General features: G+C 45.4%; 1 protein-coding gene across 5 annotated transcripts; it reads right to left on the bottom strand.

Annotated features, from left to right (window-relative positions):
• Positions 1-103,869: 103,869 nt before the first annotated feature.
• PPP1R12A (protein phosphatase 1 regulatory subunit 12A) lies at positions 103,870-446,016 on the bottom strand. 5 transcript variants are annotated; one of them, XM_063927384.1, is made up of 26 exons: positions 445,460-446,002; positions 382,458-382,588; positions 374,920-375,038; positions 323,048-323,207; positions 320,723-320,867; positions 291,271-291,345; positions 289,800-289,882; positions 283,595-283,752; positions 262,103-262,218; positions 256,925-257,041; positions 256,232-256,447; positions 255,210-255,304; positions 240,088-240,204; positions 224,415-224,576; positions 217,218-217,394; positions 203,937-204,027; positions 203,291-203,473; positions 201,552-201,726; positions 200,733-200,851; positions 167,466-167,531; positions 159,131-159,147; positions 146,830-146,962; positions 145,757-145,861; positions 145,085-145,132; positions 116,576-116,626; positions 103,870-106,071 (listed from the first exon to the last, which is right to left on the bottom strand). In XM_063927384.1, exons 1-26 carry the CDS (start codon positions 445,694-445,696, stop codon positions 105,985-105,987), a joined length of 3,183 nt encoding a protein of 1,060 aa, XP_063783454.1. In that variant the 5' UTR covers positions 445,697-446,002; the 3' UTR covers positions 103,870-105,984. The 5 variants fall into 5 exon arrangements, with proteins under 5 accessions (XP_063783454.1, XP_063783457.1, XP_063783456.1 ...); XM_063927383.1 differs by lacking the exon at positions 103,870-106,071 and adding an exon at positions 114,794-114,998 and having other exon boundaries at positions 445,460-446,009; XM_063927387.1 differs by lacking the exon at positions 256,925-257,041 and having other exon boundaries at positions 445,460-445,991.
• Between the last annotated feature and the right edge of the window lie 130,700 nt (positions 446,017-576,716).

The following is a 576,716-nucleotide window of genomic DNA, read 5'->3' as shown; positions in this document are numbered from 1 at the left end:
CAAGTTAAAGATTGCCATCCCAAGAATCATTCCTTCTGCATGTTCTCCATGACTTCTCCTCCTGACTGACTTCCTTCCTTCTCCTTCTTCTTCTCCCTCTCCCTCTTCCTTCTAACTCCTAACTACAAGTCTGGTCCTTTTATCTCATATTTTACCAATTCAAACTATCATATTCTCATAGTTTCCAATGGAATAGGTAATTATAGGTTTGTCAGATTCCAAGGTGTAATAAAACAAACATTGAACTGGGCTGTCGTGTCCTGTTCACGGAGGCATGGTGTCATAAAAGTGTGGTGTCCACACTGCCTTAAGCAAGTATAGTATTGTAAAATCTGGAATGTCTTTTCATCCAAAGTTCTGTTGTATTGACAAGTTTTCCTGGGGTCGGTTACACAATGTTTTATCAATGGATGTGATCTCTTTTCATAGTAGTTAATTTATACTCCCTAGCTTTTAACCTTCACTGGACAATAGACAAACCAGTAGATTCTGATCTACTGTAAGCACACCTGTGAATTCCAATGACCAACAGAGCTCTGTCACATACCTATTATCATTTATGGCCTAATACCTTTTCTCTACAATGACTCTTGATCTTACTGTAACCTCTCTGGCCTTATTTATGACTAGAGCAGAATAAACCTGTTCCCTACACTATTTTTTACCATCTTGCTGTAAAACACAAATATACAGTATATCTATATAAACACATACACAAACCTAATCTCTTAAATCAGCTAAACATTACCTCATACATTCAAACTTATTTCATATCTATTCCTTACTATATATATCCAGTATACTGTCCACTATGGTAACATCGCCTATTTATAATGAATTATATTTTGATTCAGACAATATCCATTGCCCTAATATTATACTAAGTGCAGACAATTACCTATAAGGCAACATGAGTAGTCTGATTGTTCTAAAAAAATAATTAAGAGCCTCTATCCCCTTATCCTCCTGCATAATTGTATACAGTGAGGACACGTCTGCGCTTACTAAGACGTAGTCTTGATTCCAGATGGTATCTTTAATAAAGTCAGCACATCTCCTGTGTCTTTAAGAAAAGCTCTCATATTTCTTACTAAGGGTTGTAAATAATAATCAACTACCGAGGATAGATTTGCTGTAATACTATTTACATCCGATACTATGGATTGACCAGGCGGGTGGAGGGGGTCCTTATGGACTTTTGGCAGTGTATAAATCATCGGAATAGAGGGATATTCCACAATTATATATTCATATTCCGATTTTGTAATGACCCCTTTAAGTAATGCATTATCCATAAATTCTCGTAGTGCTTTCATCATCCTAGGGGTCGGATCTCCCTTTAATTTGCTATAAGTGATGCCATCATTCAATTGGCGATCAATTTCCACTACATAATCTGCCTTGTCCATAAGGACCACCCCCCCCACCTTTATCGGCTGGTTTAATAATCAGTTGTTCATCGGCCCTTAGATTCTTCAACGCCTCCCATTCTTTCCTCATCAAATTGCAGTTTCTACGTTTCCTTTTTAATATTTGTTCTATATCATCCAAAATAAGTTTGTTAAAACAATCAACAAAACTCCCTCTCGCATGTGTTGGATAAAATGACGATTTGGGTTTAAAATGGGAACCCGAAAGATCTCCAGTGTCCCACCCTCCATCTCATTCTTATTAGAAAAAAATCTTTTAACGGTTAATTTCCGTATATACTTTTGCAAATCGACATAGAAGTCGAATGAATCAATTTGGCTAGTGGGGGCAAACTTTAAGCCTCTTTTGAGGACTTTTTCTTCATCACTAGTCAAAATCCTACTACTTAAATTAAAACTCTTTACAGAATTATCCTGTGGTTCCTGATCCTTCAATGCCTGTTTCGTGGGTTTTGAAATTTTCTCCTTATTTTTATTTTTATTACCTGCTCTTTTACCCCTTATTACCTTTCTTTTCTTGGGCTTTTCCTTATCATGACCTATATTCTCCTCCTTGTCCTTGGGTTCCACTCCTGAAAAGAGGAATTATTCCTCTCACTCCTCCCCCAATCATTTTCTTGATTCTCATTATACTCATCAAACCTCCTTGAATGATTGTCATTATAGTAATCACGTCTCTTATTAAAAGCTCCCCTTTCATTATAATTCTCATTCCTCCAATTAGTACGAGGCCTATTGAAATTATTTGGTCTCTTTTTATGATGGACATGCCAAATATCATCCTGATCCTCATCTCTATTCCCCCACCGTGATGGTTTAACATATTTATTAACCTTTGGTGTTTTTTTGAGGGCAGCATCTCTCTGATTTTCTACTTTTTCCGTATAGGATTGTTGTTTATTACCTAGTTTAACATCCTCAATATCTCTTAAATATTTTTTCTTCTTTTTCTCTCTTAGATCCCTAGTCTCTTTATTCATTTTCCTCACTATCTCTATTTCTGCTTTCCTAAACTCATCATGATCTTTAAATGGTGCAACCATCGTTTGTAGATTTGTTATTTCTTCATTTAACTGGTTTAAATTTCTTTTTCGTTCTTTAATAATCAAATCTATCAAACAATGTGAGCATTGGTCACATATAAGATCCCATTCTTTCTTGAACTCTTCATTTCCAAACCCGAAAGATGGAGCCTTTGATACCCTTAACCCTCTAGGTATTAGGTTTTCAATCTGATAACGCTCAAGTGTACATATTTCCCACCACATACGATTCTCCTTTAATACTGCCCCATCCAATTTATGGAGAAGAGAAGATAAATCCTCATCTCCTATAGTAATATCCATAGTTTCCCTTGAAAAGAGACTGTCTAGGAGCTCCTTTCTACCTTCTCTGAAGGACAGCATTGCAGCAGCAGTGAGAATAAAAGGTGAAAAAGGAAAATACAATAGATACAAATATTCTCAAATGCGCTTGCAGAAAAAACAGTGGCAGCCCGTGCAGACACAAAGACAGAGCTTTCACCAAAACCCCTAAGTGCAACAGTGGAATAGATAGAATGGCCACACGTGGCGCTACCGTTTAGAAAGATGCAGTAAATTGCTTACACAATGGTAACTGACAGTAAATATCACTATCAAATCAAATCAGAAATCTTTCCTCGGTAGTTGATCATTATTTACAACCCTTAGTAAGAAATACGAGAGCTTTTCTTAAAGACACAGGAGATGTGCTGACTTTATTAAAGAATACCATCTGGAATCAAGACTACGTCTTAGTAAGCGCAGACGTGTCCTCACTGTATACAATTATACAGGAGTATAAGGGGATAGAGGCTGTTAATTATTTTTTAGAACAATCAGACTACTCAACAGATTTGAAATGGCTCCTGATAGAAAGCATCAGATTTATCCTTAGAAATAATTATTTTGTCTTTAACGGGATCTATTATTTGCAGAAGGTGGGTACGGCGATGGGCACCAGGTTCGCCCCGAGTTACGCCAACTTCTTCATGGCCTACTAGGAAGATCTTACAGTATGGCAGGATGGTGTGCTCGGGGCGGGCCTGGTGCTCTGGGGTCGTTATATAGATGACCTCCTTTTTGTTTGGGATAGGAGTCTTGATGAACTTGACTCTTTTTGTGAGCTCCTTAATTCCAATGACTTTAATATTAATCTTGTCATAACCAAAAGTACTAAAGAAATAATTTTTTTAGATCTGTGCATCTATGTGAATGAACAGGGCTTGCAGACTTGCCTGTACCGTAAACCCACGGATTCAAATAGCCTTATTCAAAAAACTAGTCAACATCATGCAAATTGGCTAGATGGTATTCCATATAGCCAATTTATACGTTCAAAACGTAACTGCACAGAAGTGGAGATATATGATAAGGAGACAAATGAGATGATGGATCATTTCCTATAAATGAATACAGGTTTGGCAGGTAAATCGTTCCCCAAAATGGGGTCTTTTTTCAGGATTTTCCAATGTCTCCTGAAGACATTCTCAATTTCCCTGAATTGAGAATTATATTCAGATACAAAAGCCCACTTTACATTATCCCCTTTACTTTTCTGTTTACTCTCTCTATTCACGATTAAATCTGCTCTGTCTAAGAGATCAACCCTTTCACGTATCTCTATAAGAAATTTTTTATCATAACCTTTCTCTAGGAAACGATCCATCATCTCATTTGTCTCCTTATCATATATCTCCACTTCTGTGCAGTTACGTTTTGAACGTATAAATTGGCTATATGGAATACCATCTAGCCAATTTGCATGATGTTGACTAGTTTTTTTAATAAGGCTATTTGAATCCGTGGGTTTACGGTACAGTCGAGTCTGCAAGCCCTGTTCGTTCACATAGATGCACAGATCTAAAAAAAATATTTCTTTAGTACTTTTGGTTATGACAAGAGTAATATTAAAGTCATTGGAATTAAGGAGCTCACAAAAAGAGTCAAGTTCATCAAGACTCCTATCCCAAACAAAAAGGAGGTCATCTATATAACTACGCCAGAGCACCAGGCCCGCCCCGAGCATACCATCCTGCCATACTGTAAGATCTTCCCAGTAGGCCATGAAGAGGTTGGCGTAACTCGGGGCGAACCTGGTGCCCATCGCCGTACCCACCTTCTGCAAATAATAGATCCCGTTAAAGACAAAATAATTATTTCTAAGGATAAATCTGATGCTTTCTATCAGGAACCATTTCAAATCTGTTGAGTAGTCTGATTGTTCTAAAAAATAATTAACAGCCTCTATCCCCTTATCTTCCTGTATAATTGTATACAGTGAGGACACGTCTGCGCTTACTAAGATGTAGTCTTGATTCCAGATGGTATTCTTTAATAAAGTCAGCACATCTCCTGTGTCTTTAAGAAAAGCTCTCATATTTCTTACTAAGGGTTGTAAATAATGATCAACTACCGAGGAAAGATTTGCTGTAATACTATTTACACCCGATACTATGGGTCGACCAGGCGGGTGGAGGGGGTCCTTACGGACTTTTGGCAGTGTATAAATCGTCAGAATAGAGGGATATTCCACAATTATATATTCATATTCCGATTTTGTAATAACCCCTTTAAGTAATGCATTATCCATAAATTCTCGTAGTGCTTTCATCATCCTAGGGGTCGGATCTCCCTTTAATTTGCTATAAGTGATGCCATCATTCAATTGGCGATCAATTTCCACTACATAATCTGCCTTGTCCATAAGAACCACCCCCCCCACCTTTATCGGCTGGTTTAATAATCAGTTGTTCATCGGCCCTTAGATTCTTCAACGCCTCCCATTCTTTCCTCGTCAAATTGCAGTTTCTACGTTTCCTTTTTAATATTTGTTCTACATCATCCAAAATAAGTTTGTTAAAACAATCAACAAAACTCCCTCTCGCATGTGTTGGATAAAATGACGATTTGGGTTTAAAATGGGAACCCGAAAGATCTCCAGTGTCCCCACCCTCCATCTCATTCTTATTAGAAAAAAATCTTTTAACGGTTAATTTCCGTACATACTTTTGCAAATCGACATAGAAGTCGAATGAATCAATTTGGCTAGTGGGGGCAAACTTTAAGCCTCTTTTGAGGACTTTTTCTTCATCACTAGTCAAAATCCTACTACTTAAATTAAAAATCTTTACAGAATTATCCTGTGGTTCCTGATCCTTCAATACCTGTTTCGTGGGTTTTGAAATTTTCTCCTTATTTTTATTTTTATTACCTGCTCTTTTACCCCTTATTACCTTTCTTTTCTTGGGCTTTTCCTTATCATGACCTATATTCTCCTCTTTGTCCTTGGGTTCCACTCCTGAAAAGGGGAATTATTCATCTCACTCCTCCCCCAATCATTTTCTCGATTCTCATTATACTCATCAAACCTCCTTGAATGATTGTCATTATAGTAATCACGTCTCTTATTAAAAGCTCCCCTTTCATTATAATTCTCATTCCTCCAATTACTACGAGGCCTATTGAAATTATTTGGTCTCTTTTTATGATGGACAAGCCAAATATCATCCTGATCCTCATCTCTATTCCCCCATCGTGATGGTTTAACCTTTGGTGTGGCCATTCTATCTATTCCACTGTTGCACGTAGAGGTTTTGGTGAAAGCTCTGTCTTTGTGTCCGCACGGGCTGCCACTGTTTTTTCTGCAAGCGCATTTGAGAATATTTGTATCTATTGTACATGAAAAAGCAGCTGGTATTTACCCTGCATGGGAAAAAAATAAATGTACAGGGTGTCTTATAATGGGACACATTTTAAATGCAAGTATCTAGGACTGGAACAGTCACGTTTATTAAGGACTATGGGTGGGATGTACTAAATGGAAAATGCGGTAAACCGCCGTTTACCGCATTTTCCAAATGTACAAAGACCCAGTCACCGTGGCAGCACCACGAAGGGGTTTGCCAGCTTTTGCTAGCAATACCCCATAGAAGCCTATGGGCTTCTTTCTGAAGCGCTGGGTGAGGGATTCGATCGGATCCCTTCCAGCATGCCCCGTGGCCGCCCCCATCATTCTGCACATGCTCAGAATGACACAGGGGGCCGGAAGTCTTATCCAAAGAGATGTCCTTCGCAATGCTAAGCGCAGACGTAAGTACATATGCGCTTTGCAGTGTGACGATGGGCGATGATGTCACATAGTACATCCCACCCTATGTGTAATACATAACCAAGGACCAGGACTAAATAGCATTGTTCAAGTGTTGAATATCACATTCCTTAGATGGTAAACACCTCAGAGATGTCTTTGTAACCTGATTTACAAGCATCACCTCATAATTTCTTACTATTTATGCCAGCAGTGTCATGTTCTCATCATATGAGAACCTCACATTTCTCCTTGACTTGGATTGGCCAGCTGTTATACTTATTATATATCTTACTAAGAGCACTTATGGACTTTTTATTTGATTGAATTATTCTGTGTTATAATAACAGGTTCTGTTTGTTATCTAAAGCTAGGTACACACTATACAATCGTCTGGCAGATAATCTGCCAGATCTAGCTGGTTGGAATGAAAACTCTGGTAATGGATGAGAGCAAATGACAATCAACCATTTGCTCCCAAACACTGAAAAACTAGCAACATCTGTCATTCATACAAAGTGGTTAAACACAAATTTAACTAGCTTGGATGAATGACTGTTTTTGCCCATTTTGCAGTTATTGGGAGCAAATGGTTGATTGCCATTTGCTCTCATCCATTACCAAATTTTAATTCCAACCAGCAAAATCTGGCAGATTATCTGACAGATAATTGTATAGTGTGTACCTAGGTTAAGTCACATGAAGTACATGTATAATCAGAAGTTCCCAAACGCGGTCTTTAAGGCACCCCAACAGGCCAGGATTTAGGTATATCCATGGCTCAGCACAGATGGTTAAATCAAATTGACTGAGGTGCTAATTAAGTCACCTGTGGCCAAGCATGGATACATTTAAAACCTGGACCATTGGGGTGCCTTGAGGACCGCATTTGGGAACCTCTGTGTATAATGCTTTAAATATAACAAGTCCATTTGGTGCACCGATCTTTCGCTTAACTGTTTTGTAAATGTTTTATTTTACTATAACCGGAATCCATACACATATTTTTATTAGAACATACAGTAGCGCCAGGGTTCACTTAATTATTTTATAAAAAAAATAAACCTAACCAACTCCATGATCACATAAGACTTTAAATAAAATACACAACAGACTAAATTAGTGTAGGCCTCAAAATGTGACAAGACAATTACAGACAAGACAGCTTACAGTGCTAAGCACCAGTTGAAGAAAAGACAGGTGTTACGGACATTTGCTTGGTCGACCTTCATTATAGCAACATGAGAATGTCAACTTCATTGTAAGATCAACATTAATCATGTTACCAATGTTGACATAAACCATGTGGACATTCAATGGAGTAAATTTACTAAGGTGATGTTGCCCACAGCAACCAATGAGATTCTATCTGTTTTCTTCTAGAAGCAGCTAGATAAATGTTAAGTAAACTCTGATTGGTTGCTATGAGCAATATCACCAGTTGTAAAAAAAAACTCCCACCTTATTAAATTTACCCCAATATGTGAACACTGACCATATATTGGCATTGACATATTGAATGTCCACATGTTTTAGGTCAACATTGTAAAAATGTTTAATATTGCATATCTCCCAACATGACCCTCTCCAGGAGGGACAGAATGCTCTGCTCCTGGACTTGGCTCTTAATTTATGATTTCCCTCACCTGTGGTGAAACACCTTTCTTATCCATTAACCTATTCAACACAGGTGATGGCAATCATAAATTAAGAGGAAAGTGCAGGAGCAGAGCATTTTGTCCCTCCTGGAGAGGGTCATGTTGGGAGGTATGATATTGACCTAACAATGAAGTTGATATTCTCATGTATAGATGTCACAAGCCTGTCCTATTTCATCCATGTACTAAGTGTTCCTTGTGCCTTACCTCCTGTCCTGCGGTGTTTTCTGGATTTCTCTCAGTCTTGCTAAAGCTCCATGCAGACTTCAGCTTCCAAACTACAGCATGTGGTTGTGCTCCAAGCTGCTGACTGATTGAGCACCTGAGTATTCTCTAAATGTGGAGCTTGCAGACTCCTGATTATTGCAGAGTTAGTGCCCAGCTCGGAGTACTAGACCTGAACTGCATAGACCACAGGTTCTCAAACTCGGTCCTCAGGACCCCACACGGTGCATGTTTTGCAGGTCTCCTCACAAAATCACAAGTGAAATAATTAGCTGCACCTGTGGACCTTTTAAAATGTGTCAGTGAGTAATTAATACACCTGTGCACTTGCTTGGTTACCTGCAAAACATGCACTGTGTGGGGTCTTGAGGACCGAGTTTGAGAACCACTGGCATAGACTTTATGGTGGTATTGTCTCTGCAGGTTTTTAGTAGATTCCACGCCAGAGTTTTCTTCAGTATTGGGGATGGATGTAGTCATGACAGCTTGGATCAGGTGATCGGTCAAACATTAACTGGAAGCCAGTCTGTGATCACATGATATTCCTAGCCAATCCGCAGTTACCCAGGGGTATAAACTTTTTGCAAAAGCACTTCCTGATGTCAGTGCTTTGTTGTCATTCACAGATCTGCATGGGTTCTCTGTGTTACCTGCCTGCCCATGGACTCCGTGCTGTTTCATCCTAGCTGACTCAGTACTGATTGCTATTAGATATCTACAATGACTCTTCAGCATTGAATAACATCAATTGCCTTCAAGTGTTTACCAGTAACAATTGCTATCCGTTATTTCCAGTGATCTTAAGCATCAAATACCATTGATTGCCTCCAAGTGTTTACCAGTACTGACTGCTATCTGTTATCTCCAACATCGATTGTCTTCAAGTATTCTCCAGTACTGATTGCCATTGGTTGTCTCCAGTACTCTACAGCATTTCCTGGTTCCAGTCCAGCCTCAGCGTTCTCTGGGTTCCAATCTGGTTTCAGTACCTTCTGGTTCTAGCCCAGCTATAACATAAATGGGTTCCAACTGGACCCTGCTTATTCTGGTCCCAGACCTACTCAAACTGTACTACTCAGTGCTAATAGTGTTTATTTGACTCTGTACAAATACCCAAGTAATCCAGAAACTTGGCCACAGTATCCAGGCCTTCCTCAGTTCCTGTTTCCAAGCTGCAGTATTCTTCATCCAGGTTTCCTGCAGTCCATGTTTTCAAGTCACAGTTAATCAATCTATTCGCTACAAACATTACACTGTGTTCAGTCCATCCACTCTCCTTTGGAAGCTTAGTTCTCATAAGAAGGAACTGTATTCATCCTTCTCGCTCCTTCCCTCCTTTGGTCTCTACCTTCTCTGCTCTGGTCCGCTCGTCAGATCCCTCCTACAAGCCAGATCTGACGGTAGACATGTCAACAGTGTGCCTTTCATCTATTTCTATCTGTAATCAGAACTCTATTGGTAACCCTAATAATTACTCTAACTTGAACGGAAATGTCAATATTATGACAATTTCGACACTTACGATTTCAACATTCTGTCAATCTTGACATTAACTATGTTTACATCATCAATGTTGATCTGTTGCCAACACTGCAAACAACCTGGCGATCGAAAATATTTTTAGATACCAAAAAGACATTATACAAACTTCACAAATGCCAAACACTACTCTTCAACTACCACAAGCCACCTCACTACACTCTGGTGCTAACTGAGATGTGGTTGGAGTGGCTATCACTGTTGCTTACTTGGGAGCAGAAGTGAGAGCTCTGTATGGGGATGCAGCAGGAGGCATCTAATACAAGTAGAGGCCTCCTGCTGCAGTAGTGATCCAACCTGTGTCCTAGGACGCAGCCATTGGATCACTTACTCACCAACAGGCAGCTTGAGACACCCATGGGGATGAGCAGAGGCCAGGAAATCTCTGTGAAACCATGGAGATCCCTGGCTGCTTCCCTCCCCCAACGGCAGTTTCACACTTCCATTTTAACAAATGAAGGCTGTCGCCTGTCACGTCTGAGGGTTTGGAGTGAGAAACTGGACCTGAAGCAGCTGAGGTGTGTAGGAGGTGTGGAGGCTTTATTCAACTTTTAGTCATGGAGTAATATGCACAGTAGTGATAGTAGGTTAGTGGATTATAGAAGAATTGCTGGTACTCTAGCAGTAGCTGGCCTGAGGGTGTGAAAGAGAAAGAAGATAACTTTTTTTAACAGCTAAGTCTTTTTGGCTTCAATTCCTGACTAGATGTAGGCAGCAGCGACTGGATACAGGAACAAGCTGGAATGCTGAACTGGACTAGAGCAATGATAACTGGAAATAAAAACTGGACTGGAAGCTGGATAATCTGGATCTGGTGAGGAGACTGGACTAAAACTTGGTTATAACTGGACTGAAACCAGATTGGAGACTGGACTGGAACCAGATAGTTACTGGACTGGAGCCATATTAGAGACATGACTAGAACCAGATAGTAACCGGACTGGAACTGGAGTGTAGGCTGGACTAGAACCAGATAGTGACCGACCTGACACCTTAGTATCAGGGAGCTCAGCAAAGACCTGCATACACTAGAGAAGCAACATTGTACTGGCCATTTGGGAATGGCCAAGCTGCACCCATGATAGGTATCAGTCTCATGTAATTGGCTGCTGTGATCAGCTGATTGAGAACAGCAACTGGAATGGCAGAGATAGCTCGGGTGACTTCATCCAATATGGCTGCACCCATGTCAGTGTTTTAGAGGGAAATTTGGCTTGGAGGAAGTAGGGCTGAACTCTGGAGGAATGAAGGGAGAGTGTCACAACTGAGGGCCTGAGCTGACGGGAGGCAGCCTCAGTTGTAGGGGCTGAGATGTACCGGAACCTGGGAGGTTGTATCAGACCCCTGGACATGTAAGTAACATGAACAATAACTGCCCGAAGGCGTGACCACGACAACTTAGATAAAAGTCAATGATGTTTATTATGACAACTCCGCATCACAGCAGCAATAAAAGAAAACGCAAAAGTCAGCAAAGAATAAATACAGTTCCTGAGTACTACAGCATGGCAGGAGCCACAGGGCACTGGTAGTGTGAGATAGTTCTTATGATCTTCTAGATGGAAAGTCCTTACCAGGCCCGGCTGTAGCAATGGAGATAACCCAGGATTGTACCAGCTGGTGTTCCAGGAAGAGCTGGGTTGCTGAAGGTAAAACAGCTGCTGTGGATACTGGCTGGAACCAGACTGTTGTTAGCACGGAGTGGATACTGGCTGGAACCAGTTAAATAATAAATGAACTTTGGGAGCGATGAAATGTGAACTGAAATGTAGAACTTGAGAGCGGAGAAATAATAATTCCGGTGGAGAGTGGTAAAGTGTAGAAAGGACACCGGCCCTTTAAGGGAAGCTGTACTCTGCTGGAAGCTGAGGCTGGAAGCAGGTAGTGTTGTAGCTGGAAACAGATGAATCCACAATGGATTGGAGAGTCAGGCTACACCGCAGGTGGAATGCTGGTGCGGGTCTCTATGGTGGAAGTCTTGAGACAGGAGCTGGAACCTGGAAGACAATCATAGAAGAGAGACAAACAGGAACTAGGTTTGACAACCAAAGCACTGACGTCTTCCTTGCTCAGGTACAGCTTACTTATACCTGCAGCAAGGAAGGGGTTGGCTAGGCAATTATGCAAATCAACAACACAGACAGCAGATTGGTGGAAATGATCAGATGACAGAATCCAAGATGGCTGCGCCCATGCAGACACTTGGAGGGAAGTTTGGTTTGTAATCCATGTGGTCTGGGAAACAGTAATGGCGGCGCCGGCCACCGGAGACAGGAGACGCCAGGCTGATAGATGCACATTTAACCACGCGGGCACAGCGGAGGCCGCGGCTGATGAAAAGACCACTCTGCATGTGGAAACTCAGGAACAGCGGAATCCGGTCCTGGAACGCTGAGCCCGCCTTAGGAGGCATCTGAAGGGTAAGTAATGGCGTCCAGATACCCGGATCGTGACAGCACCCCCCCCTTTAGGAGTGGCCCCAGGACACTTCTTAGGCTTTAAAGGAAACTTTGCGTGGAAATTTCGGACCAAGGCAGGAGCATGGACATCAGAGGCATTGGTCCAAGAGCGTTCTTCAGGACCATAGCCCTTCCAGTCAATGAGATACTGAAGTTGACCGTAACGGTGACGTGAGTCCAGGATCTTGGCCACTTCATACTCAACGCCTCGTTGAGTTTGGACTTTCGGAGTTGGTGGAAGTGAGGAATGAAACCGATTCAAGATTAGCGGTTTCAACAGGGAAACATGGAATGTCCTGGGTATTTTTAAGAAGGGAGGTAACTGGAGTCTGTAAGCAACAGGATTGATGACTTGATCAATTTTAAAAGGACCGATGTAGCGAGGTGCAAACTTCATACTGGGAACTCTTAACCTCAAATTCTTCGTGGATAACCATACCCGATCACCCACCTTGAGAGCAGGAACTGCTCGACGCTTCTTATCCGCAAACTTCTTGTACCTGAACGATGCCTTGAGCAGAGCTGATCGTACGCTCTTCCAGATATTGGCAAACTGATGCAAGGTGATATCCACTGCGGGAACAGAAGTTGCTGGAAGCGGTTGGAACTCAGGGACTTTAGGGTGGAATCCAAAGTTGGTGAAGAATGGTGTTGAGGAAGATGAAGAATGATACTGGTTGTTATGACAGAACTCGGCCCAGGGAAGTAATTGAACCCAGTCATCTTGAGAGGAGGACACATAGATGCGGAGGAAGGCCTCCAAGTCCTGATTCACCCTCTCAGTTTGACCATTGGTCTGAGGATGGTAAGCCGTGGAAAACTTTAACTTGACTTGGAGGACTTGACATAAACTTCGCCAGAATTTGGCTGTGAATTGAACTCCTCGATCTGAGATAATTTCTTCTGGAAGACCGTGGAGTCGGAAGATCTCTTGTATGAATACTTGAGCCAACTTGGAAGCTGACGGAAGACCGGTGAGAGGAATGAAGTGTGCCATCTTGGTGAACCGGTCAACTACCACCCAGATGGTATTGAACTTGTTGCACATGGGCAAATCTGTAATAAAATCCATCGACAAATGGGTCCATGGTCGACGGGGAACAGATAGTGGAACCAGTTGCCCCGCAGGCGACTGGCGGGATACTTTATGTTGAGCACACTTTGGGCAAGATGCAATAAACTCCAAAACGTCCTTTTTCAGAGTTGGCCACCAATAGGACCTAGAGATAAACTCCAGGGTTTTTTGGATACCTGTATGTCCGGCAAAACGGGAAGCATGGGCCCAATGCATGAGCTTCTTCCTTAGTGTCGGCTTCACAAAACTTTTCCCTGATGGGGGCGTAGAGTCCATCCCTACCGTGGAGAATGCCAACGGATTTATAATAGGATGCTTGTCTGAAGACTCTGACTCATTTTCTTGCTCCCATGAGCGGGAAAGGGCATCGGCCTTGCGATTCTGAGAGCCCGGACAGAACTGGAGTTTAAAGTCGAACCTGGAAAAGAAAAGTGCCCATCTGGCCTGACGAGGGTTGAGACATTGTGCGCCTTTTAGATATAGAAGGTTCTTGTGGTCTGTAAGGATGGTGATTGAATGAGAAGCTCCCTCCAACAGATATCTCCACTCCTCTAGAGCGAGCTTGATGGCTAGCAACTCCTGGTCGCCAATGGCATAGTTGCGCTCCGCTGGGGAGAACTTCCGTGAGAAGAAACTGCAAGGATGTAAATGACCATCTTTAGCCCTCTGAGATAACACCGCTCCTACTCCAACGGAGGAGGCATCCACCTCTAAGATGAAAGGAGAGTCGATGTCAGGCTGTTTCAGGACAGGTGCAGAGATGAACCTCCGTTTTAAAAGATGAAAAGCTTGCATGGCTTCTTCAGACCACTTGGACGGGTTAGCACCCTTCTTGGTGAAAGCAGTAATAGGCGCCACAATGGTGGAAAAGTCTCGTATAAACTTTCGGTAATAATTGGCGAACCCTAAGAACCTCTGGACCCCTTTGAGGGTTAAGGGTACCGGCCAATTCTGGATTGCTTGTAGTTTCTCAGGATCCATCTCTAGTCCGGAACCGGACACAATGTACCCTAGAAACGGAATGGACTTGACTTCAAAGACGCATTTCTCTAATTTGCAGTAGAGATGATTGACACGGAGACGGGACAGAACCTCCTTTACCCAGAAACGATGTTCCTCTAAATCGTTGGCAAAAATGAGGATATCATCTAGATAGACCACGACATGACGGTATAGAATGTCTCTGAAGATCTCATTGACGAAATGCTGGAAGACAGCTGGAGCATTGCTCAATCCGAAGGGCATGACGAGGTACTCATAATGTCCGTCACGGGTGTTAAATGCGGTCTTCCACTCGTCACCCTCACGGATCCGGATGAGATTGTATGCACCTCTCAGGTCCAGCTTTGTAAAGATGGTAGCTCCGCTAACTCTGTCAAAGAGCTCAGTAATCAGGGGTAAAGGATAGCGGTTCTTGATGGTAATGTCGTTCAAACCTCTGTAGTCGATGCACGGCCGCAGACCACCATCTTTCTTCTTTACAAAAAAGAAGCCTGCGCCGGCTGGAGAAGAAGAAGGTCGAATGAACCCCTTTGCTAGGTTCTCTTTAATGTATTCCTCCATAGAATGTGTCTCGGGGAGAGACAACGGATAAGTTCGGCCTCGAGGTGGAACCTTCCCTGGAACGAGATCAATCGGGCAGTCCCATTCTCTATGAGGAGGAAGGATATCAGCAGAAGCTTTACTGAACACATCCGTGAAATCTTGATATGGAGGAGGTGGAACATCAGACGACCTGGGGGAGGAAGAACAGACAGGCAACACTTTAAACAAACATGTCTTAGTACAGGAGGAACCCCATGCCAGGATTTGCGTAGTCGTCCAATCAATTGTAGGATTGTGAAGACGGAGCCATGGAAGGCCCAGGACCACAGGATGTGTGGCTCTTGGAATCACTAAAAATGAAATAAGTTCGGAATGAAGAACTCCCACTCTCAGACGAACTGGTAGAGTCCTTAGAGAAATAACTGTATCAAAAATTTTACTGCCATCCACAGCAGTTAAGGAAAAGGACGAAGGAAGTCTCTCGGTGGGTAGGGACCACCGTTTAACATAGGCTTCAGTAATAAAGTTCCCAGCTGCTCCGGAATCCAGGAGGGCAATGACGTTCTGATAACGTTGAGCAACTTGAAGCGAGACTGGGAGGTTACAATCTTGAGGAGATGGAGAGGAGATCATTACTCCTAGCCGGCCCTCTCCTTGGCGAGCTAGGATTTGGAGTTTCCCGGACGTTTGGGACAGGCATTAATGGTGTGAGACGGAGCTGCACAATACAGACAGAGAAACTCGGAGAGACGTCTTCGGCGCTCAGCAGGAGTTAAACGGGAACGGCCAATTTGCATGGGTTCATCTGTAGTTGGTGACAGTTGGCGAGGAGGAGGAGTAGAAGATTTTGGAGCAGATGATCTTCCACGCTCAGTTGCTCTCTCTCTGAAACGTAAGTCAACTTTCGTACAAAGTGAGATTAGCTCATCTAACTTGGAGGGTAAGTCTCTGGTAGCTAACTCATCTTTAATATGCTCGGATAAACCATGCCAGAATGCAGCATACAGGGCCTCGTCGTTCCATGCCAGTTCGGATGCCAGGATCTGGAACTGTATAAGATATTGTCCTACAGTACGTGATTCCTGGCGTAAACGGAGAATCTCAGACGAAGCTGAAGTTACCCGGCCTGGCTCGTCGAAGATGCGCCTGAATGTTGACACAAATGCAGTGTAAGAAGATAGCAGGGTGTCGGACCTCTCCCATAACGGTGATGCCCAATCAAGGGCTGAGCCACTGAGAAGAGAAATAATGTAGGCAATTTTTGTACGGTCACTGGGAAAATTGCCAGGTTGTAGCTCAAACTGAATCTCACACTGGTTGAGAAATCCCCTGCAGAATCTTGGAGATCCGTCAAATTTTGCTGGCGTTGGAAGATGAAGACGTGGAGCAGAAATGGGTAAGGTGGGTGGGGTTATAGCTGGAGTCACTGTGGTTGACGCACCAGACGCGCCTGATCCACGGAGAGTTGTCTGAATCCCATCCAGCCGAGTAGAGAGATCCTGGAGACAGCGGATGATGTGGCCCTGTGCAGCCTCCTGATGTTCTAGTCGGGCTGCCAGTTCTTGCATCGGCCTGGCCGCTTGATCCTGGTCTCCGGCTGGATTCATTAGGTCAGTGCTTACTGTCACAACTGAGGGCCTGAGCTGACGGGAGGCAGCCTCAGTTGTAGGGGCTGAGATGTACCGGAACCTGGGAGGTTGTATCAGACCCCTGGACATGTAAGTAACATGAACAATAACTGCCCGAAGGCGTGACCACGACAACTTAGATAAAAGTCAATGATGTTTATTATGACAACTCCGCATCACAGCAGCAATAAAAGAAAACGCAAAAGTCAGCAAAGAATAAATACAGTTCCTGAGTACTACAGCATGGCAGGAGCCACAGGGCACTGGTAGTGTGAGATAGTTCTTATGATCTTCTAGATGGAAAGTCCTTACCAGGCCCGGCTGTAGCAATGGAGATAACCCAGGATTGTACCAGCTGGTGTTCCAGGAAGAGCTGGGTTGCTGAAGGTAAAACAGCTGCTGTGGATACTGGCTGGAACCAGACTGTTGTTAGCACGGAGTGGATACTGGCTGGAACCAGTTAAATAATAAATGAACTTTGGGAGCGATGAAATGTGAACTGAAATGTAGAACTTGAGAGCGGAGAAATAATAATTCCGGTGGAGAGTGGTAAAGTGTAGAAAGGACACCGGCCCTTTAAGGGAAGCTGTACTCTGCTGGAAGCTGAGGCTGGAAGCAGGTAGTGTTGTAGCTGGAAACAGATGAATCCACAATGGATTGGAGAGTCAGGCTACACCGCAGGTGGAATGCTGGTGCGGGTCTCTATGGTGGAAGTCTTGAGACAGGAGCTGGAACCTGGAAGACAATCATAGAAGAGAGACAAACAGGAACTAGGTTTGACAACCAAAGCACTGACGTCTTCCTTGCTCAGGTACAGCTTACTTATACCTGCAGCAAGGAAGGGGTTGGCTAGGCAATTATGCAAATCAACAACACAGACAGCAGATTGGTGGAAATGATCAGATGACAGAATCCAAGATGGCTGCGCCCATGCAGACACTTGGAGGGAAGTTTGGTTTGTAATCCATGTGGTCTGGGAAACAGTAATGGCGGCGCCGGCCACCGGAGACAGGAGACGCCAGGCTGATAGATGCACATTTAACCACGCGGGCACAGCGGAGGCCGCGGCTGATGAAAAGACCACTCTGCATGTGGAAACTCAGGAACAGCGGAATCCGGTCCTGGAACGCTGAGCCCGCCTTAGGAGGCATCTGAAGGGTAAGTAATGGCGTCCAGATACCCGGATCGTGACAGAGAGCAGTGTGCTATGGAAAGCAATGCAAAGAGACAGCAGGATGCTGAGGGGAATGCTAAGCAGTGGCAGTGTGGACAGACCTTAGGGTCCGCTGGGAGCAGCGCCTCTATACTGAACCCGACGCTACCCGCGAACATGAGGGCATGGTGAGAGCGGACCACAGCACCAGCCTGGAGAGACATCGCAAAGGTAAATAGGATGTACTAGAACTCTGGATCAAGACATCACCTCCCTCTCCCCATCGCCAAATGGCATCAAACTGTAAATTACTGACAGCCAGATTGCCAGGAAGTATCTGGTGGTTTTCCATGGGTTAATGGCAACTTCTATTGTGAAGAAGTAAACTAATGGGGATTTTAGACTTCATAAACTAATGAGCCACTATGCTCAAAACCGATGTTTAGTAAATATTGTATTTTTAAACACTAAATAACCGGCGATGCCCATTCATTTGTAATTGAAGCCATAATCTCTGCTTTGTAAATTTTAACCTATACACTTTGATATGGTGTTGGGTTAACCAGAGGACTGACAGGGCCACCAAGGGGGGGGGGGGGGGGGAGCAAGTACTAATTACGCAGGCACGGTTGTGTTCATAGTTTGTTACCACAACTATTTCTTTGATCTTTGGACAAAATGTTCTTTCCTGCTCTAATTTGAATACTATACCTTTTTCTACATCGTAAATCAGGCCTGTAACTAGGTGTGGGCGGATGGTGCTTATCACACAGCGCATTTGTGCTGTGGGCGCACCATCCACCTTGATAGGCCGCCCCTAGATGCAGTGTTCTCTGCTATAATAAATATTAGTAGCTTTGTGCCCGGCTCCTTGTATGCCGGACGCATCGCTGCTGATTTACATTATAGCCATCAGCGCTGGGCACTGCATTTATCTCTGTCTCTCTGTATGCTCTCTGCCCTGCTCTCCCCCCTCATCGACTCAGCAGCACAAGTGTGGTGTCTCCTCTCGACACCATACAGCACAGGCCGGGCAAGGAGCTGTGCAAGACATGCCAAGAGCTGGGAGGACAGTTTTTTTTAATAGACTGGTGGCAGCTCCAGTCATTCCCCGCCGTCGCCATGGCTGCCCACACTCACAAGAAGAGAAATCAGTACAGCTGATCACACAGGTACGTATATGTCTCTCCCCTGTGTGCTCTGCTCTCCTCCTGCATGGGGACATCCAGGTACTGGAGCTGCCTGCTGCCGCTCAAGTTAATCCACAGCATCTCTATCTTCCCTCTCCATCCCCATCCCCCTCCCCTCGATAATGTGAAAAAAGGTGGACTCTGCCTGCCTAATGTGTAAAAAGGGGGATTCTGCTGCCTAATGTGTAAAAAGGGGAACTCTCTTGCCATAATGTGTAAAAGGGGGGCTCTGCCGCCATAATGTGTAAAAGAGGACTCTACCTGGCATAATGTGTAAAATGGGGCTCTACCTAGTGTAATGTGTGTAAGTGGCGCTACTGTGCGGCATAATTTGAATAATGAAGACTTCTGTACAACGTAATATGAATTGGTATTATTTTGTGGCCATGCCCCTTCCCCATGAAGCCACACCCCTATATTTTTGCTGTGTGCCTTGGCCATGTTTTGTATATTGTGGGAGGGGGCGCCGATGCTGTTTCTTGCACACAGCGTTTAAAATGTCTAGTTACGTCACTATCGCAAATTTGTGACTCTCATGTACAGATGTGCGTATATATGGTTAATTTGAAGTAATTGTTCTTTTGTGCCACTCTCCCATATAATAAAATTTTATACAGCGCTCTTGACTAGAACACCTGTAGTCCTTTCTCGGTTACTGAACTCTATAGTTTTGTGATTATGGTATCTGTGGCTTCTGGTATAAGCAGTGTTGCAAGTAGAGAAAAATAGTTTTAGTGGCAATCTAAAACATGAGGGTGTGTCAGCATAACACGCTCATTTCTCATCACTCTTGGAGCATTCCTCTCTATTCTATTCCAAATACACCTTACCTATATGGTGGTTTCACTATAAAGGGGAACCTCTGAATAAAAGTATCCTCCCTGGGTACACAGTGTCTTTAGTATTCACTATTCATGTAGGAGATCACTTAGTCATTAAAATGTCTGTTTGTGTAATAATATAATGTCATCATACAACAGAGATGCAACCAGACCCATGCTGCATGCCTCACGTCCTGCATCCTGTATGCCCCCAACCTCCTGTTCCTTGGGGCACTCCAAAATCCCCTCACTGTTTTTCAGCCTCTCTCACTCTGTATCCCTCTGCCGTCCCCTCACTCTGTGTCCTTTAGTCTCCCCCTGTGTCTCTCAGTGTCCCCCTCTGTGTATCTTGGCACCCTCACTTTAGTCTCTCTCAGCCCCCCTGTGATGTCCCACTGTAAAATTGCCCCAGGACAGCCCCATATACTGCGGTGCTCCACTGTCAAATTGCCCTGAGACAGCTCTGGTCTGTGAACAGAGTACGGCTGTATTGGGAGACATTTGCTGCTGCCTGTTGCTTGTAGCTTGCACTGCTGCCCTATAATGAGACATTGGTGGTAGTGTGAGCACAGCTAGCACGTGGGATGATTCAGGACACTCTCCCATGTGCCTGCTTTGGGCTAGCTCATGGGCCCATCAGGAAGCATCCGGGGACCTCGAAGGGACTTATAATTAGGTGTGGGTGTGGACCATTAGAGAGTCGGCTGAGGAGACTTGTGTGAGGACAGAGCTGCGCTGTGATGGAGAGAAGCACTGACAGGCTTCGTTAATATGACAGGTACCCCCTTTATCCCACCGCTTACCTGTTCTCCGGGAGCCGCTGGTGTGAAAGAGACAGGGAAGTGGTAGCTGCGGGCTGAAACTTCGGAGTGGTTTTCGGCTAAATAAATCGTCAGTTAAGTGGTTAAACTCCTTAAAGGTGCTTGAGCCAGAGATATACATGTTTCCAGCATATGTAGGTAACCACGGGGCCCCAAAATAATATGGCATGGTTATAGGTGATGCTGTCGTGGTAGTAGAACTTTTTCCCTTCTGGGAGAAGCGGGCAGAAGTCTCCAGCCTGATGTTGACGTGGAGTCTGTAGATCCAAAGTCTTGTACATATCCTGTTTGTGGACACCATAACTAATGTAATACTCAGGTAAGTACATTAGTACTGCACGGTGGTAAGTACTTGGCTATGGTTTCCGTTACCTGACTATAGTATTTCCTGTGATTTCTGGTTCTCTAGTTCCTCACAGGGAGACAAGGACGGTCACATCATGCAGGGCAATTGCAATCTTTATTTAACAGGATGTTCGTCTCCCAAAGTGACACCTTATACCAGAACTATAGTTTATCAAACAGTATACAATCTCCAAGAGAAATAATAACTTGGTACCAGAAAATAGTAAGCGTATTCTTATATAAGTACCACAGTTATGCTGAACACATTTACCACACTGGTATCTTATTAATGTTCCCAAATTGAGTGGTTACAAATTACCAGAAATACAAGACTTTTGTAACAATGTAATGTGGACTGTTAACATTACTAGCCAACCAGGCTTTCCTGTTCAGGATATGCATGCAAGTACTAAAACAATTTCCCTTAATCACCTTCCCTACCTTTTACCTTAAATGTTCCCCAATGAGCTCAATTTAACACTGTTCAGCTGAGTAGGATACCATTGGCGCACATTAGAGGTTATTTTGGTTCAGTCTCCACTAGTGAAACTACATATAGCTGTGTTTAAGTAATTTCCCTTGTCTGTTGCTAACTACAAAGTTATTTGCAAAAAGGCATGGGGTCTTTATTTGTGCAGCTAGTCCTTCCTTGCAGTAAATCCACTGGCGGAACAATGAATGAAGGGACTAATTCCACCTAATATATCCCAGATTAATGTAATTCCCTGCGGGAGTGTAGACTTTTGTAGTATTTAAATGTCTGCTAAATCGCACAGAATACTGTCTGCTAGTTTGAGCGGAAGAGGGTATATTTTCGCACAGCACTGGTTATTCCTATTTTACTGGTTACACAGCTCCTCACGCTATCCTCTGACCATCCTTCGGAAAGACTCGAAGATGAGAGTTCCCATGAAGTCAAATTATGCACAAAGCTTGAAACCTTGGTACAGAAGGGAGCAGTTTTCCAACAGGCCCAATCTCCATCAGGAATGGATCCTATAAGCACCCATAATAGTAAGCTTATGGAACTCACTCTAAATTTGGCTTGAATGGATCGAAGACTGGAAGAGTTGGGTAGAGAACAAGGTGAAAATCGACGCGGGGAATGGTGCTAAGGGTGCAGTGGAAGGAGTGGTCCTCGCTGGGACATACCAAGAGAATCGGACCGACGGCCCACAGACCAAGTTGACACCCAGGGGAGACTGATCTGCAGAGGATGTCACCAGAGTGGACATGTTGAGTGAAACTGTCCTAATGTTAATTTAAACAGAGAGACCCCGAGGCAAGGGACCAACCCTCAGGAGGAGACTCATTAACCGGTCCATTGTCACAGGAGCGGTGGCCCAGGTATGTTGGCGAGTGTCCGTATTTGAAGATCTGGATCAATGGGGTTGAAGTAACAGCACTTTTGGACACAACACAGGCTCCCAAGTGTTGACCATTCTGCTCACAGTATTTCTTCAGCATTGGGATGAAACTGTCATTGTGACTCCTCTAATTACCTGGCTCCATCTACTGGCCAGCAACAGACAGCAAATCACACATCAAGGTTTTTGGGAACCAGATATGAAGATAGGAAAAGCCAAATTATACAGACAAGGGTGCCAAGTTACTAATGCACCTAGTGCACATTCACCTCCGGTTATTTTGGGCATGAACGTCTTAAAAAACTGCCCCGATAAGTTGGTAGAAGCTCTTCTATGTGAAATAACTGTGGCTCCTAGGGAGCGTAGGGCCTTACAGCAGACAGTACGAATGCTTGAGAAGCAGAGGAGATTTGCCAACATCCAGGGGGAGGTCTGAAAGGCCAGTATTACCGATCAGCAGCCTGTCTTGTTAAAGCCCAAGTCCAAACATGTGGTGTGGTGTAAGACCAAGATTGGTTCCCTTGGTCGAGACTATGAGGCCTTGACAGAATCCTGCTACTATGATGGACAGCAGCCTTTTGCTGTGGCAAGAATGTTGGCTACAGTGAAACATGGAAGAATACCTGTGCGGGTGTTGAATCCGCATAACTACCCTTTCCGACTTTACAAGCACTATCCAGTGGCAATGGTAAGCCAAGTAGACTTCCAGGACATTGAGGGTCAAGGTATGACTATGGCTCAAAAGGGGGAAGCAGCATAGCAGTTGTTAGAGAATAGCGGTGAGACTTTGTGGTGGGCCGAGATACAGATCGGCGATGCTGACACCTCAGACGACAAGAGAGAAGGGGTGCTCTAGGTGGTACGACGAAATTCCGCTCCTTTCAGCCAATACCCTTCTGACTTTGGAAATGCAGAGAAAGTGTATCATCATATCCCCATGGGAACGAGCCCTCCAATCAAGCAACAACACTGACCTTTACCTCCAGCCATGTACCAGCCTGTGAGAAACATGATTGCAGAAATGAAGGAGGCTGGAGTCATTCAGGAGAGCCACAGTCTGTGGGCGGCCCCGATTGTGATTGTGAAAAAGAAAGATGGTGGCCTTTGTTTTTGCATAGACTATCACAAACTAAATGCCATAACTCACAAAGACGCCTACCCACTCCCTCAAATTGAGGAGTCCTTAACAGCATTGAAAACAGCAGCATATTTCTCAATGCTAGACCTTACCAGTGGCTACTGGCAGATTCAAATGGCCCCTGAAGACAGGGAGAAAACAACCTCCACCACCCTAATGGTATTATTTGAATTCGAGAGGATGCCCTTTGGGCTCTGCAATGCACCTGCCACATTCCAACAGGTTATGGAACGCTGCCTAAGGTATCACAATTTCAAAATAGTCTTACTGTACCTCGATGATGTAATTATTTTCTCAAAAAATTATGAAGAACATCTGAAACACTTGGAGAAAGTGTTTAAACTACTGACTAAATCCGGACTAAAACTCAAGCCGTCAAAATGCCACTTGCTTAAACCAAGAGTATGGTATCTTGGTCATGTTGTAAGCACTGAAGGGGTGATGCCTGATCTAGAAAAAAAATCAAAGTTGTTGAAGATTGGCCGGTACCTCGAACAGTTTGTGACGTACAAAGCTTTCTGAGGTTTGTTGGTTACTACCGACGCTTTGTGGAACATTTTCATAACGTGGCTTCACCCTTACATGAAATCCTAAGAGGTAGATCCGGCCTTGAAAGAAGAGGCTCATCTTTCGTTGAATGGGGAGAAAGACAGCAACAGGCCTTTGACCAGCTGAAAACCCTGGTGACCGGAGCTCCTTTACTCGCCTATCCAGATTATGACAAACCATTTCAGGTGAATACTGATGCCAGTCACTGTGGGCTGGGGGCTGTGCTGTCCCAGAGACAGGCAGGGCTTGAGAGAGATATTGCATACGCCAGCAGGGGCCTTCACAGAACTGAGCGAAAAAGTGAAAATTACAGCACCTTTAAGATAGAGTTGCTTGCTCTCGTCTGGGCCATCACAGAAAAATGTAAAGATTATCTAGTGCCCCACACGATTTTATCATCATGAAAGATAATAACCCTCTGGCTCACCTAGATACTGCTTGACTGGGAGCCCTGGAACAGAGATGGGTATCCTGTCTGGCTAACTTCAGCTACACAGTGTCTTATAGAAGTGAAAAGTCGAACGGTAATGCTGACGCTCTGTCCCGGCTACCAACTACAAATGTTGCAGAGGAAAATAAAGACGGAAATTAAGACGTGGAAACGCCAATGTTTAAAACCTTCAGAATAGGGAGAGCCATCACTTCAGACCCTTTTTCTGCTTCAACCAATCTGCAATCTGAGGATCTCCAGTGTGGTGCATCCACCATTGATTGGGACAAAATTCAACAGTAAAGCATAGTGCTAAGGGACTCATGATATTATTACGACAGCAATGCCAGTTGAACAAAGTCCAACGAGCTGAAGCAGACCCAGAGCTAGTAAAATTGTTGAGACACCATGACCGTATCCAACTGAAACAAGGCCTTCTGGTACATGTTAGTATTGACCCCGGCACTCATCAGGCTATATCTCAAGTTGTCATTCCAAGGGATCGGTCTGCCCTCTTGCTTGAAGCTTATCATGACAGATCGGGGCACTTTGGCACCAAAAAGACGGAAGCTGTATTAAGAAGAAGGTATTTCTGGATAGGCATGAGGGAGGACATCGAGAGATGGTGCCGTTGTGTACCGTGCAACCTTAAGAGGCATCCTGATGTTAATCAGAAGGACACTTTACATCCTATCAAGAGTGAATATCCCTTGCAGATTGTTGCTCTGGACCATGTAAAACTTGAATCCAGTACCAGTGGATATCAATACGCTCTTACGATGACTGATCACTACAGTAAGTTCCTTGTGGTGGTACCAGCTAAAGACCTCACTGGGAAGACCACTGCAGAGCTTTTTCTTTAACACTTCGCCAGACCCTATGGATATCCAGACTGTATTCTTTCTGATCAGGGCCCTGCCTTTGAGTCACAACTGTTCCATGAACTGTGCTCTTATTATGGCTGCCAAAAACACTAGAACCACAACTTACCATCCACAGGGGAACGGTTTGTATGAGCGGGCTAATCAAACCATTATTGGTATGATAAGAAGTTTGTCAATGGAAGATCGGGCCAAGTGGCCGACTCTACTATCCGAGCTCACCTACCTGTATAATAATACGGAACACTGCTCCATGGGATTTACGCTTTATTACCTCATGTTCAGCTGACAGTGCAAACTACCCCAAAACTTGGAGCTGAATCCCATAGCGACTCATCCTGACAAGCTCCAAACTGACTGGGTCCATGAGCATCAACAGAGGATTAGCGCAGCTCAAGCCATCGTAGAAAAGAGCGTGGAGATTGTCCGCCAGTGTCAAGAGAGGGACTATAATGCACATATCCGGTCTATGCCACTAAAAGTAGGAGATTGGTCTGGAGAAAGCAAAACCATCATTATAGAAAATTGGATGCCATGTGGGAAACTATCCCTTACATCATGACTAGTGTTCCCGAAGCCAAGTCATATATAGCTGTCCTAGGGATCAGAACTAATTCCAGGAAGATCCAAGAGAGTATAATAAAACACTGCTCCGAAACTTTCAGCAGATAGTCCTACTTACTGATTAAGGAACTTGTGAAATCAACTTTATTTCAGTCAGCACAGTACCTGGGGAGTTCCTCACTCATCCTGATACTCCCAGTCGATACCTGACAAAGGAACTTACCGGAGAGGTAAAACATTACACACCTGCACCCTACACCATAATGAAGAGCTCACTCAGTACCCCAGTCTTTGACTAGTAAGAGTGACACGCCAGTTCCTGCGATATAGTATACCCTAAATTACCCAGTTCACCACATTATATATAGTACAGCGGCAGGGGTGGCTGCATCTACATAGAGTTAAGCTGAAGTACTTACAGCTATTAGTAGTCGGAGCACTACCAGCAAATCCTTATAGTAATGTCCCCATGTAGCCTGACAGGGCTAAGAGATGTAGTAATACGCAGCACGCAGCAGTACAGCAGCAAAGGTAGCTCAGGGAAGCTGGTTGGACAATAGGTTTCTTGCAGGCCCTACTCCCTTGAAGGATGGTCAGAGGATAGCATGAGGAGCTGTGTAACCAGTAAAATAGGAGTAACCAGTGCTGTGCAAAAATATACCATCTTCCACTCAAACTAGCATACAGTATTCTGTGATATATTAGGTGGAATTAGTCCCTTCATTCATTGTTCCACTAGTGGAATTACTGCAAGGAAGGACTAGTTGCACAAGTAAAGACCCCATGCCTTTTGCGCAAATAACTTTGTAGTTAACGACAGACAGGGAAAATTAGTTAAACACAGCTATATGTAGTTTCACTAGTGGAGACTGAACCAGAATAACCTCTAATGCGCGCCAACAGTATCCTACTCAGCTGAACAGTGTTAAATTGAGCTCATTGGGGAACATTTAAGGTGAAAGGTAGGGAAGGTGATTAAGGGAAATTGTTTTAGTACTTGCATGCATATCCTGAACAGGAAAGCCTGGTTGGCTACTAATGTTAACAATCCACATTACATTGGGGGTGATTCCGAGTTATTCGCTCGCTAGCTGCTTTTAGCAGCATTGCACACGCTAAGCCGCCGCCTACTGGGAGTGTATCTTAGCATAGCAGAATTGCTAACGAAAGATTCACTAATTTTATCGTAACGATTACCCCGCAGTTTCTGAGTAGCTCCAGACTTACTCAGCCATTGCGACCAGCTCAGTCCTTTTCGTTCCTGGTTTGACGTCACAAACACACCCAGCGTTCGCCCAGCCACTCCCCTGTTTATCCAGCCACTCCTGCGTTTTGCAACTCAAATGCCTGCGTTTTTCCGCACACTCCCATAAAACGTCCAGTTTCCTCCCAGAAACACCCACTTCCTGTCAATCACACTACGATCAGCACAGCGATGAAAAAGCTTCATTATGCCGTGAGTAAAATACCTAACTTTTGTGTAAAATAACTAAGCGCATGCGCTCTGCGAACCTTGCGCATGCACAGTAAGCGACTAATCGCAGTATAGCGAAAACCAGCAACGAGCGAACAACTCGGAATGACCCCCATTTTTACAAAAGTCTTGTATTTCTGGTAATTTGTAACCACTCAATTTAGGAACTTCAATAAGATACCAGTGTGGTAAATGTGTTCAGCATAACTGTGGTACTTATATAAGAATAAGCTTACTATTTTCTGGTACCAAGTTATTATTTCTCTTGGAGATTGTATACTGTTTGATAAACTATAGTTCTGGTATAAGGTGTCACTTTGGGAGACGAACATCCTGTTAAATAAAGATTGCAATTGTTCTGCATGATGTGACTGTCCTTGTCTCCCCGTGCGGAACTAGGTAACCAGAAAACACAGGAAATACTATAGTCAGGTAACGGAAACCCTAGCCAGGTACTTACCACCGTGCAGTACTAATGTACTTACCTGAGTATTACACACCCCTGCTTCTCAGCCAGTCAGACATGAAAACGGAACAAGTTGTGTCTCGCCCTTCCATCTCCTCAGCCCTTTTCTCTCTTACCCTGTTCCCAAATGCCCCCATCCACCATCTGAGTCCCACCACCCCACCGTACAGCCTTCTGTGCTGTGGGAGAGACACTGGGAGACTCTGAGCTGCCTGCACCCCAACTATTACAGCCCGTGCTCTATCCTCTACTTGTCACAGCCCGCTCTCTTCCCACTAGCTGTCACAACCTGTTCTTTATCCCCCATGTGTTACAGCCTGCCCACTGTCCCCTTCCTGTGACAGTCCACCCTCTGCCCACAAATCATCACAGCATGTGCTTTATCTCCATCCTCTCACAGTCCATCCTCTCCCTTAGCTGTCACAGCCCGCACTTTATCCCCCTACCTGTTACAGTCCACCCACTAGCTGCCACAGTTCACTCTCTATTTCCTACCTGTCACAGCCTACTTTCTGCTAACTTGTTGTCACAGCCCATGCTCTATAACCATCACAGCCTGCTCTCTGCCTTCTACCTGTCACAGTCCATACTCTCTCCACTGTCAAAGCCCACCACCTGTCCCCTAGCTGTCACAGCCTGTCCTCTGTCCCCTAGCTGTCACAGTCCACCCACTGCACACTAGCTGTCACAGTCCATGCTCTGTCTCCTTCCTGACAGTCCGCCCTCTGTCCCCTAGCTGCCACAGCCCACACTCCATCCCCTTCCTGTCACAGTTTACCCTCTGCCCCCGTCACATCTTGCCCTCTGCCCCCTACCTGACATATACATCTTCTATCATATTTTGTATATACCTATGGTGAGAGCCACTTGTATCTGACTGGAATTGACACACATCATCTGGGCGAGGGTCATCAGGGGAATCCATCTGATACAGGAATGTATAACCTCTCAAAAACTGTCTATTGTATCTGAACAAAGAAACACATAGTTACAATACTCTAGGGGTTGCCAATAGAACTTAGTGGCAATTTTTTAAATTGGAATTACATTGCAGGGTGCGGGAATTGCCCTTTATTGGCACCTAGTTCAAAGGCAGCAACCGGTGTGTGCTGAGTTTTTGCTTATCTTTGTCTACATCCCACTATAAAAATATCTGTGAGATAATCTGCCAGATCTGACTGGTTGGAATGAAAATCTGGTAATGGATGAGAACAAATAACAATGGACCATTTACTCACAAATACTGGAAAATGGACAAAACCTATTCGTGACTTAACCAATGAGTGTGAACAACAGTTTTTGTCCATTTTCCAGTGTTTGGGAGAAAATGGTCAATTGTCATTTGTTCTCATCCATTACCAGATTTTTATTCCAACCAGCCAGATCTGACAGATTAGTCAGACATTAGTAAAGTGTATACCCAGTTTAAGAACAGTAACAGTTAATAGTAAATAGATACAATGTGATAATCCAGCTGCCTTTAGTTACTGATTTAGAGAATCCTTTACTATCTAGTCGGCAGATATTATATTAGGGAGATATGTCCTCCATAAGCCACATTAAAATGTATATAGAAAATATTTATGCTATGTTGTGAGAGCCTATGCCAGATAGGCCTTATTCTTGCATACGCAGGAGATTTAGGGGTGTATTTACTAAGCATTAGAGAGAGATAAAGTGGAGAGATAAACTACCAACCAACCAACCAACTCATAACTGTAATTTTTCAAACAAAGCCTGTAACATGGCAGATAGGAGCTGATTGGCTGGTACTATATCTTCCAAGGTTTGTCTCTCTCTCCAAGGCTTAGTAAATAGACCTTTTCGAGCAGTAGTTGCCAGTGGTGACCACTACTGACGGCTGGAAGTTGCCAATATCCAGTCAAAATAGAAATCCATTTGCTTCAAGTGCATTGTATAATCCCACTTGCTGGTGGATTGGAGACCCTGGTGTTGAGGAAAAGTAGCCTGGCGGCTGTGTGCAGGTCAATGTGAGAGATGGTAGTAGGACAGGAGACTTAAGCACTTGTGACCAGGAAGCACTGCTAGGAACAGTTGATAGCAGCTCATAACGGGTACATGCAGAAATCAGTCTGGAGATGTAAAGCTGTAGGGTCCATACTACTCTTGTGGCAATAGTGAGGATCCTGAGCACATATGCTTGGCTGTAAAAAGCTAGCCATTTCCTCAGAGGGAGTGAGCCTCACTAGTAAAAGTGACCAATAAATACCTCTCCCAGTAATCAGGCTGATATAGTAAAGATGTTTCAAACAGAAAAATATATCTACTGCGCTGAATTGCAAGGGGTGCAGCTGCTCAACGGGTTACCACAAACCTAAGTGCATACATGAAACAAAAAAATTTGAATAGCGCTCCCCAATTAGGATATATATCACCCAAGCGTATTGTCCATCAGATTCTTGCAAGGAGTATTGATATCAATGTTTCACGTTCTTATGTCTTCTCACATCACCATTCAAGATACCTCAAATGAGATTAGGAAAAACTCTTCTCATAGCGTAAAACAATTTTTGCATTTATTCTAAAACTTTAAAATTCATAAGATAACAATCAATGAGTTATCCACCACCATACAGAGTAACTGCGTACCAGAGTGGGCCTATACAAGGCATGTGTTGCACATGAAAGGGTTAGTCCCGGGTGTAACTCCTCCACGGTCCAGCTGTTCTGCCCTTCAAGGTTCCACGCTGTATCAGTCTCTGCCTTGATCCACCAACGCGTTTCAACATAAAGTCTTTTTCAAGGTGTAGTGGTGGTTGCCATGCCTTCTATATTTATACTACTACTAGCCAATCACAAGCAAGTGGGCGGTGTTACATTCATTAGTGCATTTAAAATCCTCAATTTAACTCAGTTATGAACCTTTATCACATTATATGATTCCCCCAACCCATATATTTCTTTATCCACCAAAAAATCTCTCTTGATGTGCATTTATAAGGGTTTTATTTATTTTAGTTCCGTTTTCCCGGAAGTAGTAATTAGTACTTCCGGTCCTGTCAGGTTACTGCTCTCCTCTTTATATAACTAGTTCCCTCATAGTGTGGTTCCCCCCCCCACTTAAAACTAGAATAGTGGCTCCCCGATCCTCTGTGTTCCGCTGTTCTTGTGGAACGCATTTGCGTTCCACCGGCCACTTCCGGTTGACGCGATAATGCTCCGTCGTCCTTGTGGAACGCATTTGCGTTCCACCGGTCACTTCCGGCTGACGCGATCGCGTCTTTTTCCTTCTTATCCTCTGGAACGCAAATGCGTTCCATCTGCACTTGCCATTTACTTCCTGGTCGTGCTATATTAATAATCACTGTTTCCCCCAATTTCGGAATACATATTATTCGAGTTTCCTATTTTTACAGTGGTTTCTCCCACATTCTATAGGGCAACTGCTGATAAATGGATACTAACATATGGGAACTATATGTTTGTTGATTCCTTATATACCCCATAGGATTGCACTACCAGAGAGATTCTTTTTTATGATGAATACATAGTTATGCCTTGTCAAAAATCAAATAGCTTGAAATATACATATTCATCAGAGAATCACATTTTCTAGAGGAAATAACATTATTATACTACACATTTTATTGCATCTAATAATATCTTAGTGCATTTTCTAACTTATTTCAAAAACCACTTGAGTTCAAACTCACTATTTAACCCTCTCGGTTCAAGGGTTTGCATGTCATATATTAACTTCATTTCTGCTCTTGCTAAAGCCGATTCTGTTCCTTTAACTCTCCAATTACCTTCGATCTTTCTAATTCCTACCATTTTTTTAATCCCCTTTGTGTTGCATTCGTGTGTGTCTTTAAAGTGTTTTGAGACTGTATGGTTCTCAAAACCTTTTTTAATGTTTCTAAGATGTTCCCCCCATCTTTCTTTTAACATCCTCGAAGTCCGCCCAATGTATTCCAATCCACATTCACATTGTATCAAATAGATGCAGTTTTTGCTTGTGCACGTAATGAAACTTGTTATTTTATAATCCTTTTTTTGTTTAAAATCTATGGTTACCATTTTGCTGTCTTGTTTTGTATGTGTTCTACAAACTATACATGTACCACATCTATAAAAACCAACTGTTTTTATTCTACCTGTGCGTTTTTCGGGTACAGCACTTCTTACAATTTTATTTTTTATATTGGCGGCTCTTCTGTATGTGAATTGTGGTTTTAGCGGAATTATAGTCTTTAATATTGGGTCCTGAAGCAATAGGGGCCAATGTTTGGAAAAAATCTTTTCGACTTGTTTATATTCATTATTAAACGTGGTAATAAAAGGTAACACAGGATTTTTCTCGCTTTTATTTTCCTTATATACTATAAGATCTTCCTGTGTGGATGCACCTATTTCTGCAATATCGTGGTCTATCTGGGATTCTGCATAACCTTTATTAATGAATTTATTTTTTAATTCTCCAACCTGCAGTTTAAAAACACCATCATCCGTACAGTTTCGTCTTATACGTTGTATTTGGCCTTTTGGGACATTATGTAACCATCTTGGATGGTGATGGCTGCTGGTGTGTATATAGGAGTTACTATCTGTCGGTTTAAAATAATTTTTAGTGTGCAGACTCGTCCCATTTTTATATATAACCAAATCTAAAAAATCGACTTCTTGTATGTCAATTTTAAAAACTAATTTAATATTTAATTGATTCTCATTGAGTTTATTGCAAAAATTGTCTAGTCCTAAACAATCCCCTTTCCATACAAAAAATATATTGTCTATGAATCTAATCCAACTTTTGATATTATCATTGTGGACTTTATCAACTCCCCATATTTCAGTCTCCTCCCACCATCCCATAAAGAGGTTCGCGTATGAGGGGGCGAAACGTGTTCCCATGGCAGTCCCCCGTTTTTGATTATAAAATTTCCCATTAAACAAAAAAAAATTGTTATTTAATATGAATGAAATACCTTCTTTTATAAAATGTATCTTATTGTTTTCCATGTCGTTTTTCCGAAGGAAGAATTCCACTGCTTCTAATCCTTTTTCGTGTTGTATGATAGTATATAATGAGCTGACATCTGCTGTTACCAGCAGACAGTCTTTATCAATCCTTAATGATTTAATTTTCTGGATCACCTCCATCGTGTCTTTGACATGGGATTTTAACTTTTTGACTTCTGGCTGTAGAAAGTGATCCAGAAAATGCGACAGATTAGAGGTTAAGGAATCTGTACCTGATATGATTGGACGGCCAGGGGGATTGTTTATATCTTTATGAACTTTCAGTAAAATGTACATTACTGGTAATACTGGTAATACCAATTAAGGATTGATAAAGACTGTCTGCTGGTAACAGCAGATGTCAGCTCATTATATACTATCATACAACACGAAAAAGGATTAGAAGCAGTGGAATTCTTCCTTCGGAAAAACGACATGGAAAACAATAAGATAAATTTTATAAAAGAAGGTATTTCATTCATATTAAATAACAATTTTTTTTGGTTTAATGGGAAATTTTATAATCAAAAACGGGGGACTGCCATGGGGACACGTTTCGCCCCCTCATACGCGAACCTCTTTATGGGATGGTGGGAGGAGACTGAAATATGGGGAGTTGATAAAGTCCACAATGATAATATCAAAAGTTGGATTAGATTCATAGACGATATATTTTTTGTATGGAAAGGGGATCGTTTAGGACTAGACAATTTTTTCAATAAACTCAATGAGAATCAATTAAATATTAAATTAGTTTTTAAAATTGACATACAAGAAGTCGATTTTTTAGATTTGGTTATATATAAAAATGGGACGAGTCTGCACACTAAAAATTATTTTAAACCGACAGATAGTAACTCCTATATACACACCAGCAGCCATCACCATCCAAGATGGTTACATAATGTCCCAAAAGGCCAAATACAACGTATAAGACGAAACTGTACGGATGATGGTGTTTTTAAACTGCAGGTTGGAGAATTAAAAAATAAATTCATTAATAAAGGTTATGCAGAATTCCAGATAGACCACGATAATGCAGAAATAGGTGCATCCACACAGGAAGATCTTATAGTATATAAGGAAAATAAAAGCGGGAAAAATCCTGTGTTACCTTTTATTACCACGTTTAATAATGAATATAAACAAGTCGAAAATATTTTTTCCAAACATTGGCCCCTATTGCTTCAGGACCCAATATTAAAGACTATAATTCCGCTAAAACCACAATTCACATACAGAAGAGCCGCCAATATAAAAAATAAAATTGTAAGAAGTGCTGTACCCGAAAAACGCACAGGTAGAATAAAAACAGTTGGTTTTCATAGATGTGGTACATGTATAGTTTGTAGAACACATACAAAACAAGACAGCAAAATGGTAACCATAGATTTTAAACAAAAAAAGGATTATAAAATAACAAATTTCATTACGTGCACAAGCAAAAACTGCATCTATTTGATACAATGTGAATGTGGATTGGAATACATTGGGCGGACTTCGAGGATGTTAAAAGAAAGATGGGGGGAACATCTTAGAAACATTAAAAAAGGTTTTGAGAACCATACAGTCTCAAAACACTTTAAAGACACACACGAATGCAACACAAAGGGGATTAAAAAAATGGTAGGAATTAGAAAGATCGAAGGTAATTGGAGAGTTAAAGGAACAGAATCGGCTTTAGCAAGAGCAGAAATGAAGTTAATATATGACATGCAAACCCTTGAACCGAGAGGGTTAAATAGTGAGTTTGAACTCAAGTGGTTTTTGAAATAAGTTAGAAAATGCACTAAGATATTATTAGATGCAATAAAATGTGTAGTATAATAATGTTATTTCCTCTAGAAAATGTGATTCTCTGATGAATATGTATATTTCAAGCTATTTGATTTTTGACAAGGCATAACTATGTATTCATCATAAAAAAGAATCTCTCTGGTAGTGCAATCCTATGGGGTATATAAGGAATCAACAAACATATAGTTCCCATATGTTAGTATCCATTTATCAGCAGTTGCCCTATAGAATGTGGGAGAAACCACTGTAAAAATAGGAAACTCGAATAATATGTATTCCGAAATTGGGGGAAACAGTGATTATTAATATAGCATGACCAGGAAGTAAATGGCAAGTGCAGATGGAACGCATTTGCGTTCCAGAGGATTAGAAGGAAAAAGACGCGATCGCGTCAGCCGGAAGTGACCGGTGGAACGCAAATGCGTTCCACAAGGACGACGGAGCATTATCGCGTCAACCGGAAGTGGCCGGTGGAACGCAAATGCGTTCCACAAGAACAGCGGAACACAGAGGATCGGGGAGCCACTATTCTAGTTTTAAGTGGGGGGGAACCACACTATGAGGGAACTAGTTATATAAAGAGGAGAGCAGTAACCTGACAGGACCGGAAGTACTAATTACTACTTCCGGGAAAACGGAACTAAAATAAATAAAACCCTTATAAATGCACATCAAGAGAGATTTTTTGGTGGATAAAGAAATATATGGGTTGGGGGAATCATATAATGTGATAAAGGTTCATAACTGAGTTAAATTGAGGATTTTAAATGCACTAATGAATGTAACACCGCCCACTTTCTTGTGATTGGCTAGTAGTAGTATAAATATAGAAGGCATGGCAACCACCACTACACCTTGAAAAAGACTTTATGTTGAAACGCGTTGGTGGATCAAGGCAGAGACTGATACAGCGTGGAACCTTGAAGGGCAGAACAGCTGGACCGTGGAGGAGCTACACCCGGGACTAACCCTTTCATGTGCAACACATGCCTTGTATAGGCCCACTCTGGTACGCAGTTACTCTGTATGGTGGTGGATAACTCATTGATTGTTATCTTATGAATTTTAAAGTTTTAGAATAAATGCAAAAATTGTTTTACGCTATGAGAAGCGTTTTTCCTAATCTCATTTGAGGTATCTTGAATGGTGATGTGAGAAGACATCAGAACGTGAAACATTGATATCAATACTCCTTGCAAGAATCTGATGGACAATACGCTTGGGTGATATATATCCTAATTGGGGAGCGCTATTCACATTTTTTTGTTTCATAGTAAAGATGTGTTTAAACACCTGATCAAATTAGTAAGACCGGAGAGTTAAACAACCTGACAATAACAAGATGTATAAATAGAAGTACAGTATATATTCTAAACCAGGGATGGGGAACCTTCGGCCCTCCAACTGCTGTTGAACTACACATACCAGCATTCCTTGCTACAGTTTTGCTATTTGGCCATGTTAAAACGGTTGCAGGGCATGGTGGGATGTGTACTTCAACAACAGCTGGAGGGCTGAAGGTTCCCCATCCCTGTTCTAAACAAAACTCATAAGTACGAAATCAAGTAGATATATATTGAAAACATATTAAAACACATAAGCAATGTATAAATAGCCTTAATAGTATCAGGACACACATACTATGTAAAATAGGACAAAAAATATACAAAATATGTATCACCAAATAAAATGACTTCAGACCTAGTTATTACATCTATAATGCACCCTAAATTAGGAAAAAAATATATTTAAAAAATACAAATGATTCTCAAGGTCAAGCGAGAAGAGGATATGTAACTGGGTGTGCCAGTGACATGACTTCGCTGATGAGACATACTGTATTTAAACTTAAAGATAACAGGAATGGCAGTGGCACACCAGACACACATGGGTCTTCAATGAACTCAAGGCATAATGACCATGTCTTGGTTAAAAATACCTACAACTGAAAAAGCATTGAGATAACAGATACAAAGGGGATATGATGGATAACTGAACAAATACCAAAAAAAAATTGTCGGATTGAATATAGGGCCTAATTCAGACCTGATCGCAGCAGCAACATTTTTCTCTAATGGACAAAACCATGCTGCACTGCAGGTGGGGCAGATATAACCATGAGCAGAAAAGGAGAGTTATGGTAGACTTACCATTGTTAACTTTCTTTCGGCGAGGTACAGAGTGGATCTTGATCCAGAGGCCCCAATAGGCTAAAGCTTTAAGGCTGTCCCAGGATGCATTGGGGCCTCCTCTATAAACCCCGCCTCCAGGCACTGGAGCGCAATTTCGTTAACCAGTCAAATGCAGGAGCAGGCAAGAGAGAAGGCAGATGTTAGTCACATAGAACCACATTCTCATGACAGGAGAAGGTACCAGCGCCTAATGCCATACAAACCCATAGAAGCTAGGTGTGTCAGGGTGGGCGCCCTGTGGAACCCAGTGTACCTCACAGAAAGAGAGTCAACAATGGTAAGTCTACCATAACTCTCCTTTTCTGCAGCAGGATACATTGGTTTCCACAGGAAAACATCGGGATGTCCTTAAGCAGTTCCTCAAGGGAGGGGATGCGCCTTAGCGGGTATAAGAACCTGGCATCCAAAGGAAGCATCCTGGGAGGCGGAAGTATCAAAGGCATAGACCTGTTAAATATGTTCACTGAGTACCACGTAGCCATCTTGCACAATTATTTTGCAGATGCAGCACAGCTGGCCGCCCAAGAAGGTCCAATCGTCTGAGTAGAATCGGCTTTAATAAAAGCAGGAGCTGAGAGATCAGCCTGCACATAAACTTGTGCAATCACCATTGTAATCCATCTGGCCAAGGTTTGCTTATTTGCAGGCCAGCCACGTTTGTGGAAACAAAACAGGACAAAAAGCGTGTCTGACCTCCTGATAGTGGCAGTCCTTTCCACATAAATACGGAGAGCCCTTACCACATCCAAAGAACACTCTTTGGAAGACAAGTCTGAAGAGATAATGGCCGGAACCACAATCTCTTGGTTAAGGTGAAAATATGACACCACCTTAGGCAAATAACCCGGTCGAGTTCGTAGAACTGCCTGGATATGGTGAAAAATCAAATAGGGTGGACGACAGGACAAATTCCGTCTTGCAGAGACAATAGCCAACAAGAACAGGACCTTGGCCGTGAGCCATTTAAGGTCTGCCGACTGAAGAGGTTCATTGGAGACTCTTGCAGGGCTTTCGGTACAACAGTCAAATCCCATGGAGCCACAGGAGGGAAATAGAGAGGCTGAATCCTAAGTATGCCCTGAGTGAAAGTATGAACATCAGGTATAGATGCAATTTTTCTCTGAAACCATACCGACAAGGCAATTATATGAACCTTGAGGGAGGCTAGACGGAGACTCAATTCAGGGCCCCGTTGCAGATAATCCAGATTGCTGGCAGTTCTGATGTGGAGACATTATAATTCTTATCAGCACATAGGGTGAAGTGACCCTGTAATAAATCCAAGCAGAGGCCGGTATGTGGGTTTTCAATATAGTCTGGATACCTGCCTCAGAGAAACCCTTGGCCCTCAGGAGTGATGCTTCAAGAGCCATGCTGTCAAAGCCAGTCTGACCAGGTCTGGGTAGACACACGGGCCCTGTACGAGGAGGTCCGGGCACTGAGGAAGTAGAAGGGGATTCTCTGTTGATAGACCCTACAGGTCTGAGAACCAATGCCTTTAAGGCCACTCTGGAGCGAATGGAAATAGTATTTCTCCTTCTTATCTGAACTTCCGTAGTATTCTGGGGAGGTGACACTGAAGGGAACACATAGGCCAGCCCAAAGTTCCATGAAACCGCCAGTGTGTCCATGAACACTGCCTGAGGATCCCTGGTCCTTGATCCAAAGACCGGAAGTTTGTGATTGTGTCAAGATGCCATAAGGCAGTGGTGGCCAACGCGTGGCTCTTGAGCCACATGCGGCTCTTTCTTTATTCAAATGTGGCTCCCAACACTCAAAGTCACGTGATCACAAGAGATCTGTAAACCGCTACACTCCAGCCAGACATGCAGCAGCACTACGTAGAACTGAGGGAGCCAAATACACATGGGGGAGCTGGCTGGAGTGACACAGGTGGGTGCTGGCTGGAGTGACACATGGGGGAACTGAAGTGTATTATGTGAATCTGGCTTTTCAATATATTTTATGTGGATCTGGCTTTTTCAATTATTTGATGTAGACGTGGCTTTTTCATTGTATTTTATGTTGGATCTGGCTTTTTCAATGTATTTTATACCATGGGCGTGGCCTAGCAGGCACAAGGTCAAACCCCATTTTTGCAAGTGCGCCTTCGGCTTGAAGTCGGTTCTTTGATGTACCTAACAAGATTTCTTGGCTCTTTGTTTCTGACTGGTTGGCCACCCCTGCCATAAGGTATACGTCCACTAGCCCCACCTGTCCACAAAGAGTTGAAATACTTCTGGATGAATACTGCACTCTCCGGCGTGCACGTCCTGGTGACTAATTAAGTCTGCTTCCCAGTTCAGGACACCCAGAATGAGCACTGCAAATATGGCTGGCAGATGGCATTCCACCCGAAAAAGGATTTTTGACTCTTCCATCCTTATCATGCGGCTTTGAGAGCCACTTTGATGGTTTATGTATGCCACTTTGGTGGCGTTGTCTGACCGTACTTGAACAGGCCTGTTCTGTACTAGAGGCAGGATGAGAATTAAACACTGCCCTCAGCTCCAGAATATTTAGTAGAAGGAGTTAATTTCTCCTTGGTCCAATGACCTTGAAAAGAGTGTTGCTCCAACACCGCTTCCCATCCCCTCAGACTGGCATCCGTTGTCAGCAGGACCCAGTCGGGGACCCAGAAGGGATAGCCTCTGATCAATTGCTGGTCCTGGAACCACCAAGACAGAGACAGGTAAACCACCAAAGTCAAACAGATCATAAGAAATCTGATCCAAGGAGGCAGGCCATCCCATTTGAAAAGGATTAACCTCGGTAGTAGGCAGGAATGAAATTGAGCACACTCTATCATGTTGAAGGTTAACACCATTAGGCCAAGTACTTGCATCGCCGAGAGTATTGACACTCTGAGGCGACAATGAAGTGTCTTATACTGTCCTGAATCTTCAGGACTTTTTCTGTATACAGAAACAGTCTGAGTTGGGACCAGTGAGGACTTCTTCCATTATTACGCTTGCAGGAAGCTTACCTGTCAGTTGTAGATGACATAGGAGGACTTTGTGAGAAATTTCCAGAATCATCAGGTCGTCTATGTACCGCAGGATTCTGACTCCCTGGCAATGGAGATGAGCCGTCATAACAGCCATTAATCTTGTGAAGATCCAAGGATCTGTAGCCAGTCCAATTGGCAGAGCCTGGAATTGGAATGGAGGTTGCCATTCGCAAACCGCAGAAAATGCCGATGCAATATGGCAATAAGCATATGCAGGTTTGCATCCTGTATATCCAGGAATACCATATAGGCTCCAGGTTCCATAGCCAGCACAATTGAGTGCAGTATTTCAGACAAAACCTGCACACTCTCACAAACTTGTTCAGAGATTTGAGGTTGAGCATAAGTCGGAAAGACCCATTGCTAGAAACAGGGTCGAAAATAACTTCTGCCTCTTAGGGACTGAGGTACCAGCACAAACATTCCTGTACTCAGGAGAGAACTCACCACAGTTTGTAGAGCTTGCACCTTCAATGGATCCGAAGGGTGAGCCATAGTGTAAAACTGGCAAGAAGGAAGTCTCTGGAAAGAGACAGCGTACCCGTGAGACAGCTTCCAGTATCCATGCGTCTGAAGTGGTCTTAAACCAGATCTGGGTGAACTGCCCTGTCACGCAGCAGGCTTGTCATGTTTTGAAGCAGGCTGACGGGCTGCCCATGATTATTTGGCCTTGGACTTTGTGGTTTAGGGAGCACGAGATTGTATCGGGTATGCCTGACCTTTTGCATTCCCTTGAGGCCTAAAGGAACGAAAAGTGGAACCTATGCCTTCTGTGCAGAAGGATTTTTAGCAGCTGTGACTTCAGTCACAGTATGCGGCGAACCAGGACATACGTGGTCGACGTCTTGGCAGCCAATACACCCGCCTCAGAGTACACCTCCTGAACGTAATAGGCGGCAGTGGTAATGTGAGACAGGTATTGTCTGGCATTGTCTGATATATCATCAGACATCTCTTCCTGTAATGCCTGAACCCACGCCTTATTGCAGCCCAAGAGGAAGCTATAGTAGGTCAATGAATGGCTCCAGTAAGGAAGTATATTGATTTTAGGCATCCCTCCACACTCTTATCTGTCGATTTTTACAGTGAGGTGACAGTGGTGACAGGCAGAGTGGATGACATCACGAGGCGGGTGACATGAGAATCCATCGTGGTGGAGTTTTCAATTTGTTACATAACTCAGCAGGGAGAGGACAGCGAGCCAAGACCCATTTTGGCAGACGGAATTTCTTCCCTGGATTAGACCAGGGTTCCCATCTGATGTCCACAAGTTAATCAGAATGGGGTAATAAAGTTTTAACCACCTTTCTGCTGTTTAAATTTTACCACAGTAGTGAAATCCTGATCATCAGTGATTTGAAGGATATACTTATTAGCCTACACTAAAGCATGGACATCAATCTGCAAGGGAGAATCCTCATCAGTAGCACAATATTGTGTCTGACAGGACTGTATGCTCCCCCTCACCTTCATATGAGAAATCAGAGTGGAATTAGGATTGCAAGGAGGAAGCAGCCCGCTTAGAGGATCCAGAGACACAAAGTGACTTGGTGTACGTTTCTGTCTAACCAGAGACTGACTCTGCAGTTTGGTTAGACAATCTTCCGCCCATTGCGGATTATCATAGGGACATATGAGATGCAATGGCACCGGTGGTCCTATTGCGGGCGCTATGCTTTCCACCAGAGCACCCAGTAGGTTTGGTGAATGCAGTCCAGTGGCTTCATAGCAGGTGCAGGAGCTGTGGACTGACTGACAGGCATATGACAATTAGTACACACTCAGACTGTCATATAACACTTCCCCCTCAGGTAAATCCCTGAAGCATGCTTTGCATAACGCAGGAGCTTCCATTGATTTACTGCCCTTTCTGTTAGACATTATATGAAAATGCAACAATAGAACGACTTAGTACGATATTGCCAGACAAAGTACAATATCTGTGATTAAAAACGGTATTATGTGACTGAGTACACAGTAAAATATACGTAGTGGATAAATATTGTGAGGCAGGGGCGTAAGTTCATACCAAATGCCCAGAGGCGAACAGACGATGGTATCCCCCCTCACCCACACTTTCACTCCCTCTGTCCAGTCCACCAATGACCACTTCTTCACCACCCCCTGATAACCTCTTCCCACTCCCAACCTCTAGAAAGCTCTCCCAGCCTCCTATACTTTAAAAGTGCCCTTAAAACTCTTATTTTCATTCAAGATTCCCACCCCTGAACCATACTGTATATCCAGGCTCTACTTACCCCATCTCCATTACTATCTGTGTGTCCACCCATATGCCCTGAAGTATCTTATCTCTCTGCCCTATTATCTTTTATCTTAATAGGTAATTTGTGTATTTCTGTTACAGGTACATTAGGGGGTAATGTACCTGTAACAGAAATACACAAATTACCTATTAAGATAAAAGATAATAGGGCAGAGAGATTAGATACTTCAGGGCATATGGGTGGACACACAGATAGTAATGGAGATGGGGTAAGTAGAGCCTGTGTGTGTGTGTGTGCCCCCCCCCCACACACACACACAACAACATATACAGTATACACATACACACAGCCATATATATATATATGTATACATACACACACAACCACATATATACATATACACACACGTAGCCATGTATAAAACACACAAACACCTACGTATATACATATACAATACACACACACACATATACACAGCCACATATATACTCTCTCTCTCTGTCCCTGCCCTGGCACTCTCTCTCCCCTGTAAGTCCCCTCTCCTCACCTCACCAGTTGCTCCTCATCACTTCCCCTGCTGGATCTGCCTCTTCATGCAGTAGCTGACCAGCCAGGGTGTTGGGGGTGGAATCTGTGCAGTCTGGGGGTCAGGAGGTGGGAGCCAGACAGCCGGGAATCGGGCAGTCGGGGATCAGGAGGCAGCGGCAGGAGCTGGCTGATTAGGAGGCAGCGGCAGGACCCGTCCAATTAGGAAGCTGTGGCAGAAGCCAGGCAGCCGGGGGATCAGGAGGCAGCGGCTGGAGCTGAGCAGCCAGGGGGTTAGGAGGCATGGGCGGGAGCTGGGAGATCAGGAGGCAGTGGAGGGAGGTGGGTAGCAGGGGGATCAGGAATCGGGGGCAGGAGCCGGGCATCAGGGGGCGGGAGCCAGGCATCCGAGGGTTGAGGAGGTGGGAGCCGGAGACTCAGAGTGCGGGGGTGGAGCCAGAAAGCCTGGATGTCACAAGGCAGGAGCTGGAGACTCGGAGTGCGAGGATGGGAGCCGGGCAGCCAGAATGTCAGGGAATGGGCACACAGTAACTGAAGTGCACCAAAGGCAATGGAGAAGGTGCCCTCTTCACTACTGGAGCCCGGCGACAACCGACTCCATTGCCTCCGGGACTTCTGTCACTGCTGTGATGCACTATATTAGCGTTCCCAGACACACCTAGTCTCTTAGGGTACAAAATATAGTGACAGTTATATCTGGGAAACACTGAAAATGAAACCACACAGCAGATACAGGCACACACAGTCATAGGCAATGCAGAAATTATTATCACAATAAAGCTGCACTGTTTTATTATATATACACTGCTCAAAAAAATAAAGGGAACACTTAAACAACACAATGTAACTCCAAGTCAATCACACTTCTGTGAAATCAAACTGTCTACTTAGGAAGCAACACTGATTGACAATCAATTTCACATGCTGTTGTGCAAATGGAATAGAAAACAGGTGGAAATTATAGGCAATTAGCAAGACACCCCCAATAAAGGAGTTTGTTCTGCAGGTGGTGACCACAGACCACTTCTCAGCTCCTATGCTTTCTGGCTGGTGTTTTGGTCACTTTTGAAAGGTGGCGGTGCTTTCACTCTAGTGGTAGCATGAGAGGGAGTCTACAACCCACACAAGTGGCTCAGGTAGTGCAGCTCATCCAGGATGGCACATCAATGCGAGCTGTGGCAAGAAGGTTTGCTGTGTCTGTCAGCGTAGTGTCTAGAGCATGGAGGCGCTACCAGGAGACAGGCCAGTACATCAGAAGACGTGGAGGAGGCCATAGGAGGACAACAACCCAGCAGCAGGACCGCTACCTCCGCCTTTGTGCAAGGAGGAACAGGAGGAGCACTGCCAGAGCCCTGCAAAATGACCTCCAGCAAGCCACAAATGTGCATGTGTCTACTCAAACGATCCGAAACAGACTCCATGAGGGTGGTATGAGGGCCCGACGTCCACAGGTGGGGGTTGTGCTTACAGCCCAACACCGTGCAGGACGTTTGGCATTTGCCATAGAACACCAAGATTGGCAAATTCGCCACTGGCGCCCTGTGCTCTTCACAAATGAAAGCAGGTTCTCACTGAGCACATGTGACAGACGTGACAGAGTCTGAAGACGCCAAGGAGAACGTTCTGCTGCCTGCAACATCCTCCAGCATGACCGGTTTGGCAGTGGGTCAGTAATGGTGTGGGGTGGCATTTCTTTGGGGGGCCACACAGCCCTCCATGTGCTTGCCAGAGGTAGCCTGACTGCCATTAGGTACCGAGATGAGATCCTCAGACCCCTTGTGAGACCATATGCTGGTGCGGTTGGCCCTGGGTTCCTCCTAATGCAAGACAATGCTAGACCTCATGTGGCTGGAGTGTGTCAGCAGTTCCTGCAAGATGAAGGCATTGATGCTATGGACTGACCCGCCCGTTCCGCAGACCTGAATCCAATTGAGCACATCTGGGACATCATGTCTCGCTCCATCCACCAACGCCACGTTGCACCACAGACTGTCCAGGAGTTGGCGGATGCTTTAGTCCAGGTCTGGGAGGAGATCCCTCAGGAGACCATCCGCCACCTCATCAGGAGCATGCCCAGGCGTTGTAGGGAGGTCATACAGGCACGTGGAGGCCACACACACTACTGAGCCTCATTTTGACTTGTTTTAAGGACATTACATCAAAGTTTGATCAGCCTGTAGTGTGTTTTTCCACTTTAATTTTGAGGGTGACTCCAAATCCAGACCTCCATGGGTTAATAAATTTGCTTTCCATTGATAATTTTTGTGTGATTTTGTTGTCAGCACATTCAACTATGTAAAGAACAAAGTATTTAATAAGAATATTTCATTCATTCAGATCTAGGATGTGTTATTTTAGTGTTCCCTTTATTTTTTTGAGCAGTGTATATATATATATATATATATGCAGTAAGGTCGCACTCACATCATCAGACAAAGGTCAGCAACTGGAGTGTCCACTCAATACCAAAGAATTATGTCATAGATATTGTTCCATAGGGGCACTCTCCAAATTTACATAAAAAACTTTTTATTCAATATAAATTCAGCATATTATACTCAGCTTCCAAGTTTCTCAAACGTTTTCAGTCCACAAGGAGCCTTCATCATCAGGAGGCACATCATAGCAGCTCAGCAATAACAGGAATATTTTCCTCTCAATGATCCATTCTGAGTTACATGTTACAGGTTGGGCTAATGTATACATTTTTCCAGTGTCGAGCTGTCAACAAAATTTTGATTTGTCTAAAAATTTGCATCAAATGCATCTGTTGCATGGTAGGCATCCTGGTTTCTTGGACATCAAGAACTTTTGATGATCGGAATCTTCAGTTTTACCAGGTTGTATTCTGCTAGATGCAGCCCTGTACCTAGCATCATTAATAAGTTCATGATCATACACTCTAAAAGGAAATTTTGAATTTGAAAAACAATTTATCAGGTTACCTTGTCTCACTGGAATCCTTGTTAGGAAGAACTCAAGAAGTGGAAAACATACAACAGTAATGAGACTGGCGCCTCAGGGTTCTATCAACGTCCTACCAATTGTCACACGTATTACAGATGTTATATATATACCCGGATGAAATAAGTTATTGTACAAGGAATAGTGTTAAACAGTGTATTTCTCTGATACAATTTATTATAAAAATTCATAAAATATAAAATCAGTCCATAATCACATAGACATTTCAAATAGGAAATACTTCCTGGTATTAACATCAATTTAAAAATCAACACGGATGTCGATGTACAGATGTTCTTTTACAGTCTCCTCCTTGTGTAAAAGGATACGGTAAATGTATCAGAAACCCAATGCGAGACTTTTAACAGGGGTACATCTTAATTTGTGAGTAATTACCATCTTTACAATAACTAAACCGCAAATGGTACAATTCATGGACACTTGCATCTATCAGACGGGCCATTTAACATTTAAATTTGTGGTCCACAAGGTCTTAAATATAAAGAAATGATGTGTGTCACTTGTATATCAAAGTTGTTTTGTTGGACACTCTCAACAGTATTCAACCTTTATATAAAAGACAAGACTGAGGTCAATTAACTCCTCAACCCTGGCACACCAAATGCACCAGATATATGCAAAAATGCTCACGTACTGCTGAGCGACACTGGAGGAAATCAGTCTCTAAGGCAGACTTCCTCCATTTCAAACTTATGCTCTCATCCTTCAGTGCTGCCCTTTCCCTAGCTAAACAGTCATACTTCAAGAACCTCATCTCCTCCCAGTCTTCCTACCCCCAGCGCCTCTTTGTTCCTCTCCCCTTAACACCTCCCCTATTGACCCTATATCCTCCCACCTCCTCCGCTACCTCTCTCCTTCTGCCTGTTCCCATCTTCCCCACCTTCTCAATCTCTCCATCTCATCAGGCACTGTCCCCTCTGCCTTCAAGCATGCATTCATCTCACCTATTCTTAAAAAACCTACCCTTGATCCAAACACTCTCTCCAACTACTGACCCATCTCTCTTTTCCCTTTTGCCTCCAAACTCCTTGAGCGTATTATTTACCACTGCCTTACTTCCTTTCTTTCCTCACACTCACTGCTTGACCCATTTCAGTCTGGCTTCCGACCTCTCCACTCCACTGAAACTACCCTTACAAAAGTCTGCAATGACCTCCATGCTGCTAAATCTAAGGAACACTACTCTCTACTTATTCTTCTTGATCTATCTGCTGCTTTTGACACTGTGGACCACCCTCTCCTACGGCAAATCCTTCACTCCTTTGGTCTGCATGATACTGCCCTCTCTTGGCTGTCTTCCTACCTCTCTGACTGTTCATTCTCTGTCTCCTCTCATGACTCCACCTCCCCCTCACTTCCACTAACTGTAGGTGTACCCCAAGGCTCTGTCCTTGGTCCTCTTCCTTTCTCTCTCTATATATCCTCACTAGGTAAGCTCATTAGCTCTTTTGATTTCCAATATCATCTCTATGCTGATGACACTCAAATCTATCTTTCCTCTCCGGACCTCTCCCCTGCTCTCCTCACTCGAATCTCCAACTGTCTCTCTGCTATCTGTTTGGATGTCCCAGCACTTTCTTAAATTTCAACATGTCTAAGACTGAGCTGATCATCTTCCGTCCCTCCCGCATAACCTCACCTCCTACAATCTCATTATCTATTGATGGCACTACGATCTCTTCTAGCCCCCAAGTGCACTGTCTTGGAGTAATCCTCGACTCCTCCTTCTCCTTCAAACCACACATTCAGCACCTCTCACGAACCTGCCATTTTCATCTAAGAAATATTTCCAGGATCAGAATCTTTCTGGCCCAGGACGCTACTAAGACCCTCATCCACTCACTGGTCAGCTCCAGACTGGACTACTGTAATCTCCTCCTGACTGGCATTCCTGACAAATACCTCTCTCCACTATACTCTATCCTCAATGCTGCTGCCCAGTTAATTTTCCTTACCAAACGCACTACGTCCACCTCTCCTCTCCTACAAGACCTTCACTGGCTTCCCTTCCCTTTCAGAATCCATTTCAAGCTTCTCACACTCACTTACAAAGCCCTCACCCACTCCTCACCCATCCTTTTTGCTCTGCTAATGCACGCTGACTCTCCTGCCTACTGATTACTTCTTCCCACTCCTACCTTCAAGATTTTTCACATGCTGCTCCAATTTTCTGGAATTCCGTACCTCTCCACCTCAGACTCTCCACCTTTCTACAAAACTTCAAACGGGCTCTCAGGACACACTTCTTCACCAAGCCCAGCCAAATCTCATCCTAACCCTCTGTTGCATGCTCTCTATGTACCCTGTCTGTGTCACCCCTGTCTGTCTACCCCTCACCTTTAGAATGTAAGCTCTCACGAGTAGGGCCCTCTTCCTTCATGTGCTTATCCTTTCTCTTTCTTTAACAATCTTCAACTGCATCAACTCCAGCAGTCCTCTGCCACCTGATACTTATTTCAGTGTTATCTGCTGATGTAGCTATGGTTATTTACCCTATATTTGTCCTATATTGTCTTTAACTGTAAGTTGCTGTTTTCCTGTTTTGATTATTTGTTTATGTGGGCGGTCTTCTGTATGCCGGCGGTCGGGCTCCCGGCGCTCAGTATACCGGCGCCGGGAGCCCGACGGCCGGCATACCGACACTTATTTTCCCTCGTGGGGGTCCACGACCCCCATAGAGGGAGAATAAAATAGTGTGGCGCGCGTAGTGTGCCACCGTGCCCGTAGCGTGGCGAGCGCAGCGAGCCCGCAAGGGGCTCATTTGCACTCGCCACACTGTCGGTAAGCCGGCGGTCGGCCTCCCGGCGCATGTATGCTGGTCGCCGGGAGCCCGACCGCCGGCCAGCCGTAGTGAACCCGTTTATGTACTCTGTAATTGGGCGCTGCGGAACCCTTGTGGCAACATATAAATAAAGGATAATAATAATACCTCCCAACATGACCCTCTCCAGGAACTCCTTTGCGAGTTCAGGCATTTTTTTAAATCAGATTTTAAAACTCTGACCCTATTAGTTTGGCCAAATTGTATGTATAAAAGGGAAAAACATCTATATGCAAGCTTAAATTGTATGAGTTGTGAGTCAGAGAAACATGCAAGTTTGCATGTTCTCAGGCCCTTTTACATTGGTTGAGGTTTCAGAATGTGCGAGTTTAGAGCTGATGTTGTGTATTTAGAAAACTCGGAATCTATTACAGTAGCCCCATGCATGTCCAGGTCCCGCCCCCAATTACTGTGTATTATTTTAAATAAAGTGTTTTACAATTACCATAGTTGACTGAGTTCCTGAACAAAGGAATAAAGTACATTTCTCCATAGCTTCTGTTCCCACACAAACTCATGAATGCAACCTATCCAGTTCTTCAGCCTTGATAATCTTTAGATTTCCAATTTAATCACCAGTTATTTCAGCGCATTTTCCTTTGGTCACAATAGAATGTCTGCATTGTTCACCTGTTTATATGTTGTGCTTCCCTTTACAAAGAACTAGCTTTTTCATAGATCTATACATACGTACACGTGCTGTACCTACCAAATCATCAGGCGAGCAATATGTCAGTCTAAGCAAATACCTGAAAGTACTGTGTATACTATGCCATTCATAATCCTTAAATATACATTTTCATTAAACAAATTCTTGGAAGTAGCGAGTGTTATTGCGACCAGTGTTTATATGTACTTGTAAATCTGTTTTAATTATGCATTTTCAAAATACAATGATACACTTTAATTGGTATATGAATATAGACTATTTTTCAACACAAGTGTTGTATCAGTATATTAAGTAGTGGTAATATACACAAGGCAAATTAAGCTGAGAAAGTAAGAAGATATTCAATGTTCTCTGGCAGGGTCCACAGGTTATCCACAGGATAACATTGGGATATGATGAAGCGACAGCGGATTTGCACCACTCGGTCAAAGCTTTTCGGCCTCCCAGCATGCAACGGGCCTGTCCATATATCCCCGCCTCCTGGCTCAGGCAAATCAGTTTTTTGTTTGGTGCGTCAGGAGCTGGACCATGGTCGGAGGGCTGCTGGTGTTTAGCAGCCCTAAGCTTTCTTATTTTATTTTTATAGTCTTACTATTTTTTCTTGAGTGATCTTTCTAAAAAAGCATTTTATACGTACCTTAGAAAGAGGAGCTCCAACAACTCTCTGCCGGGTCGCGACAACATTTACCCATGAGTACAGTGCTGTTCGACGGACGTAGGTGTCGGATATACTAGCAGGTCCAGCAGACATTACCAAGCTGTGGCTGGAGCACGGGAAGAAGGTAAGGCATCAGTTCCATTTAGAAGGGGAATACGGACACACCTCGGGTGCACCAGCGCTAGGCCTTAGGGATCATAGGCTCCAGGAATAGTATGAGGTCGCGATCCCTGGGGTTGATGTCAGCAGTGGGGAGTCAGACGCTCTCCTGGTCACCCTTCCCCCCCAGTTCATGACCAGTTTCCTCCGAGTCTCCCACCATGAACTGTTTTCCCGCTTCTGTCTGAGACGCTATAACGAAGGGGACCCAGTCACAGCATAGGCGGCTGTGTGACTGGTGCGTCTGTATTCACTGAGCGTCTGTTTTCACTATAGGTTCATGGAGCAGCAGTGTACACTAGTAGCATCAGGATCCACTCAGCGTTCGCAAATGTATGATCGGTCCAGGAAGCGGGGTTAGTCTTAATCTATCCTTTTGAGTACGACTAGTTAGATAAGTGCCTATTGCATATGATTCTGTATACTATAACTGTGGTTTCTTTCACTATGCTTCAAAATATGGTAGATCTGTTTAAACATGATTCAGTAATATGTTCTCCTACATACTTGAAATGTATTTGTAGTTGATGATGTGCCCATATTGCTTATTATACTAATGTATAACATGTGACTGACTGCTAGTGTGATTGCTGACTTTTCTATATATCCTGTCAGTTTTTTTTCTATTCCAATCCTCAGTGCTGGTGCATAGCAGGGTAGAGTCGGTTTGTATGTCACTTTAAAAAGCTTAAAGTGATTACAGTCACAAATTGTGTAGTACACTGTGGAAGTGTTAATTATTTATCATGTCTAAGAGCGCAAAAGGTGAGGAACATACACTCACAGACACAAACACTCATGTCATGTTTGTCTTGCAAAGCTGGGTTAACCTCTCAGGATCTGGTTCAGGATGTTTTGTGTGCAAATTGTTTTAGCTTTTACCAGGGTCTCTTGAAAAATTCCAGGCAGATTAAGGTGCAGGTTGATCCACCTTGGGCTATGATTGCACAGACATTATCCAGTATAGCGGAAAGAATAATTCCTCCAACTCCCGTACCAGGGATAGGTTACACGATTAACCCTTACATGCAGGTTCCCACCTGCGATTTATCACTTCCAGCAGTAGCCTCTCAAAAGAAACAGGCTGATAAGCCAGTGGTAAGTAACTCTTCATCCTCACAGGTTACACATGTTTCAGATAAGGATTCGCTTGAGGATGAAAGCTCAATAAACTCTGCTTTAGCATACGAAGAGGAGGAAGGTCTCAGCTCAGTGGATATAGCTGAGTTAATTAAAGCAATGAAAGCCAATCTATCCTTATAGGATTCAGCAGAGCCTGTGTTGAAAACCAAGGCACCTGTGTTTAAACATCCCAAAACAGTTAAGACTGAGTTTCCGGGGTCAGATCAGCTGACAGAAATCATGGAAGAGGCTTGGGCTATGCCCAATAAGAAGTTTAGAATTCCTAGGTAATGGAATTCCAATTATCCTCTTCCAGCTGGGGATTGTTTAAAAAGGGAGGTGGCTCCCAAGGTAGATACGCATGTCATTCGATTAGTGCGAAAATCTACATTACCTCTGCCTTCAACATCATTAAATGATGTCACGGATAGGAGAGTGGATGGTTTTTTAAAAACCATTTTTTCCCTGTCTGGGGCAGTCATAAGGCCAGCCATGGCTTCAGCTTGGATGGCAAAAACAGGGCAGGATTAAGAGCCATATGGGCCTGGAGCTGAAAATATTCAAGGGCCTATTGTGAGAAACAGGGGAGGTGTGATCAGTGCGGTGTTGGTGTGGTAAGAGCCATGTGGGCGTGTACATCCCCTACACTATCAGCTCCAATGTCTCCCTAAATATGTAAAAAAAAATTTAAAAAAAATGCATCATTTTGAAGAAAAATAAAAATGCAATCTTAATAGTCATTATTTATAGCTGACCATGTGGCCAGCTGGTGGCTATTGACCATACTGTAATGATGATGGGCCTATTTTTATGTGGAGGCCTGGAGCTGGAACTCCAATCGCCCCATTATTAATATGGCCCTGGGCAGAGACAGTGGTTGCCTGGCTGATGCATTGGAGGGGGATTTTTCAATGGCATCTAGAGAGCAAAAATCCCATATAGCACATATAAAACAGGCTGCAATGTTCTTGGAAGAAGCAGCATTGGATATGGGTACTATTCCCTCCAGGGCATCAGCTTCAACAGTAGCTGCTCGTAGAGCAGTCTGGCTACGTACATGGAAAGCTGATTCAGAATCTAAGAAGGTTTTAGAATCTTGCCTTTTTCTGGAGATATTCTTTTTGGTAAAGAATTGACAGATAATTTGGAGTCAGAAGCAGACTCCAAGAAGGCAAAGTTTCCTTCCACATACAAATTCCAGCTTTTCGGCCCTTTCGGTCTCAGGGAAAAGCAAAAGGAAAAAGTAATGGCAGGCAGCGCCAATACAACAAGCATTGGGCTACCAGAGGACCGGTTGGTAAAACAGAAAATAAGGCATCAGCCTGATGGTGCAGGCCTCCACCTGGGGGATCCCAGGGTGGGGGGGCAACTTCAGTTTGCACAGATCTGGCAGCACTCTACAACAGATGCCTGTGTGCAGGAAGCAGTATCTCTAGGTTATGCTTTTGCCTTCAAGAAGCACCCTCCTCAAAAAAAAAATTACGTACCAGCCCATCTTGGGTAGAGATGAAGGCCAGGGCTTTGCAAGAGGCCGTTCCGAAATTGATTCAGTCAAGAGTAGTCATTCCAGTTCCTTCTGCACAATGAGGACAGGGTTTTTACTCCAACCTGTTTCTAGTTCAGAAACCAAATGGGTCATTCTGGCCCATTCTCAATCTTAAAGTACTGAACAAATACATTTGAGTACCTCGGTTTCATATGGAGACTTTACGTTCCATCATTTTGGCCATGGAGTCAAAGGATTATATAGTATCCCTGGATATACAGGATGCTTACCTACATGTTCCTATAGCACTGTCCCATCAGTGTTATCTCCAGTTCGCTATCCACCAACAGCATTTTCAGTTCCAGGCCCTACCGTTTGGGTTAGCCACAGCACCCAGAGTATTTACCAAAATTATGGTGGTAATGGCAGCTTATCTCCGCCATCAGGAGTTAAGAATTTTTCAATACCTCGACGATCTGTTAATACTGGCACAGTCACAGGAATTGCTCCTATATCAGCTGCAACAGACAAAAATGTGTTTGCACAGGCACGGGTGGCTCATAAATTGGGCAAAATCGTCTCTGGTTCCGTCATAGCGGTTTACTCACTTGGTGGCTGTACTGGATTCAAGCCTTCAGAGATTTTACCTCTGAACAAGATATTCAAAGATCAGTCAAGGATTCAGGAGTTGCTACACTGTCAAAAGGAATCCATTCACGCAGCAATGCATGTGATGGGATTGATGGTGTCAACATTCGACATGGTGGAGTATGCTTAGTTCCACTCGAGGCCTCTGCAGCATCTGATCCTTGCCAAATGGAATGGGTTGCATCAGATGATAAAAAAACAGACTATGGTCCTTTACGATGGAAGTAAGAAGGTCATTAGCTTGGTGGCTACAGACATCCCATCTGGACAAGGGGAAACCCTTTTGGATATCAGATTGGGAAATTCTGACAATGGATGCCAGTCTCCAGGGCTGGGGAGCAGTGTCAGGAAGGTTTTGTTTCCAGGGGAAATGGACCAAAGAAGAAGGTTGCCTGCCAATAAATATACTGGAACTTCAGGTCATATACATGACACTGATTAAGGCAAAGGACATTCTTCAGGGAAAACCAGTTCAGATCCGCTCGAACAATGCGACGGCAGTAGCGTACCTCAACCATCAGGGAGGAACTCGCAGCCAAAAAACTATGAAGGAGGTAAGTCACACACTAAAGTGGGCAGAACTTTATCATCCAGCCTTGTCTGCAGTGTTCGTTCCAGGAGTCCTAAACGGGGAAGCGGATTTTCTCAGTCGACACGCCATTCAAGCGAATAGGCTCTACACCCGGAGGTCTTCCACACTCTAGTAGACAAGTGGGAGTTGCCAGAGATAGATCTCTTGGCGTCACATTAGAACAACAAGCGTTGAGATGGGACTTTCATCTGGACTATGTGTTCCTCCAATCATCTTATTACCCAGGGTGGTGAGAAAGATAAAGCAAGGAAAGGGTGCTGTGATACTAATAGCTCCGGCTTAGCCCAGAAGACATTGGTACACAGATCTGCAGAGAATGTCAATGGATGCTCCACTCCTGCTCCCTCAACGTCCAGATCTACTGATGCAGGGTCCTTGTTATCACAGACATCTGGATCGACAGTCTTTGATGGCATGGCTCTTGAAACCTCTATCCTGAAGTCAAGAGGATTCTCACAACAGGTAATTCAAACAATGCTCAGAGGAAGGAAACCTTCTTCAGCTCGCATTTATCACCAAATATGGCAAGCCTTATTCATTGGTGCAGTGAATGGAAATGGACCCTAGGTCTTTCAAAGTGTCTAGGGTCTTAGCATTCCTTCAGGCAGGAATGGATAAAGGTTTGAAGGTGGCTTACTTGAGAGTGCAAGTGTCAGCATTGACTGTATGGTTCCAAAAGAAAATTGGTAACTTACAGAATTTGCGAACTGTTTTCCAGGGAATGCTGCACGTTCATCCTCCTTTTGTTCCTCCTACAGTGCCTTGGTGCTTAAATTTTGTCCTAGAGGCCCTTCATGTTGCCCCATTTGAACCACTTAATAAAGTGGATCATAAATGGCTGACAGCTAAGATTCTCTTTCTACTTGCCATGGCATGAGCAAGAAAAGTATCAGATTTAGGGGCATTGTTAGGTCGTCCTCCATTTCTGATCTTTATCCAGATAGAGCGGTTCTCAGAACTAAATCTGGGTATCTTCCCAAGGTGGTGTCTAAATTTCACCTTAACAAAGAAATTGTAGTCCCGGCTTTCCAGGAACCGGGCCTTTCTGCGGGTGATGCATTGCTGGACGTGATACATGCCTAAAGGATCTACGTGGATCATACCAGTGCCATCAGAAAGACAGATTCTCTCTTCATTCTCTACGGATTTTACAAGAGAGGATGGCCTGCTGATAAGCAGACACTGGCAAGGTGGCTTTGGATGATGATTTCAGAAGCATATTATCAAGCAGATCTCCCTGTTCCGGATAATGTCTCTGCTCACTCTACTCGGAAGGTAGGTCCATCATGGGAAAAAAACGACGTGGTGCTTCAGCAGAACAGATATGTAAGGCAGCCACATAGTCTTCCATTAACACATTCATTAGATATTATGCCATGGATACCTTTCCCTCTCATGACGCTGAATTCGGGCGAAGGATTCTCCTATCCAATCAGGAGCATCCCCACCACTATAATGCTTTGGGAAGACCCAATGTTATCCTGTGGATAACCTGTGGACCCTGCCAGAGGAAATAGGATTTTAGTTACCTACCCGTAAAGCCTTTTCTCGTAGTCCATAAGGGATATTGGGGAATCTAGTATGATGGGTATAGACGGGGTCAAAAGGAGCCAGTGCACTTTAAATTTCTTCAACTGGATGTACTGGCTCCTCCCCTCTATGCCCCCTCCCACAGGCAGTTATAGGTAAAAACGTGCCCGAAGGAGAGAGGACATATATGAGAGAAGGAAATATGATAACAATGAGTATGAGTGGTTAAATTAACATACCAGCAAACCACTAACATATAACAACCAGCAATGGCTGGTAACAACAACAGCAACAGCTGAACATGTAACCACATAACAAGAATCTGCAGAAAAGTCAATGCACTGAGGCGGGCGCCCAATATCCCTTATGGACTACGAGAAAAGGATTTACCGGTAGGTAATTAAAATCCTATTTTCGCTAGCATCCATAAGTGATATTGGGGAATCTAGTAAGATGTGGACGTCCCAAAGCTTCCAGAATGGGCAGGAAAAAGTGGAGATTGCTGCAGCACCCCCTGCCCAAACTGGGTATCCTCTTTGGCCAGGGTATCAAATTTGTAGAACTTAACAAAAGTGTTCTTCCCCGACCAGGTAGCAGCTCGGCATAGTTGTAAGGGCGAGACTTCACGGGCAGCTGCCCAGGAAGAACCCACTGATCTTGTAGAGTGGGCCTTCAGAGACTTAAGAACAGATAAGGCTGCCGACAAATAGGCCTGTTGAATAATAAGCTTAATCCAACGAGCAATGGAATGCTTTGAAGCAGGACAACCTATTTTTTTGTGCATCATAGAGCACGAACAAAGAATTCATCTTCCTGATCCAAGCCATTCTCTTGACATAGATCTTCAAGGCTTGCACAGCATCCAATGCCTCCGGAGGAGCAGAAGCGTCAGAACTGGACGGAATCACAATAGGCTGTTTCAAGTGAAATACAGAGACAACCTTCGGCAGGAACTGCTGCTGAGTCCGGAGTTCCGCTCTGTCCCCGTAAAAGACCAAGTATAGACTTTTACACGACAAGGCCCCCAATTCTGAGACATATAAAGCAGAAGCCAGGGCCAGTAACATCACTGTTTTCCACATGAGGTACTTGTCTTCTACCGTCATCAGAGGTTCAAACCAGGAGAACTGTAGAAATTACAACACTACTTTCAGATCCCAGGGTGCCGTAGGCGGCACAAAAGGAGGTTGGATGTGGAGTACCCCTTGCAAGAAGGTCTAAATTTCTGCCAACACTGCCAATTTCTTCTGGAAGAAAATGGAGAGAGCTGAAATCTGGACCTTAATGGAACCCCCAAAACGTAAGCCCTTATCCACACCAGCCTGCAGGAAACGTAAGAAACTCAGCAGGCGAATACGTGCATTACTCGCACCAAGAGACATATCTCATCCAGATATGATGATAGTGTTTTGACGTCACAGGTTTCCTGGCCTGAACCAGATATTCCGCTGAACCTCCATGCCATCAAATGAAGTCGCCATAAGTCCGGGTAGATGAACGGTCCTTGCTGAAGAAGATCTCTTCTTAGTGGTAGAGGCCAAGGGTCTTCGACGGACATGGCCAGAAGATCCGCGTACCACGCCCTCGGAGGCCAATCCGGGGCAATTAGAATTGCCTGGACTCCCAGATTTCTGATGCGCTTGAGCACCCTGAGGAGTAACGGATTCGGAGGAAACAGGTAGACCAGCCGATAAGGCCAAGGCGACGCCAGTGCATCCACTGCCCACGCCTGAGGGTCCCTGGTTTGTGAGCAATATCAGAGAAGTTTCTTGTTGAGACGAGAAGCCATCATGTCCACCCCATGTGGAAGACTGCTCTGGCGTTGTCCAACTGTACCTGGATCGCGTGATCATTGAGCAAAGGAGAGGCCTGAAGCAGGGCATTGTAGATCGCCCAAAGTTCCAGAATGTTGATCGGAAGGAGGCTTTTGTGGGCTGACCACCTGCCCTGGAACTGTGCCCCTTGGGTGACAGCTCCCCATCCTCTCAGACTCGCATCTGTTGCGAGGAGGGTCCAATCTTGAATTCCGAAACTCCGGCCCTCCAGTAGGTTGGAGGACTGCAGCCACCACAGGAGGGAAATCCTGGCCTGAGGCGACAGCTGTATCATCCGGTGCATCTGAAGATGTGAACTGGACCATTTGCTCAGGAGATCCAGCTGAAAAGTTCTGGCATGGAACCTGCCATATTGGATTGTCTCGTAGGAGGCTACCATCTTCCCCAACAATCTTATGCGAAGATGGATGGACACTCGAGCAGGTCGGAGTACCATGCGGACCATCTCCTGAAGTGTTCTCGCCTTGTTCTCTGGTAGGAACACCTTCTGGGCCACATTATCCATCAATATCCCCAGGAACAGAAGCCGCTGAGTCGGCTTCAGGTGGAACTTATGTAAGTTGAGGATACACCCATGGCATGACAGAAGTTGGATAGTGCGGTCGATATGGAGCAACAAAAGCTCCCTGAATCTTGCTTTGATAAGAAAGTTGTCCAGGTAAGGAACAATGTTGACTCCCTTGACCCGGAGCTGGAACATCATCTCCGCCATCACCTTTGTGAACACCCTCGGAGCTGTGGACAGGCTGAAGGGCAGTGTCTCGAATTGGAAGTGATTGTCCAGCAGTGCAAACCGCAGGTACACTTGAAGAGGTGGCCAAATCGATATATGGAGGTAGGCATCCTTGATATCCAAGGAGACCATGAATTCCTGTTCTTCCAGGTCCATAATCGCTGCACGCAGGGACTCCATTTTGAACTTGAACACCTTCAAGTAAGGATTCAACGATTTTAGATTCAAAATGGGTATTACCGAACCATCCGGTTTTGGCACCACAAACAGGTTTGAGTAAAACCCTTTGCCGCCTTGCAGTATTGGTACTGGAACAATGACGTGGGACTGGACCAACTTTAGGATGGCCTGTTGCAATGTAACTTGCATTTCCTCCAAAGCCTGATTTGAAAAATCATTGGGGAGGAGTACTGTCGAACTCCAGCTTGTAGCCCTGAGAAACGAGATCTCTGACCCAGGTATCCTGGCAGGAAGCCTCCCAGACGCGGCTGAAGTCACGCAGTCAATCTCCTACCTTGAGATCCCCTCGGGGTGGGTGGGCACTGTCATGCCCAGGATAGGAGCGTCTCGCCAGCGGGGCCCCAGAGAGGAGAAACGTGGATTTCACAGCAGTAACTTTGGAAATACAGGTATCCAATTCATCCCCATAAAGCCATTCCCCAGAAAAGGGGAGGGATTTCACACTACGTTTGGATTCTGCGTCCACAATCCAATGACGCATTAATGTTCCCCATCTCCTTGAGCAAATCACAGAGGACACGTATAGTGTCCTGAATGTGTTTTAGGAGGGTCACCATAGTGACCAAGGGCATATCCCCCGAGAGGCCCCCCTGAATTTGAGTGGCCCAGGAATGAATGACACGGGTCTTCCAGCAACCTGCAATGACCAGCCTTTGCGATACACCTGCTGCCATGTAAATAGATTTGGGTGTAGTGTCTATTTTCCTATCCCCAGGATCCTTTATGGTAAAGGAGCCTGGGGCAGGCAGCACCGCCATTTTGGACAGTCGAGAAACTGATACATCAACCCCTGGGGGTTCCTCCCAAAATGTCCTACCTTCAGGAGCAAATGGGAAAGTGTGCAAACATTTTTTTTGGACACTTGGTATTTTTTGTCTGGATTTTTACAGGCCAGCTTGAATAGGTCATCTAACTCTACAGAATCAGGGAAAGTGACATTAGGCTTGTTTTGTATAAAGAAAAATGACTGCTGTGATGCAGCATCCTCTAGAGGGAGCTTTAACACATCCCGTATAGCCAGAATTAGGGGTTCAATACCCTGAGCAGAATCGGGATCTTCACTAATGGGGTCTAAGTCCTCCCCATCCTCCTGTATATCCTCATCTGTATCAGAGAGTAGTGCAGGTAAATCACACTTTTGTGGTCCTGCATGAGAGGAGGGGGGCTGTGCCGCATCTGCCCTAGCAGCTAAATATGCAATAGCTAGTAGCTGAGTATTCTGTACATTAGCAGTGAGCTGGGATGACATATCCGACATCATAGTTTTAAGAGACCCTAGCCAGATTTTGAAGATTGGCTGCATTGTTCACATGAAACAAAATCAGATGATACTGGAGAGAATCTGGTGTGGCATATACTGCACAGCTTGTATTTACCCATGTTTCACAATAAGCACAATAACACAGTGCCGTAACTGTGTGTGCCGGCGGTGCCTTGCACACAGTGCAAATGTGCTGTGGGTGCAGGACCGACCGGTAACACCCACAGGGCCTCACTAAGATATTTGTTTAATGCGCTGTTTGGGCCTGCCAGCTAAAGCGCTGCCTGCTGTCAGGTATGTAGCTGTGCACTAAGTTCCATCTCTGCTGGGCACCACTACATACATTACCACAGACAGCGCTGCCCGTATTCTCTTCCTACTCCCGACTCACTCTTCCACCTCCGGCTGCAGCTTGAGCTCTGCAGTACTCCCTCCCTCCTCTCCAGGCAGCTCGACACCGCCACTACAGACAGTGCTGTAGCGTGATTGCACTGGGCTGACTAAAAACTTAATCGCCGGCTAGCTGTCAGTTCAGTGATTTGACAGCTTCCGGCAGGTATCTGGTATAAGAAGATGATGCTGCTGTGACGGCGGGTGTAGAGGGGGATGGGAAGAGGGGTGTGTGTGTGCAGATGGCAGCTGCTGGTGGCTCCTCGTCGCTGTGAGAGGAGCATAGATTACTTTTGTCTGAGGAGCTAACAGTCTAAGGGGCGTGAGGAGAGTGAGGGAGAGAGGAGGAGATGGACTGTTGTACCCAGGGCCGTTTCTATGGGTGCACCATCCGCATCCTCCTGCGAAGTTCCGGAAGACAGAAGACAGACATGCATTTACTGCGATGCTGTGCGTTGCCACCTCCTCAACCATCAAGCATGCCTGGCTCCTCAACACAGCAGCCGGGACATGTTGCCACCTCCTGAACCGTCAAGCACATCATTGGCACCCAGTTACTAGCAGTGCAGTTCCTGAACACAGTGGCTGGAATGTGGAAGTGGTGAGACAACCTACAACACGCTACATGCACTCTTTCCCTACCTCCTCTCTCCCATAGCTCTGCTTTTGAGAGATATGTGTAAAAGGGGGCTTTACCTGCTGTACTGTGTAAAAGGGGGCTCTACCTGTCGTATTTGTGTAAAAGGAGGACTCTGTCTTCCGTAATGTGTGATAGGGGCTTTACCTGCCGTACTGTGTAAAAGGGGGCTCTACCTGTCGTATTTGTGTAAAAGGGGGACTCTGTCTGCCGTAATGTGTGATAGGGGCTCTACCTTCTGTAATGTGTAAAAGGGGGCTCTACCTGTCGTATTTGTGTAAAACAGGTACTCTACCTGCTGTAATGTGTGACAGGGGCTCGACCTGTTGTAATAAGTAAAAGGGGGCTTTACCTTTCGTAATGGGTAAAACAGGGACTCTACCTGCCATAATGTGTAAAAGGCGACTCTACATGCCATAATGTGTAAAAGGGGGCTCTACCTGGCGTTATGTGTGATAGGGGCTCTACCTGGCCTAATGTATGTTAGGGGCTCTACAGTACCTGACATAATGTGTGACAGGGCTCTACCTGGCATAATGTGTAAAAGGGCCTCTACCTGGTGTAATGTGTGTAAGTGGCACTACTGTGCAGCGTAATTAGAATAATGGAGACTGAATTGGTATTTTGTGGACATGCCCCTTCCCCATGAAGCCACACCCCTACAGCACACTGACCCTATATTAAATATGGGTGGAGGGGTGCCGATGCTGTTTCTTGCACATAGCACTAAAATGTCTAGTTACGGCACTGCAATAACATACACCCAGTTATATTGCAAGCCTGCCCTACTGTAGGTGAGAGGAGACACACAGAGGACAACAGCACACCCTTACCTGTACAGCCCCAGTTAGGCTGTTAGCTAACTATGGGGGTCATTCCGAGTTGATCACTAGCTGTCGTTGTTCGCTGCATAGCGATCAGTGAAAAAAAATGGCTAATCTGCGCATTCATATGCACCGCAATGCGCACGCGCGTCGTACGGGTACAAAGTCCTTTGTGGTTTTGCACTGGTTCTAGCAACGATTCCAATCGCACAACCGAACGCAATGAGATTGACAGGAAGTGGGAGTTTCTGGGTGGCAAATAACCGTTTTCTGGGAGTGTTTGGAAAAATGCAGGCGTGGCCGGGCGTTTGCTGGGCGGGTATCTGATGTCATTACCGTGTCACTCATCGCAGCAATCATCGCACAGAATAAGTAACTACAGGACTGGTCTTGTTCTGCACAAAATGTGTTTGCTGCTGCGCGGCTGCACAGGCGTTCGCACTTCTGCAAAGTGAAAATACCCTCCCCCATGGGCGGCAACTATGCATTTGCACAGCTGCTAAAAGTAGCTAGCGAGCGATCAACTCGGGAATGAGGGCCCATATCACAGTAAGTGTACAATAGCGGCTCTCCCCCTTTGCTACACCCTGTACCAGATATCCTGTGTGGCTGAGGAGTCAGGAGGCACTGTGTGTGCTGTGGATTACTGCAGTAAGCAGAGGAAGGTGCCAAAATGCCTCTGATCCCGCTCTGAGGAAGCTCCGCCCCCTCCAATGGCGCCGGAGCTATAGTGATATATTATACTGGCAAAGTCTCCTTTCAGCTTAAAAACATCACAAGTGCTAGTTTAAGCAGTTTTGTGCCAGTCTACATGGGGGATCTTAGCGGGACCCCCCCAGGAGGGTCCCGTGCACCGCTCCCGCGTACAGCTACAGAGTGTACAGAGGGACCGCCTTAGCAGGGCCCCCATTTAGTACTCACCACAGATGTCACCTTCAGGCAGTGTTAGGGGGGTGCGGCATGCTGCGACAGCCAAGGTGCAGTGCCCCACTGAACAACCCCTCAGGATGGTGGACCTGCAGCGGGGAAGCAGCTTTGCACCTCGTAATGCCAGTGAACGCCCTGCTGTGGCAGGACACGCTGGGATGTGCAGTTCCACATGGAGATTGTGTCTGCTGAGGAAGTTTGCTTCCCAGTTGTCCACTCCCGGAATGAAAATTGCCAACAGAGCTTTTGCATATCTTTCTGCCCAGATGAGTATCTTTGTCACCTCTGCCATTGCCGCTCTGCTTTTTTTTCTGCCCTGGCGGTTTATGTAAGCTACTGCCGTTACATTGTCTGACTGGATCTGTATGGGACGACCTTGAAGAAGCTGTGCCGCTTGATGAAGACTGTTGTACACAGCTCTCAATTCCAGAATGTTTATGTGAAGGAGTACTTCTTGACTTCACCATCATCCTTGGAAGCTTTCCCCTTGCGTGACTGCTCCCCAACCTCGGAGGCTTGCATCTGTGGTCACAAGGATCCAAGTCTGAATCCCGAACTTGCGTCCCTCCAGGAGGTGAGAACTTTGAAGCCACCACAAGAGTGAAATACTGGCTTTTGTTGACAGGATTATCCTCCGGTGCATGTGTAGGTGCGATCCGGACCACTTGTTTAGTAGGTTCCATTGGAACACCCTGGTGTGGAATCGGCCAAATTGTAGAGCCTCGTAGGCCGCTACCATCTTCCCCAGCAGGCGGATGCACTGATGAATCGATACGCGTGCTGGTTTTAAAACTTGTTTGACCATCCTCTGGATCTCCAGAGCCTTTTCCACTGGTAGGAATACTTTCTGTGCTTACGTGTTCAATATCATTCCCAGAAATGATAACCACATTGTGGGTTCCAATTGTGATTTTGGAAGGTTTATGATCCAACCGTGCTGTTGAAGCACCATCAGGGAAAGTGCAATGTTCTGCACTAGTTTCTCCCTGGATCTCGCTTTTATGAGGAGATCGTCCAAGTATGGGATGACTTTGACTCCTTTCTTGTGAAAGAAGAGCCATCCTCTCTGCCATCACCTTGGTGAATATTCTCGGAGCCGTGGAGAGCCCAAAAGGCAATGTTTGGAACTGGTAGTGGCAGTCCTGCACCGCAAACCTCAGGTATGCCTGATGCGGCGGATAGATGGGAACATGTAAATAATCATCTTTGATGTCCATCGATACCAGAAATTCCTTTTCCTCCAAGCTGGAGATCACCGCTCTCAGGAATTCCATCTTGAATTTGAACCTTTTCAAATAATGGTTCAGAGTCTTTTTAAGATCGGTCTGACCGAGCCATCCGGTTTCGGCACTACAAACAGGCTTGAATAAAACACTACAAAAAAAAAAAACAGCGCTTCCATAGATTTGTGTATAATTTATTTACGCATACATATTATAAAATCAAGCTAAAAATCACAATACCTGCCAGTATTAATTTAAACTACACATATGTCTATACAGAAAGACAATAAACTTGCATGACCACATAAATATAATTGGTGCATCAGTATGGCAACTTTTCAGTGAACAAATGTATCCAAATTCGTAAGTGCATTAGTCCCGATGTTAATAAGGCTCATGAGGAAGCCGCCGATGCACTGTAGGCAGAGAAACGCGTAAGCCGTCACTTTGGTCCGGTACCGGCTATCTTTATACAGCACGTGTAATCTACATTAACAACCCCTGAATTGGACACTCCAGATATGGCACCGTGTAAGGTTTAAAAGCACCAGGAGCCAGGAGAAAGTCTTCAGCTGTCTAATCAAAGGACTTGCTAATCAGGTGATAACAAAGCCGTTTATGACAAGCCGTGTAGCACTGCTGTTTTCTGCAAAGCAAACGCAACAAAATTGCTAAATAACATACTAACACAGCTTGACTAATCCTTGCTTTAATATCAGTGCACTGATCTTTGCTATTTGCAACAATTCTAGCAATCCATGAGCCTTATTAACATCGGGACTAATGCACTTACAAATTTGGATACATTTGTTCACTGAAAAGTTGCCATACTGACGCACTAATTATATTTATGTGGTCATGCAAGTTTATTGTCTTTCTGTATAGACTTATGTGTAGTTTAAATTAATACTGTCCGGTATTGTGATTTTTAGCTTGATTTTATAATATATATGCGTAAATAAATTATACACAAATCTATGGAAGCGCTGTTTTTGTTTTTGTAGTGTGTCGTAAATTGGAGGTTGAATAGCCCCTATATTGCAGCAGCTGAAAGAATTGTTTATCATTTGAATATTATAAATTATACCATTGCTATAAATTATTTTTTTTTTCTTTAGCTTTGCCAAGATCATTAAGCGCCAAATTCTTTTTTCTTTGTGTGTAGGCTTGAATAAAACCCTATTTCCTGTTGTGACACAGGAACTAAGGAAATTGCGTTGTCTTGACATAATTTCTGTATTGCGTTCAGCACTTTTGCTCTGTCCTGAACAGAAGCTGGTAAGGCTGATTTGAAAAATCGGCATGGGGAAGGTCCTGAAATTCCAATTTGTACCCTTGGGATACTATCTGCAATACCCATGGATCCAGATCTGAGTGAACCCAGACCTGGCTGAAAGACAGTAGACGTGCCCCTACCTGATCGTACTCCCGCAGGGGAGCCCCAGCGTCATGCTGAGGTTTTAGCAGAAGTAGCTGTTCACTTCTGCTCCTGCAAGCCTGATGGTGTTGTAGATTTTTTTACCTCTTCCTCGACCTCTTCCAACGAAGAAGGGGGTACCCTTTTCCTTTTTGGACTTGTTGGGTCGAAAGTATTGAATCGTATCAGAATGAAATCCTTTCCTAGGTGGAGCAGCTGCGGAAGGCAAAAATGCTGACTTGCCTGATGTAGTTGTTGAAATCATGGCATCCAGCTTGTCTCCCAAGTGGGCTTCTCCATTGTAAGGAAGCGCCTCAATATTCTTTTTTGCATCCGCATCAGCATTCCATTGGCGGATTCACAGCGCCCTGTGGGCTGAAATCGTAGGAAAATATTACAGTACACACATCACGTACAAACTCCACACAGATGGCATCCGTGCGCGTACTTGTTCTGCTGTGCGTGCGCATATTCACAAGTTGCGTGTGACCGCTCATGCGGTCCTGCGTATTAGCGCATGGTATGAGTAATTACGGTAGCATTTGTGTTCGCATGGAAAAGCCTCAAAGACATATCTCATATTTAATCCACAAAGTGCACAATATACACATAGCCCACACGCACCACACCAGCAAGTTATACTTGTTTAAAAGGTACAACAACAAAGGGATTCACCTTTGCAGGATATGAGGGGACAGCATTAGGTTATGAGGTGGTGTTTGGTATCCAACTGTAGGGTATTTTAAGGGCAACATTCCAGTAGCAGTTTGCAGAAGATAGCACGCTCCTGCGCATAATTATGCGCAGGAACAGGAAATTAATATTATACCGTGTTTACTGTACTCTGATATTCGGCGGGAACCCAGTGGAGACCAACTGCAAGCACACCTGGACCAGACATCGCCCACCTATTCAAACCAACCTATGACCCCTCCTGTACTGTAAATGACCAGCCCTTTGTCCTATAGATGAAGAGGTTACAGTTTCTATTGTATTGTCTTTTGACCAACTGTATAAAAGCCAAGCTGCCTAGCCGGTCATTCATCTCTCTCTGAAGGTCATCTTGCTTGATTGACTGAGCACTGGAACGTGTGGTGCTGGTGAAACCAAACGTATGTACCATTGATTGTAGCCTCTTTTCTGTTATTGTGTAATAAGGTATTGCTTTTAGTCCTGTAAGTAAATTAGCATTTACAATTGGGGGCTCGATCCGGTTTTTCACACACTTGCGGGCTTGCAGATCATAGCAGACTTTAATCTATCAGCAAAGTGTGGCGATACATCTTTAAGTAAAACCTTTTCCTGGTTGCTTGGATGTTTTAAAACCCTATTTTGTGCTGTTAGATTGAGTCTGCTCTGTCTAGTCTGTAGAGGTGCTGATAGAATCTGGAGGTAAACAGGAAAAAAAGCTATTTAAAAAATGTGTAATTTTTTGGGCGCCAAAAGCGTACACAAAGCGTAACCGATATTTTGCATACTCTCCCACATATTGTTGCCATAGGTTATTAGTAATTTTAGACCTGTGTGAAATCGATACATTTGTTTGCTATATAGATAAATTTGAAATAAGTGTATTAAGGGTGTAATCATAAAACATAAAACGCAGTTCTGGCCTAGTCGTTAAAGGTTTATACAGAACAAGTGTGGGTTGTGTTAGTGAGTGATAATAGTTTGTATTGTTCACATTTATAGAGATTGCGTGATTTGTTGAATTGCGGACATACGTTTGTACATGTGGGATGGACAAAGTACAGGAGCGTGCACGTGGCGCAGGGTCGCACACGTGGCGTAAAAGACACACACGGTCACGTGTTTATGCAAGGTTTCATAGGATTACGGACACTAAGTACAAATCACACGATAGTTTGTTCAATTAAAGGCGGGATAGTATACATTTAATACAATAGCACATAACTATCCGATTTCAAAATCAGGTTACCTTAAATATTTTGTTTAAAACTGTAAGTACCTCTGGGGTAAAGTAACCAACCTAAGGAGTGGTATTTTCTGTACAGAAAAGAAAAATACTGTGTATTTGAGTGAGTGAAAGCAGGAGTGAGTGGAGTTGAACCCCGGAAATTCGGGTCCTGTGGCACACCAAGTAAGTGGAGGCTTGGTGGCGTGAGGCGGCTGACTTACGTTAATACAACTAGAAATATACGCAAATCGTGAGGTGATTTGCAGAGGAGCGTGATATAGAATTATGCAGAAGTCTGAAAATTGTGAATTGAAGTTTAAAGGTTTTGTGTTACGCTCCTGCTGAGGAGCGCAGCTTGTGTATTCGACTCTAGTGGTCGTAGGGCGGATAGGTAACAAGTACCTATACGCTGTGTGATTGGACCACACGTTTCTGTGTGTGATATGTGACGCAACTTGACACCCCTTTGCGAGCTTTTGCGTAAACCACGGTATCATTAGCGCCGTGTAGAGCATAAACAAGTGTGATTTGTGTATAACAAAAAGGGAAGTTTTCGCTGGTCTCTCTCAGGAAAATCTTCAACGGTAAATATTCACTGGAAAAGGTAAGTTACTCCTAAAACTTCCAGTGAATAGAAGCCAGGTAGGGTCCTCACTGGGTACATGGTGGTCACTATTGGAGTGAGTTGTGATACGTCAGCGGAGGAGTGGGTGGAAGCGCTCAGAGAACTTCACCGTCTGTTGTGTCTTGCATTTAGGGATTGCGTTAAAGCAAAAAGTCCGCGATGGGATCCAATTGCACAAGCAGTGGGCGTTTGGTAGCCAGGGTTCAGGCTGGAGAATTGCGGCCCAGGGGGTCAACAAGGTTTATTATGTGTGAGAAATATGGTTCACACACGGAGGCTTTTTGCAATGAATGGGTACGTATGACTGCTGAAGATAGGGCATCATTCCCCAGGATGGGCAGCTTTGAATCAGAGGTGTTACATAACATAAGGATTAGAATATGTCTGATTAAATCTAGAAAACAAAGGATCAGACATACCGATTGTTTAAATCTATGACAACAAGAGGGGGAGGTGCAAAAGGAACTGGCTCGCACAGCAGGTTCCAAACCTAGCGGGAAAGCGATTGCGAGCGCACCACCACCACTTTATGTTGATGGGGAGAAATTGGCTACAAGCAATGGTGCATTGGTAAAGGATAGGAAAGTGATTGATCAATGTGTTAACCCTAACCCTTGCCAGCTGTATCCCATTTTAAATTTTTGCCAGGATTGTGAGCAGGAAGATGAGCCCAGCACGATATCGGCACTCTCTCTAGCAGCCACCATACAGGACACCCAGGTGGGCACGGCCCAACCACCAAGAGTAGTAGCGATCCCCCCCAGCGGAGGGGTGAGTGAGGTTGTGTCCACTGGTTGCCTCATAGACCGGTGGGAAGGACCGTATCAAGTCTTGTTAACCAGCATGTAAGCACTAAAGGTCGCCGAAAGAGAAACTTGGGTCCACTCGTCCCACTGCAAGAAGGTCCCTGACCCGGAGAAAACTCGTGACAAAGAGCAAGGTGAAGAGAACCTCGTATCACTAGAGTGTTTGTTCCTTGAAAGCTGAGAAGCAGGACTGTTGAAACGGCACCTGAGCACGGAGAACAAGATCAGAGACGGTTGTCGTACCAGTTTTCTTTTTTCACCTCCCACTGCCCTTTTCTCTCTCTCCCCCTTCTCATTTTCCTTCTCTTTCCCTAACGAAATGGATCTACCTCAAGAGACTGCGTTTCGGGTTTTTCTGGTAATTCTGTTCTTACTCAGGACAATCTGTTTTGGTGAGGGTCCCAGAGATGTCGAGCAAGGATCTGGAATGGGTTCTGATGGCGAGTATGGATTTGTAGGATCTCAGGAGCAGCACATCACTCTAGTAAAGGCTGGTATCAGTAAGCGCTCTGGTAGTCACGGAGCTCGGAGGCAATTTGAGGGGTTATTGTCTGATGAATATTGTATTTGTAGGAATTGCGAGAACATAGTCGAAGATGGGTGCATCCAGAGATGTCAGTGCAATATTAATATCGACATGGACCGACATCCGTTGAGTGATTACTACTCATTAGTGGGTAAGGTCTTAAACCACGGATAGCAGGATTGACTAGTCCTGCTTGTGTAGCAGCTGCTCAAAATTAGCACAACAGCCCTTCTTGCGCCTGATTTAACCTCGGTTAAATCCCTCTTTAAGGTCTTAAACCAGACAGAATGTTGGGTGTGCTCACAGGTACCTCAAGGACAGAGTATGTCAGGATTAGTACCATACCCTTTAGCAATAGATGAGGTACTCGAATTACGGGGTGGGAGACCGGTGGACAAGAAATTTAATATATCTAGGCCCCCTAGTTTGAAGCTCCACCAGTATCATGTAGATAGGTCACTGTTGTGTTTTAATATTTCCAATTTCCGAAAACCAGGAAATTGGGAAGTGACGTGGAATAACCAATGATCTTTTCACACAGAGCTGATAGGATTCCTATTGACTCTGAACTTGTACGCACGATAGCCAACAGTGGAAAGTATTTTCGGTACCGGTATACACGTGGAAGCAAAACCATGTGGGTTGGAAAGGTATCGCAGGGCTATTGTGCCCACATCATCCAGCCCGATACTTGTACTGAGCAAATGGGACAACTAGGGACTGGATTCTTTACATGGAAGATTTGCAATATGGTGTTGTTACATTTAGTCCCCTATGTTCTCCCAGATGATGACAATTTCATATGTGGGAGGAAAGCGTACAAGTGGCTTACTCCGAGCTCTGAGGGATTGTGTTATATTGGGAGAGTACTACCAGAGGTCATGACCATAACCCACGACAAAATGAAAGACGTTCACCGCAGCACTCAGACTGCTTATACTCATACCCATTATGAACACATCATCAAGAGACACCTCATAGATATGACAGAGCACGAATCCACCGGGATTCAGGTCCTACTCGCATTAGATATCACCCGTACTGCCAGAGGAACTATAAATTATAGGTACATCCATGCGCTGGCGAACTTGATAGATAATATCACTGAGATGTATGATGACACCTTCAGGTATACAGGAAGGGAGTTACAAGCCTACAAGAAAGAATTGATCCAGCACAGGATGGTCCTGAATTACATTACAGCTGTGACAGGTGGGTACTGTTTCCCTGGCAACTCAATATGAGGTGAAGTGCTGTACGTATATTACGAATAGCACTGACGACCCCACGGAGATCATCGATCAAAAGATGGATGAGATCTTACAGTTGAAGTGGGAGTTCAGGAGGAAGTACAACCTTACCTTGACGGCTGTGGGTAATGAACTGACCGGCTGGGTCTCATGGTTGAACCCACGCAAATGGTTCTCAGGGTTAGGAGAGTGGGCACAGAATGTTATTATGAGTGTGGGAAAGTTTCTCCTTTGGATCCTGGGTGTTGTCATAATTATTGGCTTGATATTCAGGTGTGTTCGAATCTTAACGCGGCGCAAGCACGGCACAAATTTGATGAGTCTAAGAAGCGAGGGCGTTGTCACAGCAGCAGATTTGGGTTATGACCCATCAATAGAAACAGTGTTATGATAAGGATTGCAAATGAATTTCATGACCTGTTTCTTTCACCATTTTTCTCTGTCTCCCACTTTTTTACCCAGAAACATCCAACCGGAAAAGACGTCAACCCTACCCAATGTTTATGTGAATGTATTTTTATATATGTGTCTTATCTTCATCTCTGCAAGCCTCAGTTAAAGGCACACAGTCGACAGGTGTTATACACATATAGTAGCATTCACATATGTTCCCCCTCCATGTATCATCAACTAAATGTGCTCCCCATTTGTTGGTATTTGAAGCCGAAGAGGCGAGGGTCAAAAGCCCTTGCCCGAAAGGAGCTCGGTAGTGTTTGCTTGCCCAAGTACAGACCCTTAATATGGGATAAGAAGGATTTAATGTATACTTCGCAATACCTTGAAGCTTACTTAGAACATATACGGCACGATGATACATGCCCCTCAGACATTGATTCAATCATACATGCTTTTACTATCCCACTAGGCTATACATTTCCCACCTACAACTCTCCCCCGATCATCCAAGCTTTGTATATATTGTATAGGTAATATTTTTAGTTTATTAGTTAAGAGTGGCAGTTATTGATGACTGCCAAAGGGTGGACTGTCGAAGTCGGAATAAATTACAGTACACACATCACGTACAAACTCCACACAGATGGCCTCTGTGTGCGTACTTGTTCTGCTGTGCGTGTGCATATTCGCAAGTTGCGTATGACCGCTCACGCGGTCCTGCATATTAGCACGTGGTATGAATAATTACGGTAGCATTTGTATTCGCATGGAAAAGCCTCAAAGACATATCTCATATTTAATCCACATAGTGCACAATATACACATAGCCCCCACACCAGCAAGTTATACTTGTTTAAAAGGTACAACAAAGGGATTCACCTTTGCAGGATATAAGGGGACAGCATTAGGTTATGAGGTGGTGTTTGGTATCCAACTGTAGGGTATTTTAAGGGCAACATTCCAGTAGCAGTTTGCAGAAGATAGCATGCTCCTGCGCATAATTTTACGCAGGAACAGGAAATTAATATTTTACTGTTTACTGTACTCTGATATTCGGCGGGAACCCAGTGGAGACCAACTGCAAGCACACCTGGACCAGACATCGCCCACCTATTCAAACCAACCTATGACCCCTCCTGTACTGTAAATGACCAGCCCTTTGTCCTATAGATGAAGAGGTTACAGTTTCTATTGTATTGTGTATTGACCAACTGTATAAAAGCCAAGCTGCCTAGCTGGTCATTCATCTCTCTCTGAAGGTCATCTTGCTTGATTGACTGAGCACCGGACCATGTGGCACTGGCCAAACCAAACGTATGTACCATTGATTGTAGCCTCTTTTCTGTTATTGTGATTGTATATCTGTAGTAACCCCCTTTCAGAGGAAAAAAGTAGTAATCCTGCACTGCCCTAGTAAATATTGTTGTAATTAATTTTTAATATCAACCAACTATAAAGAAAATATTAAAATAGGAAAAATTCCTCAATTCTAAATAACAGTGTTGGCGGTGCTCCCCAGAGGAAAGATGACAGTTAAATCACAAATGGGTTGTCCCAAGAAAAGAAACTTAGGACAAAAGAAGCTAGCCTCTTTGTGGGGGCACTCGTTTGATTAATATAGATTTAAAATGTAACTTTTATTAAATTCATTAAAATTGTATATATGAATTCTTTATAATTCCCTTGAGAAGGATTGGCATGTGATGAAAGGAGTAGTATAGTAGTTTAATATTGGATGAAATTCTTCCTCAGTGGTACTCCCTAGGGTGAAAATATCAATATATATATATATCCACATATATATCTATATATATATATATATATATACATATAAAGACATACACACATGTAAAGTTGTGTGTATGTCAAAAGATGCGTGTAGGCGGTGGTGACAATATAATTTTTCAAGCACCACCATCAGATATGTTCAACAACAGAGCACAATGCTACCGTGTGTGAAAAAATTAGTTAATCATCTTGTTGAAAAATTAATTAATGAATGGTGATAGGTTCTGGGCAATGATTTACCTCCAACCCCTGAAATTAGAAAGGTTGGAAGGAAAGGTATGGGCAGGATAAGGTAATCTGTAAGATCCCGTCTCACTATTCTTCCAGATATAATAAATCAATAACCATCCATTATAGCCATCAATGTTCCAACCCACCTCTTAAATCAATTAACACCTCATTAGAATCAATGCAGCATAGAGTAGGCACAGATAGCAATCAAATTATATGGTAACTCTCACCGTTTGAACAGAAGGAAGGGGGGTGGGGTATATGCACAGTCTCCTTTCAGTCCTTTAATCAAACGTAGATCTATTAGTTATTTAATTGCTTGAGGTCAGTCAAGACACTGTGTGTTGAATCTCTCAGAGCGAAACACTGAAATCCCGTGACTTTATATCTGAATGTGCTATTAATGGGTTGTCATACCGCACATGATCACCAAATAAGTAATCTTAGAGATTCTGAACATTAATCATATCAAAATGTCACAGCTTGTCTTGAAATCACATATACTTGTTAAATCATATGCCCAATCTAAACAAAATTTGTAACATTTGGTGGGTATTTGTTTCTCAGCTGTAATGATATGTTAATGCAAACAGTAAACAGTGTTTAAGTTTCTGACATATAAATATAACATTAATTAATATATAGGACAGAGAGACCCCGTTCCGTTGCCCATAGCAACATCTACTGCCTTCCCATGTGTGCACTGGGGCACAGTGAATGGGAGGTGAGAGTATTAACCATGGGTGGTAGCAGGTGGAAGAAAGAAAGAGTGTTTCTGCTTTCAAACGTTCATGTATCCTGGGACCCTGATGATATATATATCATTGCAGGGCTGCAGGTACAGTACTGGTTTGATGAGAGAACACTGAGTACCTTAAATTTCTCTATGCTGCTCCAGCATGCAGATATTCAGTTAGCTGGAGGTGATTTGACAGGTAGCAGTGCTCTGTGCGACAAATATGCCCAGCTCCGGCTGAGCACGTATATACAGCAGGAATCCCGCACTGGCTGTTATAGAGAAACAGCGTTTTGCCGGGTCTGTGGCTCCTATTGTCTGCTCGTGTGAGTCTTACGGCCGGTAGCTAAGTCTGGTAGCGTAGTAAGTTGGCTGGTCTCCCTGTATAACGGGTTTCAACAGCTACGGCCAGGCACATATACGGAACTTGGGTTCAGCGCTAATGGCTGCGGCGCCGGATCTCCGGCTTGTATTCCCCGCTCGTATGTGACCGGCAACCGGTAATTACGTCAAGTGACGATATGAACAGGCTGAACGTACGTTTCACCCTCTCTGGGGCTTGATCAGACCCACACTAAAGTCTGTCAGAGAGACACAGAGGGATTTGCCAGTCCACACACTGCACCTTATTGTGAATTGTGGAAATATTACCCACTTACATTGTATATACCAATAATAGGCCCACAGACCTAATTATAACCTGGGTTGTTGCCAGATGTCCCAATATACCCAGGAATACTTAAGACTGTGATCATAGAACAAACAGGCCTAATCACTTATTTCATTTTGATACGTGTGCACTTGCCACTTTATAAATATTCCTTATTGGATCTTAAAAAAAACTATGCAATTGGAAGCTTGTCCTTTTGCATCTTTTACAGCCACGGCAAACATCTAATTTGGTATTTTTCTTTTTTTCTATTAAGATTGGGCTCATCCAATTCCTTTTCTACTTTTAGGAATGCTCAGGCATGAGCCAGTTAGAAATCCTTATTTCTTTTCAGTCCAATTAGATACAGTAACTTGAGAAGGCAGATTCTGCTCACATCCAGAGCCGGATTAAGCCTTGGGGGGGGGGGGGGGGTAAGGGGGCTTCACTTAGGACAGGGGGGCCCTGGTGGAAGGTGAGCCTGTATATTAGATTGTGCATACCTCTCAACATGACCAATTCCAGGAGGAACAAGATGCTCTCTGCCTGGACTTCCCTTTTAATATATGATTGGCATCACATGTGCCCAGGTAGAGAGCATTTTGTCCCTCCAGGAATGGGTCATGTTGGGAGGTATGGATTGTGTATATTAAATATTAACCAATGGTGTATGTTAGATTTAAACAAATAGTTGAATAGTTTAATAATACCTGAGTACTGTTTATATATCCACCTAATAGAGAAACAACTATTTTATAATGTTTTCCTGTAGTGGAACAAAGACAATTTAAGCTTAAAATACACATAGAAAAATAAAATCTGTACTTTATCTTGCAATAGAACCAGCCTCTGTACTAATAACACACTGGGACAAGACTCAGGAGGATGCTCTGTGTCTCTCGCTAGACATGAACGCTCTCATTAGATAACAGGTTACATAGGACCCAGATAGGAGCAGAAGCTGGAATCCCTGGGTCACTTACAGCTCTATCCTCTCTGCTATCTTTCCTCTGGCCAGAAAGCTCCGTCGGTGTCTCTTGAAACCTGACAGTCCTGTGTCTATGCCTGTAATGTATCTTGCTCACATTGTGGCCACCTGGTTCTGCTGCTGCACAGGAGGGAGAGCTAGTGATATCAGTGTGCTCTGGCTGGGGAGCACCTTTACAGAGGGGGGCTAGTATGCCCTGCATCACCCCCTTAATCTGGCTATGCTCACATCCCATGTAGGTCCAAATAGAATCTGCCTACTATAATATGTCAAAAAATGCATAACGCCAGCTGTAATCAGCTAATTGAATCTGAGTATATAGATCTCTCTTCCCCTGTTGCCTCTGGAACTTAAATTAACATACGGTAAGTCAGGACGGAGTGACCTGCCATGTGCATATTATTAGGCCTAGGTCTATTGTCCTGGACATCATTTTATTCTAGGGAAGGCTCAATAGGCTGAAGATTCTGCTTGGATTCCCAGGGCTTTTTCCCCCCACTCTACTGCACTGCCACTTACAGGTTAGTAAGCAAAGGCACTCATGCTGCTATCGGGTTTTGTTGGAATCCTGTGGTGGCCACAGTGAAGCTTTAAGCTTAAGTGGCCATTGCCATGCCCGCCGGGACCTGACGTCCTATTTTCATTTCTAAACCTTTTTGTAAAAATAAAGCTTTACATTAATTACAGGCTGCATCTATATCTGAAATCACAGTACAGATCTGTGTAGCAGGTCAGGATCTCAATTGTGGTCCTAGAATCTGTATTTCAAGCTCCTTGATTTCTATATGTGCAGTGCAATCCATTGGGGACCATCAATGTTGCTTTATAGAAATTAAAATAAAAAAAAACATTGCTGTAATTTACAATTATTTGAATGCCAAAATCTCTGCAAATAAAAGTATTCAGACCTGTAATTAAGCTTAATATACTAAACAATAATGAGCTTTCAGGGGTTTCAGATAGATTTGGAGCTTGACACAGAGCGATAAGTAACATAATGGTGTTCATAAAATCATCATTCCAACTCCTGAGCTGTTTGCAGCACTAAAAATAGAACAATAATTTCCTTTATTTTTTCAATTAAATATGGTAGGGAAAATAAAACATAGGAGAAAACATCTGGTAATCTTTACACCAATATTATTACACAAATGATCATCAATAGTTCATATGTATATTGTATTCATACAGTATATTATTCTGAATTCCTGTTTATAACAAAAGAATTTAGGAATTTACAGAAACCAGTTAGTATGCTTTATGGAGTTCCCGCAGTTCCTGTATGCACATCAGCAATTTCATGTAAAGTTAATTGAGTTAGACCTAGCATTGTGTGGTTTATATAATGATGATAAAAGGATTAGAAAGATTTAAAAACCTAATGTGTGAGTCATAGTTTTGGCATTGCAAGACAAAAAAAATAATAATAATCCTGCTTTAAGCCTATAGCCACGAGGATATTTTCTAGACAGCTGTATTTCAATGCCATATAACCAGACTGCTAGGACAGAAGAGGCATACTATACCCTTGCCATTCACAGGGAAAGTTGGTCTTTCCTAGTTTTATAGTCTTTTACCAGAATGGTAAGCAGAAGCATAACTAGATGCAGCTGTGCGCTTTCAGATAGTCTAATTTTAGCTGCTTTTGTTTACTTATATTGTATCTTTCTATCCCCAAAGCAGAAAGTATTTACTGTGTACTTGGCTTTCCAAACTTGTATTGACCTTTAGAAGCATTTGTTTAAAGAAAATAGTGTACATCATGAAAACAATGTTCCAAAGTTCAATTGTGCATCACTTAAATTAAGTTCTTTTTTTTTTTAGAAGTTAGCAGGGCAAGTATATATATTTTTTCTTATTTTACAAACCCCATCAGAATATGTAAAACCAACTGCAAAAATATCCAACAAAGGCTTTCTTTAGGCGTGTGATACCATCCATAATGGAACAGGACAGAAATGTCCTTTGCTCTTCCCTCTTTTTCAACTTACATTAAAAAACTGCCAGCAACATAAAATTGCTAATTGAATAAAGCAGGAAAAACTGCAAGGCTGTTTTTATTTTTGTCAGTTAACACCTTTTTTTTTTTTTTTAAATACTTTTGCCCATTTTACCCATTTCTCCCAAATTTGCATTAATTGGTCTTAAAGTATGATATTGTGCATGAAATCTGATGGGTTTACTTATGAGTTGTCAATGCATCTTATCACATTTGTGCCAGATATTTAAAAGGGAAATGATTTTACTAGCAAGACACAGCTAGTAAAAGCATTACCCTTTTAAATATCAAGCACGATCACACGCTTCATAAATAAACTCCTGAGATTATTGCATTCAACTTCCTTACTTCCCAAGTCACACACCTACACAGTGTTGTCAGTTAAAAGTTAATATCACTCATGGGTCAAATTCTGGGCGAATGTTTATATTACTATCTTTTTAGAGCTCTATCTATCTATCATGATCCAGAAAAAGCTACGGAAAGGCTTTTTTAAGCAAACTAATTAAATTCAGTTACTACACATTTGGGATGTTCTTACATTTGGAAAAGATGATGTGCAAATATGTTTAAAAATGGTTTCTTTCCAACTGTCGTTGCTAAGTATTTTTGATGTTTATGCAGTATTTTAGGAGGTAGCAAGTTTACATTACATTGTCTATGCAAGTTTATTGTACAATGACAATTTAATTAAATCAAATCTTAACATTCCCCCAGTCCTACACACACACACACACACACACACACACACACACACACACAAAGTAGAACCAGAATTCATGGTGACCTCTTACATCAGAGGTGGCCAAAAATAGGATTTTGGTTACCTACCGGTAAATCCTTTTCTCATAGACCGTAGAGGATGCTGGGGTCCATATTAGTACCATGGGGTATAGAGGGGTCCACCAGGAGCCATTGGCACTTTAAGAGTTGAATAGTGTGGGCTGGCTCCTCCCTCTATGCCCCTCCTAGCAGACTCAGTATAGAAACTGTGCCCGAGGAGACGACATACTTCGAGAGAAGGAATTACAGATAGTGGCGAGATTCATACCAGCTCACACAACAGGTAAATCCGGCTAACATGCCGGAACAACTCAGAAACAGCAGAACTTACCTAGGAACCAGGTAACACTGAACTATAAAACCAATGCAGGAAAACAAAGCGCTGGGCGGGCGTCCAGCATCCTCTACGGACTACGAGAAAAGATTTACTGGTAGGTAACCAAAATCCTATTTTCTCTTACGTTCTAAAGGATGCTGGGCTCCATATTAGTACCATGGGGATGTACCAAAGCTCCCAGAACAGGAGGGATAGCACGGAGGCTCCTGCAACACTGCTTGACCAAACTTGAGGTCATCAGAGGCCAGACTATCGAACTTGTAAAACTTGGCAAACGTGTTCGACCCAGACCAAGAAGCTGCTCGACAGAGCTGTACTGCTGAAACACCCCGGGCAGCCGCCCAGGAAGAGCCCACTTTACGAGTAGAGTGGGCCTTTACAGATTTCGGACACGGCAATCCTGCCATGGAATAAGCATGCTGGATAGTGAACCTGACCCAGCGTGAAATTGACTGCTTAGAAGCAGGACATCCAATCTTCTTTGGATCATAGAGGACAAACATGGAGTCGCTTTTCCTGTGACGAGCCGTCCTCTTCACGTAAATCTTCAAAGTCCTCACTACATCCAAGGCCTTTGAAGAAATTGAGGCGTCAGTAGCCACTGGCACCACAATAGGTTGGTTGATGTGGAAAGCCGACACAACCTTAGGCAGAAACTGTGGACGAGTCCTAAGTTCCGCCCTATCTTCATGGAAGATCAGATAGGGACTTTTACAAGATAAAGCCCCCAATTCAGACACGCGTCGTGCAGAAGCCAAGCCAACAAGGTGACCGCCTTCCACGTGACAAAACTTGAGATCAGCCTCCTGTAGAGGCTCAAACCAAGCAGACTGCAGGAACTGCAACACCACATCCAGATCCCATGGAGCCGTAGGCACCACAAAGGGAGGCTGGATGTGTAGAACCCCCTTCAAAAAGGTCTGAACCTAAGGAAGAGCAGCCAAATGTTTTTGGAAGAAGATGGACAAAGCCGAGATCTGGACCTTGATGGAACCCAGTCTCAGTCCCATATCCACCCCTGCTTGCAGGAAAAGGAGAAAACGTCCAAGTTGAAACTCCACCGCCGGAAACTTCTTGGCCTCACACCAAGAAACATATTTCTTCCAAATGCAATGGTAATGTTTAGACGTTACCCCCTTCCTGGCCTGTATCAGGGTAGGAATAACCTCACTCGGGATACCTCCGAGGTAAGATCTGGCGTTCAACCGCCATGCCGTCAAATGTAGCCGCGGTAAGTCTTGATAAGCGAACGGCCCCTGCAGAAGCAGATCCTCCCGAAGAGTTAAAGGCCGTGGATCTTCTACCAGAAGATCCAGCAGATCCGCGTACCAAGGCCTCCTTGGCCAGTCCGGAGCAATGAGGATTGCCATGACATTTGTTCTTCTCACGAGCTGAAGAAACTTTGGAATCAGAGGATGTGGAGGGAACACATACTCTGACTTGAACACCCACGGTGTTACCAGTGCATCCACCGTCACTGCCTGTGGGTCGCTTGACCTGGAACAGTACCTCCGTAGTTTCTTGTTGAGGCGTGAGGCCATCATGTCTATGTGGGGAACTCCCCACCAACAGGTTACCTCCTCGAACACCTCTGGATGGAGGCCCCACTTCCCTGGATGGAGATCGTGTCTGCTGAGGAAGTCCGCTTCCCAGTTGTCTACGCCAGGAATGAAGATTGCCGACATCACCACCGCGTGTCTTTCTGCCCCGCTGAGAAATTTTTGACACCTCTGCCATGGCAGCCCTGCTCTTCGTTCCGCCTTGTCGGTTTATGTAGGCCACTGTGGTCACATTGTTCGACCTGCACTGCCCGATGCTGTAGAAGGTGTGCTGCTTGTAGAAGGGCGTTGTACACAGCCCTGAGTTCCAAGATGTTTATCGGGAGAAGTGACTCTTGATTCGACCATCGTCCCTGAAAGGTTTCCCCCAGAGCGACTGCTCCCCAACCTCTTAGACTTGCATCTGTGGTTAAAAGGATCCAGTCTTGAATTCCGAACCTCCGCCCCTCCAGAAGGTGTGGAAGTTGCAGCCACCAGAGGAGTGAAATCCTGGCTTTCAGAGACAGGGGTATCCTCTTGTTTATGTGTAGGTGACCACTGGTCCAAGAGGTCTAGTTGAAAAGGTCGAGCATGAAACCTGCCGTACTGTAGAGACTCGTAGGCGGCCACCATCTTTCCCAGAAGGCGTATGCACTGATGAACTGATACTCGGGTAGGCCTTAGGACATCCCGGACCATTGTTTGAATCACCAACGCTTTCTCCACTGGGAGAAATACCCTCTGCACTTCCGTGTCGAGGATCATTCCCAGGAAAGACTGCCGCCTTGTCGGCTCCAGATGAGATTTCGGAAGGTTCAGTATCTAACCATGCTTCCTGAGCAGCTGTGTCGTGAGCGCGATAGACCGCAACAACCTCTCCCTGGACGATGCCTTGATCAGGAGATCGTCCAGATATGGAATTATGTTCACCCCCTGTATGCGGAGAACCATCATCTCCGCAATCACTTTGGTGAAGATCCTTGGTGTTGTTGAGAGGCCAAACGGCAGCACCTGCAACTGATAGGGATCCTCCATCAGCGCAAACCTGAGATAAGCTTGATGTGGCACCCAAATTGGGATGTGGAGGTAAGCATCCTTGATGTCCAGGGACACCAGGAACTCCCCCTCCGACAGTTCTGAGATTCCATCTTGAATTTGAACTCCCTGAGATCAGGGTACAAAGACAATAAATTTAGAATAGGCCGTACCGAACCATCCGGTTTCGGTACCACAAAAAGGTTCGAATAATAACCCTTGTTAAGTTGCTGAAGAACAACCTGAACAAATACCTCTGACACAACCAATTTCCTGATGGCTTCCAAAGAACTGTCCTGTCCGCCAGCAGAGCTGGTAAGCCTGACTTGAACAAACGGTGAGGCAGGGGTTATTGAAACTCGTCTGTACTCCCTGGACACTATATCTAGAACCCAGGAGTCCAGACCCGACGACATCGAGATGTGGCTGAACTGCCGGAGTCTCGCCCCCACCTGACCTTCCTCCAGGCCTACCTGTCCACCGTCATGCGGAGGACTTAGGGGTATCAGAAGCGGGCTCCTGGGTCTGGGAACCTGCGGGAGCGGGTTTCTTTCTTTTGGCACGACCACCTCTGAAGGTGTTCGAAGGCTTATTCTTTCTAGGCCTCGCGGCCCGAAAGGACTGTGACGTGTTAGATGAAAAGGGCTTCTTCGTAGCCGGTGCAGCTGAGGGGAGAAAAGGAGACTTACCCGCAGTAGCCGTGGCAATCCATGCATCCAGCGCCTCCCCAAATAGAGCCTGACCTTTGTACGGAAGGCCTTCCACACACTTCCTGGATTCCCTGTCCGCAGACCAGTTGCGCAGCCAGAGACCTCTGCGAGCCGAGACTGACATGGAGGAGATCCCCGCAGCCATGGAACCCAGGTCCTTCATGGAATCCACCAGGAACCCTGCAGAATCCTGAATATTACGCAAAAACAAATCAACGTCACCTCTGTCCAGCGTAGACGATTCTTCCTGCAGAGTGATCGACCACCTGGCAATAGCTTTAGCAATCCAAGCACAGGCTATAGTAGGCCGCAATATAGCCCCCGAAGCCGTGTAAATGGATTTCAGCGTAGCATCCACCTTGCGATCTGCCGGGTCCTTTTAACGCGGTAGATCTTAGGACCGGTAAAACTACCTGTTTGGACAGCCTGGATAACGAGGCGTTGACTCCGATCTTGTGAAAAAAGAGAAAAAATTACTCTTTACTAAGAGAACTCTGTGGAGCTCCCCTAGCTGTGACCGGCTCCTCCGAGCACATTTTCTAAACTGAGTCTGGTAGGAGGGGCATAGAGGAAGGAGCCAGCCAACACTATTAAACTCTTAAAGTGCCAATGGCTCCTGGTGGACCAGTCTATACCCCATGGTACTAATATGGACCCCATCATCCTCTAGGACGTAAGAGAAAGGTAGATCGCAATCAACCGGTAGCTCATAGAGCATCCGCCTGTAGCTCGCAACAGACTTAACAAAAAAATAACTGTAAGGAGCCTGTTGCCGCTGCTTCTCTTCACAGTTCCTAGGGATGCAGTGTGCGTGTGCGCAGGTGACATAATGATGTCACCCGCGATGTGAGGAGCCTGGGTGCTAGTTGGATCCAGATGGCAGTGGCGATGACAGGAGAAGCAGCCAGTGGGAGGCCATGCAGCGTGAAAGCGAGTGCCGTGACTGCGGGGAGAGGGAGGACTGTAGCTAGGCAGCGTGACAACTTGTCAGGTCAGTTATGCAAAAGGGGGTTTCTTCACAAGGGGAGGAGCGATCTGCAAAGGGGGGAATCTGCAGAGAGTGTGGTATCTTCACAAAGGATTTTTTCATTTTTTTTTTTTTACACAAGAGGGGATCTGCAAAGGGTCGAGGATCTGTAAAGAGAGGATTATTGTACAGGGGGCTATTATGCAGGGGACTGGAAGGGGGTATCTGCACAGTGGGTGATTTGCATGGAGAAGGGCATTGTACAGGGGGCTATTATGCAGGAGAGTGGAAGGAGGATCTGCAAAGGAAGGGGGGGGGGGTTATTTGATGTTGTCATTCTTAATGCTATTTTTAAATGTGTGCAATATTATTGGTGCTGTTATTTGATGGCATTATTAATGTTATTTTTAAATGTGAGCGTTATTGTTGGTGTTATTTGATGCCGGTAGATCACTGGTAAGTAAGTGAACAAAAAGAAGATCCCAGGTCCCAAAAGTCCAGCAACCCCTGTCTTGCATGACTCTGTAGTACTTTTATGGTTGCATTAGATAGCTTGCTGTAAAACTTAGGTCTAACTGACGGCAATCTATTCTGCCACTTCAACAAATGGAAATTCAACGTTTGTATAAATGTGCAAATACAAGCTGTGCCTTGTCTCTAAAATGTACACTTTAGATCTTTAATTGAATTGGCAAACCATTTGGGAAATGCGGATAGGCGCACCATTGGATGAGCAGTGGTCCTCCACATTTGATAAAATGGCTTGATCCTAGATGCTCACTCAACAAAACACCCTGTATGATCTATCCATTATGAGGTTCATGAAATTCAGGGTCACATGATACTAGTCCTTGAACACTCGACAAAATATATTATCATGGCTTAAGTCTACCGTAACACTCCTTTTCTACAGCAGGATACATTGGTTTCCACAGGAAAACATCGGGGATGTCCTAAAGCAGTTGCTCAAGGGAGGGGACGCACCTTAGCAGGTATAAGTACCCAGCTTCCAAAGGAAGCATCCTAGGAGGCGGAAGTATCAGAGGCATAGAACCTAATAAACGTGTTCACTGAGGACCACGTAGCCGCCTTGCCCAACTGTTCTGCAAACGAGCCACAGCAGGCTGCCCAAGAAGGTCCGACAGACAGAGTAGAATGGCCTTTAATAGCAGCAGGAGCTGAGAGACCAGCCTGCGCATAGGCTTGTTCAATCACCATTGTAATCCATCTGGACAAGGTTTGTTTATTTGCAGGCCAGCCACATTTGTGGAAACCAAACATGACAAAATGGATATCTGACCTCCTGATAAAGGCAGTCCTCTCCACATATATACGGAGAGCCCTTACCATATCCAAAGAACGCTCTTTGGAGGACAAATCAGAAGAGATAAAGGCCGGAACCACAATCTCTTGGTTAAGGTGAAAAGATGCCACCAGCTCAAGTAAATAACCCGGTCGAGTTCTAAGAACTGCCAGGTCACTGTGAAATATCAGAAAGGGTGGACAACAGGACAAAGCACCAGAGTCAGACACCCTTCTTCCAGAGGCAATAGCCAGCAAGAATAGGACCTTGGCCGTGAGCCATTTGAGGTTCAGAGTCTCAAGAGGATCAAATGGAGACTCTTGGAGGGCGTTCAGCACAACAGATAGATCCCATGGAGCCACAGGTAGGATATAGGGAGGCTGAATCCAAAGAACACCCTGAGTGAAAGTATGATCATCAGGTTTAGATGCAATTCCTCTCTGAAACCATACTGAAAAGGCAGAAATGTGACTCTTGAGGTAGGCCAGACAAAAACCTGGGTCAAGGACTTGTTGCAGAAAAGCCAGGATTCTGGACGTTCTGAATCAATATGTACCATTATTCTTACCAGCACATCAGGTTAAGTAAAAATTCCAGACCCTGTAATAAAGCCGGGCAGATGCCGGTTTGCGGGATTTCAACATAATCTGAATAACCGCATCGGAAAAACCTTTTGCCCTCAGGAGTGATGCTTCAAGAGCCACACCGTCAAAGCCAGTCCGGCCAAGTCTGGGTAGAGACAAGAACCCTGTACAAGAAGGTCCGGGCGCTGAGGAAGTAGAAGGGGATTCTCTGTCGATAGACCCTGCAGGTCTGAGAACCAATGCCTTCAAGGCCATGATGGAGCGACTAGAAGCAGTATTCCTCCTTGTTTGAACTTCCATAGTACCCCTGGGCAGGAGTGACACCGGAGGGAGCATATAGGGCAGCCGAAAGTTCCATGGTACCACCAGTGCGTCCACGAATGCTGCTTGAGGATCCCTGGTCCTTGATCAGAAGACCGGAACCTTGTGATTGTATCGAGACACCATGAGGTCTACGTCCAGTAGGCCCCATCTGTCCACTAGGAGTTGAAAGACTTCGTGATAAAGACTCCACTCTCCGGCGTGCACGCCCTGACAACTGAGGAAGTCCGCTTCCCAGTTTAGGACTCCCGGAATTAACACTGCCGATATGGCTGGCAGATGGCATTCTGCCCAGCAAAAGCTTTTTGACACTTCCATCATTGCCACACGACTTAGAGTGCCGTCTTAATGGTTTATGTATGCCACCGTGGTGGCGTTGTCTGACCGTACTTGAACAGGCCTGTTCTGTACCAGAGAGGGGGCGAGAGATAATGCATTGAATACCGCCCTCAACTCCAGAATGTTTATTGGGAGGAGTGATTCCTCCTTGATCCAGCGACTCTAAAACGAGTGTTACTCCAATACCGCACCCCATCCCCTCAGACTGGCGTCTGTTGTCAGCAGGACCCAGGCGGGGATTGAAAAGGGACGGTCCTTGCTTAAATCACTGGACCTGTAGCCACAAGGTCAGCGACAGACTAACCTCCAGAGTTAAAGTGATCAGCTCAGATCTGATCCAATGAGGTTGGCCACCCCATTTAGAAAGGATTAACCTCTGTAACGAATGAAATTGAGCATACTCTAACATGTCGCATGCAGACACTATCAGGTCAAATACTTGCATCGCCGAGTGTATCGACACTCTGTGGCAACAAAGGAAGCATCTTATCCTGTCCCTTATCCTGTCCTGAAGCTTCAGGATCTTTTCTGGAGACAGAAACAGCCGTTGACCAAGTGTCCAGAAGTGCCCCCAGGTGCACTATGCTCTGAGCTGGGACTAGTGACTACTTCTTCCAATCGATAAGCCACCCTTGGGCTTGCAGGAAGGTTACCATCAGTTGCAGATGACTGAGGAGAACATTACGGGAATTTGGCAGAATCAGAAGGTTGTCCAGATACGGCAGGATTCTGATCCACTGGTGACGGAGATGGGCAGCCATCACGGCCATGACCTTGGTGAAGATCCGAGGAGCCATGGCCAGTCCAAATGATGGAGCCTGGAATTGATAATATAAGTTACCAATAGCAACTGCAGAAACTGCTGGTGCGACATGGCAATAGGTATATGCTGGTATGCATTCTGTATCCAGGGATACGATATAGTCTCTGAGTTCCATAGCCAGTACAATTGAGGGTAGTGTTTCCATACGAAATCTAGACACTCAAAAACTTGCTCATGGTTTGATGTTGAGTATAGGCCGGAATGACCCATTTGGTTTCGGAACTAGAAACAGGGTCGAATAATAACCACTGCTCTCTGGGACTGAGGTACCGTCACAACCACTTCAGTACTCAGGAGAGAACTGACTATTGTTTGCAAAGCTTACGCCTTTTACAGTAGAAACGCGGCGCAAAACTGGCGAGGGGGACGTCTCTTGAAAGAGACCGCGAACCCGTGAGAGAACTTTCAGCACCAATGCGTCTGAAGTGGTCTTTAACCAGACCTGAGCAAACTGTAGAAGTCGGCCTCCCACTTGTGGGGTCCCTCAGGATTAGGCCCGCCCCATAATGCAGCAGGATTGTCCGGTTTAGAAGCAGGCTGCCGAGCTGCCCAGGATTGTTTGGCCTTGGGCTTTGCGGTTTTGGGAGCACGAGATTGTCTTGGGTATGCCTGACCTTTTGCTTTCCCTTGAGGCCAAAAGTTGTAACTTTTGCCTTCTGTGCCGAAGGATTATTATTTGGGAGAAAAGAAGTCTTAGCAGCTGCTAACTCCAACACAATTTTATTTAGGTCTTCCCCAAACAAAATGTCCCAAATGAAGGGTTGTACCTCCAAGGTCTTTTTGGAGTCCAGGTCCACTTTCCATGACCTCAACCACAGAATACGGCGAGCTAGAACAGACGCAGTCGACGCTTTGGCTGCCAAACCACCCGCCTCAGAGGACGCCTCCTGAATGTAATAGGTGGCAGTGGTAATGCGAGACAGGTATTGTCTGACAATGTCAGAAATATCCTCAGGCAGCTCCTCCTCCAATGCCTGAACCCATGCTTCAATACCTTTAGCAGCTCAAGAGGCAATAGTGGGCCTATGCACAGCTCCTGTAAGGGAGTAAATAGATTTCAGGCATCCCTCCACACGCTTATCTGTCAGTTTCTTCAGTGTGGTGACAGGCAGAGTGGATAACACCACGAGTCGGGTGACGTGAGAATCCACTGGCGGTTTTTCCCCACTTGCTACATAGCTCTGCACGGAGAGGATAGCGAGCCAAGGCCCGTTTAGGCAGAGGGAATTTCTTCAATGGAGTAGACCAGGGTTCCAGTCTGATGTCCACTATACGGTCAGAATGGGGTAACAGATTTTTAACCACCTTCTGCCATTTAAACATATCAGGGATTTGCAGGATTTGTTTAATAGCAACCACTAAGGCAGGGACAATAATCTGCAAGGGAGCATACTCATCCGTAACACTAGATTCAGTGTCTGACAGGACCGTATGCTCCCCCTCCTGTCAGATGAAATATCAGAGAGGTATGTGGACTGTGAGGAGGAAGTAGCCCACTTAGATGACCCAGAGACACGGGAGTGACCTGGAGTGGATTTCTGTCTAACCAAGAACGGATTTAACTGTTGCAGCTGGTTAAACTTTCCGCCCAAGGCGGATTAACCATAGGGACAACATATGGCTGTAGGGTCACAGGTGGTCCCATAAGGGACATAAGGCATTCTACCAAAGTACACAGTAGGTTTATGAACGCAGCCCAGAGTGGCTCCTGAATAGAACCAGGAGCTGCGGACTGACTAGGAGGTGTATGACCCATAGTACACAGACCATCATACAAAACTTCCCCCTCTGGTAAATCCTTGGAGCATGCTCTGCATGATGCAGGAGCGTCCACTGATTTACTGCCATTTCTGTTAGACATTATGTAATAATGCAACAACAGAGCGACGATAAAGCCAAAGTACAATAACTGCAAATAAATCCGGTATTATGTGAGAGTACACAGCAGAATATATATATTGGATAAATACTGTGACGCACCTAGCCTCTTAGGGTACAGAATAAAGCAACAGTTATATCTGGGAAACACAGAGTGAAACCACACAGTAGATACAGGCACATAGTCACAGGCAATGCAGAAATGATTATAACAATAAGGCTGCACTGGATAATATATATATATATATATATATATATATATATATATATATATATATACACATATATATATATATATATACATACACACATATACATATATACACATATACATATATATACACATATACATATATACACACACACACACACACACACACACACACACACACACACACACCTCCTCCCCATAGCAGGCATGCGTACCAGGAGAGTGTCTGCGACCGCGTGCCTAAGCCACAGTGTCTCCGCCCCAAGTTCCCAGGAACTGAGCAGTGGGAGTTTACGATGCCGCTTGGGAGGTTATGGAGCTGCGGCACTGAAGCGTCACCCTGACATATAGCGCTAACAGCCCAGAGAAGAAATCTTCTTAGAAGCTTTTTCAGGGCTGCCCAGTGCAGCCCTCCTGTTAATTGACCTGCTGCTAAAGGCACCAACTCGAAACTGAGCTCTCAGTGCCTGGAGGTGGTTATAGAGGAGGCCCCATTACATCCTGGGACAGCCTAAAGCTTTAGCCTGTTCGTGCCTCTGGATCAAGATCCACTCTACACAATGTACCTTGCAGAAAATAGGATTATAATACCTACCGGTAAATACTTTTCTCCTAGTCCATAGAGGATGCTGGGGACTCCCAAAGTACCATGGGGTATAGACGGGATCCGCAGGAGACATGGGCACACTAAAAGACTTTGACTGGGTGTGAATTGGCTCCTCCCTCTTTGCCCCTCCTCCAAACCTCAGTTATAGGAACTGTGCCCAGGGGAAACGGACATTTCGAGGAATGGATTTTTGTTAAACTAAGGCGAGAACATACCAGCCCACACCACAAACACACCGTACAACTGGATTAGCAGGAATACCAGATAACAGTATGAACTAACAACAGCAACAAGCTGAACACAATTGATACACAACCTTTGTGCAACCGAAAACAACAAGTATCAATACAAACTGCAAGAAACAGTCCGCGCTGGGATGGGCGCCCAGCATCCTCTATGGACTAGGAGAAAAGGATTTACCGGAGGGAATTAAAATCCTATTCTCTCTTACGTCCTAGAGGATGCTGGGGACTCCAAAAGGACCATGGGGTCTATACCAAAGCTCCAGACCGGGCGGGAGAGTGCGGACGACTCTGCAGCACCGATTGAGCAAACATGAGGTCCTCATCAGCCAGGGTATCAAACTTGCAGAACTTAGCAAAAGTGTTTGAACCCGACCACGTAGCTGCTCGACAAAGTTGAAGTGCCGAGACCCCTCGGGCAGCCGCCCAAGATGAGCCCACCTTCCTGGTAGAATGGGCCTTTACTGACTTCGGCAACGGCAACCCAGCCGAAGAATGAGCGTACTGAATCGTATTACAAATCCAGCGGGCAATGGTCTGCTTGAAAGCAGGATTTCCTATCTTGTTGGAGGCATACAGGACAAACAGTGTTTCCATTTTCCTAACAAGAGCCATCCTGACGACATAAATGTTCAAAGCTCTTACAACATCAAGAGATTTTGGGACTGCCACAGCCTCCGTAGCCACAGGTACCACAATAGGTTGATTTATGTGAAACGAAGAAACCACCTTCGGCAGAAATTGCTGACGAGTCCTCAATTCTGCTCTATCTACATGAAAAATAAAATACGGGCTCTTGTGAGACAAAGCCGCCAATTCTGACACTCGTCTGGCAGAGGCCAAAGCCAAAAGCATGACCACTTTCCAAGTAAGAAACTTTAACTCAACCTCTTAAAGGTTCAAACCAGTGAGACATAAGAAACTGTAACACCACTTCAAGATCCCACGGTGCCACGGGTGGCACAAACGGAGGATGGATATGCAACACTCCCTTCACGAAAGTCTGAACCTCAGGAAGGATGGCCAATTCTTTTTGAAAGAAAATAGATAAAGCCGAAATTTGCACTTTGATGGAACCCAATTTCAGGCCTGCATCCACGCCAGCCTGCAAAAAATGGAGGAAACGACCCAAATGAAACTCCTCCGCAGGAGCCGCTTTGGTTTCACACCACTACACATATTTTCTCCAAATATGGTGATAATGTTTCGCAGTGACCTCCTTTCTAGCCTTAAGGAGAGTGGGGATGACCTCCCCGGGAATACCTTTCCGAGCTAGGATCTGGCGTTCAACCTCCACGCCGTCAAACGCAGCCGCGGTAAGTCCGGAAACACGCAGGGCCTCTGCAGTAACAGGTCCTCTCGAAGAGGAAGGGGCCAAGGATCTTCTACTAGTAACTCCTGAAGATACGGATACCAGGCCCTCCGTGGCCAATCGGGAACGACGAGTATTGCCTGAACCCTTGTTTGTCTTCTACTCTTCAACACTCTTGGAATGAGAGGAAGAGGAGGGAACACATATACCGACTGAAACACCCACGGAGAGTTACCAGGGCGTCCACTGCACTGGCTTGGGGGTCCCTTGACCTGGAACAATACTTCGGAAGCTTCTTGTTGAGGCGAGACGCCATCATGTCTATTTGAGGAATTCCCCAATTCCTTGTTACTTCTGCAAATACCTCTTGATGCAGAGCCCACTCTCCTGGATCGAGATCATGTCTGCTGCGGAAGTCTGCTTCCCAGTTGTCCACGCCCGGAAGGAAGACTGCTGACAGAGCGCTCACGTACTGTTCCGCCCAGCAGAGAACTCTTGTGGCCTCTGCCATTGCTGCCCTGCTCCTCGTGTCTCCTTGGTGGTTTACGTACGCCACCGCTGTTATATTGTCCGACTGGATCATGACAGGGAGACCCTGAAGGTTCTTCGCCTGCAGGAGGCCATTGTAAATGGCTCTCAACTCGAGAACATTTATGTGGAGACAAGATTCCTGACTTAACCATTTTCCCTGGAAACTTCTTCCTTGTGTGACTGCACCCCAGCCTCGGAGACTTGCATCTGTGGTCAGCAGGACCCAGTCCTGGATTCCGAAACGGCGTCCCTCTAGAAGGTGAGAAGCGTGCAGCCACCACAGGAGAGAAATCCTGGTCCTAGAAGATAGACTTATTTTCCGGTGCATGTGTAGGTGAGACCTGGACCATTTGCTCAGCAGAATGCACTGAAACACCCGGGCATGAAACCTGCCAAATGGAACGGCTTCGTAAGCCGCAACCATCTTCCCTAGCACTCGAGTGCATTGATGAATCGACACTCTTGCCGGTCTCAGAAGTTCCTTGACCATGGTCTGGATTTCCAGAGCTTTGTCCACCGGAAGAAACACTAGTTCCGTGTCTAGGATCATGCCCAAGAAGGGCAGCCGAGTTGTCGGGATCAACTGAGACTTCGGCAAATTTAGAATCCAACCGTGATGTCGCAGAACTGACAGGGAGAGTTCCACATTTCTTAGCAACTTTTCCTTTGATCTCGCCTTTATCAGGAGATCGTCTAAGTACGGGATAATTGTGACCCCTTGCTTGCGAAGGAGTACCATCATTTCCACCATAACCTTGGTGAAAACTCTTGGGGCCGTGGAAAGCCCAAACGGCAACGTCTGAAATTGGTAATGACAATCCTGCACCGCAAATCTTAGGAAGGCCTGATGAGAATATATTGGGACGTGTAAGTAGGCATACTTTATGGTCGACTGACGCCATAAAATCCCCCCTTCTGGAGATCACAGCTCGAAGAGATTCCATCTTGAACTTGAAAGTTTTCAAGTATGGATTGAGGGATTTTAGGTTCAGAATCGGTCTGACCGAGCCGTCCGGCTTCGGCACTACAAAGAGGCTCGAATAGAACCCTTCCCCTGTTGGGACGGGGGAACCAGTACAATGACCCTCTGTTGACACAGCTTTTGTATTGCAGCATTCACCACTTCCCTTTCTGGAAGAGAAACTGGCAAGGCCAACTTGAAAAAGCGGCGGGGAGTATCTCCTGAAACTTCAATTTGTACCCTTGGGAGACTGTCTAAGACCTAAGGATCCAGGGCCTATTGAACCCAAAGCTGACTGAAGAATCGGAGACGGCCCCCCACGGCAGACTCCCGCAGGGGAGCCCCAGCGTCACGCGGTGGACTTGGTAGAGGCGGGGGAAGGACTTTTGGTCCTGGATGCCAGGCACGGCAGGTGACCTCTTTCCCCTTCCTCTACCCTTTTAAGCGAGGAAGGACGAGCCCTTTCCTTTTTTGTATTAGGCCGAAAGGACTGCATCTGATAATGGGGCGCCTTTTTCTGTTATGTGGGAACATAAGGAAGAAAAGAGGACTTACCAGCAGTAGCGGTAGACACCAGGTCAGCAAAGCCATCCCCAAACAAAACACTACCTTTAAAAGGAAGAGCTTCCATAGCTTTCTTGGAGTCCGCATCAGCATTCCATTGATGAATCCACAGCGCCCTCCTGGCCGAGACCGCCATGGCATTCGCTCTTGATCCCAAGAGGCCAATATCCCTCGCCGTATCCTTTAGTTAATATGCAGCGTCCTTGATATAACCAAGAGTAAAAAGAATGTTATCCTTATCAAGGGTATCCATATCAGAAGCTAAATTATCAGCCCACTTAGCAATAGCACTACTCACCCACGCCGACGCCACAGCAGGTCTGAGTAATGCACCAGTAGTAACGACAATGGCCTTCAATGTCGTCTCCTGCTTGCGATCCGCCAGATCCTTGAGGGCAGCCGTGTCAGGAGACGGAAGCGCCACCTTTTTGGACAATCGGGATAGAGCCTTGTCCACGTTGGGTGACGACTCCCATTTCTCCCTGTCGTCAGAGGGGAAAGGATATGCCATAAAAATTCTCTTGGGAATCTGCCACCTTCTGTCAGGTGACTCCCAAGCCTTTTCACAAAGAGCGTTCAGTTCATGAGAGGGGGGAAACGTCACCTCAGGCTTTTTTCCCTTATACAAACAAACCCTCTTATCTGGAACAGGGGGTTCTTCAGAAATATGCAAAACATCTTTAATAGCCACTATCATGTACTGAATACTCTTAACCTTTGGATGTAAAGTAACCTAATTGAAATCGACACTGGAATCGGAATCTGTGTCGGTATCAGTATCTGCCAACTGGGCAAATGAACGTTTATGTGACCCTGAGGGGGTCTGTACCTGAGACAAAGCGTCCTCCATGTTTGTGTCTGAAAATCAGATTTATCCAGCCTTAGACAATAAAGCCACATTTGCATTCAGTGTACTCAACATATTCACCCAATCAGCAGTGCCGACAGTCATTCCCAAATCTTTTTCTGCTCCCCCAGCAACTTCCTCCGGGGAGGAACACTCAGCCTCAGACATGTCGAGACGTAGTACCAACACACCCACACCGGCCAAATAAAGGGGACAGACCCACAGGGAAGCCTGTAGAGAGAACACAGAGGGAGTATGCCAGCTCACACCCTAGCGCCCATATACTACAACAAATAATATATGGTGTTTGCCCTGTAATATATATATAGAAAGCACCAAATTGCATCCCAACTTTTAGAATGCTGACAGGGTAATAATTTACCCTTCCCTAACACCACCTGGGGTGGCGGCTACAGCTAATCACAGGGCGTGGCGGGTAGGGCTAAGACTCCGTTACATAGTTGGTGAGGTTGAAAAAAAGACGATATGTCCATCGAGTTCAACCTGTATTTTAAATTATAAAACACTTAGATGTTGTAGCCCTGGATATTTCTATCAGTTAGGAATTTATCTAATCTATTTTTGAACTTAGTAAGTCCACCATTACTACCCCCTCTGGTAGGGAATTCCAGATCTTTATTGTTCTTACTGTGAAGAACCCTTTCCTCCGTTGTGTATGAAATTTTTTTTCTTCTAACCTCAGGGGGTGTCCTCGGGTCCTATGAAGCATTTTTTGCTAAACAGATAGTCTGATAAGTCCTTGTATTGTCCCTTAATGTATCAATGTTAATTGAAAACAAAAGAAAGAAAAGTACATCTGCACACTTGAATGGTCTACATTAACGGTTTAGTTCATTAATAAATGAATCAATGAAACCCCAATATACATGTGTCTGGATTAGACTTTAGGCCTCTCTGGGGGTGCGACCCTATTACAACCAAAATATCGAAACAAATATAGAGAACTAGAAAGACGGTTGTGGAGTTGGGTGCACAGTATCAATTAATTGGATTGATTGTCAAATATAAAACATAACTTTTATTATTTATATTAATATTCAGAAGGTCCTCGTCTTAGGACACATACAGCAAAATATAGAGGTTAAAAAACATGACATATACAAACACATAAGTGATATAGAAGAAAACAGAATGTGAGACAGATTCTTAAAAAGTGGGATCACCACAATGACTCCTGCAACAAGTATGATTGTTTATATGTGGGACGTTATCCACTCAGGATACAGCTTGAATCACATTTATCAGTTCTAGATATATTTAATATCGTGTGGAGCGATTGGGTATAGCCACAGATGGTGGGGTATTTCCAATGGGACACTACCTCTGGTGCGTAGATGCAATATAATCATACCCTCCAACATGACCCGCCCCACTAGGTACAAAATGCTCTGTTTCTGGACTTCCCTCCTAATTTATTATTGCTATCACCTGTGAAGAAACAGCTTTCCTATCATGTAACTAGTTCAACACAGGTGCTGGCAATCATAAGTTAAGAGGGAAGTCCAGGAACAGAGCATTTTGTACCTAGTGGGGCGGGTCATGTTGGAGGGTCTGTATAATGTGTGATACTGCTAGAACCTCTTGCCAATCTATTAATAATAAGAATTTACTTACCGATAATTCTATTTCTCATAGTCCGTAGTGGATGCTGGGGACTCCGTAAGGACCATGGGGAATAGCGGCTCCGCAGGAGACTGGGCACATCTAAAGAAAGCTTTAGGACTATCTGGTGTGCACTGGCTCCTCCCCCTATGACCCTCCTCCAAGCCTCAGTTAGGATACTGTGCCCGGACGAGCGTACACAATAAGGAAGGATTTTGAATCCCGGGTAAGACTCATACCAGCCACACCAATCACACCGTATAACCTGTGATCTGAACCCAGTTAACAGCATGATAACAGAGGAGCCTCTGAAAGATGGCTCACAACAATAATAACCCGATTTTTGTAACAATAACTATGTACAAGTATTGCAGACAATCCGCACTTGGGATGGGCGCCCAGCATCCACTACGGACTATGAGAAATAGAATTATCGGTAAGTAAATTCTTATTTTCTCTAACGTCCTAAGTGGATGCTGGGGACTCCGTAAGGACCATGGGGATTATACCAAAGCTCCCAAACGGGCGGGAGAGTGCGGATGACTCTGCAGCACCAAATGAGAGAACTCCAGGTCCTCCTCAGCCAGGATATCAATTTTGTATAATTTTACAAACGCATTTGCTCCTGACCAAGTAGCTGCTCGGCAAAGTTGTAAAGCCGAGACCCCTCGGGCAGCCGCCCAAGATGAGCCCACCTTCCTTGTGGAGTGGGCATTTACAGATTTTTGGCTGTGGCAGGCCTGCCACAGAATGTGCAAGCTGAATTGTACTACAAATCCAACGAGCAATAGTCTGCTTAGAAGCAGGAGCACCCAGCTTGTTGGGTGCATACAGGATAAACAGCGAGTCAGATTTCCTGACTCCAGCCCTCCTGGAAACATATATTTTCAGGGCCCTGACAACGTCTAGCAACTTGGAGTCCTCCAAGTCCCTAGTAGCCGCAGGCACCACAAATAGGTTGGTTCAGGTGAAACGCTGAAACCACCTTAGGGAGAAACTGAGGACGAGTCCTCAATTCCGCCCTGTCCGAATGGAACATCAGATAAGGGCTTTTTCAGGATAAAGCCGCCAATTCTGACACGCGCCTGGCCCAGGCCAGGGCCAACAGCATGACCACTTTCCATGTGAGATATTTTAACTCCACAGATTTAAGTGGTTCAAACCAATGTGACTTTTGGAACCCAAAACTACATTGAGATCCCAAAGTGCCACTGGAGGCACAAAAGGAGGCTGTATATGCAGTACCCCTTTTACAAACGTCTGAACTTCAGGGACTGAAGCTAGTTCTTTTTGGAAGAAAATTGACAGGGCCGAAATTTGAACCTTAATGGACCCCAATTTCAGGCCCATAGACACTCCTGTTTGCAGGAAATGTAGGAATCGACCCAGTTGAATTTCCACCGTCGGGCCTTACTGGCCTCGCACCACGCAACATATTTTCGCCAATTGCGGTGATAATGTTTTTGCAGTTACATCCTTCCTGGCTTTGAACAGGATAGGGATGACTTCATCCGGAATGCCTTTTTTCCTTCAGGATCCGGCGTTCAACCGCCATGCCGTCAAACGCAGCCGCGGTAAGTCTTGGAACAGACAGGGTCCTTGCTGGAGCAGGTCCCTTCTTAGAGGTAGAGGCCACGGATCCTCCGTGAGCATCTCTTGAAGTTCCGGTTACCAAATCCTTCTTGGCCAATCCGGAGCCACGAATATAGTGCTTACACCTCTCCATCTTATCAATCTCAGTACCTTGGGTATGAGAGGCAGAGGAGGGAACACATACCCTGACTGGTACACCCACGGTGTTACCAGAGCGTCTACAGCTATTGCCTGAAGGTCCCTGGACCTGGCGCAATACCTGTCGAGTTTTTCCCAACGGTTTATAATCATGTGGAAGACTTCTGGGTGAAGTCCCCACTCTCCCGGGTGGAGGTCGTGCTGAGGAAGTCTGCTTCCCAGTTGTCCACTCCCGGAATGAATACTGCTGACAGTGCTATCACATGATTTTCCGCCCAGCGAAGAATCCTTGCAGCTTTTGCCATTGCCCTCCTGCTTCTTGTGCCACCCTGTCTGTTTACGTGGGTGACTGCCGTGATGTTGTCCGACTGGATCAACACTGGCTGACCTTGAAGCAGAGGTCTTGCTAAGCTTAGAGCATTGTAAATGTCCCTTAGCTTCAGGATATTTATGTGAAGTGATGTCTCCAGGCTTGACCTTAAGTCCTGGATATTCCTTCCCTGTGTGACTGCTCCCCAGCCTCGCAGGCTGGCATCCGTGGTTACCAGGACCCAGTCCTGAATGCCGAATCTGCGGCCCTCTAGAAGATGAGCACTCTGCAACCACCACAGGAGGGACACCCTTGTCCTTGGTGACAGGGTTATCCGCTGATGCATCTGAAGATGCGACCCGGACCATTTGTCCAGCAGGTCCCACTGGAAAGTTCTTGCGTGGAATCTGCCGAATGGGATTGCTTCGTAGGAAGCCACCATTTTACCCAGAACCCTTGTGCATTGATGCACTGAGACTTGGCTCGGTTTTAGGAGGTTCCTGACTAGCTCGGATAACTCCCTGGCTTTCTCCTCCGGGAGAAACACCTTTTTCTTGACTGTGTCCAGGATCATCCCTAGGAACAGAAGACAAGTCGTCGGAACCAGCTGCGATTTTGGAATATTGAGAATCCAACCGTGCTGCAGCAACACTACCTGAGATAGTGCTACACCGACCTCCAACTGTTCCCTGGATCTTACCCTTATCAGGGAATCGTCCAAGTAAGGGATAACTAAAATTCCCTTCCTTTGAAGGAATATCATCATTTTGGCCATTACCTTGGTAAAGACCCGGGGTGCCGTGGACCATCCATACGGCAGCGTCTGAACTGATAGTGACAGTTCTGTACCATAAACCTGAGGTACCCTTGGTGAGAAGGGTAAATTTTGACATGAAGGTAAGCATCCTTGATGTCCCGAGACATCATGTAGTCCCCTTCTTCCAGGTTCGCAATCACTGCTCTGAGTGACTCAATCTTGAATTTGAACCTCTGTATGTAAGTGTTCAAAGATTTTAGATTTAGAATCGGTCTCACCGAGCCGTCCGGCTTCGGTACCACAACAGTGTGGAATAATACCCCGTTCCCTGTTGCAGGAGGGGTATCTTGATTATCACCTGCTGGGAATACAGCTTGTGAATGGCTTCCAAAACTGTCTCCCTGTCAGGAGGAGACATCGGTAAAGCCGACTTTAGGAAACGGCGAGGGGGAGACGTCTCGAATTCTAATTTGTACCCCTGAGATATCACCTGAAGGATCCAGGGGTCTACTTGCGAGTGAGCCCACTGCGCGCTGAAATTTATTGAGACGGGCCCCCCACCGTGCCTGATTCTGCTTGTAAAGCCCCAGCGTATACTGAGGGCTTGGCAGAGGCGGGAGAGGGTTTCTGTTCCTGGGAACTGGCTGATTTCTGCTGCCTTTTTCCTCTCCCTCTGTCACGGGGCAGAAATGAGGAACCTTTTGCCCGCTTATCCACGAAAAGACTGCGCCTGATAATACGGCGTCTTCTCATGTTGAGAGGCGACCTGGGGTACAAACGTGGATTTCCCAGCTGTTGCCGTGGCCACCAGGTCTGAAAGACCGACCCCAAATAACTCCTCCCCTTAATAAGGCAATACTTCCAAATGCCGTTTGGAATACGCATCACCTGACCACTGACGTGTCCATAACCCTCTACTGGTAGAAATGGACAACGCACTTAGACTTGATGCCAGTCGGCAAATATTCCGCTGTGCATCACGCATATATAGAAATGCATCTTTCAAATGCTCTATAGGCAAAAATATACTGTCCCTATCTAGGGTATCAATATTTTCAGTCAGGGAATCCGACCACGCCAACCCAGCACTGCACATCCAGGCTGAGGCGATTGCTGGTCGCAGTATAACACCAGTATGTGTGTAAATACATTTTAGGATACCCTCCTGCTTTCTATCAGCAGGATCCTTAAGGGCGGCCATCTCAGGAGAGGATAGAGCCCTTACAAGCGTGTGAGCGCTTTATCCACCCTAGGGGGTGTTTCCCAACGCACCCTAACCTCTGGCGGGAAAGGATATAATGCCAATAACATTTTAGAAATTATCAGTTGTCATCGGGGGAAACCCACGCATCATCACACACCTCATTTAATTTCTCAGATTCAGGAAAACTACAGGTAGTTTTTCCTCACCGAACATAATACCCCTTTTTGGTGGTACTCGTATTATCAGAAATGTGTAAAACATTTTTCATTGCCTCAATCATGTAACGTGTGGCCCTACTGGAAGTCACATTTGTCTCTTCACCGTCGACACTGGAGTCAGTATCCGTGTCGGTGTCTATATCTGCCATCTGAGGTAACGGGCGCTTTAGAGCCCCTGACGGCCTATGAGACGTCTGGACAGGCACAAGCTGAGTAGCCGGCTGTCTCATGTCAACCACTGTCTTTTATACAGAGCTGACACTGTCACGTAATTTCTTCCAACAGTTCATCCACTCAGGTGTCGACCCCCTAGGGGGTGACATCACTATTACAGGCAATCTGCTCCGTCTCCACATAATTTTTCTCCTCATACATGTCGACACAAAAGTACCGACATACAGCACACACACAGGGAATGCTCTGATAGAGGACAGGACCCCACTAGCCCTTTGGGGAGACAGAGGGAGAGTTTGCCAGCACACACCAGAGCGCTATATATATACAGGGATAACCTTATATAAGTGTTTTTCCCCTTATAGCTGCTGTGTAGTTAATACTGCGCCTAATTTGTGCCCCCTCTCTTTTTTAACCCTTTCTGTAGTGTAGTGACTGCAGGGGAGAGCCAGGGAGCTTCCCTCCAACGGAGCTGTGAGGGAAAATGGCGCCAGTGTGCTGAGGAGATAAGGCCGCCGATAAGGGGGCGGAGCCTATCACCCGTTTTTTTATGTATTTTGGCAGGGGTTAAATGCATCCATATAGCCCAGGAGCTATATGTGATGCATTTTTTTGCCATCCAAGGTGTTTATTATTGCGTCTCAGGGCGCCCCCCCCCCCAGCGCCCTGCACCCTCAGTGACCGGAGTGTGAAGTGTGCTGAGAGCAATGGCGCACAGCTGCAGTGCTGTGCGCTACCTTGTTGAAGACAGGACGTCTTCTGCCGCCGATTTTCCGGACCTCTTCTGCCTTCTGGCTCTGTAAGGGGGCCGGCGGCGCGGCTCTGGGACCCATCCAAGCTGGGCCTGTGATCGTCCCTCTGGAGCTAATGTCCAGTAGCCTAAGAAGCCCAATCCACTCTGCACGCAGGTGAGTTCGCTTCTTCTCCCCTTAGTCCCTCGATGCAGTGAGCCTGTTGCCAGCAGGTCTCACTGGAAATAAAAAACCTAAACTAAAACTTTCACTAAGAAGCTCAGGAGAGCCCCTAGTGTGCACCCTTCTCGTTCGGGCACAGAGATCTAACTGAGGCTTGGAGGAGGGTCATAGGGGGAGGAGCCAGTGCACACCAGATAGTCCTAAAGCTTTCTTTAGATGTGCCCAGTCTCCTGCGAAGCCGCTATTCCCCATGGTCCTTACGGAGTCCCCAGCATCCACTTAGGACGTTCGAGAAAATGGATTACTCTTAGGTAAAAATCATTAACTGAATTGATGCTGAGAATGACATCATAAAGAAAATTGTGCCACTGGTGCCCTATATTAAGTGTGTGATGTATCCCCTTATAGATAACTAGTAGGCGAATCCATAATGCTAGAGGTGTATATGTTTGTCAGGAATTGACACTAGCAGGTTCTGAGATACTCACACTCTATTCCTATTTGGAACGTTCACACAGATATACACTAATGTGTCATAGAAATAGAATATATGAATCAATCAATGAAAATCTGTATGAATATTGGACATCCCCCCTTACAGTAACTCCCGGGTGATCTGGGTTGTGCCCCTTATACTAATGGAGTCAAAGGGATGTGCTAGAACATTGCAGAAATGATTGTGTATAAATAGGAGCACAGAGTAAGTATGTTTCAGTCCACACTTGTTTAGAGGTGAAGGGAAAAAAATGTTACAAAGTGTCCTAGGACTGATCTGGCACAAGAGCAACAATTGTTGAAATATCAATTCTTAAGTGGAAGGAGGATTCATAGTGTATATCATCTGTGTGAACGTTCCAAATAGGAATAGAGTGTGAGTATCTCAGAACCTGCTAGTGTCAATTCCTGACAAACATATACACCTCTAGCATTATGGATTCGCCTACTAGTTATCTATAAGGGGATACATCACACACTTAATATAGGGCACCAGTGGCACAATTTTCTTTATGATGTCATTCTCAGCATCAATTCAGTTAATGATTTTTACCTAAGAGTAATCCATTATTAATAGATTGGCAAGAGGTTCTAGCAGTATCACACATTATATTGCATCTACGCACCAGAGGTAGTGTCCCATTAGAAATACCCCACCATCTGTGGCTATACCCAAATCGCTCCACACGATATTAAATATATCTAGAACTGATAAATGTGATTCAAGCTGTATCCTGAGTGGATAACGTCCCACATATAAACAATCATACTTGTTGCAGGAGTCATTGTGGTGATCCCACTTTTTAAGAATCTGTCTCACATTCTTTTTTCTTCTATATCACTTATGTGTTTGTATAGGTCATGTTTTTTAACCTCTATATTTTGCTGTATGTGTCCTAAGACAAGGACCTTCTGAATATTAATATAAATAAGTTATGTTTTATATTTGACAATCAATCCAATTAATTGATACTGTGCACCCAACTCCACAACCGTCTTTCTAGTTCTCTATATTTGTATCAATGTTAATAATGTCCCCTCTCAACCTCCTCATTTCCAGTGTAAACAAATCTAACCTTGTTACTCTTTCCTCATAATTCAATCACCTGACTGCTGGTGTCCACAGTGCCGGGATGCTAACTGCATCCCTTTCATTCCATCTTAAGCCATAATATATTTTGTTGAATGTTCAATGTTCATGTGAACCTGAAATTCATGAAACTCATAATGGAATGGTCATACAGGGTGTTTTGTTGAGTGAGCATCTAGCATCAAGCCATTTTTATCAAATGTGGAGGACCACTGCTCATCTAATGGTGCGCCTATCCGCATTTCCCAAATGGTTTGCCAATTCAAAATTGTAAATTTTAGTGACAAGGCACAGCTTGTATTTGCACATTTATACAAACGTTGAATTTCCATTTGTTGAAGTGGCAGAATAGATTGCAATAAGTTAGACCTAGGGTTTACAGCAAGCTATCTAATGTATCCATAAAAGTACCACAAAGTCATGTAAGAGGTCACCGAAAATTCTGGTTCTACTCAGTGTGTGTGTGTGAAGGACTGGGGGAATGTTAAGATTCGATTCAACTGTATCAATGTATCCTGCTGCAGAGATAAAAAAATTTCAAGTCTTTAGGTAAAAATGTAAAATATTGTTTGGGAAATAAATGGTAACTGGTAATAATTTGAAATGAAAGCATAGAACAAAAACAATTAGATGCAAAAAAAGAAAAGAAAAAAAAGAAAAAGAAATGACAATCATTAAACTAATCTAAAAGTAGCCATCTATTGCAGATATAATGGACGAACACTTGTGGCATTCCTTGTGCAATGGAAATTAAATATTGTTTGGTAAGTAAATTCCAATACTGTTGCAGAAATTCCGACAAATGTGGTACACTTGAATGTTGCTTTGTTTTTACCCTTCCCTCCAGTTAATCCCAAACCAGATTGATTGTGTATAGGTCTGCAGACTGTACTGGCCACTCCATGATTTGCTTTTTCTTCCTCAAAGGTAGTTCTGACATAGCCTGCAGGTATGTTTTGGGTCAATATCTTGCTGTAGGATGAACCCATCCTTGCTGTAGGATAGACCAGGAGGGATAGGAAGATACTGCAAAATGCTGTGGTAGACCCTTTGGTTCAGGGTGCCAGTCATTCTGTGCAAGCCTACAAGATCCAGCAGAAACAGCCCCAGGAAGTCCTCCTTCCTTCCTCCATGTTTGAGAGTTGGTGTCATAAGGTTTTATTTACGAAGCAGATGCCACTCCCACTGTGTTTAAGCTAAAAATGTAAAAGGGCAAATGCTAATAACAAAACATAGGGTGTTTTGCTATTAAAAGCATAACCCTTTTAACTTTTGAACAGAAAGCAGTGGGGTTATTTTTTTTTTCTGCTTAGAAAATAAAACTTTACACATTGAGGAACCAACCTTTTGTCAACTCTACAGCATACAAAAACCCTGGATTATGAACCAAAGATTTAAAATTTTAACATTACCTGTTCACTAAGAAGGGCTTTTTTTAACCTTTTTTGCAAGTTAAACTTTTGACCATGTTTGTGTAGCCAAATTAAACAGAACATTTTTACTTTGCGATACTGTTCTTTATATATTATACCAATTTCACTCACACTGCCAATGCCGGATCCCACCCGGGAATTGGAAGCGTGTCCTTCCCGGGTGGGATCCGGCATTGGCAGCTGCTGCAGGCTTCCCCGACCCTGCAATTAGCTGGGCGGGTTGCCATAGCAGCGAGGGGGAGGGTGGGGGGGGGGGGGCGAGGTGGCGCTGGGAGATGAGATCATCTCTGCGCCGCCTCTCCCTATCTAGTAAACGGGTCCCGGGACGCATCGACCCGGGAGCCCGTTTTTACGAAGCCACTGACCCGGTATTCAACCCGGGTATAACACTGCTTTATTCCCGGGTTCAATTGTCGGGTCAGGCGACCCGCGATTTCGGCAATGCCCCTTCCACACCGCACGCTGACCCGGCAATATGCCGGGTCGATACCGGGTTATTTGTGCGGTGTGAAAGGGGTATTAGTGACTGTGTGTAATTTAATAAAAATGTACATTAGAAAAAAGCAAGGCAATCATAATTATTCTTTTAGGTTATATATCATTTTAATGTGAAAAAAAAAAATGGAAAGAGATCCCATAGCTGACAAAATTATTACTTTACTGGCATTGCGATAATTGTGTGAACAAGAAAATAGTGGCAGACCTTATTTGACATATTTGTTCCATTAATCATTTACAGCACCTTTTGGAGTGGAATTCTGTATTTTGTTTTAACCTTACTAAGCAGAAACAAATTTAAAATGTGTAACACTAATATTCCATGTTAATCTGTGATGACATTTATTCATCACACTAACGCACACCACCATATGTTGCAATACGAACATGGAAAGTGTAAGTGTTATCAGTGGTTAATGGGTTAATGAACGACTGAAGATCTATAAAAAAAAAAAATAGGAATGCAATTCTTTAACCTGAATATAGCGACAATTTTTTTTTTCTACATTTCCATCTTAAAATACTATGTTTAAGTCTGCAGCATGCCTACTGAAAGTTTTTTTTTTTCCATGTCACTTTATGAAACAGACTATAGGAGAACGCAAGCTCACACCTAGAGCATATTAGAATTGCCATGTTTTTTTATTTCACAAGCAGTGTAAAAATGTTGATGTTTCCTCCAAACTAGTTAGTAAAACATTTGAAACATACGGGGAAGCAATGTGCAGATATTTGATCCAGAAAGGTTTTATATACACCCATGACATTTAATGCCCAATGATACATACATTATAAAGGTTTCAATTCAATAAATCTAACATGTTGATGCACACAGTAAAAATAGTTTAATTCATTTTTATTTGTATATGTCAAAATACATTTTTCTCCAAAAGATAAGGATTGTTACTAGTTTCATGCAGATACAGAGCCTGCTCAGGACCACCAATAAAATCAATGTAGCACAGTAGCCAATCTGTTTCGATAAAGAATAAATAAACTAAATATAAAATACTAAATTAGAAATATTTCCTCATTCTTCACAGACACCCAAGCTTTACCAAGTATAAACCATAATAAGTAATCTTGCAACTCCAGAAACGTGCAGCTTCATTTGCTGTACAGACTTTTACACTTTTATACTTGCATCTTCAAGATGCAAATCCGTTACACCCCACATACATAATAAATGAATATAACAAAATCCCCAAACTATCTCTGTACCTTTTAAAAAGAATCCTGAGCTTGGCAGTAAGAGCAAGGCAATGTATTTTCATAAAACCTGGAAACCGAACATGAGGGCATTAAGTTTGGATAACCAAAAACCCACAAAATATAGGCAGTAGATCACAATGACCTGTTTGTAAATTAAAGGGGTACAAATTCACATTTAATATAGTATACATTATAGTCAACAACACAATAGCTGCTGTAAGCTTTTCAATTTACAACTTTTGTTTTAATGACGGAGCTTTTTCAGTGAATTAGATTCATGTGCCAGTATCACGTTGTTTGTATCGGTCAGTGGAAATATAAAAGCGGTCTACCCAAAAAAAAGCAGCAACTCTCACTGAGCTGAATGCACATACGTATTTAAAATATTGGTTACTTTCTGCAAAAAGGCCACTGAAATGTAGAAAATTGATAGATATGAAGTGGTATTAAATTACATGCCTTCTGGCATGGCAACAGTGCATTTACACAACAGAGTGCATGTTAGGAGTATAAGCATAGTGACTTCACTCTGGCTAGCACAAATGATATTAATGGTACTCAAAGAAACATGAAATGTAGTGAAATAATAATAAACTTTTAATAGTTGTGACTTCAAAAGAAAATAACAAAATCAAAATATTTTACAGTTATAACTAAAGTCACGCCTCCATAAAATAGACATTTATACTATAAAATGACTGAACTTTATTAAGATAACTATTTAGGAAATATCTAACCTTGAGTAACAGACACTGCAGAGAGAACGATTTGAGCATGCCACACAGTGGTTTGGAAACATAATACAGGTTCTCCATATATATGTATATATAGATATAGACTAGCAAATCTATATATATTTATATATACAAGCACACAAATATATACACATTCACTCACTCTGTACCTACTAAAATGAGTGTGAAAGCTATAGTACTGAACAAACATCTCATTGAAGCCTTCTTAAAAAAACCAATAATAATAAGCGACAGCTAGGGGGGTAACAGCCATTACTAGGATCCAGAAATGTAATGCATTTTACACAAATGATAAATGCAACTGCCCCAACTAACGTCTGAGTAGTCAAATGTAAGCAATGGGAAAACGGATATCCAGAAGCTGCAGTAATGGTAACAGTTGTAGCCACTGTAAACCAATACATAAGCATGTGCAGCATGTGACTGTTGCCAAAATACAAGTACCAGCAAGAACGGCCAGAAAGCCTACTTCTACAATAAGTGGTCAATAAGCAGTGCATAAAGAAAGCGGCAGACACGAATGCAGTTAAAAAAAAAATAATATATATATATATATATATATATATATATATATAAAAGTAATAAAGCGAAGAGAAGGATTTGATGTGTGGCACAACAAACTATGTCAAAGTCTTTTGTGGTAGCAGAAAGCTTTTTGATTGCAAAAGGCTTATGTACAACTAAGGCTTACTGGTTACATATAGGAGGCGTCTGGCCTTGAACACTTTCCTTGCACGTTGTAACTGTAAACAAGAATTCATAGTCATTTTGTCTCCTCAGCAGCCGCGCTTTAATACAAAACAAACTTTTTGTACAAAAACAAAACAAAAAAAAAACGAAATACAGGTGAGAGGGAGTTTGGCAGGATTTTTTAAAGTTACAGTCGCCAAGGAATATTCCCCCATGTATCCAGTGATTGCCAACATTATGGTCCACTGGAGTAACTTATGTGCAATGCCATTAAATCTTTACTGTGGTAAAACCTCTTTATTTGGAAAGTTTGCTTATAACTCTTATTAAGGCTCCGTTTTCATCTTTTAGCCTCTGGTTGTCTGCTTTTAGGTCCGGTAACATCTGTTTAGGAGAAGAAAAAAAAAAGAAGTGCTTAACCACCAACTTAAATCAATGCTCAAATGTAAAACTTAACTCAAGCTACTGAAGACTACTGAATAATATGGCCTTCAAGGGTTCCTAGAGTTCTATTCATGAAGCAATGAAAAGAGTGCAGAAGTGAACCAGTGGACAAGGTGCCCATGTCAACCAATCAACTGCTACGTATAATTTTATAGAATGCACTTGATAAATGTTATTTCAAAGTTGATTGGTTGCCAGGGGCAACTTCTCCACTCTATTCACTGCTTCATGAATAGACCCACTAGTGTCAGCACTGATTATCATTCTAACAATTCTTATAAATTATGTTTTAAGCCATCAGTTGGGAAGAAGTTAGGACTTACTTCAGCAGTGGTATGATTAAGCCAACCCACCAGACCTTTAGACAACTAAAAAATGCGACATTGTAGCAGATAACGGAACTGAAGGAGCACCATGAATACCATAAACTAAAGCATGTCATGAATGGCTTGAACCAGGCCCAAAACTGGTATTATTTTGCTTACTCGTGTGAAAACAGTTTACAGTAAAACTTTATATCTGACTGATTATTAAACAGACATGTTAATGCACAGGAAACACATCTGCCAGAGTTACTCAAGCTGCATTTGAATAAAGCCATAACACCCATAATTTAAGCCTTATATAATGCTTTTATGAAAACATACTAATGTAGTTAATTCTAGAAAAAGGATTTAATGATTTCTGGTATATGTGGAGGTAAAATATAAAAAACATTTACCTAATTTTGGGGAATATAACATTGTGTGTCACGCAGTCAGATAACAACCTGTACTATTAACATACCATCTTCCCAATACAACCTAAAATATATATACTGTACAATTAGAAACCATTAATGTAAAAGTGTACCAAAACGTAATCTCAGTACACAGCTTAACAAATACAGAGTCCCTTACATATTAAATTTGCGCATGTGAATCAGTAAGTAGTCACATAATGTGAAAGTTGCAGACTAAAGAGCATGGCTGTATATTTTCGGGTAAATGCAAGAAGAAAACTATGGTACAGTCAAATGTTTTAACGGTTAATGCCACCCCACTTCCCTGAAAATAGAAGCATTACCTACTGGAACCAAATCAACACCCTTATAACCTTGATGATCTACACCTCTATACCTTTATCAATGCCAACAGCCAGAAGTTTTAGCTAATAATTAAAAACAAATTGTGAATGAAAAGAGAAATGTAATTATATTTTGTCGAATATAGGTTACTTTTATCACTGTTTTATCAAGCCATGCTCCGATATTGTAGCCTAGCTACTTCACTCACTGATGTTCCATACTAAAATGTGCCAATTTAAACAAATTGTAAATTAGAGAGCAGAATCTTTATAACATGCAGTTAGCAGTCTGTACCTGAATGATCAGCAAATGCACAGAATGTACAAAATTTACAAAATTAATTTCTCTAATATATATTTGAGCTCATCAGCTTAGGACCTATGTACAGCTTGCTCTATAAATAGTTCATAAAAGCTTGTTTTCTATACTACTAGTCAGGGCCGTAACTAGCGGTGGGTAAACGGTGCTTTGCACACAGTGCATTACTGTTGTGGGTGCACTGTCTGCATCCACCCAGATCGGCTGGCTTTCCATGTGCTTAGAGCAACCACGCTGCCCACTGTAGACATTACAGCAGGAAGCGCTGGGGAGCCAGAATACATTCCCCATGTCCGTGTGTTCGGCCCTCCCTCCTGGTGTGCCAGTGTTGTGCAAGGGGGAGAGCCGTGTCCTGTGTGTGTTTGACTCCCCGTGCCAGCGATGCGGCGTGATAGCAGCGAGAGCGTATCCTGGTTGTGGCAGTGTTGTGGGCTGTAGAAGTTCTAATCACGCAGAGGAACGAGAACTGAATTTAGTTAACTGTTGGGCGAATAGGGACACACACACACTCTCTTTTCTCTCTCTTCCCCGATGTGTGGACTCCAACAGAGGTGCAGTAAGCAGGGTGGGGGTGCATCAGAAAGGTATCTGGTCTCTAGGTTGACCACACTTAGGTCGTCAGTCATTAGGTCGACCACTATTGGTTGACATGTACTAGGTCGACATGAGTTTTTCACATTTTTGAATTAAAAAAAAAAAAACTTTTTCATACTTTACGATCCACGTGGACTACGATTGGGAATAGTAACCTGATCGAAGCGCGAGCCATGCGAGGGGACATGGTGCACTATTTGGGGTTCCCGGTCACTTTACAAAGAAAACACCAAAAAATGAAAAAATAAGAATTTACTTACCGATAATTCTATTTCTCGGAGTCCGTAGTGGATGCTGGGGTTCCTGAAAGGACCATGGGGGAATAGCGGCTCCGCAGGAGACAGGGCACAAAAAGTAAAGCTTTAGGATCAGGTGGTGTGCACTGGCTCCTCCCCCCATGACCCTCCTCCAAGCCTCAGTTAGGATACTGTGCCCGGACGAGCGTACACAATAAGGAAGGATTTATGAATCCCGGGTAAGACTCATACCAGCCACACCAATCACACTGTACAACCTGTGATCTGAACCCAGTTAACAGTATGATAACAGCGGAGCCTCTGAAAGATGGCTCAACAATAATAACCCGATTTTTGTAACTATGTACAAGTATTGCAGATAATCCGCACTTGGGATGGGCGCCCAGCATCCACTACGGACTCCGAGAAATAGAATTATCGGTAAGTAAATTCTTATTTTCTCTATCGTCCTAGTGGATGCTGGGGTTCCTGAAAGGACCATGGGGATTATACCAAAGCTCCCAAACGGGCGGGAGAGTGCGGATGACTCTGCAGCACCGAATGAGAGAACTCCAGGTCCTCCTTAGCCAGGTTATCAAATTTGTAGGAGTTTACAAACGTGTTTGCCCCTGACTAAATAGCCGCTCGGCAAAGTTGTAAAGCCGAGACCCCTCGGGCAGCCGCCCAAGATGAGCCCACCTTCCTTGTGGAATGGGCATTTACATATTTTGGCTGTGGCAGGCCTGCCACAGAATGTGCAAGCTGAATTGTATTACACATCCAACTAGCAAAAGTCTGCTTAGAAGCAAGAGCACCCAGTTTGTTGGGTGCATACAGGATAACAGCAAGTCAGTTTTCCTGACTCCAGCCGTCCTGGAACCTATATTTTCAGGGCCCTGACCACATCTAGCAACTTGGAGTCCTCCAAGTCCCTAGTAGGCGCAAGACACCACAATAAGCTGGTTCAGGTGAAACACTGACACCACCTTAGGGAGAGAACTGGGGACGAGTCCGCAGCTCTGCCCTGTCCGAATGGACAAACAGATATGGGCTTTTTTGAGAAAAAAACCACCAATTTTACACTCGCCTGGTCCAGGCCAGGTCCAAGAGCATGTTCACTTTTCATGTGAGATGCTTCAAATCCACAGATTTGACTGGTTTTAAACCAATGTGTTTTGAGGAATCCCAGAACTACGTTGAGATCCCACAGTGCCACTGGAGGCACAAAAGGGGGTTGTATATGCAATACTCCCTTGACAAACTTCTGGACTTCAGGAACTGAAGCCAATTCTTTCTGGAAGAAAAATCGACAGGGTCGAAATTTGAACCTTAATGGACCCCAATTTGAGGCCCATAGACACCCCTGTTTGCAGGAAATGCAGGAATCGACCGAGTTGAAATTTCTTCGTGGGGCCTTCCTGGCCTCACACCACGCAACATATTTTCGCCACATGTGGTGATAATGTTGTGCGGTCACCTCCTTTCTGGCTTTGACCAGGGTAGGAATGACCTCTTCCTGAATGCCTTTTCCCTTAGGATCCGGCGTTCCACCGCCATGCCGTCAAACGCAGCTGCGGTAAGTCTTGGAACAGACATGGTACTTGCTGAAACAAGTCCCTTCTTAGCGGCAGAGGCCATAAGTCCTCTGTGAGCATCTCTTGAAGTTCCGGGTACCAAGTCCTTCTTGGCCAATCCGGAGCCATGAGTATAGTTCTTACTCCTCTACGTCTTATAATTCTCAGTACCTTAGGTATGAAAAGCAGAGGATGGAACACATACACCGACTGGTACACCCACGGTGTTACCAGAACGTCCACAGCTATTGCCTGAGGGTCTCTTAACCTGGCGCAATACCTGTCCCGTTTTTTGTTCAGACGGGACGCCATCATGTCCACCTTTGGTAATTCCCAACGGTTTACAATCATGTGGAAAACTTCCCCATGAAGTTCCCACTCTGCCGGGTGGAGGTCGTGCCTACTGAGGAAGTCTGCTTCCCAGTTTCCATTCCCGGAATGAAACACTGCTGACAGTGCTATCACATGATTTTCCGCCCAGCGAAAAGTCCTTGCAGTTTTTGCCACTGCCCTCCTGCTTCTTGTGCCGCCCTGTCTATTTACGTGGGCGACTGCCGTGATGTTTTATCCCACTGGATCAATACCGGCTGACCTTGAAGCAGAGGTCTTGCTAAGCGTAGAGCATTATAAATTTACCCTTAGCTATATTTATGTGGAGAAAAGTCTCCAGACTTGATCACACTCCCTGGAAATTTTTTTTTTTTCTTTGTGTGACTGCTCCCCAGCCTCTCGGGCTGGCCTCCGTGGTCACCAACATCCAAAACTGAATGCCGAATCTGCGGCCCTCTAGAAGATGAGCACTCTGTAACCACCACAGGAGAGACACCCTTGTCCTTGGATATAGGGTTATCCGCTGATGCATCTGAAGATGCGATCCGGACCATTTGTCCAGCAGATCCCACTGAAAAGTTCTTGCATGAAATCTGCCGACTGGAATTGCTTCGAAGGAAGTCACCATTTTTTTTTACCATGGCCCTTGTGCAATGATGCACTGATTTTAGGAGGTTCCTGACTAGCTCGGATAACTCCCTGGCTTTCTCTTCCGGGAGAAACACCTTTTTCTGGACTGTGTCCAGAATCATCCCTAAGCACAGGAGACTTGTTGTCGGGATCAGCTGCGAATTTGGAATATTTAGAATCCACCCCTGCTGTTGTAACAGTATCCGAGATAGTGCTACTCCGACCTCCAACTGTTCCCTGGACTTTGCCCTTATCAGGAGATCGTCCAAGTAAGGGATAATTAAGACGCCTTTTCTTCGAAGAAGAACCATCATTTCGGCCATTACCTTGGTAAAGACCCGGGGTGCCGTGGACAATCCAAACGGCAGCGTCTGAAACTGATAGTGACAGTTCTGTACCACGAACCTGAGGTACCCTTAGTGATAAGGGCAAATTTGGGACATGGAGGTAAGCATCCCTGATGTCTCGGGACACCATATAGTCCGCTTCTTCCCGGTTCGTTATCACTGCTCTGAGTGACTCCATCTTGATTTGAACCTTTGTAAGTGTTCAAATTTTTTTAGATTTAGAATAGGTCTCACCTAGCCTTCTGGCTTCAGTACCACAATATAGTGAGGAATAATACCCCTTTTCTTGTTGTAGGAGGGGTAATTTAATTATCACCTGCTGGGAATACAGCTCGTGAATTGTTTCCCATACTGCCTCCTTGTCGGAGGGAGACCTTGGTAAAGCAGACTTCAGGAGCCTGCGCAGGGGAAACGTCTCGACATTCCAATCTGTACCCCTGGGATACTACTTGTAGGATCCAGGGGTCCTGTACGGTCTCAGCGTCCTGCTGAGAGCTTGTCAGAAGCGGTGGAACGCTTCTGTTCCTGGGAATGGGCTGCCTGCTGCAGTCTTCTTCCCTTTCCTCTATCCCTGGGCAGATATGACTCTTATAGGGACGAAAGGACTGAAGCTGAAAAGACGGTGTCTTTTTCTGCAGAGATGTGACTTAGGGTAAAAACGGTGGATTTTCCAGCAGTTGCCGTGGCCACCAGGTCCGATGGACCGACCCCAAATAACTCCTCCCCTTTATACGGCAATACATCTTTGTGCCGTTTGGAATCTGCATCACCTGACCACTGTCGTGTCCATAAACATCTTCTGGCAGATATGGACATCGCACTTACTCTTGATGCCAGAGTGCAAATATCCCTCTGTGCATCTCGCATATATAGAAATGCATCCTTTAAATGCTCTATAGTCAATAAAATACTGTCCCTGTCAAGGGTATCAATATTTTTAGTCAGGGAATCCGACCAAGCCACCCCAGCTCTGCACATCCAGGCTGAGGCGATCGCTGGTCGCAGTATAACACAAGTATGTGTGTATATACTTTTTATGATATTTTCCAGCCTCCTGTCAGCTGGCTCCTTGAGGACGGCCCTATCTATAGACGGTACCGCCACTTGTTCTGATAAGCGTGTGAGCGCCTTATCCACCCTAAGGGGTGTTTCCCAACGCGCCCTAACTTCTGGCGGGAAAGGGTATACCGCCCATATTTTCTATCGGGGGGAACCCACGCATCATCACACACTTCATTTAATTTATCTGATTCAGGAAAAACTACGGTAGTTTTTTCACATCCCACATAATACCCTCTTTTGTGGTACTTGTAGTATCAGAAATATGTAACACCTCCTTCATTGCCCTTAACGTGTGGCCCTAATAAGGAATACGTTTGTTTATTCACCGTCGACACTGGATTCAGTGTCCCTGTCTGTGTCGACCGACTAAAGTAAACGGGCGTTTTAAAACCCCTGACGGTGTTTTTGAGACGTCTGGACCGGTACTAATTGTTTGTCGGCCGTCTCATGTCGTCAACCGACCTTGCCGCGTGTTGACATTATCACGTAATTCCCTAAATAAGCCATCCATTCCGGTGTCGACTCCCTAGAGAGTGACATCACCATTACAGGCAATTTCTCCGCCTCCTCACCAACATCGTCCTCATACATGTCGACACACACGTACCGACACACAGCACACACACAGGGAATGCTCTGATAGAGGACAGGACCTACTAGCCCTTTGGAGAGACAGAGGGAGAGTTTGCCAGCACACACCAAAAACGCTATAATTATATAGGGACAACCTTATATAAGTGTTTTCCCTTATAGCATCTTTTTTATATATTTCTAACGCCAAATTAGTGCCCCCCCTCTCTGTTTTAACCCTGTTTCTGTAGTGCAGTGCAGGGGAGAGCCTGGGAGCCTTCCCTCCAGCCTTTCTGTGAGGGAAAATGGCGCTGTGTGCTGAGGAGATAGGCCCCGCCCCTTTTTCGGCGGCCTCGTCTCCCGCTCTTAACGGATTCTGGCAGGGGTTAAATATCCCCATATAGCCCCCGGAGGCTATATGTGAGGTATTTTTAGCCAAAAATAGGTTTTCATTGCCTCCCAGGGCGCCCCCCTCCCAGCGCCCTGCACCCTCAGTGACTGCCGTGTGAAGTGTGCTGAGAGGAAATGGCGCACAGCTGCAGTGCTGTGCGCTACCTTAAGAAGACTGAGGAGTCTTCATGCCGCCGATTCTGGACCTTCTTCTTGTTTCAGCATCTGCAAGGGGGCCGGCGGCGAGGCTCCGGTGACCATCCAGGCTGTACCTGTGATCGTCCCTCTGGAGCTAATGTCCAGTAGCCAAAGAAGCCAATCCATCCTGCACGCAGGTGAGTTCACTTCTTCTCCCCTAAGTCCCTCGTTGCAGTGATCCTGTTGCCAGCAGGACTCACTGTAAAATAAAAAACCTAAGCTAAACTTTTCTAAGCAGCTCTTTAGGAGAGCCACCTAGATTGCACCCTTCTCGGCCGGGCACAAAAATCTAACTGAGGCTTGGAGGAGGGTCATGGGGGGAGGAGCCAGTGCACACCACCTGATCCTAAAGCTTTACTTTTTGTGCCCTGTCTCCTGCGGAGCCGCTATTCCCCCGTGGTCCTTTCAGGAACCCCAGCATCCACTAGGACGATAGAGAAAAAGCTCATGTCTACATTTTTCCATGTCGACCTAATGACTGGCGACCTATTTCAGGTGTCGATCTAGGCACCGTCGACCAACAGTGGTCGACCCTATAAACCACACCCCATCAGAACGATGGCAAGTTTGGTTTAAATAGCAAGGGGCTCAATCTGGTGTAATGTGTAAAAAGGTGGCTCTGTCTGGCGGAATACGTAAAAAGGTGGCTCTGTCTGGCACAATACGTAAAAAGGTGGCTCTGTCTGGCGCAATGTGTAAAAAAGTAGCTCTGTCTGGCGCAATGTGTAAAAAGGTGGCTCTGTCTGTCGCAATGTGTAAAAAAGTGGCTCTGTCTGGCGCAATGTGTATAAGGAGATCTACCTGGCGCAATGTGTATAAGTGGCACTACTGTGTGGTGTAATCTCAATAATGGAGAATAATGTGCGGTGTAGTATGAACTGGTATTATTTTGTAACCAAGCCCCTTCTCCATAAAGCCACGCCCCTATAGGTTTTGTGCATGCCTTCAACATGCACTCTCTCACTTTTAAATATTTCTCTTTCTGGAATGGGGAACCAAAAAGTCTAGTTACGGCTTTGCTACTAGTGTACAATTTGGTGTAGATTAAGACCTTTTATTTATTAACAGCTGCAGATTACAATGTTGGTAAACCTAGTAATAAATCTATAAAAACAGGAGCGAGCACTAAAAGAAGTGTCAGGTATTGTTTGGACATATGACCCCATGGTTCTAACTTCTGACTGCTTTTCTTCTGCAAAAGAAACAATTTTCTAAAGACGGTGTATATTTTTCTTTAAAGTATGTAAAAGGGCAATAATGATTAAGTGTAAATGTTTGCACTGAGGATCACCATTTCAAACATTAAAACACTGCATGCAAAAATCCACACTAATTAACAAGCAAATCCCCAGGCACACTTATGCACTAATAGCAGTCCATTGCAAGGCACCTGCCTGGCTAGCCAATGGTGAGGTTATTACAAGGCCACAGACTGTAGCTGCCTACAGGACTCTGTGAGCTTGCCAACAACCCTGGTCAATGCTCTATTCTCAGCCACCAGTCGTTCATTTAACTGTCTCAAAGTTTGTATCTGCTTTACTTGATGAAGGTTCTGCAAAGATGAAAGCAGACACGAAAGATGAAATGATATATACTTCTATATGTACGTATGTGCTCAAGATAAAAGTGAAAAAAACAAAAAAAAACCCTGACGGTTTTGTTGCACATTAAAATGGTTTATATTTCAGACAACATTCCCTTCTCCACACATTGTTTGACATTACTAGTATTGTTAGCCCCAACCTGAGCTCATTAGCTGCTGAGTGGGGTAGTTTAGACTTTTCTTCTGCAAAAGGCTCAGCAAAATAATGTAGCACACAAGATGGATCCCTTAGACTAGTGGGCCCTACACACTTGGTCGGAAACATGGGCAAAATCGCCAACGATCTTATCGGCTGATTTTTCTTCAGCGATTTTAAGCATACACACTGGACGATATCTATGGCCAATTTGGACGATATGACATTACATACACTGATATCATCCAAACTGGCTTGCACGTTTTAAACGATGATCAATTGCGGGAACACGCATCGTTCATCGTTTTTGCAAACACACTGAAAGATATGAACGATTTATCATTCATTTTTGAACGATTTCGTTCATATCTTTCAAAGATATCACAAAGTATGTAGGGCCCATAAAAGTAATAAAAATGCTAGTTTCATGTTGGGAGCAATGAGAAAATGTACATGTTCTATGCCCATTCCAGCTGTGTGATAGAATCAGTAGATATTTGAATGTACATGAAATGAAAGCTTTGATAACTCCTGCAAACTATAGTCATTTCCATAATTACTGTACTACAGAATATGCCGCCACATTAGAGACCTTTCACTGTATTTAAATCAGATATACTTCCTACAGTGTAAAACTATAAACAGCTGCAGTGTTGTAACAAAGACTTCATAATACTTCCATAGTGAACCCACATATTTTCTATGCTCCATTTTAACACTGACCCCCACAAAGTTCAAATATGCAGTTGTCCTATTAAAAGCATGTGTACTCCTAAAACTGTAGTGAAAACAATAGCTGAGCGTCTAGGTCTATACCAGGCCTGGCCAACCTGTGGCTCTCCAGCTGTTGTGAAACTAAGTCCCAGCATACCCTCCCACTAATCAGCTGGTAAGGCATGCTGGTATTTACTTTCACACCAGCTGAAGAACCAAAGTCCAAGCATGCATTACCAGCTGATTAGTAGGATGGTATGTTGGGATTTGTAGTTTCACAATAGCTGGAGAGCTACAGGTTGGCTGGGCCTAGTCTTTGCAATCTGGGGATTACTTCAAAAGACGTTCTGTGCGCAGTCACCCTCTTACTGCAATTAGACGTGTACTGGAAGGGATGTGCATGTGACTGAAGCAGACTACTCAAGTCGGTTGGCCTGAGCAACAGGAGCGACCAACTTTGGCAAATAAGTCAGCCCTTCAGGTCACCTCCTAGTAGAAACTTCCCTTTTTAGGCACATACTGTAGGTGATCACATCTTACGGATCATGAAAATTAGTCTAATGAGATGGTGTATATCGAGGGAATGCAGTGGTTATTTGTAACTTCAGACACTATCCTTTTCATCTATACCAGAATACAAATGTTCTTTTGTTAGCTCATTAAATACAATACTTACTTTAAGTTCTTCTTCCATCTCAGATATCCGTCTCTCCAGACCTCTTCTTTCCTAAATGTAAATATTTACAAGTTAATTTAACAGGACCCTTTACTGTAACACTCAAGACATACCCTGCTAAAACCACTTAAGGATACAAAAGCAGTGCAGAAAAGTACTGTGTAGTACTGTGAACATGGCAGCTAATGTTATATTCCTATTGGCTAACTGAGCATCAATATATTGCAAGTAAAAGCTTGAAATATACATCCATAACAAAAATCTATTGTCAATGCAGTTGTGAACTACTAGAGATACTACAAAAACAGACTCTTAATCTTTCATTAAGTTCTTAAAGCTGTCAAAATGGAAAATAAGATTTTAAACCTACCGGTAAATCTATTTCTCCTAGTCCGTAGAGGATGCTGGGGACTCCGTAAGGACCATGGGGTATAGACGGGCTCCGCAGGAGATAGGGCACCTAAAAAGAACTTTGACTATGAGTGTGCACTGGCTCCTCCCTCTATGCCCCTCCTCCAGACCTCAGTTAGAGAACTGTGCCCAGAGGAGATGGACAATACAAGGCAGGATTTAGCAATCCAAGGGCAAGATTCATACCAGCCCACACCAATCATATCATGTAACCTGGAACATACATAACCAGTTAACAGTATGAACAAACGACAGTAACGGTCCAAGACCGATGTCAACTGTAACATAAACCTTATGTAAGCAACAACTATATACAAGTCTTGCAGAGTTTCCGCACTGGGACGGGCGCCCAGCATCCTCTACGGACTAGGAGAAATAGATTTACCAGTAGGTTTAAAATCTTATTTTCTCTTACATCCTAGAGGATGCTGGGGACTCCGTAAGGACCTTGGGGTCTATACCAAAGCATCCAATCGGGCGGGAGAGTGCGTATGACTCTGCAGCACCGACTGAGCAAACGCTAGGTCCTCATCAGCCAGGGTATCAAACTTGTAGAATTTAGCAAAAGTGTTTGACCCCGACCACGTTGCCGCTCAGCAAAGTTGTAAAGCCGAGACGCCTCGGGCAGCCGCCCAAGAAGAGCCCACCTTAATAGTGGAATGGGCCTTACCCGAATTTGGTACCGGCAATCCAGCCGTAGAGTGAGCCTGCTGAATCGTATTACAGATCCAGCGAGCAATAGTCTGCTTTGAAGCAGGAGCGCCAATCTTATTGGCCGCATACAGGACAAACAGAGCCTCTGTTTTCCTAATTTTAGCCGTCCTGGCTACATAAATTTTTAAGGCCCTGACTACGTCCAGGGATCTGGAATCCTCCAGGTCACCAGTAGCCACAGGCACCACAATAGGTTGATTCATATGGAACGACGAAACCACTTTAGGCAAAAATTGCGGACCTGTCCTCAATTCAGCTCGATCCACATGAAAAATCAAGTAGGGGCTCTTGTGTGATAGAGCCGCCAATTCTGACACTCGCCTTGCTGATGCTAAGGCCAACAACATAACCACCTTCCAGGTAAGAAATTTCAATTCAACCTTGTTAAGCGGTTCAAATCAGTGTGATTTTAGGAACTGCAACACCACGTTCAGGTCCCGTGGTGCCACTGGAGGCACAAAAGGGGCTGTATGTGCAGCACTCCCTTTACAAACGTCTGGACTTCTGGAAGAGAAGCCAATTCCTTCTGAAAGAAAATCGAGAGGGCCGAAATCTGTACCATAACCGAGCCTAATTTTAGGCCCATATCCACTCCTGTCTGTAGGAAGTGGAGAAGACGACCCAAATTAAAATCTTCCGTAGGTGCATTCTTGGTCTCACACCAAGACACATACTTTCGCCAGATACGGTGATAATGTTTTATCGTCACCTCCTTCCTAGCCTTTATTAAAGTAGGGATGACCTCTTCCAGAATCCCTTTTACTAGGATTCGGCGTTCAACCGCCATGCCGTCAAACGTAACCGCGGTAAGTCTTGAAATACACAGGGCCCCTGCTGCAACAGGTCTTCCCTCAGGGGAAGAGGCCAGGGGTCTCCTGTGAGCATCTCTTGTAGATCCGAGTACCAAGCCTTTCGAGGCCAGTCTGGGACAACGAGTATCGTCTGTACTCTTCTTCGTCTTATGATCCTCAACACTTTCGTGATGAGAGGAAGAGGAGGGAACACGTAGACAGTCGAACACCCACGGTGTTACCAGTGCGTCTACTGCTACTGCCTGAGGGTCCCGAGACCTGGCGCAATACCCCCGAATTTTTTTGTTGAGGCGTGACGCCATCATGTCTATTTGAGGAGTTCCCCAAAGACGTGTTACGTCTGCAAAGACTTCTTGATGAAGTCCCCATTCTCCTGGATGGAGATCGTGTCTGCTGAGGAAGTCTGCTTCCCAGTTGTCCACTCCCGGAATGAAGACAGCCGACAGAGCCCTTACATGATTTTCCGCCCAGCGAAGGATCCTTGTGGCTTCCGCCATTGCGACTCTGCTTCTTGTCCCGCCTTGGCGGTTCACATGAGCCACTGCTGTGACATTGTCTGATTGAATCAGAACCGGAAGGTTTCGAAGAAAAACTCTCCACTTGTCGAAGGCCGTTGTAAATGGCCCTGAGTTCCAACACATTGATGTGTAGACAGGACTCCTGGTCTGACCAAAGACCTTGAAAAGTCTTTCCCTATGTGACCGATCCCCATCCTCGGAGGCTCGCGTCCGTGGTAACCAGGATCCAGTCCTGAATCCCGAACCGGCGACCCTCCAGCAGGTGAGTACTCTGCAACCACCACAGGAGGGACACTCTGGTTCCTGGGGACAGTTATTTTTCGATGTAAATGCAGATGGGACCCGGACCACTTGTCCAGAAGGTCCCATTGAAAAGTCCTTGCATGGAACCTTCCGAAGGGAATGGCCTCGTAGGCCGCCACCATTTTCCCCAGAACCCGAGTGCATTGGTGAACTGACACCCTTTTCGGTTTTAGCAGGTCTCTGACCATGTTCTGGATGTCTTGGGCTCTCTCTATTGGGAGGAAGACCTTCATTTGTTCTGTATCCAGTATCATACCTAGGAACGGTAGACGAGTTGTCGGAATCAACTGTGACTTCGGTAGATTTAGAATCCAACCGTGTTGCTGGAGCACTCTCAGAGAGAGCGCCACACTGCTCAGTAATTTCTCTCTTGATATCGCTTTTATCAGGAGATCGTCCAAGTATGGGATAATTGTGACTCCATGCTTGCGCAGGACCACCATCATTTCCGCCATTATCTTGGTGAAAATCCTCGGGGCCGTGGAAAGTCCAAACGGCAACGTCTGAAATTGGTAATGACAATCCTGTACAGCGAATCTCAGGTATTCCTGATGGGGGGCATATATGGGGACATGAAGGTACGCATCCTTTATGTCCAGAGACACCATAAACTCCCCCTCCTCCATGTTGGCTATTATCGTTCTGAGTGATTCCATTTTGAATTTGAATCTTTTTATGTACAGGTTTAGGGATTTCAGATTCAAAATCGGTCTGACCGAACCGTCCGGTTTCGGGACCACAAATAGGGTTGAGTAGTAACCTCTTCCCTGCTGGTGCAGGGGAACCTTTATTATCACTTGCTGTATACACAGCGTTTGAATTGCAGCTAACACTACATCTCTTTTCGATGTGGAAGCTGGTAGGGCCGACTTGAAAAATCGGCGCAGGGGCACCTCCTCGAATTCCAATTTGTAACCCTGTGAAACTATTTCCAACACCCAGGGATTCAGGTCCGATCTGACCCAGTGTGAACAAAAAGGGAAAAGACAGGGAGGGAAATCGAAAAGTAGTTGCCTAGTAGGGCGCACTGATATGATTTATATTCTGATATTTTAATTAAAACTTAGCTTTTATTGCTTACGCCTTCTAAAATATCCCTTTTCTCTGGGGATTTACACAGCAAAAATAAGAATTTACTTACCGATAATTCTATTTCTCGGAGTCCGTAGTGGATGCTGGGGTTCCTGAAAGGACCATGGGGAATAGCGGCTCCGCAGGAGACAGGGCACAAAAGTAAAGCTTTCCGATCAGGTGGTGTGCACTGGCTCCTCCCCCTATGACCCTCCTCCAAGCCAGTTAGGTACTGTGCCCGGACGAGCGTACACAATAAGGGAGGAATTTTGAATCCCGGGTAAGACTCATACCAGCCACACCAATCACACCGTACAACTTGTGATCAAAACCAGTTAACAGTATGATAACAGAGGAGCCTCTGAAAGATGGCTTCCTAACAATAACCCGAATTAGTTAACAATAACTATGTACAATTATTGCAGATAATCCGCACTTGGGATGGGCGCCCAGCATCCACTACGGACTCCGAGAAATAGAATTATCGGTAAGTAAATTCTTATTTTCTCTATCGTCCTAGTGGATGCTGGGGTTCCTGAAAGGACCATGGGGATTATACCAAAGCTCCCAAACGGGCGGGAGAGTGCGGATGACTCTGCAGCACCGAATGAGAGAACTCCAGGTCCTCCTTAGCCAGAGTATCAAATTTGTAAAATTTTACAAACGTGTTCTCCCCTGACCACGTAGCTGCTCGGCAAAGTTGTAATGCCGAGACCCCTCGGGCAGCCGCCCAAGATGAGCCCACCTTCCTTGTGGAGTGGGCCTTTACAGATTTAGGCTGTGGCAGGCCTGCCACAGAATGTGCAAGTTGGATTGTGCTACAGATCCAACGAGCAATCGTCTGCTTAGACGCAGGAGCACCCATCTTGTTGGGTGCATACAATATAAACAACGAGTCAGATTTTCTGACTCCAGCTGTCCTTGCAATATATATTTTTAATGCTCTGACAACGTCCAGTAACTTGGAGTCCTCCAAGTCACTTGTAGCCGCAGGCACTACAATAGGCTGGTTCAGATGAAATGCTGACACCACCTTAGGGAGAAAATGCGGACGAGTCCGCAGTTCTGCCCTGTCCGAATGGAAAATCAGATATGGGCTTTTGTAAGATAAAGCTGCCAATTCTGACACTCTCCTGGCAGAAGCCAGGGCTAGAAGCATGGTCACTTTCCATGTGAGATATTTCAAATCCACCTTTTTTAGTGGTTCAAACCAATGAGATTTTAGGAAATCCAAAACCACATTGAGATCCCACGGTGCCACTGGAGGCACCACAGGAGGCTGTATATGCAGCACTCCCTTAACAAAAGTCTGGACTTCAGGAACTGAAGCCAATTCTTTTTGAAAGAAAATCGACAGGGCCGAAATTTGAACCTTAATAGATCCCAATTTGAGACCCATAGACAATCCTGATTGCAGGAAATGTAGGAATCGACCCAGTTGAAATTCCTCCGTCGGAGCACTCCGATCCTCGCACCACGCAACATATCTTCGCCAAATGCGGTGATAGTGTTGCACGGTTACTTCCTTCCTTGCTTTAATCAAAGTAGGAATGACTTCTTCCGGCATGCCTTTTTCCTTTAGGATCCGGCGTTCAACCGCCATGCCGTCAAACGCAGCCGCGGTAAGTCTTGAAACAGACAGGGACCCTGCTGAAGCAAGTCCCTCCTTAGAGGTAGAGGCCACGGATCTTCCGTGATCATCTCTTGAAGTTCCGGGTACCAAGTCCTTCTTGGCCAATCCGGAACCACTAGTATCGTTCTTACGCCTCTTTGCCGTATAATTCTCAATACTTTTGGTATGAGAGGCAGAGGAGGAAACACATACACCGACTGGTACACCCAAGGCGTTACCAGCGCGTCCACAGCTATTGCCTGCGGATCTCTTGACCTGGCGCAATACCTGTCCAGTTTTTTGTTGAGGCGAGACGCCATCATGTCCACCATTGGTCTTTCCCAACGGGTTACCAGCATGTGGAAGACTTCCGGATGAAGTCCCCACTCTCCCGGGTGAAGGTCGTGTCTGCTGAGGAAGTCTGCTTCCCAGTTGTCCACTCCCGGGATGAACACTGCTGACAGTGCTATCACATGATTCTCTGCCCAGCGAAGAATCCTTGCAGCTTCTGCCATTGCACTCCTGCTTCTTGTGCCGCCCTGTCTGTTCACATGGGCGACTGCCGTGATGTTGTCCGACTGGATCAACACCGGTTTTCCTTGAAGCAGAGGTTCTGCCTGGCTTAGAGCATTGTAGATTGCTCTTAGTTCCAGAATGTTTATGTGAAGAGACATTTCCAGGCTCGTCCACACTCCCTGGAAGTTTCTTCCTTGTGTGACTGCTCCCCAGCCTCTCAGGCTGGCGTCCGTGGTCACCAGGATCCAATCCTGTATGCCGAATCTGCGGCCCTCCAATAGATGAGCACTCTGCAACCACCACAGAAGAGATACCCTTGTCCTTGGAGACAGGGTTATCCGCTGGTGCATCTGAAGATGCGACCCTGACCATTTGTCTAACAGATCCCTCTGGAAAATTCGTGCATGGAATCTGCCGAATGGAATTGCTTCGTAAGAAGCCACCATTTTTCCCAGGACTCTTGTGCATTGATGTACAGACACCTTTCCTGGTTTTAGGAGGTTCCTGACAAGCTCGGACAACTCCTTGGCTTTTTCCTCCGGGAGAAAAACCTTTTTCTGAACCGTGTCCAGAATCATCCCTAGGAACAGCAGACGAGTTGTCGGCATTAACTGGGATTTTGGAATATTCAGAATCCAGCCGTGCTGTTTTAGCACTTCTTGAGACAGTGCTAATCCCCTCTCTAGCTGTTCTCTGGACCTTGCCCTTATTAGGAGATCGTCCAAGTATGGGATAATTAATACGCCTTTTCTTCGAAGAAGAATCATCATCTCGGCCATTACCTTTGTAAAGACCCGAGGTGCCGTGGACAATCCGAACGGCAGCGTCTGAAACTGATAGTGACAGTTTTGTACAACGAACCTGAGGTACCCCTGGTGTGAGGGGTAAATTGGAACGTGGAGGTACGCATCCTTGATGTCCAAGGACACCATAAAGTCCCCTTCTTCCAGGTTCGCTATCACTGCTCTGAGTGACTCCATTTTGAACTTGAACTTCTTTATGTACAGGTTCAAGGACTTCAGATTTAGAATAGTTCTTACCGAGCCGTCCGGCTTCGGTACCACAAATAGAGTGGAATAATACCCCTTTCCCTGTTGTAGAAGAGGTACCTTGACTATCACCTGCTGAGAGTACAGCTTGTGAATGGCTTCCAAAACCGTCTCCCTTTCGGAGGGGGACGTTGGTAAAGCAGACTTCAGGAAACGGCGAGGCGGATCTGTCTCTAGTTCCAACCTGTACCCCTGAGATATTATCTGCAGGATCCAGGGATCTACCTGCGAGTGAGCCCACTGCGCGCTGAAATGCTTGAGACGACCGCCCACCGCCCCCGAGTCCGCTTGAGAAGCCCCAGCGTCATGCTGAGGCTTTTGTAGAAGCGGGGGAGGGCTTCTGTTCCTGGGAAGGAGCTGCCTGTTGGTGTCTCTTCCCCCTTCCTCTGTCTCGTGGCAGATATGAATATCCCTTTGCTCTCTTGTTTTTAAAGGAACGAAAGGACTGCGGTTGAAAAGTCGGTGTCTTTTTCTGTTGGGGAGTAGCTTGAGGTAAAAAGGTGGATTTCCCGGCTGTAGCCGTGGCCACCAAATCTGATAGACCGACTCCAAATAACTCCTCCCCTTTATACGGCAAAACTTCCATATGCCGTTTTGAGTCCGCATCGCCTGACCACTGTCGCGTCCATAAACTTCTTCTGGCCGAAATGGACATAGCACTTACCCGTGATGCCAGTGTGCAGATATCCCTCTGTGCATCACGCATATAAAGAAATGCATCCTTTATTTGCTCTAAAGACAGTAAAACATTGTCCCTATCCAGGGTATCAATATTTTAAATCAGGGACTCTGACCAAACTACTCCAGCACTGCACATCCAGGCTGACGCTATAGCTGGTCGTAGTATAACACCTGTATGTGTGTATATACTTTTTTGGATATTTTCCATCCTCCTATCTGTTGGATCTTTAAGTGCGGCCGTCTCAGGAGAGGGTAACGCCACTTGTTTAGATAAGCGTGTGAGCGCCTTATCCACCCTAGGAGGTGTTTCCCAGCGCGCCCTAACCTCTGACGGGAAAGGGTATAAAGCTAATAACTTCTTTGAAATTAGCATCTTTTTATCGGGGGCAACCCACGCTTCATCACATACATCATTTAGTTCTTCTGATTCAGGAAAAACTATAGGTAGTTTTTTCACACCCCACATAATACCCTGTTTAGTGGTACCAGTAGTATCAGCTAAATGTAACGCCTCCTTCATTGCTAAAATCATATAACGTGTGGCCCTACTGGAAAATACGGTTGATTCGTCACCGTCGCCACTGGAATCAGTGCCTGTGTCTGGGTCTGTGTCGACCGACTGAGGCAAAGGGCGTTTTACAGCCCCTGACGGTGTTTGAGGCGCCTGGACAGGCACTAACTGATTGTCCGGCCGTCTCATGTCGACAAACGACTGCTTTAGCGTGTTGACACTATCCCGTAATTCCATAAATAAAGGCATCCATTCTGGTGTCGACCCCCTAGGAGGCGACATCCCCATATTTGGCAATTGCTCCGCCTCCACACCAATATCGTCCTCATACATGTCGACACACACGTACCGACACACAGCAGACACACAGGGAATGCTCTTAACGAAGACAGGACCCCACTAGCCCTTTGGGGAGACAGAGGGAGAGTTTGCCAGCACACACCAAAAGCGCTATATATGACAGGGATAGCCTTATAATAAGTGCTCCCTGTATAGCTGCTTTTATAATATAATTTTTGCCACTATTTTGCCCCCCCTCTCTTGTTTTACCCTGTTTCTGTAGTGCAGTGCAGGGGAGAGACCTGGGAGCCGTCCTGACCAGCGGAGCTGTGTAAGGAAAATGGCGCTGTGTGCCGAGGAGATAGGCCCCGCCCCTTTTCCGGCGGGCTCGTCTCCCGCTCTTTAGTGTATTCTGGCAGGGGTTAAATATCTCCATATAGCCCCGGAGGCTATATGTGAGGTATTTTTTAGCCAAATAGGTTTTCATTTGCCTCCCAGGGCGCTCCCCTCCCAGCGCCCTGCACCCTCAGTGACTGCCGTGTGAAGTGTGCTGAGAGGAAAAGGGCGCACAGCTGCAGTGCTGTGCGCTACCTTTAGAAGACTGAGGAGTCTTCTGCCGCCGATTCTGGACCTCTTCATGTTTCAGCATCTGCAAGGGGGCCGGCGGCGAGGCTCCGGTGACCATCCAGGCTGTACCTGTGATCGTCCCTCTGGAGCTGATGTCCAGTAGCCAAGAAGCCAATCCATCCTGCACGCAGGTGAGTTCACTTCTTCTCCCCTAAGTCCCTCGTTGCAGTGATCCTGTTGCCAGCAGGACTCACTGTAAAATAAAAAACCTAAGCTAAACTTTCTCTAAGCAGCTCTTTAGGAGAGCCACCTAGATTGCACCCTTCTCGGCCGGGCACAAAAATCTAACTGGCTTGGAGGAGGGTCATAGGGGGAGGAGCCAGTGCACACCACCTGATCGGAAAGCTTTACTTTTGTGCCCTGTCTCCTGCGGAGCCGCTATTCCCCATGGTCCTTTCAGGAACCCCAGCATCCACTAGGACGATAGAGAAACATAGAGGTTAAAAATGTTGGACATATACAAACATGTAATGAGTGAGAAGAAATAAAGATAAGTGTGAATAGATTTAAAAAGTGGCACTACCACATATAACTCCTAATGTGGTGTAGAAATAGAATTTATAGTGCCCTTGTGGATCCAGATATAATATCAGATCACTCCGTACTGACTCTTCAATATTGATGCAGCCTATTTTATACTAATGACATATAACAGAATAGAAAGGTGTATGTCTAATTGCAACCTGGTGTTGTGAAATAATGATGTGAAAAATCACTTATCCCAATAAATCTCTTTTGCAGATGTGATGTGTGTTTATTATATGTACGTATATCTACATGTTCTTATTCATTTTATACATTCACACCATCACTGCATATAAATCTTACTGACTTTTGATTGGGAAAAGGTGCCCCACAAATGAATGCCCCTGCAATAAGGGTCAAAATTGCTGGAGAATTATGTCTTTTATTTCTTTATATAATTAGACGAATTCCACTTATTCATTTCACATTTTATAGATTTTTATTGAAAAGATACAGTGGATTAATGTCCCTGTAGTAAACACTAGTCAAGGGATATGTCACAGAATTGTGCTATCGCTCTTAAATTACATAGGTGACAGTTCTATCACTCCTATGCACTTGCCAGCATTTATCTATCCAGTGATACTTGCACTTTAATGTTGTAGCAACCTGTATTTGCAATAGAATGACACAGGAATGATATTGCTACATTACTGTTATTATTCTGGCTGCACCTGTGTTTGTAATTAAACAATGTATCAAGTTGTACTGCACAATACACTTCACTTGTGTGTCACTGGATTCTGCTTGGGGGCTAGAGTGTGTACACACTCTCTAGTTTGATTTTTCACATCATTATTTCACAACACCAGGTTGCAATTAGACATACACCTTTCTATTCTGTTATATGTCATTAGTATATAATAGGCTGCATCAATATTGAATAGTCAGTACTGAGTGATCTGATCGGATATTATATCTGGATCCACAAGGGCACTGTAAATTCTATTTCTACACCACATTAGGAGTTATATGTGGTAGTGCCACTTTTTAAATCTATTCACACTTATCTTTATTTCTTCTCACTCATTACATGTTTGTATATGTCCAACATTTTTAACCTCTATGTTTTGCTGTGTAAATCCCCAGAGAAAAGGGATATTTTAGAAGGCGTAAGCAATAAAAGATAAGTTTTAATTAAAATATCATAATATAAATCATATCAGTGCGCCCTACTAGGCAACTACTTTTCGATTTCCCTCCATGTCTTTTCCCTTTTTGTTCACATTCAGTTTGAGTTGCAATCGGGCTGCACCCCCATATAGTGAGATCTATTAACAGACTTGTATTTTCTTTATTGGGGTTCAAGCATCAGATAAGATCCAATTAATTTACAGATTATCAAGTGTGCAGATACATCTTCTCTTCCTGTACCGATCTGTCCCAGGCCTGACTGAAAAGTCGAAGACGTGCCCCCACCGATGCGGACTCCCTCAGGGGAGCCCCAGCGTCATGCTGTTGGTTTTGGAGCAGCCGGGGAGGACTTTTGTTCCTGGGCACCTGCCGAAGCAGGTGCTCTCTTGCCTCTGCCCTTACCTCCGACCTCTTTTGGACTTGTGCGACCGAAAGGACTGCATCTGATAAGGTGTTGCTTTCTTTTGCTGTTGGGAAAAATATGGTAAAAAATTTGATTTACCTGCTGTAGCTGTGGAAACCAGGTCCGTCAGCCCATCCCCAAACAATACATCACCCTTATAGGGTAGTACTTCCATATGTTTTTTGGAATCTGCATCACCCGTCCATTGGCGAGTCCATAAGGATCTTCTCGCGGAGATAGACATGGCATTGGCCCTAGAAGCTAGCAATCCAATGTCCCTTTGAGCATCCCTCATAAATAAGACTGCGTCTTTTATATGGGCTAGAGTTAGGAATATAGTATCTTTATCCATAGTATCAAATTGATCTTTCAGCTCATCTGTCCAAGCTGCAATTGCGCTACACACCCATGCCGACGCAATCGTCGGTCTTAGCACAGCACCCGTATGAGAATAAATACCCTTTAAGGTAGTTTCTTGCCTGCGATCTGCAGGGTCCTTAAGGGCCGCTGTGTCAGGAGACGGTAGCGCCACTTTCTTGGACAAGCGCGTCAGGGCCTTGCCCACAGTGGGGGGTAATTCCCAAATCTCCCTGTCCTGCTTAGGCAAAGGGTATGCCATAAAAAATCTTTTGGGGATCTGCGGTCTCTTATCCGGAGTCTCCCAAGCTTTTCCAAAGAACTCATTTAATTCATGAGATGTGGGAAAATTAATAATCTGTTTCTTTTCCTTAAACATGTGTACCCTTGTGTCGGGGACCGAGGGTTCATCCACAATATGCAACACATCCCTTATTGCCATAATCATACACTGAATAGTTTTAGTCACCCTAGGGTGCAATTTTACTTCGTCATAGTCGACACTGGAATCAGAATCCGTGTCGGTAGTAGTGTCTTGTGTTAAGGGACGCTTTTGAGACCCTGACGGGCCCTGTGAGTTGGTCCAATCTGAGGATTGACCGCCTGATGTCCCCCCTAAACCAGCCTTATCAAGCCTTTTATGTAAAGATGCCACACTTGCATGCAACGTATGCCACATGTCCATCCAATCTGGAGTCGGCACAACCGACGGGGACACACCACTCATTTGCTCCACCTCCTCCTTGGAGAAGCCTTCCGCCTCAGACATGTCGACACACACGTACCGACACCCCACACACACAGGGAGTTACCTATAAGGGGACAAAACCCCAACCAGGCCCTTAGGAGAGACAGAGAGATAGAGTATGCCAGCACACACCCAGCGCTTAAAAACACTGGAATATATGACCAGATAGCGCTGTTATATGTTTATAATTGTAATCTCCACTCACTGCGTCGCCAAAGTGCCCCCCTCCTCCTTTTTCCAACCTGTGAAGCTCAGCAGGGGAGAGAACAGGGAGCCAGCGTTTTCTCACGCAGCCTCTGTGGAGAAAATGGCGCTGGTTAGTGCTGAGGATCAAGCCCCGCCCACCCGACGGCGGGCTTCGGTCCCATCATCATATACTAATAAAATGGCGGGGGTCCGCGGATTTACTGTCCCACAGCCTAATCCATCGTATTTATGGCCAAATTGAGGTTTATTGCTGCCCAGGGCGCCCCCCCGTGCCCTGCACCCTTTAGTGCCTGCTTGTGTGTGTGTGTGACTGGGAGCAATGACGTGCAGCTTACCGCTGCGCGCTTACCTCATGAAGATCTCATGTCTTCTGCCGCCTGAAGTCTTTTCCTCAATACTCACCCGGCTTCTATCTTCGGCATCTGTGAGGAGGACGGCAGCGCGGCTCCGGGACGAACCCCAGGTGAGACCTGTGTTCCGACTCCCTCTGGAGCTAATGGTGTCCAGTAGCCTAGAAGCAGTGCCCAACTTTACAAGCCAGCTCTGCTTCTCTCTCCTCACTCCCACGATGCAGGGAGCCTGTTGCCAACAGGACTCCCTGAAAATAAAAAACCTAACAAAATTATTTTTCCACAGAAAACTCTGGAGAGCTCTCTGCAGTGCACCCATTCTCCTCTGGGCACAAGATCTAACTGAGGTCTGGAGGAGGGGCATAGAGGGAGGAGCCAGTGCACACCCATAGTCAAAGTTCTTTTTAGGTGCCCTATCTCCTGCGGAGCCCGTCTATACCCCATGGTCCTTACGGAGTCCCCAGCATCTTCTAGGACGTAAGAGAAAAAAGTGTTGAATGCTTTCAGTCTTTTCACTAAAAAAATGTGCATATTGCATACAGACAACATTGTCAGTTCCTGCTGAAATGCTGCTTAGCTACATAAACTACACATGGTATATACCTATCAAAACCATCACAAAGCCAACAGTTGAAAAGGAGATTTATGGTAGATTAACCATTGTTAAATCTTTTTCTGCGATGTACATTGGTTCCACCGGGAAACATCGAGGTGTAGAGATGGATCTTGATCCAGGCACCAACAGGCTAAAGCAGACTGTCCCAGGATGCATTGGGGCCTCCTCTATAACCCCACCTCCAGGCACTGTGAGCTCAGTTTCGTTAACCAGTCCAATGCAGGAGCATGTAAAAGAGAAGGTAGATGTTAGTCACATAGAACCATATTCTCACGACAGGAGAAGGGACTAGCGGCTAATGCCATACATACACATAGAAGCTAGGTGCGCCAGGGTGGGCGACCTGTGGAACCAATGTACATCGCAGAAAGATTTAACAATGGCAAGTCTACCATAAATCTCCTTTTCTGCAGCGGGGTACATTGGTTTCCACAGGGAAACATCGGTGATGTCCTAAAGCAGTTCCTCGTGGGAGGGGACGCACCGTAGCGGGTATGAGAACCCGGTGTCCAAAAGGAAGCATCCTGAGATGCGGAAGTATCGAAAGCATAGAACCTAATGAATGCGTCACTGAGGACCACATAGTCGCCTTGCACAATTGTTCAGCGGATGTGCCTCGGCGGGCCGCCCAAGGAGGTCCAACAGACCCAGTACAATGGGCTTTAATAGCAGCAGAAGCTGGGAGATCAGCCTGCGCATAGGCTTGTGCAAACACCATTCTAATCCATCTGGCCAAGGTTTGCTTATTTGCAGGCAAGCCACGTTTGTGAAAACCAAAAAGTACGAAAAGTGTTTGTGACCTCCTGATAGAGACAGTCCTCTCTACATACATACGGAGAGCCTGTACCACATCCAAAGACCGCTTTTTGGAGGAAAAACCAGAAGAGTTGAAAGCCGAAACCACAATCTCTTGGTTAAAGTGAAAAGTTGACACCACCTTAGGTAAATAACAGGGGAGAGTTCTAAGTACTGCCCGGTCACGGTGAAATATCAGGAAGGGTTTACGACGACAGGATAAAGCGCCTAGGTCTGACACCCTGCTAGCAGAGGCGATAGCCAGTAGGAACAGGACCTTGACCGTAAGCTATTTAAGGTCCACTGACTCAAGAAATTAAAATGGAGACTCTTCCAGGGCTTTCAGGACAACAGACAAATCCCACGGAGCCACTGAAGGGACATAGGGAGGCTGAATCCGTAACACACCCTGAATGAAAGTATGAACGTCAGGAATAGACGCAATTTTTCTCTGAAACCACACCGACAAGGCAGAGATATGTACCTTGAGGGAGGCCAAATGAAGACCTAAGTCCAGGCCTTGTTGTAGGAAAGCCAGAAGTCTGGAAGTACTAAATTTGTATGCATCGTAATTCTTAGCAGCACACCAGGTGAAGTAAGAGTTCCAGACCCTGTAATCAATCCGCGCAGATGCCGGTTTATGGTCCTTCAGCATTGTTTGGATAACCGCCTCGGAGAATCCTTAGGCCCTCAGGAGGGAAGCTTCAAGATCCACCCCGTCAAAGACAGTCTGGCCAGGTCTGGGTAGACACAAGGGCCCTGAACGAGGAGTACTGGGTGTTGAGGAAGTAGAATAGGACACTATCGACCGACCCTGTAGGTCTGAGAACCAATGCCATCTTGGCCACGCTGGAGCGACCAGAATTAGTATTCCTCCTTGTTTGAACTTCCACAGTACCCTGGGCAGGAGTGACACTTGAGGGAACATGTACAGCAGGCGAAAGTTCCACGGAAATGCCAGTGCGTCCACGAACGCTGCTTGAGGATTCCTGGTTCCTTAACTGAACGCCGGAACTTTGTGATTGTATCGAGACGCCATCAGGTCTACATCTGGTAGGCCCCACTTGTCCACTAGGAGTTGAAAGACTTCCCGATAAAGACTCCACTCTCCGGCGTGCACGTCCTGACGACTGAGGAAATCCGCTTCCCAGTTGAGGACTTCCGGAATGAACACTGCCGATATTGCTGACTGATGGCGTTCTGCCCAACAAAGGATTTTTTAACACTTCCATCATTGCCATTCGGCTTCGAGTGCCGCCTTGATGGTTTATGTACGCCACCATGATGGCGTTGTCTGACCGTACTTGAACAGGCCTGTTCTGTATCAGAGGCAGGGCGAGAGACAGCATTGAACACTGCCCGCAAATCCAGAATGTTTATTGGGAGTCATGATTCTTGCATGGTCCACAGACCCTGGAAAGGGTGTTGCTCCAACACCACGCCCCAACCCCTCAGACTGGCATCCGTAGTCATTAGGACCCAGTTGGGGATCCAGAAGGGACAGCCCCTGCTCAACTGCTGGTCCTGTAACCACCAGGTCAGCAACAGACGAACCTCCGGAGTCAAGGGGATTATGTGAGACCTGATCCGATGAGGTAGGCCGTCCCACTTGGAAAGGATTAACCTCTGCAGAAGGCGGGAATGAAATTGTGCGTACTCTACCATGTCGAACTCCTACACCATGAGGCCTAGTACTTGCATCGCCGAGTATATCGACACTCTTGGGCAAGAGAGGAAGTATCTTATCCTGTCCTGAAGTTTCAGGACCTTCTCTGGAGACAGAAACAGCCGTTGACTGTGTGTCCGGCAGTGCCCCCAGGTGCATCATGCTCCGAGCAGGGACCAGCGAGGACTTCTTCCAGTTCATGAGCCACCCGTGGGCTTGTAGGAAGTTTACCGTCAGTTGTAGATGACTGAGGAGGACATCATGGGAGTTCGCCAGAATCAGCAAGTCGTCCAGATATGGCAGGATCCCGACTCCATGGCGACGGAGATGAGCCGTCATCACGGCCATAATCTTGGTGAAGACCCGAGGGGCAGTAGCCAGTCCAAACGGCAGAGCCTGTAATTGATAGTGAAGGTTGCCAATAGCAAACCGCAGATATTGCTGATGCAATATGGCAATAGGTATATGCAGGTAAGTATCTTGTATATTCAGGGATACCATATAGTCTCCGGGTTCCATGGCCAGAACAATTGAGCACAGTGTTTCCATACGAAACTTGGGATACCCTCACAAACTTGTTCAGTGATTTGAGGTTGAGTGTAGTCCGGAAAGACCCATTGGGTTTCTGGACTAGAAATAGGGCCGAGTAGTATCCTCTACCCCTCTGGGACAGAGGTATCAGGCACTACCACTCCTGTATCCAGGAGGGAATGCACAATCAGTTGTAGAGCTTGCGCCTTCAGCGGATCCAAAAGGATAACCGTTGTGCAGAACTGGCGAGGGGGACGTCTCTTGAAAGAGACCGCGTATCCGTGAGAGACAACTTCTCGCACCCATGCGTCTGAAGTGGTCTTTAACCAGACCTGGGTGAATTGCAGAAGTCGACCTCCCACCCTGGGGTAGCCTAGAGGGAGGCCCGTCCCGTCATGCAGCAGGCTTGTCATGTTTAGAAGCAGGCTAACTGGCGGCCCAGGATTGCTTTGCCTTGGGCTTGGTGGTTTTGGGAGCACGAGATTGCGTCGGGAATGCCTGACCTTTTGCTTTCCCTTGAGGCCGAAAGTAGCGAAAAGTGGTACCTTTTGCCTTCTGTGCAGAAGGATTAGTATTCTGGAGAAATGCTGTCTTAGCAGCCGCTAAGTCAGTCACTATCTTATTGAGATCTTCCCCAAATAGGATGTCTCCCTTAAAAGGGAGTACCTCCATGGTCTTTTTGGAGTCCAGGTCCACCTTCCACGACCTCAACCACAGAATACGGCGAGCTAGGATGGACATAGTCGATGCCTTGGCTGCTAACACACCTGCCCAGAGGACGCCTCCTGAATGTAATAGGTGGCGGTGGTAATGTGAGACAGGTACTGTCTGGCAATTTCAGCTATATCCTGAGGCAGCTCTTCCTCTAATGCCTGAACCCATGCTTCAATTACTTTTGCAGCCCAAGAGGCTACTATAGTGGGTCTATGTATAGCATCAGTAAGGGAGTAAATAGACTTCAGGCATCCCTCCACACGCTTATCTGTTGGTTCCTTCAAAGAGGTGACAGTGGTGACAGCCAGAGTAGATGACACCACGAGACGAGTGACATTGGAATCCACCGGCGGTGATTTTTTCCACTTCTTACACAACTCAGAAGGGAGAGGATAACGAGCTACCATCTTTTTAGATAGAGAGAATTTCTTTCCTGGCGAAGACCAGGGTTCTTGACGTAGGTCTACTAAATGGTCAGAATGTGGTAATAATGTTTTAGTTACCTTCTGATGTTTAAACTTATCAGGTTTTTAAGAAACTGTAGTGGAATCCTCATCAGCACCAGTGATCTATAGCAGTGGTTCTCAAACTCGGTCCTCAGGACCCCACACAGTGCATGTTTTGCAGGTAACCCAGCAGGTGCACAGGTGTATTCATTAATCACTGACACATTTTTAAAGGTCCACAGGTGGAGTTAATTATGTCACTTGTGATTCTGTGAGGAGACCTGCAAAACATGCACCGTGTGGGGTCCTGAGGACCGAGTTTGAGAACCTGTGATCTATAGGATCTGCTTAATAGCAACCACTAAACCAGGGACATCAACCTAAATAGTAGATTCCTCATCAGAAGCAGCTGTATCAGTGTCTTAGGGGTCAGTATACTCCCCATCCTCATCAGAAGAATCTTCAGAGAGATAAGTGGATTGTGAGGAGGAGGTAGCCCGTTTAGATGACCCCTTGACACGAGAGTAAGGTTGGGGTAGGTTTATATCTAACCAAAGATTGATTCAATTGCTGCAACTGGGTAGACAAATTATCCGCCCAAGGTGGATTTACCATAGGGACAATATGTGGCTGCAATGGCACAGGAGGTCCCATAGGGAGCGTAAGGCGTGTCACAAGCGTATTGAGCATAGTTGAGAATGCCACCCAAGGTGGCTCCTGATTGGTTACAGGAGCTGCGGACTGACTAGGAGGAGATGTATGGCACACATTACACAGAACTTCATACAAAGCTTCCCTCTCAGGCAAATCCCTGGCGCATGCGCTGCATGATACCGGAGCGTCCGTGGATTTCCCGCCCTGTGTGTTAGACATTTTAGTGAATGTAACCGCAGAGCGCATGAGTACGATACAGCCAGAGTACAATGCCAGCAAATAAATCCCCTAGTATGTGACAGCGTACACAGTACACAACACCAGCGTCTAAATTCGGTACTATGTGACTGCATACACAGTACACACCAGCCAATAAATCCGGTATTATGTGACTGAGCACACAGTAGAATACACTTGACGGTAAATACTGTGAAGCACTATCTAGTCACTTAGGGTACAGTATACAGTGATAGCTAAACCTGGGATACACTGAAAGTGAAATCCACACAGACGATACAGGAACACACAGTCACAGTGACAATTATTTTAGTAAGAGAATAAAACTGCATTGGACTGTGTGTGTATATATATATATATATATATATAATATATATATATATATATATATATATATATATATATATATATATATATATATAACATCCAGGATTGATCAGGGTAGGGATGACTTCATCTGGAATGCCTTTTTCCTTCAGGATCCGGCGTTCAACCGCCATGCCGTCAAACGCAGCCGCGGTAAGTCTTGGAACAGACAAGGTCCCTGCTGGAGCAGGTCCTTCCTTAGAGGTAGAGGCCACGGGTCCTCCGTGAGCATCTCTTGCAGCTCCGGGTACCAAGTTCTTCTTGGCCAATCCGGAGCCACGAGTATCGTTCTTACTCCTCTCCTTCTTATGATTCTCAGTACTTTTGGTATGAGAGGAAGAGGAGGGAACACATATACCGACTGGAACACCCACGGAGTTACCAGAGCGTCCACCGCTATTGCCTGAGGGTCCCTTGACCTGGCGCAATATCTGTCCAGTTTCTTGTTGAGACGGGACGCCATCATGTCCACCTTTGGTTGTTCCCAACGGTTTACAATCACATGGAAGACTTCTGGATGAAGTCCCCACTCCCCCGGGTGGAGGTCGTGTCTGCTGAGGAAGTCTGCTTCCCAGTTGTCCACTCCCGGAATGAACACTGCTGACAGTGCTATCACATGATTTTCCGCCCAGCGGAGAATCCTTGCAGCTTCTGCCATTGCCTCCTGCTTCTAGTGCCGCCCTGTCTGTTTACGTGGGCGACCGCCGTGATGTTGTCCGACTGGATCAATACCGGTTGACCCTGAAGCAGAGGCCTTGCTTGACTTAGGGCATTGTAAATGGCCCTTAGCTCTAGGATATTTATGTGAAGAGACGTTTCCATGCTTGACCACAAGCCCTGGAAATTTCTTCCCTGTGTGACTGCTCCCCAGCCTCTCAGGCTGGCATCCGTGGTTACCAGCATCCAATCCTGAATGCCGAATCTGCGGCCCTCTAGAAGATGAGCCTTCTGTAACCACCACAGGAGAGATACCCTTGTCCTTGGAGATAGGGTTATCCGCTGATGCATCTGAAGATGCGATCCGGACCATTTGTCCAGCAGATCCCACTGAAAAGTTCTTGCATGGAATCTTCCGAATGGAATCGCTTCGTAAGAAGCCACCATTTTTCCCAGGACTCTCGTGCACTGATGCACTGACACTTGTCCTGGTTTTAGGAGGTTCCTGACTAGCTCGGATAACTCCCTGGCCTTCTCCTCCGGGAGAAACACCTTTTTCTGGACGGTGTCCAGAATCATCCCTAGGAACAGTAGACGTGTTGTTGGAATCAGCTGTGATTTTGGGATATTTAGAATCCACCCGTGCTGACGTAGCACTACCTGAGATAGTGCTACTCCGACCTCTAACTGTTCCCTGGACCTTGCCCTTATCAGGAGATCGTCCAAGTAAGGGATAATTAATACGCCTTTTCTTCGAAGAAGAATCATCATTTCGGCCATTACCTTGGTAAAGACCCGTGGTGCCGTGGACAATCCAAACGGCAGCGTCTGAAACTGATAATGACAGTTTTGTATCACAAACCTGAGGTACCCTTGGTGAGAAGGGTAGATTGGGACATGGAGATAAGCATCCTTGATGTCTAGAGATACCATATAGTCCCCTTCTTCCAGGTTCGCTATCACTGCTCTGAGTGACTCCATCTTGAATTTGAACCTTTTTATGCAAGTGTTCAAAGATTTTAGATTTAAAATTGGTCTCACCGAGCCGTCAGGCTTCGGTACCACAAACAGCGTGGAATAATACCCCTTTCCCTGTTGTAGGAGGGGTACCTTGATTATCACCTGCTGGGAATACAGCTTGTGAATAGCTTCCAATACTGCCTCCCTGTCGGAGGGAGACGTTGGTAGAGCAGACTTCAGGAACCGGCGAGGGGGAGACGTCTCGAATTCCAATTTGTACCCCTGTGATACTACCTGCAGGATCCAGGGGTCCACTTGCGAGTGAGCCCACTGCGCGCTGAAATTCTTGAGACGGCCCCCCATGCAGAGCCCCAGCGTCATGCTGAGGACTTGGCAGAAGCGGGGGAGGGCTTCTGCTCTTGGGAAGAGGCTGCATGGTGCAGTCTTTTTCCCCTTCCTCTGCCCCGGGGCAGGAACGAGCGGCCTTTTTCCCTCTTGCCCTTATAGGGACGAAAGGACTGGGTTTGAAAAGACGGTGTCTTTTTCTGCTGAGAGGTGACCTGGGGTAAAAAGGTGGATTTTCCAGCCGTTGCCGTGGCCACCAGGTCCGATAGACCGACCCCAAATAACTCCTCCCCTTTATACGGCAATACTTCCATATGTCGTTTGGAATCCGCATCACCTGACCACTGTCGCGTCCATAACGTTCTTCTGGCAGAAATGGACATCGCACTTACTCTAGATGCCAGGGTGCAAATATCCCTCTGTGCATCTCGCATATATAGTAATGCATCCTTTAAATGCTCTATAGTTAATAATATACTGTCCCTATCCAGGGTATCAATATTTTCAGTCAGGGAATCCGACCAAGCCATTCCAGCGCTGCACATCCAGGCTGAGGCGATCGCTGGTCGCAGTATAACACCGGTATGTGTGTATATACCTTTTAAGATATTTTCCAGCCATCTATCAGCTGGTTCCTTGAGAGCGGCCGTATCAGGAGACGGTAACGCCACTTGTTTTGATAAGCGTGTGAGCGCCTTATCTACCCTAGGGGGTGTTTCCCAACGTGCCCTAACCTCTGGCGGGAAAGGGTATAGTGCCAATAATTTATTAGAAATCAGCAGTTTTTTATCAGGGGAAACCCACGCTTTATCACACACCTCATTTAATTCATCTGACTCAGGAAAAACCACTGGTAGTTTTTTCACACCCCACATAATACCCTTTTTTGTGGTACTTGTAGTGTCAGAAATGTTCAATGCCTCCTTCATTGCCGTGATCATGTAACGTGTGGCCCTACTGGACATTACGTTTGTCTCGTCACCGTCGACACTGGATTCAGTATCCGTGTCAAGGTCTGTGTCGACCATCTGAGGTAACGGGCGTTTTAGCGCCCCTGACGGTGTCTGAGACGCCTGAACAGGCACTAATTGATTTGTCGGCTGTCTCATGTCGTCAACAGTTTTTTGCAAAGTGCTGACATTGTCACGTAATTCTCTAATTACTACCATCCAGTCAGGTGTCGACTCCCTAGGGGGTGACATCACTAACACAGGCAATTGCTCTGCTTCCACATAATTTTCCTCCTCATACATGTCGACACAATCGTACCGACACCCAGCACACACACAGGGAATGCTCTGATAGAGGACTGGACCCAACTAGCCCTTTGGGGAGACAGAGGGAGAGTTTGCCAGCACACACCAGAGCGCTATATATATATATACAGGGATAACCTTATATAAGTGTTACTCCCTGTTATAGCTGCTGTATTTATATATTAGCTGCCAATAGTGCCCCCCTCTCTGTTTTACCCTGTTTCTGTAGTGCAGGACTGCAGGGGAGAGTCAGGGAGCCGTCCTTCCAGCGGAGCTGTGAAAGAAAATGGCGCTTGTGTGCTGAGGAGAAAGGCTCCGCCCCCTTCACGGCGGCCTTTTCTCCCGCTTTTTTCAGGAAACTGGCAGGGGATAAATGCATCCATATAGCCCAGGAGCTATATGTGATGCATTTTTTTTAGCCATATAAGGTTTTTATATCGTTTTTATTGCGTCTCAGGGCGCTCCCCCCCAGCACCCTGCACCCTCAGTGACCGGAGTGTGAAGTGTGCTGAGAGCAATGGCGCACAGCTGCAGTGCTGTGCGCTACCTTATTTGAAGACAGGAACGTCTTCTGCCGCCGCTTTCTCCGAACCTCTTCGCTCTTCTGGCTCTGTAAGGGGGCCGGCGGCGCGGCTCCGGGACCCATCCAGGCTGAACCTGTGATCGTCCCTCTGGAGCTAATGTCCAGTAGCCAAGAAGCCCAATCCACTCTGCAGTCAGGTGAGTTCGCTTCTTCTCCCCTGTTGCCAGCAGGACTCACTGAAAATAAAAAACCTATTTAAACTTTTACTTCTAAGCAGCTCAGGAGAGCCACCTAGCTTGCACCCTTCTCGTTGGGGCACAAAAATCTAACTGAGGCTTGGAGGAGGGTCATAGGGGGAGGAGCCAGTGCACACCAGCTAGTCTAAAGCTTTTACTTTTTGTGCCCAGTCTCCTGCGGAGCCGCTATTCCCCATGGTCCTTACGGAGTTCCCAGCATCCACTAGGACGTCAGAGAAATTATCAATGGAAATCAAATTTATTAACCCATGGAGGTCTGGATTTGGAGTCACCCTCAAAATGAAAGTGGAAAAACACACTACAGGCTGATCCAACTTTGATGTAATGTCCTTAAAACAAGTCAAAATGAGGCTCAGTAGTGTCTGTGGCCTCCTCGTGCCTGTATGACCTCCCTACAACACCTGGGCATGCTCCTGATGAGGTGGCGGATGGTCTCCTGAGGGTTCTCCTCCCAGACCTGGACTAAAGCATTCGCCAACTCCTGGACAGTCTGTGGTGCAACGTGGCATTGGTGGATGGAGCGAGACATGATGTCCCAGATGTGCTCAACTGGATTCAGGTCTGGGGAACGGGCGGGTCAGTCCATAGCATCAATGCCTTCGTCATGCAGGAACTGCTGACACACTTCAGCCACATGAGGTCTAGCATTGTATTGCATTAGGAGGAACCCAGGGACAACCGCACCAGCATATGGTCTCACAAGGGGGCTCGGGATCTCATCTCGGTACCTAATGGCAGTCAGGCTACCTCTGGCGAGTACATGGAGGGCTGTGCGGCTCCCCAAAGAAATACCACCCCACACCATTACTGACCCACTGCCAAACCGGTCATACTGGAGGATGTTGCATGCAGCAGAACGTTCTCCTTGGCGTCTCCAGACTCTGTCACGTCTGTCACATGTGCTCAGTGAGAACCTGCTTTAATCTGTGAAGAGCACAGGGCGCCAGTGGCGAATTTGCCAATCTTTGTGTTCTCTGGCAAATGCTAAACGTCCTGCATGGTGTTGGGCTGTAAGCACAACCCCCACCTGTGGGCGTCGGGCCCTCATACCACCCTCATGGAGTCTGTTTCTGATCATTTGAGTAGACACATGCACATTTGTGGCTTGCTGGAGGTCATTTTGCAGGGCTCTGGCAGTGCTCCTCCTGTTCCTCCTTGCACAAAGGCGGAGGTAACGGTCCTGCTGCTGGGTTGTTGCACTCCTACGGCCTCCTCCATGTCTCCTGATGTACTGGCCTGTCTCCTGGTAGCGCCTCCATGCTCTGGACACTACGCTGACAGAAACAGCAAACCTTCTTGCCACAGCTCGCATTGCTGTGCCATCCTGGATGAGCTGCACTACCTGAGCCACTTGTGTGGGTTGTAGGGAGGTCATACAGGCAAGTGGAGGCCACACACACTACTGAGCCTCATTTTGACTTGTTTTTTTAGGACATTACATCAAAGTTGGATCAGCCTGTAGTGTGTTTTTCCACTTTAATTTTGAGGGTGACTCCAAATCCAGACCTCCATGGGTTAATAAATGTGATTCTCATTGATAATTTTTGTGTGATTTTGTTGTCAGCACATTCAACTATGTAAAGAGCAAAGTATTTAATGAGAATATTTCATTCATTCAGATCTAGGATGTGTTATTTTAGTGTTCCCTTTATGTTTTTGAGCAGTGTGTGTATATATATATATATATATATATATATATACACACACACACATACATACATACATACATACACAATGCGCAGTCCAAGACCGGATGTACTGTATATATCAGAATACTCGTACAATATTTTCGGCACTGATGTACAGGCGGAGTACAGGCGGATTTACAGAGGAGACCTTGCCCTGCAGTCCCGGAGACCAGTCGCAGCTAATCCAAGAAGATGGCACCCAGCATCTCAGTCAGGGAGTGAGGGAGAGTGTGAGGCAGCTCCAGGTTGGGAACACCAGCAGTAGATGGCGCCCGGAACTAGGAAAGGGGCTACAGGTCAAGCGCCTTCTCCCCTATGCCTTTCCTCACCACTTGGTACTACGGAGTCTTAATAAAGTGGCCATTAGTACACCCGACCTGTACTCCTATGCCCTGGTATATATAGTGGGGTCCCTGCTCTGTTATAGTGTCCACATCAGCATCGCAGTCCGTCTCTTTAAACTGTGACCGAAACGCGATGTGCCTAGAGCCGGAGCGTCTCCGCCGCCTGTACCCGGGAACAGAGCCAGTGATGCCGCTGGGGAGGTGACTGAGCCGCAGCACAGAATGTCACCCTGACATGTAAGTGTTGCTGCCCTTGAAGTCTTCTAAAAGCTTTTTCAGGGCTGCCCAGTGCAACCTCCCTGTCAAGTGACCTGCTTCTGCAGGCACCAATTCGAAACTGAGCTCACAGTGCCTGGAGGTGGGGTTATAGAGGAGGCCCCAATGCATCCTGGGACAGTCTAAAGCATAGGTTCTCAAACTCTGTCCTCAGGACCCCACACAGTGCATGTTTTGCAGGTCTCCTCACAGAATCACAAGTTAAATCATTAGTTCCACCTGTGGACATTTTAAAATGTGTCAGTGAGTAAATAATACACCTGTGCACCTGCTGGGTTACCTGCAAAACATGCACTGTGTGGGGTCCTGAGGACCAATTTGAGAACCTGTGGTCTAAAGCACAGGTTCTCAAACTCGGTCCTCAGGACCCCACACAGTGCATGATTTGCAGGTAACCCAGCAGGTGCACAGGTGTATTAATTACTCACTGACACATTTTAAAAGGTCCACAGGTGGAGCTAATTATTTCACTGGTAATTCTGTGAGGAGACCTGCAAAACATGCACTGTGTGGGGACCTGAGGACCGAGTTTGAGAACCACTGGTCTAAAGCATAGGTCTGCAAACTCGGTCCTCATTACCCCACACAGTGCATGTTTTGCAGTTAACCCAGCAGGTGCACAGGTGTATTAATTACTCACAGACATTTTAAAAGGTCAGCAGGTGGAGTTAATTATTTCACTTGTGATTCTGTGAGGAGACCTACAAAACATGCACTGTGTGGGGTAATGAGGACCGAGTTTGCAGACCTATGGTCTAAAGCACAGGTTCTCAAACTCGGTCCTCAGGACCCCACACAGTGCATGTTTTGCAGGTCTCCTCACAGAATCACAAGTGAAATAATTAGCTCCACCTGTGGACCTTTTAAAATGCGTCAGTGAGTAATTAATACACCTGTGCACTTGCTGGGTTACCTGCAAAACATGCACTGTGTGGGGTCCTGAGGACCGAGTTTGAGAACCACTGGTCTAAAGCTTAAGCCTGTTGGTGCCTGGATCAAGATCCATCTCTACACCCCAATGTTTCCCTGTGGAACCAATGTACCCCGCTGCAGAAACATTAATGAATCCTTGAAAAAGCAACATCTTCAATGTGTGCAATACAATGCCTGTTTTGCTTACTACAATGTATAAAAGGTGTTTTCATTACTAAACAAAGAGATAGGAGGGTGCAAAAAAATGCAGCCTACTCCAGTCATAGTGGAATCGCACAACTCCCTACTCCCTTCCGTAAAAAGAATATTTAAAAAAAAAAATGCATTAAAGGGGTTAAGCCACTGCCACAATGATCCTACAGGTTATTGTAGAATGTCTTTCAGATATAAATTATTTTAATCAATTAGGATATCAACTGTGTTACTGTATGGTTTTTGTCAATATTTAATTCTTAAACGGATTGAGAAACCAGGATTCTGTTATATCTGATATGCAGAGAGGTACCAGCGCTATGAGTTGTGTCGCCAATTATACAATAAATCAATTACCACTGGATCAGTTAGAAATTTTAATAAACATAATTATCACATAAATTAAAAATGTGAAAATGAGGTATTTAGGAGTTATTTTTGATTTTATCACATTGCAATCTATATTTTAACTGTATGGTTAACTCCTAAATACCTCATTTTCACGTTTTTAATTTATGTGATAATTATGTTTATTAAAATTTCTAACTGATCCAGTGGTAATTGATTTATTGTATTATTGGCGACACAACTCATAGCGCTGGTACCTCTCTGCATATTGTTTATTTTTTAGCGGGGTCTGACAAACCCCTCCCAGCTGCTGTGGTATTTTTAGTGGGTAATATATTTATTTCTTCTGTTATATCTGGCCAATTTAAAACAAATGTGGACATGCACTCTAATAATGTCAGAAATGTAACCTACTTCAACATGTTTTCCAATTTCTTACTTTTTTATAGTAATAAGTGTCACTATTTCCAAGGTGTTTTTTTTACAATTTTAAATACGGTAATTAAACTGGATTCAAGGGCTACATTTCTAAATTTTAACAAATAGAAGACAGCTAAAGTTCTACAGCTGCTATTTATCATTAAATATTCACTGGGCAGCTGAGCTCCCCGGAAATCCAGGCTGGCAGCAGTAAACAGTGGCTTGCTGTTTCTCTGGTCACTCTGGCTCCCTTCTACCCAGTGCTTCACCCAGGTCCCCCATTGCACACTGTAGTAGCATGTATCAAAATAAACCTAGAAAAAAAATTGTTACATTTTCTACTGATCCCCTGTTAAGCGATCAGTGGATTGCAGAGGTAAGGTTATCAATATACTCTATCATAAGGTGTGTACACATGGTGAGATTTTTGCTTGCGATTTTGACTATATAGTAAAAATCGCAAGGAAAGTTAGTGCAGATCGCAAGGTGAAAGTCCCCTTGCTATCCTGATGCGATACCAATGCGCGGTCCCGCAAGGCCGGTACCGCAAGCCTAGATAGACTGTGCAGGCAAGTCAATTTTGACTATCTAGTATAAAAGTATAGCCAAAATTGACAGTTAGCCAAAATCGCACATAGCCAGCATCACAAGCACAGTCATCTAGGCTTGCGATAAAGACCAGAGTCCCTATCGCATAGTGAGAATCGGGCATAGCCCGAATCTCACTGTGTGTACACACCTTAACCGAGCATTTGCACTGGAATGGGAAGCTGACAGATGAGTCCAGCAATGGCTATTGCAGCAATAACCAGTTTTACAGCTTATTAAATGGGAGAAACTATCTGAACACCCTTTTTTTGCTGAACTTTGGAATTGTCTCCCTATGATAAATACACCCACTAGAAGCTATGTCAAATGAGGAGGAAACGATTTGTGAAATGCATGAAGAAAACTTCTAAATCCCATAATGCAAGCAAATCTAACATAATAGGATATTTCAGCAACATAAAACCGTTAATGATAAATATTTGTACAGAATCCCTTAGGGTGTGTACGCATGGTGAGATTCGGGCTATGCCCGATTCTCACTATGCGACAGGGGCCAGGTCAGCACATAGTCCGTATCGCAAGCACATAATGAGTGTGCTTGCGATACTGGCTATGTGCGATTTTGGCTAAATGTCAATTTTGACTATCTCTTCTAAAGAGATAGTCAAAATTGACTTGCCTGCACAGTTCTATCTTTTCTTTCGATGCCGACCGCGCATCGGCATCGAATCAGGATCGCAAGGTGACTGTCACCTTGCGATCTGCACTAACTTTTCTTCTGATTTTGACTATATAGTCAGAATCGGAAGAAAAAAATCTCACCGTGTGTACACACCCTTACATTAACATCTGTTCACAGACAATCACTGCTTAAGATAGGCAAAACAAAACATACCAGCAAAACTTACCCTTTTTTCAATTTCTAAAAGTGATCGGTCAGTGAAACGTTCTTGCCTCTGAAATACAAAACAGGCAACACGTATGTTACACAATTAAATTGTCTATATGCTCCAATGTAGGTCTATTTGCCCACTATCTAGATTCAAATTTGCCCACTAAACTAAACACAACCCAATACAAATCTGAAGCTGTGCTCCTGTCCACAAACAAAACCCACAACAAACAGCCAACATCCAAAAAATAATAAAAATTGAAATAAAAGAAGTACAACAGTTGAATGTCCATACATTGTACAACTATGTGTACAGTGTCATTTGTGGTGGACATGTCAGATTGTCCAGCATATCCAAAAAATCCAATAATTTGCGAGTTGCTAATCGGCTGCTTCAGGCAGTTACGTGCGAGCGACATTTATTTCCCCTGTTCCTACACAGGGGAGGATCAGAGAAATGTTTTCTCCCCAGGAGAAAAACCCATAGGTTGTGGCCCATATACTGTGAAATAACACTGTGTATGGCCATGACAACTGCTGGTTTCAGGTTGTCAGTTAAAGTCTGTCGGACTGACAGGCATTTTATCTGACATTGTATGGCCAGCATTTGCTAAATTCTGTAGTTGAAATTTCATAACAACATTATGATGCTGTGGATCAAGATAAACTTTTAGGGCTTCACCCAAACCTGTGTAGCTTTTTCAAGTTGTAACTTGAGCTCCGTTAACTCCATGTTGGTGTCATGCAACTGGGCCTTCAGTTTTTCATTTTCTGCTACGATTTGTTCATACAACTGAAAGAAAAACATACTGTAGATTTAGCATGCTATCCACAAATACAACAAGCAGTGTTGTTAGGGAAAGCGGTGAAAATACCGCTAGTCGGGATCCCGGCAGTCACAATGCAGACGCCGGAATCCCGACTAGCGGTGAAATGCTACAGCCGGAATACTGGCGACACAGGCAATTCTCCCTCTGTGGGTGTCCACAACACCCATAGAGGGAGAATATAACCTGTGGCTAGCGCAGCGAGCCGATGAGCCCGCAAAGGGGCTTTCTAGCACTCGACCCACTGCCGGCATACTGGTGGCCAGAATGCCGCTGTCGGTATACTGGCGGTAATTTATACTGAACCCATTATTAGACCATGCACACTGATCTCTGTTCAGTTACAACCTCAACAGCAGCTAAATAGAGGTTGATGAAAAAGTGTGGACTTCATAACGTAAATGATACAGTAAAAAGGGCACTCTCACTCTTTTTCACCACAACTTCAGTAGGACATCCACATTTTTTTTATCCACTTGTAAACTCCAAGTATAAAACCACATCACTGGCTAATGTAGTAACAATCATCACTTTCAGGCAATTCAATGATTGGAATTCAAATGTTTGAAAAGTCAGTTGGGTGTCTGTTTTTTCCTGTCTATTAGATAGGAAAAAACAGACACCCAACTGACTTTTCAAACATTTGAATCTCCCCCAATCAGTGGTGATATGCAACTGCACATATCACCGCTTATTATGGTACATCAACAGCAAAGATTTTCCTGCACACCTCTCTGCAGTGCAAAGAAAAGTCTATGGTGCTGGTGGTAGGAAGAAGCATTGGCACCTCTTACCCATCGTCACTAACTGAACTGCCCGATTAGAACATGGAAATCCACAGCATTTAACAATTCTTAATTAATATTGCTATAAAAAAAAATTCTAACATTATTAAAACGTAACCTATGTTTCCCAAATTGCAAATCCTTATTACCTTTTTAAAGTCTGTGGTGTCATCTTTGTGTAATCTACTGTAACCAAGTTTTCCTCTATCTAAATAACTAGAAGATCCAACATTTGATTCAAGTCTATCGCTGGATAGAACGCCTGTAGATCCTGTGGGATACCTAAGGGGAAAAAAAAAAAAAAGGATAAAGTACAGCGTAGTTTTTCTTAATATACTCAATTTCACAGGTTCTCAAACTCGGTCCTCAGGACCCCACACAGTACATGTTTTGCAGGTCTCCTCACAAAATCACAAGTGAAATAATTAGCTCCACCTGTGGACCTTTTAAAAAGTGTCAGTGAGTAATTAATACACCTGTGCACTTGCTGGGTTACCTGCAAAACATGCACTGTGTGGGGTCCTGAGGACCGAGTTTGAGAACCACTGGTCTAAAGCTTAAGCCTGTTGGTGCCTGGATCAAGACCGAGTTTGAGAACCTCTGCTCTATTTTAATCTTGTGGGAATTGCACTTTAAAAAGACTTTTCAAATATTAACCCCCCCGCTATCCTGCAAAGTATTCACTCCCCCACTACATTACTGAAGCACTTCCCATGTATGAGTAAGAGATGTAAGCGAATACATTCACAGCTGCGAATTTGTACACCGCGGATGTGAGAATATGACTGTTGCCTGGAAATGCTTTGAGACGGCCACCAGCAGCTTCGCAGATCAAAGCACATGCTTACGCATACAGCAATGGTCACAGATCCTTCAATTATCACCATCTGCGTAACCCTATGATCGCAAAGAATGGGCGCAAGATCTGAGAAGCTGGCACCATATTATTTGCATAAGGGATCGCAAATGTAGATTGGGACACAACCCAAAAACAGGAGCGACACTCACTAGTTTTTGCAGCCACTCCCCATTACCTCCCACAAATGGTCCGTCACTCTGTTAAGAAACCCTCACTGTGCGCAACATCACTAAGGTACATGCAGCACGTGCAGTACGACGGTGGCGCATGCTCAGTTACACGTTAATTGCTCAAGGCTGTAAATATCGGCACTGCGTACATCTCTGATTCAGACCCAGGCTCAATGGCACTCCCTTTATCTCAAATATTCAGTCATCACTGCATGACCTGGTGAATTTCACCCAATAAGAACCTCCAAATCTCTGCTTCTCCCAATACAGATATCGCTAATGGGTAACACTCACCCACGTGATCAGCAATGTCTGCAGAGAGCAGTAAGCAGTTCTGTAAAATGCCCAGCTTATAAATAGCCCATCCCTTTACTCTCACTGTTACTTTCCCTAATGAAAAGGCTATCAAAGGACACTTCAATCTGTTGGGCATGAGAGCTTGTGAACCTGAAAACTGGGCACAAGAACCTTATGTAATAATAAATAGAAAATCGACTCTTGTGCAAACCTTTATTCCACATTAACTGGCAAGTAAAAACACACACAAAGGGGTATATGCAATAGCGGGCGAATTTCAAAAAAAGGCGAATTCCGGAACGTTTTCGCCTCAAAAAATCAATTCGCCTATGCAGTGCAGTACTTTTTCGCAAAAAAACGGACCGTCAAAATTCGCCTTTTCTCAATTCGCCTTTTTCCGCATTCGCCTTTTCTGCAATGGTACAGATGCTGCAATTCGCCTCCAGCATATTCAATTCAAGTTTGGAAATTCGCCTGCAGTGCTTTTAGACAGCAAATTCGCGATTTTCAATCCGCCACACTTTGGAGGGTGAAAACAAATAAAAAAATTTTAAACATGTTTTTTTTTGTGGTTTTTTTTTTTGGAATAGCAGATCTATTTATATTAGAAGGGATTAGGTACTTTTTTTTTGGGGTGGGGAGGCACAAATATTATTTATATATTTTTTAAAATATTTTTTTTATTTTTTATTGCTGGAACGGTAAAATCAGGAAAAAAAATGGCGTGGGGTCCCCCCTCCAAAGCATAACCAGCCTCGGGCTCATTGAGCTGGTCCTGGTTCTAAAAATGCGGGGAAAAAATTGACAGGGGATCCCCCGTATTTTTAAAACCAGCACCGGGCTCTGCGCCTGGTGCTGGTGCCAAAAATACGGGGGACAAAAAGAGTAGGGGTCCCCCGTATTTTTAACACCAGCATCGGGCTCCACTAGCTGGACAGATAATGCCACAGCCGGGGGTCACTTTTATGCCGTGCCCTGCGGCCGTGGCATCAAATATCCAACTAGTCACCCCTGGCCGGGGTACCCTGGGGGAGTGGGGACCCCTTCAATCAAGGGGTCCCCCCCCCCCCCCCCCAGCCACCCAAGGGCCAGGGGTGAAGCCCGAGGCTGTCCCCCCCCATCCAATGGGCTGCGGATGGGGGGGCTGATAGCCTTTGTGATAAAAAAAAGATATTGTTTTTTCCATTAGTACTACAAGTCCCAGCAAGCCTCCCCCGCAAGCTGGTACTTGGAGAACCACAAGTACCAGCATGCGGGAGAAAAGCGGGCCCGCTGGTACCTGTAGTACTACTGGGAAAAAAATACCCAAATAAAAACAGGACACACACACCGTCGACAGTAAAACTTTATTTCACACTACCGACACACACATACTTACCTATGTTCACACGCCGACATCGGTCCTCTTCTCCATGTAGAATCCACGGATACCTGAAAAGCAAAGTTCAATATACTCACCTCAGGGTCCAGAGATAAATCCACGTACTTGGCAAAAAAAGAAAACGCAAATACCCGCTCCAGAACGGACTGAAAGGGGTCCCATGCTGACACATGGGACACCTTTCCACGATTGAGACCTGTCAGTGACAGCTGTCACTGACAGGTCTCTAAGCCAATCAGGAAGCGCAACTTCGTTGCGCTCACCTGATTGGCTGATCGCTGTGACAGCGCATCGCACAGCTCCCTCCATTATATTCAATGGTGGGAACTTAGCGGCTAGCGGTGAGGTCACCCGCCGGTCAGCGGCTGACCGGCGGGTGACCCCACCGCTAGCCGCAAAGTTCCCACCATTGAAAGTAATGGAGCGGCTTTGCGAGGCGCTGTCAGAGTACAGACGGCGTCCAGCCAATCAGGTGAGCGCCACGGCAGTAGCGCTTCCTGATTGGCTGAAGGGACATCAGTGACAGGAGTCACGTGATGTCCCGGCATTCGGGGAAAGGAGTCTAATGTGAAAACATTGGACCCCTTTCATTAGTCCGGTGGATCGTGTTCGGTTTGTTTTTTTACAAAGTACGTGGATTTACCTCTGGACCTGGACCTCTGGACGCTGGAAGGTGAGTATAATTTTTTGACAGGTACCCTCGGATCGTCGGAGATCGTTGCAGTCGGCGTGTCAACACAGGTAAGTATGTGTGTGTCGGCGTATGAAATAAAGTTTTACTATCAAGGTGTGTGTGTCCTGTTTTTATTTGGGTATTTTTTCCCCAGTAGTACTACAGGTACCAGCGGGCCCGTTTTTCTCCCGCATGCTGGTACTTGTGGTTCTCCAAGTACCAGCTTGCGGGGGAGGCTTGCTGGGACTTGTAGTACTAATGGAAAAAACAATATCTTTTTTTTTATCACAAAGGCTATCAGCCCCCCCATCCGCAGCCCATTGGATGGGGGGGGACAGCCTCGGGCTTCACCCCTGGCCCTTGGGTGGCTGGGGGGGGGGACCCCTTGATTGAAGGGGTCCCCACTCCCCCAGGGTACCCCGGCCAGGGGTGACTAGTTGGATATTTGATGCCACGGCCGCAGGGCACGGCATAAAAGTGACCCCCGGCTGTGGCATTATCTGTCCAGCTAGTGGAGCCCGATGCTGGTGTTAAAAATACGGGGGACCCCTACTCTTTTTGTCCCCCGTATTTTTGGCACCAGCATCAGGCGCAGAGCCCGGTGCTGGTTTTAAAAATACGGGGGATCCCTGGCCGATTTTTCCCCTGCATTTTTAGAACCAGGACCAGCTCGATGAGCCCGAGGCTGGTTATGCTTTGGAGGGGGGACCCCACGCCATTTTTTTTTCGGGTTTTTCCCCGTTTTTTAAAATCGCGGCAAAATCCGCCAAATCGGCCGATTTTCGCCCGCGACTCTGGCGAATCCGTTTTTCATTGCATATGGTGAATTCCGGAAGCCACCTTCCGGAATTCACCTGGCGAATTTGGTCGAATTGAAAAAACGGCGATAATTGCCGCGAATTCGCCCGCTATTGCATATACCCCATTATCTTAATCTCTTTATAACACAGCACTAATTTTGTTCCTACTCTAATATCTCAAGCTTTATTACATTCCCACAATAGTTTGCTACTGGCAAAGGGAACACCTTAAATAGACAATACTAGGCACCTTGTAACATTATTTATTGTGGTACACACTAACGGTGCGACCCGTGTGGCGGCTGGTACTGACTATATTGATGCCAGAGGCCTCCGGTATAGACAGTATTGGCCCAGCCTACACCCATTATATTTCATTGCGATGCCGATACCGCGGGACAGTGCATCGCAAGGTGCATACACATGGTGCGATATGCACTATATTTACTTCCGATATGGACTATATAGTCCATATTGGAGATAAAAATCTCACTGTGTGTATGCACCTTAAATTTACTCTGTACTGCCAAAGTATCAAGGTGGGGGTGTTGTGTGTGGCTGCACTTCCAATCCGAGACTTAACCAGTCACAGTCCAGGTACGGTTGTGCTAGCTTATCGGTGGATATCTGTGGTTCCTTCAGACTTACAATTATTTTGAGTCCACTCCCTGGTGCCTGATTACCTTAGGTTTCAGGGGAGGCTTATTTCTGGGGGACCAGAGATATCAGACTTCCAGCAGCCTGTGCCTGCTCCAACTCTTTCCCAGATCCTAAATCCACATTTTTGGGGAATGATTTTAAATGTTCAAAGGTGAATTGCTCTGACTACAAGAACCTCATTCCCCAAGACCAAGGTACTCCTTGCAAGCTATTTATTTAAAGCTAAGAAATCCTCCCCAAGGCTCCGGAGATAAGCTCAGTTAAGCAAGCGGACCTCCCAACGAAATATGTAGTAGGGGTGTGTGGTTGCTTGAGTTTGACATGTTTGTGGGCATGTCATGTATGTATGTGTGTATATGAGTGTTACATGAGAGCAGCCTGGCAACCCTGGCTTGTGCCTGAAAGGGGTCGACCTGGGGATTTCTCGGGACTCAGGTGTAGTGTGAAATGGTGCTAGCAAGCAAAAACCCGGGTCTGAGCAGGTCAAGTCCCAAGTCATACAGCTGAATGGGGTATAAGTAGCAATACCTCCTATTAACCCTATCAGTGGTATACCTGGAATACTACTGACTGTTTCCACAGTGACAGCTGTGCAGCGTGCACGGCACCCGGGAATCAGCATACTCCATCATGGATTTTAGCCCACCCCCTGGACTCCTATTGGCCGGGGGGCAGGCTTAGCTGTAAAATGGCTTATGCTGATGCCCGGGCGCTGCAAATCAGTGCTGGGGCTGGCGATCGCCAGGTGATTACCTCCTCGCCTTGCACCATCACTTGCCGCCCCCCCCTCCCATTTCAATTTAACCCCCCCCTCCCGGGTGTGTTTTAAATTGAAAACCCGCCACTGAAGGGGTTAAGGAGAGATCAGAGAGACCGTGCAGTCTAGTTAGAGCTATCAGGAAGAAGTGTTATGTTTGCACACAGTAGGCCCTGAAATACCAACTGGGAACTGGCAACAGCCTACTCGAGTATTGATTCTGGCCACAGTCTACCCAGCTGTTTCCAGTATGAGAACAAGTCATGTCACAAAATACACATCTTAAGATGGTTTCACAAACATGACAGTGTTTCGTTTATTCCAGTGGGCACAATAGTCCACAGATCTCAATCCAATAGAGCAGGCATGTCCAACCTGCGGCCCTCCAGCTGTTGTGAAACTACATATCCCAGCATGCCCTGACACAGTTTTGCTGTTAGAGAATGCTAAAACTGTGTCAGGGCATGCTGGGATGTGTAGTTTCTCAACAGCTGGAGGGCCGCAGGTTGGACAGGCCTGCTATATCAGGATTTTGGTACTTACCGATAAATCCCTTTCTCCGATTCCACAGGGGCCACTGGAGCGTAGTTACAATGGGGAAATAGTAGGCAGTAATTGGGAGCTGGCACTTTAAAAATTCTCACACTGTGGCTAGCTCCTCCCCTACTATCTCCCCTCCAAGCCAGTCTACGTAAAAAACTGTGCCCGAGGAGAGTTGGAATAAACAAACCGTAAGGTAGAGGAGGTTAATGAAGCCCTGTAAACCAGGATAACACAGACCAAACCTGGAACAGAACCCAACAAACAACCGGCTATCCCGAACTCAACAAGCAGTCATATGGTGATCTGCAAACCGTTAAGCAAAAAACAAGGAGGAACAGCGCTGGGCGGGCGTCCAGTGGCCCCTGTGGAATCGGAGAAAGGGATTTATCGGTAAGTACCAAAATCCTGATTTCTCCTTCATCCACTAGGGGCCACTGGAGCGTAGTTACAATGGGGACGTCCCAGAGCTCCCAGAACGGGTGGGAGAGCGCTGAGAGTCCTGTAAAACCGCTCGGCCAACTGTGATGCAGAGGCCGCAAAAGTGTCAAACTTGTAGAATTTGACAAAACGAATGGCGGTCCGCCCGACAAAGTATTCATGGAGACCCCACGGGCAGCTGCCCACGAAGGTCCCACAACGCGCGTAAAGTGCGCTGAAATGGAAAACGGAGGCTCCTAAACAAACCGCCAAGAAGACTGTCTGATGGTCAGATGTATCCAACAGCCAAGCATATGCTGGGACCCCGGCTATTTAGTACGGGAGCATCGTACAGAACAAAGAAGAAAAGCCCTTCGTCGAATAGCCTAAGACCGCTGTAGAGAGAGTCGGCGAGCCCTGACAACAGTCAAAGAGGACCGAAAAACACTAGTGTCAGATTTATATGAAAAACGGACATCCCCTTTGGAAGAAACGACCGCTGAGGCCGAAGCTCAGCCGGGGGAGTTGCCAATAGAGAACTCCCTGAAAGAGAGCCCGAACTTACGGCCGCCAGGCTAATCTCTTTTGGAAGAAAACCGAAAAAGGCAGAGACCTAAAATTCAGGTCACTGTGGTTTGAAGCGCAGCGGAGCAAAAACTCCCAGAGAAACCAAAGATGACGGCTGAATGGTAACTGAAAGAAGGGGAAAACCCCTTTTATCCTTAGTATGTCCCATACAGTTTTCCAAAAGTGGCAAAAGCGAGAAGAGGTAACAGACTTCTGAAATCGGGGCCCAGTAGGCCTAACCGAACTAGGGAACTCGTCCCTTCTGAGGTCTCGTGAACAGTCACACGGTTAAATGAAAACAGTGTAAGATTGAATAAAGAAAAGGGCCCTGTTGAAGTAGACAGTCCAGTCGAGGTAGGAGCCAAGGCACCTCTACTGACAACAGGTGTAGCTGTATCTTCAAGTCATGCGTGGCCCAACCGGAGCCACCGAGAGGACTAGCCTGCATATTTCCCTCCTGTGTTACCGAAAGAGAGGTAGAAATAGAAAAGGAGGCAGGATAGAATAACCAGAAAACTCCCAGGAGCCCTGAGGGCATCCTCGGCTACTGCCGCCAGAGCTCACGTTCGAGAGTAGGAAAGGGTTAAAGAGTCAGTCAGAACGCCCTGAGGTCGATCCGAAATCTCCGCCAACAGCGGACCAGTTGACAAAACTCCGGGGAATGTCCCCTCACCCGGGAGTCTGACCTGGCGGCTTGACCTGGAAAGAAGATTGTTGTCCCCCGCTCAGAGGGGAATGTAGGCGACCACTCATTGCGTCGCAGCTTGACTGAAGAAATAGAGTACCTGGTGCCGAGGTAGGAAAAATCCTCCGACGGACCGTGTTGAGAAATGTCTACGAGGAGCATAATTTTGGATCCGTGTCGAACCAGAAGCTCCTGGATCCTCCGGATATTCAGAAGCCACCTAATGTACAAAGTGGGATAGTAGTAGTAGATTGTCCCATTAGGGGACCAACGTACTTCCTGCCCTTGGGAAAGATTTATTCTGTGATCTTCCTGAACCCTGTGTGAGTAGAAGAGAGACCGAATGGAAGTGGACTGACAGTGAAAATGAGTATCCTGTAATGCGAATCTGAGAAAAGCCCGTTGAGGAAACCCAACGGAAATCAGTCAACAGGCCTACCTGCAGACAAGGGACACGTAAAACTCCCTATCTTGTCCAAAACTAGCAATCACAGACTGAAAGGATTCTAAGGCCAGAATAGGCCTGGCCGAGCCCACAGGCTTCGGAACGTGAAAAGAAAACAAAGGCCTGAGAACTGTCCCGATTCAAAAATGATATCTGAAAAACAGGGATCAACCTCCTTTGCGGTTAGAAGCATATGGAGCGCCGACAGCAGTATGACTTTCTTGACTCCTGAGACGGTTGTACTCCAAAATTTAGTCTGTAACCGCCCAAGCCTTCTCAGTACTCTCCGTAGGACCCCGACATGCGCCTACCCTGGCACCCTCCGGGTGGTAGGAAGGTTTGACCTGTAGTAGGTGTATAGGATGACTTAAAGTCAGACTGGACCGAGGATGCTGAACCTCTGCTTCAGCTTTTTGCCCTGAGATCCCCTGGCGATGGAGAGATCGCCAGTGTGGAGTCGAAAGCTTGAAAGGGCACGGAAAAATCTAAAGGAAAGACCGGTAAAGGTCTGTCTTGGAGCTGGGGCAGTAGTAGGAGAAAGCAAAGTGGACTTACCTCCAATGGTTCAAGAAATCCTGCAGAAAGTTCCTTCCCCTGAACCATCTGCTAGGATTTCATGTTCACCTGTCACTGTCGCAGCCCCAGAGGTCGTCGGGTTAAGACAGCCCAAGCGAAAATGCAGGTTCCGAGTCTGCAGACGTGAAGACCTCCAAAGAACATAAAGCAGAATCGTGATTCTGACCCGTACCAAAGTATCAATTGATCCTGATGCGAAACATCCTGTAACCTAGAGGACAATTGTTCCACAACCTACCTGCTCCGGACAAGGTAGAACCCCGCTGCCGTATATGTGCGTTCGATGGATGCCTGAGCAAGGTTGCCTCAGGAAAAAAACGTCAGCTTGTTGGACCGGCGATACATCGAGGGGTATACCCTGGAGAGGTACTGATACCATTTCCTGCCGTCTGCGGGGAAAGGATAGGAAAACAAACATTGTTTGATACCTGAAATTGTGTATTCGGGTGTCTACCGGAGCCTGCCCAGCTCATTTGATACTGGACCAGTCGCTGTCATTTCGTCATCGGCGTTGTACCCTGATGGACTTGACGTGTCCGCCTCCTTTACCTGCAGTATCAGACGAACTGCTGTATAATGCACCTGGATATTCTGAGACACTGGTTCAGACTCCACAGAAAACAGACATCATCATTATTGTAACATGGAAAATTAGCAAGGTTCCTTTAGAAACCTGGAGAGGTGAAATGACGTATAAGGTCTCTGGTTAAGAGTGACATTACCTGCATAATCTGAGCTGTTCAAACAGGAGTGTTCTGCAGGTGCGTGGAGGGTTAAGCAGATGGCTCCACCGCCTACTTTACACCTAAGAGGGAATTCTTTGACTATCCCAGGTGAGACAAACGAAAGGAGAAAAGGTGGGTTAAATAAACACAGCCCTATGTAAGGTCTGCACTATAATGTGTGACCGACACGATTCAAATAAACTTTCTGGAGCAGCGGAGACCTGAACCAGTAGCGCTGCGCTGTGGGACAGGAGTCTTAGCCCTAGGCTATAGGAGCTCACCTTAAAGTTGTTGTTTTTTTTTTTTTGGATTCAAACCTCTGTTCAGATACCCGCTACTAGCGTACTGAGCTACAGCGCTATTTGTCTGATGCCTTACACATATTCCCAAATTACAAATAGCATTAGTAACTAGTGACACCAAGGAATAATAAAGGGAAGGCAACACCCCGCCCTGCGTTGAGGGCTGAATAGATGGCTGCCCCGCACAATCCCCACCTAACAGGTATTTCTCTGACTTGCGTAGCCCTATGTAATGTCTGCAGTATAACCTGCAGTGACAGAGTAGGAGCTTTAAAGTAGGTTTTTGTTGGGATCACAACCCTGGTCCCTGTGTTCAGATGTCCCCGCTACTATCTGATGCCATACACATTCCCCAAATTACAAGTGACATAAAGGAATAATAAAGGGAAGGAGAACCCGGATGGTCACCCCAAATTGCGGTTAGCCAGTGATAAAAGCTGGGGAGAAATGTTATGTGGCAAGGCGGTGTTAACTCTTATAACTGAACATCCAATATACATGGGACCTTATCTATTTGTCTCTGAGTATGCAAGATTAGCCCACTAGGCTATAGGAGACACTGCAAATATGAAGCCAGGTCTGTACCTGGATGTGGCAGAGGTTTCCCCTGCAGGGAGGAAATGGCCGCCAGAGTGAAACTCCTCTGGGCTATGAGATAAAATCAATATAATGGATAACTGGATTAGTGCTGAGCCACTCTGACTGCATAGTATATATTACACTCTCACCAGCACCACCTGTCTGAGCTGTGCATTAAACTCAGATAAATGGCCACTATACTATAACAGTGGCCGGGGAGCGGAGAGCGCTGAGCCCGCTGTACAGAGCGGGAGTTAGCTCCGCCCCCCGGTTATGGCGCCTTATTGAAAACCTATATCTAACGAAGCGGGAAGCGCCCTGTACCCTCCGCTGGACCTGCGAGTCAGCGCCGGGGAGCGGGGAGCGTTGAGCCCGCTATACAGAGCTGGTAGAGCCCTGTATCTGCGAGCCGCCGCCGGGGAGTGTTGCGCTGTACAGAGCGGGACTTAGCTCCGCCCCCTCCGTACAAGGCGCCAATTTTAAAAATTGCTTTGCGCTCCAGCGGGATCCCTGTGCCGGCTCTGTGAGTCGCGCTGAGCGGGGATCCATGCGGGGGGTGTGGGGAGCTGGGGGAGCGGAGGGGGGGCCGCACCAATTTACAGACAATGCCCCATTATGATCATGATATCAGAATGACACACACTCCGTTGTCAGTCAGGGTTGCAGGGGATCTGTATATCACATACTCAGCCTCCCCCATTCATCATGTCTGTTTCTCCATAAGGAGGAACAGGTAGGATACATGAAGCACTCAGTACATTACAGCCCCAGAGAGCCCTTCTGGAGTGGGTTGTACAACAATAAACAGTGCATTGCTCTAAAAACATAAATCCACCACAAATAAAGTACAGCTCACTCACCACTGCTGCTGCTGTTCTTGGTGGATCGGCCCCGACACGCGCCGCACGCAGCGGTGTCCGACCGCATATACTTACTGTCTGCCCAGCTGCCGGAATCTTCTGCTGGATGGAGTGGTCCCGACACGCGCCGCACGCAGCGGTGTCCGCCAACTCAGGAGAGCTCAGTGTCTCCCTCAGCCGGGGCCCATCCTGAGCCGCACGCAGCTGCGATGGGACCCCGCCGGCAGCTCCCGCTGTGCAGACTGGCAGTGGCAGAGCTGCCAGTCCGTGCGTGTGTGTGTGTGAAGAAAAATAAAATAATAAAGAAAAAAGAAAAAATTTCTTCAGCTAAACCCAAGTGAACCAGCTCACCTCGGGCACTAACTAAGACTGGCTTGGAGGGGAGATAGTAGGGGAGGAGCTAGCCACAGTGTGAGAATTTTTAAAGTGCCAGCTCCCAATTACTGCCTACTATTTCCCCATTGTAACTACGCTCCAGTGGCCCCTAGTGGATGAAGGAGAAAGAGCATATTTGGGATGTGGTGGAATGAGATTCTTAGTATGAACATGCAGACAAAAACATAACAAAACATAGGCAGCAACTGTGTGATGGTATCATCTCAACATGGACTAGAATATCTAGGTAGTGTTTGCAGGACCTCTATTCCACGCAAGGAATAATTCAGTATGTTGCAAATAGGACTCCTATTCAATACTAGAAAGGTGCAGAGTTGCCACTGAGTGTACTGTAATTTAATATAACTCACGAACTTCAGCTGTGCTATGCTATTCATACTCACCCTTACATACTGTAACTAACCATTTGGTCTCTTTCAAGATCAAAATAATACTACATTGTATTAGAAAGTAGCAGGTTTCAATTCATGATTTTTGTTCAATACTACATACACAGAGTTTAGCCCTCCTTAAAGATGTTTATTCTATATATGTAGAGGAAATAGTTTTAATTTACAAACTAAGACCTGGACCTTAATTTTGTCAAAAACCGCCGCTGCTAATTTCTTCATCAGCTAACAACATACTGAATGTAAAACTGGATAATGTAGAACGTTGGATCTACAGTACTAAAGCATTTGCAAACATTCTGCAGAATACACAAGAAACATGATCTGCATAGTAGCTATTCTTCAGTCATTATTAGATCGTAAACCTACCTGGAAAAGTTGTCCGTCTACATGAAAAGAAAAAAGAAAAAGCACATACATAATTACAACAGTATAGAAGACAACAAAGCAATGCAGTTATTTCATTTGCCATACAGTATGAAGCCGTAACCACCGCTGCTCTGCAACAATGGCTGTCATCAGCATCAGTGAAAAACAAAAAACAAAACAAAAAACACTATCTGGGGCTTTGACCGATAGTTCTAAAAACAGCAATATAAATAAATGCTAAACCAGGCTTCTTCAGTGTAGCAGCCTTAATAACCTTATTCCTTAAATAGCATAGATTACTTCTACTACTAATTATTTTCTTGTGCTGCCATTTCATACTACCACAGAAACTATACAGAACAAAATTTAAATGCTGTGAAAATCTTGCTGTGTTTGATCATTTTAACTGTTCAACAATTTCATTTTTGGCAATACAGGTTTTTGTAAAATTTCTATCTTGGATCAATGTGTCCTTTAGTGTAAGCCTTTTTTGTGAGCAGGAGCAAGATTTAGTTTCATGCTATGCTATACACACCATCATGAATGTATTTCAGGGATGTATGAATTTGTGTTAATCCTGTTTACTTAAGAAACTGCAGAAAGAAGAACTATAAAAATTTAAAAAATCTGAAACATTCTGAGTTGTAATCAATTTCCCTGTACGTTTATTCAACCTTCCCTGCAAACATACATATATGGAACGCTCTCTGTGTTTCACCAAACACCAGGAACCCAAATGATGAAAAGGTACAAGTATGTAAAACACTGCCTTAATAAAATTAGGCATCATCAGTCACAAGTGTGAACACCATGCAAAAGCATAAGACACTTTAGGAGACCATTAAAGTAGCTCAACATGAAGGACTTTGAAAGCTAATTCGAAATAAAGACATTGGGCAGTATTCAATACCTGTCGGATTGGTCCGACAAAGTTTGTTGGATTCAGACTGTCGGATTGAATCTAACTATTCAATGCCCCGGTTCCCAACAGCAAGCTTGTCGGAATGGTTCCTTTCCGACAGTCAGGTTTCTGTAATATTACCTAACCGGCTTTCCGATAGAACCCTATTCGATAGAGGATTGTCGGAACCCTTTCAGTGTTTTTTTCTGTGGAATCCGACAATGTGCGTCCGACTTTTTTTTTTAGGTGGAAACTGTCCACGGACTTGATTTTTTCTGTTTTTCTGGCTCATCATGTTTATTTATGTACATCTTACATATATATATATATATATATATAAAAACGGGGGAATAAGGGTGCCGGCGACTGGTGTGATTTAAAATGCAATTGTTAAAAGATTGATTTAAAAGCCAAAAAACTATAAAATGATACAAACAAGTTTTATTAGTCACATAAAAGTAGATTTAAACCATAAAAAACTATTAGTAAAATCCTAAGGTTACAAATATCTCAGTAAAAAAAGGAATTATAACTTAGCTTTTAAAATAGGCACAGGGGGGTCACCACAGGGAGCCCAACGCGTTTCGTCACAGCTGACTTCTTCAAACACCCTTTGAAGAAGTCAGCTGTGACGAAACGCGTTGGGCTCCCTGTGGTGACCCCCCTGTGCCTATTTTAAAAGCTAAGTTATAATTCCTTTTTTTACGGAGATATTTGTAACCTTAGGATTTTACTAATAGTTTTTTATGGTTTAAATCTACTTTTATGTGACTAATAAAACTTGTTTGTATCATTTTATAGTTTTTTGGCTTTTAAATCAATCTTTTAACAATTGCATTTTAAATCACACCAGTCGCCGGCACCCTTATTCCCCCGTTTTTTAAATTTCCCAGCAGTCCTGTACCAGTACTGCGTTCTTAAGGGTTGGCAGACACTTTTAGTAAGGTTGCGTGTTTTTTAATATTTTAGCAATTTTTACTATTTACTATATCTACCTCATACTGAGAACCCACCTCACAAGTGGCGCTGTGTCAATTCCCTTTTCTACATATATATATATATATATAAATGTATATATAGCATGCATAAGACAAGTGGCACCCACTTCAATAGCCAACATTCTGGAGTGCAAAGCCATATAAATGTAAAAAATAAAAAGTAAGAAGGGAGCAGCATCCAATATAAATGTCATAGAGCAAACACAGGATATTCATTCACAAAGTGCATCGTGCAACAGACAAAAGCAGTAGACCAAAGTTGTAAGCAAGGGGCATAACAACATATTGCTATTTATCCGTTAGTAGTGAATACATAGGTCCTCCAGCAGTAAATGCATCTGTCCGGCTCGACAGCCGTTTCGGTGTGCAACCCACACCTTAATGACACACAGTGAGAAAGGTCTATATAAATGCCCGGCAGCAAATTAATAAACGGACTCATCTGATACACAATCAGTGGCCGGCGCTCAGCTGGACCATTGCTAAGCAACATGGTCTGTGGCCAATCAGAACATGAGTAAACCATGTGACCAGAGTCCAATATCCATGGTAACCATTGCTAAGCGGCGCGGTCTATGTCCAATCAGAACATAAAAATAAACCATGTGACCGGGACCAACGTCAGATATCCTAGGTAACCAGAGTACACAAAGAAATTCAAAACGAGTAGAAGTATCTATAGCTCAGCAATAGTAAACAGTGTCTTACACAAAAAGCTACGTTGCCCCTAAGGGAGTAAACGTGTAACCATGGTAACCAGACACATATGCAAGCACTAACCTAACTGTATAATACTGTAGAAACCAAAATAAGAATAAACACCAAAAAAGGAAAACCGGCCACTGTTAAACATAAAGGTGAGTCCGTTTGTAGTAGTCCAGGGCATCTCATCTTTTTAATTATTGTTTTGTCAGTGTATCTGTTTGTTGGTATCTGTTTGGTCATATGAGATGACCAAACAGATACCAACAAACCGATACACTGACAAAACAATAATTAAAAAGATGAGACGAGATTAGTCACTGGCCTAACACATAAATGCATATTAGAGATACAAAATAAATGTAACATGCTTAGGAACACCACCAATCAGGTTCACCACTCTCCTAAATAAAACAATTAAGGGACTGTTCCTCTTTGAGACCATATGGTGTCACCGTATTAAGTTGAGGAATCCAGAAGCACTCCCTTTGTAGTATTAACTTATTGCGGTCACCCCCACATCTTAAGGGTGGTAAATGGTCGATAGGCATACAGTGAAAGTCAGAAAGTTTGTGTTTGCACAGCGCAGTGTCTCGCCACTGGGGGTGTGTTTACATCCAGTTTCAACTTAACTTTTTTAAAAGACGAGCGATGCATCGCAATGCGCTCTTTCAATAATCTAATTGTTTTGCCCACATATAACTTGTGGCATGGGCGAGTGATGATATATACAACAAAGCGACTGTCACAGTCCAAGCGGTAACGGATAGTATGTATTATGACCTTTGCAAAATCTTTGAATTTGTCACCCAAAAGGAGAAATTGACAGTTCACACATCCGTGGCATTTGAAAACACCATTCTTCGCACACAGCCAGGTTTTCTTCGTAATCGGACCTGTGTCAGACTTTGCTATTATATCTTTCACACTTTGGTTGCGTTTATAGCAGAAAAGTGGAACATTCTGGCATAACTGACCAATGGTCTCATCTGATTGCAGTATATGCCAATGTTTCAAAATAGTGCTGCGAATGTGTTTTGAGGCATTAGAATACATAGATGTAAAAACCAATCGATCTGCCTCCGTGTCCCGTTTATTGCCTAGCAAGGCCTCCTAACGGGTAAGATTCATGCAATGGGTAATAGCTTCAGTGATCTCATGCTCAGTATAACCTCTTGCAATAAAACGCTTGCCCATTTCGTTCAATGCAACTGGAAGTTCATCAGTTTCAGAAGTAATTTGTGCCACTCGCAAAAGTTGTGATAAGGGTAGGCCTCGCTTAAGAGGAAGTGGATGAAAACTATCTGCCACCAATAACATATTCTTATCTGTCGGCTTTTGAAAAATACGTGTAGAGGTGACACCCCCAGAATTAGAAACACTCCCATCCAAAAAATTGGCCGTAGCTTCACTAAAGGAGAGTGTGAACCTAATGGTGGTGTTCAAGGCATTAAGGACATTAACAAACTCAGTAAGGCTTTCCGCACCTCCAGTCCACACCAGGAACAGGTCGTCAATATAAAGTGTATAAAAATGAATAAACTTATAATAAAGTAAGTGAAACGATGGGGCCATGTTGGACCCCATCGCAGTCCCTCTGAGCTGCAAGAAAAAATAATTTTCAAAAAGAAAATACATTTTTGCATAACACAATCTCAATAAGTAATAATAAAAATTCAACATTTGGACCCTCAGTGTGGACTGGAGGTGACCAACGCCCACACAGAATCTAAGCCATCAGTATGTGAGATGTTAGTATAGAGGCTTGCAATGTCTAACGTAACTAATAGACTACCCTCTGGTAAAGTGGCAAGTGCTTCAAGTTGCTGGATAAAGTCGGTGGTATTTTTAATAAAATAATCCATATTTTGAACCACCGGTTGTTGCCAAAAGTTGATGTACTGGGAAATGGGCTGACATAGTGAGCTACATGACAAGATTATTGGTCTACCCGGTGGTCGCACCAGTGTCTTATGTATTTTCGGGAGGACATAAATCAAAGGTATCCTAGGATACGTCTGAGTCAGAAAGTAGGAAGTAGGCTCATCTATCCAACTACTTTTCAATCCAAGGTCAATGACATTATCAATCTCCTTTTTATAGATATAGGTGGGGTCGTAACTCAACATTTTATTACAACCTGAATCTGATAATTGCCTCTTAATCTCTTGGACATAATCCACCCTATCCAATAAGACGATGCCCCCGCCTTTATCGGATGGGCGTATTATGATCTCAGTTATTATGCAAGGACTCAAGGGGCAAAATCTCCGTTAAGTTGGGGAAGGACATTTTTTGAAGACCTATAAATGCAGATGCATCCCACCTATCAGGTGAGTCCGTTTGTTAATATGCTTCCGGGCATTTATATAGACCTTTCTCACAAGCTCATGATTAAGGTGTGGGTTGCACACCGAAACGGCTGTCGAGCCAGAGACATGCATTTACTGCAGGAGGACCTATGTATTCACTACTAACGGATAAGTAGCAATATGTTATGCCCTTTGCTTACAACTTTGGTCTCCTGCTTTTGTCTGTTGCACGATGCACTTTGTGAAGGAGTATCCTGTTTTTGCTCTATGAAATCTATATAAAATTTATATTGGATGCTGCTGCCTTATTTTTTATTGTGTGTGTGTGTGTGTGTGTGTGTGTGTGTGTGTGTGTGTGTATGTATATATATATATATATATATATATATATATATATATATATATATATATATATATATATATACATACACACACACACATTCATTTTTTTAGGGCAATCGGCGTTTTTTTTTATAATATCCTTTTTTCTTTCTTTCTTTCTAACCACTGCCTACAATAACGGTGCCTTTTGCAGATGTCATTGTGATGTTCTTGATCCAGGCAAGTGTGGAAGAGGAAAGTGATCTTCAGGATGGTGATCAGCAAATAACTCCATTGGGCGAGTCTGTGCGTGTATCATTTCCAAGTACACGCCAGTATCGTACTAGGCGTGTACTAGAGGATCTCACCGAGCCTGGGGTGATACAATGTTATCACTTATCAGCTCGGGAAATCTACTCGCTCTACGATCTGTTGGAGGCAGACCTGGAACCTCGGGAATGAAAAAATTACGCCGTCAGTGGTTTCCAGAAACTGATGGCTATGTTGCACTTTTTGGCGTCAGGAACATTCCAGCCTGCTTTGTTACAAACATGCGGTTTTTCATAGCCGACACTGTCACGCTGTATTACCCAGGTCATTAAGGCATTCAGCAAATTAACGACCCAGTTTATTAAATTACCAGATACAAAGAGCAAGTGGAATCAGATCAAATTCGGATTTTTGGAAAAATGGAAATTCCCCAATGTTCTGGGCACGATTGACTGTACGCATGTACAATTCAGACCGCCCAGGGATTCAGAAGAATGTTTTCAAAAGCGAAAACACTTCCATTCCATGAATGTTCAGGCGGTCTGTGATGCCAAAATTATTTTTACAAACATTTTTGTGTGATTTCCTGGGTCATCCCACGACTCCTTTATCCTAAACCAGTCATCGCTGTTTCATGATTGAGATAGGAAAAATGTTGTGGAACTACAAAGCCCAGCATGCCCTGCCACCTAAATAACTTAAAAGCATCCCTGCATCCATTTAAAAAAACACACAAAAAAAAAACACAAACCCCACCCAAACTGCATCAAAGTAACCCAAAGTCCCCCCACCATTGCATGAAGCACCAAGCCCAAACTGGAAACCATTGTAAATAACCACATCAGCATCCATTTTGTAAAAATAGAAAAAGACCCCGCCCAAACAGCATTAAAGTACCCCTAAGTCAACCAAACAACCCAACATTACATAATGCAATACCCCAAACAGCTTAAACCAATTTAAAAGCAGACCTGCACACATTATAAAAATACACAAACCCCACCCAAACATCTTTACAGTACACCAAAGTCACCCCTGCACCCCAACATTACATGATGAAATACCCCAAACAGCTTAATTATATTTAAAAGCAGCCCTGCACACATTTAAAAACTATACATACCCCACCCAAACATCCCCTAACTACTCCAAAGTCACCCTTACACCCCAACATTACAATAAGCAATACCCCAAACAGTATAAAACAAATAAAAAGCACCCCTGCACACATTTTAAACAAACCCCAAACACATCCAAGCAAGCCCAAAGTACACCACATGCACCCCTCCCCAAAACAAACATTACATGCTGCACTCAAACAAACCAACCACCCAAAATGACCTCACAAAAGCACCCATGCAGTACACATGCAACGTCATACACACATATCCCACAGTTGCTACTTACAGTGTAGAAAACAGTCCTAAAACGATCTCCCCTCTGTCTAACACTGTCTGTAGATGAAGGCTTGCTGGGCGTTTAGTTCACCAGGGTGCACTTTACCACAGCCAAATCAGCACTCTGCAGCACCTCTCCCAACTCTGCAGGTTACCAAAATGGCGCCACAACCACGCAGCAAACATCCCTTTTAACTAATACCCAAGGGGGGAAAGCCGGCAGCAATCCGCCAACAATCCGACTGATTGGCCACCTTCCGACAAGGGGAGTGTCGGAAAGCAAAAGCATTGAATAGACCGGTTCCGACAGGTTGCCATTCCGACTGTCTGGCCCTGTCGGAATGGCAACCTGTCAGAAACGGTGCCGCGTCCGACAGGTATTGAATACTGCCTATTAAGTTCATGTTTTCCCTAAGGCAATCAGCAATGGACATAAAATGTACCACAAGACATGGGAAAATAGAGAACGTAAGCTTTTAAATGTATATTTTGAGCAAGATCACTTCTCATATTTTAGGTTTATTTTGGCTAAGAAAGCAAAGACAAAAAAAACCCTTTGATTTTAAATCCAATATGAATGAAACCATTCCAAACTTCTCATGGGCGTGGTAGAGAAGAGCAACAATGTCTAGGTAGCCCCATATAGTCAACATGCATTAGGTCAACACTGGCACAAGGACAACCTATGAAAAGGTCAACACAGGAAAATGTAGACATGTACAAAAGGTCAACAAATGAAACAGACGACACGGAAAATGGTCAGTAACATTTTTTTGTCGTTTTTCAGTCAGCGCACAAGGAACCCCAATTAGTGTACCGCGACCCCTTGTATGGCTAGCAAGCTGCGGGCAAATGTTACTATTCCCAATAGTAGTCCACGTGGATGGTAGAGTATGAAAAGGTGTAAAAAAAAATGCAATAAAAACCCTTAAAAAGTTGTGTCGACCATTGCCATGACGACAATTTGAACCTACGACCTTTTCCAGGTTGACATAATGCATGTCGACCATATGGGGTCGACCTAGACATTGTCTAAACACTAGAAAGCACTTCTCATACATCATAGAAAAGTATGTGTACACTCTCCAGAGGACCCTTTTCCAGTTACAGTGATAGCCATGAGAGGGCATAGGGATGGACATGTGAAAATGGTCTGTCAGCCCACCCATTGCTCCAAAAGCAACTTAATTTTAAAGTTTGAATGATTTCCTAAGATGCTGACACCAATGGGGTTTCAGTGGCTCAGCAGTCTTATTTGATAGAGGAGTTCTCCATAGACAAACCTCACACCTAGATGCAATAAGGGGAGGTATGTAAGAGACCACCCATTATGGGTAGGCTCTCTAAAAGGGAAATTTTTCACGTTACAAAAAGAACCTGTGTGACAGAATAGATTTAACAAGAGATGCAGATTGATCATTTTAGAAAACTTACTCGACTGTCCTTCTTATTTGAACTCTCATCTGTATCAGATTGCTGATCTTGTTCATTTTCATCACTCTGTAAAGCAAAAATAGGTGATATAGTGGAAGTACACAATATATTTTACCAAAGATTAACACACCATTCATGACCATTGAAAGTGGCTACTTGAAAATAACCATAAACAAACACATGGGGCAGGATGTAATGATGTCCAAGTGTGCCGGAGGTGCATGATGCCGGGGCGATATTGGCCTTTTTCCTGATGCCATTACATCCTGCCATGGTCTCTGTATACTTTTCATGAGGTCAATAAGTCCAAACATGGAGTCAAATGTAAAAATTCTCAATTTGGCAACTTCTTCATAAATTACTAAGCATCTGTACACCACAGGCAAGCAAGGCGACATATAATATAGGAACAGTGTCCTTGGGCCGGTCTTAGCATCATCAAATTTTGAGAATTTAGATGCCTTCCACAGCTTTCTATAGAGCAGGTGTTAGGTTTTTTTTTTTAAGGTTATGTTTCCTAGGGATAATGTTATGTGGACATATATGCCTGCATGAGAGAGTTAATCAACATAAATACAGGTGTGTGTGCATGGATGGAAGCGCTAATGCAGGGAAGTATGTTGCAACTTGTGTGCACATGGAAGCATTAATGTCATGTGGGGTTAAATGTTACATGAGGATTGAGGTTTGTTGGGTAGAATGTTAAGTTGGAACTGGCGTATGTGCATAGAGCTCAGCATACAGTATAATACAGGCTGAGTATCCCATATCCAAATATTCCGAAATACGGAATATTCCGAAATACAGACTTTTTTGAGTGAGATAGTGAAACCATTGTTTTTTGATGGCTCAATGTACACAAATTTTGTTTAATACATTAGGTTATTAAAAATATTGTATTGTATGACCTTAAGGCTGTATGTATAAGGTGTATATGAAACATAAATGAATTGTGTGAATGTAGACGCACTTTGTTTAATGCACAAAGTTATAAAAAATATTTGCTAAAATTACCTTCAGGTTGTGTGTATAAGGTGTATATGTAACATAAATGCATTCTGTGCTTAGATTTAGGTCCCATCACCATGATATCTCATTATGGTATGTAATTATTCCAAAATACGGAAAAATCCGATATCCAAAATACCTCTGGTCCCAAGCATTTTGGATAAGGGATACTCAACCTGTATAATACAAGTATAATATACAGTATATGTAGGCTTACCGTACTACCCCTTTTAAACTTGGACATTTAGGAGGGATAGTATGGTAAGCTCAAATATACTGTAATGTTGGGTTGGATGAGGTTATATAATGATGTTTTAGGGGATAGTAAAGCAACGTGTTGTCCCTTTATTAAATGTGTTTGCTATTATAGTTATGACAGTAGGGGGAAAAAAATAAGAATTTACTTACCGATAATTCTATTTCTCATAGTCCGTAGTGGATGCTGGGAACTCCGTAAGGACCATGGGGAATAGCGGCTCCGCAGGAGACTGGGCACAAAAGTAAAAGCTTTAGGACTACCTGGTGTGCACTGGCTCCTCCCCCTATGACCCTCCTCCAAGCCTCAGTTAGGATACTGTGCCCGGACGAGCGTACACAATAAGGAAGGATTTTGAATCCCGGGTAAGACTCATACCAGTCACACCAATCACACCGTACAACCTGTGATCTGAACCCAGTTAACAGCATGATAACAGAGGAGCCTCTGAAAGATGGCTCACAACAATAATAACCCGATTTTTGTAACAATAACTATGTACAAGTATTGCAGACAATCCGCACTTGGGATGGGCGCCCAGTATCCACTACGGACTATGAGAAATAGAATTATCGGTAAGTAAATTCTTATTTTCTCTGACGTCCTAGTGGATGCTGGGAACTCCGTAAGGACCATGGGGATTATACCAAAGCTCCCAAACGGGCGGGAGAGTGCGGATGACTCTGCAGCACCGAATGAGAGAACTCCAGGTCCTCCTCAGCCAGGGTATCAAATTTGTAGAATTTAGCAAACGTGTTTGCCCCTGACCAAGTAGCTGCTCGGCAAAGTTGTAAAGCCGAGACCCCTCGGGCAGCCGCCCAAGATGAGCCCACCTTCCTTGTGGAATGGGCTTTTACAGATTTAGGCTGTGGCAGGCCTGCCACAGAATGTGCAAGCGGAATTGTACTACAAATCCAACGAGCAATAGTCTGCTTAGAAGCAGGAGCACCCAGCTTATTGGGTGCATACAGGATAAACAGCGAGTCAGATTTCCTGACTCCAGCCGTCCTGGAAACATATATTTTCAGGGCCCTGACTACGTCCAGCAACTTGGAGTCCTCCAAGTCCCTAGTAGCCGCAGGCACCACAATAGGCTGGTTCAAGTGAAATGCTGAAACCACCTTACGGAGAAATTGAGGACGAGTCCTCAATTCTGCCCTGTCCGTATGAAAAATTAGGTAAGGGCTTTTATAGGATAAAGCCGCCAATTCTGAGACACGCCTGGCTGAAGCCAGGGCTAACAACATTACCACTTTCCAAGTGAGATATTTTAAGTCCACAGTGGAGAGTGGTTCAAACCAATGTGATTTTAGGAACCCCAAAACTACATTGAGATCCCAAGGTGCCACTGGAGGCACAAAAGGAGGCTGTATATGCAGTACCCCCTTGACAAACGTCTGAACTTCAGGAACTGAAGCCAGTTCTTTCTGGAAGAAAATCGACAGGGCCGAAATTTGAACCTTAATGGACCCTAATTTTAGGCCCATAGACAGTCCTGTTTGCAGGAAATGTAGGAAACTACCCAGTTGAAATTCCTCTGTAGGGGCCTTCCTGGCCTCGCACCACGCAACATATTTACGCCAAATCCGGTGATAATGTTGCACGGTTACATCCTTCCTGGCTTTGATCAGGGTAGGGATGACTTCATCCGGAATGCCTTTTTCCTTCAGGATCCGGCGTTCAACCGCCAAGCCGTCAAACGCAGCCACGGTAAGTCTTGGAACAGACAGGGTCCCTGCTGAAGCAGGTCCTTTCTTAGAGGTAGAGGCCACGGGTCCTCTGTGAGCATCTCTTGAAGTTCCGGGTACCAAGTCCTTCTTGGCCAATCCGGAGCCACGAGTATAGTCCTTACTCCTCTCCTTCTTATGATCCTCAGTACCTTGGGTATGAGAGGCAGAGGAGGGAACACATACACTGACTGGTACACCCAAGGTGTTACCAGAGCGTCCACAGTTATTGCCTGAGGGTCCCTTGACCTGGCGCAATACCTGTCCAGTTTTTTGTTGAGGCGGGACGCCATCATGTCCACCTTTGGTTTTTCCCAACGGTTCACAATCATGTGGAAGACTTCTGGGTGAAGTCCCCACTCCCCCGGATGGAGGTCGTGTCTGCTGAGGAAGTCTGCTTCCCAGTTGTCCACTCCCGGAATGAACACTGCTGACAGTGCTATCACATGATTTTCCGCCCAGCGAAGAATCCTTGCAACTTCTGTCATTGCCCTTCTGCTTCTTGTGCCGCCCTGTCTGTTTACGTGGGCGACTGCCGTGATGTTGTCTGACTGGATCAGCACCGGCTGACCTTGAAGCAGAGGTCTTGCTAGGCTTAGAGCATTGTAGATGGCCCTTAGCTCCAGGATATTTATGTGAAGTGATGTCTCCAGGCTTGACCACAAGCCCTGGAAATTTCGTCCCTGTGTGACTGCTCCCCAGCCTCTCAGGCTGGCATCCGTGGTCACCAGGACCCAGTCCTGAATGCCGAATCTGCGGCCCTCTAGAAGATGAGCACTCTGCAACCACCACAGGAGAGACACCCTTGTCCTTGGTGACAAGATTATCCGCTGATGCATCTGAAGATGCGACCCGGACCATTTGTCTAGCAGATCCCACTGGAAGGTTCTTGCGTGGAATCTGCTGAATGGGATTGCTTCGTAAGAAGCCACCATCTTTCCCAGGACCCTCGTGCATTGATGCACTGAGACTTGGCCTGGTTTTAGGAGATTTCTGACTAGTTCGGATAACTCCCTGGCTTTCTCCTCCGGGAGAAACACCTTTTTCTGGACTGTGTCCAGGATCATCCCTAGGAATAGGAGTCGGGTAGTCGGGATCAGCTGAGATTTTGGAATATTGAGAATCCAACCGTGCTGGCGCAGCACTATCTGAGATAGTGCTACCCCGACTTCCAACTGTTCCCTGGATCTTGCCCTTATCAGGAGATCGTCCAAGTAAGGGATCACTAAAACTCCCTTCCTTCGAAGGAGTATCATCATTTCGGCCATTACCTTGGTAAAGACCCGGGGTGCCGTGGACAATCCAAACGGCAGCGTCTGAAACGGATAGTGACAGTTCTGTACCACAAACCTGAGGTACCCTTGGTGAGAAGGGCAAATTGGGACATGTAGGTAAGCATCTTTGATGTCCAGAGACACCATATAGTCCCTGTCTTCCAGGTTTGCAATCACTGCTCTGAGTGACTCCATCTTGAATTTGAACCTTTGTATGTAAGTGTTCAAGGATTTTAGGTTTAAAATTGGTCTCACCGAGCCGTCCGGCTTCGGTACCACAAATAGTGTGGAATAGTACCCCTTTCCCTGTTGTAGGAGGGGTACCTTGATTATCACCTGCTGGGAATACAGCTTGTGAATGGCATCCAATACTGCCTCCCTGTCTGAGGGAGACGTCGGTAAAGCAGACTTTAGAAAACGGCGAGGGGGAGACGTCTCGAATTCCAATTTGTACCCCTGAGATACCACCTGAAGGATCCAGGAGTCCACTTGCGAGTGGGCCCACTGCGCACTGAACTTCTTGAGACGGGCCCCCACCGTGTCTGCTTGTAAAGCCCCAGCGTCATGCTGAGGACTTTGTGGAGGCGGGAGAGGGCTTTTGTTCCTGGGAACTGGCTGTTTGTTGCAGCCTTTTTCCTCTCCCTCTGCCACGGGGCATAAATGAGGCGCCTTTTGCCCGCTTGCCCTTATGGGGCCGAAAGGACTGCGCCTGATAATACGGCGTCTTCTTAGGTTGAGAAGCTACCTGGGGTAAAAATGTGGATTTTCCAGCAGTTGCCGTGGCTACCAGGTCTGATAGACCTACCCCAAATAACTCCTCCCCCTTATAAGGCAATACTTCCATGTGCCTTTTAGAATCCGCATCACCTGACCACTGCCGCGTCCATAAACCTCTTCTAGCAGAAATGGACAGCGCGCTAACTCTTGATGCCAGTCGGCAAATATCCCTCTGTGCATCACGCATATATAGAAATGCATCCTTCAAATGCTCTATAGTCAGTAATATACTGTCCCTATCTAGGGTATCAATATTTTCAGTCAGGGAATCCGACCACGCCAGGCCCGCACTGCACATCCAGGCTGAGGCGATTGCTGGTCGCAGTATAACACCCGTGTGAGAGTGTATACATTTTAGGATATTCTCCAGCTTTCTATCGGCAGGTTCCTTTAGGGCGGCCGTATCAGGAGAAGGTAGTGCTACCTGTTTTGACAAACGTGTGAGCGCTTTATCCACCCTAGGGGGTGTTTCCCAACGTGCCCTATCCTCTGGCGGGAAAGGGTACGATGCCAATAACATTTTAGGAATTATCAGTTTTTTATCGGGGGAAACCCACGCCTCATCACACACTTCATTTAATTCCTCGGATACAGGAAAAACTACAGGCAGTTTTTTCTCACCAAACATAATACCCTTTTTAGTGGTACTTGTATTATCAGAGATATGCAATACATTTTTAATTGCTTCAATCATGTAACGTGTGGCCCTAGTGGAAGTCACGTTTGTCTCATCATCGTCGACACTGGAGTCAGTATCCGTGTCTGTGTCTGCCATTTGAGGTAACGGGCGTTTTAAAGCCCCTGATGGCGTTTGAGACCCTTGTTGAAAGAGAAAATTGGCATCTATGGTGTGCGCTGGTTTTCCCAGGGAGTTGGCAAATGGTCATAAATTAGAATCAGATTTATGACAAGAGGACAAAGGTTTTATTCTAAATAACCATGATATAAAAATGACACAATGCATATGTCATGGTTTGGACATACAGAAACATTAAAACATATAAAACATATTGCACAGACCCTTAATTTGTAAACATGGATAATGTAAACATGAAAGAGCAGTCTTTGTGCAAAAATAGGCAGGTGAGACTTCAGACTCGTACCGTTCGGGGCATGTGGTGTGTGCCTTGATGTAAAGGTTGGGTTCCAGCTGGGCAGCCCAGCACCACACCACACGCTTAGCCCAATCGCAGATGGAAACAGCGGCGACGGCAGTGAAGATCCGATGTAGCTTGCAAGTCCCACTCCAGGCACAACGCGTTTCGGATTACTATCCTTTTTCAAGTGCATATGTTGGAGTGGTAGACAGTGTTCTATTTAAAGGGCTTTTCCGGAAATGAATGGATTCGAATTTCCCGCTGTATTCCGTTTCCACGTCTGACCGGAACCGGAAGTGTGCGTTCCACCGGTACTTGTGCGTTCCACTGGCTATCGCGGCCGGAAATACGTCGAGATATCTTGCGTTCCATAGTTTTCCGTACCGGAAGTGAGCGTTCCTTTCGGTGCGGAGTGCCTATCTTTATTCCACAACTTGATACTTTTATTCTTCATGTTATGGATGAAAGCTCGGACAATGTATATATCGAAAAAAGGGTATTATTCCTCCACCATTTATCTTCTTAAAGAGAGGTCACGCATGCCGACATATTTCTACATGGTACTTTGTATTCCCATGAAGTCCATCCCTATCGGCAATGCTAGATTCTCTTACACTCACATAAAATAAAGGGAAGAAAGATAAAAATATGAATTAAAAAATTGTACATCACATCATGAACCATTTTAATTCAAAATCTGCATTGAGGCCGTTTGGGACCAAGGTGTTTAACTCAAGATGAAAATAATTTCATCAATATTCAGAACCCCACTATACCAACCATGTATGTATTGCCGAAAATACATAAACACTTAACCCAGCCCCCGGGAAGACCGATCATTTCTGGCTCCAACAGTATCACCTCGAACCTTTCCGCTATGGTGGATCATTTTCTTCAACCCTTAGTAATAGAAAATGACTCTTACTTAAGAGACACAACTGACACCCTCAATAAACTTAAAGATATTAAATGGGAGTCTGATTTAATTCTCGGTACAGGTGATGTAAGTAGTCTCTATACCATTATCAATTGGGAAAAAGGGTGTGAAGCAATACGATTCTTTTTAGAAAAAAGTAAATACACCATAGATCTGCAAGCATTCATTATTGAATCAATTTCTTTTATCCTTCATAATAATTATTTCTTTTTTAATGGTTCTTTTTATTTGCAAATACAGGGTACAGCTATGGGCACCAGGTTTGCCCCTAGTTACGCTAATTTGTACATGGCTTATTGGGAAAATCTTGCTGTTAATCATCTAAAATTACAAGGGGCAAACCTGGTGTGCTGGTACCGTTTTATCGACGATGTATTTTTTATTTGGAGGGGAGACGGTGTAAGTTTATCATCATTTTGCACCGATCTCAATACTAATGATTTTAATATCTTATTAACTTTTAATACTAGTGACAAATCAGTTTCCTTTTTAGATCTCAACATTTATGTGAAAGATAACACTATAGCAACAAGTATATTTAGGAAAGAAACTGACTCCAATTCTTATATTGATGCCTCTAGCCAACATCATCAAACATGGTTGGAAGGAATACCTTTAGGACAGTTCAAAAGAATAAAAAGGAACTGTACAGATGAGATAACATGTCAAAAAGAGATAGAACAAGTTGGCCAACGTTTTAAGAATAAAGGGTATTCAGAGCACAATATCACGAAAGCAAAAACTGCTCTCGATAAAATTAATAGAGATGAGCTGCTAAAAACTAAAAAGAAGAATGAGGGTAATGACCCAACACTACAATGGGCATTTATCTGCCAATATGGATCACATTTCAAAGCAGTAGAAAAAAGCATACAAAAAAACTGGCGGGTCTTACAGGAAGATCCTGTCCTAAAAGATCATTTACCTAAAAAACCCAAATTTATATATAGACGAGCTCCGTCTTTAAAAGATAAACTGGTAAAAAGCACTCTATATGATTCTAAGACTGCCAGTGAAAGAACAAGGGGCTTTCACAGATGCGGCTCATGTTTAATGTGCAGATCCACTAATAATTCTTTTAATACTAGGAAGACCACCATGTTTGAAGCCAATGGCAAAACTTATACTTTAAAGAATTTTATTACCTGTCATTCAAGGAATGTCATTTACCTAATAGAATGCGTGTGTGGGTTTTTCTATATTGGAAAGACTGCCCGTAGTCTAAAGATCCGTATGGCAGAGCATATCTATAATATTAGAAAAGGAAACTTAAACCATCCTTTATCATTGCATTTTAAAACATGTCATGAGAATTGTGAATCAAAAATAAAAAGGTTTATTGGTATAGAACAAGTAGTAGAATCTAATCGCAATAGAGACATAGATATCCGATTAGCTAAGAAGGAAATGGAATGGATATATGTCTTAAACACCTTGGTCCCAAACGGCCTCAATGCAGATTTTGAATTAAAATGGTTCATGATGTGATGTACAATTTTTTAATTCATATTTTTATCTTTCTTCCCTTTATTTTATGTGAGTGTAAGAGAATCTAGCATTGCCGATAGGGATGGACTTCATGGGAATACAAAGTACCATGTAGAAATATGTCGGCATGCGTGACCTCTCTTTAAGAAGATAAATGGTGGAGGAATAATACCCTTTTTTCGATATATACATTGGCCGAGCTTTCATCCATAACATGAAGAATAAAAGTATCAAGTTGTGGAATAAAGATAGGCACTCCGCACCGAAAGGAACGCTCACTTCCGGTACGGAAAACTATGGAACGCAAGATATCTCGACGTATTTCCGGCCGCGATAGCCAGTGGAACGCACAAGTACCGGTGGAACGCACACTTCCGGTTCCGGTCAGACGTGGAAACGGAATACAGCGGGAAATTCGAATCCATTCATTTCCGGAAAAGCCCTTTAAATAGAACACTGTCTACCACTCCAACATATGCACTTGAAAAAGGATAGTAATCCGAAACGCGTTGTGCCTGGAGTGGGACTTGCAAGCTACATCGGATCTTCACTGCCGTCGCCGCTGTTTCCATCTGCGATTGGGCTAAGCGTGTGGTGTGGTGCTGGGCTGCCCAGCTGGAACCCAACCTTTACATCAAGGCACACACCACATGCCCCGAACGGTACGAGTCTGAAGTCTCACCTGCCTATTTTTGCACAAAGACTGCTCTTTCATGTTTACATTATCCATGTTTACAAATTAAGGGTCTGTGCAATATGTTTCATATGTTTTAATGTTTCTGTATGTCCAAACCATGACATATGCATTGTGTCATTTTTATATCATGGTTATTTAGAATAAAACCTTTGTCCTCTTGTCATAAATCTGATTCTAATTTATGACCATTTGCCAACTCCCTGGGAAAACCAGCGCACACCATAGATGCCAATTTTCTCTTTCAAAAATTGTCTCTTGACATATGGTGTTTGTATGTCCTTGGCATTCTAAGTGTGCTGCTTCTTCTCCCCAAGTGCGCAAAAGTCCACCTACCCTTCTTCTATTGATTCAGTTTTCAAACACCTATAGGTGGTCTATGCTGCAGGGATGTTTGCTTACAGAGAAACACGTAATAATCAAATGAGAGACATTTTTATTGATAATATAAATGATGATTCCAGTGTTTGTGATGAGGATTTAAGTACGTTATTAAATAAATTAGAAAGGAGTATGTTAAAGGAAAATAGAATCTGGTGGGAGATTGCAACCCTGGAACAGTACCAGTTGAAAAATATAGTACCTAAGGGATTGCAATTAACCAAAACACCTTCATTTCAATCAGCTAGATCTGAATTCAAACATGACTGGGATCTAATACTCAAAACATGTTCCCATTCATTAATTGACCGCATCATAAAAGAACGGCAACTAGAATTGAGATCTCTCAATAAAGAAATTGATTCCATTAACACTCTTCTAAAACCTGTATTGGAATTAGAGGATGTTAAATCGAAAGAAAAACAGATTCTACTCAAATTAGAGAAAAATACTAGGGAATTAAAACTAAAGAAGCAAAAGAAACTTCAAAGGGATTTAAAAAATGAAAATGATTGTGTAGAAACCATAACCCATCCCCTGCCCAATAAACCTTTAAGAACTAACACCTTCAATAGGAAGAATTATGCTAAAGAAAAACCTTTTCAATCGTATAGAACACCAAGATCCTTCAATACACAGGATCAGAGGGGTTATAATCGATATCAAAAAACATATGCTGATCGTAATGAAATAAGCAGTAATTGGAGAAGAGTAGAGCATGACCGTCCGTATAGGAACTACTATCGTCAAAATGATTTCAAACTACCAGTTAGAAATCGTTTTGAGATATTAAGGGATTCCTCAGGACATGATCCTTCTTTTTTAGAGTGGGGCAACAGAACTCCAAGGAGGTTCCCTTGAGTAACATTAAGGGCAAAAAACACACTAGGGGCAAAAGGGGGGGAAAAAAGAAAAAGTTCAATAAACCCTCTCAAAAAAATCCCCCCACAAGCCCTGAGAAGGGCAAGGTATTTAATTTAAGCACTCATGTTTTGGAACAAGAAGAATTAGCTGTTCTTCAAAAGGGTCTAAAATTTGCCCCAACCTCATCTGCTAATCCGTTTGAGGTATATGTAGACCTTCAAAAATATATACGTAAATTATGTATAAAAAAATTCTTTCTAACTAAAGAGGATGAAAATAACACCAATCAGAACGATAATTCAAAATCCCAGTTCAAACCCAAGTCTACCTTTTTTCCAAAACACATGAAAGGCAATTGCATTAACTGCTTTAGCACTCTAGTAGAAAAGGACATTAGGAATATACAACAGAACAACACGAAGAGAAAATATAACATCACCAAAAAAGAACATTTGGCTATAAAATCTTTAAGGGATAATAAAGACATAATAAATAAGCCCGCCGATAAAGGTGGTGCGGTGGTCATCTTAAATAAAGATGATTATATTAATGAGGTGAATCGTCAATTAGGAGATGCCAACACCTATAAAAAACTTAGAAGTGATCCCACAAATGGCATCATAAAGAAATTGAAATTACTTACTGATGAAGCACAACGAAAAGGTATAATAACTCAAGATGAAAATAATTTCATCAATATTCAGAACCCCACTATACCAACCATGTATGTATTGCCGAAAATACATAAACACTTAACCCAGCCCCCGGGAAGACCGATCATTTCTGGCTCCAACAGTATCACCTCGAACCTTTCCGCTATGGTGGATCATTTTCTTCAACCCTTAGTAATAGAAAATGACTCTTACTTAAGAGACACAACTGACACCCTCAATAAACTTAAAGATATTAAATGGGAGTCTGATTTAATTCTCGGTACAGGTGATGTAAGTAGTCTCTATACCATTATCAATTGGGAAAAAGGGTGTGAAGCAATACGATTCTTTTTAGAAAAAAGTAAATACACCATAGATCTGCAAGCATTCATTATTGAATCAATTTCTTTTATCCTTCATAATAATTATTTCTTTTTTAATGGTTCTTTTTATTTGCAAATACAGGGTACAGCTATGGGCACCAGGTTTGCCCCTAGTTACGCTAATTTGTACATGGCTTATTGGGAAAATCTTGCTGTTAATCATCTAAAATTACAAGGGGCAAACCTGGTGTGCTGGTACCGTTTTATCGACGATGTATTTTTTATTTGGAGGGGAGACGGTGTAAGTTTATCATCATTTTGCACCGATCTCAATACTAATGATTTTAATATCTTATTAACTTTTAATACTAGTGACAAATCAGTTTCCTTTTTAGATCTCAACATTTATGTGAAAGATAACACTATAGCAACAAGTATATTTAGGAAAGAAACTGACTCCAATTCTTATATTGATGCCTCTAGCCAACATCATCAAACATGGTTGGAAGGAATACCTTTAGGACAGTTCAAAAGAATAAAAAGGAACTGTACAGATGAGATAACATGTCAAAAAGAGATAGAACAAGTTGGCCAACGTTTTAAGAATAAAGGGTATTCAGAGCACAATATCACGAAAGCAAAAACTGCTCTCGATAAAATTAATAGAGATGAGCTGCTAAAAACTAAAAAGAAGAATGAGGGTAATGACCCAACACTACAATGGGCATTTATCTGCCAATATGGATCACATTTCAAAGCAGTAGAAAAAAGCATACAAAAAAACTGGCGGGTCTTACAGGAAGATCCTGTCCTAAAAGATCATTTACCTAAAAAACCCAAATTTATATATAGACGAGCTCCGTCTTTAAAAGACAAACTGGTAAAAAGCACTCTATATGATTCTAAGACTGCCAGTGAAAGAACAAGGGGCTTTCACAGATGCGGCTCATGTTTAATGTGCAGATCCACTAATAATTCTTTTAATACTAGGAAGACCACCATGTTTGAAGCCAATGGCAAAACTTATACTTTAAAGAATTTTATTACCTGTCATTCAAGGAATGTCATTTACCTAATAGAATGCGTGTGTGGGTTTTTCTATATTGGAAAGACTGCCCGTAGTCTAAAGATCCGTATGGCAGAGCATATCTATAATATTAGAAAAGGAAACTTAAACCATCCTTTATCATTGCATTTTAAAACATGTCATGAGAATTGTGAATCAAAAATAAAAAGGTTTATTGGTATAGAACAAGTAGTAGAATCTAATCGCAATAGAGACATAGATATCCGATTAGCTAAGAAGGAAATGGAATGGATATATGTCTTAAACACCTTGGTCCCAAACGGCCTCAATGCAGATTTTGAATTAAAATGGTTCATGATGTGATGTACAATTTTTTAATTCATATTTTTATCTTTCTTCCCTTTATTTTATGTGAGTGTAAGAGAATCTAGCATTGCCGATAGGGATGGACTTCATGGGAATACAAAGTACCATGTAGAAATATGTCGGCATGCGTGACCTCTCTTTAAGAAGATAAATGGTGGAGGAATAATACCCTTTTTTCGATATATACATTGGCCGAGCTTTCATCCATAACATGAAGAATAAAAGTATCAAGTTGTGGAATAAAGATAGGCACTCCGCACCGAAAGGAACGCTCACTTCCGGTACGGAAAACTATGGAACGCAAGATATCTCGACGTATTTCCGGCCGCGATAGCCAGTGGAACGCACAAGTACCGGTGGAACGCACACTTCCGGTTCCGGTCAGACGTGGAAACGGAATACAGCGGGAAATTCGAATCCATTCATTTCCGGAAAAGCCCTTTAAATAGAACACTGTCTACCACTCCAACATATGCACTTGAAAAAGGATAGTAATCCGAAACGCGTTGTGCCTGGAGTGGGACTTGCAAGCTACATCGGATCTTCACTGCCGTCGCCGCTGTTTCCATCTGCGATTGGGCTAAGCGTGTGGTGTGGTGCTGGGCTGCCCAGCTGGAACCCAACCTTTACATCAAGGCACACACCACATGCCCCGAACGGTACGAGTCTGAAGTCTCACCTGCCTATTTTTGCACAAAGACTGCTCTTTCATGTTTACATTATCCATGTTTACAAATTAAGGGTCTGTGCAATATGTTTCATATGTTTTAATGTTTCTGTATGTCCAAACCATGACATATGCATTGTGTCATTTTTATATCATGGTTATTTAGAATAAAACCTTTGTCCTCTTGTCATAAATCTGATTCTAATTTATGACCATTTGCCAACTCCCTGGGAAAACCAGCGCACACCATAGATGCCAATTTTCTCTTTCAAAAATTGTCTCTTGACATATGGTGTTTGTATGTCCTTGGCATTCTAAGTGTGCTGCTTCTTCTCCCCAAGTGCGCAAAAGTCCACCTACCCTTCTTCTATTGTTTGAGACCCTTGGACAGGCGCAAGCTGAGTAGCCGGCTGTCTCATGTCGTCAACTGTCTGTCGTAACGAGCTGACACTGTCACGCAATTCCTTCCATAAGCTCATCCACTCAGGTGTCGACTCCCCAGGGGGTGACAACTGTATAATAGGCAATTGCTCCGCCTCCATCTCATTTTCCTCCTCAAACATGTCGACACAATCGTACCGACACACCGCACACACACAGGGAATGCTCTTATAGAGGACAGGACCCCACTAGCCCTTTGGGGAGACAGAGGGAGAGTATGCCAGCACACACCAGAGCGCTATATATAAACAGGAATACCACTATAAAATGTGCTTTTCCCTTTATAGCTGCTGTTAGTATCAAAACTGCGCCAAATTAGTGCCCCCCCTCTCTTTTTTACCCTTTTCTGTAGTGCAGGACTGCAGGGGAGAGTCAGGGAGACGTCCTTCCAGCTGAGCTGTGATGGAAAATGGCGCCAGTGTGCTGAGGAGATAGGCTCCGCCGCCTTCTCGGCGGCCTTTTCTCCCGCTTTTTTGTAAGTTCTGGCAGGGGTTAAAATACATCCATATAGCCCTGGGGGTTATATGTGGTGTATTTATGCCAGCCAAGGTGTTTTACATTGCTGCTCAGGGCGCCCCCCCCCTAGCGCCCTGCACCCTCAGTGACCGGAGTGTGAAGTGTGCCTGAGTAACAATGGCGCACAGCTGCAGTGCTGTGCGCTACCTTGTTGAAGACTGATGTCTTCTGCCGCCGATTTTTCCGGACCTCTTCTTGCTTCTGGCTCTGTAAGGGGGCCGGCGGCGCGGCTCTGGGACCGAGCTCCGAGGCTGGGCCTGTGTTCGGTCCCTCTGGAGCTAATGGTGTCCAATAGCCTAAGAAGCCCAATCCACTCTGCACTTCAGGTGAGTTCGCTTCTTCTCCCCTTAGTCCCTCGATGCAGTGAGCCTGTTGCCAGCAGGTCTCACTGAAAATAAAAAACCTAAAACTAAAACTTTCACTAAGAAGCTCAGGAGAGCCCCTAGTGTGCACCCTTCTCGGCCGGGCACAGAAATCTAACTGAGGCTTGGAGGAGGGTCATAGGGGGAGGAGCCAGTGCACACTAGGTAGTCCTAAAGCTTTTACTTTTGTGCCCAGTCTCCTGCGGAGCCGCTATTCCCCATGGTCCTTACGGAGTTCCCAGCATCCACTAGGACGTCAGAGAAATAAGAATTTACTCACCGGTAATTCTATTTCTCGTAGTCCGTAGTGGATGCTGGGAACTCCGTAAGGACCATGGGGAATAGACGGGCTCCGCAGGAGACTGGGCACTCTAAAAGAAAGATTAGGTACTATCTGGTGTGCACTGGCTCCTCCCTCTATGCCCCTCCTCCAGACCTCAGTTAGGGAAACTGTGCCCGGAAGAGCTGACACAACAAGGAAAGGATTTGGAATCCAGGGTAAGACTCATACCAGCCACACCAATCACACTGTACAACTTGTGATAACCATACCCAGTTAACAGTATGAACAACAACTGAGCCTCCTTTTACGAAAGGCTCATAACAATAACCCTTTAGTGAAGCAATAACTATATACATGTATTGCAGAGAGTCCGCACTTGGGACGGGCGCCCAGAATCCACTACGGACTACGAGAAATAGAATTACCGGTGAGTAAATTCTTATTTTCTCTGACATCCTAGTGGATGCTGGGAACTCCGTAAGGACCATGGGGATTATACCAAAGCTCCCAAACGGGCGGGAGAGTGCGGATGACTCTGCATCACCGAATGAGCAAACTCAAGGTCCTCCTCAGCCAGGGTATCAAACTTGTAGAATTTAGAAAATGTGTTTGAACCCGACCAAGTAGCAGCTCGGCAAAGCTGTAAAGCAGAGACCCCTCGGGCAGCCGCCCAAGAACAGCCCACCTTCCTTGTGGAATGGGCTTTTAATGATTTAGGATGCGGCAGTCCAGCCGCAGAATGTGCCAGCTGAATCGTGCAACAGATCCAGCGAGCAATAGTTTGCTTTGAAGCAGGAGCACCCAGCTTGTTGGGTGCATGCAGGATAAATAGCGAGTCAGTTTTCCTGACTCCAGCCGTCCTGGAAACATACATTTTCAAAGCCCGGACTACGTCCAGCAACTTGGAATCCTCCAAGTCCCGAGTAGCCGCAGGCACCACAATAGGTTGGTTCAAATGAAACGCTGATACCACCTTTGGGAGAAATTGGGGACAAGTCCTCAATTCTGCCCTGTCCATATGGAAGATCAGATACGGGCTTTTACATGACAAAGCCGCCAATTCTGACACACGCCTAGCTGAAGCTAAGGCCAACAGCATGACCACCTTCCACGTGAGATACTTTAGCTCCACGGTCCTAAGTGGCTCAAACCAGTGTGATTTCAGGAAATCCAACACAACGTTAAGATCCCAAGGTGCCACTGGAGGCACAAAAGGGGGCTGAATATGCAGCACTCCCTTTACAAACGTCTGAACTTCAGGCAGTGAAGCCAGTTCTTTTCGAAAGAAAATAGATAGGGCCGAAATCTAGACCTTTATGGACCCCAATTTTAGGCCCATAGTCACCCCTGACTGTAGGAAGTGCAGAAATCGACCCAGCTGGAATTCCTCTGTTGGGGCCTTCCTGGCCTCACACCAAGCGACATATTTCCGCCATATGCGGTGATAATGCTTTGCTGTCACATCCTTCCTAGCTTTTATCAGCGTAGGAATCACTTCATCTGGAATGCCCTTTTCCGTTAGGATCCGGCGTTCAACCGCCATGCCGTCAAACGCAGCCGCGGTAAGTCTTGGAACAGACAGGGCCCCTGCTGTAACAGGTCCTGTCTGAGAGGCAGAGGCCATGGGTCCTCTGAGATCATTTCTTGTAGTTCTGGGTACCAAGTTCTTCTTGGCCAATTCGGAACGATGAGTATAGTTCTTACTCCTCTCTTTCTTACTATCCTCAGTACCTTGGGTATGAGAGGAAGAGGAGGGAACACATAAACCGACTGGTACACCCACGGTGTCACTAGTGCGTCCACAGCTATCGCCTTAGGGTCCCTTGACCTGGCGCAATATTTTTTCAGCTTTTTGCTGAGGCGGGACGCCATCATGTCCACCCGTGAATCAGTACTGGGTGGTTTTGAAGCAGGGGCTCTGCTTGACTCAGGGCGTTGTAAATGGCCCTTAGTTCCAGTATATTTATGTGTAGTGAAGTCTCCAGACTTGACCACTGTCCTTGGAAGTTTCTTCCCTGAGTGACTGCCCCCCATCCTCGGAGGCTTGCATCCGTGGTCACCAGGACCCAGTCCTGTATGCCGAACCTGCGGCCCTCGAGAAGATGAGCACTCTGCAGCCACCACAGCAGAGACACCCTTGCCCTTGGGGACAGGGTGATCAACCGATGCATCTGAAGATGCGATCCGGACCATTTGTCCAACAGATCCCACTGAAAGATCCTTGCATGGAACCTGCCGAAGGGAATTGCTTCGTAAGAAGCCACCATCTTTCCCAGGACTCGCGTGCAGTGATGCACCGACACCTGTTTTGGTTTCAGTAGGTCCCTGACCAGAGATGACAATTCCTGGGCCTTCTCCACCGGGAGAAACACCTTCTTCTGTTCTGTGTCCAGAATCATGCCCAGGAAAAGCAGACGCGTCGCAGGAATCAGCTGCGACTTTGGGATATTCAGAATCCAGCCGTGCTGTTGCAACACTTCCTGAGAGAGTGCTACGCTGACTAACAACTGCTCTCTGGACCTCGCCTTTATGAGGAGACCGTCCAAGTACGGGATAATTATAACTCCCTTCTTCCGAAGGAGTATCATCATTTCGGCCATTACCTTGGTAAATATTCTCGGTGCCGTGGAGAGACCAAACGGTAACGTCTGGAATTGGTAATGACAGTCCTGTACCACAAACCTGAGGTATTCCTGGTGAGGTGGGTAAATGGGGACATGCAAGTAAGCATCCTTGATTTCCAGCGACACCATAAAATCCCCCTCTTCCAGACTTGCAATAACCGCCCTGAGCGATTCCATTTTGAACTTGAACTTCTTTATATAAGTGTTCAAGGATTTTAATTTCAGAATAGGTCTCACCGAACCGTCCGGTTTCGGTACCACAAACATTGTGGAATAGTAACCCCTTCCCTGTTGAAGGAGGGGGACCTTGATTATCACCTGCTGGAGGTACAGCTTGTGAATTGCCGCCAGTACTACCTCCCTTTCCCTGGGAGCAGCTGGCAAGGCTGATTTGAGGTAACGGCGAGGGGGAGTTGCCTCGAACTCCAGCTTGTATCCCTGAGATACAATTTGTACAGCCCAGAGATCCACATGTGAGCGAACCCACTGGTTGCTGAAGTTTCGGAGACGCGCCCCTACCGCACCTGGCTCCGCCTGTGGAGCCCCAACGTCATGCGGTGGACTTAGTGGAAGCAGGGGAGGATTTTTGTTCCTGGGAACTGGCTGCCTGGTGCAGCTTCTTTCCTCTACCCTTGCCTCTGGCCAGAAAGGATGCTCCTCTGACCCGCTTGCCTTTCTGAGGACGAAAGGACTGCACTTGATAATACGGTGCTTTCTTAGGCTGTGAGGGAACCGGAGGTAAAAAAGTCGACTTCCCAGCGGTTGCTGTGGATACGAGGTCCGAGAGACCGTCCCCAAACAATTCCTCACCCTTATAAGGCAAAACCTCCATGTGTTTTTTAGAATCAGCATCACCTGTCCACTGCCGAGTCCATAATACTCTCCTGGCAGAAATGGACATTGCATTAATTCAAGATGCCAGCAGGCAAATGTCCCTCTGGGCATCCCGCATATATAAGACGACGTCTTTTATATGTTTGAGGGTTAGCAAAACAGTATCCCTGTCGAGGGAATCAATGTTGTCTTACAGGGTATAAGTCCATGCTGCTGCAGCACTACACATCCAGGCTGAAGCAATAGCAGGTCTCAGTAGAGTACCAGAGTGTGTATACACAGACTTCAGGATAGCTTCCTGCTTTCTATCCGCAGGCTCCTTTAGGGCAGCCGTATCCTGAGACGGCAGTGCCACCCTTTTAGATAAGCGTGTTAGCGCCTTGTCCACCCTAGGGGATGTTTCCCAACGTAACCTATCCATTGGCGGGAAAGGGTACGCCATCAGTAACCTCTTAGAAATCACTAGTTTCTTATCAGGGGAACTCCACGCTTCTTCACACAAATCATTTAATTCATAAGATGGGGGAAAAGTCACTGGCTGCTTTTTCTCCCCAAACATAATACCCCTCTTGGTGGTAACCGGGTTAATATCAGAAATGTGCAATACATCTTTCATTGCAGTAATCATGCATCGGATGGCTTTTGTAGACTGTACATTTGTCTCATCCTCATCTACATTGGAGTCAGACTCCGTGTCGACATCTGTGTCTACCATCTGAGCTAGCGGGCGTTTAAGAGCCCCTGACGGCTTCTGAGTCGCCTGGGCAGGCGCGGGCTGAGACCCCGGCTGTCCCAAGGCTGCTGCGTCATCGAACCTTTTATGTAAGGAGTTGGCACTGTCGGTTAAGACCTTCCACATATCCATCCAATCAGGTGTCGGCCCCGTCGGGGGCGACACCACACTTATCTGCCCCTGCTCCGCCTCCACGTAACCCTCCTCATCAAACATGTCGACACAGCCGTACCGACACACCACACACACACAGGGAATGCTCAGACTGAGGACAGGACCCCACAAAGTCCTTTGGGGAGACAGAGAGAGAGTATGCCAGCACACACCACAGCGCTATATAAACACAGGGATTTACACTATAAAAAGTGATTTTCCCAATAGCTGCTTAAATATCTTATTTGCGCCTAAATTTATGTGCCCCCCCTCTCTTTTTTACCCTTCTTGTATCCGGATACTGCAGGGGAGAGCCTGGGGAGCTGCTTCCAGCGGAGCTGTGAAGGGAAAATGGCGCTGGTGTGCTGAGGAAGAAGGCCCCGCCCCCTCAGCGGCGGGCTTCTGTCCCGCGTTTTATGTAACTTAATGGCGTTTTTTTTTTTACACATATACAGTTTTCAGACTGTATTATGTGGATTTTAAGTGCCAAAAGGTATTATAATTGCTGCCCAGGGCCCCCCCCCCCAGCGCCCTGCACCCTACAGTGACCGGAGTGTGTGGTGTGCTGTGGGAGCAATGGCGCACAGCTGCGGTGCTGTGCGCTACCTTAATGAAGACAGGAGTCTTCTGCCGCCGATTTCATCGCTTCTCTTCTGTCTTCTGGCTCTGCAAGGGGGACGGCGGCGCGGCTCCGGGAACGGACGATCGAGGTCAGGCCCTGTGTTCGAACCCTCTGGAGCTAATGGTGTCCAGTAGCCTAAGAAGCACAAGCTAGCTGCAAGCAGGTAGGTTTGCTTCTCTCCCCTCAGTCCCACGTAGCAGTGAGTCTGTTGCCAGCACATCTCACTGAAAATAAAAAACCTAACAAATACTTTCTTTTCTAGCAAGCTCAGGAGATCCCACTAGGAGCACCCAGCTCTGGCCGGGCACAGATTCTAACTGAGGTCTGGAGGAGGGGCATAGAGGGAGGAGCCAGTGCACACCACATAGTACCTAATCTTTCTTTTAGAGTGCCCAGTCTCCTGCGGAGCCCGTCTATTCCCCATGGTCCTTACGGAGTTCCCAGCATCCACTAGGACGTCAGAGAAAATAAGATTTTACTTACCGATAAATCTATTTCTCGTAGTCCGTAGTGGATGCTGGGACTCCGTAAGGACCATGGGGATATAGCGGCTCCGCAGGAGACAGGGCACAAAATAAAAGCTTAAGGATCAGGTGGTGTGCACTGGCTCCTCCCCCTATGACCCTCCTCCAAGCCTCAGTTAGGATACTGTGCCCGGACGAGCGTACATAATAAGGAAGGATATTGAATCCCGGGTAAGACTCATACCAGCCACACCAATCACACCGTACAACTTGTGATCTGAACCCAGTTAACAGTATGATAAACGCAAAGGAGCCTCTGAAAAGATGGCTCACAACAATAATAACCCGAATTTTTGTAACAATAACTATATACAAGTATTGCAGACAATCCGCACTAGGGATGGGCGCCCAGCATCCACTACGGACTACGAGAAATAGATTTATCGGTAAGTAAAATCTTATTTTCTCTGACGTCCTAGTGGATGCTGGGACTCCGTAAGGACCATGGGGATTATACCAAAGCTCCCAAACGGGCGGGAGAGTGCGGATGACTCTGCAGCACCGAATGAGAGAACTCCAGGTCCTCCTCAGCCAGGGTATCAAATTTGTAGAATTTAGCAAACGTGTTTGCCCCTGACCAAGTAGCTGCTCGGCAAAGTTGTAAAGCCGAGACCCCTCGGGCAGCCGCCCAAGATGAGCCCACCTTCCTTGTGGAATGGGCTTTTACTGATTTTGGCTGTGGCAATCCTGCCACAGAATGTGCACGCTGAATTGTACTACAAATCCAACGAGCAATCGTCTGCTTAGAATCAGGAGCACCCAGCATACAGGATAAACAGCGAGTCAGATTTTCTGACTCCAGCCGTCCTGGAAACATATATTTTCAAGGCCCTGACAACGTCAAGCAACTTAGAGTCCTCTAAGTCCCTGGTAGCCGCAGGTACCACAATAGGTTGGTTCATGTGAAATGCAGAAACCACCTTAGGTAGAAATTGAGGACGAGTCCTCAATTCCGCCCTGTCAGAATGAAATATCAAGTAAGGGCTTTTATATGATAAAGCCGCCAATTCTGACACACGCCTGGCTGAAGCCAAGGCTAACAGCATCGACACCTTCCATGTGAGATATTTTAAGTCCACAGTGGAAAGTGGTTCAAACCAATGTGACTTTAGAAAACTCAACACCACATTGAGATCCCAAGGTGCCACTGGAGGCACAAAAGGAGGCTGTATGTGCAGCACCCCTTTTACAAATGTCTGAACTTCAGGTACTGAAGCCAGTTATTTCTGGAAGAAAATCGACAGGGCCGAAATTTGAACCTTAATGGACCCTAATTTTAGGCCCATAGACAGTCCTGTTTGCAGGAAATGAAGGAAACGACCCAGTTGAAATTCCTCTGTAGGGGCCTTCTTGGCCTCACACCACGCAACATATTTACGCCAAATGCGGTGATAATGTTTTGCGGTTACGTCCTTCCTGGCTTTGACCAGAGTAGGGATGACTTCTTCTGGAATGCCTTTTTCCCTCAGGATTCGGCGTTCAACCGCCATGCCGTCAAACGCAGCCGCGGTAAGTCTTGGAACAGACAAGGCCCCTGCAGTAGCAGGTCCTTTCTTAGAGGTAGAGGCCACGGTTCGTCCGTGAGCATCTCTTGAAGTTCCGGGTACCAAGTCCGTCTTGGCCAATCCGGAACCACGAGTATAGTTCTTACTCCTCTCCTTCTTATGATTCTCAGTACTTTTGGTATGAGAGGCAGAGGAGGGAACACATACACTGACTGGTACACCCACGGCGTTACCAGAGCGTCCACTGCTATTGCCTGAGGGTCCCTTGACCTAGCGCAATATCTGTCCAGTTTTTTGTTTAGACGTGACGCCATCATGTCCACCTTTGGTTTTTCCCAACGGTTTACAATCAGGTGGAAGACTTCTGGGTGAAGTCCCCACTCTCCCGGGTGAAGGTCGTGTCTGCTGAGGAAGTCTGCTTCCCAGTTGTCCACTCCCGGAATGAATACTGCTGACAGTGCTATCACATGATTTTCCGCCCAGCGAAGAATCCTTGCAGCTTCTGCCATTGCCCTCCTGCTTCTCGTGCCGCCCTGTCTGTTTACGTGGGCGACTGACGTGATGTTGTCCGATTGGATCAACACCGCCTGACCCTGAAGCAGAGGTTTTGCTTGACTTAGGGCATTGTAAATGGCCCTTAGTTCCAGAATGTTTATATGAAGAAACGTTTCCAAGCTTGACCACAGGCCCTGGAAATTCCTTCCCTGTGTGACTGCTCCCCAGCCTCTCAGGCTGGCATCCGTGGTTACCAGGATCCAATCCTGAATGCCAAATCTGCGGCCCTCTAGTAGATGAGCACTCTGCAGCCACCACAGGAGAGACACCCTTGTCCTTGGCGACAGGGTTATCCGCTGATGCATCTGCAGATGCGATCCGGACCATTTGTCCAGTAGATCCCACTGAAACGTTCTTGCATGGAATCTTCCGAATGGAATCGCTTCGTAAGAAGCCACCATTTTCCCCAGGACCCTCGTGCACTGATGCACTGAGACCTGTCCTGGTTTTAGGAGGTTCCTGACTAGCTCGGATAACTCCCTGGCCTTCTCCTCCGGGAGAAACACCTTCTTCTGGACTGTGTCCAGAATCATTCCTAGGAACAGTAGACGTGTCGTTGGAATCAGCTGCGATTTTGGAATATTTAGAATCCACCCGTGCTGACGTAACACTACCTGAGATAGTGCTACTCCGACTTCTAACTGTTCCCTGGATCTTGCCCTTATCAGGAGATCGTCCAAGTAAGGGATAATTGAAATGCCTTTTCTTCGTAGAAGAATCATCATTTCGGCCATTACCTTGGTAAAGACCCGAGGTGCCGTGGACAATCCAAACGGCAGCGTCTGAAACTGATAATGACAGTTTTGTACTACAAACCTGAGGTACCCTTGGTGAGAAGGGTATATCGGGACGTGGAGATAAGCATCTTTGATGTCCAGAGACACCATATAGTCCCCTTCTTCCAGGTTCGCTATCACTGCTCTGAGTGACTCCATCTTGAATTTGAACCTTTTTATGTAAGTGTTCAAGGATTTCAGATTTAAAATTGGTCTCACCGAGCCGTCCGGCTTCGGTACCACAAACAGCGTGGAATAATACCCCTTTCCTTGTTGCAGGAGGGGTACCTTGATTATCACCTGCTGGGAATACAGCTTGTGAATGGCTTCTAGAACTGCCTCCCTGTCGGAGGGAGACTTTGGTAAAGCAGACTTCAGGAAACGATGAGGGGGAAACGCCTCGAATTCCAGTTTGTACCCCTGCGATACTACCTGTAGAATCCAGGGATCCACTTGCGAGTGAGCCCACTGCGCGTTGAAATTTTTGAGACGGGCCCCCACCATATCTGAGTCTGCTTGTAAAGCCCCAGCGTCATGCTGAAGACTTGGCAGAAGCAGGGGAGGGCTTCTGCTCTTGGGAAGCGGCTGCATGGTGCAGTCTTTTTCCTCTTCCTCTACCCCGGGGCAGAAAGGAGTGGCCTTTTGCTCGCTTGTACTTATGGGAACGAAAGGACTGAGATTGAAAAGACGGTGTCTTTTTCTGCTGATGTGGAGTGACCTGGGGTAAAAAGGTGGATTTTCCAGCCGTTGCCGTGGCCACCAGGTCCGATAGACCAGCCCCAAATAACTCCTCCCCTTTATACGGCAATACTTCCATGTGCCGTTTGGAATCCGCATCCCCTGACCACTGTCGCGTCCACAACGCTCTTCTGGCAGAGATGGACATAGCACTTACTCTTGATGCCAGGGTGCAAATATCCCTCTGTGCATCACGCATATATAATAATGCATCCTTTAAATGTTCTATAGTTAACAAAATATTGTCCCTATCCAGGGTATCAATATTCTCAGTCAGGGAATCCGACCATGCGACTCCAGCACTGCACATCCAGGCTGAGGCGATTGCTGGTCGCAGTATAACACCAGTATGTGTGTATATACTTTTTAGGATATTTTCCAGCCTTCTATCAGCTGGTTCTTTGAGGGTAGCCGTATCAGGAGACGGTAACGCTACTTGTTTAGATAAACGTGTGAGCGCCTTATCTACCCTAGGGGGTGTTTTTTTATCGGGAGAAACCCACGCTTTTTCACACACCTCATTTATTTCCTCTGACTCAGGAAAAAATATTGGTAGTTTTTTCTCACCCCACATAATACCCTTCTTTGTGGTACTTGTAGTGTCAGAAAGGTTCAATGCCTCTTTCATTGCCGTGATCATGTAACGTGTGGCCCTACTGGACATTACGTTTGTCTCGTCACTGTCGACACTAGACTCAGTATAGTGTCAGGGTCTGTGTCGACCCACTGAGGTAACGGGCGTTTTAGCGCCCCTGACGGTGTCTGAGACGCCTGGACAGGCACTAACTGATTTGCCGGCTGTCTCATGTCGTCAACAGTTTTTTGCAAATTGCTGACATTATCACTTAATTGTTTAAATACAATCATCCAGTCAGGTGTCGACTCCCTAGGGGGTGACATCACCAACGCAGGCAACTGCTCCGCCTCCACATAATTTTCCTCCTCATACATGTCGACACACGCGTACCGACACACAGCACACACACACCGGGAATGCTCTGATAGAGGACAGGACCCCACTTAGCCCTTTGGAGAGACAGAGGGAGAGTCTGCCAGCACACACCCAGCGCTATATATATATACAGGGATAACCTTATATAAGTGTTATTCCCTTATAGCTGCTGTTAATTATTGTTATTTGCTGCCAACAATGCCCCCCCTTCTCTTTTTTACCCTGATTCTGAAGCAGGACTGCAGGGGAGAGTCAGGGAGCCGTCCTTCCAGCGGAGCTGTGAGGGAAAATGGCGCTTGTGTGCTGAGGAGATAGGCTCCGCCCCTTCACGACGTCCTTATCTCCCGCTTTTTTGTGTAAAATGGCAGGGGATTAAAATACATCCATATAGCCCAGGAGCTATATGTGATGTATTCTGTTTTGCCACCTAAGGTATTCTGTTATATTGCGTCTCAGGGCGCTCCCCCCCCCAGCGCCCTGCACCCTCAGTGACCGGAGTGTGAAGTGTGCTGAGAGCAATGGCGCACAGCTGCGGTGCTGTGCGCTACCTTAGTCTGAAGACAGGATGTCTTCTGCCGCCGATTTCACCGGACCTCTTCGTCTCTTCTGGCTCTGTAAGGGGGACGGCGGCGCGGCTCCGGTGACCCATCCAGGCTGAACCTGTGATCGTCCCTCTGGAGCTAGTGTCCAGTAGCCTAAGAAACCCGATCCACTCTGCACTCAGGTGAGTCCGTTTCTTCTCCCCTTAGTCCCACGATGCAGTGAGCCTGTTGCCAGCAGGACTCACTGAAAATAAAAAAACCTAACTAAACTTTTATTCTAAGCAGCTCAGGAGAGCCACCTAGATTGCACCCTTCTCGGCCGGGCACAAAAATCTAACTGAGGCTTGGAGGAGGGTCATAGGGGGAGGAGCCAGTGCACACCACCTGATCCTTAAGCTTTTATTTTGTGCCCTGTCTCCTGCGGAGCCGCTATATCCCCATGGTCCTTACGGAGTTCCCAGCATCCACTAGGACGTCAGAGAAATAGGATTTTAATACCTACCGGTAAATCCTTTTCTCTTAGTCCGTAGAGCAGGGGTGGGGAACCTCCGGCCCGCAAAGCCGTTTGCTCCGGCCCACCCGCTTCTCTGTGAGACACGCTGCCGCTCAGTCCGGCGGCAGCGTGTCTCTGCTGTCAGGACAGGGACTCAGGAGGAGAGCGCGGCTATTGTCGGGTGGCGGCGGCGTGTAGGACTTGAAACCAGCCGCCGGTTCGTGAGCCAATCAGAGCTCGCGGACCGGCAGCCAATCAGGAGCCGCGGCAGCCGGTCCGCGAGCTCTGATTGGCTCTCAAACCCGCGGCTGGTTTCAAGTCCCACACACCGCCGCCCAACATAGCCGCGCTCTCCTCCGTGTCCCGCCGAAAGAAGCAGCGGTAAGCAGCACGGGGAGAACGGACGGGGGAGCATCTGTATACCTGGCACTGTGGGGGGCATCTGTATACCTGGCACTGTGGGGGGCATCTGTATACCTGGCACTGTGGGGGGCATCTGTATACCTGGCACTGTGAGGGGCATCTGTATACCTGGCACTGTGGGGGGCATTTGTATACCTGGCACTGTGAGGGGCATTTGTATACCTGGCACTGTAGGGGCATTTGCACTGTGGGGGCAACTGTGGATCTGGCACTGCACTATTGGGGGAATATGTGTATCACGTCCCATTTTATCTGGCCACACCCATTTTTTGGGCGTGCGCGCCTCCGGCGCGCACACACAGTGCCTCTAAGGGGCAGACCTACTGGGGGGCAGGGTAATTTTTTAAGTTGAGAATTTTTGTATGGCCCCCGAAGGATTTTATAAATATCCAAATGGCCCTCAGTAGAAAAAAGGTTCCCCACCCCTGCCGTAGAGGATGCTGGGGTCATCATAGTACCATGGAGTATAGACGGGATCCGCAGGAAACATGGGCGCTTTAAGACTTTCAAAGGGTGTGAACTGGCTCCTCCCTCTATGCCCCTCCTCCAGACTCCAGTTATAGGAACTGTGCCCAGGGAGATGGACATTTCGAGGAAAGGATTTATTGTTAAACTAAGGTGAAATTCATACCAGCTCACACCTCAAGCAAGCCGCACAACGTGGCATTCAACAGAACACAAGCCAACGGCATGAACACTTGCAGCTGACAATAACGTAACACAACGTGTGGAACCACAAATAATAACTGCAGATACAGTACGCACTGGGACGGGCGCCCAGCATCCTCTACGGACTAAGAGAAAAGGATTTACCAGTAGGTATTAAAATCCTATTTTCTCATACGTCCTAGAGGATGCTGGGGTCATCATAGAACCATGGGGTTATACCAAAGGTCTAGAACGGGCGGGAGAGTGCGGATGACTCTGCAGCACCGATTGACCAAACTTAAGGTCTTCATCGGCCAAGGTGTCAAACTTGTAGAACTTTGCAAAAGTGTTTGACCCCGACCAAGTAGCTGCTCGGCAAAGTTGCAATGCCGAGACCCCCCCGGGCAGCCGCCCAGGATGAGCCAACCTTTCTAGTAGAATGGGCTTTTACAGATTCCGGTAACGGCAATCCAGCTGTGGAATGAGCAAGCTGAATCGTGTTACAGATCCAGCATGCAATGGTCTGCTTGGAAGCAGGACACCCAACCTTGTTGGGAGCATACAGGACAAACAGAGCCTCTGTTTTCCTAATCTGAGCCGTTCTGGCGACATAAATCTTCAAAGCTCTGACCACATCCAGAGATTTTGACTCCGCGAAGGCGTCAGCAGCCACAGGCACCACAATAGGTTGATTCATGTGGAAAGAGGAAACCACTTTCGGTAGAAATTGTTGACGTGTCCTCAATTCAGCTCTATCTTCATGGAAGATCAAATAAGGGCTCTTGTGAGACAAGGCCGCTAACTCAGACACCCGCCTTGCAGATGCCAAGGCCAACAGGATGGCCACTTTCCAAGTGAGGAATTTCAACTCCACCTTCCGTAAAGGTTCAAACCACTGTGATTGAAGGAACTGCAACACCACATTAAGATCCCATGGTGCCACTGGAGGCAGAAATGGAGGTTGGATGTGCAACACGCCTTTCACGAAAGTGTGAACTTCTGGAAGGGAGGCCAATTGTTTCTGAAAGAAAACTGATAAGGCCGAAATCTGTACCTTAATTGAGCCCAATTTTAGGCCCGCATCCACACCTGCTTGTAGAAAATGGAGAAAACGTCCTAGCCGAAACTCCTCCGTAGGAGCCCCCTTGGATTCACACCAAGAAACATATTTTCTCCAAATACAGTGGTAATGTTTAGACGTTACCCCTTTTCTGGCCTGAATAAGTGTAGGAATGACTTCACTGGGAATACCCTTACGGGCTAGGATTTTGCGCTCAACCACTATGCCGTCAAACTGATACACGCACGGCACATGTTGTAACAGGACCTCGCGCAGAGGAAGAGGCCAGGGATCTCCCATAAGCAATTCCTGAAGATTTGGATACCAAGCCCTCCTTGGCCAATCTGGGACAATGAGGATCGCCCAGATCTTTGTTCTTCTTATGATCTTTAGAACCTTTGGAATGAGAGGAAGTGGAGGGAACACATACACCGACTCCTGACTTGACCATCTTCCTTGGAAGTTTTCTCCCATTGTGACTGCCCCCCAGCCTCGGAGGCTTGCATCCGTGGTCACAAGGATCCAGTCCTGTATTCCGAACCTGCGCTTCTCTAGGAGGTGAGAGCTGTGCAGCCACCACAGGAGCGATACCCTGGTTTTGGAAGACAGGATTATCCTCCGGTGCATGTGTAGGTGGGACCCGGACCACTTGTCCAACAGGTCCCACTGAAAACCTTCTGGCATGGAATCTGACAAACTGAATGGCCTCGTAGGCCGCCACCATCTTCCCCAGCATCCAAATGCATTGATGGATTGACACTCTTGCTGGCTTCAGAATTTGTTTGACCAGACTCTGAAGTTCCAGAGCCTTTTCCACTGGAAGAAAGACTCTGTAGTTCCGTGTCCAATATCATTCCCAAAAACGACAACCGCATCGTCAGAATCAACTGTGATTTTGGCAAGTTTAGGAGCTAACCATGTTGCTGAAGAACTGTCAGGGAGAGTGCAACTTTTTTCACCAACTGGTCCCTGGATCTCGCCTTTATCAGGAGATCTTCCAAGTATAGGATAATCATGACTCCTTGCTTGCGAAGGAGAACCATCATCTCCGCCATCACTTTGGTGAAAATCCTCGGAGCCGTGGACAGACCAAACGGCAACGTTTGAAATTGGTAATGACAATCCTGAATTACAAACCTCAGGTAAGCCTGATGCGGAGGATAAATGGGAACATGTAAGTAGGCATCCTTTATGTCCACCGACACCATAAAATCCCCTTCCTCCAGACTGGAGATCACTGCTCGGAGAGACCCCATCTTGAATTTGTATTTCTTTAGGTAGAAAGTTAGGGATTTCAGGTTTAGGATTTGTCTGACCGAGCCGTCCGGCTTCGGGACCACAAACAGGCTCAAATAAAAGCCTTCCCCCTGTTGTGACTGGGGAACCCTGGTGATAACCTGATTTTGACACAACTTTTGTATTGCGTCGCAAACTACCTCCCTGTCCGGAAGAGAAGCTGGTAAGGCCGATTTGAAAAACCGGCGAGGGGGAACGTCTTGAAACTCCAGCTTGTACCCTTGGGATACTATCTGTAAAACCAATGGGTCTAAGTCCGAACTAAACCAAAACTGACTGAAGAGTTTGAGACGTGCCCCCACCGATACGGACTCCCGCATAGGAGTCCCAACGTCATGCGGTGGAAGTGGCAGAAGCCTGGGAGGACTTCTGCTCCTGGGAGCCTGACAAGGCTGGTGATCGTTTACCTCTTCCCATTCCTCTAGTAGCAAGGAAGGAAGAACCTTGGCCCTTTCTGTATTTATTGGGCCGAAAGGACTGCATCTGATAGTGATGCGTTTTCGTTTGTTGTGGAGGAACATAAGGCAAAAAGGAAGACTTTCCTGCGGTAGCTGTAGATACCAAATCAAGGCCGTCACCAAATAAAGCCTTACCTTTATATGGTAGAGATTCCATACTTTTCTTGGAATCAGCATCAGCATTCCATTGGTGAATCCACAACGCTCGTCTAGCGGAGACTGCCATGGCATTGGCCTTTGATCCCAAAAGACCAATACCTCTTGCAGCTTCCTTAAGGTATGGGGTGACTCCCACTTTTCCCTATCCGCCGAGGGAAATGGATAAGCTACCGTAATTCTTTTGGGAATCTGAAAAACTTTTTGGCAGGAGCTTCCCAGAGTTTTTCAAATAGCGTGTTCAGTTCATGAGGGGGAAGGAGAAACGTTATCTCAGGTTCCCTTTCCTTATACATACAGACCCTTTTATCAGGGACAGCCGGGTCCTCAGTGATATGTAATACCTCTTTAACCGCCACAATCATGTACTGAATGCTCTGCCAATTTTGGATCTAATCTGGAATCTCTATAGTCGACACTGGAATCAAAGTCCGTGTTGGTATCAGTGTCTGCCAACTGGGCCAGCGTACGTTTCTGTGACCCTGAGGGGACCTGACTTTGCAATAACATATCTTCTACAGATTTCTTCTATGCCTTGGTCTGAGACTCAGACTTATCTAGCCTCTTACTAATAAAAGCCACATTAGCATTCAAGGCGTTGAACACATTTAGCCAATCCGACAGGGTCACCCCCGCAGCCGTTTGTGTCCCTAACACAGCCTCCTCCTGGGAAGAGCCTTCAGCCTCAGACATGTCAACACATGTGCACCAAACACCCACAGACACACCGGGCTTATAGGGGACAGCTCCACAGTAAAGCCTGTCAGAGAGACACAAAGGGGATTTGCTAGCTCACACCCCAGCGCCCAATCAGCGGTTCTGAAGCGCCCAATAAATGACTCAGATCTGTAGCGCTTTTAATATAAGGTATATTTCACCAACTTAGCAACTGCCCAAGACCCCCCCCCCCCCCCCCCACCCCGCAACCCCCGGTTTTGCATCCTGATACTTGTCCGTGTGAAGGAAGGACCAGCGTCTCTGCAGCCTGGAAAAAATGGAGGCAGAGTGAGCTGTGAGGACGAAGCTCCGCCCCCTTAATGGCACGCTTCCGTCCCGCTTCTTCTATTATTATACTGGCGGGCGTTTTGGACAGTGCCTCGGCACTAATGTCCCTCTTTTGCCAGTGTCCACTGAGGATTTATTAGCTGCCCAGGGCGCCGCCGCCCCCCCCCCCCCCCCCCCGTAGTGCTGTGTATATGTGGGAGCTTGGCGCGCAGTGTCCGCGCGCTGTGCGATACCTCAGAGAATGCCGTCACTGAAGTCTTTTTTTCTTCAGCTACTCACCTGTCTTCTGACTCTGTAAGGGGGTGACAGCAGGCTGCGGGAGTGAGCATCTAGGCTTACCCAGCGATCAGCACCCTCAGAAGCTAATGGTGTCCTGTAGCCAGAAGCAGAGCCCTTGGACTCACTGGAAGTGGGTCATACTCCTCTACCCTAAGTCCCACGAAGCAGGGAGACTGTTGCCAGCAGCCTCCCTGAACATAAAAAACCTAACAAAAAGTATTTTTCAGAGAAACTCAGTAGAGCTCCCTGTAGTGCGTCCAGTCTCACTGGGCACAATTCTAAAACTGGAGTCTGGAGGAGGGGCATAGAGGGAGGAGCCAGTTCACACCCTTTCAAAGTCTTAGTGCCCATGTCTCCTGCGAATCCCGTCTATACCCCATGGTTCTATGATGACCCCAGGATCCTCTAGGACGTATGAGAAAGTGGAAAAGTGTTATTAAGTATGTTAGTTAATGTCTTATCTGGTAATATCGCGGTAATAAGCGTGCAATCAAATCTGCTACATCACACACAGGAGAGACCAGTACTCTAAAAACTAGCTAGATTTTGGGATGGGAGACCGTTCTGAAATGTCAGGACTTTAACCAGATCATTGAAAGTTCTAAGCTGCGTACAACTAACAGCACTTAATCAACAGAGAAAACTACCCTTTCAGTTTGTCCTATTGTTACTTCACATGCAAAAAAACACAAAAAAAACTGTATATCATTTAATTCAAGAATAGTTCTATATACAGTAAATAACACATAATTTTTTAGAGTTTCTCCATGGAAAAATTAGAGAGGTTAACAGATTTCACCAAATAGGGAGTGCCAGTTTGCGACAGTCTTGTCAATATAAGAAAAAGTACCACATTCAAACTTCTACTAATACCTACAAATCCGCCATTTTGTTCAATACTCCTTTCACTCATCTACTCTCAGACAGCCGTCATGCCTTGAATGTTACTGTTTACACCAGTCCAACGATGGGCTATATTTTATCCCTCTATCATTCAAATTTTAATAGCAGAGTCACCATCCCTTTGTGCCCATGAACTTACCTAGGAGTCTGATCATGGACAGTCTTTGGGTCCCAGAGTGTGAGATGTCATACAGTCTACTGTCTCTAACTGATCTGTAATCGTTGCTTTTAGGGAAAATTCTTAATGTTTTCTACAGACTGTATTTGGTTCAGGACAAGCTTCACAGAATGCAGCAAGCTACTTCCAATCTCTGTTGGAGGCGGTGCAGCCAAATTGGTCCGTATTTCCACACTTGGTGGCCCTGGCCTAAACTGATCCCGGAGGTGAATCATCTGTTTTATTACAGCTTTTACCACTTCAATTGTTCTGACCCTGGTAAACCTCTCACTATGTGCCCCACTGTGTTATACAAGCCCATGATTAAATGTATTCTGCACATATTGTGCGCCGGTAAGTACCAGATTGCCCACACCAGGAAACTATAAACTGCATTTGACTTTCACCCCTCTACTCCCTCTCCTGTTGTCTCTCTCTCTCTCTTACACAAATTACTGTTGCAACTTTTTGCTTTCTCTTGATATATCTGAGTGTTGCTTTTTTTACAGGGCTGTAGTGCAATGTTCTTATTCCCAGTCTCTGTACTTACACAACAGAAAGCAAATGTAAAATGAAACAGTAGATTATCTTCCTTGCTTATTATCCTAAACATACTTGATAAAAGTACATATTGAAAATAAGCACTTTATTAGAAAAAAAACCCATAAGACTGAACAACGAACCACTTACATCTTGAGTCCAAAATGAAACACCTGTAGAACGCCTTTTTTCTCTTGGTCTCCGTCTCTCTCGTATTGATTTAGACTGAGATTTGTCTTCAGACTCTCTCTCCTCCTCTCTCTTTTCATCTTAAGAAAAAAAAAAAATACTGTGGATTCCATAACAGTTAAACTACCTTTTCAATAAAATCATATGCATCACTAATTATACAGCATTTTACTGGTTATATCTTTGGTAAACAAAGTACAAACATTAATAGAAACTACACACACAAACAAAGTCTTATAAAAATGTGTTATGTATATGTTCTGATTTTATTTGTAATTGTATTTCATATGATTTGTAGCAGACTACACAGCACTGTGGAATTTTGCGGCACCTTACAAATAAATAACGATTGTGCATGGTCGAGTCATGACTATTACAGACCACCCATCAATTGCAATAAAAATACACACACTTAGATGTTCATAAACCTTAACACTTAAAGTACAGACTCTGGAGGGAATTAAAATCTTCACACGCCACTTATCTCCCGCCTAAAGTGACAGGAGATAGGGAGGAGATATTCAAATGGCCCCCGTTATTGCACTGATAGGACCCAGTATAGTCTGGTATAGGCACGCCAAGCACCTAAACCTGACTAAACTCATGGGCACAATCACAAAAAGACCCGTTTGGGCGCCCGAACAGGTCTCTTTATGTCTATGTCGCGCCCTTTGGCAGAAACAAAAGAATACTGCCGATCGCGGCTGGGAGGGGGGAGACGGCATTTGAATTCGGCCCTATAAGTTCAAAGAAGTGCTACAGAAGCACTACAGAAGTTACCTCTTTCTGGCTCTTTCGATGAAAGCCTGGAGAAGTTTGAGTACGAAGAAGAGAGCCCAGTTAGACTACTTGGTCGGTTTAATTGACTTGAAGTAAATAAAGAACCAGTAGATGAAGAAAGTGATGGTGTAGACGATGATACGACAGTAGTACTTGCTGATAACGGCCTGTATCTCTATAGAATTAGAAGCATTACATTAAAAAAGGCTGAGCTTCAGAATATCGAAACTATGCCTATCATTACTTTTTAAATACAAAAACTGCACATGAAAAAGGTTCACTCTCAGAATTGTCAATGCATGGACGGTGTAATGGCTGTATTCTGCCTGTGCAGATCTCCCTACTTCCAAGCAGATACCGGATATCTTGTTTTAGTTGTTTCTCCTATTCCACCCCCATGAAAAAAAGATCTTTGCTACTCTCTCAATACATGTATAAGAGGATTTTATAGACTAAAGAACATATCATTTGATATTCATTAATTTAAAAAAAACATAAAACTTGAATACATATTTTTATTCAATAGAGTGCTGTACAAACATAGGAGGTTAACTAAACTTACTATTCATACATTAGAAAATGGCTTCATCACTAAAATAATTAAGGACTATTTACATTCTCCAAATTTGTGAGACTTGTTCTCACACAATCCATGACACATGAACCTCATCTACTGCTAGAGAGTACTAAATGAGGACAAAAGGACAATAGCTACTTCCTGAGGAAGCCAGGTGTTCTAATTGGAGAGACAAGATTGTCAACTACATTCTAAAACCATGACTGCTTTTCCAATCAAAGCATATAAATCCATTCAAGGTAAGCTCATAATGCAAACGGAGAAGCACAGTCACACATCTCGCTAAAGAAACAGACCAACTCAATCTTCAATGGGGCATCACCGGTGGAGATTATCAGTGGACAGAGCAGTCACCTACACCCAAAAAGCACATTGTGTACCAATGAATAAATTGTATTTGTACTCGCTGTAAAATCCATTCTTCATAAACCAACTGGGGTATACTGCATGTCTTGACTATGGGTAGAGGGGCGCTGAAGAGTAAGCTCTGGCCTCCTCTAACCCCTCCCACCTCCACCAAACTTTAGATTTTAGCAGGGCCTCACTCTTCCTGTCTGTTTGATACTTAACTGCCTGCACCGTAAACTAATCTATTTGGCTTACGGTTGTTGAAGACAGAGTCTGGCATACAGTATCCACCAATTCCCAGACAACAATACTGTCAGAGGCATCCTCCTCTCTGCAAGCATCCTGCCAATCAGGGTCCACAAGTTCACCCTGCTCCTGTGAGGATCTTGCGGAAACTCAATCACAAAGACGGGTAGCCGAAGCCTGTAATGACCTCTTTTTAGAAGTAGCAGAACAAGAGGATGCCAGAATCCTGTCATGGACCATTGGCCATGCAGCTGGATGATAGTGTCGCAGGTGATCCAATGTTGCGAGCTAGGACGCAGCTCAGATCAGGAAAGCATGCAGGAAGTGTAACCTCTCTGTTGTATTACAATACAACACCAGCAAAATTCTCTCCCTACACTTCTGAATCAAGACCTTTGTTAGTCTAATAAAGAAGATATTACTAAATTAAGGTCTCTAAAACTACACAGTTGATGGCAACACTTATGTAAAGGAAATTTCTATATTTGCACATCATAAAAATAATACACTAGCTGAACTTATAAGAAAAGTTAAATCCATATAATTTGGAAATGAAGACAAGGAATACCTCTTCCATATTGCGCGAGAATCTGTAGCGGTAGTCATCATTTTTATTCTCAGATTCTTTTTTGTCTTCTTGTTTTTCTTTGTCTTGTTTTTCTTTTTCTTCACTTTCTTGATCTCTGGTTTGAGTAGGGCGACTTCTACCAATTGTTTTCTCAGCTTCTTGAAGGTCTGTTAATGTAACACCCTGTAGAATAGAGAGTGATCAAAGTAGGTTTAGTAAATTCATATTTTATTAAAATGAACAAAAACTAATGAATGGTATGTCAGATAGTGAGTATGCTACTGGTAATGAGACTGGGTATGACTTTCTGTACAACCAGTAACTGTGCTTCAGTAAAACACAACATGAATAGCAATTCATAGTGGGGGAAGGCTCTATTTTAAGGGCTATTATTTTCAGTTCATATACCTGTCAGAAAAATGAGTAGGTTTTGTTTAAACTAAACATTTTCGATACCACATTGAATGGATTAATGACCATCTCCTGCACAAGAGCTCCACAACACATATGCAGTGAATCAAAATGCTTAGACCACGCAGACAGATGTGCTTACCTGCTGGATGACGTACTTCTCAGAATACATTAATCTATTATACTAATATGCTGTATAATCCTCTTACAATAGCCAGGTCTTTAAAATACATACTTGTGTTGATCTTCTGGACTGTCTGGCTTGTCTTGATCTAGCTTTTCTTTGGGACTCTGATTCTTCATCCCGAACTGGCGTGAGATACGACCTGGATGGGGAAGAATAATGATTGAGCAACATTTTAGGAGAACCATTTTCATAAAATGGGCTATACATACTCAATTGGAGAACTGTGGGATTCCATGAAAACAGCCCTAATCATATACACTTTGAAAACAGGTCCTTTGTAAATGGAAAAAAATAAAAAGCACCTAGGTAATTTTCAAATTGATGGGGACTAAAGTAGTGTTGGGAGGAGTCTAGTTCATTAACAACAACGCAATAAGGGTCACAAAAAATAGGATTTTTATTACCTACCGGTAAATCCTTTTCACGTAGTCCATAAGGGATATTGGGCAAATCTAATACAATGGGGTATAGATGGGGTCCTAAGGAACCGGTGCACTTTAAATTTCTTAACTGGTGTGCTGGCTCCTCCCCTCTATGCCCCCTCCCACAGGCAGTTATAGGTAAAACAGTGCCCTTAGGAGAATGGCATACTTGAAAGAAGGAACAAAACAACAAAAGGTGTGGTGAGATTTACACACCAGCACACCAACATATAACTTAGCCAGCAACATAACAGCAACAGCTGAACCGGAAACACAGAACAGAGAACCTGCAGAAAGTCACCGCATAGAGGCGGGCGCCCAATATCCCTTATGGACTACGAGAAAAGTATTTACCGGTAGGTATTTAAAATCCTATTTTCTCTAGCACCTATAAGGGATATTGGGGACAGATTAGTACGATGGGAATGTCTCAAAGCTTCCAGAATGGGCGGGAACATGCGGAGACATCTGCAACACCACCTGCCCAAACTGGGTATCCTCTTTGGCCAGGGTATCAAACTTGTAGAACTTTACAAAGGTGTTCTTTCCCGACTAGGTAGCAGCTCGGCATAGTTGTAGAGCCGAGACTCCATGGGCAGCCGCCCAGAAGAGCCGGTAGAGCCTGGTAGAGTGGGCCTTCAGAGACTGTAGAACAGGTAAGGCTGCCGACGCATAGGCTTGTTGGATAGTAAGTCTAAGCCAACGAGCAATAGACTGTTTCGAAGCAGGACAACCCTTTTTCTGCGCATCAGAGCACAAACAAACAAAGAATCCGTCTTTATGATCCGAGCCGTACGGAACCACAATAGGTTGATTCAGGTGAAATGCAGAGACAACGTTCGGCAGGAACTGCTGTCTAGTCTGGAGCTCCGCTCTGTCCTCGTAAAATACCAAGTATGGACTTTTACACGAGAAGGCCCCCAATTCTGAGACACGTCAAGCAGAAGCCAGGGATAGTAACACGTGAGGTACTGGTCTCCCACAGTCATCAGAGGTTTAAACCAAGAGGACTGTAGAAAGTCCAACACCACATCTAAATCCCAGGGTGCCATAGGCGGCACAAAAGGTTGTATATGGAGTAGCCCTTGCAAGATGGTCTGAACTTCTGGTAACGCCGCCAATTTCTTCTGAAAGAGAATGGAAAGAGCTGAAATCTGGACCTTAATGGAACCCAGACGCAAGCCCTTAGCCATACCAGCCTGCAGGAAATGTAAGAAACATCCCAAGTGGAACTCTGCAGGCGGAGACGTGCGTTCCTCATACCAAGAGACACATCTCCTCCAGATATAATGATAGTGTTTTGATGTCACTGGTTTCCTGGCCTGAACCATGGCTTAGCAATATCCTTTTTGGAAAGGCCCTTGTGAGCTAGGATGTTCTGCTCAACCTCCATGCCATCAAACGAAGTCGCAGTCAGTCTGGGTAGACGAACGGTCCTTGTTGAAGATCTCTTCATAGTGGTAGAGGCCAAAGGTCTTCGACGGACATGTCCAGAAGAACCGCGCACCACGCCCTCTGAGGCCAATCCGGGGCAATTAGAATTGCCTAGAATCCTTGATTCCAGATTCGCTTGAGCACCCTTGAGAGCAACGGAATCGGAAGAATACGGTAGATCAGCCGGTAAGGCCAAGGCGACGTCAGTGCATCCACTGCCCTCGCCTGAGGATCCCTGGTTCGTGAGCAATACCAGTGAAGCTTCTTGTTGAGATGAGAAGCCATCATGTCTATTTGTGGGCAGCCCCACCGGTGGATGATCTGCTGGAACACCTGATGGTGGAGTCCCCACTCCCCGGGTGGAGATCGTGACAACTTAGGAAGTCTGTTTCCCAGTTGTTCACACCCGGAATGAAGATTGCCGAGATGGATCTTGCATTTCTTTCCACCCAGAGGGGTATCTTTGACACTTCTCGCATGCAGGCTCTGCTTTTTGTCCCTCCTTGTCGATTGATATATGCCACTGCTGTGGCGTTGTCCGACTGTACTTGGATCGTGTGATCCCTGAGCAGAGGAGAGGCCTGAAGCAGAGCATTGTAGATCGCCCGAAGTTCCATAATGTTGATCGGAAGAAGGCTTTCGTGGGATGACCACCTGTCCTGGAACTGCGCCACTTGGGTGACAGCTCCCCATCTTCTCAGACTCGCATCCGTCGTGAGGAGGGTCCAATCCTGAGTCTTGAAACGCAAGCCTTCCAGGAGATTGGAGTACTGTAACCACCACAGGAGGGAAATCCTAGCCTTAGGGGACAGCCGGATTAGCCGATGCATCTGTAGATGAGAGCCGGACCACTTGCTCAGGAGATCCAATTGAAATGTTCTGGCATGGAACCTTAAATATTGGATTGCCTCGTATGAGGCGAACATTTTTCCCAGTAATCATGCGCAAAAATGGACCGACACTTGAGTAGGCCGGAGCACCATTCGGACCATCTCCTGAAGTGTTCTCGCCTTGTCCTCTGGTAGGAAGACCTTCTGTACTACAGTATCCAGCAACATCCCCAGGAACAGGAGACGCTGAGTTGGTTCCAGGTGGGACTTCTGTAAATTGAGGATCCACCCATGGTGTGACAGAAGATGGATAGTGCAGTCGATATGGAACAAAAAAAAAAAAACTCCCTGGATCTTGCAAGGACCAAGGAGCTCTCCAAACAAGTCAGAGACAAAGTTGTTGAGAAGTACAAGTCAGGGTTGGGTTATAAAAAAAAATCATCCAAATCTTTGATGATCCCCCGAAGCACCATCAAATCCATCATCTTCAAAGGGAAAAAACATGGTACCACAACAAACCTGCCAAAAGAGGGCCGGCTACCAAAACCGGGCAAGGAGGGCATTAATCAGAGAGGCAGCACAGACACCAAAGGGAACCCTGAAGAACTTGCAGAGTACCACAGCAGAGACTGGTGTATCTGCGCATGTGACCACAATAAGCCGTACACTCCATAGAGCTGGACTTTATGGAAGTGGCCAGAAAAAAAGCCAGTACTTAGTGTTAAAAATAAGAAGGCACGTTTTGAGTATGCCAAAAGGCATGTGGGCGACTCCCCAAATGTATGGCGGAAGGTCCTCTGGACAGATGAGACTAAAATGTAACTTTTCGGCCACCAAGGAAAAAACTCTATCTGGCGCGGTATCCGGACTCCAGGTCGACAGCAAAAAGGTCGACACCTTAGGTCGACGCCAATTGGTCGACACCTTAGGACAAAATGTTGACATGGACAAAAGGTCGACATGGAAAAAGGTCGACATGGGTTTTTCACAATTTTTTTCTTTTTTTAACCTTTTCATACTTAACGATCCACGTGGACTACGATTGGAACGGTAATCTGTGCTGAGCGAAGCGGTAGCGGAGAGAAGGCACCATGCCCGAAGCATGGCGAGCGAAGCGAGCCATGCGAGGGGACGCGGTGCACTAATTGGGGTTCCCGGTCACTCTACGAAGGAAACGACACCAAAAAAACATAAAAAACTCATGTCGACCTTTTTCCATGTCGACCTTTTTCCTGTCGACCTTTTGTCCATGTCGACCTAAGGTGTGTCGACCAATTGGCGTCGACCTAAGGTGTGTCAACCTTTTTGCTGTCGACCCTCAGTCCCAGACCCGTCTGGCGCAAACCCAACACATCCCATCACCCCAAGAACACCATCCCTACAGTGAAACATGGTGGTGGCAGCATCATGCTGTGGGGATGTTTTTCAGCAGCAGGGACTGGGAAACTGTTTAGAGTCGAGAGAAAGATGGATGGTGCTAAATATAGTGATATTCTTGAGCAAAACCTGTTTCAGTCTGCATGTGATTTGAGACTGGGACGGAGGTTTACCTTCCAAGCAGGACAATGACACGAAGTATACTGCTAAAGCAACACTCTAGTCGTTTAAGGGGAAACATTTAAATGTTTTGGAATGGCCTAGTCAAAGCCCAGATCTCAATCCAATTGAGAATCTGTGGTCAGACTTGAAGATTGCTGTTCACAAGCAAAAACCATCCAACATGAAGGAGCTGGAGCAGTTTTGCCTTGAGGAATGAGCAAAAATTCCAGTGGCAAGATGTGGCAAGCTCATAGAGACTTATCCAAAGCGACTTGCAGCTGTAAAAAGGTGCAAAAGGTGGCTCTACAAAGTACTGACTTTAGGGGGGTGAATATTTATGCACGCTGAAGTTTTCCGTTACAGTATTTTGTCCTATTTGTTGTTTATTCACAATAAAAGAAAAAAATCTTCAAAGATGTAGGCATGTTCTGTGAATGAAATGATGCAAACCTTCAAACGATCCATTTTAATTCCAGATTGTGAGGCAACAAAACATAAAAAATGCACAGGGGGGTTAATACTTTAGCAAGGCACTGTACATAAGCTTAAAGGAGAGGAAAAAAAACGTAGTGCTCACATCGGTTTGGGTATGTGTTACACTCGCCACATGTTCTAGTCCCACTCTATGGGTGTCGTGGACACCCACAAGTGGGAATAGTCCCTTTCAGTCAGCATTTCGGGATGCAGGGGGGAGGTATTGTGACCGCCGATCACATAACTACGTCTGCTCACATAACTAGGTTTACATTTAAAATAGTGAGCTGCAGAATGGATTTTTATTCCACCTCAAAATACTGCACATTACCACATGTAAAACCGAGCCTTAATTGTGTCTTCTAAAATATTGCTCACCAAGGAGGTCTTTGCTGACTTTTCTCAAGCGAAAAGATTATCGCAGAGACCCCCTTGGTTCCAGTTGTGCGCACAACGGGACCTGCTTACCAGAGACGTACAATCAGTATCTCTCATTGATAATCAAGTAAGGCCTCTTTTTCACCTGCTTTTCCCAGCTCTCTCATTGGTAAAACGTATTTGTATAGACACTGGGACGCTGACAGCAGGAGCTGACTTTTTACACCACACATGTGTACACCTCGATACTCATTCTCTTGTCCGCTGCCATTTATCAGGGCATGAGGAAGAACAGCAGATATTGTACACACTAGGTTGGGTCTTTTCACTATCAACCCTGACCTCACCTTATTGTTTCCATTTACTCTATTGGAGAATGGACACACTCATGTAGCATTCAATGTCCTTTAAACAAATACTACACAGCAGTACTAGACCTCCCACAGGTGAATCTTTTCTTATTCTATCCCTTTACTATTTGAGTGCTGCATTATCTACCACAGCTACATTCTGCTGCTAACTGGTTTATCATTGGTTACAACTGTTACTTGTGTACAAAGCATTATCGCCCTGTCTGGGCACTGCAATATAAATTAAGAAACTATCACAGCTACATTTGTTATCATGAAGCAATTAACTTACTGCAACAATCATACTAAACTAAAGAATGTTGCCACAGCCACATTTGTTGCCATGTGGTAATCATTTTGTTGCAGTCACTACAATTGCACTTAAGCTGAATAATGTAGATACTGTCTGTATTTAGAAGCAGTGACAAAAACTTACGTACACACACACCTCCCTATCATCTCCTATGTAATAGGGCTTCTTGGGACTCATCCAATTACATGCACGCTTAGGGGGGTATTCAATTGACTTTTTATTTATTATAACTGGTCGAAAAAACGGCACTAATTCGACACAGGTTACTCAATTGCTGGCATTTTCGCCCATTTTTTAATCCATCTTCGCCCATGCCGTTTCACTTTTTTTTGTTGAATCAACATGAGCAAAAATTGTGCCAAACACACCTGCGAATTCGCCAAAACATGTGCATCAACGGAGAATTTGCCGATACACATGGTTTTCGCTAGTGCCGGATTTTTTGACCAGGCAAAAAAACGACACAGACATTGAATAGGTGAAATGTAAATTAGCCTATAAATGGCTGAAAAGTGACGTTTTTTCGACTGGTCAAAAAAAGGCACTAATTGAATACAGGTTGAGTATCCCTTATCCAAAATGCTTGGGACCAGACGTATTTTGGATATCGGATTTTTCCGTATTTTGGAATAATTGCGTACCATAATGAGATGATCTTGTGATGGGATCTAAATCTAAGCACAGAATGTATTTATGTTACATATACACCTTATACACACAGCCTGAAGGCAATTTTAGCCAATATTTTTTATAACTTTGTGCATTAAACAAAGTGTGTCTACATTCACACAATTCATTTATGTTTCATATACACCTTATACACAGCCTGAAGGTCATTTAATACAATATTTTTAAGTAACTTTGTGTATTAAACAAAGTTTGTGTACATTGAGTCATCAAAAAACAAAGGTTTCACTATCTCACTCTCACTCAAAAACGTCCGTATTTCGGAATATTTGGATATGGGATACTCAACCTGTACTCCCTTAGTGTTTAAACTGTAAGAATTCTGTACATATATTTTTTGCTGGTAATTTATATCAATGAATTTGGATACGGATGCTCGTGACATACTGTACGTTGAGGACATATGGAAATAGTGATTTTTTTAACTACTGCATTACTAAAACTTGTGACAAAGCGATTTTTCAAATTCTATACAGTTATACTCTACTTGATCACATACTCTGATAATAGACTATGGTGAGAGCAGTTATAGCAAATACTTTGTTGTGTGGTATATGTCTATTTTGGTATTTGATTACAATTGGAATAATAAGAATTTACTTACCGATAATTCTATTTCTCGTAGTCCGTAGTGGATGCTGGGGACTCTGTAAGGACCATGGGGAATAGCGGCTCCGCAGGAGACTGGGCACAAAAGTAAAGCTTTAGGACTACCTGGTGTGCACTGGCTCCTCCCCCTATGACCCTCCTCCAAGCCTCAGTTAGGATACTGTGCCCGGTCGAGCGTACACAATAAGGAAGGATTTTGAATCCCGGGTAAGACTCATACCAGCCACACCAATCACACCGTATAACTTGTGATCTAAACCCAGTTAACAGCATGATAACAGAGGAGCCTCTAGAAAAGATGGCTCACTACAGCAATAACCCGATTTTTGGTAACAATAACTATGTACAAGTATTGCAGACAATCCGCACTTGGGATGGGCGCCCAGCATCCACTACGGACTACGAGAAATAGAATTATCGGTAAGTAAATTCTTATTTTCTCTGACGTCCTAGTGGATGCTGGGGACTCCGTAAGGACCATGGGGATTATACCAAAGCTCCCAAACGGGCGGGAGAGTGCGGATGACTCTGCAGCACCAAATGAGAGAACTCCAGGTCCTCCTCAGCCAGGGTATCAAATTTGTAGAATTTTACAAACGTATTTGCTCCTGACCAAGTAGCTGCTCGGCAAAGTTGTAAAGCCGAGACCCCTCAGGCAGCCGCCCAAGATGAGCCCACCTTCCTCGTGGAGTGGGCATTTACAGATTTTTGGCTGTGGCAGGCCTGCCACAGAATGTGCAAGCTGAATGGTACTACAAATCCAACGAGCAATTGTCTGCTTAGAAGCAGGAGCACCCAGCTTGTTGGGTGCATACAGGATAAACAGCGAGTCAGATTTTCTGACTCCAGCCGTCCTGGAAACATATATTTTCAGGGCCCTGACAACGTCTAGCAACTTGGAGTCCTCCAAGTCCCTAGTAGCCGCAGGCACCACAATAGGTTGGTTCAGGTGAAACGCTGAAACCACCTTAGGGAGAAACTGAGGACGAGTCCTCAATTCCGCCCTGTCCGAATGGAAAATCAGATAAGGGCTTTTACAGGATAAAGCCGCCAATTCTGACACGCGCCTGGCCCAGGCCAGGGCCAACAGCATGACCACTTCCCATGTGAGATATTTTAACTCCACAGATTTAAGTGGTTCAAACCAATGTGACTTTTGGAACCCAAAAACTACATTGAGATCCCAAGGTGCCACTGAAGGCACCAAAGGAGACTGTATATGCAGTACCCCTTTTACAAACGTCTGAACTTCAGGGACTGAAGCTAGTTCTTTTTGGAAGAAAATTGACAGGGCCGAAATTTGAACCTTAATGGACCCCAATTTCAGGCCCATAGACACTCCTGTTTGCAGGAAATGTAGGAATCGACCCAGTTGAATTTCCTCCGTCTGGCCTTACTGGCCTCGCACCACGCAACATATTTTCGCCAAATGCGGTGATAATGTTTTGCGGTTACATCCTTCCTGGCTTTGATCAGGATAGGGATGACTTCATCCGGAATGCCTTTTTCCTTCAGGATCCGGCGTTCAACCGCCATGCCGTCAAACGCAGCCGCGGTAAGTCTTGGAACAGACAGGGTCCTTGCTGGAGCAGGTCCCTTCTTAGAGGTAGAGGCCACGGATCCTCCGTGAGCATCTCTTGAAGTTCCGGTTACCAAGTCCTTCTTGGCCAATCCGGAGCCACGAATATAGTGCTTACTCCTCTCCATCTTATAATTCTCAGTACCTTGGGTATGAGAGGCAGAGGAGGGAACACATACACTGACTGGTACACCCACGGTGTTACCAGAGCGTCTACAGCTATTGCCTGAGGGTCCCTTGACCTGGCGCAATACCTGTCGAGTTTTTCCCAACGGTTTATAATCATGTGGAAGACTTCTGGGTGAAGTCCCCACTCTCCCGGGTGGAGGTCGTGTCTGCTGAGGAAGTCTGCTTCCCAGTTGTCCACTCCCGGAATGAATACTGCTGACAGTGCTATCACATGATTTTCCGCCCAGCGAAGAATCCTTGCAGCTTCTGCCATTGCCCTCCTGCTTCTTGTGCCACCCTGTCTGTTTACGTGGGTGACTGCCGTGATGTTGTCCGACTGGATCAACACCGGCTGACCTTGAAGCAGAGGTCTTGCTAAGCTTAGAGCATTGTAAATGGCCCTTAGCTTCAGGATATTTATGTGAAGTGATGTCTCCAGGCTTGACCATAAGCCCTGGAAATTCCTTCCCTGTGTGACTGCTCCCCAGCCTCGCAGGCTGGCATCCGTGGTCACCAGGACCCAGTCCTGAATGCCGAATCTGCGGCCCTCTAGAAGATGAGCACTCTGCAACCACCACAGGAGGGACACCCTTGTCCTTGGTGACAGGGTTATCCGCTGATGCATCTGAAGATGCGACCCGGACCATTTGTCCAGCAGGTCCCACTGGAAAATTCTTGCGTGGAATCTGCCGAATGGGATTGCTTCGTAGGAAGCCACCATTTTTCCCAGAACCCTTGTGCATTGATGCACTGAGACTTGGCTCGGTTTTAGGAGGTTCCTGACTAGCTCGGATAACTCCCTGGCTGTCTCCTCCGGGAGAAACACCTTTTTCTGGACTGTGTCCAGGATCATCCCTAGGAACAGAAGACGAGTCGTCGGAACCAGCTGCGATTTTGGAATATTGAGAATCCAACCGTGCTGCCGCAACACTACCTGAGATAGTGCTACACCGACCTCCAACTGTTCCCTGGATCTTACCCTTATCAGGAGATCGTCCAAGTAAGGGATAACTAAAACTCCCTTCCTTCGAAGGAGTATCATCATTTCGGCCATTACCTTGGTAAAGACCCGGGGTGCCGTGGACCATCCAAACGGCAGCGTCTGAAACTGATAGTGACAGTTCTGTACCACAAACCTGAGGTACCCTTGGTGAGAAGGGTAAATTGGGACATGAAGGTAAGCATCCTTGATGTCCCGAGACACCATGTAGTCCCCTTCTTCCAGGTTCGCAATCACTGCTCTGAGTGACTCCATCTTGAATTTGAACTTCTGTATGTAAGTGTTCAAAGATTTTAGATTTAAAATCGGTCTCACCGAGCCGTCCGGCTTCGGTACCACAACAGTGTGGAATAATACCCCGTTCCCTGTTGCAGGAGGGGTACCTTGATTATCACCTGCTGGGAATACAGCTTGTGAATGGCTTCCAAAACTGCCTCCCTGTCGGAGGGAGACGTCGGTAAAGCAGACTTTAGGAAACGGCGAGGGGGAGACGTCTCGAATTCCAATTTGTACCCCTGAGATACCACCTGAAGGATCCAGGGGTCTACTTGCGAGTGAGCCCACTGCGCGCTGAAATTCTTGAGACGGGCCCCCACCGTGCCTGAGTCCGCTTGTAAAGCCCCAGCGTCATGCTGAGGGCTTGGCAGAGGCGGGAGAGGGCTTCTGTTCCTGGGAACTGGCTGATTTCTGCAGCCTTTTTCCTCTCCCTCTGTCACGGGGCAGAAATGAGGAACCTTTTGCCCGCTTGTCCTTACGGGAACGAAAGGACTGCGCCTGATAATACGGCGTCTTCTTATGTTGAGAGGCGACCTGGGGTAAAAACGTGGATTTCCCAGCTGTTGCCGTGGCCACCAGGTCTGAAAGACCGACCCCAAATAACTCCTCCCCTTTTTAAGGCAATACTTCCATATGCCGTTTGGAATCCGCATCACCTGACCACTGTCGTGTCCATAACCCTCTTCTGGCAGAAATGGACAACGCACTTACTCTTGATGCCAGTCGGCAAATATTCCGCTGTGCATCACGCATATATAGAAATGCATCTTTTAAATGCTCTATAGGCAATAATATACTGTCCCTATCTAGGGTATCAATATTTTCAGTCAGGGAATCCGACCACGCCAACCCAGCACTGCACATCCAGGCTGAGGCGATTGCTGGTCGCAGTATAACACCAGTATGTGTGTAAATACATTTTAGGATACCCTCCTGCTTTCTATCAGCAGGATCCTTAAGGGCGGCCATCTCAGGAGAGGGTAGAGCCCTTGTTTTGACAAGCGTGTGAGCGCTTTATCCACCCTAGGGGGTGTTTCCCAACGCACCCTAACCTCTGGCGGGAAAGGATATAATGCCAATAACTTTTTTATCGGGGGAAACCCACGCTTCATCACACACCTCATTTAATTTCTCAGATTCAGGAAAACTACAGGTAGTTTTTCCTCACCGAACATAATACCCCTTTTGGTGGTACTCGTATTATCAGAAATGTGTAAAACATTTTTCATTGCCTCAATCATGTAACGTGTGGCCCTACTGGAAGTCACATTTGTCTCTTCACCGTCGACACTGGAGTCAGTATCCGTGTCGGCGTCTGTATCTGCCATCTAAGGTAACGGGCGCTTTAGAGCCCCTGACGGCCTATGAGACGTCTGGACAGGCACAAGCTGAGTAGCCGGCTGTCTCATGTCAACCACTGTCTTTTGTAAAGAGCTGACACTGTTAATTCCTTCCAACAGTTCACCCACTCAGGTGTCGACCCCCTAGGGGGTGACATCCCTATTACAGGCAATTTGCTCCGCCTCCACATCATTTTCCTCCTCATACATGTCGACACAAACGTACCGACACACAGCACACACACAGGGAATGCTCTGATAGAGGACAGGACCCCACTAGCCCTTTGGGGAGACAGAGGGAGAGTTTGCCAGCACACACCAGAGCGCTATATATATACAGGGATAACCTTATATAAGTGTTTTTCCCCTTATAGCTGCTGTATTGTTAATACTGCGCCTAATTAGTGCCCCCCTCTCTTTTTTAACCCTTTCTGTAGTGTAGTGACTGCAGGGGAGAGCCAGGGGAGCTTCCCTCCAACGGAGCTGTGAGGGAAAATGGCGCCAGTGTGCTGAGGAGATAGGCTCCGCCCCTTTTTCGCTGACTTTTCTCCTGCTTTTTTATGGATTCTGGCAGGGGTTAAAATTCATCCATATAGCCCTGGGGGCTATATGTGATGTATTTTCGCCAGCCAAGGTGTTTTTATTGCTGCTCAGGGCGCCCCCCCCTAGCGCCCTGCACCCTCAGTGACCGAAGTGTGAAGTGTGCTGAGGAGCAATGGCGCACAGCTGCAGTGCTGTGCGCTACCTTGGTGAAGACAGGATGTCTTCTGCCGCCGATTTTCCGGACCTCTTCTTGCTTCTGGCTCTGTAAGGGGGCCGGCGGCGCGGCTCTGGGACCGGACTCCATGGCTGGGCCTGTGTTCGATCCCTCTGGAGCTAATGGTGTCCAGTAGCCTAAGAAGCCCAATCCACTCTGCACGCAGGTGAGTTCGCTTCTCCTCCCCTTAGTCCCTCGATGCAGTGAGCCTGTTGCCAGCAGGTCTCACTGAAAATAAAAAACCTAAAACTAAACTTTTCACTAAGCAGCTCAGGAGAGCCACCTAGTGTGCACCCTTCTCGTTCGGGCACAAAAATCTAACTGAGGCTTGGAGGAGGGTCATAGGGGGAGGAGCCAGTGCACACCAGGTAGTCCTAAAGCTTTACTTTTGTGCCCAGTCTCCTGCGGAGCCGCTATTCCCCATGGTCCTTACGGAGTCCCAGCATCCACTAGGACGTCAGAGAAAACGGATTTTGTAATTGTATATAAGTAGTGCCCCCAAACAAAGATTCTTTTCTGTCTTACAATTTCTATTTAGTCACATGCAAGTTCTGAAACTGCAAGAGAGTTGAGATTCACAGTATGCCAATTATTCTTCCTTCATGGCAAGCAAAATAAATGTTGTCTTATTAGAGTGACTCATGAGCAGTTCTACATGCAGAGTCTACTCAGAAGTTAATTCTTTATTAACAATAGCTAAACATAAGTCTGTCTCACAAACTGATAATATACGACACGTGTTAAGATGATCCATTGCCTGTGGTTAGGTGATTATCAGTCTGAACAGACAATGGACCAACATTTAGGTACAAACCGTAATGTAACATTTTAAATTTAAATGTAAGTTATTAAATACAGCCTTTAGCTGTCAATATATCACTTTCACATTATTTTCCATACGTCTGTCTCATTGAAGTAAAATGAGGACCGCCCCACCTATTTCAAGGCTTTGAAAAGGCTGTTTAATTATATATATTTTTAAATAGCCTAAACGTTAGAAACAACATTTTGCCCCAGTTAGCGCAGATATTTAATAAGCGTTGCCTACATGAAATGCTTCGGCAAAACGGTAAATTTTTCCTTTCAAATGCACAGAAGAGTACCTTGAAAATGCTACAATACAGACAGTACAAGGCATGTAGATCCTTCCATTCATGTAAAAAATGTACACACCTGCGTCTTTCCCTGACCTCCGCTGTGAAAGGAACAGTGCCAGTGGAAGTGGTGGTCATAGAGGTGAAAGTAGTGGTGGGATTTACAACGGTTGGTGCAACAGGATTGGTGACTGCAGTAGGGACAGTATCCTTGTCTTTTTCAGAGCTATCGTCTGCCCACAAACGGTTTGAGGTACTAAAACATTGCAAGCAACAAAACACAGAAAGGAAAGAGCAAACACACAATGAAAGCCATTTCTATCAAGCTGTTAACGTTTAAATTTAACATGTAAAAGCAATGGGACGAATATGCTTTCGGAAAGAGCCTCACAGCGCAAAACATTGAGTTATGATATATTGTGGCTAGGGCCTGTAATACTGAACACAATACACTGACCATAATTATTTTACTTTTTACAGTGAAAAGTTTTGTATGATTATAGAGTTATCAAATGAATGTCAAGCCATGAGCAGTAAGTTGTGTGTGTGTGTGTGTGTGTATGTGTGTATATACAAAGAACTGGATGAAGAAGTATATGATCTAAACTTCACTAACCCCAACTGATCTACAGGGAACCCTCCAGGTTTCAGGCATCTTGCTATTGATAGACCTGATGCTACTCCTGGGTTAACAAAGTAGTTAATCTGAAAGTCCATTGCTTTATTAATTTGGGCAGAGAAAATAAGAAAAATTGCATGGCAATATACTTTAAAATCTGTTTTCCTTTGAAAAGTCTGAAAATTAGACCATTTGGTGGACCAATTATATATATTTATGAAAAAAATTATATATATATATATATATATATAATATATATATATATATATATATATATATATATATATATATATATATACAGGTTTGTAATACCTACCGGTAAATCCTTTCCCCTTAGTCCGAAGAGGATGCCAGGGTCACATCAAGAACCATGGGGTATAGACGGGATCCGCAGGAGACATCGGCGCTTTAAGACTTTCAAAGGGTGTGAACTGGCTCCTCCCTCTATGCCCCTCCTCCAGACTCCGGTTATAGGAACTGTGCCCAGGGAGACCGACATTTCGAGGAAAAGGATTTATTGTTAAACCAAGGTGAGATACATACCAGCTCACACCTCAAACACGCCGTACAACATGGCATTCAAAATAACACAAGTCAACAGCATGAACAACGTCAGCAACAGGCTGACTAAAAACGTAACACAACATGTGTTGAAACGTAACAAAAAACTGCAGATACAGTACGCACTGGGACGGGCGCCCAGCATCCTCTACGGACTGAGAGAAAAGGATTTACCGGTAGATATTAAAATCCTAGGACGAGCCCACCTTTCTGGTAGAATCGGCCTTCACCGATTTCGGTAACGCCAATCCAGCCGTAGAATGAGCATGCTGTAACGTATGACAGATGCAGCGCGCAGAGTCTGCTAGGAAGCAGGAGGCCAAATCTTGTTGTGAGCATACAGGACAAACAGAGCCTCCGTTTTCCTAAACTGCGCCGTTCTGGCGACAAATTTCCAAAGCTCTGACTACATCGAGAAACTTCGATTCCAGCAAGGAGTCAGTAGCCACTGGCACCACAATAGGTTGGTTTAAGTGGAGCGACGAAACTACTTTCGGCAGAAATTGCTGACGAGTCCTCAACTCTGCTCTATCTTCATGGAAGATCAAATAAGGGCTCTTGTGAGACAAGGCCGCTAATTCAAACACCCGCCTTGCGGATGCCAAGGCCAACAGCATGACCACTTTCCAAGTGAGGAATTTCAACTCTACCTTCTGTAAAGTTTCAAACCAATGAGATTGAAGGAATTGCAGAAAATGGAGAAAACGTCCCACTCAAACTCTTCCGTAGGAGCCTTCTTGGATTCACACCAAGAAACATATTTTTTCCAAATACGGTGGTAATGTTTAGACGTTACGCCTTTTCTGGCCTGAATTAGAGTGGGGATGACTTCCTTGGGAATACCCTTTCGGCTAGGATCCGGCGTTCAACCGCCAAACGAAGTTGCGGTAAGTCTTGGAATACGCACGGCCCCTGCTGTAACAGATCCTCCCACAGAGGAAGAGGTCAGGGATCTCCTATGAGTAATTCCTGAAGATCTTGATACCAAGCTCTCCTTGGCCAGTCTGGAACAATGAGGATCGCTTGAACCTTTGTTCGTCTAATGATCTTTATCACTTTTGGAACGAGTGGAAGCGGAGGAAACACATACACCGACTGAAACAACCACGGTGTCACTAGGGCGTCCACTGCTATTGCTTGAGGATCTCTCGACCTGGAACAATATCTCTGAAGTTTCTTGTTGAGGCGAGACGCCATCATATCTATTTGAGGAATTCCCCAAAGACTTGTCACTTCTGCAAAGACCTCTTGATGAAGACCCCACTCTCCTGAATAGAGATCGTGTCTGCTGAGGAAGTCTGCTTCCCAGTTGTCCACTCCTGGAATGAAGAACCTTTGTGGCCTCTGCCATTGCAGTTCTGCTCTTTGTTTCGCCCTGGCGGTTTATGTACGCTACTGCAGTTATGTTGTCCGACTGAATCAAGACGGCCCGATTGCGAAGACGATGTTCCGCTTGCAGAAGGCCATTGTAAATGGCTCTTAACTCCAGAACGTTTATGTGTAGACAAATTTCCAGGTTTGACCATCTTCCCTGGAAGCTTTCCCCCTGTGTGACTGCTCCCCAGCCTCGGAGACTCGCATCCGTGGTCACTAGGGTTCAGTCCTGGATCCCGAACCTGCGTCCCTCTAGGAGGTGAGAGCTGTGCAGCCACCACAGGAGTGAGATTCTGGTCTCGGAAGACAGGATTATCCTTCGGTGCATGCGCAGATGGGACTCAGACCACTTGTCCAACAGGTCCCACTGAAAACCTTCTGGCATGGAATCTGCCAAACTGAATGGCCTCGTAGGCCGCCACCATCTTCCCCAGCAACCAAGTGCATTGATGGATCGATACTCTTGCTGGTTTCAGAATTTGTTTGACCAGGTTCTGAATTTCCAGAGCTTTTTCCAATGGAAGAAAAACTCTCTGTAATTCTGTGTCCAGAATCATTCCCAAAAACGACAGCCGTCTCATCGGAACCAACTGTGATTTTGGCAAGTTTAGGAGCCAACCATGTTGCTGCAGAATTGTCAGGGAGAGCGTAATGTTCTGCAGTTATTGGTCCCTGGATCTCGCCTTTATCAGGAGATCTTCCAAGTACGGGATAATTGTGACTCCTTGTTTGCGCAGGAGAACCATCATTTCGATCATTACTTTGGTGAAAACCCTCGGAGCCGTGGACTGACCAAACAGCAACGTCTGAAATTGGTAATGACAATCCTGAACTGCAAACCTCAGGTAAGCCTGATGTGGAGGATAAATGGGAACATGTAAGTAGGCGTCCTTTATGTCTACCGACACCATAAAATCCCCCTCCTCCAGACTGGAGATCACTGCCCGGAGAGATTCCATCTTGAATTTGAATATTCTCAGGTAGAAATTGAGGGATTTGAGGTTCAGGATTGGTCTGACCGAGCAGTTTGACTTCGGGACCACGAACAGGCTCGAATAAAAGCCTTCTCCCTGTTGCGACGGGGGAACCCTGACAGTGGCTTGATTGTGACACAATTTTTGTATTGCGACGCATACCACCTCCCTATCCGGAATAGAAGCTGGCAAGGCCGATTTGAAAAATCGGCGAGCGGGAACATCTTGAAACTCCAGTTTGTACCCCTGGGACACTATTTCTAAAACCCATGGGTCCAGGGCCGAACGAGCCCAGAACTGACTGAAGAGCCTGAGACGTACCTCCACCGGTGCGGACTCCAGCAGAGGAGCCCCAGCGTCATGCGGTGGATTTGGCAGAAGCCGGGGAGGACTTCTGCTCCCGGGAACCGGCCACGTCCGGTGATAGTTTACCTTTTCCCTTTCCTCTAGAAGCAAGGAAGGAAGACCCTCGGCCTTTTCTGTATTTATTGGGCCGAAAGGACTGCATCTGATAGTGGTGTGCTTTCTTTTGTGGTGCAGGCACATAAGGTAAAAATGATGACTTACCCGCGGTAGCCGTAGATACCAAGTCAGCGAGGCCGTCACCAAACAATACACCACTTTTATACGGTAGAGACTCCATAGCTTTCTTAGAGTCAGCATCAGCATTCCATTGATGAATCCACAATGCTCTCCTAGCTGAGACGGCCATGGCATTGGCCCTTGATCCCAAGAGGCCAATATCCCTCGCAGCTTCCTTTAGGCAGACTGCAGCGTCCCTGATATAACCTAGTGTCAAAAGAACACTATCCCTATCCAGGGAATCTATTACAGAGGACAAGTTATCTGCCCATTTTTCGATAGCACTACTCACCCACGCAGATACTGGTCTGAGTAGCGTACCCGTGGTGACAAATGGATTTCAATGTATTTCCCTGCCTACGATCCGCAGGATCTATTAGGGCTGCCGTGTCAGGGGAGGGAAGAGCCACCTTTTTGGACAGCCGTGATAGAGCTTTGTCCACAATGGGAGGTGACTCCCATTTTTCCCTATCCCCAGAGGGAAACGGATATGCCACTGGAATCCTTTTGGGAATCAAACTTTGTCAGGATTTTCCCAAACCTTTTCTCAAAGCGTGTTCAGTTCATGAGAGGGAGGAAACGTTACCTCCGGTTTCTTTCCTTTATACATACAGACCCTAGTATCAGGAACAGTAGGGTCCTCAGTGATATGTAATACGTCTTTTATTGCCACAATCGTACTGAATGCACTTTGCCAGTTTTGGATCTAATCTGGCATCACTATAGTGGACACTTGAGTCAGTGTCCGTGTCTGCCAGCTGGGCAAATTAACGTTTTTGTGACCCCCAAGGGGTCCTGGACTTGTAACAACACATCCTCTACGGATTTCTTCCATGCCTGGTTCTGAGACTCAGATTTATCCATTCTCTTATTTATCAGAGTCACATTTGCATTCAAAGCACTCAAAACATTCACCCAATCAGGTGTCAGCGGTGCCGACAGGGTCACTCCCACAGCCGTTTGTGTCCCTAACATAAGTCTCCCCCTGGGAAGAGCACTCCGCGACATGCCGACACACGTGCACCCAACACACCCAGACACACTGGGCCTATAGGGGACAGACCCACAGTAAAGCCTGTCAGAGGGACACAGAGGGAGTTATTGCCAGCCCACACCCCAGGGCTCTATCCCGGTCTGAAACACCACAGAAAATGCCCCAGACCTGATACTTATGCAGCAGTGTAAGGAAGGACCAGCGTCTCTGCAGCCTTGTGTAGAGAAAATGGCGCCGGGTTGTGTGCTGTGAGGGCTAAGCTCCGCCCACGTACTGGCGCGCTCCAGACCCGCTCTTTCCAAATAAATTTTTATACTGGCGGGGGTCCGGACAGTGTCCTGGCACTATGCCCGCTCTTGCCAGTTACTTATAGAGGTCATATATGCTGCCCAGGGCACCCCCCCCCCCCCGTGCCCTACACCCTGTAGTGCCGCTGTGTGTGGGAGCATGGCGCGCAGCGTGCAAGTGTTGCGGTACCTCAGCAGCCGTCACTGAAGTCTTCTTTTCTTCTTCTACTCACCTGTCTTCTGACTTCTGGCTCTGCAAGGGGGGTGATGGCGGGCTCTAGGAACGAGCATCTAGGCGTACCTAGCGATCAGACCCTCAGGAGCTAATGGTGTCCTGTAGCCAAAGAAGCAGAGCCTTTAAACTCACAGAAGTAGATCTGACTTCTCTCCCCTAAGTCCCACGAAGCAGGGAGACTGTTGCCAGCAGACTCCCTGAAAATAAAAAACCTAACAAGACTTTTTCAGAGAAACTCAGTAGAGCTCCTCAGAGTGCATCCAGTCTCACTGGGCACAGATTCTAAACTGGAGTCTGGAGGAGAGGCATAGAGGGAGGAGCCGGTTCACACCCTTTGAAAGTCTTAAAGTGCCCATGACTCCTGCGGATCCCGTCTATACCCCATGGTTCTTGTTGTGACCCCAGCATCCTCTAGGACGTATGAGAAATAAATATATATATATATATATATATATATATATATATACACACAGACATTTTTTTTACCATCTTCAGACAAACAAAAAAGCTGCTAAGAAAGAACAGATTAAGACAGACAATTTAGGGTATTTTATGCTAGGATCCTGCAATTACAGCACATGGCAGGAACATAAAAAACTGCTACAGTACGTACATCTGAATTCTCAGTGTGTGTTTTCTTGGCTAATTATCAGAGTACTTTGAAAGTTATCCTGGGTACACACCTTAGCGATGGATCGACTGGCTTGCTGCCTGATGTGCTGACCAAACAAACGATTTGGTAAGTGCTAATCACAAACGATATTGCGTTTGCACATTTACCAATACTCCACCCGACACGTCTGGCCTTAGGAACCGGTAGCTACCTCATTGTTGGTGGTTTCTGGGCAGGCATATGGGGTGGCCGGCCGTATGGACAGCCAGATGTACGGCTATATCTGCATTTGTCTGAATAACGTCATTCACAGACATTCTTCTGTTCACAGTTTGGGGGTGAACTTCTGGGGCGTGGAGCTCCCTGTACTGCTCTGGCTGGGCCACTTTGGGGCATCAATACATTACATTTATTTTTAACACTTATATCACCTTGTATGTTTTATATTTATGTAGCATTTTTCACATATCTTTTACACTTGTAACACTGCTCAGCTAAACCTCACTTTCTAACACTGACACCTTACTGCTGTCCGCTTTTTTTTCTCTCAGCAGCCGCTTTCATTTGCTTAACACTGATCTTTACTACTATCCTTTTTCTGTGTGGTGCCCTGGGGTGGTGTGGCTGGTGTAGTTTGGGGGTGCTCTGCGCCCCAGAGGCGAACCCCTATAGAGTTAGGTACCTGTCCGACGAGGTCACCGTGAAGTAGGTGGCCAGGCTCATATACTGCCCAATATATGCCAAGACCCTCAAATATTATGTTTATTATAATTTTAATGGTGTATGGTGAACCTGCACCCGTGTTCCTATATTGTAGTACTAAGTCCCAGCAAGGTAGAACATCCCATTATAAGAAGCTAGGGTGTGCAGTCCAGGGCTCCTCTCCATATATTCTTCTGTACGCACCTGTAGTAGGCGATGTGTTGTTTGTCGTGTGAACGAAGGACATATCGCATAGTGTGTACTAGCATTAGATATAAAGCTGCAACATAACCTAAACAAGGACTGTAAAAATGAAATCAGGTCTGCAGTTATACCTGCTGGGTAAGCCTGAAGAACCCACTGTACTCTTTGCAGTACTAATAGTGCTGGACAGACTCCTTGTAAGTCCAGAAGAGGTAACTGTTGGTGTTGATCCAGAAGTTGTACTTGGAACACTAGAACTAAGTAGCTCATCTTGCCTTCTGCCAAAGGAACCACTGAAACAATGAAGAAAGGGGGGGAGAAGTTAAGAGAGAGAAAAAAAAGAATAAATGACGCAATTAGAAACAAGGCTATCAGTGTCCAGGGCTTGGGAGAATGTGTTGGTTATACCTCTAATATAACTGCAAAATAATGACCACAAAATCCTGAGGAATAACGAAGTTTAACCCACTCTTAACATATTAAGGCTTTTCCTACTGTATATTTGAATTATATTGCTAAATGAGCAGGTGTACCAAAAATATTCCCAACATGAAAATTACATTTTATTAAAGCCCCAAAAGTATTAGTTCCATAACTACTTGCTTGTAATCAGTGTACTTTACACACTTATTTTTTGTAATTGTTTTAAAAGCTTATCTTGTAGTCCCAGTGGAGGAAACTAGAACACCATGGTGTATAGAAGTGCAGAGCATGAAGGCAGGGAACTGTAAATGTAACTGCAAAAAGCTTAGACTGCTCCTCTTCAATACACAAATGGCTGATTGGGTGGGTAGGTGCTGGCACTTAAAGTAAAATATACCGTTAAAACATTCGCTTCTCTCCCTGTAAATCTCCAGAATGCTAGTACAACTTGAATATAGCCCAGCAAAGAGAAGCCATAACTCGGTGAAACAACTGGAACAATAATAAACAGAACCTAAAGAAATGACGGCCATGACAAAACTGAGCATGAGGGAGGAAACACAGTGTTCCCACAGCCAGATTCACAGAATAGGATTCAACGGTAAGTACCAAAAATCCTGTTTTCTTTTATCCAGGCTGGGGGATACTGTACCACGGGACATTCAACTGCTGCCCCCATGGGAGGAAATGCTCAGGCTGCCTAGCTGGAGAACTGGACGTAGCTGGAGGCATAAACCCCAAATCAAAAAAAATGGGCGAACGCGTGGACAACCCTGTTCCACTGTAGCCATAAGCCATGTAGCCCAGGAGGTCAGGACCGAACTGTGAGAATGCGCTGACACCCAGGTCGGTGCAGGTCTCCCCACACCAAAATTTGCTTGAGCGAATACGGAACAGATCCACTGTGCAACGGGCTGCTTGTAGCAGGCCAACCACGGATTGAGGAAGCCATGTTCAAGTACCTCCACAGTGCTCAGACCACGTGCAACAGAGCCAGACCTCGACAGTTCCAGGAAGTCAGGGATGAAGAAAAGCCAGAAGTGCCTGGCTGACATGGAAAGCTGAAGTAACCCAAAGTTGAAAGGAAGGAATCACACATAAATCTGCACTAACCACATGAAAATGAGAAATGTGGCTTGCAGACAAAGCACCCAACTCTGAAACAAACCAAGCTGAGACAATGAGAAATAGTTGATGGATAAAGGCTGCGCCAATCGCTTTGTCAGTTTAAGGGGTATATGCAATTGCGGTCGAATTCACGAAATTGTCGAATTTCTGGAATTTTTCGCAAAAAAAAAAAAAATCGTCAATGCAATTCAGTGCTTTCCGTCCAAAAAACGGACTTTCAAAATTCGACTTTTTGAAATTCGACTTTTCTGCAATGATACAAGTGCTGCAATTCGACCAAAGTGTATTCAATTGAAGTTTGGAAATTCGACAACAGTGCTTTTAGACAGTAAATTCAAAATTTTCAATCCGCAACACTTTGGTGGGTGAAACTAATAAAAAAAATTTAAAACATGTTTTTTTGTGTGTTTTTTTTATTGATAATAGCATATCTATTTATATTAGAAGGGATTAGGTACTTGGTTTGTCTTTTTTGGAGGCACAAATATTATTTATATATTTTTTAAAATAATATTTTTTTATTTTTATTTTTTTAAATGGAATGTAAAAATCCCGGAAAAAAATGGCGTGGGGTCCCCCCTCCAAAGCATAACCAGCCTCGGGCTCATCGAGCTGGTCCTGGTTCTAAAAATGCGGGGGGGAAATTGACATGGGATCCCCGTATTTTTAAAACCAGCACCGGGCTCTGCGCCTGATGCTGGTGCAAAAGATACGGGGGACAAAAAGAGTAGGGGTCCCCCGTATTTTATACACCAGCATCGGGCTCCACTAGCTGGACAGATAATGCCACAGCCGGGGGTCACTTTTATACAGTGCCTTGCGGCCGTGGCATTAAATATCCAACTAGTCACCCCTGGCCGGGGTATCCTGGGGGAGTGGGGACCCCTTCAATCAAGGGGTCCGTCCCCCCCAGCCACCCAAGGGCCAGGGGTGAAGCCCGAGGCTGTCCCCCCCATCCAAGGGCTGCGGATGGGAGGCGGATAGCCTTGAGGAAAATGTCAGAATATAGTTTTTTCCAGTAGTACTACAAGTCCCAGCAAGCCTCCCCCGCAAGCTGGTACTTGGAGAACCACAAGTACCAGCATGCGGGAGAAAAACGGGCCCGCTGGTACCTGTAGTACTACTGGAAAAAAAATACCCAAATAAAAACAGGACACACACCGTGACAAGTACAACTTTATTACACACTGCCGACACACACATACTTACCTATGTTGACACGAAGCAGTCAGTCCTCTTCTCCAAGTAGAATCCACGGGTACCTGAAAATAAAAGATAATTATACTCACCTGAACCATGGTCCAGAGATAAATCCACGTACTTGTCAAAATAAGAAAACGAACACCCGACCAGCGTAGTGAAAGGGGTCCCATGTTGACACATGAGACCCCTTTCCCCGAATGCAGAGAGACCCCCCCGTGACTGCTGTCACTGAAAGGTCTCGTAAGCCAATCAGCGAGCGCAACGACCTTGCACTCTGCTGATTGGCTCTGTGCGCGTCTGAGCTGTCAGCGCATCGCAAAGCCTCTCCATTATATTCAATGGTGGGAACTTTGCGGCTAGTGGTGGGGTCACCCGCGGTCAGCGGCTGACCGCGGGTAACCCCACCGCTGATGGCAAAGTTCCCACCATTGAAAGTAACGGAGAGGCTTTGCGATGCGCTGTCTGACCTCAGACGCGAGACAGCCAATCAGGTGAGCGCCTCGAAGTAGCGCTTCCTGATTGGCTGAAGGGACCTCAGTGACAGGAGTCACGTGGGGTCCCGGCATTCGTGGAAAGGGGTCCCATGTGTCAACATGGGACCCCTTTCAGTCCGTTGGTACGGGTGTGCGTGTTTTTATTTTGCCAAGTACGAGGATTTTATCTCTGGACGTGGATTTATCTCTGGACACTGGCAGGTGAGTAATTTTTTTCACAGGTACCCTCGGATCGTCGGAGACTGTGGCAGTCGGCGTGTCAACATAGGTAAGTATGTGTGTGTCGGCAGTGTGTAATAAAGTTGTACTTGTCACGGTGTGTGTCTACTGTTTTTATTTGGGTATTTTTTTCCAGTAGTACTACAGGTACCAGCGGGCCCGTTTTTCTCCCGCATGCTGGTACTTGTGGTTCTCCAAGTAGCAGCTTGCGGGGGAGGCTTGCTGGGACTTGTAGTACTACTGGAAAAAACAATATTCTGTCATTTTCCTCAAGGCTATCAGCCTCCCATCCGCAGCCCTTGGATGGGGGGGGGGGGGGGGGGGGGGACAGCCTCGGGCTTCACCCCTGGCCCTTGGGTGGCTGGGGGGGGGGGGGGGGAGACTCCTTGATTGAAGGGGTCCCCACTCCCCCAGGGTACCCCGGCCAGGGGTGACTAGTTGGATATTTAATGACACGGCCGCAAGGCACTGTATAAAAGTGACCCCCGGCTGTGGCATTATCTGTCCAGCTAGTGGAGCCCGATGCTGGTGTATAAAATACGGGGGACCTCTACTCTTTTTGTCCCCCGTATTTTTTGCACCAGCATCAGGCGCAGAGCCCGGTGCTGGTTTTAAAAATACGGGGGATCCCATGTCAATTTTGTCCCCGCATTTTTAGAACCAGGACCAGCTCGTAGAGCCCGAGGCTGGTTATGCTTTGGAGGGGGGACCCCACGCCGTTTTTTTCCCGTTTTTTTAAATCGCGGCAAAATCCGGCAAATCGGCCGTTTTTCGCCCGCGGGACTGTCGAATTTGTTTTTCATTGAATATGGTGAATTCCGGAAGCCACCTGCTGGAATTCACCTGTCGAATTGTGTCGAATTAAAAAACGGCGATAATTTGCCGCGATTCGCCGCTAATTGCATATACCCCTAAGAGTATGTAAATGAAAAAGCTGCCAAAGAGGTTAAGAGGTGATCGACCTCCCCTCAGAAGGATAAACAAAAAAGGGGGTACCTCTGACGCTTTTTCTTACATATAAATTTCTTATGATAGTTGAAACCTGTGTCTAGTTTGTATAAAGATGCAAAACGAACAGATGTATATAACTATAGCAAAATTCTTTTATTAAATGCTATTACGTCCAATTTTGGGGACAGCTTATACATGGACAGTAACCCACCACCACGGCAGGATTTCGTCGGGCGGCTATTGGAAGTGGTAGCGGCACACACACTGGGGAGAACGGAGATGTCCGGTGCCTCCCAGCCAGCTCCTTCCGATTCAACACTGCTGACCCTGCATCGAATAATTGTGCTAATTACTTCATGGTGGTGATCTTGGTGTAATCCATTGACACATTTGAGCACTTATACCGGGTTATTACTATAAGCAATTTATTTTCTAGCTTTCTACAGCGCAATTGTACATCTGGTAGTCAGTGCTTAGGATAAGCACCTACATCGGGACATTATTAATTATCATTTGCGGGACTGAAAAGAACCAAGATTCTTATTTTCAATATAAACTTCCCCCCACGGAATACCATATATATCAGTGCACTGATTTACTATAGGCCATTGATCCACCTCTAAGTAGTAGCCAGATAAGCTGGAAAGAGATATCAATTGTATTTACAATTTTAATGTTATACATACAGTGATAGGATATTTGGATGTGATGTAATATGTATTTTTATCCTTGATATTTATGTATAATTTTTTAATATCTAATTTTTGTCTTATATCTTCGGTACAAAATATATTAAATTAAATTGATAATATTGTTGCATGTGTTTTCAGTTATCTTATGGACCTTATTAATTAAGCGCAGTGTGAACAAATTTCTATTTAAGTATCATCTCCTGCAGCAACAGGAGAGTGCTACTAGTGTTTATGCGTACACAGGCATAATTCCACACTCTGCAGCTGATCGATAACTGGAACTGTAGACCATTTAGGGTAGCCATTACAGAATTGATTGTGGTATTAAGCGCCAAGAGACATTGGATTACATAGTGTTCTGTTAATATTTTTACTGTCAAATAGGAAATAAACTGGTACATACGAATATCAGAAAAACACAAAGGACAATACATGTATTCACAAAGAAGACAAACAATAGTAGTGCATTTCCCTGATAAAAAAAAAATAAGATTTTACTCACCGGTAAATCTATTTCTCGTAGTCCGTAGTGGATGCTGGGAACTCCGTAAGGACCATGGGGAATAGCGGCTCCGCAGGAGACTGGGCACAACTAAAGAAAGCTTTAGGTCACCTGGTGTGCACTGGCTCCTCCCACTATGACCCTCCTCCAAGCCTCAGTTAGGACACTGTGCCCGGACGAGCTGACATATTAAGGAAGGATTTTGAATCCCGGGTAAGACTCATACCAGCCACACCAATCACACCGTATAACTCGTGATACTATACCCAGTTAACAGTATGAATATAACTGAGCCTCTCAACAGATGGCTCAACAATAACCCTTTAGTTAGGCAATAACTATATACAAGTATTGCAGACAATCCGCACTTGGGATGGGCGCCCAGCATCCACTACGGACTACGAGAAATAGATTTACCGGTGAGTAAAATCTTATTTTCTCTGACGTCCTAGTGGATGCTGGGAACTCCGTAAGGACCATGGGAATTATACCAAAGCTCCCAAACGGGCGGGAGAGTGCGGATGACTCTGCAGCACCGAATGAGAGAACTCCAGGTCCTCCTCAGCCAGGGTATCAATTTTGTAGAATTTAGCAAACGTGTTTGCCCCTGACCAAGTTGCAGCTCGGCAAAGTTGGAAAGCCGAGACCCCACGGGCAGCTGCCCAAGATGAGCCCACCTTCCTTGTGGAATGGGCTTTTACAGATTTTGGCTGCGGTAGTCCAGCCGCAGAATGCGCCAGCTGAATTGTGCTACAAATCCAGCGAGCAATAGTCTGCTTAGAAGCAGGAGCACCCAGTTTGTTGGGTGCATACAGGATAAACAGCGAGTCAGTTCTCCTGACTCTAGCCGTCCTGGAAACATAATTTTTCAAGGCCCTGACTACGACCAGTAACTTGGAATCCTCCAAGTCCCTAGTAGCCGCAGGCACTACAATAGGTTGGTTCAAATGAAAAGCTGATACCACCTTAGGGAGAAACTGGGGACGAGTCCTCAATTCTGCCCTATCCATATGGAAAATCAGATAAGGACTTTTATATGACAAAGCCGCCAATTCTGATACACGCCTGGCCGAAGCCAAGGCCAATAACATGACCACTTTCCGCGTGAGATATTTTAGATCCACGGTTTTTAGTGGCTCACACCAATGCGATTTTAAGAAACTCAACACCACGTTGAGAACCCAAGGTGCCACTGGAGGCACAACCGGGGGCTGAATATGCAGTACTCCTTTTACAATGTCTGAACTTCAGGTACTGAAGCTAGTTCTTTCTGGAAGAAAATCGACAGAGCCGAGATCTGTATCTTAATGGAGCCTAATTTTAGGCCCATAGACACTCCTGCTTGTAGGAAATGCAGAAATCGACCTAGTTGAAATTCCTCTGTTGGGGCCTTTTTTAGCCTCACACCAAGCAACATATTTCCGCCATATGCGGTGATCATGTTTTGCAGTTACATCTTTCCTGGCTTGAATCAGCGTAGGAATGACTTCCTCCGGAATGCCCTTTTCCTTTAGGATCCGGCGTTCAATCGCCATGCCGTCAAAACGTAACCGCGGTAAGTCTTGGAACAGACAGGGCCCCTGCTGCCGCAGGTCCTGTCTGAACGGCAGAGGCCATGGGTCCTCGGATATAATTTCTTGAAGTTCTGGGTACCAAGCTCTTCTTGGCCAATCCGGAACCACGAGTATCGTTCTTACTCCTCGCCTTCCTATTATTCTCAGTACCTTTTGTATGAGAGGCAGAGGGGGGAACACATAAACCGACTGGTACACCCACGGTGTTACCAGAGCGTCCACAGCTATCGCCTGAGGGTCCCTTGACCTGGCGCAATATCTTTTATAGCTTTTTGTTGAGGCGGGACGCCATCATGTCCACCTGTGGCCTTTCCCAATGGTGTACAATCCTTTGGAAGACTTCTGGATGAAATCCCCACTCTCCCGGGTGGAGGTCTGCTGAGAAGATCTGCTTCCCAGTCGTCCACTCCGGGAATGAACACTGCTGACAGTGCTAACACATGATTTTCCGCCCATCGGAGAATCCTTGTGGCTTCTGCCATCGCCATCCTGCTTCTTGTGCCGCCCCGTTGGTTTACATGGGCGACTGCCGTGATGTTGTCTGATTGGATCAGTACCGGCTGGTTTTGAAGCAGAGGCCTTGCCTGACTCAGGGCATTGTAAATGGCCCTCAGTTCCAGAATATTTATGTGTAGGGAAGTCACCTGACTTGACCAAAGTCCCTGGAAGTTTCTTCCCTGTGTGACTGCCCCCCAGCCTCAAAGGCTGGCATCCATGGTCACTAGGACCTAGTCCTGTATGCCGAACCTGCGGCCCTCTTGAAGATGGGCACTCTGCAGCCACCACAGTAGAGATACCCTGGTCCTTGAAGACAGGGTTATCAGCCGATGCATCTGAAGATGTGATCCGGACCACTTGTCCAACAGGTCCCACTGAAAAGTTCTTGCATGGAACCTGCCGAATGGGATTGCTTCGTAGGAAGCTACCATTTTTCCCAGGACTCGCGTGCAATGATGCACCGATACCTGTTTTGGCTTCAGGAGGTCTCTGACTAGAGATGACAGCTCCTTGGCTTTCTCCTCCGGGAGAAACACTTATTTCTGTTCTGTGTCCAGAACCATCCCCAGGAACAGTAGACTTGTCGTAGGAACCAGCTGTGACTTTGGACTGTTTAGAATCCAACCGTGCTGTTGTAGCACTTTCCAAAATAGTGCTACCCCGACTAGCAACTGCTCCTTGGACCTTGCCCTTATAAGGAGATTGTCCAAGTACGGGATAATAAAAACTCCCTTTTTTCGAAGGAGTATCATCATTTCGGCCATTACCTTGGTAAACACCCTCGGTGCCATGTACAGTCCAAACGGCAGTGTCTGGACTTGGTAATGGTAATCCTGTACCACAAATCTGAGGTACTCCTGGCGAGGATGGTAAATGGGGACATGCAGGTAAGCATCCTTGATGTCCCGGGATCCCATGTAATCCCCCTCGTCCAGGCTTGCAATAACCGCCCTGAGCGATTCCATCTTGAACTTGAATTTTTTTATGTATGTGTTCAAGGATTTTAATATAAAATGGGTCACACCGAACCATGCGGTTTCGGTACCCCAAACCGTGTGGAATAGTAACCCCGTCCTTGTTGAAGTAGGGGCACCTTGAGTATTACCTGCTGGGAATACAGCTTATTAATTGCCTCTAGCGCAGCCTCCCTGCCTGAGGGAGTTTTCAGCAAGGCATATTTGAGAAAACGGCGGGGGGGAGACATCTTGAATTCCAGCTTGTACCCCTGAAATACTACTTGAATGAAATAGGGATCCACCTGTGAGCGAGCCCACTGATCGCTGAAATTTTTGAGACGGCCCCCCACCGTACCTGGCTACACCTGTGGAGCCCCCGCATCATGCGGTGGACTCAGAGGAAGCGGGGGAAGAATTTTGATTCTGGGAACAGGCTGACTGGTGCAGCTTTTTCCCTCTTCCCATGTCTCTGTACAGAAAGGAAGCGCCTTTGACCCGCTTGCTTTTCTGAAGCCGAAAGGACTGTACCTGATAATACAGTGCTTTCTTAGTCTGTGAGGAAACCTGAGGTAAAAATATTTCTTCCCAGCTGTTGCTGTGGATACGAGGTCCCAGAGACCATCCCCAAATAATTCCTCACCCTTATAAGGCAGAATCTCTATGCGCCTTTTAAAGTCAGCATCACCTGTCCAGTGACAGGTCTCTAATACCCTCCTGACAGAATGGACATTACATTCATTTTGGATGCCAGCCGGCAAAATATCCCTCTGTGCATCCCTCATATATAAGACGACGTCTTTAATATGTTCTCATGTTTGACAGGGTCACCGACCACGCTGCAGCAGCACGATCTGCAGGTCTCAGTCTAGTACCTGAGTGTGTAAATACAGACTTCAGGATAGCCTCCTGCTTTTTATCAACAGGTACCTTCAAAGTGGCCGTTCCTAAAACGGCAGTGCCACCTTTTTTGACAACCGTGTGAGCGCCTTATCCACCCTAGGGGATATCTCCCAGCGTAACTTATCCTCTGGCGGGAAAGGGTACGCCATCAGTAACTTTTTAGAAATTACCAGTTTCTTATCGGGGGGAACCCACGCTTTTCACACACTTCATTCATTCATCTGATGGGGGAACAAAACACTGCCTGCTTATTCTCCCCAACATAAAAACCCATTTTTAGAGGGTTAATGTCAGAATTGTGTAACACATTTTTTTTATTGCCGGGATCAAGTCACGGATGTTCCTAGTGGATTGTGTATATGTCTCAACCTTGTCGACACTAGAGTCAGACTCCGTGTCGACATCTGTGTCTGCCATCTGAGTGAGCGGGCGTTTTTGAGCCCCTGATGGCCTTTGAGACGCCTGGGCAGGCGCGGACTGAGAAGCCGGCTGTCCCACAGCTGTTACGTCATCCACCCTTTTATGTAAGGAGTTGACACTGTCGGTTAATACCTTTCACCTAACCATCCACTCTGGTGTCGGCCCCACAGGGGGCGACATCACATTTATCGGCATCTGCTCCGTCACCATATAAGCCTCCTCATTAAACATGTCGACACAGCCGTACCGACACACCGCACACACACAGGGAATGCTCTGACTGAGGACAGGACCCCACAAAGCCCTTTGGGGAGACAGAGAGAGAGTATGCCAGCACACACCAGAGCGCTATATAATGTGGGGATTAACACTATAACTGAGTGAAATTTCCCCAATAGCTGCTTGTATATATAATATTGCGCCTAAATTTAGTGCCCCCCCTCTCTTTTTAACCCTTTGAGCCTGAAAACTACAGGGGAGAGCCTGGGGAGCTTTCTTCCAGCTGCACTGTGAAGAGAAAATGGCGCCAGTGTGTCTGAGGGAGATAGCTCCGCCCCTTTTTCGCAGACTTTTCTCCTGCTTTTTTCTGGATTCTGGCAGGGGTATTTACCACATATATAGCCTCTGGGGCTATATATTGTGGTATTTTTGCCAGCCAAGGTGTTTTTATTGCTGCTCAGGGCGCCCCCCCCAAGCGCCCTGCACCCTCAGTGACCGGAGTGTGAAGTGTGTATGAGGAGCAATGGCGCACAGCTGCAGTGCTGTGCGCTACCTTGGTGAAGACTGATGTCTTCTGCCGCCGATTTTCCGGACCTCTTCTTGCTTCTGGCTCTGTAAGGGGGACAACGGCGCGGCTCCGGGACCGAACACCAAGGCTGGGCCTGCGGTCGATCCCTCTGGAGCTAATGGTGTCCAGTAGCCTAAGAAGCCCAAGCTGGCTGCAAGCAGGCAGGTTCGCTTCTTCTCTCCTTAGTCCCTCGCTGCAGTGAGCCTGTTGCCAGCAGGTCTCACTGAAAATAAAAAACCTAATTCTATACTTTCTTTCTAGAAGCTCAGGAGAGCCCCTAGTGTGCATCCAACCTCGGCCGGGCACAAAATCTAACTGAGGCTTGGAGGAGGGTCACAGTGGGAGGAGCCAGTGCACACCAGGTGACCTAAAGCTTTCTTTAGTTGTGCCCAGTCTCCTGCGGAGCCGCTATTCCCCATGGTCCTTACGGAGTTCCCAGCATCCACTAGGACGTCAGAGAAAAATGAATTATGTGGGAGTGATGCGCCTTACTCAAACCCACTTTGTGTAAATTAAAAATAGTCCATATTTGGTATAAATAAAAAACTTGTCCAAAGTAGTTAACTGAAAACAGATATTTCAGAGTCAGAAGAGTTTGTACCCAAACCTTTTGCTGGTCAAAAGTTGTCCAGTGATTCCAGTTGTTAGTCTGCAGAAGGTAGTTTGCTGGCAAACTTTGAGGGATGCTGTCCGTGTTATTGCAGTCACCGCTTCCCCCTCCTCTACTTCATCAACGTTTTCCCCCTGTCAAGCAGGCTTCGTCCTGACAAAGCCTGCTTGACGGGGAAAAGCAGGCTTGCAAAAAGGTTCAAGGCACACCTTACAAAAAGGTTCAACTTCTGGAAAAAAGTAAAAACGCTGCTGAAAAGAAAGACAGAGCTGATATATGCAGAATAGAAAACAGCCTGAAAACCCACCTCCAAACCTCCCTATAGCCAAGAATCGAGGACAATGAAATCTGAAGTATGAAAACTGTATTTCACACACCAAAATAGAGAGTCTCCAGATCTTGTGGCAAGCGCGAGATGAAACTGGCTTCCAGGCCCGCAACAAAACACGTACCACTGAAGAAAAACACAAAGTACTGCCAAACCATTAAGGCCAACGAGAAAGTTCCTAGAGCAGAAACTGACCTGGCCTGAGCAGAACTGGAAGATGCCACACAGGACTCCTCAACTATTTGAAATCCTTATCAGAATCTGCATGGCCAGTGTGCTGCAATCAGGATTAGCATTACCTGCGGATTCTTTATCAGCAGCAGTCACAGAGACAACAGTGAGATCGGGTTGGAAATAATATGACAGACAGAGATCCCATGGAACGATCATGGCATCCACCACAAAATCCAGCAGGTCCCTGGACCTCACACTAAACAGGGGAACCTTGAAGATACAATGAAAGGCCTGGGGTATCCCAGGAGAAAGAGGTTTCAGTTTAGGAAGTCTGCTTACCAACTGTCAACTCGAATAATCCATGCAGAGATTGCCAGAACAAAAGGACACCACCCAGGAAAGGACCCCCATGCTCCGGTTGCCATCCTGCTGATTTACGTCTGATTGAATCCGCACTGGCAGGCCGGACAAGATGTACTGAAACTCCAACTACATTGATCTGAAGAACAGTTTCCGACCGTGACCAATGGCCTAAAAGACAAATACGTAGCGTTACAGTGCCCAACCCAAGGAGACCTGCGCCGTGGACACCATGACCCAAACCGGAGAGGCCAAGGTTTGGCTTCCGAGCAGATTACCTGAAACTAGACACCATTGTAGGGAGTGAAGTGCTTGTGGACAGAAACAGACACCGAGATGAGAGGAACCTGGTGGCCCCTGGCCCACGCTGGAGGATCTTGCACCAGAACTCCTAAGAATGGTACCAGGCGTACTGAATGTTCAGGATTGTTGAGACCACTGTGCCCAACAACTCCATGCACAGCAAAATGTCCGGCAAGGAACAACCAGCACCAACCTGACCAAACACCTTAGACTCTGGCAGGAACACTCTTGTAGACAGATGTGGAAGACCACCCCTAAGAACAGCAGATGCTGCAAAGGTACCAAGTGTGACATCTTAAAATTCAGATTCTAGCTGCAATACTGAAGTACCTGAACCGTCCAGTCCAGATGCACTTACAATGGAGAAGCTGAATCGGCCTTTATGAGCAGAAAGTCTAAAGAAAGTATTTCTGCTATACCTGCCAACGTTGGTATCCATGCCCTGAGTTACCTATCAAAGAAATTAAATTTAAAAATGATCCAGCCAAAGTATGGTGTTAAGGTACGAAGACTCAAAATTGGGCGGAAGGAGGAGGACGGCTTCCGAACAAGGAATAGGGTGGACTAAAAACCTTGTTTCCTCTCAGACACCGGAGCTGGAGCAAAAATCCTTTTCCAAATGTAGGGAATGAAGACCATGGTCTAAGGCCAAGCTCCTTTCCGCATCCCTAGGAGTAGTGGACATGAAGAAACGTAGTGGTGGATTATCTCCGAGGTCGATTATGTAACCCCTGAAAACGATGCACAAAATCCAGGAGCCTGGAGACAATTCAACACACAGACTCCGAAATGCAGCAGGCGTCCACCTACTTGTGATCAGCCTGGGTGGGTAAAGACACTGTCAGGAGATAGGTTTGAAAGGAGCCTTGGCCCCCAAGTGTCTGTCAGCTACCAGAAACCTACTGTACCTTGTAGCGCTAAGCCCCTTCCGGGGAGAAACCTGTGTCTGGTCGATTGATTATTGGCCACAACAGGTATTCTAAGCATCAAGGCCTTAATGTAGATGATGAATAAAGCCAAGATGCAAGATCGAGTCCTCTAGTAGTTGTCGCACTTGGCCTTTTGCCATGCTTGGCCAGTCTACTGTTACAATAAAAGTAAACTCTTTATTCCTTACAGCAGATCCTTGGAGCAATTAGTACCTGAAGACATAGGAAGATCAAAAAAGGATCTACTAAACAGCCTGTGGATCCTTCATCCATCAGCAGAAGCCTTGAATTCAAAAGAGATACCAACATGTCAACATCTCATCTCCACCCGCCCACGAGGTGCTTAAAATCTCCTGATGGAGGAACAATATCCTAGTGATTGCCTGCTGAGGAAGTCTGCCTTCTCAATGTTTCACTCTGGGCATATGAACCACCGTAATCAAGACTGGAAGATTTTGCTCTGCCCACCACATGATCCTGCTGGTCTGTTTCATGACCAGGGAATTCTATTCTATGCATTCCAAAGCCATTGCGTTATCGAACTGTATCTCGTTGGGCCTTCCTTGCAAGAATAAGCCAGTGTGTTGAAAATCACTGAGCACATTTATTGGAAGCACTGACTCCTCCCATGTCCAAGATCCTGTAACTGGGACTGAAGAGAGAAGGTACCTAGCCTCATGGGCTGGCATCTGTTGACAACATACTCCAAGTCTCAGATGGAAAACAGGCAACCCTAGTTCAGATTATACCCTCTCACAGCCACCAGCAGCGTGGCAGATACAGCCCTGGGGCCATTCTGAACAGATAACTGACCTAGTGTAGGTTAGATAATAGATCATTCTTTAATGCCTGTAAATGAACCTGAAAATAGCAACGCTAAGACGATGGACACCATCGTCTGCAGGATCTTTATGGAAGACTGTACTGACACCTGTCCGCGAGGCAAAAGGGACACCACCAGACCTTGTTAACGGATTATCTCGGTCTTCACGCTAGGCTGCTTTAGCAGGGAGCCGTGTCCTGTCCGATTTTTAAAGGGCAAAATGCACCCTGCCCCGTGCTAAAATAGCTGCCGTTGCTGCCGCTGTGTGAATAGATACCATGCCCATGTACCAATAAAAACTAATCAGGGTTGCAACTATTCTCATGCTGGATGAAGCCTGCATCTGTATGTGAGGATCCACTTTAGTCAAGAGTATTGCAGTTTTGCATAACCTCACTAGGTAGAGGGGTAATGAAATCAGCGGGATACAACAATCTGCTAATTCGGTTTAGCCCACGCTGCTGAACGCATGTCCTCCAGTTGAGCAAAATATGTAACCTAAACCGTCTCTTTCTTTAAAAGGTGAATTGTCTGGAATCTCATTCTTAGCTGCCCCTGATTTCTTGTCTTTCCATATACACTAGATCATCCATTCCCAGCTTCCTAGTGTAATAATCATCAGGGTAAGTCTGCCACCTCACAGTCGACATGGGATTAAAAGTCAGAGGCTGGGAACCACCAGACGTGGACAAGAAAATGTAATCAGTTTAAAAAAAATGTCCATCAGTTGCCATCCAGGTGGAGGCCAATGGGGATTGTCGTAGATGCAAGGAGTAGTTATGTTATCATCTGTGGGCCCATGGATTTCCACGGAGGGAGAAAGAAAGAGTATCTCTGTGCAGCTGTTGAGGGAGATTTCTTGGGTATGTCTGGCATTGCCAACAAGCATGCAAGTGTGTCTGCTTATCCTCCCCTCATATTTCACACACAGGGCATCTACTATTTACTGAGCCACGAGACAATTTGGTGTTGCCTTTGAAGCACAGAAATAAAATGTTGCTACTGTCTCTCTTCCATATTGAGCTCTGGATGCACTACCCTTCCCAGATTTAGAGAAAATGAGCAAAGAAAACAAAAGGATACCTATAGTTGCACAATTCAGGAGGATGTGGCACCGCAAAATATACAGAATGGAGACAGGAAAGACTCTACAGAAATAGGAAGGAGAACTGCTGCTGCTGGATACCAGAAAATAACCTGCATCTGTTCTGGTGGGCTTTCAAGATAGATAAGGACACCTGGCAGCAAGATAGATAAGGATGGAACCTACTTCAGAGCTTAGCACAGCAGAATGGCATGACCAACCTAATCTAACCTTTTAGTATAAAAATATCTTACAATATGATATGCTGTCAAGTTTACTGCTCTTAATGAAAGATATTTTGTAACTGACTACAACAATTCTAATATTTAATAAACCATAACATGCATTCTTTACACACCAGCTGTTTTTAATAGATCTGTACATCTATTTTTTTTTCTTAAAGTTCTATATATTTTCTTTCTTATACCAAAACGATTAATGCTCACCTTCTTTGATAGGTTGTATTTAAAATTTCATTAACAGAACTGTTTTTCTTCAGGTCATCCTCCCATTTTCTTCTTGTATAGGATCCCCCGATACGAGATAAACCAAAAGAGGATTCCCTGTTCAAAACAGAAATCCCAATTTTAAAGTATTGCATTGATGTATTCATTTACAAAACAAGGTTTTCTTTGTTGCTGTCTCTCTTGTGGTTAAGCACATGTAAAATGCATGTGTCTTAGCTGGAAAAGTATATTGAACACAACAGGCAATAATGTGAGATAGAAGTACATGGGGCCGATTCAATTGTTTCCCCTCGACTGCCACTAGATGGCACCCAATGGAGCAAATCATTTGCTGCTCCAATCAGGAACAAGAGTTGCAGGTTTGGGGGGCATTTTTCTTGCGCTTCCTGAGGTGGCAAGCAAAAATGCACTAAAAGTTTGTGGTGTGGACACCCTAATGGCCAGGCTCTACGCAGCTAAACCCTATCTGGTTGTGCACTACATGCAGCGGCAACAAATTAAAATGAAACATAGGATGAGTGAAACCATCAAATCAATATAGGAACTCGTAAACCCTATTCACCTAGCGTTTCACTCCAGTAAAGCCACCCACACAAGCTTTAATGTACAACAAAACTCAAACAGAAAGTCAGAGCATGTCTCTTAGGATCACTATGCAAATAACTGCTCCTCTCTGGGAAACTTAACACTTCACTTACACAAGACACGGGTATACAATCCGTACTAGAAAAACTTTCTGTGACTTTCAGCTCTATAGAACAGGAAATAGCTCATTTTAACAGATTGTACCCATTACATAATTTTGACAAAGTTATAACTATTAAAGCATAAGTAAAAACCTTATTTCAATAAAAATTAATACATTCAGATAAAAATAGCACAAATACAGTAAGTTATACAGATGGATTTAATGGTTAGCATTACTTCCTCACAGCACTGAGGTCATGGGTTCGATTCCCACCATGGCCCTAACCGCGTGGAGTTTGTATGCTCTCCTCGTACTTGCGTGGGCTCCCTCGGGTACTCCGGTTTCCTCCCACAACCCAAAAATATACTGATAGGTTAATTGGCTTCTGACAAAAATTAACCCAAATATGTGTGCGCCTGTAAATGTGTTAAGGAATATAGACTGTAAGTTCCACTGGGGCAGGGACTGATGTGAATGGCCAAATATTCTCTGTAAAGCGCGGCGGAATATATAACTGGCAATAAATAAATAAGTTATAAATATAAAGACACAAGTCACATAGCAAATAGAACAATCGCGTATCATAACATTTTCAAGTAATCATTGACAGCATACAGTATTCTGGCACGTTGGGTAGATACATTTAAAGCCAAACACATTTCCAAATACTATCTATCCAAAAGTAAACAAAAAGTAGAACACTACTAATTACTACGGTTACTTAAGGTCATAGGTAACTGGGAAACTTCATAAGTGAGGGAGCACTATGGTATTTAATGATGAAATAAGTACAACAATGCGCAGCTGAGAATGATCCTGAGAATATGAAAGGAAATAAGCAAAGCATGAGTTGTATTGGAGCACTTCCTCGTTCACCACTATCAATTCCAATACAGCCACAATCCAACAGAGTAACATCATCATTATTTTAAAACAGAAACGTAAGTAACAAACATATCCAAGGGCTCTATATTCAATTCTGAAACAGTAATAGAAATGTACAATGGGAAATTGTATATGAAAATAAGAATTTACTAACCGATAATTCTATTTCTCGTAGTCCGTAGTGGATGCTGGGAACTCCGTAAGGACCATGGGGAATAGCGGCTCCGCAGGAGACAGGGCACATCTAAAGAAAGCTTTAGGATCACCTGGTGTGCACTGGCTCCTCCCCCTATGACCCTCCTCCAAGCCTCAGTTAGGATACTGTGCCCGGACGAGCGTACACAATAAGGAAGGATTTTGAATCCCGGGTAAGACTCATACCAGCCACACCAATCACACTGTACAACTTGTGATCTGAACCCAGTTAACAGCATGATAATAGAGAAGCCTCTAGAAAAGATGGCTCAATACAACAATAACCCGAATTTTTTTTGGTAACAATAATTATGTACCAGTATTGCAGACAATCCGCACTTGGGATGGGCGCCCAGCATCCACTACGGACTACGAGAAATAGAATTATCGGTAAGTAAATTCTTATTTTCTCTGACGTCCTAGTGGATGCTGGGAACTCCGTAAGGACCATGGGGATTATACCAAAGCTCCCAAACGGGCGGGAGAGTGCGGATGACTCTGCAGCACCCAATGAGAGAACTCCCGGTCCTCCTCAGCCAGGGTATCAAATTTGTAGAATTTTACAAACGTATTTGCTCCTGACCAAGTAACTGCTCGGCAAAGTTGTAAAGCCGAGCCCCCTCGGGCAGCTGCCCAAGATGAGCCCACCTCCTTGTGGAGTGGGCATTTACAGATTTTTGGCTGTGGCAGGCCTGCCACAGAATGTGCAAGCTGAATTGTACTACAAATCCAACGAGCAATAGTCTGCTTAGAAGCAGGAGCACCCAGCTAGTTGGGTGCATAGAGGATAAACAGCGAGTCAGATTTCCTGACTCCAGTCGTCCTGGAAACATATATTTTTTGGGTCCTGACAACGTCTAGCAACTTGGAGTCCTCCAAGTCCCTAGTAGCCGCAGGCACCACAATAGGTTTGGTTCAGGTGAACGCTGAAACCACCTTAGGGAGAAACTAAGGACGAGTCCTCAATTCCACCCTGTCCGAATGGAAAATCAGATAAGGGCTTTTACAGGATAAAGCCACCAATCCTGACACGCGCCTGGCCCAGGCCAGAGCCAACAGCATGACCACTTTTTCTGTGAGATATTTTAACTCCACAGATTTAAGTGGGTCAAACCAATGTGACTTTTGGAACCCAAAAACCACCTGGAGATCCCAAAAGTGCCACTGAAGGCACAAAAGGAGGCTGTATATGCAGTACCCCTTTAACAAATGTCTGAACTTCAGGAACTGAAGCTAGTTCTTTTTTGGAAGAAAATTGACAGAGCCGAAATTTGAACCTTAATGGACCCCAATTTCAGGCCCATAGATACTCCTGTTTGCAGGAAATGTAGGAATCGACCCAGTTGAATTTCCTCCGTCGAGCCTTACTGGCCTCGCACCACGCAACATATTTTTGCCAAATGCGGTGATAATGTTTTGCGGTTACATCCTTCCTGGCTTTGATCAGGATAGGGATGACTTCATCCGGAATGCCTTTTTCCTTCAGGATCCGGCGTTCAACCGCCATGCCGTCAACGCAGCCGCGGTAAGTCTTGGAACAGATAAGGTCCTTGCTGGAGCAGGTCCCTTCTTAGAGGTAGAGGCTACGGATCCTCCGTGAGCATCTCTTGAAGTTCCGGTTACCAATTCCTTTTTGGCCAATCCGGAGCCACTAATATAGTGCTTACTCCTCTCCATCTTATCAATCTCAGTACCTTGGGTATGAGAGGCAGAGGAGGGAACCCATACACTGATTGGTACACCCACGGTGTTACCAGAGCATCTACAGCTATTGCCTGAGGGTCCCTTGACGTGGCGCAATACCTGTCGAGTTTTTCCCAACGGTTTATAATCATGTGGAAGACTTCTGGTGAAGTCCTTACTCTCCCGGGTGGAGGTCGTGCTGAGGAAAACTGCTTCCCAGTTGTCCACTCCCGGAATGAAAACTGCTGACAGTACTATCACATGGTTTTTCGCCCCGCGAAGAATCCTTGCAGCTTCTGCCATTGCCCTCCTGCTTCTTGTGGCACCCTGTCTGTTTACGTGGGTGACTGCCGTAATGTTGTCTGACTGGATCAACACCGGCTGACCTTGAAGCAGAGGTCTTGCTAAGCTTAGAGCATTGTAAATGGCCCTTAGCTTCAGGACATTTATGTGAAGTGATGTCTCCAGGCTTGACCATAAGCCCTGGATATTCCTTCCCTGTGTGACTGCTCCCCAGCCTCGCAGGCTGGCATCCGTGGCCACCAGGACCCAGTCCCGAATGCCGAATCTGCGGCCCTCTAGAAGATGAGCACTCTGCAACCACCACAGGAGGGATACCCTTGTCCCTGGTGACAAGGTTATCCGCTGAAGCATCTGAAGATGCGACCCGGACCATTTGTCCAGTAGGTTCCACTGGAAAGTCTTGCGTGGAATCTGCCGAATGGGATTGCTTCGTAGGAAGCCACCATTTTTACCCAGAACCCTTGTGCATTGATGCACTGAGACTTGGTTCGGTTTTAGGAGGTTCCCGACTAGCTCGGATAACTCCCTGGCTTTCTCCTCCGGGAGAAACACCTTCTTTCTGGACTGTGTCCAGGATCATCCCTAGGAACAGAAGACAAGTCGTCGGAACCAGCTGCGATTTTGGAATATTGAGAATCCAATCGTGCTGCCGCAACACTACCTGAGATAGTGCTACACCGATCTCCAACTGTTCCCTGGATCTCACCCTTATCAGGGAATCGTCCAAGTAAGGGATAACTAAAATTCCCTTCCTTCGAAGGAATATCATCATTACGGTCATTACTTCAGTAAAGACCCGGGGTGCCGTGGACCATCCCTACGGCAGCGTCTGTGACAGTTCTGTACCATAACCTGAGATACCCTTGGTGAGAAGGGTAAATTTTGACATGAAGGTAAGCATTCTTGATGTCCCGAGACATCATGTAGTCCCCTTCTTCCAGGTTTGCAATCACTGCTCTGAGTGACTCAATTTTGAATTTGAACCTCTGTATGTAAGTGTTCAAAGATTTTAGATTTTAAAATCGGTCTCACCGAGCCGTCTGGCTTCGGTACCACAATAGTGTGGAATAATACCCCGTTCCCTGTTGCAGGAGGGGTACCTTAATTATCACCTGCTGGGAATACAGCTTGTGAATGACTTCCAAAACTGCCTCCCTGTCAGCGGGAGACGTCGGTAAAACAGACTTTTGGAAACGGCGAGGGGAATACGTCTCGAATTCCAATTTGTACCCCTGAAATATTACCTGAAGGATCCAGGGGTCTACTTGCGAGTGAGCCCACTGCGCACTGAAATTCATTGAGAACGGGCCCCCACCGTGCCTGAACTTGTAAAGCCCTAGCGTCATACTGAGAGCTTGGCAGAGGCGGAAAAGGGTTTCTGTTCCTGGGAACTGGCTGATCTCTGCAGCCATTTTCCTCTCCCTCTGTCACGAGCAGAAAAGAGGAACCCTTTTGTCCGCTTGCCAACCAGGACTGCGCCTGATAATACGGCGTCTTATTTTGAGAGGCGACCTGGGGTACATCCCCTTTTTTAAGGCAATACTTCCAAATGCCGTTTGGAATCCGCATCACCTGACCACTTTACTGGTATAATTGGACAACGCACTTATACTTGATGCCAGTCGGCAAATATTCCGCTGTGCATCATGCATATATAGAAATGCATCTTTTAATTGCTCTATAGGCAATAATATACTGTCCTTATCTAGGATATCAAATTTCCAGTCAGGGAATCCGACCACGCCAACCCAGCACTGCACCTCCAGGCTGAGGCGATTGCTGGTCGCAGTATAACACCAGTATGTGTGTAAATACATTTTAGGATACCCTCCTGCTTTCTATCAGCAGGATCCCTAAGGGCGGCCATCTCAAGAGAGGGTAGAGCCCTTGTTCTTACAAGCGTGTGAGCGCCTTATCCCTCCTAGGGGGTGTTTTCTCATTTTATTTCTCAGATTCAGGAAAACTACAGGAAGTTTTTCCTCACCAAACATAATACCCCTTTTTTTGGTGGTATTTATATTATCAGAAGAGTGTAAACTTTTTCCATTGCCTCAATCCTGCAATGTGTGGCCCTATTGGAAATCACGGTTGTCTCTTCACCGTCGACACAGGAGTCAGTATCCGTGTCGGCGTCTGTATCTGAGGTAACGGGCGCTTTAGAGCCCCTGTATGAGACGTCTGGACATGCACAAGCTGAGTAGCCGGCTGTCTCATGTCAACCACTGTCTTTTATACAAAGCTGACACTGTCACGCAATTTCAACAGTACATCCACTCAGGTGTCGACCCCCCAGGGGGTGACAACACTATTACAGACACTCTACTCCGTCTCCTCATCATTTTTTTTTTTTTTCCTCATACATGTCGACACAAACGTACCGACACACAGCACACACACAGGGAATGCTCTGATAGAGGACAGGACCCCACTAGCCCTTTGGGGAGACAGAGGGAGAGTTTGCCAGCACACACCAGAGCGCTATATATATACAGGGATAACCTTATATAAGTGTTTTTCCCTTTATAGCTGCTGTATTGTTTATACTGCGCCTAATTTGTGCCCCCCTCTCTTTTTTAACCCCTTTCTGTAGTGTAGTGACTGCAGGGGAGAGACAGGGAGCTTCCCTCCAACGGAGCTGTGAGGGAAAATGGCGCCAGTGTGCTGAGGAGATAGGCTCCGCCCCTTTCTCGGCGTCCTTATCCGTTTTCTTGTATGTTTTGGCAGGGGTTAAATGCATCCATATAGCCCAGGAGTTATATGTGATGCATTTATTTTAGCCATAAAAGGTTTTCTATCGATTTATTGCGTCTCAGGGCGCTGCCCCCCCCCAGCGCCCTGCACCCTCAGTGACCGGAGTGTGAAGTGTGCTGAGAGCAATGGCGCACAGCTGCGGTGCTGTGCGCCTACCTTTATCTGAAGACAGGAAAGTCTTCTGCCGCCGATTTTTCCGGACCTCTTCGCTCTTCTGGCTCTGTAAGGGGGCCGGCGGCGCGGCTCCGGTGACCCATCCAGGCTGAACCTGTGATCGTCCCTCTGGAGCTAATGTCCAGTAGCCTAAGAAGCCCAATCCACTCTGCACGCAGGTGAGTTCGCTTCTTCTCCCCTTAGTCCCTCGATGCAGTGAGCCTGTTGCCAGCAGGTCTCACTGAAAATAATAAACCTAAACTAAAACTTTCACAAAGAGCTCAGGAGAGCCCCTAGTGTGCACCCTTCTCGTCGGGCACAGAAAATCTAACTGAGGCTTGGAGGAGGGTCATAGGGGGAGGAGCCAGTGCACACCAGGTGATCCTAAAGCTTTCTTTAGATGTGCCCTGTCTCCTGCGGAGCCGCTATTCCCCATGGTCCTTACGGAGTTCCCAGCATCCACTAGGACGTCAGAGAAAATATGTTTAACTGTGAATTTGAAGTACAGAACAGGTTTGCAAATAGACTGTGAAACACTTTAGATAAAGGCCAGTCCAAGTGTGTCAAAATATATTTGCAGAAATTATATATTACCTATCGTACACACAAACGCTCTGAAAATAAAACCAGAGCACATGCAGGAAACCCACGCAAACACAAGAACATACAACTCAACATAGATTATTATTTCTGGTGACATCACCAAATGTCTCTTATTACGTATGTGGATAGCCAGAACACGCAAACAATAAAACCGTAACAGCAACCTAACATGATAATGTAAGTCGAGCGGTTGCCGTTGCATTCAATAAACAATATGTTGAAAAGGAGATGAACCACAGACTTTAATGCAATTATGCGTGGCAAGAGTTTTATTGCTAGAGCTACTATATGCCCATCTTTACATTTGGATGAATAAAAAAAAAAAAAAAAAAAAAAGTATGAGCTACAGTACAGGTTGAGTATCCCATATCCAAATATTCCGAAATACGGACTTTGAGTGAGAGTGAGATAGTGAAACCTTTGTTTTCTGATGGCTCAATGTACACAAACTTTGTTTAATACACAAAGTTATTACAAAACATTGTATTAAATGACCTTTAGGCTGTGTGTATAAGGTGTATATGAAACATAAATGAATTGTGTGAATGTAGACACACTTTGTTTAATGCACAAAGTTATAAAAAATATTGGCTAAAATGACCTTCAGGCTGTGTGTATTATATGTATATGTAACAAATGCATTCTGTGCTTATACTTAGGTCCCATCGCCATGATATCTCATTATGGTATGCAATTATTCCAAAATACGGAAAAATTCGATATCCAAAATAACTTTGGATAAGGGATACTCAACATGTATAAGATTTCAGTTTAATTATATTGTTTTAATTTGGTTTACATTAGATACACATTTCTCAGTTCTCTTCGGGCCAGCAAAACCAACTTTTATATACTGCAAACCTAACCCTATATAAAAGGGTATAAACCAGTAAAGACCTATATATACATAAATATTTCTCTGTGCTCTTAGGGTGTGTACACACTAAGATCCTTGCTATGCCCGATTTTCACTTGTGATTTCCCTTGAACTCCCCGCAGCCCAGCACCACCGATTATGACTAACTTTTCTTGAGATATGGACTGTGTGTGCTTACAATTTTGGCTTATGAGAGATTTTGGCTTATGTGAGATGTCATTGACATGTGAGATGAACTAGATAGTACACGGATCTAGCAAGGATTGACTTGCCTGCACAGTCTATCTTTTCTTGCGATACCGACCTGGCGGGACTGCGCATCGGGATCGCAAGGTGACTTTCACCTTGCGATCTGCACTAACTTTTCTTGCGATTTTGACTATATAGTAAAAATCGAAAGAAAATATCTCACAGTGTGTACACACCCTTACAAATCTATATAACGTATCAAAGGTTTTAACCAAATACGCCTAAAAAGCTGGTATCCGGGTGATAGTGTCTAGTTAGACAGTCAATAGATAGACACCATATGTTAGACAGAGATTAGGGCCACATTGTCAAAAGACCGACATAAAAAAGGTAATTTTTTAAATTTTTTACATATTTTTGGACTTTTTTATACCTTCTTTATCAATGTCGGCATAGAGTTGGTTATAAACCTTGTGGCGAGTGCAGCGAGACCGAAGCATGGCGAGCCCCGCGAGGGTATGCCTTTCTACAGTTAGGGGTCCCAGATGACAAAACTATCCACACAAACCCAAAAATGAAGGGGGGAAAAAAAAGTCTACCTTTTTTATGTCGCCCATTTTCATGTCGACCTTTCGATCCTGTTTACCTTTTATACTGTCTACTTTTTCATGTCTACCTTTTGACTGTCTAACATGTGGCGTATATCTATGGACTGTCTAACTAGACACTGTCTATTATACCAGGATCCAGTCTTTAGGTCGACTGCACTTAGGTCGATACTCATTGGGTCTATAACTATTGGTCGACATGGACAAGAGTCGACATGAGTTATTCACAATTTTTTTTAAACTTTTTCATACTTTACGATCTACGAGGACTACAATTCAGAACAGTAACCTGTTCTGAAGGCAGCGGCAAAGGAGCGAGGCACCTTGCCCATGAGAGGGGATACTGTGCCCTAATTGGGGTTCACAGTCACTTTACGAAGAAAACGACATAAAAAAAAAATAAAAACAAGAATTTACTTACCGATAATTCTATTTCTCGTAGTCCGTAGTGGATGCTGGGAACTCCGTAAGGACCATGGGGAATAGCGGCTCCGCAGGAGACTGGGCACATCTAAAGAAAGCTTTAGGACTATCTGGTGTGCACTGGCTCCTCCCCCTATGACCCTCCTCCAAGCCTCAGTTAGGATACTGTGCCCGGACGAGCGTACACAATAAGGAAGGATTTTGAATCCCGGGTAAGACTCATACCAGCCACACCAATCACACCGTAAAACTTGTGATATGAAACCCAGTTAACAGCATGATAACAGAGGAGCCTCTGAATAGATGGCTCACAACAAGAACCCGATTAGTTAACAATAACTATGTACAAGTATTGCAGACAATCCGCACTTGGGATGGGCGCCCAGCATCCACTACGGACTACGAGAAATAGAATTATCGGTAAGTAAATTCTTATTTTCTCTGACGTCCTAGTGGATGCTGGGAACTCCGTAAGGACCATGGGGATTATACCAAAGCTCCCAAACGGGCGGGAGAGTGCGGATGACTCTGCAGCACCGAATGAGAGAACTCCAGGTCCTCCTCAGCCAGGGTATCAAATTCATAGAATTTTGCAAACGTGTTTGCCCCTGACCAAGTAGCTGCTCTGCAAAGTTGTAAAGCCGAGACCCCTCGGGCAGCCGCCCAAGATGAGCCCACCGTCCTTGTGGAATGGGCTTTTATTGATTTAGGCTGCGGTAATCCTACCGCAGAATGCGCCAGCTGAATAGTGCTACAAATCCAGCGCGCAATAGACTGCTTAGAAGCAGGAGCACCCAGCCTGTTGGGTGCCATCAGGATAAACAGCGAGTCAGTTTTCCCGACTCCAGCCGTCCTGGAAAAATAAAATTTTCATGGCCCTGACTACATCCAGCAACTTGGAATCCTCCAAGTCCCCAGTAGCCGCAGGCACCACAATAGGTTGGTTCAAGTGAAAACCTGAGACCACCTTCGGGAGAAACTGAGGACGAGTCCTCAACTCTGCCCTATCCATATAGAAAATCAGATAAGGCCTTTTACATGACAAAGCCGCCAATTCCGACACACGCCTGGCCAAGGCCAACAGCATGACCACTTTCCACGCAAGATACTTTAGCTCCATGGTTTGAAGTGGCTCAACCAATGCGACTTTAGGAAATCCAACACCACGTTGAGATCCAAAAAGTGCCACAGGAGGCACAAAAGGAGGCTGAATATGTAGTACTCCTTTAACCAAAGTCTGAACTTCAGGCAGTGAAGCCAGTTCTTTCTGGAAGAAAATCGACAGAGCCGAAATCTGGACCTTGATGGACCCCAATTTGAGGCCCAAACGTCACCCCTGCTTGCAGGAAGTGCAGGAATCGACATAATTGAAATTCCTCCGTCGGGGCCTTCATGGCCTCCCACCAAGCAACAAATTTTCGCCAAACGCGGCGATAATGTCTTGCGGTGACATCCTTCCTGGCTATGATCAGGGTAGGGATGACTTCCTTCGGAATACCCTTTTCCTTTAGGATCCGGTGTTCTACCGCCATGCCGTCAAACGCAGCAGCGGTAAGTCTTGGAACAGACAGGGTCCCTGCTGCAGCAGGTCTTGTCTGAGCGGCAGAGGCCAAGGGTCCTCTGCCAGCATCTCTTGAAGTTCCGGGTACCAAGCTCTTCATGGCCAATCCGGAACCCCGAGTATGGTTTTCACTCCTCGCCTTCTTATTATTCTCAGTACCTTGGGTATGAGAGGTAGAGGAGGAGACACATAAACCGACTGGTACACCCATGGTGTCACTAGAGCGTCCCCAGCGATCGCCTGAGGGTCCCTTGACCTGGCGCAATATCTTTTCAACTTCTTGTTGAGGCGGGACGCCATCATGTCCACCCGTAGTCATTCCCAACGGTTTACCCGCATTTGGAAAACTTCTGGATGAAGTCCCCATTCTCCTGGGTGTAGGTCGCCCATCGGAGAATCCTTGTGGCTTCTGCCATCGCCATCCTGCTTCTTGTGCCGCCCTGTCTGTTTACATGGGTGACCGCCGTGATGTCGTCTGATTGGATCAGTACCGGCTGGTTCTGAAGCAGGGGCCTTGCTTGGCTTAGGGCATTGTAAATGGCCCTTAGCTGCATAATATTTATGTGAAGCGAAATCTCCTTGGAAATTTCTTCCCTGTGTGACTGCACCTCAGCCCCGAAGGCTGGCATCCGTGGTCACCAGGACCCAGTCCTGTATTCCGAATCTGCGGCCCTCTAGTAGATGAGCCCTCTGCAGCCACCACAGCAGCGACACCCTGTTTCTTGCTGACAGGGTTATCCGCTGTTGTATCTGTAGATGGGACCCGGACCATTAGTCCCACAGGTCCCACTGGAACGTCCTTGCGTGGAGTCTTCCGAATGGAATTATGCTTCGTACGAAGCTACCATTTTTCCCAGGACTCGTGTGCATTGATGTACCGACACCTGTCCTGGTTTTAGGATGTCTCTGACTAGAGATGACAACTCCTCGGCTTTTTCCACTGGAAGAAACACTCTTTTCTGGTCTGCGTTCAGAAACATTCCCAGGAACAGAAGACGTGTCGTCGGGACCAGCTGTGACTTTGGAATATTGAGAATCCAGTCGTGCTGTTGTAGCACTTCCCGAGAGAGTGCTACCCCCACTACCAACTGTTCTTTGGACCTCGCCTTTATCAGGAGATCGTCCAAGTACGGGATAATAAAAACTTCCTTCTTGCGAAGGAGTATCATCACTTCGGCCATTACCTAGGTAAAGAACTTCTGTGCCGTGGACAACTCCAACGGCAGCGTCTGGAACTGATAGTGACAGTCCTGTACCACATATCTGAGGTACTCCTGGTGAGGGGGGTAAATGGGGACATGCAGGTACGCATCCTTGATGTCCAGGGAGACCCTGTAATCCCCCTCGTCCAGGCTCGTAATAACCGCCCTGAGCGATTCCATCTTGAACTTGAATCTTCTGATATAAAAGTTCAAGTATTTTAATTTCAAGATGGGTCTCACCGAACCGTTGCGGTACCACAACCACTGTGGAATAGTAACCCCTTCCTTGCTGAAGGAGGGGCACCTTGACAATCACTTGTTGTGATTATAGTGTTGAATATCCACCAACACCGTCTCCCTGGCAGAGGGAGGTGCCGGTAAGGCAGATTTTAGGAAACGGCGGGGGGAAGAACGTCTCGAACTCCAGCCTGTACCCCTGAGATACTACTTGAAGGTCCCAGGGATCCATGTGAGAGAGCCCACTGTCCGCTGAAATATCTGAGACGGGCCCCCACCGTACCCGGGTCCGCCTGAGCAGCCCCAGCACCATGCTGTGGACCTACCGGACGCAGGGAGGACTTCTGCTCTTGGGAACTAGCTGTGTGTTGCAGCTTTTTCCTCTACCTTTGCCTCTCGGCAGAAAGGATGAGCCTCTAGCCCTCTTGCTTTTCTGGGGCGAAAGGACTGTACTTGATGATACGGTGCTTTCTTTTGTTGTGGGGTAGCCTGTGGCAAAAAAATAAATTTCCCAGCAGTAGCTGTGGAAACGAGGTCTGAAAAAACTATCCCCAAACAGTTTTACCCCCTTATAGGGCAACTTCCATGTGCTGATTCGAGTCGGCATCGCCTGACCATTGCCAAGTCCATAACCCCCGTCTGGCGGCAATGGACCTAGCGCTTATTTTTGATGCCAGCCGGCAAATATCCCTCTGTGCATCTCGCATGTATAAGACCACGTCTTTTATATGCTCTATTTTCAGCAAAATATTGTCCCTATCCATAGTTATTTTCCGACAGGGAATCTGACCACGCAGCGGGAGCACTGCACATCCATGCCGAAGCAACGGCTGGTCGCAATATAATGCCCTAGTGTGTGACCATATCTTATAGGGTAACCTCCTGCTTTCTATTAGCAGGTTCCTTCAGGGCGGTCGTACCCGGAGACGGTAGTGCCACCTTTTCTGATAAGCGTGTAAGCGCTGTATCTACCCTATGGGGTGTTTCCCCGCGTGACCTATCCTCTGGCAGGAAAGGGTACGCGCTGCCAATAACCGTTGTAGAAATTATAATTTTCTTACCGGGGGAAGACCACTCTTCCTCACACACCTCATTTAATTTCTCAGATGCAGGAAAAACTACTAATAGTTTTCTCTCACCAAACACAATACCCTTTTATGTGGTACCTGGGGTATAATCATAAATGTGTAATACATTTTTCATTGCCTCAATCCTGTAACGGGTGGACCTATTTGGAGGGTACACCAGTCTCATCGATGTCGACACTGGAGTCAGTATCCGTGTCGACATCTGTGTCTGTTATCTGAGGTAGCGGGCGATTTTAGAGCCCCCCATGACATTTGAGACGCTGGAACAGGCCCAAGCTGAGTAGCCGGCTGTTCCGTGTCATCGACCTTTTGTGTAAGGAGTCGACACTTTCACGTAATCCTTCCATAAGTTCAACCACACCGGTGTCGACCCCGCAGGGGGTGACAACATATTTACAGGCATTCGCTCCGCCTCCACCTCATTATCTTCCACATACCTGTCGACACAGCCGTACCGACACACAGCACACACACAGGGAATGCTCTGATAGAGGACAGGACCCCACAAAGCCCTTTGGGGAGACAGAGGGAGAGTATGCCAGCACACACCAGGGCGCTATATATCACAGGGATAGCACCTATAAAAAAGTGGTTTTCCCTTATAGCTGCATATATATTGTATACTGCGCCTAAATTGTGCCCCCCCCTCTCTTTTTAACCCTTTCTGTAGTGTATTAACTGCAGGGGAGAGCCAGGGAGCTTCCCTCAAACGGAGCTGTGAGGGAAAAATGGCGCCAGTGTGCTGAAGGAGATAGCCCCGCCCCTTTTTAGCGGACTTTTCTCCCGCATTTTTATGGATTCTGGCAGGGGTTAATGTACATCCATATAGCCCTGGGGGTTACATGTGATGTATTTTTGTCAGCCAAGGTGTTAATATTGCTGCTCAGGGCGCGCCCCCCCCCCCCCCCCCCCCAGCGCCCTGCACCCATCAGTGACCGCAGTGTGAGGTGTGCATGAGGAGCAATGGCGCACAGCTGCAGTGCTGTGCGCTACCTTGATGAAGACTGATGTCTTCTGCCGCCGATTTTCCGGACCTCTTCTTGCTTCTGGCTCTGTAAGGGGGCCGGCGGCGCGGCTCTGGGACCGGACTCCGAGGCTGGGCCTGTGTTCGATCCCTCTGGAGCTAATGGTGTCCAGTAGCCTAAGAAGCCCAAGCTGGCTGCAAGCAGGCAGGTTCGCTTCTTCTCCCCTTAGTCCCTCGATGCAGTGAGCCTGTTGCCAGCAGGTCTCACTGAAAATAAAAAACCTAAAACTAACTTTTATCTAAGAAGCTCAGGAGAGCCCCCTAGATTGCACCCTGCTCGGTCGGGCACACAAATCTAACTGAGGCTTGGAGGAGGGTCATAGGGGGAGGAGCCAGTGCACACCAGATAGTCCTAAAGCTTTCTTTAGATGTGCCCAGTCTCCTGCGGAGCCGCTATTCCCCATGGTCCTTACGGAGTTCCCAGCATCCACTAGGACGTCAGAGAAATATGAAGAAAAAAAAAAACCCTCATGTCCACCTTTTCCCATGTCGCTTTAACGACCATTTCGACCTATTTCAGGTGTCGACCTAATCACTGTTGACTAAGATACTGTCAACCCTATGATCCAAACCCAGCTTGTATTGTTTTATTAAAAAACGTACTATATATTGTACTTTGTGGATAGATTACCTATTTTCTTTTTCTTCTATATCAGAAGTACTTGCAAGTCGCCGAGGTATTGTTGGAGCAACATATGCAAGCCTTGCCCCTCTACCATCCTTCTCCTGTAAATAAAAAATAAACAAAAGTTCTCAATTATTCAGAAGGCACAAAGATAGTGTCACATATTTACGGTGGACACGGGTCACTGTGCGATGTGAAAGGGGCTATGGAGAATTCCTGGGTCGCCTGACTCTGTAAAAAATCCCAGATTTGATGATCCTGACAAATTTTCAATTGGGATCAGGGGTTCAAGATTTTTAAACTTTAAATATTCCCAATTCCCTGACTCAGGAAATTGAATAAAGTCATCACTAATGTATGGTGCCTTAAGACAAAGATTGTGGTGCACTATGTCACAAATATTAAAAAAGTTACTATTGCTTGAACTTTTAAAATATACTACATGGGTAAAGACACAACCAGCGTAATGGTTTAAATAAATAAAAACATTTTTTTAAAAATGTGTAAGAAATTTAGAATTGTGCCTTAAAAACAAGGTATATATTCATCTACTGACCAAGCTATTAGCATCTTTATGTAATGACATAATACTGAATGCAACAACAAATAAGGTTTAGTAAGTGTCAAAAACATCACTTATGCTTGCTTATTAGTATTAACACAATAAGCGGTTGCATGGGGCTAGTGATCTGAATATACCTGAAATAAAACAGAGCGGATATATGCTCCAAGGATGATAAAAGTTTATCTAAAGGAGATAGGTTATTTTACCTACGGATTAAAGAACTCTTAGGTATTCACTCGTTTATCATAACTTTGTTATAAGACAATATTTTTTACACTACTGTTTATTTTGATGATTGATATACTGTATGCCATTTTGGACTGAATCTTATTTGACCAGACAGTTGGTATAACAATTCATACCAAAAACAAGTCATATATGAAAACAGAACAAGTACATATAAGGTTAGTGTACAAAATACACCACCTGGATTGAATATTAAAATAATCAAGTTTTGATTTACCTTTTCTTTATTATCTAGGGTAGAAGAAAGTCTAGGACTGGAGGCTGAGCGCATGACACCAGTAAAGTCTCTCTCCTTCTGAGCTTCTTTCGATGCAGTAATCTCAGACAAAGCCCCATAACTTCCCGTCTTGCGAAGTCCTAAACGCCAGGAAGCTGGCGATTCATCTTTCCTTTCTTCTTCTTTAGGGGAAATTTTGGTTGCTGGAGTGGGGAACTGTAAGTAAAAAGATATTACAACTAAGGTTTATTTTTACTGCAAAGCCCACTATTCATTCAACCCAACACCAAAGCAATCGGCATTAAGATCTGTAAAACGTATGTGATCAAGTGCTGCAGGTTCTGTGATAAACCTTTCATTTAGCAGTGTAGACCAGAAGGATTTTAAGTCAAAGACACAGGGATACTTTTGATTAAATAACCCAACCCAAGTGTGAATCTGAATGGAGTTAAAATATCACTGAACACAAACCAATTTAGCACACAGGAAAACTTGTTAATAAAAAACAAAAGGAAAATGCCCATTTTCTTAAAATAAATAGATTTACTCTGAATGTTAGATAAGTCATTGAAAACATAACGTATACAAGATTAACACATTGTTAAATTCAAAACCATGCACAGTGAGGTAAATCTGATTAAAAAATAGTCTGCAACCTGGAACCACAGCGAAGTGTGCACACTAATTCCTCACCATGGACTTGTCACCTTTACTTGGCACAAGGACTATGCCAGTTTTGCGCAAGCCCTGTCTCCATGAAGTAGGATGTGCAGACTCCACCACTGGCATGAAAGGTGCCATGAAATCATACTGAACCCAAGAAGAGTAAGATAGAATAAGGAGGAAAGCATAGAACGAGAAATTAACAAATCTTCATCTCTTCACAGTTACCGAATGGTGGATGAAGGAACCGTAGCACTGTTATGTGGCAATATAGAAGAGATAACTGTGAAAATTACTAGAACAGAATTCCCCAAACTCCACCATTATAGTCAAGGTTTTGAGGATTTCCATACTTGAGCCCAGACAGTTAAATCAAATTGACTGAGGTACTAATTCACCTGAGTTTAAACATGGGTATCCATAAATCTGGACTGTAACGGTGATGTTTGGGAAACTCTAAACTAGAGGGTTTTGGCAAGAGATACAATTAGCCATGCCTCCTGCAGTAGAGTAGGGTGGGTGAGCCCCACAATGAAAATGGCACAGACCTCAACACTAAGGTTACTCGATGGCGCACTCAACTGACTTCTTCAAGAGGAGCAGTGTTTCCCCTGAACGGCGCAGCTAAGTAATCTCCTGTAGTAGCATGGCATCTACAGAGTAATGTGGTAAAGACTAGAAACGGTGTTAAGTAAGTATTTAAAACTATAAAACAGGATCTATTCATCATTTTCTAAGCAGTATTTTTTCCTATTGCTAAAGCTAAAAACAATTCTGCATACTCTTACCTGCTTGGCATATATTCACTCACTGTAATGTCCCAGATTTGCAAAATTGTTCCCTATTTACTAGAGACTATACGGCATTAAGAGTAAATAAAATTTAAATACTTTTACTAGTGTCAACATCCAATTCACAGTCCCAGCGCTGTCAATCAGTATAAAATGCAGAGGGGGAACTGTTCTTGAATTAAGGAGAACATTAGAAGTGTTACCATAAATCACTAATTATTTTAACGGACTACACCTTCCATATGATTTAAATTCCAACTCAAAATGAAACAAACCCCATACAAACATTTATGAAACAGATGACAGTACTCCAGAACTGTGGGAGTAATTCCCCTCCACTGTGCCACTACAGGTTGAGTTTCTCATATCCAAAATGCTTGGTACCGAAAGTGTTTTGAATATTTGATTTGTCCGTAGTTCGGAATATTTGCATACCATAAAGATACCTTGGGGATGGGACCAAAGTCTAAATACAGAATGCAATTAGGTTTCATATACACTTTTTCAACAACAGTTTTAATCATTTTCTGCATTAAACAAAGTTTTTGTACATTGACTCATCCGAAATCGAAAGGTTGAGAGGTTATGGGAGACTCAACCTGTGTTACTGTTTTAAGTCTGCGACCTTCCAAATTGTTAAATAAAAACCTCTTACTTTCTTACCAAATTTTATGCTTCAAAAAGAAAGATTTGAGTGTATTTAACATAATCATCACTGCATAAATTCACAACCCTTACTACAGACCGTTAGTTCAATATATATTTAGACACTGACCATTCATAATTTTGGCTCTGAACAAGGTCAGTCAACTAAGTATGTTAACTCATCACGGTAAAATCGCTACTTAAACACTTGCTGAATATCACTGTGGTTGCCTTCAAAGTACTTCCCTTGCAAAGCTATGCACTGATTGCCAGCACCTAGTCCACCCTTCAAACAATGGTTTTGTAGAATAGGCTTCAGAGCTGCCGTCACTACTCTTGATGTCATCAAATTGCCTTCCTTTTAATGTTTCCTTTTATCTTCAGGAACAGAAAATTAATTGGGGGTTAAATTCAGTGAACAGAGAGGGTGTTCCAACACAGTTATTTGTTTACTAGCTAAAAAACCCCTCAAAGACCGTGCCATGTCAGCAGGTGCATTGCCGTGGTGCAGGATCCATGAGTTGTTGGCATAAAGTTTGGGTCGTTTCCATCTAACTTTTTCACGCAGCCTTTCAGTACTTCCAAATAGTAAACTTAGTTGACTGTTGATGGTCACATGCTCTGCTATGCTACTAATAGTCAGTTGATTATTTTCACGCACAATTTGACAAACTTTTACAATGTTTTCTTCAGTTTTGCTTATTGCTGGCCATCCTGATCTTAGTCAGTGACACTTTCTCTTCACTCCGAAAAACGTTTTACCCACTTGCAAACTGCTGTTTTCTTCATAGTATAATCCCCAAAAACTTGCACTAACAGCTTTCTGATTATGCTTCCACTCTTGCCAAGTTTAACAAGAAATGTAATGTTCCCTCGTTACTCTAATTCAATCTACAACATTCTTGTGACAGCACTCCAAAACATAAACCAGAACAGGAAGAGACTGCTGTAGAACAACACAGCTGTGAAACGCTGATATGCCAACGTCAAACAATACTGAGGCCTCTGTCCAGTGCTGCCACGGCAATCACACGGAGCCAACGTCAAACCATGCTGAGGCTTCTGTCCAGTGCTGCCACGGCAATCACACGGAGCCAACGTCAAACCATGCTGAGGCTTCTGTCCAGTGCTGCCACGGCAACCACACGGAGCCAACGTCAAACCATACTGAGGCTTCTGCCCAGTGCTGCCACGGCAATCACACGAAGCCAACGTCAAACCATACTGAGGCTTCTGTCCAGTGCTGCCACGGCAATCACACGGAGCCAACGTCAAACCATACTGAGGCTTCTGTCCAGTGCTGCCACGGCAATAACACGGGGCCAACGTCAAACCATACTGAGGCTTCTGTCTAGTGCTGCCACGGCAATCACACGGAGCCAACGTCAAACCATACGGAGGCTTCTGTCCAGTGCTACCACGGCAATCATACGGAGGCGAGTTTGCAAGCTTAATTTTCAGACACCACAGTGGAAAGGGAGATGCAACTGAAGTGCAGACTTCCAGCTTTAATTTGAGTGGTTGACCAAAAATATTGTATGAAACAATTAGGAACTGCAACTATTTTTATACACACTTGACTATTTTCAGGGGCTCAAATGTAATTGAACAAATCATAAATAAAAGTAAATTTTTAATACTTCGTAAAGAACACTTTGCATTGCAAACAATGACTACCTGAAATGAGGAACCCATGGACATGAAGGGCTTGATTTCCTCTTTGTTACAGTTTGCCTAGCCTTTACCGTATCGGCCTTCAGTTGTTAAGTGATCATGGATCTTTCTGACTTTAGTTTTGTCTCCAGCAAGAGAACTGCATTTTCGATTGGGTCGAGGATTAGGTGACTAACTTGGCCATTGCAGAATATTTCACTTCTTTGCCTTAAAAAAAACGGTTGGGTTTCTTTCACATTATGTTTTTGGTCAATGTCCATCTTTACGGTGAAGCACCATCCATTCAACTTTGTTGAATTTGACTGAATATAAGCAGGCAGTATATCAATATACACCACATAATTCATCCGGCTGCTTCTGTCACATCACTAATTTTGTATTAACCAGTGCCATTGTAAGGCTTGCATGCTCATGCCATTAAACTGCATTCACCATATTTTACAGATGTGTTATGCTTCAGATCACGAGCCATCCCAAAGCTTCTCTGTACTATTGTTCCCCATCATTCTGGTACAGGATGACCATAGTTTCATCTGTCCAAAGACTGCTGCTCCAGAACTGGACTGGATTTAGAAGGTGGTTTTTTTTCTGCAGTTTAATATGGCCTTTTATTCTTGAGGCTTGCAGATTTATTTGCGTCTTGTGATAAATCCTCTGCATTTGCTCTTGAAAAATTCTCTCTTTCTAGTAGACTTGGACAACGATATGTGTACCTCCTGGAAAGTGTTCTTCACTTAGCTGGATGTTATAAGGGAGTTTTTCATACCACCGAAAAGGATCCTGAGATCATCCACCACTGCTGTCTCTGGGGACATAAAAACTTTTTTGTGCTGCAGAGCTTACCAGTGCGTGGTTTTCTCAGAAAACCCAAGTATGGCCTGTCATCTGCATTGAGAGCTCCTTTGACTGCATGTTGTGGGTTGACAGCAACAGCTTCCAAATACAAATGACACACTTGGAATCAACTCCAGACATTTTGACTGGTTAATTGAAAAATAAATAACGAATTAATAGCCCAGACCTGTCCATGAAATAGCTTTTGAGTCAAGCGCCCAATTACTTTTGGTCACATGAAAAAGCAGGACTACATATTAAACTGCTGTAAATCCTAAACCCTCCCTTCAATATATCTCATACACCTGCTGGAACCACTATAGTAAGTGTATAATGCTGTAACTTTCAAATACCTGCAACTATGCAAGTTAACACAAAATGGCATGCTTTGTTTGGGAGGAAGACATTATTGGAGGACATTTTCTGGTGGGATCCTATTATTCATCACAGGGCAGACCACCAAACCACCATGTTCTCAGAACTCTCTCACATCTATTTAAGTAGCCATTTACAAAGATCACAACACGGGGACCCATTTCTTAAGCTGTAACAGTACTGCAGCACAAGCAGTCATGTCAAAAACTTAAATTTAGGCAGTGCACTTTTTACTATGATAGCTGTAATGATTTAATTTGGCAGGACATTTATTGATGTTGAGCAAAGAAAAATACTTAAAATTACTAAAGCTACATACATGGGGGTATTCAATTAGTGCCATTTTCTTTTCGCCCGTTTTTAGGTCGACTTTACATCCAACCTATTCAATGCCCGTGCTGTTTTTTTGACTGGTCGAAAAATTCGGCACTGGCAAAAACAAAGTGCATCAGCGAATTCGGCGCCGATACACGTGTTTTGGTAAATTTACAGGAATTTTCGCCCATGCTGATTTGACAAACATGGATTAAATAACAGACAAAAATGCCCGCAATTGAATAGAGTATCGAATTAGTGCCGTTTTTTTAACCAGTCGAAAAAACTGCACTTAATTGAATACCGCTCATACAATCCAATTATAGGGCAAACCAGGATAGTACGTATGCAGGAGCGCTAGAAGCTGACAAAACACTTCAGAAACTCCTACGGTTAGATCGGGAGAATATAAAGCACACAACTTTACGATCTCACTGTACGGATCAAAACAAAGAAGAAGAATGAAAGAAGTTCCGTTGGATCAGAGCATTTATCAAATCAGCACACGCTATTGGATAGTGTATAGCCAGCTTAAGGCATATGTATTAGTATAAAGTATTCATATCAGATTTACCTTTTTCACTGGCGATGTAGGGGTGACTTGCCCAGATGGTACTGTTGAAGCAGGAGCAGTTATGGTGGTCAGCTGGGATCGGCTGTTTGTACTATTTGCAGACGGTTTGGTTTTATCTATAGTTGAATGTAAGAAGTCACAAAGAACAGAAGTGTCAGGAGCACATAAATATAAATTGGTAAACACTGAAGGAGTTCAATCTTAATAGATTTGGTGCAGAACCACCAGAAGAGGGCAGCATTCAATAAACCAACATTTAATTTGAATCATTTATAGTTTTCGGTGTATCCCAGTGATGACACTGGTAAAAGTAGACAAATGAGGCCCTAAGTATCCCTAAAAACTTTAGTGTGGTAATTTTCATTCTTAGTACATAAAGCATTGTAGCGCGTACACCAAAATATTGTGATTTGTTCTAATTCAATATTTTAATACTCTAGCACAGGCATTCTCAACCTCTGTCATCAAGGAACATTAAAAACAGGTACACACTAGACAATATTGTGAACGTTTTGCCCGATTCTGAAGGATCGGAACACCACATCATTTAAATTGTCTAGTGTGAATGCACTCTAGACATTCATGATGTGCCCTCTCCTTGTGTCGCCTGCGGCATCTTCAGTTGTACCTCTCCCCCACCACAACTGTCGCACTTGTATATGTATGCACTTGCCGACAGCAGCTCCCGTTGCCGCGGATATGACGTTCGGTACATATCGTCTTGTGTGTACCCAAGCATAAAAGTGCTGGTTTTAGTGATATCCAGGCTGCAGCACAGATGGCTGGATTAAAATAACTGAGGTACTAAATAAATCACCTGTGCTCAGGCATGGATATCACTAAAACCCGGACTGTTAGGGGGATATTCAACTGTTTGAAAAGTCGGTTGGGTGTCTGTTTTTTCCTATTATATAGGAAAAAACAGACATCCAACTGACTTTTCAAACCATTGAATACCCCCCTTAGTGTGCCTTGAGGACGGAGGTTGGAAATGCCTGCTCTGGCATCTGCCGGAAAATATTCACAGTATTTGACAATTAAATAGACATTGGGATTTGTATGGCAACCGTCATCACAACACAGTCTACGCAATACATTTTTAAATAATGTCCATTTAAATAGACATTGGGTCATAAAAGGTTAAATAGTAATGCAGCATTAACATTCCTTGCACACCAGATTCCTCTACAGTTCTTAATAACTAAAGTGTGCTACAGTGGTACACTGACTGTTGTACTATTAATAATAAATGTCATGTTAGACTGACCAATGGATAAAGCAACTGATCAAAGGGGATCAGTACTAAATGCCGCTGGTCGGAATCCCGGCGGTCGAAATACCGACGCCGGAATCCCGACCACACAATCCCGACAGGGGTGGCGAGCGGAACGCAGCCCCTTGCGGGCTCGCTTCGCTCGCCACGCTGCGGGCACGGTGCCTCGCTACGCTCGGCACACTATTATATTCTCCCTCTATGGGTGTCGTGGACACCCACGGAGGGAGAATATGTCGGGATTGTGGCGGTCGGGATTCCGGCGTCGGTATTTCGACCGCCGGGATTCCGTCCGGCGGCATCTTGACCGGATCCCGATCAAAGAGAGCACGGTATAGCCCTATAATTAAAACTACACCTAAATACAAAGCAAACAAAAAAAAAGTTATACAAGAGGGCTGTATATGTTTATAACAGCAGTGTGGAAAGGGTGACGTCTGGTAATTCACAATAAGATTGTGTCAGACGGACAGCAATTAGGGCCACTGTAGTACACAGTGAGGATGGAAACCTTCATTGGTTAGTAAAAACTTAAACACACACTGGTACATTTTAAATGTTACCACAGTAGAATATCAAAGTATTTTTCCTCTGGGCTACTAAAAAAATCCTATCAAATAAATGAGGAACAATACATGGCACACTCACAATCAACATCCCACAAAGCAGATTATTTTAAGATATACACATCACAACTAACGCAAGTTAAAATGACTATATGTTTAAAACAAACATTACGGTCCTTGCAAACCTGGTCCTTTAACAATCTTCCCTGAATCAAACATTGCAACCATACGAGTGTACAAACTTTTGGGTGGTCAGGAGGCTAAAGAAAGAGCAACACTCCCTACTGTTAATCAATTGTCCTCTAGTACTAAAATGGGAAGGGCTGGCACTTAAAACAAAAGGTGAAGGGAATTGTAATCACAGCTGACACCCTACTTCCAATGACTACTGGTAAAGAAGGGAAAGTACTTCTGGACCAAACCAAACTTGAACAAAATCTGTTACAGTTCAAGCTCCTTGAATGTGATTGAACACAAGAGAAAATTCTTGTATAGTCACCTAGGCAGACACCTGAAGAGTAAAAAACGAGTTTTATGGTAAGAACTTACCTTTGTTAAAACTATCTGCGAGGTACACTGGGCTCCACAAGGATTGGACAATGGGGGTGTAGAGTAGGATCTTGATCCAAGGCACCAACAGGCTCAAAGCTTTGACTGTTCCCAGAATGCACAGCGCCGCCTCCTATATCACCCCGCCTCCCAGCACAGGAGCTCAGTTTTTAGTTAAACAGCCCAATGCAGTAGCAGGAAAAGAGACGACAACAGTTAGTAGACACATACACCGCACTCTCATGACAAAAGAAGTGTCATACCAACCCAAAGAAGCTAAGTGCATCAGGGTGGGCGCCTTGTGGAGCCCAGTGTACCTCGCAGAAAGAGTTTTAACAAAGGTAAGTTCTTACCATAAATCTCGTTTTCTGCTGCGGGGTACACTGGGCTCCACAAGGATTGGACAATGGGGATGTCCTAAAGCAGTTCCTTATGGGAGGGGACGCACTGTAGCGGGCACAAGAACCCGGCGTCCAAAGGAAGCATCCTGGGAGGTGGCAGTATCGAAGGCATAGAACCTTATGAACGTGTTCCCGGAAGACCACGTAGCCGCCTTGCACAATTGTTCAAGGGTCGCACCACGTTGGGCCGCCCAAGAAGGTCCAACAGACCGAGTAGAATGGGCCATAATGTGAACAGGAGCAGAGAGACCAGCCTTCACATAAGCATGTGCAATCACCATTCTAATCCATCTAGCCAGGGTCTGCTTGTGAGCAGGCTAGCCACATTTGTGAAATCCAAACAAAACCAAGAGAGAATCAGATTTTCGGATAGAAGCAGTTCTCTTCACATAGATACGGAGAGCCCGTACCACATCCAAAGACCGCTCTTTGGGAGACAAATCAGGAGAGACAAAGGCCGGAACCACAATCTCCCGATTAAGGTGAAACGAAGAAACCACCTTGGGTAAATATCCGGGACGAGTCCTAAGAACCGCCCGATCACGGTGAAAAATCAGATATGGGGAACTACAAGACAAGGCACCCAAATCCGACACTCTTCTAGCAGAGGCAACAGCCAGCAAAAACACCACCTTAAGGGAAAGCCACTTAAGGTCAGCTGAACCAAGGGGTTCAAACGGAGGCTCCTGCAACGCCTCCAAAACCACCGACAAGTCCCAAGGAGCCACAGGCGGGACATAGGGAGGTTGGATACGCAACACACCCTGAGTGAAAGTATGATCATCAGGCAAAGTCGCAATTTTTCTCTGAAACCACACCAACAAGGCAGAAATATGAACCTTTAGGGAGGCCAGACACAGGCCCAACTCTAGACCTTGCTGCAGAAAAGCCAAAAGCTTGGCTGTACTAAACTTGGAAGCGTCAAAATTGTTAGATGCGCACCAAACAAAGTAGGAATGCCAGACCCTATGGTAAATCCGAGCAGAAGCCGGTTTCCGGGCCCGCAACATAGTTTTAAGGACCTCTTCAGAAAAACCCTTAGCCCTCAAGACGGAAGCTTCAAGAGCCACGCCGTCAAAGACAGTCGAGCTAGGTCCTGGTAGACACAGGGGCCCTGAACGAGGAGGTCTGGGCGTTGTAGAAGTAGAACTGGACGCTCTGACGATAGGCCCTGCAGGTCTGAGAACCAGTGCCGTCTGGGCCACGCTGGAGCTATGAAAAGCAGATTTCCTTTTTCTTGCTTGAACTTCCGAATTACCCTGGGCAGGAGTGACACCGGAGGGAACACATACGGCAGCCGAAACCTCCACGGCACCGCCAGCGCATCCACGAATGCTGCTTGAGGATCCCTTGTCCTTGCTCTGAAGACCGGAAACTTGTGATTGTGTCGAGACGCCATCAGATCCACGTCTGGAAGACCCCACTTTTCCACTAGGAGTTGAAACACTTCTGGATGGAGGCCCCACTCGCCGGCATGCACGTCCTGACGACTGAGAAAGTCCGCTTGCCAATTCAGGACTCCCGGAATGAATATTGCCAATATGGCCGGTAGATGGCGTTCCGCCCAACGTAGAATCCGTGAGACTTCCTTCATTGCCAAACGGCTTCGAGTGCCGCCTTGATTATTTATGTAAGCCACTGTGGTGGCGTTGTCCGACTGTACTTGAACAGGACGGTTCTGAATTAAAAGCTGGGCCAAGTTAAGACCACCCGCAATTCCAGAATGTTGATCGAGAGGAGAGATTCCCCCTTGGTCCACCAACCCTGAAGGGAGTGTTGCTCCAGCACCGCGCCCCAACCTCTTAGACTGGCATCTGTCGTCAACAGGACCCAGTTGGATATCCAGAAGGGATGACCCCTGCACAACTGTTGGTCCCGGAGCCACCAGTGTAGCGACAGACAGACCTCCGGAGTCAAGAAGATCATTTGAGATCTGATCCGGTGAGGCAGGCCGTCCCACATGGCTAGAATCAGCCTCTGGAGGGGGCGAGAATGGAATTGAGCATACTCCACCATGTCGAATGCGGATACCATGAGGCCCAGCACCTGCATTGCCGAATGCATCGACACTTGCGGACGAGATAGGAAGCAACGAATCCTGTCCTAAATCTTAAGGACTTTCTCCTGAGACAAGAACAACCTCTGGTTGTGAGTGTCCAACAACGCTCCCAGGTGCACCATGCTCTGAGCAGGGACTAGGGAGGATTTCTTCCAGTTGATGAGCCACCCGTGGGCTTGTAGAAACCGGACCGTCATATCCAGATGATGCAGGAGAAGATCTGGGGAATTTGCCAGGATTAACAAGTCGTCCAGATACGGCAGTATCCTGACCCCTTGACGGCAGAGTACCACCGTCATCACCGCCATAACTTTGGTGAAGACTCGCGGAGCCGTTGTTAAACCAAAAGGTGACGCCCGAAACTGGTAATGTAGGTTGCCAATAGCGAACCTCAAGTATTGTTGATGTGACACTGCTATAGGAATATGCAGGTAAGCACCCTGTATGTCCAGGGAGACCATGTAGTCCCCAGGTTCCAAGGCCAGAACTATAGAGCGAAGGGTTTCCATACAGAACTTGGAAACCTTCACAAACCTGTTCAATGCCTTGAGGTTTAGAATGGGCCGGGAGGACCCATTCGGTTTCGGGACTAGAAACAGCAGAGAATAGTACCCCCGACCCCTCTGAGCAAGAGGCACCTGTACGACGACTCCTGTATCCAGGAGGGTCTGTACCACCGAGTGTAGAGTTTTTGCCTTTGTCTGGTCCAAAGGAACGTCTGTCTAGCAAAATCGATGAGGGGGTCGGTATTTGATGGCTATGGCGTAACCTCGAGTGACTTCCCGTATGTACCACTTTGCCTTCACCTGATCTGAAGGGACGTCTGTCAGGCAAAATCGATGAGGGGGACGATTCTTGAAGGATACGGCGTAACCTCGAGTGACGACTTTGCGTACCCAGGCATCAGAAGTGGTCTTCAACCATTCCTGGTTAAACCCTAGAAGTCGGCCCCCCACCCTGGGATCCCCAGAGGGAGGCCTGTCCCATCATGCAGCAGGCTTGTCAGTTTTGGAAGCAAGCTGACGGGCAGCCCAGGCCCGTTTGGGTTTGGGCTTATTGGGTTTGGAAGTGCGAACCTGTTTTGGGTACGCCTGACCTTTTGCTTTCCCTGAAGGATGAAAGGAGTGAAAGGAAGTACTCTTAGCTTTCGGCACCGAAGGAGCAGTACTAGGAAGACATGCTGTTTTAGCAGACGCTAAGTCAGCCACTATCTTGTCAAGGTTTTCTCCGAAAAGAATGTCTCCTTTGAAAGGGAGTACCTCCAGGGTTTTCTTAGAGTCCATGTCTACAGACCAGGACCGTAACCAAAGAATTCGGCGAGCCAAAATGGACGTAGTAGAGGCCTTGGCCGCCAGAATACCGGCATCAGAAGCCGCCTCTTTAATGTAATGAAACGCTGTAACAATATTCGACAGGCATTGTCTAGCATGATCAGAAGCATTGGAAGACAACTCCACCTCCAGCTCCTGAGCCCATGCTTCCAAAGCTTTTGCAGCCCATGTTGCTGCAATAGTGGGCCTATGCACCGCACCGTTTAGGGTGTAGATTGCCTTCAAACAACCTTCCACAAGTTTGTCCGTCGGCTCTCTCAAGGACGTGACAGTAGTTACAGGCAGAGCTGAGGATACTACCAGCCGTGCCACTTGCGAATCTACTGGCGGGGGAGTTTCCCAATATTTACTAAGCTCCGAAGCGAGGGGGTAGCGAGCCAGCATCTTCTTGTGAGGTGTTAACTTCTTACCTGGATTTTCCCAGGACTCCTGACGTATGTCAACTAAATGGTCAGAGTGAGGTAAAACTTGTTTAATCACCTTCTGACGTTTAAACCTGTCCAGTTTCTTAGGGGCAGTGTCAGGCTCCGGATCATCATCAACCTGAAGAAATAGATTTACCGGTAAGTAAAATCTTATTTTTTCCAAATGCTATACGTGCACTAAACGGCTTAACGAAATTAGATAATTTATAAGTAAAACTTGTTTTATTGTTTGTTTTATTGTGTAGGATGTTTATTGAAAAATGTCATTGACTTTTCATTTGTCTTGTCTTGTTAATGACAATAAAGTATTCTTATTCTTATTATGGTTTCCGCTGTTAATCCGCCATGGGAAGATCAACTGTCCAATCAGTTAAAGCAATTGAACCAATCACTGACTGCTCAAAAGTCTAACCTTCGCCCGCCTAAGACCAAAGGGGTCCTCTAAGCGGGCAATTACTTCCTAACAGTCCACCCATATCCCAGACACCTCGTCTAATGACACCACAGATTCTGATGCTTCTGATGGGGAAGTTGTTTCGCAGGTGGATGTTCCTGACTTGTTAGAGGCTATCAGGCTCATTCTCGTAGTCCGTAGAGGACGCTGGGGACTCCGTAAGGACCATGGGGAATAGACGGGCTCCGCCGGAGATAGGGCACTTTAAGAAAGCTTTGTATTCTGGGTGTGCACTGGCTCCTCCCTCTATGCCCCTCCTCCAGACCTCCGTTAAAGAAACTGTGCCCAGAGGAGATGAACAGTACGAGTAAAGGATTTTTGTAAATCTAAGGGCAAGATTCATACCAGCCACACCAATCACACCGTATAACTTGTGATAAACTACCCAGTTAACAGTATGAACAATAACATAGCCTCGGTTCAAACCCGATCAACTATAACATAACCCTTATGTAAGCAATAATTATATACAAGTCTTGCAGAAGTCCGCACTTGGGACGGGCGCCCAGCATCCTCTACGGACTACGAGAAAAAGATTTACCGGTAAGTAAAATCTTATTTTCTCTAACGTCCTAGAGGATGCTGGGGACTCCTCAGTCAGGGTATCAAACTTATAGAACTTTGCAAAGGTGTTTGACACCGACCAAGTAGCAGCTCGGCACAGTTGTAGTGCCGAGACCCCTTGGGCAGCCACCCAAGAAGAGCCCACCTTCCTAGTGGAATGGGCCTTAACCGATTTAGGCAATGGCAATCCTGCCGAAGAATGCGCCTGCTGAATCGTGTTACAGATCCAGCGAGCAATAGTCTGCTTTGAAGCAGGAGCGCCAACCTTGTTGGCCGCATACAGAACAAACAGAGCTTCGGTCTTCCTGATCCTAGCCGTTCTGGTCACATAAATCTTCAAAGCCCTGACCACATCCAGGGACTCGGAATCCTCCAAGTCCCGTGTAGCTCGACGTGTAGGCACGACAATAGGTTGGTTCATATGAAAAGATGAGACCACCTTGGGCAGAAATTGAGGACGAGTCCTCAACTCTGCCCTATCCACGTGAAAAATCAGGTATGGGCTTTTATATGATAAAGCCGCCAATTCCAAAACCCGCCTTGCAGAAGCTAAGGCCAACAACATGACCACTTTCCAAGTGAGGTATTTCAACTCTGTTTTCAGTGGTTCAAACCAAGGTGACTTGAGGAGGGAGGCTGAATATGCAGCACGCCCTTCACAAAAGTCTGTACTTCAGGAAGAGAAGCCAATTCTCTTTGAAAGAAAATGGATAAGGCCGAAATTTGAACCTTTATGGACCCTAATTTTAGGCCCAAATTCACTCCCGTTTGAAGGAAGTGAAGCAGACGGCCCAACTGGAACTCCTCCGTAGGAGCAGTTCTGGCCTTACACCAAGAAACATATTTACGCCATATACGGTAATAATGTTTCGACGTCACGTCCTTCCTAGCCTTGATCAGGGTAGGAATGACCTCCTCCGGAATCCCTTTTTCCGCTAGGATCCGGCGTTCAACCGACATGCCGTCAAACGCAGCCGCAGTAAGTCTTGGAACAGACAGGGCCCCTGCTGCAGCAGGTCCTGCCTTAGAGGAAGAGGCCACCGATCTTCTGTGAGCAGCTCTTGCAGATCCGGATACCAAGTCCTCCTTGGCCAATCTGGAACAATGAGGATTGTTCTGACCCTTCTTATTCTTATTATCCTCAACACCTTGGGTATGAGAGGTAGAGGAGGAAACACATAGACCGATCTGAACACCCAAGGTGTCACCAGAGCGTCTACCGCAACCGCCTGTGGGTCTCTTGACCTGGCGCAATACCTCTTTAGCTTTTTGTTGAGGCGGGACGCCATCATGTCTATCTGAGGCAGTCCCCACCGATCCGTGATCTGTGTGAAGACTTCTTGATGATGTCCCCACTCTCCCGGATGCAGGTCGTGCCTGCTGAGAAAGTCCGCCTCCCAGTTGTCCACCCCCGGGATGAACACTGCTGATAGTGCGCTTACATGGCCTTCCGCCCAGCGTAGAATCCTGGTCGCCTCTGCCATGGCCACTCTGCTCCTTGTGCCGCCTTGGCGGTTTACATGAGCCACTGCCGTGACATTGTCTGACTGAATCAGAACCGGTTTGTTCCGAAGCCATTCCTCTGCTTGGCGTAGGGCGATGTATATGGCCCTCAACTCCAGGACATTGATGTGGAGACCAGTCTCTAGGCTTGACCAGAGACCCTGGAAATGTTTCCTAGTGCGACAGCTCCCCAACCTTGGAGGCTCGCGTCCGTGGTCACCAGGTCCCAGTCCTGAATGCCGAACCTGCGACCCTCCAGGAGGTGAGCACTGCGCAGCCACCACAGGAGAGACACCCTGGCCCTGGGAGACAGGGTGATCCGTTTTTGCATGTGTAGATGGGACCTGGACCATTTGTCCAATAGGTCCCATTGAAAGGTCCTTACATGGAACCTGCCGAAGGGGATGGCCTCGTATGAAGCCACCATCTTCCCTAGAACCCTCGTGCAATGATGCACTGAAACCTTTTTTGGCTTCAATAGGTTCCTGACCAGAGCTACGAGCTCCTGAGCCTTCTCCACTGGAAGAAAAACTCTTTTTTTGGTCTGTGTCTAGAATCAGGCCCAAAAAGGGCAGACGCGTTGCAGGGACTAGCTGGGATTTCGGTAAATTGAGAATCCAGCCGTGCCTCTGCAACGTCTTCACGGACAGAGACACGCTGTCCAGCAACTTCTCCCGAGATCTCGCCTTTATGAGGAGATCGTCCAAGTACGGGATAATTGTGACGCCCTGCCTGCGCAGGAGCACCATCATTTCCTTTGCATTTTGGATCTGCTGAGAATATATATGCATCAGTGATAGTGTTATTATAACTACGTAATCTACACTCCTTTGCATTGTGGATCTGCTGAGAATATATATGCATCAGTGATAGTGTTATTATAACTAAGTAAAGTACACTCCTTTGCATTTTGGATCTGCTGAGAATATATATGCATCAGTGATAGTGTTATTATAACTAGGTAATCTACACTCCTTTGCATTTTGGATCTGCTGAGAATATATATGCATCAGTGATAGTGTTATTATAACTAGGTAATCTACACTGTCAATTTGTATATCATAAGCTATATTGTATTCTAGGATGAAACTGTCTTGCAGCTTTATATAGTTGGTAACTGCTATCTTAGTGTTTGTTTTAGTTGAGTTTTATGGCATGCTCTGTAAACAGGGGTGGGATGTTAGGCCTTGATTGCAATTACTAGAGACACATGGATACTTACCATTCATAAGGAAAGATGCTTGGCTGAACAACAGCCAGCTGAACAGGGCTTTATTAGAAGGGCTGTTTAAAAGGGTTATGAAAATATTACAATATAGACTTACCCAGGACTTACCAGGACGAAAATAGACGGAAACAACCCACCGACAAAACAGAAAACATCGTCCCTTCCTTACATTCCCAATCATCTGTGTATTTCAGCGTATGTAAATATTTTACCAACTAAAATCCTCATGACCTCTAAGAACAAAATGCAACCAATTTGGTAGACAACTATATACATTTGTGATTTACATGTGATTGTACATACCTGTTTGTCACTTTGCTCTATAATGCACAGTTAACATACAGCAGAACAACACCAGTAAATAGGCACCTGCACTTTTAACTTGAACAAGTTAAACCTTACACTCTCAGCCTAGAAAACACTGGTTTCATCTCAAACTAACTATGTTCCACAAATTGATTTTCTGCATTGCTCTTCATGGAGTATTCATAAAGGCCATTGCATCATTCAGTCTCCCAGCAACTCACCCCTCTGTACATGTTGCCCCTTCAATTCTACACTCCCCTCTTATTAGCACTCATGAGCTTTTAACTTCCCTATACTCATTGACAATAACATCTACAACCTCTCACCATAAAAAACTTTCACAAACCTCTGACACCCACATTTATCTCTCTCTTCTGCTTCTGATAGCTGGTGACATTTCGCCAAATCCAGGACCCAGCCACTTGCATCACTCGCATTCACCTGATTCACAGCAACATAGAAATACAGCTAACCTCATAAACATCACATGTCTTCCATCACCCTCCAGATCACTAAAATGTGCCTTATGGAATGCACGCTCTGTTTGTAACAAATTAACATCCATCCATGACCTCTTCATATCTAACAACATCAATCTGCTGGCTATAACAGAAACCTGGCTCACACAATCTGACACAGCCTCCCCTGCAGCACTGGCACATGGTGGTCTCCACTTTACACTACACACACCTCCAGACCCGATAATCATAAAGGAGGAGGAGTTGGACTTTTACTTTCCCAATCTTTTGCATATACTGTTCTACCACAGGTTCCATCACTCACATTTACATCATTTGAAGTACATTCCATTAGGGTTTACTCTCCTTTCTCTCTGCGTGTTGCAGCTATCTACCGCCCACCTGGGCATCCAAAACAACTTTTGGAAGATTTTTCTGCCTGGCTCCCTCACTTCCTATCCTCAGACATCTCCACCATTATCATGGGTGATTTCAATATTGCTATTGATTGTCCAAAATCTGCTGCGCATGCCTCCAAACTACTCTCTCTAACCTCCTCTCTTGGCCTCTCCCAATGGACTGACTCCTCTACTCATCAGGCGGGCCACTGCCTTGATCTAGTATTCACCAGACTATGCTCCATCTCTGAACTCACTAACACTTTTTTCCTCCTCTCAGATCACAACCTTATCACCTGCATGCTCTCCTCTGTTAATTCAAACCCTGTGTTGCGGAAGTTCTATAATCTACCTCAAACTCGCAGAAATATTAACACAATCAATCTTCAAGAACTTTCCACTTCACTCCAACAACTGCTTTCACCTATTTCTGCATTCACCTCTCCTGAGATGGCTGTATCACACCTTAATGAGACTCTAGAACTAGCCCTTGATGAAGTGGCTCCAGCTACCCATCACACTCCACGTAGGCCTAGATGTCAACCATGGCACTCCAAATTAACAAGACAACTACAAAAACTCACACGAAAACTTGAACGTCAGTGGCGTAAATCTCATATTTCAAGTGACTTCCTCACATATAAGACAGTCTACCATTCTTATAAATATGCCCTGGATACTGCCAAACAAACATATTTCCAAACTCTTATCTCTGCTCAAGCCTCTAACCCCAAACGACTCTTTAATACATTTAAATCACTTCTGAATCCTCCCGCACCTACCCCACCAGCCACTATCAAGGCACAGGATCTTGCTTCCTACTTCAAGGAGAAGATTGATAAGATCCGAGATGAAATGGTATGCTCTTCGGCAGCCAGTGACCTGCTCCGTTCTTTACCTTGAACCCTCTGGCACTCTTTCTTCATTTGATCCCACAAATGAAGATGAAGTATCATCACTCTTCTCATCCTGCTTCTCTACTACCTCTCCTCTTGATCCTTTACCCTCACAAATAAGTAAAGCTCTGTCTCTGGTGCTCATCCCTAGCTTAACTAACATCTGTAATCTCTCTCTCTCTACTGGTATTTTTCCTTCACTCTTGAAGCATGCAGTGATTACTCCCATTTAAAAAAAACAAAATTCTGACCCTAATGCTCTCTCAAACTACCGCCCTATCTCTCAGCTCCCTTGTCTCTCTAAGCTACTTGAGAGACTTGCCTACACTCGACTCACACACTTTCTTAACTCATACACTTTGTTGGACCCACTTCAGTCAGGCTTCCGTTCCCAACATTCCACAGAGACAGCACTGACTAAAGTGGTTAATGATTTGGTCACTACAAAGTCTAAAGGCCACTACTCACTACTTATTCTTCTAGATCTATCTGCTGCATTTGACACTGTAGACCACTCTCTTCTCATACAGACACTACAATCCCTAGGTCTTAAAGACACAGCCCTTTCTTGGTTCCTATCGTACCTATCTAATCGCTCCTTCAGTGTTCGCTTCTCTGAATCTACCTCCTCTTCGCTACCTCTTTCAGTTGGAGTACCGCAAGGCTCAGTCTTGGGTCCTCTGCTTTTCTCTATCTATACCTCATCTCTTGGTAAACTAATCAGCTCTTTTGGTTTTCAGTATCATGTGTACGCAGATGATACTCAAATCTACCTATCCTCCCCTGACTTGTCCCTATCTGTACTGGACCGTGTCACTGAATGCCTTTCTGCCATCTCATCCTGGATGACATCTCGCCACCTCAAACTTAATATTTCAAAGACAGAGTTAATTATATTTCCACCGGCCAATAGTAGGTACCAACCTGATATCTCTATCACTGTTGAAAACTCGACTATCTACCCTACCCCACAAGCTCGCTGCCTAGGTGTCATCCTTGACTCTGATCTGTCCTTTGTTCCCCACATTCAATCGGTCTCAAGATCATGTTACATGCATCTAAAAAACATATCCAAAATACGACCATACCTTACACAAGACACTGCTAAAACTCTAATCCTCGCTCTCATTATCTCCCGCATTGATTATTGCAATAGTCTCCTAACTGGTCTCCTAAAACGAGACTCTCACCACTACAATCCATTCTGAATGCAGCGGCGAGGCTTATCTTCCTCGCAAGACGTTCATCGTCTGCAGATCCACTCTGTCAGTCCCTCCATTGGTTACCTGTACTCTACCGCATTCAATATAAAATACTTTTACTCACACACAAGGCCATTAACCAAACTACACCAACGTACATCACTTCGCTTATCACAAAATATCTCCCAACCCGACCTCTTCGCTCTTCACAAGACCTGCGTCTCTCATCCACACTCATTACTCGCTCCCACTCACGACTGCAGGACTTTCATCGGGCTGTACCCACTCTGTGGAATGCCCTACCACGCACAATAAGACTCTCCTCTAGTCTCCAAACCTTCAAGCGTTCCCTCAAAACTCACCTCTTTAGGCAAGCGTATCAAATTCCTGAACCACCCACATAACTTTCATAAACCTTCCTATCAAATTACATCCACTCTGTACAGTCCACACATATCCTCACATGTCTTCTCATTCTATGCAATAGATAGCACCTTTCCTTGTGTACATATGTCTATTTCCCTATAGATTGTAAGCTTGCGAGCAGGGCCTTCCTACCTCTATGACTGTTATCACCCAGTTTGTTATTGTTATTTCAAATTGTAAAGCGCAACGGAATTTGCTGCGCTATATAAGAAACTGTTAATAAATAAATAAATAATTTCCGCCATTACCTTGGTGAAAATTCTCGGGGCCGTGGAAAGACCTAACGGCAACGTCTGAAATTGGTAGTGACAGTCCTGTACTGCAAATCTCAGGAACGCCTGGTGAGGAGGGAAAATCGGAACATGAAGGTACGCATCCTTTATGTCCAGGGACACCATCCAATTCCCTCCCTCCAGGCTGGCGATGACCGCTCTGAGCGACTCCATTTTGAACTTGAACCTCTTCAAGTACAGGTTCAGGGATTTCAGATTTAAAATGGGTCTGACCGAACCGTCCGGTTTCGGTACCACAAACAGGGATGAATAATAACCCTCTCCTTGCTGGAGATGAGGAACTTTGACAGCGTCATGCGGTGGACTTTGCGGAAGTAGGGGAGGACTTCTGCTCTTGGGAACTAGCCGAGTGCAGCTTTTTTCCCTTGCCTTTACCTCTGGCAACAAAGGACGATCCTCGTACCTCCTTGCTTTTATTGGAACGAAAGGACTGCATTTGATAATGCGGTACCTTCTTAGCATGCTGCGGGGGAACATAAGGTAAAAAATTCGATTTAACGCCCGTAGCAGTAGAGACAAGGTCCGAGAGGCCTTCTCCAAACAACTCCTCCCCCTTGTAAGGCAATGACTCCATATGCCGCTTTGAGTCGGCGTCTCCCGTCCACTGTCGGGTCCACAAGAGTCGCCTAGCAGAAATAGACATAGCGTTTATTCTGGAGCTTAGTAAACAAATGACTCTCTGAGCATCCCCTTATATACAAGGCAGCATCTCTGATATGCTCAATGGTCATTAGAATGGTATCCCTATCTAAGGTGTCAATCTCCGTAGATAAGGAGTCTGCCCATGCCACGACAGCACTACAAACCCAGGCAGACGCCATGGCTGGTCTAACGATAGTTCCTGAATGTGTGTAAATGTGCTTCATGGTAATTTCCTGCTTGCGATCAGCAGGATCCTTGAAGGAAGCAGTATCCGGAGAAGGCAGTGCCACCTTCTTGGATAAGCGTGTCAGTGACTTATCTACTTTAGGCGAAGATTCCCATCATATCCTATCCTTCTGTGGAAAAGGATACGCCATAAGAATCCTTTTGGGAACATGTAGTCTCCTATCCGGAGACTCCCAAGCCTTTTCGCACAATTCGCTTAGCTCAAATGAGGACGGAAACGTGACCTCCGGCTTTTTCCCTTTATACATGTGAACCCTCGTGTGAGGGACAGGGGGTTCCTCAGTGATGTGCAAAACCTCTTTTAAGGCAATAATCATGTATCGAATACCCTTTGCCACCTTCGGCTGTAATTTTGCATCCTCATAGTCGACACTAGAGTCAGTATCTGTGTCGGTATCTGTGTCAGCGACCTGGGATATGGGGCGCTTTCGAGACCCTGAAGGTCCTGGCGCCACAGGGACAGGCACGGTCTGGCTACCTGACTGATCCCTAGCCTCAGCCTTGTCTAACCTTTTACGCAGGAGATTCACATTTGCATTTAAGACATTCAGCATATCCACCCAGTCCGGTATCGGCGTTGCAGACGGCGACCTGACATTCAAACACTCCCCCTCCACATTAAGCGAACCTTCCTCGTCAAACATGTCGACACACACGTACCAACACACTTCATACACACAGGGAAACTCCTTTCTGAAGACAGTATCCCCTTTAAGGCCCTTTGGAGAGACAGAGAGAGTATGCCAGCACACACCCCAGCGCAATGACCCTGGAGACCAACACAAAATGTTTTCCCCCAGCAGCGCTGTATAATATCTTATCCGCCAATTATGTGCCCCCCCCCCCCTCTTTTAAACACCCCTTCACCGTGTGTAAGCAGGGGAGAGTCCGGGGAGCTTCCTCTCAACGTTCTGTAGAGAGAAAAATGGCGCTGGTGAGTGCTGAGGTAGAAGCCCCGCCCCCTCGGCGGCGGGCTTCGGTCCCGCTCAAATTTGTGTAAAAATGGCGGGGGCTCTTTTATATACATGTACAGTGCCCAGCTGTACATGTATATATCTTTTTGCCATGTTTTGAGGTGTTATTATTGCTGCCCAGGGCACCCCCCCTGCGCCCTGCACCCATACAGTGACCGGAGTGTGTGAGGTGTGTGGAGCAATGACGAACAGCTGCGGTGCTGTGCGTTACCTCAGTGAAGCCGCTGAAGGCTTCTGCCGCCTGAGACGTCTTCTTGCTTCTGTTCTTCTGGCTCTGTGAGGAGAACGGCGGCGTGGCTCCGGGGGTGGATGCCCAGGACGAACCTGTGTTCACCCCCTCTGGAGCTAATGGTGTCCAGTAGCCGAGGAAGCAGATCCTATCATTTAAGTAGGTCTGCTCCTCTCTCCCCAGTCCCTCGATGCAGGGAACCTGTTGCCAGCAGTGCTCCCTGTAAAAATAGAAAAATCCAAACAAAAATGCTTTCTAATGCAAAGAACTCAGGAGAGCTCCCTGCAGTGCGCCCATCTTCCTCTGGGCACAGTGTAAAACTGGTGGAGGGACATAGAGGAGCCAGTGCACACCCAGAATCCAAAGCTTTCTTAAAGTGCCCTATCTCCTGCGGAGCCCGTCTATTCCCCATGGTCCTTACGTAGTCCCCAGCATCCTCTAGGACGTTAGAGAAAAACTATTAAGCATAAGTTTTGTATGCGTATGTACACTTCTAAAGCGTTTTTGTGATGGTAATTTGGATGACTAGAATCTGCCAATATGTTTCTAGCTCTTTTTAACACTCTTTTCATAAATATCATGTATACATGGAAGGGACACACCAATGACCCTGCCTGCAGTTCTGACCACACGTTCCAAGGAAATCTTCTCAGCCACAGTACAGTTTCCATACCATACTGTTACCCCGTAAGTCAGAACACTCTACTATACTGCGATAAAACTTAATCAGCATATCTGTACTCAAACAAGCAGCTTTAAGTCTTAAGAAAAAAAAAAAAAAAAAAAAAAGGCGCTACTGCGCTTTCTTAACTAAGAAGGTACAGTTTAAAGACCAGATTAGGCCTCTGGAAAGACAGATGTTTCCAAAAACTTGATAGAATCTACCTCCTCAATTTGCATGCCATCCACAAAAACAGGGAGTTGCGGTCTTCAACTACCTAAAATCAACTACCAACTCCTTCGGTTTTAGATGTATTTAAAAGCAAACAATTTTCCTTACTCCATTTTAACAATCTAAAAACCTGTCTATAAGCATCCTCATCATTTTCGCTAATCAAACCAACTACCACTGTATCATCGGCAAATTTTTGTACCTTAACAGATTCAACAGCTGAAAAACAATCATATGTAAATATGGAATATAATAATGGGCTCAGCACACACCCCTGAGGCACACCAGTTTTTAACTGCACCTCGCTAGAAACAAAACTACCTAGCTTAACTACTCGGGGGCGATTAGTCAAAAAATTAAAAATCCAACTGCACGTAAACACATTTAAGCCTAGAGAAAAAGCTTAGAGACCAGAGATACTGGTATTATAGTATTAAAAGCAGAACTAAAATCCAAAAATAAAATTCTTACACACGTTCCCTTCTTCTCTAAGTGGTTCTGTGCCTGGTGTAATACAGTCAGAACTACATCATCAGTAGAGCGATTCTCTCGATATGCAAATTGCAAAGGATTAAAATTTGCTGAAAAGTGAGATTTAATTTGTCTTAACATCAGCATTCTAAGCACTTCATAACCAAGGAAGTCAATGCAATAGGACGACAATCATCTAAACATTTAGGCACACTCTTTTTCGCCAAAGGAATAATGGTCATTGCTTTGAAACATTTGGGAACTATACAATAATGTAAAGATACTTTAAAAAGCAACGTAAGGATACCCACTAACTGATCACTACAGTCCCTAAGGATTTTACCCTGAATCATATCAGGACCAGCAGCTTTACCTATAGTGACACCACGCTAACATCTCAAGACTTCTTGTTCGTCAAGTATTATGGGGACCTCGCCTAGTCTAGTCTCCACAGCTTCAACACTGATATTATTTTTCTTGTCAAATCTGGAGTAAAAAGTATTTAACTCTTCTACTAGCTAACTATACTCTACCCTTTGCTCTATCTTTTTTGGTTTATAATCCGTGATTTCCTGCAGACTCTGCCACATACTCCTAGTATTGTTACTTTGACTAACCTTGACCTCCATTCTTCTGGAGAAATCAATTTTAGCCTTTCTGATTCCTTTCCTCAGATCAGCCCTAGCTGCTGTAAACATCACTCTATCCTTCATTCTAAAGGCCTTGTCTCTAGCCCTGACTAAAGAGCGTACCTCAGCGTTCAGCCAGGGTTTCTCACTGGCATAGACCATAAAACTCAGTTTCATGGTTACACTCTCAACACAACAGCTTATATAGCCTAATACCGTAGTTGCTAGGAGATCAACATCAATATCCCCTCCTATACTAGACTCCTCAATTAGCAATTCCCAATCTGTAAATGTTAAGGTATCCTGTAATCGCACCACCGCATTCTGGGGCCATAAGTGGTTGTACCGACACAGGAGGTCCCATAGGGGGCGTTAGTCTAGTTACCAGCGTATTCAATAGCGTGGAGAAGGTAGCCCAAGGTGGGTCATTTTGTACCCCCGTTGCTACAGTTCCACTGGGGGGCAAGGAACCCCCAGAACCTGAACCCTCAGCTGCTATGTTATCCTCAAATGTGTCTGTAGCGTCAACACCACGCAATGTGGGATCACCCCCAGCTCCGTTGCCCTTTGTAGCTGACAATCAAAAGCTCAATGCAAGGCAACAGTACATTAGCAGCACAATACCGGACAAGAACCCCCTGTGCAGTGTATCAGCACAAACAGGGAATTCAAGAGGTATATGGTGACAAAAATCACAGAGAAAAATACACACTGAGTATATCCTGTGAACTGCCTATATTATGATAAACCTGACACACTTAGCCCCCTCAGGTTATAGAATATAGGGATAGCAATCTGAGTGAGAGACAGCAAATGGAGGTCACACAGCAGCTACACAGAGTCACGGCTGGTACAATGCAGAAATTATGACATGCAATAAAACTGCACTGGACTAGCAATACAGAGTAATACTATGTATAGCTATACACTGAGTAGATATAACAATGCACAGTAAAGACTGGATGTATATCACAGGGTACTTGTACTAAATAACCCTGACTAAATGCACTTTTTCTTAACTAACACTGTCAGCAGACATGTAGATAACTTGTGTCCTGTAAAATGCACAGCGCTGACAAGCAGGCGGCTTTACAGAGGAGGATTTGCCCAAACATTCCCAGGATCAGCTCTGCTTGCTACAATGGCACCCAAACGCTGACAGGTAGTGAGAGATATGCAGCTCCAGGGCGGGAACATTTACTCTAAATGGCGCCCTGGGGCTGGGGGAGGGGCTACAGGTCAAAGCCTTATCCCTCTGCTGGACTTCACCACCGTGTACTGGGGGCTTAGTAAAACGGTTTTATAAGAGAAAACCGACCTGTGCCCATGCCCTGGTGGTCTAGTGGGGTCCCTGTAATACCACAGTGTCCACGCCAACGCGCGCGGCCCACCTCCCACCGGCCACTCAGGATCGCGATTTACAGCGGGTACCATTGAGGGGACCCCTTACGTCCTCCCTGAGTTCGGCCACGCAATCCGAGAAAGCAGCAGTCGTGTGTGTGACTAACAAGGAAGAAAACCGGAGCCTCCGCTGTAGGTACCCGGCAACCAGGGCACAGGAGTGTACAGCGCTGCTGGGGGAGGTGATGAAGCTGCAGCAGGAGATGTCTGACTGACATCTAACAGTGTCTCTGCTGCAGCCCTTGAAGTCTTCAAAGTTCTTTAAAAGCTTCTCTCAGGGCTGCTGGAGTAGCCCCCCCTGTTAAGTGCCTGCTTACTGCATGGCACCAACTACAAAACTGAGATCCTGTGCACGGAGGCGTGGTTTTAGAGGAGGCGGCGCTAGGCATTCTGGGAACAGTCAAAGCTTTGAGCCTGTTGGTGCCTTGTATCAAGATCCTTCCCTGTGGAGCCCAGTGTACCCCACAGCAGAAAAACAAATACAGTCAAATACAAATTAACAAGGGTATTTTATTCCCATCAGTAAATGACAGTGAACATGTGTGACTTTTGGTTTCTAATGCTAGGCATACAAAATAAACGTTATCTGGGTGATCTGTATGATAATAGACTGATCACTCAGATAATAGTGCTGTGTATGCGTAAAACCGATCCGAAAAGACTGATCAGGCAAACTTGCCAAATGGTCCATCACGGTGTCCGGTTGATAGATAGACAGTGTCTAGTTAGACCAGAGGTTCTCAAACTCGGTCCTCAGGGGCCCACACAGTGCATGTTTTGCAGGTCTCCTCACAGAATCGCAAGTGAAATAATTAGCTCCAACTGTGGACCTTTTAAAATGTGTCAGTGAGTAATTAATACACCTGTGCACCTGCTGGGTTACCTGCAAAACATGCCCTGTGTGGGCTCCCGAGGACAGAGTTTGAGAACCTCTGAGTTAGACAGTCAATAGATAGACACCATATGTTAGACGGTCAAAAGGCCGACAGGGTCAAAAGGTCGACATACAAAAGATAGACAAATGGTTTTTTTTAAATTTTAAATGTTTTTGGAATATTTCATACTTTCTCTGTCCATATCGGCATAGAGTTGGTTACAAACCTTGTGGCGAGCACAGCGAGCCCGAAGCGTGCAAAGCGAGCCCCATGAGGGTATGCCTTTCTACAATTGGAGGTCCCAGATGATAAAACTATCCACACAAACCACAAAAATGCAAAAAACATGGTGTCTACCTTTATGTCGACCCTTTTGACCCTGTCAACCTAATGTCTGTCTAACATATGGTGTCTATCTACTGATTGCCTAACTAGACACTATCTTTTATACCACACCCGTACATCACGCCCGTCCAACGCGATCTTTTAAAGTTACAAGGTGGAAGAATGAAGCAGTGTATACAGTGCTGTGGCCGACTGACAGACATTTTCTCTATTCTATTACAAGGAAAGATCAAGAAAATATCTCCTCCCCAGGGAAGAAAAGCAGGTATTGTGTGGCGATACACTGACATCTCAGAGAATGCCCATGATATCTACTGGGTATCAGGCTGTCAAACAGACATTTTATCTGAAAGTTTGCTATTCTAGTTACCTAAATTAAACTGCCAAGAAAGCCCAATTTATAGTAATAACTTTATCCAAAGAGTGCAATAAGAAATGTCTTTGTTCATAACTGACCAGTTTCTGCTTCAGACTCTGAGTCTTCTTCCTCCTCTTCCTCACTGGAACAGCTAGATTCATCTTTTTTCCCATCATCTTCTTCATCTGCCTTCTCTTGCTCAAGAGACTCTATAGTTGAGATAGGCTTTTCATGCTCGATAATTAAGGTCTCTTTGCTTTAACAAAAAAAAAAAAAAAAAAAAGAAGAATTTACTCACCGGTAATTCTATTTCTCGTAGTCCGTAGTGGATGCTGGGAACTCCGTAAGGACCATGGGGAATGGACGGCTCCGCAGGAGACTGGGCACATCTAAAGAAAGAATTAGGACTATCTGGTGTGCACTGGCTCCTCCCCCTATGACCCTCCTCCAAGCCTCAGTTAGGACACTGTGCCCGGAAGAGCTGACACGATAAGGAAGGATTTTGAATCCCGGGTAAGACTCATACCAGCCACACCAATCACACCGTATAACTCGTGATATGAAACCCCGGTTAACAGTATGATAACAAAAGGAGCCTCTGAACAGATGGCTCGCAATAATAACCCGATTTGTATAACAATAACTATTTACAAGTATTGCAGCCAATCCGCACTTGGGATGGGCGCCCAGCATCCACTACGGACTACGAGAAATAGAATTACCGGTGAGTAAATTCTTATTTTCTCTGACGTCCTAGTGGATGCTGGGAACTCCGTAAGGACCATGGGGATTATACCAAAGCTCCCAAACGGGCGGGAGAGTGCGGACGACTCTGCAACACCGAATGAGAGAACTCCAGGTCCTCCTCAGCCAGGGTATAAAATTTGTAGAATTTTGCAAACGTGTTTGCCCCTGACCAAGTAGCAGCTCGGCAAAGTTGTAAAGCCGAGACCCTTCGGGCAGCCGCCCAAGAAGAGCCCACCTTCCTTGTGGAATGGGCTTTTACAGATTTAGGCTGCGGTAGTCCTACCGCAGAATGCGCCAGCTGAATAGTGCTACAAATCCAGCGCGCAATAGTCTGCTTAGAAGCAGGAGCACCCAGTTTGTTGGGTGCATACAGGATAAACAGCGAATCAATTTTCCTGACTCCAGCCGTCCTGGAAACATAAATTTTCAGGGCCCTGACTACGTCCAGTAACTTGGAATCCTCCAAGTTCCCAGTAGCCGCAGGCACCACAATAGGTTGGTTCAAGTGAAAAGCTGATACCACCTTCGGGAGAAATTGAGGACGAGTCCTCAATTCTGCCCTATCCATATGGAAAATCAGATAAGGGCTTTTATAGGACAAAGCCGCCAATTCTGACCCACGCCTGGCTGAAGCCAGGGCCAACAGCATGACCACTTTCCACGTGAGATATTTCAAATCCACAGTCTTAAGTGGTTCAAACCAATGTGATTTCAGGAACTCCAAAACCACATTGAGATCCCAAGGTGCCACTGGGGGCACAAAAGGAGGCTGAATATGCAGAACTCCCTTGACAAAAGTCTGAACTTCAGGCAGGGAAGCCAGTTCTTTCTGGAAGAAAATCGACCGGGCAGAAATCTGGACCTTAATGGACCCCAATTTGAGGCCCAACGTCACCCCTGTTTGCAGGAAATGCAGGAATCGACCCAGTTGAAATTCCTCCGTTGGGGCCTTCCTGGCCTCACACCACGCAACATATTTTCGCCAAATGCGGTGATAATGGTTCGCGGTGACATCCTTCCTGGCTTTGATCAGGGTAGGAATGACTTCCTCCGGAATACCCTTTTCCTTCAGGATCCGGTGTTCAACCGCCATGCCGTCAAACGCAGCCGCGGTAAGTCTTGGAACAGACAGGGCCCCTGCTGCAGCAGGTCCTGTCTGAGCGGCAGAGGCCAAGGGTCCTCTGAAAGCATCTCTTGAAGTTCCGGGTACCAAGCTCTTCTTGGCCAATCCGGAACCACGAGTATAGTTTTCACTCCTCGCCTTCATATTATTCTCAGTACCTTCGGAATGAGAGGCAGAGGAGGAAACACATAAACCGACTGGTACACCCACGGTGTTACTAGAGCGTCCACAGCGATCGCCTGAGGGTCCGTTGACCTGGCGCAATATCTTTTTAGCTTTTTGTTGAGGCGGGACGCCATCATGTCCACCTGTGGTCTTTCCCACCGGTGTACAATCATTTGGAAGACTTCTGGATGAAGTCCCCATTCTCCCGGGTGGAGGTCGTGCCTGCTGAGGAAGTCTGCTTCCCAGTTGTCCACTCCCGGAATGAACACTGCTGTCAGTGCTATCACATGATTTTCCGCCCATCGGAGAATCCTTGTGGCTTCTGCCATTGCCCTCCTGCTTCTTGTGCCGCCCTGTCTGTTTACATGGGCGACCGCCGTGATGTTGTCTGATTGGATCAGTACCGACTGGTTCTGAAGCAGGGGCCTTGCATGGCTTAGGGCATTGTAGATGGCCCTTAGCTCCAGAAAATTTATGTGAAGCGAAATCTCCTGATCTGACCACAGTCCTTGGAAATTTCTTCCCTGTGTGACTGCCCCCCAGCCCCGAAGGCTGGCATCCGTGGTCACCAGGACCCAGTCCTGTATTCCGAATCTGCGGCCCTCTAGTAGATGAGCCCTCTGCAGCCACCACAGCAGCGACACCCTGGTCCTTGCCGACAGGGTTATCCGCTGTTGCATCTGGAGATGGGACCCGGACCATTTGTCCAACAGGTCCCACTGGAAAGTCCTTGCGTGGAACCTTCCGAATGGAATTGCTTCGTACGAAGCGACCATTTTTCCCAGGACTCGTGTGCATTGATGTACCGACACCTGTCCTGGTTTTAGGAGGTCTCTGACTAGAGATGACAACTCCTCGGCTTTTTCCACTGGAAGAAACACTTTTTTCTGGTCTGTGTCCAGAATCATTCCCAGGAACAGAAGACGTGTCGTCGGGACCAGCTGTGACTTTGGAATATTGAGAATCCAGCCATGCTGTTGCCGCACTTCCCGAGAAAGTGCTACCCCCACTACCAACTGTTCTTTGGACCTCGCCTTTATCAGGAGATCGTCCAAGTACGGGACAATTAAAACTCCCTTCTTGCGAAGGAGTATCATTATTTCGGCCATTACCTTGGTAAAGACCCTCGGTGCCGTGGATAACCCAAACGGCAGCGTCTGGAACTGATAGTGACAGTCCTGTACCACAAATCTGAGGTACTCCTGGTGAGGGGGGTAAATGGGGACATGTAGGTACGCATCCTTGATGTCCAGGGAGACCATGTAATCCCCCTCTTCCAGGCTCGCAATAACCGCCCTGAGCGATTCCATCTTGAACTTGAACCTTTTGATATAAGTGTTCAAGGCTTTTAAATTTAAGATGGGTCTCACCGAACCGTCCGGTTTCGGTACCACAAACATTGTGGAATAGTAACCCTTTCCTTGCTGAAGGAGGGGTACCTTGACAATCACTTGCTGTGAATACAGTTTTTGGATAGCCACCAACACTGCCTCCCTGGCAGAGGGAGTTGCTGGTAAGGCAGATTTTAGAAAACGGCGGGGGGGGGGGGGGACGTCTCGAATTCCAGCCTGTACCGCTGAGATACTACTTGAAGGGTCCAGGGATCCACCTGTGAGAGAGCCCACTGTGTGCTGAAATTTCTGAGACGAGCCCCCACCGTACCCGGGTCCGCCTGTGAAGCCCCAGCGTCATGCTGTGGACTTACCGGACGCGGGGGAGGACTTTTGCTCCTGGGAACTGGCTGTATGCTGCAGCTTTTTCCCTCTACCTTTGCCTCTCGGCAGAAAGGACGCGCCTCGAGCCCTCTTGTGTTTTTGGGGCCGTAAGGACTCTACTTGATAATACGGTGCTTTCTTTTGCTGTGGGGTAGCTTGTGGCAAAAATGTCGATTCCCCAGCCGTAGCTGTGGAAACGAGGTCTGAGAGACCATCCCCAAACAGTTCTACCCCCTTTATAAGGCAAAACTTCCATGTGCCTTTTTGAATCGGCATCACCTGACCACTGCCGAGTCCATAACCCCCTTCTGGCGGCAATGGACATTGCACTTATTTTTGATGCCAGCCGGCAAATATCCCTCTGTGCATCACGCATGTATAAGACAGCGTCTTTTATATGCTCTCCTGTCAGCAAAATATTGTCCCTATCTAGGGTATCAATATTATCCAACAGGGAATCTGACCACGCAGCAGCAGCACTGCACATCCATGCTGATGCAATCGCTGGTCGCAATATAATGCCCGTGTGTGTATATATAGCTTTTAGGGTAGCTTCCTGCTTTCTATCGGCAGGATCCTTTAGGGCGGCCGTATCCGGAGACGGTAGTGCCACCTGTTTTGATAAACGTGTAAGCGCTTTATCTACCCTAGGGGATGTTTCCCAACGTGACCTATCCTCTGGCGGGAAAGGGTACGCTGCCAATAACCGTTTAGAAATTATCAATTTCTTATCGGGGGAAGTCCAGGCTTCCGCACACACCTCATTTAATTCCTCAGATGCAGGAAAAACTACTGGTAGTTTTTTCTCACCAAACATAATACCCTTTTTTGTGGTACCTGGGGTACTATCAGAAATGTGTAATACATTTTTCATTGCCTCAATCATGTAACGTGTGGACCTATTGGAGGGTACATTTGTCTCATCGTCGTCGACACTGGAGTCGGTATCCGTGTCGACATCTGTGTCTGCCATCTGAGGTTTTAAAGCCCCTGATGACATTTGAGACGCTGGAACAGTCACAAGCTGAGTAGCCGGCTGTCCTATGTCGTCAAACCTTTTATGTAAGGAGCTGACACTGTCACGTAATTCCTTCCATAAGTCCATCCACACAGGTGTCGACCCTTCAGGGGGTGACAACACTTACAGGCATTTGCTCTGCCTCCACATAATTTTCCTCATCATACATGTCGACACAGCGGTACCGACACACAGCACACACACAGGGAATGCTCTGACAGAGGACAGGACCCCACAAAGCCCTTTGGGGAGACAGAGGGAGAGTATGCCAGCACACACCAGAGCGCTATATACCACAGGGATATCACCTATAAAGTGTGTTTTCCCCTTATAGCTGCATATATATTATACTGCGCCTAAATTTGTGCCCCCCCCTCTCTTTTTTACCCTTTCTGTAGTGCAGGACTGCAGGGGAGAGCCAGGGAGCGATCCTTCCAGCGGAGCTGTGAGGGAAAATAGCGCCAGTGTGCTCAGGGAGATGGCTCCGCCCCTTTTTCGGCGGGCTTTCTCCCGCAATTTTAAGATTTCTGGCAGGGGTTAATATACACCTATATAGCCTCTGGGGCTATATATGGTGTCAGTTTGCCAGCCAAGGTGTTATTTATTGCTGCTCAGGGCGCCCCCCCCCAGCGCCCTGCACCCATCAGTGACCGCAGTGTGTGGTGTGCATGAGGAGCAATGGCTACCTTGGAGAAGACAGAAGCCTTCAGCCGCCGATTTTCCGGACCTTCTTGCTTCTGGCTCTATAAGGGGGACTGCGGCGCGGCTCCGGGAACGGACGACGAGGTCAGGTCCTGTGTGCGATCCCTCTGGAGCTAATGGTGTCCAGTAGCCTAAGAAGCCCAAGCTACCACCACTTAGGTAGGTTCGCTTCTTCTCCCCCTAGTCCCTCGGTGCAGTGAGCCTGTTGCCAGCAGGTCTCACTGTAAAATAAAAAACCTAAATTATACTTTCTTTCTAGGAGCTCAGGAGAGCCCCTAGTGTGCATCCAGCTCAGCCGGGCACAGAAATCTAACTGAGGCTTGGAGGAGGGTCATAGGGGGAGGAGCCAGTGCACACCAGATAGTCCTAATTCTTTCTTTAGATGTGCCCAGTCTCCTGCGGAGCCGTCTATTCCCCATGGTCCTTACGGAGTTCCCAGCATCCACTAGGACGTCAGAGAAAAGGTAAATTGCTAAACCGTAAGTGCTACTGAATAATCTGAATTCCTAGAAAGCAACTGTAGCTAGAGTTCTAGAAATGATTTGCATGGAAAATGAGTAACAAAATAGAAAATTAGTGTGATTACTACTATAAAATAAGGATTCTACCAAATACACTAATTTACCCATGCTGTAAATGTCTACATACCTAAAATATGGCACTCATTTGTGACAAGAACAGAGTAGTACAAATAAGATGCTTAAAAAGCTAGTTCTAGAAACATTGGCATGCTACATACAGTATAGGATACTGCTGGTCAATGCATTTGCATTAGTCAGATTTAATTACTTTCTTTGTCCATGAAGAAATTAAACCCATCACAGAATACATACTTTTTCAGTGTTTTCAGCGACTGATTGTTTTCTGTAGTAGAGGACTCAATTAATGGTGATTTTTCCTGTTTTTCACCAAGTAGCTGAAAGGTAGTATAAATAGCAATTGTAAATAATGAAAATGGTTATGTATTTACTACATACAGGTGGGGGGCGTATCCAAAACAGAATTCTAAGGGGGATATACAATTAGCCCCGGTAATTTACCGGGGCCAATTGTCCCGACGGGCGCTAGCTAATCAGCGGCACGCGTCTGCTTATCGGGGATTTTGTTTAACCTGCCTCCGGCAGGCGAAGCAGAGTCCCCAGAAACAGACCCGTTTTCGTCCAAAACAGGGCTGTTTCACACGAAAACACACAGGTTTCACTGAACCTGTGTATTGTCGGGAAAAGGGTTTTATTTTTATTTTTATTGGCGATCCATCCGGATAGCATGTAAAAAAAAAAATAATAATAATTAAAAAAAAAAAAAAAAAACACGGTGAAACATCGGAAAAAGTAAAAAAAAAAACGCCCATTTTTCGGACCCTATGTTTTGCCGGGGATAATTGGATATCCCCCTAATGGTGTGTACACACGCTGAGATTTTTTCTTACGATTTTGACTATATAGTCAAAATCGTAAGAAAAGTTAGTGCAGATCGCACCTATAGAAGAGATAGTCAAAATTGACACTTAGCCAAAATCGTAAATAGTAAGTATCGCAAGCACATAATGAGTGTGCTTGCGATACTGACTATGTGCCGACCTAGCCCCTGTCTCGTAGTGAGAATCGGGCATAGCCCGAATCTCACCGTGTGTATGGGCCATAAAACTCAAAATTCAACAGATGCTTATTGCACATTCTACACTGGATTGCTAGGGAAAAAGCAGGTTTAATAAACAGTCTGTCATTAGTGATTTAATAAAATATTTTCATTCAAGTGACACAATCTTGTGAGATTAAGACAACTACATTCATTTTAAAATATGCATATTTTTCGGTGAGAATTTACTAAACAAATGATCATTAATCCCACTACTTTGCTCCCATAAAGCCAAAAAGAAAATCATTGACATTTGACTGTAACATGCAAGTCCTGAAAACTAGAACCAAATCAACGCATGTAAAATGGCATGCGGTTAAATTACCGGCTGTCGGGATCCCGGCGGCCAGGATATCGACGCCGGAATCCCAACAGCCGGGAAAATGCCAGCGATTGGAATCCCAACCCAAGCCCGATCTTTCCCACTCGGGTGGTGGTCCACGTCACCCCCAAGGGTGAATATAACAGTGTGGGGACCAAAGGTTACCACCGGACCTGATGCTGATGTGTGACGAGCGCAACGAACCCGTGAGGGGACACACTGCGCTCACTGACGGGATTCTGGCTGTCAGGTTCCTGGCGTTGGTCTCCTCACCTCTGGGATCCCATATATGGATCCCTGTAAAATATATGATTGGAAAATGGATAATAATGCATTTAACTAACCAGATTTTGCTTCTTTTGAAGTTCTTCCAAATATCCTAAAATATCTTCATCAGCAACATCAAATGCAGTTTGACCCTACAAAAGAAGTGCACAAGATTATAAACCAAGATTTACATAGCACAGCATTGGGCCTGTCAAAGTACAAACACTGGTATTCAATTGCTGTGGTAATATACTATAGCTAATTGGATTCACAGGGGGCTATTTAATTAGCCCCAATGCCCAGTACTTAATTGGGATTATGCTCTGGGCAGGGGAGGGCAGGGGAAGCAAAACGCCCAATAAACCGCCCTCAGATAACACACAGAATTCAATATAAGTATCTGTGCCTATGTGTTATCGCACGAAATGGAGATTTTTCTTCAGAAAATAAAAGGGGCTTTAATTGTATAGCCTGAAAATGACCATATCTCTCTCTCTCTATATATATATATATATATATATATATATATATATATATATATATATATATATATACACATATACACACACACATAATAATCCACCTTGGGACCTGCAGTAGGAACTCTATTGAAGAATAAGTAGGCGGCACTCTACAGACTTATGCAAATTCAAACTGTTTTCAAAAGTTTTTCTAGGTGCAAAATACAACGTTTCAAGGCACTAGGCCTTTTCATTAGGTTGTGCAACATTGGTAAGAGAAAACAAAAAAACTGAGCAAGTCTTTTGTTTTTACTTACCAATGTTGCACAATCTGATGAAAAGGCCTAGTGCCTTGAAACGCTGTTGTATTTTGCAACATGAAAAACTTTTGAATACAGTTTGAATTTGCTTAAGTACGCATAGCGCCGCCTACATTTTCTTCAATAGAGTTCCTACTGCAGGTCTCGAGGAGGATATATATATATATATATATATATATATATATATATATATATATATATATATATATATATACACACACACAGTATTTGCTGGCGTATAAGACTACTTTTTTGCCCTGAAAAACATGCCTCCAAGTGGGGGGGTCGTCTTATACGCCGGGTGCACTTCAGTTGGGATAGACATAGCTGCCTTCCGATACTCGCCCGGTGCCCGTAGTGGCCTCCCGATGCCCGCCCACCTCATTCTACTCACCATCCAGTATCGCGCGATATCCAGTGCGGCCGCGGCGGGTCACTAATGCCAATTACAGGGAGATGCAGGGACTGGCCGGAGGCGCTGCAGTCGCGTTGTGGCCGTACAATGGTGACAATGACAGGTACTGTAATGGCACTAATACTAATGGCACTCATGTGAAACCGGTAACACTAAATGCACACAGGGGTATACTTTTATACATTTTACAACTTTCTCCTCGCCCCCTCCCCCCTTCTTATGCATACCTTGATAAATACTCCCTATCCAAATCTCTTATCAGGTCATAATATACAGTATGTCACAAATCTGATGTTCTTTTACGTTTTATTTGGTGTGTAGAAGGGGGTAGTCTTATACGGCGAGTATATAACAAACTCTATATTTTGAGTGGAAATGTTGGGGGTCGTCTTATACGCCCAGTCGTCTTATACGCCGGCAAATACGGTATATATATATATATATATATACACACACATACATACACACACACACACACACACACACAAATACATATGAAATAAAATAAATTTCAGGCCATTATGTAAGAAAAAGTATTGTTAGCAACTTTTTCACTAACAAAATGCAAGTCATCTTGGTTTTCATAGTATACTTTTACTAAAAGCATTTTCTAGCCCCCTTATGTACTTTTTAGCCCTATATCTTTGTCAGAAAGGGATATGAATTCCTCTTACACCGTGTTAAGACACAGCACTATTGCAAATGCAGAACTTGAAACCAACATGCCATACTACTTTCTAGATATCCCCTACTACAAACACTGGAGAAGGGCAAATGCATTTCACACCTTCAAGGCCGCTACTCTGCTTATTTGCCAGTTTCACAGATATGAGTGAGTAGGAAACTATCAACTAGATGGAGAGCAGAACTGAGCTGTTTCCCTTGGAAACAAGACTATACTGTATAATATTGTAGGAGGAAATTAAAGTTCTGCTTTTTCAATTATGGCATTCTTAAGAAAATGCATTTTGAGATTAAACAAAAGTGTGAAAAGGCATATGAGGGATTAATACATTAGCAAATGTAACAATGGGATGTATCAACCAACAAGATTATTCACTGAGTTTTTGTCAAACCTGGTGCATTGTTTAAAAACAGTGTATGCAGTTATATCTTAGCAATTATATTAAACATACAGTACATGAAAACTGTAACAAAAAAACTACAAAAAAAGGCTTTTAAATAGGCTGATCTTTGCAAACGCTCATCTGCTTAACCTTCAACAGCCTCTTTTGTTGCTACTTTCATAATACAACAAAGCACAGCTTACTGGCAAACCATGGATACCAGGGTATGCGTTAGGTCACTGTATTATACATAGACTACAAATCTGATTTTTTTGCAGTAAATGTTGATTAACACAATAAGTTAATTTGTATTCTTAAGAATATAGTTTAAAATACTCTTATAATTAATATGACTTAAGTTGAGTGCACACTGAGACAATATTAGCCAGCCGGAAACAACCTACTGGGAAAAACTTCACTGTGTATGCACGGTATGCGAGTGCCTGCGATCACTAGTGATGGCAGTCGGCCCTGCTGCAATAATGCTAGTGACATGGTGTATGCTAATAAAGGACGAAACAGTGATTGTTCTGTTCCTCATTAGATTGTTCTGATGTGTATGTCAGGCCGACATGTCGGCCTGACATATTGGCTGGGGACACACTGCTCGTGTGTACGCAACTCTAAAAAGGGGGTATATACAACATGAGTACTTCCGGAATACATTTTTAATTTTTGGTTAACCACTTACAACCAAACTTTCCATTGCAAATAAAACCATAATTTATACAGTTGTGCTCATAAGTTTACATACCCTAGCAGAATTTGTAATTTTCTGGCCATTTGTCAGAGAATATGAATGATAACTCTCAAACTTTTCTTTCACTCATGGTTAGTGGTTGGGTGAAGCCATTTATTGTCAAACAACTGTGTTTACTCTTTTTAAATCATAATGACAACAGAAACTACTTGAACTCTTTGGCGTGAATGCCAGGCGTCATGTTGGAGGAAACCAGGCACCACTCATCACCAGGCCAATACCATCAATACAATGAAGTATGGTGGTGGCAGCATCATGCTGTGGGGATGCTTGTCAGCAGCAGAAAGTGGAAGACTAGTCAAGATAGAGGAATGCAGCAATGTACAGAGACATCCTGGATGAAAACCTGCTCCAGAGCGCTCTTGACCTCAGACTGGGGTGACTGTTTATCTTTCAGCAGGACAACAACCCTAAGCACACAGCCAAAATATCAAAGGAGTGGCTTCAGGACAACTCTGTGAATGTCCTTGAGTGGCCCAGCCAGAGCCCAAACTTGAATCTGATTGAACATCTCTGGAGAGATCTGAAAATGGTTGTGCACCGACGCTTCCCATCCAACCTGATGGAGCTTGAGAGGCGCTGCAAAGAGGAATGGGCGAAACTGCCCAAAGATAGGTGTGCCAAGCTTGTGACATCATATTCAAAAAGACTTGAGGCTGTAATCGCTGCCAAAGGTGCATCAACAACGTATTGAGCAAAAGCTGTGAATACTTATGTACATGTGATTTTAGTTTTTTATTTTTAATAAATGTGCAAAAAATAAGATTTTAAACCTACCGGTAAATCTTTTTCTCCTAGTCCGTAGAGGATGCTGGGGACTCCGTAAGGACCATGGGGTATAGACGGGCTCCGCAGGAGACATGGGCACTACAAAGAACTTTAGAATGGGTGTGCACTGGCTCCTCCCTCTATGCCCCTCCTCCAGACCTCAGTTAGAGAAACTGTGCCCAGAGGAGATGGACAGTACGAGGAAAGGATTTTTGTTACTCTAAGGGCAAGATTCATACCAGCCCACACCATCCACACCGTATAACATGGAATATACGCAACCAGTTAACAATATGAACAAAACAGCATCAGCCAAAGACTGATCTTAACTGTAACATAACTCTTATGTAAGCAATAACTATATACAAGCCTTGCAGAAATATGTCCACACTGGGACGGGCGCCCAGCATCCTCTACGGACTAGGAGAAAAAGATTTACCGGAAGGTTTAAAATCTTATTTTCTCTTACGTCCTAGAGGATGCTGGGGACTCCGTAAGGATCATGGGGATTATACCAAAGCTCCAGACCGGGCGGGAGAGTGCGGATGACTCTGCAGCACCGATTGAGCGAACATGAGGTCCTCCTCAGCCAAGGTATCAAACTTGTAGAATTTAGCAAAAGTGTTTGAACCCGACCAAGTCGCCGCTCGGCATAGCTGTAATGCCGAGACGCCTCGGGCAGCCGCCCTAGAAGAGCCCACCTTCCTAGAGGAATGGGCCTTTACCGAATTTGGTAACGGCAAACCAGCCTTAGAATGAGCCTGCTGAATCGTGTTACAGATCCAGCGAGCAATAGTCTGCTTAGAAGCAGGAGCGCCAACCATGTTGGCTGCATACAGGACAAACAGTGCCTCTGTTTTCCTAACCCGAGCCGCCCTGGCTACATACATTTTAAAGGCCCTGACTACCATCCAGGGACTTGGAATCCTCCAAGTCATTCGTAGCCACAGGTACCACAATAGGTTGGTTCATATGAAACGATTAAACCACCTTAGGCAAAAATTGAGGACGAGTACTTAATTCTGCTCTATCCACATGGAAAATCAGATAGGGGCTTTTGTGAGACAAAGCCGCCAATTCAGACACCCGCCTTGCAGATGCCAAGGCCAACAACATGACCACCTTCCAAGTGAGAAGTTTTAATTCAACCGTTTGAAGAGGTTCAAACCAGTGAGATTTTAGGAACTGTAACACCACGTTAAGGTCCCATGTGGCACACTGGAGGCACAAAAGGAAGCTGTATGTGCAGCACTCCCTTTACAAAAGTCTGGACTTCTGGGAGAGAAGCCAATTCCTTCTGAAAGAAAATTGATAGGGCCGAAATCTGTACCTTAATGGGGCCTAATTTTAGGCCCATATCCACTCCTGTCTGTAGAAAGTGGAGAAAACGGCCCAGATGGAAAACTTCCGTAGGAGCATTCTTGGACCCACACCAAGATACATACTTTCTCCAAATAATAAGAATTTACTTACCGATAATTCTATTTCTCGTAGTCCGTAGTGGATGCTGGGAACTCCGTAAGGACCATGGGGAATAGCGGCTCCGCAGGAGACTGGGCACATCTAAAGAAAGCTTTAGGACTATCTGGTGTGCACTGGCTCCTCCCCCTATGACCCTCCTCCAAGCCTCAGTTAGGATACTGTGCCCGGACGAGCGTACACAATAAGGAAGGATTTTGAATCCCGGGTAAGACTCATACCAGCCACACCAATCACACCGTACAACTTGTGATATGAAACCCAGTTAACAGCATGATAACAGAGGAGCCTCTGAATAGATGGCTCACAACAAGAACCCGATTAGTTAACAATAACTATGTACAAGTATTGCAGACAATCCGCACTTGGGATGGGCGCCCAGCATCCACTACGTACTACAAGAAATAGAATTATCGGTAAGTAAATTCTTATTTTCTCTGACGTCCTAGTGGATGCTGGGAACTCCGTAAGGACCATGGGGATTATACCAAAGCTCCCAAACGGGCAGGAGAGTGCGGATGACTCTGCAGCACCGAATGAGAGAACTCCAGGTCCTCATCAGCCAGGGTATCAAATTCATAGAATTTTTGCAAACGTGTTTGCCCCTGACCAAGTAGCTGCTCGGCAAAGTTGTAAAGCCGAGACCCCTCGGGCAGCCGCCCAAGATGAGCCCACCGTCCTTGTGGAATGGGCTTTTATTGATTTAGGCTGCGGTAATCCTACCGCAGAATGCGCCAGCTGAATAGTGCTACAAATCCAGCGCGCAATAGACTGCTTAGAAGCAGGAGCACCCAGCTTGTTGGGTGCCATCAGGATAAACAGCGAGTCAGTTTTCCTGACTCCAGCCGTCCTGGAAAAATAAAATTTTCAGGGCCCTGACTACGTCCAGCAACTTGGAATCCTCCAAGTCCCCAGTAGCCGCAGGCACCACAATAGGTTGGTTCAAGTGAAAACCTGAGACCACCTTCGGGAGAAACTGAGGACGAGTCCTCAACTCTGCCCTATCCATATAGAAAATCAGATAAGGCCTTTTACATGACAAAGCCGCCAATTCTGACACACGCCTGGCCAAGGCCAAGGCCAACAGCATGACCACTTTCCACGCGAGATACTTTAGCTCCATGGTTTTAAGTGGCTCAACCAATGCGACTTTAGGAAATCCAACACCACGTTGAGATCCAAAAAGTGCCACAGGAGGCACAAAAGGAGGCTGAATATGTAGTACTCCTTTAACCAAAGTCTGAACTTCAGGCAGTGAAGCCAGTTCTTTCTGGAAGAAAATCGACAGAGCCGAAATCTGGACCTTGATGGACCCCAATTTGAGGCCCAAACGTCACCCCTGCTTGCAGGAAGTGCAGGAATCGACATAGTTGAAATTCCTCCGTCGGGGCCTTCATGGCCTCCCACCAAGCAACAAATTTTCGCCAAACGCGGCGATAATGTCTTGCGGTGACATCCTTCCTGGCTATGATCAGGGTAGGGATGACTTCCTTCGGAATACCCTTTTCCTTTAGGATCCGGTGTTCTACCGCCATGCCGTCAAACGCAGCCGTGGTAAGTCTTGGAACAGACAGGGTCCCTGCTGCAGCAGGTCTTGTCTGAGCGGCAGAGGCCAAGGGTCCTCAGCCAGCATCTCTTGAAGTTCCGGGTACCAAGCTCTTCATGGCCAATCCGGAACCCCGATTATGGTTTTCACTCCTCGCCTTCTTATTATTCTCAGTACCTTGGGTATGAGAGGTAGAGGAGGAGACACATAAACCGACTGGTACACCCACGGTGTCACTAGAGCGTCCCCAGCGATCGCCTGAGGGTCCCTTGACCTGGTGCAATATCTTTTCAACTTCTTGTTGAGGCGGGACGCCATCATGTCCACCCGTGGTCATTCCCAACGGTTTACCCGCATTTGGAAAACTTCTGGATGAAGTCCCCATTCTCCTGGGTGTAGGTCGCCCATCGGAGAATCCTTGTGGCTTCTGCCATCGCCATCCTGCTTCTTGTGCCGCCCTGTCTGTTTACATGGGCGACCGCCGTGATGTCGTCTGATTGGATCAGTACCGGCTGGTTCTGAAGCAGGGGCCTTGCTTGGCTTAGGGCATTGTAAATGGCCCTTAGCTGCATAATATTTATGTGAAGCGAAATCTCCTTGGAAATTTCTTCCCTGTGTGACTGCACCCCAGCCCCGAAGGCTGGCATCCGTGGTCACCAGGACCCAGTCCTGTATTCCGAATCTGCGGCCCTCTAGTAGATGAGCCCTCTGCAGCCACCACAGCAGCGACACCCTGTTTCTTGCTGACAGGGTTATCCGCTGTTGTATCTGTAGATGGGACCCGGACCATTAGTCCCACTGGAACGTCCTTGCGTGGAGTCTTCCGAATGGAATTATGCTTCGTACGAAGCTACCATTTTTCCCAGGACTCGTGTGCATTGATGTACCGACACCTGTCCTGGTTTTAGGATGTCTCTGACTAGAGATGACAACTCCTCGGCTTTTCCCACTGGAAGAAACTCTTTTCTGGTCTGCGTTCAGAAACATTCCCAGGAACAGAAGACGTGTCGTCGGGACCAGCTGTGACTTTGGAATATTGAGAATCCAGTCGTGCTGTTGTAGCACTTCCCGAGAGAGTGCTACCCCCACTACCAACTGTTCTTTGGACCTCACCTTTATCAGGAGATCGTCCAAGTACGGGATAATAAAAACTTCCTTCTTGCGAAGGAGTATCATCACTTCGGCCATTACCTAGGTAAAGACCTTCGGTGCCGTGGACAACTCCAACGGCCGCGTCTGGAACGGATAGTGACAGTCCTGTACCACATATCTGAGGTACTCCTGGTGAGGGGGTTAAATGGGGACATGCAGGTACGCATCCTTGATGTCCAGGGAGACTCTGTAATCCCCCTCGTCCAGGCTCGTAATAACCGCCCTGAGCGATTCCATCTTGAACTTGAATCTTCTGATATAAAAGTTCAAGTATTTTAATTTCAAGATGGGTCTCACCGAACCGTTGCGGTACCACAACCACTGTGGAATAGTAACCCCTCCCTTGCTGAAGGAGGGGCACCTTGACAACACTTGTTGTGATTATATTGTTGAATATCCACCAACACCGTCTCCCTGGCAGAGGGAGGTGCCGGTAAGGCAGATTTTAGGAAACGGCGGGGGGAAGAACGTCTCGAACTCCAGCCTGTACCCCTGAGATACTACTTGAAGGACCCAGGAATCCATGTGAGAGAGCCCACTGTCCGCTGAAATATCTGAGACGGGCCCCCACCGTACCCGGGTCCGCCTGAGCAGCCCCAGCACCATGCTGTGGACCTACCGGACGCAGGGAGGACTTCTGCTCTTGGGAACTAGCTGTGTGTTGCAGCTTTTTCCTCTACCTTTGCCTCTCGGCAGGAAGGATGAGCCTCTAGCCCTCTTGCTTTTCTGGTGCCGAAAGGACTGTACTTGATGATACGGTGCTTTCTTTTGTTGTGGGGTAGCCTGTGGCAAAAAAATAAATTTCCCAGCAGTAGCTGTGGAAACGAGGTCTGAAAAAACTATCCCCAAACAGTTTTACCCCCTTATAGGGCAACTTCCATGTGCCGATTCGAGTCGGCATCGCCTGACCATTGCCAAGTCCATAACCCCCCGTCTGGCGGCAATGGACCTAGCGCTTATTTTTGATGCCAGCCGGCAAATATCCCTCTGTGCATCTCGCATGTATAAGACCACGTCTTTTATATGCTCTATTTTCAGCAAAATATTGTCCCTACATAGTTATTTTCCGACAGGGAATCTGACCACGCAGCGGGGGCACTGCACATCCATGCCGAAGCAACGGCTGGTCGCAATATAATGCCCTAGTGTGTGACCATATCTTATAGGGTAACCTCCTGCTTTCTATCAGCAGGTTCCTTCAGGGCGGCCGTACCCGGAGACGGTAGTGCCTTTTCTGATAAGCGTGTAAGCGCTGTATCTACCCTATGGGGTGTTTCCCCGCGTGACCTATCCTCTGGCGGGAAAGGGTACGCTGCCAATAACCGTTGTAGAAATTATCAATTTCTTACCGGGGGAAGACCACTCTTCCTCACACACCTCATTTAATTTCTCAGATGCAGGAAAAACTACTAATAGTTTTCTCTCACCAAACACAATACCCTTTTATGTGGTACCTGGGGTATAATCATAAATGTGTAATACATTTTTCATTGCCTCAATCCTGTAACGGGTGGACCTATTTGGAGGGTACACCAGTCTCATCGATGTCGACACTGGAGTCAGTATCCGTGTCGACATCTGTGTCTGTTATCTGAGGTAGCGGGCGATTTTAGAGCCCCCCATGACATTTGAGACGCTGGAACAGGCACAAGCTGAGTAGCCGGCTGTTCCGTGTCGTCGACCTTTTGTGTAAGGAGTTGACACTTTCACGTAATCCTTCCATAAGTTCAACCACACCGGTGTCGACCCCGCAGGGGGTGACAACATATTTACAGGCATTCGCTCCGCCTCCACCTCATTATCCTCCACATACCTGTCGACACAGCCGTACCGACACACAGCACACACAAAGGGAATGCTCTGATAGAGGACAGAACCCCACAAAGCCCTTTGGGGAGACAGAGGGAGAGTATGCCAGCACACACCAGGGCGCTATATATCACAGGGAGAGCACCTATAAAAAAAGTGTTTTCCCTTATAGCTGCATATATATTGTATACTGCGCCTAAATTGTGCCCCCCCTCCCTCTCTTTTTAACCCTTTCTGTAGTGTATTAACTGCAGGGGAGAGCCAGGGAGCTTCCCTCCAACGGAGCTGTGAGGGAAAAATGGCGCCAATGTGCTGAAGGAGATAGCTCCGCCCCTTTTTCGCGGACTTTTCTCCCGCATTTTTATGGATTCTGGCAGGGGTTAATGTACATCCATATAGCCCTGGGGGTTATATGTGATGTATTTTTGCCAGCCAAGGTGTTAATATTGCTGCTCAGGGCGCCCCCCCCCCCCCCAGCGCCCTGCACCCATCAGTGACCGCAGTGTGAGGTGTGCATGAGGAGCAATGGCGCACAGCTGCAGTGCTGTGCGCTACCTTGATGAAGACTGATGTCTTCTGCCGCCGATTTTCCGGACCTCTTCTTGCTTCTGGCTCTGTAAGGGGGCCGGCGGCGCGGCTCCGGGACCGGACTCCGAGGCTGGGCCTGTGTTCGATCCCTCTGGAGCTAATGGTGTCCAGTAGCCTAAGAAGCCCAAGCTGGCTGCAAGCAGGCAGGTTCGCTTCATCTCCCCTTAGTCCCTCGAGGCAGTGAGCCTGTTGCCAGCAGGTCGCACTGAAAATAAAAAACCTAAAACTAACTTTTATCTAAGAAGCTCAGGAGAGCCCCCTAGATTGCACCCTGCTCGGTCGGGCACACAAATCTAACTGAGGCTTGGAGGAGGGTCATAGGGGGAGGAGCCAGTGCACACCAGATAGTCCTAAAGCTTTCTTTAGATGTGCCCAGTCTCCTGCGGAGCCGCTATTCCTCATGGTCCTTACGGAGTTCCCAGCATCCACTAGGACGTCAGAGAAACGGTGATAATGTTTCGCCGTCACCTCCTTTGTAGCCTTCATCAGAGTAGGGATTATTTCTTCCGGAATGCCTTTCCCAGATAGGATTCTGTGTTCAACCGCCATTCCGTCAAACGTATCCGCGGTAAGTCTTCGAACACGCAGGGCCCCTGTTGCAACAGGTCCTCTCTGAGAGGAAGAGGCCACGGATCTTCAGTGAGCATTTCCTGAAGATCGGAAAATACCAGGCCTTCGAGGCAAATCTGGAACAATGAGTATTGTCTGCACTCTTTTTCGTCTCATGATTCTCAATATCTTTGAGATGAGAGGAAGAAGGGGGGAACACAGACCGACTGAAACACCCACGGTGTCACCAGGGCGTCCACTGCTACTGCCTGAGGGTCCCTTGACCTGGCACAATACCTCCGAAGTTTCTTGTTGAGGCGTGACGCCATCATGTCTATTTGAGGAAGTCCCCAACGACTTGTTATCTCTGCAAAAACTTCTTGATGAAATCCCCACTCTCCTGGATGGAGATAGTGCTGAGGAAGTCTGCTTCCCAGTTGTCCACTTCCGGAATGAAGACTGCTGCCAAAGCGTTTATGTGATTTTCCGCCCAGCGCAGAATCCTGGTGGCTTCCGCCATTGCCACTCTGCTCCTTGTCCCGCCTTGGCGGTTTACATGAGCCACGGCTGTGACGTTGTCTGATTGAATCAGAACCGGTAGGTCGCAAAGATTCTCCGCTTGACGTAGGCCGTTGTATATGGCCCTCAACTCCAGTACATTGGTGTGTAGACAAGCCTTGACCATATCCCCTGAAAGTTTCTTCCTTGTGTGACTGCTCCCCATCCTCTGAGGCTCGCGTCCATGGTCACCAGAACCCAGTCTTGAATGCCGAACCCGCGACCCTCTAGAAGGTGAGCACTCTGCAGCCACCACAGGAGAGACACCCTGGCCCTGGGGGACAGGCTTATTTTCTGATGAATTTGAAGATGGGACACGGACCACTTGTCCAGAAGGTCCCACTGAAACGTCCTCGCATGAAACCTGCCGAAGGGGATGGCCTCGTAGGTCGCCACCATTTTTCCCAGTACTCGAGTGCATTGATGGACTGACACTTTTCGGTTTTAACAGGTCTCTGACCATGTTCTGGAGTTCCGGGCTTTTTCCATTGGGAGAAAAACCCTCTTTTGTTCCGTGTCCAGAATCATGCCTAAGAAAGATAGCCGAGTTGTTGGAACAGACTGTGACTTTGGTAGATTCAGAATCCAGCCATGTTGCTGCAGCACTCTCAGGGAGAGCGCCACGCTTTTCAGCAACTGATCTCTCGATCTCGCCTTTATCAGGAGATCGTCCAAGTACGGGATAAATGTGACTCCCCGCCGACACAGGAGCACCATCATTTCCGCCATTACCTTGGTGAAAATTCTCGGGGCCTTGGAAAGCCCAAACGGCAACGTCTGAAACTGGTAATGACAGTCCTGTACAGCAAATCTAAGGTACGCCTGATGAGGGGGATATATGGGGACATGAAGGTATGCGTCCTTTATGTCCAGTGACACCATAAATCCCCCCCCCCCCCTTTTAGGCTGGAGATAACTGCCCGGAGCGATTCCATCTTGAATTTGAACTTTTTCAAATACAGGTTATGGGATTTTAAATTTAGAATGGGTCTGACCGAGCCATCCGGTTTCGGGACCACAAATAGGGTTGAATAGTACCCCTTCCCCTGTTGAACTAGGGGAACCTCGACAACCACTTGTTGTTGACACAGTTTTTGAATTGCAGCTAAAACTATCCCCCTCTCTGGGGGAGAAGCTGGTAGAGCCGATTTGAAAAGCCGGCGAGGAGGCACGTCTTCGAATTCCAGCTTGTAACCCTGGGATACAATCTCCTTTGCCCAAGGATCCACGTCTGACTGAACCCAGACGTCGCTGAAGAGTCAAAGACGTGCCCCCACCGGCGCAGACTCCCTCCGTGGAGACCCAGCGTCATGCGGTGGATTTAGTAGAAGCCGGGGAGGACTTCTGCTCCTGGGAACTAGTCGTAGCAGGCAGTTTTTTCCCTCTTCCCTTACCTCTGGCGAGGAAGGAAGAGCCCCGACCTCTTCTGGACTTATGCGACCGAAAGGACTGCATCTGATATTGCAGCGGGTTTTTTTTGCTGTGGGGAAACATAAGGTAAAAAAGTAGATTTACCCGCGGTAGCTGTGGAAACCAGGTCCGCGAGACCTTCCCCAAATAAATCCTCACCTTTGTAAGGTAAAACTTCCATATGCTTCTTTGAGTCGGCTTCACCTGTCCATTGGCGGGTCCACAGGGCTCGCCTAGCAGAAATGCCATGGCGTTGGCTCTCGAACCTAGCAGACCAACGTCTATCTGAGCGTCTCTCATATATAAGACTGTGTCTTTAATGTGGCCTAAGGTCAATAAAATGGTATCCCTATCCAGGGTATCAATGTCAGCTGACAAAGTATCCGTCCAAGCCGCAACAGCGCTACAAACCCAAGCCGATGCTATTGCCGGTCTGAGCAAGGCAGCCGTATGTGTATAAATTGATTTTAAGGTAGTTTCCTGTCTGCGATCAGCAGGATCCTTGAGGGCTGCCGTGTCTGGAGACGGTAGCGCCACCTTTTTGGACAAGCGCGTTAACGCCTTGTCCACCCTGGGTGAGGATTCCCACAGTAACCTGTCCTGCGCAGGGAAAGGATACGCCATAAGAATTCTTTTGGGAATCTGCAGTTTCTTGTCTGGAGTTTCCCAAGCCTTTTCAAATAACGCGTTCAACTCGTAATATCGGGAAAAGGTTACCTCAGGTTTCTTTTCCTTAAACATGTGTACCCTCTTGTCAGGGACAGAAGGGTCATCTGTGATATGTAAAACATCCTTTATTGCAATAATCATATAACGAATACTTTTGGCTACCCTTGGGTGTAACCTCGCATCATCGTAGTCGACACTGGAGTCAGAATCCGTGTCGGTATCAGTGTCTGCTACTTGGGACAGGGGACGTTTCTGAGACCCTGAAGGGCCCTGTGACACAGTCAAAGCCATGGATTGACTCCCTGTTCTATCCCTGGACTCTGCTTTGTCCAACCTCTGATGTAATAAAGACACATTTGCATTTAAAACATTCAGCATATCCAATCAGGTGTCGGCGACGGAGACACCACAATCTGCTCCACCTCCTCCTTAGATGAGCCTTCCGTTTCAGACATGCCGACACACGCGTACCGACACCCCCACACACTCAGGGATATATCTATATGGAGACAGTTCCCCAATAAGGCCCTTTGGATAGACAGAGAGAGAGAATGCCAGCACACACCCAGCGACAACTGACACTGGAAACCAAATTCCCAGATAAACAGCGCTTTTATATAAATATGTATATATACACTCACTGCGCCAATTACAAGTGCCCCCCCCTCTTTTTTGTCCTCTGTCACCGTGTTCAACAGGGGAGAGTCCGGGGAGCCAGCTTCACTGCAGTGTGCTGTGGAGAAAATGGCGCTGGTTAGTGCTGGAGGATCAAGCTCCGCCCCCTCAGCAGCAGGCTTCGGTCCCGCTCAAATTTTCAATACAGGCGGGGGATTATATAATATAGGCTGCGGAGGCAGTATATATATATATATATATATATATATATATATATATATATATAATAAGAATTTACTTACCGATAATTCTATTTCTCGTAGTCCGTAGTGGATGCTGGGGACTCCGTCAGGACCATGGGGATTAGCGGCTCCGCAGGAGACAGGGCACAAAAGTAAAAGCTTTAGGATCAGGTGGTGTGCACTGGCTCCTCCCCCTATGACCCTCCTCCAAGCCTCAGTTAGGATACTGTGCCCGGACGAGCGTACACAATAAGGAAGGATTTTGAATCCCGGGTAAGACTCATACCAGCCACACCAATCACACTGTACAACCTGTGATCTGCACCCAGTTAACAGCATGATAACAGCGGAGCATCTGAAAAGATGGCTCACAACAATAATAACCCGATTTTTGTAACAATAACTATGTACAAGTATTGCAGACAATCCGCACTTGGGATGGGCGCCCAGCATCCACTACGGACTACGAGAAATAGAATTATCGGTAAGTAAATTCTTATTTTCTCTGACGTCCTAAGTGGATGCTGGGGACTCCGTCAGGACCATGGGGATTATACCAAAGCTCCCAAACGGGCGGGAGAGTGCGGATGACTCTGCAGCACCGAATGAGAGAACTCCAGGTCCTCCTCAGTCAGGGTGTGCCCCTGACCAAGTATCAGCTCGGCAAAGTTGTAAAGCCGAGACCCCTCGGGCAGCCGCCCAAGATGAGCCCACCTTCCTTGTGGAATGGGCATTTACATATTTTGGCTGTGGCAGGCCTGCCACAGAATGTGCAAGCTGAATTGTATTACACATCCAACTAGCAATCGTCTGCTTAGAAGCAAGAGCACCCAGTTTTTTGGGTGCATACAGGATAACAGCAAGTCAGTTTTCCTGACTCCAGCCGTCCTGGAAACTATATTTTCAGGGCCCTGACAACATCTCGCAACTTGGAGTCCTCCAAGTCCCTAGTAGCCGCAGGTACCACAATAAGCTGGTTCGGGTGAAACACTGACACCATCTTAGGGAGAAACTGGGGATGAGTCCGCAGCTCTGCCCTGTCCGAATGGACAATCAGATATGGGCTTTTTTGAGACAAACGCCGCCAATTCTGACACTCGCCTGGCCGAGGCCAGGGCCAACAGCATGGTCACTTTCCCTGTGAGATATTTCAAATCCACAGATTTGAGCGGTTTTAACCAATGTGATTTTAGGAATCCAAGAACTACGTTGAGATCCCACAGTGCCACTGGAGGCACAAAAGGGGGTTGTATATGCAGTACTCCCTTGACAAACTTCTGGACTTCAGGAACTGAAGCCAATTCTTTCTGGAAGAAAATCGACAGGGCCGAAATTTGAACCTTAATGGACCCCAATTTGAGGCCCATAGACACTCCTGTTTGCAGGAAATGCAGGAAACGACCGAGTTGAAATTTCTTCATGGGGCCTTCCTGGCCTCACACCACGCAACATATTTTCGCCACATGTGGTGATAATGTTGTGCGGTCACCTCCTTCCTGGCTTTGACCAGGGTAGGAATGACCTCTTCCGGAATGCCTTTTTCCCTTAGGATCCGGCGTTCAACCGCCATGCCGTCAAACGCAGCCGCGGTAAGTCTTGGAACAGACATGGTACTTGCTGAAGCAAGTCCCTTCTTAGCGGCAGAGGCCATGAGTCCTCTGTGAGCATCTCTTGAAGTTCCGGGTACCAAGTCCTTCTTGGCCAATCCGGAGCCACGAGTATAGTTCTTACTCCTCTACGTCTTATAATTCTCAATACCTTGGGTATGAGAAGCAGAGGAGGGAAGACATACACCGACTGGTACACCCACGGTGTTACCAGAACGTCCACAGCTATTGCCTGAGGGTCTTTTGACCTGGCGCAATACTTGTCCAGTTTTTTGTTCAGGCGGGACGCCATCATGTCCACCTTTGGTCTTTTCCAACGGTTCACAATCATGTGGAAGACTTCCCGATGAAGTCCCCACTCTCCCGGGTGGAGGTTGTGCCTGCTGAGGAAGTCTGCTTCCCAGTTGTCCACTCCCGGAATGAACACTGCTGACAGTGCTATCACATGATTTTCCGCCCAGCGAAAAATCCTTGCAGTTTCTGCCATTGCCCTCCTGCTTCTTGTGCCGCCCTGTCTGTTTACGTGGGCGACTGCCGTGATGTTGTCCCACTGGATCAATACCGGCTGACCTTGAAGCAGAGGTCTTGCTAAGCATAGAGCATTGTAAATTGCCCTTAGCTCCAGTATATTTATGTGGAGAAAAATCTCCAGACTTGATCACACTCCCTGGAAATTTTTTCCCTGTGTGACTGCTCCCCAGCCTCTCAGGCTGGCCTCCGTGGTCACCAGCATCCAATCCTGAATGCCGAATCTGCGGCCCTCTAGAAGATGAGCACTCTGTAACCACCACAGGAGAGACACCCTTGTCCTTGGAGATAGGGGTTATCCGCTGATGCATCTGAAAATGCGATCCGGACCATTTGTCCAGCAGATCCCACTGAAAAGTTCTTGCGTGGAATCTGCCGAATGGAATCGCTTCGTAATAAGCCACCATTTTTCCCAGGACTCTTGTGCAATGATGCACTGACACTTTTCCTGGTTTTAGGAGGTTCCTGACTAGCTCGGATAACTCCCTGCCTTTCTCCTCCGGGAGAAACACCTTTTTCTGGACTGTGTCCAGAACCATCCCTAGGAACAGCAGACGTGTCGTCGGAAACGGCTGCGATTTTGGATATTTAGAATCCACCCGTGCTGTCGTAGAACTACTTGAGATAGTGCTACTCCGACTTCCAACTGTTCTCTGGACCTTGCCCTTATCAGGAGATCGTCCAAGTAAGGGATAATTAAGACGCCTTTTCTTTGAAGAAGAATCATCATTTCGGCCATTACCTTGGTAAAGACCCGGGGTGCCGTGGACAATCCAACGGCAGCGTCTGAAACGGATAGTGACAGTTCCGTACCACGAACCTGAGGTACCCTTGGTGAGAAGGGCAATTTGGGACATGGAGGTAAGCATCCTTGATGTCCAGGGACACCATATAGTCCCCTTCCTGGTTCGCTATCACTGCTCTGAGTGACTCCATCTTGATTTGAACCTTTGTATGTAAGTGTTCAAAGATTTCCCATTTAGAATAGGTCTCACCGAGCCGTCTGGCTTCAGTACCACAATATAGTGTGGAATAATACCCCTTTCCTTGTTGTAGGAGGGGTACTTTGATTATCACCTGCTGGGAATACAGCTTGTGAATTGTTTCCAATACTGCCTCCCTGTCGGAGGAAGACGTTGGTAAAGCAGACATCAGTAGCCTGCGAGGGGGAGACGTCTCGAATTTCCAGTCTGTACCCCTGGGATACTACTTGTAGGATCCAGGGGTCCACTTGCGAGTGAGCCCACTACGCGCTGAAACTCTTGAGACGACCCCCCACCGCACTTGAGTCCGCTTGTACGGCCCCAGCGTCATGCTGAGGACTTGGCAGAAGCTGTGGAGGGCTTCTGTTCCTGGGAATGGGCTGCCTGCTGCAGTCTTCTTCCCTTTCCTCTATCCCTGGGCAGATATGACTGGCCTTTTGCCCGCTTGCCCTTATGGGGACGAAAGGACTGAGGCTGAAAAGACGGTGTCTTTTTCTGCTGAGATGTGATTTGGGGTAAAAAAGGTGGATTTTCCAGCTGTTGCCGAGGCCACCAGGTCCGATGGACCGACCCCAAATAACTCCTCCCCTTTATACGGCAATACTTCCATGTGCCGTTTGGAATCTGCATCAACTGACCACTGTCGTGTCCATAAACATCTTCTGGCAGATATGGACATCGCACTTACTCTTGATGCCAGAGTGCAAATATCCCTCTGTGCATCTCGCATATATAGAAATGCATCCTTTAAATGCTCTATAGTCAATAAAATACTGTCCCTGTCAAGGGTATCAATATTTTCAGTCAGGGAATCCGACCAAGCCACCCCAGCGCTGCACATCCAGGCTGAGGCGATCGCTGGTCGCAGTATAACACCAGTATGTGTGTATATACCTTTTTAGGATATTTTCCAGCCTCTCAGCAGGCTCCTTGAGGGCGGCCCTATCTGGAGACGGTACCGCCACTTGTTTTGATAAGCGTGTGAGCGCCTTATCCACCCTAAAGGGTGTTTCCCAACGCGCCCTAACTTCTGGCGGGAAAGGGTATACCGCCAATAATTTTCTATCGGGGGAAACCCACGCATCATCACACACTTCATTTAATTTATCTGATTCAGGAAAAAATAAGATTTTACTTACCGATAAATCTATTTCTCGTAGTCCGTAGTGGATGCTGGGGACTCCGTCAGGACCATGGGGAATAGCGGCTCCGCAGGAGACAGGGCACAAAAATAAAGCTTTAGGATCAGGTGGTGTGCACTGGCTCCTCCCCCTATGACCCTCCTCCAAGCCTCAGTTAGGATACTGTGCCCGGACGAGCGTACACAATAAGGAAGGATATTGAATCCCGGGTAAGACTCATACCAGCCACACCAATCACACCGTACAACTTGTGATCTGAACCCAGTTAACAGTATGACAAACGTAGGAGCCTCTGAACAGACGGCTCACAACAATAACAACCCGATTTTTTTGTAACAATAACTATGTACAAGTATTGCAGACAATCCGCACTTGGGATGGGCGCCCAGCATCCACTACGGACTACGAGAAATAGATTTATCGGTAAGTAAAATCTTATTTTCTCTGACGTCCTAAGTGGATGCTGGGGACTCCGTCAGGACCATGGGGATTATACCAAAGCTCCCAAACGGGCGGGAGAGTGCGGATGACTCTGCAGCACCGAATGAGAGAACTCCAGGTCCTCTTAAGCCAGGGTATCAAATTTGTAGAATTTTACAAACGTGTTCTCCCCCGACCACGTAGCTGCTCGGCAGAGTTGTAATGCCGAGACCCCCCGGGCAGCCGCCCAGGATGAGCCCACTTTCCTTGTGGAATGGGCCTTGACAGATTTTGGTTGTGGCAAGCCTGCCACAGAATGTGCAAGTTGAATTGTGCTACAAATCCAACGAGCAATCGTCTGCTTAGAAGCAGGAGCACCCAGCTTGTTGGGTGCATACAATATAAACAGCGAGTCAGACTTTCTGACTCCAGCCGTTCTTGAAATATATATTTTCAATGCCCGGACCACGTCCAACAACTTGGAATCCTCCAAATCGTTAGTAGCCGCAGGCACCACAATAGGCTGGTTCAGGTGAAACGCTGACACCACCTTAGGCAGAAAATGAGGACGCGTCCGCAGTTCTGCCCTGTCCGAATGGAAAATCAGATATGGGCTCTTATATGATAAAGCCGCTAATTCTGATACTCTCCTGGCTGAAGCCAGGGCCAGTAGCATGGTTACTTTCCATGTAAGATATTTCAACTCCACCGATTTGAGTGGCTCAAACCAATGGGATTTGAGAAAATCCAAAACTACATTAAGATCCCACGGTGCCACTGGGGGCACAAACGGGGGCTGTATATGTAGTACTCCTTTTACAAAAGTCTGGACTTCAGGAACTGAAGCCAATTCTTTCTGGAAGAAAATCGACAGGGCCGAAATTTGAACCTTAATGGACCCCAATTTGAGGCCCATAGAAAATCCTGTTTGCAGGAAATGTAGGAATCGACCCAGTTGAAATTCCTCCGTGGGGGCCTTCCTGGCCTCACACCACGCAACATATTTTCTCCAAATGCGGTGATAATGTTGTGCAGTCACCTCCTTCCTGGCTTTTACCAGTGTAGGAATGACCTCTTCCGGAATGCCTTTTTCCCTTAGAATTCGGCGTTCAACCGCCATGCCGTCAAACGCAGCCGCGGTAAGTCTTGGAATAGACACGGTCCCTGCTGAAGCAGGTCCCGTCTTAGAGGTAGAGGCCACGGATCCTCCGTGAGCATCTCTTGAAGTTCCGGGTACCAAGTTCTTCTTGGCCAATCCGGAGCCACGAGTATCGTTCTTACTCCCCTTTGCCGTATAATTCTCAGTACTTTTGGTATGAGAGGCAGAGGAGGGAACACATACACTGACTGGAACACCCACGGTGTTACCAGAGCGTCCACAGCTATTGCCTGAGGGTCTCTTGACCTGGCGCAATACCTGTCCAGTTTTTTGTTGAGGCGGGACGCCATCATATCCACCCTTGGTTTTTCCCAACGGTTCACAATCATGTGGAAGACTTCTGGATGAAGTCCCCACTCTCCCGGGTGTAGATCGTGTCTGCTGAGGAAGTCTGCTTCCCAGTTGTCCACTCCCGGAATGAACACTGCTGACAGTGCTATCACATGATCTTCCGCCCAGCGAAGAATCCTTGCAGCTTCTGCCATTGCTGTCCTGCTTCTTGTGCCGCCCTGTCTGTTTACGTGGGCGACTGCCGTGATGTTGTCCGACTGGATCAACACCGGCTGACCCTGAAGCAGGGGTTTTGCCAGACTTAGAGCATTGTAAATCGCTCTTAGCTCCAGTATATTTATGTGAAAAGACATCTCCAGGCTTGACCATACTCCCTGGAAGTTTCATCCCTGTGTGACCGCTCCCCAGCCTCTCAGACTGGCATCCGTGGTCACCAGGACCCAGTCCTGTATGCCGAATCTGCGGCCCTCTAACAGATGAGCACTCTGCAACCACCACAGAAGAGACACCCTTGTCCGTGGTGATAAGGTTATCCGCTGGTGCATCTGCAGATGCGATCCGGACCATTTGTCCAACAGATCCCACTGAAAAGTTCGTGCGTGGAATCTGCCGAATGGAATCGCTTCGTAAGAAGCCACCATCTTTCCCAGGACTCTTGTGCATTGATGCACAGACACTTTTCCTGGTTTTAGGAGGTTCCTGACAAGTTTGGATAACTCCTTGGCTTTCTCCTCCGGAAGAAACACCTTTTTCTGAACCGTGTCCAGAATCATTCCCAGGAACAGCAGACGTGTTGTCGGTGTCAACTGAGATTTTGGAAAATTCAGAATCCACCCGTGTTGTTGCAGCACTAATTGGGTTAGTGCTACTCCGTCCTCCAGCTGTTCTCTGGACCTTGCCCTTATCAGGAGATCGTCCAAGTAAGGGATAATTAATACGCCTCTTCTTCGAAGAAGAATCATCATTTCGGCCATTACCTTGGTAAAGACCCGAGGTGCCGTGGACAATCCAAACGGCAGCGTCTGAAACTGATAATGACAGTTTTGCACCACGAACCTGAGGTACCCTTAATGTGAAGGGCAAATTGGGACATGCAGGTAAGCATCCTTTATGTCCAGGGACACCATAAAGTCCCCTTCTTCCAGATTCGCTATCACTGCTCTGAGTGACTCCATCTTGAATTTGAATTTCTGTATGTACAGGTTCAAAGATTTCAGATTTAGAATAGGTCTTACCGAGCCGTCCGGCTTCGGTACCACAAATAGCGTGGAGTAATACCCTTTTCCTTGTTGTAGGAGGGGTACCTTGACTATCACCTGCTGAGAAAACAGCTTGTGAATGGCTTCCAATACCGTGGCCCTGTCTGAGGGAGACGTTGGCAAAGCAGACTTTAGGAACCGGCGAGGGGGAGACTTCTCGAATTCCAACCTGTAACCCTGAGATACTACCTGCAGGATCCAGGGGTCCACCTGTGAGCAAGCCCACTGTGCGCTGAAATTCTTGAGTCGACCCCCCACCGCTCCTGAGTCCGCTTGTAAAGCCCCAGCGTCATGCTGAGGGCTTTGCAGAACCCTGGGAGGGCTTCTGTTCCTGGGCAGGGGCTGCTTGCTGTCCTCTCTTACCCCTTCCTCTGCCCCGGGGCAGATATGACTGTCCTTTTGCCCGCTTGTTCTTAAAGGACCGAAAGGACTGCGGCTGAAAAGACGGTGTCTTTTTCTGTTGGGAGGGGGTCTGAGGTAAAAAGGTGGATTTTCCGGCAGTTGCCGTGGCCACCAGATCCGATAGACCGACGCCAAATAATTCCTCCCCTTTATACGGCAATACTTCCATATGTCGTTTAGAATCCGCATCACCTGACCACTGTCGCGTCCATAAACATCTTCTGGCAGATATGGACATCGCATTTACTCTCGATGCCAGAGTGCAAATATCCCTCTGAGCATCTCGCATATAAAGAAAAGCATCCTTTAATTGCTCTATAGTCAATAAAATACTGTCCCTATCCAGGGTATCAATATTTTCAGTCAGGGAATCCGACCAGACCACCCCAGCACTGCACATCCAGGCTGAGGCGATGGCTGGTCGCAGTATAACACCAGTATGTGTGTATATACTTTTTAGGGTAGTTTCCAGCCTCCTATCAGCTGGATCCTTGAGGGCGGCCGTATCAGGAGACGGTAACGCCACTTGTTTTGATAAGCGTGTGAGCGCCTTATCCACCCTAGGGGGTGTTTCCCAGCGCGCCCTAACCTCTGGCGGGAAAGGGTATAATGCCAATAACTTTTTTGAAATTAGCACTTTTCTATCTGGGTTAACCCACGCTTCATCACATACATCATTCAATTCCTCTGATTCAGGAAAAACTACAGGTAGTTTTTTCACCCCCCACATAATACCCCTTTTTGTGGTACTTGCAGTATCAGAGATATGCAAAGCCTCCTTCATTGCCGTGATCATATAACGTGTGGCCCTACTTGAAAATACGTTTGTTTCTTCACCGTCGACACTAGATTCAGTGTCCGTGTCTGGGTCTGTGTCGACCGACTGAGGTAAAGGGCGTTTTACAGCCCCTGACGGTGTCTGAGACGCCTGGGCAGGTACCAACTGGTTTTCCGGCCGTCTCATGTCGTCAACTGATTTTTGTAATGTGCTGACATTATCACGTAATTCCATAAACAAAGCCATCCATTCCGGTGTCGACTCCCTGGGGGGTGACATCACCATTATCGGCAATTGCTCTGCCTCCACACCAACATCGTCCTCATACATGTCGACACACACGTACCGACACACAGCAGACACACAGGGAATGCTCTTATCGAAGACAGGACCCCACTAGCCCTTTGGGGAGACAGAGGGAGAGTTTGCCAGCACACACCCAAGCGCTATAATATATATGGGAACAACCTTATATAAGTGTTGTATCCTTATAGCAGCTTAAATATATAAAATATCGCCCAAAAAAGTGCCCCCCCTCTCTGTTTTACCCTGTTTCTGTAGTGCAGTGCAGGGGAGAGTCCTGGGAGCCTTCCTCACAGCGGAGCTGAGCAGGAAAATGGCGCTGTGTGCTGAGGAGAATAAGCCCCGCCCCCTATTCCGGCGGGCTTTTCTCCCGGAGTTTGAGATATCTGGCATGGGTTTAATACATCCATATAGCCTCAAGGGCTATATGTGATGTATTTTTTAGCCATAAAAGGTATTATACATTGCTGCCCAGGGCGCCCCCAGCAGCGCCCTGCACCCTCCGTGACCTATGGTGTGAAGTGTGTGACAACAATGGCGCACAGCTGCAGTGCTGTGCGCTACCTTCATGAAGACTGAAAAGCCTTCTGCCGCCGGTTTCTGGACCTTCAATCTTCAGCATCTGCAAGGGGGGTCGGCGGCGCGGCTCCGGGACGAACCCCAGGGTGAGACCTGTGTTCCGACTCCCTCTGGAGCTAATGGTGTCCAGTAGCCTAAGAAGCCAATCCATCCTGCACGCAGGTGAGTTGAACTTCTCTCCCCTAAGTCCCTCGATGCAGTGAGCCTGTTGCCAGCAGGACTCACTGAACATAAAAAACCTAAAAACTTTTTCTAAGCAGCTCCTTAAGAGAGCCACCTAGATTGCACCCTGCTCGGACGGGCACAAAAACCTAACTGAGGCTTGGAGGAGGGTCATAGGGGGAGGAGCCAGTGCACACCACCTGATCCTAAAGCTTTATTTTTGTGCCCTGTCTCCTGCGGAGCCGCTATTCCCCATGGTCCTGACGGAGTCCCCAGCATCCACTTAGGACGTCAGAGAAACTACAGGTAGTTTTTTCACACCCCACATAATACCCTTCTTGTGGTACTTGTAGTATCAGAAATATGTAACACCTCCTTCATTGCCCTTAACATGTAACGTGTGGCCCTAAAGGAAAATACGTTTGTTTCTTCACCGTCGACACTGGAGTCAGTGTCCGTGTCTGTGTCGACCGACTGAGGTAAATGAGCGTTTTACAGCCCCTGACGGTGTTTGAGACGCCTGGACAGGTACTAATTTGTTTGCCGGCCGTCTCATGTCGTCAACCGACCTTGCAGCGTGTTGACATTATCACGTAATTCCTTAAATAAGCCATCCATTCCGGTGTCGACTCCCTAGAGAGTGACATCACCATTTCAGGCAATTGCTCCGCCTCCTCACCAACATCGTCCTCATACATGTCGACACACACGTACCGACACACAGCACACACACAGGGAATGCTCTGATAGAGGACAGGACCCCACTAGCCCTTTGGGGAGACAGAGGGAGAGTTTGCCAGCACACACCAAAAACGCTATAATTATACAGGGACAACCTTTATATAAGTGTTTTTCCCTTATAGCATTTTAATATATATATACATATCGCCAAATAAGTGCCCCCCCTCTCTGTTTTAACCCTGTTTCTGTAGTGCAGTGCAGGGGAGAGCCTGGGAGCCTTCCCACCAGCATTTCCGTGAGGGAAAATGGCGCTGTGTGCTGAGGAGAATAGGCCCCGCCCCCTTTTCGGCGGCTTCTTCTCCCGTTTTTCTGAGACCTGGCAGGGGTTAAATACATCCATATAGCCCCCAGGGGCTATATGTGATGTATTTTTAGCCAGAATAAGGTACTATCATTGCTGCCCAGGGCGCCCCCCCCCCCAGCGCCCTGCACCCTCAGTGACCGCTGCTATGAAGTGTGCTGACAACAATGGCGCACAGCTGCAGTGCTGTGCGCTACCTTATGAAGACTGAAGAGTCTTCTGCCGCCGTTTCTGGACCTTCACTTTTCGGCATCTGCAAGGGGGGTCGGCGGCGCGGCTCCGGGACGAACCCCAGGGTGAGACCTGTGTTCCGACTCCCTCTGGAGCTAATGGTGTCCAGTAGCCTAAGAAGCCAATCCATCCTGCACGCAGGTGAGTTCACTTCTCTCCCCTAAGTCCCTCGTAGCAGTGAGCCTGTTGCCAGCAGGACTCACTGAAAATAAAAAACCTAACAAACTTTTACTCTAAGCAGCTCTTTAGGAGAGCCACCTAGATTGCACCCTTCTCGGCCGGGCACAAAAATCTAACTGAGGCTTGGAGGAGGGTCATAGGGGGAGGAGCCAGTGCACACCACCTGATCCTAAAGCTTTTACTTTTGTGCCCTGTCTCCTGCGGAGCCGCTAATCCCCAAGGTCCTGACGGAGTCCCCAGCATCCACTTAGGACGTCAGAGAAATATATATAATATATATATATATATATATATATATATATATATATATATATATATATATATATATATATATATATATAAAAATAGCATGGGTCCGGCACTCCACGATGTTATTCCATTAATGCATCGGTGCCCTCACATGTACAGCATGTACAGACACATATTTACCCAGGTGCGGCACTCGATGTCTCACAAAACAGTCAAGAGATAATTTGCTGGTCAAACAACGTTTCAATGCTCGTAAGCACTATCGTCAGCACTGACGATAGTGCTTACGAGCATTGAAACGTTGTTTGACCAGCAAATTATCTCTTGACTGTTTTGTGAGACATCGAGTGCCGCACCTGGGTAAATATATATATATATATATATATATATATATATATATATATATATATATATATATGTGTGAGCCAGTCCCTAGAGATTTATTATTGCTGCCCAGGGTGCCCCCCCCTGCGCCCTGCACCCTTCAGTGCCCGCTGTGTGTTGTGTGTGAGAACAATGGCGCGCAGTGTTACCACTGCTCGTTACCTCAGAGAAGATCTGAAGTCTTCTGCCGCCTTTGAAGTCTTCTTTCTTCTTATACTCACCGGGCTTCTATCTTCCGGCTCTGTGAGGAGGACGGCGGCGCGACTGCGGGACTAACCTGCGTTCCGACCCTCTGGAGCTAATGGTGTCCAGTAGCCTAAAAAGCAGAGTCTATCATTTAAGTATGTCTGCTTCTCTCTCCTCAGTCCCACGATGCAGGGAGCCTGTTGCCAGCAATGCTCCCTGAAAATAAAAAAGCTAACAAAATTATTTTTCAGAGAAACTCAGGAGAGCTCCCCTGTAGTGCACCCAGTCTCCTCTGGGCACAGGATCTAACTGAGGTCTGGAGGAGGGGCATAGAGGGAGGAGCCAGTGCACACCCATCTAAAGTTCTTTGTAGTGCCCATGTCTCCTGCGGAGCCCGTCTATACCCCATGGTCCTTACGGAGTCCCCAGCATCCTCTAGGACGTAAGAGAAATCTCAAAATAACTTTTTTCACATTGTCATTATGGGGTATTGTGTGTACAATTTTGTGGTTAACATTAATTTATTCCATTTTGGAATAAGGCTGCAACATAAAATGTGGAAAAAGTGAAGCGCTGTGCATACTTTCTGGATGCACTGTACACCTCAATGGTACAGTTCAAAGCACAGAACCAGAAATATCACAGGATAAGACTGACACCAATTTGAACTTTAGTTATTCTGGCACAAAATGTAAAGAATTTTTGTGCAGCAACACTGACAACGTCATGACACCAACAATGTGTGTAGAGAAAATAATAAAACCTTCATTCAGAGCAGTTGCTTCAAGAGACCAGTTAATGGTTTGTTACAGTTGCAACTCCTTCACTGTCTCAATAGCTTCCTGTTTATGTCTAACATTATCTGAAGACACTAACCCTGTCACATGGGCAGCACAGTTGGTGTAATGCAGGGGTGGCCAGACTTTTGGAGTCAGTGATCTACTTTGAAAGCTGAAAAGCTTTTGTGATCTACCTAGGCTGGATAATTGTGCGCCTGCCAAAAAGGGGCGTGGCCTTGCTGTACAGGGTGTATTGACTGTCTCGCACGAACCTACACATTGGCCCCCACAGGCAAAAACCTCAAACACATATGCCCCCACAGTGCCAGATACACCCCCCCCCCACAGTGCCAGATACACATATGCCCCCACAATGCCATCTGCCCACACTAACATTACTTTATATTACGCTGACTGGCTTGAGTGCGTCCCCTCTGGCTGGCTCCCCGCTGTTGCTGTCCTTCTGCCGCCGGCGCTGACTGGATCAAACCAGATCCAGCAGGCGCACAGGCTTCTCACATCGCGTTCCCAATCATGCATTGCGCAGCTGATGTCATGACGTCACCCGCGCAATGCATCACTGGGAACGCTCCGGAATCAGAGAGGCAGCAAGTCACACTTGGATCGCGATCTACCGGCGAGAGCTCCTAGATCGCGATCAACGTTTTGGCCGCCTCTGGTGTAATGGTTACTGCCTCACAGGTCTTGGGTTTGATTGTCACCAAAGCACTAACCGTGTCGAGTATGCATGTTCTCCATATAGTGTGTGGGTACTCCTGCTTCCTCCCTTAATCCAAAAACATACTGGGTAGGTTCATTTGCTTCTGGGACAACAACAAAAAAAAAACGGAAAAAATGGTATGGACTACAGACTAAGCTCTGCTGGGGCACAGATAGATGTTTATGGGGTAATATTCTCTGTAAAGCGCTGTAGTATGTGTAGTCACTATATAAATAACTTAATAAATAAATATTGCAGTCATGTCCTCACTAACGACACTAGAGGGCAGTGACTACCTAGCAAAAATACATGTTACTCTTCTGAAATAATCTGTGCTGCTGTTACCGATCTGAAAATCTGCTACTGTTTGCTGCCATCTGTAAAACTGGATACACTGTACAAGAGACAAAAAGCCAGTATAGTACATCTTAAAAATAAACATTACATTACAATAGAACAGTTAAAAGAAAAAAAAGAATTAAAAAAAAAAACAAAAAACATTTTTTTCCCCATGACATACCTATAACACTCACTGCTACATGAAGAACTGTTCAATGTACATGATTATGGGCAGCAGAACCCAGTGAAACAGATACCCATTTACGTATTGGTGTGTCCATGTATAATTTGTTGCGTTTAGATTTGTGTAGTACCTTGCAAAAAGAAATCCAGCACAACTGTACTGTTCAATACAAACTTAAAATCAAAAAACTACTAATTTTGCTAACAATTTGTCAGCCAAAAAAAAAGGGAATACACTGCTTGCACACATTAAATATTAAGAGCCTTGTGTTTTGATATATTTAAGTTTCACACAAGTGAAAAAATTGCCCTAATGAGGATAAAATTGTCTTACCATTGGGCTCTACCTGCACACCATTGAAGTGACTGTCACATTTACAGTCTGTTAAGGAATCATTGGTCAGGCAGTCAATCTGAAGGAAAGGTACAAAAAGGAAGACTAAAGAGCATTCTACGAAAGATAGAGATAAAAATAAAGAAATGCAAATATTCGGAAAGGGTTAAGAATAGTATCAAAATGTTTGGATATCCCTGTGAGCATTGGCTCAAAAATCAGAAATTCACTCAAGTGTGCAAAAGTGGTAAACACTAAGCCCAAAAGGTCACTGTGTTGGATATGAATGCAAGCAGCGTATTTCATGATGTGCCTTCTTTAAAACATTGCTGGAAAATAAACTAAAAAATATTTCTTTACAAAACTTGTTTACATTTACATAAATATACTTTATAACACAGAAATATTACAAACAATCAGAACACACTATTAAGCTCCAAAATGGTAGAAATGATACATGCCTGGGGAATTCATGCTTAAATGTTGACTCCTTAGTATTTTGGATGACTGTAATAAGAGCTCTCCCCTCAACAATGGTACTTCCCATCCATATCCCCTTTACCCCCCCCCCCGCGCTGTTAGTTATTGTGAGTTTGTCTGTGTATTGTTTTAAATAAAACGAGAACGTTTGCTTTAAAATGTATGTTACTAAAGTGGCCGTTTCTCTGTCAACCTGTTCATTTTTTATGTTTGTTCTTAATAAAGATAAACTGCAAATAAAAAAAAATATTAACAACAACTGGGTAAAATAACTACGTAGGGACTGAGAAAGATGAACAGATTGGTATCATTCACTGGCAAAAGTCTTTATGAAATGAATAAGTAGAACTAAATATTCAAAGGAAATGCAATGCAGATACAATACATATAAACCACTTACCACTTTATTGACAGCATCTATATCACACAGATTTTCTACAAGGATCTTACAAGCTTCCTCCTTGCCCCAGTGAGCGGCTGCATGAAGGGGCGTCCAGCCATCAAAATCTTTAATATTAATATCATAACCTGCTTGAATTAAAAGCCTGTAAATAGAGCAAATAAACACATTTCAAATATCCCATAACTTTTAAAGTGAAATAAAAAAAGAACCTTAATTCATGTTATTTGTTTCTTTAAAAGACAGATTTGGGCTTTCTTGCAGTTTCTATTCTCAACTTGTTGGATGGAAGATAATACTTGCTATGGGTGTATACACATTTGCACGTGTGTATGATTGCACATATATGAGCCATTCCAATGTCACGCATGGGACATATGTACAAGAATCTATAGCTGGAATAAAGTGCCTACTTAGGAGTATTTTTTAAGTAGAAATTTTTGTTTCTCCATTATAACTAACACTATCCAAAAAAACTGTCACATACGGCACAAGCATAGTCCGGCACCATTTGCTAAAGGAAACTTCTACTTGATAATTCACCTCAACTTCAAATTAAGAGCCTGCGTCTTTTATGAAAACATATGAGAAAGAGCTACAACTAACTTGTCAACATATGTCGAAAACTCAATTGATACACAGCTACAGATTTTTTTATTTTTTTTTACAGTGTCACATATAGGACATTTTTACTCACTTTCATGGAAAGGCCAATATGTGTATTTACGGATTAATTACCTACTTTAGGTATTTCAGAGATTTTCCTAAATTACAACAGATTTAAGACTACGATATTCTCCTTGCAGTGACTGCTTGTTTATTACCTATTTAATACTTGTATCTGTGTCTCTTTGCTATATTAAAATACGCATACATACTGTACTTTACTGGCATTACTTCCAATAAGAGACAAAATATGGTAGCACATACATATCCATGAAAGTAACTATTGTAATTTTATTATTCTTTTAGGATTAATACACTTTTAGTCAATAAACTACCAGGCATTTCTGTATCAAACAAGAAAAAATTACCACTTGATCGATATTTTTTAATCAGTAAAATGACATAGGTTCTTTTTCTCAAACCATTAGAATGACTGCTGTATTTTGACTTCAAGAATATGTCCTCATATCTTTGCTGCAGTCATTCCAAACAGATCCTTTTGGCATACCAGATCGCGTGAGAATCTTCTAGAGCTGGGCGTCTTTTTGTCAAAAATTTGTCTTAGTTGCAATGCAAAGTGACTAGGACACAAGCGGAGACTATGCTCATTAATTATATCTGTGTGCGACGGAGTCTCTGAATCTATATTTGAAGTCCTACAATGTAGCAGCTGCATTTTTCTCCCCGGCACATGTTCTGTTCCTCTCCGTATACAGACTCAGTCACACACAATATAGAGTGCAAGTATCATATCAACTTAATCTGCAGTCTCCACGTGCGTCCTAGTTGCATTTTCGGCAAAATAGGATCCCTGACTTTAGCAAAGTTGCAGGGGACCTGATGGCTCACTCATACCAGGCATCTTGCGCTGCATGGTGTATTGAGGGTAGATGTAGAAGGACGCACCTGTAGGTACTTTCTTTCCTTCTAAATAAATAGCCACCTTATTTACATATAATAATCAGCATGGCCAATCCACGTGAGGTTCTCTAACCGATAAAATGGAAGACAAACCCAGTTTTTGATGTTTGAATATATGTTTGCTATACAAGCACTTTACTGCCATTATAAATATGGCCCGAGGGTGTACTCGCGGATTAACCAGAAGTGCTATTAGCAACTGTATTTTAGCACGGCCATTGGAAAGAACTGAACCGAAAATGTCACAAATTGTTGGCCACACAGCAATTATTCAATTATGTCAGTATCGGAGATCTCAGACGCCAGGTCCCATGTGCGTAAGAAATTACTTTTCTGCCATCCCTAAGTCGCCCAATAATGTACCTGTCCTCAATTATTTAAAAATTGTGATGTACATAACTGGAACCATGATCAAGTTTATGAAATACTCCAAAAATAAAAGAATGAGCAGACAAAAAGGTGACAGACATAACCAGTTGGATCTGATCAGAGTCTGAGGAAAAAAAATGCTCACACATGCGAAATGACTGTGGTAAAGACATGCACCCCCCTATTACATGGCCAAATTACCGTGACAAAGGGAATAATGCTGTCTGAGAGAAAATAAAGTTGTGGTAAACCACAATGATATAGGTGAAGTTGACTAATTCATAGTTTAGTAAACCAATAAAATGTAGTATAAGGTTTACTTAAAGATACACACAGAAAGATGGCATACTGCCATCAACACATACTTACTTTAAAACTTCAGTGTATCCTTTAGCAGCAGCTACATGAAGAGCTGTGCCACCAGATTTTGCATGCCTAACATCAATTATTTGCCCACTGTTAAGCCATTGTCTTGCATCTCGAAGCATTATCCTTTCTTCCTCTTTCCTAGCTGCTTCAACATCAATACCTATGACAGACATGAGGAAGAAGAGCATATTACAATGTGCTAGATACAGTATATTCCATGTACATTTTGCACAAGGTGTATCAGTACAGCAAAACAAGCTATCTTACTAAAGGCTAATCCAAGTTGAATAAACTGAACCAACCCACACACTCATGGAGCCTGCTTCAGTTACAAAACTTCCCATGACTCACAGCTCATAGATCTGTATTTTTACCAATACACTTGAAAAGGAGAAAAGAACACAAACATCTCAAATGCATACACGCTAGCTCTCGATTTGCTTATAGCAGAGGTTCCCAAACTGTGTGCCGTGGCTCCCTGGGGTGCCTCGGGACACTTGCAGGGGTGCCTCGGGACACTTGCAGGGGTGCCCTGGGTTGGTGGTCCAGGACCAATTCAAATTATTCATGGTAAATATAATAGGCAAAACTAGTGCTAGTAGCTTTCAATCATAAAATGTGGGGATATACAGAAGCAAATTTTATCCCTCACCACACAACTGACTCTAAGGATGACATATAAACGCGATCTACTTAATGTAATATTTCTTTCTAAATTTCTCAATAAGAAATTTTTGGCCTAGGGGTGCCGTGAAAAAAATTCTGATATTCTAGGGCGCCGTGATTCAAAAAAGTTTGGAAACCACTGGCTTATGGTATCTAGTCAATGCTAGTATTAGCATTTTACTTTGCGAGTATTGATGAGGTGACTTTAGTATCCAGTACCACACTCTTATAAGGTCTTATGATTAACGGAGATATATTTCTTTGATTTCTACATTTGCAGCGCATATATTTTCTATAGCGACACAGGTGAATGATCAGAGCGGTTAATCCACTAAAATAGAATGGTTCTTTGTGACATGATGAAATCTTTGTTCAGTCATGGCACCACTTACAAAATACTGAAGTGTTACTATAGTAAATCTTTATATAGTGCCTATTGGTTTGTTATCTGAGTGATTGTTTCATATACTGGTCCGGATTTCTAAAGATAATATTACGGAGCTCATAGCTTCATATGCCGATTCCATTATATAATAGCATAAATACAAACAGTATCACAAACCACAGCATTATGTAGGGCAATACAGATGGTACAATGGTTAGCATTACTGCTAACCATACTGGAGTGTGTATATTCTCCCCGTACTTGCGTGGGTTTCCTCTGGGTCTTCCGGTTTTCTCCCACCACCCAAAAAGTACTTAAAAGGTTAATTGGCTCCCAACACAATGAACCCAAGCGTTTTTTTGAACACTGGCAGACTAGAAGTGCCAAGTGTTTCTTATCTGTCTTCAAATTCTAGGTTTCTCAGTTTAAGCAGGCCAACCACCATCTCTACAACATTAGTGTCAAAGTGTCTGTATAAAAAAGTTCAATGTCTAACATATCAGTCACATATTTAATTGTCTTGTGTCTACTCTACTTTAAATCTAGGGGGTGAGTGAATCTTTATTTCCAATCCTCTAAGCTACTTTTTGAAATCTAAAATTAACACAACATCGGTCTATTCAAATTATGAAAATATGTGCAGCCATAGATATGAATAGTTTTATATAACTTTGCAAACAAGTGGTTAAGATATCATCACATATGCTCCAGAGTCCTGCTTTTTGTCACTTGGTTAGCACGGTTTACTGAGAGAAACTTGTGTCATTGATAGCCAGTCAATCATGGCATATTGCCCAGTTCACAGAAAGTTTAGGAGATTTCCTGGGCATGAAAAGCAAAAATTGTGGTCATAACAAGAGTAGGTATATTTCCTAGAGGGGAGTAGGGAGAAATACCTCAAAACATCACTAAGTCATCAATTAATAAAATCTGCCACACCTGCAAAAGTTTTAGGCAGGTGTGGAAAAAATGCTGTCAAGTAAGAATGCTTTCAAAAATAGAAGTGTCAATAGTTTATTTTTCTCAATTAAAGTTTAAAATGAATAAACAGAAGAGAAATATAAATCAAATATTTGGTGTGACCACCATTTGTCTTCAAAACAGCATCAATTCTTCTAGGTATACCTGCACAAAGTCAGGGAATTTGTAGCATTATATAGTGTTCACTCTAAGCTTCTTTTGCAGGGCGCTGCGCCCTGCCCCTTTTTTGAGTGACAGAATGCCGCCCTGCCCGTTTGTGCCCGCCCTGCCGCCCTGCTAAGGACTGCTCTTCTCCCCCCGCCGCGCTGTCACTTCTTTCCCCCGCCGCGCTGTCACTTCTTTCCCCTGCCGCGCTGTCACTTCTCCCCCCCGCCGCGCTGTCACTTCTCCCCCCCGCCGCGCTGTCACTTCTCCCCCCCGCCGCGCTGATAGCTCTCAGCTGAAGGCGGAGACAGGGCCAGCGTGCAGTGGGGAGGAGCAGCCAATCAGAGCCTGCGGTGTCTCCCGCCAGTCCTCCGGCATGGTTTGATTCCCCCTCACCATGGCGCTGCGCGCTGACCTGGGCTCCGCCGTCAGCATCAAGAGACCGACCCCGCTGACCCGGCACAGCGCTTTCCTCCGCAACTGTGAGTGCCGCTCTGCATCTGCCCTGTGCCCGTCCTCCCCTTCCTCCTAGTGTTCTCTCCCTGTTACAGTGTGCCTCAGTGTTCTCTCCCTGGTGCAATGTGCCTCAGTGTTCTCTCCCTGGTGCAATGTGCCTCAGTGTTCTCTCCCTGGTGCAGTGTGCCTCAGTGTTCTCTCCCTAGTGCAGTGTGCCTCAGTGTTCTCTCCCTAGTGCAGTGTGCCTCAGCGTTCTCTCCCTAGTGCAGTGTGCCTCAGTGTTCTCTCCCTAGTGCAGTGTGCCTCAGTGTTCTCTCCCTGGTGCAGTGTGCCTCAGTGCTCTACCTGCCGCAGTGTGTATAGGAGGTTCTACCTGGTGCAATGTGTATAACGTGCTCTATCTGGCGCAATATGTATAACGTGCTCTACCTGGCGCAGTGTGTATAGGAGGTTCTACCTGGTGCAATGTGTATAACGTGCTCTACCTGGTGCAATGTGTATAACGTGCTCTACCTGGCGCAATGTGTATAACGTGCTCTACCTGGCGCAATATGTATAACGTGCTCTACCTGGCGCAGTGTGTATAGGAGGTTCTACCTAGTGCAATGTGTATAACGTGCTCTATCTGGCGCAATATGTATAACGTGCTCTACCTGGCGCAGTGTGTATAGGAGGTTCTACCTAGTGCAATGTGTATAACGTGCTCTATCTGGCGCAATATGTATAACGTGCTCTACCTGGCGCAGTGTGTATAGGAGGTTCTACCTGGTGCAATGTGTATAACGTGCTCTACCTGGCGCAATATGTATAACCTGCTCTACCTGCCGCAGTGTGTATAGGAGGTTCTACCTGGTGCAATGTGTATAACGTGCTCTATCTGGCGCAATATGTATAACGTGCTCTACCTGGCGCAGTGTGTATAGGAGGTTCTACCTGGTGCAATGTGTATAAGCAGCACTATTGTGTGGTATAATGTGATTTGGTACTATTATGTGGTCACGCCCCTTCCCCACGAAACAACTCCCCTAAATTTTTGCTGCACGCCTCCGGCGCGCACTGTCCATGCTTTCACCTATAGGAATGGGAGCACCAAGCATTATAGTATGTACCTGATTTGGCCCTTCTAACTTAAAAATGTGCCCTCACGAATGAAAAATGTGCCCTCACGAATGAAAAATGTGCCCTCCCCGTGATCAGCACCCTGCCCTAAAAAAATCCTAGAGTGAACACTAATTATAGTAAGGTGAATGATTAACCAATCATACCAAACAGGTGATAATGAGCATCATTTTTATATGTAGGTTGAAACACATTAACTGAAACAGAAACAGCGGTGTAGGATGTTTAAAACTGGGTGAGGAACATCCAAACTCTGCTACAAAGGTGAAGTTGTGGAAAACTCTTTCATGTTACAAATCATAAACCATTAGCACAGTAACAAGACAAAAGGTAGTTAAACTGCATCAGCAAGTTCTTTCTCAGGCAAAAAATTTCAAAGCAGACTGGTGTTTCAAAATGTGTTGTTCATGCTCTTTTGAAGAAGCACAAAGAAACTGTCAAAGTTAAGGACCATAGACGCAGCAGTCAGCCAAGAAAACTTAGTGCGTCAGATGAAAAACATGCTTACTTCCCTTTGAAATCGGAATATGTTCAGCAGTGACATTAGCTCAGAACTGGCAGAAACCAGTGGGAACCAGGTACACCCATCTACTGTTCGGAGAAGTCTGGACAGAAGTGGTCTTCGTAGAAGAATTGTAGTCGAAAAGCCATACCTTCCACGTGCAAAATATGGCCAAGCAACTCAACTATACACAAAAACATATAAAACTGGAGGTGGGAGTTAAAATTTTAAATATTTGGCTGTAACAGAAGGCAGCTTGATTTCCAAAGGGCTGGAGAGCGGTACAATAATGAGCGTCTGTAGCAGCGACAGTGAAGCATGGTGAAGGCTCTTTGCAAGTTTGGGGCTGCATTTCAGCAACTGGAGTTATTATCCTTTATATCGCTCCACAAGGGATCCGCAGCGCTCAATTACAGAGTACCTACATAAATCAAAACAGGACAATAGTGACTTACAGTTTAAGACAATATAGGACAAGTACAGGGTAAAAAACACTGACATAAGTATCAGAGTGACAGAAAACGGGATTAGGTGCAGTCGTGGGTGGTTTAAGTAAGAGAAGGATAAGCACATGAGGGTTGGGGGCCCTGCTCATGAGAATTTGCATTCTTAAAGGGGAGGGATAGCCAGGGGTGGCACAGATGGGGTAGACCGTGAGGGTGGACCAGAGGGTTAGTATGAGATTCGGCTGGGTTTAGTGAAGAAGTGGGTCTTGAGAGCCCGTTTGAAGTTTTATAGAGAGGTGGGGAGTCTGAGGGAGAATTCCAGAGAAAGGGAACAGCACGTGAGAAATCTTGAAGGTAGGAGTGGGAGGAAGTAATCAGTCAGGATAGGTGGCATGCATTAGCGGATTAGGGATTTGGTCAGGATTAATGGTGTCCTCAATGCTGAGAAATACAGGCAGGTACTTTTCCATCATGCAATACCATCAACATGGCATCAGATTGGTTCCAAATGTATTCTACAGCAGGACAATGACCCCAAACATGCAGCCAATGGCATGAAGAACTATCTTCAGCGTAAAGAACAAAGAGTCCTAGAAGTGACGATATGGCCCCCTCAGAGCCCTGATCCCAACATTGAGTCTGTCTGGGATTACATGGAGACAGAAGGATTTGAGCAAACCTACTTCTACAGAAGATCTGTGGTTAGTTCTCCAAGATGTTTTGAACAACCTCTCTGCAGAGTTCCTTCAAAAACTGTGTGCAAGTATACCTAGAAGATCTTATGCTATTTTGAAGGCAAAGGGTAGTCACACCAAATACAGATTTGATTTAGATTTCTCTTGTTTATTCATTTTGCTAGTTGACAAAAATAAACTATTAGCACTTCTTTGTTTGAAAGCATTCTTACTTTGCATTTTTTACACACTCCAGCAATTGCAAAGTGCAACATAATATGCCGGGGTCATAAAAGTATCAATAAATAACAGTTTTCGGATAAGAAAACAAGTTTTATTTAGAGTGTTTTAAGAAATTGCTTGCTCTTGGTGCTAAAGTTTTTACTGAAAAAATGTAGACACTTTCTAGCCTTCCACAGGTGGCAGAGCAAGTGTACATGAGTATGCTATGATAAATGCTGTATTTCTTTTAAGAAAACTGTTAACAGTATTACATTTATAGTTCCAAGCCAATTAATTAATGTAATTTTTATTCAGTAAGCATTGTGACAATCATAGTAATCTTAATTTAATACAGCTTGGTTTTTGTTTTCTTAAGGAACTCACAGCGCAGGCTTGATTCTTTTGACTACATTTATGCAGGAAATTGTTTAGTTTACAGTGGCCAATTAAATTAGGTTGGGAATCAACTTGGATACTAGTCAGACAAACTGAAATCCTAAGAGTATCAGAGTTTCAGCTAGAGGTAAATGTTAACAGTGGCACCACTTTCGATTTAACAAGGGCCAAAACAGAACCCACGATACGTTTGCATAAAACTGCATTAAAAACCTAAATTATGGGTGTGTGGCCTGGACGCTGAAGCGAGCGGCTGCAGCATTGTGGAGCTCCGTGCCACGGAGCATTAATACCTGCATTTCCCCGCTCCCACCCGGTCTCCCCTGCCCGGTGACCATCTAACAGCCCCCCCGGTCTCCGCTGATCCGCCTGAGAAAGCGAAGGAGGAACCAGTGCACGCTGCCGGCGGATCACACACTGCGGCCTCCTGGAAGCTCCGGACCGCGGCCTGCAGCTGGTGATGTCGCGCCCACACTCCCACTGCACCTTACCGGATCGCTCTGGGAGCAGCTGGCCTCTCCTAGGGTGCAGAGGATGGGTGCTGGGAATCTCCTAGGACTGGGAGGACGTATGAAGTGGAGGTACCTGGCTCTGTCCTGTAATACCAGAGGTATTGTGCTGCGCTGCTGGGCGCCATTTTACCCTCTCTCCCTGTGCTGCTATAAACACAGTGCACACTGCAAGACATACTTACTCTCCCTCTACCCCCTTGCAGCATTTGCCTGCATTCTATGTTTGGCTCAGAAGATGGGAGCCATAAATATTGATATGTAGTATACTGACTGAATTCCCAGCCTCCAATGTTTCTATAATTTTTTCTGGACTGTGCTCTTTTCAGGATATTAATGGCTGTATATGACTGTACCTCCTCTGCATTTTTCATGTCCTGTACATTCCTGCTGATGTACCCAATTGCATGTTTTTTCTGAGGTATTTCTTGTCTCCTTTCTGATCAAGTCATGGTTGATTGTCTACAGCTTTTTCATACATATCTGCCCTGTACAGGACCTCATCTGTTGTTGATTGCTGAATCTGTAATGGAGAAGTTTGTGACACCCGCAACACCGATGAGACCCGTTACAGGCAAGCCGGGTAAAAAGTGGGAGAATATTAATGCATCAGATGCTTCCGTCTCGAAACAAGGAGGCCCGGCTTCATCTCAATCTTCTCATGGTTGCACTTGAGTTATGATGACGTGGTTAGGGCTATAACTGCTACTATAACACCCCTATTGGATAAACAAGCTACAAAATTTGCCGATGCCATCAAGGATATAAAATCCCAATTGGAATCCACCGACTTGCAAGTTGTGGAAAACCAAAACAAAATAGAGGAACATGAACAAACACTTCATGAGTTACAGCAGCAACTTTAGGAGGAACGGAAACACACTCTCCGCCTCTCTAACAAAGTAGATTTGGAAAATCGCTCCAGGCGCAATAGTTTGAGAGTAGTAGGCCTCCCAGAATCCGTTAAAGGACCTGATTTATACAAATTCTTATCTAAAGATCTTCTGCATCTGTTGGACCTCCAAGACACGTTGAAAGATTTTGCGGTGGAACGGGCTCACCAACTTGGCCCTGTCAGAGATACTAGGCGCCCCAGAGTAATTATCTTTAGTCTCAATTTTGCTCACATATCAATGATCTGGACTGCTGCACGTAAAACTTAAATCTTTGGAATGGCGAGACAATCGCTTACTCTTATTCCAGGACTACTCCGCTGAGGTGACCAAAGCACGTAAAGATATGTCCCGTTTGCTCTCGACTAGTTCAATTACAACGTAAAATTTGACCACCTTTTTCCTGCGAGACTGCAAATATTTACAGGTTTGGACTTTCAAGACTTTAAAGATTTTATGGAGCCGGCGGATGCTATGGCCTATTTGGACGAGGACACGGCAACTCCTATCCTCAGGTCTACTTGAAGTTGGGGCTTTCAATGTCGCAATGGCCTTCTTTTGGCTGAGTGAAAGTTTTTGATTGATTGACCTACGGGTCCGTAATCAGCATACTCCTTCGAGGTTCTGTTCAGGATTACTGCAATATTGCCATTAGTTACATATTGCAGCTGCTTATGTAATGTTACATATTATATATTGTGTATAACATGCATTTTACATAATATTTTGGTTTATATGTTATGCTGTATGGTTCGGAGGCTGGGATTATCTGACTTGAAATCTAGTTATTCTCCTTGTTTAGTTATGTGGTTCTCTGTGGACATAACGGTTCTGTTTGCCGCTTTGTCTTTTTTCACCGCCTGCTGGTGTAGGATTTAGCTTTGGCGGACATTTCTCTCTCTCTCTCCTTTTCCTATCTTTTTTTATATTCTCCACCCCCCTCTCGTATCCTTTTTATATATCTGTTGGATTGCATCATATGTGGCAAAATGTTTTTGTGAATTGGATGGATTACTTTTGGAAAATGTATAATATTGACGCGGTTTGGATTCTGATCTCTGCGGATTTACTCTGGAGTTTTTTTATACAATGAATGACCTCAAAATATGCTCTTGGAATGTGCAGGGTATCCACTCCCCGGTTAAACGGCACAAGCTTCTTTCATATTTAAATCTTCACAAGATAGCCATCTTCTTTTTTGCAGGAGACACACCTGACTGACTTAGAACATAAAAATGATCTATGCTGGGATTTAAAATGGCGACTTCTGCTTCCTATAATTTGAAGTCTAGAGGCGTAGCTATTTTGGAAAAGAAAGCTGTACCCTTAAATATATCTCTGCATAGATCGGATCCGAATGGCCGCTATGTATTGACAAAAGCTAAAATTCATGGTATACATTATGTTTTCTGTAACTTATATGCACCCACATCATACAATAGGAAATTTACTAATATTGTCAATTTATTGTACCCTCATTTGGATTCCCCAATTATTCTCGGTGGTGATTTAAATATGGTTGTAGATCAGTTTATGGATAGACAAACGACTGCTTCCTCACCTTACCCAATGCGTAAGTTTGGTATTTCTTATTTGATACGTAAATTACACTTGGTAGATATTTGGCGGGTGCAGCATACAATTGATAGGAATTTTACTTATTATTCAGCTTCCCATGCTATGTACTAGAATTGACTGTTTGCTGCCAGCCTCAGAACTGGCAGTTAAAATAGATAGCTCAGGTGTAGAAACCCTGGGGTTGGTGGATCATACTCTCATTTGGTTAACCTTGTCACCTTTGGCCCCCTCAGGCGGGTATAAACTTTGGTGCTTTCCTTCCTCCCTGGCATCCTCCACCTCGTTTAAGGATATGCTTCAGACTACCTGGAATGATTATATGTTCAAACTCTACACACATCTCTGACCCGGCTCTGTATTGGCAAACTGGTAAAGCGGTTCTCCGGGGACAAATTTTGTCCTTTACCTCCCACTATAAAAAAACACAGACAATCCTTGATCCTTGAGTCTCAAGCGGCTCTAACACAGGCGTATTGAGACCTGAGACAAGATCCATCCCCCATAAGTCACGCTATTAAGAAACTAAATTAAACTTTTGATCCTCTGATGCAACAAATGGGTGATGTTGGGGTCAAGTCCTATAGATTCTTGTTACATAAATACGGCAACAAAAACAGTAAACTACTTTCTAATCTTTTGAGGAGCGAAAGGACTAGCTCTACTATTTTATCTTTGAAAGATTCAATGGGTGTGCCACATACAACAGGACAGTCCATTATTACCATTCTACACTCATTTTACTCCGAATTATATACTCAAGACCAATAGATGTCGCTAATAAAAAAAATTTGGAGTAAAATTTATCTTCCCGCATTAACAGAATCCCAATGCGCAGCCTTGATTTGCCCTATCTCGGAAAATGAGGAGATTTTGGCTATTTAAAATCTTAAAACTTGGTAAATCCCCGGGTCCGGACGGGTATACTGGGGAATTTTATAGGATCCTCCAAATCTTCTCTCCCTACCCCTCACTAATTTTTCTAATTATTTTCTTACAGATAATAAGCTTCCCCCCTACTTTAATGACACCATTAAGGTTTTGCCAAAACCAGGTTCATATCGCCCCATTTCATTACTGAACGCAGATTACAAGCTTTTTACAAAGATTATTGCGGAGCAGATCAAACACGTGGTCCCATCCCTGGTACACCAAGACCAGACGGGCTTTGTTTGGGGCCGCAATGCGGTTACTAATATACGGAAAGTTCTAGCTGTTCTACAACATTTGGATGATATTCATGTAAATGATCTCCATCTCCCATTAACGCTTGACGCAGAGAAAGCGTTTGACCTAATCCAATTGTTGAATTCTGCTTCCACTTCTAAGGCACTGGCTAATAACTTTATTTCAGATCCCATCTGTGTCCATAGGGGAACTAGGCAAGGTTGCCACCTTTCACCGCTTCTATTTGCACTTGCATTGGAACCTCTAGCTATAGCTTTGCGAGTGAATATTTTGTTTACAAGTATTAAGGTAGGGAAGATCTTAAAATTGTCACTGTTCGCGGATGATATGTTATTATTTGTGTCGCGGCCTTCCATTTCCATCCCAGCTATTTTATTTGAAATTTCCAATTTCAGCTCTTTTGCAGGGTACAAAGTTAACACCGTGAAGTCGGAAATACTTCCTCTAACTAGGCCAGATCTTCTGCCCTCCTGCCCAGCCCTTTCCTCATTTCATGTTGTTTCAAAACAACTGAAATACTTAGGTATTTCTATTACGCCTTCCATTCAAAATATAAATTCAGCTAATTTTCCCCCTATAATTACACGCATTACCAAACTTGCCAGAAATTGGATGCGGTTACCTTTATCTTTACTGGGTCTGGTGGCTGTCACAAAGAATGTGCTGTTCCCCAAATTGTCTTTTGTACTTCAAATGTTGCCTTTATTTCTGACCAAGTCAGATCAAAATAAGTGTAATAGTGTGTTTCAAAAATGTATACGGAATAATAAAAAATGAGAATTGCTAGGGAAGGATTGCTCTTACCCAAGGAAAAGGATGGGCTTGGTCTACCCGATATCTCTACCTTTTCCTGTGCAGCCGTGTTCCGATACATATCTGATTGGTATCTAACCCGCTCCCACTTCACTAACTTATCTTTGGAGGAAGCGCTATTTAACCCTTACTCTGAGACAGCATTACTGCATTTACCAAGGAACAAGCTGCCTGAGAGGGTCAAACATAATATTTTTTTAGAGACACTTACAGAGCGTGGTCAGTTATTCACAAACGCATGGGCACAAATCCCTTCTTAACTAACTATTTGCCCCTCTGGGGTAACCCGGATTTACCACCTTCTCTAATGACCCCATATCTACTCTCCTGGAAATCAAAAGGAATAGCACTGTTTCATAATATTTTTGATCAAGGGGGTGACTTATTATCGATTCAACAAATGAAAGATGTATATGATATCCCAAACTCACAATTCTTTATTTTTACAAGTAAGGCATTATAAAAACAGTAAGAAAGTTTTGGGTACCTATGACTTATGATTCTTTTAATCCATCTGCTGTATTCTCTTTTTGCTTTAATTTCTCAAAGCTCATTCAGGTATCTTTATAATGATCTAGTGACCTCATCTTCTGATGAGTTATGGCAGAAAGTTTGGGAGGCGTGGTCTCACAATTTTCCAGATCTCACTAACGCTAATCGCATTGTGAAACAATTTTCATAAATTTATAAATGGCTGGGCTCAGTTCAATTACAAGAAAATAAGAATTTACTTACCGATAATTCTATTTCTCGGAGTCCGTAGTGGATGCTGGGGTTCCTGAAAGGACCATGGGGAATAGCGGCTCCGCAGGAGACAGGGCACAAAAAGTAAAGCTTTAGGATCAGGTGGTGTGCACTGGCTCCTCCCCCTATGACCCTCCTCCAAGCCTCAGTTAGGTACTGTGCCCGGACGAGCGTACACAATAAGGAAGGATTTATGAATCCCGGGTAAGACTCATACCAGCCACACCAATCACACTGTACAACCTGTGATCTGAACCCAGTTAACAGTATGATAACAGCGGAGCCTCTGAAAAGATGGCTCACAACAATAATAACCCGATTTTTGTAACTATGTACAAGTAATGCAGATAATCCGCACTTGGGATGGGCGCCCAGCATCCACTACGGACTCCGAGAAATAGAATTATCGGTAAGTAAATTCTTATTTTCTCTATCGTCCTAGTGGATGCTGGGGTTCCTGAAAGGACCATGGGGATTATACCAAAGCTCCCAAACGGGCGGGAGAGTGCGGATGACTCTGCAGCACCGAATGAGAGAACTCCAGGTCCTCCTTAGCCAGGGTATCAAATTTGTAGGATTTTACAAACGTGTTTGCCCCTGACTAAATAGCCGCTCGGCAAAGTTGTAAAGCCGAGACCCCTCGGGCAGCCGCCCAAGATGAGCCCACCTTCCTTGTGGAATGGGCATTTACATATTTTGGCTGTGGCAGGCCTGCCACAGAATGTGCAAGCTGAATTGTATTACACATCCAACTAGCAAAAGTCTGCTTAAAAGCAAGAGCACCCAGTTTGTTGGGTGCATACAGGATAACAGCAAGTCAGTTTTCCTGACTCCAGCCGTCCTGGAACCTATATTTTCAGGGCCCTGACCACATCTAGCAACTTGGAGTCCTCCAAGTCCCTAGTAGGCGCAAGACACCACAATAAGCTGGTTCAGGTGAAACACTGACACCACCTTAGGGAGAGAACTGGGGACGAGTCCGCAGCTCTGCCCTGTCCGAATGGACAAACAGATATGGGCTTTTTTGAGAAAAAAACCACCAATTTGACACTCGCCTGGTCCAGGCCAGGTCCAAGAGCATGTTCACTTTTCATGTGAGATGCTTCAAATCCACAGATTTGACTGGTTTTAAACCAATGTGTTTTGAGGAATCCCAGAACTACGTTGAGATCCCACAGTGCCACTGGAGGCACAAAAGGGGGTTGTATATGCAATACTCCCTTGACAAACTTCTGGACTTCAGGAACTGAAGCCACTTCTTTCTGGAAGAAAAATCGACAGGGCCGAAATTTGAACCTTAATGGACCCCAATTTGAGGCCCATAGACACTCCTGTTTGCAAGAAATGCAGGAATCGACCGAGTTGAAATTTCTTCGTGGGGCCTTCCTGGCCTCACACCACGCAACATATTTTCGCCACATGTGGTGATAATGTTGTGCGGTCACCTCCTTTCTGGCTTTGACCAGGGTAGGAATGACCTCTTCCTGAATGCCTTTTCCCTTAGGATCCGGCGTTCCACCGCCATGCCGTCAAACGCAGCTGCGGTAAGTCTTGGAACAGACATGGTACTTGCTGAAACAAGTCCCTTCTTAGCGGCAGAGGCCATAAGTCCTCTGTGAGCATCTCTTGAAGTTCCGGGTACCAAGTCCTTCTTGGCCAATCCGGAGCCATGAGTATAGTTCTTACTCCTCTACGTCTTATAATTCTCAATACCTTGGGTATGAGAAGCAGAGGATGGAACACATACACAGACTGGTACACCCACGGTGTTACCAGAACGTCCACAGCTATTGCCTGAGGGTCTCTTAACCTGGCGCAATACCTGTCCCGTTTTTTGTTCAGACGGGACGCCATCATGTCCACCTTTGGTAATTCCCAACGGTTTACAATTATGTGGAAAACTTCCCCATGAAGTTCCCACTCTGCCGGGTGGAGGTCGTGCCTACTGAGGAAGTCTGCTTCCCAGTTTCCATTCCCGGAATGAAACACTGCTGACAGTGCTATCACATGATTTTCCGCCCAGCGAAAAGTCCTTGCAGTTTTTGCCACTGCCCTCCTGCTTCTTGTGCCGCCCTGTCTATTTACGTGGGCGACTGCCGTGATGTTTTATCCCACTGGATCAATACCGGCTGACCTTGAAGCAGAGGTCTTGCTAAGCTTAGAGCATTATAAATTTACCCTTAGCTATATTTATGTGGAGAAAAATCTCCAGACTTGATCACACTCCCTGGAAATTTTTTCCTTGTGTGACTGCTCCCCAGCCTCTCGGGCTGGCCTCCGTGGTCACCAACATCCAAAACTGAATGCCGAATCTGCGGCCCTCTAGAAGATGTGCACTCTGTAACCACCACAGGAGAGACACCCTTGTCCTTGGATATAGGGTTATCCGCTGATGCATCTGAAGATGCGATCCGGACCATTTGTCCAGCAGATCCCACTGAAAAGTTCTTGCATGAAATCTGCCGACTGGAATTGCTTCGAAGGAAGTCACCATTTTTTTTACCATGGCCCTTGTGCAATGATGCACTGATTTTAGGAGGTTCCTGACTAGCTCGGATAACTCCCTGGCTTTCTCTTCCGGGAGAAACACCTTTTTCTGGACTGTGTCCAGAATCATCCCTAAGCACAGGAGACTTGTTGTCGGGATCAGCTGCGATTTTGGAATCTTTAGAATCCACCCCTGCTGTTGTAACAGTATCCGAGATAGTGCTACTCCGACCTCCAACTGTTCCCTGGACTTTGCCCTTATCAGGAGATCGTCCAAGTAAGGGATAATTAAGACGCCTTTTCTTCGAAGAAGAACCATCATTTCGGCCATTACCTTGGTAAAGACCCGGGGTGCCGTAGACAATCCAAACGGCAGCGTCTGAAACTGATAGTGACAGTTCTGTACCACGAACCTGAGGTACCCTTAGTGATAAGGGCAAATTTGGGACATGGAGGTAAGCATCCCTGATGTCTCGGGACACCAGATAGTCCCCTTCTTCCCGGTTCGTTATCACTGCTCTGAGTGACTCCATCTTGATTTGAACCTTTGTAAGTGTTCAAATTTTTTTAGATTTAGAATAGGTCTCACCTAGCCTTCTGGCTTCAGTACCACAATATAGTGTGGAATAATACCCCTTTTCTTGTTGTAGGAGGGGTAATTTAATTATCACCTGCTGGGAATACAGCTCGTGAATTTTTTCCCATACTGCCTCCTTGTCGGAGGGAGACCTTGGTAAGCAGCCTTCAGGAGCCTGCGCAGGGGAAACGTCTCGACATTCCAAACTGTACCCCTGGGATACTACTTGTAGGATCCAGGGGTCCTGTACGGTCTCAGCGTCATGCTGAGAGCTTGTCAGAAGGGTTGGAACGCTTTTGTTCCTGGGAATGGGCTGCCTGCTGCAGTACTCTTCCCTTTCCTCTATCCCTGGGCAGATATGACTCTTATAGGGACGAAAGGACTGAAGCTGAAAAGACGGTGTCTTTTTCTGCAGAGATGTGACTTAGGGTAAAAACGGTGGATTTTCCAGCAGTTGCCGTGGCCACCAGGTCCGATGGACCGACCCCAAATAACTCCTCTTCCTTTATACGGCAATACACCTTTGTGCCGTTTGGAATCTGCATCACCTGACCACTGTCGTGTCCATAAACATCTTCTGGCAGATATGGACATCGCACTTACTCTTGATGCCAGAGTGCAAATATCCCTCTGTGCATCTCGCATATATAGAAATACATCCTTTAAATGCTCTATAGTCAATAAAATACTGTCCCTGTCAAGGGTATCAATATTTTTAGTCAGGGAATCCGACCAAGCCACCCCAGCTCTGCACATCCAGGCTGAGGCGATCGCTGGTCGCAGTATAACACCAGTATGTGTGTATATACTTTTTATGATATTTTTCCAGCCTCCTGTCAGCTGGCTCCTTGAGGACGGCCCTATCTATAGACGGTACCGCCACTTGTTCTGATAAGCGTGTGAGCGCCTTATCCACCCTAAGGGGTGTTTCCCAACGCGCCCTAACTTCTGGCGGGAAAGGGTATACCGCCCATATTTTCTATCGGGGGGAACCCACGCATCATCACACACTTCATTTAATTTATCTGATTCAGGAAAAACTACGGTAGTTTTTTCACATCCCACATAATACCCTCTTTTGTGGTACTTGTAGTATCAGAAATATGTAACACCTCCTTCATTGCCCTTAACGTGTGGCCCTAATAAGGAATACGTTTGTTTATTCACCGTCGACACTGGATTCAGTGTCCCTGTCTGTGTCTGTGTCGACCGACTAAAGTAAACGGGCGTTTTAAAACCCCTGACGGTGTTTTTGAGACGTCTGGACCGGTACTAATTGTTTGTCGGCCGTCTCATGTCGTCAACCGACCTTGGCGCGTGTTGACATTATCACGTAATTCCCTAAATAAGCCATCCATTCCGGTGTCGACTCCCTAGAGAGTGACATCACCATTACAGGCAATTGCTCCGCCTCCTCACCAACATCGTCCTCATACATGTCGACACACGTACCGACACACAGCACACACACAGGGAATGCTCTGATAGAGGACAGGACCCACTAGCCCTTTGGAGAGACAGAGGGAGAGTTTGCCAGCACACACCAAAAACGCTATAATTATATAGGGACAACCTTATATAAGTGTTTTCCCTTATAGCATCTTTTTTATATATTTCTAACGCCAAATTAGTGCCCCCCCTCTCTGTTTTAACCCTGTTTCTGTAGTGCAGTGCAGGGGAGAGCCTGGGAGCCTTCCCTCCAGCCTTTCTGTGAGGGAAAATGGCGCTGTGTGCTGAGGAGATAGGCCCCGCCCCTTTTTCGGCGGCCTCGTCTCCCGCTCTTAACGGATTCTGGCAGGGGTTAAATATCTCCATATAGCCCCCGGAGGCTATATGTGAGGTATTTTTAGCCAAAAAAGGTTTTCATTTGCCTCCCAGGGCGCCCCCCTCCCAGCGCCCTGCACCCTCAGTGACTGCCGTGTGAAGTGTGCTGAGAGGAAAATGGCGCACAGCTGCAGTGCTGTGCGCTACCTTAAGAAGACTGAGGAGTCTTCTGCCGCCGATTCTGGACCTCTTCTCGTTTCAGCATCTGCAAGGGGGCCGGCGGCGAGGCTCCGGTGACCATCCAGGCTGTACCTGTGATCGTCCCTCTGGAGCTAATGTCCAGTAGCCAAGAAGCCAATCCATCCTGCACGCAGGTGAGTTCACTTCTTCTCCCCTAAGTCCCTCGTTGCAGTGATCCTGTTGCCAGCAGGACTCACTGTAAAATAAAAAAAAAACCTAAGCTAAACTTTTCTAAGCAGCTCTTTAGGAGAGCCACCTAGATTGCACCCTTCTCGGCCGGGCACAAAAATCTAACTGAGGCTTGGAGGAGGGTCATAGGGGGAGGAGCCAGTGCACACCACCTGATCCTAAAGCTTTACTTTTTGTGCCCTGTCTCCTGCGGAGCCGCTATTCCCCATGGTCCTTTCAGGAACCCCAGCATCCACTAGGACGATAGAGAAATACATTTTACATTTCTCAATAGAGCGTATATTTCTCAGGCACAAAGGAGTCATATGGTCCTCGATGCAATTAGCACTTGCTCGAAATGTTCTGCCTTGGTCGCTAACTTTGTACATAATGTCTGGAATTGTACTAAAGTAAAAAGATTCTGGTATAAACTCCATGATTTCCACCCAACAGATTATTATTACCACCAGTTATTTATATAGCGCACACATATTCCGCAGCGCTTTACAGAGAATATTTGGCCATTCACATCAGTCCCTGCCCCAGTGGAGCTTACAATCTATGTTCCCGACCACATGTACACGCACACACATTCACCTTAGGGTGAATTTTTGTTCAGAGCCAATTAAACTGCCAGTATATTTTTGGATTGTGGGAGGAAACCGGAGTACCCGGAGGAAACCCACGCAAGTACAGAGAGAATATACAAACTCCACACAGTTAGGGCCATGGTAGGAATCGAACCCATGACCTCAGTGCTGTGAGGCAGTAATGCTAACCATTACACCATCTGTACTGCCCATAGATTACCAAGTATAGATTGCCATTCACTCGGGAATGCTTTATGCTGGCTGACTTCTCTAGTTGGGTACCCTCCCTCTTACATAGGCCTATTCACCCCTTTTTAACAGTGTTGGTAATGTTAGTCAAAAAACATATACTATCCTTAGGGATCTCGAAATCTGTACCTACAATAACGTTCCTGAAAGCTGAACTTCTTAATATCCTTTATTTAGAATTTAACACAAGACGTAAATTTACACATTATGCAGTGTTTCGAAAACACTACTTGGTCGCTTCAACATAAACTGCCTTAAGTTTATTACCAAGTTTGACAAGAGTTTGACAGATACCGATACTTTTGCTCTTCTTCTAACAGTATTTTCCGTAATTGTACTAATAGGCTATATGTACCATCGAAAACAAAGTGCGGATTTTGGTATATGTAGAGTCGTTGCCATTATGTTGCAATCGCTTTCCCCCTCCCCATCTTGTGGGCTTTGTAATTCTCCTCTTTGCTGTCTTTTTCCTTTTCTCTTTTCCATTCTCTCTCTCCTTTTCTTTCTCACTATCCTATTATAAAATAGAAAAATGGTTTTCTGTCCTGATAACTGGTATTTTTGGATTGCTATATTATTTAATTTAATGATACAGAAGACATATGCTTTTTCTTTACTGGCTCCCAGAGATTTTGAATTGTATATTAAGATATGTTGTTCTGCTCTAGGGTTTTATTTGTACTTTTTGATTTCTTCTGTATAATCCCACTGTTTACTAAATGTATGGTTTTCATTCTATTCATGAATACTTCAATAAAAATGTTTAAAAAACACCCCAAAAAATACTACCTTAAATTAAGAAAAAAATCATGATTCATGTTAAAGACTAATAAGTAGTTCAGAAATAAAAGGATAAAAAAAAAAAAAAACACTATCAGAGCAACATAAAATTTATTCCTAACCCAGTATAATATTGAGCCTATTGAACACATTTTTCTTTTTTCATTCTATGGTGAAACAATCCACAAACATTAACCCTTTCATGCGGAGGCCACTACAGTGGATAGCTGTTTTAAGTCTTTATCGCCTACAGAAAACTATATTTTGACATCACTAGTGTATTGTGCCTTCTTCTTAGGTGCTCTTCTGAAATAAGAAGATATGCAACTTTTGACAGCTGATAGCATTCTATGTATCATCATATGTTAACTTACTTAAATTTTAAATTATCATTAGTAGCAGGTGTAGTAGTGGCGGACACTGTATTAGCATTGCTTTTATTGTCTCCAGACATCAAGAGCATATAGCAACAGGGTTAGGTACAGAGTAGTATAACATGCACATGGGGGCAGTGGATCTCATGGATCAAAGTGTGGTGATGTACCCACAGAGACGCAAAGATGTGACTTGTTTAAATGCATGGCTGCTGTATCGAATGTCTGGATTCAAAGACCAGAATTAGATGGATTTCAATGCATTCATTGCTTGAGCATTGATCACTGCTGGCACTACGTAGCAACGTCAAAGAGAAAGATCAAGTAAAACACCACCTCAATTGAAGTTTAGGGCCATGTCAAAGGCACCCACTGAAATCAGATTCAGTGTGGGAAATTACTGGCCAAAGATTCTGGATGCAAAACATGCTCTAAAGTGTCAAGATGCAGCTTGCTTACATAAGTACATCAGCATGCAGTGTCTTCAGCCTTTGGCCCTCATTCCGAGTTGATTGCTCGCTAATTTTAGCAGCCGTGCAAACGCAGTGTCGCCGCCCACGGGGGGAGTGTATTTTCGCTTTGCAAGTGTGCGATCGCATGTGCAGCCGAGCGGTACGAAAAAGTTTTTTGCAGTTTCAGAGTAGGTCTGAACTTACTCAGCCCTTGCGATCACTTCAGCCTGTCCGGGCCCGGAATTGACATCAGACACCCGCCCTCCAAATGCCTGGACATGCCTGCGTTTTCCCTACCACTCCCAAAAAACTGTCAGTTGACACCCATAAACGCCCTCTTCCTGTCAATCTCCTTGCGATCGGCTATGCGAATGGATTCGTCGCTAGAAGCATTGCACAGCAACGATGCTGTTTGTACCTGTACGACGCATGTGCGCATTGCGCAGTAGTAACCTGATCGCTGCGCTGCGAAAAACGGCAGCAAGCAATCAACTCGGAATGAGGGCCTTTATGTCCATGGTGCTTCTCCCAACTTTCACACAAAGGGGTCAATCCAAATAGGTGCAAGTTATTTCATGAGATGCACACGAATGCACTCTCCAGAGTATTATCCAATTAAAAATGCATATTCACGGTACTCGCAGCGGGAGTTTGCGAACTGACATATACATGAAAAAGTGGTGTGACCTTTCTGGACTACCCCCCAACCCCACCCAAAAAACAAACAAAACAAAAAAAATCTGTTTGCAGAATCATACAGAAGGCTGTTAGTGGTCATTAGAATAGTACTGGAAGTATTTAAACAGTGTGAGAGGGCTGCTTTGTGCATCATTATTTTTTTTATTATAAAAAGCAAAAAAGATAGGAAAAGATGTTTTTGGGGTACTGTGAGATGACTTCAACACATAATATGCACTTATTAAAAAGATAAATCTTTATTAAATTTGGAGTGCAAAAAGCAACCAAAGAAGTTATTTTGGGGTAATTAGAGACCATTTTGTTCATACCACAAAATATGACAAATATTGTACTAATTAAGCTAATTGGAAACTTGCAATTGCCTAATTATTAGGGGGTGGGGTGTTCAAGGTGTTCTGCGCAGTGCACGGATAGTTTAACCTTACAATAAAGATACTCCCCTACCTTCTCTCACCCTCCGGGGAGGTGCAGATGGAAAAATGTGAGTTTACTCTGTTTCAGAGCGAGCAGACAACTGTACTGCAAAATGCGAATTAGCAGAGAAAACAACAACTCACACCTAATTGGATCGTCCACCCAGTGTTAAAATGTGTCAAATTCAGTTTGTGAAAAAGGCCAACAGAAGTAAATGAACATATTTGTGTTATGAACACGGAGAACATTTTTGTTCCTGGATAAATATATCCACAAATAGGCATAAAAAATGTATTGTTTTAAAACGTAGAGAATTTTTTTTCAGTTGGGAAAAAATAAGATTTTACTTACCGGTAAATCTATTTCTCGTAGTCCGTAGAGGATGCTGGGGACTCCGTAAGGACCATGGGGATAGACGGGCTCCGCAGGAGACATGGGCACTTTAAGAATTTAGTTCCTTGTGTGCACTGGCTCCTCCCTCTATGCCCCTCCTCCAGACCTCAGTTAGAGAAACTGTGCCCAGAGGAGATGGACAGTACAAGGAAAGGATTTTGTTAATCCAAGGGCAAGATTCATACCAATCACACCGTATAACTTGTGATAACTACCCAGTTAACAGTATGAAAACAACATATCAGTGCAAGACCGATGCAACTATAACGTAACCCTTATTGAAGCAATAACTATATACAAGTATTGCAGAAGAAATCCGCACTTGGGACGGGCGCCCAGCATCCTCTACGGACTACGAGAAATAGATTTACCGGTAAGTAAAATCTTATTTTCTCTAACGTCCTAGAGGATGCTGGGGACTCCGTAAGGACCATGGGGATTATACCAAAGCTCCCAAACGGGCGGGAGAGTGCGGATGACTCTGCAGCACCGATTGAGCAAACATGAGGTCCTCCTCAGCCAGGGTATCAAACCTATAGAATTTTGCAAAAGTGTTTGAACCCGACCAAGTAGCAGCTCGACACAGTTGTAGTGCCGAGACCCCCAGGGGCAGCCGCCCAAGAACAGCCCACCTTCCTAGTGGAATGGGCCTTGACCGATTTTGGTAACGGCAATCCAGCCGTAGAATGCGCTTGCTGAATCGTGTTACAAATCCAGCGAGCAATAGTTTGCTTTGAAGCAGGGGCACCAATCTTGTTGGATGCAAACAGGACAAACAGCGCTTCAGTTTTCCTGACTCTAGCAGTTCTGGCCACGTAAATTTTCAAAGCCCTGACCACATCAAGTAACTCAGAATCCTCCAAGTCACGTATAGCCACAGGCACCACAATAGGTTGGGTCATATGAAAAGATGATACCACTTTCGGCAGAAATTGTGAACGGGTCCGCAATTCTGCTCTATCCATATGGAAAACCAGATAGTGGCTTTTATGTGACAAAGCCACTAATTCTGACACACGTCTAGCCGAAGCCAAGGCTAATAACATGACCACCTTCCACGTGAGATATTTTAACTCCGCCGTTTTAAGCGGTTCAAACCAGTGTGACTTTAGGAAACTTAACACCACGTTAAGATCTCAAGGTGCCACCGGAGGCACTCCTTTTACAAACGTCTGAACTTCTGGTAGAGAAGCCAACTCTTTTTGAAAGAAAATGGATAGGGCCGAAATCTGAACCTTAATGGAGCCTAAGTTTTAGGCCCAAATTCACTCCAGTTTGTAGGAAGTGAAGGAAACGGCCCAGATGGAATTCTTCCGTAGGAGCATTCCTGGCCTCACACCAAGAAACATTTTCGCCATATACGGTGATAATGTTAAGATGTCACGTCCTTCCTAGCCTTTATCAGCGTAGGAATGACCTCATCCGGAATGCCTTTTTCCGCTAGGATCCGGCGTTCAACCGCCATGCCGTCAAACGCAGCCGCGGTAAGTCTTGGAACAGACATGGGCCCTGTTGCAACAGGTCCTTCCTTAGAGGAAGAGGCCACAGATTTTCTGTAAGCATTTCCTGCAGATCCGGATACCAGATCCTTCGTGGCCAATCTGGAACAATGAGGATTGTTCTCACTCCTCCTTTTTCTTATTATTCTCAACCCTTGTGTATGAGAGGAAGAGGAGGAAATACATAGACTGACTGGAACACCCACGGTGTCACTGGGGCGTCTACCGCTACTGCCTGAAGGTCTCTTGACCAGGCGCAATAACTCTGCAGCATTTTGTTAAGGCGGGACGCCATCCTGTCCATCTGTGGCAGTCCCCACCGAACTGCAATCTGTGCGAAGACTTCCTGATGAAGTCTCCACTCTCCAGGACGTATGTCTGGTGAGGAAGTCTGCTTCCCAGTTGTTCACTTCCGGAATGAACACTGTTGACAGTGCTCTTACATGATTCTCCGCCCAGCGAAGAATTCTGGTGGCTTTCGCCATCGCCACTCTGCTCCTTGTGCCGCCTTGGCGGTTTACATGAGCTACTGCGGTGACGTTGTCTGACTGGATCAGAACCGGTTGGTCGCGAAGAAAGGTCTCCGCTTGACGTAGGGCATTGTATATGGCCCTTAGTTCCAATATGTTGATGTGAAGACAAGTCTCTTGACTTGACCAAAGACCTTGGAAATTTCTTCCCTGTGTGACTGCTCCCCAGCCTCGGAGGCTCGCGTCTGTGGTCACCAGGATCTAGTCCTGAATGCCGAATCTGCGGCCCTCTAGAAGGTGAGCACTCTGCAGCCACCACAGGAGAGATACCCTGGCCCTGGGGGATAGGGTGATCAACTGATGAATCTGTAGATGTGACCCGGACCACTTGTCCAGTAGGTCCCATTGGAAAGTCCTCGCATGGAACCTGCTGAAGGGAATGTTTTTCCCAGGACTCGAGTGCAGTGATGCACTGACACCTGTCTTGGTTTCAATAGGTCCCTGACTTGAGTCATGAGTTCCTGGGCCTTCTCTATCTGAAGGTAAACCCAATTCTGGTCTGTATCCAGAATCATACCCAAGAAGGGTAGACGAGTTATAGGAACCAACTGTGACCTCGGGAAATTGAGAATCCAGCCGTGTTGCTGTGACACCTTCAGCGAAAGTGACACGCTGTTCAACAACTGCTCTTTTGATCTCGCCCTTATTAGGAGATCGTCCAAGTATGGGACAACTGTGACTCCTTGCTTGCGTAGGAGCACCATTATTTCCGCCAATTACCCTGAAATTGGTTATGACAATCCTGTACCGCAATTGTCAGGTACGCCTGATGGGGTGGATAAATGGGAACATGAAGGTATGCAGCCTTCATGTTTAGATACACCATCAAATCCCCCCCTTCCAGGCTGGCGATGATCGCTCTGGGCGATTCCACTTTAAATTTGAACCTTTTCCCGTATAGGTTCAGAGATTTTAAATTTTAAAAATAGGTCTGACCGAACCGCACGGTTTCGGGACTACAGCCAAGGTTGAGTCATATCGCCTTCCTTGTTGCAGGAGGGGAACCTTGAGCACCACCTGTTGGAGATACAATGTGTGAATTGTGTTTAATATTATCTCCCTTCCTGGGGGAGAAGCCGGTAGGTCCGATAAGGAAAAACCGGCGAGGAGGCACCTTTCGAATTCCAGCTTGTAACCCTGAGAAACAATTTTTTATTGCCCCGGGAACAACCTGTGAGTGAACGCAGATGTGGCTGAAGAGTCTAAGACATGCTCCCACTGGGGCGGACTCCCTTAGCGGAGCTCCAGCGTCATGCGTTGGATGTAGTAGAGGCCGGGGAGGACTTCTGTTCCTGGGAACTAGCTGTGCCCTGTACCCTTAACCTCTGGTAAGAAAGGACGCTCCTCGTACTTTCTTGTTATTCTGCGACCTAAAGGACTGCATTTGATAATGTCGTGCTTTCTTAGGCTGTGAGGGAATATAAGGCAAAAGATCAGAATTACCAGCTATAGCTGTGGAGACCAGGTCCGAGAGCCCTTCTCCACACAATTCCTCAGCCTTGTAAGGTAAACCTTCCATATGCCTCTTTTAGTCGGCATCACCTGTCCATTGCATGTTCCACAGGACACTTCTAGCAGAAATCAACATAGCGTTGACTCTAGAACCCAGTAGACTAATGTCTCTTTGGGCATGTTTTATATTTATATATATATATTTTTATATATATATATATATATATATATATATATATATATATATATATATATATATATATATATATATAAATAAAGTATAGTCGCGCATTCCAACAATTAAGTCTTGAAATATATATCAGTCTGAATATATTGTTGCAGCAATCCTCCTTTAACAGTAAACCCGTACTCCACAGCACATGTAGAAAAGAAAACAATGGAGGGCGCAGTGGTGAGTGTAAAATCACAAGTAATTTACTGACAAAATATTCACTCACATACATTCAAAGTAAAGGGTAACCAGCGCAATGTCGACAATCAGTGGAGCCTCAGTATAGCCCACACCGATGAACACCGTTGCTCCCTGGATACCAACAGCCACTGTGATCTTTCAGCCGCACGGACTCCAAAACGGACCTCACATGCCGGCACTCCGGACACTGGATCCACGTCACAAGTCCTGCTGGCCACGCCCAACGCTTTTCGTCACAGGACTTCGTCAGGGGGTGTGGCTAGCACCATTACCGCACACAATTTATGTCAAAGCAGCATAATTGATTTAGAGCAGCATAATTGATTCAATAGACCTACACAGTTACAAATCTACGGTGATAGCAGCATAAACAGCATTATTAGACTTTAATACAACATTTAAAAACCAATACAGTATAATACATATTAAAAACAAAACTAAACAAAAAAATTACACCGAGATAACAGCTAAATAGAGTAATATCTATTAAAAGGGATAAACAGATTGATAATTGGCACAGCCTCCCTAAAAAGGTCAAACACTTTTAGAAGACTTTTAAATGAACCACATATACTAGACTAATAAAGGAAGGTTTAGATTACCTAGATGTTTTATACCATCCTATATTAATAATATTAATTAAAAACAGGGTTAGACCCTACTTCAGTTACACTACTATGAAACCAAAAATAAGGTTTATTAGAGTGAAACACCATTCGAATCAAAGCGCATACACACATGAACATCTTTTTAACTGTGCGTATTTAATTGACAAAAGATCAGAACCAGAATAATTAAGTTTAGCACCTCCACCATTATTCATCTCACACTAGTGAAAACAAGAACACAAAGGAGCCAATGGCCCAACTACAATGCGTTAAAGTCACCAGTATAAGCAACAATGGCTATCAGTGCAAAAAAGGGGTGATGTCATAATTTTCATTAAGCCCATAAGGGCTGATAGTATTTAGTGTATGTATCCAATACATTTCTCTTTTTCCTAATAATTTAGAGACATCACCTCCCCCTATCGTCCACTTTCACATGCTCAATCGCCTTAAAAGAAAAATTACTCAACAGTCCTCCATTGCAGCTTAAAAAGTGTCTAGGTACACTATGATCCTTAAGTTTATTAACAATACTTCTAGTATGCTCAAGTATACGGATCTTTAATTGTCTTTTGGTTTTTCCTATATATCTTGCACCACAAGAACACTCTAAAAGATAGATTACTGAGGTAGTCTGGCAGTTCATCATACTCTTAATTTCCCAAGACTTCAATTTATTGGTATCCCAAATTCTCTCTCTCTCTTTATCCATAAATGGACAAACTTTACAGTGATTACATGGGTAACACAACCTGTTACTCGGGTTTTACCTAACCAGGTCTCGTCTGATATTTTACTTAAATCGCTAGGAGCCAGTGAATTTTTAGAGATCTTGCTCTACTAAAAACTACTTGTGGGTCTTTGGGCAATTTGTCCTTCAGGATCGGGTCAAGGAATAATACCCCCCAATGGTTCTTCAGAATCCTTCTAATCTCATTACTTTTCGTATTATACTTAGTAATAAAAGGCATAAAATATGAATCTTGTACTTTACTTTTCTCTTTATAGACCAAAAGTTGTTTTCTATCGAGACTATCAGCTTTTTCTTTACACTTAGTGACCAATCCAGGTGGGTATTTTTTCTCTAAAAACCTTTTTTCATAAAGTGCAGCTTGCTCATTAAATTTGTCCTGTTCTACACAATTTCTCTTAAGCCTCAAAAACTGTGAGTATGGGATATTCGTGACCCAGTTTTTGAGGTGGCAGCTCTTAAAATGTACATAATTGTTGCTGTCGACCTTTTTAACATATGTGTAGGTGTTAATATTCTTACCAGGACTCCAATCTGTTGAATCAATTATTAAATCTAAAAATTCAATTTTATTCCTCTGATAATTGGATGTAAATTTAAATTATAACAGTTAGTATTAAGATAGACCATAAATCTATTAAAATCACTCTGTCCCCTTCCAAATAATTAATATATCGTCTATGTACCTATAAAAACTGTATATAAAATCTGAAAATGAATTATTGTGAAAAATCACTTCTGATTCCCATTTGCCCAAATAAAGATTGGCAAAGCTCGGGGCATAGGGAGTCCCCATTGCACAGCCGCATAGCTGATTGTAAAAATGACCCTGAAATGTAAAATAATTAATATTAAGATCATATCGTGTGCATTCCAACAAAAAAAGTCTCTGATAGATATCGAATCCCTTTATACGTGCATTCCGCATAAAGAAGGATTGGAGGCTATTTATTTTTATTTGAGTAATGATGAAACCTTAAGTGAAGATCAGAAACTTTTTGTTGGAATGCACACGATATGATCTTTATTTGGGCAAATGGGAATCAGAAGTGATTTTTCACAATAATCCACTTTCAGATTTTATATACAGTTTTTATAGGTACATAGACTATATATTAATTAATTATATTCCCATTTGCCCAAATAAAGATCATATTGTGTGCATTCCAACAAAAAAAGTCTCTGATTTTTATATATATATATATATATATATATATATATATATATATATATATATATATATATATACATATACTAGGGTCAATACCATGGTATCCTTATCTAGGGTTTCAATCTCCGCTGATAAGTTATCTGTCCACGCTGCTACAGCGCTATAAACCCATGCCGACACAATCGCCGGTCTGAGTAGTGTCCCAGAATGTGTGTAAATGGACTTCAAAGTACTTTTACTGCAAGCTATCTGCAGGATCCCTGAGGATAGCTGTTAAGTCAGCGCTACCTTTTGGGTAAACGTGACAAAGCTTTGTCCACCCTAGGGGAAGATTCCCATCGTATCCTGGCCCTAGTAGGGAAAGGATACTCCCTAAGAATTCTTTTTGGGAAGCTGCAGCTTCTTGTCTGGAGATTCACGCTCTTTTTCTTCATGAGAGGAGGGAAATTTACCTCAGCTTTCTTCCCCTTAAACATGTGTACCCTCGTGTCAGGGACAGATGAGTCATCAGTGATATGCAAAACATCTTTTATTACAATAATCATATATTGAATACTTTTCTGCCAGTTTTGGCTGTAACTTTGCATTATCGTAGTCGACACTGGAGTTAGACTCCGTGTCGATATCAGTGTCTATTATTTTGGATAGTGAGCATTGTGAAACTCTGAAGGTCTCTGCGACATAGGGACAGACATGGGTAGATTCACTGTCTGTTCTCTAATCTTTTGTGCAATAAATTTACCTCAGCACTTTATCCCAATCAGGTATCGGCGTCGTCAACGGAGACACCACTCACACAGACATTTGCTCCATCTCCTCCTTAGGAGAGCCTTTTACCTCAGACATGTCGACACACACGTACCGACACACCACACACTCAGGGAATGCTCATCTGAAGATAATTCCCCCACAAGGCCCTTTGGAGAGACAGAGAGAGAGTATGCCAGCACACACCCCAGCGCTATATGACCCAGGAAAAAACACAGCAATTTAATGTTTACCCAGTAGCGCTGTTATTATCTGTGCCGAATTATGTGCCCCCCCCTCTTCTTTAAAACCCTCTCATCTACCGTGGTATAAGCAGGGGAGGAGTCCGAGGAGCTTCCTCTCAGCGGTGCTGTGGAGAATAACATGGCGCTGGTGAGTGCTGAGGGAGAAGCCCTGCCCCCTCGACTGAAGGCTTCTGTCCCGCTAAAAGTGTAAAATTGGCGGGGGCTCATGCATATATACACTGTCCAGCTGTATATATGCTCCTTTTGCCAAATAAGAGGTTTATATTGCTGCCCAGGGAGCCCCCCCTGCGCCCTGCACCCTTACAGTGACCGGAGTATGTGAGGTGTGTGGGAGCAATGGCGCACAGCTGCAGTGCTGTGCGTTACCTCAGTGAAGATCATGAAGTCTTCTGCCGCCTCTGAAGTCTTCTTTTCTTCTCATACTCACCCGGCTTCTATCTTCCGCCTCTGCGAGGGGGACGGCGGCGCGGCTCCGGGACGGACGGCGAGGGTGAGATCCTGTGTACCAATCCCTCTGGAGCTAATGGTGTCCAGTAGCCTAAGAAGCAGGACCTAGCTTCAGAGAGTAGGGCTGTTTCTCTCCCCTCAGTCCCACGATGCAGGGAGTCTGTTGCCAGCAGAGTTCCCTGAAAATAAAAAACCTAACAAAATACTTTCTATCAGTAAACTCAGGAGAGCTCACTGAAAAGCACCCAGCTCGTCTGGGCACAGTATCAAACTGAGGTCTGGAGGAGGGGCATAGAGGGAAGAGCCAGTGCACACCAGGAACTAAATTCTTTCTTAAAGTGCCCATGTCTCCTGCGGAGCCCGTCTATCCCCATGGTCCTTACAGAGTCCCCAGCATCCTCTAGGACGTTAGAAAAATACAGTAAGAAACATACCAGAAATTTTAGTTTTTTTTATTTTACCTTACTTTTTTGCTAAAAAAAAACACACCGCAGGCTAAGACTTGTAGAACTCTGCAGCAGGTCTTCTAGCCTATAATAGCTGTAGGAGTATCAATACTGGGATGCAACCAGGATTTACGCCACTGGAGGTAGTACAAGTTTAACCTGGAATGACCCGAATCAATGCCAGTAAGGGAGAGCACACACAATAACACTAAAGGAGAAGCAGAGATGAGCAAGGCAGAGGGATGGCAAAACAATAGAGACCAGGTTGGAACTGAGGAGCGAGAGAAGGAATAACAGACAAGTTTGAGGGGATAAAAAAAAATAATGGAGACTATAAAGCTAGGTGCACACTATACAATTATCTGGCAGATAATCTGCCAGATCTAGCTGGTTGGAATGAAAATCTGGTAATGGATGAGAGCAAATTACAATCTACCATTTGCTCCAAACACTGGAAAACGGACACAACCTGTCGTACATACAAATTGGTTAAACACAATATTAAACAACTTGGATGACCGACTGTTTTTCTCCGTTTTCCAGTGTTTGGGAGCAAATGGTTGATTGTCAATTGCTCTCATGCATTACCATATTTACATTCCAAGCAGCTAGATCTGGCAGATAATCTGCCAGATAATTGTATACTGTGTACCTAGCTTTACACAAAGTACCAAATCTGGGGAAGTAACTTCCGGTTTGGGAGGAGCAATGAACTTCTATAGCGCACAAGTGTATAACAGAGGTACTGGGCTAGAAGTGTTAGAAATATAGAGCACAAATAGCACAACTGTGGTGCTAAACTTTGGCAGGATACAGGAACACGGTCAGGAAGTGGACACAGACCAGAGAGATATCCACAGGCTAGGACTGGACCAAGAGAGACAAGCTCTCCCGCTGCGACCAGTGACTATAACAAGCAAGGAGTAAATGGTAGAGAACACCTAGATCAGAGATAGGAGTCAATGAGATCACAGCACAGACAACCTCCACAGCCTTCAACCCTTATAGAGGCAGCCCCCGGCTCCCCCCGCTGCCTAGCAACCCTGACTGCCAGAAGAACCCGGAGTCCCGGATGCCAAGGAGTCGGAGGGCAGGGAGCGGAAATTTGGAGGCGTCCCGGTTGCCTAGCGACCGGACGCTGTGAGCCGCAAGCCGCGGCTTGTAACAGTATGCAAAACCACATTTTTTACATTTACTGGCTATGGGGTGTATTCAATACCTGTCGGAAACTGCCGTCTTGTCGGAAAGACGGCAGTTTCCGACAGGTTTAGGTAGGAAGGGGTTCCAACCTATTCAATGCCGGCTGATTTTTTCCGACAAGTAAAACCATGTGGATTGTCGGAATTCACATTGGCTGTCGGAAGCGTGGCCAAACCCAACAGGTTTTAGCCCCATTTCCAACAATGTCCATCCGACTTTAAAGAAAGTCAGACTGCCATTGTCGGGAACAGACCAAACCTGTCGGGTTTGGCCCGGCATTGAATACTGACCTGTCGGATCTTTTCTGTTGGAAAGGATCCGACAGGTATTAAATACAACCCTATGACTAAATAGCTAGCATCTACTACAAGTAGTAGTTTCCCTCCCCTTCAGAATATACAAAGGAGAACCCCCAATAGCCCAGGATCAGTCTAAATCAGGCATGCCCAAACTGCGGCCCTCCAGCTGTTGAGAAACTACACATCCCAGCATGCCCTGACACAGCTTTACCATTCACTGATAGCAAAACTGTGTTGGGGCATCCTGGGATATGTAGTTTCACAACAGCTGGAGGGCCGCAGTTTGGACATGCCTGGTCTAAATGCATTTAGTCGTAGTGCGGTAAGTGGGATCACCAAAGCATCTTCAGGGACACATATGGCTATTGTCTTTTCTCCTTTGTGGATTCTGATAAACGCTGATTAACTTTTATGATATACACTAAAAATATGGTTATTCCGTTTAGTATTTTGCAAATACCTAAATAGGATTAGGCTATATATTTTTGTATTCTCTGTTTCTGAATGAAGAATTCTGTCGAAGAAACTGGTCTATGGTACAGTATTAATATACAAATCAGATAAGGAGATTTCATTTTCTATTGGCACAGGACCATTTCTCATACATTACACTATTGGTGTTTATGCAGTCATACAGCACTAGGAGGCCTCCTTATTTTCTATTTTTGTTGCTCTCTCTCATCTGTAAACTATATAAGGCATTTTATAAGGTAAATCTAATGAGGTGTGAGTTGGAACCTGTGAGCCACTCTCAGATTACCAACACTGCTAAATCCAAACTCATTGTTTTTTCAGATGAAATTAGCAGATGTATTTGCACCCTCCTGAAGAGGTTTAAAAGAAAGGGGAAATCTTTATATGAGTGTGGTACAGAAGATCTACAGTGTCTAGGTAGAAAGTCATTAGGTCGACCCCACGTGGTCAACAGTGGGCAAGGTCGGCTGGTATAAAAGGACGACATGACAATGGTCAACACAAGATTTTTTGGGGGGTGTCATTTTGTATGTTTCTTCATATGTGACCACAATCAGCGGAAACGTGTACACCCTCCACAGACTACTATTCCCAATCGTAGTGAATAGTAAATCAAGCAAAAGTTGGGAAAACATGTAAAATAAAAAAATAAAAAATATATTGTACAATGTTTGTGTTTCGACCACTGTCATGTCAACATTTTGAACCTAAGCTTAGATATGCCTACGTATATCTTTGGAATAGTCATCAATGCTGGTGTACAGTGCAATCATCTCTAACATACAGGGGCATGAAAAAGATTTTGTCCCTCCCCTGATTACTTATTTACAATGAATAATATGTATCCCTCGTCACACAACATAGAGATTAAGAGCCTGATTGTAAGTAGCACGTCATGCTGATGTTTAAGTAGCTTAACAATGTTTGCAGTCGCGGGTGCGAAAAGTTCCTAAAAACTCTTATGAAGCACGCATTACGTAGACTATGCAAAAAGGTGCTGTTGTCATCAAGCCGCATGGTATCAGAAATGTCTTGAAAAAGTGATTACTGGGAGGTGGCTCTGTGTACACACAGAGATGGTCCCGTCGTATGGACAGGTTAAGAATGAGGCCTAAAAGACTATACATAGACAAGTCAAAATCAGGCTTCTCTGTCGAGACCCCAGATAGGGTTTCTATAATGAAACAAACAAAATCAAAAGGCATCCCAGCGGTACCTCAAGTTTCAACTATAAACAAACTGTATCAGGAGATGTGGCAATTGCTAAGATATTTGATCTTAACCCTAATATGAATTACTTGCTTTGTGCATTTTTATGCCATTTAAAATCTTTCTTGTGCTTATTTGATAGCAGACGGTGGGCACTCCAAGAAGGTAATATTTTATAAATGGTGGGTACCAGAGAATAGAATAATCCACATGAAAAACAGCAACTGCAACATTTCAGATACAGTACAATTAGGGGTATATGCAATTGCGGTCGAATTCCCGAAAATGTCGAAAAACTGGACTTTTTCGCCCCCAAATAAAAATTTGACAATGCAATACAGGACTTTTCGTCAAAAAAAACGGACTTTTCAAATTCGACTTTTTGAAATTCAACATTTCTGCAATGGTACAAATGCGGCTTTTCGACAAAAGTATATTCAATTGAAGAATGTAAATTCGACAACAGTGCTTTTCGTCAGTAAATTCGTCATTTTCAATCCGCCTCACTTTGCAAGCGGAATGTAATAAAAAAAATTAAAAACATGGGGGTTTTTTGTGTTTTTTTTATTGCTAATAGCATATCTATTTATATTAGAAGGGATTAGGTACTTGGTTTGTCTATTTAGGAGGTACAAGTATTATTTATATATTTTTTAAAATATGATTTCTTTATTTTTAAATGGAATGGGTTAAAAACCAGAAAAAAAAATGTGTGGGGTCCCCCCTCCTAAGCATAACCAGCCTCGGGCTCTTTGAGCCGGTCCTAGTTGCAAAAATACGGGGGGAAAATGACAGGGGATCCCCTGTATTTTAACAACCAGCACCGGGCTCTGCGCCTGGTCCAAAAAATACGGGGGACAAAGAGTAGGGGTCCCCCGTATTTTTTGTACCAGCACCGGGCTCCACTAGCTGGACAGATAATGCCACAGCCGGGGGACACTTTTATACCGCTCCCTGCGGCCGTGGCATTAAATACCCAACTAGTCACCCCTGGCCGGGGTACCCTGGAGGAGTGGGGACCCCTTCAATCAAGGGGTCCACCCCCCCCCCCCAGCCACCCAAGGGCCAGGGGTGAAGTCCGAGGCTGCCCCCCCCCCCCATCCAAGGGCTGCGGATGGGGGGCTGATAGCCTTGTTGAAAATGAAAGAATATTGTTTTTTGCAGAAGAACTACAAGTCCCAGCAAGCCTCCCCCGCAAGCTGGTACTTGGAGAACCACAAGAACCAGCATGCGGGGGGGGGGGCCCCGCTGGTACCTGTAGTTCTTCTGCAAAACAAATACCCAAATAAAAACAGGACACGCACACCGTGAAAATACAACTTTATTTCACACATGCCGACACATACATACTTACCTATGTCGACACGCCGACTGCCACGTCTCCAATGTCGAAGAATCCGGGGTACCTGAAAATAAAATTATACTCGCCTAAATCCAGTGTCCTGTGATATTTGTAATCCACGTACTTAGCAAAAAAAAAAAAAAAACGCATACCCAATCCACACGGACTGAAAGGGGTCCCATGTTTACACATGGGACCCCTTTCCCCGAATGCTGAGACCCCCCGTGACTCCTGTCACAGAGGGTCCCTTCAGGCAATCAGGGAGCGCCACGTCTTGGCACTCTCCTGATTCCCTATGCGCGTCTGAGCTGGCAAACAGCGCATCGCACAGCACCTCCATTCGTTTCAATGGTGGGAACTTTGCGGTCAGCGGTGGGGTTACCCGCGGTCAGCCGCTGACCGCAAAGTTCCCACTATTGAAGATAATGGAGGGGGCTGTGCGATGCGCCTCTGACAGCTCAGACGCGCATACAGCCAATCAGGAGAGTGCCACGACGTTGCGCTCCCTGATTGGCTGAAGGGACCTTCTGTGACAGGAGTCACGGGGGGTCTCTGCATTCGGGGAAAGGGGTCCCATGTGTAAACATGGGACCCCTTTCAGTCCGTGTGGATCGGGTATGCGTTTTTTTTTTTGCCAAGTACGTGGATTACAAATATCACAGGACACTGGATTTAGGTGAGTATAATTTTATTTTCAGGTACCCCGGATTCTTCGACATTGGAGACGTGGCAGTCGGCGTGTCAACATAGGTAAGTATGCGTCGGGATGTGTGAAAGAAAGTTGTATTTTCACAATGTACGTGTCCTGTTTTTATTTGGGTATTTTTTTGCAGAAGAACTACAGGTACCAGCGGGCCCGTTTCCCCCCCCGCATGCTGGTACTTGTGGTTCTCCAAGTACCAGCTTGCGTGGGAGGCTTGCTGGGACTTGTAGTTCTTCTGCAAAAAAAAAAACAATATTCTTTCATTTTCAACAAGGCTATCAGCCCCCCATCCGCAGCCCTTGGATGGGGGGGGGGGGGGGGAGACACAGCATCGGGCTTCACCCCTGGCCCTCGGGTGGCTGGGGGGGACCCCTTGATTGAAGGGGTCCCCACTCCTCCAGGGTACCCCGGCCAGGGGTGGCTAGTTGGGTATTTAATGCCCCGGCCGCAGGGAGCGGTATAAGTGTCCCCCGGCTGTGGCATAATCTGTCCAGCTAGTGGAGCTCGGTGCTGGTACAAAAAATACGGGGGACCCCTACTCTTTTTGTCCCCCGTATTTTTTGCACCAGGACCAGGTGCAGAGCCCGGTGCTGGTTGTTAAAATACGGGGGATCCCCTGTCATTTTTATCCCCGTATTTTTGCAACCAGGACCGGCTCAAAGAGCCCGAGGCTGGTTATGCTTAGGAGGGGGGACCCCACGCAATTTTTTTTCGGGTTATTTACCGTTTTTTGTACCATCTGAAAAGTCGATTCAAAATCCGTCAATTGGTCCGTTTTTCGACAGCGGGACTGTTGAATCCGGTTTTTATTGAATATATCGAATTCCGGCACCCGCCGGCCAGAATTCGACGGTCGAATTGTGTCGAATTTAAAAACGGGCGAAAAATTGCCGCAATTCGCCCGGAATTGCATATACCCCTTAATGTTTTTATACATACACTATTATTTCATTTTGTTATTTCTTTACAGCTCCCGAGACCTCTTGTGCGCCAGCCAGGTGGAGCATTTAACAAAAAATAAGGATGCAAGGCAACTCATTCCCAAGGATCACCTACTTTGGGATAAATTAGTTTATTTTGTTTGCTTTAAGGGCCCCATACACTAGAGCGATAATGCCCGATTTCAGCCCAATTCGGGCATTCGGCCCGATATATCAGCTTAAATCGGGCATTTTAGAGGTGTTCCTGAACCGATCCGCGATCCCGTGAGCATCGGATCGGATCTTCCAGATTGAATGTGCTGCACATTCAATCTGGTCCGACCTGGGGGCATGGCTTGGGATCGCCAAGATATACCGTATGCAAATTGGCAGCATCCAATGTGTCTTAGCCGCAGCATCCGATGTATCTTAGCCGATCCTGCCCCCCGGGAGGTTGCCGGGTGATCGCCTGCGATCAACTCCGACATGAGATCGTTCTAGTGTATGGGGCCCTTATCACTTACTAGAGGATGTTGTTGCTATAAACATTTTGATGAAGCATGCAACATAAGTGATTCAGCTTACTGAAAATGACAGAACATACAATAATTTGATAGTTTCTCTGCACAGAAACGGTTAATTCTTTCAGCATTTAAGAAAATATTTTTACCTTACATTTTATAGCTACTGCTTCCTACACAGATATTACGTACATTCTCAGTATGAAAAATTGCTTCTTTGGAAATCTTTCAAATTCCTATTTGAGAACATGCAAGATTACAACCTTATAAAAAAAAAAGCTATTTTATATTTCTTTGAACTTCAAGTGCATAGGAAAAACACTGAGCTATAGGCAAATTCTGACCCTGCTGCAGAATTAAGATACATATTGCTCTATGATTTTTCACCAAGCTTCCTTCCATGCATGTTCTTGCAAGACCAAGGGGTAGTGTTCACTCTAGGCTGTTTTAGCAGGGCGCCGCGCCCTGCCCGGTTTTTAACAGGCAAAACCCGCACTGCCCCTTTTGCGGCGCCCTGCTAGAACAGCCGCCCGCTCCCTGCCCTCCCGGCGTGTATAGATGCCGTGCGCATGCGCGCGGCATCCATTCACGCATTGGGAGAGGGCTGGGGGAAGCCCAGCACCGACGGAGGTGCTGGGCACGCCCCCAACAGTGACGTCGGCGGCCACAGACGCTCTCTATAGTAGCGTCTGTGGGCCGCACCGCCCCCTAAAATGACGGAGGCGTGACCACGCCCCCTAATTTGCGTGGCCGCGCCCCCATTTCGGACGCGCACGCCCCCTAATTTGCGTGGCCGCGCCCCCATTTCGGACGCGCGCGCGCCCCTGAGTCCGGCGCCCTGCCCCTTTTCACTCCTAGAGTGAACACTAAAGGGGGGTATTCAATTAGTGCAGTTTTTTCACGAGCGCTAGAAAGCCCCTTGTGGGCTCAATGTGCTCACCATGCTGTGGGCACGGTGGCTCATTGCGCTTGCCACAGGTTAAATTCTCCCTCTGTGTGTGTCGTGGACACCCACAGAGGGAGAATAGCCTGTCTCGCCGGTATTCTGCCGGCGCCATTTCACAGTCGGAATTCCGGCTCAGTATTGTGAACCCCAGGATTCCGACTTGCGGTAATATAACAGCTTCCCGTTTAGTGTGTACCCAGCATTAGAAAAGGTTTCATGCTCTCCAAAGCAGAGTACAGATTTTTTTTTTATCATCATACAGGTGAGCAGACAAAAACAAATATAAACCTCAATGGAGTAGTTATTAGAAAATGAGGCCACCATGTGAAATCTACCAATGTCTGGATTTAAGGGAGGATGCAACACAAATCTTCCATAAGACAGACATTTGACTGGTTGATAGTAGTGGAAAATGCTTTCTTAGACAGTGTTACTAGAATCTCTCATAAATGCTACAATGTGTTTGGTCACAATTTGGTGATTGCCAATTCTTACATATGTGTAACATTAATGCCATGATCAAACTACTGCATTACCCTGCCTGCTCTGTGGATGGGACATTATCCTCCAGGACACTTCTTCCACAAGAAAAACTGTGAAACATAGGGTGTAGATAATCATTCAGTATCATTAAATAGCTAATGGTACTGTAAAAACTATTTTCTAATGAAGAGTTTTTAACCACTGGTGCAAAATTACAAATTCTCTGCTGTCAATTACAAATTATAGTCTGTTAAAAATGATGTGATTTAACGTCTACATTTAACATAGAATTTGATGGCAGATAAATACCACTTGGTCTAGTCTGCCCCTTTTTTTTATCCTTTATGTACTCAACCCCTTTTTGATCTCTAGTTCTTTGTAAGGCTATTCATATGCCTATCCTAAGCATGTTTAAATTGCTCTAATGTCTTAGCCCCTACCACCTGCAACGGAAGGCTGATCCACTTCTCCACGACCCTTTGTGCAAACTAATTGTTCCTTAAAGTTCCCCTGAACCTACCTCCCTCCATTTTTAGTGCATGTTCTAATACTTCTCTTCCTTTGAAGAATGTTTCCCTTCTGTACTTGGTTAAAACCCTTGGTACATTTGAAAGTTTTTATCATGTCCCTTCTCTACTCCAAACTACATGTTAAGATCTTTTAGTCTTTCCGGGTAAGTTCTGTGATGTAGGCCATGCACCTTTTTAGTTGTCCTTCTTTGTACGCTCTATAATGAATTTATATCCTTCTGGAGATATGGTCTCCTGAACTGGACACAGTATTCCAGATGAGGCCGTACAAAGGACCTAAACAGTGGCCTCATTACTTTTTTTTTTCCCTGCTACTGATTCCAATTCCTATGCAAACTAGCATCTGACTTGCCTTTCTCATTGCTTTGTTGCATTGCTTTTCTGCCTTTAAGTCACTTGAAATAGTCCTAAATCCCTTTCCTAATCAGTAGTTTCCATCATAGTACCCTTGATATTCAGCCTTTGGGTTTTGAGACCCAAGTGCATGATTTTGCATGTTTTAGCATTAAAATTCCACGTTCTTGACCATTTCTCAAGTCTACCGAAATCAATCATTTGTATTACCCATATCTTTGGTTTATATGCAAAAAGGTATACTTTTCCATCAATACCATGTGCAATGTCACCAAAGATCACTGGTCCAAGTACAGATACCTGGGATACTCCACTGGTAACATTTCCATCCATATAATGCATTGCAATTACTACAATTCTGTTTTCTATCCTGCAACCAGGTTCTTAATCATTTAACGGTTTTATAATCCTATCACCTTCTAACGAGTTTATTTACCCGTGTGCGATGTGGCAGTGTCAAATGCCTTACTAAAGTCTAGATATGCAGCATCTACGGTCCACCCACGATCTATTATTTTAGTCACATAGTCAATAAGATTTGTTTGGCATGATCTCCCACCAGTAAATCCATGCTGTTTGGGATCCTGTAAGTTGTTTGATTTAAGATATTCCACAACTCTTTCTTTTAATAGTGTTTCCATTGATTTTCCTACTACTGATGCAAGGCTTACTGGTTTGTAGTTACTTGCTTCTTCCCTGCTTCCACTTTTGTGCAGTGGAACTACATTCACCCATTTCCAGTCCTCTGGAATTGGACCTGTATCTAGCACCTGGTTGAATAATTCTGTTAATGGTACTTCCAACACACCTTTATGCTCTTTTAATATAATTGGATGAATCCTATCTGGCCCCATTCATTTATCCACTTTCAGTTTTGAGAGTTCTGTTAGGACCTTCCCCTGTGCAAATGTACTTTCACTCATTAACTGGTGTCCAGCAAGATTGGTGCTGAATGTTGTGACCCCACTCGACAAATAAAATTAAATTAATTGGAGAGAACCACCCATGTACACAGTGCCTCAAAGCCAAACAACTGTTTATTTATCCCACACAAGCCACCCCCTAAGTGTGTTTGAAATGGACTTGTACATGTTTTCATAGTGTCCATACTAATGGGTTATATCTGGCGATTTAATTATAGGATAGCAACAACATTATTTGAAAGTTGTAACTTGACTGACATCTATAGCCCTGCAATAGGAAAACATGTTACATCTGCAGGAAGTTTTTGCCAGGGCCAGGAAAGGTCAATGAAAAGTTGATTTCTTACATAAAGATGATAATCACAAAGCAAATTATACTGAAAAATCTTTTGAAACTCCCATCCAAACTGCACAACTTTGAAATCATGACTTTATACTAGGGGTACTATCAACATTTGGGACTGTCAATTCAGAATCCGTTTTCTTTAAGCATGTAATGAAGTGGAATTTAATAACGAGAATTAAATATAACACTTGTGACAATGTTCACTACACCATCATCATCATCCATGGTCATTCTTAACCACTTAGAAGGCAATAATGCAAGGGGATGTTACCGCAGTCAGCTGGGCTTTTTCGGACACTGCTGCATCCCCTGTCTATAAAAGAGGCAATTCATTCTGCACATGGGAGTGATATCATGGTCTGTATGTACAGCACTCTAAGGCGCATATACCATAACAAAGTGAGGAGGGGAACGAGCACAAATATGATGATATCTGCGTGTGCAGAGATCAGCTTCAGCAAGTCCCCCTTGATCATCAGTCAACCTTGCCCCACTCTGCAATAAGGTATGGGTGGGTTCACTGCCACTGGAACCTATTGGGTCATTCCACACCAAATCAACACAGGTTTCAAACTGACCAATTCAGATTGTAGTGAAATCTGGTATAATAAACGCTGTCAACCCCCAAAATCTAAGGCTGATAAGTACACTGGTTTTGAAGTTATATGCCTTTAAAGCTGCAATTTATTTATTAAACATGCTATTAAAAAAATTAACATTTTGTCAATCAAAATCAAACTATTGATTTTCTCAAAAAGCCATTTATTTTTATTTTGCGGGGGGAAAAAAATCTAAATTATTGTTCACTCTTAATAAATCCCCAAAGTTTAATTTTGAGATCATGGTGGGATTACTTGCTGTAAGGACTTTCATTGTTAAGAGAAACATAAAAATTTAATTTAAAAATCACCCCAAAAAATTTTCAGTACACTAAATTAGAGGAATTTACGTTCCTCTTCAGGTGGGTTTGGAGACATGATTCTACAGGTAAAGCCTGCTCCCACTTCTGCACAGGCACAAGGACATAAGTGGAAATATACTCCATGTGGAAAGACACTTCAACTGTGTTGAATAGGCCAGGTCTTGACAAATTTTTCTAAAATTTAGGAGCCAGGATGAAAGTGTAGCAACCAGACCACCTCCCCCCTCCTTTAAAAGAATGGGGGAGATGTGTGCTGAGCGAGGGGAAGGGAGGGGGCGCTCATTTCAACCAGCGGTGAAATGATCGATCTCACTAGATTTGGCAAGCATGCATAATCAAGAGCCAGCGTTAGCAACGCGCGGGGCCGCGCATCGTTGTCTCCACAAATGGAGAGATGAGTGCCTAATTTCTAAGCAATCTAGTCAGATTGCTTAGAATTTAAGCACTCATCTCTGTGTGTACCCCCCTTAACTGCTTCCTCCCTCCCTGCATAATCTGGTAGCCAGTCAGCAAAATATGGTTGCCATGGCAACCTGGCCCAGAGGATTTGTAGAGCCCTGGAATAGGCCCACCGTCTACATTTCCCCTGGACCACTACAAGTGGTGCAGGGACAGGATAGGTTGGGGTGGGATTTAAAAAGTGAAGCAAAGCACCTTGGTCACTAATGTAAGCCCACCCCTAACCTAACCTGTCCCTGGACCATGTGTGTCATATTTGAAAAAAGTGGAGTCTTTAATTACAGTAGAGTATCAGACTGGATGAATGTGTGCCGAGAGCAGGGAGAAACAGCAACTTGGAGAAGGGGTGCTGGGAGGGAGAGACAGCAGACTGGGAGCAACACTATACTCACAAGAACCAGCCTCAGTCACACGGTTATCACTGAACCAGTGCTCAAGCTACAATACTCCCATTAGTGATATATTACAATTGGGGGGGGGGGGACTGAGCATTTTAGCTATACTGTTATTTCAGACTGCCTGGAACACAACACCATGACAGTCTGCTGCATGGGTCTTCAAACTGTGGCCCTCCAGCTGCTGTGGAACTAACACATCCCAGCATGCCCTGCTTCAGTTTTAGCAAGACTTAATAGCAAAACTGTGGCAGGGCCTGCTGGGATGTGTAGTTCAGGAAGGTTGGGGTGATACCGCACTGCCAGTTATAATTTTAGCTGACAGAATTTGTGCACCAACTATTAACGTGTGTAGTAAGTGGGAAATCCAAAAAAAAAACCTGTTTTCAGTGTTGGTGGTGCTCCTTTGAAGAAATTGATAGCTATATCAAAGAAAAGGGTTTCCCCGTCAAAGAACAGGGAAATAGGAAGATTTACCTCTTTGTGTGGGGGCACTCTTCGCTATATTAGAATTAAAACTCGGCTTTTAATGAATATGTACAATAATCGTATATCAGGTTGGGTTCAAAAATCCCCCCAAAAAACACTACTTGTCTCTCTTTTTGAGACTAGGTTAAAATAGATGAAATCAAATAATTTTCCTCATACCTATTATTCTGTAATGAGGACAATATTATGTATACAGGTAACCAATCGGGTGAAATATCAGTTGCTGTGTATAATAGAGGTTTGTATATTAGAAATACATTTTACTATGAACCTCTATAGGACAGTTTGCTCCCGGCGCTATTCAATACAGCGACGACTGACCCTCAATTGTCGGGAATTCTTCTCTCATCCCCGGGGGGTGAGAGAAGAAACCCAACAAAAGTGCCGGCGCGAGGCTGATCCTGTCGGGAATCAGCATCGCCGCGGGTAGTTAAGTCGGAGAATGCCCGTTCTCCTGACAAAACTACCTGTTAAGTAGGCGAGAACGGGCCATCGCCGACTTAACTGGAGCTGAATTAAATAGCATCGGGAGCTAATTCCCGGCGCTATTCAACTGTTGCCGAATTGAATCGACCCAAGTATATATTTTTTATTTTTTAATAGTTACCAGCCCATCAAAATGATGGATCATCATAACAGTAATGCCAGCACCGGTGGCAGTGTGCGCCTGAACGGAGCAAAAATTGCTAATATTGATGTCTATTAATTGATCTTAAAATGCATTATATTTTTGGCACATCAGAGTATGGATTACAAAGCGTACAGTAGGTGCATATTCTTAACCATTATTGAATTTGCATGTTTTGGGGATTTAAAGTGTGAAATTAAGGCATGCAATCAGATCATTCAGCTCCTTTAATGAGACTGTTGCCAACTCAGGGTCAATAAATCACTTTCGAAGCAGTTTCAAAAGGTAATTAGTATGCAACTGCCCACAATGAAAGCTATGGTGAATCGTGAAGATCAGCTGTGCCTGAAGAATTTCTTTGTAGTTTTTGTTAACAACCTGCAGAGATAGCCATGGTCCACAAAAAGTTTTCAAAACATCTATGGGATCTTATTTTTGAAATTAGCAGAGTATAAAATTATTTCAAAAGGCCTATCATCAAATAAAAAAAAAATGTGGCACAACTGGAACATTGCCAAGATCAAACTCATTAGGGAATCTACCAAGAGACCTACAATAAGGGAACCATAGAAATTTCTAGGAGAAACTCGTCACTCTCCTACCATTCTACATGTCTTCGCTTATGGAGTAGCAAGATGGCCACATATCGCAAAACAAAAGCAGAGTCAAGCCTGTCTATAAAATGCAGTCATGGATACTGAATGTTTTTGCAGTAAAGAGTGGGACAGAATTGCAAAGACCAGGTGTTGAGAAAACTTTGTGAAAGGAATAGGCAAAAAAGGGAGGTTAAAAAAATTAAAATGAATAAATAATACAATATGACCCAATTTACATCCAACAGACCAAAATTTCAGTAAAGGGGTGTTATCTTTTTTAGATTTTCAGAGTTGATAGGGTGGTACTACTGCCCATCGAAAAAGATTAAGAACCACTATTCTAAAGGATTAAATGTACCTAAATCAACTGCCAGTATGTACCCGACCTGAAGCATTGACAGAACATTAAAATTCTGGATGGCACTTTTTACCCATTTGAATCAATAAATAACCACAAAGTATAATGGACCTGTACTCTAAGGCCGTGTACACATCAGAACGATGTGTTCCAGGCCAATCTAACGTTGACACCATGACATATCGCGTCTTGCATACACACTGCACGGTGCAGGGGACGACAGCGCAACGTACTAAGCATGGCATTGTACACTATAGGTGGAACTCAACTGCTATATCACGCTCGATCTCCCGTTTAAAGTGACAGGAGATCAATTAGTGACATTCGATTGTTATTTCTTATGCCCATAAGTGTCTGGTTTAGCCACGTAAAGCAGCTATACCCAACTAAACTACTGGGCGTCGAAACGAGTCACTTCACTCATTTAGGCTTGCCACCTCAGGGAGGTAAGCAAGCTGAAATGTCGACATCAGCAGCTGTTTGCGTCTGAACAGAGAAACAACTAAATTTAATTCAACCCAATATCTTCTGACTGACCGTGCAGCACAGAAAACCAGGAGATATCGTATACAACCCTGGGAGTGCACAATTGTCCATACACACTGTACGATCCGCATGATATGTCACTCCAATTTGCCCAAAAACAGCATATCGTGCAGATATTGACCTAATGTGTACTCGGCCTAACAAGTTACTTTACCAGTAACACAATTTTGGCGATTTTTTTTTTACCAAACTAATTTCAAGGGTATTTGCCTACTCATGATCAAACAAAAGAAAAAATAAGATTTTAAACCTACCGGTAAATCTTTTTCTCCTAGTCCGTAGAGGATGCTGGGGACTCCGTAAGGACCATGGGGTATAGACGGGCTCCGCAGGAGACATGGGCACTATAAAGAACGTTAGAATGGGTCTGCACTGGCTCTTACCTCTATGCCCCTCCTCCAGACCTCAGTTAGATCCTGTGCCCAGAGGAAATGGACAATACGAGGAAAGGATTTTGTTAATCTAAGGGCAAGATTCATACCAGCCCACACCATCCACACCGTATAAACTGGAATATACGCAACCAGTTAACAGTATGAACACAAAACAGTATCAGCTTAAGACTGATCTCAACTGTAACATAACCCTTATGTAAGCAACAACTATATACAAGCCTTGCAGATTTTGTCCGCACTGGGACGGGAGCCCAGCATCCTCTACGGACTAGGAGAAAAAGATTTACCGGAAGGTTTAAAATCTTATTTTCGCTTACGTCCTAGAGGATGCTGGGGACTCCGTAAGGACCATGGTGTTTATACCAAAGCTCCAGACCGGGCGGGAGAGTGTGGACGACTCTGCAGCACCGACTGAGCAAACGCAAGGTCCTCATCAGCCAGGGTATCAAACTTGTAGAACTTTGCAAAAGTGTTTGAACCTGACCAGGTAGCTGCTCGGCAAAGCTGTAAAGCCGAGACGCCTCGGGCAGCCGCACAAGAAGAGGCCACCTTCCTAGTGGAATGGGCCTTTACCGAATTTGTTAACGGCAATCCTGCCGTAGAATGAGCCTGCTGAATCGTGTTATAGATCCAGCAAGCAATAGTCTGCTTCGAAGCAGGAGCGCCAACTTTGTTGGCTGCATACAGGACAAACAGTGCTTCTGTTTTCCTAACTCGAGCCGTCCTGGCTACATAGATTTTTAAGGCCCTGACTACATCCAGGGACTTGGAATCCTCCACGTCACTCGTAGCCACAATAGGTTGGTTCATATGAAATGAAGAAACCACCTTAGGCAAAAATTGAGGACGAGTCCTCAACTCTGTTCTATCCACATGGAATGTCAAATAGGGGCTCTTGTGAGACAAGGCCGCCAATTCGGACACCCGCCTTGCAGATGCCAAGGCCAACAACATGACCACCTTCCAAGTAAGAAATTTCAATTCAACCGTTTGAAGAGGTTCAAACCAGTGAGACTTCAGGAACCGTAACACCACGTTAAGGTCCCAAGGTGCCACTGGGGGCACAAAAGGAGGCTGGATGCGCAGTACTCCCTTTACAAAAGTCTGGAATTCTGGGAGAGAAGCCAATTCCTTCTGAAAGAAAATAGATAGGGCCGAAATCTGTACCTTAATGGAGCCTAATTTTAGGCCCATATCCACTCCTGTCTGTAGAAAGTGGAGAAAACGGCCCAGATGGAAATCTTCCGTAGGAGCATTCTTGGCTTCACACCAAGAAACATACTTCCTCCAGATATGGTGATAATGTTTTGCCGTCACCTCCTTCCTAGCCTTTATCAGAGTAGGGATGACTTCTTCCGGAATACCTTTCCCAGCTAGGATTCAGCGTTCAACCGCCATGCCATCAAACGTAACCGCGGTAAGTCTTGGAACACACAGGGCCCCTGTTGTAACAGGTCCTCCCTGAAAGGAAGAGGCCATGGATCTTCTGTGAGCATCTCCTGAAGATCTGGATACCAGGCCCTTCGAGGCCAATCTGGAACAATGAGTATTGTTTTCACCCTTTTCTGTCTTATGATTCTCAATATTTTTGAGATGAGAGGAAGAAGGGGGGAACACAGACCGACTGAAACACCCAAGGTGTCACCAAGGCGTCCACCGCTACTACCTGAGGGTCCCTTGACCTGGCACAATACGGTGACGCCATCATGTATGTGAGGAATTCCCCAAAGACTTGTTATCTCTGTAAAAACTTCTTGATGAAGTCCCCACTCTCCTGGATGGAGATCGTGTCTGCTGAGGAAGTCTGCTTCCCAGTTGTCCACTCCCGGAATGAAGACCGCTGACAGAGCGCTTACGTGATATTCCGCCCAGCGAAGAATCCTGGTGGCTTCCGCCATTGCCACTCTGCTCCTTGTCCCTCCTTGGCGGTTTACATGAGCCACGGCTGTGACGTTGTCTGATTGAATTAGAACCGGTAGGTCGCGAAGAAGATCCTCCGCTTGTCGTAGGCCGTTGTATATGGCCCTCAATTCCAGTACGTTGATGTGTAGACAAGCCTCCTGGCTTGACCATAGCCACTGAAAATGTCTTCCTTGTGCGACTGCTCCCCATCCTCGGAGGCTCGCGTCCGTGGTCACCAGAACCCAGTCTTGAATGCCGAACCTGCGACCCTCTAGAAGGTGAGCACTTTGCAGCCACCACAGGAGAGACACCCTGGCCCGGGGGGGACAGGCTTATCTTCTGATGTATTAGTAGATGGGACCCGGACCACTTGTCCAGGAGGTCCCACTGAAACGTCCTTGCATGAAACCTGGGGATGGCCTCGTAGGCTGCCACCATTTTCCCCAGAACTCGAGTGCATTGATGAACAGACACTATTTTTGGTTTTAGCAAGTCTCTGACCATGTTCTGGAGGGCCTGGGCTTTTTCCACCGGGAGAAAAACCCTCTTCTGTTCCGTGTCCAGAATCATGCCTAGGAATGATAGTCGAGTCGTTGGAATCAATTGTGACTTTGGCAGATTGAGAATCCAACCGTGTTGTTGTAGCACTCTCAGGGAGAGCGATACGCTCTTCAGCAATTGATCTCTCGATCTTGCTTTTATCAGGAGATCGTCCAAGTATGGGATAATTGTGACTCCCTGCCTGCGCAGGAGCACCATCATCTCCGCCATCACCTTGGTGAAAATCCTCGGGGCCGTGGAAAGCCCAAACGGCAACGTCTGAAACTGGTAATGACAGTCCTCTACAGCGAATCTGAGGTACGCCTGATGAGGCGGATATATGGGGACATGAAGATATGCATCCTTTATGTCGAGTGACACCATAAAATCCCCCCCCTTCCAAACTGGAGATCACAGCCCGGGGCGATTCCATCTTGAATTTGAACTTTCTCAAGTACAGGTTTTAGGGATTTTAGATTTAAAATGGGTCTGACCGAACCATCCAGCTTCGGGACCACGTACCGGGTCGAATAGTACCCTTTCCCCTGTTGGACTAGGGAAACCTTGACAATCACTTGCTGTTGATACAGCTTTTGAATTGCAGCGAACACTACTTCCCTCTCTGGGGGAGAAGCTGGCAAGGCCGACTTGAAAAATCGGCGAGGGGGCACCTCTTCAAATTCCAGTTTGTAGCCTTCGGATACAATATCCATCGCCCAAGGATCCACGTCTGACAGAACCCAGACCTGGCTGAAGAGTCAAAGACGTGCCCCCACCGGTGCGGACTCCCTCAGTGGAGCCCCAGCGTCATGCGGTGGATTTAGTAGAAGCCGGGGAGGACTTCTGCTCCTGGGAACCAGCCGTAGCAGGCATTCTTTTCCCTCTACCATTACCTCTGGCGAGGAAAGATGAGCCCCAACCTCTTCTGGACTTACGCGACCGAAAGGACTGCATCTGATACGGTTTTCTTTTGCTGTGGGGGAACAAAAGGCAAAAAGGTAGATTTACCCGCGGTAGCTGTGGCAACCAGGTCCGCGAGACCTTCCCCAAATAAAACTTCACCGCAAAACCTCCATATGTTTCTTTGAGTCGGCATCACCCGTCCATTGGCGAGTCCACAGGGCGCGAATAGCAGAAACCGCCATGGCGTTGGCTCTCGACCCCAGCAGCCCAACGTCTCTTTGAGCATCCCTCATATATAAGACTACGTCTTTGTGGCCTAAGGTTAATAAAATGGTCTCCCTATCTAGGGTATCAAGGTCAGCTGACAAGGTATCTGTCCAAGTTGCAACTGCACTACACACCCATTCCGATGCTATTGCCAGTCTGAGCAAAAGCACCTGTATGCGCATAAATAGACTTTAAAGTAGTTTCCTGCCTGCAATCAGCAGGATCTTTGAGAGCTGCCGTGTCCGGAGACGGTAGCGCCACTTTCTTGGACAGGCGTGTTAAAGCCTTCTCCACCCTGGGTGAGGATTCCCAACGTACCCCGTCCCGTCCAGGGAAAGGATATGCTAGAAGAATCCTCTTGGGAATCTGTAGTTTTTTTTATCAGGAGTTTCCCAAGCCTTTTCAAATAACTCGTTAAGTTCATGGGATGGGGGAAAGGTTACCTCAGGTTTCTTTTCCTTATACATGCGCAACCTCGTGTCAGGGACCGAGGGGTCATCTGTGATATGCAAAACCTCTTTTATTGCAATAATCATATAATGAATACTTTTTGACACCCTTGGGTGCAACCTCACTTCATCGTAGTCGACACTGGAGTCAGAGTCCGTGTCGGTATCAGTGTCTGCTATCTGGGATAGAGGACGTTTTTGAGACCCAGAAGGGCCCGGTGACACAGCCGAAGCCGTGGATTGACTCCCTGCGCTTTCCCTGGACTCTGCTTTGTCCAATCTCTTATGTAATAAGGTCACATTTGCATTTAAAACATTCCACATGTCCATCCAATCATGAGTCGGCGTTGCCGACGGCGACACCACAATCATCTGCTCCACCTCCTCCTTAGCTGAGCCTTCCGTATCAGACATGCCGAGACACTCGTACCGACACCCCCACACACACAGGGATATAGTTATAAGGAGACAGTTCCCCAATAATGCCCTTTGGAGAGACAGAGAGAGAGTATGCCAGCACACACCCAGCGCCAACTGACACTGGAAAATAATGTCCCAGATAACAGCGCTTTTATATTAGATTACTGTGTAATACACTCACTGCGCCTTACAAGTGCCCCCCACCCTCCTCTTTTCAGCCCTGTGTCACAGTGTTCAGCAGGGGAGAGACCGGGGAGCCAGCTTCTCTGCAGATCTGTGGAGAAAATAGCGCTGGTTAGTGCTGAGGGACCAAGCTCCGCCCCCTCCGGCGGTAGGCTTCGGTCCCGCTCAAAATATTTCAAACTGGCGGGGGATATAAAGAACTACTGCCTCTGCAGTGTCTATGCCAGATACAGAGCTTTTATTGCTGCCCAGGGCGCCCCCCCTGCGCCCTGCACCCATCAGGCCCGGCTAGTGTGTGTAGTGTGTGTGGGAGCAATGGCGCACAGCGTTACCGCTGCGCGCTTACCTCAGGGAAGATCCGAAGTCTTCTGCCGCCTTGAAGTCTTCTTTTCTTCTTATACTCACCCGGCTTCTATCTTCCGGCTCTGCGAGGAGGACGGCGGTGCGGCTCTGGGACGAACGGCGGGAGAAGACCCGCGTTCCGACTCCGACTGGAGCTAATGTTGTCCAGTAGCCTAAGAAGCAGAGCCTATCACTTAAGTAGGTCTGCTTCTCTCTCCTCAGTCCCACGATGCAGGTAGCCTGTTGCCAGCAGTGCTCCCTGAAAATAAAAAACCTAACAAAATTATTTTTCAGAGAAACTCAGGAGTGCACCCTATCTCCTCTGGGCACAGGATCTAACCGAGGTCTGGAGGGGCATAGAGGGAGGAGCCAGTGCACACCCATTCTAAAGTTCTTTATAGTGCCCATGTCTCCTGCGGAGCCCGTCTATACCCCATGGTCCTTACGGAGTCCCCAGCATCCTTTAGGACATAAGAGAAAAACCTCCTATAAGAAATACACTGCTCAAAAAAATAAAGGGAACACTAAAATAACACATCCTAGATCTGAATGAATTAAATATTCTTATTAAATACCTTGTTCTTTACATAGTTGAATGTGCTTCCAACAAAATCACACAAAAATTATCAATGGAAATCAAATTTATTAACCCATGGAGGTCTGGATTTGGAGTCTCACGCAAAATTAAAGTGGAAAAACACTACAGGCTGATCCAACTTTGATGTAATGTCCTTAAAACAAGTCAAAATGAGGCTCAGTAGTGTGTGTGGCCTCCACGTGCCTGTAAGACCTCCCTACAATGCCTGGGCATGCTCCTGATGAGGTGGCAGATGGTCTCCTGAGGGATCTCATCCCAGACCTGGACTAAAGCATCCGCCAACTCCTGGACAGTCTGTGGTGCAACGTGGCGTTGGTGGATGGAGCGAGTCATGATGTCCCAGATGTGCTCAATTGGATTCAGGTCTGGGGAACGGGCGGGCCAGTCCATAGCATCAATGCCTTCGTCTTGCAGGAACTGCTGACACACTCCAGCCACATGAGGTCTAGCATTGTCTTGCATTAGGAGGAACCCAGGGCCAACCGCACCAGCATATGGTCTCACAAGGGGTCTGAGGATCTCATCTCGGTACCTAATGGCAGTCAGGCTACCTCTGGCGAGCACATGGAGGGCTGTGCGGCCCCCCCAAAGAAATGCCACCCCACACCATTACTGACCCACTGCCAAACCGGTCATGCTGGCGGATGTTGCAGGCAGCAGAACGTTCTCCTTGGCGTCTCCAGACTCTGTCACGTCTGTCACATGTGCTCAGTGAGAACCTGCTTTCATCTGTGAAGAGCACAGGGTGCCAGTGGCGAATTTGCCAATCTTGGTGTTCTCTGGCAAATGCCAAACATCCTGCACAGTGTTGGGCTGTAAGCACAACCCCCACCTGTGGACGTCAGGCCCTCATACCACCCTCATGGAGTCTGTTTCTAATCGTTTGCGTAGACACATTCACATTTGTGGCTTGCAGGAGGTCATTTTGCAGGGCTCTGGCAGTGCTCCTCCTGTTCCTCCTTGCACAAAGGCGGAGGTAGCGGTCCTGCTGCTGGGTTGTTGCCCTCCTACGACCTCCTCCACGTCTCCTGATGTATTGGCCTGTCTCCTGGTAGCGCCTCCATGCTCTGGACACTACGCTGACAGACACAGCAAACCTTCTTGCCCCAGCTCGCATTGATGTGCCATCCTGGATGAGCTGCACTACCTGAGCCACTTGTGTGGGTTGTAGACTCAGTCTCATGCTACCACTAGAGTGAAAGCACCGCCAGCTTTCAAAAGTGACCAAAACATCAGCCAGAAAGCATAGGAGCCGAGAAGTGGTCTGCGGTCACCACCTGCAGAACTCCTCCTTTATTGGGGGTGTCTTGCTAATTGCCTATAATTTCCACCTGTTGTCTATTCCACTTGCACAACAGCATGTGAAATTGATTGTTAATCAGTGTTGCTTCCTAAGTGGACAGTTTGATTTCACAGAAGTGTGATTGACTTGGATGTTACATTGGGGTCGATTTAATTCAGCAACAGATGAATAGCCCCGGGAATTAGCTCCCGACGCTATTCAATTCAGCTAAAGTTAAGTCGGCGAATGCCCGTTCTCGCCGACTTAACAAGTAGTTTTGTCGGGAGAACGGGCATTCTCCGACTTAACTACCCGCGGCGATGCTGATTCCCGACAGAATCAGCCTAGAGCCGGCCGCGCTGCAGCACGTTTGTCGGTTTTCTTCTCTCACCCAGAATGCCCCCCCCCCCCCCCGGGGTGAGAGAAGAATTCCCGACAATTGCGGGTAACTAGTAGCTGAATTGAATAGCGTCGGGAGCTAATTCCCGGCGCTATTCATCTGTTGCCGAATTGAATCGACCCCATTGTGTTGTTTGAGTGTTCCCTTTATTTTTTTGAGCAGTGTATTTATCCAGTCAATGGTCTCCAATGCATTCATGATTCTTTAATACTGCACCACGACACATAATATTTAAAAACATGAAAACATAATAAATATGCTGCATATAAACTCAAAGAAAAAATCCATTTACTGATACCTTGACGATTAACTTCATTTTGAAGCAGTTCTTCCATTGGCTCTTCCTCAGCTATGTCTAACGGAGTGTCTCCTTCACTATTTACTGCTCCCACATTCGCTCCATGAGTAATTAAATATCTGTAAGTAAAAAAAATTTGTTAAAGAAAATATAAATAAAATTGTCAGCAGCATGGGTTTGGGTTTACCAAATCACTAGTATGGTGTGATAGAAAATAAAAGCCAAAAATGTTCCTTCTTTTGTTAAGATCTCTGCGCTAGAATAGTGTTCACATTTACATATGTGAAGTTACACCAACAAATACATTTTAATTTCACTACAGGAGCAACAGAGAATCAATCATGACTGCCAAAAAGCGGTTACAGTGGAATTCAATTCAAGAACATTACCTGTCTTATGACAACCTTGATCTTTAACACTATTCATCTCCCCTATACAACCTTTTACCTAAGGTTCCTTTTATTGACTCCCCATGCTAACACAATACAGTTGAAACTCAGAAAGTTAGAATATCGTGCCAAAGTTAATTTATTTCAGTAATTCAACTTAAAAGGTTAAACTATTATATAGACTCATTACATGCAAAGTGAGATATTGCAAGCCTTTGTTATAATTTTGATGATTGTGGCTTACAGCTTAAGAAAACCCCAAATCCAAAATCTCAGAGAATTATAATATTACATAAAATCAATAAAAAAAAGGATTTTAAATACAGAAATGTCGGCTCTCTGAAAAGTATAATCATGCATATGTACTCAGTACTTGGTTTGGGCCCCTATTGCCTTAATTACTGCCTCAATGCGGCGTGGCATGGATTCTATCAGCCCGTGGCACTGCTGAGGTGTTATGGAAGACCAGGATGCTTCAATAGCGGCCTTCAGCTCTTCTGCATTGTTCAGTCTCATGTCTCATATGCATGATTATACTTTTCAGAGGGCCGACATTTCTGTATTTAAAATCCTTTTTTTAATTGATTTTATGTAATAGGGTTTTAATTACCTACCGGTAAATCCTTTTCTCGTAGTCCGTAGAGGATGCTGGGGTCCACATTAGTACCATGGGGCATAGACGGGTCCACCAGGAGCCATTGGCACTAAGAGTTTGAGAGTGTGGGCTGGCTCCTCCCCTCTATGCCCCTCCTACCAGACTCCATCTAGAAACTGTGCCAGAGGAGACGGACATCTTCGAGAGAAGGATTTTACACAGATAGTGGCGAGTTTCATACCAGCTCACACATACAAGGCAAATCAAGCTAACGAGCTTGAAACTCAGCAAAAGCTGAAAAATTACTTAACCAAGTAACAAAAGCAGTACTTAACTAAGTAACCACTGCAGGATAACAAAGCGCTGGGCGGGCACCGAGCATCCTCTATGGACTACGAGAAAAGGATTTACCGGTAGGTAATTCAAATCCTATTTTCTCTTACGTCCTAGAGGATGCTGGGGTCCACATTAGTACCATGGGGATGTACCAAAGCTCCCAGAACGGGAGGGAGAGCGCAGACACTTCTGCAGAACTGAATTACCAAACTTTAGGTCCTCAGAGGCCAAAAGTATCGAACTTGTAGAACTTAGCAAACGTGTTCGACCCTGACCAAGTAGCCGCTCGGCAAAGTTGTAAAGCCGAGACACCCTGGGCAGCCGCCCAGAAAGAACCCACCTTACTAGTAGAGTGGGCCTTAACAGATTTTGGACACGGCAATCCTGCCGTAGAATATGCATGCTGGATAGTGAACCTAATCCAGCGAGAAATCGTCTGCTTAGAAGCAGGACACCCAATTTTCTTGGGATAATACAGGACAAACAAAGAGTCCGATTTTCTGTGACTAACAATCCCCTTCACATAGATCTTCAAAGCCCTCACCACTTCCAAGGACACTGATGTAATTGAGGAGTCAGTTTCCACTGGCACCACAATAGGTTGGTTGATATGAAAAACCGACACAACCTTTGGAAGAAGCTGCTGATGCATCCTGAGCTCAGCTCTATCTTCATGGAAGATTAAATAGGGGCTTTTACAGGATAAAACCCCCAACTCCGACACATGTCGAGCAGGAGCCAAAGCCAACAAAGTGACAGCCTTCCACGTGAGAAACTTGACCTCAACCTCCGGTAGAGGCTCAAACCAATCCGAAAGCAGGAACTGCAACACCACGTTAAGATCCCAGGGTGCTGTCGGCGCCACAAAGGGAGGCTGGATGTGCAGAACCCCTTTCAAAAGGGTCTGAACCTCAGGGAGGGCAGCCAATTGTTTCCGGAAAAAAATAGATGAGGCCGAAATCTGGACCTTTATGCATCTAAAACGCAGACCCATATCCACACCTGCTTGCAGGAAGAGGAGAAACCGTCCAAGTTGAAACTCCACCGTAGGAAATCACACCAAGACATTTTTTCCAAATGCGATGGTAATGTTTATACGTTACCCCTTTACTAGCCTGTATCAGGGTAGGAATAACCTTGCTCAGAATACCCTTACGGGCTAAGATCTGGCGCTCAACCGCCATGCCGTCAAACGTAGCTGCGGTAAGTCCTGATAAGCGAATGGCTCTTGTTGCAGAAGGTTCTCGCGAAGAGGAAGTGGCCACAGTTCTTCCAGCAGGAGGTCCAGAAAATCCGCGTACCAAGCCCTTCTTGGCCAGTCCAGAGCAATGAGAATTGCCCGAACCTTTGTTCTCTTTATGAGCTTTAGGATTCTTGGAATGAGTGGAAGTGGAGTGAACACATACACTGATTGGAACACCCATGGAGTTACCAGGGCATCCACTGCTTGTGGGTCTCTGGACCTGGAACAGTACCTCCAAAGTTTTTGATTGAGACATGAGGCCATCATGTCTATTTGAGGCACGCCCCAACGACAGGTCACATCTATGAACACCTCCAGATGTAGGCCCCATTCCCCTGGGTGGAGATCGTATCTGCTGAGGAAGTCTGCTTCCCAGTTGTCCACTCCCGGAAGGAAGATCGCTGACAGCGCCAACGCGTGCCTATCTGCCGTTACATTGTCAGACTGTACTTGAATGGCCCGATCTTGTAGAAGATGAGCCGCTTGGAGAAGACCGTTGTACACGGCTCTTAATTCCAGAATATTTATTGGAAGAATGGCTTCCTGACTTGGAAGGTTTCCCCCTGGGTGATCGCTCCCCAACCTCTGAGACTTGCCTCCATGGTCAGAAGGATCCAGTTCTGAATCCCGAACCTGCGGCACTCCAGAAGGTGAGGCATTTGTAGCCACCAGAGGAGCGAAATCCTTGCCTTCGGCGACAGACGTATGCTCTGGTGTATGTGCAGATGAGACCCTTACCATTTGTCCAGGAGATCCAGTTGGAAGGGTTGAGCATGGAATCTTCTGTACTGTAGAGCCTCGTATGAGGCCACCATCTTCCCCAGAAGGCGAATGCACTGATGAGCCGACACCCGGGCAGGCTTCAAGACATCCCGGACCATAGACTGTATCACCAACGCTTTCTCCCTTAGAAGAAACACCCTCTGCACTTCCGTGTCAGGACCATCCCCAGGAAAGACAATCTCCTTGTTGGCTCCAAAAGTGATTTCGGAAGGTTCAGGATCCAACCATGATTCCTGAGCAGTTGAGTCGTAAGAGTAATCAACCTCTCCCTGGATACTGCCTTTATCAGCAGATCGTCCAGGTATGGAATTATGTTTACTCCCTGCCTGCGGAGGAGAACCATCATCTCCGCCATCACCTTGGTAAACACCCTCGGTGCTGTGGAGAGGCCGAATGGCAGAGCCTGAAACTGATAGTGACTGTCTAACAGTGCAAATCTGAGATAAGCCTGGTGCGGTGGCCAAATTGGAATGTGGAGGTACGCATCCTTGATATCCAGGGATACCAGAAACTCCCCCTCCTCCAGAACTGATATTACAGCTCTCAGATTCCATTTTGAATTTGAACTCCCTCAGATAGGCGTTTAATGATTTCAAATTCAAAATTGGTCTGACCGAACCATCCGGTTTCGATACCATGAAAAGGTTCGAATAGTAACCCTTGTTGTGCATATGAGGTGGAACTGGACAATGACCTGTGATCCTGCTAATTTTTGGATGGCTTCCTGTAGGATAGCCCTGTCTGGCAGCAAAGCTGGCAAGCCTGATTTGAAGAATCGGTGAGGCGGGAGCTCCTGAAATTCCAGCCTGTACCCCTGGGACACAATATCTTGCACCCAGGGGTCAAGGCCCGACGTCACCCAAACGTGACAACCTTCTGAGCCTCGCCCCCACTGGTCCCTCCTCCAGGCCGTGCGGTCCACCGTCATGCTGAGGATTTTGATGTACCAGAAGCAGGCTTCTAGTCCTGGGAGCCTGCAGCAGCAGGTTTTTTGGATTTTGCCCGCCCTGCTCTAAAGAAGGTGTTATGCGGCTCTTTTGTTCTCGTTTTAGGAGTCCGAAAGGACTGTGACATAGCTGAAGAAAAAAGTTTCTTCGTAGCAGGTGCAGCTGAAGGAAGAAAGGGTTACTTACCTGCCGTTGCTGTGGAGATCCACGCATCTAGCGCTTCCCCAAATAGGCCCTGACCTGTGTAGGGTAGGTTCTCCACGCCTTTCCTGGATTCTGTGACGGCAGACCATTGGCGCAGCCAGAGCCCTCTACAAGCTGAGACCGACGTGTAAGATATCCCAGCAGCCATCGAACCCAGGTCCTTCATGGATTCCACAGTGAATCCCGCAGAATCCTGTATGTTACGCAAGAACAATTCAACGTCACATTTATCCATTGTATCCAATTCCTCAAGTAACGTGCCTGACCACTTTACTATAGCTGTAGAAATCCATGCACAGGCAATAGTAGGCCGTAATATCGCCCCTGAAGCCATGTATATGGATTTGAGCGTAGTGTCAATTTTGCGATCAGCCGTTACTTTCAACACGGCAGATCCCGGGACAGGTAAAACCACCTTTGACAGTCTGGATACCGATGCATCAACTATGGGTGGGGTTTCCCATTTCTTTCTATCCTCCTCAGGGAAGGGGAATGCAACCAGAACCTTTCTTGGGATATGGAATTTTCTCTCTGGGTTTTCCCAGGATTTTTCGAATATAGCATTTAATTCTTTAGACGCAGGAAAGGTTAGCAAGGCTTTCTTAGTATCGGTGAAGTAAACCTCCTCAACCTGCTCAGGTATTGTGTCAACAATATTTAACACGTCTCTAATGGCTTCAATCATTAACTTCACCCCTTTTGCAAGAGATGCCGCCCCCTCGTCACAGTCTACCATGTCAGAGTCTGTGTCGTCTTGCATAATCTGGAAAAGAACACGTTTTTTGAGAGCGAGTGCCAGGGGGCCCTGAAGGTGCCGACCCAGCCCAAACAGCCATAGAGGTCTGTAAAACCTGAGCTGCATTTTAATTTTGTGCTACACTAGCAGAAATCCAAGAAATCATACTCTTGATAGAGGTTAACCACTCCGGTTCTCTTAATGGAATCTGTGCTAAACCAGAGCAATCCTGATTACATGGAATGGGATCATCCTGAGAGAACATATCTTCCGCAGCATATGACACAGAATCCCTAGACATGGCTTATGCGAGACAGCAAGCACCCCCACACACACAAGGAAATGGCAGAGTTTCACCACTAAGAATGCCGAGAGAGAGAGAGAGAGAGAGAGAGAGAGAGAGTTTGGAGCCAACCCACACACAGCACCTTTTGAGATAAGGACACCCCCCTTACCAGTGCTAACTGTGTACCTTGGCGCTGGCTCCCACTCATATTTGAATTTTTATACTGGCCTGAGGTGAATTGCTGGTGGTGATCCGGGTCCCCGACAGGCTGTGTGACCAGTTTAGAGTGTAGGCGCTGGCTCAGGGCACCCCTCAAAGCGCAGCACCATGTACCGCTGAGCCACGGATCGCAGTTAGTACTGCGCTCCCTACCCTGTTGCCGCCATCTTCACACCGGCTCCCCGTCAGGGGGCCAGTGACTAACTCGCCGACGTCTTCTGGCTCTGTAAGGGTGTTGGCGGCATGCTGCTGGGTGAGCGATCCCCTGTGGCGGTGATCAATCTGTCCCCTCAGGAGCTCAGTGTCCTGTCAGCGAAGATAGTGGCTCGCACCCCGCAGGGCGGACACTACTCTCCCCCCCCCCCCCCCTTAGTCCCACGAAGCAGGGAGGCTGTTGCCAGCAGCCTCCTTGTGCCTAAACTATATTAAAAAAACTAAAACTAAAAGAAACTCCTATGCTGCGCCCCTAGCTGTGACCAGCTCCTCCGGGCACATTATCTAAACCGAGTCTGGTAGGAGGGGCATAGAGGTAGGAGCCAGCCCACACTCTCAAACTCTTAAAGTGCCAATGGCTCCTGGTGGACCCGTCTATACCCCATGGTACTAATGTGAACCCCAGCATCCTCTAGGACGCAAGAGAAATTCTAATTTTCTGAGATTTTGGATTATCTTAAACTGTAAACCACAATCAAAATTATAACAAATAAAGGCTTGAAATATCTCACTTTGCTTGTAGAGAGTCTAATATTAGTTTCACCTTTTAAGTTGAATTACTGAAATAAATGAACTTTACCACAATATTCTAATTTTCAGAGTTTCATCTGTACAAGCTGCAACAAAAACTTGTCAGCTGGAAGGCCAGAGCTACTTATATGACTAATTAGGGTAGAATTAAACTAATGAAACAGTCTACGTATTGTAGACTTTTTAATTATGTCTCCCAGACAAATGATCCACATCATTTTTGTAACTTTAAAACTGAACTCTGTTACATCTAGTCACAAATAAAACCCTAACCTTACCGTAGCCATAACTGTATCCCTACTATTCAATTTGAATGAAACCTGTACAATAAGTGGAAGTAATGGACTTAATTTAATTAAGAAACACAACAGCTATACACTGCTAACTAATAAAATAAAAAGTAACAAAATAAAAAACACAAATTTGAGATCCAGTTAAGGAAATAACATGTTGTACAGTGACCTAGAGGCCCAGTGACAATCCTAGTCATCCTGAATGTGCAAATTACCGTTTTTTTTCTCTTCACACATTTCCTTACAGCATGGGTCTTCAACCTGCACCCCCCTCCCTCCAGCTGCTGTGGAACTACACATCCCAGCATGCCTTGCGTCAGTTTTAGCATGCCTTAATAGCAAAACTGTGGCAGGGCATGCCGAGATGTATAGTTCCACAGCAGCTGGAGGGCCACAGGTTGAAAACCCACGCCTTACAGTGTATTGGAGGCACCCTGTTGCCTCCAAACATAGGCTGAACTGGGAGAGAACACCCAGTGAAACCACACTGAACTGTAAATAAGAAGTGCTCCTAAACACTTCATGACTGAATGAGACCAAGGGACAGAAGTTCAGCAGTTTTATTTACAAAATGTGTGACATTGATCAACAAACACACTGTACAAATACATTTATTCATTCACTTAAAACACCCATTTCTCAGAAGATAAAATGAGACCTGCACCTGCCCTAGATAAAAAAGAAAAAATGCAGCATGTGCAGGTCAACTTAAGTAATAAAACTGCTATTCCATTAATTAATACTTATCATAATCATGACTTACTCAGCTATGTCAAGGTATCCACAGGATGAAGCAGCATGCAGTGGTATCCAGCCTTCATTATCTGGTTGATTAATACTAGCGCCATTTTCCACAAGAAATTTTACCATATCAAGATTATCATCAATGCAAGCCTGTGAAAAGAATTAAAAGACTTCAGGCAAAAGCAATATCCAAATCAACCTTACTTAAGTTTAAATGCAACCTTAAAATAGACACAGAGGATCGATCGCTGCCTAATTTGGGTATACAGCACTCAGGCTGATTTAGTAGGTCCTGTACTCTGGAGGATATTCAATTGAATGCAATGTTATATACAGTAGCTGCGGGAATTAGTGCCTAGAGCTATTCAACTGTCCATTGTGCACCCGACACTTAAGTCAGGAAATGCAGTTTACCAGCCTAGTGCCAGTGGTTTAGTTGCAGTGCGGCATTTACTGACTTAAGTGCCAGGCACAATGCTTTAGTTGCAGGTTAACAGCGGAGCCAATTGAACAGCTATGGGCACTCCTTCCTGATGCTATTCAACAATGCATTCAATTGAATTCCCACGTGATGTGAAATACAATATTACATCTTACACAGGTTAAAAATGCAAATGTAGAAGTGTAAATGAACACAAACAAATGTTAGAATAGGCAATGTGTTTATGAATATGTTTCACCAGAGAAGCAGTCACAAACTCTTATCCGTAGCATCCTTTAATTTAGTAAATCTGAACTAAGAGAATGAACAGTGTACGATATACGTTGCAAAGCACAGGAGAAAAGGTCCTAGGTTATGGGACCAAATTTTGACAGCTAATTGTGCCTTATTTGGCAAAGATAACTTAACAGATCAAAGTATTTGTAATTAAGATCGGTATTGGAAATGGGGAGCTCAAATGTAATCAATTTATTTATACCTTACCACGTGCACAAAACTATAAATTTAAAAGAGGGAAAAAGTTCCTAAACTTCATTTAATAATTAGCAGAGCTGAAGTCTCAAAACAAGATAAAGACACCAAATGATGACAGTAAACTTAAAAAGCATAAAGCAAGCTAAAACTGCAGCATATTAAACCATGTAATCATATTTCTAACAAGGTTAAACATATGCTATGAGCCAGGGAATCGCTGGTTGCTAATGCTGGCCTGTACATCTCCAGGGTATTTCCCCAATTTGACGCACATAAAGGTTGATCAGAGGCCACTGATGATCATGATCCACCTGGCAACCATTGGTTAGTTGGGATCAGCAAATCAAGAAATTCAATGTTGGATTTCCCCAACGTCAGGTGATCGGGGAATTGTCCCAACACAGACGTTTGGGGCCTATAACTTTTAGAAGCAATTCAGATATAATTCAATTTATGTATTGAATATTTGAATATTTTGTTGGCTAATTAAAGGTGACACAGAAGATGTCCATGCATAATTAGAAAAAACAAAATACAAGTGATAAACTAACAGGCACGGTACGCTTTTTGTGTGTGTATAGCTACATATTATAGATAGATGTAGAAGAGAGGTCTCTATATGGATCTAAAAGATTTACATATAAAGTGAGAGATCTCACTAGTTCATCAAAAAAAGCACATAACTGATTGAGTCAAGGAGGTAAATTTACTAAGATGGGAGTTCTATTTAAGATGGTAAGTTGCCCATAGCAACCAATCAGATTACAGGTATTATCTTCTAGAAGGGTCTAGATAAATAAGAAGTAGAATCTGATTGGTTGCTATGGGCAACATACCATCTTAAATAGAACTCCCATCTTAGTAAATTTACCCCAAGATGGCTGTCCCTCCAACAAGAAACCAGCCGTTCATGCTGACATTTCAAGCTGTGGAAAGGAGGAACAGGGGGATGCCAGAGGTTGCAGTATTATGAGGAAAATAACCTCACTGATTACGTTCTATACCAGGCATTCCCAACCACGGTCCTCAAGGCACACTAATGCTGCTTTCACATCGCAAACCCTGCTTTTGAAACGGTTCTTTAAACGGTTCTTAAAACAGGTCTGAGCAGTTAAACCCCCTTCACATCGCATGTTGTAACTGGTATATTACCGTTTCATTACCGTTTTGGTACCTTTCACACTGAACCCATTTCTCCCATAGAAAACAGTGGTTGTCATTTTAAATGGACTTTTCTGGCCCACACATTATTAATTAATTAATTATTAATAATTTGGCTAGTCGTACGATGGAACCCAGCAGCTTCAAGCATCTTTACCATGTTTTTGTAGATTACTGCATCCTTCACTGTCCCAGAAATTTGTCTAGCAATTTCTTCATCCCCTCTCATCCTAAGCAGCTCCCTAACCTCCTCATCACTTTGCCATTTTAACTGTATTCTGTATAAAAAAAAAAAAATGCTTCTTCACTCTCATGTCTCCTCCAGTTTATTTCCTGCTTCTGCCTGGTGACATCACGCATGGAGACAGCCTATCACCTTCTGTGGTTTGGAAATACCGTTTCAGAGCCTTTCACATTGCACAATGAAACGGGTCTGAACCGTGTAGGACCCTGCTTTTTAACCGTTTTAAAATACCAGTAATCTATAACCAGTAAATTCAAAGTGGCCCTTTCACACCGCAGCTAGAACAGTTTTGGAAGGCTTAAAAAACGGCAATTTACCGGGTTATAGCTGCAATGTGAAAGGGGTATAACAGTGCAGGTTTTAGTGATATCCAGGCTGCAGCACAGATGGTTAAATCAAAATAACTGAGCTACTAATTAAGTCACCTGTGCTGAAGCCTGGATATAACTAAAACCTGCACTGTTAGTGTGCCTTGAGGACCGTGGTTGGGAATGCCTGTTCTATACGGTTTACAACAAAACATGCTGAACTTGAAAGCTTATATTTTATACTGCTTTTCTGAAAGTGCTACTGGACTTTAAGACTTTGGACTTACAGTATATCCAGCATATTGGAAGTCACTTCTGGATATCCAGATATTTGGAAAACGCAGGCCATACATCTAAGTGCATGCTTTTATATAAAAGCTTATATTTCCATTTAGAGATGTATATTTTTGCTGTTAGGTTACAGTGTTTATTATAGTGAATCTCTTTAGCAGTGCTTAGTATTGTAGAGTGTGCATCTGAATTTTCTTTTTTTTCTGTGTGGAACTACAAGTCTCAGCATGATAGCACCTCTTATGTTTGAAATGTCCCCCCAACCCATATATTAAAATGTTAAACCTGTAGGAGAGATGATTAAACATCTGCCTGGCATGACCATATCAGACCACGCCAAGTTGGCCACACAGTGGCGACTGTCAGGGAGCCTGCAGCTACTATTTCAGCAGCTGCCAGGTTCAGCCTACCCAGCAGTCTCCTTGGTTACCATGGCAACCTCCCTACAGCTTCAAGCACTGCCAGTGGGTGGCTGCGATAGGTGATCCTGATGGTATCGTCACCAATCTGGCTGACTGCACTAACCCCCTTCTCCAAGCTCTCTCCTCAGGTATCCACTGCTGCTGGCTGCTCATCTTGCAGGACGGGATATGGTCATTAGGTTGACCACTATTGGTTGACATGCATTAGGTCGACACGGTCACTAGGTCGACATGTCAAAAGGTCGACATGAGGTTTTGGGGGGGGGGGGGTTGTTTAATGTTTTTGGTGTTTTATTCGTAAAGTGACGGGGGACCCCAATAAGTGCACAGTGTCCCCTCGCACGTCTTATTAAATAAGATTTTACTCACCGGTAAATCTATTTCTTGTAGTCCGTAGTGGATGCTGGGGACTCCGTAAGGACCATGGGGATTAGCGGCTCCGCAGGAGACTGGGCACAACTAAAGAAAGCTTTAGGACTACCTGGTGTGCACTGGCTCCTCCCACTAAGACCCTCCTCCAGACCTCAGTTAGGATACTGTGCCCGGAAGAGATGACACAATAAGGAAGGATTTTGAATCCCGGGTAAGACTCATACCAGCCACACCAATCACACCGTATAACTCGTGATACTATACCCAGTTAACAGTATGATAACAACTGAGCCTCTCAACAGATGGCTCAACAATAACCCTTTAGTTAGGCAATAACTATATACAAGTATTGCAGACAATCCGCACTTGGGATGGGCGCCTAGCATCCACTACGGACTACGAGAAATAGATTTACCGGTGAGTAAAATCTTATTTTCTCTAACGTCCTAAGTGGATGCTGGGGACTCCGTAAGGACCATGGGGATTATACCAAAGCTCCCAAACCGGCGGGAGAGTGCGGATGACTCTGCAGCACCGAATGAGCAAACTCTAGGTCCTCCTCAGCCAGGGTATCAAACTTGTAGACTCTTGCAAGAGTGTTTTAACCCGACCAAGTAACCGCTCGGCAAATTTGTAAAGCCGAGACCCCTCGGGCAGCCGCCCAAGAAGAGCCCACTTTCCTCGTGGAATGGGCTTTCACAGATTTAGGGTGCGGCAGTCCAGCCGCAGAATGTGCAAGTTGAATCGTGCTACAGATCCAGCGAGCAATAGTCTGCTTAGAAGCAGGAGCACCCAGCTTGTTGGGTGCATACAGGATAAATAGCGAGTCAGTTTTCCTGACTCCAGCCGTCCTGGAAACATACTTTTCAGGGCCCTGACTACGTCCAGAAACTTGGAATCCTCCAAGTCCCAAGTAGCCGCAGGCACCACAATAGGTTGGTTCACATGAAAAACTGCTACCACCTTACGAAGGAATTGGGAACGAGTCCTCAATTCCGCCTTATCCATATAAAATACAGATAAGGGCTTTTGACATAGCCGCCAATTCTGATACACGCCTGGCCGACGTCAAGGCCCACAGCATGACCACTTTCCACGTGAGGTATTGTAGCTCCACGGATTTAAGTGGCTCAACTCAATGCGACTTCAGGAAATCCAACACTACGTTGAGATCCCACGGTGCCACTGGAGCACAAACGGGGGCTGACTATGCAGCACTCCCTTAACAAAAGTCTGAACTTCAGGCAGTGAAGCCAGTTCTATTTTGGAAGAAAATCGATAGAGCCGAAATCTGGACCTTAATGGAACCCAATTTTAGGCCCATAGTCACCTCTGACTTGTAGGAAGTGCAGAAATCGACCTAGCTGAAATTCCTCCTTTGGGGCCTTACTGGCCTCACAGCACGCAACATATTTCCGCCATATGCGGTGATAATGGTTTGCGTTCACTTCTTTCCTAGCTTTAAATAGCGTAGGGATAACTTCCTCCGGAATGCCCTTTTCCTTCAGGATCCGGCGTTCACCCGCCATGCCGTCAAACGCAGCCGCGGTACGTCTTGGAACAGACAGGCCCCCTGCTGCGGCAGGTCCTGTCTGAGCGGCAGAGACCATGGGTCCTCTGAGATCATTTCTTGGAGTTCTGGGTACCAAGCTCTTCTTGGCCACCCGGAACAATGAGTATAGTTCTTACTCCTCTCCTTCTTATTATTCTCATTACCCTGGGTATGAGAGGCATAGGAGGGAACACATACACCGACTGGTACACCCACGGTGTTACCAGAGCGTCCACAGCTATCGCCTGAGGGTCCCTTGACCTGGCGCAATATCTTTATAGCTTTTTGTTGAGGCGGGACGCCATCCTGTCCACCTGTGGCCTTTCCCCACGGTGTACAATCATTTGGAAGACTTCTGGATGAAGTCCCCACTCTCTCGCGTGGAGGTCGTGTCTTCTCAGTTGTCCACTCCGGGAATGAACACTGCTGAAAGTGCTAACACATGATTTTCCGCCCATCGGAGAATCCTTGTGGCTTCTGCCATCGCCATCCTGCTTCTTGTGCCGCCCTGTCGGTTTACATGAGCGACCGCCGTGATGTTGTCTGACTGGATCAGCACCGGCCGGTGTTGAAGCAGGGGTCTAGCCTGACTTAGGGCATTGTAAATGGCCCATAGTTCCAGAACATTTATGTGTAGGGAAGTCTCCTGACTTTTCCATAGGCCTTGGAAGTTTCTTCCCTGTGTGACTGCCCCCCAGCCTGGAATCCGTGGTCACCAGGACCCAGTCCTGTATGCCGAATCTGCGGCCCCCTAGTAGATGAGCACTCTGCAGTCACCACCACAGCGACACCCTGGCCCTTGGAGACAGGGTTATCCGCCGATGCATCTGAGGATGCGACCCGGACCACTTGTCCAACAGATCCCACTGGAAGATCCTTGCATGGGACTTGGCGAATGGAAATTCTTCGTAAGAAGCTACCATCTTTCCCAAGGCTCGCGTGCATAGATGCACCGATACCTGTATTAGTATTAGGAGGTCTCCGACTAGAGACGCCAACTCCTTGGACTTCTACTCCGGGAGAAACCCTTTTTATCCTGTTCTGTGTCCAGAACCATACCCAGGAACAGTAGACGCGTCGTAGGAACCAGCTGCGACTTTGGAATATTCAGAATCCAGCCGTGCTGTTGTAGCACTTCCCGAGATAGTGCTACTCCGACGAACTGCTGCTCCCTGGACCTCGCCTTTATAAGGAGATCGTCCAAGTACGGGATAAGTACTTCGGCCATTACCTTGGTAAATACCCTCAGTGCCGGGGACAGACCAACGGCAACGTCTGGAATTGGTAATGACAATCCTGTTCCACAATTTTGAGGTACACCTGGTGACGAGGGTAAATAGGGACATGCAGGTAAGTATCCTTGATGTCCAGTGATACCCTGAAATTTTCCAGGCTTGCAATAATCGCCCTGAGCGATTCCATTTTGAACTTGAACCTTCGTATATAAGTGTTCAAGGATTTCAATTTTAGAATGGGTCTCACCAAACCGTCTGGTTTCGGTACCACAACATTTTGGAATAGTAACCCCGGCCTTGTTGAAGGAGGGGTACCTTGATTTCACCTGCTGGAAGTACAGCTTGTGAATTGCCGCCAGTACTACCTTTTTCTGAGGGCAGCAGGCAAAGCGGATGTGAGGCAACGGCGAGGGGGAGACGTCTCGAACTCCAGCCTGTATCCCTGTGATACTACTTGCAGAACCTAGGGATCCACCTGTGGGCAAGCCCACTGATCCCTGCAGTTCCCGAGACGCGCCCCCACCGCACCTGTCTCCACCTGTGGAGCCCCAGCGTCATGCGGTGGACTCAGAGGAAGCGAGGGAAGATATTTGACCCTGGAACTGGCTGACTGGTGCAGCTTTTTCCTTCTTCCCCTGTCTCTGTGCAGAAAGGAAGCGCCTTTGACCCGCTTGCTTTTCTGAAGCCGAAAGGACTGTACCTGAAAATACGGTGCTTTCTTAGGCTTTTGTGAGGAAACCTGAGGTAAAAAAATTTCTTCCCAGCTGTTGCTGTGGATACGAGGTCCCAGAGACCATCCCCAAACAATTCCTCACCCTTATAAGGCAGAATCTCCATGTGCCTTTTAAATGCAGCATCACCTGTCCATTGCCGGGTTTCTACTACCCTCCTGGCAGAATGGACATTGCATTAATTCTGGATGCCAGCCGGCAAATATCCCTCTGTGCATCCTTTATATATAAGACAACGTCTTAAATATGCTCAATGTTAGCAAAATATTATCCCTGTCTTAGCGTATTAATATTATCTGACAGGGTGTCAGACCGCGCTGCAGCAGCACTATTTATGCTGAGGCAATTGCAGGTTTCAGTATATAACCTGAGTGTGTAAATACAGACTTCAGGATCGCCTCCTGCTTTTTATCAGCAGGTTCCTTCAAGGTGGCCGTATCCTAAGACGGCAGTGCCACCTTTTGACAAACGTGTGAGCGCCTTATTCACCCTAAGGGATATCTCCCAACGTGACCTATCCTCTGGCGGGAAAGGGTACGCCATCAGTAACTTTTTAGAAATTACCAGTTTCTTATCGGGGGAAACCACGCTTCTTTACACACTTCATTCATTCATCTGATGGGGGAACAAAACACTGGCTGCTTTTTCTCCCCAAAAATAAAACCCCTTTAATGTGGTACTTGGGTTCATGTCAGAAAATGCGTAACACATTTTTCATTGCCGAGATCATGTAACGGATGTTCCTAGTGGATTGTGTATATGTCTCAACCTCGTCGACACTGGAGTCAGACTCCGTGTCGACATCTGTGTCTGCCATCTGAGGTAACGGGCGTTGTTTGAGCCCCTGATGGCCTTTGAGACGCCTGGGCAGGCGCGGGCTGAGAAGCCGGCTGTCCCACAGCTGTTACGTCATCCAGCCTTTTATGTAAGGAGTTGACACTGTCGGTTAATACCTTCCACCTATCCATTCACTCTGGTGTCGGCCCAACAGGGGGCGACATCCCATTTATCGGCCTCTGCTCCGCCTCCACGTAACCTTCCTCATCCAACATGTCGACACAGCCGTACCGACACCGCGCACACACACAGGGAATGCTCTGACTGAGGACAGGACCCCACAAAGTCCTTTGGGGAGACCGAGAGAGAGTATGCCAGCACACTCCAGAGCGCTATATAATGCAGGGATTAACACTATAACTGAGTTATTTTTCCCCAAATAGCTGCTTGTATACATATATTGCGCCTAAATTTAGTGCCCCCCCCCCTCTCTTTTTAACCCTTTGAGCCTGAAAACTACAGGGGAGAGCCTGGGGAGCTGTCTTCCAGCTGCACTGTGAAGAGAAAATGGCGCCAGTGTGCTGAGGTAGAAGCCCCGCCCCCTTTTCGGCTGACTTTCTCCCGCTTTTTCTGTAATACTGGCAGGGGTATTTTTACATCTATATAGCCTCTAGGACTATATATGATGTATATTTGCCAGCCAAGGTGTTATTTATTGCCCTCAGGGCGCCCCCGCCCCCCCCCCCCCCCAGCGCCCTGCACCCATCAGTGACCGAAGTGTGAGGTGTACATGAGGAGCAATGGCGCACAGCTGCAGTGCTGTGCGCTACCTTGGTGAAGACCGAAGTCTTCTGCCGCCGATTTTCTGGACCTCTTCGTGCTTCTGGCTCTGTAAGGGGGACGGCGGCGCGGCTCCGGGAATGAACACCAAGGTCGGGTCCTGCGGTCGATCCCTCTGGAGCTAATGGTGTCCAGTAGCCTAAGAAGCCCAAACTACCACCTGTTCGGTAGGTTCGCTTCTTCTCCCCTTAGTCCCTCGCTGCAGTGAGTCTGTTGCCAGCAGATCTCACTGAAAATAAAAAACCTAAATATACTTTCTTTCTAGGTGCTCAGGAGAGCCCCTAGTGTGCATCCAGCTCAGCCGGGCACAAGAATCTAACTGAGGTCTGGAGGAGGGTCTTAGTGGGAGGAGCCAGTGCACACCAGGTAATCCTAAAGCTTTCTTTAGTTGTGCCCAGTCTCCTGCAGAGCCGCTAATCCCCATGGTCCTTACGGAGTCCCCAGCATCCACTTAGGACGTTAGAGAAAATGGGGTGTTCGTACACCCAACCTGCACTCAGAAGCCCAAGTGGTCTAGTGGGATCCCTGCATGCCAGCGCCGCGAGCCGTCTCCCTAGGTCGCGGACAAAACGCACTTTAATGGCGGGTCCCGCCTGGGGAACCCTCATACCTCCTCCCCGTAGCAGCCACATGAACCAGAAGAGCGTCTGCGACCGTGTGCCTAAGCCGAAGCGTGTCCGCCGCGTATGCGACGCCGCTTGTGTAGTGGTGGAGCTTCAGCGCTGAAGTGTCACCCTGACATACAGCGCTGACAGCCCAGAGAAGAAATCTTCTTTGAAGCTTTTTCAGGGCTGCCCATTGCAGCCCTCCTGTTAGGTGACCTGCTGCTGCAGGCACCAAATCAAAACCGAGCTCCAGTGCCTGGAGGCTGGGTTTATAGAGGTGGCCCCAATGCATCCTGGGACAGCCTAAAGTTTTAGCCTGTTGGTGCCGCTGGATCAAGGTCCACTCTTCACCCCCCCCACCACCACCATGTTTTCCTGTTGAAAGCAATGTATCCTGCTGCAGAAAATCCAGCACCTATCATGTCCTAGAAATTACAAAATTTGGTTCCAGTCATAAACTCAACTTTATGAACTAAAAATACAGAAAGCTTTTAATATGAAGATATTTCCTACCCATGCATACCTGTGTATTTCATTGTATGTAATCTTGCTGTGTAAGGAAGGCTAATAGCATTTATCAGATGTAACCTGCCCATACATGTACCCTTTTGACAACCTCTTGTAAAGGCAGCTTGCAGTTTTACTAGTACACCAGTTAGCCCCTTGAGGGTTTGTGAGAAAGCAGTGTGTACAAGTCACACAAATCTTTGCATACATACTTTTGAATGTCCCTTGTACTTTAGGCTTAATGCTAATTTACATTTTGGTATGTGGGAGAAGCACAGTAAATGGACAAATGGTGAATAAAAACTTATTTTTCATTAGAAGATCATTTGGCGGTGAAAACATTATTACAAATCAAAGATTATGAATAATAATTAAAAATAATTGGAGAATAAGGGGCCTATTTATCACCATCCGCATCCAGGATGCGGATGACAGGTAATAAAATTGCCTAAACTCGCACTGCGATAATTGATTACATCGCAGGAATGTATCAATCATCAAGTGCAGGGACAGAGCTTGCGGTCAAGCTCTGTCCCTGCGATGATACGCCGCAGCATCATCGTGGTATTTTTCTGAAAAAATACCCCGATGTCCTGCTGCGCTGGCGCCGACATCGCTGCTACCGCCCGGTCGACCCCCCGCCCCATCACGACTACCCCTGTGCACTGCGGTGACCCCCCGGTGAGATTATCACAGGGCACACTGCAGTATTTTTTCACTTTTTTTTTTTTTTTAGTAAATTTGGCCACATCACATTTCCCATTACAAGTATGGGCAATGCTATGTGGGTTACGAAAAAAAAAAAAAGTGAATGAAAGGGTTTGGAGCAGTTTTTCATGAAAACTGTTCCAAATGCCCTTTAATACATTCAGGTGATACTAAAATAATGTGAAAAGGGTGTGAAAACACCCTTTTTCACATTATTTTAGTAAAAATAATGTTATTAGACCCCTTAGATAGAAAACACAAATGACTAATTTGCATTAGCACCTCCAAAAAAAAAAAAAAAAAAAAAAAGGTTGAAAACCCCTATATTAAATGATCTATAGCATGGGTCTTCAAACTGTGGCCCTCCAGCTGCTGTGGAACTACATATCCCAGCATGCCTTGCCACAGTTTTGCTATTAAGGCATGCTAAAACTGAGGCAGGGCATGCTGGGAAGTGTAGTTCCACAGCAGCTGGAGGGCCGCAGGTTGAAGACCTATGATCTATAGAAACACTTATTTAGTGACTCACTAGGCCAATGCTCTAAACTGAATACCTGCAATTTTACAAATAACATTTTAGAATGAGATCATGCATAGTTAACTACTACATACCATCACATGAAAAGGGTTAACAGGCACCTAGTTATTTTTCTTCCAGATACAAAATGCTGATAGGTTTGCATTTCATCACTAATGTAGATTATGTGGCCAAACAGGAGACACAGGTTTCATATAACTTGCATTCGGTCCCACCTGTTCGTTCAGTTCTATTATACTTGTAAACAAAATGATGTGCTCTGCTACACAAATATGAAAACTGAGAATACTACACATCTTTAGCAAGCCTAAACATATACGTAGAGAAGAACATTGACATACTTAAATTTTAGGTGAACATCAGAGAGGAGTGTCATTAATTGTACAAGCAGTTTTACCCCACCCACCAGTCATTCTTGGGAAAATGAGGGATGTCGTATGGTATGCCGGCGGCCGGGCTTCCGGCGACCAGCATACTGGCGCCGGGAGCCCGACCGCCGGCACACCGACAGCATGGCGAGCGCAAATGAGCCCCTCGGTGCTCGGTGGCACGCTACGTGCGCCACGCTATTTTATTCTCCCTCCAGGGGGGTCGTGGACCCCCACGAGGGAGAATGTGTGTCGGTATGCCGGGTGTCGGGATTCTGGCGCCGGTATACTGGGCGCCGGGATCCCGACATTCGGCAACCAGAAGACCACCCGCCAATGAGGCATCTGTTATCATGAGGGGAAAATAATTTAGTTGGTGAATTTGTTCCTTGGCAGCTGAAACTCAAATCTATCTATAGGGCATACAAAAAATAAGAATTTACTTACCGATAATTCTATTTCTCGTAGTCCGTAGTGGATGCTGGGGACTCCGTCAGGACCATGGGGAATAGCGGGCTCCGCAGGAGACAGGGCACATCTAAAAAAGCTTTTAGGTCACATGGTGTGTACTGGCTCCTCCCCCTATGACCCTCCTCCAAGCCTCAGTTAGGTACTGTGCCCGGACGAGCGTACACAATAAGGAAGGATCTTGAATCCCGGGTAAGACTCATACCAGCCACACCAATCACACCGTACCACTTGTGATCTGAACCCAGTTAACAGTATGATAACAAAACGAAGTAGCCTCTGAAAAGATGGCTCACAACAAGAATAACCCGATTTTTGTAACAATAACTATGTACAAGCATTGCAGACAATCCGCACTTGGGATGGGCGCCCAGCATCCACTACGGACTACGAGAAATAGAATTATCGGTAAGTAAATTCTTATTTTCTCTAACGTCCTAGTGGATGCTGGGGACTCCGTCAGGACCATGGGGATTATACCAAAGCTCCCAAACGGGCGGGAGAGTGCGGATGACTCTGCAGCACCGAATGAGAGAACTCCAGGTCCTCCTTAGCCAGAGTATCAAATTTGTAAAATTTTACAAACGTGTTCTCCCCTGACCACGTAGCTGCTCGGCAAAGTTGTAATGCCGAGACCCCTCGGGCAGCCGCCCAAGATGCGCCCACTTTCCTAGTGGAGTGGGCCTTTACAGATTTAGGCTGTGGCACGCCTGCCACAGAATGTGCAAGTTGGATTGTGCTACAGATCCAACGTGCAATCGTCTGTTTAGACGCAGGAGCACCCATATTGTTGGGTGCATACAATATAAACAGCAAGTCAGACTTTCTGACTCCAGCCGTCCTAAACTATAATATATATATATATATATATATATATATATATATATATATATATATATATATATATATATATATATATTTTTTTTTTTTTTTTTTTAGGGTCCTGACAACGTCTATTAACCTGGAGACCTCCAAGTCCCTAGAAGCCGCAGGCACCATAATAGGTTGTTTCAGGTGAAAAACCTGACACCCCCTTAGGAAGAAAACTGGAGACGAGTCCCAGTTCTGCCCTGTCCGAATGGAAATTTAAATATGGGCTTTTGTAAGACAAAGCCGCCCATTCTGACAATCGCCTGGCCGAGGCCAGGACCAACAGCATGGTCACTGTCCATGTGAGATATTGGTCAACAGCATGTTCACTTTCCATGTGATATATTTCAAATCCACAGATTTGAGCGGTTCAAACCAATATGATTTTAAGGAATCCCAACACTATGTTGAGATCCCACGGTGCCACTAGAGGCACAAAAAGGGGTGTATATGCAATACTCCCTTGACAATCTGGACTTCAGGAACTGAAGTCAATTCTTTTCGGAAGAAATTCTACAGGGCCGAAACTTAAAACCTTAAAGAACCCCAATTTTAGGCTCAAAACACTCCTGTTTTCAGGAAGTGTAGAATTCGACCTAGTTGAATTTTCTTCGTGGGGCCTTCCTGGCCTCACCCACGCAACATATTTTCACCACATGTGGTGATGACGTTGTGCGGTCACCTCCTTCCTGGCTTTGACCAGGGTAGGTATGACCTCTTATGGAATGCCTTTTTCCTTCAGGATCCGGCATTCAACCGCCATGCCGTCAAACGCAGCCGCGGTAAGTCTTGGAATAGACATGGTACCTGCTGAAGCAAGTCCCTTCTTAGCTCCCCAGGCCCTTAGTCCTCTGTGAGCATCTCTTGAAGTTCCGGGTACCAAGTCCCTCTTGGCCAATCCGGATTCACGAGTATAGTTCATACTCCTCTATATCTTATAATTCTCAATACCTTGGTTATGAGAAGCAGAGGAGGGAACACATACACCGACTGTTACACCCACGGTGTTACTAGGACATCCACAGCTATCGCCTGAAGGTCTCATGACCTGGCGCAATACCTGTCCCGTTTTTTGTTCGGGCGGGACGCCATCATTTCCACCTTTGGTCTTTGCCAATGGCTCACAATCATGCGGAAAAACTTCCCTATGAAGTTCCCACTCTCCCAGGTGGAGGTCATGCCTGCTGAGGAAGTCTGCTTCCCAGTCGTCCACTCCCGGAGAGAACACTGCTGACAGTGCTATCACATGATTTTCCGCCTAGCGAAAAATCCTTGCAGTTTTTTCACTGCCCTCCAGCTTCTTGTGTCGCCGTTTCTGTTTACGTGGGCGACTGCCGTGATGTTATCCCACTGGATCAATACCGGCTGACCTTGAAGCAGAGGTCTTGCTAAGTTTAGAGCCTTATAATTTTGCTCTTAGCTCTATCTATGTGGAGAGAATTCTCCAGACTTGATCACACTTTCCTGGAAATTTTTTCCCTGTGTGACTGCTCCCCAGCCTCTCAGGCTGGCCTCCGTGGTCACCAGCATCCAATCCTGAATGCTGAATCTGTGGCCCTCTAGAAGATGAGCACTCAGTAATCACCACAGGAGAGACACCCTTGTCCTTGGATATAGGGTTATCCGCTGATGCATCTGAAGATGCGATCCGGACCATTTGTCCAGCAGATCCCACTGAAGAGTTCTTGCGTGAAATCTGCCGAATGGAATTGCTTCGTAATAAGCCACCATTTTTACCAGGACTCTTGTGCAATGATGCACTGACACTTTTCCTGGTTTTAGGAGGATCCCGATTAGCTCGGATAACTCCCTGGCTTTCTCCTCTGGGAGAAACACCTTTTTCTGGACTGTGTCCAGAATCATCCCTAGGAACAGTAGACGTGTCCTCGGAAAAGCTACGATTTTGGAATATTTAAAATCCACTCGTGCTGTCGTAGAACTATTAAAGATAGTGCTACTCCGACCTCCAACTGTTCTCTGGACCTTGCCCTTATCAGGAAAGCGTCCAAGTTTCTTTTAAGAAGAATCATCATTTCGGCCATTACCTTGGTAAAGACCCGGGGCGCCGTGGACAATCCAAACGGCAGCGTCTGAACTGATAGTGACAGTTCTGTACCACGAACCTGAAGTACCCTTGGTGAGAAGGGCAAATTTGGACATGTAGGTAAATGTCCCTGATATCCAGTGACACCATCTCGTCCCCTTCTTCCTGGTTCGCTATCACTGCTCTGAGTGACTCCATCTTGATTTGAACGCTTGTATGTAAGTGTTCAAATATTTCAGATCTCACCGAGCCGTTTGGCTTCAGTACCACAATATAGTGTGGAATAATACCCCCTCCCTTGTTGTAGGAGGGGTACTTTGATTATCACCTGCTGGGAATACAGCCTGTGAATTGTTTCCAATACAGCCTCCCTGTCGGAGGTAGACGTTGGTAAAACAGACTTCCGGAACTTGTGAGGAGGAGACGTCTCGAATTTCCAATGTACACCTGGGATACTACATGTAGGATCCAGGAGTCCCCTTGCGAGTGAGCCCACTGCGTGCTGAAACTCTTGAGATGACCCCCTACCGCACCTGAGTCCGCTTGTACTGCCCCAGCGTCATGCTGCGGACTTGGCAGAAGCTGTGAAGGGCTTCTGTTCCTGGGAATGGGCTGCTTGCTGCAGTCTTCTTCCCGTTCCTCTACCCCTGGGCAGATATGACTGGCCTTTGCCCGCCTGCCCGTATGGGGACGAAAGGACTGAGACTGAAAAGACTGTGTCCTTTTCTGCTGAGATGTGACTCGGGGAACAAAAGGTGGATTTTTCAGCTGTTGCCATGGCCACCAGGTCCGATGGACCGCCCCTTTATACGGCAATACTTCCATGTGCCGTCTGGAATCTGCCTCACCTGACCACTGTCGTGTCTTCGTCTGGCAGATATGGACATCACATTTACTCTTGATGCCAGAATGCAAATATCCCTCTGCGCATCACGCATATATAGAAATGCATCCTTAAAATGCTCTATAGACAATAAAATCTTGTCCCTGTCAAGGGTATCAAAATTTTCAGTCAGGAAATCCGACCAAGCCCCCTCAGCGCTGCACATCCAGTCTGAGGCGATTGCTGGTCGTAGTATAACACCAGTATGTGTGTATATACTTCTTAGGCTATTTTTCAGCTTCCTATCAGCTGGCTCCTTGAGGGCGGCCGTATCTGGAGACGGTAACGCCACTTGTTTTATAAGCGTGTGAGCGCCTTATCCACCCTAAGGTGTGTTTCCCAACTCGCCCTTACTTCTGGCGGGAAAGGGTATACCGCCCATAACTTTCTATCGGAGGAACCCCACGTATCATCACACACTTCATTTAATTTATCTGATTCAGGCAAAACTACAAGTAGTTTATTCACACCCTACAAAATACCCTTATTTGTGGTACTTGTAGTATCAGAAATATGTAACACCTCCTTCATTGCCCTTAACATGTAACGTGTGGCCCTAAAGGAAAATACGTTTGTTTCTTCACCGTCGACACTGGAGTCAGTGTCCGTGAGGTAAATGGGCGTTTTTACAAGCCCCTGACGGTGTCTGAGACGCCTGGACAGGTACTAATTTGTTTGCGGGTCGTCTCATGTCGTCAACCGGCTCGCAGCGTGTTGACATGATCACGTACTTCCACAAGTAAGCCATCCATTCCGGTGTCGACTCCCTAGAGAGTGACATCACCATTACAGGCAATTTGCTCCGCCTCCTCACCAACATTTTTCTCATACATGTCGACACACACGTACCGACATACAGCACCCACACAGGGAATGCTCTGATAGAGGACAGGACCCACTAGCCCTTTGGGGAGACAGAGGGAGAGTTTGCCAGCACACACCAAAATGCTATAATTATACAGGGACAACCTTTATAAAAATGTTCCTCCCTTATAGCATTTAATATATATTTATATCGCCAAATCAGTGCCCCCCCTCTCTGTTTTAACCCTGTTTCTGTAGTGCAGTGCAGGGGAGAGCATGGGAGCCTTCCCCTCAGCCTGTGAGGGAAAATGGCGCTGTGTGCTGAGGAGAATAAGCTCCGCCCCCTTTTCGGCGGGTTTTTTCTCCCGGTTTTTAAGAACTGGCCTGGGTTAAAATACATACATATAGCCTTAATGGCTATATGTGATGTATTTATTTTGCCAATAAGGTACTTATATTGCTGCCCAGGGCGCCCCCAGCAGCGCCCTGCACCCTCCGTGACTAGGTCAGTGAGCCGTGTGACAACAATGGCGCACAGCTGCAGTGCTGTGCGCTACCTTCATGAAGACTGTGAAGTCTTCTGCCGCCTGTTTCCGGACCTCCGTTCTGCCGTCTTCTTCAGCGTCTGTAAGGGGGATCGGCGGCGCGGCTCCGGGACGAACCCCAGGCTGACCTGTGTTCCGACTCCCTCTGGAGCTCAGTGTCCAGTAGCCTAAGAACCCAATCCATCCTGCACGCAGGTGAGTTGGAGATCTCTCCCCTAAGTCCCTCGTTGCAGTGATCCTGTTGCCAGCAGGAATCACTGAATGAAACCTAAAAAAAAACTTTTCTAAACAGCTCTTTAAGAGAGCCACCTAGATTGCACCCTTCTCGGACGGGCACAAAAACCTAACTGAGGCTTGGAGGAGGGTCATAGGGGGAGGAGCCAGTACACACCATGTGACCTAAAAGCTTTTTTAGATGTGCCCTGTCTCCTGCGGAGCCCGCTATTCCCCATGGTCCTGACGGAGTCCCCAGCATCCACTAGGACGTTAGAGAAATGTAGAAAAGATATAGGGGTATATTCAATTAGGGTCGAAAGCTGCAGTCTGTCAAAAAAGACGCCAGTTTCCGACTTTTTAAGGTCGAAACGTGATTAGACCTATTCAATCCCCAGCATTTGTATTCGACAAGTCGGGGAATTCGACTTGTCGAATAGTACGTGAATCGGCAGTATAGCTGCCGATTCACGTACTTTTGAGGGAAACAGGGCCAAATTCGATAGGATTTGGCCCCGTTCCGACCATCTCAGTCCGACATAATAAAAAATGTCGGACTGAGATGAGGGACCTTATAGAAGGAGAGACGGGAGAGCTGCGGGCACAGGGGGACAGCAGCGCCGGAGGAGAGGAGACAGGAAAGCAGCGGGCACAGGGGGACAGCAGCGCCGGAAGAGAGGAGACGGGAGAGCCGTGGGCACAGTGTGACAGCAGCACCGGAAGAGACGGTGGGGGCAGACAGGGACAGCAGCGGGCAGCGTAGCCGGAGGACGTCACAACCTCCGCTCATAGGACCTCGCTTGCTGGAGCCGGGCGGACGCTGCAGTGAGCGGCGGCTGTGACATCCTCCGGCTACGCTGCCCGCTGCTGTAACGCTGCGCTCCCGGCTCTCCCCCGTCTCATCCTAGTCACCTCCGGCGCTGCTCTCCCCCTCTGCCCGCATCTCAGCTCCTGCATCTCAATTCGACTTTTTTTAAAGTTGAATTCAAATTGCTTTGAATAGCCTAAGTCGGATCCATTCCGACAAATGAATGTCGGAATGGATCTGACTTCAATTGAATATACCCCAAAAAGAAGTTAAAATGCTATATTTGCCTTGAACATGTCACGGTGTTCTCATGCATGCACAAAACTCTTACATATATTTTACCTATGGCTAAACCTAACAAAACTTTCATAACAGTGATGCCCAGTAAAGAAACCTTTGAATGGCAAAACATACAAAAGAAACAAAAACCTACAACCAAACAAGAAATGGTATGCATGCACAGTACAACTTTAGGTCCCATCTCCTTCCTTTAATACATTCTCAAACTGCTATGACAGAAGTCAAAACTGGAGACTCCTCTGAATCCGATCAGGTTAGGTTTTGGGGGAGGGTTAGTGTTAGGCTTCAGGAAAGGAGCCTAACCCTGACTGGATTCTCACCATTGAGAATGGCATATCATACCCAACCCCTCTGAGCAGTCAAATCAGATATTGGGGCCTAATTGACATGTGGTTGGAGGTGCTATTGCTACTACTTCCTTGGTAACAGCAATGACAGCTCTGTATGGTAATACAGCAGGAAGTGTCTATAACAAGTAGACACCTTCTGCTGTAGTAGTGATCACACCTGCATCCTAGGATGCAGCATCGGATCATTCACACATAATAGGGCAGCTTGTGGCACCCATGGTGACACGCAAGCCGCCCGTCGCAGAGGTCAGGTAATCTCCATCCAACAATGGAGATCCCGGGCCTCTTCCCTTCCCCTAAACGTCAGTGATATGCCTCAGTTGTCACAAATGGTGCCCAACGCTACCCCCAAAACGGCATCAGACTATCATTCACTGCCGGAGTGCGTGCTACGTGGCAGGACACATTTGTGCCCGTACAGAAGAGGTCCTGAGCATACGTAAAGTACCAAAAAATGACTGATGCATCTAGTAGCAAATAAATAGTTATTTTTAACCCTCAGTAAGTCTCTTGATTATTGTAAGGGACAATATGGGAAAATCAATTGTTTTGGGCACAGCTATAATTAAATTGTTCCAGACGCCATTTAATTATCGTGCTAGTCGGGCTCAAAAAATCTGATGTCCTGGTTAGGGCACCCAAACCATGGACTTTTCACACATTTCTTGTCGCCACTTTTAGAGGCTGCAAGCAGATATGTGCTCCCACAGCACTCACGGCCAAATGCAGCAACAATTGAATTGCACCGTAACAGCCACGGGGATAAACAAATGAATCACCCCCAATAAATCGTCTCAAGCTGCAATAAATTACATACTGCCAAATCTCAACATACTACCATAGCAACCATAGGACATGTCGCAATGAGCAACAGCACTTTGGAGAAATCCCTTATAAATTTTTCTTCACAGCATAATTTCTCCCCTTCTTCTGCTAACATGGCATCAGGGAGAGCGGGCTATGACAAATTAGACCACCTTCTCCCTGAGAATGGAGCCCGAGTGCCAAATTAAAATTACAGATGTGTCCTCATACATCTTTGCTGCAGTCATGTCAAATAGCCCCTCTTGGCACACCAGGTCACGTAAAATTCTTCTAGCAAGGGGTGTTGTTGCCGGAAATGCATCTTAGCTGCAATGCAATGCGCCTAGGACGCATGAGGAGACTGACGATTAATCTGGTATCTGACACTTGCATATCTGTGTGCGACAGAGTCTCTGGGCGATATTCAATTGTTATTCGCACAGGTGCCCAAAGGAGTAATTCAATTGTTGCTCCATTCATGTGCGACGGCTGATGGCGCTTCATGTAGCACCCCCCAGGGGTGGTGAGACGAAAAGTGCAGTGTGACCCATTTTGGCTCCCAAACGGTACTTTTCGCGTCACATCCATTAGTTTGCTCGGGATAGCCGCGCTAAAAAAGATCAATTGAATATCGCCCCGTAATCTCCAGTCACTTTAGACAAAAGATCAGGCGCGATATAACAACTGAATATTGTACATGATTTGCTACAATGTGGCAGTAACAATTTTTTTCCTCAATACAAGTTCTATTCTGCTCCTTATACAGTCACACACGATATACACACAATATACAGTCTCTTTGTGAGTCCTAGTTGGATTATGACTAAGGGTGTGTACACACGGTGAGATCCTTGCTATGCCCGATTTTCACTTTGCGATTTCCCTTGAACTCCCCGGAGCCCAGCACCACCGATTTTGACTAACTTTTCTTGAGATATGGACTATGCGTGCTTATGATTTTGGCTTATGTGTGATGTCATTGACATGTAACATGAACTAGATAGTACACCAATCTAGCAAGGATTGACTTGCCTGCACAGTCTATCTTTTCTTGCGATACCGACCTGGCGGGACTGCGCATCGGGATCGCATCGGGATCGCAAGGTGACTTTCACCTTGCGATCTGCACTAAGTTTTCCTGCGATTTTGACTATATAGTCAAAATCGAAAGAAAATATCTCACCGTGTGTACACACCCTAAGATGCATTTACAGCAAAAAAAAACAAAAAACGCCAGACGTTAGAGTTGAACGATACCTGGCAGCTCACTCACGCCAGGCACCTCGCACTGAATAGCGTTTTGAGACTAAATGTAGGACAGATCTGTAAGTGGAAAGGATTGTAGCAGACTTCATGACAAAGGGATGACAAAGTTAAATGAGGGAATTTCAGAGTAATAACTACAGCTTTTTGTGAAAAATTTACACAACTTGTCATTCGTTCTAAATAAGGTAAAAACATTTTTATTTTTTTTTGTTACACATTAATTTCATCTTCAAATGTTCAACTCAATATGTCAAAATGGTTGGCTCCTTACTGGTTAGTTTGTCCAATAGCAAAGTTGAAGGTGGTTTAAAAAATGCTAAAGAAACCTCTCTTCCAAATGCCACTTCATGTGTACACTACTTACAGATTTCAGAGAGCCACTATTGGATATTATTAAATATCAGGGACTGTATGTGGTTTTATGCAAGTTCAAACATTAACACTAGTGTCTGAGGAGTAATTAGAGGTCACCTAGACTTTCTCAAAGCATTCACTTATAGAACAAACAAGTGAATGGAGGAAGCAGTACAGGTTGAGTATCCCATATCCAAATATTCAGAAATACGGAATATTCCGAAATACGGACTTTGAGTGAGAGTGAGATAGTGAAACCTTTGTTTTTTGATGGCTCAATGTACACAAACTTTGTTTAATACACAAAGTTATTACAAATATAGTATTAAATGCCCTTCAGGCTGTGTGTATAAGGTGTATATGAAACATAAATGAATTGTGTGAATGTAGACACACTTTGTTTAATGCACAAAGTTATAAAAAATATTGGCTAAAATGACCTTCAGGCTGTGTGTATAAGGAGTATATGTAACATAAATGCATTCTGTGCTTAGACTTAGGTCCCATCACCATGATATCTCATTATGGTATGCAATTATTCCAAAATACGGAAAAATCCCATATCCAAAATACCTCTGGTCCCAAGCATTTTGGATAAGGGAGACTCAACCTGTATTATCAAACAAATGAGAGAAACAATGCCAGTGGTATGAGGCTTTACTGTGCAAAATATTACACCAGTATGCTGGCTAACAATAAAGGAACCAACAAATATAGGTGTATATATTAAAGAACGTAGAGAGATAATATTGTGAGAGATGAAGTACTTGCCAATTAAATTCTGCCTTACAATTCACAGGCTGCATTTGAAAAATGACAGGAGCCCACTGGTACTTAGGTCTCACAAATGTATTTCTCTCCAAGCATTGATAAATATCCCCCATAAAAAATACACAATTTCAATGATGAAATATGTTCCACATTTCAAACCACATTATGATAAATTCTGTACAACGTAGAACAGATGATACGTAAGGGAAGTAGTGAGAACCTTAGGATCACAGCTGGAGATTGTTTTGCTAATAGGAGCCCGACAGAGCAATTTAATGGTTACTCTATCGGGGCATGAGTGCTGCCAGTGACATTTTCTGATCGCTGCCTCCTGATGTGGCGAGCAGCAATGTGTGAAGAGTTCCCCTTTGGTCGCCCAAACATTAGTCTTAAAGCGGCTAAACCCGGTCTTTTTCAGAGCGATAAGCGCGATAATTAATGGGCGGCAGGAAGAATTTAATAGCTCCATCGGGCATCCATTAATTATCGAAGCTATTAAAACAATTGAATTCCCACTTAAAAGGGGGGAGGGGGGTGATTTAATTGTTTTTGTTTTTTGGGGGGGCAAATGTAAGTAAAGGGTGCCCAACTGACAATATTCAATTGTTAAGCACATGGGCAGGAGTGTTGGGGGCACCCATTTCCTAAATCACACTTGCCGCACCAATATGCAACGAGTTTAGATGTTTAAAGCGGCTAAACGTGTAGAAAGTATAGAGCTGCAAAAATGGCAATTTGGGCACTCAAAAGCCCGACTTTTCACAGGTTTCTACTCACCACCTCAGGAGGGTGAAAGCAGATATAATGGGGATAAACAATTGAATTCAATTGTTTTAGGGCACACAGCTCCCGTCTAAAGTGACAGGTGCTGCAGAAGGCCAAAAAAAACCAACACATTGTATTTCCTGAATGCAGTGCTTTCCCATAGTATGTAGTAATAAACAGAACTCCAGACACTTCATTATGCAGAGAGTGCAGAAAGTGGGGTATGCCAGATCTCCGTCTTTATTGGATTGCATTGGTTTTCCTACAAGGAAAACCATGTAGCAGGCAGCTGAAAGGAACCACCGCAGAAACAAAGTAAAAAAATAAATATAAACCTTCACTCACATTAAAATAGATTTATGTGTAGGTACCCTTTTAAAAGGACAGTGTACATTTACTTAGGGAGCTATTTTTGCACTGAAAACAGTAATCTCTTAAGTGTCCTTCCAATCCAGTATAATGCATCAGTAAGTCATTGTCCAACAGCAACACTTCAGTACAGGAACTATAATGAGAATTAACAAATAGAAAACCATGCCATCTACTGCCAAATTTTACAAAGATAAACCCTGCAAGAGCATTAGTGTACAATTAATGGTAGCTCCTATACAGGTTGAGTATCCCTTATCCAAAATGCTTGGGACCAGAAGTATATTGGATTTTTCCGTATTTTGGAATAATTGCATATCATAATGAGATGTCATGGCAATGGGACAGAATGCATTTATGTTACATATACACCTTATACACACAGCCTGCAGGTCATTTTAGCCAATATTTTTAATAACTTTGTGCTTTAAACAATGTGTGTACATTCACACAATTCATTTATGTTTCATATGTATGTATACCTTATACACACAGCCTGAAGGTTATTTAATACAATATTTTTAGTAACTTTTTGTATTAAACAAAGTTTGTTTACATTGTGCCATCAGAAAACAAAGATTTCACTAAGTCACTTCCACTCAAAAAAATCCGTATTTCGGAATATTTGGATATGGGATACTCTATCTGTATTAGTTTCACAAAGTAGTTTTTCCATAATAGGTTTTATTTTGACAAGACCAGTATCTCCCAGGTGCCAATTTGCATAGCGATCAGCAAGTGTTATTTTTTGGGGGGGAAAAAGGCTCTGTAAATTACAATGATTTTGACAGGTATTGATGACAAGATGCTGAATACTTTCAACATTGGATGCTCACTTGGCTTTCCCGTAAATTGTCAAAACAACAATGAAAACCCTGAAACGAAAAACATTTTGGCATACATTTCTGGGTCCTAAATAAATGCTATGCTATTACTCATTGGGGCAGATTCAATAAAACCCCCCACAGATAATTGGTAGCCCTGAGCTATTCAGTTAAGACTTGCTAACATGCGTTAAGACCCAGAGGGTGCGCTTTATGCAGACTATTCCTCACATCAGCAGCTGTGAGGAAAAATCTGCATTAAATGCACCCTCTGGGGCATAATCCATGGATTTATCGTACTGGGAAATTGACTAATAATTGCATTGCTCTGAGTATTAAACCCGGTAAACTGTTTAAAAGGTGCATACACACTGGGTGTTTTTGCCCAGCGTGTATGCACAGCGATGATCGCGGACATCGCTGGTCTGAAAATCGCTCATTGCATACACACTGAGCTATTTTCCCCCCTGCCCAGCGATGTCAGCGGGGGTGAACGGCTTTCCATAGCAGGACGCTATGGAAAGCCGTTCACCCCGCCGTTCATCTGCTAGTAATACCAGCAAATGAACAGCAGCCGCCGGCGATGAAGCGGGAGCGCGCATCAGCACTCATTGCCGCGGCACACACACTGGGCGGTTTTGAGCTGGAAGCAGCTCAAAACATCAAAAGTGACCTGCTTTCAGCTCAAAATCCCCCAGTGTGTATGGGCCTTAACACTGGGTAACTGAATCTGCCCAACTATACAAAAACATTTAATATTGCAAAACTACAGCACAAATACAAAAACATTTTATTAAGAGGTTCTCTAAACACTTTACATAGATTCCTTTGCAAAAATTACCATGAGTTACTAAACAGAATTACATTAATTACCAGATAGAAATCAACTCATGATAGGTTAACCATTACCAAAGTACGTAATATGAACTCTCTCGTAGCATAAACAAATATATGTGGATGAAACCCACTGATTTAAATGGCTCCATTACCCACTAACAATTACACTTACATATGGGATTGTCTGCGTTGCTTATTTGCAGACACTGCATTCTTTATTTCTTTTTGTAAGGGGGTACGAGGAGACCATCAATGGGATATTATGGCTCTCCCTTTACCTACCACTTGTCAGATTGAGATTTGGTGGCACTGGCGTCAATGCAGTGAAGGCAATGACTGAAATAAACGTAAATGTTATTGCAAATGCAAACATTAGGATTAGCGCACACAGCACATTTACCAGAGTCATGGGACCGAGCCTTTACTCACTGACATGCAGTGTGGATTTTTCACTCACACAAAAATCAAAAAGTGCTGGATTTAGATGTACAGGCAGCATATGAATGTATGAGAAATGTATTTATAGTGCAATACGCAAGGACCTGACACATTCCCCTATTTCTGCCATACTACTAGAAGAGGTGACAGCTGAGGAATGCCTCCTATCCTAAACCATTGTTTCCATTTACTCATGAAAAGAATGAACACAGCAACTCATGAAAGTTTGGTATGTAACCACCCAGCAGATAGGATCAAGGCTAAGAACACTACAGCCTGTTATCTCTTTAGGATTTTCCTTTTATGGTCACAAAAAGATAAAAATATGTTCAACAAAAAGGTTGGTAGGAAAGCTTAACATACAGATCATTTAAAATAAAAAACAAACACAGAAAGGATATACACAGTTACATATTAATTACAACTGCAAAACCTGCAAAGCTCAGCCTACAATAAAGGAAATGTAGTTATGGGATTGACTGTCACTATGTCGAAAGACACTGTCAATCCCACAATGCATTTGCCGGCATGTTGGCAAGGCAAACATGCTTCTTTCAGCGTGTTTACCGCTACAACATTACTGTAAAGATGCTGGTAAAGCACACTAACCTTCTCGACATGCCGATGCCTGTATTCTGAATAAAAATTCTCACTGCCAAGATAGTGACTGGTGATCAAATAAAAAAAAAATAGATCTAAGCTTGAGAAGGACAAAAAAAAACAAATGGGAGAAGGAAGAATGGTCTCATTTGCCTTTTGTCCTGACTCAAGTGGAAGGAACGATTACCCCATTAGTATCTGCTGTCATGGGAGATTATGTCCTATGAAATAATAAGAATTTACTCACCGGTAATTCTATTTCTCGTAGTCCGTAGTGGATGCTGGGAACTCCGTAAGGACCATGGGGAATAGCGGGCTCCGAAGGAGGCTAGGCACTCTAGAAAGATCTTAGACTACCTGGTGTGCACTGGCTCCTCCCACTATGACCCTCCTCCAAGCCTCAGTTAGGATACTGTGCCCGGACGAGCGTACACAATAAGGAAGGATTTTGAATCCCGGGTAAGACTCTTACCAGCCACACCAATCACACCATATAACTCGTGATATGAAACCCAGTTAACAGTATGAAACAACTGAGCCTCTCAACAGATGGCTCAACAATAACCCGATTTAGTTAACAATAACTATGTACAAGTATTGCAGATAAACCGCACTTGGGATGGGCGCCCAGCATCCACTACGGACTACGAGAAATAGAATTACCGGTGAGTAAATTCTTATTTTCTCTGACGTCCTAGTGGATGCTGGGAACTCCGTAAGGACCATGGGGATTATACCAAAGCTCCCAAACGGGCGGGAGAGTGCGGATGACTCTGCAACACCGAATGAGAGAACTCCAGGTCCTCCTTAGCCAGGGTATCAAATTTATAGAATTTTGCAAACGTGTTTGCCCCTGACCAAGTAGCAGCTCGGCAAGTTGTAAAGCCGAGACCCCTCGGGCAGCCGCCCAAGATGAGCCCACCTTCCTTGTGGAATGGGCATTGACAGATTTTGGCTGTGGCAGGCCTGCCACAGAATGTGCAAGCTGAATTGTACTACAAATCCAACGAGCAATAGTCTGTGTAGAAGCAGGAGCACCCAGCTTGTTGGGTGCATATATGATAAACAGCGAGTCAGATTTTCTGACTCCAGCCGTTCTGGAAACATATTTTCAGGGCCCTGACCACGTCTAACAACTTGGAGTCCTCCAAGTCCCTAGTAGCCGCAGGCACCACAATAGGCTGGTTCAGGTGAAACGCTGACACCACCTTTGGGAGAAACTGGGGACGAGTCCTCAATTCTGCCCTATCCATATGGAAAATCAGATAAGGGCTTTTACATGATAAAGCCGCCAATTCTGATACTCGCCTGGCCGAAACCAAGGCCAATAATATGACCACTTTCCAAGTGAGATATTACAGATCCACGGTCTTTAGTGGTCCCAAGGTGCCACAGGAGGCACAAACGGGGGCTGAATATGCAGCACTCCTTTTATAAATGTCTGAACTTCATGTACTGAAGCTAGTTCTTTTTGAAAGAAAATCGACAGAGCCGAGATCTGTACCTTAATGGAACCTAATTTAAGGCCCATAGTCACTCCTGCTTGCAGGAAATGCAGAAATCGACCTAGTTGAAATTCCTCTGTTGGGGCCCTTTCGGCCTCACACCATGCAACATATTTCCGCCATATGCGGTGATAATGATTTGCTGTAACCTCTTTCCTGGCTTTAGTAAGCGTAGGAATGACTTCCTCCGGAATGCCCTTTTCCTTCAGGATCCGGCGTTCAACCGCTATGCCGTCAAACGCAGCCGCGGTAAGTCTTGGAACAGACAGGGCCCCTGCTGCCGCAGGTCCTGTCTGAGTGGCAGAGGCCATGGGTCCTCTGATATAAATTCTTGAAGTTCTGGGTACCAATCTCTTCTTGGCCAGCCCGGAACCACGAGTATCGTTCTTACTCCTCGCCTACTTATTATTCTCAGTACCTTTGGTATGAGAGGCAGAGGGGAGAATACATAAACCGACTGGTACACCCACGGTGTTACCAGAGCGTCCACAGCTATCGCCTGAGGGTCCCTTGACCTGGCGCAATATCTTTTATAGCTTTTGTTGAGGCGGGACGCCATCATGTCCACCTGTGGCCTTTCCCAATGGTGTACAATCCTTTGGAAGACTTCTGGAGGAAGTCCCCACTCTCCCGGGTGGAGGTCGTGTCTGTTGAGAAGATCTGCTTCCCAGTTGTCCACTCCGGGAATGAACACTGCTGACAGTGCTAACACATGATTTTCCGCCTATCGGAGAATCCTTGTGGCTTCTGCCATCGCCATCCTGCTTCTTGTGCCGCCCTGTTGGTTTACATGGGCGACTGCCGTGATGTTGTCTGATTGGATCAGTACCGGCTGGTTTTGAAGCAGAGGCCTTGCCGGCCTCAGGGCATTGTAAATGGCCCTCAGGTCCAGAATGTTTATGTGTAGGGAAATCACCTGACTTGACCAAAGTCCCTGGAAGTTTCTTCCCTGTGTGACTGCCCCCCCAGCCTCAAAGGCTGGCATTCATGGTCACTAGGACCTAGTCCTGTATGCCGAACCTGCGGCCCTCTTGAAGATGGGCACTCTGCAGCCACCACAGTAGAGATACCCTGGTCCTTGGAGACAGGGTTATCAGCCTATGCATCGGAAGATGCGATCCGGACCACTTGTCCAACAGGTCCCTCTGAAAAGTTCTTGTATGGAACCTGCCTAATGAGATTGCTTCGTAGGAAGCTACCATTTTTCCCAGGACTCGCGTGCAATGATGCACCGCTACCTGTTTTGGCTTCAGGAGGTCTCTGACTAGAGATGACAACTCCTTGGCTTTCTCCTCCCGGAGAAAACTATTTCTGGTTTATGTCCAGAACCATCCCCAGGAACAGTAGACGTGTCATAGGAACCAGCTGTGACTTTGGACTGTTTAGAATCCAACCGTGCCGTTGTAGCACTTTCCAAAATAGTGCTACCCCGACTACCAACTGCTCCTTGGACCTCGCCCTTATAAAGAGATTGTCCAAGTGCGGGATAATTAAAACTCCCTTTTTTTGAAGGAGTATCATCATTTCGGCCATTACCTTGATAAAACACCCTCGGTGCCATGTACAGTCCAAACGGCAGTGTCTGGACTTGGTAATGGTAATCCTGTACCACAAATCTGAGGTACTCCTGGCGAGGATAGTAAATGGGGACATGCAGGTAAGCATCCTTGATGCCCCGGGATACCATGTAATCCCCCTCGTCCAGGCTTGCAATAACCGCCCTGAGCGATTCCATCTTGAACTTGAATTTTTTTATGTATGTGTTCAAGGATTTTAAATATAAGAAGGGTCACACCGAACTATGCGGTTTCGGTACCCCAAACCGTGTGGAATAGTAACCCCGTCCTTGTTGAAGTAGGGGCACCTTGAGTATTACCTGCTGGGAATACCGCCTATTAATTGCCTCTAGCACAGCCTCCCTGCCTGAGGGAGTTGTCAGCAAGGCATATTTAAGGAAACGGCTGTGGGGAGACATCTCTAATTCCAGCTTGTACCCCTGAAATACTACTTGAAAGAAACAGGGATCCACCTGTGAGCGAGCCCACTAATTGCTGAAATTTTTTGAGACGGCCCCCCACCATACCTGGCTACACCTGTGGAGCACCCGCGTCATGCTGTGGACTCAGGAAGCGGGGGAAGAATTTTGATTCTGGGAACAGGCTGCTGGTGCAGCTTTTTCCCTCTTCCCTTGTCTCTGTACAGAAAGGAAGCGCCATTTGACCCGCTTGCTTTTCTGAAGCCGACAGGACTGTACCTTTTTCTGTGAGGAAACCTGAGGTAAAAATATTTCTTCCCAGCACATTGCTGTGGATACGAGGTCCCAGAGACCACCCCCGAATAATTCCTCACCCTTATAAGGCAGAATCTCTATGTGCTTTTTAAGTCAGCATCACCTGTCCAGTGACAGGTCTCTAATACCCTCCTGACAGAATGGACATTACATTCATTTTGGATGCCAGCCGGCAAAATATCCCTCTGTGCATCCTTCATATATAAGACGACGTCTTTAATATGTTCTCATATTAGCAAACTAGTATGCTTAACAGGGTCACCGACCACGCTGCAGCAGCACAATCTGCAGGTTTCAGTCCAGTACCTGAGTGTGTAAATACAGACTTCAGGATAGCCTCCTGCTTTTTATCAACAGGTACCTTCAAAGTGGCCGTTCCTAAAACGGCAGTGCCACCTTTTTTGACAACCGTGTGAGCGCCTTATCCACCCTAGGGGATACCTCCCAGCGTAACTTATCCTCCTGGTGGGAAAGGGTACGCCATCAGTAACTTTTTATAAATTACCAGTTTCTTAACGGGGAAACCCACGCTTTTCACACACTTCATTTATTCATCTGATGGGGGAACAAAACACTGTCTGTTTTTTCTCCCCAAACCTAAAAACCCATTTTCAGAGGTGCTTGGGTTAATGTCAGAAATGTATAACACATTTTTTTTATTGCCGGGACCAAGTCACGGCTGTTCCTAGTGGATTTTGTATATGTCTCAACCTTGTCGACACTGGAGTCAAACTCCATGTCGACATCTGTGTCTGCCATCTGAGAGAGCGGGCGTGTTTGAGCCCCTGATGGCCTTTGAGACGCCTGGGCAGGCGCGGGCTGAGAAGCCGGCTGTCCCACAGCTGTTACGTCATCCCCCCTTTTATGTAAGGAGTTGACACTGTCTGTTAATACCTTTCACCTAACCATCCACTCTGGTGTCGGCTCCACAGGGGGCGACATCACATATATCGGCCTCTGTTCCGTCACCATATAAGCCTCCTCATTCAACATGTCGACACAGCCGTACCGACACCACAGACACACAGGGAATGCTCTAAACGAGGACAGGACCCACAAAAGCCCTTTGGGGGGACAGAGTGAGAGTATGCCAGCACACACCAGAGCGCTATATACTGCAAGGACTAACCGAGTTATTTCCCCTATAGCTGCTGTTTTTATATATAATGTATACTGCGCCTAAATTTAGTGCCCCCCCTCTCTTTTTTTAACCCTTTTCTATAGTGTAGACTGCAGGGGAGAGCCAGGGAGCTTCCCTCCAACGGAGCTGTGAGGGAAAATGGCGCCAGTGTGCTGAGGAGATAGGCTCCGCCCCTTTTTCGTGGCCTATTCTCCCGCTTTTTATGGACTTCTGGCAGGGGTATTTACCTCATATATAGCCCCTGGGGCTATATATTGAGGTATTTTAGCCAGCCAAGGTGTTTTTATTGCTGCCTCAGGGCGCCCCCCCCCCAGCGCCCTGCACCCTCAGTGACCGAAGTATGAAGTGTGTAAGAGGAGCAATGGCGCACAGCTGCAGTGCTGTGCGCTACCTTGGTGAAGACTGAGTCTTCATGCCGCCGATTTTCCGGACCATCTTCTTGCTTCTGGCTCTGTAAGGGAGACGGCGGCGCGGCTCCGGGACCGAACATCAAGGCTGGGCCTGCGGTCGATCCCTCTGGAGCTAATGGTGTCCAGTAGCCTAAGAAGCCCAATCCGGCTGCAAGCAGGCGAGTTCGCTTCTTCTCCCCTTAGTCCCTCGCTGCAGTGAGCCTGTGGCCAGCAGGTCTCACTGACAATAAAAAAATCTAAGACTATTACTTTCTAAGAGCTCAGGAGAGCCCCTAGTGTGCATCCAACCTCGGCCGGGCACGAAAATCTAACTGAGGCTTGGAGGAGGGTCATAGTGGGAGGAGCCAGTGCACACCAGGTAGTCTAAGATCTTTCTAGAGTGCCCAGCCTCCTTCGGAGCCCGCTATTCCCCATGGTCCTTACGGAGTTCCCAGCATCCACTAGGACGTCAGAGAAAACATTTGTGGTGTTAATTGCAATTACAGCCATTTGAGGATTAGGCCAATACAAAGATAAAGTAAATGGATTCCCAAGTCATGCAGTGCTCCTTTCTGCAAGACAAGTTTTAACCATGCAGCAAGTTGGCTCCCATCCAAAACCACTGCAACTGCTAGAAGACAATCACCAGGAGCCGCAGTAGGAAAGAAGGCATGCTCACCACACTCTTGCCAAAGCAGACTGATTAGGTGCAGTAAGGTTAGTAATATTTTAAAAAGGAATAGCATGCAATACTGTAAGGTATTTCATTTAAGGATTCTCAGCCCTCACTATGGAGGCAAATCCCGGGCCTTAATTTTATTTATTTTTTTAAATCCTGGGAGTCGGCACTGAAAAATGATCAATCCAGGGATACCTGGAATTGGTTTGTTGTGTTTAAACATACATTTTCCAATGTGCAGTGTGCACAGCCGGAGGCAGGAGAAGCTGGACAGCATCAGAGTCTGCTGAAGAGACTCAATGCTGCCTAGCATTAAAATAATAAAAAAAAGGGGGGGTTGGCTAATTCCAAAATCCCCGGGATTAAACCCGGCCAATTTTAGGCCTAAATCCCGGCATCCCGCTGAGCCCCATCCTGAGATTGGCCATCAGAGTCCTCATGCATAATATAGTAGTAGACGCATGATCTCCATGCTGTGCCATTTTTCCTCAATTTTAAATCTTAAATCAAACATAGGTGCCGATTTTGAGTAACAAGATGTCTCGTCCATGTGGTTATCTTTTGCTGATGTAGCATGTGCAACTTTATGCTAATACCAGTACAAGTCCTTGCCTGGTGTATATCCATGCATGTGCACGCATTAGAATGTCCACTTTACAGCTCTAAGCGACTTTAGACACAGCAATCATTGCAACATCAAAACTTGCACCAGACCCATACAAGGTGCAGATTCTCCATAAAAGTATAGCCTCCAATATAAGCAATGAAGCTTCAGAGTTCGTAAACAAGTTCAGAGACACTCCCAAAACCACAGGACATCTTTGTAAGTCTGAACAGCCACCTCCCAGTCACCACTCCAAGGAATTTCCAAGATACTTCGGACACCATGCAGCTCAATAGCAACTGCGCTGTGTACTTGCCGTGGTATGCATGAACAGTGCAACTTTTTAGTAACCAAGACCAAGGCTCGACACATTCTTCGAAAATCTTGGAGCCAGACTATCATCCATAACCAAAAAGTATGAAAACATCTATAGAACGCCAATCATGCGCTTTCAATTTCCCTCAGGCTTCCCCACACACCATTAGACTAATACATGCCCATCTATGGTGCCCAATTCATAGTATGCCCCGCCACAGTGCCTCCAATACATGACCGTGGAGTTGGCCTAGAAAGCACAGTGTCAAATTTCACAGACGATACTAAACGGTGTTGAGTAATTAATTCAGACAAGGATGTTGAGTCTCTACAGAATGACTTATCCAGACTGGAGGTCTGGGCAGACAAATGGAGAATGAGGTTCAACATAGAAAAATGTAAAGTTATGCACTTTGGGACTAAGAACTATCGGGCAGCCTATAAACTAAATGGCGAAAATGTAGGGATAACGGTAGTTGAAAAGGATTTGGGTGTGCTCATCGATAATAGACTTAATAGCAGTACACAATGTCAAAATGCAGCAATAAAAGCAAATAAGGTGTTAGCATGCATTAAACGGGGAATGGAGACAAGGGATGAGAGTGTAATCCTGCAAATCATTAGTGCGGCCACACCTGGAATATTGTGTACAGTTCTGGGCACCGCACTATAAAAAAAAAAATATATATATATATCTTGGAACTAGAAAGGGTTCAGAGGTGAGCCACCAAACTGGTTAAGGGGTTAGAGGCACTGAATTATGAGGAAAGACTTACAAAGGTTAGATATGTTGACACTGGAAAAGAGGCGGCTGAGAGGGGACATTATTAATATTTATAAATACGTTAAGGGACAATACAAGGACTTATCGGACTATCTGTTAATCAAAAAAAACACTACAAAGGACACACCCTGAGATTAGACGGAAAAAAAAAGTCAGAGGAAAGGGTTCTTCACAGTAAGGATTTGGAATTCTCTACCAGAGGAGGTAGTAATTGTGGACTCACTAAATAAGTTTAAAAATGGATTAGATAAATTCCTAACTGATAGATATAGCCAAGGTTACAGCATCTAAATGATATTTACAGGTTGAACTCTATGGACATTTTAGCTTTTTTCAACCTCACCAACTGTGCAACTATGTAACATAGGGGAAATTCACTTAGGTACGGGGTGTAGCCTGAAGCCAATTGAAATAGCAGACCGATTCATTAAGCTGCGGGAATCCCAGACGCTAGTGTCGAGTCAGGAGCTATGAGAAAGAATACAGGATAAACTGCAGACCCTGCATTTTAATGCAAAGAGAAAACCATATGTGGTTATCCAATTAGGGGCAAGCAGCATACGAGGGATGCAATTGCCACAGCATCTGAGCTCGCCCCTCTCGAGGCCTCTTCAAATGCAGGACTCGCATTTTTGCTTGCAGTGTACAAAAATTCACAAGTCCGGCAGTACCGCTGCACTTACTGGTGCGGGCTGCTTGCACCAAAGTAGATTCCCCCAATAAATTTCAGCACTTTGCATGGATTCTATGGGTTAGCATGGTTTACTCTGCAGGGAAACTATTTAAAACAGGATTTTCTCATAGTCCGTATAGGATACTGGGGTCCACATTAGTACCATGGGGTATAGACGGGTCCACTAGGAGCCTTGGGCACTTTAAGAAATCAATATAGTGTGCACTGGCTCCTCCCTCCCTCCCTCCTACCAGACTCAATCTAGAAACTGTGCCCGAGGAGACGGACATACCTTGAGAGATGGATAGTTAAGGATAGTGGTGAGATTCCGAACCAGCACACACAAGAGGAATGCCAAACTAACCAAACCTGAAACAGGAACAGCAACGGCCGAACCAACATTACTTAACCAAGTAACAGTGCAGGAAGACCGAAGCACAGGGCGGGCGCCCAGTATCCTCTACGGACTACGAGAAAAGGATTTACCGGTAGGTAATTAAAATCCTATTTTCTCTTACGTCCTAGGAGGATACTGGGGTCCACATTAGTACCATGGGAATGTACCAAAGCTCCCAAACCGGGTGGGAGAGTGCCGAGGTCCCTGCAGAACCGATTGGCCTCTGAGGACCTTCAGTTTGGTCAAAGTATCTTTCTTGTAGAACTTAGCAAACGTGTTTGAACCAGACCAAGTAGCTGATGGGCAGAGCTGTAAGGCCGAGACACCCTGGGCAGCCGCCCAGGAAGAACCCACTGACCTAGTAGAGTGGGCATGTACAGATCTAGGAACCGGCATAACTTGCCGTAGAGTAAGCATGCTGGATAGTAAGCTTGATCCAGCGAGCAATACACTGCTTTGAAGCAGGACACCCAATTTTATTGGGATCATAGAGTACAAACAGAGTCCGATTTTCTGTGACGAGCTGTCTGTTTGACATAGATTTTCAAAACCTACACAACATCCAGGGACTTTGAGGTGGAAGAGGTGTCGGTAAGCACCGGAACCACAATAGGCTGGTAGCTGTGGAACGCAGACACCACCTTTGGATGAAATTGCTGACGAGTTCTGAGTTCAGCTCTACCTTCATGAAAAATCAAATAGGGGATCTTGTGAGACAATGCCCCCAATTCCGACACACGTCTTGCCGAAGCCAAAGCCAGCAATGTGACAGTCTTCCACATAAGAAACTTAGCATCAACCTCCTGTAAACGCTCGAACTATTCAGATTGTAGAAACTGCAACACCACGTTGAGATCCTAAGGTGCCATGGGAGGCACAAAGGACGGCTGGATGTGCAGAACACATTTAAAGAACGTCTGAACCTCAGGGAGTTAAGCCAACTGTTTTTGTAAGAAAATGGACAAGGCCAAAATCTGGACTTTTATGGAGCCCAGGCATAAGCTCACACCCACACCAGACTGCAGAAAAAGCAGAAACCAACCAGTTGAAATTCCACCGCAGGAATTTTCCTGTTGTCACACCAAGACACATTTTCTCCAAATCCGGTAGTAATGTTTAGGACGTTACCCCTTTTCTGGCTTGGATCAGGGTAGGAATTACCCTGTCCGGAATTCCTTTCCGAGCTAAAATTTAACGCTCAACCTCCATGCCGTCAAACGTAGCCACAGTAAGTCTTCATAGACAAACAGCCCCTGTTGCAGAAGATCCTCTCGGAGAGGTAGAGGCCACGGATCCTCCAGAAGCATGTCCAGTAGATCCGCGTACCAAGCCCTTCTTGGCCAATCCAGAGCAATGAGAGCTGCACGAACCTTTTCCCTTTTTATTCTTTTGAGAATTCTTGGGATTAGTGGAAGTGGTGGAAACATACACCATCTGGTAGGCCCATGGAGCCACCAGAGCGTCCATCGCCACTGCCTGAGGGTCTCTCGACTTGGAACAATACCGCCCGAGTTTCTTGTTGAGACGAGAGGCCATCATGTCGATTTGTGGAGTTCCCCACCAACGTGTCACGCACCCGAACACCTCCGGATGAAGGCCCCACTCTCCTGGGTGGAGGTAGTGTCTGCTGAGGAAATCTGCTTCCGGAATATGGATCGCAGACAACGCCACAGCGCGTCTTTCTGCCCAGAGGATAATCCGTGTTACCTCTGCCTGTAGAAGGGCGTTCGTTGTATGTGGCCCTTAGTTCCAGAATATTGATTGGAAGAATGGTTTCCTGACTTTACCATTTTCCTTGGAAGTGTTCCCCCTGGGTGACTGCTCTCCAACCTCTGAGGCTAGCTTCTGTGGTTAACAGAATCCAATTTTGAATCCTGAACCTTCGGTCAGGTGAGAAATCTGGAGCCACCACAGCAGAGAAATCCTGGCCTTTGGCGACAGACGAATCCTCTGGTGCATGTGGAGATGCGATCCGGACCATTTGTCCATCAGGTCCAGCTGGAAGGGCCTGGCGTGAAAATTTCCGTACTGCAGTACCTCGTAAGCGGCTACCATCTTTCCCAGAAGGCGAATGCAGATATGCACCGAAATCTGGGTTGGTTTGAGAACATCCCGCACCATCGACTGGTTCACCACTGCCTTCTTCAATGGAAGGAATACCTTCTGTACTTCCGTATCCAGTATCATCCCCAGGAACGGAAGCCTCAGTGTTGGTTCCAGGTGAGATTTCTGTAGGTTCAGAATCCACCTGTGATCCCGGAGAAGCAGAGTGGAGATGGCAATGCTGTCCAACAACCGCTCCCTGGATGGTGTCTTTATCAGCAGATCGTCCAGGTACGGAATTAAGTTCACTCCCTGTTTCCGGAGGAGGAACATCATCTCCACCATTACCTTGGTGAACACCCTCGGAGAGGCCAAAAGGCCGAGCCTGGAACTGGTAGTGACAGTCCTGTAAGGAAAACCTGAGATAAGCCTGATGAGGCGGCCAGATCGGGATATGAAGGTATGCATCCTTGATAGCCAGAGACACCACGAATTCCCCTTCCTCCAGACTTGAGACCATCGCTCTCAGAGACTCCATCTTGAATTTGAACACCTGTAAATACGGGTTCAGCGACTTGATGTTTAAAATAGGTCTCACCGAACCGTCCGGTTTCGGTACAAAAAATAGTAAATAATACCCTCTGTTCCATAGCTGAGGTGGAACTGGAACAATGACCTGAGTCTGTATCAGTTTTTGAATTGCATCCTGTAAATTTATACTTGCCTCCTGAGAAGCAGGTAAGCCTGACTTGAAGAATCTGTGAGGTGGAAGGTCCTGAAACTCCAGTCTGTATCCCCCAGCGATGAGCTCTTTGACCCAGGGATCCTGGCATGATGTCGCCCATACGTGACCGAAATCTTTTAACCGGACTCCCACCTGCCCGTCTTCCAGACAGAGAAGTTCGTCGTCATGCTGAAGGCTTTGAGGAAGCAGAACCGGAGTTATGTTCCTGTGAACCTGCAGTTGCTTGTTTTCTGGGTTTACCTCTATTGCCTTTGAAGGCTGTAGAAGAACCCTTGGCTTTATTTTTACATTTTGCTGTCCGAAAGGACTGCAGAGTCAGAGCAGAATAGGCCTTCCTAGCTGGGGGGGGCTGCGGAAGGAAGATATGTAGACTTACCCGCCAAAGCCTTGGATATCCACATATCCAGTTCATCACCAAACAACGCCTCGCCTCTGAAAGGTAGGCTTTCCACCCCCTTTCTGGAATCCGCATCCACCGTCCACTTACATAGCCATAGGCCCCTGCGTGCTGACACTGCCATGGCCGTAGTGCGTGCATTTAGCAATCCGATTTCTTTTATGGCTTCCACCATAAAATTTGCAGAGTCCTGTATATAGTGCAGGAGTAAAAGTATCTCACCTATTGGCAAGGAATCTATACCCTCAATTAGGTTACCCGACCATTTTGCAATGGCCCTAGTAATCCAAGCACAAGCTACAGTGGATCTCTGGGCCACCCCTGCAGCTGTGTATACAGACTTGAGAGTGGTCTCAATCTTGCGGTCAGCCACATCCATTAAGGAGGCTGCCCCCAGGACTGGTAAGACTATCTTACGGGACAAACTAGATACCGAGTCAACAATCGGTAGGTTTACCCATTTTTTCCTATCATCCTGAAGAAAAGGGAAGGATGTCAGTAACCTTTTAGGGATCTGAAACTTCTTGTCAGGATTAACCCAAGTTTCTTCAAATAGGGAATTTAATTCCTTAGATGCAGGGAAAGTAGCAGAGGATTTCTCTTTTACATTAAAATAAGATTCCTCCTCATCCTCTGTCGCTTTGTCATGAATGTGCAGGACATCTCTGATAGCTTCTATCAGGGCCTGTAATCCCAGTGACAAAGCTGCATCCCCCCCCTCCCGAGTCCACCTTACCCTCCTCAACGTCTGATACATCATCATGATCAGTGATCATCAGTCTGCAGGATTTGGGCCAGTGTACGTTTTTGTGGACAAATGGCAGGGGTCTGAGACGCCGGAACGGCCACTGAATCGCTATTCATCAGGTCATCTACCGACTGTCTTAAGTATTGCGTCTCCTTCTCATTTTGGGATAATTTATGGGAAATAGTTGAGATCATCCCTTTCAATGAATCTAACCACATACAGGTTCAGATTCACTAGCCTGAGAATGTGTACTATCCTGAGTACACTGCAGTGATCCCCCTGAGTGAGAAAAACACTCTGCCGTGCATGAGAAACACTCCTTTGACATAGTAAAATGTGAAAGAACCCACACTCTCACAGAATAGGTTAAAAGCACAGTTAACCCACACAGAGCCCCCTAGGGAGACACAGAGTATGATGGAGCCAGCCACACCGCGCCCCTCTAGCTAATTTCCAGGTTTACTGGGTCGCAAACTAAGCACCCTTAATAGGGGCTTAGTATACTATTATTGCTCCCCCCCTTGCTATGACCCCCTGGTACCACTGATGTGATATGGGGTCTTTGTGGAGTAGCAGGTCTTTCCTACCAGCCTGACTGTGTATAGCTGCATAATTAAAATGGCGCTGGTGAGCTGCTGGATCCGCTCATAGTGAAGCCCCGCCCCCTTAATGGCGCACGGTCTTCCCAGTTTTCTATACTAGCTGAGGTAACATTTCTGCTCTACAGTGGGTTAAAACCCCTGTAAGGTGTACTGCCAGTGTGGGTATTAATAGTTATGGCTTCAGCTTGCCCCTCACAGCGGTCCATGGAGCACTCTGCATGTTTCTGAAGCCGGGAGCCGCAGCCTGTCAGCGCTGCGCTCCTACCCCTGTGCCGCCATTACAACCGGCGACCCACTAATAGGGACGCCGGCCACCTACTCACCACTCTTTTTACTTCTTGCTCTGTTAGGGGTGGCGGTGTGCTGTGGGAATGTACGCTCACCGTGGTGGGGCTTGCAAAGAGGACCTTCAGGAGCTCAGTGTCCCGTCAACAGGGAACGGGACCATTAACCCTAAGGAGGTTGCCCCCCCCCCCCCCCCCCCCCAAGTCCCACAAAGCAGGCAGTCAAAAAAATAGAAAATAAATGCAGAAAACTCTTCAGGAGCTTCCCAAACGTTACCAGCTCCTCCGGGCACATTTCCTAAACTGAATCTGGTAGGAGAGGCATAGAGGGAGGAGCCAGTGCACACTATTGACTTCTTAAAGTGCCCAAGGCTCCTAGTGGACCAGTCTAACTCATGGTACTAATGTGGACCCCAGTATCCTCTAGGACGTAAGAGAAATTCCCTATTAAAGTATGCCTGTAAACTATTTCAAATAAGCGAAGTCTTCTGTCCCTGCATCTGCTGCCTAGGATGGGATCTGAGACACCAGCACAATGACCTGCTGGGGTTCATTGGGCAGAATTTGTTTTGTGCATCCATTTTTCCCTCTAGACAGGACTGTTTAAACCCCCGAACAAATGTCAGGATTTAATTGTTTTTATGCGCCCATGGGTATCATGCATGTTACACTCAGACAAGATTTAGCCACGTAAAACAGCTAAACCAGTCTAAAGTCCCATTTGGACACTGAAAGGGCAGAGTTTTAAAACATTTTATCTCGCAGTGACCCCTGCGGCTAACAGGCACCTAAACGGAGCAACAATTGAATTGCTCCATTTTGTGCCCCCCCAGTGGTAGCCGCGTGGGAGAACAATTGAATTCCCCCCCATTGACTCTGCAAGAACCTGACTTACTTGTAGCTGGGCAGCTAAAGGAACATCGGTAAGGAGATGTTGTGGAGTGCATACTTGTGAAGGTGTCTAACATGGTGTCTATCAAGGAGTCCTGGGAGTTTGTCTCATTCAGTAGCCCTGGCACGCTGTGCACCCCCCAGCTTTTGCTCGCGAGTGTACATTTATGCTCTCCAGGTAGTAGCTGATTGCAAAGAGCACCTGCAGTATGAGCAGGCTGGAGAGCTTCCTGACAAACCAGCTCACGCTGTGCAGCAAGTGTGAAAGGGCAGCCAGCAGCATCTGGTCTGAGTGACAGCCACTCAGCAGCCCCAAAACAGCTGGGGACATCAAAGCAGTGCAGACAGCCAGGCGTAATATTTTAGTCGCTATGATGACCTGACGCTCAGGATTTATTGAGCCCTAACTTAGTGGCACGCACAGGTGAAAAATAATAATGACCATTGGTACAAATATTAGCATTGAATGCTACTTAGGCCCGTAGTGTACTAGGTACTCAGAATTAATATTTTTATTGTATTTTTGTTAAAATAGAAAATGCATAATGATTTGTTGTGTGGGTAACCCGTATCGGACCTGTTCTTTTTTACAGGCTGCATAGTTTTTCCTCAATTTTGCATCTTACTTTGTTTTTAGCAGTGATTTTCAACCAACTTTCACTATACACCAAGATTTAAAATTTGCCAAGGCAAGCCATCAATTTTTTTTCTACTCCAACATATGGGTGATGCATGGTATGGCTGCGTGTCCTAGGATGTCACGCCCCAGCTTCTCCATAGGTCATGTGGCCTGAGCCGCATCTGAGAAAGCCAGTTAGAATTGATGATGCAATCACTAGACCCACCAGTATTGATCATTCCAGGGCCCCAGTGGTAGCTGCGCACTGGTGGGCCTGGCACTGCTTCTACGGCTGCACACCTGAGGACTGCTTACGGCACACTAGTGTACCACGGCACAGCGGTTGAACTGTAACCTGTTGGTTTGATGTGCATTTAAGTTTCCTTCTAATGGATATTAACATACTTAGAATCACTAAGGTACATGACCATAGCACTACATTTTCTAAACATTAGAATAAGTATCAATCAAGCACAATATGACAGTGGGCTGATGCTTGGCGTGATTAGAGTAGTAACATATTGTATGTAGGCTCCTCATCACAGACAAGGAAATGTGTATAATTGAGCAAAGTATGCACTGTGTAAAGCTTGCAAGATCATAGTGCTGAGCACAATCTAACAGGTAAACTGCCATCAGACAATTATACATACATTCATTTATGGAATTACGTCCGTAATAAAAGTTGGCAACTCAAAACTTGAAAGTCTACAGCTCAGGGGATCAAGTTCAGTTTATTGTCATCAGCCAAAACATATATTGGTACCAGAAATGCTATGTTCCTGGATGGTGAACTTTTTAACAAACCGGGAGCAATGGGTCAAGATGGGGAATTTCACCTCTGGCATTAGGACGACTCGCACAGGCGCTCCGCAGGGAAGTGTTCTTTCCCCCCTTCCTTTTCTCACTGTACACCAACGACTGCATTTCTGAAGACAAATCTGTGAAACTCCTCAAATTTGCGGACGATATCACGCTCATTGGACTCATCAGAGATGGCGAGGAGTCTGATTATAGGAGGGAGGTTATGCAGCTGGCCACCTGGTACAAGCCAAACTCTCTCGCGCTAAACACACTAAAAACGGTTAAAAAGATTGTTGACTTCAGGAAACACCCCCCTCCACTCCCCCCACTCAATTGCAGACAATGTAGTAACTGTGGTGGAAACCTTCCAATTCCTGGGTTCCTCAATCTCCAATGATCTTAAGTGGAAGTCTAACATGGAGGGAATTCTGGGGAAAGACCAGCAGAGACTGTACTTCTTACGTCAGCTTAGGAAGTTCAAATTGACGCAAGAACTTCTAATCCTCTTCTACTCGGCAATCATTCAATCCTTCCTCTGCTCCTCGATAATAGTATGGTTTGGCTCTGCCTCAATCCACGACAAAAATAGGTTACAGCGGGTTGTAAGGTCTGCTGAAAAAAAATCAGAGAGACAAATCTTCCGGTAATCGAGGATATCTATCAGGCAAGGGTTATGAAGAGGGCGGGGAGGATTATTGACGACCATTCTTATCCAGCTCATGATATGTTCCGACTGCTACCGTCTGGCAGATGGTACTGCTCGCAACTACCACAAACTGCTAGGGGTTCACTACGATATGCCGGCGGTCGGGCTCCCGGCGCCCAGCATACCGGCGCCGGGAGCCCGACTGCCGGCTCACCGACAGTGTGGCGAGCGCAAATGAGCCCCTGGCGGGCTTGCTGCGCTCGCCACGCTACGGCCACACTGTTTTATTCTCCCTCCAGGGGGGTCGTGGATCCCCACGAGGGAGAATAAGTGTCGGTATGCCGGCTGTCGGGATCCCGGCGCCGGTATACTGTGCGCCGGGATCCCAACAGCCGGCATACTGAAGACCACCCACTGCTAGACACAGGAACAGCTTCCTTCCCCAAGCAATCAAATTGTTCAACTCGACACTCGCTTAGCATTACTCTGATATTCAGATCCCTACTTGTATATTTTAGTCATACGTCACACGTTCTTCTGCCACTATGTTTTTTACTGTATATCATATGCTGTATGGGAGCTGTAGCTATCGGAAACTAATTCCTTATGTATTGTGTATTTTGTACTGATATACTTCTGATTCTTTGTTGCAGTAACTTATTTGAATAAACTGCCATTACTTAGGCTATGGCCTAGAAATAGGTCAATCAACCTACAGGAGATTATTGGCACGTAGCCAAAATTCTTCACATTTTTAGAATTCAAAAGGTAAAAGCAGCTGTCCTAGCATAGCCTTGTTTTAATGGTGTCATCGCCTACAACTCAAAATTTACCATAACACTACAAGGAAACACTGAAAAGCAAAGTATTAATGCAGTTTTAAACTTTTTTTGTTAACATGTTACTAGCTCCTGTTATATAAAGGGTCTTACTGCAAACCTGGTCTAAACGGATCAGACTTTATTCAAAGCCACCTAAACTTCACTAGTATCTGCCAGGACTAGTCCCTTTTACTCCACATATGTAGGGGCCACCAGCTACAGTACATCAAAATTACTAGATTGCTCTGAATCTCTCAATCTTTCCATAGATCATGATGCAACGACTGGTTCAACCCCAAATGCTCTCCCACTTTGTTCCTCTGAAAACCAAATAAAACATACATTTTGCAATAAAATGCTGTTATATACAATATAATACAATATTTTGATTTCAGATTTTCTTACTGGACATAACCACTATATGACAGAAAAAGTTTTATGTAAAAATAAAAGTTTTATACAAACATACTGCATGACCATAGTCAAATAGTACAACGCTGGAAATCAAACTAGTGCAAAAAGCTGTGGCTATGCATAGATAGGTTAATTAAGTTATCATGGTGTGTGAGGAAAAACTTGTGACGGAGATGAGCACGATCTGCCCTTCAAGAGCGGCAAACTACACCCATCACATTGAACTGAATTCCAAGGCTTTTTTTTTTATTTATTTACGTACGTACGTTGCTCTGTTTATGTAGTACTTTTATGTTGGACCTTTCAATGTTTTGCTCTAACTGTAACCAGAAGAAATAACCTCATACAATCCAGTGATACAAGCACCTAGTAATGTGTATAAAACAGATTACTTGAGAATTTACAGACTAGATGTTTCCAACTCTCAATATGGTGTAAAAGACAACAACAACAACAACAACAACAGTAGTAGTAATGCTTAGCGGAACTGCTTGTTCTAGAATTTCTCAGATTACAGCTTGATGGATATTTGTGTAGTCTGTGGCTTATGAGTTTCAAATTAATTTGCACCACAAATTGCTTGCTTTTCTGTAAATAATTTAACATACTGTTTTGCTTTATGCTTTTACGCAATACTGCAGGAAACACTTTTCACATAGGTGTGTTTATAATTATTATTCATTCTTCTATAAATTAAAACTTCTATTATTGTACTGTATATTGTCATCACAGGAAAAAAATGTACTGCAGCATTCTGGTACATGGTTAAGTATGGAGGGATATGACCAGAGTGTGGAAATCAAACAGTGTTATGTCTCATACTATATCTGAATCATGTATAGTTTTTGACCACTGTCTCTCCTTTTTAAACTCTAGTTAAAGGACTTAAGAGGAGGCTACACCCATACAGGGCCTGCTGCTTGGTTAGTGCACACAATACACACATTCAGTAATTAACATGAAGCAATTCAACACAAAACCATAAACACAAGACATTTAAGTTTTGCTTGACTTAAAAAAAAAAACCAGTAAATATTTTATTTAAAACTAATTTTGTTCATACATCAACCCTTTTCTTGCAAACCAGTCTGTTTCATCTATCCACTACACCAACATAAATGCCTATAAAACAAATAAATAAATATTGCACACAATTATGCTTTGAAGAATACTAAATCATATTTTTCTAAAAACACATTTTTACTTTTAAGTACATGCTTGATGTTCTGTTTAAGAATTTAAATAGTGGAAGAGTCAGAATCATAATTTAGATGGCACCAAGATGCACTACGAGAAGGAGGAAAGCCCGCAGAGGTATGATGCCCTGGGCACATTTTTGCTGGGAAACCTTGGGTCCTGGTATTCATGTGGATGTTGCTTTTACACGTACCTCCTACCTAAATATTACTGTAGACCAAGGGGGTTATTCAAGTTGTTAAACCAAAAAAGCAAGCATAAGAGCAAAACCATGCTGCACTGCAGGTGGGATAGATGTAACATGTGCAGAGAGTTAGATTTGGGTGGGTTATAGTGTTTGTGTGCAGGTTAAATACTGGCTGCTTCATTTTTACACTACAATTTAGATTTCAGTTTGAACACACCCCACCCAAATTTAAATCTCTCTACACATGGTACATCTGCCCCCCCTGCAGTGCACATGGTTTTGCCCATTTGCTTGCTTTTTTTGGTTTGCTAACAAACCTGAATAAGGCCCCAAGTACACTCCTTCATGGTAAAGACATGGGAGGTCATTCCGAGTTGATCGCACGTAGCAACTTTTTGCTGCATGTGCGATCAACTAGACGCCGCCTATGGGGGAGTGTATTTCTGCATAGCAGGGCTGGGAACGCTTGTGCAGCTCTGCTATGCAAAAAAAAAGTTTCCTGTAAAAGACGACCAGGGTAAGAGTTACTTACCCTGTGCGATCGATTCAGCGATGCAGGTCCCGGATTTGACGTCAGACATCCGCCCTCAAAACGCCTGCGTTGGACTCACCACTACCAGAAAACGTGAGTTGTCGTCCCGAAACGCCTTCCTGCTGTCAGTCTTCTTGCAATCGCGCCAGCGATCGCTTTCTTCATTTTTTTGGTCGTTGCCCGGCGAGGGCCGTCGCTGGGCTATGACGTGCGTGCACATTGCAGCTGCCGCGCAGGCGCAGAGCCGACCTGTTTGCCCCACTGCGACAAACAGCAGCGTGCAAACGGGTTGGAATGAACCTCATTATCTGAAGGCAGTGGCCTTTTTCAGAAATAAGATTGCTCTGCTAAACATCATTCCGACATTCCTTACATTAGCCCACTCTGGTGTCCTGTAGCAATATGGGAGTCTCATTCTAATGAGTTTACTCGTATTCTCCAGGCACATACTTCATCCGTCTATGCTTTCAAGAGTCCACTGGTTGAATTCGAGATATACCGCTTGATTCTGATTTGCGACGTTAGCAGTCCTCGGGCAGTTTGAGTAAGCCGAAGCTTAACGTGGTGCGGGAAGTTTGCGTTCATCGATGTAAACCCTAGGCCCAGCATAATTTAAAAATCAGGGGCAACACTTATTTACAATAATTGTTATTAACAGTTTTGTATATACTGTAGCTCAGCATATTCCTAGTGTTCACGCTAGGCAGTATTAGCAGGGCACTACATCCTGCCTGACAACTGTAAAAATGTGCCCTGTCCTTTTAGCAGGGCTCTGCCTGTGCCTAACCACCCATTGGCCATAGTGTTCCATGGATGAGAAATTTGCTGTTGACAGTCGCTGGCGCCGAGCTAGGCTTAGGGGCAGTCCAGTATGTCTGTAGGTTCTGGGACAGCCCCCCTAGTGTGACGATGACGGGGCTGTAATCACCTCCCCTGAAGTTCATACCCCCTTTTTTGGGCATGCAAATAGGACTCCTGTCCGCACCCCAGTGCCCTGCCCACAACTTAATGGGAACACTATATTTTGTTGCGATTTACAACTGGAAACCGTAATATAACAAAACTGGATAATAACAGACAGAGGTAGGAAGGCCCTGTTCACAAGCTTACAATCTATAGGCATACACAAGGATTGAAGGATCTATTGCATAACGGCCCAACCAGGTTGCAAAGGTTCTTGGTGAGTTGTATGATATAGTCACACAGCAATGTTGGCCAGGAATCAGGAGGATGTGAAAGTGATGACAGAGGAACTATGTGAGGATGTGTGTGTGTACTGTACAGAGGAGATGTAATTAGATAGGAATGCTTATGAAGGTTAAATGGGCAGTTCCAGAATTTTTTAAGCTTTCCTGAAGTGGTGTGTTTTCAGAGAAGACTAGAGGAGTGTGTTCTTGTGCATGGGAGGGCATTCCACAGAGTGGGTGTAGCCCAAAGAAAATCCTGCAATTATGAATGGGAGTGAGTAATTTGTGTGGATGAGAGACAGATATTGTGCAGCACAGAGGTCAGCTTGGGATATATTTTGAAATAAGCAAAGAGATGTATGTTGGTGTAGTTAGGTTAATATTCTTCTGTGTAAGGAAAATGAATTTATATTGAATATGGTAGAAAAAATAAGATTTTACTTACCGATAAATCTATTTCTCGGAGTCCGTAGTGGATGCTGGGGTTCCTGAAAGGACCATGGGGAATAGCGGCTCCGCAGGAGACAGGGCACAAAAAGTAAAGCTTTTTCCGATCAGGTGGTGTGCACTGGCTCCTCCCCCTATGACCCTCCTCCAGACTCCAGTTAGGTACTGTGCCCGGACGAGCGTACACAATAAGGGAGGATTTTGAATCCCGGGTAAGACTCATACCAGCCACACCAATCACACCGTACAACTTGTGATCTAAACCCAGTTAACAGTATGATAACAGCGGAGCCTCTGAAAGATGGCTTCCTTCAACAATAACCCGAATTAGTTAACAATAACTATGTACAATTTATGCAGATAATCCGCACTTGGGATGGGCGCCCAGCATCCACTACGGACTCCGAGAAATAGATTTATCGGTAAGTAAAATCTTATTTTCTCTATCGTCCTAGTGGATGCTGGGGTTCCTGAAAGGACCATGGGGATTATACCAAAGCTCCCAAACGGGCGGGAGAGTGCGGATGACTCTGCAGCACCGAATGAGAGAACTCCAGGTCCTCCTTAGCCAGAGTATCAAATTTGTAAAATTTTACAAACGTGTTCTCCCCTGACCACGTAGCTGCTCGGCAAAGTTGTAATGCCGAGACCCCTCGGGCAGCCGCCCAAGATGAGCCCACCTTCCTTGTGGAGTGGGCCTTTACAGATTTAGGCTGTGGCAGGCCTGCCACAGAATGTGCAAGTTGGATTGTGCTACAGATCCAACGAGCAATCGTCTGCTTAGACGCCGGAGCACCCATCTTGTTGGGTGCATACAATATAAACAACGAGTCAGATTTTCTGACTCCAGCTGTCCTTGCAATATATATTTTTAATGCTCTGACAACGTCCAGTAACTTGGAGTCCTCCAAGTCACTTGTAGCCGCAGGCACTACAATAGGCTGGTTCAGATGAAATGCTGACACCACCTTAGGGAGAAAATGCGGACGAGTCCGCAGTTCTGCCCTGTCCGAATGGAAAATCAGATATGGGCTTTTGTAAGATAAAGCTGCCAATTCTGACACTCTCCTGGCAGAAGCCAGGGCTAGAAGCATGGTCACTTTCCATGTGAGATATTTCAAATCCACCTTTTTTAGTGGTTCAAACCAATGAGATTTTAGGAAATCCAAAACCACATTGAGATCCCACGGTGCCACTGGAGGCACCACAGGAGGCTGTATATGCAGCACTCCCTTAACAAAGGTCTGGACTTCAGGGACTGAAGCCAATTCTTTTTGAAAGAAAATCGACAGGGCCGAAATTTGAACCTTAATAGATCCCAATTTGAGACCCATTGACAATCCTGATTGCAGGAAATGTAGGAATCGACCCAGTTGAAAATCCTCCGTCGGAGCACTCCGATCTTCGCACCACGCAACATATTTTCGCCAAATTCGGTGATAATGTTGCACGGTTACTTCCTTCCTTGCTTTAATCAAAGTAGGAATGACTTCTTCCGGCATGCCTTTTTCCTTTAGGATCCGGCGTTCAACCGCCATGCCGTCAAACGCAGCCGCGGTAAGTCTTGAAACAGACAGGGACCCTGCTGAAGCAAGTCCCTCCTTAGAGGTAGAGGCCACGGATCTTCCGTGATCATCTCTTGAAGTTCCGGGTACCAAGTCCTTCTTGGCCAATCCGGAACCACTAGTATCGTTCTTACGCCTCTTTGCCGTATAATTCTCAATACTTTTGGTATGAGAGGCAGAGGAGGAAACACATACACCGACTGGTACACCCAAGGCGTTACCAGCGCGTCCACAGCTATTGCCTGCGGATCTCTTGACCTGGCGCAATACCTGTCCAGTTTTTTGTTGAGGCGAGACGCCATCATGTCCACCATTGGTCTTTCCCAACGGGTTACCAGCATGTGGAAGACTTCTGGATGAAGTCCCCACTCTCCCGGGTGAAGATCGTGTCTGCTGAGGAAGTCTGCTTCCCAGTTGTCCACTCCCGGGATGAACACTGCTGACAGTGCTATCACATGATTCTCTGCCCAGCGAAGAATCCTTGCAGCTTCTGCCATTGCACTCCTGCTTCTTGTGCCGCCCTGTCTGTTCACATGGGCGACTGCCGTGATGTTGTCCGACTGGATCAACACCGGTTTTCCCTGAAGCAGAGGTTCTGCCTGGCTTAGAGCATTGTATATTGCTCTTAGTTCCAGAATGTTTATGTGAAGAGACGTTTCCAGGCTCGTCCATACTCCCTGGAAGTTTCTTCCTTGTGTGACTGCTCCCCAGCCTCTCAGGCTGGCGTCCGTGGTCACCAGGATCCAATCCTGTATGCCGAATCTGCGGCCCTCCAATAGATGAGCACTCTGCAACCACCACAGAAGAGACACCCTTGTCCTTGGAGACAGGGTTATCCGCAGGTGCATCTGAAGACGCGACCCTGACCATTTGTTCAACAGATCCCTTTGGAAAATTCTTGCGTGGAATCTGCCGAATGGAATTGCTTCGTAAGAAGCCACCATTTTTCCCAGGACTCTTGTGCATTGATGTACAGACACCTTTCCTGGTTTTAGGAGGTTCCTGACAAGCTCGGATAACTCCTTGGCTTTTTCCTCCGGGAGAAAAACCTTTTTCTGAACCGTGTCCAGAATCATCCCTAGGAACAGCAGACGAGTTGTCGGCATTAACTGGGATTTTGGAATATTCAGAATCCACCCGTGCTGTTTTAGCACTTCCTGAGACAGTGCTAATCCCATCTCTAGCTGTTCTCTGGACCTCGCCCTTATTAGGAGATCGTCCAAGTATGGGATAATTAATACGCCTTTTCTTCGAAGAAGAATCATCATCTCGGCCATTACCTTTGTAAAGATCCGAGGTGCCGTGGACAATCCGAACGGCAGCGTCTGAAACTGATAGTGACAGTTTTGTACAACGAACCTGAGGTACCCCTGGTGTGAGGGGTAAATTGGAACGTGGAGATACGCATCCTTGATGTCCAAGGATACCATAAAGTCCCCCTCTTCCAGGTTCGCTATCACTGCTCTGAGTGACTCCATTTTGAACTTGAACTTCTTTATGTACAGGTTCAAGGACTTCAGATTTAGAATAGGCCTTACCGAGCCATCCGGCTTCGGTACCACAAAAAAAGAGTGGAATAATACCCCTTCCCTTGTTGCAGAAGAGGTACCTTGACTATCACCTGCTGAGAGTACAGCTTGTGAATGGCTTCCAACACCGTCTCCCTTTCGGAGGGGGACGCTGGTAAAGCAGACTTCAGGAAACGGCGAGGTGGATCTGTCTCTAATTCCAACCTGTATCCCTGAGATATTATCTGCAGGATCCAGGGATCTACTTGCGAGTGAGCCCACTGCGCGCTGTAATTTTTGAGACGACCCCCCACGGTCCCCGAGTCCGCTTGAGAAGCCCCAGCGTCATGCTGAGGCTTTTGTAGAAGCCGGGGAGGGCTTCTGATCCTGGGAAGGAGCTGCGTGTTGCTGTCTCTTCCCTCGACCTTTGCCTCGTGGCAGATATGAATAGCCCTTTGCTCTCTTATTTTTAAAGGAACGAAAGGGCTGCGGTTGAAAAGTCGGTGCCTTTTTCTGTTGGGGAGTGACTTGAGGTAGAAAGGTGGATTTCCCGGCTGTAGCCGTGGCCACCAAATCTGATAGACCGACTCCAAATAACTCCTCCCCTTTATACGGCAAAACTTCCATATGCCGTTTTGAATCCGCATCGCCTGTCCACTGTCACGTCCATAAAGCTCTTCTGGCCGAAATGGACATAGCACTTACCCGTGATGCCAGTGTGCATATATCCCTCTGTGCATCACGCATATAAAGAAATGCATCCTTTATTTGTTCTAACGACAGTAAAATATTGTCCCTGTCCAGGGTATCAATATTTTCAATCAGGGATTCTGACCAAACTACCCCCGCACTGCCCATCCAGGCAGTCGCTACAGCTGGTCGTAGTATAACACCTGCATGTGTGTATATACTTTTTTGGATATTTTCCATCCTCCTATCTGATGGATCTTTAAGTGCGGCCGTCTCAGGAGAGGGTAACGCCACTTGTTTAGATAAGCGTGTTAGCGCCTTGTCCACCCTAGGAGGTGTTTCCCAGCGCTCCCTAACCTCTGGCGGGAAAGGGTATAATGCCAATAATTTCTTTGAAATTATCAGCTTTTTATCAGGGGCAACCCACGCTTCATTACACACGTCATTTAGTTCTTCTGATTCAGGAAAAACTATAGGTAGTTTTTTCATACCCCACATAATACCCTGTTTAGTGGTACCTGTAGTATCAGCTAAATGTAACGCCTCCTTCATTGCCAAAATCATATAACGTGTGGCCCTACTGGAAAATACGGTTGATTCGTCACCGTCACCACTGGAGTCATCGCCTGTGTCTGGGTCTGTGTCGACCGACTGAGGCAAAGGGCGTTTCACAGCCCCTGACGGTGTTTGAGTCGCCTGGACAGGCACTAATTGATTGTCCGGCCGTCTCATGTCGTCAAACGACTGCTTTAGCGTGTTGACACTATCCCGTAGTTCCATAAATAAAGGCATCCATTCTGGTGTCGACTCCCTAGGGGGTGACATCCTCATATTTGGCAATTGCTCCGCCTCCACACCAATATCGTCCTCATACATGTCGACACACACGTACCGACACACAGCAGACACACAGGGAATGCTCCTAACGAAGACAGGACCCACTAGCCCTTTGGGGAGACAGAGGGAGAGTTTGCCAGCACACACCAAAAGCGCTATATATATATCAGGGATAGCCTTATAATAAGTGCTCCCTTATAGCTGCTTTGTTATATCAAAATATCGCCATAAATGTGCCCCCCCCTCTCTGTTTTACCCTGTTTCTGTAGTGCAGTGCAGGGGAGAGACTTGGGAGCCGTCCTGACCAGCGGAGCTGTGAGAGGAAATGGCGCCGTGTGCTGAGGAGATAGGCCCCGCCCCTTTTCCGGCGGGCTCGTCTCCCGCTATTTAGAAAAATTAGGCAGGGGTTAAATATCTCCATATAGCCTCTAGGGCTATATGTGAGGTATTTTTAGCCTTTATAGGTACTCATTTGCCTCCCAGGGCGCCCCCCTCCCAGCGCCCTGCACCCTCAGTGACTGCCGTGTGAAGTGTGCTGAGAGGAAAATGGCGCACAGCTGCAGTGCTGTGCGCTACCTTTAGAAGACTGCAGGAGTCTTCAGCCGCCGATTCTGGACCTCTTCTGATTTCAGCATCTGCAAGGGGGCCGGCGGCGTGGCTCCGGTGACCATCCAGGCTGTACCTGTGATCGTCCCTCTGGAGCTTGATGTCCAGTAGCCAAGAAACCAATCCATCCTGCACGCAGGTGAGTTGACTCCTTCTCCCCTCAGTCCCTCGCTGCAGTGATCCTGTTGCCAGCAGGAATCACTGTAAAATAAAAAACCTAGCTAAACTTTCTCTAAGCAGCTCTTTAGGAGAGCCACCTAGATTGCACCCTTCTCGGCCGGGCACAAAAATCTAACTGGAGTCTGGAGGAGGGTCATAGGGGGAGGAGCCAGTGCACACCACCTGATCGGAAAAAGCTTTACTTTTTGTGCCCTGTCTCCTGCGGAGCCGCTATTCCCCATGGTCCTTTCAGGAACCCCAGCATCCACTAGGACGATAGAGAAAAGGTAGCCAATGGAGGGTCTGAGAGTGGATCAGCAAATGAACGTTTAGCAAGGAAGATTAGACATGCAGTTGCATTCAAAATGGATTGTAGTGGAGAGTGTTTTTGGGAAGACCAGGAAGGAGACAATTGCAATAATCAAAGCGAGATAATGAGTACATGGATTAGAGTTTTTGTACTGTTCTGTGTAAGATATCGTCATATTTTAGATGGTTTTTAGATAAATGGTCAAGGTTAACAGCGAGCTTGTCGGGTAGGGTTGAATGTCGAGTTATCAACAGTGATAGAGATACAGGTCGAGTATCCCATATCCAAATATTTCAAAATACGGAATACAGGTTGAGTATCCCTTATCCAAAATGCTTGGGACCAGAGGTATTTTGGATATCGGATTTTTCCGTATTTTGGAATAATTGCATACCATAAGGAGATATCATGGTGATGGGACCTAAATATAAGCACAGAATGCTTTTATGGTACATATACACCTTATACACACAGCCTGAAGGTCATTTAGACAATATTTTTTATAACTGTGTGCATTAAACAAAGCGTGTGTACATTCACACAATTCATTTATGTTTCATATACACCTTATACACACAGCCTGGGGGTCATTTAATACTATATTTTTAATAACTTTGTGTATTAAACAAAGTTTGTGTACATTGAGCCATCAAAAAACAAAGGTTTCATTATCTCACTCTCACTCAAAAAAGTCCGTATTTCGGAATATTCCGTATTTCGGAATATTTGGATATGGGATACTCAACCTGTATTCCAAAACACAGAATTTTTGGAGTGAGATTATGAAACCTTTGTTTTCTGATGGCTAAATGTACACAAACTTTGTTTAATACATAGTTATTAAAAATATGGTATTAAATGACCTTCAGGCTGTGTGTATAGGGTGTATGTGAAACAAATGCATTCTGTGCTTAGACTTCGGTCCCTTCGCTATGATATCTCATTATGGTATGCAATTATTCCAAAAACTGAAAAATCCGATATCCAAAATACTTCTGGTCCCAAGCATTTTGGATAAGGGATACTCAACCTGTATCAGGTTGGTAACTACAGTTGGCTGGTGGAAATCAAATTAATTCTGTTTTGGAAATATTAAGCGTGAGGTGGCGAAATTACATCCAAGATGAAACAGCAGAAAAGCATTCAGTGCCGCGGACCAATATAGATGGTGACAAATGTGGAGCAGATAGGTAGATTTGAGTATCATCTGCATACAGAGGAAACTGTAATCCCAAAGAGCCAATTAGTTTGCCAAGAGATGTGGTACAGAAGGAGAAAAGCAGAGGTCCTAAGACTGAACCTTGTGCTACGCCAACTGATAGAGGTAGCAAAGAGAAGATGGATTCAGAGACGTGAACACTGAAAGAGCGATTAGATAGGTAGGATGAGAAATAAGAAAGGGCGGTGTCCTGAATACCTAGTGATTGCAGTGTTTGTATGAGAAGAGAGTGGTCAACAGTGTCAAAAGCAGCAGAGAGATCTAGAACAATAAGTGAGTATTTGCCTTTATACTTAGCAGTGACCAAATTATTCACTACTTTAGTCAGTTCTGTCTCTGTGGAGTGTTGGGAATGAAAGCCTGACTGAAGTGGGTTCAATAAGTTGTGCAAGTTAAGAAAGTGTGCGAGAAGAGTGTAGGCAAGTCTCAAGTAGAGATGAGCGGGTTCGGTTTTACTCGGTTCTCAAAACAGCATCTAATTGGCTCACGGATGTCTCGTGTTTTGGATAGCCAATAAGATGCCGTTTTGAAAACCAAGTAAATCAGAGTAAAACCGAGCAATCCCCGAACCCGCTCATCTCTAGTCTCAAGTAGCTTGGAAGGGCATAGGAGTGGAGAGATGGGACAGTAGTTTGAAAGACAGGGTCAGAATAGAAGTAATCACTGCATGCTTGAACAATTATGGAAATACACCAGTAGAGAGCTTGTAGATTTAAGTTAAGGTTGGGATGAGCACAGGAGACAGAACTTTACTGATTTGTGAGGGTATAGGATCAGGAGGTAGTAGAGTAGGAAGGAGGATGAGAAGATTTAATACTTCATCTTTATTTGTGGGATCAAATGAAGAGAAGGTGCCAGAGGATTCAGGTAGGGAATCGGGCAGTTCACTGGCCGAGGAAAAACATACTATTTCCTTTTAGATCTTACCACTCCACTTACCCTTGAAGTAGGAAGCAAGATCTTCTGCATTAATAGTGGCTGGCGGATTGGGTGAGGGAGGCTTACAAAGTGATTAACATGCATTAGAGGCTTGAGCAGAGATGAGAGATTAGAAGTGTTTGTTTGGCAGTGTCCACAGCATTACGATTTGAGTGGTAGATAGTCTTACATGTGTGAAAGTCGCTTGGAGTACGAGATTTACGCCACTAAAGTTCTACTTTACAAAAGGTTTTTTTTAGGCGTCTTTTTATTTAGAGTGCCACAGTTGACATCTAAGTCTACATGGGGTGTGATGGGTAGCTGGAGCCACTTCATCAAGGGCTATTTCTAGAGTCTGGTTCAGGTGAGATACAGCAGTCTCAGAAGTGAATGTAAAAATTGGTGAGAGTACTGGTTGCAGAGAGGTGGAAGGTTCTTGAACAATAAGGGGTCCATTCAATGGTTTTGGGCGTCTAAAGATCCCACCTAAACGGGACTTTTTAGACACTCAAATAATTGTCACAATTTAATTTTGTTTGGGCGCCAATGCACATCGCGCATGTAGCCGTCTAAAACGGCTAGACCCGTCTAAACTCCCTGCTTTGGGTATCCAAACTCCCGTTTGGACGCCAAAAGTGGCAAGTTTCAACACATTTTTACCTGCACCTCTCGAAGCTGCATGAAAAAGGTGTCCTCTGCGGCTGATGGGCACCCTATAGTGGTGGCCGCGGCAACAACAGTGGAATCAGCCCCATAGTGTTAATATTTCTGCGGGTTTAAGGAGTGGAAGATTTCAGAGACCTTGGGGTCGATTCTATTCGGCAACTAATGAATAGCGCCGGGAATTAGCTCCCGACGCTATTCAATTCAGCAACTAGTTACGTCGGCGATTGGCCCCTTCTCGCCGACAAAACAGGTTGAATTGTCGGGAGAACGGGCATTCTCCGACTTAACTCCCCGGCGCGAGGCTGATTCCCGACAGAATCAGCCTCGCGCCGGCCGCGAGGCAGCACTTTTGTCGGGTTTCTCTTCTCATCCCCCGGGGATGAGAGAAGAATTCCCGACAATTGCAGGTAATTAGTTGCTGAATTGAATAGCGTCGGGAGCTAATTCCCGGCGCTATTCATTAGTTGCCGAATAGAATCGACCCCATTGAGTCTGAAGTAATGGAGGAGGATCTTGCAGGTGATAAGATTAGGATCTGAGAGAGGGAAAGAGTTTGTGAATTTACAAACTGCGCATAGCCTTGTGAATACAACATCAAGGAAGCGTCCCTCCTGATGAGTAGAGGAGGCAGAGAGCGGAGGTTAGAGTGAGTAATTTAGAGACATGAAGAGATTGCAGACTGTCAATTGGGATATTGAAATCACCCACGATGATGGTGGGGATGAGTATAGGACGTGAGGTAGCCAGGCAACAAAAATGTTCCAGAAATAGTTTGGGTTGCCCAGGTGGACGATAAATAGCTGCAACATGCAGAGAGAAAGGAGTGAAAATCCTAATAGAATGTACATCAAATGATGCAAATGTGAGTAATGGAATCTGTGATTGAACTCCATTTGGGAAAAATTGGAACAGTAATATTCCACCCCATCTCCTTTACTTTTACCAAGCCTACAAATGTATGTGAAGTGGAGACAGGGCTGCAGGGGAGGCCATGTCTGATTGTGGGAGCCATATTACTGTTATAGCCAGCAGATTAAGGTTGTTAAAATTAAAATCATGTAAGGATGTTAATTTGTTAAAAACAGAGTGTGTATTCCATAGGGCATATTTTTGTGATTTGGACGGTGATGGGAGACATGTGATGTTTATGAGGTTAGTTGGATATATATATTGCTGCGAATCAGCAGATTGTGTGTGGGGCAAGGGATTGGGGCCTGGATTTCGTGATCACCAGCTAATAAAATCAGTCAAGAGAATTATAGTTGTAGTAGGTTTGCAAATGTGTTATGGCGACAGGATGTGGATGTTAGTGTGAAAGTATAAAGATAGGTAAAAAGCTCATGAGTGTTAATAAGAGGAGTGGATAATTGAGGTTGAAACGCATAAAGAGCGATGAGCTACAGGTAGAGTGAAAGACGTAACAGAATTAGACAAAATACCATGGAGTGATAAGAAAAAGCAATATGTGGTAGGTGTGTTTTGAGATAACACTGAAGTTCTTTAGGCTTAGAGTGCAATTAAATTGCAATTGTTAAAGTTCATCTGTTAATTTTTAAATACTTAGGGAGGAATTCAATGGTTTTCCCAGCAGCTGCTACTACTACTGGATTTGCGCCCACCAGAGCTATTCAATTGTTGGTCCATTTCTGCAAGATGTGCTGCGGGGGAAACACCTCCTGTCCCTACATGTGCGGACAAGCAAAGATGTGCGAAAAGTGGCTAGTTTGGGTGCCCAAACAGCACTTTTCACATCGCACTGACCACTTTAATTAGATTTAGCAAACACTTGTGTGCACAATCAGCGTGAAAATAAGATAAGGCCACGGAGGACACACTTTTTCTCGCAGTCTCCTGAGCTGTGAAAAAAATGTGTTTTAACTGGGCACTTTGGACACCCAAAGCAGGGGGTTTAGACGAGTTTAGCAGTTTTAGATGGCTAAACCCAGTATGTTTGGGTGCGACATGGGCGCCCAAACTGAATTGAGACAAATGTTTGGGAGTCTAAATTTAGGGGGGGTACTCAATGCTTGTTGGATCCTTTCTGACGGAAAGGATCCGACACTGCAGTATTCAGTGAGCGATTGACGTTGTCGGAAACGGGGCTAAAAGCTGTCGGATTTTAGCAGCGAACCTGACAAAACACGTGGATCAGCGGCTAATCCCCCCCACAGATGGGATTTATAGACACCCAGAACAATTGAATCAGCCCTTTTGTGTATTTAAACATGTACGTAAACTATCAGGTTTGCATACAAAACAGGTTCAAATATTGAGGTGTGTAGTGTGATCAAATTTCTTCATCTATAGGGCACAAGAAGTTTGTCTGCAATATCACTAACTCGAATGCATCTGTCCAGCAGAATAAGACCTTCAATGCAGCACACATTGTCATCTGTGGTGGATGTGTTTGGCCGGCTGGATCGCTGATCATCATGAACATATATCCTGCAATGCACCAAAACCCACACCCGTTTCTGTGACCAAGACATTATCACCGTACACCTCAACAAGGCGGCAATGCATTTCAGCTCATGCCATTTAGGTGCAAAAATCTGTCCACCTCTATGTTTGGCCATGTTTCCGCCAGACCCGCCATCTTACAACGGATATTGGGACAGTATAACTGATATGAGATGCAGTCTTATTGCCGTAAGGGGACGCAGTGGGCTACCAGCTCTGGAAAGAAATTAGAGTGAAATAGAGAACATTACACATGTGAGAAGACTTATTACCTTACGTATTGAACCAGTCTTATATAAAGAACACACACATAAGTGATCTCCAAAATCTATGAAAAAGTAGGGTATAATTTAATGGCAATGTTGTTATAAAGATAACATGCTATAACACACACTTTTGGGTGTTTGAACTTGAAATTTTCAAAAATAGAAGTGATAGAAGTTTATTTTTATCAATTAACAAAACGCAGAGTGAATAAACAGAAGAGCAATCTATATCAGATCATTGGGGTCGATTCTATTCGGCAACTAATGAATAGCGCCGGGAATTAGCTCCCGACGCTATTCAATTCAGCAACTAGTTACGTCGGCGATTGGCCCGTTCTCGCAGACAAAACAGGTTGAATTGTCGGGAGAACGGGCATTCTCCGACTTAACTCCCCGGCGCGAGGCTGATTCCCGACAGAATCAGCCTCGCGCCGGCCGCGAGGCAGCACTTTTGTCGGGTTTCTCTTCTCATCCCCCGGGGATGAGAGAAGAATTCCCGACAATTGCAGGTAATTAGTTGCTGAATTGAATAGCGTCGGGAGCTAATTCCCGGCGCTATTCATTAGTTGCCGAATAGAATCTACCCCATTATTTGGTGTGACCACTCTCTGCCTTCAAAGCAGCATAAATTCTTCAAGGACTCCTGGAAGTGATGATATGGCCCCCACAGAGCCCTGATCTCAACATCAAGTCTGTCTGGGATTACATGAATAGACAAAGGGATTTTAGCAAACCTACATCTACAGAAGATCTGTAGTTAGTTCTCCAAGAGGTTTGGAACAACTTCCCTGCAGAGTTCCTTCAACAACTGTGTGCAAGTGTACCTAGAAGAACTGAATGATTTGATTTAGATTTCTCTTTTGTTCATGAAATTTGCATTTTAACTGATAAAAATAAACTATTAATGCTTCATCCCGGCAGTTTTTATTATTTCCACTCTATGGGTGTCAAAGAACTCGCGCCTGAATAGAGCAACAATTGAATTGCTCCGTAAGTAGCGCGGTGGGGCATCAGAGGCTATGATTTGCTTTTCCAGCATATCGCACTGATGCTCAATCGGATTGTGAACTGGGGAATTTGGAGAACAAGTCAACACTTTGAATTTCTTGCAGTGTGGCAGGGAGCATTACCCTGCTGAAAGAGGCCACTGCCATCAAGGAACACCATTGCCATGAAGGGGTATACTTCATCTGCAACACAGTTTACAGAAGTAGTATGTGTCAACGCAAAATCCACATGAATGCCAGGACCGAAGGTATCCCAGCATAACATTGCCTAGAGAAGGCATGTCCAAACTGCGGCCCTCCAGCTGCTAAGAAACTACACATCCCAGCATGCCCTGACACAGCTTTAGCATTCTCTGACAGCAAAACTGTGTCAGGACATGCTGGAATATGTAGTTTCACAACAGCTGGAGGGCCGCAGTTTGGACATTCCTGGCCTAGAGCATCACACTACCACATGCCAGCATGCCTTCTTCCCATAGTGCATCCTGGTTCCAACTAATCCCCGGGAAAACACACACACACCTGGCCGTCCACAGGATGTAAAAGAAAACGTAATTCAGCAGACCAGGCCATCTTCTTCTACTGCTCCATGGCACAGTTCTGACGCTCACGTGCCCACTGTATGCGCTTTCAGTGGACAGGGGTCAGCATGGGCACTGTGACCGGTCAGTGGCTACTGTGACTAATGATTAAATACCATTCTAAGCAACTAGCACCAAACACCTTCATTTTATTCTTATTTGAAATCAGATGTCAAGCCAAACCTATTGACAGTCCACAATATCATGCCACTCAAAACAGTATTATACCTTAATATATGCAAACATGCAGAATGTTTGCTTCTGTGTCAAAGTGCAACATGAATCCAAGAGAAATTTTATACAGCAATTAGAAAATAGGAACAGACAAAATTCAATAGAATCCATGTATATTTAACTGAATTCCCAAAGATAGATAGAACTCTCAACTTGAATTTTCAATGTTTCAGTTGTTTTTTCTCTTCTAAATGGTATAGCAATGATAAATGTAAAACTACAGATCGGGAATCAACATTTAAAGGAACTACAGCAGGGTGTAGTACGGCTGACCGGCGGTCTCCTGACCGCCGGTCAGCTTACCGACGCCGGGATCCCGGCGGGGAGGGGCGAGTGCAGCAAGCCCCTTGCAGGCTCGCTGCGCTCGCCACGCTGCGGGCTCGGTGGCGACCTGCGGTCGCCACGGGTTCTATTCCCACTCTATGGGTGTCGTGGAAACCCACGAGTGGAAATAGTCCCTGTTGGTCGGCATGCCGACCATCGGAACAGTGACCCGTCGGGCTGGTGGAGGAGGTCATGTGACTGTCGGTCAGCTGACCGGCGGTCACATGAATACCACCCCTACAGCAGCATTGAAATCAAACCAAATGACAGGGTACAGAAGATAATGATTTGCTGTCTACTCCTCTAACATAGCAATGTACATTAGACATGTATTATAAGAAGCACAGAACTTAAATTCTAAAGGAAAAGTACTAAAACAAAATGTGGACTGTATAGAATTCTATATTGACTACATATTTTGCACACATTTAGATCTCAGCTAAATTCTTGCACATAAAGCTGTGTACTGCAGCACAAGTCCAGGTCACGCTTGTGCTGGCCACCTCATGCATTATCTCACATTGCTAACCTGCCCTTATTTGGCCAACACAGAGATTCCAATCAGCAGCTTACAAACATACACAATGCATTCAATTGAGGCAACATGACTGCCCATATTTATCTTCTTCTTTGCCCTAGGCATAGGTGACCAGATATTCAACAACATATTCCATACCCCACACTCATGTACAGATAAAATTGTTGAAAACGAACAGTCTGAACACTTGGAAAAATGAATTCCTTTACAATAATGGTGATTTGTCTGAATGAATGTTATATGGATAACATTTGATTTCCTTGGCAGGTTTGCAAACTGACCAACGTGTACAAATTTGTACTGAAAAGGACAGAATACATTAAAACATTTTTTTTTTATTTAAATGGCATTATATTTTGCTACATTATGCAATAATTTGTATCTGAACTGAAATCGCAAAGAAAAAAGGAAACAATTTAACGCCTTAAAAGAGCATGAATTACAATATTTATGTATAGTCCAGCAGATGAGGACCCTACTGAAACCTGCAGCAGTCCCTTTGTCAGTTGTCAATGAGAATCTGAGTACCTGACACATTAAAGGTCAAACACACGGATACTTTAGCCTCTAGCAGCATCTATCTTATACACAGTATACTTATTTTAAGAGTTTCCTAAACGTTTTGCACAACATTATGTTGCAAGGTATCACTTGCTAGCTTCCGATTGCATTGAAAATGTGTACATTTAGCATAAACCAAAAAAGTTACAAACTAAAGCTAGCCCAACATCCAAAGATGATCACTTCGTTACGCCAACTAGTTATAACGAAAATCTGGTAATATGTGTAAGCAAATGACAATCATCCATTTGCTCCCAAATGCCGAAAAAAATTTGAATGACCGCTTTCTACCAATCAGGAGCAAATCGAAAAACTTTACATGACCAGATTTTCATTACAACCAGACACAGAGGCTGGTTGGAATGATGATCTTTAGCAATGTGGTTAGTTTTAGCTCTAAAACATTCGGTTAAAAATAAAAAAAAGCCAGGCGTACTGTAGTTCACCCTAAATAGCAACTGAATTATGAGGGATTAGTTTCAAGAGTACAGTAACTACTGATTCACACTGCAACTCTATTTTGACACTTTGGGATTCAACGGCCTGCAAGGCAGGTGTGATGAAGGCAATGTGCCGCTATGATGGTATGAAAACCATGGCAATGGCTACCTACTTTCTGCAATTTACCTTGCACCGCTATAAACGATATTAAACAACCGTACAGGTACGATCACTGTACCTTGTGCCAGAAAGTAAACACACGTAATTTATTTTACCCCTTCGTAAGCAGAGATTGCGCAGCCATGATGTCCGGTTGTACACGTATCAGCCATATACAGTAGAACCAACATTATTAGTTATCCCAACGCAACTCTATAGGATGCGGCTGAAAACTTGTGATGCTGGTGGACGCAATGTGTTTGTTCCTGAATGACATGAAACTGAATTCCCCCCATGGGCCTTCTTCAATTCTCTGATGCGTTGTGATGTCCAGCTGTGCATATCACTTATAGCTACAGTGCAAGGTAAAAAGGCACAAAGGTGTGCTGCAATGTGTCACTGCTCCAACAGCACATCGCCTACACCTGAATGGGCCACTTTGATTGGAGAGTGTCAGAGAGAAAAAGTCAGCACAGCTATAGAGCATCTGAGAATGATGCATCATCTCTGCCCACACTGACAGTGTCAGGGGGCACAGACCGGGCAACACAACACGGCAGGCCCAGCACTGGGCCTACCCACAGGCCAGGTGTCCGCTCCATCCCCAGCTGGAGCCAGATTAACCCTTCCTGTGCAGAGGTGCCCGCAGTGACTCAACGCTGTGATCACCGGTCGGGGGACTGTCACTGGAGCGGACGGGTGACAGCACCGGGGCGGGAGGAGAGACAGGGCTAGAACGGTACCTGGTGCAGGGCAGTCAGCCCATCCACATTAGCGTAGTTGATGTCAGCCCCCCGGTCCAGCAGCTTGAGCACCTCCTCGCTATCCCCACTGGAGCAGGCGGCCAGGAACACGGCCCCATCGTCGAACTTCACCTTGGTCTTCTTCCGCTTGATGATATGCGGCTCCAGGTCCGTCTCCGAGCCGATCCAGCGCTTCAGCTGCTCGTTCCGCTTCTGTTTGGCGTCCGCCATCTTCATTCCCTCCCCCCTCCCAGCCCCGGGTCCTTCCCTGCCCACGGCTCCCTCTCCCTGTATGCGAGTGCTCGCTCAGGAGGAGTCCGAGGCCGCTCCGTGCCGCAGCCTCTCCGCTCCGTCCGACTCCGGGGCCCGGCACACCCAGGTCTCGTCTCACTGACACACAGACGTCCGCAGGCCCCGACCGGCTGCGCACACACAACGCGCGCCCGCGACGCTCATCTGCATGTTCTCGCGAGAGCGCGGGCGGCAGCAGCAAGACATATAGGCATCAGCGTTATCTGTGGGAGCCGCTCACCGCAGCCACCTATAGTGAGGCCGGACGGCAGGAGAGCTGCCATTGGCTGCCTGGGCTATGACGCAATCTCTCCCTTGTTTGGAGGAGGATGAGTTGTTACTTGTAGTAGTAAGACTAAGATCCTGAGCTGTGCCCCGGGCAGGCCGCCAGCTGATCCTGGGACACGGGCAGCGCTGGGTGACGTCACACGTATAAATACATTCTCCTTCCGCAGCAGCAGCACTGCGGTGTCCTGCCTCCTCGCTTACTGTACACTACTTCTGTACAAGGAGAACGGGGCTGTGTTGGAGCAGCTTTCCCCAAACTTTCCTCATGTTCTTCGTTCGAATTGTTGGGGTGTTTGGTCTATATAATATGTATAGACAATGGTAATAGACACATCCTATATCAGCGGTTCCCAACCGGTGGTACACGTACCTCTGGGGGTACTCGCTGGACTGGACCGGGGTACTCCAACTCAAAGCCGGTAATGGTGGCTGCGTGACTCGGCACATGCTCTGTCGAGCTTGGATCAGGAGCATAAAACATGAGGCTGCAGTGCATTTAAATTATTTTTAAACCGTGCGTTCTGGGCCTCCCCAAAAAGATATTAATAAAGCAAATAATGGGGCAGATGTATTAACCTGTAGAAGGCATAAGGAAGTGATAAACCAGCGATAAGTGCAAGGTGATAAAGGCACCAGCCAATCAGCTCCAATATGTAAATGGACAGTTAGGATCTGATTGGCTGGGGCGTTTATCACCTTGCACATATCACTGGTTTATCACTTCCTTATGCCTTCTCTAGGTTAATACATCTGCCCCAATATGCGCACCACCACTCACACACCACAGTTTTGTTAACCAGTCCAATGCAGTAGCAGGTTAAAGAGCCGACAGTAGTTAGTACACACATATAACCAAATTCTCACGACAGGAGAAGGTACCAGCGGCTAATGCCATACCAACCCAAAGAAGCTAAGTGCGTCAGGGTGGGCGCCCTGTGGAATCCAGTGTACCTTGCAGAAAGAGATTTAACAATGGTAAGTCTTACTATAAATATCTCCTTTTCTGCAGCGGGGTACACTGGTATTCCACAGGGAATAACATCAGGGATGTCCTAAAGCAGTTTCTCAAGGGAGGGGACGCACTGCAGCGGGCACAAGAACCCGGCGTCCAAAGGAAGCATTCTGGGAGGCGGAAGTATCAAAGGCATAGAACCTGATGAACGTGTTCACTGAGGACCACGTAGCCGCCTTGCAAAATTGTTCTAGGTATGCGCCACGGCGGGCCGCCCAAGAAGGTCCAACAGACCGAGTAGAATGGGCCTTGATAGTAGCAGGAGCTGGAAGTCCAGCCTGTACATAGGCTTGTGCAATCACCATTCTAATCCATCTGGCCAAGGTCTACTTATTTGCAGGCCAGCCACGTTTGTGAAAAACAAAAAGGACAAAGAGAGAATCAGATCTGCTAAGAGAGGCGGTTCTCTTCACATATATACGGAGATTCTGTACCACATCCAAAGACCTTTCTTTGGAGGACAAACCAGGAGAGATAAAGGCCGGAACCACAATCTCTTGGTTAAGGTGGAAAGACGACACGACCTTAGGCAGATAACCAGGGCGAGTTCTAAGAACCGCCCTGTCACGGTGAAAATTCAGAAAGGGTGACCGACAGGATAATGCACCCAAGTCTGAAACCCTTCTAGCAGAGGCAATAGCCAGTAAAAATAAAACCTTAAGCGTAAGCCATTTAAGGTCCACAGACTCAAGAGGTTCAAATGGAGACTCTTGTAGGACATCCAGAACAACCGACAAATCCCAAGGAGCCACAGGAGGAACATAGGGAGGTTGAATCCGTAATACACCCTGAGTGAAAGTATGAAAGTCAGGCAAAGTCGCAATTTTTCTCTGAAACCATACCGACAAGGCTGAAATATGAACCTTGAGGGAGGCCAGACGAAGGCCTAAGTCCAGGCCCTGTTGCAGAAAAGCTAAAAGTTTGGCAGTACTGAACTTGTATGCATCATAATTCTTAGCCGCAAGCCAGGTGAAGTAAGAATTTCAGACCCTATAATAAATCCGAGCCGAAACAGGTTTACGGGCTTTCAACATAGTTTGAATGACCGCCTCAGAAAAACCTTTGGCCATCAGAACTGAAGATTCAAGAGCCACGCCGTCAAAGCCAGTCGGGCCAGATCCTGGTAGACACAAGGGCCCTTAACGAGGAGGTCCGGGTGTTGCGGAAGTAGAAGAGGACGCTCTATCGAGAGACCCTGTAGGTCTGAGAACCAATGCCGTCTGGGCCAAGCTGGAGCGATTAGAAGTAGTAATCCTCCTTCTTGCTTGAACTTCCTTATTACACTGGGCAGGAGTGATACGGGAGGCAACATGTATGGCAGCCGAAAGTTCCATGGAATTGCCAGTGCGTCTACGAATGCTGCTTGAGGATCCCTTGTCCGTGATCCGAAGACCAGAACATTGTGATTGTGTCGAGACGCCATCAGGTCCACATCTGGTAGGCCCCACTTGTCCACTAGCAGTTGAAAGACTTCCGGATGAAGGCTCCACTCTCCGGCATGTACGTCCTGATGACTGAGGAAGTCCGCTTCTCAGTTGAGGACCCCCGGAATGAACACTGCTGATATGGCTGGCAGACGGCGTTCCGTCCATTGAAGAATCTTTGACACTTCCATCATTGCCATGCGGCTTCGAGTGCCACCTTGATGATTTATGTACGCCACCATGGTGGCATTGTCCGACTGTACTTGAACAGGCCTGTTCTGTACCAGAGGTAGGGACAGTTTCAGAGCATTGAACACTGCCCGCAACTCCAGAATGTTATTGGGAGGAGAGATTCCTCCCTGGTCCACCGATCCTGAAGAGAGTGTTGTTCCAACACCGCACCCCAACCCTGCAGACTGGCATCCGTCGTTAGAAGGACCAAGTTGGAGATCCAGAAGGGACGACCCCTGCTCAATCATTGGACCTGGATCCACCAGCTCAGAGACAGACGAACTTCCGGAGTCAAGGAAATCATGTGAGACCTGATCCGGTGAGGCATGCCGTCCCACTTGGAAAGGATTAACCTCTGCAGAGGTCGAGAATGAAATTGAGCGTACTCTACCATGTCGAAAGCCGACACCATAAATGTATCGATACACAAGGGCGAGAGAGGAAGCATCGTATCCTGTCCTGAAGTTTCAGGACCTTCTCCAGAGACAAGAACAACCATTGGTTGTGTGTGTCCAGTAACGCCCCAGATGCACCATGCTCTGAGCAAGAACCAGCGAGGATTTCTTCCAGTTGATGAGCCACCCGTGGGCTTACAGGAATTGGACCGTCAGTTTCAGATGACGGAGAACCTCTGGGGAGTTCGCCAGAATCAACAAGTCGTCCAGATACGGCAGGATCCTGATACCCTGATTGCGTAGAAGGGCCGTCATGACCGCCATGACCTTAGTGAAGATTTGCGGAGCTGTGGTCAGTCCAAAAGGCAAGGCCTGAAATTGATAATAAAAAAAATTGTGTACACCAGCGCTAGTTGTATAGTAAACTTATAGCTTATATAAATATATGAAATAGATAAATCCTGGACGGTAGGTTATAAAATGAAAAAAATAATACATTTAAAATACACAGGCACTTTTAAAACACAAATGTCATTAAAACAGAGCTAATTAGCAGAAATGTATTCATATATCATGACACAAACGTTTGTCTCCTCAGTAATATCTAGATCATACCCTGGCTAGGACTTCCGCTGGAGTAACAGCACAATGAATGGTCGGAGGTGGTGAATATATATCGCTGTAGTCCTATTAAGTCCCCGGTTAAGCACAAAAGTGCAAGCGTTTTAGCAGGTAAGGGTGGCTCCGGTTCCTCCGTGTGTGGTGAAAAGTCCAAAGGAGATAATGTCCAATTGGTGCCAGGTGGGATCAACTGAGTGAGAGTCCAAGCAATGGTAAAAAGGATCTCCCGTGATGTGTCAATAATGTTCTCCAAACTCAACACGTTTCACTGGTGCCAACGACCCAGCTTCCTCAGGAGTATACTCTATAATAGAATAATATATATATACACTGCTCAAAAAAATAAAGGGAACACTAAAATAACACATCCTAGATCTGAATGAATGAAATATTCTTATTAAATACTTTGTTCTTTACATAGTTGAATGTGCTGACAACAAAATCACACAAAAATTATCAATGGAAATCAAATTTATTAACCCATGGAGGTCTGGATTTGGAGTCACACTCAAAATAAAGTGGAAAAACACACTACAGGCTTATCCAACTTTGATGTAATGTCCTTAAAACAAGTCAAAATGAGGCTCAGTAGTGTGTGTGGCCTGCACGTGCCTGTATGACCTCCCTACAATGCCTGGGCATGCTCCTGATGAGGTGGTGGATGATCTCCTGAGGGATCTCCTCCCAGACCTGGACTAAAGCATCCGCCAACTCCTGGACAGTCTGTGGTGCAACGTGGCATTGGTGGATGGAGCGAGACATGATGTCCCAGATGTGCTCAATTGGATTCAGGTCTGGGGAACGGGCGGGCCAGTCCATAGCATCAATGCCTACGTCTTGCAGGAACTGCTGACACACTCCAGCCACATGAGATCTAGCATTGTCTTGCTTAACGAGGAACCCAGGGCCAACCGCACCAGCATATGGTCTCACAAGGGGTCTGAGGATCTTATCTCGGTACCTAATGGCAGTCAGGCTACCTCTGGCGAGCACATGGAGGGCTGTGCGGCCCCCCAAAGAAATGCCACCCCACACCATTTCTGACCCACTGCCAAACCAGTCATGCTGGAGGATGTTGCAGGCAGCAGAACGTTCTCCTTGGCGTCTCCAGACTCTGTCACGTCTGTCACATGTGCTCAGTGAGAACCTGCTTTCATCTGTGAAGAGCACAGGGCGCCAGTGGCGAATTTGCCAATCTTGGTGTTCTCTGGCAAATGCCAAACGTCTTGCACGGTGTTGGGCTGTAAGCACAACCCCCACCTGTGGACGTCGGGCACTCATACCACCCTCATGGAGTCTGTTTCTGATCGTTTGAGTAGACACATGCACATTTGTGGCTTGCTGGAGGTCATTTTGCAGGGCTCTGGCAGTGCTCCTCCTGTTCCTCCTTGCACAAAGGCGAAGGTAGCGGTCCTGCTGCTGGGTTGTTGCCATCTACGGCCTCCTCCATGTCTCCTGATGTACTGGCATGTCTCCTGGTAGCGCCTCCATGCTCTGGACACTACGCCGACAGACACAGCAAACCTTCTTGCCACAGCTCGCATTGATGTGCCATCCTGGATGAGCTGCACTACCTGAGCCACTTGTGTGGGTTGTAGACTCCGTCTCATGCTATTACTAGAGTGAAAGCACCGCTAGCTTTCAAAAGTGACCAAAACATCAGCCAGAAAGCATAGGAGCTGAGAAGTGGTCTGTGGTCGCCACCTGCAGAACAACTCCTTTATTGGGGGTGTCTTGCTAATTGCCTATAATTTCCACCTGTTGTCTATTCCATTTGCACAACAGCATGTGAAATTGATTGTCAATTAGTGTTGCTTCCTAAGTGGACAGTTTGATTTCACAGAAGTGTGATTGACTTGGAGTTACATTGTGTTGTTTAAGTGTTCCCTTTATTTTTTTGAGCAGTGTATATATATAGAGAGAGAGAGAGAGAGAGAAATGAACGGGCGGCACTCTGAGACTTTCTTAGTAAAGTGCAGAGTGTTTAATGACAACATCAACGTTCGGGGTCGCAGCCCCGTCGTCAGGATAAGTAACAGTGACAAATAACAGTGTTTAAATACTTTACAATGAAGTGACATCTCCCGCCATCTCAGACATCACGGCCCGGTTTCCGGCTGTGTCTCCTGGTCCCTCCGGAAATGACACATCGCCGGTCCGCCCAGCACACGCGCTGTGGCTGTAAATAGAATCACCATAGTTACATATATACAATAGTGATAAATCAAGAAAAGAAGTAATAATACTTTCATGTATTCAATCATTTCAAATCGTCTAAGAGCAAAGCAAAGTCTCAAAGCAATATAAATAAAGTGCAATGTGCAGATAGTAAACAATGGGGGTCATTCCGAGTTGTTCGCTCGCAAGCGGATTTTAGCAGATTTGCTCATGCTAAGCCGCCGCCTACTGGGAGTGAATCTTAGCATCTTAAAATTGCGAACGATGTATTCGCAATATTGCGATTACACACCTCGTAGCAGTTTCTGAGTAGCTCCAGACTTACTCGGCTTCTGCGATCAGTTCAGTGCTTGTCGTTCCTGGTTTGACGTCACAAACACACCCAGCGTTCGCCCAGACACTCCCCCGTTTCTCCGGCCACTCCTGCGTTTTTTCCGGAAACGGTAGCGTTTTTTCCCACACGCCCATAAAACGGCCTGTTTCCGCCCAGTAACACCCATTTCCTGTCAATCACATTATGATCACCAGAACGAAGAAAAAGCCGTGAGTAAAATTCCTAAGTGCATAGCAAATTTACTTGGCGCAGTCGCAGTGCGGACATTGCGCATGCGCATTAAGCGGAAAATCGCTGCGATGCAAAGTTTTTTACCGAGCGAACAACTCGGAATGACCCCCAATTTGACTTACATCAATAATATAGTAGTTAGCTCCCGTTCTCATGGTTGCCATGACTACACCTATACATAAACACTGACCATAATATAGGGCCGTGATTCTCAGTAAAGGTGTCACATGAACTTCTCATCTTGCTACAGTGTTACAATATATAATACAAATTTTAATAAATATGATGTCTAGTTTAAAATTAAAGAAAACATCTGAGCTTCAGAGATTCATTTAATCCCTTTGTATGGATCGTATTTAATCTATAAATCCATCTGGATTCCAATTGAAGCAGCTTTTTCGACCGGTCCCCACCTCGCAATGATTTGGGGACATAGGGGGTCATTCCGACCCGATCGCTCGCTGCAGTTTGTCGCAGCACAGCGATCGGGTCGGAACTGCGCATGCGCCGGTGCAGCCACTGTGGCCAGCGGGAGCAACAAGCAACTCCCAGCCAGCCGCAGGAGCTGCGCTGGCCGGGAGTTACTCCTCAAATACAAAGGCATCGCCTCTGTGCGATGCCTTTGTATTTGTGCGGAAGGGCCGGCACTGACATGCGGGGCGGACTAGCCCTATGCTGGACGTCCCCCCGCATGTCTGAGTTAACGATCGTAGCTGTGCTAAATTTAGCACAGCTACGATCAACTCGGAATGACCCCCATGGTCAATTATTTTGTACCTCAGTGTGGCCATACTGTGCTTTGCCTTTGCAAAGTGTCTGGCCACAGGTTGGTCACTATCTCCTGATTTGATTGCTTCTCGTATGGCATATCTGTGTTGTGCCATACGCGTTTTAAAAGAGCAATCTGTCTTGCCCACATATGTCTGTCCACAGGGGCAAGTCAGGAGATATATCACGAATTTAGAGTCACAAGACAATGAATGTTGGATAGTAAACGTTTTGCCAATATGTGGATGTTTAAATTGATCTCCTGGGGTTAGATAACTGCACGTTGTGCAGCCACTACACCGATGACATCCTAATTTCTTGCTCAGGAAATGCTGCTTAGGTTTGTCAAAATCAGATATATCAGTCTTGACAACAATGGGGGTCATTCCAAGTTGTTCGCTCGCTAGCTGATTTTAGCAGCATTGCACACACTAGGCCGCCGCCCTCTGGGAGTGTATCTTAGCTTAGCAGAATAGCGAATGAAAGATTAGCAGAATTTGCGAATAGAAAATTCGTAGCAGTTTCTGAGTAGCTCCAGACCTACTCACAGATTGCGATCAGCTCAGGCCGTTTCGTTCCTGGTTTGATGTCACAAACACGCCCTGCGTTCGGCCAGCCACTCCCCCGTTTCTCCAGACACTCCCGCGTTTTTCCCTGACACGCCTGCGTTTTTCTGCACACTCCCAGAAAACGGCCAGTTTCCGCCCAGAAACATCCACTTCCTGTCAATCACACTCCGATCACTACAACGATGAAAATTCTTCGTTCGGACGTGTGTAAATCTACTAAGTTTTGTGCTAAAATACTTAGCGCATGCGCGCTGTGTACCATGCTGATAATGTCGATATTATCTTTAACCATAAAGCTATACCTCTAGACACACTTTTACCGTGGAGCCGCTATGGCCGTTAGACTGAATACACGTGCTACGCACTTTGGCCCTCATTCCGAGTTGATCGCTCGGTAATTTTCTTCGCATCGCAGTGAAATTCCGCTTAGTACGCATGCGCAATATTCGCACTGCGACTGCGCCAAGTAATTTTACAATGAAGATAGTATTTTTACTCACGGCTTTTTCTTCGCTCTGGCGAACGTAGTGTGATTGACAGGAAATGGGTGTTACTGGGCGGAAACACAGCGTTTTCGGGGCGTGTGGATAAAAACGCTACCGTTTCCGGAAAAAACGCAGGAGTGGCCGGAGAAACGGGGGAGTGTCTGGGCGAACACTGGGTGTGTTTATGACGTCAAACCAGGAACGACAAGCACTGAACTGAACGCAGATGCCGAGTAAGTCTGAAGCTACTCTGAAACTGCTAAGTAGTTTGTAATCGCAATATTGCGAATACATCGGTCGCAATTTTAAGAAGCTAAGATACACTCCCAGTAGGCGTAGGCTTAGCGTGAGCAACTCTGCTAAATTCGCCTTGCGAGCGATCAACTCGGAATGAGGGCCTTTGTACGCTATTTGCGTACAGAGTCCCGTACGTGGTACGTACTTGGTGTCTACACGCCACGCTGAGTGTACAGAGTACGCACAGCGCATGCACACACAATTGATAACCTTTAAACCTTGTTAGTGATACAATGTAATGATATGATTACACTTTAAACCCTTAGCAGCAAAGTACTGCAACGATGTTATACCCTAAACCTTAGGTAGCGCTGGCGGTATAAAGTACCCGCAGTGCGTACACCTTATCAATACTTATAAACCTTATACAGTTAAATATGCTTTAAAACCCTTGCAGGAAAGTGAGGACACAACACCGATTTGTAGTTGAAACCACAGGGTTCTAAGGCCACCGTGGATTATTTCACAAAGTAAAACAGTACAAATCATACACTACAGGCTAACAAGATAAATCTAAAACAGAGTAATGGCTACAGTCAATGTACATACGTGTGAATAATCGCGTGCACTTCCCGGTCCCGGTCCTCCGCTAATCAGGTTGAAAGCGTTAAGAGTTTGTGATAGTGACTTGGCCTGCAGCTCGCTCTTTATTCAGTAGATCAAAACATAATACAATAGACACTGTGTGCTCTTCTTCCATTGGTCAGTTCAAGAAGTGGGCGATGGCTAGGACTTGAGATGTGGTTTCTGTTGTTTACATCTAACTTCCCGCCCCATAATCAGTTAAACCCATCACATTAATCATAAATCTGGTATTAGTAATAACTTAATGAGGTAATATTTAATAATGTTCTTATTCCCACCAGATTAATGTTTACGTGTCTCTGAACAATATGATCCCACACATGATATGATTATCTATTTCAATCTTCAAGATATACGTATATCCACATATTCATACATATATATATAGATAAGCAAAGTCCACGGCACTCCCAGATCCCAAGGATTTATGTAACAGTGATGGTAATGCCGGTGCCTTCCCAATAGTATACAGTGTAGCTGTATCCTAATGTATATAATGTAGAAACGGGCGGCACTCTCGGCGCAAATGAAGACAGACAAGCAAGTCTTAGTGTATCAACGTTTCAATGACCAAAGCGGCATTTTCGTCAGGATCCTGACGAAAATGCCGCTTTGGTCATTGAAACGTTGATACACTAAGACTTGCTTGTCTGTCTTCATTTGCGCCGAGAGTGCCGCCCGTTTCTACATTATATACATATATATATATATATATATATATATATATATATATACATATATATATATATATATATATATATATACATACGTACACACATACTCCTGCTATTACAATTTGTTAGGAATTATATATTTATTCCTTCATATATATATATATATATATATATATATATATATATGAACACCTACATTTCCATGGGTTTTAGACTAGGAATGTTAATATATTAAATTTCTATCTGTCTGGTCTTGTTGTGGTTAGCTATTGTTTCTGATTTTTTAAACAGAATCGGTTCCTGGGTAGTGTCACTTTGTTTGTTTTTACTTTTAGGTGAGACAATGACAATTCAGTACTCATTGTTTTAAATAGAAACTTGCCTATTTTAGTAAACAAAGGTGTATGCCTTCTTTATAGAATTTCAAAGCTTAGTGTAAATAAGGCCATTGTATTTTAGTTTCTGGGAGTTTTAATTTATGTGTGACTGATTTTCCTGCTATTTAGAAGGGCCAAGCAGACAGTGTGGGATTTTTACAATATATATATTAAATCTATGATATCTTTGTGGCTTTTCCATGAGAGTACAAATTCCACTGTAATTACCCGTACCACGCTCTAATGCGCAGGACCGTGGGTGCGGCCATACGCAATTTGCGAATATGTGCACGCATGGCGGAACAAGTGCATGCGCAGCGGGCATGTGTGTGTGTGGTTTGTATGTGATGTGTGTACTGGAATATTTTTCGACTTTGGCAGTCAACAATAACTGCCACTATCTAATCACTAAACAGAAAAATATCAATACAATATCTACAGAAGTTTGGGTAATTGGGAGAGAGGAATAGGTAGGAAATGTATGACCTAGTGGGATAGTAAAACGCATGTATGTATGAATCCATGTCTGAGGGGCATGTATCATTGTGCCGTATATGTTCTAGATAAGTTTCGAGGTATTGCAAAGTATACATTAAATCCTTCTTATCCTGTATTAAGGGTCTGTAAGTGGGCCAACAAACACTACCGAGCTCTTTTCGGCTTCTTGTTCCAACAAATGGGGTGCACATTTAGTTGATGATACATGGAGGGGGAACACATGTGAATGCTAATATGTGGATATCACCTGTCGACTATGTGTGTCACTACCTGAAGGTTGTAGAGATGAAGATAAGAAACATATCAAAAATACATTCACATAACATTTGCGTAATCATTCTTGGGTGTTGATTGAAGTCTTCTCCAGATGGGTGTATTTTGCTGAGGGAAAACAAAGGAGAAACGGGTGAAAGAAACGGACCGTGGAATCACGTTTTATCACAACATTGTCTCTATTGATGGGTCATAAATTAAATCAGTTTGTGTAACAATGCCCCCGCTCCTTAAACTCATCACTTTGGTACCGCGCTTGCACCGCGTTAAAATTCGAACACACCTAAATATCAAACCAATCATTATGACAACTCCCAGGATACAAAGGAGAAACTTTCCTACACTCACGATAACATTTTGAGCCCATTCTCCTAAGTGTACTCTTCAGTGAGAGGTACTTCTGCGTCTAATTTACAATCAGTAATGAATTTCGCGGGGTTAATATTGGAAGGTAAACATACTCGTAGCACTGTTCGCCAATCTTTGTTTGTGGGTTTGGTGGCATTACCTAATTCTTTAATAAACCTCTGGCATGCGACTAGATCCTTTCTGGGATCGGGAAATTCAGACATAATTGTCCTCAATTCTGCCCGGGACCAAGGACAATGCATAGCAATGTTCCTGACGGGAGTGGTTCCCTGAGCGTCAGTCCTCCCATTGGGGACTGCGATCACCCTGACAGGATTTAGTTCAATTACATCATTTTGTGTTGACTCTACAATCTGAGGTGCTCTTGTCTCTGCATAATGTACAGTACCGTACTTACCTGTGGACACGACCTCACTTATCCCTCCGCTAGGGGGCTTTACTACTGCTCTTACCGGTTGGGCCGTGCCCACCTGGGTGTCCTGTACGGTGGCTGCTAGAGAAAGTGCCGATATCGTGCTGGGTTCATCTTCTTGCTCGTATTCCTGAGGGAAGTTTAAGATGGGATACAACTTGCACGGGTTAGCATTAATACATTTATTAAGTTCACTCTTATCATCATTACTACATTTATCAATTTTACTCTTAGCATATATCAGTATGCCATTGCCTGTAGCCACTTTCTCCCCTGTAATATACGGTGGTGGTGGTGCGGTTGCCATCAGTTTCCTGCTAGGTTTGGAACCGGCTGTGTTAGCTAGTTCCCTCTGCATATCGCCCTCTTGCTGCCATAAATTTAAACATGTTGTGTGTCTGACCCTTTGCTTTTGATATTTTATCAGACAGATCCTAAGCCTTAGATTATGCAATACCTCTGAGTCAAAACTACCTATCCCAGGAAATGGTGCTTTATCCCCCACAGTCATTCATGTCCATTCATCACAAAAGGTCTCAGTGTGGGGACCATACTTCCCCCACATTACTAACCGAGCTGACCCCCTGGGTCTGAACTCTGCTGTCTGAACCCTGACTGTGGAACGTCCCTGTGTTGTGCACTTGGCTTCCATTTTGGACCTTTTTAACATGGGAAAACTTCCTAAAATGCACCAAACACAGTAGTCTACCGGTGGAAGTCCTCAAAGTTCTTCCACTAACTTCTTCTGCTCCGAGTATCACGGATCCGCCTTTTTTAGCAGACACGTGTAGCCGTTGCAGGCCCTACTTCGGCCTATATCCCCTGGGCCTTTAGGTACCCAGTGAATATCTGCCTCTGGAGGGACCAGCGAAAACTCCCTAAACCTTTACTTTACACAAATCACACTTGCATGTGCTTCACACAACGCTTATGATGACGAGATTTACGCACAAATATGCAAAACTTTGTATCACGTTGCGCCGCGTATTGCCCACACAACCGTGCGGTCCAATCGTACCACTCATAGACACTTGCTATCTATAAGTGGTAGGATCACTGGAGTCTCCACACTGTGCTCCAAAACAGCCGGAGTGTAATACCATGAAAACTTTATCACACTCCGTTGCACATATTCACCTAGACCGTGCTCACCACGTTTTCACCTAGACCGTGCTTCACCATGTTTCACCAAGATCACCAAGTTCACCAATCGGGGTTCAATACATTCACACCTTATTCAGCCCACACTACCATTCTATAGTTTTCTGATCAGAAAAATATCCTTTCCTGTTAACTGATAGCTTTCCCCAGAGGTAATACAGTAAAAAGGTTTTATTTAAACTAAATTTTTGAAAACCGAGCAATTTGTGCTATTATCGCGTGGCTACCGTCTCGCGCCTAAACTAAACAATGCTATTGTGTGATTTGTACTTAGCGGTCATACTTTTACGCACGTTGCGTAAACACGCCACGTGTATATGGCTTTACGTTGCGTACGCAGTCCCGTACTTTGTCCGAGACACGTGTACAAACGCCATACGTCCGCAGTACTACAAATCCCACACTTCTATAAATGTAAGCGATATTTAACTTTAATCGCTCACTTAACACAACACAGTTTCTTCTGTATAAACCTTTACAACTAGGCCAGGCTGCGTGTGCGTCTTACACTTACTTCTTTAAATATTAACTCTATATTTTAACTAAATAGCAACAAATTTTTCAGTACAGGTCAAAATTAATCTAATAATCAATACTTATGGCAATAATGCGGGCAGATATGCAAAGTACAAAATACAGGTGTATGTGTGTGTTGTGTGCGCATTTGGCGCCAAACAGAAATTCACAGACTTTAAAAAAAATAGCTTTGCGTTCTAACCTTACGGATCCCTCCAGCATCCCTACAAACCATGCAGGGCAGACGCTTATCTAATCAGCACTAGTGAATCCACCAACCAAGAGAAGGCTTACGGGGGATACCTTTCCGCCCTTTGCTGATAAAGTCTGCGCAAAACTGCTAGGCTGCGGGTATGAGGAAAAACCAGACGATGCCCCCAATTGATAATGTGAATAATCGCGTGCGCTTCCCGGTCCCGGTCCTCCGCTAATCAGGTTGAAAGCGTTAAGAGTTTGTGATAGTGACCTGGCCTGCAGCTCGCCCTTTATTCAGTAGATCAAAACATAATACAATAGACACTGTGTGCTCTTCTTCCATTGGTTCGGGGGTGGGACATATCCTGTGCACCGGGGACCATTGGTCAGTTCAAGAAGTGGGCGATGGCTAGGACTTGAGATGTGGTTTCTGTTGTTTACATCTGACTTCCCACCCCATGATCAGTTAAACCCATCACATTAATCATAAATCTGGTACTAGTAATAACTTAATGAGGTAATATTTAATAATATTCTTATTCCCACCAGATTAATGTTTACGTGTCTCTGAACAATATGATCCCACACATGATATGATTATCTATTTCAATCTTCAAGATATACATATATCCACATATTCATATATATATATATATTCATATACATATATATATATATATATATATATATACGTACACACATACTCAAGCTATTACAATTTGTTAGGAATTATATATTTATTCCTTCATATATATGTATATATATATATATATAAAATATATTATATATATATGAACACCTACATTTCCATGGGTTTTAGACTAGGAATGTTAATATATTAAATTTCTATCTGTCTGGTCTTGTTGTGGTTAGCTATTGTTTCTGATTTTTTAAACAGAATCGGTTCCTGGGTATTGTCACTTTGTTTGTTTTTACTTTTAGGTGAGACAATGACAATTCAGTACTCATTGTTTTAAATAGAAACTTGCCTATTTTAGTAAACAAAGGTGTATGCCTTCTTTATAGAATTTCAAAGCTTAGTGTAAATAAGGCCATTGTATTTTAGTCTCTGGGAGTTTTAATTTATGTGTGACTGATTTTCCTGCTATTTAGAAGGGCCAAGCAGACAGTGTGGGATTTTTACAATATATATATATTAAATCTATGATATCTTTGTGGCTTTTCCATGAGAGTACAAATTCCACTGTAATTACTCGTACCACGCTCTAATGCGCAGGACCGTGGGTGCGGCCATACGCAATTTGCGAATATGTGCACGCATGGCGGAACAAGTGCATGCGCAGCGGGCATGTGTGTGTGTGGTTTGTACGTGATGTGTGTACTGGAATATTTTTTGACTTTGACAATGCGCATGCGCATTTTTGCCTTAATCGCTCCGTTGCGAAAATCGGCAACAAGCGAACAACTCGGAATGACCCCCATTATCCCTAATACTTTTATTTCTTGAGTAACTAGCTAATAGCTTGGATTTGTAAACCTCTCTTAGTTCCTTATCTGAGGACACTATAGGCCATAGTTGTCTTGCTCTCTTAGATAGATACACACTGCTGGACTTATATTGTGTCACCCATGGAAATCTGCCTTCAAGCTGTTTTTTCATCTTAGGTTTGAGTAATTGCTCCCGTGTAAATTAGTGATGAGCGAGGTTCGGTTTTACTCGGTTTTACTCGGTTTTACTCGGTTCTCAAAACGGCATCTTATTGGCTATCCAAAACACGTGACATCCGTGAGCCAATAAGATGCCGTTTTGAGAGCCGAGTAAAACCGAGTAAAACCGAGTAAAACCGAATCCGCTCATCACTAGTGTAAATTTAAGAGCCTGATTCTTGGCCTTCTCCAGATCTCTAGCTGGGTAACCTCGCTCTAGGAATTTGTTAGACATCTTTATCAACTCAATATCCCTAACCTTTGGGTCACTATTAATCTGACACACCCGTAGGAATTGAGAATATGGAAGGCTTTTTACAGTTGATCTTGGGTGGAAACTATCATACCTAGGAGGTTATTTCTATCTGTCGGTTTAACAAATAATGACGTACTAATTACTCCTTCTAGCATAGAGATATTAACATCCAAAAAATTGATGGTACTTGTATGCATAATCAATGTAAATTTCACAGGACTAATTGACTGATTGTGTGTGCCAATAATATTCTCCAGCTGTGTCTGTTGTCCTGTCCAAAAATTAGTACATCATCTATATATCTTAAATATAGGCTTCGATGACAAGCAATGGAATTAATCTTGCAAAAACAAATCCTTCTCTACTTCCCACATGTATGCGTTTGCAAATGCCTGGGCCACAGCAGACCCCATGGTCAGTGTTTATGTATAGGTGTAGTCATGGCAACCATGAGAACGGGAGCTACCTGTAGCTACAATATTATTGATGTAAGTCACATTGTTTACTATCTGCACATTGCACTTTATTTATATTGCTTTGAGACTTTGCTTTGCACTTAGACGATTTGAAATGATTGAATACATGAAAGTATTATTACTTCTTTTCTTGATTATCACTGTTGTATATATGTAACTATGGTGATTCTACACTGACACACAGACGTCCGCAGGCCGCAACCGGCTGCGCACACACAACTCGCGCCCGCGACGCTCATCTGCATGTTCTCGCGAGCCAAGCTGTGCAGCCAGGGGTTGTCCTCTAATCGATGCGTTTGCAATTAAATTGCAAATGCATTGTGGGGTGGCACAGCACACATGCTGGACGGCCTTGCCCTGGGCTGGGTGGCCCCCAGAATCTGAGTATATGGACGAGGATCTTGCTGCGGAAGCAAGATCTGTGTCCATCTCTGAATAACCCCCTGTGTGTGATTACCAGTACCTGGAATGTTATACTGCCTGTAAACCTGACCTGCAAAAACCTGTATGAGAAGCTATATCAAGCCTGAGGTGGAAATAAAGAGTGTTGGATTTTACTCCGTGTATGTGATTTCTGTCACAATATATAATACACATACATATTCACACACACAAACATGCAGCGGAGGCAAAAAAATCCTGTGTCACTTCAAAGCCATGTTTTTTGTCATACTTACACTCTGACACCACCTTGTCTTTGTAAATAATTTATTTGTAAAATTTGGGATGCTGCCTTTGACACCGTGGATCACACTCTCCTCCTCCGCACACTCCAAAATGTTGGCCTCTCTAGCACCGTCCTTGACTGGTTTACCTCATACCTCACTAACCGCTCCTTCTCTGTGTCTGCCTCCAGAACCACCTCATACCCTTCCATCCTTCCTGTTGGTGTCCCTCAGGGTTCTGTCCTAGGCCCCCTTCTGTTCTCCCTCTACACCCCTTCCCTGGGTGCGCTCATTAACTCCTTTGGCCTTCAATACCACCTCTATGCTGATGACACACAACTCTACCTCTCCTCTCCTGATCTGTCCCCCTCTGTCCTCTCTCAGGTCTCCAGCTGCCTCTCTGCCATCTCCTCCTGGATGTCTGAGCGCTCTCTGAAGCTCAACATGGATAAAACTGAACTTATTATCTTTCCCCCAGCCAGAGCAACACCCCCTACAAACATCTCTATCACTGTTGACAACACTATCATCTCCCCCGTTCCCCAACTCCGCTGCCTGGGCGTCACTCTTGACTCCTCCCTCTCCTTTGCACCCTACATCCAAGCTCTGGCGCAATCTTGTCGGTTCCAGCTACGCAACATTGCTCGCATCAGGCCATTTCTCTCCCAGAGTGCAACTAAACTTATCATCCACTCACTGGTCATCTCACGACTTGACTACTGCAATGTGCTCCTCACTGGCCTCACTTGCTCCCACATCGCTCCCCTCCAATCTGTCCTCAACTCTGCAGCTAGGCTCATCTTCCTCTCCCGCCGCTCCACTTCTGCCACTCCCCTTCAACAAAATCTACACTGGCTCCCATTCCCCTACAGAATCCTCTTCAAACTCCTCACCCTCACATACAAGGCCATCTCTAATTCCACTGCTCCCTACATCTCCAACCTCCTCTCCCTTCATACTCCCTCCCGCCCACTACGGTCGGCTGATGACCGTCGCCTCTCCTCTGCCTTGGTCACTGCTTCCCATGCACGAGTTCAGGATTTTGCCCGTGCTGCACCCCTTCAGTGGAATGCGCTCCCCCGCTCCATTAGACTCTCCCCGACCTTGCAAAGCTTCAAACGGGCATTGAAAACCCACCTATTCATCAAAGCGTACCCCTCCAATGCATAACCTAGTCCTTAGGCTGCTCCTCCATCCCCCTGCCCCATGCCTTGGACATCTCTGCTTTGCTCGCATACCACCATCAGGCTTCTACCTGCTTGCACCTCATGTCATCTGTCTGTTGCCCCTCCCCACTAGATTGTTAGCTCTTCAGAGCAGGGCCCTCTTTCCTCTTGTCTAAACCCTCTTCTTGACACATTTCACTCAGCGACCATCTTTACCTGCTTTCTCTCCTGCTGGTAAAGGCTCATCTCTATCTATGGCCGCCAGCCCCAAGTAGTACAATGATTACTCCTTCGCTACTTATATCTAAGCTGTATTATGTTTTGAGAATTGTGTTGCTCTTTGTTACCTGCACTCCATTTTTGTTATTTATTTACTGTTATGCTAAGTTTTGTCTCCCTGTACTGTCCTTTGTACGGCGCTGCGAAACACTTGTGGCACCCTATAAATAAAATGTAATAATAATAATAATAATAATAATAATATACTGGCTGTTGGGATCTGGGCATTCAGGAGACTGATGCCAGAATCCTGACAGCTGGTGTAATCCCGCCGTCCGTATTCCCGACAAACGCGTGGGTATTCCCACTGGTTTGGTGGATCCATGCCAGTAACCGCATGGGGCTATAACCTGGCCAAAAGTGTGGTGAGCCCAATCGCTGCCTCACTGCCGGGTTTCCGGAAGACGGGATGCCGCAGTCGGTATAGTGATATTATATCTATTCCGTAAAATTCTGGTAATTGTATTTACTATGGGCCTAATTCAAGGTTTATTGCAAAATAATATTTTCCTCTAATGGGCAAAACCATGCACAGTGCAGGTGGGCCAGATATACAGTTACATGTACAGAGAGAGTTAGAGTTGGGTGGGTTATATTGTTTCTGTGCTGCTTTATTTTTACACTGCAATTTAGATTTCAGTTTGAACACACCCCACCCAAATCTAACTCTCTCTGCCCACATTATATCTGCCCAACCTGCACTGCACATGGTTTTGCCCATTAGAGGAAAATGTAATTTTGCAATCAACATTAAATTAGACCCTGTGTACAGAATGAAAAGAAGAAACAGTATCAACAAAATATTTCTCTTTCGTCCTAGAGGATGCTGGGTTCCATTTTAGTACCATGGGGTATAGACGGGTCCACCAGGAGCCATGGGCACTTTAAGAATTTAATAGTGTGGGCTGGCTCCTCCCTCTATGCCCCTCCTACCAGACTCAGTTTAGAAAATGTGTCCGAAGGAGCAGGTCACAGCTAGGGGAGCTCCTAGGAGTTTCTCTGGTTTTGTTGATTCTAGAGTTTGTTAGGCACAGGAGGGCTGCTGGCAACAACCTCCCTGCTTCGTGGGACTTAGGGGGGAGTAGGAACCAACTTCCTGAAGAGTTAATGGTTCTCTATTCCGCTGACAGGACACTGCGCTCCTGAGGGTGCTGATCGCAAGCCCACGAGGCGACTGCTCACTCCCGCAGCACGGCCGCCACCACCTAACAGAGCCAGAAGAAAGAAGAGTGGTGAGTACAGCGCCGGCGTCCCGGTAAGCGGGTTGCCTGCAGGTATGGTGGCACAAGGGTGGGAGCGCAGCTCTGACAGCCTGCGCTCCAGAAAGGCTCAGCAACACACTGTGTAGGCGCTGTGAGGGGTGTCCTGAGCCAGCGCAATATACCCTACACTGGTCAAGCAAGCTACCAGGGGCTAATCCCGCTGCTAGCACAAGAAACCTCAGGCCAGTATAAACAATTTGTGCGGGAAGCCGTGTGCCATTACTAGGGGTGGGCTTCCTCTCAGAGCAGACCCAGCACTAACCAGCGCCATTTTCTCCCTGCAGTTCATAGGAAAGAGACGCTGACAGGGAGCACTGCCCTCCACAAAACTCCAGCATACCTTTGCGGTACCAGGGTGTTATAGACAGGGGGGAGTGTTTGTAGTACTGATTAACCTATTAAGGTTAGTTGGTCAGCGCCAAGCTTTTATCATAATAACTGCCTACCGGGGTGCTGTGTGGCTGGCTCCTTATACTCTGTGACTCTCTGAAGGTACTCTGGGGAAATCTGTGTCTGACATTTTCCTGTGTGTGTGTGTGTGTGTAAGTGTGTATATCCCACATTACCATGTCTAAGGACTCTGTGTCCTGTGCTGCAGAGTGTTTATCTTCTCCTGAGGAGTCTATTCCATGTACTCAGGACTGCAATGTGCTTTCCCAGCCTTCTGAATCCGAACCCCCATGGGTGGATTCTTTAAGGGGGATGATATCCCAGATTTCAACACGGATGTCTCATGCTGAGAAAAAAAATGCAGTTTTTGAGGAAAACTGTGGAGGGTTTGGCATACTCAACCCCCACCTACCTACCCACAAAAACCGACTCTGATACAGGGGACGGTGATGGGGATATGCAGGGGGGCGATGCATCCCTTGCTAAGGGGGTGCAACTGATGATTGAAGCCATTAGGGATGTTTTTACATATTTCTGAGAAGGTACCTGAGCAGGAAGAGGAATCTTATTTTACAGTAAATAAGAAATCCTCGCTTTTCTTCCCTGATTCAAAGGAGTTAAAACTCCTTGTTCGAAAAATCCTGGGAAAACCCAGAGAAAAAATTCCACGTCCCTAAAAGAATTCTCATTGCTTTCCCTTTCCCTGAAGTGGATAGAAAGAAGTGGGAAAACCCACCTATAGTAGACGCTTCTGTATCTAGATTGTCTAAAAAGGTGGTTTTACCTGTCCCTGGTTCAACCGCTTTAAAGGAGTCGACTGACCGCAAGATTGAGACTACACTCAAATCACTATACACTGCTACAGGCATGGCGTTAAGGCCCACCTTTGCTTGTGCGTGGATTTCTAAAGCCATAGTAAAGTGGTCAGGCACATTACTAGAGGAATTAGATACTATGGATAGGAGTGACATTGATTTGTTTTTACATCACATACAGGATTCTGCAGGTTTCATGGTTGAGGCCATGAAGGACATTGGCCTGCTTAATGCAAGGGCTACTTCCATGGCAGTCTCGGCACGCAGAGGACTCTGGCTACGCCAATGGTCGGCGGACGCAGAATCCAAGAAAAGTGTGGAGAACCTACCCTTCACAGGTCAAGCCCTGTTTGGGGACGCATTGGATGCGTGGATTTCCACGGCAACTGCGGGTAAGTCAACCTTTCTTCCTTCTGCAGCAACACCGGCTAGGAAATCCTATCCTTCTGCTACACTGCAGTCCTTTCGGACCGCACAAGTTAAGAAATCCAAACCCCCTCCCACCTTCTTTCGAGGAGTTCGGGGGAAATCCAGAAAACCTGCACCAACAGGTTCTGCTTCCTCAAAATCTTCAGCATGATGGTGGACTTCCCAGCCTGGAAATCGGGCAGGTGGGGGCGAGGCTAAAAAATTTCAGTCAAGTCTGGGCATCTTCTTGCCTAGACCCCTGGGTAATGGATATTGTTACCCAGGGCTACAGACTGGAATTTCAAGAACAACCACCTCACAGATTCTTTAAGTCAGGCTTACCAGCTTCGCTGACAGAAAGTGCTATCCTACAGGAAGCCATTCAAAAATTGGTGCAAAAAATTGGTGCAAACAAATGTCATTGTTCCAGTTCCACCTCACCTAGAACACAAGGGTTATTACTCAAACCTGTTTGTGGTACCGACACCGGACGGTTCGATAAGACCAATATTAAACCTACAGTCATTGACCCCTACTTGCTGGAATTCAAGTTCAAGATGGAGTCTCTGAGAGTGGTGATCTCAGGTCTGGAGGAGGGGGAATTCCTAGTATCCCTGGATATCAAGGATGCGTACCTTCACATTCCGATCTGGCCGCCTCACCAGGGTTATCTAAGATTTGCGCTGCAGGACTGTCACTATCAGTTCCAGACTTTGCCATTTGGCCTCTCCACAGCTCCGAGAGTGTTCACCAAGGTCATGGCGGAGATTATGTTCCTCCTCCGCTTGCAGGGGGTGAACATAATTCCATATCTGGACGATCTCCAGATAAAAGCACCTTCCAGGGAGAGGCTGTTGCAGAGTATTGCTCTCTCAACTCAAATACTCCAACATCATGGATGGATCCTGAACCTTCCAAAGTCACATTTGGAGCCAACAAGGAGACTGCCCTTCCTGGGGATGTTACTCGACACGGAAGTGCAGAGGGTGTTTCTACCGGTGGAGAAAGCGTTGGTGATCCAATCAGTGCTCCGGGATGTCCTGAAGCCATCAGTGCATTCGCCTTCTGGGAAAGATGGTAGCTTCCTACGAGGCTCTAAAGTACGGAAGATTCCATGCACAGTTCTTCCAGCTAGATCTTCTAGACAAGTGGTCCGGATTGCATCTTCACATGCACCAGCGGATACGCCTGTCACCAAGGGCCAGGATTTCACTCCTCTCACCTACTTGAGGGCCGCAGGTTCGGGATTCAGAATTGGATCCTTCTAACCACTGATGCAAGTCTCAGAGATTGGGGAGCAGTCACCGAAGGCAAAAAATTCCAGGGAAAGTGGTCAAGTCTGGAATCCATCCTTCCAATAAACATTCTGGAACTACGGGCCATATACAACACCCTTCTACAGGCGGCACATCTTCTGCGAGATCAAGCCATTCAGGTTCAGTCAGACAATGTCACGGCGGTGTCCTACATAAGCAGGCAAGATGGAACGAAGAGCAGAGCTTCAATGTCAGAGGTAACAAGAATCCACCTCTGGGCAGAAAGGCACGTGGTGACGCTGTCGGCGATCTTCATTCCAGGAGTGGACAACTGGGAAGCGGACTTCCTCAGAAGACACAATCTCCATCCAGGAGAATGGTGCCTCCACCCGGAGGTATTCACAGAGGTAACAAGTCAATGGGGTGTAACCCAGGTAGACATGATGGCCTTTCGCCTCAACAAGAAGCTTCGGAGGTATTGTTCCAGGTCGCAAGACCCACAAGCAGTGGCAGTGGATGACCTGGTAACTCCATGGGTGTACCAGTTGGTGTATGTGTTCCCTCCACTTCCGCTCATCCCAAGGATTCTCAAACTAATGAAAAGAACAAGGGTTCAGGTGGTCCTCATTGCTCCGGATTGGCCATGACGGGCTTGGTACGCGGATCTTCTGGAATTGCTGCTGGAGGATCCAAGGCCTCTTCCTCTTCCCGAGAACCTGCAACAGGGGCGTTCGCTTATCAAGACTTACCGTGGCTATGTTTGATGGCACAGAGGTTGAACGCCAGATCTTAGCTCGGAAGGGCATTCCGAACAAAGTCATTCCGACTCTGATCCAGGCTCAGAAGGGAGTAACGTCTAAGCATTACCATCGGATTTGGAAAAAGTATGTGTCTTGGTGTGAATCCAAGAAGTTTCCTATGGTGGAGTTTCAACTGGGACTGTTTCTCCTCTTTCTGCAAGCAGGTGTGGATGTGGGCCTACACTTGGGCTCCATAAAGGTCCGGATTTTGGCCTTGTCCATTTTCTTCCAGAAACAATTGGCTACTCTCCCTGAGGTTCAGACATTCTTGAAAGGGGATTTACACATCCAACCACCCTTTGTGCCTCCTACGGCACCTTGGGATCTCAATGTGGTGTTGCAGTTCCTGCAATCGGATTGGTTCAAACCTTTACAGGAGGTGGCTGTCACACTGTCACACTGTTGGCATTGGCATCTGCTAGACATGTGTCAGAATTGGGGGAATTGTCGCACAAGAGCCCCTACTTGATTTTCCATGAGGATAGAGCCGAGCTTAGAACGCGTCAGCAATTTCTTCCAAAGGTTGTGCCGGCTTTTCATATCAACCAGCCTATTGTGGTGCCAGTGGCTACTGACACCTCAATTACCTCAAAGGCCTTGGATGTTGTGAGGACTTTGAAGATTTATGTGAAAAGAACTTCTCGTCACAGGAAGTCGGACACACTATTTGTCCTTTATGATCCCAACAAGATTGGGTGTCCTGCTTCTAAGCAGACGATTTCTCGCTGGATCAGGCTTACTATCCAGCATGCTTATTCTACAGCAGGATTGCCGATTCCAAAATCTGTTCAGGCCCACTCTACTCGTAAAGTGAGTTCTTCCTGGGTGGCTGCCCGGGGTTTCTCGGCTTTACAGCTTTGCCAGGCAGCTACTTGGTCAAGGTCGAACATGTTTGCTAAGTTCTACAAGTTCAATACTGTGGCCGCTGAGGACCTTAAGTTTGGTCAATCTGTTCTGCAGGAACCTCAGCACTCTACCTCCCATACTGGGAGCTTTGGTACATTCCCATGGTACTAAAATGGACCCCAGCATCCTCTAGGATGTAAGAGAAATTGAATTACCTACTGGTAAATCCTTTTCTCTTAGTCCATAGAGGATGCTGGGCGCCCGCCCAGCTCTTCGTTTTCCTGCAAATGTTATTTGGTTCAGTACCACTTCGTTTTAGTTGAGTACTGCATTGTTACTTGGTAAGTAATGTTTCAGCAGTTGCTGAATGTTCAAGCTACGTTGGCGTGCCTTGTATGTGTGAGCTGGTATGAATCTCACCACTATCTGTGTATAATCCTTCTCTCGAAGATGTCCTTCTCCTTGGGCACAGTTTCTAGACTGATTCTGTTAGGAGGGGCATAGAGGGAGGAGCCAGCCCACACTCTCAAACTCTTAAAGTGCCAATGGCTCCTGGTGGACCCGTCTATACCCCATGGTACTAATGTGGACCCCAGCATCCTCTACGGACTACGAGAAAAGGATTTACCAGTAGGTAATTAAAATGCTATTTGTGAATAGCAGAATCATGGAATATTTGTACAAGCAAAAATAAAAATACTTATTTAAAGGAGGTACAGTACTTGCAAATACATATTAAAGTTATTAAATTGGCCATCTTTTAGACCTGATAATAGCAGCACAGTGTTTCAGTATAATCAGCATAATTTCAGCATAAAGCCTAATTGCATGTTTGCATGCAATACTGGTGTTCACGCAACTGAATGATTATTAGCAGACTGCTCATGTGCCGCAATTAATCTGAGCATGTGTCAAGGTGCCTTTGCGATTTTGCAGTGAGGATTTCATTGGAGAGTGTTTGACAAGAAATTAATGTTTGGGGATGGTAACGGGGAGTAGCAGCAAAAATACAGGTGTGTCATGGCCATCTTTGGGGTGTGTTTATGCCGTCAGCTGTGATCATGTATGTACAAAAACATGGGGGGTAATTCCAAGTTGATCGCAGCAGGAATTTTTTTAGCAGTTGGGCAAAACCATGGCCCTCATTCCGAGTTGATCGCAGCGGATCATCGCATCGCAAATGGCCAGAAAACGAGTAATACACATGCGCAAAAGCGGAAATACGCATGCGCGAGTATAGCGAAACGACACTTGTGCAGAAATACTACCAAGAAAACTGCTCGTTACACAGAAACGAAAACGGGGAGTGCCGAAGGCGTGGCAGAGGCGCGGCTTCGCAATCTGACGACATGGGCGTGAAAGTGGGCGTCTAGTGTGGGAGTATGCAACTAGCAGTAGGCGTGTTTTTAGCAGAAATGTGTTTTCGATGTTAAACTTAACATAGCAAATCTTCACAATCTTGACGCAGCATCCGAGTAGGTCTGCAGTTACTCAGCATTTGCGAAGTAGTGTTACAAGTGTGTGTGCAATAATTTGCAGTTAATTGGAGAGCCCATTCATATGTTGCTCAATTACTTCCTAAACACTGTTCTGCTGAAGTACTGCAAACAGCAATTGTGTGGACACATTACATGTTTATTGTAAGCATCTATAAATCTGTCACGCTGCCAAATAAGGTTATTTTTTTGGTCCAAGTTTTAAACTAAACATTAATGTAAAGTGCATGTTTTAATGTTTTAAATACTACCAAATGCAAACAAGTTGAATTAACCAAACTTCAAAACTACATCAGCAACATCTAAACTACATAAAATGTTCCCTTTGTATATCACAAATATCTGGACCAACATAATGCAGCATACACTTAATTTAAAAAAAAAAAAAAAATTTCACTTTTGTTTGAATATCTGACAATGTTTAATATTATGTCATGTTGCCCATAGTAACCCAAAAACCTAGTTGTGAATACTGTTTTAATATGGTTATTAAAGTGTTGTGCACGGCATACCTGTTGCATTTTGAAAGATGCAATGCTTGTATGATTATTCGGGTTGTTCCCTTGTTCCCAAAGTGTCTATATGCCTTGCTAAACTTTACTGGGCTAAGATTAACATAATGCATTAACTTTAATAAAGTACAGAAACTTTTTTTTTTTTATTACTGCAAAAAAATTTACAGTGGTCCAAACAACATGGCTACAGGTGAGTATCACAGGCAAAGATAGACCAAGCAGCAAGCAGATGCCACTGACACAAATCACATAGCAGAACTCAGTACTAGGGAAACTCCATCTTCTGACAAAATAATAATTTTAAGGAAAAAAAATAATATGGTGTAAACACCCAGCCAGACATATATTTTTGGGAAACTGAGTTAGATTCAGGAGCCACCACACAAACACAACAATACACAGCACGCTAGGAAGAGGAAGATGGCTCTGGTGTACAGGAAAAAAAGCTCACAGGCTACAATATCTGAAAACTGAAATCTATATTTTCACTAAGAGGGAGTTAGCCATTCTGGCCACACAAGGCAACACAAAAAATACATAGAGCCAACATGAAAAACATGGGTGCTGCCCATCGGGAGAGACATCACTTTCTCTTTTTTCCCCCCGCCTGATGATGTTCTTCTTGGCTTGGTCTGCGGCGCAACCTTCGTGGGCCCTGCCCAGTGGGATGTTCTTCCTGGGCAGGGTGAGGGGAGGGAACCGATGTGGCTGGCTCTCTGCCACTGTGGGCAAGGGAGACAGCGATGGCCTGGAGCCCTTGCAAGATAGAATTTGCAAGGTCTTTGAAGGAGGAGGCAAGTTGATCTTGGCCCTGCCTGATCTCTGCCAGACCTTGGCAGAGATGAGCTACACCTTGCTCCACACTGGTTCTGTGCTCAGTGAGCCGGTCAGCTATCTGGCTTACCTCCCGGAGCATCCTGTCCTGAAAAGCATTTAGGCTCTCACCATACCTAGCTATTTCAGACAGGATTTCCGGGATAGCAGAGGGTTGGGTGGGGGGGCCAGTTGGAATCTGGATAGGTGGGATTTGTGGTCCCACACTACCAGACACACTAGGTCCCTCCACCTCAGCCTCAGCCACATAACCCTCCTGTGACTCTACCTGATCACCCCCCTGTGCTGTGTTATGTGCAAAACAAATAGAAGAATGTGTGGAAAAAGAGTAGAAAATTTAAATTTTAAGACTTTTGTAACAAAAACAATTAAACAATACAAATATGTGTGTAAACTTACCTGGCAAGTCATGTGCCGTCACTATTTCAGGCAGGTCCGTGTCCATATAAGACACCCCTACCCCCTCCTCATAACTGACACAGTCCATCGCCATCTCCTCCAGATCTGTGTACTCCACAGTGGCAGCTGGTCCTCCCCCTGTAGCCCTTGAGGCATTCCACTCCGCAGACCTTTTGCCCTTCAGGCGGGATTTGAAGTCGGCCCAACTACATATGTTTGTAAAAATAGGGGCAAGGTATAGAAAATAAATAAATACCTGCTTTAATATCTAGGACACATGTTATGCATTTGGTTGCTATAGGCTACATCACATCTAATATCTAGGATACATGTTATGCATTTGGTTGCTATAGGCTACATCACATCTAATATCTAGGACACATGTTATGCATTTGGTTGCTATAGGCTACATCACATCTAATATCTAGGACACATGTTATGCATTTGGTTGCTATAGGCTACATCACATCTAATATCTAGGACACATGTTATGCATTTGGTTGCTATAGGCTACATCACATCTAATATCTAGGACACATGTTATGCATTTGGTTGCTATAGGCTACATCACATCTAATATCTAGGACACATGTTATGCATTTGGTTGCTATAGGCTACATCACATCTAATATCTAGGACACATGTTATGCATTTGGTTGCTATAGGCTACATCACATCTAATATCTAGGACACATGTTATGCATTTGGTTGCTATAGGCTACATCACATCTAATATCTAGGACACATGTTATGCATTTGGTTTTTAAAGAATACTTTGCACAGATAATGGACTGGCAATATACACTTACCGTCTTCTAACTTCCTGTGATGTTCGGACTATAGAGCCAACTTCATTCACAGAGTGAGTGATGTCCCTCCAGATTCTATCTTTGGTAGCAGCACCCATGTTTTTTGGTGCTCTATGTATTTTTGACATGGCCTGTGTGACCAAAACACGCAACTCCCTCTTAGTGAATGCGGGCTGCCTTTTTTTTCTCCTTGAAGTAGCCTGTGAGCTTTGTTCCTGTTCGTCCTCACCATCTTCCTCTTCACTAGCTGCTTGTGTATGTTGTGTTTGTGCAGCTAATGCTGAATCTCCCTCAGTTACCCCAGTATGTCTGTCTGGCAGGGTATCCTCACTTAACTGCTGGGTATCAGAAGCTGGAATGTCTCTAGTACTGAGTCCTGCTTCTTCAGAATCCGCGGAGGCGGATTGCATCATCTGCCGACGCAACGCCATGCGTCTTTGTGTCAATGCGGACACCTGCTACTGCACGCGGTCCAGCTCTGCTGCCAACTCCTCACGAGTAGCCATGTTGCTAGTGGCATGTCTGTACGCACAGGTGTGTAGCTATTTATAGCTGCGTGCGTTAAGGAAATTTACACAGGTGTAAATTATGCTAATTATGTCACTGATTGTACTGCTTATTTAAGAGCCTGGATTGCAGCCTGTGTGAGTGGGTGTATGATGCATGAAGCTGCTGTGTGGTCTCAGAAGGTGGTCGTCTTTGTTACAAATTTGCAGAGTGAGTTATTTTTGCATTGTCTTGCAGACAGATGGCCGTTTATTCGCTTTTAACATTTTGTGTTGCGTTGTGCGTTTTTTGGCTAAGTTTCTTTTGTTAGTATTACTACATTAGTCAATTATCAAGCCAAGTATGTATGGTTGTGCAAAGGAACTGGGTTTATGTTTTTTGGAGGATATCTGTTTGATATATAAATGTTTTTTTATGGCATATGTGTTCTTTTTTAACCTGTACTTTACAGTGTGTATGTTATATTGTTCACACAGTTTTTTGTTTTTATTAGACTCCTTCTCTGTCTCTTGTAGGTGTCTCTTTATAATTTTTTTGGGGAAGCCAAGTCTTTTTTTTTTTTAACACAAAATATTGAAGGCCAGGATTGCAGCCTGTGTGAGTGGGTGTCTGATGCCAAATGCAGTTTTGTCGAGTTTCATACAAGGTGGTCGTGTTTGCTCAAACATTTCTGAGTGTGTTTTTATTTCAGTATATTGCAGACACATGTGCGTTTGTTTGCTTGCAAATGTTTTAATGTTGTGTTGTGTCTTGCTTATTTTATGCTAATTTATATTTGTTAGTATTACTAAATTAGGATATTAACAAACCAAGTATGTATGGGTGTGCAATGGTCGTTTGTAGTGTTTTAAACAGGGTATTAGTAGTTTAGTGGCTAATGTTTTTGCCTATAAATTTAATCTCATGTACTATCTAATATTTGTGTTACCTGTAATTTACAGTGTCCGTTCTATTGTTGAGAGTGGATACTTTATTTCTTATAGTCCATTTCTCTCTCTTGTAGGTGTCTCATTTGTGGTTTGTTGCCCCCAATTTATTTTGTGCCCAAGTAGTTGGCTTTTTTTAAATTTATCTTCCAAATTTGATTTTTCCTTTATTGAGCAGGTAAGTTGACTATCCCTGTGTGTCCTGGAGTGTGTTTGTAGCAAGTGTGTATCTGATTTCTTATAGTCCATTTCTCTCTCTTGTAGGTGTCTCATTTGTGGTTTGTGTCCCCCAATTTATTTTGTGCCCAAGTAGTTGGCTTTTTTTTTAATTTATCTTCCAAATTTGATTTTTCCTTTATTGAGCAGGTAAGTTGACTATCCCTGTGTGTCCTGGAGTGTGTTTGTAGCAAGTGTGTATCTGATTTCTTATAGTCCATTTCTCTCTCTTGTAGGTGTCTCATTTGTGGTTTGTGGCCCCCAATTTATTTTGTGCCCAAGTAGTTGGCTTTTTTTTTAATTTATCTTCCAAATTTGATTTTTTCCTTTATTGAGCAGGTAAGTTGACTATCCCTGTATGTCCTGGAGTGTGTTTGTAGCAAGTGTGTATCTGATTTCTTATAGGCCATTTCTCGCTCTTGTAGGTGTCTCATTTCTTTGTTTACAAAGCATTTACTTTTGACAAAGTAGGGTTATTTTTTTGCTGTATTAGCTACTAAAGTACCTCCGTTTATTTTTGGTTGTGTTTTTTTTTTTTTTAATTAATACAAATTATACATACTTAGTTGTTTAAAAATATATTGTGGCAGTAATTATATGGGTATGTTTGAAATCACAAATACGTTTTGATTTGTGATGTTAACCTATGTTTGAAATAATTAGCTAAAGGTTTTTTTTTTTTTGATCCCAATTATGTGTTTTAGACCCGTATTTTAATCTTGAAGAAATGAAGTACGCTCCTGCAGTAAGTTAACACCCATACACTTTGTCTTTGATTATGGATGACAATGTGTGTTGTTATTTATTATTCGTTTTTAATGATTTTTACCTTCATTTTAAGTTGGTGATGTCCATTCATGTGGCAGCTGAAGCCCTCCCACCACAGCCCACGGAACCACTCCCACCCCAACCGCTGCAAGCCCTCCAACCCCAACCGGCTCCTCATCATCCAAGGCAACGGAGGCGTGCTAGGCCACCAATTTTCCGTACCCGTGTCCTCCTTTTTGGGATGCCTGATGATGTTGTTTTGTGCAGATACAGGCTGCCACCTCATCTAATCCTAGACACTCTCTCCATAATAGAGAGTGATCTAGAACAATCCATTAGGTATCCTACAGCAATACCAGCATTGACACAATTCCTTGCTGTGTTACATTTTGTTGCCACTGGTTCATACCAGCATGTGGTGGGAGATCTGGTTGGCATGTCGCAGGGCCAGTTCAGTAAGGTCCTGCGGCGTGTCAGCCAGGCTTTCATTAAGCGAGTTAAGCAATTTATTGCTATGCCTTTGGATGTTGGTGCCCTAGATGTGGTGAAGTGGCAATTTGAGGAAGGTGGTAGTCGCTTCCCACATGTTATTGGGGTTGTGGATGGCACACATGTAGCTATTGTACCACCAAGACATAATGAAGAAATTTATAGAAACAGGAAACTGTTTCATTCTCTGAATGTAATGGTTGTTTGTGGGCCATCCCTCCAGATCCTGTCCCTGAATGCTAAGTTCCCGGGGAACTCCCATGATGCCCATGTCATTAGACAATCAGGGATATGGCAGAGATTAAGATCGATGGAAGGACAAGACATGTGGTTATTGGGTGAGTGTTTTTGGTTTTTTACTTACAATAATATTTTAAAAATTACTATTCTAAATATTTTTTTTCTTCTCATCAAACAGGAGACCGTGGATATCCTTGCACCCCCTGGCTCATGACTCCTTACAGTAAGCCCAGGCCAGTATCACAGACGGCATTTAACTCCGCGCTTACTGCCACTAGACAGCTGGTGGAGCGCACGATTGGTGTCCTTAAAGGGCGCTTTCGTGTGCTCCACCACACTGGTGGCGACATCATGTATTCGCCGGAGATGGTAAGTAAAATTGTGGTCCTGTGCGCTATCCTACATAACATTGCTGTAAGGAGTCGCGTTGAGCTTCCTCAAACAGAGGAATTGCCTGATGAGGAGCCAGGGGTTGGGCGTACAGTCGGTGGGGGGAGTGTTTCCCGGAGGGGAAACGAAACAAGGGCACGCATTGTGCGGGAATATTTCAGGTATAGTGAATTTATTGTTATTTTATAAATATTTAACAAAGTCACTGTATGTTTATGTTCAGTTTGCTGTGATGTCATTTAGGTAGCTATTGAAAGTTCATAATGTAATTGTTTTGGTGTGTGTGAATATATTATTAGTTGTTTCTATAAATATTCTAACATGGTAACCTTACAATGTATTTTAATACATTTTTTATTTTATTTTGAAATATATTTTCGTTGCTAAATTGCTGTAATTTTTTTTTCCTGTTTTCAATTCAAAAAACACAACATATGATAATAAATGATGCAAACTTTGTGACTGTGCAGCTGATTGTTCATGCCAAATGTGGTGAGTACACAGATTGTCTCAAATATTTTATTAAAAATGTGTGTGTGTGTGTGTGTGTGTGTGTGTGTGTGTGTGTGTGTGTGTGTGTGTTGAAATGTGAGGGTAGGATTTTTGTTTTACATGTTCTTCCGCGACTGCGAATTTCCGCTTTAGCGCACCAACCCCTCTGCCCTTCACAGCACTGCCGAGAGCAATAAAGTTTTTACAATGCACACATCAATAAAGTTTATTTAGATGACAGCATAGATTTTAAACCAATCACATGCGAACACACTATAAATATAAGCCCATATATGGAAAACGCCATTGCCATGATGCGCGCAGCAATATTCACGCGCCGCGAGCTGCGCATCTTAGTGGCAGTTATGGACCGCCGCGTAGGACGCGCAGGGCCCTTTGTCCCAAACAGGGTAAAGCGCGAGTTCTACGCGGAGGTCCGCCGCTTATTAAGGACCCGCGTCCGCAGCCGGAGGTCCGTGATCCAGCTTGAAAGACGCTGGAGCGACCTGCGCAGGCGTACGCCGGACTTGTTGGCAGAGCTGCGTCAACAAATCCGGACCCTACGTGGGCGCAGTAAGTAATTTCATTATATGACGGATTTTAAGCGTAACCTTTGCATACTTTCACTAAGTGAAAGTGTGAAAATTAGCACACTTAGAATAAACATGAGTGTGTGTGGGTAGGGCAAGCACTACTGCATACCTCCCAACATGACCCTCTCCAGGAGGGACAGAATACTCTGCTTCGGGACTTTTCACTTAATTTATGGAATAAAGGTGTTTCAGCACAGGTGATGTCAATCATAAATTAAGAGGGAAGTGCAGGAGCAGAGCATTATGTCCCTCCTGGAGAGGGGCATGTTGGTAGGTATGGTACTGACTGTATGTTGTTGTGCATAATTGCTACACAGGCTGACAACTGAACCCAATAACCTGCTCAGTGTGTTTTTTTTAAATGTTGATGGTTTTGAGAACTGCTGATGTTGGCTATATCAAACATTCAGATTCTATATATTATCTGATAGAAGCTGCTTAAGAAAGTTTATGTATAATATGATTGGTTGCTATGGGCAACATCACCAGTACAAACATTTTACTAACTTACTAATGTTACCCCTGTCTCTTTAACATGGTTCAGAACAGAGTAATAGGAATATGGTGATGTTATAAATGTATATGTAAAAACCTAAATATTACATATGTCATTCTAGGGCGAGCACAACGGCAAGGTGCTGCTGCTGGTGCTGTGAGGCCACAACAGGCCCCTTCTCAAGCCCCATCCCCTTCTGTCTCACCCTCACCCTCTCAAGCCCACTCCCCCTCTCAAGCCCACTCCCCCTCTCAAGCCCACTCACCCTCTCCAGCCCAATCCCCCTCTCAAGCCCACTCCCCCTCTCCAGCCCAATCCCCCTCTCAAGCCCAATCCACCTCTCCAGACCAATCCCCCTCTCAAGCCCAATCCCCCTCTCCAGCCACCTCCCCCTCTTTTGCCCACACCCCCTCTCCAGCCCAAACCCCCTCTCCAGCCACCTCACCCTCTTTTGCCCACACCCCCTCTCCAGCCCACACCCCCTCTCCAGCCCAATCCCACTCTCTTTCCCAATTCCCCTCTCTGCCCCCCTCCCCCTTTGTGTCCCAAAAAAACACTCCACCACCCTCACCCTATCATTCCCAAACACCCTCTGTAAGGACCTCCCCCTTCCATACTCTCACAGATTTAAACCCTCCTTCCCCCATCCTTCCTCCTTCCCCCATCCAGCACCCATCCCCCATCCAGCCAACCTCGCCCATCCAGCCTCCATCCCCCAGCCAGACACCTTCGCCACCAACAGAATGGGCAGCAGAGGCACCAGAGCAAATTGAGGGAGGTGGCCAAGTGGAAGACGAGAGTAAGTTCACACACATTCATTATTTTTTAAAAGTTAACAAACAAAAAAAACAGACAAATAAATGCAGTGTTGTACTGTGGACAAACTTTTGTCAAGGTTAAATGCTTGTCTTCTTCATCATGGTATGGATGATGCCTTCACATTTGTGTGCGGAACATTATATGTACAGTGTCTACATCTGGGTGATAATCACTATGTCGACTGGTTTTGCTGCACAACAGGGTTTGTATGTGATACATTATATGCAAAACATTTACACCTGAGTGGTCATTTTTGTGTGGTTTCACTTTTACAGTTGTGCTTGGGTATTGCAATATTTACACCAAAAAGTCGCAGGAGTCACTTTGTTAGCCAGCCTAACGACACAATGTTTTGTGTTGTGAAAGTTACACTCACAAAATGCTTATTTGCTTTTTCAAAACCTGTTTGACCTTATTTAGTAAGGCAGGCTTTCAGGGAGTGTGGGCATGCTAGGATATGTTGTCCTTCTGAAGATGTTGATATGCAGTGTGATGATGCAGGGCCAAACAGCACAAAAGACAAGTCTGCTTCACTCCAGATGTGAATGAAGGCTAGTATGGGGTTACATGTACTAATTTGGGGGTGTGATTCAAGGTTGGATGTTGCCCAAAGCAACCAAACAATAACAACTTTTCAGTTATTTACCACCTTCTAGAAGATAAGTTGAATGTGATTGGTTGCTATGGACAACATCCCATCTTAAATATAACTCCCATCTTAGGAAATGTACATCATGGTGTGGTAGAATTTTACACATTGTAATTTAGCAATGACAAACATTGCTGAGTATGCTTGTGTGTTGGTATGCTACTGTTTTGACATTTATACATCCATGATGTATATCATTTTATATGAAAGTGTGCTTTGTGGAATTATGATGTAATAGATAATGTGATTTTTTTTTTAAATTCATTTTTACTCTGCATTTCAGATGGTGCCGTTGGAGATCCAACAAGCCTGGCAGGCATCATTGTCAGGATGAAGGGACATTTGGAGGCCATGTTGGCCGAACTTAATAATTTGGCCAATTTAGTTTAAACCAAAAAAAAAAAAAAAACAGTTTCTAAAAAACTTAAATGCAAAAAAATTGTTTAAAAAATAAATATATATTTTGAACCGTTATGCGCTTGTGATGTTTTTACTGCTAAAAAAATAAAGCATATTGCAAAGCATAAATTGTTTACCTAACAAAAAAAAACACAAACAAATTACGAGTATTAGTCTTATTCATTACATACAAATTAGGTTAGCTAGTAGCTTATTTTTAAAATAAACATGTAAACACATACATTCACACACTAAACATCCACTCAAAATTATGCTATTTACATTTATGTCAGGCACAATTTACACATCTCTTGCACTTCTTTAAAAACAAACATGGCAAATGTCCAATTATGCTTACAAAGTGTTCTTCAGGTATTCTTTGCAGACTTAATTGGTCATGCACACAATCAATCATTACACTAATTGGATTTTTAATTGAGGGACGCTTGCAGAGTTTGATTTTCAAGGTGTCATCTAAATTATGTTAAAAAAAACCATTGCTGTACGGTTGTTTGCAAAATCCGTAGCATATTTATGGAAAATGAGTAAATCTACGATGAGATTGTTTTTTTACGATGAGGTGTGTGCGTATGCGATGGATTCGCATTAATGCGTTGTGATTTGGCATACGCCTACTTTGTGTAGTACTGCGTTCGAAATAGCAAATTTACGTTTGGGGCGGATGTTCGCAATTTTACAACATAATCGCAACTTTGCGAATATGTTGTGCGAACGAAAAAAATAGCGAACAACTCGGAATGACCACCCATGTGCACTGCAGGGGAGGCAGATTTAACATGTGCAGAGAGAGTTAGATTTGGGTGTGGTGTGTTCAATCTGCAATCTAATTTGCAGTGTAAAAATAAAGCAGCCAGTATTTACCCTGCACAGAAATAAAATAACCCACCCAAATCTAATAGGCCCTACACACTTGGCGATATTCTGAAAGATATGAACGATCTCGTTCATAAATGAACGAGAACTCGTTCATATCTTTCAGTGTGGAGACTTAAGCGATGAACGATGCGCGTCCCCGCGCTCGTTCATCGCTGCTCTCCCGTCGGCTGTGCATGCAGGCCAATATGGACGATCTCGTTCATATTTGCCTGCACTTCAACGCAGCCGGGTGACGGGGGGAGTGAAGAAACTTCACTCCCCCCGTCACTGCCCCCCCGCCGCCGGGTTGCTCGTCGGCCGTATCGGCCGTCGGACACCTCGGCGGCGCATCGCCGAGTGTGTAGGGCCCCTAACTCTCTCCGCACATGTTATATCTGCCTCCCCTGCAGTGCACATGGGCCCTCATTCCGAGTAGTTCGCTCGGTAATTTTCATCGCATCGCAGTGAAATTCCGCTTAGTACGCATGCGCAATATTCGCACTGCGACTGCGCCAAGTAATTTTACAATGAAGATAGTATTTTTACTCACGGCTTTTTCTTCGCTCCGGCGAACGTATTGTGTTTGACAGGAAATGGGTGTTACTGGGCGGAAACACGGCGTTTTCGGGGCGTGTGGATAAAAACGCTACCGTTTCCGGAAAAAACGCAGGAGTGGCCGGAGAAACGGGGGAGTGTCTGGGCGAACGCTGGGTGTGTTTATGACGTCAAACCAGGAACGACAAGCACTGAACTGATCGCAGATGCCGAGTAAGTCTGAAGCTACTCTGAAACTGCTAAGTAGTTTGAAATCGCAATATTGCGAATACATCGGTCGCAATTTTAAGAAGCTAAGATACACTCCCAGTAGGCGTAGGCTTAGCGTGAGCAACTCTGCTAAATTCGCCTTGCGAGCGATCAACTCGGAATGAGGGCCATGGTTTTGCCCAACTGCTAAAAAAATTCCTGCTGCGATCAACTTGGAATTACCCCCCATGGAACCTGCCTCACTACTGCCATGTGAAGTAGGGTAGCCATAGGGCAGTCACTGTTTCTCATTATTGCGTAAAGGCTGTGTATGTGTTACAAATTAATTTGCAATGGCTCCGGTGGGCATCTATGTTCTTTTCTGGGTGGCAGCTTCACTTACAATTATTAGCATTTCCTTAGACTAGAAAATCACAATGGCAAATGCATTTCAGTACAAACATGAGTTAGCTCCATAGAGCATAAAATGTTTTTGTTTTTTTAGAGCTTCAGTCAGCTGTCTTTTGGTTGTTGGCTTGGTTTTAGACCAATGGTTCTCAACTTCCTCAAGTTTTCTTAACCGGTCATGTTTTGTGGATTTCTGTCTGTGGTGGGATTATTACTGGGCCAAGCAAAATAGATTAATTCCCTTGCTCATTAAACAAAAGGCCTTGTGGGGTGTTCTTGGTATGCAGTGGTTAGTACCTACCAAAAGTGGTTCAAAAAATCACAGCCAGTGAACTGGTCACAGGAATTTGGGCACCAAAGGCTCATAGATGCGAGTGGAGAGCGAAGCCTAGCCCGTCTGGTTTGATCCCACAGAAGAACTACTGTAGCACAAATTGTTGAAAACATTCATGCTGGTTATTATAGAAAGGTGACAAAACACAAAGTGCTTAGCTGCTTGCTGCATATGAAGCTGCGCAGCCGCAGACCTGTCGGAGTGCCCATGCTGACCATTGTCTACTGCCGAAAGCACCTACAATAGGCACGTAAATGTCAGAACTGGATCATGGAGCAATGGAAAAAGATGGCCTGGTCTGATGAATCATATTTTTTTTTTTTGTATCATGTGCATGGCTGGGGAGATGTCACCAGGATGCATTATGGGAAGAAGGCAAGCCAACAGAGACAGTCTCATGCTCTGGGTGATGTTCTGCTGGGAAACTGGGTTCCGGCATGTGGATGTTACTTTGACACGTACCACCTACTTAAAGATTGTTGCAGACATACCGCCTTCATGGCAACAGTATTCCCTGATGGCAGTGGCCTTTTTAGCAGAATAATTTGCTCTGCCACACTGAAAAATGTTCAGAAATTATTTGAGGAACATGACAAAGATTTCAAGGTGTTGCTAGGCCTCCAAATTCCACAGACCTCAATCTGATTGAGCATCTGTGGGATGTTCTTGAAAAACAAGTCTGAGTCTTGGAGGCATTCCCTTGCAACATACAGGAGTTAAAGACTCTGCTGCTAACATCTCGACGACAGATACCATATGACACCTTCAGAGGTCTTGTGGAGTCCACACCTCATCTGGTCAGAGCTGTTTTGGTGGCATGTGGGGAGACTTGCACAATATCGAGCAGGTGATTTTAATAGTATGGCTGATGGATGTATATTGCTGCTTGCACCAAATGTACACATATTCCACGTCTGCCTCCATGCAGAAATTTACAACCCTTGCCTATTCCTAAAACTTAGACTAACCTTGCTATGAGTTTTATTTCAGACCTCCCTAAATCAGGGAAATTTTAGACAATCTAGTTATTTAAAATGTACCACTTTCTGCCCCCTTCAGGCCTTCCTTCTCCTCTTATCCTAGAGCAATCTTTTTCTTTTTTTTTAATATTAAATTTTTATTGAATTTTCACACAGATTACATGAATATGTATATGTAAATTGGTATACAAAATCTGGATGAGGGTAAAGAGACATACATAAAACAAAACTAATAAAGACATTGGGGGGGGAAAGTACATATCAGGGATATCATAATACAACAATGAAAACATAGTAAAGTGTAAAACAAAAGGTCTACTTCACTTTAACCCGTTAATGTCCGGAATGGACCGGGGGAGCGAAGCACGGAGAGGTCTGGAGTAGTAACTGAAGCCCTGGAGGCACCTATCTGGCCCGAACCCTCCTTGTAAAGGGACCATTTAATCCATTTCTTGCTAATAGAGGTATTTCCTGAGGAATACTTGACCTGTGCTGTTTCAAAAACATAATGTTGATGAACTTTATTTTCTATCATAGAAATAGTGGGGACAACTGCTGATTTCCATTTGGAGGCGATGGCGGCTTTAGAGGCTATAAGGATATGGCCTAAAAGGTATCTATCACCGCTAGACATTTCCTTCCCATAGTAATGGAAAAGTGCCAAGAGAGGTTCAGGCAAAAGTACCACTCCCAGTATGTGGGAAATAAGTAGAAACACTTCCCTCCATAGCGCCCGGATTACTGGACACAACCAAAATATATGTAGGATATCCCCCACCATCCCACAGTTTCTCCAGCAACTAGCGGAGACATCGGGCCAAATTTTGTGCAGGCGATCTGGCGTTAGATATACCCTATGAACCAATTTGTAATACATTTCACAATGATTTACGCATTTAGAAATTCTAAAACAAGATTTAAAGATATCTCTCCAAATAACTTCAGTGAAGACTGCAGGGAGATCTTTTTCCCATTTGGTCTGTGCAGGGAAAACTCCATGATGGGCCTCAGTCACAAGATGCTGGTACCATCGGGATATGCCTCCCCTGTTGCCGCTGGGTGTAAGGAGTGACATCAGTAGTTTAGGGAAATCAGTATGTGGGACTCGATTTGGCGAGCAGCTTTGAAGCCAATGTCGCAATTGTAGATATTTATAAAAGTCCTGCTTGGGAATCTGAAACTGTTCTTGGAGCAGGGAGAAGGGAACTAAGGCGCCGTCCCGGAGGACATCCTTTAGAGTAGTGAGACCTAAGGCCTGCCAATGGTATAATTGCATATCTGGTATCAATAGGGCTATAGTGTGGAGGGACAACTGGGGGGAGGGGATAGCACCAGGAGGGAGAGATCTAATTACTTCTTTCCATGCCATCAGGGTTGTGTGTACTGCGGGGCATTCAGCAACTCTGGTTGGAACTGAGTTGGTGGGCAACCACAACAAATCCGATAATGTGAAGGGGGATATCGCGTCCCGCTCCAGGGATACCCATGGTTTAAAATTGCTCTGAGTGAACCAGTCTCTAGTCTGTGTAAGTAAACAAGCGATATGGTATCTCTCTAGATCTGGATACGCGACACCCCCGACCCATTTAGGTGCCGTCAATGTGGATTTCGCTATTCTCGGCTTCGAGCCCCCCCATATATATTTAGTCAAAAGACGATTGAATCTGTTACAAACATCTTTGGGGAAAGCCCTTGGGATGGTACGAAACAGGTACATCAACTTTGGCAAGAGGACCATCTTCGCCGCCGCCACCCGTCCGACCCAGGAGACCTCCTGCATCATCCAATCTTTAATTATCAATTCAAATGTACGATAAAGAGGGTCATAGTTGCATCCTATTAAGTCCCGCCCCCTAGATATATGAACACCCAGATATTTAAGTGATCTAAGTTGCCACGCATACTTATAGTCATTCTTTAGACGACTAAGAGCGCTGTCGGAGATATTCAAAGGGAGGGCCTCGGTCTTAGTAGCGTTCAGTTTGTAGTATGAAACCGCTGCATATGAGTCTAATAGAGAATGTAGATGAGGTAAGGACGCTTCAGGCTCCCTAAAACACACCAGAATATCATCCGCAAAAAGACAGATTTTATGCGGCATCCCCCCCACCTCTGGGCCTACAATTGAATCTGACATCCTAATTCGCTCCGCCAGAGGCTCCACCGCTAGTACAAAAATAAGGGGTGATAATGGGCAACCCTGCCGGGTCCCATTAGTAATATTAAATATGGAGGAGTTGCACCCATTGGTGAAAACCGAAGCCGAGAGTGAGAAGTACAAAGCCAATATAGAATCGAGTATCCTACCCGCAAATCCAAAATGGCCCAGGGTAACCCTTAGGTAGTCCCAATGGAGCCTATTGAATGCTTTTTCTGCATCCAGAGAGAGAAGCAAAAGAGGCTCGTTCCGGGCCTGGCAGCGGTCAATTAACTTAATAACTCTACGTGTGTTATCCGACGCTTGCCTGCCCAGAACAAAACCCACCTGGTCCGGGTTAATCAAACTTGGCAGAAGAGGGGCGATCCTATTTGCAACCATCTTGGCGAACAATTTAAGATCAGTGTTCAGCAATGCTATAGGGCGGTAGTTCTGAACCACTGTAGGGGATTTTCCTGGTTTAGGGATGGTAACTATTCGGGCCTCCAACATCTCTCTCGGGAAGCATGTGGAATCAGAGGCTTCATTGTATACTGACATTAAGAGTGGAGCAAGGGTTAGTTTAAATGTTTTGTAGAAGCTGGAGGGATACCCATCCGGGCCAGGGGCCTTATTTACTGGACAGGAATCTATGGCTGCTATGACTTCGTCAAGTAACCAGGGGGCGCTAAGGGAATCACGGGTCTGGGCATCTATAGTGGGGAGCGATAGCCCGTCTAAAAAACCATTGTTGTCTGCCAAAGTGGGCTGAGGGGTGCCAGGGTCCTCCTTGAGGTTATACAGCTGCGAGTAGTATTCAGCAAACGCATTCGCTATCTCGACCGGGTCAGTTACTTTGACTCCTGAAGATGTGTGGATAGCATGTATGCGTTCCTTGGCTCTGCGTCCTCTTAATTTGCGCGCCAATAACCTTCCTGCTCTATTACCAAGCCTGTAATAATTTTGATTTAGCCGCTGCAGGTTGCGATGTACTTCGGTTAAGGCAAAGGCGTTCACCTTGTCTCGGGCAATAAGGAGTTGCTTAAAAAGAGATTTATTGTCGGGGCTTATTTTATGTGCCGCTTCCAACCACGCAGCCACTCTGTCGGCCGATTCGTGTCTCTTCCTGTATTCGCGCTTAAGTCTAGCTGCGATTTGAATTGCAGAGCCTCTAATCACGGCCTTCAGGGAACACCAATGGGTAAAAACAGATGTGTCTCCGGGGCAATTAGTGGCCAAATATAAGTCCAGAGATTGCTGAATGGCCTGGTGAGCCTCAGGGTGAGCCAACAGGTGTTGGCCCATTCTCCAGGGGCCGTGGGGAACCACCCTCTTACTAATATCCCAAACAACAATAATCGGAGAGTGATCAGACCAAGACATAGGTAATATGTCTATCTTGCTAATAGTCGCTAATGTCCATCTATCTGCTAATGCTAAGTCTATACGAGAGTACGAACTATGAACATGGGAATAAAAAGTGTAATCTCGTTCTCGTGGGTGTTTAGCCCTCCAGACATCATACAGCGCATACTCAGCCAGCAGTTGGCTAAATTTGCCTGAGGGGTCCTGAGGCGGGCTGCTACGGAGGGCCCGGGTCGGACGGGAGCGGTCAACAACGGGGTCCAGTACCATATTGAAGTCCCCTAAGATCAAAAGGGCTCCCTTCATACGTTCCTTGAGAGTTCTACAGAAGGTTCTAAGAAATGGGATTTGTTTGGCGTTGGGCGCATAACAGGAGACCAAAGTAGTCTCTACATTATCCAATTTACCCACTAAGATTAGATATCTCCCGTCTGGGTCTTCATATTTATCGGACAGAACAAACGAGCAATGTTGTGCTATAAGGAGAGCCACGCCAGCTTTCTTGGCGGGCCCATTTGCCATGTAACAGAGGGGGTAACGTGTGTGAGGGGGGATTTTGGCTCTGGAAGTGTGTCTCCTGTACTGCTACTACATGTGCTTTAAGTTTATAAAAAAATTTTAAGGCAACTCTTCGTTTGTGAGGGGAATTGAGCCCTTTGGCATTGATAGAAACTATGTTAACCATAATCCTTTGCAAAAAGAGCTAATAGTTCCGATGACCGATTTCCGTGCTTAAACTGATATACCTGATAGGGGAAGGGAAACATTTCCGGGGATGGGAAGGCAGACAGAAAAAAAACTAAAAAAACAAAACTGAATTGATCTCCCTTGAGATCATAACCAGTCGCCATGATAAGGCGGCTGTGTAGGCTAAGGGGGGGGTTAGTGGCGTAGCACCTACCCGTTGCCATACTTTATACTGCATTCTATACTTAACACATAAACATAAACATCTTGGTAATATTAAGGCACATAGGGACATATGCATGTAAATAGAACATGAGGAACAAACATTACTTAACAAAAACTGTCCAATCTGGACACAAGGCATAGAGACAGACACTGACGTCAGAAGCGTCGTTAGGATCTCTCCAGCGACTCTTCCTATACCTCAAACTCCGATAACCATAACTGGAGAGTCACTAGAGTCATTACGTTACCGAGATAGCTTCTGCGGAAGGTATCCGATCCCGAGCATGCCACCTCACTTCACCGCGGACCAGTCCTGCTGAAGTCGACGGGGTGAGGAGTCCGCTGAGGGTTCCGCAATGTTCCAGGATTTGAGCAACTTTGCCCCTTCATCTGCTGTAGAGATAGAGACAGTGGAGCCCCAGCGATAAGGGATATCCGCCTTCCTGAGAGCTGCCGTAATGGGGTGAAAGGAACGCCGTTTGTAAAGAGTAGCTGCAGACAAGTCTCCGAAAAGCTGAAGTCCCCTAAGGGCGGAAGAGTTGTCCGACGTCGGTCTTGATGCTTTCAGTAATGCCTCCTTAACGTGAAAGTAGTGCATTTTCATCAGGACGTCTCTAGGCGCGTCTCCTGGGGCCGCTCTCGCCTTTGGCAATCGGTGTATTCGGTCAATAATGAAATCTGCCGAAGGGGACTGGGGTAATAGAGCTTTAAATAGGGCCACAGCATAATCGTGTAAACTGCTATGTGACACAGATTCGGGGACTCCCCGCAATTTAAGGTTGCCGCGTCGTGATCTGTCCTCCAGCTCTGTGACTTTGTCCCGCAGAAGCTTCACCTCTGCCTCCAAAGCGTCATGGGAGTCTAGCAGGCAGTTATGGGACCCCACGACCTCTTCCATTTTATTTTCCAAATGGTCAGTACGTCCCCCTAGGTCATCTATGGATTGTTGACACGCTGTTAATGTGGTACGGAACTCCGCTGCCACGTCGTCTTTAAAGCGAGACAGAAGGAGTTTCATAGTGCCCACGGTCAGAGCATCTCCATCTCCAACTTTATCCAGGCTTGTAGCAGCTATGGAAGTGAGAGGAGGTATCTCCAGAGAGGGGGGAGTTTGCGGTACTATCTCTGTAACAGAGGACCCAGTGGATTTAGGGCCCGGCATCTTAGGGGATGACTTGAAAAATGAAAGCTGCTGCGCGGGCTTAGACGGCTTGCTGCGTCTGGAAGGCATACTAAGGCCAGTGTAAGAGAGCTCGACAGTTCTGATCACGTAAGATATGGAAAGTTGAAGGCTCCGCTGTCTCCGGTATTACCAAGATGTCATGTAGATATTGGCAAGGGTAGGGGATACTGCTCGCTTTACATTGGCATGAGCAAGGCTTGCAAGGCTATGTAACTAGCCATCCTCTTCTTTGTGCCTATGTATCGTTGGGGGGAACTTCTGTCCCGCACCCCAGGCCGCCCAGGTACACTAAGGGTCGGGCCGCAATTTGCAGAGGGTCAGGATCAAGCCCAAGGCCTCCCGGAAGAATAATACTAACTTGCCAAGGGAAGGTTCTTGGTGGCATCAGGTGTAGGGCCAGGAGTGTGGCACTGCTGCAAAAGAGGGGTCCAGTCAGATGGAGGATAAGTCTGCTGAGCTGTACTGTAAGGTCTGGTCTGACTTGATTGCCCCTACTGCCGTGCTTCCTGAGCACTCTCTTCACAGCTCCGGGGTCTAATGTGGGGCTCCTGTGGGTCGCAGGACTCCGTGTCTCCCTCCTGCTCCCTCCAATGGGTCACCCACAGCCGTGGGTGTATCCGCAGAGGGGTCGGGGCACACAGGCTCCCCCGGTATCCACAGGTAAGTCGGTGTGCACTGATAAAGTGAGTGAGGGGGGGACCTCGTCCTTCGCTTGATGGGGACCCGCACCCCTGAGTACGTCCCGGTGACTCCAGACCACAGATGCAAGAGAGCGCTCCTTTTATTTTATTCTGGCCGCACACTTTCTGACAGGCAGGGGGGGAGGGGGGGAGTCCCGGCCGGAGCAGCGCGCCGCTGGTGGCTGGTAAAGGGACCCGGCACCCAAGGGGGGAGATGGACAGCCTCTTCTATGGAGTGGACACTTCTATCTGCTCACCTCCGAGGGCCGCCAGGTGTCTCCTCCGAACCTCTGCCGTCTCGCCTCCCGTTCTCCTACCTCCAAGATGGCCGCCACTCGTGCTCCGTCGCGCGCTTCTCGGCTCCTATCTGAGCCTGGGCCTCCTCCAGCCGGCCAGCAGAGACCTCCGGTGAGTCCTCCGTGATGCCCTTGCAAGGGGTGAGGTAGTAGCCGGTCCGTCGAACGTTCCGGACAGGCCGACCTCTCAGCTGGGGGGCAGTGTGAAAATTTAGGCCCCGGCTTCTGGGCGACGAGTAGGCCGCAATCCGCGGGAGCCAGGAAACCGGCTCCCCGATTCCACAGCTCGTACTCGCGACCTGTACCAGCACTCTAGGGAGGTGATCCAGACGTTTTAGGCCAACTAGGATAGGGTGAAGGCTGTGATATTATAAGGAAACTCTCAGGTCCCTGAGAGCTCACTGAAAACGCAGCCTGCTCATACAGCCTCCAGGCCACGCCCCCAGAGCAATCTTTTTCTTACACGGTTGTCCTACAGAGATTGTGTCTGATCATGGATTTCAATTTGTGACTAGGTTTTGGAGGGCTCTATGTCAGTGGTTCCCAAACTTTTTTGAATCACGGCGCCCTAGAGTATCAGAATTTTTATCACGGCACCCCTAGTCCAAAAGTTTCTAATTGGGAAATTTATAAAAAATATGAAATTAAGTAAATTATGTTTATATGTCATACTTAGGTTTAGTTATGTGGTGAGGGACAAGATTTGTTCTGTTTGTACACATATTTTATGACTGGCAGCCTCAAGTACTAGTTTTTCCTATTACATGGATAATAAATATTTTGAATTGGTTCTGGACCACCAACCCGAGGCACCCCTGCAAGTGTCCCGCGGCACCCCAGGGTGCCACGGTACACAGTTTGGGAACCACTGCTCTATGTAAAGGTTTACAACATAATTTTTCCTTCGCTTATCACCCACAAACCAAAGGGATAATTGAAAGAATTAATCAGATCTCCAGTTCTTTCTTCTGACATTCATTTTTGCCAGGACCCTCTTTTTTCTTTATATTTGTGTATGTATTGTACACTTGCAGATTAGGCTCCTTCATTCTACTATTGGCACCACTCCCATCTACCCCCAGGTGTTTTACTTAGCACAGATTTCTACATTGCTGACTACATAAAAAATGGGCTCTATCTCTATTTAAAGGTAAGACCCGGATACATTTATAAAATGTGTTAGTATTAGAGATGTTAGAGCCCCACAAATAAAGTACACCTGGACGTTGGTGGATGGGCCCTCATATTTGGCCAGATATGTGCTAAGAACTTCACTTATACTCTATGTCAGGCATTCCCAACCACGGTCCTCAAGGCACACCAACAGTGCAGGTTTTAGTGATATCCAGGCTGCAGCACAGATGGTTAAATCAAAATAAATGAGCTACTAATTAAGTCACCTGTGCTGCAGCCTGGTTATCACTAAAACCTGCACTGTTGGTGTGCCTTGAGGACCGTGGTTGGGAATGCCTGCTCTATGTTAACGGTATGAGATTACCAAAATTATTTTGACTCTCGGTATTCTTAGTGCTTAGAGTGTGCATCAGCATTTTTCTTTTCCCTGAATGGTACTAGAAGCATCAGCATGTTAGCATCTCTTATGTTTAAAAATACGATGTACAGTTCAGTCTCCCCTTATTCATTTCTGCTTCACAGTATGATTGGGTAGATGTACTATCCTGGACTGTATTTGCCACTATAATCATTCCCACTCCTGGGGATCTACTCCTTTCTTCATGGTCTATTGAAAACACACTAATCTGCCTCATCTTTTTCCTCTCTAACTCTAACCAAGATTTCAGCAGTGAATTCTATGCTGGTACATTTTCCCAAATCTGGCAAAGAACCAAGGATATTCTCAAAAAACCTCTGCTCGCTATACATTTTTTGCTGACAAACAATTGTCTGTCTCCCCAAATTTTAAAATTAGAGAAAGTGTGTGTCACACACCAGAGGCGGCGTTCGCCGCGCTTACCCCTGCGTGTCTGCTAGTCGGTGTTGCGGCCTTTGCCTTCGGTGGGCCACGGGCTCCGGCGTCTGGCTGGCGCGGCTCCTGGCGGTTCTCCGGGGCATCGCGCCGCCATGACACCCGGCATCACGTGGACGGGGGGCAGGTGACATCATCTGACTGCTCCGCCAATCCAGCGCTGGCGGGAGATTCAAAGTCAGACGCCGGACAGAGCCTCAGTGCCTGAGTATCGTCTTTCCCTGACGTAGATGCCAGCGCTCTTGTTCCCGGCAAGGATCTCTGCAGTTGACTCCAGTGTCTCCGGCATTTCCAGCTGCCAGTTCGCTGCACCGGTTCCAGTGTATTCAGCGGCCGGTATATCTCTCTGCGTTCCAGTCACCAGTGCTCCTAGGAATCAGTGTGGCTGCAGGCCTAAATCACCGTTCTCAAGTTCAGCGAATCAACAGCGTCTTAAACCCCTGCACTTCAGTTCCTCACATCATCAGCGTCTCAGTCTCCGTTCTCAAGTTCTACAAATCAACAGCGTCTAAAACCCCTGCACTTCAGTTCCTCACATCACCAGCATCTCAGTCTCCATTCTCAAGTTCTACAAATCGACAGCGTCTAAAACCCCTGCACTTCAGTTCCTCACATCACCAGCGTCTCAATCTCCGTTCTCAAGTTCTACAAATCAACAGCGTCTAAAACCCCTGCACTTCAGTTCCTCACATCACCAGCGTCTCAGTCACCGTTCACAAATTCTACAAATCAAACAGCGTCTTAAACCCTTGCACTTCAGTTCTTCACATCATCAGCGTCTCTGTCACCGCTCACAAGTTCTTTATCCATCTGTGCCTCTAATCATCATTTATAAGTTCCTCAAGTTATCAGTGACTTTTAAACATCACCCACAGTTTCTTCAATTACCAGCATCTCTAATACTGCTCACAAAACCCTTCAGTAGGTCTGGACATTTCCCTCATTTATCCCTTTTGGCATTTGACTTTAAGTTGTTTTTTCCTGCAATAAAGCTCTTCAATATTTCATCAAACTCCACTGTCAGCGTCCTGTATGAGGAAATCCTATATTAGGCCTCCCCTTTTCCAGCTCAGTTGTGGTTCCTCTTCCCGACCATCGGAAGAATCCCCGAGTTCACAACACCCTCAGTCTAGGCCAGTGACAGTATACTCAGGCCACATGGACCCGGGGAATTGGAACCCAGAGGCAAGCGCCATGCAGGACCTGGTTTCCCGAGTACAGAGTCAGGAAGCAGCGCAGAATCAGGTGATGCATTATCTCCAGGAGTTATCTGGCCGGCTGGATCAAATTGTTAGGATCTCCTGTTCTGTACTGCCACGTCGCCATGGCAACCGGGAGGCAAGTGTTAGCGAAGTAACCTGAGCGCAGCTGATACTCCAGTCCGGGTTTTTACTGTGTAGTGGTTACAGGCTCTTTGCACGGCAGGGAATCCGGCGCTGGTTTTGTGCTCACAGTCTGTGAGGTCTGAGTGGGGCGTGGACAGCACCTGCTATATAAACCATCCTCTCAGGCTAGGCAAATGCTGCTGAATCTTTGTTTGTTAGTCAGTTCCAGAGAGTTAGCTAGTACTGTGCGACTTTGTATTTACTTGTTGCTTACTGCGAATAGGCCTTGGGATTCGGTACTTCATTCTGCCAATCCGGACCTAGCAGTAAGACTGGAGTCAGTTGTTTAACCTGCTGGGGTTCTTTTGCTATTCTGTGAACCCAGCAGGTTTGCAGCTGTACTCTCAGACCTGCTTGCTTAATCCTCCCTCACTGTGCAGGGCGTCCAGGTGTCAGTTTAGTGGCAGTAAGCTGAACCTGTGCCCTGCAAGTGGGGGTTAGGATTGTGGATACTCTCCTTGTGTCTATATTTCTATCTCTGACCAAGGAGTTTATTCCCACACCCGTTGGTAACCCTTTGGGGTTTTTCCTGTTGCTCTTAGCAACATCATTTTGGGTGCTCCACATGTTAAATCACTACATCTCGCTTCATTGTCCGCTCTATTCCATCTGAGCATTCCTGACACTAGGGAGACACCCAATTCCTGAGCCTTTGGGCTTCCCCGTTCATTTTGTGTTTATTAGTTATTCCATCACCTCCTGTGTATGTTGTGTTATACTGTCTGTGAGTTCGTTTTGCCTCGTATCCCTCTCTGTTCATACACCGGTATACTCCTGTTAGCACTGGTGTGCGTAACACAAATCTAGACTTCGCTGGCTTCAGTGGTTCCAGCTCCAGTTCCAGTATCCGCTCCAGTGATTGTCTCTGACAATGTTTCCTCCTTGTCTGGAACCAGGTCACGCCTTCAGCTTCCCACTCCTCCTCGTTATAACGGGAATCCGAAAAATTGCCGTACTCTCAGACCTGCTTGCTTAATCCTCCCTCACTGTGCAGGGCATCCAGGTGTCAGTTTAGTGGCAGTAAGCTGAACCTGTGCCCTGCAAGTGGGGGTTAGGATTGTGGATACTCTCCGAGGGGTATATTTACTAACATTCGTAATTTTCGGAAAAAGGTCAAAGTTCAATCACGAATGACATCGAAAGTGTAAAACTGCAACTTTTTGAATTTATTGCGACTAATTTACTAAGCTGTCGTATTCGGATTTTTCATTTGTTCCGATGTCGATGTCATTCGTGTTTTTTTTACCTTTTTTACGGCAGTGATTAGCAAAACACTGCCGACTTTTTCAAAATGAATCTCGGCCGGATCTGTGTGATCCGTGCTGGGGTTCATTTTTTTTTTTAAATAAACACTGTAAAACGGAGAAAAAAAATGCGTGGGGTCCCCCCTCCTAAGCATAACCAGCCTCGGGCTCTTTGTGCCGACCCTGGTTGCAGAAATATGGGGAAAAAAATGACAGGGGTTCCCCCATATTTAAGCAACCAGCATCGGGCTCTGCGCCTGGTCCTGGTTCCAAAAATACGGGGGACAAAAAGAGTAGGGGTCCCCCGTATTTCTAAAACCAGCACCGGGCTCCACTAGCTTGACAGATAATGCCACAGCCGGGGGTCACTTTTATATAGTGCCCTGCGGCCGTGGCATCAAAAATCCAACTAGTCACCCCTGGCCGGGATACCCTGGGGGAGTGGGGACCCCTTCAATCAAGGGGTCCCCCCCCCAGCCACCCAAGGGCCAGGGGTGAAGCCCGAGGCTGTCCCCCCCATCCAATTGGCTGCGGATGGGGGGCTGATAGCCTTTTGTGAAAATGAAAAGATATTGTTTTTAGTAGCAGTACTACAAGGCCCAGCAATCCTCCCCCGCATGCTGGTACTTGGAGAACCACAAGTACCAGCATGCGGCGGAAAAACGGGCCCGCTGGTACCTGTAGTACTACTACTAACAAAATACCCAAAAAAAGACAAGACACACACACCTTGAAAGTAAAGATTTATTACATACATCCACACAAACATACAAACATACTTACCTATGGCCCCACGCAGGTCGGTCCTCTTCTCCAGTAGAATCCAAGGGGTACCTGTTGAATAAATTATACTCACCAGCTCCAGGGTCCCAGGCTCCTCGTAGCATCCATTTGTAATCCACGTACTTGAATAAAATAAAAAAACGGACACCCGAGCCACGCACTGAAAGGGGACCCATGTTTGCACATGGGTCCCCTTTCCCCGACTGCCAGAAACCCACTGTGACTTCTGTCTAAGTGGGTTTCTTCAGCCAATCAGGGAGCGCCACGTTGTAGCACCCTCCTGATCGGCTGTGTGCTCCTGTACTGACTGACAGGCAGCACGCGGCAGTGTTACAATGTAGCGCCTATGCGCTCCATTGTAACCAATGGTGGGAACTTTCTGCCCTGCGGTTGACCGAAAGTGACCTCACCGCTGAGCAGAAAGTTCCCACCATTGGTTACAATGGAGCGCATAGGCGCTACATTGTAACACTGCCGTGTGCCGCCTGTCAGTCAGTACAGGAGCACACAGCCGATCAGGAGGGTGCTACAACGTGGCGCTCCCTGATTGGCTGAAGAAACCCACTTAGACAGAAGTCACAGTGGGTTTCTGGCAGTCGGGGAAAGGGGACCCATGTGCAAACATGGGTCCCCTTTCAGTGCGTGGCTCGGGTGTCCGTTTTTTTATTTTATTCAAGTACGTGGATTACAAATGGATGCTACGAGGAGCCTGGGACCCTGGAGCTGGTGAGTATAATTTATTCAACAGGTACCCCTTGGATTCTACTGGAGAAGAGGACCGACCTGCGTGGGGCCGTAGGTAAGTATGTTTGTATGTTTGTGTGGATGTATGTAATAAATCTTTACTTTCAAGGTGTGTGTGTCTTGTCTTTTTTGGGGTATTTTTTTAGTAGTAGTACTACAGGTACCAGCGGGCCCGTTTTTCCGCCGCATGCTGGTACTTGTGGTTCTCCAAGTACCAGCATGCGGGGGAGGCTTGCTGGGCCTTGTAGTACTGCTACTAAAAACAATATCTTTTCATTTTCACAAAAGGCTATCAGCCCCCCATCCGCAGCCAATTGGATGGGGGGGACAGCCTCGGGCTTCACCCCTGGCCCTTGGGTGGCTGGGGGGGGACCCCTTGATTGAAGGGGTCCCCACTCCCCCAGGGTACCCCGGCCAGGGGTGACTACTTGGATTTTTGATGCCACGGCCGCAGGGCACTATATAAAAGTGACCCCCGGCTGTGGCATTATCTGTCCAGCTAGTGGAGCCCGGTGCTGGTTTTAGAAATACAGGGGACCCCTACTCTTTTTGTCCCCCGTATTTTTGGAACCAGGACCAGGCGCAGAGCCCGATGCTGGTTGCTTAAATATGGGGGAACCCCTGTCATTTTCCCCCCCATATTTCTGCAACCAGGGTCGGCTCAAAGAGCCCGAGGCTGGTTATGCTTAGGAGGGGGGACCCCACGCATTTTTTTTCCCGAAAATAACCACTTTCCCACCCCTTCCCACTGATATACATGCACGGATCTCATGGATCCGTGCATGCCTATCCAATCACGGGGAAAAAAAGCAGGTCTGTTTTTTTTTAGCACTTTTTTACGAGTTGTAATTTTTCACGGCAGTGTTTTTTTTTTTTTGCTTTGCACTTCTTAGTAAATTACCGAGATTCATACTTAAACAGCCGCGTTTTGACTGATGGTGTATTCATTCGTAATTTTTTTCTTGGACTTCCAAAAAATTACGAATGCCCTCATCACTGCCGTGATTTGAGTTTAGTAAATTACCGAGATGACACTTTGAAGAAAAAACGGCATCTCGTCAAAATCGGGACCTTAGTAAATATACCCCCTTGTGTCTATATTTCTATCTCTGACCAAGGAGTTTATTCCCACACCCGTTGGTAACCCTTTGGGGTTTTTCCTGTTGCTCTTAGCAACATCATTTTGGGTGCTCCACATGTTAAATCACTACATCTCGCTTCATTGTCCGCTCTTTTCCATCTGAGCATTCCTGACACTAGGGAGACACCCAATTCCTGAGCCTTTGGGCTTCCCCGTTCATTTTGTGTTTATTAGTTATTCCATCACCTCCTGTGTATGTTGTGTTATACTGTCTGTGAGTTCGTTTTGCCTCGTATCCCTCTCTGTTCATACACCGGTATACTCCTGTTAGCACTGGTGTGCGTAACATATTCAGCAGCCCTACTCCTGTTGAAATTTTGTGGGAATATGGAGCATACCCCTCAAAATACTTTGCAACAGGTGGTCGATCAGGTGCAGGTCCTGACTCGACAATTTAATGAGATGTCCATTAAAATGAACACCCCGCAGGCCGCTAGCGGAGCTCCCGCAGCAGCAGCGGCAAGTTTAGGGGTTAAGGAGCCGAAAGTAAATCTCCCGGATCGTTTTTCTGGAGATCGCTCGCAGTTTTTTTGTTTCAAGGAGAGCTGTAAGCTATATTTCAGGCTTAGGCCCCAGTCTTCTGGGTCGGAGATTCAGCGGGTGGGCATGGTGATTTCCTTGCTACAAGGAGACCCACAGGTCTGGGCATATGGGTTGCAGCCTGACTGTCCGTCGCTTAAAAGTGTTGATGCTTTTTTTACGGCACTGGGCATTTTGTATGATGACCCTGACAAGATGGCTTCAGCCGAGGCTCAGATTACGGTCCTAAAGCAAGGGCGATGGCCAGCTGAGGTTTATAGTACGGAGTTTCAGAGGTTGGCTCATGATACCCAGTGGAATGACCCAGCCCTGAGAAACCAGTACCGAAGGGGCCTTTCTGACCAGATAAAGGACCAACTGGTACAATATCCCTCGCCTGATAGCTTAGATCAGCTCATGCAGTTATCCATCCGGGTGGATAGACGGCTGAGAGAGTGTAGGCTTGAAAGGGAGACCGCAGTTTCCTTTTTTCCCAAGGGAACCTCAGACTCTGAGGAATATTCTGAGGAGCCTATGCAGATTGGGGCTACCCGCCTCTCCTCGCGTGAGAAGACGCGGAGGAGACAGCAGGGTTTGTGTTTGTACTGTGGGAATAAAGGTCATGTCGTAGTATCATGCCCAGAAAAGCCGGAAAACTTCAGGGCCTGAGGGTGATGGGAAATATCCTGTCAGGCCAGAAGTCAGATTTTCCCAAAAAGACTTTTCTCATTCCGGTGACTTTGGAGATCCTCGGTCAAACTGTCAAGACTGAGGCCTTTGTTGACAGTGGGGCCGATGGGGTTTTCATGGACCATCAATTTGCCCTGGAACACTCTGTTCCCTCAGTAACTTTGGCATCAGAGATTGAGATCTGTGGGTTAAACGGGGAACCATTGTCCCAGGGTAAAATTACCTCCTGCACCAGCCGAATTCCTTTGTTTATTGGAGCCACACACTCTGAAAAATTGTCTTTCTATGTGACTGTCTCTTCTTTTGCCCCATTGGTTTTGGGGTTACCCTGGTTAAGGGCCCATAACCCTCAATTTAACTGGGTCTCTGGGGAGATTCTTAGTTGGGGTAGTGATTGTTTCAGGAGTTGCTTGAGCCTTCTAGTCAGGCTCTCGCAGCTAAGTTTGCCAGGATTGCCAGGATGTTATGCAGATTTTGCGGATGTGTTCTCCAAAAAAGTTGCGGAGGTACTACCTCCCCATCGCCCCTATGACTGTGCCATTGATTTGTTGCCGGATGCTAAGCTTCCCAAGAGCAGGTTGTACTCCCTGTCACGTCCTGAGACTCAGGCTATGGCAGAGTACATTCAGGAGAACTTGGCTAAGGGATTTATCAGACCCTCACAGTCCCCAGTTGGGTCGGGGTTCTTCTTCGTGGGTAAAAAGGATGGTTCGTTGCGACCCTGCATCGACTTCAGGGAATTGAACAGTATCACGATTAAAAACTCGTACCCACTGCCTCTCATTTCGGTTTTGTTTGACCAGCTTCGTACTGCCACCATTTTTTCTAAGACTGACCTACGCGGTGCTTACAATCTAATCCGAATAAGAGAGGGGGATGAATGGAAGACTGCCTTTAATACCCACTCAGGGCATTATGAATATTTGGTGATGCCTTTTGGGCTCTCTAATGCCCCGGCAGTCTTCCAGGAATTCATGAACGATGTGCTCAGGGAATATTTGGATAGATTTTTAGTTGTTTATCTAGATGACATCCCAATCTTCTCCCATTCCCTGGAGGAACATCGGAAGCATGTACGCTTAGTCCTCCAGAAACTCAGAGACCACCAGCTTGGGGCGAAGCTAGAGAATTGCGAATTTGAAGTCCAGCAAATCGCATTTCTAGGGTATATTATCTCCTCAGAAGGTTTCCAAATGGAGGGTTCTAAGGTACAGGCAGTCCTGGATTGGGTGCAGCCCACTAGTTTGAAGGCGCTTCAGCGTTTTCTGGGCTTTGCGAATTTTTATAGACGGTTCATCGCTGGATTTTCGTCTATAGTGGCCCCCTTGGTGGCACTCACTAAGAAAGGGGCGGATGTTGCTCACTGGTCTTGTGAGGCCAAAGCGGCCTTTGCCCGTCTCAAAAGGGCATTTGTCTCGGCCAAGGTGCTGCGACACCCAGATCCAGAGCGTCCTTTTGTGGTAGAAGTGGATGCCTCTGAGATAGGTATTGGGGCAGCGCTCTCTCAGATGGGGGTGTCTGATAATCGCCTTCATCCCTGTGCTTACTTTTCCCGTAAATTTTCATCTGCCGAGATGAATTATGATGTGGGTAACCGGGAATTGTTGGCTATAAAGGATGCACTCGGGGAGTGGAGACACTGGCTTGAGGGGGCTAAGTTTGTGGTCTCAATTCTCACCGACCATAAGAATCTGGCATATTTAGAGTCAGCGAAGCGGCTCAATGCCAGGCAAGCACGATGGGCTTTGTTTTTTGCTCGCTTTAATTTTTTGATAACATATCGCCCTGGGTCAAAAAACATCAAGGCTGATGCGCTCTCGCGGAGTTTTGCTCCAGTCCAAGAGACCACCGAGGAGCCATTGCCCATTGTGTCCCCATCATGTATTAAAGTGGGCATTACCCAGGACCTCTTGTCATTAGTCCTTAGAGCACAGGAGCAGGCTCCTCCAGACCTTCCGGTAGGTCTCTTGTTTGTGCCTCCTAGGTTAAGACAGCGAGTGTTCCTGGAATTCCATGCCAAGAGGTCGGCAGGGCATCCGGGTATTGCCAGAACTCGGGAGTTGCTGTCTAGGGCGGTGTGGTGGCCCTCGGTGGCTAGGGATGTGGATCAGTGGGTTCGGGCATGTGACGTTTGTGCCCGAAATAAAACTCCTAGAGGGGTTCCTGTCGGCCCATTACATCCACTCTCTATTCCATCTAAGCCATGGACCCACATTTCCATGGATTTTGTGGTGGACTTGCCCAAATCCTCGGGGATGACAGCCATTTGGGTTGTCGTTGACAGGTTTTCGAAGATGGCGCATTTCGTTCCACTGGTTGGGTTGCCATCGGCCAGACGCCTGTCTGAGTTATTTATGCAGCATGTTGTGCGCCTCCACGGGTTGCCACTTGATGTGGTCTCTGACCGTGGATCCCAGTTTGTGGCCAAATTCTGGAGGGCATTTTGTTCTGATCTCCAGATTTCTGTGAGCTTGTCGTCAGGCTACCATCCACAGTCTAATGGGCAGACTGAGAGGGTGAACCAGTCCTTGGAGCAGTTCCTCAGGTGTTATGTCTCCAAGTGTCATACTGACTGGGTTGCTCATCTGTCCATGGCGGAGTTTGCCTATAACAACGCGGCTCACTCTGCTACAGGGATCTCTCCCTTCCTTTGTGTGTATGGGCATCATCCTAAGGCCAATTCTTTTGACCCCCTGGATTCCACGCCTGGTGGTTCCTCTGTGGTTTCGGCCCTTAGGGGTATTTGGAGGAAAGTTAAGAAAGCCCTTGTGTCTGTGTCATTAGTGACCAAAAGGGTTTTTGATAAGCGGAGAAGACCCTGCAGCTTTAAATTAGGAGACTTCGTCTGATTGTCCACCAAGAATTTGAAGTTGAGACAGCCATCTCATAAGTTAGGCCCCCGGTTCATCGGCCGTTATAAGATCACCAGGGTTATCAATCCGGTGGCATTTCAGTTAGATCTGCCCCGTTCATTGGGTATCAATAAAACATTTCATTGTTCCCTTTTAAAACTGGCGGTTAGTAATCCTTCTTCCAGTGGAAGACCTTCTCCTCTTCTGATACGGGGTCAGAGGGAGTTTGTGGTTGAAAGGGTTCTTGACTCCAAGATTGTTCGGGGTCGGCTGTCATTTTTGGTGCACTGGAAGGGGTATGGCCCGGAGGAGCGGTCGTGGGTGCGCAGTTGTGATCTTCATGCCCCCAGACTGATACGCTCTTTCTTCTCGCAGTTCCCCGATAAACCCGGTGGTAGGGGTTCTTTGACCCCTCGTCAGAGGGGGGGTACTGTTAGGATCTCCTGTTCTGTACTGCCACGTCGCCATGGCAACCGGGAGGCAAGTGTTAGCGAAGTAACCTGAGCGCAGCTGATACTCCGGTCCGGGTTTTTACTGTGTAGTGGTTACAGGCTCTGTGCACGGCAGGGAATCCGGCGCTGGTTTTGTGCTCACAGTCTGTGAGGTCTGAGTGGGGCATGGACAGCACCTGCTATATAAACCATCCTCTCAGGCTAGGCAAATGCTGCTAAATCTTTGTTTGTTAGTCAGTTCCAGAGAGTTAGCTAGTACTGTGTGACTTTGTATTTACTTGTTGCTTACTGCGAATAGGCCTTGGGATTCGGTACTTCATTCTGCCAATCCGGACCTAGCAGTAAGACTGGAGTCAGTTGTTTAACCTGCTGGGGTTCTTTTGCTATTCTGTGAACCCAGCAGGTTTGCAGCTGTACTCTCAGACCTGCTTGCTTAATCCTCCCTCACTGTGCAGGGCGTCCAGGTGTCAGTTTAGTGGCAGTAAGCTGAACCTGTGCCCTGCAAGTGAGGGTTAGGATTGTGGATACTCTCCTTGTGTCTATATTTCTATCTCTGACCAAGGAGTTTATTCCCACACCCGTTGGTAACCCTTTGGGGTTTTTCCTGTTGCTCTTAGCAACATCATTTTGGGTGCTCCACATGTTAAATCACTACATCTCGCTTCATTGTCCGCTCTATTCCATCTGAGCATTCCTGACACTAGGGAGACACCCAATTCCTGAGCCTTTGGGCTTCCCCGTTCATTTTGTGCTTATTAGTTATTCCATCACCTCCTGTGTATGTTGTGTTATACTGTCTGTGAGTTCGTTTTGCCTCGTATCCCTCTCTGTTCATACACCGGTATACTCCTGTTAGCACTGGTGTGCGTAACACAAATCTAGACTTCGCTGGCTTCAGTGGTTCCAGCTCCAGTTCCAGTATCCACTCCAGTGATTGTCTCTGACAATGTTTCCTCCTTGTCTGGAACCAGGTCACGCCTTCAGCTTCCCACTCCTCCTCGTTATAACGGGAATCCGAAAAATTGCCGTGGATTCCTCAATCAGTGTGAGGTACATTTCGAACTCCTCTCACATAACTTCCCTACTGATCGGTCTAAAGTGGCATACATTATCTCTTTGCTTGAGGGTTCAGCGTTGGAGTGGGTGTCACCGTTGTGGGAGCGATCAGATCCGTTAGTTTCTAGTTATACCAACTTCATGGTGTCATTCCGAAGGATCTTTGATGAGCCTGGCAGGACGACTGCTGCCTCAGCTGACTTGCTCCGAGTTCGGCAAGGCTCTCGTACAGTGGGACAGTATGTAATTCACTTTCAAACTATAGCTTCTGAACTGAGCTGGAATAATGATGCCCTTCGGGCTGCTTTTTGGAACGGGCTCTCGGATCGTTTAAAAGACGAATTGATTACTAGAGATCTGTCAGATTCCTTGGAACAGTTGATCTCACTCTGTGTAAAGGTGGATCTTCGTATGCAGGAACGAGGTGGTGAACGTAGTCGGTCAGACCGGTTGAGACTCCGATCTCTTCCTTCTAAGCAAACAGTTAATTCCAGTTCAGACGAACCCATGCAGATTAATCGGTCTCGGCTGTCCCCAGAAGAGCGTCAGCGTCGGCGTGAGGGTAGACTTTGCCTCTACTGTGGAGCTGCGGATCATTTCCTCAAGTCTTGCAAGTCTCGCCCGGGAAAACGGGCAGTCCTAGCTTGTTCTGGAGAAGTCAAGCTAGGGGTTGTTTCTCAATCTTCTCCGGCAGTGGACTGTCTACTTTCTGTATCTCTGTTTTCTGAGTCTGAAGTCAAAACCGTTAAGGCACTGTTGGACTCAGGAGCTGCGGGGAATTTTATTTCCCTTTCCTGCGCCCAGAATCTGGGTTTGAAGTTACAGTCGGTCGAACGACCTATTACGATAACTGCTATTAATGGTACCCAAATTCCTAATGCTCTGATTACAAGTCGTACTATGCCAATCAAGCTGCAAGTGGGAGCTTTGCACCAAGAACATCTGGAGTTCCTTGTGATTCAGGAGATGTCTCACGATCTCGTCCTTGGTGCTTCCCTGGCTCAAGCTTCACAACCCTCACGTCGACTGGAGGTCGACACAGATAATTTCTTGGAGTCCATTCTGTCACTCGAATTGTCTTACTCCTGTCTACCCGCTTCGTGCATCGTCCAAGTCGGACGTAGAGCTTATTCCAGTGGCTTATCGGGAGTTTACAGATGTCTTCTCAGAACAGGCGGCCGATAAGTTACCACCGCATAGACCCTGGGACTGTCCCATTGAGCTCATTCCGGGGAAGATGCCACCTCGAGGTCGTACCTATCCTTTGTCAGTACCTGAGACTCAAGCCATGTCAGAATATATCAAGTCTAATCTGCAGAATGGATTCATCCGCCCCTCTACTTCCCCAGCAGGAGCAGGCTTCTTCTTTGTGAAGAAAAAAGACGGAGGCCTGAGGCCATGTATCGATTATCATGGTCTAAATGAAGTCACCATTAAGAATAAGTATCCTCTGCCGCTCATCACTGAGCTTTTCGATAGAGTTCGCGGAGCTCGAGTCTTCACTAAGCTCGATTTAAGGGGAGCTTATAACTTCATACGTATCCGACAAGGGGACGAATGGAAGACGGCCTTCAATACTAGGGACGGGCATTATGAGTACCTGGTAATGCCGTTTGGCCTCAGCAACGCCCCCACCGTCTTCCAGGGATTCATTAATGAAGTCTTTCGGGACATGTTATACCTAAATGTAGTGGTATATTTGGATGACATCCTGATATTTTCGAAGAATCTCACTAAGCACAGAATGCAAGTTAAGGAGGTTCTCCTTCGGTTACGAGAGAACCATCTTTACGGCAAGATTTCCAAATGCACCTTTGAGGTCCCATCTATTCCATTTCTGGGCTACATTATTTCAGGTACGGAGTTGCGTATGGATCCGGAGAAACTTTCTGCCATTCGGGACTGGACTCTTTCTTCGAAAGCAGTGCAACGATTTCTAGGGTTTGCAAATTACTACCGGAAATTCATAAGGGGTTTCTCTACTATTGTGGCGCCTATTACTGCCCTAACCAGGAAAGGGGCTGACCCAAGCCATTGGTCCTCTGAAGCTGTAGCAGCGTTCGCCCAGTTGAAGGCAGCCTTTATGACCACTCCGGTACTTCAGCAACCAGACTTTCTAAAACCATTCTTTCTGGAGGTTGATGCTTCTACGGTAGGCATAGGTGCCGTACTTTCGCAGTACGCTCCAGATGGGAAGTTACATCCATGTGGTTTCCATTCTTGCAAGTTTTCCCCTGCTGAATTAAATTACACCATTGGAGATAAAGAGCTGTTGGCAATAAAATCTGCCTTAGAAGAATGGAGATATCTTTTGGAAGGTGCTAAACACCTAATTACGATTTTCATGGATCACAAGAATTTACTGTATCTCAAGACGGCCCAGTGCTTGAATCCCCGTCAAGCAAGATGGGCGCTCTTCTTTGCTCGATTTTCATTTGTCATTTTGTACCGGGCTGGAACTCTTAACACCAAGGCGGATGCCCTATCCCGTTCTTTAATGGCTTCGGATGAGGAGAATACCGTTGAAAAGGCGTTGATCCTCAGACCTGTCTCTATTTCTGCGGCTCCCACTGCGTTGGGTCCTCCTCCTGGAAGAATGTCTGTGCCAGCTAAATTTCGACCAAGATTGTTGCAGTGGGCTCACATTTCCAAGTTTTCTGGCCATCCGGGAGTTCAAAAGATGTGGGAATTTCTACGAAGATCTTACTGGTGGGACACTATGAAGAAGGACGTTCAAGAGTATGTCAACTCGTGTCCTCAATGTGCTCAGCACAAGATTCTTTGTCTGCCTCCTGCGGGATTGTTGCATCCATTGTCCATTCCTAAGAGGCCTTGGACTCATATCTCTATGGACTTTGTTACTGAACTACCTCTCTCTAAGGGTCATAACACCGTCTGGGTGATTATCGACCGATTCTCTAAGATGGCACATTTTGTTCCGTTGACCGGATTACCATCAGCTTCTAAGTTGGCTTTGTTATTTATTCGGGAACACTTCCGCCTACACGGGTTACCTCTGGAAATAGTCTCGGATCGAGGGGTACAGTTTGCGGCAAGATTCTGGAGAGCCCTCTGCACGGCTCTACAAATAAAACTCAAGTTTTCATCTGCTTACCATCCACAGACCAATGGGCAAACTGAACGCGTCAATCAAGATTTAGAGACTTTTCTCCGTGTTTACCTCTCCCCCTCACAAGATAATTGGGTAGAGTTGTTGCCTTGGGCCGAGTTCGCCGATAATCATCTATACCACTCCTCGACTGGTGAGTCTCCATTTTTCATTAATTACGGATTTCATCCCCAAGTTCCAGAATTACCCATTTGTCCTCCAGAAGAAGTTCCTGCTGCAGCCTCTACTCTCCGGCATTTCAGTCAAATCTGGAGTCGAGTTCATGCCAACCTCAAGAGAGTTTCCGGTCGCTATAAATTCTTTGCGGATAGGAAGTGAGGGGCAGCTCCTCAATACAAGGTTGGTGACAGGGTATGGCTCTCTACCCGCAATCTCCGTTTAAAGGTGCCCACTATGAAGTTCGCTCCGAGGTTCATTGGTCCTTATCCCGTGTTACAAGTCTTGAATCCGGTTGCCTGCAAATTGGGATTGCCTTCCCATCTCCGGATACCGAATTCCTTCCATGTCTCTCTTCTTCGCCCTCTTGTTTTGAACCGGTTTCATTCCAAGTCCCCAAGGCCAACCTCTGCAGAGGCTGAAGAGGGTACGGACTTTGAGATCAAAGCTATTCTTGATTCTCGCTATCTTCACAAGAATCTACAGTATTTGGTGGAATGGAAAGGTTTTGGCCCCGAGGAAAGGAGCTGGGTCAAAGCTACTGAAGTTATGGCTCCCCGACTGGTGCGGATGTTCCATTCCAGACATCCAACAAAGTCTGGAAAGTGTCCAGGGGCCACTCCTGGAGGAGGGGGTACTGTCACACACAAGAGGTGGCATTCGCTGCGCTTTCCCCTGTGTGTCTGCTGGTCGGTGTTGCGGCCTTTGCCTTCGGCGGGCCACGGGCTCCGGCATCTGGATGGCGCAGCTCCCGGCGGTTCTCCGGGGCATGGGCGCCGCCATGACACCCGGCATCACGTGGACGGGGGGCAGGTGACATCATCTGACTGCTCCGCCAATCCAGCGCTGGCGGGAGATTTAAAGTCAGACGCCGGACAGAGCCTCAGTGCCTGAGTATCGTCTTTCCCTGACATAGATGCCAGCGCTCTTGTTCCCGGCAAGGATCTCTGCAGTTGACTCCAGTGTCTCCGGCATTTCCAGCTGCCAGTTCGCTGCACCGGTTCCAGTGTATTCAGCGGCCGGTATATCTCTCTGCGTTCCAGTCACCAGTGCTCCTAGGAATCAGCGTGGCTGCGGGCCTAAATCACCGTTCTCAAGTTCAGCGAATCAACAGCGTCTTAAACCCCTGCACTTCAGTTCCTCACATCATCAGCGTCTCAGTCTCCGTTCTCAAGTTCTACAAATCAACAGCGTCTAAAACCCCTGCACTTCAGTTCCTCACATCACCAGCGTCTCAGTCTCCATTCTCAAGTTCTACAAATCGACAGCATCTAAAACCCCTGCACTTCAGTTCCTCACATCACCAGCGTCTCAATCTCCGTTCTTAAGTTCTACAAATCAACAGCGTCTAAAACCCCTGCACTTCAGTTCCTCACATCACCAGCGTCTCAGTCACCGTTCACAAATTCTACAAATCAAACAGCGTCTTAAACCCTTGCACTTCAGTTCTTCACATCATCAGCGTCTCTGTCACCGCTCACAAGTTCTTTATCCATCTGTGCCTCTAATCATCATTTATAAGTTCCTCAAGTTATCAGTGACTTTTAAACATCACCCACAGTTTCTTCAATTACCAGCATCTCTAATACTGCTCACAAAACCCTTCAGTAGGTCTGGACATTTCCCTCATTTATCCCTTTTGGCATTTGACTTTAAGTTGTTTTTCCCTGCAATAAAGCTCTTCAATATTTCATCAAACTCCACTGTCAGTGTCCTGTATGAGGAAATCCTATATTAGGCCTCCCCTTTTCCAGCTCAGTTGTGGTTCCTCTTCCCAACCATCGGAAGAATCCCCGAGTTCACAACACCCTCAGTCTAGGCCAGTGACAGTGTGGTTGTCTGCCAGGAATCTTCCCCTTTGAGTACCAAGCATGAAATTGGCCCCAAGATTCATAGGTCCATTCGAGATAATTTGGATAATTAATCCAGTTGCTTTCAAGTTGCCTCTGCCACCATTACCTCATATTCTAAATACCTCCCATGTTTCTCTGCTTAAATCTATAGTTATCAATTACTTACCCTTCCGAATAAAAAAAAATTGTGGTTCCAGCAGTTGATCCTGAAGAATTTTAGGTACTACAGATCTTATAGTCTATGATTTCTCTTGGCAAACTTCAGTTCCTCACTAATTGGAATGTATAGGGGCCCGAAGAATGCTCATGGGTTGTTGCATCCAATGTTAATGCACCTTGTCTATTTAAAAAATGTAATCAGAAGTTTCCCATTTTATGGAGTTCAGGATCCACATACTGTCACTCACCTCAGACCAAAGTACTTTTGGGCAGGCTGGTGGCATTACAGTTCCAGCCAGCATCCCTTTACATATGATCCAGTCTAATCAGTGATTTCCCTTTTGGCTCTGGCCATCCTCCAGTCCCGCAATGCTCCTCTGCAGTCAACTTCGTGACAGTTTATCCTATTTTGCCTCTAGCGACTGCCATCTTGTTGGAGCCCACTTAATTAACCTTGGAGGTGTGCCTCTCTATCAGCTCGTCCCCAGTGGGCTAATCCCTCTTTGATTAGGTGCACAATTTAAACGTCTCTTCTAAAGTACAGTGGCCCTTATTCAGAGGTGGATACATAGATGCTGCACATTTGTCTTTAGGTGATCGTCAGTCACTACAGAGTCCTTCCCTTGTGTATATCCATGCATCTGAATGTTGTACAACTGAGAAACACACTTTAAGTACACGCAGTACAACCGATTGGTGCATACTTAGATGCTACCAAAGGTCACACAATCAAAACTTGCACCAGTCCTATGACATGTGCAGTTTCTCCATCCAAATATGCCTTCCCATTTGGGCAGTCAAACGTCTGTGCACACAAATGCTTTTACGACAAACCCACAACACTGCCATAACATGCCCATAGCTATGCATGTGCTAAGACACCTTCTTGTCACCGCCCAGGAAGAGCCACTACATTTTTAATACACCTCTCGTCTTCTGCATGAAAACAGGACCGCACAGAAGCACGAGCAATGTGACTTAGATGCATGCACAGTAGCAAAAAATCTCTCCCCTACATCCAACATTGCAGTGCGTATATATATCTGAATCAGATCCTTGTCTGCACTTATGCTTGACAGCCTGAAAGCTACAGTTTTGTACTGTGGTTCTGGTTCCTGTGGATACTCTGCTGAATTCAAAAGCTGTTCCCATTTGGACCTCTATCTAGTGGCTACTCTATAGAATTCTCAAACCATCCTTTTCCTACCAGTGCTTCTCTCCAGCCACCTCCTATTGTGACTCCTTTGCTATAGAGGCCAACCCTTACTGTACTTCAAAATTTGTATTTCTTCTGAAATTTGAGAAGTTGTCCTGTGTTTACCACGCTCCCAGCTAGTTGTGCCTGTGTTACACCCAAGGGGCCATGACCTGCAGTAATACTGCAGCGAAAACCAAATTCCCTAGAGGGAATCCCTGGAGAATACCAGTACCCTGATACACTCCGCACCATTGACAAAGAAAATCTAGAATTTGATATGTGAAATACAAATATATGGGCTCTGAACTTATTAAAATTATAATTTAATAATAAAACATATCGAGAATGCTTACATACAAATATAATACACTGACTTACAAAGAACAGTGTATGTTAGAAAATGATAAGCATAAAATACAAAGACTAGCACACTTACAAAGTGGTTTGTGCAGTGGGGAAACATCCAAAGGGTAGGGTCACCCCTAATTTTGAAAATTAAATACCTGTGATTTAACATCGGGATACAAATCTCATAAAATTTTATGCCTACTTTGGGGTATCCAATTGCCTGCCTTCTTGTTTATCCACTTGTCTGTTCAGTGTAAATGCAAATTATTATTTTTTTAAAATTATTTTTATGTAACTTGACTTTAAACAAACTGCAGTATGTGTTCATCAGAGAAACATAATATTAGATTCAACTAACGGCATCTCATTATAAACAAATAAGAAGAAAACATTATAATGTCTTCAAAGGTTAAAATTACCCTATTGATTGATCTTGCCTAAAGGGAAGTACCTAGGGGTGGTGACATTTCAGTCTCAAGGAATTTGGGGAATGGATTCACGTGTCATATAAAAATTGACATATTAGTAAAAGCAGTTACTTGGTCTAGATATTACAACCCTAATCAGAAACTATTGTCTGATCTAAGCAGCTCTGACATACATCTGGCAGCCACTTTGTCTATGAAATATAGTTACAAGTGTGAGCGCACATATGGTTAAATTTATGGTTAATTAGGCTGCTGGTTTAATAAAAAATCTTTTATTTCTTAAAAACAACTAAATAGACATTACCACAAAATAAAGGAACATCACAATGAAATCACAATGTAAAAATATGCATATATCCCCGCTTTGGACAATTGGACTTTAAGCAATTAGTAATTTGCATGCATGCCAATAGGTTAGTGATTGGTTATAACAAGACACAGTCCTTAAGCACAGTCTTAGTCGTTGGAACTATTTTCTCCCTCCAGGGAGTTTTTATTAATAGTTTTAGTATTTGGTTAAGGATTGATTATGCTGAATAACTCACACTCTTTGCAGAGAACCAAACGTCCCTTAATAAGTATTGATGGCACAGTCCGTTAGTGTGTAACAGCTTTTCCTCAGACAATATTGTATAGTACCAGCTTACACTGGTCAGGGATGTGATACTGATGGATTAAATAATCAGTTAGTCCCCCGTCATGACACTTATATGGGCAATGCTTACCCTCCCACTCTGCGGCGGTTCTTGTGTCTCCGGCTAGGCTATATCACACTGAAGGCATGCAACTGTGTCCAGCTGAGCGGTAGCACGCTCGAGGCGTGTAGTGGGCAGGGAGCGCTCGGCCGCGTGCCGCGGCTTCCGGGTTGGATGGAGCTTCCGGCTTCCGATGCGCTCCACCTGCGTTCCACCTGACGTCCTTAGATCACCTGATGCGTTTCTCCGCCTTTTGTGGGTGGCGGTTTCAGCATAATCAATCCTTAACCAAATACTAAAACTATTAATAAAAACTCCCTGGAGGGAGAAAATAGTTCCAACGACTAAGACTGTGCTTAAGGACTGTGTCTTGTTATAACCAATCACTAACCTATTGGCATGCATGCAAATTACTAATTGCTTAAAGTCCAATTGGCCAAAGCGGGGATATGTGCATATTTTTACATTGTGATTTCATTGTGATGTTCCTTTATTTTGTGGTAATGTCTATTTAGTTGTTTTTAAGAAATAAAAGATTTTTTATTAAACCAGCAGCCTAATTAACCATAATTTTAACCATATGTGCGCTCACACTTGTAACTATATTTCTTAGGTGCAGTGTCTCTTATCTAGGAGGATACCTAGATCCTCCTTGTGTGAGCAGCCAATTAATATCTCAATTGTCAATATACCAAATTTTAGCGCCCACTTTGTATTGTACTTTGTCTATGAACAGGTCATGGGGAGAAACAACAACTTTGAAAACCTAGTGATCAAATAAATACACAAATTCACTTGTGGCATTCCCATGTGATAGGATATTTTCTTGGCAGTTGTCAATAGATCTTATGAAAGCTTCATTAGACAAGCAGACCCATGTCCAACTACATATTCTACAAGTGCACCAAGGTATCAATCACTATAAGTTATTGACATACAGTAATTGAGGATGTAATGTAGTTCTGATAGGCCCTACACACTGGCCGATACCACTGAAAGATATGAACGATCTTGTTCATTAATGAACAAGATATCGCTCATATCTTTCAGTGTGTATGCACCAACGATGAACATTGCGCGGCCCTGCGCTCGTTCATCGTTGGTGCCGGCTCGTTTACACATGCAAGCCGATATGGATAATCACGTCCATGTTAGCATGCAGTGCTATGGAGCCAGGAGACGGGGAGAGTGAAGAAATTTCACTCCCCCCATCACACACACATACACACATCCCCGCCACCGGGTCGCTCGCCGGCCGTCAGGCACCACCTTGGCGGCACATCACGCTGTGTGTAGGGCCCATGAGGTATACAATTTAAATAGTAATATTAGAATATGCATGTACAGTATGTTAAATATATTAGTATATTAGAATGGAGCTTGGGTTAAGTTATAAGGTTTTATATTATTTATATAGACAAAGGAACTCTTAATTGGAGTATTTAGGCTGAAGAGTAATCTTTGGAGAGTTGATATAGGGAGGTACTTTGTTTAGGAATTTATTTGAGGAGTATAGATCCTTAATTACTTTATAAAGAATAATGGTTAAAGTATATGGTTATACATTGTGCCTAGTTTTACATCATATTAAGCAGGAGATTATTAATGTTCCATTATCCTAATCTGTTTGTAATTTCTTATATCTGTGTTAGTTTCTTGGGTAATGAGGGCATACTATCTACCACATTTACCCAACAGACCACAGCGGATTCCCTGAGCTCAGGGCGGAAACAAGGGGTTTGCAGCCATTGCTGCTGCATAAAGCACACGGCTGCCCCACGGTCCCTGCATCTGGCTAACAAGGTTCCTGGAAAGGCATATGTAGCCTCTATTGCAGCTGCCTGCAGTACCTGTATGGCCCTCCCCAAAGCTTTCTGAGGATGCTCCAGGCAGTGCTGTTCTTCCTATCAAACCTGCCCCTTGGCATGATGTCATGTGCTCAGAATGCATGGCCGGCAAGGGCACGGCAAAGACCTGTTGTGGTGCTGTCTGAGCTGATCCTTGGTAGGCCACTTCTACTATCAGTGATGGGGTAGAATCACCGCCAAGCTACAGCTACAAGATATACATAATCAATGTCAGTTTCGTGTGACCCTGTCACCTACCTTTATTACAGGTAAGCAGGTGTTACACATATATTTGGCCAAATTGGATGTAATCAAATCCTTGGGCTTAGCCATACTTGCCTACATGTGGAAAAGCATTTCAGAGAGATTGTGAAAGCAACACCTATGAGCTCAGTATTAAATTGGACACGTTCTGCTCTGCCTGAGTAAAGTTGCATTGATGCTCAGTAAGACCTACTTGTTAACGTAAAGACACTAATGTACATTTCAGGGCCTGTTCATGTATTGTGTTTTACTCACATGTGGTTCCATATAAGTGGCAGTGAGAAACCTTATTTGAAAATTGATGTAGCCATGTAAGGCTCATTGTGCCTTGTAACAAATGTGGGGAAATGGCACTGATGATCACATTTGGATATACAGTATATACGTTTCCAGATGTGTGTGTGTGTGTGTGTATATATATATATATATATATATATACAAACAATGAATCAGATGGTGCTAATAATCACTCCCTGCTGGACCAGCAAAGCAATTGACCACATAAATTAATGAATAATATCAATTTATTAAAAGCACAAATTGCTAAAAGAGATAACCCTTTCACAAACACATAGCAATGATTAGTGTCGAATGATGAAATGAAGGGTATATTTTCTCTCTTCACCCTGACGCGTTTCGTCCTTAACAGACTTCTTCAGAGGGATGATCAATACAGCTGGTAAAAACATATACATATCCATCAATTCAATGAATAAAGAATACATATAACATACAAATGATTAATTAAAAGACGAGGAGAGATGAGGACATTTGATCAACTAGTTATAGCTTTAAATTGAACATGAAACATCAATTTCATTAAGAGTGACAAAACATGTCTATAGTTTCAGCCACATAGTGCAATATTTTGTTGTATCATGCAGGTACATACCTATACAATCCAAAATTGACAATCATAGAAATCTTCAGGTCCTTAAGACCTTTTAGACAGTACAGGTTTGTTGGGCAATTCTACAAAGTAATTACACATAATCACTAATAATCACTAATACATCCGATATATGAAGAATAAATACTAATATGTACTCTTAAAGTAACTTACTTAAAAATTATAGGACCTCAGTATTAATTCGTGAGGGTCTAATCAATAAAATCTGAAATAAGGCCCTAAATGAAAGCAGTGTGAATTAGTATTAATCCATTTATTTATGAAAGGTGCATTACTAATGTAAATATAAATATACATACCCACTCAGGGAGAATCTCAGATAATAGTGTGTATATATCCACAAATGAACCACCTGCAATAGGTTGATTCAATGTGAATAGATAGTAACAAAATAGACATACTATTATTTTTAAGACCTCTAATGGGATAGTACTTACAAGTTCAAGTGTGCTCCTGTGTGCTCTCCCAAAGTGCAAGTGACTGAGGGACTGGAATATGGAGCTTATATAGCCCATAACCATCTTACCTCACTTCCTGGACTTAGTAACCAATAAGATCCATTGTAAGAAATGATGACCTAATTATAAGGTCCAAACGTACTATAAGTACCTACACACACACACACACACACACACACACACACACACACACACACACACACACACACACACACACACACACACACACACACACACATATAAATAATGTATTGTCTCCTTTTTAATTTATTAATTTGTGCAAAATAAGCTATTAATATTAATATAAAGTGACTTAGTGTGTATCCTCGTATGACAGGAAGTGACATCACTTCCGCCAATATGACTATATGTGGGAATTAACTCCTTATACATACTAAACATGCCTATAAGTGTAAGGACTAAATAATGTTGAAACCCATTTGCCCCTCTTTATTTAATGAACCGGGCCCATGATCAGAGGTATCCGTATAGAGGTATATATATATGCATGCGAAGTTGCGGCACTCGATCCAAAAATGGCAAATGGAGCCAAACAGCTTTATATCAGCGTTTCAATGTGTCTTTTCACAGTGTCATCAGGATAAGCAACATAATTACAAAACATATCTTATATACACGTGCATCTCACCAGGGGAAGACAAACCACCTTCACCAAACGGACACAGCTGAAATGATACAAAATGTGAGTGTTAAGTACACAAAACAATGACATTTTGTATCATTTCAGTTGTGTCCGTTTTTAATATACTGTTTACTATGGTCACTATGGTGATGGTGGTTTGTTTCATTTTCCCGCTGGTTCGTCTGTATCTGATGACGTCAGTGGTGAGAATGGCGCCGGAGCAGGTGTGCAGTCCCGGCTCAGACGCTGTCTTCCCCTGGTGAGATGCACGTGTATATAAGGTATGTTTTGGAATTATGTTGCTTATCCTGATGACAATGTGAAAAGAAACATTAAAATGCATCTATCTCCCCTGACTATGAGGGCACCGACAAAGCTGCTTATTTATATATATATATGTATATATATCCCAGAATGAAACAGCACTCTAAAAAGGTTATTTCAAATAAGTGGTGCCAGTTCCATATTGCAGTAATATACACACTCACTTTTCACAGCAGGATGAGAAGATAACAGAACAGCACTCAAATTTAAGCAGGGCTTATTGCTCCAACAGCATAACACAGTTATAATCAGCGGCGGCCCGACGACCGTTTCAACCACGCTTCTGTGGTTTTCCTCAGGAGCTAAAAGAGACTCATCACCAGGTATGCTTATTTATAGGAAAAAAAGGCTCCAAAACAGCCAACCTACTTCCTATTCACCAGCATGACCCGGAGCGGTGAAAAGTGAGTGTGTGTATATCAGGGCCGTAACTAGGTGTGTGCGAGAGGGGCCTCGCACACAGCGCAGAGCCCTGGGGAGCGCACAGTCACGGCCCTGTTTAACACTGCATCAGAGCTCCGTATAGCCCCATTGCCCAGCCGCAGCCCACAGTGCCGGCGCTACCCGCTCAGCAATGCAGGGAGGCGCTGCACATCAAAGGCGCTCTCTCCACTCTGCTACACCTGGCTTTCTAGTATTGCTGCCAGCTGCTGCACCCTGTCACACTGACAAGCAGCGGCGGCACTGGCAGCATAAACAGAAGGCTCCTCAGTCTGATCTCCGGTTTCAGGGCCCTCCCACCTCCCTGCTGCATCTGTCAATCCGGATGACAGACAGGCAGCAGCGTCGCGTCCATCCCCCTGTCACTAAAGAGTCTGCAGTCTTCAGCAGGTGCCTGCTCCGTCACCCCCTCCCATCAGTGGACATTCCGCGGGGCCCTGGCACCTTTATTTTTCCTTTGCAGCCACATGCTGCACTTTGCTGAGACTGCAGAAGTCGGGCAGACAACGATGCTCTGCTGTGCCTTCTTCCTCGTTAGGCAGGAACAGGAAGTCACGTGTGCACATGTGACTGCACTGGAGGATCCTTCACACATGAGAAGAGGAGCAGCGCAGCCAGCCCAGCAGATCTAGCAGGCAGCCATACCTACTGGAGGAGCAGACAGTCAGGTAAATGCTGCTGCTGACACACATGGGGAAACTGATATATTATTGTGTGCTAAGGGTGGGAGGGAGGAAGGGGATGGTATATAAATGTGTGCTGGGGAAGGGGGGGGGGGAACTGGTATATAAATGTGTGCTGGGGAAGGGGGGGGGGCTGGTATATAAATGTGTGCTGGGGAAGGGGGCGGAATGGTATATAAATGTGTGCTGGGGAAGGGGGGGGACTGGTATATAAATGTGTGCTGGGGAAGGGGAGGGGACTGGTATATAAACGTGTGCTGGGGAAAGGGGGGGGGGATGGTATATAAATGTGTGCTGGGGAAGGGGGGGAATGGTATATAAATGTGTGCTGGGGAATGGGGGGGCATGGTATATAAATGTGTGCTGGGAAAGAGGGGGAATGATATATAAATGGGGTTCACTATGGTATGCCGGCGGACGGGCTCCCGGCGACCAGCATACCGGCGCCAGGAGCCCGACCGCCGGCTTACCGACAGTGTGGCAAGCGCAAATGAGCCCCTTGCGGGCTCGCTGCGCTCGCCACGCTACGGGCACGGTGACGCGCTGTGTGCGCCACGCTATTTTATTCTCCCTCCAGGAGGGTCGTGGACCCCCACGAGGGAGAACAATTGTCGGTATGCCGGCTGTCGGGATCCCGGCGCCGGTATACTGTGCGCCGGGATCCCGTCAGTCGGCATACTGAAGACCACCCATATAAATGTGTGCTGGGGAGTGGCATATTAATGTATGCTGGCGGGGGAAGTGGCATATTAATGTGTTTCTTTTGTCAATTAATGCACTTTCCCACTGCTTTTCACCCAGTGCTTCTCCTCGGCCGTCACCTCTCTCCTGTCACCCACTAACTCGCATCTCTTTTTCCCCATCACCTCTCTCTCCGTACAGTGGAGCTGAGGCGGCTTGCGGGTGGGGCATGTTGGCGGGTCCTCCCCGCTCCCATACTCCGTAAATACGGGGATGCTGTCTGCCGTAATGTGTAAAAAGGGGGACGTTGTCTGCCGTAATGTATAAAAAGGGGGACGCTGTCTGCCGTAATGTGTAAAAAGGGGGACGCTGTCTGCCGTAATGTGTAAAAGGGGCTCTACCTGGTGTAGTGGCGCTACTGTGCGGTGTAATTTGAATAATGGAGACTACTGTGCACCGTAGTATGAATTGGTATTATTTTGTGGCCACACCCTTTCCCCATGAAGCCACGCCCCTATGTTTTTTTGCGCGCGCCTGCGGCGCGCACTGCCCATGTTTTCCATGAGGTGGGGGGGCACCAATGCCGTTTCTTGCACACAGCGCTAAAATGCCTAGTTACGGCACTGGTGTATATATATAAATATGTATATATATATATGTTTTCAGATGCACAAAAAGTGCACAATTCCAGATGCACATATATATACGTTTCCAGATGCACAAAAAGTAATATATTTACAACCAAGGACCTTATTCAGTAAGGATTGCAAATTCATCTTTTCAGCAGAATTTGCAATTTTTTGACTCGCATGCTGGGGGCTGCCCATCGCGAGGCAAGGCCGCCAAGCATGATACCCGCCACCCCCATCTGCGACCATGCACTAATTGCGATTACGCCGCAATTAGTGTGTGGTTGCAGAAATTATGGAAGCCTCCTGCTGGCGCAGCCTGGCTGCAACGGTAGGAGGCCCGCCGCCATCTTTTTGAGCAGAGCGCCTACGTGTGACATTACGCAGCCATCCCGATATCGCTGCTGCCACGCTCTCGTTTGTATGCCGCTGCCCCTGCAATGCTGTGTCTCCACCTTGGAAACAGAGCGTTGCCGCACCGCGAACACCTCTGTAAATAAGGCAGAGGCATTTGCAAATAGTGCGGGGCACCTGCATTAAATGCGGGTGCATGTGCAGGCCGGGACCTGTGCATGCGCCTGCAGGGGCACTCGTAATTATTGCGGTTGGATTGTGATTTGCGATCCAACCTGAATTAGGCCCAAAGTGAAGATTACATTTTTTCAAAGTTTTCGCCAAAGTAGTCTATGCAAAGTTGCAGGTAGCAGGTATGTTTTCTACATGTTGGATTTAGGTTTCCACTGCAGTTTAAGGTGACTCAAAATGAATTGCACACATGTTATGATTGATTTGTGGGAACATGAAGAAGTCACATGGGGCCAGGTCTGGACTGTATGGTGGATGACCAAGTTCAAGGATGCGTTCATGGGCCAGAAAATCCACCACTTTCCAGGACTTGTGGTTAGGTGCATTGTCATGATGGAGAAGGGCACACCAAGTGCAAAACATCCACCATCTGCTTGGCTGCACTGAGCTCACGTCGGAACTTCTGTAACAGCATACCTCCAACTGGGGTCAACTGAGACGACTAATGTTTGGTCTTAGGGCCAAATCTGTAGATCCAGGATTCATCTCCACTGATGATCTCCCAGAGAGAGTTTAAGTAATGACCACCATTACACCTTGCCAGCATGTTGTCACCCGAGCCTACTTCTACTCTCAAGTCAGCTGATGGGATACCCAGCGTGCAGAAACTTTTCTCAGGCCAAGCTTTATGTGGAGTATATAGCAGATGGATCCCGATGAGATGCCTATCTCCTTCTTTAACTGGTCCATAGTCACTCTGGTGTCCACCTCAACTATAGCCCACACAGCAGCAGCAGCGTTGTCCTCAGACACAGTTTTGGCGCAGTGCTGCTTGTCTTCCAGGGTCCATCTCCGGTGCAAAAAATTATGCAAACCACTTAAACACAATAGTTCAGGCTTGTGCTTCCTCCCCAAAATCAGCTTACAGTTGGTCAAAACTCTCCTGCTGTCGTAGACCACTCTTGTAGACATAGAATATCATAGCTCTCCAGTGGCCTCTATTAAGCTCCATAACAAGTTTGTGAAGGAAGTGAACACATTGACTTCTTCGGTGCTTATATACGGGTCTGTGTATTGATATTTCACAAGAACTTTAGCCAGAGATTACAGTTCACAAACAGCCAGATTGTGTCTACTGTGCTGAACAGAAACTTACTGCACACCCCTCATATCTCTGATTTCTCTTTTCCCCAAGTAAATAGCAGCTACATAATGTAAGTCAAGTGCAACCAGGAAGATTGCTAGATTCTTCAGGGAGTCAGGGAGATTGCTGCTATTTCATTTGACATTTAGGGAGAGTGGGCAAGTATGGGCTACTATATATCTTCTAAGGTCCCTGGGGACCGTGTGTGTGGTTAGAAGAGGAATGCAGAAACAGGCCAGGAGCAACCATCTTCAGTCATCTTTGTAATGCACTTAAAAAAATGTGTGATAATGAACCATTTGATTTTCCAATTACTGTTATTTTTGGCCGCAAACACTGCTATATACAGGATAAACAGTTGTCTAATACAAGCAATGCAGTCTTGTTAGTCTACCAGCAAGGTGTATGTTGGTGTATATTTCTATAAACATTTTATAGTAAAAAAGAAAATTCTCTACTAAGCAGTAAACGTACTAAAGACAATCACGATATCAGTTGTCCGCAATTAAATACCTTGGCAACTCTCTCTTCCTACACCTACACTATACCATGTATGACTTAAGAAAGCAGGGAGTCCTGTGGGCAGTCTCCATGTACCACCCCTCTCTCTGGCACATTCTTCAAGTAGACTCTGGCACTGCACCGGAGACTACAGTGTTTTCGCAGATATTAAGGAAAATGATACACATACAATTTTTCTGAAGATATTGGCAGTGGCAGAGAGCTATGTATAGTTGTCTATACATATAGTTGTGTATAGACAACTATACATACTGTGTTTACTGCACTCCCTGCATCCATTATAGATAAGCCAATGACTGATAGCAGCTGGCAACATTACAGAAGACTGTTATTTAATGGATGGGTGTGTGCGTATATTTTTTCCTTACTTCTTTCAGTCTGGAAGGCCTAAGGCTTAGGCGACACCAGGGGCGTAAGTTCATACCAAACGCCCGGAGGCGAAATAGACGATGGTGCCCCCCTCACCCGCACTTTCACTCCCTCGGTCCAGTCCACCAATGACCGCTACTTCACCACCCCCTGATAACCTCTTCCCACTTCCAACCTCTAGAAAGCTCTCCCAGCCTCCTATCATTTAAAAGTGCCCTTAAAACTCTTCTTTTCATTCAAGATTTCCACCCCTTAACCATACTGTATATCCAGGCTGTACTTACCCCAGCTCCACTACTATCTGTGTGTCCACCCATATGCCCTGAAGTATCTAATCTCTCTGCCCTATTATCTTTTACCTTAATAGGTTATTTATGTATTTCTTTTACAGGTACATTACACACACAACCACATATACAGTATACACATACACACAGCCATATATATATATATACATAAACACACACAACCACATATATATATATATATATATATATACACACACACACACACACACACACACGCAGCCATGTATAAAACAAACACACACACACACACCTACATATACAATACACACACACACACACACACACACACACACACACACACACATATAGACACAGCCACATATATACTCTTTCTCTGTCCCTGCCCTGGCACTCTCTCTCCCCTGTCAGTACCCTCTCTTCTCACCTCACCAGTTGCTCCTCATCGCTTCCCCTGCTGGATCTGCCTCTTTGTGCGGTAGCTGATCAGCCAGGGTGTTGGGCGGAATCTGTGCAGTATGGGGGTCAGGAGGTGGGAGCCAGACAGCTGGGAGTCGGGCAGCCGGGGATTAGGAGGCAGCGGCAGGAGCCGGACGATTAGGAGGCAGCGGCGGGAGCCGGCCAATTGGGAGGCTATGGCGGAAGCCGGGCAGCCGGGGGATCACACGGCAGCCGAGCAGCCAGGGGGTTAGGAGGCAGGGGCGGTAGCCGGGCGATCAGGAGGCAGTGGCGGGAGGTGGGTAGCAGGGGGATCAGGAAACGGGGGTGGTAGCCGGGCAGCAGGGGGATCAGGAGGCAGGGGTGGGAGCCGGGAATCTGAGGGTCAAGGAGGTGGGAGCTGGAGACTCAGAGTGCGGGGGTGGACCACGACAGCTTGGAGGTCACAAGGCAGGAGCCGGAGTCTCGGAGTGCGAGGACAGGAGCCGGGCAGCCGGATTGTCAGGGAATGGGCTCACAGTAACTGAAGTGAACCAGAGGCAATGGAGAAGGTGCCCTCTTCACTGCTGGAGCCCGGCGGCAACTGACTCCATTGCCTCCGGGACTTCCGCCACTGGGCGACACATAGCGGCCAAGTGGGTCCCATTCAGTGGGACCCGCTTGGCCGGAAGGAGAATGCACATGGGCGCCTATGCAGGTGCCCACACATATGCGGCAGTCCCGCTGCCGCCGGATGGCAGGACGATGGGATTTAAATGTAAAAACATACATTTCAATGTATGTGTTCACACAGTGCGGCTGTGTGTCACTGCCCAGATCCTGTTCTGCGGCATCCTACAGAACAGGATCCATGTGAACACAAAACCCCCTCCCGGACAAGCGGGTCCCATTCAGCGAGACCCGCTTGGTCTCTATGTGTGGCCCTAGCCATAGATTAAAATATAATAATAATAATAATAATAATAATAATAATAATATAATATATAGGGCTTTTTGGATCACCTGGAAGGGCAAAATTATCTTTGCACCTTCTTTGCCTCAAGCCTGTAGAGAAATTAAAGTTGGATGTATTTTATAAAGAAGTGTGGAACATAAATAGCATCAGGACCAGTGTGCAAGTATAAACATTATGACATACCGGCACTTCAAGTACTGATAGTTTTTTTATTAGAATGCTGGACTGGCTTGTGCACTGAGCAGGAAGGTGAGCCCTGGTGTGCTGCTTCTAATCTGTGTGTGAAACTACTGGACTGCAGTGCCACCTGTCCCCCACCAGCTGGAAGGTCTGACTCTGCACTGCAGTACCCTGTCTGTCGCCCCTCATACAGGGCGCCTGCTGATCTTCATACTGTTTGTGCAGCTGGCTGAATGCACGTTCTTGCTGCTGGGTCCACGTTTGCAGCACCATGTATTATCCTCTGTTGTACACCTAGTTGATCAATGATTCATCCTACAGCAAATTATGAACCCAAAATAACCTGCAGACTATATCAGAACTACCTTTGAGCAAGGCAGCCATCAGGGGGGGGGGGGACTGTGGGGACTGATGTCCTGGGCCCTTACAGAGAGGGGGACCCACCCCTGGCTCCTACTGCCAATACCTGTAGAGCTGCACCAGTCTGTGAATTAACAGCAGGCTGATGCACAGCGATGACTTCTTAAAACAAGCCTTATCTGGGCACCAGCTCTGCATAAACCGTTCCTGTAGATCCGCAACACTCCACCTATATGTAATGTCACAATATATGACATCACATAGGGGTGGAGCAATGCAGAAGAATCTTTTTCTTGGGAGGGAGGGGCCCTGTCTATTTTGTCAGTCCTGGGCCCCACAATTTCTGATGGCAGCCCTGCCTTTGAGGACAAGAACAAGAAGGTAGGCTTCAAATTATGGAATGTCCAGCACAGTCTCCAAACTTAAACCCCATCTAACTGGTTTGGGATGACCTGGACAGAAGGTTGAAAGTAAAGCAACATACAAGTACAACACATTTATGGAAACATCTTCCACAGTGTTGGGAAGAACTTCCAAACATATTTGCTTTCCATTGTAGAAAGAATGGAATGGCATTTATATCTGTAAAAAGGGGCTACTTTGATGGGTCAAAAATCTAGACAAAATTTTGTTAACTAAAATATTTCTGTGAGGTCCTGGAAAAAAAACCCTATAAGTGCCTTGTTTTTGCAATAGCATACACAAAAACAAATAGGTCCATGAATAAATCACGGATCCGATGTGTTTTCGCCTGAAAACAGGTCATTTTTGGCTGGTAAAAACAGGTTTTAATTGGATTGCCTGAAAAAAAAATTGCGGTTAAGTCCTGTTTTCACAGCCCGAAAAATTTCAATGGGCAATTGAATTCCTCCCAGAGAGTGAGATAGATAAACAGAGCGATAGAGAGATTGTATTTTAAATATTTTGATAACTCCCACATGGCTGTATATTGCCTTGTCTTTCTATATTAAGCTTTATTACATGCCACACACAGGCAGAAAAACAGTTAATTTTCAATCCTACAGGAATGATTTTCATTATAAATTAAAGCAAGCTCCATGGCAACTATGAATCACTGGAGGCAAAGAACATTTGTCATAAGTCTTTTTTTCTGTTATTTTTGAAGCAGATTAATTGAAAAAATTATTTTGATTTAAATGCCATCTCAAATATGAATACAAGTTACCCACCCCCTCTTGCACTCTGCCATCCCTACCCCAACAACATCTACATCAGATCTTGAATTGCGGAATATATTGTGTTTTGTAAATTATCAAGATGTCATATATTATTTTTTGCGATTTTGTTGGGCAACTTTGCAGACATCAAAGCAACATCTTAGCTTTGTCTATTAGCTCTATTTGTTGTTCCAGACTAATGGTCACTCTTCTTGAGAACAATTTTTGTGGGTGTGGCAGTAGTTGGCTTGGGTTGGTAAGAGGAGTATTTGGTAAGGAGAGAAAGTGTGTGTCTGGGCTAAGGATGAGTATGGAGAAGAGTGGTAAGGAGTACAGAAGCAAGCTTTTATTATTATTATTATTATTATTATTATTATTATTAATTTTAAATAGTGGCAGTAATTTACACAGAGCTGTTCAGCAAATATTCAGTATGTTATTGATTTTGGTCTCATTGGTGTCTACAGTCTGAAGTCCCTATTACACAAATGTATTAATATTGTCAGAATTAAATTAACCTACAAATGTTATTTGGAATTGTAGGATGAAACTATAACACCTGGAGGAAACCCATACAAGCGTATGAGAACATACAAACTTTATGCGGTTGGGTCATGACAGGGAATTGACTCATGATCTTGATGTTTGGAGGCTGTAATGCTAACCAATACACCATGTTTTTGTCACTTAAGAAAGAAATAACAAACACGGGAGGATGAAATGAAACAATGTTGATGAAACAGACTTGAAAATACAGTGGACGATAGGGATAAATATAAAAAAAATGGATTATTGAATTTGAAGCAAATATAATACACAGTAAGAGAAAACAGCACAAATACATTGCAAAAGGTATAGCAACAATGTAGCAGGTAAATAAGGCATACCCGGTAGCATCAACAACATATGGATCAAATACAGTACATCAAGAAGAAAAAAAGAGACAATCTACTGTAAGTAAATAAGTACAGGATGCAGGTCAGCAATGCCCAGACAGTATTAGAAATATATGGGCATACATGATAAACAAACAAATAAGTAAACAAATAGAGAATAGCACAATGTAGAATCTCACATTGCAATGAAATGGGAAGGGGAGGTGACAGCAGTCATGGACGGTACTCAATTCCAATAAAGTAGAAGTGGAAATGCATTTCTACACATGAGCTTTAGTAGCAGAAGGGAATATATCAACATAGCTTCCAGGTGTAAATTTACAAACACAGACTTTCTTTGATAAAGTAACCTCTAACTAACCAGTTTATTCCAAATAAGAAGAACATTTTCTCTTTAAACAATGCAAATAATGGGATCCCAGGCTGATTCCACTCTTGCAGCATGGTCTGTTGAGTCAGTGCTAATCACTAGAGCATGCCGTTTCACCTAATAGGTCTCTCTTTATTGAGAAGAAACAAGTCCCAGGATTGCCCATTCCAGGATGAAGAGAAGAAAATTCACTAAATGATCAAGAGCATTCTTTTCACCGTCAGCAAGAAGCCTCTACCAATAGGGTATCCCCAAAGGCAATGCTAAATATCTGTATAGTTAGCGCAATTCTGGGACACATATGGAAAGAGGAGAGGCCTATAAAGAAACTGTAATGGGTAGAAAGATACATTCCATGTAAACTATTACAAAAATAATTCCTAAAACATACTAGGGATGAGCGGGTTCGGTTCCCTGAGAACCGAACCCCCCTCCCCCCCCCCCGAACTTCATGCTTCGAGCCTGGATCTGAATCCAGCTCGGGACTTCCCACCAGACTCGGAAACCAGAATGAGGCAAAACGTCATCATCCCGCTGTTGGATTCTTGCGGGATTTGGATTCAATATAAACAGCCGCGCGTCACCGACATTTTTACTCAGGACTTGGAGAGTGAGGGAGACAGACTTCTGTCTCTCTGTGGGTGATGGCATCAGGTGGGGTTAGTGTGTGCTCTGTAGGGATGCTGCTGCAGTCACTGTGGTGTACCTGTGCTGTGTTAGGGGTGCTGTCCTGGCTGTCACTGGTGTTTCATGTGCTGCTACGGCTGGGTGCTGCAGCTGTACATGGGTGTTGCTTTCCTGGCTGTCACTGTGTTGTGCAGGGTGCCGGGGCACTGTACTCCTGTATGCTGTAAAATATAAGGGTGCTGCTGGCCCTGTATGCTACAAAAATTCAGGGGTGCAGTTGTTAAAAATTAAAAGCACAGTGCTCCTGTATGCTGTAGAATATAGGGGTGCTGCAGGCCCTGTGTGTTGTAAAAATTCAGGGGTGCAGTTGTTAAAAATTAAAAGCACACTTCTCCTGTATGCTGTAAAATATAGGGGTGCTGCTGTTCAAATAACATTACACTGTCCCTGTATGTTGTAAAAATTCAGGGGTGCCGTTGTTAAAAATTAAAAGCACACTGCTCCTGCATGCTGTAAAATATAGGGGTGCTGCTGTCCCTTTATGTTGTAAAAATTCAGGGGTGCAGTTGTTAAAAATTAAAAGCACACTTCTCCTGTATGCTGTAAAATATAGGGGTGCTGCTGTTCAAATAACATTACACTGGCCCTGTATGCTATAAAAATTCAGGGGTGCAGTTGTTAAACATTAAAAGCACACTGCTCCTCTATGCTATAAAAGATAGGGGTGCTGCTGGCCATGTATGTTGTAAAAATTCAAGGGTGCAGTTGTTAAAAATTAAAAGCACACTGTTCCTGTATGCTGTAAAATATAGGGGTGCTGCTGGCCCTGTATGTTGTAAAAATTCAGGGGTGCAGTTGTTAAAAATTAAAAGCACACTGCTAGTTTATGCTGTAAAATATAGGAGTGCTGCTGTTCAAATAACATTACACTGGCCCTGTATGTTGTACAAATTCAGGGGTGCAGTTGTTAAAAATGACAAGCACACCGCTCCTGCATGCTGTAAAATATAGGGGTGCTGCTGTTCAAATAACATTACACTGGCCCTGTATGTTGTAAAAATTCAGGGGTGCTGTTATTAAAAATTACAAGCACACTGCTCCTGTATGCTGTAAAATATAGGGGTGCTTCTGTTCAAATAACATTACACTGGCCCTGTATGTTGTAAACATTCAGGGGTGCAGTTGTTAAAAATTACAAGCACACTGTTTAAATAACATTACACTAGTCCTGTATGCTGTAAGAATACAGGGGTGCTGTGAAAATAAAGATGCACTGTTCTGTGTGCTGTAATTATAAAGGGGTGCTATCCTGTGAAATGGAGAACAACAAATTGTGAAAAAAAATAGTGGAAGATCAGGAGCCACTTCCAGTTCCTAGTACTAGTGCTGAAGCTGCTGCTGCCACCAGTCATGACATTGATGATGCAATTCCATCAACGTCGTCTGATAAGGCCAATGCCCAATGTCATAGAGGGCATGTAAAATCCAAGAAGCAAAAATTAATAATCAGAAAAAAGAAAGAAATGATCTGACGAGAAACGTAAAATTGCCAATATGCCATTCACGACACGAAGTGGCAAGGAAAGGCTAAGGCCTTGGCCTATGTTTATGACTGTTGGCTCAGCTTCTCATGAGAATGGAAGCCCTCCTTCCTCTCGAAAAATTAAAAAAATTAAGCTTGTTAAAGCACAGGAAAAAACAACTGTGTGTTCAGAGATATCACAAATCCCCAAGGAGAGTCCAAGTGTGTCCGCAGTTGCGATGTCTAGGCCTGACCTTCCCAAGACTGTATGGAAAGAGGAGGCTCCTACCACCATTTGCACGCCCCCTGCAAGTGCTGGGAAGAGCACTGCCAGTCCAGTTACTGATATTGAGATTGAGGATGTCACTGTAGAAGTACACCAGGATGAGGAGGATAAAGGTGTAGCTGGCGCTGAGGAGGAAGTTGACAATGAGGATTCTGATGGTTATGTGGTTTGTTTGAATAAGGCACCAGTGGAGACAGTTGTTGTCCGTGGGATGAGAAAGCCCATTGTCATGCCTGGGCAAAATATCAAAAAAGCCACCTCTTCGGTGTGGAATTATTTATCCACAAATCCGGATAACAGGTGTCAAGCCATGTGTTGCCTTTGTTAATCCATAATAAGTAGGGGTAAGGACGTTAATAACCAGGGAACATCCTCCCTTATACGTTACCTGCAGCGCATTCATCAGAAGTCATTGTCAAGTTCAGAAACTTTGGGTAAGAGCGTAAGCAGTCCACTGACACCTAAATCCCTTCTTCCTCTTGTATCCAAGCTCCTGCAAGCCACTCCACCAATTCCCTCAATGTCAATTTCCTCCTCAGTCAGGAACAGAAGCAGTCCTTGCATGCCTTGTCACTGGCATGACTGACGAGTCCTCTTCTAACTGGTATTCCTCTGGAGGATCCTTGAGTGGTACGCATACTGCTGCTGCTGCTGGGAGTTGATCATCATCCCAGAGGGGAAGTCGGAAGACCACTTGTACTACTTCAACTAAGCAATTGACTGTCCAACAGTCCTTTGCGAGGAAGATTAAATATGACCAATTACCCTGTTGCAAAGCAAATTACTGAGGCCATAACAACTATGCTGGTGTTAGACGTCCGTCCGGTATCCGCCATTAGTATAGTGGGATTTAGACAGTTGATGGACGCACTGTGTCCCCAGTACCAAATCCCATCTAGATTCCACTTTACTAGGAAAGTGATTCCCAGACTGTATAAGGACATTAAAAAAGTGTCCTCAGTGTCCTTAAAAATGCAGTTGTACCCACTGTCCACTTAACCACAGACATGTGGACAAGTGGAGCAGGGCAAACTAAGGACTACATGACTGTGACAGCCCACTGGGTAGATTTATTGCCTCCCGCAGCAACAACAGCAGCGACACCAGTACCAGCATCTCACAAATGCCACCTCATTCCTAGGCAGGCTACGCTGTGTATCACCGGTTTCCGTAAGAGGCACACCGCTGACAACCACTTACGGAACCTGAGGTACATCATCGCACAATGGCTCACCCCACTTAGACTCTCCTGGGGATTTGTGATATCGCCATCAATATTGTGCGTGTATTACATCTGGGCAAATTACAACATGTCCCATGTTTTGCGCATGCAATTCATTTGGTGGTGCAGCATTTTTTTTAAAAATGACAGGGGTGTGCAGGAGATGACATCGTGCAACCTTTTGGCCTAAAAATAATATTGTGAGGTGTGAGGTGTTCAGAATAGACTGGAAATGAGTGGAAATGAATGTTATTGAGGTTAATAATAACGTAGGATCAAAGGGGGTCATTCCGAGTTGATCGCTAGCTGCCGTTGTTCGCATCGGCATTTCTGCGCATGCGTACGGGCCGCAGTACGCAGGTGCAAAGTACTTTCACAAAAAACTATGCAGTTTTACACAAGGTCGAGCGACGCTTTTAAGTCACACTGCTGATCGTTGAGTGATTGACAGGAAGTGGGTGTTTCTGGGAGGTAACTGAGCATTTTCCGGGAGTGTGCTAAAAAATGCAGGCGTGTCAGGTAAAAATGCAGGCATGCCTGGAGAAACAGGGGAGTGGCTGCCCGAACGCAGGGCGTGTTTGTGACGTCAAAGCAGGAACTAAAAAGACTGAAATGATCGCAAGGTAGGAGTAGGTTTCGAGCTACTCAGAAACGGCATAAATTTTTTTTCGAGCATTTCTGCTAACCTTTCATTCGCACTTGTACTATGCTAAGATACACTCCCAGAGGCCGGCGGCTTAGCGTGTGCACTGCTGCTAAAAGCAGCTAGCGAGCGATCAATTCGGAATGAGGGCCAAAATTACCTGAATTTAGCTGTTTTTGTTTTTTTCAAAAATCATCCAGATACAAAACCAAAACCCGAAAGGGTGGTTTTGGCAAAACCAATCCAGATCCAAAACACGAGCGTGGATCCAGATTCAAAACCAAAACACAAAACACGAAAAGTGCCTGCCGCACATCACTTGAGGAAAATAAACAACATGACTCCAAAAGAGTCTGAAAGAGAATTTCAGTGGTCCACTCTGGAAAATGTGACAACCATTGGGCTAATCCTGTTGAGGATTTGCTTTAGTTGAAGGTGTCACTAAGATAAGTATAGTAACTTGTAATAGCTATGGGGTGAGTCAGTTGAAAAAGAAGTACATCGGAGGTTCTAGGCGAGGGAGCCCGTAGCTGTGGCCGGTGTCTGCAGGCGGTATGGTGGAGGGTAGCGGAGGGGTGAGGACTCATGATGGCGGGCAGTCCTCCTTAGCAGCGGCTGGCGCGGTGATGTGGGGCGGGTCGCGGTGGCCGGCGGTCAGGGAGACGTGGTAGCTGTCGACCCTGGATGTACCTGCGGCGCAGCGCTCCATGTGACCCCGGCTCACCCCTGTGAGGCTACGGCCTGCAATGCACCCTCTGGAAGAGCATCGCCTGGCGGCGGGCCAGGAACAATAAGAACGTTGGGCTGTGTGGTGCGTAACCGAGAGTCCGGGTGAGCGACCAGGTAAACTGTATGATCTGGTCTGGGCTGCTCCAAGCTGGGGTGACTGGATAGTTAGGCAGCGGCTGGCTCAGCAAGCACCGGAGGTCCGATATTTTCAAGGGGGAGGCCATGGCCGGGCTGCTCACTGTCAGGGGACCTGGAGATGGAGGCGGCCGTCTCTGAGAGATACTGTGGGGCCACCGGGAGGTCAGGCTGGAGACACTGTGGGACCACCGGGAGGTCAGGTCGGAGACACACAAGCGAATGCCACAAGAGAGTCCGGGAAGAGGCACCGCAGAGGCATGCATGCGGGGGCCCTGGTCAAATGGAGATGGAGGGGGTTAAGATCAGCTCTCCCCACTGTGGTCCTGGCTAACGTGTGCTCCCTAACCAACAAAATAGATGAGCTACAGATGCTTCTAGGCAGCGCTAGGGCTGACATTGCTGGCTTGGCCGCCCTGTGCTTCACGGAAACCTGGCTCAGTGAGCGTGTGCCTGATGAGTCGATTGCCTGCCGAGCTTCTGTGTGTATAGAGCAGAGGAGCTGTCAGGGAAGTCAAGAGGTGGGGATATCTGCTTCTACATTAACAATGGCTGGTGCACCGACACGGTAGTCCTGCAGCGATCCTGCAGCCCTCACCTGGAAACCTTGTGTATCAACTGCAAACCCTTCTACTCCCCTCGGGAGTTTGCTTCATACAACTTGGTCGGTATCTATATCCCTCCGCAGACTTGCATTAGGACTGCTCTGCATAAATGACTTGGAGCGTAAATCCCCTGACTCATCATTCTGGGTGACTTCAACAGGCAAACCTGACCAAGGAGCTGTCAAAATACTGCCAGCAGGTGAAATGCCCCAACTGGCTGAGGACCTAAATCGTTTCTACTGCAGGTTCGAGAAGCCCTATGACGCAGGCGACTCATCACTGCTCTCTGCTGGTAGGTTGGCAGCCAAGGTGGGAACTCCCTCTAGCCCCCGGGACACCACGCCAAATCTTCATGCAGATGTTGTAGACGTAACAAGGCTATTCAGAGGCCTGAAGCCCAGGAAGACATCGGATCCCCATCCGCCCTTAAAACATGTGCCAAACAGCTGGCACCGGTCTTCACGGACATCTTCAACAAGTCGTTTGAAACCAGCGTGGTCCCATCTTGCTTCAAGAGCTTACTCATCATCCGAGTACCTAAGAAACCGTCCTCTTCCGGGAACCTGAACAACTACAGGCTGGTAGCGCTAACATTGGTGGTGATTAAAACGATGGAGCGACTAGTACTGGCTCAGCTCAAGTCCACAGTCTGATTCTGATTATATGATGCTGTTTATAATGTTGGTACTACATACATAAAGTTAAATAATAATAATAATTAGAGATGTGCGGCGGGCACTTTACGTGTTTTGTGTTTTGGTTTTGGATCTGGATCCTCGCTCATGTTTTGGATCTGGATTGGTTTTGCCAAAACCACCTTTTCGGGTTTTGGTTTTGGATCTGGATGATTTTTGCAAAAAACACAAAAACAGCTAAAATCACAGAATTTGTGGGTAATTGTGACCCTACGTTGTTATTGTTAACCTCAATAACATTCATTTCCACTAATTTCTAGTCTATTCTGAACACCTCACAATATTTTTTTTAGGCCAAAAGTTGCACCGAAGTACAGTAGCTGGATGACATTGCTAAGCGACACAAGGAGGTGGCACAAACACCTGACCCATCTAGAAGTGGCACTGCAGTGGCAGACAGGATGGCAGATTTAAAAAATCTGCCCCAAACAGCATATCATGCAAAGACGAAAAAAAGGTGCAATGAGGTAGCTGGATGGCTAAGCTAAGCGATACAAGTGTGCCGCACAAACACCTGGCCCATCTAGAAGTGGCACTGCAGTGGCAGACAGGATGGCAGATTTAAAAAATCTGCCCCAAACAGCATATCATGCAAAGACGAAAAAAAGGTGCAATGAGGTAGCTGGATGGCTAAGCTAAGCGATACAAGTGTGCCGCACAAACACCTGGCCCATCTAGGAGTGGCACTGCAGTGTCAGACAGGATAGCAGATTGAAAAAATAGGCCCCAAACAGCACATCATGCAAAGAAGAAAAAAAGGTGCACCAAGGTCACTGGATGGCTAATCTAAGCGACACAAATGTGCAGCACAAACACCTGGCCCATCTAGGCGTGGCACTGCAGTGGCAGACAGGATGGCACTTTTCAAAAACTAGGCACCAAACAGCACATCATGCAAAGAAGAAAAAGAGGTGCAATGAGGTAGCTGTATGACTAAGCTAAGCGACACAAGTGTGAGGCACAAACACCTGGCCCATCTAGGAGTGGTACTGCAGCGTCAGACAGGATGGCACTTTTCAAAAACTAGTCCCCAAACAGCACATGATGCAAAAAAAAAAAAAAAAAAGAGGTGCACCAAGGTCACTGGATGGCTAATCTAAGCGACACAAGTTTGCAGCACAAACACCTGGCCCATCTAGGAGTGGCACTGCAGTGTCAGACAGGATGGCCCCAAACAGCACATCATGCAAAGAAGTAAAAGAGGTGCAATGAGGTCGCTGGATGACTAAGCTAAACGACACAAGTGTGAGGCACAAACACCTGGCCCATTTAAAAGTGGCACTGCAGTGTCAGACAGGATGGCACTTTTCAAAAACTAGGCCCCAAACAGCACATCATGCAAAGAAGTAAAAGAGGTGCAATGAGGTAGCTGTATGACTAAGCTAAACGACACAAGTGTGAGGCACAAACACCTGGCCCATCTAAAAGTGGCACTGCAGTGTTAGACAGGATGGCACTTTTCAAAAACTAGGCCCCAAACAGCACATGATGCAAAGAAAAAAAGAGGTGCATCAAGGTCGCTGGATGGGTAAGCTAAGCGACACAAGTGCACAGTCCAAACACCTGTCAGAATTGGCGGCTTTGTCATGTAAAAGCCCTTATTTGATTTTCCATATGGATAGGGCAGAATTGAGGACTCGTCCCCAGTTTCTCCCTAAGGTGGTATCAGCTTTTCACTTGAACCAACCTATTGTAGTGCCTGCGGCTACTAGGGACTTGGAAGATTCCAAGTTACTGGACATAGTCAGGGCCTTTAAAAATTTATATTTCCAGGACGGCTGGAGTCGGGAAAACTGACTCGCTTTTTATCCTGTAGGCACCCAACAAAATAGGTGCTCCTGCTTCTAAGTAGACTATTGCTCGCTGAATTTGTAGCACAATTCAGCTGGAGCATTCTGCGGCTGGATTGCCGCATCCTAAATCAGTAAAAGCCCATTCCACGAGGAAAGTGGGCTCATCTTGGGCGGCTGCCCGAGGGGTCTCGGCTTTACAATTTTGCCGAGCTGCAACTTGGTCAGGGGCAAACACGTTTGCTAAATTCTACAAAATTGATACCCTGGCTGAGGAGGACCTTGAGTTCTCTCATTCGGTGCTGCAGAGTCATCCGCACTCTCCCGCCCGTTTGGGAGCTTTGGTATAATCCCCATGGTCCTTACGGAGTTCCCAGCATCCACTAGGACGTCAGAGAAAATAAGATTTTACTCACCGGTAAATCTATTTCTCGTAGTCCGTAGTGGATGCTGGGCGCCCATCCCAAGTGCGGATTGTCTGCAATACTTGTATGTAGTTATTGCCTAACTAAGGGTTATTGTTGAGCCATCTGTTGAGAGGCTCAGTTATATTTCATACTGTTAACTGGGTGTAGTATCACGAGTTATACGGTGTGATTGGTGTGGCTGGTATGAGTCTTACCCGGGATTCAAAATCCTTCCTTATTGTGTCAGCTCTTCCGGGCACAGTATCCTAACTGAGGTCTGGAGGAGGGTCATAGTGGGAGGAGCCAGTGCACACCAGATAGTACCTAATCTTTCTTTTAGAGTGCCCAGTCTCCTGCGGAGCCCGTCTATTCCCCCTCCGCAGGAGACTGGGCACTCTAAAAGAAAGATTAGGTACTATCTGGTATGCACTGGTTCCTCCCACTATGACCCTCCTCCAGACCTCAGTTAGGATACTGTGCCCAGAAGAGCTGACACAATAAGGAAGGATTTTGAATCCCGGGTAAGACTCATACCAGCCACACCAATCACACCGTATAACTCGTGATACTACACCCAGTTAACAGTATGAAATATAACTGAGCCTCTCAACAGATGGCTCAACAATAACCCTTAGTTAGGCAATAACTACATACAAGTATTGCAGACAATCCGCACTTGGGATGGGCGCCCAGCATCCACTACGGACTACGAGAAATAGATTTACCGGTGAGTAAAATCTTATTTTCTCTGACGTCCTAGTGGATTCTGGGAACTCCGTAAGGACCATGGGGATTATACCAAAGCTCCCAAACGGGCAGGAGAGTGCGGATGACTCTGCAGCACCGAATGAGAGAACTCAAGGTCCTCCTCAGCCAGGGTATCAAATTTGTAGAATTTAGCAAATGTGTTTGCCCCTGACCAAGTTGCAGCTCGGCAAAATTGTAAAGCCGAGACCCCTCGGGCAGCCGCCCAAGATGAGCCCACTTTCCTTGTGGAATGGGCTTTTACGGATTTAGGATGCGGCAATCCAGCTGCAGAATGCTCCAGCTGAATTGTGCTACAAATTCAGCGAGCAATAGTCTGCTTAGAAGCAGGAGCACCTATTTTGTTGGGTGCCTACAGGATAAAAAGCGAGTCAGTTTTCCTGACTCCAGCCGTCCTGGAAATATACATTTTTAAGGCCCTGACTACGTCCAGTAACTTGGAATCTTCCAAGTCCCTAGTAGCCGCAGGCACTACAATAGGTTGGTTCAAGTGAAAAGCTGATACCACCTTAGGGAGAAACTGGGGACGAGTCCTCAATTCTGCCCTATCCATATGGAAAATCAGATAAGGGCTTTTACATGACAAAGCCGCCAATTCTGACACACGCCTGGCCGAAGCCAAGGCCAATAACATGACCACTTTCCACGTGAGATATTTCAAATCCACAGTTTTAAGTGGCTCAAACCAATGTGATTTTAAGAAACTCAACACCACGTTGAGATCCCAAGGTGCCACAGGAGGCACAAAAGGGGGCTGAATATGTAGCACTCCCTTTACAAATGTCTGAACTCCAGGCAGTGAAGCCAGTTCTTTCTGGAAGAAAATCGACAGAGCCGAAATCTGGACCTTAATGGTACCCAATTTTAGGCCCATAGTCACCCCTGACTGTAGGAAGTGCAGAAAACGACCCAGCTGAAATTCCTCTGTTGGGGCCTTCCTGGCCTCACACCACGCAACATATTTTCGCCAAATACGGTGATAATGGTTTGCGGTTACTTCTTTCCTGGCTTTTATCAGCGTAGGAATGACTTCTTCCGGAATGCCCTTTTCCTTTAGGATCCGGAATTCAACCGCCATGCCGTCAAACGCAACCACGGTAAGTCTTGGAACAGACAGGGCCCCTGCTGTAGCAGATCCTGTCTGAGCGGTAGAGGCCATGGGTCCTCTGATATCATTTCTTGAAGTTCTGGGTACCAAGCTCTTCTTGGCCCATCCGGAACCACGAGTATCGTTCTTACTCCTCATTTTCTTATTATTCTCAGTACCTTTGGTATGAGAGGCAGAGGGGGGAATACATAAACCGACTGGTACACCCACGGTGTCACTAGAGCGTCCACAGCTATTGCCTGAGGGTCCCTTGACCTGGCGCAATATCTAGTTTTTTGTTTAGACGGGACGCCATCATGTCCACCTGTGGCCTTTCCCAACGGTTTACCAACAGTTGGAAGACTTCTGGATGAAGTCCCCACTCTCCCGGGTGTAGGTTGTGTCTGCTGAGGAAGTCTGCTTCCCAGTTGTCCACTCCCGGAATGAACACTGCTGACAGTGCTAAGACGTGATTTTCCGCCCATCGGAGAATCCTTGTGGCTTCTGCCATCGCCATCTTGCTTCTTGTGCCGCCCTGTCGGTTTACATGGGCGACTGCCGTGATGTTGTCTGATTGGATCAGTACCGGCTGGTTTTGAAGCAGAGGCCTTGCCAGACTTAGGGCATTGTAAATGGCCCTCAGTTCCAGAATATTTATGTGTAGGGACGACTCCTGACTTGACCAAAGTCCTTGGAAATTTCTTCCCTGTGTGACTGCCCCCCAGCCTCGAAGGCTGGCATCCGTGGTTACCAGGACCCAGTCCTGTATGCCGAATCTGCGGCCCTCTTGAAGATGAGCACTCTGCAGCCACCACAGTAGAGATACCCTGGTCCTTGGAGACAGGGTTATCAGCCGATGCATCTGAAGATGCGATCCCGACCACTTGTCCAAGAGGTCCCACTGAAAGGTTCTTGCATGGAACCTGCCGAATGGAATTTTGCTTCGTAAGAAGCTACCATTTTTCCCAGGACTCGTGTGCAGTGATGCACCGATACCTGTTTTGGTTTCAGGAGGTCTCTGACTAGAGATGACAGCTCCTTGGCTTTCTCCTGCGGGAGAAACACTTTTTTTTCTGTTCTGTGTCCAGAACCATCCCCAGGAACAGTAGGCGTGTGGTAGGAACCAGCTGTGACTTTGGAATGTATAGAATCCATCCGTGCTGTTGTAGCACTTCCCGAGATAGTGCTACTCCGACCAACAACTGCTCCTTGGACCTCGCCTTTATAAGGAGATCGTCCAAGTACTAGGAGTGGCACGCAGTGGCTGAATGTCAAAAGTGGCCTGCAATTTTTCGGGCCACCGACAGCATCTCCTGCATGCCCCTGTCATTTCTCAAAAAATTCTGCACCACCAAATTAATTTGTATGTGCAAAACATGGGATGTGCTGGAATTTGACCAGATGTAATACACGCACAATATTGGTGGCACAGGAGAGTGTATCCCTAACACACACGGCAAAGCCTGTAAAAATAATTTGGATAATAATAACCCTTTTATTTGGACGGAGTTATATAACAATATGTGGCACAGAAGAGCGTACCCCTAAACCACACAGGGTAAACCCTGTAAAAATTATTTGGATTAAATATTAATAACCCCTTTATTTGGAGTAAATAATGTACAGCACAGGACAGCACCACTGGACTTATACGGCTGCACCACTGGACTGGACTTATATAACAGTACCACTGGACTTATACGGCAGTACCACTGGACTTATACAGCAGTATCACTGGACTTATACGGCAGTATCACTGGACTTATACGGCAGTACCACTGGACATATAAGGCAGTATCACTGGACTTATACGGCAGTATCACTGGACATATACGACAGTAATACCACTGGATTTATACGGCAGTACCACTGGACTGGACTTATATGACAGTACCACTGGACTTGTATGGCATTATCACTGGACTTATACGGCAGTACCACTGGACATATATGGCAGTATCACTAGACTTATACAGCAGTAATACCACTGGACTTATACGGCAGTACCACTGGACTGGACTTATACGGCAGTACCACTGGACTTATACGGCATTACCACTGGACTTATACGGCAGTACCACTGGACTTATATGGCAGTATCACTAGACTTATACGGCAGTAATACCACTGGACTTATACGGCAGTACCACTGGACTGGACTTATACGGCAGTACCACTGGACTTATACGGCATTACCACTGGACTTATACGGCAGTACCACTGGACTTATACGGCAGTATCACTAGACTTATACGGCAGTAATACCACTGGACTTATACGGCAGTACCACTGGACTTATACGGCAGTACCACTGGACTTATACGGCAGTACCACTGGACTGGACTTATACGGCAGTACCACTGGACTTATACGGCAGTATCACTGGACTTATACGGTAGTATCACTGGACTTATACGACAGTACCACTGGACATATATGGCAGTATCACTGGACTTATACGGCAGTATTACTGGACTTATACGACAGTACCACTGGACTTCTATGGCAGTACCACTGGACTTTTATGACAAAACCACTGGACTGGACTTATATGGCAGTACCACTGGACTTATACGGCAGTGATACCACTGGACTTATACGCAGTACCACTGGACTTATACGGCAGCACCACTGGACTTATACGGCAGCACCACTGGACTTAAGGCAGCACAGGGACACCACCACTGGACTGATGCAGGACAACACAGCACCACTGCAATGGACTGGACTTATACACCAGCACTGGACATATGGCAGCAGAAGACACCACCACTGTGACTGGACTGATGCAGCACAAGACACCACCACTGGGCTGATGCAGCACAACACAGCACCACTGGATTGGACTTATACAGCAGTACTGGACAAATTGCCGCAGAGGACACCACCACTGTGACTGGACTGATGCAGCACAAGACACCACACTGGACTGATGCAGCACAACACAGCACCACTGAACTGGACTTATGCAACAGCACTGGACATATGGCAGCAGAGGACACCACCACTGTGACTGGACTGATGCAGCACAAGACACCACCACTGGACTGATGCAGCACAACACAGCACTGGAATGACACATAAGACAGAGCAGGTCACCACACCACTTTCCCGCACAGACAGACACTGAGGAAAGAGACACGTCCTCTCACTACACTCTCCAGGACTGGAGTGAAAATGGCGGCGACGCGTGGCTCCTTCTTTGGAATCCAAAACCCGCGAGAATCCGACAGCGGGATGATGACGTTTTGCCTCATTCTGGTTTCCAAGTCTGGCGGGAAGTCCCGAGGCGGGCTCTGATCTGGGCTTTGGACGTGAAGTTTGGGGGGGTTCGGTTCTCAGAGAACCGAACTTGCTCATTTCTAATAATAATAGTGTAACTTATGAAATTACTCTGAAGTAAAAAATGTATGGCTAATCATTCACAGATAACAGCTGCATTACCAAAAAAGACCCCCCTGATAAACAATGTCATCAAATTTAGCTTGGAGACTGGATCTACATGGGATGGGGTGGGAGGGGGAGGGGGGGGGTTGATCTGCACCATTTTTTGGGTATGCTGAAGCCAGTGTCTATATTTTATAAATTGTGTAGGTGATTGATATAATCAATAATGAGATGATAAAACTGCACATTACTGAAGATAGCTCTCAACTAAGTTACGAAAAATGTAACCTTGGCAGGCAATGAAGCATGCTTATAGTTGTGAAATGATGATGATGATGAAATGTGTGGTTCTAGCTCTAAAGAAGTTCTTATTAGAGGAAGTGTGTATGGGACAGATAAGAAACTTGTAACTATCAGAATGTGCTTAAAATTTCTTTTGTTTTTAAAAGGATTTCTGTTTCTTACTACAAAGACGTATTGTTTTTTACATTTTCTTATCATGGCTAAGACTTTATCTATGTTTCTGAATGTATAGAAACAATGTGATTGCAATCCTGTAGTCTGAACATACTGTATTGTGTACTGCTAACAAGGACACTTCAGCAGAGAGCCTGATTCAGAGCCGCACCTAATGTCCATGTTCACGTATTTGAGCGATTTTTTTCTTCTTGCATGTGTGAAAATCCCTAATAACTTGTATATAGTGATAACACATGTAACTGTGACATGAAAGATGAGCCCCTCTCAGTTCTGGGCCCCATAGCAGCTGCACCCCGTGCCCCAATTGTAGCTACACCCTTGAGTACAATATAACACATGTAACTGTGACAAGAAAGATGAGCCCCTCTCAGTTCTGGGCCCCACAGCAGCTGCACTCCCTGCCCCTATGGTAGCTACACCCTTGTGTACAATATAACACATGTAACTGTGACAAGGAGAATGGGCCCCTCTCAGCTCTGGGCCCCATAGCAGTTGCACTCCCTGCCTCTATGGTAGCTACACCCTTGTGTACAATATAACACATGTAACTGTGACAAGGAAGATGGGCCCCTCTCAGCTCTGGGCCCCATAGCAGTTGCACTGCCTGCCTCTATGTGATAGAGGCACATAATATAAGAATTGTTTTGATTGGGTGTTTCTGGGCAGTTGCTTAGCGCATTCATAGAGATGACATGTCTTATGGGCATGTCATGGTGTGTTGTAGGTGTGTTGGTGAAGTGGTTGTGTACACAGAAGCTCAACTGCTCACACAGGAGCAGGCGCATTTCTAGAGAGGAGGAGACCCACGTGCAGGCTCCGTCTGGGCCCCCTCCTCTCTAGCCACTAGCGCTGTATTTCTGGGCACTAGGGTCCCATATTCTTCATAAGACATGTCGATATTCTTATGTTGACATGATGAATATCAACATTCTAACCATAGACAAAATATGCCAAACCTGCATTAGCCTCAATTTAAATTTACAATTAACATTTATGACAAATTATATGGGTGTGTATCTGGGTTCATTCAAGTGCCTAGTCCTTAGTCCTCAAGTAACAAGAAACACAGACTTACAGATGGTGCCCCTTTCGCCCGCAGATTTGTGTGCTTTCCTGTAAAAGTGGGTCTACACATGCAAATGTAAGGATAAATTAGGTAAATGTGACTATGGGGCTTAGTTATTATATACTGGTTGGTAAATGATAACAACTAAATTTGCAAAGTGAAAATTACATTTTAATTCAAATTTAGTATAGTTGTCTTGCCAGAACATAGGCTCTAATAAGCGCACTTTCCGGTGAAGACCTGGAAGCAGAGTGATAACTTAAGCTTCAGGTTTGGGTCGGTATCTGTAAACTTTCCGATCCAGAAATAGCTAAATCAGACATCTTACCAGCCCCAAAAGAAACTTATTAGGGGTACAGGTGCTCTTGTGCTAGAAATGGGAGAAACATGGCAGATATACGAGAGATCTACTGCGGGATCTCCTTCTTAGTCCCTGAGGATCTTTAAATTTGCAAGCACCCCTCAAAAACAGGTGTTTTGGGGGGGATAACCTGCAACAATTCTTTAATAAAAAAGCCTGTAAATAAAAAAAGCCTTTAAGAAAATAGCATTGTTCATACATCAATTGGGTGCATCCCCAATTTCCTGATTTACAATAGACCAGGGGTTCTCAAACTCGGTCCTCAGGACCCCACACAGTGCATGTTTTGCAGGTCACACAGCAGGTGCACAGGTGTATTAATTACTCACAGACACATTTTAAAAGGTCCACAGGTGGAGCTAATTATTTCACTTGTGATTCTGTGAGGAGACCTGCAAAACATGCACTGTGTGGGGTCCTGAGGACCGAGTTTGAGAACCTGTGCAATAGACTAAAGATGTGTCCTTCCTGATTACAGTCGTCACATGTATACACATTGCAGGTGTGATATTTGTGCATGTTACAACTCAGCCACGGGAGCGCGCAAACTATGTGATCTTATGGATCACAGGTGTGTACGCAGTGCCTGCACACACCTAGCAGCAAAGATAAGCACCGACTCATTTGTACATGTTAAAAATCCTCGACTCACTGCTACTGATCATTTTTTGGTCGGCGAATCGAGGCCTTCCAACATTTTGGATTTTTCCTTTTTTTTTAAAACACAATCATATGCATAATGCAGAATTGTGCCGATTGTTGATGTATGGGCTATATAAGTATCTCCAGCTTTATTACCAGGTGCAGTGAATAATAAAGCCTATTGTGCAGTGATGGAATAAGACGTGTGTTTGAGACTGGTTGTAAAAGATGCTTGTGCTTGCAATTAGTTACTGCTCTTCATGAGATAGGAGGGTCTGCTTTGCTTTACACCCACTCTTGTCATGAATTGCCAAATTGCTGTTTCATAACTGATATACAGTTTTGAAAACCAAGCATAAATTATGTTGTAAAGGTTCAAATTTGCTAGAGAATGAGGTTGCTTAGTTACAAACCAATGTACTGGATGAAGTGGAAAATTTTTATTCCATGACACAAGTGAAATAGTAGCAATGAAGCCTTGTTAAATATATCAATTGTAGATCTATTTATATCAAAGCCTTTGTTATATTTAATCCCAAGATTTAGACAGAAGTTTGGGTACTTTCTCTGTAGAAATACCAGGTCAATATTACAAAATTTGATCTTCATATTTCATTTAGTTACAATGTGCTCTTTTCCATATTAATTCATATATATTGTATACATTATGCTTGAAACATAACACAAGAGTTAGGAGGTTAGTAGAAAGACGTTCAATACATTCAGTGTATCTGTGGCACAGAGGAGAAATAGCATTATAAGAAAGAGCCAGGTGATGACATATTAAAGTATAGAATATATGGGGGGGCTGGGCTGCACACAATAACTCTAACTATATTGAGAAAAAGAAGGAAGAAGAAGAAGTAGAAGAACAGAAAGAAGCAGAAGAATAAACATAATAAAATTGCTGAGACTTGTAGTGCCACACAGATAAAAAGAGAAAATACAGGTATTTTTTAAAAACACATGCTACTGTATATATCGCACTGCGACGTGCAATTGCCACCCGCCGGGAGCGGCCAGAGGCCGCTCCCACTCGGTGGTGACGTGCCCATCACGTGATTATCATGCGATCTATTGCATGATCGCATAGTAATCACTTTGGCAGTACAGGTGCGATTTCATTGCACCTGAACTGCCGGTACGATGCCCCGCGATGTCGCGTCGCAGGGCATCGCACAAGTGTATGGGCACCATAACTGTGCAGACTTATCCTAATCAAGGAGGTATCTATATAGGTCAGTAGATTACATAAACACATTGAATAAACCATATATTAAATTATATTTAAAGCATTCACAAATATATGTATTCACATGTAACCACAGTATAAATAACCTGGCTTGTGTAGTGGTGCAATCTCCTGGTAACAGCAATGTAGCAGCTTAATGTTTTCTTTGTAACAGCGGAATTGAAATGTTCTGCTTATTTGTAGCATAGGAACCAGAAGAAACCAGGAAAAGCTCATAGAAATTATGTAATATGTTACAAATTAGCAGCCAGAATCTACATACAGTATATATCTTTCAGTCTGCAGCAATCACCAATCAAAAGATAAATTGGTAGATGAAGTTCAGAATGTATGGTACCATATAAAGTGCCTGAGCAACGCAGTTCAGGTCACCGAGTATTGCTCCTGAATGAGGAGCCATTGCAATACTGCCTGCTGGCAGTTCCAGCCAGGAGTATTATTAACAAGATAACTCCTGAGGCTGGATACCAGCTACACGCTGTGACCAAGGGGTCTATGTATGAAGCCTTGGAGAGATATAAAGTCGATGGCGATAAAGTACCAACCAAATAGCTCCTGTCATTTTTCGAACACAGGAGAGATATATTATACCCTTTTCCCGGGTGGGATCCGGCATTGGCAGCTGCTGCAGGCTTTCCTGACCCGGCAATATGCCGGGTGGGTTGCCATAGCAGCGGGGGGCGGAGGTGGAGGCGGCGCTGGGAGATGAGCTCAACCCCATCTGTGTCACCCCTGTCTGTCTACCCCTCCCCTTTAGAATGTAAGCTCTCACGAGCAGGGCCCTCTTCCCTCATGTGCTTATCCTTTCTTACTTTAATAATCTTCAACTGCATCAACTCCAGCAGTCTTCTGCCACCTGATACTTATTCCAGTGTCATCTTCTGATGTAACTATGTTTATTTACCCTGTACTTGTCCTATACTGTCATCAACTGAAAGTTGCTGTTTTCCTGTTTGATTATTCATGTACTCTGTAATTGGGCGCTGCGGAACCCTTGTGGCGCCATATAAATAAAGGATAATAATAATAATCTCCGCGCTGCCTCTCCCTACCTAGTAAACAGGTCCCGGGTCGCATCAACCCGGGAGCCCGTTAATCAGCCACTGACCCGGTATTCAACCCGGGTATAACACTGCTTTATACCCGGGTTGAATTGCCGGGTCAGGCGACCCAGGATTTCGGCTATGCCCCTTTCACACTGCACGCCGACCCGTGTCGACCTGGCAACATGCCAGGTCGATACCGGGTTATTTGTGCGGTGTGAAAGGGGTATAAATTGTCATAATGGGGTTGGGGTGGGGGGTAGTATTAGCATGCGTTATATGTGCCCCTGTGATTATTGGCGCTGCTATCATTTAGAAAGCATGCCGATATGCGGGCAATGTAAATAGCACTGACCGTTCCAACACTTGCGGCTATGGATTTCGACAGCTGCAGGTGTCTATGCAGTGGCTGCCAGCTCCGGGCTGCATGTGTGATCTCATGTGAGTAGCGAGATCACACACATGCACACTGGAGGTGGCTGGGCAGGGAGACACAGTGCCTCAGCACTAGGCCGAAGCGCTGTGGTCTCAGACGGGGAAAGTGTTCACTCCTACATAGTACACAGACCATGTGCACCTCTGTGTGGACCCCCTCCTCTGTACATCGCAGTAGTCAGTTGTGCCAGAGTCTACTGCGCATGCGCAGGTCTCCGGAAACATGGTGACTGCCATGTTCTGGAGACCAATTTGGCTACTGCGCACGCAGTTTTAACAACAACACAAAAAAATTATGTATTTCCAAATTAGCAGCCATTTTTTAGCACCCTTATTATTTGTTTCTTATTATCTGATTGCATAAAGTTTCCATACCTCTAGTGTAAGGGCAGCTACTATGTCAGATACCTAGGAGTACATTTACTAAGCAGTGATAAGAGCAGAGAAGTGAGCCAGTGGAGAAGTTGCCCATGGCAACCAATCAGCACTGAAGTAACATCTATAATTTGCATACTATAAAATGATACAGAGCTGCTGATTGGTTGATGGTGAAATTTCTCCACTAGCTCACTTCTCCGTTCTTAGCACTGCTTAGTAAATGTACCCCCTAGTTGCTTAATCCCAGAAAAAGGATTTATTCTGCCCTCAAAATCACCAGTAGGAGCAGAGTTTTTCTTTGTGACCAAAAAAGATGTAGGACTATGGCCATGCGTTAACTTTAGAGTGTTGAACACAATTACAGTTAAAATCAATATCCATTACCCTTGCTTTCTGAGTTGTCTGATCAACTTCATGGCTCTAAGGTGTTCACTAAAACTGATTAGAATGAAAGCTGGTAATGAATGGAAGACCGCATTTAACACCCACTCTGGGCATTAAAAGTATGTGGTAATGCTGTTTGACCTAAGTAATGTTCCTGCCCTTCAAGATTTAATTAAGGAGCCTTGTATGATTTTCTTGGTAATTTTGTTTTTACATAGAAACATAGAAGTTGACGGCAGAAAAGAACCACTTGGTCCATCTAGTCTGCCCCTTTTTAACCATATTATTACCTCAAACCCTCTTCGATCCTTATTTCCTTGTAAGGATATCCTTATGTCTATCCCATGCATATTTAAATTGCTCTACTGTCTTAGGTGATATGAAATTTGCTCCGGTAATCTTGGAGCTGTTGATTTCGCCACCCCTGCCTATTCAATTACAGCCCGTTTGTAAGGCATTTTCACCAATTCCTTTTCACCTTTTTTTGGTGAAAAGGCATTGGTGAAAAATGCCCATGTTTTCAGCAGCACAGGTGAGAAAACACGTTGATTCGCCAATCCACATGATTTTCACTCTTGCGGAATTTTTTGCCTAGGCGTCAAAACAGCCCTGCTATTGAATAGGGCGAATCCACATTCGCCTTAAAAATAGCGAACAGTCCAGTTTTTTTTGCCTAGGTAAATAAAAACTGACTTAATTGCATACCCCCATTAGCCTCTACCACCTTTGCTGGGATGCTATTCCACTTGTCCACTACCCTTTCTGTGAAGTAATTTTCCAAGTTTCCCCTGAATCTACCTCCCTCCAGTTTCAGTGCATGTCCCCGTGTTCTAACACTTGTCTTCCTTTGAAGGTTTCCCTCCTGTACCTTGTTAAAACCCTTGATATATTTAAACGTTTTTATAATGTCCTTCCCTTTCCCTTCTCTATGCCAAACTATACATGTTAAGTTCTCTTAGTCTTTCCAGGTAAGTTTTGTGATGTAGGCTTTGTGCAGTCTCTATTATAATAATATCCTTTTGAAGATATGGCCTCCAGAATTGAATCTAGATGAGGCCGTACCAATCACTGGCATATCTATAATGGGTGCAGTGTGTGCGGTGCACATGGGCCCCTGAGTCCAGAGGGGGCCCAAACCGCACACACTGCACCCATTCCTTCTATATTCACCTTTTCAGCGTCCATCGGTGACTGTGTGTGGGCCCCCTCCTCTCCTGTAGCCGTCACCATTGCTGCTAGCACACTCAGTGCTAGAAACTCTGGCACAGTGCCAAAGTCTACAGCGCACGCGCAGGACTCTGAAAAAATGGCATGGCAGACATTTTTTTGAGTCCTGCGCATGCACTGTAGACTCTGGCACTGTGCCAGAGTCTCAGCGCTGAGAGCGCTAACAGCAGCCGTGACGGCTACAGGAGAGGAGGGGGCCCACACATGGAGTCTGCACACGTGTCCCCTCCTCTCTAGAAACGCAGCTGGTACCAATGACCTATACAGTGGCATTATTACTTCTTTCTGCTGCTGATTCCTCTCCCTATGCAACCAACCATCTGACTAGCCTTCCTCATTGCTTTGTTACATTGCTTATCTGCCTTTAAGTCACCTGAAATAGTGACTCCTAGATCTCTTCCCTCCTCAGTAGTTGTTGTTGTATATTTAGATGACATTCTGATTTACTCCAGATCCATGGCTGGAGTCACATCTGTCAGGTGCTTGAGTGTCTCAGTAATAAACAAATTGTATACTAAAAAAGAGAAATAAGAATTTGAGATGTCTCTTAAGTTATGTAATTTCAGAACAAAGTTCTAGCCTGGATCCAGTAAATATTTAAGACCTATTAATCTTAAGTCTGTACAGAGATTTTTAGGTTTTGTAAACTAAGATAGCATATAGTATATTAAGGTGTATCCCTGCATTCTATTTTTGCGTCACCAATGATTGCTTTAACCAAGAAAGGGGCAGACTCATCTAACTGGTCATTGTTTGCTGTTGAAGCATTTGAAACGTTAAATAAATCACCTATTCATCAGCACCCAGATCTACAAGTTCCATTTACTGTCAATGCCTCTGATGTTAGGGCGGGGGCTGTTTTTTCTTCATAAAGAGATGCTATTGACTCTAAAGTTTTTCTCACCTGAAAAATATTACAATGTGGGAAATCATGAGTTATTAGCAGATGAATGGACACTTGAAGAATGGTGTCATTGGTTAGCCGGTGCTATCCTTATAGACCACTAAACTTTAGAGTTCATTAGTTCTGCTAAGAGACTGACTCCTAGACAAGCTAGATGGGCACTGTTCTTTACTAGGTTTAATTGTACAGTATTATTTCATCTTTGTACAAAAAATATAAAGGCAGATTCTAGAAGTTTTGTGGTGGTACATAAGGAGTTTATTGATGATGGTCCTATTATTCTTGCTTTGGTCATTTTTGCTGCAATAACTCCTGACCTTTCTTAATTAATACAGTAATCTCAGAGTTCTGCTTCACCTGAGGTTCCCAGGGGTCTGTTGTTTATCCCTGTTTTATTTAGAAAACAATACTACAGTGTCAGTATTGTTCTAGCTGTGACTGGTGGTTCCAAGCTGGGTTGGGAGATGGGCTCTCCGGGATGGTAGTGCCCTGAAGTGTTAAAATTCTTAGCCACCCCTGAGGTGACGACTGGGACTGGAGTCACTGAACTGAGTTCCGATTGGGAGACGGTCTCTCCGGGATGGAAGCAGGCTGGTAGAATAAAGTTCCTTCACATGGAGTGCTAACAACTTGAAGAAGAGGATAATGAAGAAAAGAAGAATGCCACAGGTTTTGGAAATCTGGAGGAGAATCCCCGGAGGACCGAAGACACAGGTATACCGTGACCTGGAGCCGGATCACCCCCTTGTGGACTGGAGCAGTGACGGAGACAACTATAATAGAGCGGTGTCAGCCATTGGACTTACACAGTGCCGGTACAGGACAGGGAGTTTGTGAACTTAGGCGAATGGAGACCCTGAGAAGCGGAGCTGCTATAACAACAGGAACCAGGATTGAGAGCACACTCTGGAAACTGGGAACACAGAGCACTAACATGCAGACTAGGCTGCATCAGACATTGCATGGGCGCCAGGCTGCCCCAGAATGCTCCCAGAAATACCCTGTGAACTCCAGCCTAATTACAGTAGCCAGCTACTGGTCCTTAGTGATCATGTGCCTAATTCAATATGGCAGCACCCACAGCCTGGCACCGCCGCAACCAAACCGCACGGAGTTACCCCAGCATTGCCCGTTCACTCCCTCCTGCCTCCCAGACCTCAGATCAGCTGGCCGCCTCCCGCTCCCGCCAGCCATCTCCGCCCACTGCAGAGCTGCCGGGAGAGCAGACACAGCATCCGAGCAGGTAAGCTATGGTTCCCCGCCGCCTGACTCCCGCTATCCGTGACATACAGTATCTGAATTGCATGACCATAGGTTAGCAGGTCATTGTAGTATCAGGAAGATGTCAACTGTTTCGAGTTTGGTCTGGTGGCCAACTTGAAGACAGGATGTTCATGACTTTGTGTTGTCCTGTACTACTTGCTCTTGTTCCTTATGGCTTGCTGCAACCACTCCACATTCCAAAAAGGCCTTGGACACACATATAAAGGGATTTTGAAGGATAGTTACTTGAGTCAAAGGGAAATACTGTTATGTGGGTAGTGATTGATACATTTACCAAAATGACTACTTTTGTTCTGTTGCACGAATTACTGTATGAAGAACCTTTGCCCCATTATTTGTGCAGCATATCACAAAGCTTCATGGATTTCCCATAGATATTGTTTCTGATCAAGGGGTGCAATTTACACCCCATTTCTGGAAACCATTCTATAATCTATTTGAGTAAATTTTATTTTCTCATCAATATACCATCCACAGGCTAATGGGCAGACCAAATGGGTAAATTAATCAATGGCATGATATAACACTGTGGTACAGAATGATTAGTCTGACCAGTTAGCAAGAACACAGTTTGCCTACAATAATTCCTCACCGTCTACATCTGGGGTCACTCTATTTTTCTGTATGCAGGGCCGTCAACAGGGGTGGTCATTGTGGACACCTGTACTGGGCCCCAAGGATCAGAGGGGCCCCAAGGATATGCTACTTAGTGACCAAGCAGGGATGTGAGCCGTCTTGTCCAAATAGGGCATCAAGCTGTAGGTGCAGCATCATAGTGACAGGGGCCTCTCACACACGGTGACTGTGTGGCGTGAGTGTGTGCCGCTCTTCAGGGTCCAGCTCTGTTGCAGGCAGTTATGGGACATGACAGCAGCTGCGCTGGCCAGGATTCCCGTGCCCTGCGCCGGCCTCTTCTGGTGTGGTGTGAGGGCCGCATGGTACCTGCTATATGGTGTTCAGGTCTGGATACTTGAGACATGGAGTCATTGGAGAGAGACAGACTGTGGTAAGTTGTGGGGGAGGAAGTAGAGATATATATGTCTATATCACGTTTTAACACTAATGTGATAGCTATTTTCATGATAATCATTTTGAGCAATGGAGTAGGAACTGCAGTATAGTGGGGTTCCTTGCCGGGGGGTGCAGGCTTAAATGCATTGATCAATACATGAACTAAAACTCCACTGTTTATTATTGATAGTAAATATAGTGGTCACAAACCGTGTTGCACCCCAAATCTAGGAATAGGTGAGTGATGTGGAATAGTGCTTTTTGTTTATTAGATTAATTTTTAATTAATCTTTTCATGATCACATTTTCCCATGCACCCTGTTCTAACTAAATTATTGCTAGTGTCAGCTGTTTTCCCAGGTGCTTTACAACAGATGTGTTAGTAATGGTCTCACCTATGTAAGCAAAGTTGCTGTGATCTTTAGACCGGATAGCACACCTAAAGTTTAACACTAATGTGATAGCTATTTTCATTATATTCATTTTGAGCAATAGAGTAGGACCTGCAGAATAGTGGGGTCCCTTGCCAGGGGCTGCAGGCTTAAATGCATTGATCAATACATGAACTAAAGCTCCACTGTTTATTACTGTTAGTTAATATAGTGAGTGCAGATCCTCTGTGATTTATATATATATCTGTACCAGGCCCCACAATTTCTGTTGTCGGCCCTGTCTGTATGTATGGACTTCACCTTAACCCTGGCTCCCCCAGTCCTGTTCCCTGTGATGTACCTCCTGAGATTCGCAATGTCTCGTTCTCTTAAGCACCTCAAAAGAGCATTGACACAAGCCGCTGTTAGAGCTAAAAAAAAAAAAAAAGATAGACATGATAGAGTGTTCAGATTATGGATAGTTGATTTTGTCTGTATCTCTCCAAAAAATTTAAACATCCATAAAAAGACTACTAAATTGGTTCCTAGCTTTACTGATCCCTGTAAAATTATCAGTAAGATTAATGCAGATACTGTACATCTTGCCTTACCCAGAAACCTAAAAACACCAAATGCTTCTCATTGTTTCCTGTTAAAACCATTTATTAAGTCTAGGGTGTTCAGTAATACCCCTTTCACACCAGAAATGCAGGGACAAAACCCGGGAATTCTGCCACGGGCTCATGCAGGGACATTCCCGTGTTGGCACCATTCACACCAGCATTTTTTGCCAAGACATCCCGGGTCTGCACCTTTCATACTGAACCCGGGATGGCCCTGCATTTTCTGAAAATGGGCGTCTCAGAAAAACCACAAGACCAGGAAGTGCCCTGAATAGCCAATCAGCATCCGCAGAGGCAACCCGGGAAGGTGGGACATGTCCCTGCACCATTCACACTGTCCAGGGTCCAGGGACGATCCCGGCACCAACCCTGGTCTATTGCAGGGTTGAAATGTAGGGACAGAAATCCCGGGTTTTTGTCCCTGTACCCTTTCACACCAAGAAATGTCCCGGGTTGATGCGCGTTCATGTGTTTTAACCCGGGAAATTTATGGCTGTGTGAAAGGGGTATAAGAGAATAGTCTAGATTCTCGTAGAGCCCACATTTGAAGCAGGGATTACTACTCGACAAGTGCCTATAACTCACTAGCATTGTGGCCTGCACAAACAACTACTGCAAGTAGTTATTGGATAGGGGTAAACACTAGTATGTTATAAGGCCTGTTTTGGATGGCAGCTGTGACGTCTCCTGTGAGTACAACTAATTTTTTTTTTCTATGCAGCAAATTTAAGCCCTGATTTGACTAATATACAAAAGCTGGTAGGTGAGGTTAAAGAAGACACTATGTCAGTCTTTGTAGTCCTAACACACAGCACGCCAGCAATAATCCAGGGCAATTGCAAATAGAACAATGGGATATCAATATTTCTTAGGAATAAGCAGCGACGGACTGGGGCTCTAATTCAGCCCCGGCATTCGCGAGCATGCGCGCTCGTCATGGGAGGAGGGTGGGGGCGCGTGCTCGTCACGGGGTGTGTGTGGGGGGGGTGCGCATCTCACGGTGGCGCACCGGCATGATGTACGGGGGCGTGCCGTGAGTCATGGGGGCGTGGACTCGTGGCATGCCCCGTTACCATGGCAATGCTTGCTGGAGGTGGGGGCGCACCGCGAGTTCATGGAGACCGGTGGGGGACGGCTGAAGCAGAGAGCCCGAGGCTGCGCTGCGTGCGGCCTTCCCGGCTCTCTGAGGGACCGGATCGTCCCACCTGCCCATCGACCCTTCTGGCATGGGCCAGAAGTGCCAGATGGCCAGTCCGGCCCCGGGAATAAGGTATTGCGGGACCACTGATAAACCACTGATAGACCTAAATGACCTCAATACCCAGATAAGGAATAATCTTTTATAATTTTTATTATAGTCTTTGCACTTATTTAAGTGCTACAGTTCAGCTGTGATTTTATGCATTGTCCCATTGTTTTATGAATGTACCTAGTGTTTTATACTTTGTTAATAAATTGTCATTTTTATATATCAATCTAGTATACTACCTTATTGCAGACACCAGTGGTCGCTGAACCCCTCCCTCATCCCCCCCTTTTTTCCAATTTTAATTTTTCAGGGCGAATACCGTCCCTGTTCTTATTTGAGGGGAATAGGTGACGCCTCCTAACAAACTAGTGGGGAGTGTCCAAACTATGTATACTTGCAACATATCTGACACATTTGTTTTCAGCACATGTGGCGCAATATTAATCCTTTTCTCTCTCTCTCTCTCTCTCTCTATATATATATATATATATATATATATATATGTATATAAAAAAACACAGTAGTATCTTTATCTCGCGCCAACCTAGAAGCGGCACCACGGGAGAGATTTTTGTTGGGAGACCTCAAAAGCATACAAGAATAAACACAAATTCCCAAGTGCGCTAAAGTGGAATGTAATTACACAGTTCTTCCAGCGTTATTTTCATCGGAATGTAGACTGGAGGGTATTTAAATCTGGGGACCTGTAACAGACACCCCTCACCAAATAGTCACCCAAACAAGAGGCCAACAGGCCAATTAGTAAAAAGTTATTTTAATAACGTATACACAGTTCAAAGTATAAAATTGTGTCAATCAAATGCAACTAAAAGAGTACACAGCCAACACGTTTGTAAGGTGGAATCTAGATATCCCCTCACCTTTTGCAAGGTGCGAGCTCGACAGGGAGTATCTTTACAGACTAGGTTGTGATTCTCTGACTGTCTCTTCTATAAGAGCAGTAACAGCACTCTCCCTAAATAATAATGGTATAAGAGACTCATCAATTGTACATGTTGTGTTGGAAACATTCCAACACACCTATGTTGCTTGATGACTTATACAATTGAATAATAACAATTGAAATCTGACATTTTAAGGAACAATTAGACTTCCAAAAATTGCAGACTATAAATAGCTTAGAACTTAACAAGCCTGATTTATCAGTTTCAAGGAAGTCAAACATTTTGAATTAAAGTATTTTCTTAATACAGTATAATTCTTCAGACAATTTGTCTATTTGAACAAATATTTTTAATTTTTGTGTAGTCATTGCACAAAATTATTTCAGTTAAATGTATGTATTATATGTTGTTATATAATTAAAGAATGAAATGCTCTACAATTATCACATCTGTGGGGGTCTATCATTATTATAATTGTTTGATGTGGTATTATGTGCTATAGGCTGGACAGCAGTGGACACACACTTTCCCCAAATGTAAACTGTAATCAGTAGCGGATCTTGCCACGGCAAGCAGGACTTTTGCCCGGGGCGCCGCCTTCCGGAGGGAGCCATCCGGAGGGTGCCTCACCAGGGCAAGATCCGCTGCTGCTGTGCCCCCCGCTGCCCGCTGCCCCCCGCTGCCGCTGGCCGCTGTGAAGGGAAACTAGACGAGTAGCGTCTAGTTTCCCTTCGTGGAGAGGACCTTTACTGTGCGGTGCGCGATGAGGTCATCGTGCACCGCGCAGCAAAGGTCCTCTCCACGAAGAGAAACTAGACGCTCGCTATGCGTCTAGTTTCTCTTCGTGGAGAGGACCTTTGCTGTGCGGTGCGCGATTACGTCATCGCGCACCGCACATCATTTCAGAGCGCTACAGTAGTCTGTACAGGGGGCGTAAATGACCACGCCCCCTGTACGAAACCACACACCCTATTGCCGCCCGGGGCGCTCAAAGCCCCTGAACCGGCCCTAACTATAATGTAACCTTTACTAAGGTGTACTCATGTAAGTCTCAGCAGTTCAAGCTGATTCTATGCCCCGGGTGACAAAAAGCCAAGCTTCACCCCTGGGGAGGGTAGCATACAGTAAATGGAAATTCCACAGATGCTTTTGGGACAGAGACTTTGTAATTGCAATTTATTTTAAAGAAAAAGAAGTCAGCTTATGGCGATGGCACTAGTAAGGATAAAACATGTTTTGTTCCTTCCATTTAAAACATGAATTGTTGTTATTGTAACATAAAACCAGCAAATAAAAACATTCAAAGAAAAGTGTGCAAATTAAAATTTCTGTGTTAAAAAAATTCCTCTCTATAATAGTTATTTAAAATTATTCTCATGTATATAGAATTTCTACAAGACCTTATTATTGTATTGTAGAACAGTTTGTTCCTACAGGTTGTACAACTATATAGGAAAGTGGTTACTTCCAGGAGCCCACCTCAGAGAGCTATCTGTATCAGACAGTGCGCTCCTTATGTAGTAAGGGCCTGATTCATGTTTATAAGTTAAAAAAAAAGCAATCAGCTAGGCAAAACAATGATGCACTGCAGGTGAGGCAGATGTAACATGTGCAGAGAGAGTTAGATTTGGGCGGGGTGTGTTCAAACTGAAATCTAAATTGCAGAGTAAAAATAAATCTGTCTAACATTTGTGGGTCACATGCAGAAGAAGCATTTACCATGCACAGAAAAAAATATAAATATATTTGCTACCCTTGCATGGCAACATGGTTTGTTCCAGACAAAGTTACTTGCTTTTTTGCTTTACTTAAAATTCTGAATCAGGGCCTACAGGGTCCTACACATATAAAGATCCGCCGCCGAGCTGCCCGACGGCGGATACGGCCGACGGGCAACCCGGCGGCGGGGGAAGCAGTGACGGGGGAGTGAAGTTTCTTCACTCCCCCCGTCACCCGGCTCCATTGAAGTGCAGGCAAATATGGACGAGATCGTCCATATTGGCCTGCATGTATAGCCGACAGGGCACCAGCGATGAACGAGCGCGGGGCCGCGCATCGTTCATCGCTGGTGCCTCCACACTCAAAGATATGAACGTTATCTCGTTCAAGAATGAACGAGATCGTTCATATCTTTGAGGAAAATCGGCCAATGTGTGGCCTATAAGTGCAGTAACTCTTACTGTTCACACTAAGAATAAGGGCTATAGTTGGGAAAATTCTCCTGTGCCCCTCAACGGAATACATATTCTGACGCTACTTCTACCCAGGGCCAGATTAACAATGGGGCAGATGGAGCTACAGCTTCAGGCCTCCACATAAAAATAGGCCCATCATACTAGCAGCAGGATGATGACCTGGCACACAGCTGGCCAAACAATCATAAATCATAAGTATTAAAATATATATATATTTTTTTTAGTTTTCTCACTAAATTATGCATATTTTCTATGTTTATGTATTTAGGGAGACATTAGAGCTCATAGTGTATAGGGTGTAGACAACCATATGGCTCTGGCCACACTCACACAGCACTAGTCACAGCTTCTCCCCTTCTCAGTAGGCCCATGAAAAATGTCACCTCCAGGCCCATGTGGCCTTTAATCCGGCCCTGCTTCTACCAGTGCCAGCATGCTCACCAACCATAGCTTTGCTGGTACTTGGTGTTCTGGAGTGTACTTACAGGTTACTTCTTGGATTCATCTAGTCTTACTACTTCTGTGAAACTGCGCTTTCTAAACTGTAAGTTCAGGGGAAAACCAAGTGAACATATAGGGACATAAAGGACCCATGACACACCCCGACACACCCACAGCACTGTTCTCTTGAGTGTGTTCACACTTCACACTGATGCCACATAGAAATGGCCATTTAGTGCTCACAGAGAAACAGCTGCATACCTCCCAACTGTCCCGATTTTCGCAGGACAGTCCCATTTTTTAGGACTGTCCCGCTGTCACACCTGCGGGCCACAATGTCCCGTGGGGGGGGGCAGTTGGGAGGCTCCTGCACTCGCTGCTCTGCCAGAGCAGTGGTGAATAGACACTGTGCGCATGCGCACAGCGTCTATTCACTAGAGACGGAGGGAGAGGGGGCATGCCAGCAGCTCATAGAGCGCTGGCCATGCTCCCATAGTGACTAAAAATGGGGGAGTGGCTCGTAATCGCAGCACTCCTGCAAAGCCACGCTCTTTTCTATAGGCCACGCCCCTTCTGGGCAGGTGCGGCTGCACCGCGCCAAAGCGCCCTTCTTGCTCTCCTCCAAATGTTGGGACGTATGCAGCTGGGATGCATACGACTCTGAGGGGGAGATGTATCAAGCCTTCTAATGAATGGAACGTTGCCTATAGCAACCAATCAGCTTAAAGCTACAGTATCATTGGGAGGTAGAAGCAGATTGGTTAACATGGGCCACTTCTACACTTTTAGAAGGCTTGATACCCCTGAAACTATAGATGCAGACACATATGAAATTGTCTGCAACTCAGAACAAGGCCCATAGTTTGCCATGGAAAACATGGTTGCTATAGGTGAAGGTTTTGCCACGAATCTTCTCTTCTAGGTATCATGTTCCAGACTGTGCACTTGTATTATACATATGTTACATTATACAGTAGTTATACTGCACAGGACCACAGTGTATTTTTTACAGTGCATTGTCATTATAAATCTGTTACATGATCATGCATTTACTAGCAGTATTTACTCTACTTTACTATACTATTTACTCTCTAATGGTTAGCCAAACCTCTGTGAGAGCTGGCCACACCTGCTCTGGAGACTGGCCACACCCCTAAACATGGGCCCCTTCATTCCCTAGTCCGACACTGTCTAAGACCAATAGAGAAGTTTCAAAATCCTTCTTTTGAGAGTTGCCTTTGGTACGGATAGGTTACATAAGTACCTATCAATATGAGATCATTACATATGTTAGATGGTAGAAGTACTATACCTAAGTACACAGAAAAGTTTATTCTAATTGTTTTATTCAATGGAATAACTTGTCTTGAAAATTATTTTCCTGTTCTTACATAGCAACTCTTATCAAGTTCTGTCTAGGTAAACATGTCTAACTGTAACATGTTATCATTCATACACAACCAGTGCTGCAAGTATGGCGGTACGGGGCAGTACTGTGTACCGGTAAAAAATTTCCAGCCGGTACGCAGTACCGCCGGGCCAACTGCGATGTTTGCAACTGCAATGTTTCTGTGTGAGGGAAGGAGGACGGCGTGATCATCCAATTTACTCTCCGGTGGCGGCGTGTCTCTCATTATGAAAGACAACGGTTCGTGAGCCAACCAGAGGTGCCGGTTCGTGAGCCAATCAAAGCTTGTGGACCGGCAGCTGGGGCTCCTGATTGACTGCCGGTCCGTGAGCTCTGATTGGCTCACAAACTGGCGCCTCATTTGAGAGGCATGCCGCCGGCGGAGAGTAGACTGGATGATCACCAAGGGGCAGTAGCGGCGCAGGCTGCGCTCTCCTCCCCTCACACAGTAGAGGTGATGGGCGGAGGGTAGGGGGGTATATTTTGCACTGTGGGGAAATATCTGGAACTATGGGGAAATAGCTGGCACTATGGGGGCATATGTATATCTGCACTGTGGGGAAATATCTGGCACTATGGGGGCATATGTGGCACTGGAGGGGCATATATGTATCTGCACTGTGGGACATAACTGGCACTATGGGGGCATATGTGGCACTGGGGGGGCATATGTGTATCTGCACTGTGGGGACATATCTGGCACTATGGGGCATATGTGGCACTTGGGAGGGCATATGTGTATTTGCTCTGTGGCCACATATCTGGCACTATGGGGGCATATGTGGCACTGGAGGCATATGTGTACCTCGCACTGGGAGGAGCATATGTGTATCTGCACTGTGGGGACATATCTGGCACTATGGGGACATATGTGGCACTGGAGGGGCCATATGTGTATCAGCACTGTGGGGACATAACTCGCACTATGGGGGCATATGTGTACCTTTCACTGGGGGGGGGGGGCATATGTGTATCTGCACTGTGGGGACATATCTGGCACTATGGGGGCATATGTGGCACTGGAGGCATATGTGTACCTCGCACTGGGGGGAGCATATGTGTATCTGCACTGTGGGGACATATCTGGCACTATGGGGACATATGTGGCACTGGGGGGGACATATGTGTATCAGCACTGTGGGGACATATCTGGCACTATGGGGGCATATGTGTACCTTGCACTGGGGGTGGGGCATATGTGTATCTGCACTGTGGGGACATATCTGGCACTATGGGAGCATATGTGGCACTGGGCATATGTGTACCTTGCACTTGGGGGGCATATGTGTATCTGCACTGTGGGTACATATCTGGCACTATGGGGGCATATGTGGCACTGGGGGGGACATATGTGTATCAGCAATGTGGGGACATATCTGACACTATGGGGGTATATGTGTACCTTGCACTGGGGGTGGGGCATATGTGTATCTGCACTGTGGGGACATATCTGGCACTATGGGAGCATATGTGGCACTGGGGGCATATGTGTACCTTCACTGGGGGGCATATATGTATCTGGTACGGTGGGGGCATATCTGGCACTGTGGGGGCATATGTGTATGTGCCACTATTGGGGGCATATGTATATCTGGCATTGCGCTATTGGGGTCATATGTGTATCTGGCCCCCCATATGTGTATCATGCCCCTATTTTCATTGGCCATGCCCCATGTGGCCACACCCATTTTTTGTCGCACGCACACAGTACCACTAAGACATTTTTTCTACTTGCACCACTGTTAACACAACCCTAGAACTGTAAAATTTACATGGTTCTGGAAGCCTTATCACAAACCACTGCAGTCACAAGTGAAAGGGACAGACAGTAATTACATTTATAGAGTTTTCTGCCATAGATTTCAAAGTTAACTTGACTTCAGCAAAATGATTGGTATCATAAGACCATAAGAACAGTCATTTTATTTCCCTAATATGGTTATAACTATTAATCAATTGTATTTATATTGTATGCTTTTATGTGATATTATGAATTGTTTGTGTTACATTAAATGTATTGCATCTGATTCAAATTAGTGGTCAAGGCATAACCTATTGATTAATCTTGTACATTTCCCCTCTCTGACCACCACCTGCTCTCCTTTAACCTATCTCTCTCGACTTCCCCATCTCTACCTCCCAAGGCTACCATCACTAAGCGTAACATTGAAGCTATTGACACCACATTCCTTTCCTCCCTGTTTGACTCACTTCTCTCTCCTATTCTCTCTCTCTCATGCCCTGAAAAAGCCACTTCCACATACAATGCATCCCTTACTTCTGCTCTTCACTCTGTTGCTCCACCAACCACTATTCACCCTCGCAAATTAACACCTCAACCCTGGCACACCAAATGCACCAGATATCTGCAAAAATGCTCACGTACTGCTGAGCGACACTGGAGGAAATCACGCTCTAAGGCAGACTTCCTCCATTTCAAAGTTATTCTCTCATCCTTCAGTGCTGCCCTTTCTCTTGCTAAACAGTTATACTTCAAGAACCTCATCTCCTCCCAGTCTTCCAACCCCCGTCGCCTCTTTGCCACTCTCAACTCACTCCTCTGCCCACCTCCACCTCGTCTCCCTTCCTCACTCTCTGCTCTTGACTTTGCCACTTACTTCACATCCAAAATTGACTCCATACATCAGGACATCACATCACACCAGACCATCAGTAACCAGCTTTCTCCCATCCCTTACCAACCCTCCCCATCCCTCGCACCTACTCTGACATCTTTCTCCCATGCATCTGGAGAGGAAGTCATGGCCCTCATTCGTTCCTGTCCCCTCACCACCTCCCCACTTGACCCTATCCCCTCCCGCCTGATAAAGCTAAATATTTATCGTATATAATACCCTTTATGAGGTCTAAGAACACTGTACGCTATCTACGTATGAAGTACCGTAAGGGTACGCTAGTTGCGTAACAATCGCTTTGCCGTGATCGAGACGCTCAAGCGTCACGTTCACTCATGGCCAAGAGATCACAGGCAGGCACGTTATTGGCTGTTAACTAAAGTAATGATTCGCTATAGCGTAGCGAACGCTCGGGACCACGAGGAGATCACCAGCGGAGCTGACGCTCACTATATTAAACCTTTGTATCTAAACCATAAACAGTGTATTGTGCAGTAAAACCTTAGTGTAATGTTAGAGAGTAAATGCAACACAGTATAACCTTATTACCTTAAAAGCTGTTTGAGCGTCACCGACGCTCTGAGAATACTTAATACTATAAGAAACACACAGATACCGTGCTCAGGGTCCAACGCCTAAAATATATATTATGAATGCTATACTTGCAAAAGAGTTAAACACAATACAAGTCATACACTACAATATAACATAGACTACCTAACCAGATAACTACACAGGAAATACAATACAATACAATTTAAGGGAAAATGAGTGAGAGAGAGAAGGAGAGAGAGAGAGAGAGAAATTGAGAGAGATTGGCCCACAATAACAAGAAGATCAATATAGTTGCGGAGAAACACTTATGCACAAGGGGAAACGATCGCATGCGCCTCGATATCCAGCTCCCGATTATCAGCAATGAGAACCGTTGAAGAGAGTGAACTGGATATGGTCGGCCTGCCTATTTATGCCCCACACACAATACAATTCAATGGTCCCTACAATCTCATTGTTCATTGGACACAGGAATTCGGCTTTGCATTATAACAAAAGGTCATAGGTTGATTCATACAGGTGGGCTGTGACTGCTTCCAACTGTTCAGGTGGGTGGGATACTGAGTTTCCCGCCGCATGACTAAATAAGAACAAATAATAGTAAATGGACATAAACTTCTTATGTCCATAACTATTCGCATGAGCGATTAATCCGCTCCAAACCAACACCGGAATATTGCTATTTAAATACTCTTCCGATGGGTACCAAACACCACTGTATGACCCCTGTTAGACCCTTCGTACAATACAAAGAGGGATCTCTCTGTTCAGGAACATGCTATGTTAACTAAACTTTCAGAATCTATCAAAGGGACCATGATCTACAAAATACATTATTACTGAAAATATGTAACGATTGAGTCGCACGCTACGATCACGTAAACTCTACCGTAAATACGCATACCGTGCGCCTGCGGGTGCCCGCGACTGTGAGTATGCGCACACACGGGAGAGCGTACGCATGCGCAGCACGGACCTGTGTGAGGTGCAAATATGGTAGTGTGCATAGAGATATTTTTCTGACTTTGACAGTCCACCCTTTGGCAGTCAACAATAACTGCCACTTCCTGAAAACATTTCAAAAAGAGAAAAATATATGTTAGGGGTTAATACATTTACATGGTTGGGTAAGGGAGGAGAGGAGATGGTAGGAAAAGGGTATGACCTAGTGAGATAGCAGAAGCATGTGTGTATGAATCCGTGCTTGGGGGTCATGTATCATCGTGCCGTACGTGTTTTAAATCAAGCTTCGAGGTATTGCGAAGTATACATTTGAATTCCTTCTTATCCCGTGGTACGGGTCTGTGGATGGGCTGTCAAACTTTACCGAGCTCTTTTCGGCTTTGGTTGTAACAAAATGGGGGAGCACATTTTAGTTGATGATACATGAATGGGGGAGATATGTGATTGCTGATATCTGTGCCTGTATTCCCTATCGACTATGTGTGTCATTACCTGAGGGTTGTAGAAATGAAGAAAAGACATAGTTACGGTAAATGCGGTGGTATTCTATGTCAGGTAAATGTACATTCGTCGATTGAGGTCTTGTTTGGTGTCTGTTGAATGCAGTCTTCTTTGTGCTTTTGCCCATAAGGTGCGAGCAAAAGCTGTCAATGTCCATAGATTTACAAAAGTGTTGGGCTAGCGTAATTTTAAAATTTCTAGGGAAACTGGGGATCCATGGCATAGTTCATCAAAAATCTGTGTATCAGGTTGTCAAACTTCTTCTTTAATCCCTCTGTTGTCTGTATATCGGCTCATCAAATTCCTCGTCCAAGTGGGTCTTGTTACCTTGGAGAAAACGGAAAAACAGGTGAAAGAAACGGACCGTAGAAATCGCATTTTCATCACATCATTGTTTCTACATTTGGGTCATAAATCAAGTCCAGGTTAATTACAGTTTCCTCACTCCTTAAACTCATTACCCTTGTACGGTGTTTGCACTTCATTAAAGCCTGACCGCATTTAAATATCAATCCAATCGATATGACAACACCTAAGATACATAGGAGAAACTTCCCAACATCCATTATGACTCCTTGAGCCCAGTCTCCTAAACCAGAAAACCAATTTCGCGGGTTCAACCATGACACCCAACCAGTCAGCTCATTACCTACAGCAGCAAGAGTGAGATTGTGTCTCCTGCGAAATTCCCACTTCAATTGGAGAATATCGTCCATCTTCTGGTCTATGACCTCGACCGGGTCCTCGGTGCTATTCGTAATATATGTGCAACATTTCACGCCGTATTGTGTTGCCAGTGTGACACAATATCCGCCTGTCACTGCTGTGAGGTAATTGAGAACCATTCTATGCTGTACCAGTTCTGTTTTGTAAGCCTGAAGTTCTCTTCCAGTATACCTAAACGTGTCATCATACATTTCAGTGATATTATCTAACAAATTTGCGAGCGCCGATATGTATTTATAATTCAGCACTCCTCTAGCGGTGCGGGTGAAATCTAACGCGATTAAGAATTGAATCCCGGTGGATTCACTTATCAGATCAGAGGCCGGATGCTCTGTCTTCTCTATCAGGTGCCTTTTAACAACGTGCTCGTAATGGGTGTGAGTATAAGGAGCTTGGGCACCACGGTGTATGTCTTTCATTTTGTCATGTGATACAGTCATTACTTCAGGCAGTACTTTTCCAATATAACACAATCCTTCAGAGTTTGGGGCAAGCCACTTGTACGCCTTTCTCCCGCATATGAAATATGCATCATCGGGGAGAACATATGGGACGGAGTAGGACATAACCATATTACACACCTTCCATGTGAAATCTCCTAACCCTAATTCTTCCATCTGTTTAGTACACGTATCAGGTTGTACGATATGTGCACAGTATCCTGGTGATACCTCTCCAACTTTAGTAATCCTATTTCCTAAGGTATACCTATACCGGAAAGATTTTCCTCTACTGGCTATGTGGCGTACAAGCTCTGTATCTGTAGGCATTCTATCTGCTCTATGCGAAAAGGTCATAGTTTGGTTACTCCATGACACTTCCCAATTTCCCGGCTTTCGGGGATTGGAGATGTTGAAACATAATAGGGACCTATCCACATGGTATTGGTGGAGCTTCAAACTAGGAGGACTGGAGATATTAAACCTTCTGTCCACCGGTCTCCCACCACTTAACTCAAGTACCTCCCCTATCGTTAAAGGAAATGGTACTAGCCCTGATTTGCTATGACCTTGAGGTACTTGAGAGCATACCCAACAATCTGTTTTATTTAACACATTACCCACTAAGGAGTGATAGTCACTCAATGGATGCCAGTCCATATGGATATTAAAACTGGATTGGCATTTCTTAATGCACCCATCCTCAATGACATTGTTACAGAGCCTACAGATACAGTTTTCTTCAGCTAACAATCCTTCACAATTCCTTCTATGGTCAATGCTATCGGATCGTTTTCTGATACTCGCCTTTGCTTGTTGATTATGTTGTTCTCGGAAAACTACGCCTCCATCTTTATCATCAGAACCCATTCCAGAACCTCTCTCGACCTCCATGGTACTCTCTCCGGAACAGACTGCTCTGGTCAACATCATGGTCAACAGGAAAATCCGGATCACAGTCTCTTGGGGCAAGTCCATCTTAGGAGGAGACGAAGAAGAATGAGAAGGGGGGAAAAATAATTTGAGGGAGAGGGGATGGGAAGTGGAGAAAAACAATAAAAGGGAACAGGGGATCGACAACTGCTTTTGATCTTGTGGTTCTCGATGCTCAGGTGCCGCCTTAGTCCTCCTGGAACAGACACTCTAGTGATACAACCTCTACCGTCTGTTCCTTATCACAGGACTTCTCTGGATCAACGACCTTCTTACAGTGGGACGAATGAACCCAAGTCTCTCTCTCAGCAACCTTCAATGCTGTAGTGCTAGTCAATAAGACCTGGTATGGTCCTTCCCATCTGTCAATAAGGCAACCTGAGCGTAGAAAATTCCGTATCATTACATAATCCCCAGGTTCAATGTCATGACAATTACTACCTGGTAAATCAGGAATCACTAACTTCAGATTATCATTTTGATTCCTTAACTGTTTACTCATGTTAATCAAGTATTTTACAGTCGCTTCATTGTTACACTTCAAATCATCCTGAGGGTTAATCATAACATGCGGTTGTCGACCAAACAAGATTTCAAAGGGAGACAGATTTAGAGGGGACCTGGGAGTGGTTCTGATGCTGTACAGTACAATGGGTAAAGCTTCTGGCCATGTCAATCCTGTCTCTGCCATCACTTTACTCAGTTTATTTTTAATAGTGCTGTTCACTCTTTCCACTTTCGCACTCGCCTGTGGACGGTATGGAGTGTGCAGCTTGCTATCAATTCCCATCAATTTACACATTCCTTGAAAGACATCACCTGTAAAATGGGTACCCCTATCACTTTCGATAATTCTAGGGATACCATATCTACATACAAATTCCTGCACAATTTTCTTAGCAGTAAACATAGCGGTATTTGTGGCCGCCGGAAATGCTTCGACCCAATTTGAGAAAACATCTATACAAACAAGTACATATTTCAAATTTCGACAAGGGGGTAATTGAATGAAGTCAATCTGTATTACCTGGAAAGGGCCGCCGGCAGGTGGGATATGGGATGGTTCTGTAGGTATTGCCTTTCCAATATTCTTTCTCAAACAGGTAAGGCATGACATGGCTCTTTTACTCGCATGAGAGGAGAATCCTGGGGCGCACCAATATGCTCTTACCAACTTGCACATCCCTTCCTTGCCTAGATGAGTCAGCCCGTGAGCTGCTTCAGCCAAACACGGAAGATATGCTCTGGGGGCCACTGGTTTACCATGTCCATCCGTCCAGAGTCCTGAGGACTCCTGGCCATATCCCTTTGCCCTCCAGACTGCCTTTTCCTGTGTGGAACACAAATTTTGCATCTCACACAACTTCTGTGTGTTGATGGTATTAAATACCATCAGTTGTGTGGTGTCTGTCTGTCTGGGGGTAGCAGCTGCTAACTTAGCTGCTTCGTCTGCTCGGCTGTTACCAAGCGATACTGGGTCTTGGCTATATGTATGTGCTTTACATTTGATAACAGCCACTCTGTCGGGTTCCTGTATCGCTGTTAGAAGCCTTTTTATGTGAGCTGCATGCGCTACCGGTGTACCAGCTGCCGTCATGAAATTTCGGAGGCGCCATAGGGCTCCGAAATCATGGACTACCCCGAATGCGTATCTAGAATCGGTGTAGATATTGGCTGATTTGCCCTTAGCCAATTCACATGCTCTGGTTAGGGCGACCAGTTCAGCAACCTGGGCTGAGTGAGGTGGGCCTAGCGGTTCCGCTTCTATGGTGCCTTGGTCATCTACGACTGCGTATCCAGTACACAAGTCTCCCGAGTCTGACTGTCTATGACAACTACCGTCCGTGTAGAACGTAAGTTCTGCATCTTTCAGTGGGTTGTCACTGATGTCAGGCCTTGCGGTAAAATTTTGGGTCAAATATTCTATACAATCATGAGTGTCTTCCTTTGTATTAAATCCTCCTTCCCCAGTACTCTCACCCTCCACCCTTTGGGTCTGTCCAGACACACTTGGGAGATATGTTGCAGGATTTAATGCACTGCATCTCCTTATGGTGATGTTTACGGGGGCCATTAGTGCCAATTCCCATCTTGTAAACCGCGCTGATGAGACGTGCCTGGTTTGGGCAGAATTTAACAAGGCTGACACTGCATGCGGTGTATGAATTGTGAGGTTGTGACCTAGCACGACGTCTTCGCTTTTCGTTACTAGCAATGCTATCGCAGCAACGCTTCGCAAGCATGTGGGGAGGGATCGCGCTACCGTGTCTAGCTGAGCGCTGTAATATGCTACTGGCCTGCTGGCATCACCGTGCTTTTGGGTTAGTACGCCTGCCGCGCAACCAGCACTTTCTGTTCCGTATAGTTCAAAGGGTTTCCCATAGTCCGGCATACCTAATGCTGGTGCCTGCGTTAGGCACTGTTTAAGTCTCTCAAATGCTGCCTCAGACTCGTCTGTATGCGAAATCCGATCAGGTTTGTTTGAGGAGACCATTTCCTGCAAAGGTAACGCTAAAATGGAAAACCCTGGGATCCAATTACGGCAATACCCACACATTCCTAAAAATGTTCTGATCTGTTGCTGGGTTTGTGGCAGAGTCATGTCTCTAATTGCTTGAATTCTATCAGCGGTCAGGTGTCTCAGTCCTTGTGTTAAACAGTGTCCCAAATATTTTACCTTAGTTTGGCATAATTGCAACTTGTCTTTGGAAACCTTGTGTCCTGTGTCTGAAAGATGAAACAGGAGCTGTTTCGTATCCTTCAGGGATGCCTCCAATGAATCAGAACACAGTAGTAGATCATCCACGTACTGTATTAATACTGATCCACTCACTGGTTGGAAAGACTGTAAACAATCATGCAAAGCCTGAGAAAATATACTTGGGCTATCTATGAATCCTTGTGGTAATCGAGTCCATGTGTATTGGACTCCTCTGTATGTAAATGCGAATAAATATTGACTGTCAGGGTGCAGAGGTACCGAAAAGAAAGCGGAGCAGAGGTCAATAACAGTGAAAAATTTCGCAGTGGGAGGGATTTGCATTAGGATGACAGCTGGATTTGGCACTACGGGGAACTGACTCTCAACTATTTTGTTAATCCCCCTTAGATCCTGCACTAGCCGGTAACCCCTCCCCCCACTCTTTTTCACAGGGAAGATGGGACTATTAGCAGTGCTGGACGTTCTTACCAGAATGCCCTGTTGTAGCAAGCGCTCTATTACTGGGTAAACTCCTAACTCCACCTCTGGCTTCAGAGGGTACTGTGGGATTTTTGGAGCTATCCTACCATCTTTTACTTGTACAACTACCGGAGCTACGTTTGCCATTAATCCAGTGTCCTGTCCATCTTTAGTCCAAAGTGACTCTGGTATCTGAGATGTCATTTCTTCTACTTGGGAGGGAGTCCTATTTGTCATAGTGGTATGTGACATTAATTTTGACGGGGAGTCTAACATGTCTCGTACTTCCTGAGCGTGATTCTCAGGTATGTCCAAGAATACACCTTCAGGAGTACAATAAATGACGCACCCCATTTTACACAGTAAGTCTCTTCCCAGGAGATTGGTCGGTGCCGATGCAGCCAGCAAAAAGGAATGCTTGGTATGTAAAGGCCCTATTGTAATCTCTGCTGGTTTGCTAACAGGGTAATGCTGGACTACTCCTGTTACTCCCACGGCTGGAATTGTCCTACCAGTGGTCCTCATGCCAACTGTCGAATTTATCACTGATTTGGCCGCCCCTGTGTCTACAAGAAAGTTTAATGATTTACCAGCTACATTGATTGCAATTTCTGGTTCACTTCCAAGACTTGCAATCAATTTTACTGGCTGCAGATTACAGGTATGGCCACACCCCTATTGGGTATGGTGACCTCCCTGAATCCCGCTGGCAGCAACTACTTGTGAGGGAGTTAGCTGGGAACTACCAGAGGGTTGCCAATCTCTGTTTGGGGGGTATCTTTTTGTTTCCCCTGCATGTGGCTCATAACTCCGTTTCTGCGGACCTTGCTCCCAATGTCGTGTGTCGTGTCGTTGTCTAGGGGGTTGGTATGAGTTTCGTACATTCTTTACTCTACAATCTCGTGCCATGTGTCCCTGTTTATGACAAGAATAACAAGTAACCACACTTGACTTACCCACAGGGTTTGGTGATACAAACAAAGGCTGCCTTGTGGTCAGGGCCTGTATACTTACGGCCATTAACTTATCACTTTGTTGTTCCCTGTGTCTGGTGATGTTCCTATCGTGATCAATAGCAGCCTCTCTCAAAGTAGCCACAGACAGACCTCGCCAACATGGTTGTGTGGTCTGTACCCTAGTCTTCAATGACTCTTTTAAACCATCCATCAGTACCGATACTGCTACTTCTCGATGGTTTATGTTTGTTTTAATGTCCTCTATGCCTGTGTATTTTGCCATTTCTGATAATGCTCTGTGAAAATACTCTGCAGCTGTCTCTGACTCCTTCTGTTTAATGGAGAATATCTTGTTCCATCTGACTACCGCTGGGAAATATTCTTTTAACTGTAAGTTTATTCTTTTTACATTGTCTTTGTTGTACACATCTGTAAGAGGTACATCCTGATCTAATCCGCAATCAGCTAAAAATTGAGTTGCGTCAACATTGGAGGGTAAACATGCTCTCAGCAATATCTGCCAGTCTTTATTGTTGGGCTCTACAGTGTTACCTAAGTCTCTGATGTATTTTTGACTGGCAACTAAATCTTTTCTAGGGTCAGGGAATTCAGACACGATGGTCCTTAATTCCATTCTGGAAAATGGGCTATACATGGCAATGTTCCTCACAGGGGTGACCCCTGTTGTGTCAGTTTTCCCATTTGGAACAGCTATTACCCTAACAGGATTAACTCTAACAACATCACTCTGTGTGGGTTCTACAGCCTGTGGTGAAATGGCTTCAGCATAGTGTATGGTGCCGTACTTACCTGTAGACACGACCTCACCTATCCCTCCGCTAGGGGCCTTTGTTACTAATCTCGTGGGTGGAGCTGTGCCTACTGTGGTCTCTGCTATGGTGGCTGCTAGAGAGAGCGCTGAAATTGTTGCCGATTCGTCTTCTTGATCACACTCCTGAGGAAAGTTCAAAACAGGGTACAACTTGCACGGGTTAATACTTGCGTTGGTTAATTGGTTAACATTATCTTTAACATTTATACAGTTGCTAAGTGTTTGTGTGTTACACCTTAGTGCGTCATTCTCCGCAACCAATTTTTCTCCTGATATGTATGGTGGCGGTGGGGCCGTGGCTATCAGTTTTCTGATTGAGCCAGATCCCGCCGCCTGAGCCAATCCTCTCTGTATGTCACCTTCCTGCTGCCACAACTGCAAATAATCGTAATGTTTGATTCGTCTCTTTGTTGATTTAATGAAACATATCCTTCTCCTTAAATTCGTTAACACTTCTGTGCTGAAGCTACCTACTCTTGGGAATTTCTCCCCGTCATGTACTGTCATTCTCTCCCATTCATCACATAAAGCTTCTGTGTGACTTCCGTATTTCTCGCACATTACATACCTTGCCGACCCAATTGGTCGGTTCACTGAATCAACCCGAACCGAGGTTGATCGCCCCCTACCTGAACAAGTGGCCCCCATAGTTCGAAGGTGTTGCTTTATTTAACCAACCCTTACGCAAACCAAATGTCCAAAATAGGCTGACGGTGGCGGTTTACCGAGTACCCCACTCACTCGCCCACGCCGACCAATACGACCTGATCACACCGATATGGTGCTGGCGTACTCGACCTAGGGCCCCTGCGACCTGAACCTCTATTTACTGGAACCTGAGAGGGTGCTCCGAAGAACACTTACTCTTTCCAGTAACTATTGGTTGCTGGATAGTTCCTGAGTGAGCAGCGAACTTCCCTTAAAATAAAAAAAATTACACAAATCACGTTAGAATGTACAAATAGCGTTTATGACCTTCGTACACAAATCGTACCGGTCAGGTTTACTAATGCACACAATTACGTGCGGTACAATCGTTTAGTACACAAGCAACTAATCTTATGTACTGAGCGACCAGTGGAATCGAAAATTTCGGCTGCAAATTCCTTCAGCCAGAGCTTATATGGCCTATATGGGTGTTGCACCAACCCTTTCTTGGTGTTGTGCCTGTGGACTGTATAGCGGACTTCCTTGTCTGCTGTACCTGAACCTGTTGGTCTGCTATGACCTCCTGGTCTGTTACAGTATGACCTCCTGGTCTGCTACACTCTAATGCTCAAATTGTATATTTAACCAGGGATGCCTCCCTAGCCACCATGTACGTCACTTACACGCATGTACCTCACGAGAACTCGACTTTTCTTGTGGTTCAACCTGTAAAATTGTATACAACACACTCACTCACCACATGTACACTTTTGTTTCTATTTCTATTTCTGCGCAGAAATTTCTCTTTAGACCAGATGTGTTACAAATTAGGAGAAGGATCTATTAATTTAAATTTGGAATTAAAAAAAAAATTTGCGCGATTTATCGCCTGGCGTTATTTACCACGTGGCGCTACTTATCGCGTTGAGAGGAGAGAAAAAAAACTTGTGATTTGAGTTACGTGGGCGTACCCGTACGCTCCGTTGCGTAATATACGCTGCGTGCGTCGGCCCTTGGATTGCGTACGCAAGTCTCAGTCTTTTGTTAGAGACACGTGTACGCAAAGCAAAGATCCACCGTAACACAATTTATACGTTTATCAACTATAGAGCTGGCAAACAGGAGAGTGACATACGAAAATACACCAATGAAAAGGAAATGCAGATATATGTGTGTGCGTGCGTGTGTACGCAAGACAGAAAAATAAACAGTTTTAAAAAGACACTATTGTTTTGTTCTTACCTCCGGTTCCCGGATTCCTTCAGCACCCTTTACTAAGAGAAGCAGACGCTTATCCAAACAGCACTACGAGGAATATGATCTCCCGCCCTTTGCTGCTGGATAATGTCTGCTGAAATTACCTAGTGCAGATATGTGAAGGACAGGGCGAGCCGCCAATTGATAAAGCTAAATATTTATCGTATATAATACCCTTTATGAGGTCTAAGAACACTGTACGCTATCTACGTATGAAGTACCGTAAGGGTACGCTAGTTGCGTAACAATCGCTTTGCCGTGATCGAGACGCTCAAGCGTCACGTTCACTCACGGCCAAGAGATCACAGGCAGGCACGTTATTGGCTGTTAACTAAAGTAATGATTCGCTATAGCGTAGCGAACGCTCGGGACCACGAGGAGATCACCAGCGGAGCTGACGCTCACTATATTAAACCTTTGTATCTAAACCATAAACAGTGTATTGTGCAGTAAAACCTTAGTGTAATGTTAGAGAGTAAATGCAACACAGTATAACCTTATTACCTTAAAAGCTGTTTGAGCGTCACCGACGCTCTGAGAATACTTAATACTATAAGAAACACACAGATACCGTGCTCAGGGTCCAACGCCTAAAATATATATTATGAATGCTATACTTGCAAAAGAGTTAAACACAATACAAGTCATACACTACAATATAACATAGACTACCTAACCAGATAACTACACAGGAAATACAATACAATACAATTTAAGGGAAAATGAGTGAGAGAGAGAAGGAGAGAGAGAGAGAGAAATTGAGAGAGATTGGCCCACAATAACAAGAAGATCAATATAGTTGCGGAGAAACACTTACGCACAAGGGGAAACGATCGCATGCGCCTCGATATCCAGCTCCCGATTATCAGCAATGAGAACCGTTGAAGAGAGTGAACTGGATATGGTCGGCCTGCCTATTTATGCCCCACACACAATACAATTCAATGGTCCCTACAATCTCATTGTTCATTGGACACAGGAATTCGGCTTCGCATTATAACAAAAGGTCATAGGTTGATTCATACAGGTGGGCTGTGACTGCTTCCAACTGTTCAGGTGGGTGGGATACTGAGTTTCCTGCCGCATGACTAAATAAGAACAAATAATAGTAAATGGACATAAACTTCTTATGTCCATAACTATTCGCATGAGCGATTAATCCGCTCCAAACCAACACCGGAATATTGCTATTTAAATACTCTTCCGATGGGTACCAAACACCACTGTATGACCCCTGTTAGACCCTTCGTACAATACAAAGAGGGATCTCTCTGTTCAGGAACATGCTATGTTAACTAAACTTTCAGAATCTATCAAAGGGACCATGATCTACAAAATACATTATTACTGAAAATATGTAACGATTGAGTCGCACGCTACGATCACATAAACTCTACCGTACATACGCATACCGTGCGCCTGCGGGTGCCCGCGACTGTGAGTATGCGCACACACGGGAGAGCGTACGCATGCGCAGCACGGACCTGTGTGAGGTGCAAATATGGTAGTGTGCATAGAGATATTTTTCTGACTTTGACACGCCTCCTCTGCTACCTCTCTCCTTCTGCTTGTTCCCATCTTTCCCACCTTCTCAATCTATCCCTCTCATCAGGCACTGTCCCCTCTGCCTTCAAGCATGCACTCATCTCTCCTATTCTTAAAAAACCTACCCTTGATCCAAACACTCTCTCCAACTACCGACCCATCTCTCTCCTCCCTTTTGCCTCCAAACTCCTTGAGCGTATTGTCTACAACCACCTTACTTCCTTTCTTTCCTCACACTCACTGCTTGACCCATTCCAGTCTGGCTTCCGTCCTCTCCACTCCACTGAAACTGCCCTTACAAAAGTATGCAATGACCTCCATGCTGCTAAATCTAAGGGACACTACTCTATACTTTTTCTACTTGATCTCTCTGCTGCTTTTGACACTGTGGACCATCCTCTCCTACTGCAAATTCTTCACTCCATTGGTCTGCGTGACACTGCCCTCTCTTGGCTGTCCTCCTACCTTTCTAACCGTTTTTTCTCTGTCTCCTCTCATGACTCCACCTCCCCCTCACTTCCACTAACTGTAGGGGTACCCCAAGGTTCTGTCCTTGGTCCTCTTCTCTTCTCTCTCTATACGTCCTCACTAGGTAAGCTCATTAGTTCTTTTGGTTTCCAATATCATCTCTATGCTGATGACACCCAAATCTATCTTTCCTCTCCAGACCTCTCCCCTGCTCTCCTCACTCGTATCTCCAACTGTTTCTCTGCTACCTCTTCCTGGATGTCCCAGCGCTTTCTTAAACTTAACATGTCTAAGACCGAGCTGATCATCTTCCCTCCCGCATAACCTCACCTCCTACAATCTCATTATCTATTGATGGCACTACTATCTCCTCTAGCCCCCAAGTGCGCTGTCTTGGAGTAATCCTTGACGCCTCCCTCTTCTTCAAACCACACATTCAGCACCTCTCACAAACCTGCCATTTTCATCTAAAAAATATTTCCAGGATCAGAATCTTTCTGACCCATGATGCTACTAAGACTCTAATCCACTCACTGGTCATCTCCAGACTGGACTACTGTAATCTGCTCCTGATTGGCATTCCTGACAGATACCGCTCTCCACTCCAATCTATCCTCAATGCTGCTGCTGCCCGGCTCATCTTCCTCACCAAACGCACTACGTCCACCTCTCCTCTCTTACTAGACCTTCACTGGCTCCCCTTCCCTTTCAGAATCCATTTCAAGCTTCTCACACTCACTTACAAAGCCCTCACCCACTCCTCTCCCATCTACATCTCTGACCTTATCTCCCTTTACACTCCCACCCGTCCTCTTCGCTCTGCTAATGCACGCCGACTCTCCTGCCTACGGATTACTTCCTCCCACTCCTACCTCCAAGATTTTTCACGTGCTGCACCACTTCTCTGGAATTCCCTACCTCTCCCCCTCAGACTCTCCACCTCTCTACAAAACTTCAAACGGGCTCTAAAGACCCACTTCTTCCCCAAACCCAGCCAAATCTCATCCTAACCCTCTGTTCTATGCTCTCTATGTACCCCATCTGTGTCACCCCTGTCTGTCTACCGCTCCCCTTTAGAATGTAAGCTCTCACGAGCAGGGCCCTCTTCCCTCATGTGCTTATCCTTTCTTACTATAATAATCTTCAACTGCACCAAATCCATCAGTCTTCTGCCACCTGATACTTATTCCAGTGTCATCTGCTATATTTAGTTACCCTGTACTTGTCCTATACTGTCATCAACTGTAAGTTGCTGTTTTCCTGATTGATTATTTGTTTATGTACTCTGTAATTGGGCGCTGCGGAACCCTTGTGGCGCCATATAAATAAAGGATAATAATAATAAATGATTGCTTAAACTTTATTTGTGTACCACCAACATATTATACAGCACTGGCGTTTTTATAACGGGCGCAATTTGTGCATGCACACAGGCCCCTGGGCCCCCCCCCCCCCCCGCACACACTGCACACATGTTTTATTACATACCTGTCCAGAGTGCCGCATCAGGTGCTGCAGTCGTGGCAAAAATCACAGCCAAAATGGCCACCGTGCTTGCGCAATAGTGAAATTAGTCTCTGGAATATGGCGTGTGCAGTGTTTCCAGAGACCTGTGCATGCGCAGTAGATTTTCACAGAATGCTAGAGCTTACTGCACTGTGGAGAGGCCCACCCGGAGTCTATACATGACCCCCACCTCTAATAAAATGCCCCTGTTATATAGTGATTTCATTCATCCCCATCAGCTCTTGGGCAAGCCAAATGGACAGTAGAAATGAAATCCCTAATTTAAATAATGTTTTTGTACTGTGGGTGGAAACCGGAACAAACACTGGGAGAACATACAAATTCAACACAGATAACCCCTAGTTAGAACAACCAGAACCCATGAGCTTGTCATTGAGAGACAGCAATGTTAATAACTGTATCACCATGCAACCTAATAAATAACCGTAAACTTGCATGGTAGTTTCTTTATCATAGTGTGGCGCCCATATGATCCATTACACATATGAATAAGAATAGTAAATCTTTTCTTTAAATCATAAGTCTATGGTATACAGAATGTTGCAGAAAACAAGTAAGCACATACATTTCAAATATGAACCTTAGAACTGGACTGCATAAATGCCATCTACTTTTTTTAAAGCAAATTCAGGAAAATATAAATCATTTCTGACAGATGCTTGGATGAAGATTGCATGTTTATTGCACGGAGACAAGACTCTGTTGCTGGCAGGCTTGCAAAGTCGTAGTTAGAAAAAAAGTATTTTATGCACATGATACGTCAAATGCAAAAATTATCTGACAAATATATAGAGCAGCGGAGGTACTCACATGTAAATTAATTAAATAACGGGTCTGGAGACCTACATAGTTGTCAACATTTCAGTTTTTCAACTTTCGTCAGGTGCATAAAGTGTATAATACAAAGCTTATCTTTATACTGTCTGAAAGAAAACCAACAAGTGCCGATGTGGCTGATGGTCTGGTTAGCGTCTGACATCACAGTGCACGTTGCAGCTGGTGTGATGCCAGTACCGTTCGGCCAAATTGCTATAGCAACATAACAGTGAAAACAGAATAACCAATCCGTACAATCGAGTAGAGATAAAACTCGGGAGCATATAGGGGGTCTATTCATGAAGCAGTGAAAACAGTGGAGAAACAGACCAGTGCCAATGGCAACCAATCAGCATCTCCTTTACATTTTATAGAATGTACATGATAAAGGATTCCTTCAAAGCTGATTGGTTGCTATGAGTAACTTTTCTACTGGCCTTTTTCTGCACTCTTTTTACTCATCTCTACTTTTTACTGCTTCATGAATAGACCCCTCAGTAACATAATATCTCTTTAAACACATCTATAAACATGTATCAAAACTGCACAAGAACCAAAATCAGAGAAAGCAAGTTAGTGGCAATAATTAATTGAGACGAAAAGGCTGATCATACTCAGCTCATGTATCCGTTTATATCCCGCTTCATTCTGCTCCATTGATAAATACAGTATTCCCATCCCAGGGCTCAGCAAAAGTAGCAGCAGTAATCAGGAAACGAAAACAGGAACCAACAGACAGTCCCGCAGCGCTCAGAGTGGAGGCACCGGGGACACATGTGGCCACTTACTGGTGGGGGGAGAAAGTGAATCAGTCTGGCAGGAAGGTGTGTGACCTAGTGATGAGTGAGCAGTGCAGTGACCAGAAGGAGGAGTGCTGGGGATGCAGATGATGCAGGTAAGAAGGAGTCAGATAACTGGCTCAGCTGCTTTATATATTCTGTCTACCAGCAGAGGGGTGGCATCCTGTGCTAGCCTCTCCCAGACCCCGCACAGGCCATGCCCAGACCCCTCCAGGCAGCTGCTGGTGGCTCCCGGCCTCCTCTACCCCCAGACTAGCTGGGTGCTCTTGAAGGGACTAATGAGCTTACACGTACCAGTCCATGGTCAGAGGGCTGCTGGTTTTTAGGTGCCATCAGCTTTTTTATTTTATTTGTATAGTCTTACTATTTTTTCTGAATGATCTTTCTAAACAGCGTCTTATACGTACTTTAGAAAGAATCGATCCAACACCTCCCCGCCGGGTCACCACAACGCTTACCCACGAGTAAACTAGCAAGTCCAGCAGACGCTACCAGCTGTGGCCGAAGCATGGGGAGAAGATAAGGCATTGGTTCCGCTTAGAGGGGAAACTTGGACACAGCCACACTGTTTTGGGAGGAGACTACCAA

The sequence above is a fragment of the Pseudophryne corroboree genome, chromosome 6 (genome assembly GCF_028390025.1).
Source record: "Pseudophryne corroboree isolate aPseCor3 chromosome 6, aPseCor3.hap2, whole genome shotgun sequence".
In the NCBI taxonomy this organism is placed as follows: Eukaryota; Metazoa; Chordata; class Amphibia; order Anura; family Myobatrachidae; genus Pseudophryne; species Pseudophryne corroboree.
Note: the sequence above shows the minus strand (reverse complement) of the source record. Positions and strands in the feature narration are given on the sequence as shown.

Bases quoted from the DNA above. Each gene is read 5' to 3' on its own strand.
- PPP1R12A (XM_063927383.1), bottom strand. From the start codon at position 445,696: ATGAAGATGGCGGACGCCAAACAGAAGCGGAACGAGCAGCTGAAGCGC. The intron at 145,133-145,756 runs GTTTGGGTGAAG...TTTGTATTTCAG, and splicing joins AACTTGAAAAAGCTACACAG to AGGCAAGAACGTTTCACTGA. The intron at 114,999-116,575 runs GTAAGTATTGTA...TCATCTTTGCAG, and splicing joins AGATGGAAGAAGAACTTAAA to AACCTTCATCAAGTAAAGCA.